Raw genomic sequence first — 576,716 nt, 5'->3', positions numbered from 1 at the left:
GATAGAGGGAGAGGGGCGGCAACGAGAGGGATAAAAAGGACGGAGGAGACGGCGGGCGCAGGAGGGGGAACAACGATGACCAGTTAACTTTTCTTTGAATGCAAATAAATCCTTTTTTTTCAAGTTTCCTAAATGGACGTCCTGCTTTCATGACCTGCCTGATCTTGGTCATCCCACCCAATCTACCCCGACGACGCTACAGTGGTCACGCCGCACACCACCGGACTGAACGAATGTCACCTAGCGAGAATATTTTCAGGCCGGTTCACTGCCGCCGTGACGTCACTCGTCTTGCCGTAGCGAGTGCGCGAACGGGGGGCTGTGAATGCATTGCTACCATTGTCTCACATCAGAATATCGAGCGGTCGCGGCGAGTTTTACATGCTGAACGTCGTTAATCTGCCTTTTGCGTCAAAAAAGGCGCTGGTCTAAGTAATGTATTATTTATCTGTAGGTGCTATCGATATATAAGAGCAAATTTGATGGACCAAAAAGTTACAAAACAAAAAAAGGAAAATTTTATTTATTCCTTATTTATCTACACAGACACACACTATGCAGAACATGCAGAGAAACTTTTCCTATACTCCCAAGTTTCTGCAGTTTCATTTGTATTCTTTCGAATACAAATGAAACTACTGCCTCTTATAGAGACGTAGTTATTGAAGAGAGTGCATGCTGCTGCCACAAGTATGTCATTCAGCACAATATTAGGGTGATGAGTCTGATTACCATTGCAAGAGAAAACTCAATATTTCGTTTCACAAAAATCTCTTGTGACCGATACAAGGAGCAGCGTTTCTTCTTTTGCTCTGGCCCCTCTCGCAGTGGTGCGTAGTCGAACATAACTTAGGGCCTGGGAAAAATGTTACTACTGGGTCTAGATCAAACCATATAGTTCTCATAGCCGCTTCTACTGCACTGTCTGTTCTTGGATTGGTATATTTGGTACTGGCTTTTAAATATAAAATATTTTAAGTATAGAGCTTTAAGTATAAAGCTTTAAGTATAGAGCTCACACACCTAAAAATCATTTAACAAAGTGCTTTACCGTAAGTGTCTACATGCATCTAAATTTCCAGGAAACATATTAGCCTGAGGTGCTGGAGAGACCGAGGCAAAATTATAATACCGCCATAAAGTTGTAGGAACACCGGCAAGAAAATAGTATGCACAAAACCGATGCACTGAGCAACGTAACAGCATTCCTTCCATTTTTCTCAACCAAGTGAACAGAGCTAATACAAGAAGTCTGCTGCGCTAATAGTCAACAGTAAACTGTTTTCCGACCCTGAAGGGAAAACGCCTATTCTGAATACGTACGGCTACGCGCGTTTATTTTAATGCCAGAGCTTACGCTGACAAGTAAGAAGCACACATGACACCTTTATTTTAAAGCAAGAACGCAACATGGTAGAAATGGTGTCACTCGAACGACTTATTTCTAAGTAGTACGGGCACACGTACTACCTCCGGGTTGCCAGGAAAACGGATGTCGACGTCAACTTGACGAACGACACGCTCCCATTTCGTTCTTCGGTTGTCCTTATAGAAAACGAGAACACTCTCAATTTCGATCCTTTTGCCGCAACAATTCGCCACGCAGTGTCGCCCAACCCAGATTTGGGTACACGTTAAAGAACCCCAGGTGGTCAAAATTTCCGGAGCCCTCCACTACGGCGTCTCTCATAATCATATGGGGGTTTTGGAACGTTAAACCCCACATATCAATCAAATCACCAGTGTCGCCCAACCGTTCGGATTTGCATTCGTACAGATTGCGAACGTCCAGGGCGCAAAGCTCATCACATATCCACGCTGCAGTTCACGGACACAGAAAAACACGGTCTTTTCGAGTCGCCAACAAGCGCACCAGCGGGCCACGAAAACGTTCGTCAGGTTTGGTAATACATGTCTGTCGAGCGACGGAACGAGCGTAGGCACGTCTGTGCATTAAAGCCAATGCCACCTAGATAATTTTAGGCCTTCTCACTTGTCTGACACGGGCTCTGACGTCATGTCACTTCGTTTATATCGGTGTGTTTCGCTGCACAGACATGCCTATATGCTCGCTCGTTTGTGGCCCCGCTGCGCTGGTCTAGTGGTTAAGGTACTCGGCTGCTAACCAGCAGGTTGCGGGATCGAATCCCGGCTGCGGCGGCTGCATTTCCTATGGAGGCGGTAATGTTGTAGGCCCGTGTGCTCAGATTTAGGAGCACGTTAAAGTACCCCAGGTGGTCGAAATTTCCGGAGCCCTCCACTACGGCGTCTCTCATAATCATATGGTGGTTTTGGGACGTTAAACCTCACAAATCAATCAAATCAATCGCTCGTGTGTGCGTGCGTGATAGTGTGTGCATGCTTGCGTGTGTAAATAAATGAAGTAAATTTGCTTTATTTATTTTGTCACTTTGTTGGTTCATCAAATTGTTCTCTTACATTTCGGCCACACGTTTGATAGTGCGCAATATTTGGTTTTTCGTGGAAGAAATGGCTAAGAGGTGAACCCCAAGCGCAATACTGTCATTGCAAGAATATGACGTTCGTGTCGTATATATTGTTCCCGTCGCAAGGACGCCACCCCAAGCCGTATGATCGATATCGACTATATAGAAATGGGGAATAATTTTGCTTTAACCACAAACCACTCGTTAACAATGATTGCCTAAATTATACTACACGAGCTGTCACGATTGCTCTTTCGGCTGTGACAGATTAGTGCAGCTTTTAAGAGTAACAACGCTTTTGCGCAGAGACGCGCGTTCTGCCGCAAATGAGGCCTCCTCATTGCAAAAAGTCTTCGCGAGATTCCCTCTTTTGTTTTTCTATTTTTTCACTCTGAATTACATTTTCCTTATGAATTTCGTGGCCATATCCGTAGGTCTGCGAACTCACCCATGCGTCGACTCACCCGTACTTACTCAGTTCGAAGCTCCAAATATACTTCATGAGTAAGTCTGAGTGAGCTCCACAAGTTTTGCCGACGTGTGGTCGTAACCAACATGAATGGCTTCGTGTCAGAGCTTCCAGCTGAGGAGGATCTTGCTTCCGTCTTTGAGCAAACACTTTCAAGCAACTGTCTTGCCGGCGCATACGTGGTGTGTTACAGACCCATAGGCCTCCCAACCTCGGCCTGGGGGCGCTGCGCCGCGCGCGTTTGGCCGCCTTTCTAGCGAAAACCGGTCGCTCGGTACCCCGCTCCTGTCTGCGCTGTCTCAGCACGTCCTCGTGCTCCGCACGCGCTGTTGTTTGGCGCTCTGCTCGTGCAGCGTGGGGGCTCTCGTTTTCGCAAGCGACATGCTCTTGGAGGGAACGAACACAGCAGGCGCAGTCGGTCGAAACCAAACATACATTTATTTCACTGTTTTAGAACGACGATATCGCCTGCCGAATTATGATAGCATCAATCGTGATCAACACGCTAGAACATCCTTACAGAATATTATCATACACTCCAAAACATGATAAACACATTAACACACCGAAGGCGGCGTCACCAATGCTTGACCTACCACGAGGGCCCCCGACGCGCCACCCGCGGTGCCACGCACCGAGGACCCACGCTAGACACAACCGTTCGCGGCATGCGCCACGCGCAGAAGAGACCAGCTTATTTCTCGCTCGCCGCTACCAAGGCTTGTCGCCGCCGGCGCTATACCATGATGATGATAATAGTGGTGATCAACGCTCGCGAGCACAACGCCACCTATTACCCGGTAGTTGTAACCCGAAATGCGGCTTTTGAGCATGACACGTGCGCCACGTGGCGCAAAAAACTTTACAGGAGGTGTCAGCGCCCCCACAAGCGTCATATGTGACTTGCTTCGAAAGTTTAAAGATATTGTAAAAACATTTTCATTGCGTGAGTCTCACCATAACCGAGAGAGATTCATTGACAACCTTTGCGGGACCAAGCAAGTCAACCACGGTGTCTTTGAGCGAGGGTGTGCATGTCGATGGTGAACAGCCGCCTTTGTATTTAAATAAAAGTAAGGTGACAGCGTGAATTCTCGATTTATGTTACCCGTTTAACGAGAATTTGATGCGACAGTCGTGTCTGTTTTTTACAGTCGTGTCTGATTTCTACTGCTTGGTAGCCAAGTTTGTCGCGTGGCTTTGAATTTATTAGTAGGTCAGCCTGAAGACCCTAAACTTACGTCTGCCTTGTTGAGTCGCTAACATCATTGCAACGCGCAGTGTTCAGTTTCATAAGGGTCTCACTTTTGCCAAGTTTATCATGGGATGTTAACAACGTCGTATCGTAAGTTCAATGCCACATTAGATTTTTTCACTGCTCCTTTGAAAGCATGATGATAAAGTATTTTATGTCCACTTCTACAATACGTGTTTCCTGCCCCGCATCTTTAATTTCGAATATGCATGACATTGATCACGCAGCGTGTTCACTGAATCGAATGTCGCTTTCGTTGTTTTGGCAGCTCGCTTGGTCTTCGTCATGTTATACAATACCCACTAGGATCGAGCATGTTTCTGGTTACGCCGAGATTCGCCCCTGATAACCGCGTGTAATTTCGCGAAACCGTCGAAAATTTTATTGCCGTCGGCAGTTGTATATCGCTCGCGGCTCAGGTAAAGTAGCTCAGGCGCATGCAAGGATATTGTCACCGCGTCGTGACGTGCACGAAAGAAGCAGACTGTGATTACGACATGAAGCTGTTCGCGAAATAAGCGTAATCTTAACAAAATAATCTACTGCAGTCCTGAAGCTTCTCGAACCTTGCAGGTGCGGTTTGCGCTGAGCATCACTGGCAGTAAAACGGGGTGATAACAACACCTGAGGAGGAAATGTAGCAATAAGATATTTTATGTGCCCTAACCATGGTATCATTGGGAAGCACGTTGTAGGGTGCGACTACAGATTAATTCCGGCCACCTAAGTTTTTTTTTTTTTAACGCGTGCATCTAAATCTATTTGAGGTGTAAGGCGTGACGAGACAACGGACAGAGCGTGTGCACACGCCGAGCCGCCATTTATGTTTGCATTGAGCATCATCCCACCATACGATTGAAATATGCAAAACCAACACGCCCTGCCTGCCATTCTCACACCTAAATCTAAGCACTGTGTTCCTACATTTAGTTTCCATGTAAATTCAGCTGACTTATGCGGAAATCGAACTCATGGCTTCGATCTTACCATAGCAACACATAAGCCTGCTAACTTATCGGTGGGTGTTGCTTGCAAGACCTGAACGTATAAACGCAACAATCAGCCGAATTAAACACTTGCACGACTTACGGTATGGTATTTTCACAGTGATGTATTAAGCTAGCAAGCTCAGCCGCTTTCGCATTACTACATGTTTGTCTCGGAAAACCGGTGCCCAATCTCGAAATGTACAACGGTTGTCTATTTGCTGTAGCTTCAGTTTACAAACGTCCCATCACGTTTCTCCCCGTTAATAGTTGGCAATACTGTGCACACCAAAACATTCTTCAATGTGACAAGACCGCGGAAGTGTCAGCGAACTGCCAAGTTTGACGCCTTTGCTCCTGGCATTGCTTGCATTGGAAACGGTAGAACTTCACGGGCAGTTTTCAGCTCCGAGACATTTATAAACTTATGTAGCAGCTCACAATGCAGCAGGCGTGTCTGCCTGCTTTCCAGCGTGACGAAGCAGTGGTGCCCATATTGCGCGAAATGCGAGATAAAAGCCCCAAGGAACACGTTTCCCGTGCGCGCAATGGGAAAACCAATCAAGCGCGGCCCGTCCTAGCGACCGGAGCTTTGCCCTCTATCCGCTAGGGCGGCGAGTAACACTGCGCAAACTTGAGCCGGCCTTCGCTTTTTACCGGCACGTTTGACTTATGTGTGGATGTAGAATAACAAGCAAATCTTTTGCAATCTCAGTGGGTCTACCATAGAGTAATATATAAAAAGTTAAGAGAGGACACTTCCATAGACCCCTGTGGCTGATTAGGTTCGCAGCGCTCCAAATGGTCGTTGGGAACCTTCGCAGCCTCAGAGACTGGAGACCACAGAAAAAGATGCTTCGAAGGCTATTTTCTAGTGACTAGGAATATTATACAGCCTCCGAGACCCTTCTATGTGTGTGCTCGTCTCTGAGTCCTTACTTTTTTTTAACGCGTCGTTGTCATACATCGATTATCTTCGTGTAAGCTGCACCGCTAGAGCGGTAAGCACACGATGCCAATGTGTGTATATGCAGACATTTTAATTAAAACATGAGAATCATTGGAGGAGCGAAAAAAAAATGATGTTCCAGTGATATTCTTGGTAAGCACATGTCCACTTTGTTAATGTTTGATAAACCCAGGCACAAAGAGAGGTTCACTGCACTGCGAGACGTGAAAATACAGTTTCCATAGCATGATTATAATTACACACGAGAAATAAAAATATGGACAACATTATAAGAAGACCCGCAGAAAACTTGAATAAACGCACACAACTACACGTACAGGGCACCACGTGACACGGCAGTATACTATAGTTGCCTCAGTAATTTCCTCCGGCATGAACCGAAAAAAGATAAATGTTGGCTACGTTTTGTTTACCACCTTCGCGCCACTTTTCTCCTACACGCTTTACATCGCTCTTTCGTGAAAAATAGTCACAAGCAGTTGCCGCAGCAAAAACAAAGCTATTGTAGGCGCCATACAAGCTGTTAACGAAGCAGAAGTGTTCACTCAAACATTACGTCCGAGCCTTAGCTAACAAATATTTTTTCTAGATTCACCATTTCTCTTATTGCGCTTGTTAGAGCTTTAAGTAGTTTGCGAACGGCACAGACAACGATACTGAGCATAGCTGCAATTTTCACAAAATCTCACTCATGCAGTGAATTCGAATACATCTATAGCGGTACAAATAAAACCTAGCAATACGAGTGGTGAGTCACTTTCTTGAGCCAAGAAGCACTGTTCTTGGAAACGTGCGACGCAGCATTCTGAACAGTTAATTTTTTTTTCATGTGAAGCAATTCACGAAAAGCATACGTGAAGTGAAGAGCACAAAAAAAGAAGCTCTCTGCGCCGAACACACAATGCCAGAAATGTTAGTTTATGGCTTCATTGACAAATGCAATACGCACTTAACATAGTATTGATGGCGTTCGTACCTATAGCGGCAGCCAAGCTGAAAGGCAGACAGTGAACAAGTGAAGACCACAACGCACGCCGGGCACGTTATCGCACATCTTTTATCGCGTCGTCCTGCTGCTGTCCGTACTTCTTGATTGTCCTAAATGTTCATGAACACGGAGTGTGACAACCTTGTTGTCACGTCGACGCCATGTGCACTCCTCTCGCATCCGATTTATGCCAGCTTCTGCCCGATCATGTGCACGTGGTGCGATAAAGACGGATAAGAAAGCCACAATCGCAGTCACAAAAACACGTATACGTACAATGTATTAGAAAAAGTACTGTAGTAGATAACCGTATTACGCGCGTTTCATTGAAAGCAGTGAGTGATGTGTTGCTATCTTACGGACAGCGGGAAGCGCTGTATCGCCGCCGCTTTTGGCCAAAGGGACCACTATCACTTTTTATGTTACTCTATGGTCTGCCTCAGACGGCTAAATATCACGTGTCCAAAGGTTTAGTCGGTAGCTTACTTCCTTCCTTAACCTAGCGGCATTCAACGAGCTTGTCCATCGTTTTTATCAGCGCCTTTCAGGACTCAAGCCGTGGTGCGAGTATGCACGTAATCCTGCGTTCCTGATAATTGTTAGATGACGCTGAGTTCACTTTTGTTGTTATTCCGTATAGTTGTTATGGTTTCGAGGGACGTTAGTACATTTTAACAGCACGAATAGGATGAGAAACTGGAGAGAATGCAGCTCTTTGATACATATGTTTCGGGAATTAATAGAAAACTGTGGAAAGAATTAAAGAAAGCGTAAAACAGCATGATGTGAAGACTTTAAGCATGTATTTCGTAGAAGATGCTGAGATACGGGGAATAAATAAATACGAATCAGGGGAAACTCAGTAATGTACGTGGCGCTATTGTAAGCATTGCAAGGTTAAAACTATATATATATATATATATATATATATATATATATATATATATATATATATATATATATATATACGTGGTACTATTGCTTAGCTGCCAGTTAGTAATAAGTTCACGTGCTACGTGACGCCAAACAGGCTCATAAAGAGTGTACCATACTCGCCGCCATGGCTACTAGTGGCGCTGACTGACACTCCCACGTTTAAATTGACATAGATACCCAATAAAGTGGCTAGGGGGATAGCTGTCGTGGTAACTCAGTGGTAGAGCATCGAACGCGTTATTTGAAGGTCGCAGGTTCGGATCCTGCCCACGGCAAGTTATCTTTTCACACACTTTTCTTTCTTCTCATTTACATTACAATAGGCCTAATAACTTCCCCTATACCTTCCTTGGCATTATTGTCTGTTAGATCTCATTATTATTGTGTAAAACACGAAAAACGAGCCCTTAAGCAATATATACGGCTGGCTATCAGTCCAGCTTGTGTTTTTTTAACTGTTCGGCACAACACGAAAATGAAAGAATTAGTTTTTCTGGCTAAAAAAAAAAAAGTGGTGTTAGCTTGCTTGACGCCCCTTCACACCTATAAAAGCAGAGCGTGGACATGAAAGCTTTTCTTCACCTGGTAGTGCCCCGGCCTGCCGAAAACGCTGTTCGGTGCGTATATATATATACTACACATCTATATTAAGCAGCGCCTAGTTTTTTCGGGCATTAAATCACCCTCTTGAACTGCGGGCGTGTACCGTCATAATGGCGAAGTTCAGTTCTTGGTGAGTTCATCAAGTAAGTAACAAGGAGTAGAGGCGGCTGGAACCATGGAATTGTGATGAGGGAACCAGCACTAAAACGGGGACGGAGAAAAAATTAACACACGACACAGCGCTTGTGTCGTGTGTTCATTCTGTATCTGTTCCATTTTTTGCTCTGTTTCCATCCTTATCATGTACCAGCTGGCCCTTCCAGACATCCTTCTGCAACCATGGCGTGTTGCGCCTCTCGTTCTCGAACGAGTTGTCGCACTATTAAACTACCATTTCGAGAAAGTCCTTTTCTTATTTCGATGCGCTTGAGGCAGCGATCGCTTACCACGAGCATCCACGTGTATACTGTAACTTTGTCCGGGCGATGTGCTCCAATGATGGCAAGTGGATGAATGGATGGATTGATATGGCTGTACCCTTTAGATCGGGCGACGGCTAATGCCGCCTAGCCGTGATACTCGGTGCTCGCGTTTGCGCGTGCCGCTTGCAGACACGCGAAGAACATCGGCACCGGACTTTCGGCTAAGCGACGCGGGTTCGTCGGCCGAATTGCCTGAATCGAACGAGAGAGTGGACCGCGCCGACATGGGCTCACAATGAGTCTTAAGCTGGTAATTCTCGAATTAGCATAATCGCCTTTTCGGGGCGCCGTCGTTGTCGCGCTGGGAGCCCGATGCGTGATCAGAGCCGGCCGCTCGCGTGCGTCAGTCATTGTCCTCCGGGGCGACTTATCTCCGCGTGCACACCGGCCGGCAGTGCGGACAGGAGAGCGCGTAAGCTGGTCGTAAGCGAAGCGATAAGATCCCGGGGATTGTCCCGCACTCGGAGGCCGCATTGTCTTATCGCCTGGGAACGCCGCGTCCCTTCGTCTTCTGTCCGCATTGACGCGGGACCGCTAGGCCGACTCGAAGGCAGCGCGCACGCGGGAGGTGCCTTTCTCGTCACACCGCCGCCGCCGTGCAAGTGGCGCTGCTGTGCGCTGGCTTCACCGCACGCACTGGTGCGCTTTTTTTTTTCTTCATTTTCTTATTCGTATAGTCGTTGCATGGCCGCTGCATGAAAAAGCGCGCCATTTTTCATTCAGCGGCCGTGGTCGTTGAAAGCGGCGTTTGATTGTTTAAAGAGGGCCATGAAAAAGCTCGCAAAGGGAAATTTTTTTCCCTTCTCGGGCCGTGCGAAGCAGCGGGTCACCTGGCTGTTGGCTCTGTCTCCCTGCGTGGTCATTGTCTCAGCGCATCAGGAAAAAAATCAGTCCTCATCTTTCCAACGTCTGAGTTCATCATTCCGTTCCATGTGCTGAAATACGCTGCATGGGGGCACTCAATTGAATTTTTGATCATTCAGGCTACCATATAAAGATATAGCTTAGATAATCTCCTCCCGATCTTTTGACCTCTTCTGGGATACTTCGGGAGCAATCGAGTGTCATGCGCCTATGTGCTTCGGGAGACTCTAGAGTAAAGTTGGGATGTCAGCACTCACTCACATCGTACGTGCAGCTCATATACGCTGAGCGAATAGCAAAATGCATTGGGAGCCGCCAACACGAGACGCGCCGATGCATAGGCACTGGAATATCTTCACATTTGAACGGATCATTATCTTTATTGTTTCAAGTGGATGAACACGTTGTGTTGAAACAACGCAGCTTCCATTATTGGCTTGCACCTTAGCAGAAGTACATCGAAAAAAAGTTTTCTTTTCGTCGCTTAAAATTTGTCGACAAGTCATGTAACCTCCTAAGTTAAATAAAAGCAATATCCAGGAGTTGAGAAGTCGCTCATTTTCTATAAAGCGATTAAAATGTCAGTGGGCTGTTAAACGCATTTACATTGCATGAAGCGTGCATCCTGTAAATTTCTCATTAATTGCTGATTTATAATGTGCACTACAAGGTGTCGATGTTTCCCTGCAATGTACATCCTTGGAGAGAAAAAAAAATACAGTAGTTATTTCAATATTTATCCAAGAGAATGTAGACGCAACTTCGTGAAAGTCATAAGCTGTAGAGATAAAACCATGTCTAGGAGCCTATTTCGTCAAAATTTATTTTTCAAAGATTTTTGTTTGCTTGCGTTTCCACTCAGTTAATACTAACTCACTAATCAATTTTGTCCAATCTGTTGCACATAGAAGGCGTGTCCTTATGCAGGTTTTTCTAGTTGGTTGATCTTATACTGAAAGTTGTTGGCGCTGATTCCGATCAGAATTCTCCAAGAGGAATCATTCTTTTTTGTGTAGATGCAGTTTAGTAGTAACCGCGTACTTATAATAAATACTAACAGCATCGCATAAATGCCCCTATCCTTATGTTCGTATGAACAGAAGTAAAAATGACTGCCAAGATACGTCTAAAATATGCCTCTCACAGCAACGCTATAATCACTGTCATGACTACCACTGAGCATCCTTTCAACACAATGCTGACGATTGCTGACAACAGAGCTCCTAATAGAAAGCCTGAACATTGTACGTACTGTTCCCTCCGAAGCGATAGTCTCCTGATCGTCATATCATTGCAAATGAGCCACTGCACTGTGTGTAGCGGTGTTGCCGTTGCTTTTATACTGGATGTTCGATGAGCTCGTGCATGTATCCACTTGGAGTGAAGGCATGCGATTGTGCAATGCCGTCTGCAAGCAGACGTCGGGGGCCACTTTTTTGGAATTGCTGCTGCTCACAGAGAGAGGAGTAAAAGCGCAAGAACTGGTGCGACCTGCGAGTCATCAGGCGACTGCGAACGTGCTTGTTTTTAGGCACGTCGTGGCTCCTGACTGCGTTGTTCGCCCTTAGACGTAATTCAAGGTGCCTTACGAATACGTTCCCGGTGACGGCTGTGGTCGTTGCGGCTTGACCGGGCGGTAGATACAGCGAGCTTGGCCGCTGTGTACGCTTGCGTGTGCGAGCTAGCAGGCTCCGCTTTTACGAGTGTTCCGGGGACGCTCTTCCTGGCGGGAGGATGGCATGTCGTGCGCTGTCCTCCCGCGTGCAGCCGTCGCGCTTATCTCGTGCCATTCGCATAATTTACGCGCCCTGAACACCGCGAGGCGCGGACGGCTGATTCAAATCACGTTTCTATGCAAACTATGGCTTGCCAGCGCGGAGAAGAGATAAGGGAAGCAGATATATAAGCAGCTTCGAGAGTGCAATCGGTGCATCGCGGAGGCCACTCGCAGGCGGCGCGGTCGCCGCTGTTTGGGATAATTTGCCGCCGCTCACAAAGTGCTGCATGTAGTTTTTGCGTGCGTATTTATTCATTGTAGGCAACCGGAATTATTTTTGCTGTTGTTCCACTCGGAGTGGAGGTTCGTAAAATTTTATTGGATTTCAGCTCTTACTGATTGCTGATCCGTCTGTCTTCACCTGTTAGATACTGCCGTGACGGCTGCTCAATCACACCCAGGCCGGCATCAACAGGGAGCTCAGACTGTCGCTTACATACCCTGCGCGCGTGCAAGCTGGCGTTGGGTGGTTTGGCTAGACTTTAGCTGCGCTTATTGAATTCCTTCGAAATAGTGCGACGATGGGACTCAGGAAAAGACTGTTATATTTGGCCCGGCAGTTCGTCTCAGCAGACGCCATTGAGCCGGTTTGGTAGAATGCTTTCAACCCCATCGGCGCCCCAGAAGCGAAAAGCACGACGCTGTACTGCAGGTGGGCCAGACAGTTTGCTGCGTGCGGGTTACGAGGAACTCGACGGAAGCTTTGCGAACAACCCTTCGTTGCAGAAGTGTTCCTTGAAGTGCCAGTTGGTACATGATACTAAGGGGAACAGCGAAAAAAAAACGAGACGGAGAAAGATTGAACACACGACACAAGCGCAGTGTCGTGTGTTCAATTTTTCTCCGTCCCGTTACCTGCGCTGTTCCCCTGAGTATCCTATGTTGAGTGGGGTCAAACAGCATGAGACAGCGCCACCGTTGCAGTTCTCACGGTCTCTCGACTCGGCTATTGTCGCTCACGCGGGGTCGTCACAAAAGCACCGACAGTTCGGAAGCGTGGAACGGCGTCGCAGTGGCCGTTCTCATGAATCGTGCACCTGGACAGCCATGTTCGAGAAAGTTCCGGAACACTGTAGCAGACTGCAGCCATAGACCGCTGCTGAAGTTCGTGTCAGCGGCCATCTCCCCCGAGAAACTCAACTTTCCCTCTCCACCGGACTCTACCTCATCGCCCTGTGATGCCTTGAAGGCGTGGGCCGGGTGCGTCATTGTGTGGTGCGCTCGTGAAAACCATTGGACATCCTCATCCACGTTCTTCTTCTCACGAGTGGTCCAATTTCTGCACCCTTTCTGGTGGGTGGACTACTGAGGGCCGTTCCACGCGCTTCCAGCAGTTTGTGGTTATAAGAGGGAAAAAAAGAGAAAAGTGAGCCCCATAACTATCTGCATCAGCGTGCGACACCTCAACAGTAGCTCACAAGGAATGGGGGTAAGGAGGGATGAAAAGGATAGTATTAAATGTACAGAGAGATAGAGAGAGGGAGAGAGATGCGCAAGGACAGCGAGCGACGACATAAGAGAGATAGGAAAGATTGAAACACGGCCACAGGAGTCCGAGGACGGGGCACCACTTGCGAGAGCTCTTGTCGGCGACAGGAGATGGCGTAGGGCTAATCCAGTCGGCCAGAGCTGCGCTGTCATCGGAGATCGCGAGGGCACAACCGGTCGGCACGGAATCCAGCCGCAACGCACGTGCCGGCACACCTGCCGCACCCAAGCAGAGGGTGAAAGAGCGCCGCCAATTGGCTTATTTGTCCCCCGCTGGCGAGCGGCAGGGGTCCCGGCGCGTGCGTTGCGACTGTGTAGGAAGCGCGTGGAACGGTCCTAAGACTTCACGTCACCTGATTCGTGGCAACAGTGATCACCGCCTTCTTCTGACGGCCGTGTAAAGAATGAACGGGCATTTTGTAAAAAAAAAAAAAAGAGCGGAATCTGAACTCAATTTGCTGAATGTATGTACAGTTTCTTCCTTCTCATCATGTAAATAAACCTCCGTTCTCACGCCTAAGAACGCGTCCCCTCACTGGCGAGCATCGGCTATGTGGGCGACGGCGGGGAGCCAGCTACCGTACCTGCTTTCATCAACCTCGAACCCTTAACAAGAGGCAGAAAGCAGCGCGCTGCCTGCCGCAAGCGTGGCAGGGTGGATCTAGAAAGAGGGGGAGAGATGAAGAGCCATTCCGGGAGATTAGCACCCGATCGGCTACTCTGCGCGGGAACGGGGAAATAGGGGTCGGGAAGGGTGAAGCGAGCATTCTGAGGGAGCAAGCTGTCAGGCTTGTTTTCTAATGGGCTCTTTACTTATGCTTTTTTTATTTTTTTATTTTATTTATTTCTCAATACTGTTGGCCGAAGGCCATTACAGGGTGGTTGCGTTACAAAATATGCAATAAAAAAAGGGGGGGGGGGGGAATGCAGTCGTAATCTAGGACAGACTAAAGGTACAGTACACGCAAAAGACACAATGCAGTAGTACACGTTATACAATGATAGAAAAGGTACAATGCTAGCAAGAAGAGCTATAGACACTAGTAAATCGTGGTACCAACAATTTTTCCGCGGTCGCTGAAGGAATCAGCTCTTATACAACAAGAAACAACAGTTTTCTTTAGGTAAATTGAATCCGCAATGTATAGGCTATGCGTCTGCAGTCGAAGTGAAAAGTTTAGTTATCCCAGTTTCAAATTTGCTTACATTGTCTACTGTCAGTAGTTCATGTGGCAGTGAGTTCCACTCCTCGATTGTTCTGGGAAAAAACGAGTATTTATGTGAATCTATTCGTGCTGGAATGGGTAGAATATGTTCTTGGCTGCTTCTGACTGTTCGGGACACTCGCTGTTTTATATATTTTTGGGCATTGAAATTAAACCAGTTACAATGAATAAGATACAGAGTTTTCAATCTAGCTATTCACCTGCGTTGAGCAAGTAAAGGCAAGTTTAATTTGTTAATCATCTCGCTTACGGAATCAGTTAATCGGTATTTTGATAAGATGAACCTTGCAGCTCTTCTTTGGATTTTTTTAATTCTTTCTATCAGGTTCTTTTTAAAGGGGTCCCAGACGACGCTCGCGTACTCTAGAGTAGGACGAACAAGCGTTGTTCTTCTGTTGGTTGCTGTTAGTTATGCTTCGTTAATGGTTGTTTGAAATCGTCGAATTACGCTCATGTCACTCAATAGTTGCTGTTGTTGCTTCACTTGTAATATTTTTGAGTGAAAAAACCAAGTTCTGATGATTAGTGCCGTAGTTTGCGATTGTGCAGTAATATTTACTACCTTAACGTGTACGATGCACGAGCCTTTCTGCGTTCCGTGCCCGTCGGAAGGCGGCCGCTGCGAATGGCACCATGCAAACACGTACACGACTCTGAGATGCAGTATATATAGAGAGCGGACTCCGTCAACTTGCTATCGGGGAGAGTATAGTTACTGTCCTACCGTGAATCTGCTTTTGTTTCTTGTTTTTAGGGAGGAAGGGGTTGACAAAGGGTATAGAATGTAGGGGGGGGGGGGGGGGGGTATAGGTAAGGATAGAAATTTTGTACGGATAGAGAAGGAGGCAACGTGCTGACTACATAACGCACGTTTTTGAAGCACGCTGTCTGATTACGAACCGGAAGCACTCCTCTCACTATGGCCAAATTTTTCTGTTGATATTTCCTGATGTTATTCATCCCTAAGCTGTACATTACATGCAGGTAGGTACATGGGCCTCTTGTGTAAGAACATAAGAAGGCGAAGTGTCTTTCGCATTCTTTCACGGGGTATACGGAACGCTCTTAAATACCAACGCTTTTTTTTTATCTAAACCTTTAAGCATGCATGCTTAAAGCGAAGCCAGCAAGGGCAACCTGGAACAACATTTGCCAACGAGTCTCTAAGCTGTGTGTGCCGGGTGCGCAATGCGTGCGATTCAGATTTTCTCGCAAGACCCGGCTACTCCGCGTGAGAGCGCATAGTTTATTGGCACCTCGATTCTTGCAAAACAAATATCTCACATCTCGATCGGGCAGAATGCATTGGCTCTGCGTGGGCAATCGTGATGTTCACGGCCAGGATGCTGGATGCGTTCCTTGGTGAAATATTCTGTATGCGCACGCAAGGTCTTCATACCGGTTTGATCGAATCTCGCACATCAAAAATGGTCGCGCGAACCTGTCGTGCGTGGCGACGGGGGCTACAGTGAGCAAATCAAGTGTTGTGAACACGCAAAAGTTTAGAAGTTTTTTTTTTTTTGCCGTGTGCAATGGATATGAAAGTTTTAGTTAACCTTTGAAAAACCCATTTCTTCCCTTCTCATTCAAGCCTATAGTTGAGAATTGTTTTTGAGTTACGCTTTCCTGATCCTGCTGCAACTTGTGATCAAAGCGACATGCAACAGCGCTAAAAAGACCAGGTCAAAAAAGGAAAAGTTTACTTGTCAGAAATGAACAAACTCTCAAGCTCCATTCCCACACCTGACATTTCAACGCGTGCCAAAGATACAGGAGCGTCCATAAATTTATGGTGCTTAGTTGTGTGCCCTAAGCCAGCATCGTCAATGTAAAACATTACGCACGACATTGAGAGGCAAGCTAAAGACAGAATCATAGGCATGCGCAGGGTTTACCGTCGGGGTGGGGGAGAGGGGGAAGGTTTGCCACAGTGCCCCTTGTTGGTCAATGCATGGGGCTAGTTTTACGTCACCCCTCCCTCGTACGTCACTAGGGTGGCGCCCCCCCCCCCCCACCTCACCGCGCACGCGTATGAACAGAATCTATAGCCTCGTTACCTATAAAGCGCTTACGAAGCTGAGCCGTCCATACGACGGCCGTTATGTATTTACACCCATGCACCGTATGCCTTGGAGTTGCTGCGCGTTAATGCGTTTGTCACGTCATATCGAATCGCTGCTTGCCCTCCCCGATACCGTTCCTACCGGTCTCGTCGATCTTCTCGTGGAAGCGCGACCGCTACTGTATTTCAGCCACTGTATTTATGTCACTGCGTGGATTGATTTTTCTTTATCTCGCTTGGGATTTCGCTTTATCTGCTTACAGCTGTCTTACTCTCTTGCGTCTCTTGTTTTCGCTTTTTCAACCTTGCTTACCTGTGCCCTGATTCCGGTCTGGGATACACGGCTGCTATATGGAACCACGCCGATTCCGCACAATCAGAAGGCCGGCCCGTCCTTGGCAATTCAAGCAAGGCTCCATCAAAAACACGCGCAGCCCATTATAGGCCCAAACATCTACCGGTGCTTCTTCGCATTAGTTTTCTCCCTCTCCACCATCTCTGCCTTGATGGCAGCAGATATGGAAAGCGAACGCGTTTATTGTCCACAACGCGTCCATATCGCATAGCTATATACCTACATTTCCTTCTCTTATCGCGGTGGTGCATGCTAGCGCCCGTTTTGCTCTCATTCATTTTCAGCTTGCGCTTACTGACCGCTTTCGTTTGCCTTTTTTGCCTTTTATTTTTATCTTCGGAGCGCTCTTGGCTCGGGACACGATCGTTGCTGTTGTTTTGATCAAACTGTCCCGATAAGCGTCCTCCCCGTCGTCCGAGGGGCGGCTATCTCTCGTCGGGGCGCTTCTTTTCATTGCCGCCCCTCCCCCCACCGTCGGCGGTGTCTGTTCGAGTCTGCCCCTTTGTCTCAAAACAGACTGCTGTTTCTCCCCTTATCTCGCAGGCGAAAGAGAGGCCCTTTTGCGGCAGCTGACTGTGCGCCGCTTTTTGCTCCTTTTGTGCTGCGTGCTTTGGTGTCTCGTTCGCTGGTCTCCCACGTTGGCTTATCGCTTCCGCTATGCGTCTCTCTCTAATCGCGATTTCTCCGTTGGCTGTTTTCGTTGCGTATGGAGTCGTAATTATGAGACTCACGAAGGTCGCGACGGGAAAGAGGCGGAAAGAAACGTTGGTGATAAGAGAGGTTGGTGATTCAAGATGAGCCCTGTCCCTCTTGGCGCGCGTAGACGAAAGCGGTACTTCACCGTTCATTATTTTCTTTTTTAAAGGCCGCTTGTTTTTCGTTCGCGCATAATCTGCGCCGCGTTGTCGACGTTTTTTCGAAGCACGTCTGTACCTCCTTCTTTCTTTCATATTTCCTGAGACGAGAAAGGGTCCAGCCGCGTCATTCAACAATGTGTGTGCACGCACGAGATGTGTCTGTACACCTGAAGACGGTGGATGCCGTTCGCTAACAAACCGACTATGCGGCATAATAATATTAAGGAGCTTGCTCATGGCGCCGCAAAACTGTACCGTTTCTTTTTTAACGCGGCTATTTGCGCAGTATGAGTTCAGACTACTGCTGCCGCGAATTGAATTTTCACGCGCGCGTAGCTATGGTAACGTCCGTGCCAGTGAATACCCAACTCTGATGTGCAGACGTTTGTTGGTTGACAGTGTAGCTTAAATACTATGGGTTCCGCTCAATCGCTTTCGTAAAACTCGTCAGCCAATTTAGTCAATGAGGCCGGGCAGGAGAGACGCCGTACATACGTATGCAGGTAAGAGTCCAAATTAGGGCGTACGTGCCTGGTTCAGAACTCTCATAAGTGTAAATTCTGTAAAGAAAGAGAAGCTGCGACTTCCGTGCGCTTCAGATATTCAAAACTGAAACCTCTACCACTGTGCTGTGGGTACGCGATGCAGCACGGCTATTTCAGAAATTTTAAACAATTGGGGGGAAAGATGCCTGTCTATGGCAGCCTTTATATGACAAATAAATTCCGCAGTGTGTATAGAGCTTTGGAGTTTAAGGGCGTGAAATATCGACATTCACTTGAATGTCCTCATTGCTTAAGCGCACTTATTATACGTGCAGATGCGAAGCATTTGAGGAAGCGGGTGGCGCATGATTGGCATGATCAGATATACGCTGTCTCACTGGTCATTACGTTTTCCAGCCAAGTTGCGTGTTTGGGTCGCGTTTGTATTGGATAAGAGCCATATGCAAGAATGCGCGTGTATTTATGGGCACGTAAAATAGCCGCAGCATTGAAGGATGACGTCCCAGATAACTCGCTGTATATACAGTGTCAGAAGTTTGAATCCCGCAATAGTTTTCAACGGCGATTCTCTTTTTGATCGAGCTTTGAAGACTGTTTGATTGATTGATATGTGAGGCTTAACGTTCAAAAAACCACCATATGACTATGAGAGATGCCGTATATAGTGGAGAGCTCCGGAAATTTCGACCACCTGGGGTTCTTTAACGTGCACCCAAATCTGAGCACACTGGCCTACAACATTGCCGCGTCCATCGGAAATGCAGCCGCCGCAGCCAAGATTCGATCCCGCGTCCTGCGGGTCAGCAGCCGAGTACCTTAGCTACTGGACCACCGCGGCGGGGCTTTGATGACCGGTGATCGCCTTGGATCGTAGAGGGATTTACCCGCAGAAAGTGGGTGAATCCGACTACGAATATGTACCACTTCTCTCACCATGCACTCCCTCTAAGCGCTACTCCCACAACTCCCGTCACTACGCCCATTTCATTCGCTCGCTTCATTCCCTGTCATTCTCACTGCATTCCACTTCATCAAACCCCATTGCACGTCACCAGCTTCGCTGTTTCATCAGTTTCCGCCAAGCGGAGAGGACTTTTTTTTTTTTAGGGGCAATGCGCCTTCAGGTCTATATAGGCTTATCCGTTGTCTCTTGTACCCACTATTTGCCATGACGATGACGACGTCGCAGTACTATAACTTTGAAGTCTCCAGTGACTATCAACGGCACATTCTGTAGGCACACCACACGGAAGTTGTGCAGGAAGAAGTTCATGACGTCCGTCCGCGAGGTTCCTGGTGGCGATGAAGTCGTGCGATGTTTTTACGGCACAAGCATCACCGCAACTCATCCAGGGCAGTGAGTTGAGCTTGTCCGTCTGAAGCTATAGGGGGGGTGCGCATTTTAATATGAACCAAATTCACGGGCACGACAGGACCAGCAGCTTACCGAAAAGTGCTGAACTTGATGCGAGCAATTTCGCCTGTTGCTTCAGAGTGAAAGTGGAGCCAGAGACGTTCTGGAAAGCCCATTTCACACAACTGCAGCATGTACTTCAGTGAACCCACCGCTCCATTTACCAAGCCATCGGACACGTCAATGCTTAGGATAAGCATGTATGGCTTGTCCAAGCAAAGTACATGCTTTGGTCAAGAATGTTCAAAAAAGTTCAATGACAGTAAGCCAGAGGTAAAGGGTGTATATACATAACTCGCCATTATGAGATGGACAGCAGAGCGGCGGGGCCTAGTTGGTTAACGCAGCGCGCCGAGGAGCGAAGGGTCGCTGCTAGGGTACCTTAAATTTTTTTCTTGATTTATTTTTATTATATATATATATATATATATATATATATATATATATATATATTGAAACGGGTTGTTGAACAAGCAGGCGAACTCGGCGAAGGAGAGCTTTATTTAGCGCAAGGGCTAACTGAACGCAAGCCTGCGATCACCGCAAGTCTTCTTCTTTATCTATCCTCGAGCTCCATGTCCACTACCCTCGTTACAATCACCCCCGGCCGATGAGGAAGCCATCCTGGCGACCTAAGGACAGGTGTAGACAGAAGGGTCATGGTATGGCTTGAGCCGAGAGATGTGTACGATTTCTTTTCCCCGACGGCGCTTATCCGGAGATGCATCCAGAGGCTCGACAAGGTAGTTGACAGGGGATGTTTGGCACACAACTCGATAAGGGCCATGGTACCTGGACGAAAGCTTGTGGGAGAGTCCTGGAGTAGTAGAAGGAATCCATAGCCACACCAGTGAGTTCGGAGCAAAGCTCATATGCGTGGTTGACGCGTCGTGGCGATGTTTTTGGCGCGTCTGGTCATGTGACGTGAACGCACGAGCAAGCTTCCGACATTCTTCAGCGTGTGCTGCTGCTCGAGAAACGGTAGTAATCTCTGAAGGGTCCGGTCGATAAGGAAGAATGGTATCCATTGTTGATGATGGCTCGCGTCCATAAAGAAGGAAGAAAGGCGAAAATCCAGTGGTGCTTTGCGTTGCAGTGTTGTAAGCATATGTCACAAAAGGGAGTATGCTATCCCAATTTGACTGGTCGGATGAAGCGTACTTGGCCAGCATATCCCCAAGTGTACGATTAAAACGCTCTGTCATCCCATTAGTTTGCGGGTGATAGGCTGTGGTAGTGCGGTGTATGATGCGACACTCGCTCAACAACGCTTTGATGGCATCGGAGAGAAAAACGCGGCCACGGTCGCTTAGTAACTCCCGAGGTGCTCCATGCCTTAAAACCAGGTTTTGCAGTATAAAACACGCAACGTCTTTTGCGGTAGCAGAAGGTAACGCAGCTGTTTCAGCGTACCGCGTTAGGTGGTCGATAGCGACAATGACCCAGCGGTTGCTACTCGAAGTATAGGGAAGCGGACCGTAAAGGTCGATTCCGACACGATCGAAAGCTCGTGCTGGACATGGCAACGGCTGCAAAGGACCTGTGGCATGTTGAGTGGGCATTTTGCGTCGCTGGCACGTAAGGCAAGACCTTACGTAACGGCGAACGAAACGGTACATACCGCGCCAGTAGTACCGCAGCTGCAAGCGGGTGTATGTTTTTAACACACCAGCGTGGCCACATTGCGGATCATCGTGGAACGTGGCACAGATGTCAGAGCGCAGATGTCGGGGGATCACGAGCAACCACTTACGGCCGATTGAGCTGTAGTTTCGGCGGTAAAGCAGGTTATCCCGAATAGCGAAGTGTCCTGCTTGACGGCGAAGCGTCCTGGAAACTGGAGCGGGCGTCCGGTTTGAGAGAAAGTCCAAAAGAGATGAAATCCAAGCATCTTTGCGTTGCTCGGAAGGCATGTCCGAGATGCTGATGGCCAAGGCAGCACTAGTGGAGATAGGCGAGCCGACAGGCTCTGAAGCCAATGGCGAACGTGACAGGGCATCGGCGTCGGAATGCTTCCGGCCAGAACGGTAGATAACACGGATATCGAACTCCTGTAACCGCAATGCCCAACGAGCGAGCCGACCATTAGGATCTTTTAGTGAAGATAACCAGCAAAGCGCATGGTGGTCTGTTACAATATCAAACGGACGTCCATATAAATAAGGCCGAAATTTTCCGATTGCCCAAATAATGGCGAGGCACTCCTTTTCAGTTACACTGTAATTCTTCTCGGCTTTACTGAGGGTGCGGCTGGCATAGGCAACGACGTACTCGTCAAAGCCCTCCTTGCGTTGGGCCAGTATGGCCCCTAGCCCGACACCACTCGCGTCCGTATGAAGCTCCGTTGGAGCAGACGGATCGAAATGTCGGAGTATGGGAGGCGTGGTGAGGAGCCGTCGGAGTTCCTGAAATGCATCATCACACGCCTGCGACCACGCTGACAAATCAGAACTTCCGGCAAGAAGATTGGTCAAGGGGGCGATAATGGAGGCGAAATTGCGGACATAGCGCCGGAAGTAAGAACATAGGCCGATGAAGCTTCGAAGCTCTTTGATGGTGGTTGGCTTTGGGAACGCCGCGACTGCATTAAGTTTCGTAGGGTCCGGGAGAATGCCGTCCTTAGAAACCACATGGCCAAGAATTACAAGCTTGCGAGCGCCGAAGTGGCATTTCTTCAAGTTAAGTTGAAGTCGCGCCGCGGAAAGGCACGTAAGAACTTGCTCGAGGCGGCTGAGGTGGGTCGCAAAGTCGCTTGAAAATACCACAATGTCATCCAAATAACAGAGGCACGTTTTCCATTTCAGACCTCGCAAGACGGTATCCATCATCCTTTCGAAAGTGGCCGGCGCATTGCAGAGGCCAAAGGGCATAACGGTGAATTCATATAGTCCATCCGGTGTTACAAAGGCTGTCTTCGGGCGGTCACCCTCTGCCATGGGCACCTGCCAGTAGCCAGAGCGTAAATCTAATGAAGAAAAGAACTCTGCTCCTTGTAGGCAGTCCAAAGCATCATCGATGCGCGGCAGAGGGTATACGTCTTTGCGCGTTATCTTGTTGAGTCGGCGGTAGTCAACGCAGAAGCGGATGGATCCGTCTTTTTTCCTGACGAGAACAACCGGTGAAGCCCAGGGACCGTTGGAGGGCTCGATGATGCCACGTTTCAACATGTCGTCTACTTGTTCGTCGATGACACGGCGTTCAGCAGATGACACACGGTACGGACGCTGCCTTAGCGGGGCTTGTTGACCGGTGTCAATACGGTGAACGACCGCAGAGGTTCGGCTTAAGCCTGACTGGTCACGATCGAATGAAGAACGAAAGCGGAGAAGAAGATTTATAATCTCTTCGCGCTGAGTTGGTGCGAGCTCAGAGTCGATGGCATCCGAGAATACGTCCAGAGCATCATTAGGCGCGTTGGTAGGAGTGACAGCACCAATTGGGAGCGAAACCGCAGAATCGGGTATAGTAGCCGGAAGAATGCACTCGTAAAGTTCGTAGCTTCCCAGGCATTCTCCACGTAGTAGGGATGACGGGCTGTGCGACGGATTGCAAACATAAATGGCAGCGTGACCATTGCGAAAAATGACGACGGCAAACGGAAGCATGATATTTCGACGGCACGCAGATGGGACCGATGGCATAAACAACACAGGTGATTTCGGAGGGGAGGCACACGACACCGAGACAACAGCAGCTGAGAAAGGCGCAATGTCAACGTCAGAAGCAGCAAACACTCTACACGAAGCACCATCGTCGGGGTCATAGCACGGCACAGACAACGCGAGTTCAGAACGAGCACAGTCGACCAAAGCAGAATTTGACGAAAGAAAGTCCCACCCAAGGATAACGTCATGCGAAGAACGGAATAAAACTACAAATGTGACGACGTACATCGCACCTTGAATGACGACTCGTGCGGTGCACAAAGCTGAAGGCTGAATATGATGGGACGTAGCTGTCTGCAAAGATAGGTCGGTAAGTTGTGTGGTCACTTTCTTTAAGTTTCGGCACAGTTTCTCGCTAATTACAGATACGGCAGCTCCAGTGTCAACAAGTCCGTGCACCTTAATGCCATCAATATAGAGTTCGATTTCGTTCGGGGGACAGCAGTTAGGTCTTGAAATTTTCGCTGCCAACGCAGTTCTTGCCTCCGGAACTGCGCCCGTCAGTTTTCCCCTCGCGGTGGGCTGTTGCGACGTAACATCGGAGAAATAGATCGACGACGAGGAGAAGGTGAACGGCTTGCGCCGGATGGTCGGCGACCGGGACGTACGTCTAGAGGTGGATTGGTAGGAACGGGATATCGCGGCTGAGTGGGCATGGTGGGCATGTAGTGTGAGGTCCCTGCATTGTCGTGAGAAGGGAAGCTGCGACGACGGCAGTGACGAGCTACGTGGCCTGGGATGCCACATGAAAAACATATCGGCCGATTATCTGGAGTGCGCCATTGGCTGACGATAGGGGCACTGTTCGCTGAATAAGGTACCGTAAATGGTCGTGCAGGCGGCGGCGTCATATAAACGTTCTGACCTGTTTCATATACAGCCGGAGACGGGACGGTCAGCGAGCGGGAAGGTGGCGTCGACGAATAAACGTGGCGAGTAGCTTCGTAGGTGGCCGGAGACGCTGGCGCACGTGGTTGAGCAACTGCGGCTGCATAGGTTAGTGGTGCAGTAACAGTTGGGGGAGCCTGAGCTGGCGGCAATGCTTCGGCAACTTGCGATCGAATGACCTGGCGAAGCGAAGGCGACAAGGGTGCCATCGGCTCGGTAGTTCTTGTGATTATAGATAGCTGCCGGGCGACCTCCTCGCGTATGAATTGCTTTATGACTGGTATCAACGCAGAGTGGTCGACGGTGTCATGGCGATAGTCGAGGGATGAGATGTCCGCGGTGTCTTGAGCAGCGCAACGCGTAGAAGCGCGCTGCCTACGCAGCTCATCATAGCTTTGGCAGAGCTGAATCACCTCGGCGACCGTCTGGGGACTCTTCGCAGCCAGCATTTGGAACGCACCGTCGTCGATTCCTTTCATGATGTTCTTGATCTTGCCTGCCTCGTCCAGAGTCGAATCGACGAGCTTGCCGAGAAATAGCACATCTTCGATGTAGCTCGTGAAAGTTTCATCTGCTCTCTGTACTCGGCCCCGCAAGCGCTGTTCAGCACGAAGGCGGCGGACAGCAGGACGGCCAAAGACTTCCGCGAGGGTTTTCGCCAATTCCGACCAGGTACTGAAATCACTTTGATGATTTCTGTACCATAGTTTTGCCACGTCGGTCAGGTAAAAACTCACATTTGTGAGCTTATCGGCTGCGTTCCACTTATTGACGGCGCTCACCAGTTCATACTCGGCAATCCAGTTGTCCACATCTTGGTCCTCTGTGCCACCAAATATGGGGGGGTCGCGCTGCCGGAGAGCGCCAGCGCAGAAGACAGGCACAGGTGCGAGATCTGGAGTAGCAGCATGAGATGGCCCCGGATCAGTCATTGTAGGAGGTCGTTGGAGTGTGCGGCTGCGAAGTTCCAGGGTGAGGACCAGATGTGCCCAGCACTTCCACCACTTGAAACGGGTTGTTGAACAAGCAGGCGAACTCGGCGAAGGAGAGCTTTATTTAGCGCAAGGGCTAACTGAACGCAAGCCTGCGATCACCGCAAGTCTTCTTCTTTATCTATCCTCGAGCTCCATGTCCACTACCCTCGTTACAATATATATATATATATATATATATATATATATATATATATATATATATATATATATATATATATATATATATCCAGGGTATGATGGTGATGCTAATATTCAACGTAGAGTGTCCATATATTGGCTATCGAAATAAAAACGCCAAGGGGTCTTCGAGTTTAGGTCTCGTCTCAAACTTGTCTTAACAACTTGTAGAGAATGAAAAACGTAGTGGGCTACTCGCAGAAAAATCAACCGTGAATAGATATGCGAACGCTTTCCTCCAAGCCGACCAAGTTTTTCGGTAGTTCGAAGATGTTGGGTGAACGAAGGGCTAAAGGGTGCGTGAAATCCCGAAAGCCTCATGGCCCATATAAGTGAGTGAGCTAAACATTTATATATCTCTTCAAGAAGGTGCCTGACTTTAGATTGGGGCCTTGGGGGAGGTGTGTACTATCGTCACGCTGTCATGACCGTTATTGCGCACGTGCGTTGTTCCAGAGGATACGTTTATTGGATTTCAATGAATCAATCGTTAGTCTTCGTTTGTCCGATCTACTTCTACTTTTGTCTATCGTCCCAAGCGCAGTTTAAGTTCATATATAACACCGACAAAGTTTGTCGATGCTCTTTCGTGTTACTGTGCTAGTTGCCGTTTCCAATAATTTTATGCACTGCCGTATCCCTTGCGATGAAATACTCACTGCGTACCAGAATCTGCGGACAGGCAGTGGTCTTTAGTGAACGATAACTGTAACGTCCATTGACATGCTTAAGCCTGGCAGCCGCTTAAGTGTTATTACCTATAGACACAAGGATTTATCTCTCTTTCTCTCTCGTATAACGCAAAATTAACGTGGTAAAAGTTTCGCTATTAGTTGTGTTCAACATAGGAAGAATGCGCAAAGCGCGTTTCAATAGTCAAATGTTTTGCTGCAAGACTCTCGAATTTTTTCAAGTCAGGCTGGTTTTGGTGAACTGCAATTCGGGCCTCCTGGTGTTAGCCTTACTACGCACACAGAAATGATAAGCAGGGCAAGCTGGGCGCAATATTTGGTTTCATCAGTGTGTGTGTGTGTGTGTGTGTGTGTGTGTGTGTGTGTGTGTGTGTGTGTGTGTGTGTGTGTGTGTGTGTGTGTGTGTGTGTGTGTGTGTGTGTGTGTGTGTGTGTGTGTGTGTGTGTGTGTGTGTGTGCGTGTGCGGGGGGCGAGGGAGAATAGAGAAGCGGGTTACGCCGACCCTTTATTTTCATTTTTCCTTGATCTATACACATTTGCCAACATCTCAAGTTTCATGTCTAATTCTATCTAATGAGACAGCTACGAACGCGAAAATGTTAAATCTACTTTATCTTTTGACCCCCCTTTTTGCCACGAGCCATTTACCGTCGTCGTGCGTATCTAAAACAAGCATCGCACGGCGTTGGCTGCCTCACTCCCTTCTTTTTGAAATACTAAAATAAACGCACACTGATTGACCGCACCGTCTTGATCGACCGTCGTCGACCTGACCGCTCGTTCAACCAACGATCTACGCGCACTGGACAGCGCGCGTCACTGGGCCGTCTTTCAGTTGTGTTTTTTTTTCCTCCTCAGCACGGTAGTAATGAGTCTTTCCGCCATCGCAGCCCCGTCAAGCTCTGGGCGCACCTCCGCCGCATAGCGCCCCTCCCTTGGCGCCCCCGGAGAGAAGGACCCGGGTGGTTTTCGGATATGCAGCAGCCGACGACGCTTGGGACGACGTTATCTCGGGAGTCCATACGGCGACCCAAAAATGACGATAGCCGCCTAGTTGCAGTAATAACAGCCACCGGCGGCGCGACCCTGGGCGCTGCTGCTCTTTCTGGCTCGGACCCCCTCCTATCGGCGCCATCTCATCCCCTGGTCCACCGCTTCGGTGCCTGCGCGGGTGCCTCCCGAGAAAGGGGAGGCCGCCTCAGATTAAGAACAGCGCGAGCGGGCTCAGCCGATACCCACCGTGCAGAAGAGAAAGCAAAGAACCGGCGGAAAAATATCAAGACGTCAGCGAGCACCAAGTGAAAAATAGCCCAGTTGCGCTTTAAAAGTGCCGGGGGGAAAGAGGGGTTCGAATGTGGGGAGACGAAGGAAGGAAGAGAAACGGGGCTCGCCCAGAACACGGCTTTTCCCGTTTTGAGGATCACTCGAGCAATCTCTTAACAACGCTCGCAGGCGCCGCGCATGCGATAACGGCGGCCCCTTGGGCGACACCCCCTCTTTGACTCGCGCGCGCACCTTCACGCCTTCGCTTTTGTCTTCTTGCTTGCTCGGCAGCAGCCCGCCTGTATGCCTCCTGCGTCCCCGGGGTTTTCGAGTTGTGAATGCGTGGGGCTACTAAAGAGAAGCCGGTTTTATGCTCATCTCTGTGAATAGGACAGTAAAAACGCGCGAGGTGTCTCGTATTGGTCGGCGAACTATTGCCTAGCTGGTGGAACCGTAAACCGCTTCTCGACTGGCTGCGGCGCCACACTGTGACGAGGTGTGCCTGAAGTTAGGAACCCGTTCGGGGGTTTAGCTGAGGTGGCGATATGAGACAGTGCGCGGAGACGAGTAGTGGCGAATCGTCAGTGATGGCAGTTTCTACTTTGCACCTTTTGGCAGCGCAAGGAGCGTGATGCACAATATGCGCGTAAATACACAGCTGTCAGTTGATGGCAGTAAAAAATTGGGAGCGATGTGCATCGACTGAGGGAAGCCTTCGTGCATGGGTGGGTTTTAGCTGTAAGAGCTTTTGCAGTGCGATGAACTACGACAACATATTATCGCGGTAAAATAAATATGATGAATTATCGCTGATGTTGAATGGCTGCTCTAAATATAAAAAAAAACGTCCTTGATCTATATTTTTAGAAATCGGTATAACACGAAAGTGAAACGTGTTTACACAGATGTACTAAGCGTTTATTATGAATTGTTTCGCCACAAAGGCGAATGAATGAATGCTGCAGCAACAAATTGCAAAGTCACATGAAGAACGACAACCGGCTCTAAACTTGCAGCACCCACAGAATGAGCGAGCACTAACAATTGCCACAGCTCGACACTTAAAATTGCCTTGCAAACAGAAAGAAAGATGGACGAAACGAATGCACAAGTATACACAAGACAAGCGCGAACAACTATCGCAATTCTTACTTCTTCGTGTGTGAAAAGCGGGCTTCTTTTGTGAGAACTGCCGCGGCAGCGAGCGAAATGACCTTCGTGCTCTCCCAGATCAAGTCCTTTATTAGCGCGCGCACAGGAGAGACCCCGCTCCGTTGAGTTGGAGCTCATAGAAACGCGAAAGGTGACGCCCTCGCCAAACGCCAGACCATCGCCCCATCTAACTACTCATGACAAAAATAGGCTGAAGTATCAGAGCTGTGAGGGCCACCAAACGGCACGTAGTGCATATAAATAGCTTGCCGTTAGCAGTTCTAGAAACCTTTCGCTTTGTGGACAAGTGGCTAGCGCCACGCACTGAAGATTAAGGTCCCTGGTTCGACGCCCTGTTGTAGTACCTTTCTTTTTTTTTTGCAATCTGTTCGGAAATTTTTACGTCATTTCCGTGATGGAATCACGTCAGCGGAGTCGCAGTGGACCCTGGCATAAAACACTTTCGTGACATAAAAAAGTACTCCTTTCACCGACAATTCATATAAATGCGTTTGACCGAAGATTCATTATCTCATGGCATGGCACCCGCAAGTAATTATAATCAGTGTAGATAATAACTAATACAATAGTGAACCAAAATTTTGTTTGTATTCGCCGGTCTCATCATGTTACGCATGCCTGCGTTGTTTTCTTGTTGATCCTAATTCTTAAGCCAATGAATCGCACCAACCTGCTTTTTTTTTCTTGGTAACAAAAAGGAGTTGAAGTAATCGGAAGCATGTAGTTTAGCACTTCTCAGTTGCAGTGAAAAGCTAAACGGAAAGCTAGAATACTGCCGCTTATTCCCATTGCATCCTGTCAATCTTTTTATCCCACATTCTTTATTGATTATGTCATAACAACTACCAACTTACTCGTCCCCTTCTAGTGGAGCTCGAAAGGCCCGATACCGTGGATCGTCGCGATGACCGCGGCGTGCTACGGCGAGCGATTCTCGCCAATAATGCTGCGTTGCCAGGAATGCCGAGCCCTGCCACGAACGATGCGTCGTCCGTCGCGAGCGCCGTAGGCAACGCCCGAGAAGATCCGCGGGAAGAAAGGCGGCCCGCCCGATAGCGCAGGCTCAGCAGTTGCGCCGATATCTCGAGCCGTGCTGATGGGGGAAGCCGGCTGAACGGGAGATAGCCGGGCGTGCGGGACGACCCTGGGCGGCCGCTTATCTCGGCGGTCCAGTGGCACTCGCGCACGCGCCGCGCTCCTTCGCCTCCCTTCCTGCCGCGTCGGTGCGCGCTTTTCTTCTTCGCCGCCCGCTCATTGGCGCCTTATCTGGCACCGTTCGCCGCCCCTATCTACGGGCTCGCGCGCTGCCTTTTGTTGCGTCAGTTTCAATTCATCCGCACGTTCTAATCTATCGTTCGTCCTATCGGGGCTTAGCGGGTTTATTCTTTGTACACACACAAGCTCACTCACTCCTCCACTTTCTTCTTCCTTGCCGAGTGATATTCTTAGCTTGCTGCTTCCTCGCCCTCTGTGTATTTTCATTCTGTCCTCTTCAGACTCCGCCACCACTCGTGCTGCCGTTCATACCCTCTCGCTCCTCTTGTTCGCTTGTTTTCCCGTTTCTTAGTTCCATTCGCTTACTTTTTAAACTTTGCTCTTGTTTCCGGTAAGCTTCCTAACTTGGCTGCCTTTCGGAATTTTTCACCCTTCTTTTGACACTTGCTCTTTGTTGTACTTCGAAAGGAGCGTGGGTGGTGCTGTCGGCAGTGTGCTGTATAGGCGCGAAGAAGGCTGCATGAAAGTCTGCCGTGTCATTTTTCTAAAGAATCCTTTTGGACGGTGTGCGACTTCTCTCCACGTGCTATGTGGAAAGAGCCAGCAAGGTTTCGAAAGTGACGTGCGTCCTATCTGGGCTTGAACACTTTGTTTTTTTTTTAACCTCGAATAAAAATGAGAGGTGCTCAGAGCGCTTACACAGCGCCCGTTCCTCCTCGTAGCGTTGGCTTAGTGGCCCTTGCCTTGCGTTGGTAGATTCAATGCCGTGGGTTCAATTCCGCCTACATTTTGATAGCGGATGACACTTACAAAAACATCATACATTCATAACGTATCTGTCTTATCTCGTGCCTTGGCCTTCTGGAAGATGGGTTGCGGTTTTGGGAAGAAGAAACGAACCGAAAGTGAACATAAACGTCTCTGTGACAACCCTTGATGGTGGCGTTAGAAACGGTCCACACTCGAAGACTGCTTGGTCAATATAATTTGCGTGCTGGGGTTGAGTGGTGAATATGAACACGATGCCTAGTAGTTCTTCTAAAGTTATCCCAGTGATCTGTCCTGCCATATGTGTGTCTCTTAGTAAGTTTTCTTGTTCTTTTTGCGCTGTGACGTATTCAGTAAGGGGCCATTTTAACACGTCGTTAGTGTTTGGAAGAATTAGTGCATGAACACATTACATTAGTGACGCAGTTCGTAGTAATTCTCTAAAATTGCTTTGTGATTGGTAAGCAAGGTTTATACGAAAGTTCTTCTAACAGGAGTGGAAAGAGAGAAAAAAAATATTCCCAAACTTCTCAGACAGAGGGCTCCGTAGAACTGAAAATTACTCACCTCACGTGGCACTCTTCGTGCGAAGAAATGCAGTTAGAGGCCCGACACAAAAAAAGTGTGCGGTGCCCCTTCCCTCTCTGAGGGTCAGTAGCTGGAGCGCTTTCCGTAGCAAATACATTACTGGCGCATGCTTGGCTGGCTGTGTGTGTGAAATTGTGTTGACGGTGTCTGTTTTGACGAACGCGAGACGCCACCTATCTAAATTTACGAATAACCGTTCGCGAGCTATCCGCAGGCCTTGTCAAGCATGTTTTCCCAGAAAATAAATAAAAAAGAATGATATAAAAAAGACCAATCGGCGATGGCACGTATTCATGTTTTTCCATCGGTTTTTTTCATTTTTTTTTACTTTCCTTTCAACGCAGAAATTGCATGTAGTATATACAATATACATTATAACTATCCCAGGTATTCGATACACATTCTCATGCATTCCGTTCTGCTGTTCCGCTTCTAAGCCAGAACGTGATTCGCGCCTATCAGGGAGCCTTTTAACCGTATTTAGTGCACTGATTGCCAAAAACGTTGGCACCCCGCGTTGCGCATCCGTCAGGCACGCGGGACGGCCGTCGCGGGGCACAGACTTCTGGGACGGCCGTGTGCTCGCGAGGCCCGACACGAGGGTCCAGACGTGCACACCATCGTCATCACCGCGCGCCGCTCATTCTAGAGAGTGGTGGGGCCGGATTAGCGCATTATCTCCGTCGGCCATGGCGGCTGGCATTCCTATGCTCTCGCCGCGCGTGCTCTGGACGGGGCAAAAGCAAATCGTGCGCGTGCTGTTTGCAGTGGCGGCCGCAGCTCTTTTTTTTCTTCCTTCCCTCTCAGGGGCCTCGTTTTGTTCTCGCGCAAGTGTAGCGCGCCGCCGACCGCGCGAGATTGCGGCGCATCGGGCGCCGAGGCGAATCTCGCGGAGGATTTGCCGCGGCCCCGATATTCTCGCTCGCGGCCGGGATGGTCGTCCGGTGGTGCACAAGAAGAGCGGCAAATAAACCGACTGCTCTCGCTATATAAACACGCGCTGCCAGATATAGCTGTATATACACGACGGCAATGTGCGTGCGCTCTCAGTGGGACTCGAGGAGGCGACAAGTAGCTCACCAAAGTAGCGTGCTGCGCGATAAAGCAGCCGCGCTAAGAGTCTACGCCTGGTTTTGGGCAGAAGCAGATAAAGCAAGCGCCGGGCTCGCCGCACCGACGGCGCGGTTTGCTTGTTCGTCCTCGATCGCTAACACAGCACAGCGTGGACCCATGTTCTTTTTTTTTTTCTGTCTCGCTCTCTCAAGTTCCATCTTTCTGTCCCTGTTGACAACCGGATGAATTATACTTCGCCTGGCACGGGCAAACGGACCAAGTGCTCTTTGCGGTTGCCTTTCAATGAAAGTCGCGCGTCGGTGTGGCTAGATCAGTTTGTGAAACGCTCCCGTCTTGAAATGCTATCGCCCTGGCTATGTCGCATTGACTTAGTTGCACCTTGCTTTTTTTTTTTGATAGCCTGCAGAGTAGCAGAAAAATGTCGCACCACTGTAGTCTGTTCACGCATGAAGCAAAATTATAAAACACTGTCGGAGGCCTAATGTCGCTGTTAACATGCAGATTACAGTTTCAATCACTAAATCTTTTTTTTTTATAATTTTGGTTTTGCTTACTGCTGTCATAGAGGCCGTCCTGGGTAACTTTTCCTGCCATATCGTGCCACTCCTTCTGAATAAGCACGATTGCTTTCTCGTTCTATAGCTATAGAAATAAAGCCTGAAACCAAACCCGTGAATTCGTGCTCACTAACAAAACGCCGTAGAAACTGGGCCATTGGGATAAGTTCATATCGCTGGTTACAGTGTCTACTCATCTGTGTTCATACGTCTCACTTGCTCAGTGGAGTTCAGAAACTTCACAGCAGTTACAACTTTATTCATATATCTTTATTCATATTATTTTATTGCTTTCATCTTACATTTAAAGTGGTCAAGCATCGTGCCGCTGGCACTGCACAATGTAGACATCTGTCCTCGTTCGCCTTCTTTGGCTAGGTTGGCATCTCCGCTTAATGGCTGTGCTTGCAGGAAAGCCACATTGCAGTTGGGGAAGTGCCCAATTCTATTTCTTTTTCTGGAATCATATTTCTCTCAAAATGGTATTTATTGACTCGGACAATCGTAATCATTAAAGATTTCTCTTCATTGTCACTTTTTTCAATCATGTCCTTAGTTCATGTGGGCCTCACACTGCATCTCCCTATTCGCCCGCCCTATGTAAACTTCGTTCTTTCACCACATGTTTTAATAATAATAATAATAATAATAATAATAATAATAATAATAATAATAATAATAATAATAATAATAATAATAATAATAATATGACCTTGCTCTTGGACTGAGTCAAGATTTATATCTTTTCCCTCGTTGAAGTATGTGGCCTGCGCAAATGTGCTTTTAACGATTTACTAACCGTAAAGATTGCCCTGCTGCGTCAAGCCTGTTCACGAAGAAGTGACTGCCAGATGCATGATGCGAAAGAGGAGCACCGGTGCTGTAAGAGTGAAAATATTTCTTAGAAGACGTATGAGTGAAACAGAACGCTCTGTTGCCCTTGATAAGGAATAAAAAAGGTCCACTTTACGTTCAGACATTCGCAAACAGAGCAGTGCCACATTTGTTTCCCTAAGGCGACAATACGGCGCGTCGGCGTTCAGAGCTCGGTGATATGAACCGCTTGTTTAACCGTCTTTTTTTTTTTTCTTGTACGACGCCTCAGATTAGGTGGGACAGCGTGTCTCTCGAAGGCGGTGGCGCTACAACAGCGACGCGGCGTTAAAGGGGCGGAAGGGGACTGCACCGCTTTCCGAGCGACTTATCACCGGCAGTGACGACGAAAAACGCTTCGTGGTGACGGGGCACGTCTTCGGAATGCGTCGCGGAAGAGGAGGGGGCCCGCTCGCCCAATCTCTCGTCGCCACGCTGCCCGAAACGTGACTTCGCTGGAGTCGAGGGCCATTTCCAATTACATCGGTCATAATTCATCCTTGTCAATGGCACGGCGTTGTATTCCTTTTCCCTTCTCTTTTTCACTTGGTCTCTCCTCGTGCACTCGGAGGAAAGGGAGGGGGTAGTCCTTCCCGTGTGGACATTTCTCGCGCCGCTACGGTCGCGCGTGAGTTATCGCTCGGACGATGCGTCAACACCGGGAGGCGGAAGACAAGCAGCGTTCACGGTCTTGCAGTCGCCACCTAAGCACGTCCGCGTAGCTACAAATAAGGTCGTGTCCGCTACACTAGCGAACGCCGAGCCTCGCACACAAATGCTTCACGGTTCGCGGACACGTTTTCAAGGTGCATCTGCGATCCGACTGAGGTGCCGGAGAGAGGCAAGGTGCAACGGCCACTGCGCGCGAGATAGGGTGTGTCTTTTTTTTTTTTTGGGGGGGGGGGGGGGGGGATTAGCAGATATCGTCGCTGCACGGATGGGCAGCGCGACTAGTGACACCGCCAGAACGATCAGGCCTTTTTTTGCCCTTGTGTTCGCGCCGATAAAGCTACGAGTATAGTCTTGTCTTGTAAACGGTCGTGCGAAGAGAGTCCTTTGTGTCGAGATGCACACAAATCAAGTCCATCGTTTCTTCACTGCTACGGAAGTTCCTGCGAGTGCCCTCACATTGCTGCTATGGAGCAGAACTGACAGAACTGAGCAGAAGTGATTTTTTGCGTGCGCGTGTTCTTTTCACCGTTGTCTGTTATCGTTGTCTCTGCTGATAGCTCACGCTGATTATTTTGAACGCTGTGCCTACCTTTTATTCTCACAAATGGACGAAAGTGTATACTTGCTAGCATGTTTCCTAGTTCCAGCCGTATACTATTACTTTTACGAATATTCATCCCTTCCCCAGTGCAGGGTAGCAAACCGGATGTGCGTCTGGTTAAGCTTCTTGCCTTTCATTGCAACTTTGTCTCTTTCTCTCTTACGAATATTGTTTTCATCTTTTATGAATCCGCATTACTCCCGACTGCGCTCTCTGATTTCAATCGTGGCTGCGCAGTAGATCAGAATCTGTGGACGCTTTGAGGCACTCCATACTCTCCCTTTTTCTCATTTTTGTGGACTTCTTGGTCACTCAGTAATTCAGTCAAGCAGGAACAGTAACCTTGCGTCATCGTGGCACTTTTTTTTTACGTCCGTGATGTTGCTTGTGCTTCTTTTCCCATTTTGCTTAGTCGCCCACTGAAGCTTTTGTCGACATACTTTTCGAGGATCTTCAGCAATTTTCGGAGTTCACTATAAGTCAATAAGGTGGTATGTTACAGTGTTATCAAATGAAAAAATGAAGCTAGACTGGCTGTCACGCTGCATCGGCCCGGCTGTTGCGTGAAGGCTAAAAAAAAAGAGCTTCATGTCTGAGTATTCTAATTGCTTGCGCACAACTAAAGCTGTTATATCAAGCATGGATGAATACAAGACGTCGGTCATATTGTTGATGATTCCCTGCCCATCTTTCATTTTTTTTATCCTTCTGCAACGAGCGCGCGAAGCGGGGATTATAGTGTAGGCTGTGCTGTAGTGTAGCCAGGCGTTACTGCTGTAATACAAAACACTGTAACAGGCGGTAGGTTGGATGATTCCTGGTCTATTGGCAGTACTAGAATAGTTCGAAATGGGCTAAATTTGTTGTTGGCGTATACGAATATGCTGTGGGAAGTGTATATAATCAACGCAAGATTGTGTTGCCGCTTTATAATGTTATCGCTTTCAGAGCCTCCCAGACGAATCAATGCAGCGCATAACCATTCGTTGCCACTGTTTCCAATCACTATTTTTCAGATGGCTGTGTAGCCTATATCACATTTACAGAGTTACTTCAAACGTGACGTTTAGACGTCACGTTGTATGATTTTGTTCGCTTTGCACTTCTGCTGTCACGGGCTCTAGAACAGTCCGAAAAACGAAATGGTAATACCCAGAGCGACGAAAACGACGGAGTGGATAGCCTATCGGTTCGTCCGTTTTCTGCTCGACTGTGTCGAGACGGCATAGCTTTCATTTTTGCCGCGCACTCGTGACAAGATGCGACGACGCGTCGTAGCTATAGGGAACGGGAAAACTGTCATCTGGTGGTCGCTGGGTGGTGAGCCGGGGAAGACAAAAGAAACAGCGCGGGCGAAAAGGACGCTGTTTGCCCCCGCGCGGTGTCCAGCTGTTGCGCTATCTGGAAGGTCCAGGCGGCGCCGAGCGCGTTGACACACGCGCACTCGCTGCGGCACTCGTCACTGGGGCCCGTTTTCCACTTGCTGTCCCTTTTTGTGTCTCGGCCGCCGTGTGTGTTCTGCTTGCGCCGATAGAGGAGCCCAATTCTCAGCTCTCCTGTGTGGTGATGAAGCGTCATTGTTTTATTGTTCAACAAACGCCGGCCGGCGTCCTTCCCTGGACGCCGTGGCGGACCGTTTTTCAATCTCAGCATGCGGCGCGCGAGTTGTCCAGGCGACGATTGCGATTTCTTCTCGCCCGGCCAGGCAGTCAAGCAGATGGTGGCGGCCTTTGGCCGCCGTCGATACAAGCCGAGGCTTCTGCTGTTCGCTGATAGGGCGGCCGTCTGCGTCTCGCGCTTCGTTTGCCTTCTGGCTGACGGTGGCTGTTCCCGATGGCGGCCCGGGACTGTAGGCTAGACTCGCCCTTTCTACATGTCTGCCGGTTGCGCATGCCGCATGTATCGGAACACTTCCTGAGCTGGGCGACGCGTTTTGTGTACGTGGACGTGTTGGCTCCAACTGCTTAGATTGCGGGTCTCAGCGCTCAAAGCGATGTATTACAGTGATCGTTCGAACGGAAATTCGTTTTCTGCCGGCCCCTCTGTTCGGAACAACGTGGCTCTTGTGTGTGTGCTCTTTATACATAAAACTTTTGCGTTAGCCGGTTGGCAAGATGACCTTTCGATAGCCGCACTTTGTGCACACTTGATGAACGGGTGCGGACAAAAGTGACTTCAACGTGTATTTTGTATCCGAACTGCACCTCACTACCCTCCTGCTACCTCGAAAATGCACAAGCTATTATTAATACTAAGACCCGGTTAAAATGCTACTTTATTTTTTGTTTCTGTGCCCATGAGAGCGTCTTTCGCAGTTTCGATGGCTAAAGTTTCGCTGCCATGATAGCGTTTATACACTCCCGTATGCTATGCGTTGAGAGTATTAACTAAAGCAGTACGCGTACTTCATCAAGTGCTTCATTAGTTGTGATGCCTATTGACGCAGGCAAGATGCTTGCGTTCTCTGCAAGCTTTCGTTCCCTGCAAGCCCTCGGAGAGGGGGGGGGGAGATTATAAGGTGAGACGCTCACAGCATAATCCCCCATCATTTTGCGATGCTGTCCTCCCTGTCTAGACACAGGGTCGCATTCGCCCGAAACTCTGTCGGCAAAGGTCCCAAATCTGAGCGCAGCCCACAGCATTTTCAGGCCAAGGGGGTGAGTCTTCTTTGTCGGGAAAGGGCGTGGTTCCCAAAGAGCCGATTCTCGGGAGACGATAATCTCGGCGTGAGGACGCCCGTTCAGGCAAGAATACAGCGGTCGGTCGCCGCTTTTGACAACCAGCTAGGTGGTCCCCGGCCAGCGAAGTGCCGGCGGGCGACGTGAGAACAGCCGGAGTATTGGCACCCATCCATCAGGATTAGAGTCCGCGGGGTGGCTGTCACGCTGGACAGCGTAGACTTTCGCTTCCGTCAAAAATGCTGCCGCCGCAGCCGGGATTCGATCCCGCGACCTTCGGCCGAGTACCTTAGCCACTACACCACCGCGGCAGGGCGAATGTCTGTAGGTCAGCGCAGCACACAGTCGTACACGATGAACTGTGTACCTTGCCCCTCCATACAGAAGGAGAGAAAGAATACACTTGCATTGGTTCGGGATGCCAGGTGAAGCAAGAGAGCCCGCTTGACCATAGCCATGACGGTATACCTCCGCGAGTGGTTGTACTGCACGCGATATGTCACAAATCTATCGCTCCACCTTGGTAAAGTGTTTTTGCATACGCCCCGCCGCTGTGGTCTAGTGGCTAAGGTACTCGGCTGCTGACCCGCAGGTCGCGGGTTCAAATCCCGGCTGCGGCGGCTGCATTTCCGATGGAGGCGGAAATGTCGTAGGCCCGTGTGCTCAGATTTGGGTGCACGTTAAAGAACCCCAGGTGGTCAAAATTTCCGGAGTCCTCCACTACGGCGTCTCTCATAATGTTATGGTGGTTTTGGGACGTTAAACCCGACAAATCAATCAATTGTTTTTGCATACTTCTGCGTAATGATTCTGATGACAGCAGCTTTATGGGGGGGGGGGGGCGTTCATTTTTATCTCGATAAAGATATAAGGGTGCCTTTCCTACGTTGAGGAATTACAGGAATGGAATTCAACTGTCCGACCTTTCGCAGAGTGAGAATGGGCAAAGCTTTTTCATTCCGAGTTGTTAAGAGGAGTAGAATTGCGGCAAGTTCTAATTTCCCGTAATGGAATTGGAGGGCGCCTATTCCTCAACACTGATATACATCGTCGCACACTCGCTGTATTACTCGGTCGTTTTTATTTGTGCGTTGTCGCTAAAACTCTCAGCGCGCTCACCGCACGCTGGCAAGCCACTCCAAATGTCACTGCACTGCGCAACCTTTTGCATCCTTTCTCGCGATCCCTTTCAGCAGTTGCTACATTTCAATTTTCTCTTCGATGATATCAAAGGTTGCGCGGCGATTCATCATGTGTCGTTAGCACAGTTCGTACACAGCCTTCCTTGCGAGTCTCGCGTATACTGCACTTGTATAGAACAATAAAGCAGGCAAGCAGATATCATTCTAATTTTTTGCCAGTTATCACGGCAAATGAATTAACAAAGTTAGCTCAGGCTAATCGCAACTGCTGTCAATGTTTTCCCAAGGAGGAGAAAAAAAAGAGAAACAGGGCGATTCGGCAGCGCTCTTCAGAAAGGCGAGTGATGTCATGCGACTGTCCTGATCCACGGGTCCAGCAGTGTCTCTGCTTCTTCGTTAATATTTCTTCCCTTAACATCCGCGCTGCGTGTTACGTGCCCTGCTGACTGTACTGATCCCCAATCTTCATCCGCTCTGCTTATCCCACGGCGCGCTTGCTCGCATGGAACTTGTTCGCGCGGGCGCAACTACCCGTCTTATTTACAAAGCCATTAATTTTATCGCCCCTCCCTGTTCTGTTTTCTTCTTTTTCTAGCCCGCCGTGGTCGATGCAGCTTCTTCCTATGAGTTGTTGTTGTTGCCTTCGTTCCTTTAATGTACTCGTGGCTATTAATGTAGCGGTTGAGGCGCGGGCTGTGTGGCCTCCGGATGTGGCAGCGCATGCCGCTCTCGCTTCGGTGCCGTCAGATGTCAGCGCCGACGTTCGATGCAAGCGACGCCCCAAATCAAAAGCCGTTTATCTCTCCAGAGCCAACGGCCTGCACCGAGACGAAGACAAAAATTTCCGGACGCAGTTGCTGCTCTCTCCTGCATCCTTTCGTACGTGCTAATCTGCTTACTTATGCGGTGAGCACGGCGCCCTTGCGTTCCGATCGCTGTAGAGCTAGAGCTGTGTGCGTGTGTGTATATCTCGAGGAAGCCACTCTCAACTTTGTCATTCTTTGCGGTGAGCCGAGTCGAACTGTGCCGGCATCACGTGGCCACAAAAAAAAAAAAGCGTCGAATGAACGGCCATTTTTAACGCCTCTTATTTTATCGGGCAGTCTCTCGAGCTACTTCGCGACAAACTTTGCCGCGCTACTTTTGCTTCTTTTACTCTTCGTCGTGCTCTTTTGCGCTTTTCTTTCATCGTCGTCTCCTCTGTCGACGAGGTCTGACAAAGGAAATGCGAGCTTCGATAAACGGTACTCAGAGATGTGCTGCGAACTCGTTGACAATGAAATAAAAAACAACAACAAAAAAGGCGTTTCAGTTGGCGAAAGCGGGAGCAGCATACCAACAAACATCAATCGCTGAGGTCGCCCGTCGTTGGCTTGCAGCAAATAGGATTAGTTAATAACTGCTACGAGACGCGATGTGCATTAACAGGGGTGAAGGGAAGATTCGCGTCTGGATAAAAAAAAAAAGAGAGAGACCCCGCTGGGAGTTAATTACATTTTGCTAAACCAGATCTCGTTCCGGGAGCGTGTGCACGCTTCCGTGCCAACACCACGGCGTGCTTCGATGGGCCAATTGGCCAGGTATGAAAAAAAATAAAAGTAATGCCTATAGATGCCTGTGAGGACAGCTTGCGCCGTTAGCCACTGCAGCTGTGCGCGTCTTCTAAACGCAAAAGCGCGACTCGTCGAAAAGGCGCGCGCTGCTTACCATGCATCATTGTTTGACACGCTGAGATGCAGCCTCCACGTTGCGTTGCAGCGGAAGTGTGTGTGGTCACGAAAAACCGGGAGAGGGTTGTTGAGTGAGCAGAGTGGAGCCCAACCGCAGATAGGTTAACCGCGCGCCAGGGGCTAAATTGTTGCTCTGCGAAGGATCGTGCGGTGACAAAAAGGTGTTTTTGCCTTTCGTCGTGTTCTGTATCGGGGGCTCGAATTTCATGTGCACCTTACTTTTACCACGGGTGTAGGCGTCTAATGATGTCGCAAAAGACTCGGGTGTTTTTCCGTTGCGTGCGTCCTTTTCCCCTTCGCGAAAGGTCCGTGGCCATACTTTCTGTCCCTTCTCATTGGTTCCTGCGGCGTTGCGAGTTTGTCGATTTGTTTAGCTACTTGTTCTGCGGGGCGCTCTGGTTTGTTTGCCTGAGCGGACCAAAAACAAAGCAGGTGTCGTGAAAAGCCGAGCGCGCGTCGACTCGTTTCCTTCTCTTATCGCGCGCACATATTTGCTCGGAAGCGAGTAAGGTTATAGGCCGCGCTGCGGGGTGCCAGAATAATTCCGGTTTGGTTGGAGCGGGTTCGCTGTTCTCCCGTGGCTTTGGGGAACGCTGATGTGCTTTCATCGCCGGTGTCGTTCACGGCGCGCACAGTCCGCGGTTCTGCCTGATCGGGCTTTCCGTTTTTATTAATAATATTATTGATTTTTTTTATTTAAGCCTTCTCCGTCTTGGCGCTCGTGGCGGGGCTAGGCTCTTTTTTTTTTTTTTTTTTGAGCGTCCCTGCTCTCGCATGGAAGCTCCGATTGCGCGTTGTCCGTCGCCCAGAAGAGGAAATAACAACGGAGGCCACGCGATTGACGTTTCATTAGCGGATTAATTAATCAGAATCAAGGCTCCATAAATTAACCCTCGACGCTTCTTGGTCGTGCCTCTTCCGATTAATGCAGCCGGTTCGTTTGTGCGCTGCTGTTCGCGGTGGTTGCTGCTCGCGTTTGGCGGTCGTGTGTATCTCGTGCGGTACACCGTCTTGTTGATTGCCCGTGCGCTTTACATGTTTCACGCTTTTTTTTTCTCTTAATTTTTTATCCTGATGTAAAAAAAAAATAAGGACAGATGGGAAGCCGGGAGTCACAGACGTCCCCAGCATCAAGAGTTCGTGTCGTGTGCGCGCCACGCAAAAACTTTGCTGTGGCCACACGCAGTTCCGGGGGCGGCTTATTTATCTCAGGCATCGAGCGCGAGGCTCCTTTGTGGTTCGCGCCAAGCCTCGTGCTTTCTCGATAATTCTGACGCGCCGGGTTCCGCCGCGTGTGCTTGCATGGGTGTGCGCTAGGCGCAGCGCATCCGGTTGCAACCGCAAATGAACACGCGCGCCCTGTCATCCCCCTGGCGAAGTTTTCACGGCTGTCCTCCGAGCCCCGTCACTTACTCCCGTTGTTGCCCTTTTGGGGACGCGGCTCAGATGCGCTCGCTGGTTGGACCCGGAAATTGTCTTTTTCATCTTGCGTGACGTGAGGCGGGCGCACCTGTCTGCTTCGGGCCGACTGGTTTTGTTTCTGCTAAGCTTCTCGTATATTACGCTGAATTTCCCGAGCTGAAGACTCGTTCTCCAGACACGCGCTGCTCGCATTCACGCGCTTCATTCCACAGCTGGACGTTTGACTTAAACAACTGAACGGAGTCAGAAGAAATGACAGTTCCCTTCACAGGTCTATAGGATCGCTGATCTCCCTACCAAATGCACAGGCGTAAAGGCTACCGTAGCAACAATGTGGCTTGCGGATCACTCCGGTATGCAACAGTGCCTAGGTAATTTCAAATCCTGCTCCTTTCCCCGTCGCGGCCACAACGAGGACCTATGATAACGCTATAATTTCACAGCGGTGATTCCGGCTGTTTTTTTTCTTTCTTGAATCTGATCTTAACGCCGGCTGCCTCAACAAAATCTTGCTGAAAATGAGAAAGACAGGGATGCTGTCCTGAGGAGAAGTCGGCGTTTTGTGCGTTCCATCTGGCCTGCCATCACGCAGTGGTGGCCCCGCCGTGGTGGTCTAGTGGCTAAGGTACTCGGCTGCTGACCCGCAGGTCGCGGGTTCAAATCCCGGCTGCGGCGGCTGCATTTCCAATGGAGGCGGAAATGTCGTAGGCCCGTGTGCTCAGATTTGGATGCACGTTAAAGAACCCCAGGTGGTCAAAATTTCCGGAGTCCTCCACTACGGCGTCTCTCATAATCATATGGTGGTTTTGGGACGTTAAACCCCACAAATCAATCAATCAATCACGCAGTGGTGAAAGTGTTGTTTCATTTGCTCCTAGTTTGCGATAAAGGGCAAACACTCAGCTGCAAAAGTGCTGCAGACGCGTGATTCTCGCAACGAGTGCCCCATTTTCGCTTCACAGTCCTTACTGGGGGTATGGCGGTCATGATTATATGGACAATGCCAAAGCTCGCGCTTATGCTGGGAATCTTTTGTACAACGATGAATTAGCATTTTTTCTAGTTATGGATATGTCTTTTGCATGTTGATTTTCAAGTATGCCAAAAATACGTCAAAGGCATTGTTAATGGCTTGCAAAACAATTAAAAATTCACGCACTTGTGAGGTTCCACTAAGCGAATAACAACTTCAAAAATGTAGTGAATGTGTCCTTAGACTATAGACATCGAGTCACCAGTAAGCAAGTGATGTAAAACAAAATAAAACAATAAAGATGTGTGTAGATACTCTTTAAAAAGATAAATAACAAGAATATCCAGGACGATATCAAATGAGCAAAAAAAAATGCCGAGCTTCTAACTTCTAAATGCATGAATTCTGTTTGCATCCCGACATGCGAAGTTGAGCTACAATGTTGAAAGCACCCCATGAGAAGAATTTCTCGTAACACTTTTCAACTCTGGAAGGGTTCACTAATAAGGAGGGAAAGTATACGCACAGAGAGTGAATTTTCAACTGCGCTATATAGTTCAGGTTGAAATTCACCTTATTTAAATCAATTCTCCTTTTTTCTGTTAGCTTCTTGTGGCCCATCTCGTGCCTCTGGCCTTGCGCCACTGTCTTGTTTGTCGCAGCATTCGCTTCGCAGCTTTATAATACATTACCTGCTGTCTTTAAGATTGCGCAACTTTTGTTCGTCGATGCTCGGCAAATCAGTTTAATGGTTGCAGAGTTCACAGTTCTTTCATGCCCATTGTTTTGTGTCACTTGCTTATCCAAAATGCTGTGCCGCCCAAAGCCGAAAATTATATTACGAAAGGGAACCTTGCCTTCTACCAAGGCTGCTACAATAAATCTTCTGAACGTTTCACCACGGATCTACACGAGGTGCTGTATGAAAGGTGTATGATTTAAAAATGAGACTGCATGCGCACATACGGAGACAAACACATACACACCAAAATGTTTCCCATCGTCCATTAACATCTGTAGTTTTCACGAATAATGGAGGTGCACTTTCGCTATTTGGAATATTGCTCACAGAACTCGAAACGCTTCAGCGAAGGTAAATACGTTTTTGATGTGGGCTTAATTGCTTGGCATTATATGTGGGACCTCTTGCAGGAGCAAAAATATTTTTATTTACGAAGCCTCCATTAAGATTTTGCCTGATACAAATCTGGAATTATATTTTTGAAACCTTGTAACTGACATTTGTATAAGTGTACAGCTGCTGCTCTTGCAGTGCTTTACTTTAGGTCGATGATTTTATAGCAAGTTTCCTGGTTACCCATTGATTGGGTGAGCTGTCGAACAGAATGTACATCGCTCCAACGAGACGCGGCGCTGGACATTACGTCTCATGAAAAGAAAGCATTCCTGAAAGCAGTCGATGTTTAATGTACAGTGTCAATTTTGATGAAAGGGAACACGGGAGCGTGTGGCCTGCGCGCTCCGGCGGCTGCTGGCAGCGCGTTCAAGTGGGAGCGAAAGCAACCGCACTCTCTTGTCGCGTCATCTCGGGGTGAGCAAAACAACTGTTCGTTGCTGATCTGGAACCAGCGGCAAGATTGCGACCTCCTCCCCCTTCACGGCGATTACGCGAGAGCCGGTAATCGCCTTGAAGGGGGAGGGGTTGCAAGCTCGCCGTTCTATATCAGCAACGAATGGTTGTTTTTTCTCGCCGCGAGATGACGCGAAAAGAGACTGTAGTTGCTCTGGCTTCCGCTTGAACGCGCTACCAGCAGCCGCCGGAGCGCGCATCAAAATTGACACTGTACACTTGTTTCTGTTAAGGAGGTTCCGCACACTGTATAGCGCCAAGGCGGGTGGTGGGTGTAATTCTTAAGGACCTACATGGGTAATTGTACCGCTCTACGCCCACGCAGGAACTATTCTGCGGAAAAAAGAGTTCACCAACACTCAGTATTCTCACCTAGGTATTTAGCCCCCTTCATGATGCGAAACTTATATTGAAAAACATTCGGCGCTATATATTTTAGTGGCGATGGAAACCGGGGCATTCAATAGGGTTTCATCTGCAAATATTTCGGATATTATGGCATCCGGCTTAATTATATGCTGCTCACTATGGCCATAGGCCGGCAAAACTTGTGGAGTTCACTCAGACTCACTCATGAAGTACATTTCGAGCTTTGGGCTCACTCGGACTCAAACTCACAAAAATATTACTCACCCGGACTCACAATCTGAGTCTGAGTGAGTCGAAAAATGAGTCCGTCAGCCTAGAATTAGCTTCTTCGAATGCGGTGATATGCTCTTTAACACCAATATCTCACGTAATTGGTGCTCTTCTTGGTGTCGTTTGACATAGTATCTTCGAAAACGTATTCCGAGTGCTTCCAAACTAGCAAGGTAACTTTTTTTTGGAAGAGATGACAGCATAAGATATAATAATCAAGAACTTTTCTGGAAGATTTGGTGGAGGGCGTGGGGAGGGGGGGGGGGGGTCAAGGCACTCCTCTACGTAATTAACGCCTATGAAATATTGAAACGGTGTCTGAATGACACGGCTTTGGAATACTTGTGAGTAGACGTGAGTATAAGCGTGATTCCAGGTAAGGCTGATCGTAAGACTGAGAATGAAGAGACAGGACATTAAGTCGGCAAAAACAAGTGCGACACACTCAGACTCACTCGAGAAATATATTTTGCGCTTTGTACTCACTCGGACTCACATTCACGAAACTTTTCTTCAACCGGAATGAGTCGACTCAGAAGTTAGTTCGCCCACATACATGTCATGGCGCACCAAACTTCGGTGTTCACTTGCGCGTCAACCTTCACAAGTTTTTCTTTCGACGCTGAAACCGCTTTCCTTGTGAGTGCCTTCTGTTCTAGTTTGCATCATTGAATGTTCAGTGATGAATTTTCAGTTCAGTGATGCAAGTCAATCTTTTGCCAGACATGTCGATGGTCTGTGCGAATAAGCCGCAATTTGCTTAGACGGAAGTGCTCGCGAGAGCATCATTTTGTTTTTATGCCTGGCATATATATGATGGAACACTGGGCGTGCCCTTTTTAAACCATTCATTCGACACTGGCGGACCTCGCACGTGAGCTCGCTTCACGCTTTTCGCGCTTCAAAAGACGACCAGCCTAGTATATTGCCCCGTGAAACGTCAACTGCAACGCGCCCATAGATGGCTTGGTTTCCTATTTCACGTTGTCGGCATTCGAGCTACTTTGCTGTTGACTGGGATGTGCACATCAATGCTGGCAAATGTGTGCGCCGGCACATGTTCCCGATATATATATATATATATATATATATATATATATATATATATATATATATCTCGCGTGAAGTTAGGCCTGCCTATAGCCCCATATAGGCTCGGTTGTCGTACGTTTCCGGCACGCTTCGAGGCCTCTGCAATATGTTCATGCTTTGGAGACATGTATTGGCAAGAAAGACGATGACGTGCATGTGTGCAATCGCGTGAGTGCAAGCGTTGGATACGCTTGCGACTTGTCTTTCGAAATCAACGGTCACTGAGGAATCTTCTCGACAGTTCTGTGGGTAATAAAATCCACATACTGCACTTGTAACTCAAAGAAACTGTCCGTGTATGAGTTTCCTACCACCCGACATCGAAAAGGCTTCAACAACGACGATGTGTCGGATCGAAAACAAGCAAGCAACTCGGCGGGCTCTGCACACGCGTGTACTAAACTAGGCAAGGCAACTCGTACTAGAAGCGAAGCAGCTCAGTAAAGTGCTTCAGGATGTCCTGAAGAACTGGAACAATAGACTGCGGGTGTTTAACGAACAAATGAAAGAATTCTGTGCTGATTAGCTATATCCGAGGACTGCGCATCGGCCGCGGACTGTGGGGACAGGAAAGCAGCTGCTTTGTCGATATTGTGTCATCGCATCCAACAATTCCAACCTGGTGAGCATGGACTGAGGCATAGCGGTGCCCAACAATTGACGCTTTGGCCCCACGTCTGACGTCAGCACGCAGTGCCCTTTACGGGGCCTCGAGGCCAGTTATCGTCGCACCAAGACTACTGAAGCTCGACTAATCCCCGTATTCACAAACACTCCTCGACTCGACTTTCACCCTTCACTTGACAGAGTTGAGCACTGCGCCGTCGCTCGGCTGAAAATGGTGCTGCGCTACTCAAGAATCGCAGCAGATTAACGATGATGTGCAGTGACTTGTCGTGACTAGAGACGGCGCTCCCATCGGCTTTCTCAAGTGAAGGTGGAGCGTTGAGTGAAGGGACGTTCTAGAATACGGGGGTAAGTCGCTCACGTACTTCGCAGAGAGCTGAGAGAAAAAGTGGTGGTTGGCTGAAAAGAAATCGGCGTGGTGAGATATCGCCTTGGCTTCGGTGTACAGAAACCGTACGCGTGGTGCTTTTTGAGAGCTACGCGTTGGGATGTAGCCGATAGATGCCGCGACGCCGCAGTCAGAACGCATTAGTGAGATTAGACGCGATGCTTTATGCAAATCGGCCTCTGGTCTCTCTCGCATCGCTCTGCGGTGGCCGCTGTTCCTAATGGACAAGCGTCGTCTTTTCCGCGTCGCTTGGTCACATGCGTGCGTGCTCCTGCGTCGGCGTAATCGCCGAGCCACGGAGGCGGTCTAGAAAAAGAAATATATGTCGAAGCGTGGGCGAAAGCTTCCTTCATTACGTTTTTGTTACCGTTTTGCTCTATGTAAGCCTTGCCGTAACTCCGTATCTACAGCATCTCACGAACACGGAAAGGGTTGCAACTAGGGCTTGCGCAGGATGTATGGCATATACACTGTGTCTGGACACTTATGAGAGCAAAAATGGTAAATGCGCTGCGTATTCGCTCGACAAGGCGGGCGCATGGGGTCTGCTGATTGTTTCAATCGGCGCATGCATCTACCCCGCGTTCTATTTTCTCGTGATGCGTGCGCGAAATTGTATAGGTGCTTATTGGTACTGCGTGCAGTTGTTATACCGCACCACTGAGATCGCGCACGGCAATCATTCGGGGCCCTTGTGCGGGCTTATCTCTAGACCGAACGCGCAAAAAATGGATCATTCGCGTTCCTCTCGTGTGTGCCTCATGCACGGAACGAAACCGATTACTGCTGCTTATCGGCATTTCGATTTTATGTGCCCTAACCCATCATTTGCATATGAAATAGGAAATCTTAAGCCTGCCCTTGCTTGCAGTGACGACCAAAATCTGCTACACGTACGTAAGAGGTATATTGTTATTTTCAGAACGAGTAACGTTACCGCAATATTGAATTAAAGCATAAAAGCATAAATGTGAATAAACCATGCCTAAATATATGTCTATAGTATGCTACGCTCGAGATTGCCGTGGAGGGAAGCGAACATCCACTTAGTGTTCTTGGTTTTATACGCGAGTGGACTACATGCTGAAGTCTGATATATTCTGATCTCCATAAAGAAGTTTCGCTGCGTGCGTAGCAAATGATAAGACTGCTGAACGTTTTGCCTTCCTTCGTCAATTGTGTCCGGCTGTTTGTCTACACAGACGCTTGCTCTGCATACACCTATGCCATGCACGTGCCGAACTCCATTTTCTCCTCGTATTTTTCATCCCTCATCGCATATTACGCTCGATGTAGCAGATCAAGAATGATTTTGGTTAGTCTCTCCGGCTGAGGCGTAGCCACAAGGGGGGGGGGGGGTGTACACACAACAATCATTTCACAACCTATCGTACGCTGTGCATGTCGCTCCATATGAAGTTAAGCAGTCTTTCACAGTCATAGCGGCGTTTCGTCTGACATCTGATAATAATTATAATATAATCCATACTTTTTTTGCACTCTACGAGTGCAAAGAAACTATGTATGAGGGAGCGGAGATAGCGAAAAAGACAGTTTCGCCCCAAAGGCGAAGAAGCGATGCGACATCAACAAATTGGACTTTTATACGAACTAAGGCTACCCGCTAACTGCCTTAGCAACCGATCTGGTGCGAGTATGCAAAATGCTGAAATAAGGGATGTAATAGGGATGCAACTCCGGCCGCTGCAGTGGTTGAAGAGACTTTTGTGCTTTCTATCGCGTCAACGTCAACTAAGCGGTGAGTGCACAGAACGCACGGAAGCGTAAGCCGTCTGCTTGTCCCTTTAAAGATACAGTGCGTGCGATCACGCCCGCCCGATCAAAGTTTACAGTTCCTACTGAAGCAACGCTCCCCCCCCCCCCCCCTCTGGCACACTTCCCCTGCCATAGTCACGGGCTTTTCGCAGGACGAAAGTTGGCTGGTGCGTTTCCTCTCTCCAGGAGCCGCCATCGTCTGCTGCCCTCGCGTGCTTTCACACTCACGTGGAGAAGATATGACGTGCGGGGTGGTGCTATCGGCCTCACGGTGGCGACCTAAATGCGCCTCGAATGTCCATGTAAATGGTATCACAGCAAAACGTGAAAGGACGTGAGCGGTATTGCGCCCTGGATTCACGGCTGATGGACATTATCCTGATGCATGCCAGGAGTTGATCTTTAAATTTGATTTACGGTGCCTTATTAACGTCTCAAAGCAACGTACAAACCATTCTAGAGATCTGGGGTTGGAGGAGCGGGGCTGTATTTTACTAAAACACTCTAACAATTGCGTTAAACGTAATCTGATGAAGATTAAACAGCGCTCGACAAGATATTTTTCGATGATATGTTTTAACCTTTCACGTCGTTTGATTATGGTAATCAATTTATCGTCACCATCACTTGAGAATGCGTTAAATATCGCTGGGCGACTATTGGAACGAGAGATGTTCGATGTTACACTAAGGCTTAGAAAGAAAGCCGTGTGAATTCGAGAGCCAATGCAGGCAGCTGACACTTTCGTTGGTTTTGATAGGACCTTCATGTGGTTCCGACTTCTTCCTTATTTTTTTGCTATCCGTCTCTCTTTCAGCCGGTAGCGGTGGCTTCAAGTACGTAAGGTCATTTCGGAAGAACTGCCCTGCAAAAAATGTGTAATTTATCATAAGGTTCTAATGTGACTGACAACTGGCTAGAAAGTGTCGCAAGACTAGTGGAATTAGAATCGAGCAATCTTAGTTGCGGTTTAACGTCCCAAAACCACGATATGAACACCGTATATGAGGGCTCCGGAAATTTCGAGCACCTGGGGTTCTTCAACATGCACCTAAATGACCCTCAATGTTCACCTTAATTGGGTGATCTTCGAGTCAGCAGTCGAGAACCATGACCACTTGACCAGCGTGACGAGCATCGATCAATCTTTTCACTATTTGAATAGGATTTGTATTTTTTAACTGCGTGTAGACGTCGCACATTCCGGCATGTCGCAATGAGTTGTTCCGATTACAGCACGCAGTGTATAGTGTTGCAGAATGGGCGCCTACATTCCATTCCGTTCCGGGGAATCAGAACTTGCCGCAAGTCCATTCTTTTAGAATTCCTCGGAATGAAAAGAGAAGTTATCCCAATCCCACTCCGAGAACGGCCGGGCAGTTTAATTCCATCCATGTAATTCCTCAACGTAGGAAATGCATATTTAGAGTTTTATAGCGTCTAGACTGAACGCCTCATAAAGCTGATTTCATCAGATGCATTAGGAACTGCAAAAGTGCGCAAAACACGTTACCAATGCCGAGGAATCGTAGCATAGTGTCATATTTCGTGCAGTTTCCGACAAATGCGCCCACTGTCTAGACAGTGGAGACAGTATTGCAAAATGGGCGGGGGGGGGGGGGGGGGTATGTGGTGAGACGGCACTCAAGCTGGTATCGAAGCCTTGCTGTGAACACAAGCATCGTGCCAGCGTCAATACTCATCACAACTTAGATAAGCGCTTTCCCAAATATGCGCCCTATTCGATGATGGCGACAAAAGTGAAAACAAAGTGAAGGGGTAGAGAGACAGCAGGCGGCCGAGCCGGGGGTGAGGGGTGGGGGTGTTGCACTAGCGTTTCCGCTCGACAAATGCCAACGACGTCACGGTTAAGCGAGGAATAGCTATTGGATTGGATAAACTTTATTTGTGCCTGCAGTTGGGCACTCGTGCACCCCGACGTTGTCTACGGTGTTGCCGTCACTCGGCGCGGGTCTCCGCTCGCTGGACCGCTGAGGTCCTGCCTTTCGAGCGCCCCGAGGACCTGCTGGACGGCCCAGAGCTGTTCTTCCTATGGTCGTAGCTCTTCGCGGCCACCTCGAGCCGCGACGGAAGTGTTCTTGCTTCATCTGGGTGTTTGATGCAGACCCACAAGATGTGCGTGTGATCTGCCGTCTCCATCCGGCAGACCTTGTCGGTCGGGTATGTCTCGAGGCACATGCGGCGCATCAGTGCCGGGCTCGGTAGCAATCCGGTCTGGAGCTGTCTCAGTAGTACCGCCTTCGCTCGACCCAGCCGTGGGAGCAGGAATAGGAAAGTTCTGCGAGCCAGGCCTTCGTGATGTCGTTGTAGTCTGTCGTGCGGCTTCGAATCACGTTGGATGGTCAAACTTCGGAGCAAGAGAGTCAATATAAAAAGAGCAGTGTAGTATGCGTGTTGCTTATTATTTACCGTGCTTACAATCAGCCAAGCCTTTTTGAAAGTGCTGCTTTATTATATTCGTTGCTCTGGCTTGCTAATGTTTGACGTTTGGAAAACAGCGTGACAAAAACTTGCTCTGTTCCCGGAAAAAGATGCGATTCCATTCCCGTTCCATTCTGTGCAAAAGGTGCTTAATTTCATTCCCATTCTCTTTCTTCAAGCGCTGTCACCATTTCATTCTAGTGTCGCGAAAATTTGGAATGATTCCGGAGCCATTCCAATTCCGGAGTAGCAAGCCGCAACACTTGAACTGGTATATCGTATTACGGTAAAGAAGAAGTGGTGATGTTGCCATGTGCTCGGTGATGGCGACGCATTCCTAGATGAAGGTACAGGGTACATGGCAGGTTTGACGTCTTTCGCAGATAACTGAAATAGAGGGGCGCAACTCGTGCGCATGCCTATGATGCCGGTCACCGTATGAACCATAGGCACTGCGTCGTGCTCCCGACCGGGTTGCAGAAATGAGGTGCCTTTTCTCATCTTCTAACCACTACCGTATGAACCATGGTTCAGACGGAAACCTTTTTTTTTCTTTTTGTCGCGCCAACATTATCGAAACACAGCGAGTAGTGCTAAACAGAGCCGCATTCACGTGTGGTTCGCAACAAGTGGTAAAAACAAAAAAAAAACACACGTGCCATTACGACGCGGAATCCTTGTACGTGTAGAGTCTGTAGTACGCATTGTCGATTAGGTGACATATTGTAAGTGCTGTCACTAGCGCTGTTTGAATACATCCTTTGGACATTGGGAAACTTTTTTTTTAAGCTACGGCCGCACCCGCGATCTCTCACTAATGAGTACGCAGTATTTTTTTTTTTTTTTGCTGATGGTGGGTTTTGCTTCAATGGGCTCCACTGGGACATTGACAATGGACACTTCCGTTGTATGTGCTGTAGTGATTTCCTCCACAATCGTGTTTCGAAGCTCACGGCTGAGGGAGAACAGCTGACTGCAATGTGGCTGTGCTTGATAAACTATATCAGAAGTTATCACAAACGCTACACACGCAACGAAAAGATTTCTTTCGTATTTTAACGTTACCGTTGCGATGAGATAACGATAATATATCATCGTCCTTTATTCAACGTTTAGCTATTTGAAACTGTGTAAAATGCCGGATACCTTACAGCTAAATTTCGAACCGAAAGAATTTGCACGGAGTACGTACGTCACCTCACTTTATTATTGCTATCTTTATTATTGCTATCTTTGAGATTGCGCAGTTGACTATCAGTAGCGCCTGCTGAGATATATCAGTATGCCTTATCAAAAGATACCAGATTGCTAGCTGATAACTGTGCTTTTCGAGGAAATCGTGTGCATGAGCATGCATGCGAGCAGCAGAGCAGAGCTCTATTAGCCCGTCATTCCCCGAAGGTGTTCCTAGCTTTTTAGCTTGCGTAAAAACAGCTTTCCCTTTCTGAAGAACCGGCACTTGCTCTCTCCTCCCAGATATTGTATACCTTTGAAGTGCCATGACCTCCGGAGCTGTGAATACTGTTATTGTTTATTGCGGTATGTGTTTTGCGTGGATTTGGGAACTGTGGCCACCTATGAGATTAAGTCATGCCGGCCTCTCACATGTTTTATCGTTCATTTCATAGGAAAAGCCGAGGAGGAGCTTGAGGAGTTGGCCGAGTCCCTGCAGCTGCCTTCAGAGGTGCTTGCGCTGCGTGAAGGCAGTGAGCCATCTCCCGAGCTCACTGTCTACGCTCGGGTAATGCTGCGTGGAGGCACACTTTTTGGGCCTTATGCTGCCCACCTGGTCAAGGATCCTGGCCAGTCTGTCAGTGCCACTCACATCACCGTGAGTAGCTGTGCTCACCTATATTAACCAGAGGTTTAGGAATCTTTTTGGCTATAGTCCACCACTTTTGTTCTGTTTTTCGGACGAGCTATAAATGGCTTATATAGCTTTCCTACCTCCTAGTCTGAGTGCTAAGCTTGCCACTCATATACATATGCATAGTGCCATGTGTAGCTTTCAAGTTTGCATAGCTAAATGCGACATTCAACTTACAACTGATAATTCACACGGAGTTCAGCATAGTTGGAGGTTGTAGTACTTAATCATCATGTAGCAAAAAGCAGAATATGTGAAAGAAAAATTATTTGTGTAGTATTTTACTTTCTTTCATGCTGTTTCTCTCGCTTATAGTTGAATAATAAAGTAGAAGATATCTTGCCTCTACTTTTGTAAGGCCCTCAGCATATGCCTACTCTACTGGGAAGAGAAAAAAATGTGGCCTTCAATTGGTTGTCCACAGAGTGTCATTCAGTAATAAATTTGTCCGGATGCTGTGAAGTGCCTCTCAGTAGAACTACATGTTGGGGTCATCAAGTTCACTTACCTCCCTTATTTACAGTGCTCCTAAAAGGTGCTTTCCAAAAGGCTTGGTCAGTGTTAAGGCTAAGTTGAAAAGCAACACCAGCACAGCAAGTCTATTGCAACGTGCACAACATTAGACAGGTCTTGGCCATAGGTAAAGTTAACGATTATTCCTCTAACAGTGGTGATGTTGAATTAAGGATGCTCATGGCTAGCATTTTGTAACATCTCATAAATGGTTGATAAGTGAATCACTTCTGCTCATGCATGCATTATTGTTAAATAGACTACCCTCGGGGACACAAGAGCTCAAGGCATGCGATTCGCAAAAAAAAAAAAAAACTGAACACTATCTTAGCTAAAGAACTCATCCTTTAATTAGACATTTAGTCTCTTATAGCTTTTACATCCTACACTGCAGTAGAAGTTGCATCCGTAAATACTTTGTAGACTCGAATATATTTCTGCTATGATGCTATACAAACCGGCTGTAATGTATGCATGTAAAACTCAGAGAAATAGTATAAAACAAATTTCAGCAAAATCAAGCCAGTACTTCACCACAAAAAATGGGATTCCCTCCGACTCACGAAATTATGTACCATCATGCAATCACATCACCAGGTATTTGAGATAAAACGTCCGAAACAGCTAGTGCAGAGGTGCAGTTCTCAAGTTGTGTAGAGGAACATTATGCACACCTCATTTACAGCAGCACAACACCACCTGCACATTCTCCTTACAAGCCCTCACAGGGCTGCAGTCTGTTCCTGTAAAGTTTGTTTCACCCCATACACAAACCATTTTTTGTGTTGTCCTCATGCCGCTGTCAAAATATCGAGTGCTGATGTTGTCCCTGAATATCTGCCCACTTTCCAAGAAATATATTAATTAAAAGAAAATGATTCCTGTGCACCATTATCTACTCTACAATTAGGCATAGCGAAGGGCATGGTGAATTTACAAAGGACTTTGTTTCAATGCCTTTATTGGTAAAGTTACTAAACAAATCTACAAAAACACATCATGTCTGGGAGATAAAATTGACTTTCTAGAAAACTATAATAAAGAGAAAATCAGTGGCATAATGAATGACAGGCTCTTTTTTATATGAAGAAGAGGAAAATTCAAAAGTTTTCATGAAAACTAACAAATTTCAATTGCATTGTGGCACTACTATGATTGTCTGAAATTGCAGTAAAACAGTTTTTGGGTGCTTTCATTGCTTAGGTAAGATAGCAGCTACTTAGAGTTCTGCTAATTGACACAGGTTGTGTGGATAAAGCTTTTTCTGCAGTAGGAAAAGTAGGATGTATGTGTCCCGCTGATGCACAAGAATTAATAGAGTGGAAGTTCTGATTAGTCTTGGAAGCCAAGGCCTGGGGGCCTTAGTCCCTTGGAGTACATATGCTATTGCCAGTTTCGTGTAAATTCTCCTGATGATGTTTTATAACTTGATTTTCTTTTGCATACATATCTACCTGTGCAGTTTTCTGGTCTTCGTTATATATGTGCCTCTATCTTCATTTCTTCATTCACTCAGTAATAAAGTAGTGCACATATGTGATCAGAAAAATTTTATGGAAAATATATAGAAGAGTGTTTGTTGCTTGGGATAATGAGTGGTGTTTACTGTCTTATGCAGATACAAAGCAAAGAGGGCAGTGCCACTTACCTCAAACTGAAAGAGGCAGCTGGTAGCTGGTTGAAGACACTGCGGCTTGTCCAAGACAAAGAAAGTGCTAATGTCAACCTTTCTCTTGAAGGTTAGTTATCTTTGGCATCCTGTTTTCATGCGAGCTTACACAAATAATATTACATTGGCCCAATCTAGTGCACACTTTTTTTTTTCTGGGAAAATTGTGTCCTTGAAACAACATGTAGGTTACTTTGAGTGTGACATTTTTAAGCACAAAAATTTGAGTTTCTATACTCGGTAACAATCTATCTTGACAGTGGAATGAAGGCAACGGAGGTGGGTCTTCCGCACACTCATATTACTTCACAAGTTATATGGCAGCTTGCGACTGATTTCAGTGTTGCTCACTCGCATCATTCACATGTTTAGATTATTATATATACATGAATAAAATATGATTAGGAGAACAATTTTGACGGTTCAGTGTACATTTTATTGTCATACCACGAGTGTATTTTTCTTGAAGAACTAAGCAGCCAATTTGGGGCTACGCATTGACCCACTATGTCATTGACACCATGTTTGCTTTGGAAAATAGGTGTACTGAATAGGTGGTGCTGTCTGAAAAAAAAAATAGATATAAAAGCAAGGCATTCTTGCAAAATGAACAATACTGTACTTTATGACTTCTTGCAACTTTGAGTCCCATAATAAATAAAGCAGCATTTGTTCCCAAAATAAAAAATGGGAAAATCACAGCATACTTAAGTAGTATTTCTAGGTGCGGTAGCAGGTATGCACTTTGTTTTTGTAGGTTTCACAATGTTGTCAAAAAATGTGGTCGCGTAATGTAACCAGAGACAAAGAGTTTTCATTTTCCTGGAAAGGACGGAGCTCCCCAACACAACTTGCTCTTCCACATTTCTCTCTCACACTTCCTATATTATACAGTAGAACCTCACTGATACGTTTCCCCTTAATACAATTTCCGAGCCCTTGAGCCTACAATTACAAAAATCGAATTAATCCAATTCTGATCACACATTTTCCCGGATCACCTATCATTTTCTGCATTTTTTTCGTAAATGTATCGATGACGCTCTACTTTAGCTGAAGAAAAAAAGGAGCTTTCTGTTCTGCTTTTTTTAGTGCTGTGTGCACGTACACATGCATGCTTTTGTGTATGTGTGTTTGTGTGTGTGTGAGAAAGAGATCGCCACAACATGTGGTGTCTGCTGAATTTTCTCATTCACATGCTTTATTTACATAATAAAAGCATGCACCAAACAGGAGTAGAAAAATGTTGGACAGAGGAAGCTTTAATTATATCTGTGAATTCAATTTAAGGTGCCCAAAAGTAATTCTCAGATCGTAGCAATGATCCTTTGCTACCACTGCATGTAGTGCAAAGTTGGGGTTATTTCGTTTCACTGTGAAAGGTTGTTTTCTGGTTAAGTGTATGAGGTCCTTTTAAGACACTGAACTGTTAGTAAAACCCTTTGATGGTCAAGCAAAAATGTGTACAATTTTTTTTTTTTTTGGCACTTTTATAGGCAGGAATGTTGAAGGTTACCCATTTGTAGATAACCAGGAAATAACTTTTTTTTTGGTGAGCAAGTGTGTGGGAAATCATCATTCACTGATTGACTGTGTCAGGATTTCTTTGTATTCTCAGCAGAATTTTCATGTTCTGAAGACCTGTTGCTACTTGGTTCAAGACTTATTAGTTTGTCATGGCTTTAGCAATTGCTTCATTTGTTTATCAACACAACATATTCTACCCATACAAAACCGTCAGAGGGTCATTTTGCACTGAATATTTTACTTGTCATTGGACCATCATCCGATCCTAAAATCCTGGAATGAAAAAAAAAATGCACAGAGTTCGCACTAGATTGCACCAAAGCTTGGCACAATGAATTCTGGGCCTGTTTCTATGGCATACTAGAATGGGGCAGTGTGCCGTTTTCACTGCAAACGAATGGGAGAGTGGTGGTCACTTTTGCGATGACGCCACCAGAAGAGCGCTGCGATTGAACGATGTGCCCAGTGCATGTAATTTAAATTTTTATTGGGGCCTCTTGTGCAGTTTCCTAGTCAAATAGTCACATCACTTGAATGAAATTAAAAGTATTTATGAAATTAAAACACACACAACACATCTAAATGCATTAATGAAATAAATAATGCTGCTTCTGCGTAGTCTGAGCTCGCACGATTCGTATTGCAAAACAGGGAGCCAGAACGTCTGCTTGCTTACTGTTTTAATTTTAAAAGGCATAAAAACGCATATCACTATTCATTTGATCTATGCGTACCCCTGCCTAGCTATCACATTACCTTGAAGTCGTGCAACAAAACTTTGAGACAATAAATACTGCTCTACTTCTTTATACATTTTACTCCTCAAAAGGATGCCAAAGTCTAAGAATGTAACTATAAGTTCTCCGCTTCTCCGCAAAGTATTCAAGGTAATGGATGTAGTTTATATCAGTAAACTCCTGAATTGCCCTGTACACACACATGACAAGCGCGGCCACTACAAGTACTAATCTCGGAGGCTTTGTATCTCAGCTTCTCATAAATTACTTTAGGGGGCGGTGACTGGTGGCGATACAGTAGAATGGTGCGCTTCGGCATCATCGGTTGTCATCACAAAAAGAGCCATGCTTTTGGCGCCAGATGACACACTGTCCCATTCCAGTACAGCATATCATTGCGACTGGCTAGGCGCCATATTTCTATATTTCTTGATATATTCCTAGTTTGTATTTTTTCTACATTTCATCATTTCTCTATATTTCGCTATTTGTGCTTCCCACAAATCGATGCACATATTTTGGGAGCAATGTGGAACATGAAGAAGAAGATAAAGAGAGCGCGTGCCAGTTCACGGTGATAGTCATTTTTGGTGACAACATTTTGCTCCTAGCTAGAACAGCTTCACTGTTAAAAGAAGCAGGAATAAACGTCCCTCTGGTAAATAGCTGTGAGACAGGGTGCCCAACAGTATGCTGTCAGTGTAAGAGCACCTAAGGTCTTGATAAAAAAATATCCCGGGCTGGTGCCAGGGGGGAGGGGATCTGCGCTCCATGAGGCCTATAGTTTGCAAGTGCTCAGCTATTTGCAAATAATGATACTGAAAATTAGTATCTGACATCTTTTTAGCCCTTCATAAACTGAAGGCATAGAGTGATTAAGCCATCTAAGTTAGTGCAAGGAGTGCCGAAACAGACAACACACTCATTGAAATAGATTTATTCAACCATTGCATAATATGCAACTGGACACACTTCATTACTGTGTTCATCTCTGCCACCCTTTTATTAGTAATGTCTTAGAGCAGGTGACAATTTTCCACATTTATCGATTTAAAATTATTGCTGAAAACATCTTTCCACAACTGTGTTAGAACCTGTCTTTTTGCCATGTCTGTATGCTTTCCTATTTTTGAGCTGGGGCATAGCAAGCATTTTTTACCTGGGGTAACTCTGCACTCGTAAGTGTCTATACTTGTGTTAATATAATAAACATGCATGCAATGGGTACAAGATGTTTGATTTGGGGATTGGGGCCTCAATGCTTCCAGACTCAGCGTATATATGTATATGTTGCACACATGTGTGTGTATGTGTGTGTGTGTGTGTGTGTGTGTGTGTGTATTGCATATGTATCTGTTTTATCTGTGCACTATGTGGACGGATAAAATGAACATCTTGCTCGCCTCAGTAATTGTGTGGCCAGAAACTGCTTAAATATATGGGTGGTTTTATGTCCTGAAACTATGATATGATCATGAGGGACACCAAAGTAGGGGGCTCCGGAAATTTTGACCATCTGGTGTTCTTTAGCATGCACCAACATTACACATTACATGGTCCTCCACAATTTCGCCTCCATCGAAATGTGACCACCGCGACTGAGCTCAAACCTGTGACCTTTGGGTCAATAGCCGAATGCGGTAACCACTGATCCACCATGGCAGACAGGAGAAATTGTTTAGATTCCTCATCATTACAAACCTCCATGAGAACTATTGTGTTGCATTTTACAGGTGGCTAAAAGATTGTAAATGGCTTTGCTTATTTATTTATTTTTGCCTATTTATTTTAAATTTTTACTTATATCTTTGTTTGAACTGTGGCCCTATAGGTCACGTGAATATTTTAATTTTTATTGCAGCATTTTGATGTTTAACCGTTTGTATACATTTCCTTTTATGCAGGTGATGAAGTGTGGTGCAACCTGACACGTGACATTGCTGCAGACACAGAACTCCTGGCTCATTTCACTACATCTCCACAAAACAAGCGGGTATTGCCCAGCACTGATAGTGCAGTTGATGCTGATGCCTTGGCAGATGACATTGACGTTGTTGTTGACGACACTGATAATGTGGAGTCAACTTCTTCTGCTGCGGAAGAGTTGAAGAATGGTGTGGGAAGCCCACTAAAGACAGTCTCCAGCTCACCTGTTCCTACTCCCTGTAATGGCCCAGATGCACTAATGGCAGCTGATGATGAATCAAAGGCACTTGACGGCACGGAAAACAGCAGTGCGCATGTCGAAAAGGCTGAATCACCAAAGTAATTGCTTTTTGTATGATAAAACATGCTTAGTATTTCTCTAAATTAATGTTCGAGACAGCTAAGCACCTATAATTGTTTCCAAGAGAACTTTTGTCTAGTTGGTTCATGACGACAGTGTGATGACGCAATAACAGAACAAGAACAGACGAAGAAACCTGTGTGTGACTTCATCTCTTCTTATGTCTTGTTGTACATTGTTGTTCTTTGCTCAAGATCTAAAATCTGAAAAAAAAAAAAAAACAGGCAGAGGGGACAGGGAGGAGAAAAGAGAGTGAAGTGCCCCCCCCCCTTTTTTTTTTTTTTACTGGAAGAGCAACCACTGACTTTCCCAAACAGACAGACAGACAAAGAACTTTATTGGGTCCTGAGAAACGCTGCTCCTTTAGAGCAACGTCGCGGGCCGCTCCCACGTAGGAACGGGGAGGCCTAGCCTCATCGCCATGTCGTGGGCTCTCTGGACAGCCCGTAATTGTAGTAGCAACTCTGAACTTCCTAAGGCAGAGTCCCAATCTTCTTCTGTGAGCCAACTTGGGCCCCGTAATGAGGGGCACTGCCAGAGCATATGTGCTAAAAAAAATTGACTTCTGTGGTTTTTCTGTTCGGATTTTTGTACCTTGCCTCATCATAAATCGGTAATGCATTTTGAGGTGCTATAAGCAACGTAGTACAAAGAAATATAAATGAGTGAATAGAATAATAGTATCCAAGGGGCCTGACATTTTTGTTAGTAAAAACCATAATAAACGGACAAGCCATGAGCTGGAGATGTGGTGCAAAAAAGTATTCTGAATGTGGGACACACTTCGCTTGTTTATTTTTGTGCGGTTGGTCACCTATGAGTAAAAAAAAAGTGATAAGCCTGTTTGATAGTGCAAGTTTTGTGTTTTTCAACACTCAAAATCATGTTTAGATATTTGTGTTGAACAGCTTTATTTATAGATGAATGTATTATCATTTTAATTTTTGTTTTTTTTAAGTTCAGGTGTAAATAAATATGTAAGACCATTTTATGCAGGTGATGGCTACTCTTTTTCACTTAGTGCAAGCTAGGATTGAAAACAAAAAGCAAAAAAACTTTTTCACAATAACACTGCACTACTCGAAGGAAAAGAAACAACCATGAAAAGTCCAGAGGTGCTACAGTCTACTTACTGTTCTTGCAAAATATTATATTGAACAATGACATAATCACAAAACTGCTTGATATATAGTCAATTTTAAACACAGGGTGTATCTATCTAATGGTTTTGAAAAATCTCCACATGGCTTGGATGTTGTGTTGAACTCGCAAAAATATGGGAATGTGCTCATTTGTTTTTTGAAGGCAAAAGTAAATGAATAAGAGTTCATTATGATTTTTTAATCCATGCTGTTGTGTTATATTACATTACACTACTGTGGAGCTGTAAGCTTACCAAAGGAGCATCACTCCGGAGCACATATGAAATCTCTTCTACATGGAGGGGGAGGGGGAGCCATCCTTATTTGAGACACACACCTTGATCATTTTTCCTTCATAGCTTGTACTGCTCTTCATATTCAATGTCCTGTTTGAGAGCGTCTGCAAGAATAGCATCATTTCATGAGCATAAAAGTGATTTTTTGTCAGTTATAGGAAATGCTGTTTCAAAAGTGAATGTAGCGTAGTGTCTGATATATATAGAATGTGAAGGCAAACTTGAGTGTGATATGTGCAATAGAGAACAACTCCTTTAAATGAGGTTTACATGGGGATGTTATAACTGTTCAGTATAGGCACTCACTCAATATAACCTCAGTTCAATTGTTTTCGAGTATTGTATTTGGTTGCTGATGGTTCTTTTTTCTTCATTATTATTTGAAATTTGGGTGCTAACCGTAAAGCCAAACATTTAAATACTTATAGATTATCTTACTGCAAAGGGTAAAATCTTCTAATATGCTTTGATATGATTCTCTTTGCAGTGCTATTTACAAATTTATGTAGCATGCCTCCATATTAAGGCATGTGTGTGTGACAGGAAAAGAAGGATCATTGAAGTATTTGCTTGAGCAGGCCTTGTTATATTTTGTTCCTTTTTTTATAACCACCTTTGCAGAGAAGTGGCACTACATTCTAGTGAAATTATGAATATTCAAGTGAAGATGGAAGCCTGCAGTCCTGTTCCAATTCCAAGTGGTCAGTCATCGGAGGACCTGCCATCTGATGATCCAGATGGAGATTTTATGACCACAAAGAAAGACCAACTTACAACAGTAGCTTCCAAGAAAACTGATTTGCATCCTGAACGTATTAATGGTTACAGCCCCCTGGCTGGTTCAAGCACCGCCTTGCTATTGCAGCGGCCTTCTATTGTTGTTCAGCAAGGCAAGTTGAGCTTGTTATTTCGTTACAATATATTTGTGTGAGATATACTCTAGAAATGGCATGTAAGGTCTAATACACTTAAGGCATGCTAATGTGGACTTCTGCTTGGGTGCATTTTGTCAACCACATTGCATACTCAAGTCAAATTAAATTTATTTATAACATGCTCGAAGTACAATGTTGAAGGCCACCCTAGCAAAAAGCTGTAAGCATACAGCTTGACGAGGCTAGGGGGCCACAACCAGGCAACAGCAGCAGTGCACAGATGGGCAGTACAAACAATGCTTTTCGTTGTTGTAAATACATATAAATACATGTGTATGTGTGCACACTGTGAACAGATTAGAATATCTGTAAATAGTCCACTAATGTGCCATTTTGTGAAGTTAACGAGTTGTACCTTATTTATGAAACATAGAAATGGGAGGTAATTAGGCAACTCTTTCAGCACTGTTATGAACTTCTGTCAGTTATCAGTCAATAAGGTCCTTCCTTGTTGTGAGTTGATACCTTCATATCTTTTGTTGATCATGCTGAAATGTTAGGTAGGTGTGCACATTGTGTTTCAGTGCTACCTTTTTGAAAAGTACACATGAGCTGTAATTGTATTTTTGAGGTTATGGAAAATGCAAGAATAAGTAAGTCGCAGCACTAGTTCTGCCAAATAGCACTTTCACATACAGCTTCATGGGATGCTCAATCCATGGTGCACAGCCCTCATCTTAAAGGGGTGGTGCCATCGAATTCGAGGCTATAACAAGCCAGTTGTGGGTTTCCTCTGTGTACAAGGACACTCCACACAAAGACTCGCGTGGAAGTTTAGAATATATTTTAATTCATTTCCAAAGAGTGCCTAAATGCTCATGCTAATCTCCCAATCGACACCCATCACTAGTGTGTTAACACTGATGTAGCTCTAGAAGAAGGCCAATGAAAGCTGTAGTGATGTCACGCCAGATCTGTAGTTATAAGAGTGACCTGCGGACATCCGCCACCTTTGCAAATGTACGTAGCTACAAAGCAGCGGTAGCTACATCACTCGCGGCTGCTGCAGCTAGCCATAGTAAATGTCCGCATGTTTGTTTTGCTGGTGCTTGTGTGTCGTGTGTGTGCGAGAACCGGCGATACTCAGCACGACGTGTATCACAGCCTTGTGTGGTCACATGGCCAAGCCTCCTACACTGCTAAGTCACTGCCCAACTCCGTAGCCAGAAACTGAAACCGAAACTTGTCCACATAATTAAGGTGATATTAAATTATTTAGTAGGAAAACGTGTATCTTGGACCCGTCGTCCATGAGGTACTCATAAGAATGACAAATATTTATTTACATGGTTAGTAACTGAGAAATCTAAAGGAGCTAGTCAAGTGATCAAGAGTTTGTTGGAGAACTGTGAACTGCAGAACTGAACTGGAAATATACAAAAAGTGTCCCATTTATATAGCGCCACGCTGCAAACTCTGGGTGCATTGTCCGCGTCTTCAACCAGTACGGTCCTCCACCCACAAACGCGGGGAAAGGCACCACACAATGAACGTGGAGAGGGCACAGCCTTCTAAATGCTGCCCAAAATAAGAATATGAATACACTGCACCAACGTATTGCACACCACACCAACATTTTGTGCACGTTCGAGGGTCCTAGTTGATCTGAGTTTCCAAGAACTCTCCCAGCAAGAGATTGCTGTTCGAACAGACTGGCTCCCGGCACCAGTGCGAAACTTGTTTGTATTTGGGTAGAACAATGTGGCTGCCTGACAGGTTTATCGTGAAACCTGCCACTGGATATAGCTGATGCTATGGAAACAGGGGGGATCGAGGAGTATTCGACTAATTCCTTGTCGTTTGTATGAAGTTACCCCTTAACAACTGCAAATTTCTTGGACTTTGCTCTCTTTGAAAGGTTCAGCTGCAACCGGTTTGGTTTTAGCTGCCACCCCAAACTGCACATACCATTTTGGCTCAGGTCTCTCCAAATTCATAATGGCTTTAAAAATCGCCTCGTTGTCTTTTTACTTGCTCGGAGAGCCTTTGCATCTCGTATAAACTCGAGGTCACAATAGCCTTTCCTGTCTTGTGTGTTTCCTTAGTACTGAATCGGTCCTAGGACACTCTTGTTCACAATGACAGAGAGGAAATCTGCCCGTCTCAACTGCACGCTCTTGCTTGCAATGAGTCTAGCACTTTTTGTCCAGTTTACAGCCGCCAAAAGAATGTCAATGCCAATGATGGTCATATCAAACCTTGCTATGAAGAACATGAATGACCTCCCGTGTGGCCTTTATGAGCCTGCATTTGTATGTGCGGCATAGAAGTAGTTTAATTGTGATCTAGCATACTCTTTGGTATGGACTATCAGCCCTCCATATGTAACAATGTCTTCTTGCATTCTTCTGGAAAGCTTTTGCTCTCAAGGGAAGACTGAGAAACATGCTAAGAGCTTGACATAGATCAATATGTTTTTTTTTTCCATCTCGGCTGCGGTGGCTGCATTTCCGATGGAGGCGGAAATGTTGTAGGCCCGTGTGCTCAGATTTGGGTGCACGTTAAAGAACCCCAGGTGGTCTAAATTTCCGGAGCCCTCCACTACGGCGTCTCTCATAATCATATAGTGGTTTTGGGACGTTAAACCCCACATATCAATCAATCAATATGTTTTTCCATCTCCATTTGGGTAATGCCAGCTAGCTGAACCAACATAATGAAGCGGTACCAAGCTAAAAGCATCATGTAGGTCTTGTAGCAGCACGTACTACAGCAATCGGAATAAAATAATAAATCTTTCTTGTTAACCCTCTTGACATTGCTGACTGATTTGACAAATAGAGGATGTATAGATGCACCATGTTGCCGTAAAACCTGAAACATAAGAATGGAACAACCAAATGATATTCATCCTCACCACCTTCTTTTGTCCCACTTTTCTCTGCATGCATCTCTCCTTAGCATTCCTCCCTATGAAACATTCCTTTAATCTATATGACAGTAACATATATGGTGATGTGCAGTCACTTGAACTGCTGTTTGCATTTTGGTGTAGTAGCCATAAACGGTGGATTGGGTAAACATTGCATGTCAGTCAGTATAACTGTGACCTGTGTGTTAAATATGAGCATAATTAAATAAATGAGATTACAGATTGCTTAGAATGGAAACAGAGAAATGGTATGTGTAGCATTTAGTTTTCTTAAGTATGTTGGCTGAATTTTGATCAGCATGTACTTTATGTAAATTTTATTAGATAAATTTTATTGCAATTGCAATTATATAGACAGTTTTCGTCCATATATATATATATATATATATAAGGGAAAGAAGTGTATACCTAAGGGCTCGTTTTTCCGTGTTTTAACACAATATTAATGAGATATAACAGACAGTAATGCCAAGGAATGTACAGGGGAAGTTATTAGGCCAATGGAATGTAAATAAGAAGCAAGAAGAAAGAAAAGTGGATGAAAAAATTACCAACTGTGAGCAGGAATCGAACCTACGACCTTCGAATTACGTATATGAGCATCGAACGCGTAATTCGAAGGTCGTAGGTTCGATTCCTGCTCACAGTTGGTAATTTTTTCATCCACTTTTCTTTCTTCTTGCTTCTTATTTACATTCCATTGGCCTAATAACTTCCCCTGTACATTCCTTGGCATTACTGTCTATATATATATATATATATATATATATATATATATATATGTGTGTGTGTGTGTGTGCGTGTGTATGTGTGTGTAAGCATGGGTCGCCTACCCGCACGCTTATCTCGTGAGCGAACAGGTGTGTGTGTGTGTGTGTATGCACATGCTAAGCTAGGCACCTACCTATAACAAACCTTCATGTAATAAATTCTTCGATACTACAAAGTTTTTAGATTCTCCGCCGTTACTTCATAGAAGTGCATGTATTTGCGACATCTATATGTCAGTAACAGCGGGAAACATCTGCGATAAAACGAATTTTCGCCCAGAACAATCTAGTAATTTTGCTCTGGATTTCGCCATTTTGGCATGCTTGCGGCCTCGATCGACTCCCAGGTGAAAGCAAGCAACGAAAACGAAAAATGGTGTTGCTGCGGTCGCGGCGATGTGACGTAACGGCAAGGACTCGCCTTCTCAGTGCCACTTGTCTCTCTTTTCTGCACCCGCCGCGTAACCGCTCTTTGGCTTGGTAATTACTCAATTGCGTGATGCTATTAAATCTCTCAAGATGCAAAGTGAAAGGTTTCAGAGCTAGTGAAAGTTATCAAGGCTGTAAAAAGTTTGCGTAATTTAGCTTAGGATAGGGCAGACTCCCATCCGAACGGCAGATGCACTGTGAAAATTGTTGTTTTCGATGCGTCCGCCAAGAATGGGTGCTGTAGAGAATATTCTAAGTGGTGCTAACGTGATTACACCAAGGCATAGACTATGGTATGTAAACATTTGTGCGCCAAAGTATCACAAATAAAATTGGGATGTTTTCAATTCACTAAATACATTGCACTTTACCGTGAAAGTTGCACCTGCATCTGCAAGTAATCTTAATTATTTGAAAATATTGTTTTTTTATCAACAGGAGACAATACATGAACCTGACTGTCATAAGCACAAACTTGACATATTCTGAAAATAAACGAAATTGTACTGCCACACACAATGATTTTGGGTATGTTGGGAACATGTACGTACATATGGTTCGTTTACTCAGATCATACGTACACGTTTCTTCTCAACAGTTGTCATGGTCTGTGTAGTTGTATACCCTTATTTGCGTGAAATGCTGCGGTGATCTACCACCGCATCACAAACTGCATAATGTTCACATCACATGGGAGCACTGCTGATGATAATTAGATTTCAACACCAATGCCAGGAAGTCGAAATGAACGTTTTCGAGGGCACGGTCGGTCACGTGGTCCAAGTAATAATTAGACAACCTTCGCCTCGATGAGGCAATGACTGGTCTCATACGTCATGTTCACTTACAGGTGCAAGGAATAATAATTTATGAGCTGGCTATCTAAACTGCCCAAGTAACCACAGATATCCGCTGGCTGTTCATTCTTAATAAAAATGTCCAGCCATATCAATATCCAACACGGTTAGCCAATGGACCTACGGTGAAAGTCCATGTCGTGTGTGGCTGTTCTGTGGACGTCTGAACTGGATGTCCGACCGGAAATTAAGTTTCGAACATGGACTGGCTGTTCATATAAGAAAATGCCAAGGATATGTGCATTTTCTCATCAGTTATTGTAAAATTAGAATGTAGTGAAAACATATAGAAATCTACACGATCTCGGGTGACAATCTTGTAAATTTTCATTAAAAAGGCTACTATAAAATTCAGTCAAATTTCGGCACATGCATTTAATCCCAGGATTCCGAAAAATTTTGCTTCTGAGGCAAAACAATCTGGTTGATTCAATATGTGTATTGTACTTCATAAGGGAGAATGTATTTAGTGTTATTATTATCGCATGTGAACTAACAAAAATGCAGATCGAGCGCATCATAGCAGTCATTCTGTAGGCAAACTTCCATGCGCCAGCCTCGACACTTATCAGCAAGTGGTGCACCGCAGTTGTTCACATTCCTCGAACGTACACATCATGCTAGCCATCCCCCTCTGGATGTGTTGGGAGAAAACACACGCCATTGTGCCTATTGTCCCAAAACCTGCTTGACCAGTGGCGTGCACTGAGGGAAGGTGCACGGGAAAGGAGGGTGTTCGTGTCACATTGCACATGTACGTACGCTGAGCCGGTCTCCGAGCGGCAGAAGGCAGATTTTTGTGCGCCCGTGTGGACATCAACAGCAACATGTGAAGTTACAAAGGATGACTTTTCTACAAGACACACCGAAACACGGCACGAGCTTACCACTGCAAGCACCAGCAACCCTACTCACTCGCACTGCACAAATAAAGCCACGTGTTACATATCTGTTCCTTATGTCTCATATTGGACAGTTATCTGTTCTTAGCATGCATTAACTATTGTCCATCATTTGTATAAGCCCTGCTAATACGTGGCATGTTTCCAGCTCTTCGTTTGCTTGCATATTTCTTACTATTAACCGATTTAAGACGAGCACATTGTCAGTGCCTGTACACCGTCTTTAGAAGCATGTGCTACACCCATTACTTTTTCTCCTGTGCTTGTCTGTGTGTACGTATTGTGGTTACTAGAATAACATTGCCATAAACACACACAAGTTGGCTTTGTTGCTAATAACTTAATTTATTAAACCCGTAAAGAAGCAAACTCTGCCTCCTGAAAAATCATCGCACTTGAAGGCTGAAGGGCATTGAACCCTGAAATCTTTCAAGACTACGTACACACTTGCACGATCGTGGCTGCAGACTGCGAGTTGTGTGCTTCGTAGCCTTGATGTATGTTAATAATAAAGGTTCTATTGTTCTTCAAAGCCCGCTTGGACTACATTTTTTTAGTATTCATTTGCAACAGAAAAGCTCCTGCGGAAAAAAGACGGGCCTCTAAGTAAGCAGTGCGGGTACGTTTTTCACATGAAAGGCTTTTCTTGAATATGCACTAGCTATATAAACACAAACATTATATATACATATATACATATAATAATGAGATCTAACAGACAATGATGCCAAAGAAAGTATTGGGGAAGTTATTAGATCGAATGGTAACATAGATGTGAAGAAATAAAAGTGAGTGAAAAGATAACTTGCTGTGGGCAGGAACCGAACCTTAGACCTTCGAATAATGCGTTCAGTGCTCTACTAACTGAGCTACCGCGGCGGCTATCCCCCCCAACCACTTTATTGAGTATATATTTTTGAATTAAATGTGAAAGTGTCAGTCAGCGCCACCAGTAGCCAAGGCGGAGAGTGTAGCACACTCTTTATGAGCCTGTTTGGCATCACGTAGCACGTGAACTTATTACGACCTGACAGCTTACCAATAGTCCCTCGTATACAACCTAAAGGCACCAAGTCTGCCAATACGAGACCCTTGGTAATGAATTAAGGAAAGAAGTGTATACTTAAGGGTTATTCGAAGGTCGAATATTTGGTTCCTGCCCATAGCAAATGATCTTTTCAGCCACTTTTCTTCCTTCACATTTACATTACCATTCAGTGTAATAACTTCCCTTATACTTTCCATGGCATTCTTGTCTGTTCAATCTCATCAATATTGTGTCAAACACAGAAAAACGTGCCCTTGTGTATACACTCCTTTTCATATATATATATATATATATATATATATATATATATATATACATTGAAAGGCCTGTCAATGTCCGGGTTAGCTGTCCTGAAGGGATGTCTAGCAAACATACAAATTCGTGACCTTTGTACATGTGATGTAAGTCCATTATCGGATGTACAGTGTACATATGTGGGCATGTGATGGTTGTCCGAAAAGTCCGAAATTTACGTCCCGTCGTATACCTACCGGATATCCGTGATTACCTGGGTGGTAGTTACGAGTGCAACAGCACCATTGCTACGATTCTGCATGAAGACAGAAGCCGTGAGCAATCAGAATTTCTGCACATAGCCTCAACCGCACTTAACCTGAATAGTTTCGGTGAAATGAAGCTCCAGAATTATTGTGAGAAAAACATGAAACTCAACAGCGTGCTGAGTGAGCAAGTATATGAGAAAAGCAGACACAACATACTTGATAATGCAAGCGAGGATGGGGCTCGGCACACCAGCGAAAGCTATGTTCGTAGATATATATACGTGGATTTCTCCAACACAAATACCCCTACAAAAGGGTAAAACCTTATATCTTCTATGGGAATGACCCATAAACAGCTCAACTTAATAATGTAAATATTGTGTCTTGTGGCTCAAAATCACATAATTATATATGCACCAGTGAGTTTGTTGTATCCAAGCAGAAGTGTGTTCTTGCTTTTCACAACCGTCGGAATGCGGTTGCCGTGGCCAAGAATAGAGTCTATCATCGGGGTTAGCAGCGCGACACAAACCTTTTCACCCCTTTCACATTACTATGATCAAGTGTGCGATTGGGCAGAAGCAAAAGTAAGCATTTATTGTTTTACTAAGCACATTACTGATTCTGTTTTCGTCATTCATGTGCAGCTTGAGACGAGCAGAAAGTGAACGCAAACGGTGGAACAGTGCACAAAGCGAGCGCATCATTATGTAGGCGCGCGCCGCTGGCATTGAAGAGTCCGTGCCGTGACGTCACCCAGATCTCCCACCAGAAGGCGCCACTCGAACTTCTCATGCGGGTGTGCGCGAGGGGTGCAGGCGGACCTGCGCCCCTCGAGCCGGCGTCCGCCTGCGCCCCTTGAGCTGGCGTTGCTGCCGTTCTTCTCGCCGCGGGTTCATGCGCGGATGTGCTTTCCCCCTCCCTCCAAACCAAAAATAAAAAATGCCCCCACCTCCCCGAAGGGAATCGTGAGGAATACGAATGCATTTCTCGCACCGAGAGAGAGCACCATTGTCGTCAGACATTCGCCTTCACCGACTTCTGCCATCGCCTTCACAGAGGGGCCCAGGCAGCGAACAGTCGAGAGTGAGGAGCGAGCTAACATTGCGGGAGAGTGGGGCGCGAGCGTTCTCGGCTCTGCGTTGGCGTTTCACAGCTGTCTCGAGCACACATTTCCGGATGTCCGTGAGAGGCGTCCAGCCAGCGAACGGTCGAGAGTGAGGCGCGAGTGGACGGGAGAGTGGAACGCAGGGAGGCGAGAGAGGGAATGGCGAGGGAAGGAGCGGCAAAGCACTGCGCCTACCCTTTCCTACACTCTCTCACACCACATGCTCCGATTGCTAGGGGCCAGGATAAGCCCGCGCGCCCGCAGCTGTTGCTATGGAAGAGGGAGTGAGAGCGGAGAAATAACACCTGCCGGCGCGCGGCCGCGGCCGTGGACGCCACCGCCGGATGCCTGACATCGCCCGACTAGGAAATGCATTCGCATTTAAAATAATAAAATAAAACTACGCTTTGATTGCTGCTCAAGTCTTTGAACTACATTATAACTCTTTCCAGCAGGTAACCACCTTTTCTTGATTTTTTTTTCCTCTTGAAACACGTGAGTTTCGCGTGTCGGATTTTAAATGGTGCATATCCTAAAGCATTTGGCAATCTGACAAAGATCACGATATTTCGTTTCGGCTTCAATGTGACGTGTTACGTTTGCTTTCTTCCGGCTGCCATCGTCCTCAAGGCGCGCTTGACGGTGGACCCGTCAAGCGCACCTTGACGGGTCCACCAATATTTATAGATATATAAGTATGTACCGTCACTACTTGTTGGTAGTGCAGGAAAGCATGTCGCATGAGTAGCTAACGCTAAGGACTATGCAAATGAAAAGTTTTACTTTCACCGAAAGTGACCAGCAGACCCTACTGCATGGCGGTAAGCTCGTGTGACCGCCTCATATCTTTTGAAGAAAAAAATGGCAATTTTATTTTCTTGCGAGAAAAAAGTTTTTGGCCCAAGATTTCACCGTTTTGTTTTTTTAATAAAACTTTTCCGCCAAAAATGGAGTTCTGTACATGAAAGAGTTACATGACAGAGGTGATGCCACTTTGCGTTGTTACGCTTTTAGTTAGCGTCGCAAATGTGGAGCCGCGCTGCATATGGAGAGTGCTTTTCCAAATATTTTTCCGCGGTATCTATGTCGTTCGCTTTTCGTTTTCGACGCCGTGCATGTGTGCATGGTTTCACTAGCTGCGCAGGTGTGGAGTGGCATCGACGACGTTCAGCTTTGCTTTTTTTGTCTAGTTTTTTTTTTCGTGCAGACAACTGTGTCGTTACTACGGAAACGTTAGATTGGGCACTAGCGACCATGGTGCCGATTGGAGGTCGACTCGTCACGCGCGCTTTGCCGTCTTGCGCCTCGCCGCGAGTTCGCGGCAGCCTTCCCGATTATCTAATCAGTTCTGACAACATGATGACGCATTGAATGCAATGCAATGAATGCGATAGCAACAAATTGTAGTATGTCATACGAATTCTAAGGCTGGCAGCCAACTTTTTTGGATCCGATATTGTGGAATTCCTACAAAGCGCTGGTGTAAGCAAATATGGCCACTCCAGGGAGAGGTGCTCTTTTCACACAGTCGATCTCTTCGACATGAAATAGGACTGATGCTTGCCGAAATAGCACAAGCCCAGCAATCGCGACCGCGCCCTTAAAACCAAAGTTCATTGTTGCTACTCGAGCGACACCCCCCCCCCCCCCCCCTCCACTTGCGTTTTTTCATGCTCGTAGAACAAGACGGGTGGTTAATTATTTCCTTCTGTTTGGGCATTCGACGGCAGTTCTAACACGCGGGGGGGGGGGGGGGGGGGTGTTGTCGTATGCGCCTTCCAGGCGATAAAGATGGGCCGGCTCGTTTGAACACTGCTTCAGCAACGCTCGCGCGCTTTTACCCGCTAGTAGAAGTTACGATGCGAGGGCATGTTATCAATTTGGACTTGTTATGAACGCAACATGGCGGCGATGGCAAGAACCCGTCAAGAGTGTCTATTTAATTTCTATCGCAATAATAACGCAGTTTCTTTTACTGCTAAATAAGTATTTTGAGTGCGCTCTACCTTCAGTTCCCATTTTATTTAATTTCAGCCTTTGTTTTTCAAATTTTTGTACTGGCTCGGCATATAACGAGATCCTCGTTATAACAAAATTTTTTTCAGGAATTGGTCAAGTCAATTTCATTATATCGAAGTTTATATATATATATATATATATATATATATATATATATATATATATATATATATATATATATATAATTATATATATATATATATATATATATATATGTATATATATATATATATATATATATATATATATATATATATATATATATATATATTATTTATAACAGCTAACATTACTTATAAAGTCAAGGTAATCACAGGCTGTTTTTATTTTGTGCACTTCCTCTTTTCCCTATTCAGCAGTAGCTTTTCATACAACTGAGCACTCCATGAGTTTACTTTGAATTGCAAAGATCGTAATGACGACGATAATCACACAAGAAGGTGGAAGAGACAGTAGGAGTGCTATGTTTTTAATGCTCATCCTGTTTGTTCTACCTTTCTTCTGTTGTCTTCTTTGAGCTTCAAGTCCATTCATGGGTTCTTACAAACTTGTACAAGTTCCAGTTACTTTAAGCAAAACAATATGATAGAGTAGCTTTGGTTTGCAACCTTTTCGGAAGCTTTCTGTAGAAATAAGAAGTGGCTGATCTCTCTCATTAGGGCTTTTAAAACTTCTTCCTTGCTAGCCTGACATCGCAATAGATTGCAATTCTGTTCGACTCTTATTTTACTTCCTCAACTGCACTTCCTAATCCCTCCTTTGTCATTCTATTGAAATGCCACTAGGGCACGCCAACTACAAGAATAACCAATGATGGGACTGTGCATGGCCTTCAGTAAAGAGCAAAAAAATTGCAACTGATTGCTGCCCTCGTCCTCCTACTGACATCTGCCATACCTGTGATTTACACAATGTATGATACTGGTACTGTTAAGATAAAACATACATGTGGACGTCCTCAGTAAGAAAAAAAGCACCTTTACAGTGAACATGTAGCAATATGTTTTGTGAGTTTCACTTAAAAAGGTCTAAAACGATTCACTATTGAAAGATGAGAGGCTGGCGATTTTCACATATTTTGGCTAAAGCAGCACCTCATGTAGATCACTCTTTACTCTGATGAATTGCTCACTTGGAATGTTCCCTATAGCATTACACAGTAAAGTTATCTGCACTGTGTAAACAGTTAGTTTGTGCTCGTGTTGTGTTCTATACCTGTGCTCTTCATGTGTCATCTTGGGGTTCAAACAGAGTGTCCCAAGTGTCAACTGAGGCGTCTATGTAGCACATAACTGAGATGCTACATCCAATATGTTGTTGCATCCGCTGCAGTAGGAGTGATGTCATCACTGACTTAAATCAAATAAGCAGCATATACCCTAGCTTTTTTCTACCTTGCCCTTCTTTCAGCTTTCTCTGCTGACTCTCTAGTAACATCACAACCAATCTGGTTCCTCAGAGAAAGCTTTGCTTTACATTGGAGTTGAGGGAAAGTTTGAAAGAGTATACTTTGCAGAATATTGCTGACAATGCGAAGGTCCAGGGCAGTTGCAGGAAGGGTAAAAAAGCACGAAAATCATATTAATTGAAGTGAGGTGCATAACTTATGAAAAGTGGTTCAAACGATAGTTGCCTAAAAATTGACATCATATTGAGGCGAAATTCGAATAGAAAATGAGGTACCTTTCCTTTATGTTGTGTGACTTTCAGGTTTTTCAAGCAATATGGCAGACAGAAATTAACCAAAAGTAGCAAAAACCACTTTTACACATTGTAAAAAAATTCAAATGTTTGTTCTTGTGAGCATCATAGTCCAGATTTTTAGCAAAAAGTTGATTGATTGATATGTGGGGTTTAACGTCCCAAAGCCACCATATGGTTATGAGAGACGCCGTAGTGGAGTGCTTTGGGAATTTCGACCACCTGGGGTTCTTTAACCTGCACCCAAATCTGAGCACACGGGCGTACAAGATTTCCGCCTCCATCGAAAATGCAGCCGCCGCAGCCGGGACTCAAACCCGCAACTTGCAAGTCAGCAGTCGAGTACCTTAGCCACTAGACTACCGCAACGGGGCTCGCAAAAAGTTTGTGTGGCTATAGTTGAATCCTTCTTTATGCCAATGTGACACTGAAAGTTTCTTTGTGGTGGTGAAAGTAGTTAACAGTACATGAAACAGAACTGTAGTATCCGTTATGGTACATGATGATGCCCTGGCTTATAACATAATGTATTGTTAGTCTGAGCTTTACTATAAAATTTTTTCCCATTATGCTTATTTGGTTTCAGTGTTGTTTATTAGTTTCTTTGTGTACATAGAGAATAATACTTTGTATTGATCTTTAGAGCTGTTTCCGATCTCCCATGACAATGCTGAAACAGCACTAGAAAGTTTTTTTGTGCATTTACTCCTATATATAACATTGTGCAACTCTGAGCATTTAATGAATAATTCAAATAAAAAAGTCTACTATGAATTGCTAGGTGCTTATTCAGGTTTTAAAGGTTTTGTATTGCTTGTTGAAGTTGTCTATTGAATATTTACAGCTTTCGAGTGTGGCATGTGTGGCATCCAATTCAGCAGTGGCAAAACACTAAAAGCCCACCAAACGTTCTACTGCTCTCAGCGAGGTGAGAAGGCTGCCTTTATGCCAGCACGATCACAGATCGAGGCTACTGAGGACTCCTTGCCACCTGTCTCACCTGGCCAACGTGAGTACCAGAACTATAGTACTCATTCAATTAAGTACTGCTTGGCTCTGTGTCTACAGTTTTATTCCTGGTCGGTGCAATTCTGTGAAAGGTGAGAAATTGTTTTGTTCCCACAAAGGTATAATTTCCACATGCACAGCACGAAAAGACATGCTACAAATACATAGCTCAACTTGGCGCATTATACACTCATCAGGAGTATGCATATCATGTCGGTCTAAAGGAACAATAAAGTTGATTTTAATGCATACTTTAAAAGAGTTGACTGTTGGGCGAGTTTGTGTTTGGATATAGAAACTATCATGATTAGTGCAACTAGACAGGACACCAGGAGAGAACAAACTAGCACATTTATACACTAACACCTAATTTTATTATGTGTTAGTGTATTTTATTGAAGGCAGATACACAGAAAAAAAGAAAATAAAAATCAAACAAGGCCTGAAAAAAAATTAATTTCAGCATTGTAATGTGCAATAGAAGTGTTGCTTACACACTCCGCACCTGCTTTTCTGCTTCAAAAGCTGACTCGGGGAACATGAAAGAAATTTAAATAATAAGGAGGGAAGTCATCTTGTTGACCACTGCATGGTGTGCTCACATTGTGAACAGTCTTTCCGGTGAGCAAAAATTCTTGGCAAAAGTAGGGAAAAAATGGCTTGTGAAATGTTAGAAACATTTTTTATTAGAAAGGGTTATGTTTATCAGTGACATTACATCTGTACACTTCTGCTGCGTCTCCAGTCACAGGGCGATACCAGACAATAAAAAGGCTGGTGAATTTTATTCTTTAGCAGTACTGAAACTAGTTACAAAAATAAAAATGTTTCTAAAAGTGAGCAATTTGCCTGGCTTTGTTATCAAAATATTATTAAAGCCCCTAATTAGTGAATGGAGGACATCCTGCCACCAAGAACATTTTATGATGGTTATACTATTATGCTGCCTCTGACTTTGGTCAACCACTTCACACATTATCATTTGCTTAAAAAACAAGAACAACCAATACTAGAAAAATTTTAGTAGCTCTTAGCAGTCATAGATATCCTAACCACATGCTCCTGCATTGTGACCCAAAGATAGAAATATTTTTATGAATTGAGCAAATGTGTGCGTCTCTGCCCCAGCCTTATTCTGGGAGACAATCCACTTATTTTTGTGTATAATGGTCTTAGTATTTTGAATTAAACTAGTTTTAAGTAAGCTTTAGAACAAAGCAGCTTTCATTGATTATCATTCATTGCCTTGTGGCTGGTACAGCATTGCTGTGGTTGCTTTTGTACCATCTGATTTAACTAACTTAATCTAAGATCAATATTTCTTGGGTGAAATGGCCATTTAATTTAAATGTAGCAGATTTTGACCCTGCTTTAGTGTTAAGGGGGGATGCTACTCGAAACACTTTTTTTTAATATTCATCGTAGAGCTATGAAGTTGAGCTTTTTATGGAACTTTTTATGCTGATGTAAAATATATAATTACTTTTCTAGCAAGTTGCTTAGTTTTAGCTGTGTGAAATGACAAAGTGAACACCTTAATCCTTTTGCCCCCCTCTTTTCATCCCTAAACTTCTGTAATTTTTTACTATTCATAGTTCATAATGGTTGAAATACAGTGTAGAATTCAAATAACTAATTAGGAAGCACATACAAAATATGTAATAGGCGTAGAAAATAATAGACATAAAAAGTCCATATTTCTCCTACCCTAGTAAAGGTTTACATCAAAATTTTATTATACTATAGAATATTGAAATTTAAGCTAGATAATTGCATTCGCCATACTTTGCAAAAAATTTGGGCAAAATTTCATGCAGATCTGAGCACTAGAAGTGCCTGAATAAGGGTGGGTACATTGAAAAAAGTGGCAATTTTTAAGTTAAAATTGAGTTTTTATTTATGAAAGATATCATTAAATCTGATGAAATTTGTACACCAAAAAGAACAACCCTTCTTGTAGTGGCCACTGCAGCTAAAATATCCCAGCCCCATGAGTTTTTCCCTCTCGGCTTTTTCGAGCCAACTCCTCACAGACATTTCGCTCACAGACAGGGCCATGAAACGCTTGCCAAACTTCCGCTCCATCTGGCAGAGCCTTGTGCCAACTGCAAGCTAGGAAGAAGTTTGACAGGACTGCGAAATCCAAACTAAGTCCAGTGTCATGCCAATTTGCGGCCATGTTTGTGCCACATACCGTCATACATAAAGGCAATGTTGTCCCTACTAAGTTCTCTCACTGCAAGCTGTTTCGATCTCGCAAGATTGGTGCTGACACCATCCATTGCCGCATCACGAACTTTCCGGCTGACGGGTGTGAATGAGTTTTGATGCATTGGTTTTTGCAAGGCAACAACTGCCACAAATCGGACTAGCTGCTCGTAGCCTATTCCTACAGAGTGCACTGCACAATGGCTTTCACTTGCGAACAATGCTTTTTTCATTCATAATGGAAATAATTACATGAGAAAAGCATTGTTCAGCTGCGCTGCTCGATAAGACATGGACCCCACAAATAGGCTTCACAGCACATACAGGCGTGCAGCGGCCAATGGCGGTCCTTGATCCGTACCACGTGATAAGCCAGTCGCGGCGCTCAAAAAACGTGCAGAAGCGTGCTTCTTTTTGTTAGTTCTTGCATCGGATCAGCAAAGGAAACTGTTGTTTTTTGAAGAGTGAGGCTCGACTCTTCGGCTAATACAGTCAACAATGGCGAGCGGCGGGGCATTATCGGCGGAAAGGTGCTCAAAGACTGCACACTTTGGACCTTTTGACAGGCACCTTGTGCTCTTTAGATGCAATTTTAAAGCATTCCCAGTTAAGTCTTGACCTGTATTTTTTTTTTCATAATAGTAGAGGTTCTAACCTTATCAAAGCAGGCAAAAATAAAAAAATTGGTAATTTGGAAAAAAACTCACGTTTTTCGACCCACATCTCCCCTTAGGTATTCTTGTAAAAAGCTCTTGTAGTGCAAAATACCCAAGTATTGCCCTTGATAAAACCTGTTAAAACAGTGGAAATGACTGTTTTATCATAGTATTATAGTATGTAACACTAGCATGGCTTGAATAATTATTGAAGAGAGGTACTATGTGTAGGCATCAAGTTTCCCTCCATTCTAAAAGTTAAATGGCTGCACTGGTTGCCAACTAATTTGGTCTTTTGGATAATCATCACAGGTTCATCACCACGAGAGAATGGTGAAAGTGGAACAGAAGCATGTGCTGTCCCAGCCAAGCGTCCTCGCCGGGAGGATGGATTGTCACCCCCTAGCTCGGATACTTCTTCAACTACGAGCAAATCTCCTAAGAACAGCCGTACTTACCAGTGCAAGTACTGCTCTTATGCTTATGACAGAAAGGGGAGCCTTACACGCCACATGCGGCTTCATGGTTCACCTTCATCCCCAACCAATACTGCTGATGCACCACCAGCTGCAGCTGCAGAAGACATCTCAATTCCTCCAAGTGCTCGATATTGTGCCAACTGTGACATCCAGTTCTCTTCATACAAAACATTTACTGTACACAAGCAGTTCTATTGTGGCACACGGCATGTACAGAAAGCTCCTGTGAGCATTGCCCCTGCCCCACCCCCAGTGCCAACGGTGTCCATAGCTCCAACTGCACCTGAGCAGGTCCTGCTTAACCAACCATTATTCGCAGCAATATCCACAAACCCATTGATCCTTGTTCCATGTTCTTACGTCCCTGGAAATGGCCTCGTTCCTACAACAGGGGGAGTTCTACGGCAAGATGCAACTCCATCTGTGGCTCCAGCAATAGTTTGCCCTCAAACTGTTGCTGTGGCACCAGCAGCCCTGGTAACATCTGGCGGCTCAATGACCCCTGCAGCACCCACTTCTGCTGAGCCATGTGAAACTAAGGAAAATGGTTCACAAGCAAAGGAACCAAGCACTGAAGGAACTGCTGCAAGTGTGGCCTCTAGCACCAGCAAAGCCAGTTCACCATGCATTAAGCAGGAGCATGTGACAGAGACACCACTAGACTTGAGTCTTCGGAAGGAGACCAAGGCTAGACAGTCCCCGCAGAACCCTTCCTCACCAGTCCCTGCTCAGCAAGAGGAAGCTTCGAACTCATCTGCTGTTGTAGTCAGTACTATCGATCCACTCCTGGCACTTGGTGAACAGGTACTTGTAAAACAAGGAACCTCTCGCTGCCGTGAATGCAACATTGTCTTCTACAAACATGAAAATTATTTGGCTCACAAGCGCCATTACTGTGCTTCAAGGCAGCAGAAATTGGGACGACTGTCTTCACCATCTGGGGATGAAGGATCTTCATCAGAGCTTGTGTCTCGCTCGCCATCAGCCAATGCAAGTGCTTCACCAGTTCCCGCTCTTCCTGACGTCTTTGGCCAAAGAAGTGCTGGAGTTCAGTCACCACCTCAACCACTCTACCAGTTTTACTGCCTTGCATGTGGTATTAAATTTACATCACTTAGCAACCTTCAAGCGCACCAGACCTACTACTGTCCAAAGAGAGATGTGCTAAAAGGCCAAGTGGGTGTTGCTGCTGTCAAAAGGCCGACTGAGTTTTCGTGTGCACGATGTCGACTGTCTTATCCAACAGAAGACGCCCTGAAGCAGCATCTTTGCTCTGCTGCCCTGCGCAAGTGTCCCTACTGTGATGTCTTCTGTCCAACGCAAATTGCTGCGCAGCGTCACCTAGTGACTCACACAGGAGTGAGGGCATTTCGATGTGCAGAATGTGGTTACAAAGGCCATACACTGCGTGGAATGCGCACTCACGTTCGCATGCACTTAGAAAAAGGAACACAGATGCAAGAAGAAGCTCTCATTCTTTGTGTTGGTGCAGATGGAAACACGCTTTGTCCTTGGAATGGTGCAGCTGGAGTGCCTGCAGCAGTGACTCCTACTCTTCCTCACAACAGTGAAACAACAGAAGAAGCTTCTGCCCGCTCAGGTAGCCCTCCTACTGCTACTACTGTGACAGAAGAGTCAAGCTCAACCTCGAGAGGATGTGAAGAACATCATCCTGCTCCAACAGAGCTTCTTCACTGGTGCAACCTCTGTGGCTACTCTTCCTCTTATAAAGGCAATGTAGTGCGCCACGTCAAGCTAGTACATCGTGATGTAGTTGCCACTTCTGCGGTTCATTCTTCCACAACTGAGAAGCCGCGTTCTTCAACAAATGAAGGACATCACTCTCCTATACCAGAAGTCAAAGTGGAAGAAGTCTCAGATGCTGAAGATGCTGCCATAGAAACTTCTGCCAAACAGCAGTCAGATGTTGCAGTTGCAGTGTGTAACTCACCAGCTGCTGCTGAGGCTACTTTGGTGGATGTTCTCGCAACTAACTCAGCTGATACTGATGCTTCTGCTGCAATAAAACCGGAGCCATCCGTGCCAACACCAAAGAGCAAAGTTCATGGAGCAACCAAGTACTGTAAAGCATGTGACATTTCGTTCAACTATCTGTCAACATTTGTTGCACACAAGAAGTACTATTGCACTGCCCAAACTACTGACAGTGCAGACAGCTCAGGTGCAACAACAGAAATGGGAGAGTTGGCACCAGGAACAGCCTAAAAAACTGGTCTTTTTTTGTTTTCCTGACCTCGTAAATACTGGGAGCTTCTCTGTGCTTATGGAAACGCCTATTATAGGTGTCGGTGCTTTGTTGTGATTGGAAAATGAACACAATGCTCTCTGTTCTGCTAAAGTGCTCAGCAGGTGGAATGGTGTCATTATTTTGAAAGGTGTACAATGGCTTCCTGCAATTATCGGGACTTGGCAGTGTAGCAGTCATTGAAATGCTTTTTTTGTTTGTTTGTGTCAGATCGCTTGGAAAGAAAACTTTGGGGCAGGGTTGTGTTAAACTAGCATTTAGCATGGGTAAAATTTATGGCACCAGTGTTCACAAACGGTGTAAACATCGTGAAAGTTCAAGTGGTGGCCATGGTACATCTCATAATCTCATGACTGCATGCCCTTCATAAAAAATCTTCATCTTTGCACTCTGGCATTTATGGACACCTGATTATAATCAGGAACTTGTTGAGCAATTTTAGAGGCTACCAAAGTGTTTGCTGGGATGCTCGCTCACTACTATCTACCTTAAGTAGCAGAATTTAATTGCTATGTTAGGTAAATATTACTACTGTGCACTCTCAGCTGCCCCACCGACAGTTTGAAGCTTCTTGTATATAACTCTTCGTCTCTTTGATGGTATTGCATGTGACTTACAAATTCAGTCAAATGTGGACACTGGTGTCAGAGACATTTATTCATGGTTTCTATTGAAGTCGGGCCTTTTTGACTATTTTGCTTCATCCATGCGAACTTTTGGCCTTACTAGTTATTAATCCTTTGCAGCCATGAGCATCTGCCCACTTTGCATTTGTTCCTCATATAAACAATGCTATATGTTTTGGTCACTAAACTGAAAAAACACTAATGTGAACATATGCATAGCGGCTTACTAGAGAAGGTTACGTTTATTTGAAAGTCACTGTCTTCAGTCAGTGTGACATAGTATATGTGATCACCATGGGCGTCAGTTTCTTAGGGATTCATTGTTTCTCTATTCCTTAGCGCTCTCATGCAAGTATGTTTTCTGGTCTTCTGAAGACCAAATGTTTTTTTTTTTTTCGCACTAAGATCGTCTTCAGATTCACTTAACTTGCTCGACTTCTTTTACACATCTATAATATTTACATTGCCATTATCTCAGTGCTTGACATCTTCAAAAATACATACAAGTTTCTGTGAGTGTGCCACTATAAAAAAATATCCTGGTATGCATGTGTTCTGTAGCATGCGGTACGATAGTTAAAAATGGTTCCAGAAGGTTTGACAACAGAAACTAAGGGGAAAATGGAACCTGTAAGAATGTGCACCTTGCACTCTATCCAACATATTAACAAAATAAATATTTTTGCTTATCAAAAGGGGCCCGTTACGTGGCTGTAAAGGGTTAATTAAATTAGTACACATCACATGAACATAATTCATACTATTGTTATTTTAGCATGCATGTAGTGCATGCTTTTGGGCCAAGTCTGAATGGGAGGAACATTGTTCATGCCTTTGCCCAACAGTGACACAAGTAACAAAATACTGGCTGAAAAGAGATAGTGTAACATTAATTACGAACAATAGCACCAAGGACTGGATTGTTTCATCTGCCAGTTCCAACTCTATTGATATATTATGGTGACAGTGAGTTAGCTCGATAAAGAAAGCACTTATGCCAGGTCAATACCTGAATCGTAATGTAAGCATTAGCACACTGATAATGTAATGTGGCATATATTATGTACATAGTATACATACTTGTATATCCATGTATCTATGTTAGTGCATTTGCATGTAGCCTATTTTGTGTATGCATAGCAAAAACTCTCGTAAGCTGTTTCTTGAAGTATTCCACTGTTTCATGCATTTTGAGTGTGAGTACTGATGAGCAGCATTGAACTGCACACACTGTGGCTATTCTTATCTTTAATGGAAATGCATGTATGAAAGTATCTTTTGTGGTTGCCGCTCAGTCATTGTTGTTCAAAAAGCAAATACAGGCAAACTCGGGGGCAAATTTCTTACTTCCAACTGAGAAAAAAGAATTTGTGTCCTTAATTTTGCTGAATATACAGTAAACTCCGTTTAAGACGAACTCTGTTAAGACGAATTCTTGCTTAAGAACAACTACATAGGCGCATTTGTTTGGTTTCACATAGACTTAACGCAAAAAAGGAAAAATCTGCTTAAGACGAACAATGTAACAGGTCTCTTCTGTTAAGATGAACTATCGCAGCAACCAACAATGACGGGGATTCTGTGCAACGAACCTTATTGGGGCATTCAGGGGAACATGACAAAGCAAAATGAAAAAAAAAAATTCCTGGAACAAAGACTCAAACCAAATTGAAAGCGAATCGCTATGTTGAGGGAGAAAACAAGATAAGTGGAAAGGAAAGGTCAGCACATAAAGCTGGTATCTCCCTCACTCCTAGCCTGTAGTTGGAGAAATGGCCAGCTTTATCAGCAAAAAAAGCAATAAAAAGCATTCGTCCCTTTGCATTGTAATTGCCTTCTTCAGTTCCCCAACAGGAGTACAGTAGAGAACAGAAGAACACAAGAGCTCGGCTTGGCAGGAAAATGCAAGAGAAGGGAATCGAAAAAAAGGCCAAATGAAAGTGAAAACAGGAACAAAGATTGTCTGTACCTTATAATCACCGGAAATGGAAACCACATATGCGGCATTAGCACTCCTATCAGAGGAGTCAGATAGTCATCGCTGCCACAAAATGGTTCCTGAGCACTTTTGGTCAGTTTGCATTGTTTTGCATTGGGCCTGTGCACATCGTATCTATTCCCAGTGAAATGCAGAGCAAATTGTAATGCGTCATTTTTATTATGAAAGTGCACGACAAAGCAAGGTCGTTTTCCACACTAAATATAGCTGCGTTGTGTCTTTTTTGTGTTTGAGGCTTGTGATCACGAGAAGCATAAAACAGAGATCTTCAGCTGCATGTCGTCCAAGAAAAATTACTGCTGCATGAAAATAACATAAATTTCCGAACCTCAAAGAAAAGCTTGGAGACTTTCATAAGTAACTTGGCATATATTGGCTTAGTCAAGGTAGCATTATGCAATGGAAACATATTCTAAAGTGATAGCAAAGCCAGTAAAACAGCCTCTCAGAAGGTGAACAGTCAGAAGAATAAATTTTCTACTCTTTCAAGAAAAATTGTGCTTGTCCCTCTCTTTTTATTTTTTTCTAATTGTCAAAATAAGGTCGTGCAACAGCATTATTGTTAAAATGTGATAGTAGTTTATTCATGAGCATATTTATTATGAACTCACAATATCCAGTGCTCGTTAGATTAGTCTAAATACTCTACACAAAAACATAGTTTTTATCAAGCTGAGCCAAACAATGTTTTTTCTTGTTTTTTTTCTCCCCATTATAAGTATAACTCATTCAGTGTTTTCAAGCAACATATTTGGGCATACTTGGTATATGTTAGTATTTGGTTTTTGGGGACCACGAACAAATGAATGTGGTCCCTTCGATATCGTCTTAAAGGGAGTCTACTGTATTCTGTTAGCACAACTTCATGGAGCTATTAGCTTTTGTTTGTACAGCTGTAGTGCATTGCACATAAACTAGGTTATGAAGCTAGAAATTGTGCTGTCTTAATGACTTTATAAGTTTTGCATTTGAAGAGATCTTGTTGGTTAGGAGTAGCTATTAGGTGCGATAGTAGCCTCGCCTATCTGAATCGACACCTATACTTCAACAGCCATATCCAAGAGTTACAAAAACATTTCCGAGTATTGGAGGCAGAAAAAGAAATTGAACTAGATGTTGCTCCTGTAAGCATTTATTTGGGAATAGCTAGAAACATATCTTTCTATTTAGTTTACATTTCAATTGAGGATGGCATTGCATGGCTGTTAGAATTTTCATTGTCACTATGCATCTTTTCTCTGGTGCATTTTGACCATAGCCACTAAAAGTTATCTCACACTTGTCTGCACAAAGCTGTAGCCGTACCACAGCAAGTTTTACTTTGATAAATTGGTGAGCCAGGAATAAAGACAAGATGCTAAGTGTTCATTTTCTCTATACTTCTTAACGGCTCTCACTAACGGCTTTCAAAAGGCGTTCAAGCTTCAGGCGGCAACTTTTTCTTGGGTGTTAAAATTTAATGTGCTACCCAGATTTTTTTACTGTTTACCTTTTAAAATGCTGATTTATAAAGTAATGTGTTGATTGAATATAATTAAACATTGGCAAAAAGAAAAGCAGTGAATGTATTATCAGAATAACGATTTGGGGATCGCGTGCATTTCCATGTCTCAGAGCATGTAATTTATAGAAAACAGTCTTGCAGTTGGTTCCTGCATCCTCAGTACTGTAATATAAATGTTTAGCACAAAGTATACATTTACCTGTTACTTCATTACATTTTAGTACTGTGTATAATTCAGTACATTTAATATTAGTTCTTTTTAAGATGTTGCATGACACAAGACTGTAACAGCAGTTTACCTCCTATGTTGTTGCTAAAGTGCATAGACGTTAGTACTGCACATACAAGTGTGACATAGCCTTTGATCACTGTCTCAGAGCTTTTGTTGTGCAGTGCCATTGCATTTACATTCAATATTTTATCTGCCATATTTTGTCCATTTCTTGTGTGCAACAATGGACATTATACTTACTGGATTTTTATGAATGTGAAGCAACTTGCTTCACTGGGTGATGCATTCTTGAGGCGTGATATAGTGCCAGCAAGGGAACAATGGAGTAACTGCAATTGAATTCAACTTGATTAAAGTAATTTAACTAACATAAATTTATACCTGTAATCAGTTATAATACTAATTTTCTCTTGTGGATATTCTGCTGCTTTTAAAGCATTTGCAGATTTTCTAGCACATTTTTTATGGCCTTTTATTACATGATGACGTAGTTACACCAGAATTGACGTGTTCTGAGAGGAGAGGTAAAAAGAAGGAAATGTAGCTGTAATTTTCAATTAATATCCCTGGCAGTGTTTTTTATAAATTATCTGCTCATTTATTTATAATAAAATTCTAGCACAAACAGAACTTATTTCAGAAAAGCAACTTTCACATAGCAGGCATCCTGCCAGCTATGTGCAAACAGCCCTGTCAAGAAACCATCGTCAAGATGGCAAATGCTGTCGCCCAGGTCATGCTTCTAATGCTGGCTGCATGGTCTTTTTACTCGCATTGTCCTGTGGAGGAAGCCTTACAATTAGTGAGGTTGGTTGCTACATTTGGTGTAGAATAGTGTGATGATCAACTACACAAACCTGAAGATTGATCTTTCTCTCTATGACATCTTCCTCACTCCTTGGCAGAGTGTTTGCAAAATGAGTTCTGCACTATGCCCTGGATACCTGAACTTTGTGCACATCCTATAGATCCAGCTGAAAGGAAGAAAACTGTCCATCAACATACACCACTGCACATTATCATGAGACCTCAGTTGGTGCTAGTGGCCACCATATATAAATAGACCTTTTGAATTATGGAATGCAAACCTAGGAGCTTAGTTGATACTTGAAACCTAGGTTATCCTGCTATTGCCAATCTTAGTGACAAGATACTGAAGGATGGCTTAGTTGGTGTACATGAGAAAGGACAAGCTTGAATTCTGAAAGTTGACCATGCTTCTGTAAACAAAAGGTGTTGGTGTGCACTGCATGCTTTGTGCAAGTTCTCTGTTACAGTCAGACGCACATAGGTATGTGTATTCTAACAAAAAAGGTAGTAGATTCGTTTTCAAAACACACAGTTAGACAGATTTTAATGTTTTATCTATTATGTATTACTGTTTTCAACTTTCTACAGATGCCTGTGAAATAATAAGAAATAGCACATGACATGTGCACTTTTATGCCTGTGCATGCCATGATTGCAGTGCTCCCTAACGTGCCGCAAACACACAATATACTTCCTCACTACATTTCACAACAGCAATGAAAAAACACAGCGGTTATCTCTTGTGGTGCTGGCACATGTGCATCATTGAACAGCTGTCGTCGCTGCCCTGTCATGGCAGCTCACCCGACCAAATGCTATGGTCATTTGCATATTAAATGCTAAGAGCACTGCATTCATGGTGTATAGGCATGCGAATAGCAATGTCCTGTTTCTTTTTTTTTTGTATAGTTTAAAATTTTAGCTAGAGCTAGCCGAGGCACCTCGCATATCTGTGTGTCATTACCAACCGTTGTTCAAAGATGTCCAGGCTAATGAAACACAGCTCATCTTGAGCGTGCTGGCTTACAGGACTGTGTAAGCATGGATGCTTTCTGTTTGTAAAACTTACAGTACCAAACAAAGGATCCATGGCAAATGCCCCATCGTGGTAGTGACATTCATAACACTGTGAAAGTCACAATCGAAGTGTTCTATGTCTGGAGTTGGTAAAAAACATAATATCAGGTCACCCCTGAAATCTATCTTCTTCTAGTGATGTTCCACTCTTAGCTTCAACTGCCTTATGGCCAAAAAGATTGCAAAACCGTATATTGTCTTTTCTCTTTCCCTTCTCCCTTTATTTTGCTGGCACAATATAAAAGCTCAAACACTGCAATGCTTGCCTTAGTTTTTCAATTATTCGAGAAAAATGAATATGCTTTTTGTCGTGGCACTGCATCTGTTCTGCACTACTTTTTTGAAATGGCTAAATGTAGAGAATTGAATGTTTTTTTTGTCATTAATACGTTGCTACTTGTATGTTAACAATGTTTGTCTAATAGCATTGATGTGATACGGGATCAAGAGCAGTTTACATGAAAGCATTTCATTGAAAGTTCGAACAACACAGTGTGTGGTGGCCATGGTTCAAATGCTTAATGCTACAGTTCACTTGACCTAGCACAGTGTTCACATACATGCAGCTCTGCATTTTATATGAATCATCATGGAGGAATGCCAGGAAACAAATTGACATAGCAAATTGTTGTCTTCATTGAGATGTATGGTCCTCCTTTTGAATGCACATTCATAGACTTAATCTTCATGACCATGCAGCTTCAATTCCTAGTGAGGTTGTAGGTGTCATCCAGTGCTGGCAGGAAAAGTGAACTCTAGTGTTTATTGCTTTAAACATATCACATTTGGTTCCTCGCTACATCCTGCAGTGTCCGCCACAGCAGACACTTGCTGATTTGCTAGATGCAGTGTACTGCAGAAGTTAGTTGCCACGTGTTACCACTGCATGTGCAGCTGTTCCTGTGCAATGCAGCCCTTCTGTAGTAATGCTGAGCACTCCACAAGAGAGAGCACTGGTGAAGTATTTGTTTATGGACTGTGCTTTGTCATTATGAGAATTGGGGGAGGCTGTTGAGCGTGGAATGATTGGGTATAAGTGGAATAGTGCTGGGTGGCGCGATGTGTATTCTGCTTTTTGATTGTACCTCGTGTATGTAGCACCAGCCTGCCTGTATTCCTACTAAATTATTAAGGCCTCTAGACGTGTTTTTTCGACCTGTCACAGATGTTTGCTATCGAACATCTGAACTAGTCAAATGTGTGATGATGATTGATGGTGATGATGGATGTGTTGTTTGCAGCAAAAATGACCAAACGCAAAGTGTGTCCCTTACCCGGTTCGAGTGATTCAGGGTGAATGCCATTACAACTGGCTGCAGTTCTGAAAGGTGCAATTGTATGTGCGAATGTTCTGCATAAGACATTGGGCGTGCATATTATACATATCTATATATATTACACACATCTAGATTTATGTGTTTTGAGAGGTGTGTGTGCGTGTTTGTTTCTGTTCTATTGCTTTCATCGACGTCTTCCAGAAAACTAGTCCGAAAAAAATAAAGATGGGGGAGCTGCTGTTATCTGCGGGGGTGTGTGAAATGCAAGCTTTTCACCACGCTAACTGCGGTACACCTCCCGGGTGCTTGACGCTGTCAGTGCTCAGATTGAGAACGAGCCCATGTCGTGGTGAATGAATTTTATGGAAAAATGGTTATTAAAGTTGAGTTGGCATGTGAAGTTCAAGAAAACAGTGTGTTTCTGTGTCTTTGTTTTGCTATGAGAACACATAAAAGACATGTTTGACCATGCCTTGAAGACGAAACAAGGCAGAAAGCTGGAGAAAGATGGTAGCTTGAAACCAGACAAGAGCGACATCTTATGCTCATTCTCAAAAATTACATATGTCCTCGTCCACTTGGCAGCATCCTGATAATGTTCTCTGAACATTGTTTGCACGATTATCCTTAAAATGTGCTCATGTGGGCAGCAACCACCTTGGCTGTTCATGAAGGGAAATTACAGCATTTGTGCAATGAATGCTATTTGATTGTAGATTTACTATAAAAAACATTGCCGAGGCACACTTGCCTTATTTCGACTGAATACATATATTAATCGTCCACGTGACTATGGTACGCAATGCTTAGGGTTAATAAATGATGATTATGATGATCTAGCTGTGAGGTGCTTATAATATATGTGGGGTGTGTAGCCACAAAGGTGTTCATTAGTTGGCATTAATGAGTGCAATCTGGTATGGACTCCTGAAGAGTTCTGGCTTGCCTCTGCTTACACCAGAAGTGAGACATCTTGGACAGAATTGGCGACTTCCTTCTATGTTGAGAATTAAAGTTGCATGGCTGGATTGGCGGTTATTGCTATTCCATAACAATTTCGTGCCTCTTGTATTGCATCATCTTTCAACTTATTTCCCCGTGCGGGTGCTAATGGCAGTTTACGAAGTGCGCGACCACTGTTTGGCTTCTTTTCCTTTTTACATCAATTTCACCATACACTGTAGGCCGAAGTTGCATGGGCTGAAAAAAAAAATCGATCTTTCATCAAATTCTAATCTGAATTAAAAAAATAAAACTTTAACGACCAAACCTAGTTCACCAAGTTAAATGTTAAAGCGATAAGTTTTGCAAAAGATGACATTATTCGTGTAACATCTCCCCTTAGTGATATAGCATAGGTTTTAGCTGTACTGCATGTAATAATGACATAATAAAGTAAAGGATTGAAATTTGATCAAAAATCTACTCGCTGCTGGTAAGGACCAAAGCTAAAATTATGGGGTAATGCGTTCAGTGCTTTGCTAAGATATATCAGATTTATATAACATATATCCAAGTCAAAAGAGCAAGTTTAGGGGAGATGGAATTAGAACAAAAAAGTTGTCTCAATCTGTAGCCTAGGGCAACGAACCTTTCGTTCTTTATATATGATTTTATGCTGATTTCAAATATGTAATCAGTTTTATAGTAAGTTGCACAGTTTTGTTTTATGCTATGATGATGTTTAATGTACAACTCTTTTTGGACAAACTCTTTCTGCCACTAAGCTTTTATGGTTCTGAGCCGTTAATGACTCGTATTGCTCTACATTAAATATATAATGCAAATAACTATGAAAAAAGTGGGTATAAGGCATTTTAATAGGCAAAAAAATTTTCAATGCAAATTTTTTTTTAATTCTCAGCCAATACTAACAGTGCACTTTAGGTTTGTAACAATTGTACAGGCGATATAGAGTTTTAAAGAAAATACTTGCATCCTTCACATGTTAAGAAATGTGTGGGCAAAATGTAATCCCGATCCGCTATCAGGAGTACCAAAAACATATTTTCCAAGCTCAAGAATTTGCCCATAAGTGGATCGTGAGAAAAACGCATTTTAAAGGTAGAGAAAGGTCGTCTGTGCAGAAAAATATGTTTTTAAGATGATTCCTTCCATCATGAGAGTTGGAAATTGTGATTATCTTAAGCATATGGCTTTAGTGAACTCATACGAAATGCAATGGCAAGCAGCCAGGTGACTATTGCTACGGGACTCTAATAAATGAGCTTTTTTAAAGTTTTTTAGTAGCCAGCTTGTGCTTTTTAAAAGCAATTTTAAGCTACTTCGAGTTTAATTTGAACTTTCAGTCTTTGTCGAGAAAGTATAGAGACGCTAAACTTGTGAAAGCAAATAAAAACTAAAATACGTATATTTGGAAAAAAACTTTTTGTTTTGACTCACACCTCCTCTTAACAGCACCCGTGCAGAATAGCTTTCGGAACACCGACAGACACTTCATGGTGCACAGCGCTAAACAGGAAAACATCGTGCGCTAGTGTAGCAAAGAGGAAATGGTGACACTTTCTGAGCATGTCTTTCGTAAATTATGCAGATGAAAAAGAAAAAAAAAGAGATAGAAATGTGGTTGTTTTATGTCGCTATAATAATAACAGTGGGTTATGCTTTCTAAACCCAAAATTGCAGCTGCCTTTTATACAAGCATTTAAAGTATATAGCGGACAGGTTGCATGCAGTTGAGAGGCAGAAAAGGGCATTCACAGAATGCACTCCGACCGCAACATACTCTTCTGGAAGCGGCAATCAGCTTGCATCATTTATGTTTGGTATACAGCACTTTATTTGAAGTGTCCTTCCCGTAGGTACCCCTAACTTGCCTACTTGAGTCCAGCGTTACACTCATTACATTGTGCAAACGGGCCTACTGTGTCATATGACACCGTGCATCATTCAATGGGACAATATTAAGACGAAACCAATTTGTCAAGTATTCACAAACAACAGTTTTGTAACACCAAAACACTACTTTTACCGCGAGAGGACGCTTGGAAAGCAAAAAATTAGACGAAGAAAAGCGCTGATAGTCACGCCACCTTAAAATTACCGCACCAAATGCCGTGACTTCATAGATTTCGATGGCGTATATACTGGTTCATACATAGATCCGCAAGGTAAGAAATAATTACATTGTCTTCCTAATAGGTTAGTTACCATGCCAAGGTTCATGAAATTTCAATGATCCAATGTTGGCAAAATGCGAGAGATACTCTTAAGAAATTTGTGATGTCATGCGTGGAGATTTCGGTACAAAATCTAAAAGTGAAACTTAGACCTTGATTTCCCTTCTCTTGATAAACACATGCTTGTGAAATCAATGACATTAGAGTTCTCAGGGTACAATCAATCAATCTAGTCTAATTAACTATAGCTTTACTTGGGTGTGCTTTTGGCAAACAGATTCCCAATTCCTTGCCAATTACGTCTCAGCTCTTTTGGGGATCATCTCAAATGCCATAAAAAATCGTGCCAACTTATTGCATTGAAAACAATTTACTGCTAAACACGTTCATGAGAAAAAATTTCTTGGCCACGTGGAAGTTTTTCTACAGAAAGTCATCTGAGTGTTCTTTGTCAGAAATGTTATTCAGTGAGTATTGTTTCTAGCCTTCATAGATTACGAGAAGGCGTTTAATTCGGTAGAAATATCAGCAGTCATGCAGACACTGCGGAATCAGGGTGTCAATGAAGCATATATAAACGTCCTGGAAGAAAGCTACAGGGTATCAACTGTAACCACAGTGCTTCATAAAGAAAGCAACCGAATACCAATCTAGAAGGGTACATGTAAGGCAGGGGAGTACAATTTCCCCAATGCTATTTACCGCGTGCTTACAGGAGGTTTTCAGAGGCCTAGAGTGGGAACAGTTAGGGATAAGAGTTAATGGAGAGTACCTTAGTAACCTGCGCTTCGGAGATGACGAATTGCGACTCATGATTACGGAGTTAGACAAGAAGAGCAGCAAGGTGGGTCTTAAAATTAATCTGCAGAAAACGAAAGTAATGTACAACAACCTCGGAAGACAGTAGCACTTCGAGATAGGTAATAGTGAAGCAAGATAGGCTGGCAACTATAGTGGCCAACTTCTGAGGAGGATAATGAAGTATTTCTGTGGGCGCGTGCTCTGGTGTTCGTGCTTTTGGCCTTTCGGGACAATTTGGTCCCGAAAGTAAACGCTGCTGCTTTGGTGCCTGCGTCCCTGTGCTTTTGTGACATTTTTTGGTGGAGGTGCGCGGTACGGTAGATGATACGGTCCCCAGAGAGCATTCCTGACGTAAGCCCGTCGAGTAGCTCAGCCGAGCTTTCCCCTGTGCACGTACGTTCCAGCCGTCGTATCCAGGGACTCGAGCCACAGCACGGTTTGCTGCCTGATCGTCAGAGGACTATGAACCAAGCACCACCTAACGTCACCGTGCCACCACCAGCGCACCTGGTTGTCAACCAGCCCAAGGCGCCGAAGACATTTCACGGAGCTGCTTTTGAAGATGCCGACGACTGGCTCGAGCATTTCGACCGGGTCGCCGTTATAAACGATTGGACCCCAGAGCGTATAAGCTACGCTATGTGTACTGCTTTTTCGAGGACTCCGCGAAAACGTGGCTTGAGAACCATGAAGCAACGCTTACGTCGTGAGATGAGTTTCACCGGCAGTTCCCTAAGGTCTTTGCCCGAGGGGATAGGAAAAAGACAGCGGAGCGTGCTATAGGGGCAAGGGTTCAAGGCCCTAACGAAAGGGTGACGACTTACATAGAGGACGTGGATCGGCTTTTCAGGCATGCGGAGCCTTCTATGACCGAATCCAAGAAAGTCCGTCACCTAATGCGTGGTGTTAAAGAAAAGATTTTTGCGGGCCTGACTCGAAACCCACCTGCGACACTTGCGGAGTTTCATGAGGAAGCCATCGCCATGGAGAGGGCCCTTCAACAGCGTGCCAGGCAGTATAACCGGGGTGTACATCCAAGTGAGGTCACTTCTATCACTCTCGGCAATGACATCAATGCGTTGCGAGAGCTCATCAGAGCTCTCATTAAGGAGGAGCTACAAAAGATGCAGGTGACTGCTTCACCTGTAGAGCAGCTCTCCGTTGCGGAGATGGTACGCGCCGAGCTACGGCAAGCCGTTCACACTCCCCCACAGTCCGAAGTGCCACAACAGAGGCAATGCGTCGAAATGAGCTACGCGGAAGCAGTGCGACGTCCTCCGTCGCGCAGTTCACCCAGCGTGTTTTACCCCAATGAGCGACGTGCTCAGCAAATGGAGGTAGGCTTCCGTCCTCGCAGCCCGCCGTTGATCACCGAAGCACGACCGAGGAAGAGTGACATCTGGCGTACACCCGACCACAGGCCCCTTTGTTTCCACTGCGGGGAAGCCTGACACGTCTACCGAACATGTCCATACCGCCGTGTGGGTCTCCGTGGATTTTCGCCTAATGCCCCTCGTCCACGACCTGGCGAGCGACTACTGGAAATAGAAAGTTTCATCTCGAATCGACGCAGTATCGAACATCGGTCGCATGAGCCCCGCTCGTCGTCGCCTGCTCGCTACAGGTCACCAAGCCCAGCATACTCACGTGGCGCTCCGAGACGCCGTTCACCCAGTCCTGCAATTCGGGAAAACTGAGTTCAGCGACCTCCGGAGGTGAGGCCGCTGACGCTGACTCTACGGAAGATCCCCCACTACGACGACAGCGCTGGCAGCAAAAAGATGTACAGACGCAGTCGAATGTGGTACGAAGAGTAGTGACATCAAACATTGTGGTAACCGTGGACGACGAAGAAGTAATGGCACTAATCGACACTGGAGCAGACACGTCCGTCATGAGCATGGGTCTTGCCTGCAGGCTGAAGAAGGTTTCTATTCTGTGGGCTGGGTCACAGATACGTACGGCAGGAGGCCATCTTCTCACTCCCGTGGGACGGTGCACAGCGCGAGTCAGTATTCACGGATTTACGTATCTCGGAGAATTTGTAATACTGCCTATGCTCGAGGAACCTGATTCTCGGACTGGACTTTCTGCACGATAACGGAGCCGTGATTGACTTGCAAGAGTCGAAGGTGACGTTTTCCACGGCACACGCTTTAGCGCGCAACCCTCACAACAGTTACGTCAATGCTTTAAGAATTGTCGACGATGACCTCACGTTACCGCCGAAGAGTAGCGTGTTGACCTTGGTAATCTGCGACGTTTTCGATTAATTCAACGACTATGAAGGTATTGCAGAGGCAAATATCCCGCTGCTGCTCAAACGAAACATCTGCATAGCCCGATGTCTTGTTCGGTTAGAGAATAAACGCTCTCGAGTCCTGCTGACCAACTTCAGCAATGAGTTTCAGCACGTCCCTAGAGGCACCATTGTCGCTTTCCTCAGTGAAATTGCCGACCTAATGAGATTAAGGATGTCAGCGCATTGGATACGACTTCACCGGGTGCAAAATCTTGTGCTGACCTGGGCAGCCGCATTCACGTCAATCCAGACTTGCCAAATTTACGAAAAAAGCGGCTGCTGAACCTTGTGACGAAATTCTCGGACTGCTTCTCCACAGCATCTAAAGTTCAACGTACTACCGTTACAAAACACCGCATTGTTACCGAGGGGTCGGCCTGGCCTCTTCGCCAACATTCATACCGTGTGCCCCGAAGGAAAGAGAGGTGATTAAGCGTCAAGTACAAGAAATGCTGAATGATGACGTCATTCAACTCTCGACCAGTCCGTGGGCGTGAAAAAAGACAACACACTACGCTTCTGCGTCGACTACCGACGGCTTAAAGAAGTCACAAAACGCGACGTTTACCCCCTGCCACGGATTGATGACGCCTTAGACCATGTACGCCATGCCCAGTTCTTTACATCATTAGATCTCAAGTCAGGATACTGGCAAATTGAAGTTGACGAGAGCGACCGTAAAAAAACCGCATTCGTGACTCCCGACGGGCTCTACGAATTTAAAGTGGTGCCTTTCGGTCTCTGTTCCGCTCCCGCCACATTTCAACGCATGATGGACACTGTACTTGCTGGACTAAAGTGGCAGACGTGTCTTGTATACTTGGATGATGCCGTTGTGTTTTCAAGCACGTTTTACGAACATCTTTCAAGGCTAAAAAGTGTCCTCACTGCAATAAGGAGAGCAAACCTTACTATCAAGCCCGCAAAAGGCTATTTTGTATATCAGGAACTCAAGTTTCTCGGCCACGTGGTGAGCCCGGGGGTTGTTCGAGCAGATCCGGAGAAGTTGGCTGTCGTTGCCGATTTCCCTCGTCCTGGAGACAAGAAGGCTCTTCGGCGATTCCTCGGACTCTTTGCCTACTACCGCCGTTTTGTCAAAGAATTTTCAAAAATTGCGGAGCCTCTTACAAGACTGACACGGCCAGATGTACCCTTCGTATGGACGGAAGAACAACAAGAAGCCTTCGTAGAGCTACGCAATTGACTGCAGACAGCTCCAGTGCTGGCACATTTTGACGATACTGCCGACACTGAGATTCACACGGACGACAGCAACGTAGGAATCGGAGCCATTCTTGTTCAATGGCAGGACGGCGCAGAGCGTGTGATCGCTTACGCGAGCCGCAGTCTCACAAAAGCAGAGGCTAACTACTCTACCACCGAAAAAGAGTGCCTGGCAGTCTTTTGGGCCATTAGCAAGTTTCGACCCTACCTATACGGCCGGCCATTTCGAGCGGTCAGTGACCACCATTCGCTCTGTTGGTTTACGAATATACGGGATCCATCAGGCCGCCTCGCCCACTGGAGCTTCCGCCTTCAAGAGTACGACCTAACGGTGGTCTACCGATCAGGACATAAGCATACAGATGCTGACTGCCTGTCTCGTGCTCCTATTTCCCCGACGTCATCTGACACTGAACAAGATTTACCGTTTCTTGGCATCGTCGATGTGGTGCGGATGGCTGCGAGCTTCAACGTGAGGACACTGAGGTACTTCATGTCATCTAGCATCTTCAAGGAGAAGACGTTATCGTCCCACGCCGGCTCTTACGTGTATTAACATCGTATTGCCTGCGGAACAATGTTCTATACAAAAGAAATCTTGAGAGCAGCCAGGAAACTTTTATTCTCGCCGTTCCAACGGCACTGCGTGAGGAAATTTTGCAGGCGTGCCACAACGATCCTTCTGCCGGTCACTTAGGCTTTGCTAGGACATTAGCGCGCATCCGACAAAGGTACTACTGGCCACAGCTGTATTTGTCCGTTCAGCGCTATGTCCGCACCTGCCGTGACTGTAAGAGGCGTAAAGTTCCACCTGCAAAGCCCGCCGGCTTCCTCCAACCTTTAGATTCACCTCGAGCACCGTTTCAGCAAGTAGGAATGGATCTTCTTGGTCCATTCCCAACCTCATCCTCAGAAAATAAGTGGACAATCGTCGCAACCGACTATCTGACTCGCTATTCAGAAACCAAAGCTGTGCCTAGTGGAACTGCAGTTGATCTCACCAGATTCTTCGTCCACGACATTGTTTTGCGTCATGGTGCATATGCCGTTCTCATAACCGATCGCGGAGCAGCATTTACGGCAGAGTTATTGCGACAAGTCACCAAGCTGACGCACACTAACCACCGGAAAACAACAGCTTATCATCCCCAAACGAACGGCTTGACGGAGCGGTTAAACAAAACAATGACCGACATGCTATCTATGTATGTTGATGTAGAGCACAAAACGTGGGATGAAATTTTGCCGTACGTCACGTTTGCTTATAACAGCGCTGTGCAAGAGACCACAGACCTAACACCATTCGAGCTTGTTTATGGCCGTCGCGTCACAACACCGTTAGACGCTATGCTCCCAGTAGACCAGGACACCAGCGGAAATGACGGCGTTGACGACTCTGTTGAGAAAGCCGAGGAAGCCCACCAGCTTGCACGGAACCGCATTCGGACGCAGCAAGATGTCGCCGCTCGCCGTTACAATCAAGGCCGAAGAAACGTCCACTATCAACCAGGTGAGTATGTATGGGTGTGGACACCAGTTCGACATCGTGGGCTTTCGGAGAAGCTATTGCGACGCTACTTTGGCCCTTAAGAAGTTGTGCGCTGCCTCAGTGACGTGAATTACGAGGTAGTTCCTCAAAGCTCGGATACCAGTTTAAACCGAAGACGTCCACGTCCAGAAGTAGTCCATGTACTACGGATGAAACCGTACCACGCCCGCGAGTTATGAACTGTTCCAACTTTTTTTATTATCCACAACAGTGCGGGCTTATGTGTTTTGTTTTTTCGTTGACGTGGCCATCTCTTTTTGTGACCATCTCTAGCATCTTAGTCAATCGACCGGGACGGTCGCTCTTGAAAGGGGGGAATTGACGCAAGGTAGGCTGGCAACTATAGTGGCCAACCTCTGAAGATAACGAACTAGTTCTGTGGGCGCGTGCTCTGGTGTTCGTGCTTTTGGCCTTCGGTCACGAAAGTAAACACCCTGCTTTTGTGCCTGCGTCCCTGTGCCTTTGTGACAATAGTGCACTTCAAGTTGTAAAAAACTGTGTCTACTTAGGGCAGGTAATAACCACAGAGCCGAACCACGAGATTGAAGTAACTAGAAGAATAAGAATGGGGTGGGGCAGATTTGGCAAGCACCCTCAAATTATGACAGGTATATTTCCACTATCCCTCGAGAGGAAGGTATATAACAGCGGTATCTTGCCGGTACTTAGCTGCAGAGGAGAAACCTGGAGACTTACAAAGAGGGTTCAGCTTAAATTGAAGACGACGCAGCGAGCAATGGAAACAAAAAATGGTATGTGTAACCTTAAGAGACAAGAAGAGTGCAGAGTGCATTAGGGAACAAATGGGGGTTAAGGATATCATAGTTGAAATCAAGAAGAGGAAACGGACTTGGGCCGGGCATGTAGCGCGTAGACAGGATAACCGCTGGTCATTAAGGGTAACTAACTGGATTCCCAGAGAAGGCAAGTGGGTTAGGGGGAGACGGAAGGTTAGGTGGGCAGATGAGATCAAGAAGCTTGTGGGTATAACTAGGCAGCAGCAAGCACAGGACCGAGTTAACTGGCAGACATGGGAGAGGCCTTTGTCCTGCAGTGAACGTAGTCAGACTGACGATGATAATGATGATTATTGTTTCTCGTTTTGAAAAAAAATGGGTTTACATCAGTGGCGTAGCCAAAGAGGGAGGGGTTTGGGGTGATCAACCTCCCCCCCCCCAAATTGTTCGTCCAACACCCCCCCCTGCCATTTACTCAACTTATTTTTTTAATTAATTTATTTAGAATATCCTCAAGGCCAATGGCATTACAGAGGGGGTGGGGCAAACAGAGGGATGGGGGGAACTAAGAAATGCGAAGCATTTCTTAGCGAATTTCAGCGACTTTGAGCGTATCTATCTATCTATCTATCTATCTATCTATCTATCTATCTATCTATCTATCTATCTATCTATCTATCTATCTAGCCGCTAGCGTTTGGGGCCCTGCCACGGTGGTCTAGTGGCTAAGGTGCTCGGCTGCTGACCCGCAAGTCACGGGATCAAATCCCGGCTGCGGCGGCTGCATTTCCGATGGAGGTGGAAATGTTGTAGGCCCGTGTGCTCAGATTTTGGTGCACGTTAAAGAACTCCAGGTGGTCGAAATTTCCGGAGTCCTCCACTACGGCGTCTCTCATAATCATATGGTGGTTTTCGGACGTTAAACCCCGCATATCAAATCATCAAGCTTGCGTTTGGGTGCTCTCGTGGTCACCCCCTTAACTTGGTGTGAACCAAAATTAGCATGGGAAGGTAAGATGATTTGACAATTATGACGCGCTGGTCAAGACATGAATAATGTCACAAAGCCGTCGCGTAGGTCGTCAAACACTTCCCACCAGACAGTGTAATTTCGTGCCCCTTCCCTCATCCAAGGATCTGGGGAAACGAGACTGTTCACAATCAGCCCTCGCGGGCTGCTTCCTGCGCTTTTAGATGTAGAGTTTTGGAGAGACCTTTTCGACTCGAGTTTTTCAAGATGTAACCCTCTTCTATGCAATCTATGTAAACAGACCTCGGTAAAAATCTCCCGGATGATGCGCCTTCCTCCCAGCAAGATGGGCTAAGAGGGTCCCGTGGCGGCGGCCAGCTACCTACAACGAGATCCACCGGACCCGAGCCGCGACCAATGTTGGCCGTGGTGGGATGCATGCCGTCGAGCACCAGTCCTGACATCTGGATGGCAGCGGTATATCAGACGGATCCTCTGAAAGCAGATAGAGGCCACTTGATATGACTTGCCTACATATGGTAGGAACTAGTTTATCAGACTGGAAGGCAACGTTGAAGCTCGCTACCCGGATGACCTTAGACCGAAGGAAGGTTCCTCATGGCACTGCTGACAGCTCCCGAAGGAACACGCCTGAATCCGTGACTGCATATGGTAAGTACAATGATTTTCTTCGCTAGAATATTACCAGGCGTTGTGAAGCAGTAATTATGGTACAATTGGCGGAAGTAGGTATAGTACGTCAAAGTTGTTGAAGTAGCGAAGAGTTAGCAGCACTGGGGGCAGCCATGAATTTGAAGGCACTAAAGAAGCCGGAACTGTTAGTTGGCCCGAGAGTTGGGTCTCCGAATTGCCGACTCGAAAGGAAAGCCAGACCTTATTGAGTTGATAGAGGCAGTCGGGGCAGATGATGATGATCTCTAAGAATGTATAGAGTACATTAAGCTTTAAAAAGAGGACAAGAAGCGCAAGCGGGAAAGAGAGGAAAGATCGCGCAGGGAGAATATGGAAGCTCGACATAAACATAAAGAATGTAGGAAGGAAATTCAGGCATTAGACGAAGGACTAGAAAGGCTGCATAGTGAGCGGGAGGTACTGCAGCAAAGAAGCCAGACATCTGTAGATGTAGCGCGTGAATGGTACGATGTAGCGGCGGTGCCGTTTAAGGCCCAAGGGAAGGCTAGTGCGTGTGAGGGATTGGTAAACGTCCTAACCTGGTCCGAGGAAAAAGAGGTCGTGGTCAAATCAGGGTGTGAGGGTTCCGTAGTGGTGGAAATGGAGTGTTCCATAAGAATTGAACCTTGCACCCCTATAGACGATGTGCATGAGCGTCAGAGGCGGACGAATAGCTCCAAAGTTTGCGCCAAGGGGCGTGTCAAATAGAGAAAGCGTCCGAAAGACCGAAGCGTGGCAAGGCTCGCGATCAGCACGACGGGTTTAACGAAGGGCTTCAAATGGCGTGGCGAAATCACGAGAAAAGTGTCGTTGTCACCTTTGACGGCTTGGTGTAGCAAGCTTTCAAGCGGCCGGAGAGTAGAGAAAAGCAAAGCGCAAACTACGCGACAGCGGTCGAACGATGAACTGATGGGGAATCATCAAGACTGTGCGCGCGAGTCAACGGAGGAGCATATTGATGATGAGGAACGTCAGAGGGGGACGAAAGGCTCCCAAGTCCGCACAAAGAAGTGTACACGAAGGAGAAGGCGTCCGAAGGGCAAGAATGAGGCAAAACTCGCGATCAGCCCAACGCCTGTAAGTAAGGGCTTCAAACGGTGGAGCGAAATCGCCAGAAAGTGCCATTGTCTTCTCTGACGGCTCTGTATCGTATGCGTCTAAACCGCGACGACATAAAAGCACATCGTACGCAGCAGTGGTCGAATGATGAATCGCTACGCAACCATCAAGACAGTACGCGCGAAAAGGCTAACGAACATATTGGTGCTGATGAGAATCACACGTGGGAAAAAGGCTCCAAAAACAGCGCCAAGAAGCGTGCCAAACGTAGAAAGCGTCGTTAAGACGAGGCAAAAATCGCAACACGTTTGAGGAATGTGTTCAAACGGTGGAGCGAAATGGCGAGAAAGATGCCGTATTGCATGCGTCCGAGTGGCCGCGCAGAGCATAGGAAAGAGAAGTGCTTTGTGCGTTTAAGTGGTCGCACGGCAGGGGACTCTTTCATTGTTCTCGTGGCGCGCTGGACAGGATGCGGAACCCAAAGCTCGGTGGTTTTAGCGAAGTCAAGAAAGACGCAAATAATGAAAATTTTGGGCCGCAGTTGGCATCGAACCCAGGTCGTGCGCGTGGCAAGCGGGTGTTCTACAGTGAAAATAACTTCGTCTGCTTGTATATGCAATTAAAGTAACGAGCCTAACAAACACACGCGTCTTGTATACATACCTCACAATGCAACATGAAATATTGCAGTAGTAATGTGTGGTGCAAGCATACATATTATCATAATTACTTCATATTTTAGAACCAGTCACCCCCTACAAGAGGCGCATACGCTACTGCATTCTTATGGCTACGTAATGGGTGCATAGCAAGTGTGAAGAGATTTCAAACACTAAGTACGCACTAGGTACAGAACATCGCCATAGCCTTCAACTCTTAAAGGTGAAGCTTATGGGCCCAATTTTTTTTCCTAACGGATGGCTACATGTCCACTCCATATCTTCGGCACCTAACTTCAAACACGATAAATGCGCACGGGTGGTCATATAAAGCTTCCGATATTCAAGTACATTCGCTTAACCGCGCGGCACATTTCCAGTCTGGCTGGCTACAAGCTGGTGGCGGGATTTCTTGAGTGGTTCATGCGTTTTTTTTTTTTTTGATGCACAGAGATGTGCTTATAGATACTCGGACGTGAGTAATAGAGGTTCTTTAGGTTGATCGCATCTCGGGCTCGCCGTCGAGGGCGGAACCCCGAGGAGGGGCCTGTAGAGCCCACTTTGAGAAACCATGCTCTAGAAAATTTGCACGACACATTGGTTAAAAGCGCAGAAGACGAGGAAAGAGAAGATACCTTATACACACGAGAGTCTTCCGTGTTCTCCTTTCTGCGGTTTTACCCTGTGCCATGTTTTTCCAACTAGCCCAGACTGTTACCTTGTAGCTAACACTTGCGACGTGTGAATAAGTGGACTGCGAGAGCCTTCGATTCTTCCAGGGGGAAAAATGGAGGAGCAGTGTGAATTTATTTTCACGCAATGGGTGAAAAGTGCAGGAGTTCCGTAGCCTGGATGATGCTCTCGGTGATGAGCGCCACCATGTGACCAAAGGCGTCCGGGTTGATGGGCCGCTGCCGGATGAGGTCCTGGAGGCCGGGGAATGGAAGCCCTTCTGGCGAGAACAGCAGGTTCCTGTAGCCAACGTTCATTGTATTTCAAGGAGCGTACAAGGAGATGAAAATAAGGAAACATGCTTGATCAGAAGAAAATGCCCGTGAACGACAAAAAGAAAGAAAGGCATGCAAGGCACTGGAGCTGACCACTACATCATTGGCTCCTCGTAATTGTGAACTGCCGACTATCACAGCTGCATTTATGAACTTGGTCTGACACTACGGAGCGCAGAACGTGCGCGTTTTCCTACCGGTTCTTTCATCGCTCACTTTCCAGAAGAGACTAAGACGCACTGCAAGGTCAGTGTGCCGTCGCCATTTCATATTACTGCCCACCTTCAGAATCTTCCAGATGGTTTCGTCGTATAGCTGCAAACCATGGTGCTTTGTGAAACGCCATTCTGCTGCAACGAATACGACGTGAAAGCTCTGAAAAGTGAGCTATGAAGAACATAGCTTGATGAGGGGGGGGGGGGGGGGAGAACATAAAGCTCTGCATAGGCACACACTAGGACAGCATTCATACATCAATAGAGCATCGACAACTCAAAAAAGCACGACGTCCTGTCAAAAGCAGCCTTTAGACTCCCAGTTGTGCGGTGTCATCTACGAGCGCTAGTCATGCGCCAGATCGCTGCCTATTTAGTAAAATAAGAAACTGAGCGAGTTCGTACAGATTCATTGTGGCTTTGTTGTTTTTTATATAAATAAGAAGGGCTCTCAATGTGTTAGCTAGTAATTCAAAGCATTACTGGATAAAAATGTTCCATATTGGATAGTGGACGGGGATCATTTGTGATCTTGTGACGGGTTTCTTGGTTACGTTTGAACTTGCTTGTTTAAATTAAAATTTTTGCCATATTCGTCCACTTGACAATGCCTTCGTGCGCAGTGTCATATTTTGGTCAAATGCAAAGGCCGGGTCAGTCACAACGTGTCCTGTTCGTATGCTAATATATATGTTACCTCTTTTTCAATAAAAATTCGCTTGAAAGTCAATGCTGTTCCGTGCGCTGCTAGCCCACAATGTCGCTGCTCATATATACCTTGCTCAGAGAGATTATCAATAGTATTTTACAACATCATTCTTCAATAAAAGGCCTCTCGATACGAGGCTGCGGAGCAGCAGCCGAAGCCGCACCTAGCGACATATGATGCATGCATGTATACTTACTTGTGCGTGATGTGCCGAGTCGGGATACCATAAGGTGTGATGAAAACTTTCGGGAGCCGGATAACAATGTCGTTGTAGATGCGTGCGTACATGGGGCTGCAAATAGAGTGACCAGGTTAGGAGGCAAGGAAAGCGCTGTACATTGAATAAGCAAGCTGTCTGATACTATCGATTACTTCAAGACCTGACTACTTTACAGATGAGTTTCAAGCCGTCATATTGCGTTGTTAACCTTGCCGTTCTGTATCTTTTAACAGCTAAGAGAACAGCGCTTCAGCATGAGAACAGTTGGGCTGGTGCAATCAACGTTTTATGACCTTGATTCGCTAATTGGGTATTTCACATATAGTATTCACATATATACCCAATAAAATGGCTGGGAGGATAGCCGCCGTCGTAGCTCAGCGGTAGAGCATCAAACGCGTCATTCGAAGGTCGCAGGTTCGGTTCCTTCCCACGGCAAGTTATCTTTTGGCTCACTTTTCTTTATTCACATATGCATTACAATTCGGTCTAATACCTTCCCCTATACTTTCTTTGGCAGTACTGTCTGCGCTCTCTCTCTCTTTATATATATATATATATATATATATATATATATATATATATATATATATATATATATAATATATATATATATATATATATATATATATATATATATATATATATAAAATAAGGGAGAGAAGTGTATACCTAAGGGCTCGTATTTCCGTGTTTTAACACAATATTAATGAGATATAACAGACAGTAATGCCAAGGAATGTACAGGGGAAGTTATTAGAACCAATGGAATGTAAATAAGAAGAAAGAAGAAAGAAAAGTGGATGAAAAAATTACCAGCTGTGAGCAGGAATCGAACCTACGACCTTCGAATAACGCGTTCATATATATATATATATATATATATATATATATATATATATATATATATATATATATATATATATATATATATATATATATATATATATATATATATATATATAGAGAGAGAGAGAGAGAGAGAGAGAATGCGCACGATCACTTTAAAATAGTGATACTTCAGTAAGGTATTTGCTAAGTAGAATGGCAACCTTGTGCACATCGTGCCTACAAAACATGATGCAGCCGCATGTGCTCATGCTTAAGGTAAAGATGCGTTCATAGCGGAAGCAGAGCGGCGCTTTTTAAGCTGCTCAAATAGTGTGCCTCAATGCGTGGGCCCCCATTAAGATACCGTACTCTCAGTAAATATGTCTCATGAGTCGTATTGGTTGTTATATTGTGGCAACAACGTTATAACGAATATGTATATACTTTTGAATTTCAATCAGATGTTCTCATTATTGTACGTACGCGCTGGTTGCCCTGCCCCCTTTAACAACATTTGCTGACCTTATAACACTCTAGCAATTACGAAATTGCTGGAAAGTGGATTGTCGATTGATGAACGAATATAACGAGTTTTATTTGTTTTTATCAATTGTTAACATAATATTTAATGCACTTTATTATTTATGTGAGGATGAAAAAATACAAGGAGCTTGAGATGCTAAAAGAACCTCGTCTATTGCTAGTAGTTGAACAAAGCTTGCAGCGCAGCAACAGCTGGCCATGAAACTAGCAACAGAATCGCATCCAGTAATCCAGTGATCCTGTCACAACTTACCCTGTGTGAAACGTTACGTGTTAAGATGTATACTCACTGATCTTGTCTTATTTTTTGGGTCCAGTTCATGAACTCGCGCGCAGATTCGACAAACTGATACGCGGCTTGCTGGATAAGGTGCTGCAAGAAAAATAGCTAGAGTTACTTTTCGCTGAGTTTACGGTTGACATACGACATTTGAGAAAACTTTTCGTCACACGAGCACGAGAAATGGCACGAGAAATGGCACGGGCTGGGCCAATTTGGCAGTGCATTTTCGTCATAATAAACATGTGGTATAAATAGGGTTGGATATAGAGAAAAACACACTCTTGGACAAGTTCGGGTACAATCAGGGGACGTTAGTTCAGTGCTCTCCACAAAATTATTCGCTTATACGTAACGAGGAAAATAGTGCAATATCGACCATAGCCGTAGGCAAGCGAGAAATCTGAGCACCCACCCAGCCTCAGCTGTTCTTTATCGATTAGCGCTTTGTGGTAGTTCGTGAAGTCATTAGCACGGAAGCTGATCCACTCGGCCATTTCGAGCACATCCATCGGCAGGAATGTGCGGTCGGCCCAAAGGCGAGCCAGCAGTGCCGACGCCTGCGCCTGCATGCGACTGCTGCGAAACCTTGGGTCCACCAACCGTTCCACCAGCATGTACGAGTCGTAGGCTGTTCCCTGGGCCGGGTACAAGGTGTCCGCCGAATGCCGGTGCTGCACAATAGTTAGTCCGATGGACTAGTGAGAACATTAGTCTGCGGGGTAACATATCTCTTTGATGTTGGCCCAGCACTGAAGGATAAAGGTCGTGGTGTGCAGTACATGGCTTGCGCTCATCAGCGAGATGAGGTCGGCGTTGTAACTACTTGACCGTGCGATCTGCTCAACTTGCAGTTTTGTAGGTGCAGCACGATGAAAAGAAAACGTTGTATGGTGCTATAATCTCCTTTGCTGTACTATCGTTAGGGATTTTGTTTTTTCAACGACCGTCTGTTACGGTATACCACCAATGGTGTTAAGAAAATGCGGTGCTTGTGCATATCTTCTGCCAAACACGGTGGAATTGTGCCGCGCGCAAATCAAAAGACGACAGGGTCTGTCCAACGGCTCGCAACTGTGTCATATGTCACAGAAAGGTTGTAGGTGTCTATAATTGGTCGAGATTTTCTACGGCGTCGTGCTCACGCCCACGGAAGTAAAGATGAGCGTGTGACCATCTTGGACCAACCCGCGTTGGATGTGAAGCATTGTTCAAGCGCTCCGCCAATAATAATAATAATAATAATAATAATAATAATAATAATAATAATAATAATAATAACGGTGATATACTGTAGAATACCGCAAGTAACTTCACAGACGACATCGATACTGTAACGGTAGTGGTCTATAGACTTGCCGCAAAGTGGAAGAAGACCGATGGAACTCCAGCTCCGAATGTAAACGCCGCTTCATCCGCAAGTCCCATTGGTGGCAGTGCTCTGTGAAAAGAAAAGAAAGAGGGATTCGTATATATGTATTTATTATTAATGAAAGCATTCGATACTGGCCACGGCGACCACGTTTTCGATAGGCGTGATGATGCTAGAGGTCCGTTTACGCAGATTTGGGTGCCGTTAAAGAATCCCAGGTGATCAAAGTTTTAGGGAGCCCTCTAATATGGCGCCACTCGTAATATTATTATGGTTTCGGCTCGCAAAACGCTACCAATTATTAAATTAAGAATGAAAGACTAAAGGTACAGATAGTATACGGTAACCTCGGCCCATAGAAAAAGAATAAATTAAGTTCTTGAGTTTCAGACCCTAGACCTACTAAAGGATTGTGAGGCTTTCTGTAATGTGGGGAGGGGGGGGGGCTAAGTATTTTGTTTGAAGCACGTACTTAAATTCGACCACAAGGGTGTTACTGCATTTCACCCTCATCGAAATGAGGCCGCTACAACAGGGAAGCGAAACCACACGTACCTGTGTACTGAGCAGCCCAACGCCATGGCCGCTACCATCAAATGCAGTAGTTGGCAGGCTTAAAAAATAAAAGCCTTAAAAGAGAACCGGCAACGCTTTTTTTCAAGTAACCGTCGAATGTCCTCAATAAGAGAGCTTATAGCCTCACGAGTCGACTGCCCATCAAGTATACGAGCGCAGTTACAATGATTACTCGCACGCTTGAAGCGCATTCTCTGTTGCTCCGTACCAGAGATCACACTGAAAGCTAGATATGCGCAGGGAGGGGGATAACAAGAAGATGCCTCCTTTCGTCAGCGCGTCATTACTTTGAACACTTTTCCTTTGTGCTTCAAACTCATGGCTTACTATCAGTGTGGCCGTGAGAGTGCGGGCGAGCACGTGGTGACATACCGCGGTGGCCACGGCAACTATGCAGCTTCTTACACTCAAATCAGCCACCAGCCGCGGACTTTGCGTACACACCGCAGTAGTTAGAATATACAGCATCAATTGTAGAGAAAATAAGGAGCACTTTGTAGCATTTCTAGAATATTTTGATAATAGTTAATGCTGCACGATAATGTATGGCACATGTGTTCTCAGGAACATCAGTTGAGGGGGTGGGGGGCAGCGCTTCTGGACGATACATAAAAAGTGTTGCAGGGTCCCTTTAATTGCCTCAGACTGTAAAGCAATCAATCAAGCATTGAGTACACATCAATTGTATATTCAGTGTTAATGCGACGTTCCCCACTGTAACATATATCTCAGATCAAGACTTTTTTTTTTTTTACAGTCATAGAGCAAGACGGATGGCGTGGACCAGACATTGCGTATAATGCAGAAACATTCTAAAGTTTCAATCTAGAGAGATCATCGTAGTTTCGAAGTGGAGTTACGAGAAAATCGGCACTTACCGAGGAAATAACACCTGTCTGTTTTACCGCTTGGTATAGATACTTATGAGCCCAATCATTAAGATTTCTCTAAAGCACTTGTCACCTTTTTAATGCGTTTGTTTCAGCCACCATTTGAAGTACAACTTGCCAGTCTACAGATAAGATGTATAATGCGCTCTTGGTGCATTCTTTTTCGTCCGTTTTTGTGCTGCGAAGCCAGTACTCACTCTCCCGATCCTCAATATTTTATTAAGGATGGGATCACATCATGCCCGGAGTGGTGTTCAATAGTTCAAGAAAGGTTACGTTTCTTCATTCTGTCGTTTGCATTTGCGAGTTCATGTCGGGGTCCCAGCAATGGCATGTCCCGTATGACAGCTCGTCACGTGCACATACATTGCCGATATAGAAGCCTTCGCTTATGGCTGCGTGCGTTGATGAATTGCGGCTCTTTTCCTGGACTCAAACAAGGCGCCGAACACCTACCAAGATGATTAGAACTTGGGGCGAGTGCACGATATATGTCTTAGCAGATATTTCGTTTTCCGAACTGAATCGCTGTCTTCTAGTGTGAGCAAAGCTGCGAGCCATGAAACCGACATCCACAGTAGCTACATTGGCTTCAGGTATTTGTTTTAATTTCTTTCGTGCTTTTACGTCAATGTACCTTCCTTTTACTACCTCCGCAGCTAAGCGCCAAATGATTATTGCATGCGCTAAGTAGTGAATTATAATAATTAGGGTCAACAAGAACATCAGTCCAACATGGACAGTCAACCGAAACGTAGATATGTAGAAGTTTAGTTATAAGGCTACTAATGTGCTGCCGCTAAAGGATGGTGCCCTAACTATGGAGATCGTCGCGGATATCTGCATGTTCTAATTAGATGAATAGCTACATTAAAAAAGCCTATCAAAACACAGGAACCGCCAAGTGTATTCGCCTATTTTGTATTGCAAGAGAATCTATTATTCTTCATATGTCTCTAAAAACGTGTGAGAAGCTCAAACCTCGGAAACTTCACCAATGGCATATCTTCTCATCACGCAATCGCCATGGTGATATATTTGATAGTATAAAAAATTGTGTGTAACAACGAACAAAAGACAGCTTACACAGCCAAGTTCGCTGATGCTCCTTTGTCGTGCTCCCATTCACCCAACAGCGTCATTGTGTCATTGGATCTCACCTGTGGAAATGAACGGTTCGGCAATGACTCAGTTCCATGCCAGGTCAACAGTTGAAACAGTGAAGCACAAGCGGCACAGCGAGTGACTTGAGGAGAAGGAGAGCTTTATAAGGACTACACATACTAGATACAGATTCACTTGAAATTGAGCTAATCACACATTGTATGGAACCACATGGCGACAGTGGCAGCGAAAATTCACCTGGAATGTTCATATAACGTTTTAATTCAATGTCCTAGAGCAAATTAACGCTCTATGAGAGACGCAGTAAGGGGAAGTTGGGGCTTTGGAATTCGGATCAACTGGTCACGCCATCAATGCAAGCAATTATATAGAAACTACGGGCACGCCAGCAGTCTTTTGTCGCTCGAAAGGCCCATAGCAGGAGAAGATGGGGCGGAAGGGCAATGCGACGCCCTTTGCTCAGCCGGGCGTGGGCTTATTATCTTTACAGTAATCAGCAGAAGGCTTTATCTTTGTACATGGTTGTCTCACCATTATGTTTGCGATAAGTGAAAGCACGAAGGTCATCCGTCACTTTGCTCGCTGCAGCGATCGTGTTTTCCTATGGAGGTGTTTCGTTCGGTTAAGCAAGGTTGGATGCTACAGGAGTTAGCCTGTAGCCTTACCTTATTAACATTTCAATTCGTTGCTATCACATTCACTGCTTCGTATTTGACTGACGTTTTGTACCAAGTATGGACAGTTTCTGAGTTACACCCGAGAAGAAAACTGTGCGTTGAGTCACTGCCATCCATGCGTACCAGTTTGAGGAATACGTGAGGTTTTCAGCCGTGTATAGCGCTCCCACTAATCGCGGTCAAGTTCAATAAGCTTAGTTGCATTCTTCGCATCGGTCCCTTTTTGGTTTCTTGGCATTATTTTTCCTTATGCACTCCGTTGCTCGGCCGGCTGCTATCATTTCCCCACAAAGAAACCCCATACCTCAGTCTTACCTCACGTGTCGCATGCGGTCTCTAGCCTATAGGGACTCTGCAAACCTGTCTCTCTCAGCTATTTGCAATGCAGCGTGTAGAATATTTTGCTCTTGAACGACGGAGACAAATTCATTCGTGTGGATGTCGAGCGAATGCTGTGTGTGAAAGTTATCCACAGTGAATAACGATAGCTGCAGCGAGTGATAATGGAGTCATATTAGACTGTCGACTCTCATGCTCTCTCTGTTCCTTTGCAGTCATCAAAGCATAGCATATGAATGTGAGCGTGATATTGGCTGGCGTAACCCTGATGGTAGTTATTGTGCAAGATCGGTTGTCTATCGACAGAGTAAAGGGATAAGCTCTTGTATAGTCGTCTCTTCTTGTGTGTGCCCACTTGTGGCGCTGGTGTGTTGACGTCAAACCGAGAAGTCGCGACTCGGCATACACTTACCAGGTCGGCAACATGACGCAGCGACCACGAAAGGCCAGGCGTGGCCCGTGGCGCGAACTTGTCTCCTAAAATAAGCAAACATTACGACATTAGAAGCGTCAGTTTCGTCAAACCGAGTTTGTGATCGTAAGTAGCTTGAAAACAAAACTGACATGCTGAATGGTGTCAGCCCAACTAAACAGTGTGCTTCCACTCTAAGCCTAATCTATACCAAGTGAAGAGCCTGAGAAACAGAAGAACCAGAGAACATAAATGTGTATTCTGAATGCCTGGAAAACACGTAGTGTTTTTTTCTGTAACAATTGAATGCTTACAAATCCTAGAGAAAAACAATCACTCGGCTATACTTCACGTTTTTTTTTTTCCAAGAATAAATGTAAGAAACGGTAGCCATATTTTCCCCATACACGGACTGTGAACTGCCATATTTATTGAACATCGGCATGTATATGCACTTTTAAGCAAATTATATTTCTACGTATTTCAATTAACAGCTGACTAAATAGTTCCGAAGCTCAGCATTTCAAGCCTAAGAGATCAACGTTTGCTAGTGCTCCAGGCAGTTGCGAATAAAGCAGTAAACGGAATAATTGGTTTTAGTCATACGGTGAATGAGTTGACCAGCCACGCTTTTATGCACTCGATTCCGACACGTGTGCCTATGCGTCCGATCACGCAAACGTTAGGTATGCGTAACGTTGGCGTGATTCGACGTTGGCGTGAGAGTATACCCGTTTACAAGTATATTCATACGGATTCATGGTGGCGTTAGAAGGACCACCATAGAAGCTCAGTGCTGTTTCGTACTTTGATGGGAAAGTGCTAATACGGACACCTAAATCATACGCCGAAAAAATGTTTGCACTAAAGCTCTTTATAATAACACATGGCCAGCTTCCTAAATAATATCGAAAAACCAAAGTCAGGTGGATTCCCGTAGTCGGAGCTTGCAGCAGTAGTCGAGACTACCCTGAACGTGCTCGTAAAAACAGCGGCAAAAGGAAACAAAGCGCCGATGATGGATTCTTGTGACGCAAGGGCTATATATAAGTGAAAGCCCGAAGGTAATGGTAGGATTTATTACACCTTAAGGTATCGATGGTAGGGATGTATTACAGCTCTAGAGAGGCCTATAATCAGGCGCTGATTTGAAGCGTAAAATTTATGTATACAGCACCAGAGGCTGTGGAAAAGCATGACAAGCCCCACTACGCAGGGGGGGGGGGGGGGGTATGATATCTCGCTAAATGGTGGGCAATCTCAGGCAAGGCAATCAAGACGCTGCGTAAACCACTACGCACGGGAACATCGGACGACAATAATAATAATGAAATACCCATCATTACACTCATTGTGCTGCCATAACCTGCAAGCCACAATTCCATTTCACCAAGATACAAAAGAGCAGCATGGGCGCATGTGTATGAGAAGTTTTGCGAGCACTTTTTTTTTTCAAGAGAAGGGACATCGCTTGCGTAAGTATATAACACGTGTATGTCAATATACGACAAATAAATGTTTTTTTTTTCATTTATTTCTTGCGTTGAAAGTTGCGTTCTGTCATAACGCGAAGAAAACTGTCTTCTGATTTGAATGCGCCTGCGCAATGGGGATGTATTGTAATGCGATACAACGCCCTGCGTCGCAGCATATAAACCATTTGGAAGTTAATGCTCGATCTTCCTGTTTGTTTTCTTATGTGGTGTTCCGGTTCCCAAGCTCGCGCCTTCGACAAACAGTCAGAATGTGTTGACTGCCTCTCAAGAAAGTCTAATAAAGCTATATGTATATGGCTTTATCGAACTGCACTAGATTAGTCGCATAGTGCCAACCAGCACACAAAACAATTCGATTTCAGGTTGGAGCAGTTATGTAAAGGCGAACTGTACAGAATCAAAAAGTAGGTCCTAGCCACGTTTAAATTCTTGCCGAAGTGAAGGATTGATTGATTGATATGTGGGGTTTAACGTCCCAAAACCACTATATGATTATGAGAGACGCCGTAGTGGAGGGCTCCGGAAATTTAGACCACCTGGGGTTCTTTAACGTGCACCCAAATCTGAGCACACGGGCCTACAACATTTCCGCCTCCATCGGAAGTGCAGCCACCGCAGCCGGGATCCGAACCCGCGCCCTGCGGGTCAGCAGCCGAGTACCTTAGCCACTAGACCACCGCGGCGGGGCCCGAAGTGAAGGAGATGTAGGTAAGTGGTGGAAATGACAAATGACAAAAATAGGGGGGGGGGGGGGGGGGGGCTTCACATTACATTTAATATACAGTGACAACACGAGCTAAGTTCTGACTTGACCTGCTGCAAAGGTGGTTGCTTTCCGTGGCGTGCACATTTTCCTACCGCTATTGATCATTCCTGCCGCCTGGCACGTCGCCACACATCTGAAATGCGATACGCACACACGTGAGGACACAACCTGACAGACAACCGTATGACGATATTGTAGTAGGCGTGTATCTATAGCCACCCAATTCAGGGCGTTTTTTCTAACAATCAAAGCTCTGCCATCGCAGGATCGAAGACACCCGAAACAGGGTGTCTTCCCAGCCCAGCAATTTCTCATCGGCTATGGTTGGCGTCCTGAAGGGCGACCTACCGCTGAGCAAGCCACCAGTGATGAAGAGAACACCGCTGCCCTGCAGCGCAGTCATGTGCTCCTCGACCCATTCGGTGGAGCCCATGAGGCTTCCCTCTTCGCTGTAGAAGAGCCCGAACATCAGGCTTCGCCGGGGAGTCCAGCGATGGTGTTTGTGCATGTGGCAAAACACCTTGCTCTGCACCAGCATCTCTGTCACCGACAGAAGCGGGTGCGCCGAGCCGCGCGTGTCGTCGTGAGTCTGGCTTCCTATCATCACAAACCGATCTGCGGTGAGAACAAACCAGAGCTCATTAGACACTGCTGTTCCTGTAGGCAGATTAGGTCAGCTAAATATGACTGTGACCGCAGCCTCCACAGGTCGATTTCGCAGTGAGCTTCAATTTCGTGCACGTGCGTTCATTTGTTTACGCTTGGGGTGACGTGCAGCGAGAGACAGACAAGCAGCTACATCGAATGACTACGTGGTTCACGTTGCGCTTTCAATGAATTCTCCAAAAAATGGAAACTCAGGATTTCTACTTGTTCTTACGATGCAGTGTTCATGCGTTAATAAATTCGTTTATATGCTATTAAGGAGTAGTCAAGTGTAAGCACGATAGCTTCTTTTTTCTTTTCTTGCATTTCACCCTTACTGAAATGTCGACACCACGACCAGTGATAAAACCTAATCCGTATAGGACTCAGCAAACCAAACCGCAGTGGCTAAGCCAACATGGAAGTAATGAGGAGGAGTAGATAAAGTGGAGCAGTTTGATTTGCAGCTCATTTATGTTTGTGCCTATCGTGTAGCACACGTGCGTGCACAAAAGGTTGAAGTGACCTTAGGGGTGATGTCAGTTGCGTCACATATCCTTAGCTACGCCGCCATAACCAATAACTAAATATGTTCTTTTTGACCTCACTCTGTTGTCGAAACGGCAGTAACATGACGGTGGTTGCGAATATATAATAAGGTTCGTTGGAACGACCTCACAGCGCTCATCTCGATCTGTACAGATCCACCAGTCGCTCAACTGAAACAATTTTTCCTCTTGGGTTCTGCATAAAGGTATTCAAGCTAAACGCATGTAGGCAATTATAGTCTATCACTCAGCATGATTATCTAGGCGGTGACAAGAGAAAGCAAATCGACCGGTGTAAATAAAACCAAGCAATTGAAGCCAGTTTTGTGTCTGTGAATATTGAGTAAACATCGGAACTTGCAAGCAAGCGCCACCACCTGGCGAATGCAGATTTAGTTGTTTCTTCGTACTTCATCATCATCTTATATCTTATTCATTTCAAATTTCTTGCTTTCTTTTTTATATTAATTTCTCTCTTTCTTTACCTCCCTAACACTCGCACCGCTCCTCACCCTTACTTATCTTTATCACCTTTTCTCGTACATGGTTACGCCATGCTTTACCCTCACTTCCCCCTCCTCACCCTGACATCAGTTCTCCCCCTCCTCACTTCCATTTTCCATCTCCTAACTAAACGATACTATAAGGCTTCACCTTATCTGCCCCTTTCCTTCCTCAACCGCACTTCTCATCCCCTTGATATGTTATACATGGTTGCTTTAAGCTAGGAGATGCCTGGCACATACCCCGATCTATGTAGTGCATACCGATTGAGTGTTCTGTATAAGACACCTGCCTTACTCTCGGCTTAAACAGCTCCGCTTTTAATAGTCCAACTTCGCGTGTGATTCACCTACCTGGTTCCACTTTGCCTTTGATGATACCGATAACATTGATGATGGGTCGGAAGATCATCTCGTTGTGTACCATCACCTGCAATCTGAATGCGAATTTCTCTATTACAAAGTAGGCCGTCAATTAAACGAATCAGGGTGATATTTTATTCTCTTGGCCAGCTACTTCGAGAAGACAAGTTTTCAAAAACACAGAATTACAGAGCAAAAGAACTGCTGTACCGTAGACATACAAAAGAGAGAAAGAGAGAGAGAGCTACCACAATATCACCACCTCCACATGTTTATTTTAAAAGAGCACGACGTTTATTATTCTTACATGCACGTAACAATACTAACGCGTAATCATATTGATGAATTTCGAGTGGCATCAGAATCATGTTTTTGATGATTTACTGACTCGACTTTCAAATTAAATGTCTTTTGTTCTTCCTTCGAAACCAAAATCTGAACATTTCATTCGGTAGCTACAAAATATGCCAGCAGAACAATAATTGATATCGATGTAGGTAGCTGTTCATGGGCTAAAAAATATTCTAGTCATTCCTATTTGCAGATACTATTATCATCATCAGCTTGACTACGTCCACTGCCGGACAAAAGCCTCTCCCATGTTCCGCCAGTCAATTCAATCCTGTGCTTGCTGCTGCCACTTTATACCCGCAAACTGCTTCATATCATCTGTCCACCTAACTTTCTGCCTCCCCCTAACCCACTTGCCTTCTCTGGGAATCCAGTTAGTTACCCTTAATGAACAGCGGTTATCCTGCCTACGCGCTACATGCCCGGTCCATGTCAATTTCATCTTCTTAATTTCAACTGCGATATCCTTAATCGCGGTTTGCTCCCTGATCCCCTCTGCTCTTTTCTTGTCTCTTAAGGTTACACTATCATTTTCCTTTCCATCGCTCGCTGCGTTGTCCTCAATTTAAGCTGCACCCTCTTTGTAAGCCTCTAGGTTTCTGCTCCGTAGGTAATATCATGGTCAGGTAAAAAGATTACATGGGCGTTTTTACTAAATAACATGTATAGTAATTATCAGAACCTGGAAAAGCCATTTTGTATATTTTCACGGTACGAAAGGCATGGATGTGCAAACGCGCTTACACTTTGAACTTGGCGTTTAAAGATGCATATAATAATAAATTTCGCAAGTTGTAGCAGCGTACAGCACCGTTTTGGAAAAATAGCACGAAACGAAGACTAGAGAACACGGCACAAGTGTTTTGGTTTACATGAATATCTGTATTGCGTTCTAACACAAAATTGTACCAGCGTGTACATAAGGCTGCAGCTTCGGATGAGTAGCGCGCCCATGGCAAACTCACTCTATTGCAGACGTAGCGTTGACGAAGCATGGGATTCCGAGCATGGGATCCCAGCTCTCTGGGCATGGCGTTCCGTCTAGTTCCCTGCGGGCAGAAAGAGAGATGGGCCCACTATGAGCATGACTTTCTGGACGCGACGTGTCCTTCAAACACATCGAATCCGTGCGCAGAGCAACAGACGGCCCCAGCGTGAAAAGATAGGGCATGAAAAAAAAAATAAACGTGGCGCTGTTTGCGCTTCGCATTCTCGTTTCCTCGCCGCACTTATCTGACGATATTACTTGCAGTTCGTCACATCGGTACGACTTCGGCTGCGAAAATGCCCGTCAAAGCTCCTTAACGAAATGGGACAACCGTGCACACGGGAGAAGGGAAAAAAAGGGAGCAGGAATCGTCGCGCAACACGATGGATTTAAAAAAAAAAAGTGGGCCGACACGTGATCTTTACGTCAGAGTAAATGTTCGGTGCAGGCAAAATACGGCAGTGCAGACAGAAACATGATCGGCCATTACGCTGCGTCTCCGAAATCGTGTGTTGGGTCGACACTGAGGTTGCACGGAACGTCCGCTCACCAAGGCTGGCTGCGGGACGCAATGCCCTCCCCTGGTTTATTTCTTTCTGCACGGCCACACATCGCCACTATAGGGCTCTACAAAGTAACAAAGAGTAAAAGTAAAACGTTGTAAGAGTGACGCGCTCTATGCCCTTGAAAAATTCATCGACGCATGAGCGCATGACCAAACCCTCGAACGTGTGCAAACATCAAAGCTGGCTTCTACATAATTATGGTTCTTGGAAGGCGAAGCCCACACCATGAACTCGCTTCGTTTTGGTGTAGTTTGTGCTGAACGCACGAGCTAACCCGTAGCAAGCTTACGAAACGGAAATCGTCTTGCTACAGTGGCTATTTCGTTGCATTAGCTAAATTATTGTGCAACTGTGAGCCCCACACACAGGAAAAAAAAAGAAACACGTGATCTTGGTAACCCGTCAGTGTAATTGTCAGGCATCCCCCGTTGATCGTTACCTCTAATCTACATCAGTCTGGCATCTTCAACTACTACTTGCAATGACGAAGAGCACAACATTGTATTAACACTGCATAAAACTGTTTTACAATATTTCCTGTTTATATAAGCTGTCTTCACATAAATTATTGCGGTATTCATGTAGTCATGTGTAAAGTGTGAACTGCGTGTGTGAACTGCGTAGTCAGAAGAACTGAACTATGTCTGCGTCACAAACGATTCTACATGGTTATGAGAAAAGCTAACACACATAAAGCTTGACCGAGCTGAACAACCTAGTGTCCCGTGGCGGCAAGGAGCGTGTCCTTTTCATCAAAATCATTCTCCAAGGCAGATTTATGTGCGACCCGCTGTTACTGCCGAGAGCTCAACTCTTAATCGTACGCACAGTGATTCAGCTAACTTTTAGATGCGAAGCACCTCTTTGACTAGCCTTTGTAACGCTGTTCCTCCGTCCGCACCACTCTCCTCCCCGCAGGTGTTGGAGCTGTGCCAAGTAGCTCACGCCCTCCTTGCACTGCGGGGTGACGTCTCTCTCTCCCTCGCCTGCCACGCGCTCGCCGCGTGTCAGCTCTCTCTCGCTTCACCCTCTCCACCGCTCGCAACGCTCAAGCCCACTCCTCACGTGGACATTACCTCACCCGCGCCACCTCTCTTCATCTGCCGGCGAGCATAAATCGCGAGCAGGCGGGTGCACGCGCCTCGAAAATTTCGCGATGCCGACAATGTGGACAGCGCGCTGCTACTTGCCGCGCGATCGCGGGCGGGACGCCGTCGCGGCATGCTTCCCGCTAGTGTGCGCGTACTTTTCTCGGCTGTCACCAGCGTTGCAAGGGTTAAAGAAGCCGATCACGTTCGCGAATGGCGACGTCAACACCGATGAGGCGCGAGTCAAGAACACCGATAGTGTTCGAGAATAAAGACGGCGTGCAGGTAACACCGACGAGCAGTGAGCCAAGAAAGCCTAGCGCAAGCGTCTTCAACGCGTCCCGCCTCCTATATCTTTGCGTTTGAAACAAAGATTTACTCGAGTAAACGTTACACCAAGTTCTGCTTCAAACTGTTCTTCCAGCACTCGCGTCGACGCCCGTTTCAACCGGGCCAGCGCCGTGCGCACCACTGCTGCTCAGCATCCCATCAGGGTTCCCTTCTGGGGGATGGTTCATAGATTTTTTTTTTCGCTATATACTTTGTAAAAATGCATACGTGTCGGCAATTCTCGGAAATTGCATAGCCAACGTTTTAATGTAAGACAATCAAATCAGACATTTTATTACCGCAAGCAACGCATATCAGTTAGTACGTTATGTCAAATTCCAATGGCAGATCGCAAACGCTGGGCCGGATTGTGAATGGAGCGCGCAGATCCGAGCGTGATTGCTATCACCGAATCTGCGATTGGAACGCGCCTGTCTCGACGGGAGCTTTTGGTGAGCGGAAATCTAGTGAGGGAGCACGAGAGGGTGCGAGAGAGTGTAGAGCGTTTTTCGGACATCCATAGGCGATTGCATGTAAGGCGGCCGCAGAGAATACGTCACTTGAACTTTCGGTAAAATCTGCCGATTTCGGTGGAGCGAGAATCCTTGCTCCACGGAGCAATCCGTGATATGCAGTTGCTCTCGATATGCCATTGGAACAGACAAATCACGCTTTCAATCCGCCATTGGAATGTGATTGCTCCCGGAGCAATCACATTCCAGTAGAAAAACTTGATCTGAATCTGCCATTGGAATTCAACATTAGCAAATAACAAAAATCGTCCACGAACTGTAAATATTTAAGAACGTTATCGATAAATGTATAAGAAGTTGCAGTATTCAGTAAACATCTACATTCAAAACATTCATAGACAATATCTGAAGTTTTATTTAACCTCTCCGAAATAGAAGAACTAAATGCGTAAGGTGTCTTGTAACTCTCATGCGTCTCGTGATTTTACAAACGAAGGCAACACTTTTGTCTTTCGTGAGCGAACAAGCTGAAAATCTTAATTTTTAATAAAACTCTGCCGCCCCGCCACGGTGGTCTAGTGGCTAAGGTACTCGGCTGCTGGCCTGCAAGACGCGTGATTGAACCCCGGCTGCGGCGGCTGCATTTCCGATGGAGGCGAAAATGTTGTAGGCCCGTGTGCTCAGATTTAGGTGCACGTTAAAGAACCCCAGGTGGTCGAAATTTCCGTAGCCCTCCACTACGGCGTCTCTCATAATCATATGGTGGTTGTGGGACGTTAAACCCCACATATCAATCAATAAAATTCTGCCCTTACTTAAAGGGACCCTAAATCCAAACATTGAATTGGCTTAAAATAATACATTTTACTCTAAAAATTTTATTGTCCATAATTTCACCATCACGGCTTAGGCGATAGAGTAGAAAATAGGGTCAAGGTCTCATTTTTTATGTTGAATTCCAATGGCAGATTCAGATCAAGTTTTTCTGCTCTGAGCGGAGCAATCACATTCCATTGGGGGATTGCGAGCGTGAATTGTGGGATCCAATGGCACGTTGAGAGCAACCACAGATCACGGATTGCTCCGTGAAGCGAGAATTCTTGCTCCGCCGAAATCGGCGGATTCGACCGGAAGTTCGAGTGACGTATTCTGTGCGCCCGCCTTTCATTCAATCAACGATGGATGTCTGAAAAACGCTTTGCACTCTCTCGCACCCTCTCGTGCTGCCTCGCTAGATTTCCACTTACCAAGAGCCAGTGGCGTACGAAACTCTTTGACGAGGGGGGGTGGGGGGGGGGCAAGCTTACCTAATTCATATATATATATATATATATATATATATATATATATATATATATATATATATATATATATATATATATATATGGGAGAAACGACGGACGAACGTGCGAAAATGTTTATTTCGTCCAAAGTTTCCGCAGGAGAGCCCGTCTTCCTTAGGCAATACAGGGTACACGCAAAAACGCACTTTTTAAATAGACGAGTACGGTGGGGGCCCCCAATATGTGTTTAACCATTATCGTTATGGATATGACATATATCGTGTCACTATCAATAAACAAAGGCACTTGTGCGATATGGTTATGACTGCATGAAAAAATTGCAAGCAAGGCACAGTTTTCTACTACAAAGCATGGGGTATGCGCAGAAACATGCAAACGGACAGTGCAGGGCTATATACTAATGTTGTCACGTCTACATATGCTGGCGAGAGATGTACACGGAGGATTCGTGGGTTGCACGATCATCTCCGAGCAGGTGCCTCTTACATCACATCACTTTGTGGATATGGCGGCGATTTTTTATGCATCACCCCACAACTCTCTGCATAAATACAATTAGTTCATTCTTGCCGAGAAAGAGAGAGGGATCAGCAGCGCTGCACGTGTGCGCTCCTTTAAGTCTACTTAGGGCAAAAAACCACGGTCATTAACTATCTTTTTGGGATCAAGTTTCAAGGAAATAATATAGGCTGAGCTTCCCATTGCTCGATTCTACTCTTTTATTCGTCGCCACTTTGAAAGCTGCTGCCACCGTTACAAGGTACCATAAGGAAAACTGATCACTGTTTGGGTGATCGGAGACTTAAGCGCAAACCTTTTCCCCCCTCTTTCATTACGGCAAAACCAAACATTGAAAAGAATTCATCACACTCATAGGCTGAAAGCAGCTTCGACAGAGCAGTGGTGATGCTGTTTCTTTTCTACGGAAGAAAGGGATTTCATTAGTCCATAAAAACTATGCTCATTCCCACCTGTAGCTTTATCAGCCAGCCAGGCACAGCATAATAAAAGCATGAGCCAGTGATGTAATCTTATAGGGCCCTGTTCAGGGCTAGCCTGCTCTGCAATGCTACAGCACAAGGCGCGAAAGTGTTGTACAGTGGTTCGCACCGCAAATAGTCTACTAGAAAAATCTTCACAGCAGAATTGTTGGAAATATTTTAGTAACATTTTCTCGTAATGTATTGATCCTACCATAACATTATAACTGAGGGATTACTGTGGTGAAATAAAACATCGCCTTAGTTGTTTGTTTCTAAATCGTACAGCCAACATTGACTACTGTCGGAAGTGGGGAGGCTCAGCCCCCCTACATATTCTTGGTGGGGGGCTAGTGCCACCCTTGCCGGCTGATACGCCTGTGCCAAGAGCTCCCGTCGAGATGAGCGCGTTCCAATCGCTTATTTGGCGATCCCGCTCGGATCTGCATGCTCCATTCGACATCCAGCCCAGCGCTCGTGATCTGCTATTGGAAATTAACATTAAATTTTGTGCCGAAATCTCCGAGTGGGACGTCATGGTTTGGAAGTACATTTTCGTGTTTTAGCCAAATTACCTCAACAGAATTACATTAAACTTTAGATGCTACGCGTCTGGCTGCCTCAGAAAACGATGTATTTAATTTTTACATATTTGGAACGACCCTAGTGGACGCCATCAAAAACTGTGACGTCGTGAGTTTGCACTGGACTTTCGAGGCGGCACCACCACCTGCATTTTATTTTTATGCGTTTTCTCGCTTACCAGGCATGTTCTCTAGGTGGGCGAAGAGATTTTGGTATTGTGCAAGATTAACTTACTTATAGGAGAAAATTAGATTTTTTTTCCTTCAAGAGTCACTCACTTCAGGATGCTTCTCGCATCGTCGTAGCTGATCGGCTGTGCAATCGTCTGCGTCATCTCCGCCTCATCGACCATGACGCGATAGAGTGCATCTGTCGAAGAAAAAGACAACGAGGTTTCTAGTCAGGAATTTCGCATCATTGTATTTTGCCTGGTCATAAGAAAGGTCAGTGCTGCAGCACGCAGAATTCTGCTCAAATTCCTATGCTGCTGGTGTTTCGAAAGCTTTGCGACTTCAATATGCCACTACGGCACAGAAAAAAAAAAGACAAACGGTCCCATGTCGATTAATCATCAACCGTAGAAATATTTCAGACCACGCTCCATTCTCTCAGCGTGCTTTTTTTTCTTTAGAATTTAAAGTCTTCTTCACGTCATCCTCAACACTTTTAAAAATCAAATATATGCAAAGACTCAGATATATTTTTCGCCAACAAATCGATTAGTGTTATTCTTAGACTGTTTTGCAGCTTTTGACAAGCAGTGTCACCAGTTGTTTTTTTCATTACATAAAACTTAACTTGTTAAAATAGAGACAGAACATTCCAAAATGAACATAATATTTTCGCTACTATACCACTTTCAGATTTCCTCTGCTGATAATGAAAACTGTAAGCAATGTGTGGTACGTTTTCATTTACCACTGCGCCCAGTCTTTGGTTCTTCATGATTTTGTTGATGTTTGCACAACTTCTGCCTGTGACGTAATAATCCTTCAATCTTGTTACATTGAAGGAAAAAGACAGCGTGAAAACTGGGCAGAAAGGATGACACATTATCAGCGCCGACTATCAATCGAGTGCAGCGTATTGCACCAAAAGATATGTAGGAAGTAAAGTTGGTTGACAAAGGAATAGATGTGACCCTTACAGCATCATGATAAAGGGAGCAACATCACTTCCGTCTCACCTCAAAACAGCGTTAGCGAGCTCGACAAGTGGGCTACATAATCTCTTTCCCCGCCGAGGAGGTCTAGTGGCTAAGGTACTCGGCTGCTGACCCGCAGGTCGCGGGATCGAATCCCAGCTGCGGCGGCTGCTTTTCCGATGGAGGCGGAAATGTTGTAGGCCCATGTGCTCAGATTCGGGTGCACGTTAAAGAACCCCAGGTGGTCGAAATTTCCGGAGCCCTCCAACTACGGCGTCTCTCATAATCATATGGTGGTTTTGGGACTTTAGAACCTTATATATCAATAAATCAATGATAATCTCTTTTGCAGGGGTTAAGGAATGAACAACTTATTTTTTTAGATGAATCTGAACAGCGTCTCGATTGGGGAACAGTCTGGCTTTCTTTAAGATGTATCCAAAGTGAATAATATGCTACGATATCCAGGGTTGAAAGACGAAACTGTGACCTCACGCTCAGTCACGGAATCCCGTAGCCACTGACTGCAGTGAGTCTTCCCAGAAATGATATGGAACAAAAGGTGCATAATGTCACTTGAGAGACGAGTTGCGTTGTAGCGTGAAGCAAAGCAGCCAATACATGAGCTCAAGCAAGACACATCGACGTAGAAAACGTGGGCAGCGACGAGGCGACGTCAAACAAAACGACATTCAACATGCATTTACGTGAGATCGTTGCGCCCAGATGCGCCGACGAGAACAACTGGCAAGCTTCCAAGTTGGAATGCCCAGGGCATGAACATCGCTACAATGGTGAAGTGTGCGAGAGTCTGAGAAATGAAGCCTCCAGGAGAATCAGCCGCCATGGTGGCAAGAAGTTCGTCAGCCGGGTGGCACGTCATTTTCTTGGTGGCTTAACGTGCAGCGCCCATACTGCTGCCATTCATTGCAGTTACTCGCGCACATGGTGAATGTCCGAAACGTAGAATGTCTTTGATGCCTTCTGAATAAATTAGCAGTCATTCACGATTTTCCCGCTTCAAAACGGTCATATATAGGAAGCCAAAACTCTGCCATATCATAACACCTCCATCTATACCTCAGTTGTAGCCGCAAATACTGCGTTGTGCATCACTCATTTCAATGTCCTAGACGGGACCTACGAGTAAATAAATAAATAAATAAAGTTTTCGTGAGTCATCACGGTGTACGCAGGTATCCAACACGCATATGCACGCGCTCGTGCCGACAGGTACGTTCTGTCTCGTTTCTACACGAAGGCCTTCGGACTCTCTTGCTGCGATTGTTTGCTGCGTTTGGCCGGAGCGTTCATGCTGTCGGAACAGACGCGCCAAGCCAAACTAACAAATCACAGCTTACCAACGGCCGGGTATCCAGGTGTCAAGGGGTCTCCCCGCATGTAGGCGGCACTTCCTCGCTGGATGGCACTGCCACTGATCCATATCGAGTCGGGGAAGGGCTGGGTGTCACCTCGCGGTGCCAGGTCACTGGCGTCAGGGAAGACTACCACAGCTGCGGCGCCTAACCGTTCTGCGTTGCGCACCTGCGTGTAACACAACACTCATGGAAACGCTGACTCCCGCGTTATGATCGTCATTTCGCATCATTTCATGAAAGGTGACGGACAGGGGGATCTCCAGTCCTGTTTTCTCCTCTCGTATCAGGGGGCGCAGTTTAACAACCATGCTAAACTAACTAAACAAAGTAGAACACGTAGAGTGTCTCATGAATGTAAACAATCACAACGTGCATAGTAAAAACACAAGCGCGTGTGTTTAGTGGTTAAAATATAGCATGAAACATGGCATGTCCCATCACATGTTCATAGTATATTTGTCATGTTTCCACCATTCAACCATAGTCTTTCAATACTTTTTCTTGAGGGGCTATGATGAAACGTTCAGTTGTGAGTGTGCAGACTTTCACTTGTGTTTGTCCGTGTTCAATAGCGCTGTTAATAAGCCTGTAAAATGAATGTAAACCAACTAATCTGACTTAGCGCCTTAATTCAGTGTATGCGTGTTAGGGAATCTCCTCTAGCAACGAATGAGAAGTTTAAAACTACACCCATCTATATCCCGAAGGGCACAATTATCGCCAGCACCAGCCTCATACACAGTGTGCCGCTACGTATATGTGCGCGTATTGCCTTACAGACGCACTCGCACTTCGTTATACTTTGCAAGTTCGTGAGTTATAGCGTAGTGAATGGGTACTTCACAGCTATACTTGCATTAGGCTACCAGGGTACGTTTACAACCGCTAATGTCACGCACACATGTACTGCTTCTCTCACGGCAAGCTTGAGGCATCCAACGAGACGCAGAATATGCCAAGCGAATGAGAAAGCCATAGGAACAGGGCCCGATAATCATATCGGATTCCACTTCAAAAGGTGAAGTCTTAGTGTCCTTCAAGCTTTTTTATATTAACGTGCACCGACATCAAACCTTACACGGGCCTCTAGCAAAATCGTCTTTATCAAATGCGGCCGCTGCGGACAGTATCGAAGCCTTCGGGTCCGTAGCGGAACGCCGTATACACTGAGCAACCGCGGTGGTACTAAAATGGTTTTCACTTGTCAATCAGTGTTTTGCGCAATCCAAACGTTAACGACAAAATTGTTAGGGTAGGGTGAGGTAGAATGTGACGACAAAAGTTTGGAAATAGTGAGTATCGTTTTTTATTTCACTCTTTACCAATATACCTGAATGCAAAAACTTTCCTTTGTATATACACGGTACGGGCTTCATAAATATTACCATGTTGCCCCAGTTCAAAGGGGTGTTTGAAATATAAAAAAAATGCACCAACGTGGCTCATTTTTCCCCAATCTGCGGGGAAAAACAAGACCCAGCGTGGGGCAAAACGAGACAGTGTGGAAAATTTCATCCCTTCAGATTTTGCAGTAAAGGCACCTGAAGTTCACTCTATGGGTCCCCACGCAGTCTTCAATAGCCCACTCCTTGCATTCCACGCAATGAATACAGACAGAAACCAGCGCCGTGTTGCTCCTAGCAGATCAAGCACCCCCAGTCTATCTTTGTGCTAATGGTATCTTTCGTTGAACGCTTGCACTTCATTGAATTATTCAATGATAGGCGATGCTAGTAATGTTCTCACGTATCTTCTTCGCATCTTTTTGTCATTTTGATGCAGAAATGCACGGGCATTTTGTGGTTTTAAATTTCGTCAGCCGGGCTTTGTGAAGCGATCAATTTTGGATTTCTTATCGCTTGTTATTTTTTTTTAATCTCGCTATTAAAAAAAAAAACGAGGTCAACCATGCGCACCGCTGCTGCTTCGCATCCCAACGGTGTTTCCTTTGGAGAGATGGTCCATAATTTTTTTGATGTCGTTTTTTCACACTTGGGGCTCTATATAACATTTTATTATGCGTCGTAACCCTCCTAAAGTATATAATTAATATAAGTAATTGGTTCATTTATTAAAACACCCTCTAAACCATTTTGATGCCTTTTTGTCATGTTTTGCTCCTCCCACATGCCCAAATTCAAAAAAGAAAAAAGTTCCGCTTTGCATCATGCACAAAATTAACCAAACTTTTGGTGCTATGTAGTAGCTCGTAGTCTAAAGTAATGAAATAAATACGTAAGTTGTTGTACTGACCTCGGAGTAGCTTCATGCACGGATCTAAAAATTTGGCTGAGCAGAATATCACCCCTTTTTAATGGGTCACGAACACACTGACACCAGCCATGTAATTTTTCTACGCAAAGGCTGTGAGAAATAACAAACTTATACACATGAAAATATAAACAACTATTAGCACTTATCGCTCAGATAGAGAAACAAAGAAAAGTAGTTTTTGTACTAGCTACAGAAGTCGTCAAAGTCAAAATGTTGTGTTCTGCCCCGTTTTTCATTTTACCCCACCCTGTATACCCTACATCTAATTTCCTGAAATAGTTGTATTTACAAAGCAAGCCATACGTGAGTGAAGTCTTTTTTTTTACATGCAATTGTTTATGAAGCTCAAGCGTCTTACGAAAAAAAAAGAATAATAAAAGCTCATCTGTACCTTTTGTCCACTGGTTATTTTCCCAGACCGGACTATCATAACCTTGCCGTGCAGGTCCGCATTTCCGAAGAAGTTGTAGTCTTGAACTCTGCCGTAGTTAACATACACTACGAGTCCCTGAGTAGGAAAAGGAGAAAAACAAATAGGCACAAAGTGTAATTCGGAATCTGTGACGTTACAAAATTCTGGTGACAATCACTAAAGTCAAAATGTTTTACGAAGCAAAGCCCTAGTCCCCATCACGCGGCATGCATTTCATGCAAATATTGACCATCTTAAAAGCCTAGTCGCTCATCTAATTAAAGGGACACTAAAGGTAACTATCAAGTCAATATTGATTGTAGAAATAGCGGCCCAAAAACCTCGTAGCGTTACTTTTGTGCCAATGAAGGACCTATTTTGAAATAAAATGACGTTTTAGTGGTCCTCATCGCGTTAGCGCACTTCAAATTACCCGCCTCAAGGAAAGGACCAACCGGACCGACACACATCACTGTTGCCGCGCACAACGTTGCCCGGCTTTACTGCGCTGGTAGCAGCAGACCAAAAGCAGCGGGAGTCACAGCAGCAACAATGGCCTTTGATCAATTTTCCGCCATTTGGTCCGACATTTTAGACGTTTTTCGTTTAACTGCGCCCCGCTAGATGGCCTTACCTGTCCAGTGTAAATACGCGAAAATTGGATTTTTGAACCACTCGCATCATTACCCATAGTAACGTCCGGCAGTTCTTTTTTCAAGAATCAAACACAAACGAACAAGCAGAATATTATTGCACCTCTTGATACACAGAAGCTTCTTTAATTAGTGCAGCTAGATCGATTACTAGTGATTAATTGTAGGCGGTTCGTCTAATGCAATCGGGGTCATTTCGAAAATGTCCTACTGCGGCGCATGTATTCTTGTGCACGTACCTTAATTTCTGGGTAATTAGGGTACTGTTGCTGGTAATATTGTCCTTTTATATGTTGTCGTACACTGAGCTTTTACTCTGACGTAAATCGTTATTTGATTTTAGTGTCTCTTTAATAGATATAAATGGAACATATGGGTGTGACAGCTTGGACTAGTTGGTATGGCAAGACGATAGTTTTAGCGCGAGAACAAAACGACGACACAGAGACAAGAAGTCCTTCGTGTCCTTCTTGTCTCTGTGTCGTCGTTTTGTTCTCGCGCTATAACTATCGTCACGGAACATATAGTGCAGCTTTTTATGCGTTTCCCGTTTCACATACATGCTCGACACTTTTTCACAAGTAGGTGGCCTTCTGTTGTAGTTTGCACCTTTAAAAGGTCGTCCTTAGTGGAGATGGCAGTGTCGGTGCCCATGGTAGAGATAAGGACATTGATCGTTTTTTTTTTTTCAATGACAGTGATAAGGAGAGACATTTTTAGCGGCACTGCCTTTTAGAAGAAATCAAAACTAAACATATTTCTATAGTGCCAGGACATAGTTTTGAACCAAGTCGCGACCATTATTGAAAAGGGAATAAAAAAGTGCGATCTTTCGAGCTCTTATGAGACAGAACTCAACTAGTGGTGGCAATGGCACCATAAAGGCTTGCTCTTTACTTGCGAACGTTTTCACTTTTGTTCGAGGCATCGTCTGGCTGCCTCCCGCACCTCACGCATCATCCTGGCACGCTTATGCTGTCACAGTCAACTTACGCTTATGAACTCTGCGCCGACAGCTGAGAGTACAACGAGCCACACCAATAGGAATCGATACCACAGCGAACGCCAACATTCAAATCGAGCGATATAACACAGCCACGTGCATGTACATGCGGCTCTAACGTATGTGCCCATTTATTCTCATTTCCGCTGTTCAGCTTTTCTCGGGATAGCTACGACGTCGCTCATTCGCTGTCGCAGATAATTAGCAATCTCAACACAATCCTAATGCCAAAATTCACAAACATTATATTGCTATTTGAATCCAGCAAGCGCAACTTCACATTCGCTTTCTGGAGCAGGTTTGCGCATAGAAACAAATTGGCCGAAAATAGCTGAGTTGAAGTATCACCTTCATCAGGTAAAAATTATTACGGGACAATATTTTATTGCAGGTGTGGCAGACGCACACATTATGGGGGATGATCTTGTTTTCGCTGCGCAGACACCCGATAATATGAAAAAAAATATTGCAGCATATCCATGAAGTGAATGATGATGAGTGTGGCGAAGCGGACAGACGGACGCACAGACAGAGAGACGGACATAGGGACGGACGGACGCTTCGCCTCATCATTCACTCCATGGATATGCTGTGAGGCCGTTTTTATTGACATGCAATGCAATGCAACTGGCTTCTACGACGACACGAGGCATACGACTCACAGAGCTTCGACCCTAAAAAATGCGAGTAATGCACCTAGAAACTTTTCGTAAACTACAGCCAGTGCTCATTGGTGCCCTATTCCTCCGTCCGTATCATCATCTTTCTGAACTTTTAAGTCTCATTCAGGTCGGGCATGTGCATCCCATAAGCATACCGCACGAGCAGCGAGTGCGAAACAACGCTAGCAATTACAGATCAGCCCTGACAGAGGAATTGGCGAAGGTGAACGGACGTCGAAATAGTGTATAGTTGTCTCCCTTACCCTGCCTGTACCGCTCGCCGCATAGGCCAAGTATGCAGGGGGGATGTACGTCTTTCCTGCTAGCACCATGGAATCTCTGGAGGCGCACGTTAGAAGCAACTGGTTGTCCTTGTACAGCATCACCTAGAGAGAGACGGCTCTTGAGCATGTGAAGCACGCGTGCAATACGATTCCTCGTGAAACGAGTGCAGGATAACTTAGCACCACTCAAGGAACGGTATTACAGTTAAAATGGATCATTATAAAGTAACTATGAATGCTTAATTTAGCACACTCTTTTACTTTGGTGCCTGCCTACTATAAAGTGTGACTGTAAGGGCGACTTTTTATACAACAAAGTAGGACAACAGACGCTGATAAATGCCATCAAAATCTGGATAATAGGTTAAACACATGAGTGAAGAAAAGAAATCGTAACTGCTGAAGAAGAGGTGGCACATGATGTAGAGTCTTAATTATAGTATTGCCATGCATGAGTGGAGTCCTACATGTGAAGGTGCAATATTTACTCCGAATAGCAGCGCTGACATTAGATAAGTAAAATAAGCAGAGTTATAAAATACCTCACTAAATTATTTAACCTAGGGCTAACGCAACAAGACGGTATACGAGCAATCCTTCCTCCAATGCAAAATCTAGTTTCACAACGCCATGGGTCGGGATTTTACTGCTTACTATAATATAGCCTTAAGCTAGGGGCACGACAGGCGTGCTTGAATATAAACAAATATCAGAATAACAGCAAAATATAAGGATATAGTTCGGTTTATAGCAAACATGCAAGCCACCCTCAAACTTGAAGCCACCATTTAAGCCGAAAGTAGGACTCGCCCTCTTTTCAAGTTCGTTTCAATAGGATGTACATTTCGTCCTGCAGTAATGGAATTTGTGCATAAGGACTCTGCGGCTGCGGCAACCACGCCCCCGTAGACGTGGCTATAGTGAAAATCCAAGGTCGCTTCTCAGTTGCCCCTGAATCGCAGACGCAACCTTAGCGGCAAATATACCGACTTAGAGGCCAACGACATCCCAGTGGTTCGCATTCATCACGTTCTGTTAAAAAAAGCCACTCCTGTAGTTCGAAAAACTCATTGTCGACGAAAACAAGTACACCGCTCAACACCAACTTGTGGTTTATGCAATACTCAAGGGAAAAAAAGGGAAAAGAGGGACAAGTACGATATAATGGTCTGGCTTAAGCACGAGATTTTAAATATGCTTGCGTCAGTTTTCTAAGCCCAAACCATGTATACGTTTACTGACGTTCGAAAACTCCTGCGTGGTTCCTGCCATGAACTCGCCTCATCGATATATACAGAGACCTGCTTACCTTGTTTTCCATCGATGTGTTGGGTCGACTCGTGAGGACCATGTACATGGGCTCCCTCACCACATCCATGCCAATGTCTTTCCAGTACTTAGCCACTGACCTTATGAGGTCCATTCCACCGGCGTTTTTTGAGGTCAAGTTACTGCGAAGGACGTAAGCTTGATCTAACCAGGCGCTTCAAGTTCACACGTCGGCATTCGCGCACAGGGGCTCCGAATCAAAGAAAGGTTAGGGGTGGGCTGGGGGTAGTGCAGAACAGGCATTGGCAAGGTTAATTTTCTATAATTTGTGTTCGAGCAAACATGACAGAGGAGTGATGAACAGCATCTTGGTTTGACGGCAGCTATAGTATACGGACAACATTGCACAACAAAATTGGGAGTCTTTGCAAGAAATATCTACCGAATCATTCGTGTTCACTTCGGTTCTTTGCTGAAGCGATAGCGATTGAATCGAGTGCAACAGCGGATTCTTATACTTTTTTTTTTCAAGCAATACCCTCCGTATGTAGAGCCACAGCACACCACAGACACATTCTCGGGTTGTCGGATGTAGATTACACCATGGGCAAACATAACACAGCCGCAATTACCATGCGCGCGTCGCACCTACTATTAGGTTGACAATGCCAAAGAAAACAGAGGACTTGAGTAGAGGTGCGAGAGGTGGAGAAAGGGCATACAGTAAGATATGTGACACTCGTGTCCGACGTACGGTGTATGGTGACAGTGACATTAAAGGGGCCGTGCAACACTTTCTAAGGATGGGTAGAAAACGCTGCCAATTGGTAGTCATGTCTTTTAAGAACATGCGAACGAAACATTGTATCGCAGCACGCGACCTTAAATTTACAATTGATTCTCATAGTCAGCTATAGATATCCCTCACCCTTCTCTCTACAAATGTCATAAACCCAAATGACCGCGTCACAAACCGATCATTAGCTTATTTGAACATCGCGAATTGAAATAGCTACGGGGACGTTGTGGGAGGCCGCTACGTGTCCGCTCTCTCTCTCCTGATCACACTGAAAGTAGCCCATGTAGTTGAAGAAAAAGAAGAAGAAAAAAGTGCTCCAGGTCATGACGTGCGCTAACGAACGGGTGTACCATTTTGCGCCCTTGCCATCTTTCTCCCCCTTGCGCAGCTTTCAGCGCGCTCGCGGGTTTGAAAGGAAAAATTAGTGCTTGAAACGTGGGACAAACCACTGTAACACCACTGGTACTTGTGGAGATACCAAAAACTTTTGCGGCTGTCGATTCGTGAGGCAATAAATTTCTTTAATGAAGCCTTTCGATGATTACTTAAATAACTGTTGCGGGGCCCATATAGGTCAACTTACCTTAAGTTTGCGATGTTCCAACACGTTCCGTCAGAATTTTCTCTCATACGCATCGCACACAGTTTAGACTTGGTTAACAAGTCACATTGAGTGGCACGTGTCTTCTGCTCAAGCACTGACCCCTGGCAACACAGGAGGAGCTCGTTGGTCTGTCTCCTCATATATCTTGTAGTGTATCTTTTGCTAAGCCCGATGCTTTGAAGATCATGAGCGCTATCGCCTTCACTACAATGCAAGATTCGTTGGCTTCTGCCTTAATAGAGGACATGTCCCGGTAGAAGGGAGTGCTTTGTAATTATTCCAGATTGGATATCCAAGACGTGTTAGTAAGGTATTAAGAACTGAGTTTTTGCGGCAAGTGAGACTTATGCACAATGGTTAAGCATAGTGTGCTTAAGTCAAGGCTAGACACGGTCCGCTAAGAAACTATAGGATCCTTTTGACGTCGAAGGGATCTTAGTTTATTAGCGGATTATTTCTCGCCAAAATGATAAACACTTGTCAATCGATTCGCGCCGTCTACCAAGATACTTGAAAAAAGCACTGCCGAGTGAACGCCCGCCTAATGCGAGTTTTGGGGAAACGTTTTTCGGTGAAAATTCGCACAGTGATTCACGTTAAATGCAGAACGTTCCGAATGTTTCTTTTTTTATATGTTGCTCTCGTTACATGATAGCCGGCCAGAAACTTTCACGTTGCTTCCTTTCCCAGCATGTAGGTGCATTATGGACTTATGGCGTTTCCGAGAAGGAGCGGGAGCACCTTATGGCAGGACTATGGAAGCTACTATCGAGCTAAAAAAACATAGCTGAACCACACACGATATACGCAAGTCGGCATATGTTTCTTTACCTAACACCAATGAAAGAAGAGAATTTTCGAGAGCTCGTTTTGTTGCTTGACACGACCGTAAAGAAAACAAGCATATAATGAAGGAAACATTAATTGTACTGTTCTGAGTGTCTATCGTAGTGATTATAATATATAGATCTTAAGAAAGTAGTGTGGGCGAAAAGAGCCGCTGACAGGGACCGCACCTGCGACCTTTCCTATATGCCTCCATTAACAGTCGGTTTTCATTAGGGTTACCTTAAACCAGTACTTTAGCGACGTGTGTGGCAGATAAGATACATTCTTTTCCCACGAGGAAAAGACACGCGTATCAGCGATATAAGGGGTGCTCACAAAAACTGGTTCCTGATGCCCCTCGCTGTGATGTTGTGCATAACAGCCCTGTAGATCCGGTCATGCTGGTGATACTTCTCGGTGGAGATCTGGTCGTGGATGCTGAGAAGGCGGCTCATGGTGTCCGTCACGACGGGTTTCTCACTCAGCTTGAACAGGTACCAGAGCATGAAGGTAGTCGCCACGGCGGCGAAGAGCACCCAGCAGATTACCCACTTGAGCAGTAGCCGCTCCGCGGGCGTGCGCGTGTACTGCTTGCGCTGCTGTATAGCGGCCATGCGCACTTTCTCCGCCAGGGTCGGCGACATAGGGCCACCCGGTGACATCACAGCCATCGGCGTCATGCTGGCGCGCCTCTGGAGGGCCATCGGCTGCCCTGCACGCAAAGCAACGCTCTCCAGATGCCCAGCCTCGGCAGTGACAGCAAGCGAAGCCATAAGTCCCTCTGTGAAATTATCGTACGTTTATCTCATCTCAATCGACCATTTCGGGGGTCTTCAACCTGCCCTAAATTTTGCCTTTTGTATGTGTGTATATACACGCACACACATACAAACACACAGACGAACACATAAAAATAGGAGTCGGTTTCGTGGGAGAAATTTCCGGCAAGGAACCGCTGGCTTTCCAACAGTACACATCGGCAAATATGCGACAAACTGAAATGCACGCAATCAAAAACTAAGGAAGGACTTGTACAGCAAACGAGACAAGATCAATAAAAACAGTGCAACGCATCTTCGTTGGATATAAAACAATCTTTTGTTAAAGCGTCGTGCCTTTTTTCAGGGGGGGGGGGGGGGGGTGAGAGCAATGTCACACTTCTTTGTCAAGTTTTGTTATAGCCCAATTACACGTGTGAGTGTGCTGCCTTGCGCAAACAACTTCGATGAACTAAAAACCATCAAGATAATCTTATAATATTTCGATAAGATTACGCGCACAACGCAAATATTACAGGTTGTTCTGGAACATACGCGCTGTTAGCGACAATGCTGGAACATTCAACGGCACATGTATAAATGCCGACGTACATTACCGCTTGTCAGTTCTTGAACGACCAACGCTCTGTTCACCTCCATCAGTGTCAGTGCGTATTGCTGTAATCAGACTTTCCGTTTACCGGCCACCCTTCAAATTCGGCCTAATAAAGAGTTTAATGTTGGGCATACCAGCTGCTGTCTTCGTTAACGTTGTGACCCACTTACAATACAGTGAGGCACATTACTCAAAAAATACACTCGCAACTACAGAATTTATTGTTCAATTTCCACGGGTGAAAACAAGGTAGCATGTATCATATTTATGAAGAAACGAAGCAATTTAGTTTTAAAAAACTATGGTAATATAAATGCCATCAGAATATGGAGACATATGAAAACGTGATGAAAGGGAAACAAGATTAGGAAATTTTAGATGCAAGTTTTATTAATGCTGTTTCCGGCGCAATGTTATTTCTGTTTCATAAGTTTAGTAACTCCGAAATTTTGTCTGAACATTTGTGAAACATGAATGGTTCTACACCATTTCACTTTCCAAGTTTCTACATGATGGACGAAAGAACACTTCCAACGCCTCTTCTATGTGCGGAAGGTAAGTACAAAGAAGTAGTTAATTTCTGAATGATTGATTCTGGAACAAGCAGGTACGACGCTGTAAAAAGGGCACTAAAAAGTTGGTCATTAGGACAAAGGCGACTAACACGAGCCCGCCGATAAGAAACCCCCACACTATCCACAATGAGACAGTTGTTCGACATGAGTTCCCAAACGATCATTCTCGGCTTTTCGCAACGCTATCGAGCACTCGTGTTGTCTTGTTGCCATCGTTTATCTTGCGTTTTCGTTAGCAGCGCTCTTTTGGAAAGTTTATTTTGATTCGTATAAAACTGCAGCGTAATGCAAGTATTTGGTTGAGATGTATATACATACAAGACAAAGAAACAATATCTACCAGTCACTAGCAAACTTTAGATAAATATCTGATGGACACTATTAATGGCGACCGATCAATACCCAGCAGGTCGACGGTTGCTAAATATACTTTTGAGTACAATTTCGCTCGGTGAATACCCACAAGTGCAGCAGGTTCATCGGGGATGGAGCTCTTCAGCTGCGATCGTATAAATGCGCGTTCACAAGCTAAGCGAACGCAACCAATTAGATCCTGAATCTGCACCAGCGAACACTCTTCTTTGCAATCATCGCAATTTTATTTCATTCAAAACAATATTTGGTGGCAATTTTTCCATAATATTCCCACTGAAGCTGCCTCTAACTATGAACTCCCGCATAAATTTTCACTGTTTCACCCATTATTATTATGATTATTAAAAATAGAATGAAACGCGGAATAGAGAACTTAAAGATGTACGCGTCGATAGGCCGCATAGTTTTTGTCATGCGACGCAGTCGTCTTGAGATGGCGGTGTTTATCCTGCTGTAGCTCTAATCACCAAACTTCACTTATGTTTATGCAAGAACATCCATGGCTGCTTTCATTGTGCCAGCGAGCCGATTTGTCCCAGCTGCCGACAAAACCTCGGATGTCCCCTGCTCTGCGCACTCAATGCGGTGGGAAGTGAACGCTGGCAACGTTCACGCGAACGTAAGAGCGCAAAGCCTTACGCATAAGTGTCTCCTCAAAAATTGACACGGTTTAAAAAACTGTTCTCAAAACCACCAGCGACTTAATTAAACCGAGATTCCAAATCCATAAATAAAGAAGGACGCCTACGTTCACATTGGTGCTGCAGCTATCATTGGCATTATGACACGAATTACGGATACACCATTAAAAATATCCCGAGAGGTCTGTCGCATCATTGAAAAGCGCGCAAACCCAGCACAAGCAAATAAGCGGGTGACACGTCGCTTTTCATCGAGATTGCAGTCGTATTCTCCGCGATATTTAAATCGGATTTTTTTTTCTGTCGAGACTGTTTTTTGATAGACGCAAAGCACCGTTGAGAGGGATCCAAACCGCAAAACGGCAGCTGTCTATTCATGAAGCCGGCTATCACACCATCTTCTCTTCTGGAAACGCTTGATGTACACAATTTGGGAAATGGGTGCCGTGAGGAAGAATGCGCCTCTTTCGTCGCCCCCGCACGCTTGTGTACACCACCCTTTTGGCACTAAGACTCCCAGATAATAATGAAATCTGGCTCTTTTTTAGGCACGACCCGTAAACACTGCTCCCGAGGACGTGACGTGAGCAATCTCATCGCCTTAATGACTTGAACACACCACAGTTACATAATTTCGACGAAGCATATGCACATCCGAATGATCGACAACGGCCGCCATTGCTGATCTCATCTGGCCGACCAGTGATTCTCGGCATGGTTGCGGGTAAAACGCGCAAAAGCGCACTAGTACCCTTCCTCAGGCTAGTGCTTAGCTCGAGTAAAAGCACTCACCATAACCGCCGACGGGTTGAGGCGTGCGGTACATCCTGGTTGGGACCGCTCGCGGAAAGGCCACCGCTTCAAGAACGATGCCCGGGTGGCTCTGCCGCTTTTCTTCTTCCTCCCCCAGCGTCTCGCCCAGCTGCTCGATTTTTCTCTTCTTCCTGTCCAAGATTGACGGTGTTCATGCAGCCGACTTGAATCGATCAAACAGTTTAATATTGATTCTGCTGTTTTTATAATTATATCTTCATTCAACGTCCTCATTTTAATTGGGAACTTTTGCTCGAAGGAATCTGCAGAAGCGTTTTTATTGGCCTTTTAAGGCTGTATGTTTCACTGCAATCTAATTTTGATGAACATGTATCTGCGGATATCAGCAGCTCCATAGCTGTCACGGTGGTCGCCGGAAGTGCAGGTTTTTGTTCGTGCTCCACCCGCAAAATAGTACGCTCGATATATGGGAAATCGGTGAGCTTGGCCCTGTTTGTACAACGTCACCTTGCACGTGCAAAGAAAAACGCCGAGGCCTAAACGTTCACGGGCAATCAAAAGGCTGACATTATTCAGATAAAAACTGCCATAAGTATTTAGATGAAAGCAGAGTTGCACTTGGCATACTAAAAAGAAGAGCCAGAACTCAAGCTAAATGGTAGGCAATATATAGTTGGGGCACGGATACATTGAATTCAGTAACATTCATAGAAATAAAAAATTATTGCACAGCTAAGCTACATGAGGTTGATTTCGTGGTTCTATATCTACCACGTGTGCTGACAGAAACATTCCAATGTAATGTAAATAAAGGGGTAGAGCAACCCTTTTCCGAGTTATGTTGTAATAGTCCCGCCACTACAGCATGACGCTTCGTGAATCACTTTTTTGTTTGGAATCAGTCAACTACGAGCGGTGTTAATGGCCTCCGAGATGGCGGACGCGCGCTGGGTTTCTCTCCAGCCGTCCCAATCGCACGGAGAAGTGGGCATGACCCACTCTTTTCTCCGCACCGCGGCGCTCTTTCTTTCAGCAGAAAAGGCTGCCGCGCTCTTGGCGAAGCTTCTATGTGGGGAGCAAAAAATGATTTTGCGCTTTTATATAACTTTGTGTTCGTTTGGAAATAGCGGGTCAAGGAGTACGAAAGACAAAGTCAAGGCCGGGGCATTTTATTTTCAAATGAGCTTTTTATTTTGCTATAGATCGGCGCCACCCATATTAGAGCACTTAAAATTGCGATGACTCTGCAAGAGATCCGCATATGTGCTCGAAGCTATACTTTGAAGTTCTTGGGCTGTATAGTAGGGGGGGGGGGCACTGGCGAAAAAGAAAGAAAAATGGCTGCCCGATCCGCAAGCGAGGCTCTCTCATTGAACTAGCACTACTGCTTTTCATTGTAACGCTGTCTCAATAATTCTTGTATACCCCCTCATGTGATCACAACTGCGCTACGACGTGGTTTTATTGCTTCTTAGAAATGTTCTTCGCTTCTTCGGCTGGCACACCTGCCGTCCAGCCGTGCTCGCCACAACTGGTCTCCCCTATAGATGAGGCACGTTCAGTGGGACCTCTCGACGAGGAGCACAATGCTCTTCGACGTGCAAGGGATAAATAAACAAAATCACGGAATATGCACGGAAGGAATGAGTGGTGGGGCGAAGTGTACGTCCATCTATCCGACCGTCCGTGCATTTGTTCGTCCATGCGTTCGTCGACTCCTATCACAATGCAGCACGCATCGGATGGACGAACACTTCGCCTCACTCATCATTCACTCCGTGGATATGCTCGTAACGCCGGATAGAAGGAGGACCAACCAAGTGATGCTATAAAAAGCTTCGTCCCTAAAAGCAACAAAATCACGGCACGCTACGCGTCGCAGCTTTTCTTATGTCAGCGGACCTGTAATAATTTTCTAAACAGCGTTACAATCTAAACCTGGGGTAGTTCTACAAAAGGAACAAGAAAGTGACCCATTTATTTGCGTGTAACCCGTGAGCGCAGAATGCGCGGCATTCCTGTTTAGCTTGTGGATGGGGCTGTCAGTTTTTATTAAATGTGGAGCATTTTATAGTCGCAACTATTCGCGAATTCGGTGTCGGCGGTGACGTTGACACCGCCACTGCGCATGCTGGCGTCTCGTGCCTAAGTTTCTTTTTTTTTTATCTGACGTGTACAAGGGCACGCATCAGTCTGACATATTCCCGAAAAAAAAATGGAAGAAACAAGACCTGACGTCACTCTCTGTAACTGGAAAAAAAAACTGCAGCATTGACATGGCATCAATTGTATGAACCGTAACCAGTCGGAAAATTAATTAATGTATCGCTACTATTGAATCAAACATTCGGGTTCGAATTCCGGCTGCGGCGGCTGCATTTCCGATGGAGGCGGAAATGTAGGCCCGTGTGCTCAGATTTGGGTGCACGTTAAAGAACCCCAGGTGGTCTAAATTTCCGGAGCCCTCCACTACGGCGTCTCTCATAATCATATAGTGGTTTTGGGACGTTAAACCCCACATACCAACCAATACCTGAATCAAACATTCGGTTTCACTTCCACTCCAAAATTTTCTCTCCTCTATGCAGAATGCCAACGACGCATACACGCAAGGTAACCACGCGAACACTGCAGCGTGACTGCGTTACGAAAAAATAACACCCGCTGGAGAGGAACAGTTGCTGAACCCACCAAACTGGGTGCTCAGCATCAGCAGCTGTCTTGCTCTCTCCTCACAATGTGCCATCAAGTCTGGCGTGAAAGCCGCGCTCTCAAAGCGTACAACGCTTCGCACTCGCCTTCGAGGGTTTCCCTTTCCAACTACCTCCCGTCGTGCCGCAGAAGCAGGAGACAGGGAGGAGGTCTAGACTGAACGTCACTGGCTCTGCTACGACCACGGGCTGGTTACAGGTGCGCTTCGGTCACTTATGGTCGCCCATTCGCACTGTGAGTTCTACGGTGTTCAGTGGATATGTTGAGGAATGTAAGAACGAACATCGAGATCTTTTTGCTTGTTGAAGAAGAACGCCGCACGGATTCAGAGTTCTGTGTATCTGGTATGAAACACTGCACGTAACAGAGGAGTGACAATTCACACTTTTTAAAAAATTCTTCAGTAGTGTACCTCGACGAATACTTGGTTTTCTGAAAAACGCCGTTTGGCCGCATGTGCGACCCTTTGATTTGGATGCAGTCGAGATACCTGTCAATAAACACGATACTGATATTGCCATTGTGCTGCTAAACATGATCAAAATACTGATGACGAAAAAAGGAGATGATGATATGTCAACTCAAGCACTTTCACTGTGAAGGACGTAGGGAACAAATGTAGGTCGGCTAAAAGTAGCCTTTCACAATATTCCGGCAAAATTACTTACCACATTAATAAGTGGTACGATCAGGGCGCTTAATTATGTAGAGCGTAAGTGGAATTCAGTTGACCACCTCATAAATATCAGTACGCAATAAAATAGTAAAGCGATCTCTAACGATATGAGGGCCGTATGATTCAACGACAATTTCACCCACATACGCGTCTCCAGAAAGGGGGAATGCTAGAATGTCTCACAGACGAAATAATGCCTCCTCGCAATGATATGCATAAGATCATTTCAGCAGTTGCTATGCTTTTATTCGTCGATTGGACCAAAATAAAAGCAGTAACTGAAAAAAAAGTACTTGACTTCAGTGCAGCCAGAAGATTTGTCGGTGATACTTGCTAACACGTGCGAAAAAAAAGAACAAAATATGCGCACGCCGAAGTCCCGCGCGTTCTGATTCCTGCCGGGGTCTCTGCCGCTCGAGGAACCCACATTAAACGCGTCCCCTCGCGGTATCCGCGCGCATGAGGCGATACTCGCTGGTTTTGCTGGGGAGCGTGGCGATTGGGACGGCCGGCAAGAACCACGTCGCGCGCCCGCAATCTCGGAGGCCATGGTGTTACAGAAATTTCTTGCCAGTAGGAACAGCAGCAGCTGGTCCAACGGGCTCGTTAGTCGCGCAAGGGAATGAAGCCCTGGACTGAGGGCCCCACCCAACGAAGGTTATCTGTTCGCTAATTTATTCTCGCACGCTTCAAGCGCCTTCCTTATCGTTCTGTTCTAGGGAGCGTGTTGAAAGCTACGCATGAAGGGAGTGACCGGGGGGCAAGAATATGTGGCCTTTTTTCAGCCCGCATATATAAAGCAAACATATATAAAAAATTGGGCTTCATTGCGCATGTGACAAAAAGGTACAAAAAGACTAACAACCAAGGCACGAGCTTACAGTAGATAAATAAACTTGAGTTTCTCGTGTTGCATGTAGAATGTGTCATTCGAGGGATTCCCGTGCAAGACGGTTCGGCGGACATTGATGCGAAGATTGTCAACGACCGCAATCCACTAGCTTTGGCTGCCAAGCGCATCGGAAGTACCACTGCAGTGATCGTGGCCTTCGATGGACATCGTGTGCTCAATTTTGTGCGATACGGATCGGTGCTACTTCATTGTACACTATACCGTAGACAGATAGATATTTGCTACGCCTGCGGTCGGCTCGGCCATCGAGCGGACGTGTGCCCGAACCCTGGAGACGTTATCTGCAGAGGCTGCAGCATGCTGAACCCCGAAAAAGAACACCGCTGCACACCAACATGCAAGCTTTGCGGAGGAGCCCACCTCACTGCCGACAAGGAATGTAAAGAACGCTACCACATTCCATACGTAGTGCGCCGACGACGATGGGAGCGAGCACACTCGACGCGACACAACAGTTACGAAACAGTGAACTAGTTCAACGCAACCGCTGACGACGACCAGGCCTCAAAGCTTTCTACAGATGGTCGATCCGATGGCAGCCGATCCCGGTCCCGATCCCGGAGTCATCCCAGGCACCGCACCATGCGTGTATCGAGGTCCCGGAGCCACCCTCGGACCCACTCCCGCAGCGCGCGAAGTGGGACCCCAACCAGATCTATATCGCGAGGCTACTCCAGGTCTCGTTCTGGTTCACGTCATGATTCCCGTTCAGGTTCCCGGCCCGGGTCACGCTCCGGCTCCCACTCTGGTTCCAGGCCTCATGCCGGTTCCAGGCCTCACCCCAGTCTCACCGGGGTCTCGCGTCAACGATCGCCTAGCCCATCGGCACCACCATCGCCAGGCAACGCCAACAAGAATAAGCGGGGACCTCTCACTTGGGCGGACGCCGTCCGGAGAAAAGGAAACACTACATCACAGGTAGGGTCGTGTTCACTCCCAGAGCATGATACACACACCACATCTGAGATAGCGATCTTAAAGCACGAAAATGCGATGATGAAAGAAACAATACGCAAACTCACAGTCGCAATTGCCGAACTAAAAACTGACAGAAACGCACGCGCTGCTACGCCCACAACCGACAACGACGACAATGCAATCACTCCATTGCAGTCGCAACCCGTAGGCACCGGTAACTACGACGGCGAGAGCGCACCCAAGAAACGCGCGGTCGCCCACGACCAGCCAGCTTTAAAGGAAGAGTTAGACGACATTAACAGCACGCTATCGGCGATTAAGGAAAGCCTTCGCTTTCTTGGCGAAAGCATGGCTCTCGTGCAGTCTACTCTCGCGGTACACGGTAATCGTTCGGGCCAAGTGGAGCAATATCTTGATCACGTCGTCGCCCCTGCCGTTGCCGCGGGTAAGCCGTTGTCGCAACGTACAGCCGTGCCCAGTCCATCCGCATCACGCGGCCCTTATGTACCCGCCGGGTGCTCAGGCCGACTCCTAAACGCTTCAAGATGGCCAGGCCAATTGACGAGTTGCGAATCTGCAATGGAACTGCAGGAGCTTCACCCACAAGAAAGCTTTCCTGCAGCAATACCTCCGTAGCCACGAAGCCAAACCTCACATCATGCTATTACAAGAGACTGTAGTACCAACCGCCACGTTTTCCGGATACCAGTGGTTGCCCGGCCCCTCGGGAGGACGCGGTATCGCCGTCCTGGTCGCAAACAAGATTACCTGCACAGCTCACAGTCTCAATGTGCCCGAAATTGAGCACGTTATGGTCGAAATTCTCCCTGGCAACATATCACACCAAAGCGTATACGAGCTCAATTTATACAGTAGTCCCAGCCACCATAGACAAAGATTCACACGCTTGTTCCAGAAAGCTGTCCGTCTCGCGAGGCCTGACCCGCTAGTGATTGCAGGTGATTTTAACGTTGCGCATAGCGCCTGGGGCTACACGTAGGACACACCCAAAGGTAACAAGCTTTGGAAAAATGCGAATGACATGGGCCTTATTCTCATTGCGGACAAGGCCTTCCCCACTCGCACTGGTACGTCCACGCAAAGAGATACTACGCCGGATCTATGCTTCGTCAAGAATATCTCTGACGCCCGCTGGTCCAACCTCGCGGTATATCTCGGTAGCGACCACTTCATATTGGCTGTACACCTCCCCACAGTAAGCAGGAAGACCAAGTCGTACACGTGGGTCGACTGGGACCTCCTTCGTAAGACCCGCGCTGAACGACCTCCTCCCGATACCTCACCGAGCCTCGAGACGTGGACGGCCCAGCTCAAAGCTGATGTAAACAAGGCAACCAAAACTATCAGCACAGACCTTCCAACCGAAAAGATGGACAGTCGTCTCGCCCACCTACTAGAGGCCAAACAGTCTCTATTGGCCCGGTGGAAGGGCCAGCGCCTTAATCGGAGGTTACGCAAACGCATATCTCAGCTGAACAAGACCATGATGGATCACTACCGCATCCTTTCCAAACAGCAGTGGGACGAAATTTGTAATTCGATTGATGGTCAGGTTCGAAATGGCAAAACGTGGAACTTACTCAAACACCTCCTCAATGAAACCAACACCCGCACAAATCAGCGTCATTCGATCGTGAAGATGCTTCATCAGGCTAAACGGACAGTGTCACCGGAAGATGTCAAGAACCTCGTGGAAAAATATCTTCCGCTTCCCACGGGCCCTGTGACCACTCACCCTGATTACTCTGGCAGCGACAACACTAACTTAGACGCCGACTTCTCTATTGAAGATGTGCGCCGAGCTTTCCATGAGCTCAATGGCCGCTCAGCACCTGGTCCCGATGGCATCACCAACAATCTCCTACGCAACCTGGACGATTCCTCCGTCACTTACCTCACTGACACTATCAACGAGATATGGAAAAAGGGTGAGATACCCGATGCTTGGAAACTAGCTCACACAGTTCTCATACCCAAACCAGGAAAGGCGCCGAGCCTAGATAACCTACGCCCCATATCTCTCACGTCGTGCGTGGGCAAAGTGGCTGAGCACGTCGTCCTCAACAGGGTTGGTCGATACCTCGAAGATAACGACTGCATCCCGCACCACATTATTGGCTTCCGACCAGGGTTGTCCACTCCATACGCCATGTTACTCCTAAAGCATCAAATTCTAAATGGCGGAAACACTCGGGACACTCGTGCAATACTCGGTCTCAATTTAGAAAAGGCCTTCGATACAATAACGCACTCGTCAATCTTGAAAGCGATCGCAGCCCTCGGCCTAGGTCATCGATTTTACTCTTTATCCGCTCTTTTCTCACTCGACGCAGAGCCGTCCTACGCGTAGGAGACCTCGTGTTGGAAGAAGTGGAGCTCGGACAGTGGGACACTCCTCAGGGATCCGTCCTCTCACCCACGCTATTCAACCTCGTGATGATCGGGCTTTCCAATTGACTTTCAAAAATAGACGGGCTAAATCACACTATCTATGCGGATGATGTAACCATATGGTGCTCCACAGGGTCGGATGGCTTCATTGAGTCCGCCCTGCAAGAGGCTGTCGACACCACCGAGTCTTACCTCGACCACACCGGTCTCAGGTGCTCACCTGCGAAGTCGGAGCTGTTGATATATTTGCCCAAACGCCGAGGTGCCAAGCCCAAAGGGTGGAAACCTCCGGCGGAACGCAATATCCCCCTCCACACCAGAAATGGTCGTACTGTACCCAGGGTAGGCACCATCAAGGTCCTCGGCGTGATCATCGAGTCCCGCGGAACCAACACCCAAACAGTACACAAGCTCAGGACTAAGATTGAGAATGCCATACGACTCGTACGTAGAGTAGCCAACAGGCACCATGGCCTCAAAGAAGACAACCTGCTGCGTCTCGTACACGCGTTTGTTTTGTGCCATTTTACCTACGTTGCCGCTATACACAAGTGGCTACGTGCTGAGCGCGATCAACTCAATGCGCTTATTCGCAATGTGGTCAAACGAGCCCTTGGCCTCCCTATCACCACTCCAACGTACAAACTCCTCGAGCTTGGCGTACATAACACGCTAGAAGAGATCGCCGAAGCTCAGGAACGCGTCCAATTGACCCGACTCACTACCACCAAGGCGGGCCGCCACATTCTGCGCGAGCTCGGCTTCTTCTCCTCGAGGGCCAGGGACCCCCCAGAGTTGACTCTAATTCCCCGTGAAATCCGCGACCTTATCACGATCGCTCCCATACCACGAAATGTTCACCCCGAATACGACAGAGGCAGGTGCCTTGCGCGGGCGACCGCCATTCTCAAGCGCATAGACATGGAAGCGGACAACGTCTCGTTCGTAGACGCCGCTGCCTATCGCAACAACCAAGCCTTCGCCGCGGTCGCGGTATCATCCGCGCAGCAGACTCTTAACTCAGCCACAATCCTCACCCGAAACCCCGAAGTAGCGGAGCAAGTAGCTATAGCTATAGCTATGCTCGACAACAAACGGGAATTCATCTACAGCGACTCCAGGCCGGCCATCAAAGCCTTCGAACGCGGAGTCATCTCCGACCAGGCGTTACGTATCCTGCGCAATGCGGACCCGAGTGCCCTGAAGCACCACACTGTCATCTGGTTCCCCGCCCATCTCGGCCAGGTGCCGGGTGCCCTATCCAACCTCAACGAGATCGCCTATGATGATAAACCCTTTTCAAAGAAAATTATTTTCCAGAAGCTGCAAATGATTTGACAGGTCCATAAAAATTTGCTCGTTCCAATCCTTAATTGCATCAACAAGTCACAGCAGAATAAAAACTTGAACAATAGATGCAACATTATAGGGCCCCCATTCAGCGCTTACCTGCTCTGCAATACTATAGCACAAGACGTGAAAATGTCGCTTAGGCGACCCGCACCGCAAAGAACCTACAAGGAAAATAATCACTGCGGAAATTATGCCAGGCAAAATTTCCCTATTTGTAACAGTGCCTCGTAACATTTTGCTCCCGTCAGAACATAATTGAGTTATTACTGTTGTGACGGAAAACTTTGCATTACTTGTTGGTTTCCCCAGCGTGCAGCCATGAGTTACTACTGTTGAAAGTGGGGGGGCTCCGCCCCCCCCCAATTTTCCTCAGGGGGGGGGGGCTCGCGCTTTCCTTGCTTCTTGCGGCCCCCTGGCTGATACGGCTATGCTTATTCGGCATTTTCGCGTATGCAACGAACAAAAAGGCTTGGAACACTGAGCGCGCGTTGTGTCCAATTCGAACTCCCATTTCTTTTAGGAACAGCGTAAGATTTGCCTGTTGTGTCGGGGTTGAAGTGGTCGCGACGCCGACGAACAAGAAGAGCGAAGCGCTGCAACACGCCGACTCTGCCCGGGGCAACCACCTACGACTATTTCGTCTCAAAGACTTGGTGAATTACGATTTCCTTCGTAGTTTCTTTTTCCTGTCTGCCTCGAAGCTTCCATTCTCTTGCGACGCTACTTTGGCATATGCTTGTTTTTCTACAATATATTGCGCATGTACCCACTTTGAGGATTGGCCAAGAATGTGACATTTAAAATTGTTTTTTTTTTCGTCATCGCTCTTTTGTTCTTCATAGCGGCGGCGCACTTCCTATGCCTTTCCGTCATCGAGCGGCTCCGCGTCTATTTGTGAACACTGCATACTTTTTATTGGCGTTGGCGTTTCTCATTTCGTGTTTGGTTTCTTTTCTTTATTTTCGTTTGGTGTAGTTTTTCCGGTTGCGATGGCGTCTCGCATACCTACACCATTTTTTCTCTCCACGCCCGAGGATCCGCCGATCCCTTGGGCTGATTGGAAGTTCATTTTCGAAGCATACATGTTGTGGTGTATGGTGTAGTATAGTGACGTGGTGGTGTCTTTCAAGTAGTGTGGCACTGTGCTTTTATGTAAAATGGCCTCGGAGATGACGGCAGTGGTGCTTCTCGATTGAGTGGCGGAGATTGATGACGTCAGCGCGAAACGTCACGCATGAAACTGCAGCTCGCTAAAAGGAAGAAAAAGTTTGCGCGAAAGGTTGCGCGCAAAAAAAAAAAGGCCTGGAACGCCACGTCGCATTTCGACTGTGAGGCTCGACTGTGAAGAAGCTGCCCGGGCTCAGGATCGGGCGGCAGTATCCTTATTGTTCTTTGAGAGTTCTTTATTTTCCGGTAACTGTATTGGTCTTTCTCAGCTGAAGCGAGTCATTCCATTTTGATGTCATTTTCTTCCCCCGGCCAAGGGCACTCCCCTTGGTTAGCTTCCACTCCCGCCAAGGATTGGCCGATAGAATATTTGTTACGCAGTGGAGCGAGAAGTGTCCCTGTGGCGCTGGTACCTACAGATGGGGGCAGTATTCCGATGAAGAACCCAAAGGCGATTCAAGTGGAGCTTCGAAAAGCCACTTCGCATCCCCAGGAGATCACTGAGGTCCACCAGTTTGGTCGCGGAGGCATCCTGTGCTGTTCCGCAGATCAGGAATGCATTCGTGAGCTCCTGCAATGTTCCGAATTCGCAGCACATCCGGTAAGCCCATTTATTCCGGCACACCTCGCATGCTCGAAAGGATTAGTCCGCGGTGTAGACACAAGCCTGACACCTGCAGATGTGCTCGATTTGTTTTCGGTGGCGGGTGTAATTTCAGTGTACAGGTGCACCCGTACAATTGACAACATAAAATCACCAACAGAATCGGTGATAGTGACCTTTTTAAGAACAGTCCGACCTTCCGAAATTAAGGCATGGCCACTGATCTATAAGGTAGAGCCACTTTCCCCCAAACCCCTGCAGTGTTTGAAATGTTGGCGATATGGACATAGCGTCAGAGGGTGCCGATCAGTTCTTAGATGCCGTCTGTGTGGTGAAAATCATGACAGCCGCGAGTGCAGCTCTGAGAAAGAGAGGTGCTGTTTATGTAATGGGGCGCACCCTGCAGACTCCGCAGACTGTGCAGCAAAAGAAAGGGAGCTTGCCATATTGGATATTGTAGAACGCAAGAGGTGCTCTCGGAGAGAAGCCGTTGCAGAAATGCAGGAGAGATCCAAAGGATATGCCAGTGTTGCAGCACGTAATACCACCGCCATGGATGCATCTCTCGCAACATCTATCGCAGAGGCCGTAGAGAAAGCTATGGAAAAGGCAATGGAACGCCTCGCAAACAACCTTTTTGAAAGCTTGGCACAATTGGTTTCTAATCAACTATCTCAAATTCTAGGTGTGGTATCTACGAACGATTGGGCTCCTCAGACATGATTGGTATCGCAGCGTACGGAAATAGAAAGTGCGACAACACGTCAGCGAGCGGTTTCTGCTGAGGCAGGGACTTCCAAAACAACGGAAGACGGTGATCTTACGGATGATTCGGAAGCATGTGCAGATATGGATATGGACTCTCATAAGGCTCTGAAGCGAACCCGATCTCCCCAATAAAAAAACTCTGCGCATAATTCGAAATCTAAAAAGTATGTATCCAAAAAAGAATTCTTTGAGAACATGTCTAAGAAAGACTTTTTGCGAAAGGACATTTTGGACCAAGCAGTTTCTGCGACGGTTCTGTCGTCAAAATAGGTTCACTAACCATATTAAAGTGGAATTGCAGATCTATATTTTCCGCAGCCACAGACCTATCATACCTTTCTTCACAACTTTCCCCGGATATTATATCACTGCAAGAAACCTGGCTTTCAACCAGCCAGCAGTTTCACCTAAAAAATTATCGGCTATTTCGATTGCGCCGACCTAGCAGAGGTGGTGGGCTTGCTGTCTTGATAGCAACTAAGTTTATTCACAAAGCTACGATCTCTTATCGCTGTGTGACTCCAGATTGTGAAATTTTGATAGTAGACATAATATTACCAGACGCTTCTCCCTTGTCGTTTGTAAATGCGTATTTCCCAGCCGGGGTGCAAGACACACGAATTTTAGACGATATGTTCTCTGCCTGCAGAAAGGATATATTAATCACTGGAGACTTCAATTCACATCATGTGGCCTGGGGTTTTAAAACAGATTTAAGCGGAAAACGATTGTGGGAATGGGCGATTGACAAGAATTTATCTTGTTTAAATTCGCAATCTGCTACTTTTGTCCGAGGTCTCTCTAAATCTGTAATTGACTTGACATTTTCAAGCTCATCTCTAAATATATAATCGTGGAAAACTTTAGACTGTGCTACTAACAGTGACCACTTGCCTATTAGTTTTGTACTGAACTTTCCAAGAATACATGTCGCCGAAAAGGCCCGCTCATTCCTCAACTATAGAAAATTAGAAAAAGACTTGAGGACTACTTTTGATCCCCGCAAGGACATACAAGGTGACATTAGGGCTATGAGTCTGTGTGCAGTGTTAAAAAGATCAGTAAAAGACGCAACGTTTAAATTAGACTCGGCCACAAGAGGTTCTTTTAGTCCATGGTGGACTGAAGAGTGCACGAGGAGCTATAGAAAACGGAAAGCTGCATGGAAACAACTGCTGGTCAACCAATGTCCAAAAAATTGGTGTGATTATAAATTCGCAGCAGCAGACTTCAAACGCACAGTAAGTACAGCAAAAGATGGTTATAATATGAAACGACATGAGTATCTTTCTAGGGCTAAAAACAAAAAAGCGCTCTTCAGACTTTTAAGATCTCAAAAGATGTTACCACCCGCTGAAAATATTGACTCTTCTGTTCTTCCCCCCGTGAGCTCTCTGATTTAGTAGAAAATATTGCGAAAGGGCTGCAAGATAGATTTATGTCAACCCTACCACTGCACATTGTGAACCCAATGGCAGGCGAGGATTTCGAGGAGGTTACTTTAGATGAGCTGGCAGAGATAATAAGGCACTTATCCCCTTCGGCACCTGGACCAGACGGGGTAACAAATTCAATGATAAAAGTAATATTCGAGATTGGTCCAACTGAAGTACTTAATCTGGTGAATTTTTCTTTGACAAAAGCTTGGATACCTGCGGAATGGAAGCTGTCTAAAGTGATTCCACTTCTTAAAAAGCAGTAAGAAAGGATTCGCCTTGGACAATGTAAGGCCGATATCAATCACGTCAAATCTGGTTAAGCTAATTGAAAGAGTTTTGAATGCCCGGGTAATGAAATATATTAATAATAACGCAATATTACACCCCAGTCAAATTGGTTTTAGATCCGGTTGCTCAATATGGTGTGCGCATGTTGATTTAGAGAGCCGAATACAACTGGCTCGGCGTCGGCGCCAATACTGTGCTTTAGTTACTTTAGATTTGGCTAAAGCGTACGATAGGGTTGAGCATTCAATTTTATTAAAACAGATGGAATATCACCACTTTCCCAACTACATCACTGCGTGGGTGTCGGAGTTTTTAAGAGGGAGAGAATATTACTGCTTTAAAGATGGGTACTCATCGAATTGATATAAGCAGACACGTGGCGTACCACAGGGGGCTGTCCTGTCGCCAGTTTTATTTAAAATTTTCTTAAGCTCCATTCCATCAACTAAGGATATTCAGTTATATGTGTACGCGGACGATATTGGTTTCTTCGCAAGTAATACCGACCTTCAATCATTATACCAGAGTCTACAAAATTATCTCAATATGATAGAAAGATGGCTTAAAAATATTCATATGACCCTGAACGTAAAGAAAAGTGTGCTCCTTGCATTCTCTTTTCTGCAACCTGTCAACATCTCGTTAATGTACAGTAATGAGCTCATTCCGCAGGCGAATTCCCTTAAATATTTGGGCATCATATATAATGACACATTAAATTGGAGAAGTCACATTGATGATGTGTACTCCAAGGCAACACGGGCCATGGGGTGGCTACGGAAGCTTGCAAACCGTAAAGCGGGTTTAAAAAGAGATGTGCTAATAATGATATATAAACTTTATGTGCGGCCCATCATGGAATTCGGATGTGTATTATTTTCTGGCAGCGCAGCCTATAAAATGAGACCCCTAATACTGCTGGAAAGAGAAGCGTTGCGTTTGTGTCTGGGTCTACCAAAGTTTGTTGCAAATAACGTGTTGTATACGGAAGCTCGCCTACCTTCTCTGCTAAATAGGTTTAAAATTCTTACTGTGCAAGCATTCTTAAAGATATACAGTTCACACCAAAGACTCTCATTTTACGCTTTCATTCAAGAACCGACTTTATTTTTCGAAACCCATTGGTCGCGATTACACACCCCGCAAGTAGTATTTGCACAAGCGCTACTAAAGCAACTGAATGTAAAAATTAGACATATTGGTCCAATACACAACCTAAAGTCAATGCTTAGCATACAACTCGATGATATATTTCCTCATAACGCGAAACAATTGGCATATAGGTATTTAAATGACCAGTTAGCAGATTATCTAGCCCACCTAGAGATAAGCAATATCATAGCGACTGATGCATCTGTGTCAAAAGAAAAGGCTGGGGTTGGCATCTTCTCTCCTTCTTTGGACTGGTCCTTTTCGATTCGACTCCCAGTATATACCCCGGTATTCATGGCAGAATTATTGGCCATTGTTCTTGCCCTACGCAAATTACCCTCAAGCGAATCATTAGCAGTTATCATTACAGATTCGTTATCAGTTTGTAATGCACTTTTTGCGGCAGTAAATTCAGAGCTGATGAATACGTTTCGGCATTTAGTACCAAAAAACGTAAAAAAACTGCATTTGCTATGGGTACCAGGCCACCGCGGATTATATTTGAACGAAATGGCGGACTCTTTAGCAGCAGTATCCCTGGGTGGGCCCACCATCCCAGTTTTGCCAGATACGGCTTACGTAACCGCGCTAAGGTTCCGAAATGCTTGCCTGCAATGGGGAAAAGGTAATTTGGATAAATTCAAAGATTTTGAGCATTTGAGCTATTGCTGGAATAAACAGTGGTGTGTATCTCGCCAGTTAGAGGTCACTTATACCAGATTGCGCTGTGCAGTTCCACAACTAAATTATTACCTCAATAAAGCTCAGCTCAAGGCGTCACCGCTATGCATTTGGTGCAACGAAATTGAAACAATTGAATATTTCTTTTTATTCTGTCATCGTTATTCTTATCAGAGAAAAAGATTTTTAGTAGCCCCATTACAAAAGCTAGGAATACAAGTAAAATTACCAGTAATTTTATCACTTGGCGGAACTTCATTTGGTTACTGCCACAGGGATGTATGCTCCGCTGTGTTTGATTACATCAACGCAACTAAAAGATTACCATGCCAGTGAACCACTACCTTTTCAGATCTTTAGTTTATAATTCGTAGTTATGTCTTTCAAAAACAAAAGATGGTTTGACCGCTTGCTCAGCACACATTTTTGTTTTTTGGTAATATTATTTTAAGCTACTTTTTCAGATTGGCTTCATTTTCAGTTTAGTTTCATTTAAGTATCCTGCCGCCCGGTTCTTGGCCCATCCCCCTTTGTGGGTAAGCGCCATCCATCAGAGGTCATCAGCATCAGCATCAGGTTGCGCGGCCAAGTTACGAGGGAGAAGAACAGGACAGTCGAAGACGAGTCTAGGGCAGAACGCGATTGAGCAAGATGGAGGGAAGATCCTGAGGAACCCGTCACTGCACTGCGGTGTCTGGTTCCGGACCAAAACGCGTGAAGTCAGGCAAGGCCAGGACGCTCCAGCTGCCCACGGTGTACTCTGAGGTACGCGGCCTTCCAGATTTCCGGCCATGACTGTTCAAGGTCACGTCGCATGTATCCAGGTCTCGACTCCGGTCCTGAACCACCCGTGGAAGGCGGAACCTTCCGGGTGGTGATCACCTTCTTGAAATGAGCCAGCGTCGGTAAGCAGCCGCAGTTCTTGCGGGATGTGGTTTCCCTTCTCGTTTAGCGGACCCATGTGATCCAGGGATATCACCGCGTTTGGCTCAGTAGGAATATCGCGTGGGATGAGGCAACCTTCATTCCGTGTCATGCGGGCGTTGATAGTCTGGCACGTGTGGCAGGAGTCAACATACTCGCGCATGTCCTTCCTCATCGATGGCCACCAGTACTTTCGCTGGATCAGGTCTCTTGTCTTCTCGACACCTAGGTGGCCATTGTTGTCATGGAAGACGATCATCACACTGCTTCGGAGGGCAGCGGGAATGATCACCCTCCGACGGACCCGTCCTCCCTCGAGAGATTTCTTCACCAGTATGTCGTTTTCGATCTCGTAGTCTAAAGATTTGTGCTTGGCCTCCTCCCGAAATCTTTTGCAGTCAGTATCCTTCTCCTGAAACTCGCGTATGCGACTGTGTTTGCCAACCACTACTGCGTAGCAATGGAGGTCTCGGGTCGAAACGCCTCTGCAGATTCCGACTGCCTCGAGAGTGCGTCAGCAGCGGAGTTGCTTGTGCTAGGCGTCGAAGGTGTACTCTGCTAAGTCGAGCATCCACCTCGCAAATCTGCGGTTGCTGGCTCCCTTCTGGACGAGGTATGACAAGCTGAAGTTGTCCGTGAACACTGTAAAACGAGGGCCTCCTCTCAGGTAGACCGAAAATTTCTCAGTGATCGCCCAGTGGAGCGCCATGCACTCGAGCATATTAGAGTGTAGACCACGATCGTGCTCGTTTAGTGATCTGCTTGCGTACTCTATGATTCGCTCCTTTCCGTCTTGAGATTGAGAAAGCACCGCACCCAGCCCGGTTTGCGAAGCGTCGACGTGAACGTTAGTCGGGCAGTCTAGGCGGAAGCTCGTCAAAATCAGCGGGTTCTTCAAGGCGTGTTTTATGGCGTTGACAGTTGCTTCGTGAGCGTCAGTCTATACGAAAGGAACGTCCTTCGCCAGAAGGTGCCGTAGCTTGTGCGTGACCTTTGCAAACTCCGGTATGAACTTTCGGTAGTGGTTAGCGAACTGCTGGAAGGAGTACAGCTTCTTTTCGTTGCGATGCGGCTCGAACTTCTCGACAGCGACAACTCTAGCTGGATTCGTCCAGTGTTCGTCCTTCGGCGAAGATCACGTAACCCAGTTAAGATACTTTGTCTTGAATCAACTGGCATTTCCGGAGATCCATCTTCAAGCCGTTGATCACGATTCTCCTGAGTGCTTCGTTCAGCAAATCCAAAGCCTCCCTCACTGTTGTGGCTCCTTGCCTGACATCGTCCATGTACGTAGCTGTCCTAGGTAAGCCATCGAACGTGCGACGCATGACTCTTTGCATGGTCTGAGGGGCCTTGCAAAACCCAAAGGCCATTCGAAAGTATTCGTACTTTCCGTCAGGAGTGACGAATGCGGTCTTGTGTACGTCGTCCGGCTTCATTCGTATAGTCAGAAATGCCGTCTTCACGTCCAACACAGTGAAGTAAGCCGATCCGTCGCGCATGACATCGTCAATAACGTCTTCCATGACAGGCATTGGATAAGAAGGGTTGATGGTTTTCTCGATGAGCTTGCGATAGTCGTGTACCATTCTTCGTGGAGTCGTCGGGTGGTGCGGTTGGTCGACGACTATCGTTGGAGCACCGTACTCGCTTTCGCTCGGCCTTATGATGCCCTTGGAGAGGTAGTTATTCACCTGTTCTCGGATGAACTTGCGATCAGCCGGTGAGCACCTGTACGGCCTCGATGACACTGGTATATTGCCTCTGAGTTCGATGCTGTGTTCGGTGTGAGGACACACGCCCAAAGTGTCGCCTTTGGTAGTGAACGCTTGGTGATGCCTTGACAGAATTGCGTGAAGTTGTTCCCTCTCTGCCTCGGTGGCATCCTTCGTTATCTTCCGTGTGGCGTCTTCGACTAGACTCGTGAAGTCTTCGTCGGGTGCGGGACATTTCGTGTTGAGGCGCACGTACCCTTCGTCCTTAGAAACACTCTCGTCCGATTACCGGCAGAACGTCGCAATAAGCGTTTCCCCGGTGCGGTGTGGTGTGCCTTGTTTCGGGGGTGGCACTTCGGACGATGAAAATTTTCCGCAGGGCTCGACTGGAACGATAGTCACATCGTTTGATGTGTGAAACGTTACGTCGACATTCGCGACTCGTCGCCAGTCTGATCCCAGAATCAGGTCGATGCCGCTGGGCAGTTCCGTTACCACGACGTCTTCGAGTCGCACATTCGTGGTGCCCAGTGTCACATCAAGCGTTGCAGCGAGTTGGGCATATGCTGTGGTTGAGAACTTCAATGTTCTCGCGCGATACCCATGCGTGCGTGGGAATGTCGTCCGTCAAGGCATTGACACTCATGATAGATAAGTTGGCGCCACTGTCAATGCACACGCGGACGGGTCGGTTGTTAGCGGTGCCGGACACTATTGGTAATGTGCCGCCCGTCGAATGCAAAAAACAGTTCGCTTGCCTAGGTGACGTAGTCCCTGTTTCGTGGCTGCTATTGTCCCTCTTCGCTCGTTTCTCGCCCGCTCTGATCGTTGCTGGCGTTTTCGGCTTTCTACAATCACGGGACAGGTGACCGATGTCGCCGCAGTTGAAGCAAGAACGAGCAGAGATGGGCCGCGGGTGTGGAGCTTCCGAGAAATCGCCGCGCGGGTTGGCCTTCGGCAAGTTGGCAGAGCTCCTGGCTGGCACCCGCTGGTTCGAACCCTGACCACGGCTCGCTGTAGACGATGACGGTTTCTGGTCGTTCTCGGCACACACGGTCGTGCGACGCTTCGCGTCGAGCAAAGCCGCTCTGTCAATGAGTTCGGTTACTGTGCCACACAGCTGCGCTGCGAGTGGGTTGGCCCATGTGTCGTCCTCGATGCCGCTGAGAATGAGGGAAATTCGTTCTTCCTCTGCTAAACGGTACGGCGCCTTGTTCAGAATGGCTTTCTTCGAGTACATGTACTCGGCGATGGTCTCGTGGCTCTGAAGGCGTCGTTTCATCTGCAGTTCGAGGAACTCCTGCATTGTCAGCTTTCGTTTGAATCGGAGAATGAGCGCTTCTTTCCATTGCTCCCAGGTGTCATACTGTGAGCCGTAGGCGCTGTGCCAATCCTTGGCAGATCCCGTCAAGCGGCTTGCTGCTGTCACCAACCTCAGCGATGGCGTCCAGTGGGCGAGCGCTGCGATTCTCTCCGCTTGCGTAATTCATTCGTGAGCACTTTGTTGCGGCGTCCCATCGAACAAGGGGATTGAGGATGACGTGTCGCTTGTGGAATGAATCTGGATCGGGCTCGTCGTCGGTGGACCTCTCGACAGCGTGTTGGCGAGCAGGGCTTGTGTGTTCACGAGCGCGGCGAGGATCTGGGCCATGGAAGGTTCTCTCTCGTGCGTTGAAACGGTCGGCGCGGCGGGGCGTGCCGCGTCTTGGTTGGTGCCGTCGTTCAGTGACGGTCACCGCGTCGAACCCGAGGACATCGTTATGTCAGCAGGGACGGAATGGTGCAGCCCGAGGGTTGAAGTCGTCACCCGTTCCGTTGGCAGTGAAGCGTTCTGATGGGCTTCGTGCAATGTCTCACGTTCACACGTGGTCGCACGGTTGGCTCGCAGGCTGCTCAGTTCAGCGCAAAGCCTCGCGTTGTCGACGGACAGTGTCTCCAGGTGCGCCTGCCTGTCGTCGTCATAGGTAGCCTGGTCCTTCGTTGACGAGTCCGTCGGCTCTAGGGCTTGGCGAGTGATGTTGTCGCGGATAATTCTTGCGATGAGCTCGTCCTTTCGTCCGGAGCACCGTAGACCTCGTGCTCTCAGCTCGTCGACGAGTTGCTTTTTCGTTGCATTGGCCATCGTGCTGTGGTCGAGGGTCGTGAACACGCTTTCGACAATGGTCGTTTCGGAGTCCCGAGACGATGTACGGCGTGGCGTCGCTCCTTCTCGTGGCGTCGTTTCCTCCTCCGCATGCAGCTCGGTCGATTCACATGCTGTCGGCTGCGCCATGTCAGCGATGTCTGAAATGAATGTAGCCAAGGCAAGGTTCAGATTTTAAGGAAAACTGTATTGTGCTAAGTTACAGGTGAATCGGCAGTGGTTACATGTATAAGGAAACTGGACTCGGCGCAGGAGCTCGATCGGCTACGTCCGACGCCACTCGCGTCTCGGCTCGCTCTGCGATACGTTGCTCTGCGGTCCCGGCTCGAATCTCGGCTCGTTCTCCTCTCTCTGGCGATGCGTTGCTATGCGGTGCCGGCTCGAAAGCTCACTTTTGTTTTTTGAATGTTCGTTGAACCAATGGGCAACCGCGCCGAGTGGACGCGCTCAGGGCTCGGAGTCCACGTTAACGCAGTGCAGCAATTCCCGTGCAAGCACGGAGACGCTGTCGGAGAATGAGACGCTGCCGGAGAATTCAGCTGTGAGAACTCGAGTGCCGCTGACAGTGGTCGTGCTGGTCAGCGCTTGACTCCAGCTGCTAAGACATCGCCAGCATCTGCCGCCTCAAGCCACCGCCACCATCCCGCCACCGGTGACTGCTGATCTTTACAAACATTATAGCTGGACAACTTATAGGGCATGCCTTAGTTTGTCAGCTTAGACTCGGTGTGGGTACATTGCAACGTTATTTTTTTCTTCTTAATTATCCTTAATGTTTCTACTTTTCTTTTCTTACTTTAAACAACTTCGTCATTTCTTAGCTCTGAGGCTTTTTTACCGAGCAACAATTTAATCAACCTTAAACCTGCATCACACTTGGATGCTGTCGGGGAAGACGCCCGCAAGACAGAGCGGCAGAATACTTGCTGCTTAAGGCGTTGGCCACACCGGCCTGAAACTCCTGCCCGCCTGTAACGACGCAGGCGTCCTGCGCCCGTACAAGTTCATCGTCTCGATTGCGCGAGAGGATGAACTTGTACGCGTGCAGTTAGAGCAGTTTGCTCCGTGTTGGGTGCAGCAACTTTCTGTGGGGCCTCCTACTCGTGGCACCCATTCGTTCCCGGTTCACGCCAACATGGCGTCCTTTCTTCTTCGTCTCGGGGGGGGGGGGGGGGGAGGCCAAGATGGGTCCTTTTCGTCCCAGCAACGCCTCCTAGAAAAGTTATACCTAAAACGTGAGTAGCGAACGTGCCACCCTACCCTCGGATTTTACCCTCCCCCTCCGGCTCGAAGGTGAACGCCTGTTGCGGCCCCCCATTGCGAACACAGCAACGCTTTCACTGTTGCCTCCAAGCAGATGTGATTTCACGTGATAGAGCGGTACGGTAATGTCACGTGACTGAGCGGTATGGAGGCGAGCGGTCCCACGTAGCGCACGGTCGCAACGCGTGGCAGGAGGCATGGCCTCGGAGATTTTGTGCTGGCAGGTAGCTCCAATTGAAAAGAGAGCGGCGATCCAGGCATTGTTTTTCTAAAAGGCGTTGGTCCTAGCTCCAATGCAGTGCTCAACATGGCCGCCCATCAGCTTCGCGGGGGCGAGGAAGCCTCCAAAATGGCGCGTCCGCGCCTTCGACGTCGCCTTTTCAAGGCCAACAGCAAGCTCCTAGCTGTGATGCAGCATGCAACATTCTTCTGCACAGTCGCCGCCTGCCTTTTGCTTCCATAGTGGGACACACAAGCATCAGCTTTCCTCTGTGACGTGACTATCAGCGGTAGTTTGAGGAGATAGTGTACATGCATATCAAGGTCATGAGACTCTCTATGTGTATGCTTTTGAAGAGTACGTAAAAGTAAAGTAACCACAGTAAAATACAGTGAACGACAGGTAATCGAGTCATTTATACGTGGGGTTTAACGCCACAAAATCACTATACGATTAAGAGAGGCGTCGAAGTGGAGGGCTCCGGAAATTTTGACCACCTGGGGTTCTTCAGCGTGCACCCAAATCTGAGCACACGGGCCTACAGCATTTTCTTTCGTCTCCAACGAAAATGCAGCCGCAGCAGCTGGGATTCAATCCCACGACCCGCAGGTTAGTGGCCGAGTACATTAGCCATTAGACCACAGCGGCGAGTGTAAACGACAGGTAGAGTGACCGTTTGGAGCAACGGCCTTTCCTCACATCGTTTAATGGACAAGTCTTCAAAAACATATAATTGCGACGATCCGTCTTATTGGAGAAGACATTGTTAATTGTTAATCTCTGTTAAACGTAAATGGCATTGTCCCCGTCATGGTGAAGTGCGTTTCGCAAGTCAAGGACGGCTCTTGCTTACATTGAAGAATGAGAAGTATACGCATGTTTTTGTACATTAATAAATACATTCCGTTTTTACTTACTTTGCTGAGCAGATAATTTTTTGCTGTCGATGTTTGAGAGATGTATATGAGAATCATTTTTATGTTAAGCCCTAATGTCAAGCAGCCTTGGCGCAGTGATAGGTTTTAGTCAACATTTTTTTTTACTTTACTGCACGCATCAAGCATGCTTGCAATATGCAATAAGTAATTTATTGTAAATTATGCTGCACGTTAGCAGCACGATTTCGCACGCGTTATTTTTTGGGCAGATTTTCTGGCAACCTTGGTTGACATTACAGCTGCACTGTGAGTTTCGATAGCGTTGAGTATTTTCAATCGTAGAGGTCTTATTATGCAAAAAAAAGTAGAGGCTTTATTATGCAGCCTGCAAGGGCAAAGTAATCGTTATTGAGAAATGGTCAGTTGGTCTCAAACGAAAATGCACCTGGTATGAATCATGAGACTATATAGCTACACACATGGAAATGTCTTCCTCGCTGGGTTGTTCGCGCTAGAAAACTTCAATACACGCAAAAACGTGCAATGTACTCGTTTTACTAATTTTTGATCGTGTCTTTCGTCACTGTGCCCCCTGAAACGATAGCGTTGTGGCAAGGCGTCTTCCGTTGTTTGCAAGCGTGCAGCCGTCATTTTCCTTTACGTCAACAGATTCAGAACTGTACAGAACATTTCACTATGCAGCACATATGCCACTGTTCTAACTAGGACACGTGCATTCATGTTTGCAGCACTTACACCGGCGTGAACAGAAGCAGCTTCGTACCACACAAAATCTCGAGAAGGAATATATTCTGGTCTTCTTCAGAGCATAGTGCACCATAATCAATTTCTCAGAATGTGTGAACTCGGACGAGAACTGCCAGCGCTTGCAACACGAGTTTACTGACGCTGTACTGTGTCGATTGTCTGTTTCGGGCATTCAGACGTGAGTCGCTGGAGCTTCACTGCTGGCATCAGCACCTTCGCGTTCATTTACGTTAGAATCTACCAGCCTTTTCCAGGAGCACAATCACAATCGCGAGACGTTTCGCCCCAGAGTAAGATACTGAAAAAAAGCGACCTTGCCGGAACCTGGACGGAAGCGGAGTAAATATATACCTCTTGTGTGGGGCACAACCACAAATGCAAATATCATGAAATTATTTCTATTACAAAAACAAAATATTAGACTAACTTGCAAGGTGCCCTATTTGTCACATACAGCTGAATTGTTTGCCGCATCGCCTTTTGTTCGAGTTCAGTCACTATATGAATATAGGATTTATCGTTATTATAAACAATGCACAAAAGACCAAGACAATGCCTTACAAAACTTAGCCAACCTGAAAACAAATGTAGCATACAACATGCGAAACTCAGAGGAGTGGCAAGTGGCACAATGTCGCACAAACTATGAGAAGCAAATGGGTCGTTACCAGGTACCATCACTGTTGAACCAGTTGCAGAGAAGAAATGGCGTTGATATCGACAAGCTACCAATAAAAGAGCTCCGTTATGTATGCATGTAAATAAATCAAAGTGTTGTTCATAATATAAGAACCCTAATTCAAGGTTTGTGATGGGTTACCTTATTTTGTTGTGTAGCCAGGGGGGGGGGGGGGAGTTGAACCACCTTTTTGGCTATGCTACCGGGAAGTACTACCATCTGCAAATGTGAATGAACCTGAAGTACCCACAAACTCACCATTGCTGTAATATGCATTGCTTGACAATACAAACAGCTGGGGTTTAGGTCTCTGTACACAAGTTTTTCTTTTCCCTCGTCCAACTACAGATAGCTTGCACGTGTTGCCATGGACAGGGCTTCATAATGTTCTTGTTTGCCATCATGGGGTCTTAGATGACGGTGAAGGCCGTATGATCGCATTGCGGCTAATCTGCTTCAATATGATAATGATGTAGCCTCTATGATATTGGCTTCTATGTGTGAAAAACAAGATAACCTGACACTGATGTAACGATAACATTAACTAGTCGTCACAAACAATGCATACTACCGTACAGTGCACCAACATAGCATGTTTTGTGACGGATGCACAAACCTTCTATAGGCCTTGGAAGCCTTTTGAAGAAAGATTTACCCTCTTCAACTACCATGTGAATGTTTTAATGTTGATTGTAGTGTTATTGCTTGTCAGGCTCAGACGCAATCATGGACGGCTGAGTGCGTCAACAGCCGAATGACTGGTATCTTGGACAGGCTACGCTTTTTGACAGCACTGTAGTCTGCTACTACTTAAGAAGACAGGAGAGGCCTCAGTCAAATGTCGAAAGCAGCCGATTGCTGTCGTGACGGCGGTTTGTCTCAATCACGAGAAATGATCCCTTTCGTGTTCTCAGTCGTCGCCTCCAACATTAAGAGTCCCCCTGTCTTTCCACTCATGTCAGTCTAGAGTGCGCTCACATTTTGTTGGTCTAGAGTGCGCACCCTAGACTGACTATGGTGAGTTCCAGTAATCACCGTAGATGGCTGAACGAACAGCTAAGTGGATAGTGCAGTACTCGGGTAGCTAGCAAAATAGGCCGCTTTGGGAAGATGGCATTGGAGACAAATACGACGCAAAATACTTTGCCGTTTAGACAAGATGCCGGTCAAACAGAAGGCCAAAAACTCTGAGTAGGTCGCCAGCTAAAAACAAGACATCAACCAGCATTTGTTGCATGCTACATCAGAGGCACATTGAAGTTCTTACATTTGAGCTCAAAAGAGGTCAATAGCACACGTATTTCACTGAATCTTCTTAGCTTTCTCTTGTCAACTGGATGTGGTGTCATGTCTCGCAAATGTCACGCAGACACATTCAATTCCTCTGGCGATGCTGCCTTGTAAGCCGTCCACTTGGACAGTGCACTATGCGGTCTAGTATTGGAATTCATCGGTTGAGGCAATGTGTCTGCTTTGTAAAGCTGTACCTGACTATAATAACCTTGAATGGCAGTGCCATGGGGCCAAGTATTATTGTGTTGTGCTCATCGTTGGCATCACTTCTTGGTTTTCCTAGGGTCGAGCCTTGCAGAGATGCCAACTGACCTCCGAAACCTCCTGGCACTCAACCGTGCCTACCAAGCATTGCTCGACAACGCCATCTGTGAGTTGGCAGAAAGGCTAGAAGAGAACAGGTACGGATTTGAAACCAGCTAGAGTGGAAAAAGGAGTTAGAAGAAAAAGGGTGGCTAATCATTGTAGCTTGACAGAGCTGGTGTTGCTGTAAATTCAGCAGTGGTTGACAAGACAGAAGAGCAAAAAGTAGTTGTAGTTGTAGGGGCTGTATTAGGTATGTAGTAAGTTAGAGACATGGAAGTGTTACTCCAACTTGCTCCAAACGCGAAATGCTGCTTCATGCTGCTCCAAACAGTGGTTTTTGTTAGTAATTGCTCCAAACCTGCTCTGAAATGGCAATGAGATATGAGGAATGATGAACCTTTACTGTTTGACCACCTCCTAAGTCCTAAAGAAACTGAAAGGAATGTGTACACTATCATCCCAGTATGCTATTAGTGTGCAGCATTATCGGCTCTGATTACGTTTATGTGACAAAAACTGGCATATTAACCATATGAGTCATTTTATTGCTTTTTTTGTCTGAGCTTGACGTGTGGGCCAGTGTGGTGAAATGTGAAAATGAGCAGAATTGCTTTTATCTCGTACCAATTATCTATCTGCTTATTTGGCAACAGTCATGTGTGACTGTGGTTAGTTCTAAAATGTGGTGCTCAGCTTTACCGGATTTTGATTTCTGCTACAAGTACTGGTAGCTTAAATATATAGCTCATTTTGCTGCTCATTTGTTTTTGACAACCAGCCACTTTTAAATGTTTGCTTCTTGAAATTTACATTTGTTGTCTGTGAAATATATTTCATAATAAATAATTTTTACGAGATGCTTTGAACGCCAATTGGCGTATGACAAATTTTGTAGCTGATCCTAAAACACCATTAACTGCTTCACGCAACAAATTTTTCGCTCCTAAAACACTTACGGCTGCTCCAAAACAGTACTTTTTCGTCTCCAAATTATGCTCCAAAAAAATAAAACGTCACTCCCTTCTTTGTAAGTAGCAAGTATCGGTTTCACAGTGGTGTTCCTGATTGTAGTAGGGGTAGTATTTGTAGTAGCAGGGGCTAGCTCTAGGTAGGCAGCTTTGCAGAGGCGTTCTTGATAACATCGTTGTCTAAGCTAGTTTCTTCAGTTTGCTCGAAAACATCTTATAGGGATTTTCGAAGAGTGCTCGTGCGTACGCCAGTGCTAAGCACTAGTGTTCTCATTTGCATTCATGCTCTCCCTGGTGTGTCCAATCCAGGCAGCTGAGGATGGAACTTTTGGCAGAGCTCTCCGAGCGATCTGCGCGACCCGCAAAGCCGAAGGTGCGCAAAAACTGCTACCACTCGCTGGTGTTCCACCACCCGTACTTCAGGGACATCAATGGAATGCGGGCGCCCATGAACGAAGATGAGAAGATCAAGCGAGCCAACAAGGAGATGGACCCGTATCTCACCCCACCTTTGCATTGGAGCGCCGAGGGAAACCGCATGCTTGTAGGTGCTGGGGGGCTGTGTGTACTCGTGAGGGCGAAATTTCCACGTGCACTTACTTCTTTACATGATGTCTTTGTGTTTCACTCCGAAAAGCTGTTAGCACCGCACGCCGCCATGCATTGTTTGGGACGCTTTGAGATTGTTTGACTATCCGCCACCACAGTGGTGTAGGACTTTCTCAAAGGTCACGGAATCGATTCCCGCCCATGGTAGCTGCGTTTCGCTATTCCTATTGCTAGAGACCTGTATGCTTAGATTTAGGTCCACATAGAAAAATTCCAGGGGGGTCGAAACTATCGGTGCCCTTAGCTGTGCCATTGGTTGGTTGATAAGAACTTTATTGGAAGTCCGGCAGAGCTTTCGCCGACCGGACCTTAGGGCTCCCACTTGGGGACGTCAAGCTGTGCCATCTCTCATAATTATATTATAGTTTTAAGATGTACAAGCTCACAAAATTATTGTGAACATATATGTATTATTATGAGAAGCGTTCTATTGAGAGACTATGCACAGTACGTGAATAGCCAAGTTTATGTGGGACATTACGTCAGCATCAGTGATAACACTGGAAGGTTTGACCACTTATATATAATGGGTGATGCGTTCTGCCAGTGATCAGATTGTCAACGGTTGTTGACTTTGATCGCCACTATAATCGCTGTGTGGAGGGAATAGTTTGTACATAAGGAGACTTACCCCCCTATTCAAAAACACTTCTCGACTTGAGCTTGACTTGAAACCGCCTTCAATGCTGCGCATCTGAAATGCGTCTATGCGTTTTGCTGCCTTGGCACCGCCTAAAGACAGTGCATTGAAACGCGTTTGTGCTGCATTGAAGTCAGTGGTCAAGTTCAAGTCAAGCAGCGTTTCTGAATACAGGGGTTAGTCGACTTTGCCGCAGGTGGTCTAGTGGCAAAGGTACTCGGCTGCTGACCCGCAGGTCGCGGGATCAAATCCCAGCTGCGGCGGCTGCATTCTCGATGGAAGCTAAAATGCTGTAGGCCTGTGGTCTCAGATTCGGGTGCACGTTAAAGGGCCCTATGTGGTTGAAATTTCTGTAGCCTTCCACTACGGCGTCTCTTATATTCATACGGTGGGTTTAGGACGGTAAATCCCACAAGTCAGTCAAGACTTGGTTATCAGGGCACATGTTTGCCCGCTATAGAGCTTCATCTCCACCAGCAAGATTGCGACCTTCTTCACTGGCGTCACCTTGTGATAGTATGCCTCCACTCTAGTGAGTCCACTAGTAGAGGTCGTCGGTGATTAGTGCCACCAAAGAGGCTCCTTGCCATGCACATTTTCTAAAGTTCAGGCTTTCTTGTAGCGCAAGTCTCAGAAGCACCCTGGGCAAGAACCTCAAGATCAGCTATGATAGGCACAAATGGGGTAACTCCAGTCAAAGGCATGCCTCAACCTACGCCTCCTTTATTTCTTTCAGTGCCGGTGAGAATGGGCACTTCTCAGCGTGAGCTGTCTCAAGCAGTGGTTATGATGTAACGCTACATGATGGGTAGCACTGTTTGCGTCACATGTGCTTCTGAGTGCTTTGCCCTGGAGATGCAATAGATGTGTTTCCCACTCCAATATCGTACATTTGTCAGACTTGTTCCTTCGGGCTCCTTGTGGCGGCTCGAAGCAATGCCGCCTCCGCATCACAGCGCAGCGCATGCAGTAGCGTTGCAGTGGCGCTTCCTTAATGGTAGCCCGCATAGCGTTACGAAAGGCAACACACTATCTCAAAACACCATATCTTTTACAGAGCCAGTGTGACCGCCAGTATTGCGTGCACTAGGAATGGAAGACGCTGCCCCACGGATCTGTAAACAACTGAACAAAAATGACTTTGTATGGTTACTGTGGTGAGGTTTGTGAGCGGTTCTCTCCCACATGACCGCAAAGCACACGATAAGGCTAGGTGATAGGCGAGAGCGGAAAAGGGCTAGTGGAGGGGGTGGTAAATGGCTGGATCGGGCGCATCTGGCTGGCATTGCTAAAATAGAGGAGGCGTTTCCTCATTGAAAGAAATGTGGCGGCCCTGAACCAGAGTATTCCTTTACGCCGCTGTATGTGCAATGAGGATCCATGGCACTACTGTGGCCATTGAGCTGAGGCCTCCGCCTAATGTGCCAAACTGCTCCAGAGGAGATTCGTTTAGGCATAGGCGAATAAATAAATGCTTTGAATATTCAAACGATCATTGTGTATTCAAGTTCACTGAGACATAAACCTAAATTTGAAATTTTTTTAATTATTCTTAGTGGACGAACAGATGCTTGTTATTTGAGTGCATATAGCACCCTTGTCAAGGTCGTTTCTTGCCTCATGGAACTGCTATGTCTTGAACCCTCATATCCGGAGGAAATCCGCGGGCCGCGTACTCACACGTGCTGGTTTAAAGCGGTACCGAGAGAAAAATTTTGGCCTCGTGTTTTTGTGCTGCAGTCTGTTGCCGGAGGCCTGCTAGTCGTAACACAGTACATCGTTTGCTGTAGCATAAAACAGGTAATTACAGGCTCTCTGTTACCTACCAGTCTTCGTTTCGGCATGAGAGCGCTCCAAAACAACAAGCTGCCGAGTGAAACTGTCACCACTTCGCGTATGCAACGTTCAACTGCTTCAGCACACAGAACTGGGATGCATTTCCGCGCAGTCCGCGTCTAGAAGTGCTCTCCAAGAGTAAACGAGACAGCAGTGTCTCCAAACGCAAAACTGTCAATGCGTGCGCCGTGGCCATGAACTCACGAGCAGCTGCCGAGTAATGGTCAGCTGGCGCAAATGTGATAAAAGAGAAATCGCAGCTATGATGTTGTCATAACTTGTTGAAGCGTGGTCGCGTCAGGGAAGTGGGGGGGTCACCAAGTGTCACCTTCGAGGTTGTCAATTGTACGAGGGAATCGATCGCTTATGCGAATTTCAAAATTATATTTAAAATGCCCTTCAAGATCTAGTTGCTCTTGATATTTTGCAGATGATATACACATTTTCACGGGAATATAGATTTCGTAGGCCATCTCTGCCATGAGATTTTGTGTCGGTACCCATTTAATGTACGAATTGCCTTCACCTCGATCAATTATTTCACACAGCTTGTTATGCAGACTTATGTGTGATTAGCATAGCAAGTATTAAAGTAATTTATTTTGACTTTATAATTTTCATTTTACTTCTGCTGAAGTTTTCCCACTTTTCAATCTTACTTCCACTCAGCTTCGAACCAATAAGGTGGCATTCGCACACACCTTGTTTCGATTCTTGAAGTATTGTGCAGGTTACCTTGGCCTTGAGAAGATAGCCTATTTTTTTATAATATGTGGTATGTGCTATTCTATCTATCCGGTTCAAAATTATTCAACTAAATTACTATTTTCACTATTAGTTTAGTCTGCCATGCACCAGTATGAACCAGTTCAGATCGGTGCCAGCAAATCAAACAAACCAAAGGTTGAAGTGTGTCTCCTGAAGACAGTTCATCGTATATTTTTCACATTTCTTAGGAGCACATTCAAGGGCAATTTTTAGGGGGACGTGAATATTCGAACTTGCGAATGTTTTTTCAAATAGTGTTTGGTATTCGATTCACAATGAAATTTTGACTATTAGTGGTGCAGTCGAACCGCGCTGCAACGAACGCCGCTTTAACAAAGTTTCCGCCTGAACGAAGTATTTCTTATTCCCCGTCGGCTTGCCATAGAAGTCAGTGCATCAGAGCTCTTGCTACAACGAAAGATTTTTCGGGCTTGTGTTCGCTTCAACGAAACTTTCGCTCAGCGGCGCTTGGATTGAAAATTAGTTCGATGGTTAAATCAGCGCATCGCCAACGGTGCAACTTTTCAAACATTGACGACACTTTGTTTCACCGAAAATGTGCGGCCATTCCACGCTGCACCGCCTGTAAACAAAGTTATGGAGAGGGCCATTGATTGGTGGTGATGACGATGCGGCTGGTTGCCTTGCGACGCGGTGCTGTCCTGCTTTGCCGAGGCAGAGCCACAGCCAACACGTATCCATGCCAGGTCATGTGATCATCTGTTACTTAAGCTGCCAAGCCGATCATTGCGCTTAATTCATGCTTGTGTACTCACGTATGTAGAGCTCTGCAAAGTGAAAAGTTGGGCGAGTTGGTGCTGGTTCATGGGGAGATAGCCTATCTGCAACGTTACTTATAGGCATGCTGAGCATGTATTTTTAGTTTTTTGCCGATTCGTTGGGTTAAAGTGGACGTCACTGCGGTATAAATGGTGTTTCCTGAATAAAATATTCCAGTTGCTAGTAGCGCGTCGTCTGTGTACTTCTTCTCTGTTGTGTGTCGTTTTTTCGCGCCCCGTATCATCATGAAGAGCTCTGCGCCATCATGGCAGCAAAGCTCAAGTTTCTTACTCTCGAGGTAAAGGCGCGAATCATCAGTGAAGCTTCAAACGGCAGAAAAAAAGGAGACATTGCTGCGGAATTCGGCATCTCCAACAGCCTGCTGTCCACATCCACAATTTTGAAGGCGAAGGACGTGATCACTAGTGCTATTTCGGCAGGGACGTTTACAAAGCGCAAGAAGTAGACATCTTCGGCACACGGGGATCTCCAAAAGGCACTGTACACTTGGTTTCTTGACATGCGTGCCAAGAAGATGCGCCTATCAGCGGATGTGTATTACAGCAAAAAGCACTGAATTTTTGTTTGTATTCTAGGCATTGAGGACATTGAGCACAGGTTGGCTGACATGTTTCAAGGCCCAGCATGACATGGTAGGAAAAGTGTTGTGCGGCGAGTCTGCGGCAACAGACGCCAATGGTGCAGTGACTTGGGCATCGTCTGCTTTTCTGGACATACTGAAAGACTACTGTCTCGTCCGACATTTATAATGCGGACGAGACAAGACATTTTTATGAACTGCTTCCGAAAAAGACTGCATATAAAGGGCTAAAGGGCCATGCATCCAGTGGAGGGAAACACAGCAAGAAACGTGTGGCTGCTTCTCTGCACTAACATAGATGGTTCTGATATACACTGCCCACTTGTCATCCGCAAGAGCTGGAGGCCTCGATGCCTCAAAGGCTGCAGAATCTTGCCAGTAAAGTATGTGGCGAACAGACAATCGTGGATGACACGGGCCATCTTCTGTGATTGGATAAAGCCGTGTAACTGTGAAATGAATTAGGGCCAAAACCGCAAGGCGTGCGTGCTAATTGATAACTGCTCAGCTCGTAACGTTAACGTTTAGCTGGGCAATGTGTACGTGTGATTCTTCCCACATAACCGCACGGCTTTGATTCAGTCGTTAGCTCAGGGCATAATTCGCAGCACTATAAGTGCTTATCGGCAGCAGCTCATTCAGCGACTGTTGCTGAATATTGACACAGTGCGCCAGACGAAAGTGGATTTGTTCATGGCCCTACAAACTGTTGCCGCATTATGGACGGCGACCCGGTAAAGCAACATAAAAAACTGTTTCACTCACGCCGGCTTTAAGCCTGGCGCTGAAGTAACGACCAACTCGTCAATTCAACTTGACAAAGAAGACGATCGTGGGATACCGGAAGAAGACGATCGGGATACCGGAAATATACCAGAGAGTGTGAGCATGGATCAGTTCTTGACCATTGACGCGGACGTTATTGCTCATGAGGACCTAACTGACGAGGCAACTATCGAAGTTTGCCATGGCGACGCGTCGTCGGACGATGAGTGTTGCACTCGAGAGGCTTCGGCGTCGCCTCCTGCTTTGACTGTGATGGACGCATTTGATGTGATTCGCAATTTTTTCGGCGTCCATGATGATGACGTCGCGATGTAGCAGATCACCTTCTTCGAACGTCGCGCCACAGCGCTGATGTTGAAAGGAAGACTGCAGACGAAGCTGACAGACTTCTTTCGCAAATAAATTAGGTTTGTGACGTTTCTAGTCGAATGTGACAGCGTTCTGGGGCAGATTTCGCCACAACAAAATTACCGCTTAAACACAATTTTTGGCGCGTTCTATCAGTTTCGTTATAGCGAGGTTCGACTGTATTCGATTTTGCCAAAGGCAAACGCAGTCAACGTCCGGTTGGCAGTGGCCCCTCTATATTTTTAATATGCTTCATCCCACTGCACTCTGGCATTTTGGCAAAGCTGCCTTTCAGACTCTGTTATGGTAGCAAATGTGTTCACTTGAGAAAATGCTGGTTCCAACGTAGAGATGCACTGCGCCATTAGCTTTTCAATGGCCACATCATCATAATAAGCTGGCAGACTCATCTTAGACATTTTTTTTGTTTTTTTTTCTTCAGTGATTTGATCAAAGTGCACAGGCATATGCAGTTTTTTCTGCTGATTTCAAATATGTAATAATTTTTATGTAACTCATTTTGTTCCCGAGATAACTTAAGTTCGCCCCCTATTATTTAAGGCCACCATGGAAAAAAGTGCTTTATTAAAAGTGATATTTTAGATATGACAACTAGACTAAGGAATAGAGATTGAAAGTATGCAAGAGTTCTTTTTTTTTGTTTTTCTTGGTTAGTTTACAGCAAAATTAACTTTCTCTTTTCTTGGTTAGTTTACAGCAAAATTAACTTTCTATATTCAAAAACAGTTTTAATTGTGCTACAATTTTGATGAGTATTTAATAAATAAGGCTTATGCTCCAAATTCTGCTCCCATACTTGCATTCTATACACGTACAGGTTTATATTGCAAAAAGGATTATTGTTGTGCCTGCCCTAGACGCAGAGATATTGAGGCCTCGAAAATGAACAGTCGTAAATTGACTTTTCTGAGAAAAATGGAAAAAAGCTAAAACTCCCTACTTTTTCAAAAAGCACTAATCACGGGGTGCATGTTGTGCAATGCTCATAAAGATGCTCATTATTTGGTAGGAGAGCTTCAGACGGAGGTGCTGGCAAAATATAAAGAAACCTCGAAGTAGGTTCCCCATTTTTGTGTAGGTTCTGCATTGTGCTAGCACCAAGGATCTGGACAGTCAGAATGACATTACAAAAAAATTACGACTTCCTAGTGGGTGAAAATTTGCTTAGAGATAAAAAAAAATACTTCAGTAATGGAAGTGCTGCTACAATTGCTCCAAACTGCTCTGAATGAGAAATGCGGCTCCATGCTTCTCCAAAGTACAATATTTGCGAGTAAAAGATGTTGGCAAACTAAATAGAATGAAGTTGAACCATGTGACCATCCCGCGAGCCTAAGCGAAACCAAAAGCAAGCTGTGTACACACTATCGTCCTAGTATGCAACTCGGTGACTTAAATCCAGAAAAGTTACAAAGGGTGTCACATATAAAGCCATGGTGGCCAATTCGTATTTTTAATGTGAGTTGTATTTTGATTTATATAAGCATTAAATCATGCTTTCAAATAGAATACAAAAAAATAAGCACGGGGTGCAAGCTTGAGCGATTGTGTTGTTGTATTTGGTCCTTTTTTTTCACCTTTTTGCGATTTCCGTAGTTCACACAGCTGAGGGGCATTTAACAGAGGTATGCAGTAACAGATAAAGAGTGTTTTAAAAAGTTCATTGTGCTATACCTAACTGTTAGCTCAATTATATCACCTGCTAAAACTAAACTTTAAGGGGGACACTTGCAAGGGCTGTCCTCCCCAGCCTGAACAAAAGAAACTTCCGGACTTCTTTGACCCTCCCCCGCCCCCATGATTTACATTAATGCTGCGGCTATCCGGTTTGTATACTAGCTGCATACAGTAAAAGCTTGTTTATCCGGACCTCGTTAACTCGGAAATTCAGTTAACTCAGACTCGTGGTGCGGTACCGGCAAAACTGTGTATATTTCAATGAGGTCAAATGCTCATTAATTCGGAGGGATTTAGCCGTGCACCGGTTATCTCGGACAACTCCGGAGAGGGCTATCATGACTCCAGAATCACGCGATCTAGGCGGCTTGGAGGCTCAAGCATCGCTTGCCGCAACCGACTGCAGAGCAGGACTTATGGAGAAACCGAAACCGAGCAAACTGCTGCAGAATATGACGATGCTGATAGTGAATGACTGGAAAGTGGCTAGGTGGCACTAGTCACCACCCGGCGGAAGCGCTTGGGCCACCTGCGCATCCTGTGTCTACTAACAGCTGCTCGTTACGCCCATGCTACGCCTACTAGTGAACTACTTCGTTGATTGATTGATATGTGGGGTTTAACGTCCCAAACCACTATATGATTATGAGAGACGCCGTAGTGGAGGGCTCCGGCAATTTATACCACCTGGGGTTCTTTAACGTGCACCAAAATCTGAGCACACGGGCCTACAACATTTCCGCCTCCATCGGAAATGCAGCCGCCGCAGCCGGGATTCGAACCCGCGCCCTGCGGGTCAGCAGCCGAGTACCTTAGCCACTAGACCACCGCGGCGGGGCGTGAACTACTTCGTGTCTTGGTTTTTTGTGTTGTGATTTCGAGTGTTGCGGCTGTGTTTGTGCGCGTTGTCGCCGCTGTCGCGCTTCATAGCGACCGTCACAGGAGTTAAGCGGCCACAGCAGCCAGCAAATGATCTTGAAAGAAAGGTTATGATATTGAAAGACGAGATCATCTGCAATCATCGGCAACCTTTTTGTCATTTCACGCTTCGAAGCATTTGAAAATTTTTAAATAGATATTCGACAGCTATTCAGAAAATGTTTGATTCACGCACAAACCTTAATGTTCAAGTTTGCTTCGCACCCGGAATTTTGATGTTCGCACAGCTCTAGCATTTTGTTATTAACAGGAGTTCTAAAATGAAAAGTTTTGTCGACATTAACGTGCGCAGCATGTAAGAGGGGCTCGGTTTGTCGTCCATGCTGTGTCTCGTGCAACCTGGTCACGCTCCAAATCAAGCGATTGGTACAGGCCTAGGAAGAGGCTAACATTACTCTAACATTACTCTAAACTAGTCCAAAGTAAACCCAGGATGTCAAGAACATGAACTACAGAAATAAACAAGATGTAACCGCCACAAGTTACCTCGATTATCGACAAACACTTTTGAAACATCCGGCTGATGCCCAAGTAACGTGATTTCGTTACTTGGTGCCAAAGCCAAGGGAATCAATAGGTCGCCCGTGCTACGCACTTCCCCGGGGTTCTCGGTAGCTCTTTCAAGTGTAGGCCTTGAAGCTACACCAAGACCTGGACAAGGACAATAGGGCAGTATTTTAGAGCACAGCTCTTAAGCGCCCGTTTCTGCGTTGAGCGACGTCCCCATCGGCTGGCGTCAGCATAACCAATAGAGCGAACGAGAAAAAAAGAGCTGACACGGAGTCTGTCGATATCTGGAGCCGCTGGCTTCTAACCTCGCTTTCTTTTTTTGTCATGTGCGCTGGCCCCTCATTTGGAGCTTGCGCACGGGCAGGTCTGGGATGTGCACTGCAACAGGCTCTGCTTGTCATAACGGGGACGTCACCATTTCTGTTGGTTTGCGGTGCCTGCGATATTTGCCTTTTTGATCAGTTTCACAAGCAAAACGTGTTGCTTCCCAAAAAACTTCTTGTCGCTTCAATTATCACTCACTAACAAAGAATCAGGAAGCTTGTTTTTAAAGTTATGCTAGAGTAAGCAAATACCCATTTTCCACTCACAGCTAAAAGGAATGCACTTATAGTTAAGAAATAACTCTCATAATGTCGTACTCAAGTTAGAAGGAAATGTACTGTGTGCGATGATGTTTATTCAAACAGAGGAGTCGCAACGTGGTCGCGACGGAAAATGGGCGTACGGCAAGTCTGGCAAAAGCGGCACAGGTTCTCACACAATTAGAGCACAGGGTTTTTCGATCTCTTTGGAAGACGCATACGCGTTAGTGTGTATGCTCCACTACAATACCCCCGGGGGAAAGATTAGCCATCCTGGCGACTCAGGGAATAGGCACAATGAGGGGGTCGTAGTAGGGCTTGAGACGGTCGACGTGTACGGTCTCGCGTCGTCGACGGCGCAAATCTGGCGATTGTGTTAGGGGCCCGATGATGTAATTCACGGCGAGGTTGCGTCAATGACACGGTATGGACCATGGTACCGGCCCAGAAGCTTAGAAGAAAGGCCAGGAACGTGCGGGGGCACCCAAAGCCACACAAGAGAGCCAGTACGAAACATGGGCGCTATGTGATGAACGTCGTCATGTCGGGTCTTTTGTAGACCTTGAGCCTCACTTGTCATAGACCGAGCCAACTGACGGCAGTCTTCAGCGTATCTGGGGACTTCCGAAAGCGGGGAGCACTTCGATGCATCAGCGCGGTACGGCAGTATAGTGTCGAGTGGGTGGGATGATTCGCGGCCGTACAACAGAAAGAACGGGGAAAAACCGGTAGTCGCTTGTGTCACGGTGTTGTAAGCGAAGGTAACAAAAGGTAAGACAGCGTCCCAATTAGTGTGGTCGGAGGAGGTGTACAACCTCAGCATGTCGCCAAGTGTGCGGTTGAATCGTTCAATGAGACCATTCGTCTGTGTATGGTATGCGGTAGATTTCTGGTGGATGATGTTGCATTCAGCGAGGATAGCTTGGTTGACCTCCGACAGGAACACTCGACCTCTATCACTGAGTAATTCCCGTGGAGCCCCATGGCGGAGAATGAAGCTGCGCAGAATGAAGAGTGCAACTTCGTGGGCGGTCGCTGCCGGTAGAGCTGCAGTCTCAGCGTAGCGTGTCAGATGATCGACGCCGACAATAGTCCATCGGTTTCCAGAGCGACTATATGGGAGGGGGCCATAGAGGTCGTTACCCACGCGGTCGAATGGGTGAGCTGGGCATGGGAGCGACTGTAACGTGCCAGTAAGGTGCCGCGGAGGTGTCTTGTTCTCTTGGCAAGTGGTGCAACACTGAACGTATTTCTGCACAAAGTGATACATTCCTCGCCAGTAGTATTGTTGGCGTACCCTTTGGTAGGTTTTCAGGACACTTGCGTGAGCACTTAGGGGATCTGCCTGAAAATTCATGCAGATTTCAGAGCGAATATGAGTAGGGACAGCAAGGAGCCACTTCCGACCACCAGGCATGTTGTTGCGGCGGTACAGAATGTTGTCTCGCACGGAAAAGTGGGCTACTTGCCGGCGTAGCGCTCTCGTGGAAGGGACAGCAGGCGGATCGATAAGGTAGTCGAGTAACAATGCAAGGTATGGGTCCTTACGCTGCTCCAAAAGCATGTCAGTGGTGTCGATTGGTGACAAGGTGGTAAAAAGGGGTGACAGTGAAGCCACATCTGGTGTTAATGGCGATCGCGAAAGTGCATCAGCACCCGCATGCTTGCGACCGGAACGATAAACGACACGGATGTCGTATTCTTGCAATGGAAGTGCCGAACGGCCCAGTCGTCCGGACGGGTCTTTCAAGGTGGACAGCCAACAGAGAGCATGGTGGTCTGTGACCACGTTGAAAGGACGGCCGAAAAGGTAGGGCCGAAACTTCATCAACGCCCAGATTATGTCCAAACACTCCATCTCTGTCACGGAGTAATTCAATTCAGCCTTCTTGAGAGCGCGACTTGCATAGGCGACTATGTATTCGGCTTGGGTGCCTTTCCGTTGTGCCAAAACTGCACCAAGACCGATGCCACTTGCATCGGTGTGAATTTCTGTGGCAGCAGCGGGGTCGTAGTGGCGAAGAATAGGTGGTGAGATCAACAGGCGGCACAGCTGGCGAAATGCGTCGTCACATGCAGTACGACCATGCAGATATACCTTCGCTGTTGGAAAGCAGACTCGTGAGAGGTGCGATGATGGACGCGAAGTTGTGCACGAAGCGACGAAAGTAGGAGCAGAGACCGACGAAACTTCTTAGGGCTTTCAGTGATGTGGGCAACGGGAAGTCAGCGACAGTTCGAAGCTTATCGGGATCCGGAAGAAGACACTCTCTTGTGATGACATGTCCCAAGATGGTTAGTTTTCATGCTGCGAAGTGGCACTTTTTAGAGTTAAGTTGTAGGCCTGCAGAAGTTAGACACGTCGGAATCTCGTGGAGGCGAACAAGATGTGTCGGGAAATCAGATGAAAAGACTACGATGTCGTCCAAGTAACACAAGCAAGTTTTCCACTTATGGGTACGCAAGATGGTATCGATCATGTGCTCAAATGTGGCAGGTGCGTTGCAGAGCCCAAATGGCATGACTTTGAACTCATATAGGCCGTCCGGCGTTACAAAGGCTGTTTTAGGGCGCTCGCATTCAGACATTGACACCTGCCAATACCCAGAACGCAGATCCAAGGATGTAAAGTACTCGGCGCCTTGTAAACAGTCAAGAGCATTGTCTATTCGTGATAGCGGATAGACATCTTTCTTCGTAATCTTGTTTAAGCGGCGATAGTCCACGCAAAATCGAATGGTGCCATCTTTTTTCTTTACCAGAACCACAGGTGATGCCCAAGCGCTTTGAGAAGGCTATATGACTCCATGTTTAAGCACGTCATCTACTTGCTCCGTAATGACACGGCGCTCTTCGGCGGACACGCGGTAAGGATGCTGTCGCAGAGGCGAATGTGAGCCGGTGTCAATAGTATGAGTGATAGTCGTGGTGCGGCCCAAAGCAGGTTCTTGAAAGTCGAAATAAGAGCAAAACTTGTTAAGGAGAGCGACAAGTTGGCGGCGATGCGAGAGGGGAAGATCTGCATTGATAGCATTGTCGAAGGCTGACGAACTTGATGGCCCAGACGCATGAGTGATTGTGGCAATGTGACATGGTATTTCGTCGGGAAGAGTAATATCATCGGTATGGTCGACAGGTTGCACATATCCTAACGTTTCACCACGAAGTAAGCCAATGGTGTAGTTCCAGTGGTTGGTAACCAGCATTACGGTTAAACCAGACGCAATTCTAAGAAGGGCAAATGGGAGAACGATGCCCTTGCGTTCAGTAAAAACCGGAGATGGAATAAATACCACCGTTGCGTCAGGTTGCGCATCACATGAAAGGCTAATAGGGACCGAAGCTTCTGGAGGCAAGGTGATGTCGTCGTCAGCGATGAGTTTGCAGAGCAGAGGAGAACAGTCGGGTGGTAGAAATTCACATGTTGGCACAAGGGACACTTCGGCTCGGGAACAATCGATGATAGCTTCATGACGTGATAAGAAATCCCAACCCAGGATAAGGTCATGAGAGCAAGACGGTAGAACAAAAACTTTACGACGTACTGTACACACAGCCGAGGGATGATTTACGGCGCGCTGTACACACAGCCGAGAAATGAATGTGTTGCGCGCTAGCCGTGGACAGCACCGTGCCACAGAGAGATGTGGTCACTTTCTTCAGTTTCCGACAAAATGTTGTGTTCATCACAGAAACGGCGGCCCCGGTATCAATTAACGCTAATGTGGCGACTCCCTCAACATCGACATAAACATTTTGTGGCGAAAATGGAGGCCTTGGGAATTGCGCACAAGTTGCAGTTCTTGCCTCCGGAACTGCACTGATTAGTTTCCCTCCTCAGGAGGTGGTCGACGACGCATAGGCGATAGCGATCGGCGACAAGGGGATGGGAAACAAGCAGTCGATGGGCGGCGATCCGCGTCGGAGTGCCTCTGTTCATATGCAGACCTGGTGGCCTGCTGCGGCGCGTAGGTAGGAGTTCCGAAGTATGCGTGCGCAGGTGTGGGACGGCGGCGGCAGAAGCGTGCAATGTGGCCAGTGATGCCACACGCGAAGCATATAGGACGATTGTCTTGGGTGCGCCATTCATTAGATGGATGGAAAAAGTTAGGTGGGGGCCTGTAAACTGGAGGCGAGGCCAGAGGAGGTGAAGCCGAAAGGCGACTGGATGCGGTGGGGGCCGCGCGACTACAGCCGCGTAGCTGAGAGCTGAAGGTGGCGCAGGTGGTGCGTAGCCGGCAGTTGCTAGATCAGATGGTACCAATTGCATTGGATAATGGGCCGGAATTGTAGGGAGGGCATCGTAAATTTCAGTGCGTATGGCCTGCTACTGTGTTGAAGGGAGGCTTGTGGTGGGCGCGTTGCTATGCGGCAGCAGAAAGAGCTGTCGGGCGACTTCCTCCCTTATGAAGTCTTTAATCTGGTTCGACAGAGCTCCTTGGCGAACGTTGCCATTTGCGAGTGCGACGGCCGAGATTGAATCTGGCGATGGGACACTCTATCGGGCGATGGAACGCTGACGACGCAATTCATTGAAGCTCTGGCACAGGCTTACGAGGACTGCCACCTTGGTCGGGCTTTTTGCCAGCAACATCTGGAATGCATCATCCTCGATGCCCTTGAGAATCTGTCGAATTTTCTCTTCTTCAGGCATAGATGGGTTAACACGCCTGAAGAGGTCGAGAACATCCTCAATATAACTATTAAATGTCTCGCCAGGTTGCTGGGCTCGGTGGCGTAGACGCTGGTCAGCGCGGAGTTTGCGGACCTCTGGTCGGCCGAACGCTTTGGTCATGAGGGTCTTAAAGGTGGACCAGTTGGTGATGGCGGTTTCGCGGTTGGTAAACCATAGTTTAGCGACGTCAGCCAAGTAAAAGATAACATAGTCGAGCTTAGAGTCATTGTCCCACTTGTTGCTGGCACTTACGCGTTCGTACAAGGACAGCCAGTCTTCGACGTCTTGCTCACCACTGCCGCTTAAGATTGGTTGGCCCTGCTGACGGGTAGCGCCGGGGCAGGTCGACGGGGCAGACGATGGTGCTGGCTGTGCTGGGATGGGCTGGTTGGCGACTGTGTCAGTCATGTTGTACAGTGGTCTTTCGGCCAACTTGCGAGAGCAGAGCTCCAGGTCTGCTTAGGGATCTCAGCAGCCTCCACCAAATGCGATAATTTTTATTCAAACAGAGGAGTCGCAATGAGGTCGCGACTGAAAGTGGGCGTACGGCAAGTCTGGCAAAGGCGGCACAGGTTCTCGCGCAATCAGAGCACGGGGTTTTTCGATCTCTTTGGAAGGCGCATACGCGTTAGTGCGTATGCTCCACTACATGTGGAACTTCGATTATACGCCCCCCTTTTATGCAACGTCGCACTTTTTAAAACGGATCGGTTTGGTCCCTGCAAAATCTCCAAGAAGATGATCTATTAAAAACCTTTGCTATACGACACAGTTTTACGCTGACCCCGCATCTTGCGGCAACTTTCGGAATCCGTCCGAAATGAAAAACCACCTTTACTTGCATCGAAGGTTGACCAAATATTGTCGCGAGTGAAAAATGTGAACTTTCGTTCCTTTCGGTTGATCATTAAAATTAAAAATTTAGACAGGATGTCTTGGATTGGAAAATTTATTGTCTTGGCAATTCATCCACTTTTTCAGACGCCTTGATTGCTTCCGTACACAAGGTCTTTACCTGGAGAAGCCCTATCTATAGAGTAGCTTCAGCTGGCCGAAGAGCCCATTTCTGAGAACCCGATATTTTTGTTTTTTGGTCTGTGGAAACTTTTCTTGGTCCATGTACAGCTGATCATCTGCCTTGGTTTGTGGCACTCGTAATCACAAGCTTGAGCATGCGAAAGGGTGCAATGTAACTATTTTCACCGTGCAAAATAACTTTCACCTGACATCAGCATTCATTATAACAGCGGGACGTCGCTAGTAGTTGCGCTTTATGAGGCAACAGATTACAATATCTCAGTCGAGAGAGAAGGCATTCAATTCAACCTCATGAGGTAGTCATGCATCGCCATCATTAGATGTGGACGACACTGTACGTGTCTAACTCTTCTGATTGGAGGCTGTTGGTAACGCGGTTTCGGTTTGGTTTTAACATGCAGTCAATTTTCAGACTCAATTTATTGAGAGAAAGATGTGCGTTGAATTTGATTTTCAAAGCTGAAAATAGAGATTCGCTCGCACCTGTCTCAACTAAGTAATGCTTCCATTAGCAAAAATAATTTAATCTACCTTCTTTGGAGAAGCACGAGGTGCTGTAGGACGTGCCGAACAAAGGGCGGTGATCTTGTCTTCCCAGGTGGAAGCAGTGAAGAGCAACGTGCTGCAGAGGAGTCTCGAGTCCATGATGGACCGCAAGGAGGCCCTGGCACAGAAGATTCTGGAGACTGAGGATCCCGACCAGATAGCCGAAATCACCGCTCGCATAGACCAGCTGGAGGAGCAGGTAAGCACTATTCACAGCCTGTTGTGATTTCGGAGTGAATTTTTTGTGTTGCGTCGAGACGCTGAACATTGCAAATACAGTCGAACCTCTTTATTAGAGACACTGATATAACATACAAATGGGTGTAAAAGACACCAGTGTGCCTACAGTAAATTACGGGTCGATATGAAAACGCATACGAGGTACCATGCTTAGAAGAGACATTTTATATAAAAGACAAGACCTGCTGCCCCTTACAAAGGGGTTTAACTGTACAAGGTTTTGATAAAAAATACCTGGCACAATTTTGTCCCGGTGTTACCGTGCAAGTAAAAACCCGCGTACAGTCCGAGGTGTTTTCCTAGCTTCCATTCTGTGTAACATCGGCCCCGGGCTGTGCCCATTCTCAAGAATTTTCAGCTGAGAATTTAATTTCAGTTTCGGCATTGCATGGCTCTGTCATCATCATTAGGCCAGAACCATTGGCAACTATGCAGTGAATAGGAAGTTTAGAAGACATGCGAAGTATTCGTGGTTGGGGGAAATGGAAGGAAGCTCTCTGTGTGCTGCAGTCCGAGAAGTGTCGGGGTCGAAAACTGGAGCGTTTTGCGACGTTGAACGGGCTTTGACAGGCTTTGTTCAATGGCAATGGAGCACTGCTGGAGCTCCCATCAATACTCGTGCTTGGCGCGTTTTGTTGTCACCTCTAAAAGTGGCTGCTGCACGACTCTCGCATGCCTAGCTTGTCATTGCCTTCGAAGGACAAATTATAAGCGCCGTGTGATGTGTGTCTGAATAAAACAGTCAAGGACCGTTTCAAGCACTGTATGCAGAGTACATGCGATCAGGAGGTCCGGAAGCTACCCTTGCCACAAGGCTGAAGTAGGGCTCTCTAAGCGATGCAGTGCACGTGAATCTCTGAAACATCGATTCCCAAGGCGCCCGCCCATTCGTTGTGCCGTCCAGGAGTGCTTGGTTACAAACACTTTTGATGGTTGTGAAGGTGAGGAGCTGTGGGAAGACATATTGCCACATTGAATATGCAGCACGAAGAGAACAACGAAGAACACGCGCAGCGAGTAAGGAAGACGAGGTTCTCTTCTGATCAGTTTGCCAGTGTTCTGGTACAATTAAAGTGAGTTCCCTGGATTCGACTGCTGCTGTTTCTGCATTGTGACACCGGTGGAGGCGCTGGGTACATGTTCAGGACGCCTGACAACAGCCCCGGATCTGGTCAAGAAAGACTTCCGCGCATCGACACCCCCGTTCACCGCAGCAGCCGGCGCCTGTTATGCCTCAGCCCGGAGAGTTTGGTCCATTGCCGGAAAGCTTGACTGTGCCAGAAAGCATGACGGCGCCTGGAAGCACTGGCCCCAACATGTCCAGCCCAAGCACGACACAGGTGACTGTTTTGAACCCTCGACTTCCGGTTGACTTCCACGGAAACGCATATGAGGATGCACATGACTGGCTCGAGGAATTCGAGCACACAGCGAATGTTAACGGTTGGAACACTACACAGAAATTGGGCTACGTTTATTTTCCACTTCAAGACGGAGCCCGAACGTGGTTCACGAATCTCGTGTGGTCGTCTTGGGACGAGTTCCGGCAGAAGTTTCTCGGCACGTTCGCGAGCACTGAAAGATTCTTTAATCGCACAGCGTCTCCTCGAGTCACGGATTCAGAAACCAAATGAATCCGTTACGATGTTTGTTGAGGACATGGCGCGGCTATTTCGTCGAGCAGATCCTAATATGCCCGAAGCCAAAAAGGTTAGCCACCTCATGCGGGGCGTTAAGGAGCAGCTGTTCGCTGGCCTCGTACGAAACCCGCCTACAAGTGTGGATGAATTCTCCAAGGAGGCGACATCTATCGAACGCGCACTGCATCTACGTTATCGCCAGTATGACCGCCCAACCCACAGTGCATCGATCAGCGCGGCAGCCTCTACCACAGCAACAACACCCGACGAAGGTTCTTTGCGCCAACTAATACGAGAAATCGTACAAGAAGAGGTCAAGAAACTCGTCGCCAAACCGAATGACTGCGCGATCGCCTCAGTAACGGAAGTTGTACGCCAGGAGATCAGCCAAGCGCTCTCGCTTCCTGAGCCGAACACGAGCACTCCCAGGGCAAGCTATGCAGACGTAGTCCGCCGACAGCCAGCGAACGTGCCGACACCACATCAGTACCACCAGCAACATCCGCCGACAGCGCCTTGGTACTACAGAGAAACTTCGATGCCGAGGCGGCCACCACTTCGCAAAACTGACATCTGGCGTACCCCTGATCATAGGCCCCTGTGCTTTCACTGTGGGGAAGCAGGCCACATCGTTCGGTATTGCCCGCATCGCGCCGCAGGGTACCAAGGGTTTCCTTCTACGGTTCCTCGGCGCCATTTCAACGGAACATCTGACGTAGACACGAGTGTCATGACCTCGCGGGATGTTCCTCCTGGGTTTCGGTCACGCTCACCCTCTCCTGGGCGTTATTCTCCATCCTCTAGACGGAGCACCACTGACATGCCAAGAGGGAGATCTCCTAGTCCACGCCGGGGAAACTAAAAGCAGCTACCTCAGGGGGGAAGGTTGCGAATCGTCGAAGTGCTGAAAATCCCCCATTACTGCCGAGTGAAGAGAGACACATTTTCAATGAATCGACGAAAGATGGGGTTGTTACTGCCGAAGTTGCAATTACAATTGACGGACATGACGTCATGGAATTGGTCGACACTGGCGCGGGCTTCTCAATAATGAGTGAGAGTCTGGCAGACACGCTCAGGAAGGTTAGAATGGAATTGACAGGACCGCAGATTAGAGGAGCTGGAGGGCAGCTACTCACACCTACCGGAAAGTGCACCGCAAGAATGATGATAGGGGATGCATCCTTCGTCGCAACTTTTGTTATCCTTTCTGAGTGCTGCAAACAGGCAATCTTGGGGATGGATTTCTTGCGTGAATATGGTGCCATCATCAATATTCCGGACGGTGTACTGACCTTTTCAGCTGATCAAAGCGCAGCGCTACACCGAAAATCCCTACGAGACATTGACGATGTGACCGTACCTCCGTTATCTTGCCGCCTTGTTTCAGTCACGTGCAGCGAGCAGAATACTGGAGAAGGAATCGCTGAACAAGTATTGACGCTCCTACTCTCTCGCGGTGTTGCAATTGCCAGAAGTATCGTCAACGTTGTGTGCGGTGAAGCAGAGGTTCTGTTGACGAATTTTACCAACGAGCGACGACACATTACACAAGGCACTACAGTTGCCTACTTCGACGAGATCACCGAAATCCGCGAGTGCTGTGTAGTACAACAGGACAAGCCGCAAGCCACGTCAGCCCCACCACCTATTGACGTAAGCTCGGATTTGTCACCAGCGCAGAGACAGCGTCTAGTAGATCTTCTTCACCAGTTCAAAGACTTTTTCATCGACCTCGAGGGTCAGTCAAACGCCACTGACGAAGCATCGGATAATAACGGAGGAGACGGCAAGGCCAATACGACAGAACCCATACCGCGTAGCACCGAAAGAGCGTGAAGCAATCCAGGAACAAGTGAAGAAAATGTTCGATGATGACGTCATCCAGCCGTCAAGAAGTCCTTGGGCATCGCCGGTAGTGCTGGTTAAAAAGAAAGACGGAAGCTTGCGATTTTGTGTCGACTACCGCAAGCTGAACCGTGTGACAAAGAAAGACGGACGTGTACCCATTACCGCGCATCGATGATTCACTCGACAGGCTGAGGTATGCACGCTACTTTTCGTCAATGGACCTCAAAAGTAGGTATTGGCAAATCGAGGTCGACGAGCGAGATAGAGAAAAAACGGCTTTTGTAACGCCTGACGGGCTTTATGAATTTAAAGTCTTGCCATTCGGATTGTGCTCAGCCCCCGCAACATTTCAGAGACTGATGGATACCGTTCTGTCAGGCCTTAAGTGGTAGACATGTCTGGTCTATCTGGACGACGTCATTGTTTTTTTTCAAAAACATTTGAGGAACACCTGAGCAGGCTGCTATCGGTATTCAGGGCAATAAGGTCTGCCGGCCTGACACTGAAACCCGAGAAGTGCTGTTCGGTTTCAAGGAGCTTCAATTTTTAGGCCATGTGGTGAGCCATAAAGGTGTTCGACCTGATCCCGATAAGATTGCGGCCGTCAGAAAATTTCCGGTACCAAAAGACAAGAAAGCAGTCAGGCGTTTCCTTGGCCTATGCGCATACTACCGAAGGTTTATTGTCAATTTCTTCCACATAGCCTCGCCGTTAACACGACTCACAAGAGAAGACGTTTCATTCACATGGGGCGACGATCAACAGGTGGCATTTGACGATCTCCGACAACGCCTGCAGACTCCGCCTGTGCTTGCTCACTTTGATGAGGATGCTCCTACCATGGTCCATACAGATGCCAGCAACGTGGGTTTAGGCGCTGTACTCGTCCAGTGGCAAGACTCAGCTCAGCGTGTGATCGCATATGCTAGTAGGACGCTTTCCCGCGCCGAGTCCAACTACTCCACAACGGAAAAAGAGTGCCTTGCTGTCGTATGGGCGGTTATGAAGTTTCGTCCGTACCTCTATGGTCGTTCCTTCCACGTAGTCAGCGACCATCATTCCCTCTGCTGGCTGACCAACTTGAAAGACCCGTCTGGTCGGCTCGCACGGTGGAGCTTACGCCTCCAAGAGTTTGATGTGACGGTCGTGTATAAGTCCGGATGACAGCACGCCGACGCCGATTGCTTATCAAGGTCACCGATAAAGCGCGACGATGACACAGAAGATGACAGCATGGCGTTTGTAGGAGTCGTTGACACCACTACGATTTCGTGCAAGCAGAAAGAAGACAGTGAGTTGCTTCCTCTTATTGAATTTTTGAATGGCCGGACAACAACCGTCCCTAGAAGATTTGCAAGGAGCCTGCCGTCATTCTGCTTACGTAGTGGTGTTCTCTATAAGAACTTTTCTTCCAGAGGAAGCACCCACCTACTTGTCGTTCCGACGTCACTTCGTGAGGAGATACTTTGTGCTTGCCATGATGACTCAACGTCTGGTCATCTCGGATACACACGCACATTGGCCAGAATCCAACAGAAATACTACTGGCCAAGACTTCCAGCTATTGTGAAGCATTACGTGCGTGCTTGCCTCGATTACCAACGACGAACATCGCCACCGTTAAAACCAGCTGGGCTATTACAACCAATTCAAGTGCCCACGGTACCTTTTGCCCAAATTGGAATGGATCTCCTTGGACCATATCCGACTTCCCATGCTGGCAACAAGTGGGTAATAGTCGCCACTGATTGATTATCTTACGCGCTATGCCGAAACAAAGGCTTTGTCAAGTGGCACCGCCGTTGAAACCGCACGATTCTTCGTTGAAAATATCGTCCTGAGGCACGGTGCTCCAACAATCATAATAACGGATCGAGGTGCCGCTTTCACGGCCGCGCTCCTGAAGGCAGTGCTTGAGCTCAGTGGAACAGCCCATCGGAAAACCACTTCCTATCATCCACAAACCAACGGCTTAACAGAACGCCTCAACAAGACTATTGCCGACATGTTGAGTATGTACGTTGACGCGGATCACAAGAACTGGGACGACATTCTACCGTACATCACGTTCGCCTATAATACAGCGCAGCAAGAAACTACACGAAGAACGCCGTTCAGTCTCCTTCATGGCCGTGAAGTGACGACGATGCTTGACGCCATGTTACTGCACGACTGCAATGACATCGATTTGGACGCTGCATCTTTTATCCAACGAGCAGAAGAAGCGAGGCAGCTTGCGCGCGTCCGAATCACCCAGCAGCAAAATTATGACGCCCAACGTTATAATCTGCGACACCGACATGTCGTCTATCGGGCGGGCGACAAAGTCTGGGTATGGAGTCCTATTGTCACACAGGTCCCGTTAATTAGGGAGGCGATCGCCGGGCTAATTCCAAGAGCCGAAGTATCGGCCCCCCGAACCGCACCACGAAAGCGTGGACAATTTAGAATTGGTCCTTATTGGCGCGCCAGCAGACGCCGGCTGTGGCCCAAAGAACAAGTCAGAGCCGAGAGTTGATAAACAAACAAATTATATTCTCAATAGTGGCAGATCAAAAACAATACACGAGTATGCACACTCCACAATAGTTGAGTACAGTATGTCACCAATCAACCAACGTACTACACAGTACAATCAGCCACACTCAAAACAACGGACACAGACAACAATTCACACTACAATGCAGTCGCATGCATTTAACAACCAAGACACTTAAAGACTAAAGAGATAGAAAACCTATTCAGTCCAAAGTCCTTGGAACAAAAGTCTGAATGATACTCTTCCGAGAATCACTCACTCAAAGTCCAGCGTTGTTGTCGTTCCGCAGCCCTCGAAGTTTCTCTTCCAGGAAACCTCCCGTCTTCAATAGGCCACTCTCCAAGCTTCAAACTTCTTCGCCCGAACACGTCGGCTTCACACACGCAGCTGTCGCCACGCGTCTTCGCTCGATAGCGGTAAACACACTCTTGCCTGTAGCTCGAGTCGTCACCCCTCAGGTGCAAATCATCTTCTTCTCCCGCTTTGTCGCTATGGACCAAAACCTTCGCCGACTACACGGCGGTATACCCTACGCGCTCTGGCGCTAACTTCCGTCTCCTCCTCATCTCTCATCTCCGCTGCTCGGTTAAATACCTTCCGCGCGACATTCCAGAAGGTTCTCATCATTTCGTCGGCGCGATACGCAGCGAAGGCTGGGAAGAGGGCGAGACGGTTGGAACGCCCTCCGCGGCAGATGACCCAGCTCGGTATGACCACGCCTACTTCCTTCTGGAACTTTCCAGCGCTTGCTCGACCGCCGTTGTGGGGTGAGGAGGTTCGTCGGCGAAGCCACGCTTCCGAGAGGAGAGCGCGCGCCCCGGGGAGCCTTGGATGTTTGTTTTCTTTTTTTTTTGACCTCGCGGCGTCTCTTTCGCGCGTTGTCGCAAGAATTTGGCGGCGCGCCCATTTTTAGCGCTCGTTCTGTGACACCTATCCACCGCCGGGGACTGTCTCAAAAATTGCTGAAGAAGTATTTTGGCCCCTACACAGTTTTACAACGCCTGAGCGACATTAATTACGTGGTCGTTCCTGACAACCCCTCGACAGCTCGCCAGCAAAAACCAGAAATCGTGCACGTTGTGCGAATGAAGCCCTACTTTTCGGACTGATTTACACCATACATCTACTACACCGTCTTTTGTAGAAGAGCATCGGGACGCTGTTCTCTGGAGGGGGGCAAATGCCACATTGAATATGCAGCATGAAGAGAACAACGAAGAACACGCGCAGCGAGTAAAGAAGACGAGGTTCTCTTCCGATCAGTTTGCCAGTGTTCTGGTACAATTAAAGTGAGTTCCCTGGATTCGACTGCTGCTGTTTCTGCATTGTGACAATATCGGACTAGGGAGTTTTGGAATAAAGTGCGTTAGACGATGATGAATAACTGTGTGGATAATTTTTTTTAGTTCCTGTGTTGCTATATTACTGTGAAAGCTTTTGTCTTGCGTTTTCTATCCTCAGACTACAGTGGAGTGAGGATATATTGAAATTGACAAATACCTGGAAAAATTTGCTGTAAGGAAGGTTTTGTTGTGTGCAGGTTTGGTATGAAAATTTGAAAAATAAATGCACAAATTTAAAAAGAAAGGAAAACTGAAGGCAGAGCTAACCTATAACACTTATTGGGCAGTAAAAAATGCGTTATTTTGATAGCAATCATGTGTACACTCTTTTTGAGAGATGTGGGAGGGGTGCTGCCGCTGCCATGTTTCGTAACAAATTAATAACATGCCCCCATGCATCGTAACTTTTACGAGTGGGTAAAAGTGTGCGAGGGCTGCTGAAGCAGAGATCAAGTGAGTCGGCTCTTCTCTATCGCCTGGAAGCTGTGCATACAATAACATCCCTCGCATGTTGAGGCTGCCGTCGATTGCTCAAACAGAAAGGAAACCACCAGTCTTGAACAAGCGTGAAAAATCGCTGCAGGAGGTTGAGTAGCAATGGTGAACTTTGATGTTAAGTGTGCAATCGGACCGCTGGTGCTCGTGCTATCTTGGCAAGCGTCATATCTTGGCAAGCGTCAGTGCACTTTAACTCGAAGAGAGTGTGTGAAAAGAGCTTTTGTCCCTGGAGCAGTCGTACTTGCTTACAACAAAGTTGTGTAGGAGTTCCGCGATATTGCACCCACGAGAGTTGTCTGCCTATCTTGTATAGCATTACGATTTGTTGATATCACATTTAAGGCGCCACCATGTTGTTCCAGAGCTGATCGCCAAAGAATGCAAACTCGCGGCACGGCGCAAGATAGAAGCGCGTCACGAGTCCAGCTTCCGAATATCTGTCTTTGTCACCATGGTGTCAGTTTCCATCAATAGCTAATCTTACATCTCCTTGGTGGTGACGAAATGGTTGTCCACACTAAAAAACAAACAAGCCACTAAAACAACAAAGCTGAGCATCGTCGGGGCTGCGCGCACATGATGTCGAAAACAAAGAGCGAATGACACGGATACAGCGGAAAACCACTCGGTAAAGCGCCCTCCATATGCAGTGCAGCCCCACGTACGGGACGCTAACTGAAACCGTGGCACTGCCAACGCAAACTACTTTTTTTTTTCTTTTCGTTTGGATGGAGGGGTGGGCACATTCGTCCGCAGCGGCTAGAACGGCTGGTGGGGCACAGGCCTGCCTTGAGCCGTAGCCGGCATGGGAGTTGCCGGGGTCATGAGTGCGCCGCCGCCACTTCGCGCTTCATTGGCGGGGGTAACTGCGGAAGAAAATGGCAAAAATTGGGGCAAGATTCCTAGATTGTCCGTGGTGAAAATTCGTTATATCAAGGATGTCTCCCACTGTTACTTTGTTACGTAGAAGGAGCAAATGCGCTTCAATGGAGTAACGGCAGGGAATAGAAAAACTTCGTTATATCAAAAAATTCATTATATGGAGGTTCGTTATAGGCAGGTTTAACTGTATATCCAGATCAGGACTATACATGGGTCTGGACTATATGCGGGTTCTTATGGTATGTTGCAGCATACTCTCACTGGGTGTGCACTGTTGGGGGGGATATGGCCTTTCAGAGACACAAAGTGTCAATCACTTGTAAGAGTTTTTATTGGATCTCTGCTTAGGACCTGATACAGGAGCAGAATGCAGCATACAATTGAACAGGAGCTCGGCACAAGTTTAGCGCTGGCCTAACAACGCCCAACTGCCTGGTGATAACTGGCATACAGGCAATTTACCAACCTCTTGCTCTGCTTCAGAAAACTATTACCTATTCCCGAAAGTGAAAGCCTGCCTCCAAGCACATCATCATATGGTACCCCAAGTGCTGTTGAAGAAGCTTGTATGCGTGCTCTGGATAAGGAGCCTCTGAAATTTGCCTACCAGGCAGCCTTCGAATTGTGAAAAAAGCTCTGGCAAAGGTGTGTCGAGGATCTAGAAATCTGCCTTGAAATAGTTTGAGGCATTGTGGCAATATTGTTAGCAAATATATTTTTCTAAATTTTTCCCAGAACGTTTGATACAAACAGTGTAGTTGTAGTGCCTGGGACTAAACTAAAATGTTGCCCAAAATTGCACTTGGATAAAAATGCATTTGAAATGTAGAAATGAAAGCTCATCTATGTGGCAAAAACATGCTTTTTAAAATTACTTCTTCATCATGAGAGTTTGGTGACTTCTCGATGATTCTAGACAATCAGCTCTTTTCAATTTTCGATAGCCATCTTGTGTTCTTTAAAACGGATTTCAACCTACTCTGAGTGTAATTAGGTCTACTTTTTTACTGCTTTTGTCATTAAGAAAATAAATTTGTGAAAGCAAGTAAAAACAATGTAATTTTGGAAAAACTGGCATTTTTTTGTTAGCATCTTTCGTTAACATGCTTCTGAATCTAAGTGTAGAATCCCCCACATTTTCGATAGACGTAAAAATGTACAAGGCTCGTGCACTTAGATTTAAGTGCGCGTTAATAACCCTAGTTGTTCAAAATTTCCAGAACCCTCCGCTGCGGTACCCCTTGTTATCACATTTTGGTTTTAATACGTTAAACACCAACATTGGTATTGTTTATTAAAACTAATCTGTAATTTCACGATCAGCATAACAGTGTTTTGTAGTGCCCAGATAAGTACCGGGGGCAGAAAAGGCAAGCAGCCTTAACGAAGCCAACGAAAATTACCCTTTACTGCAGCGTGTCGCGAATTCGTGACATATCTAAAAGGTCCGAGCAAGCAAGTTACGAAATGTATGTGGCCTTTAATGCCGACTGCCAAGCACTCACGGGGAAGATGGCTTTCAGCATGAAAAATTCCAGCACCGTCTAGTGCAACGTATTCTATGCTAGGACCAATTATTTCGTAGCTGATGGAAGAGAATGCGAAGCATGTATAACAACTCTTAATTTCTATCTTCAACTCTTACTTTCTATCTTCAATGATTTTGTTTCTTTGATTTGTGAATACCCAAGATGCACCACACGACATGATACGTACAGTCGAGCCCGACTATATTGAACTCGTTTATATCAAATTATCCCGTATATCGAACAATTCCTAAACACGGTAAGTTTACATTGAGAATATATAGCAAAATTTACTGTTTTATCGAACGAAAATAGCAACGACAACTGATATATCAAACTCCATGTGCCTCAAAAGTGCCCCAGCAAGTTGGCTTTCCCTTGCGGTGGCGGGGAAAACTGCCGGCGCCATCCTAGAAAAAGTTGGTTAGACCCGGATGTGCGCGGGCGAACACCCCCTTCCAAGAAATGATTCTGGCCCGCTCCCAGCGCTTACAGCCAATCGGAGGCCATCATGCGTTCTCCGAGGTGCGAAGGTGGTAGAAGTGAGCGCCCTTTTTTCTTTCTTTATGCTTGTGTGCCTGCTACTGCCGATTCAGCGTGGTCTGTGGTGTTGCCTGTTGGTACTCTGTGAACTGTATTAGCGCGCTGTCATCATGGCTTGTGCAAAGAGGCAAAATTTGCCGTTCGCCGCGAAACTCGAAATCATCAATCGGGTTGAGCGCGGTGAAAAGAAGTCCGACGTCGCCGCCGCGTACGAAATTCTAAGGAGCACATTGAGTACTAGCCTGAAGAACAACGCAGACATCAGGGCCAAGTCGGACAAAACGCCAGGTGCCCGTGGCGCCGGACGTGTGCGCGCTGCTGTGTACGAAGCTGTTGAAGCGGCCATTTACAAGTGGTTTGTGGACGTTCGATCGCGAAACATGCCGGTGTCCGGCCCTATGATCGAGCAGAAAGCCAAGGACTTTGCTTTTCTGCTTGGCAGGAATGATTTCCAAGGCGGTTCAGGCTGGCTTCAGCGGTTCAAAGAACGCACGACATCGTTGGCAAAGCTATTACAGGTGAAAGCAGAGCGACGGACCTGGACAGCGTAGAAAAATGGCTCGAGGAAAACTGGCGAGATATCGCAGCAAGATATAGAGCTCAGGATATCTTCAATATGGATGAAACCGCTCTATTTTGGCAAATGTTGCCAAACAAGACACTTGCGTGTCGTGGCGACAGGACAAGCGGCAGCAAGGGAAACAAAGCTCGTGTGTCCGTGCTGTTGGCAGCTAATTTAGAGGGATCGAAAAAGCTTCGACCTCTGGTTATCGGGAAAAGCACGGCACTGCGGTGTTTTCGAAATGCGCTGTCACTTCCAGTTACCTACCGAGCAAACTCAAAAGCGTGGATGACCGGGGAGCTTTTCAGCAGATGACTATCGTCGTGGAATGATGATTTGGTAGGCGAAAATCGCAAGGTGTGTCTGCTCGTGGACAATTGTTCATCGCACCACTGCAGTACGACCTTCAGCAACATCGAGCTGCGCTTTTTGCCCCCGAACACTACGTCTGTACTGCAACCACTGGATCAAGGCGTTATACGCGCAATGAAAGCCGGCTATTAGAAGCGCCTGGTGGAGGGGCTGCCGCAGAACCTTCGTGTCGGCAGGGAGCTTAAGATCGACTTGCTCGGAGCTATTTCTATGTTGAGTAGATCGTGGGCAGATGTCAAGAAGGAGACGATCCAGAACTGCTTTAGGCATGCCGGCTTCCGCATGCCTGGTGATGACACCCCAAATTCTGACAGCACTGAAGGCGCCGAAGTTTGGAACGAGCTAGCAGAGTTCTCGGGTGCTATCGACGGATCGACATTCGTCGAGTTCGTCAGTGCGGACGATGATGTCCCTATCATGGGCCAATTACAGAATGAGGATTACATTGCAGACGTCGTGCCGACCACGAGCCAAAGCGACAGCAATATGGAAATCGACGACGGCCCATTGCCTACATCCTCCGAAGCGAATAGTGCACTTGCGTTGGTCCGGAGCTATTGCTTGAATGTGGAAGGTTGCGGCCTCAGCTGCTCCGACTCGTTGGACAACGTGGAGGCGTGCGTGCTGTCGCAGGCAGCGAAGTCGTTGACACAGAAAAAAATCCGGGACTATTTTGTTCCACAGTAGGGCACGCAAGTAAGCCACCATATTAATAAAGTACTTTTCTTCTAGTTTGTTATGTGCCTTTGTGTCAAAACCTATACTGGGCCTATATCGAATTATACCATATATCGAACTAATAAACGTTTTTTGGCGAGTTCGATATACCCGGTTTCGACTGTAGTTACTAGGTACGTTTTTTGTTCCGTCTTCTTTTTTTGTGACATATGGAGAATTTGTGACGTATATAAAGGTATGCATTAAACTTGCATTTTAGATAATTTAACTGCAGAATCATTTAAAGGTTGCTATTTAATGTCGGAAAATAAACACAATCCTAATTTTGGTTGGCTTTTTCATAATTCTGCTGTTATAAGTGTACTGTGGTAATGGTGATACAGATGTGACGGGCAGAAAGACGACTTGCCTCTGGCAGAGATCGAACCTGCAAGCTTTGAATTCCTTTCGGAGATGGCCAAGACTCGCGATCTGAGCCTGGAAGAGCTGCTGGAGCAGGCTACGCGCCCCATCGACTGGCTGCGCATTGCAGCTGTCGACATGCGGACGAACCGGACGGCATTCGACTGCGAAGCGAGGTGGCGCAACCTGCTGGACGTGCGCCTGAACCAGGGCCCCTGGACTCCCGAGGAGGACGAGCGCCTCGCAACCGTGGCCGCCAAGTGGAAAGAGCGCAACTGGGACCAGGTGAGGGGACCTGCACGTTTTCAATGAAGACATCGAGTTGACAATGGGGGCAACAAGTGTGCCTTGTTTTGTTGTTGTGCAGAAGGGTGTTTTCGTGGCTTGTTGAGAAATTTCTTGAAAAAAATTCATTGGGCAACTCTGTCATTGAGATCATAGTTTTCCAAAGTTAACTAGAGGGGACTCTGGCGCTGCCATCGTTTAGTTTTTGTGGAAATGATGGGTAGTACACAGATTTGCCTAGTCTTTGTGCTTGCAGGCTTTGAATGCACTTGTGGCTTAGTTTAACTTTGTTTTGGTTTTTTTTTTTCAATAAAAGAACTAACTGGTTTTGAACTTCATGACCCGATTTGAATTGAGCCTAAAAGGTTGCAGTGGTGAGAAGCGATGGCTCAACATTTGCTGATTGTCAATTCGTGATAAAGCACCTCCAAGCCACGTGAAACTGAATGAAACTGAAAGTACAAAGAGTAGGCAAATCCATGTACTACCTGTCATTCGCATGCTTGCTGAAACACCCTGCATTGCAGCTCCCATAAACACTAGCGCCAGAGTTCCCCCTAGTGTATATATAGTGACATAAGATGAAGGCAACCCCATTGTTAAGATGGGTTTGCGGTCGGACAGTTTAGAGTGCAGTGTTCAGCCACTCTTTGTCGTGGCCACTGAACTACTGTCACCCGCAGTTCAGTTACCGCACCACTGGCTGCTTTCCTTGGAACCTGCCCCAGAGTGATTCCTGACCCATGCACCAGGTTACGGCCATCTATGAAACCGCAAAAAAGGTGTTTGCACATTATTGTTTTTTCTTCAGAGCTTGTTCTGTGCACAATGCATTGGGAATCTGTGACACAAGCCTGCATATGGTAAGAGCCATCTTTTTCACGGGCTCGTCGAAGTATGCTTGCGTCCGCTGCGCTGCACTGTATGGGCCGTTATTGTGCAGTGACATTGCACACATCTTGAGTCGTCCTTGTAGTTGCTGCGTCATAGTTATTATCGTGTTACTTTAAGGCTGGACTGATACCACCCGCCGCGTTGGTCTAAGGCACTCGGCTGCCGACTCGCAGGTTGCGGGATCGAATCCCAACTGTGGCGGCTGCATTTTGGATGGAGGTGAAATTGCTGCAGGTCTGTGTGCTCAGATTTGGGGGCACGTGAAAGAACCTCAGGTGGTCAAAATTTCCGGAGCCCTCCACTAGGGCGTCTCTTATAGTGATATTGTGGTTTTGGGACAATGAACTTCACATATCAATCAATTTGGACTGATACTATTCTTCTAACAGTAATTGTATACCAAACTCTAGGGTCAGCTTAGACCTTAGAATTAAGTCAATGCATCAGTTTCATAAAATCAAAAGAGAATCACTTAATGATGGTGGGGTAATTCTGTTGTGATACTTAGACTTTCTTATGCCTTCATTAGCTGTATTCCATTGGTGAAAATTTCTGGGCTGTGGCTTTTGACCAATGGCAGATAACCAACGGCCAATTTAATGGGTGCAAAATGAGAGAAGGCCTGGGTTTTTATATTGAGGTGCACATTAAAGGATCCCAAGTTGTTAAAATTAGTCATCCGGAGTTACAGGATACTGTGGCATGTCTCACGATCATACTATAGTTTTCGGCAAGTAAAGCCCCAAGACTTAATAGTTTACAGAGTCTTATAAATTTGAACATTGACCAAAAAGGCTATTAGTGATTTACCACACTTTCATTTGCCCTGTTTCGCAGTAATGGTTTGTGTGTTTGCACTTGCAGCGGCGAGTTTTGTGGCACCCTTCGTAACCTCGTCGGCGGTGCACTCCGTAACAGAGAGAGAAGCCGAGGGATGCATGCGAGAGAAGACATCTCGGCTCTTCGAGTCCCTAAGCTGTCCGCCCCAGTGCCAAATTTAAAACGCCTCTATTTTTATGCTGTACATAAACCTTGCCTTAACCCACCGTCGTCTCGTCCGCACGTCTATCAGCTCTGCGCTGAAGCAGTCGTGAGCTGAGTCACACACGCTACCAAACGGCTGGTGGCCTTGGCGGCGTAGTTCAGAGCAGTGGCGCCTTCGGGACCGTGTTGGCGTCTCGGCTTCGTAAGACCGCTCAGCCCAACCCCCTTTTGCGGCAACATATCAACAAGGCTGATGCTAGAAATTGCGTTTAATTTGAAAGAATTAATAAAAATAGGTGCACACAGTGAACGCACCACTCTTGTAGCAGGCCGGTCACTATCACTGCCGCTCAAATCCGTCGCACCGCTTGAGTCCATCGCACCATTCAAGCCACCACTGTCAGTGTCCCACAACAGATCATCTTTGGTGCCGTCCAGGTTGTTTGTAATGCAACACTTCTTGAGTGACTTCGCGACAATGTCGACTTTGATACGTTTCCGTGTGTGCGAAATCCATGTTGCCAGGGTGGACAGAGATGCTTTCTGCAACTTTCCCGTTGCTGTTTTTTTTTTTTTTTTAGGTTCCGGACTCGCTTTTCATGTTCCTGTCGAAGGTGGGACTTGAACGGCTTGTTCACTCGGGCGTCCAGGTGTTGCAGCACTGGTGTCATGCCTCCTGAAATTGCGACCGAGCGTTTTTCTTCTTCAGAGTTATGTAGGGTAGAAGATTGCGCTCGTCAGCTGTGATGCACAGCATCGCTGTGACACGCTGCTTCTAGTATTCTGTCGTCTTCAATCTCACTTCCTGGGCTCTTACCTCATTAATGGTGCATGCTTTCGGCTTTTTGAAAGAAACAGGAGTCTAATCGGCATTGCTGCCCCGCCGCGGTGGCCTAGTGGCTAAAGTACTCGGCTGGTGACTCGCAGGTTGCGGGATTGTATCCGGGCTGCAGCGGCTGCATTTTATATGCAGGCGAAAATGCTGTAGGCCTGTGTACTCAGATTCGGGTGCGCGTTAAAGAATCAAAGATGGTCAAAATTTCCGGAGCCCTTCACTACGACATCTCTCATAATCATATGGTGGTTTTAATATGTTAAACCACACATATCAATCAACAGTCAATCAATCAATCAATCATTGACATTGCAGATTCAGCCGAAATCATAGCTATTTATCTGTGAAAAACCAGCACATGTTGCTGGAAAGCATCGAGTTGGTCATCAAAATGAGTTGCCAGCTTTTGGCGTATTGGGGTCAGATGTCTCAAAGAAAATTTGTTCCTCTGCATCTTGTGCTCCCCCCCAGCCATGGCTAGCAAGAAACACCACGAAGGAGAATCTCTATTCTCATTGCGACCTCCGTTGCCTTTGCCTGCTTCCTCCACTTGTTGATGCAGGCTCGGTCCACGTGGGATTCTACTGTAACACTGTGTCTGCCATTGTCCTCATTAAATGTGATCGCTGCTTGCTTAAACTTCAAGTTGTAGGAAGCCCTCTTTGCACCGATTCTGACCAATGTCAGGACTATCCAACAACTGAGAAAGACACATGCACATGCCACACGCCACCGCAAAGCTAGCCTAACCTGTTTGTACTTGCAGATTGGATTGGATTTTGCCGCTGCCTCTTGTCTGCACCTAGCAACATACACTACATGGCGGCTTCCGAGATTAGCGACAAGAGGGTGCGCTGCGGCCCTGACTGTGCCATGCTTGCAGAAAGTAAAAAAAAAAAGAGGGGTGCTTATATTCGTAAGCAAACGTTTTTTTCTAATCTATTTCTAGTTAAAATGGGGGCGGGTGGGGGGTGCTCCAAATCGCAGGGGTGCAACAGCTGTGCCGATTGCGCCAATTTGATAAAATTCGTCATCTATGTGCCAAGCTGTGTCAGAACCATGAAGTTTGCTGAAATCGTGCCACGCTGTGCCAAAATGCCCGACCAGCCTCAAAATTTTCTCAATTGCCCTAATTTGAGTGAGAAATGGAGACCACTTTAGCTACCTGTACTTTGTGACATCAATCTACGCGGGCTGATCATAACCCTAAACCGCAGTGTAAGATAGCTGCTCGTTAAGCCAAGACACTCATGAAACGCGATCGACCAGATGAAGTAACGATGCTGCGCGCCTGTCGGTCTGCTGACCGCAGCAGATATTTACCGGCGGGACGACAGAACTTCAACACGAAAATGTGTTGCTGTAGTCGGCAAAACTTCGTGGGAAATATGAATTTCCTAGTCAGCAAGTGCGGCCATGGCATGTTAGGAACCATTAGGAACTAAAGCTAGAAGTGTACAAATTCCCAGCACGTCGAGCTTGCACGCTTCCAGCTTTAGTTAATGCCGTCACCACGTCAGTTGCCATAGCAATGCCACATGCGATAGATATTTGGTGCCGTTGCCAGACCAACAGGCACGTGCCATTATCACTTTACCTAGTCAAACGGGCCTTGCAAGCAAGCCGAGAAGTTGTGCCCTAAACCTAACCCCTTCATGAAAAAAAAAAAATGGAGTTGGGAGGAGGTTGTGGTTCGAAAATTTCTTGGTCGTGTTCTAACCTGTGCACGAACACCGCTTAAGCCACCTTTGCCATAGTACATGGGTGGCCTGCGGAAAAGCGTTAAGATTTAGAAGGAGCCTATAGTTGTAGTCTCTAGACACTGCACAGTTTGTTCAATGGCACATAATTGTGAGTACTAATATGCTTGCTGATGTCTAAAAAAGTGACTGGCAAATTGATTTGGAGTACAATATGAGATCTCTGCAGCTGTAAAAAGTCGAACAGTTTTTTTTTTTTTCCAGTTTTACAAATCTCATGGTCACCATCATGGGGGATCTACATTTGAATTCTGAGACTCTGTCAAACATTTGACAGGCATGGTGACTTCCAATCTGGACTTCATCATTGTTTTCTGAGTTGGTTAATAAAGAAAATACTACTTTGTTGAAATAGCAGTGCTCATATTCCCTGTGCATGATTTAGGGAATGTTAAATGGCTTGCATATATATATATATATATATCTTTCTTTTTTTAATCTAAGCCTTTTTTTCAAGCTACTCGTAATCTGGTCTTTCATGGTAAAAAATAAATGTTCTCTTGTAACCTGCTCCAAAGTAACATTATGCTGCTCCGAAAATCGCTTCAAATTCCATTTCGGCTGTTGCACCCCTCGAGTCGCAGAAATACGGAAGTTAGCTGGGATGTCAAGCCCACATCTGTTTCTGCATCACAGATTGCCCAGGAGTTGAAGACCAACCGCAGCACGTACCAGTGTGCTCAACGCTACATGAGCCATCTTGCGAGGTGCCACAACACGGGCTCCTTCACGGATGAGGAGAACCATAAACTAAAGCGCCTCATCTCCGTCTGCTCCGATGGGGACAACATATCCTGGTCACAGGTGGGCCTCGCAGAACGCTGCTTCGTTGTGGTGCTTTCTGGCGTCCCGCAGCTTCCTAGTTTTATTATTGCCGAGGCATGGCCGATGAAGCAGCCTTGACGAATACCTTCGCCGAAAACCCTTCCCAATCGAATCCTGGCCGCAGCGGTCGACTTTTTGATCGAGGCGAGAATGCTTGAGGCTTGTGTGCTTAGATTTAGGTGCACTTTAAGGAAACCCAGGTGGTCGAAATTTCAGGAGACCTCCACTACGGTGTCTCTCATAATCATAATTGGGACAGTAAATGCCAATAATTATAATCTTCTGTTTTAATAAATGGAATTTGCAATTGAAACAGCACAAAAAAAAAACAGCATGACTAAACACTGAGAAAAAAGCAACTCACTTGTTATGGGTAGAGGTCTGTGTTTTCGGTTTGAGTGTAAGAAAAAAAATTCAATATACATCCGCTGATAAAATTCTTTGCAATTCGAATTTATCTGATGAACTTCAATGTTCAAAGGGCATTCTCAATGTTGAAAGGGCATTTTGAAAGCTGAGAACCGTCAATCAAAAGGAGCGCACCTCAATCAGTGGCAGTAACTTCTTGAAGCGTGCTTCCATTTATTAAAACGTTTAGTGTTGTAATACAAATGAACGGTGCGCTTTTGTATTGAAGTATCTGTGCTTGCATGTATGTGCAATTGAAAGTTCAAACCTTCCAGATATTTAATATACACTTAGTGGGTTCGTATATACTATAGTTAGATAATTTCAAATAATGTTTTGTGGTATTGAGAATAATAATAAATAGGTCCCTCATTTCTCATCAGGACAATGAGGGAGACGGCAAGAAAAAGTCGAGCTGCAGCTAAGGTTGGTGATTTTGTAGCAGTGCACATTAACTGCTTTATTAACAGGCTTAATACACAGCAACTGAGGAATAAAATAATAAATGATTGGAGAAGCAGGGTTATCAGCAATTTCACTAGAAATAATTAATAATAAGACCACATGTCAACAACTTCCAATGCAAAATTAAACACCGAATTTCAGAGCATTGGGGAATGACCAGAAATAAACTGCGATAAACGCCAAATTTTTTCCCAAAAAGTAAACTCCAAGAAATGCCCTCTAAATTTCAAGGGAAATTAACTCCGAAAACATTGAGCCCTTGTTAACCGGGCAGGAAACGGTAAACTCTCAAACCTCAATATAGTGAACACACACATAACGAAATATTGGTTATAACAAAGTAAATGACAAATAGTGTTGGACTAGATACCAGGGTAAGAGTAACCTTTGTAATGAATTATTAGATACACAGTAAAACCTCGTCAATACGAACTCACTGGGCCTGCGAGAAATCTTTGAATTAAGCAGGTTTTCGAATTAACAGAACATCCACTAAGGGGGATGCAAAGAATTTGGAATCATTCGAATGAGTCAGGCCTGCTTGTTTTCTGTGCCGGCTAGTTTGCAGCTCCATGTTTATGTTTTTCAGTAATACGTAGTCTTGATTTCGTCACAAACGCGAAAGAATGGCGAGGCTCGCTGCTGCCACCGTGAAAAAAAAAAACTGTCGTGATCAACTGAAATGCGCTCCTGGGAAAAATAAGACGTCTTCACTGCAACACAGCATTGACTCATGGGCAGCATGCCACTTGCTCTCCTCACTGCGTCAGCCTGTCATCATGCTACAATTCGCTCATTGTTTCTGGTGCAATAAAGAATTTAATAAATGGCCAGTGCGGCAGAGTTTGCTGTGTGTTTTGGCCAGGAAACATGATCTTCGAAGCTTCTTAATTTAGTTTTCGAACCACGCGTTGAAGGCAAGAACTCGGCCTGCAGTGCAAGTGCACGAATTGCTGGAGCAACCAGCCATCGAAGATTCTCATACACCATGAATCCCACCAAACTGTATCTAAATAATTTCGTTACAAACACAGAAAGAAGAAGTAAATCATGATGTGCTGACGTTGCTAGAAACATGCAATAAGCTGCCCGCACGTCACTGCTGTGCGATAGTGAAGCACGTGTTGTTTTCCGCAAGCGCACATTTCGGTTGACCACGCGACTGTCTTTTTTTTTTGAGCTGGAAGTAGCGAAGCTGGGACGCTTCAGCTGCCACTCATATGTGTTGCTACGTTGCATTTCCTTGTCGCTCTTAAGCGCCGTCCTTTCCGGAGATTCGCAGCGAAATCGGGATTGGGAATGGGCACATGGCACCCAAAGTTTTCGAATTAACCAGACTGGTCCTGACCGCCACTTCAAGTTATCCGCTCACATTTAGATTGAGAAGTACGGGACCACCGAAGTGTTTCGAAATACGTGGGATTTTGAAATAACCGAGTTCCAATTAATGAGGTATTACCGTATAACAAACTTTTTTTTTATTTGTAGTATGCAACTGTTCTAATACAGCTTTATGTTGTTCCGATGGAGAGAACTGCCATGCGCGCTTTATTGGCTCATTTGTTTTTTGTTTTTTTGTTTTTGTGTGTACATTTCTCAGTTTTATTAGCGCATTTATGTTCTTCCAGTGAAGAGAACTGCCGTGTGCATTGTATTAGATCATTTATGTTTTTGTGTGTACGTTTTTCAGTTTTCTTAGCTCATTTATGTTGTTCCAGTGAAGGGAACTGCCATGTGCATTTTCTTAGATTATTTATGTTTTTTGAGTGTACATTATCTTTTTTTTATTAGCTGATTTGTGCTGTTCCAGTGAAGAGAACTGCCATGTACCCATTTTTTGCCTTAGTGTATACAGTCAACTGCCGATATTTCGGACACCTGATTTTTCGGACATGCCCGATAATTCCGACATCTTCACGGCACCACCACGAGCCCCATGGAATCAATGTATAAGGAAGTCTTAAATTTCAGACACTCGAACCCCCCAGAGTCCAATTTTACGGACTTTTTGACGCAACGGAAGGTCTGGAACCATTACTGACCTCCAGTGGAAACCACCACAACTGCGTCACACACGATTACGATCACATAAATGAGCGCGCCAGTCCACTGTGGCGGCATTTGTTGCTTGGACCTGTTGATCGTTAGTGGAGAAATATACACGGCCTCAGAGATTTCTAACACTGGCCGTGTTTATCATGCAAGGGTGCTTCGCTGACAATCAAAACTGTCCACCTGGAAATTTTTTGGCGCAATAAAATTCCTTTTGCTTTAGCGCTTGTGCTCGTGCTTGCCACTCTGGCTTTCCACGAAGCGCTTTCGCGAAGCGTTTCACCACTTCGTACTAGAACTAACCATCACACACCGATTTGGTCTGGCCACGCTGGCTATCTTGAGTGTTTACCAGCGCCACCTCCAGAGTACCAGAGGCACCGTCGCGCCGTATTGTTTACGCAGCCCATATGGTGTTTGGTTAGCCTAGTGCGTGGTTGTGCGATTGTGTGAAGTGTGCTCTGCAATGCTAAGCCTAGGTGCTTCGACGCTCGTCAGCAAACTCCTTTGTTCACATCGTGAGGATTTCGCTTGCCTGCGATGGCTCCCACTCCGCCTTCGTCGTCCTCGCTGATGGCATCGAAGCGCGAAAAACGGTATCGTCGGTCAACGATGGAGAAGAAAGCCGCCATTATTAAGTTAGTGAAGAGTGGCCGATCGCAGGCTGAAGTGAGCAAGGAGTTCGGCATTTCCAAGCAAACAGTTTCCGATTTCCTGAGGAACAAAGACAAGATCTTGGAAGCGGCCGAAAAACCGTCTGGTGCCCAAAAGATGAATGCAAGTCAAGGTGTTCATCCAAAGCTGGAGGACGCTCTCGTCGTGTGGCTTAATTCAACGATTGCCAAGCGGTTGCCAGTCTCGGAACTGCATCTTGAAACAAAAAGTGGAAACTCTCACGCTTCGAATGGACATCACGGATTTTAAGTTCAGTGATGGATGGCTGAGAAATTTTAAGCATCGGAATGACCTCAAGTTGAAGAAGATGTGTGGCGAAAGCGGCGCCGTCGACAGTGCGGTTATTGCGGAAAACTCCAGTCTTTGTTGCAGCAGTTCTCTGCTGACAACATTTTCAACTGCGACGAAACTGGCTTGTTTTACAAGCTGCTGCCGGAAAGAACACTCGCTTTTGTTGGTGACGCATGCCATGGTGGCAAGCATAGCAAAGAATGGCTGACCGTTCTTGGTGGCAGCAACATGTTTGGCAGCAAGAAACTTCCTTTGTTAGTTATCGGGAAGTCTAAGAGCCCGAGGTGTTTTAAAGGTGCAATGCTGCCAGGGTTATACGAAGCCAACAAAAAGGCATGGGTAACGCAGCAGTTGTTCAAGAGTTACGTCCGCAGGTTGGACAGAAGTTTGAACAACAAAACACACTTGTTCTGCTCTTCGTTGACAACTGCGCTGCTCATGGTCACATCAATAACTTGAAGGCTATCCAGCTGGAATTCATGCCGCCCAACACGACTGCGATCCTCCAACTGATGGACCAAGGCGTTATCTGTAATCTGAAACTTTTGTACCGTTCATGTATACTCAACCGCGTGGTGCTGTGCTCGGAAAGTGGGAAAGGCTACAGCATTGACCTTCGGTCTGCTGTCGAAATGCTTGCGGACGTATGGAAGACAGTAACGCAAGACACGCTTCGCAACTGCTTTCGCACATGCGCTTCATATTCGACACAGAGGCTGCAGACTTGCCTGAAGAAAGCGACAGCGTGACTGACTTGCGCCCTCTCATGGACGATATTATCAACGATCTCCGCCCTGCTGGTGCTTCCATACCCACGGAAATAACTTTTGAGTGGTTCGTCGACGCTGACGAGCTCGAATTCTGCGCAGAGCTAACCGATGGCGAATTAGTCAGTCAGGTTATGGCGGATTCAGACGACTCCGATGTCGAAAATGAGGAACCAACGCCTGCGTCACCTACGACCGCCGAATTGATGCGAGCATTGATGTTGCTGTCATCGGTGTACAGTGATGACATGACCCTTGCTCAGATCGAGGCGAATGTGATTACATGCAAGCAGAACGCCGTTCAAACAAGGATCAAAAAGTTTTTCAAGCCACTGCAGCTCTAACACCGGCTGCCCTGACGGCACCCACTGTCGACTGCATGCATTTTTTTTTAACAGCTCTTTTCAAAGCCACCCCACTGATGCTTCGGCAGAGTTCTGGAAGTCTGGTACTTCGACCTTGAACCTCTTGATCCGTGAAATATCAATGAAATGGTGCGTTTTTTGCTTGCATTGAGAAATAATAGCGAAATGGTGCGTTTTTTTTTCTTGCATTGAAAATTATCAGTAAAATAACGTGTTTTTTTTTTGCTTGCATTCACTTTTTGGGGTGCCCGAATTTTCGGACAGTTTTTCGCTGCTTAGAGGGTCCGAAAAATCTGCAGTTGACTGTACTCCGTATGACACGTTTACCAAGCCCGTGGTTTCGAACCCTGTCAAGCTTGATCTAAGGCTTTTTTGTCTTTACCCACCAAGCTCGATCGATTGTCTTTGAAGCTGAAAATAAATCCTTATTGATTGATTGATTGATTGAGTGTAGTCCTGTTGACGAGCTGGCCTTGTCCATGTGCCAGTTCAGACTGCACAGTGCGCAGATGTATTTTTGACACTGGTAAAATCATGCTTTTTAAGTGGGCCGAATCACTTGCTTGTGCCTGCTTTGAGGTCTGCGTCAAGGAGTCAAATAGCGGTCCCACTGCCGTGTCTGCCACGTTTGGTGGTGTTGGACTGCTCTTTGGCTCCATTTTTTGTCGGCAGCCACAGCCTCGGCTGCTGTTTCGATAGGGCAAGCCTCGATTGTTTTCGCACACTCGCTCTTGCAGGTGTCTCACTATATGAACTGCCGGTCTAAGAAGCAGCTGATAAACCGCTACCATCGGTCCCTGCATCCGAACATAAAGCGGGGCCGCTGGTCAGCGCAGGAAGATGTCATGCTGCTCGTCGCTGTGAAGCCGTACGGGGACGTTAGCTGGTCCAAGGTTAGCCGCTTGTTTCCCTTAATTTTGCTGTGGACCGGTGGGCACTGCCGGTTCGCTTGCCCTGTGTGTACTGTAGAATCTCAACGATACTGGCGATTCCACTCCTGCGCCAAATGAGATTTATTGTGCCCTTTTTTATAGCAATAATGGAAATTGTGCCAAAGTGCAGCTAAGGCTCGAGTTTGAGGCTAATCGCCCAGCCTAGCTCTGGAACAGCCGCACTGAAAAAAGGAAGTTTGTTCTTAGTGTATTGCGTACTGAACACTGTTATAAGTCGCTCTTGCCACAGTACACATGTGTAATGCAAAAAAGCTCTCTGGTTAGGAGCAACAAGCTGTTGTGGGACACAGCAGGTCTTTTGTCAAATAATAATATTTGAAATTCTTAATTTGGGTGGCGTTCTGATTTTAGTCCACCGAACGACGCTGTCGCTATATTTTGAAAACTCTTGACATTGTAGCGTCCCATGTTTCGCGCTCGTGAATATGCAAACGCGCCGCTCTCCATTAGCAGCTGTGATACGCATTCATCAGTCATTCGCACTTGTCGGTTGAGCCGCATGTAAGGATACGGAGCCAACAAGGGACGTTATCTTACCCTGATAACTAGTGCTGTCTTTTTATTGCCTTTGGTATATAGTTCCGAAATAAAGAAAGGGGAACGTAGTAACCATACCAAAGGCGAAAATGATCCAGACTTCGCTGGTTATCAGCGTCAGATATCGTTTATTTTATGTGTTGGCGACGGTCGTGGTGAGGGACTTCTGGTGTCAAATCTCTCCCTGCCTCCCCCCCCCCCCCCCAAAAAAAAAGGAAGCATGGGCAATAGCTTTCGCATGCCAAGCCGCCGCAGCGCCGTCACCTAATATCGCTGGTTACGCCAGTGGCTATCAGCAGGCTGTGCTGCACGTATCGAAAGCCATGTGTTCGTGCGTTGTTAACAGTATTTACCTCTGTACATGCAGTTACCAGAGAGCTGCAGGTTCGTGTGGTTGGAGGACGGCATCGCCTAGAAAACTGCATTCTTGCGGTACAGTAATGCATTGGCTGCATTTTTAAATAATCAATATTCTTTTCATGGATTGCGTTTTTATTATGGCTTTTGTCGTGGTCCTGCGTTATTTCATTGCAGTTATTTTTTTTTCGTTGTTATAGCCCTGTTGTTTATGGTCTTTGTAATTTCTACTTCGCTAAGCTTTTTTCTCTTAAGAGTATTTACTGTGTGCAGTATGTGCAACAGTGAAGATTATCTCAGCACTAGTAAAGTGCAGTCCCTGTCATGGGATTACTATCATGTGACTAAAGATTTGGTACTGGTAAGGTCCTGAAAACAGGGCGAGCGATTTCTTCTCTTTTCTTCTCATGAGAACTACTGCTGCGTTTCATTGTTTTTTGTGCTTTTTTGCATGATGCTACCACACCAACTAGTCCACACGTCGTTACTACTACTCATCGGGTACGAGCATCATGCAGTGAAGGCATATTATGTTATTAATACGTGCAGCTGGTTCATTGGCCTGGCTTCTGCGTGGACAACGGGCACCGACTGTCTGACACTGCCCGGGGTTCTTTTATAGAGTACGCAGCATGCAGATGTTTGTATGTTCCACCAATAGAGGGTAACGCCCTGATAAAAATATGTAATCTAAGAAAGTGTATTGGCTTAGCAGAAAGTTTAGCTGGCTATGTTCATATTAAACTAACCTTCAGGCTCTGTTTTTTTTTTTTTTTTGCAGCTCCGTGTAATGCTGTGCCATGGCATCTGTATTACACAACCACAACAGTCAAGGGTGGACCTGCAAAACAAGCTCCCTGAACCCATACTTTGGAAAGGAGCACATTGTCAGGTATGCAAACTTAACTCGGCAGTCATGATTCTCTAAAACTGATGAGTGCTATTTGGGAAAAAAAGAGCACGCTGACACCCAAATGTTTCAGAAAGTGTAACGTTTCTTGAACTATTCCTAGTGCCACAGAGCTCTACCCATCTTGTAGGCTCTGTAGTATGCAAAAATTCTTCTCTTTATTAAAGTGGTACGCTACAGGCTCAGTAACTTTGTTGATTGTGTGGTTTAATCCGCCGATGCAATGCAGGCATGAGGCGCGCCGTAGTGGAGGGCTCCGTATTAATTTTGACCACCTGGGGATTTTATCGTGCGCCGAAATATTGAAAACACAGGCGTTATTGCTTTTCACCTCCATCAGAAAAGCGGCCGCCGCGGCCGAGAATCGAACCTGCATTCTCTCCCTCAGCAGCACAACGCCTTAGGCACTGAGCAACCGCGGCGGGTCTGAGTAACTTTGTGTTTAGCTGGAAAATAACGCCATTTGTAGCTTTCTCAGCTTTTATTCAATGACCAACAACTCTTGATTGCTGAGAAATGAATAATTAAAGCTGGCATTTCTCTCCTCCATTCCCCTCACATTACTTCGTGAAGTTTCAGACCACGTAACAAAGCGCCCAGATCGAGTCGAGCCCGACTTTACTCGATCGTCCCCATCTTCCTGAAAGTTTGTTCTCGCCGGCTATTACTTCCGTCGCTCCCAATCACAAAGTCAACAGTGTGCCGTGTGTTTCCGACAAAGTTCCACTGATTCCCATCCGAATACGTGCCAACTAGCGCAGCTCCCAACCATTTTGCTGTTACAATTTGAGGTCACTTTAAAATGAAGTTTTTTACATATCTGATTGCAGTAGACAGTCTTCTTAAATTTAGTTTTAGTTCTATATCTTCAGAACTTGCACAATGGACAAAAAGTGGGAGTGTGCAAATTTGTGTAGGGAATGAAAAGGTGTTTATGCACAGGAATGTACTCATGCCAACTGTTCTAGCCAAGTACAATTACAAAAATTTCTTCAGCTGTTTCTGCAGGCCTGAAAGTGGGATTATTTTTATTATGCAACAGTTAACTAAAGGGTGGAATGTGTAAATGTATATTCTGGAAGGAAAAAGTCCTGCACAGCATGTAAACGTGAACGTTTATTCTTCATGCAGGTACACTGAAAGTAAAGGCGCTAGAAAACATCGAGACGCTGGCCTGCGGCTTTTCACATCAGGCCACCTGCAAAAGTTGGTGTTTTCAACTGAAGACACCGCAGAGACCGTGGTGAAGGCACAAGTTCTGGCATCCATGGCAACACGGACAGTGTACAGTGTTGGGGTGAAGTTGCTTAAGTGTGATGGGGAGCTTGTCAGTGGCAGCTGCTCATGTGTTGCTGGGAAAGGTGGTGTCTGCAAACATGTTTGCTGCGTTTTGTACGGGCTGATGCACATTGCGCAACATGATCTCACTGAAGTACCAAATGCCATTGCATGCACTGAAGGTGAACGGCAGTGGTACAACCCGCGGGATCCAAAAAAAGTGACTGAGCAATTTCAACAGATTGTATTCTCCAAGGACACCACTGAAAAAATCAGTGATGCACCAAGGCTTCACAAAAAACGAGCAGCCTACTCATGCTTGAGAACACAAGACTCGAATCTGTCAACACTGAGCCTCATAAACTTGCATGGAAACTTCAAAGAATGTGGGCTCGATTGCTTCGCAGACGTACTTGAAGCAAATGACTTTCTTCCCGCAAAACAAAGAAAAGTTGAGAGCCCCGCTACCGAAGATGTGGCTGGGCTACCTTTAAGGTGGCTGGAGCGAGCCAAACAGGGGAATGCTTTGCTGTCATACACAGACGAAGAAGTTACAGCCGTAGAGGCAGCCACACGACTGCAAAGTGCTTGCCTCCTTTGGCATATGTATAGGGAGGGTCTGATCACTGCATCTGTAGCGCATAGAGTTTACACATGGGTCAGGACGTGCCAAACCAAAATGGGGCCGCATGATCCCCGACGTCTCATCGCAGCAGTGGTTGGGAAAAAGAAAGGCAGGGCAACATTTGCCATGAAGAGAGGCCTGCTGTGTGAGCCTGAAGCCAGGAAAGCCTTTCAGGACAAAAATGACAGCCACGTGGAGCTTGAGGTGACTGAAACTGGCCTCTTCCTCTCTCGTCATCACGCTTTTCTAGGTGCAAGCCCAGATGGGCTCGTGAAGTGTAAATGTTGCGCACCACGGCTGCTTGAGATCAAAGTGCCCCTAAAAATTCAAGATTTTGCCAAAAGGCAGTTGCGTGCTGGGGAACTAAAAAAAAGTAGTGGCTATTATACTCAGGTGCAAGTGCAGATGGGTGTGACTGGTCTGAACACCTGCGTGCTGTTTGTTTACAGCAAGGAAGAGTGCCGACAAATCTCCGTGCCATTTGACCAGTTTCTTCACGGAATTCATAGAACGTTGCAAATTTTTTACTTCCAGCTACTTGCTTCCCTACATTTCCAGTAACTGGTAAAGTAAAGCTAGAAAATGTTTTCAAGCTTGTGCGTGTGTTCTGTCATACCATAAATACTTCAAGCCAGTAGAAGTAGCCCACCAGAGTTTTGCTTCTGTGCCTGTAAATTGCCTTTTCTACAACAAAGATGTTTATGTATGAGGTTTGTGCATTTTTGTTCTGCGTTAACAAGAACAGTCTACCCTCTTTCTTTGTACATCATTCACGTGCATAACTTGACCACGCTGGGGAAAAATAGTACAAATGAGCGTGAGGCCCTCCAGTGTGAAGCGTCTGTGTGCTTCATGCTAATTTCGCGGAGGCATAGGCTTGCTTATTTATGCCATGAAGCACACAAAACTGCACCACTGGCGTTATTGTTGCTACTAATATTCACACCATTATGGCTTGCGTGCTACTGTAAGGGCCGGCCTTGCTCCAAAACAGCAACTTATGTGGAATTTAAAAAAATTCTCGGGGCACCTAAGCTTGCTTACGTACTGTGGAGGTAAAAAGCCTGGTGATACTTATTAACTGCTTCTTTACTGATAGGGTATTTGTGTTATTTGTGTCTGTCTTCATTGCCACTTTGTTCAATGTAATGTTACATTGACGGGCTCTTTTACTGCTGCATTGTCTGTACTTCTCTTTTCGCCTTCATTTTGAATTAATTCAAGGTGAATTAAACAAGCAGACCGGTAACACATGCCACAGCTTTCCATGAATCAGTGTTTTGTGGGACAGCGAGGCACCTGCTCACGTGTCACTTGGCATGAGCTATTCGAACTTTTATCCCACCACTGCTAATGTGTAGGCCTGTGCTATGATGTGTTGTGACCCGCTTCTTTTATGGCCCTACTTTTTACCCACCACTGCTAGTGTGTAGGCCTGTACTATCATGTGCCTTCTGGCCTGTTTTTTTTTGTTTTCCTGAAGGCCCTACACAGTTTACGGGAAGCACGAAAACAATGTCAAATAAACCACTGTACTGGAGCCCTATGTGGAAAATATTTTTAGACAACTGTTTCTTGCAAAACAGGCGGTTGCAGGCTTCTTGAAATTTACTCGAGCACTGTGTAACGCCGTTTCTTCACAGCTCCATTATCCTCCTGCAGCTGGTTTCTATGCAGGAAATGATACACTCAACATACCTTCCGTTTATCAATGAATGCTGTCACGCATTAAAAGGCTACGTCAGCCTGTTAATTAACCTTTCATGTTTATGTTAAACCACAGCAGACTGGATGGCTGGACACAAGGGGACAATATGGTGATAGCCCATACAAGTATGCTTCTCAATGGGCAGCTATGGCCACGATCACGAGCTTTTACCCTATCGAAATAAATGTATGTACCTATTCATTGACACCGCCTGGCATGGGTTCACTTCGATTTTAATGGAAAGCATCAAAACGTGCCGCTGTTTGAAATGGTGACAGAGATGAAGAGAGTATGGCTATTGCATAATGCACGTTCATGACAGTACAGGTAGCAATGTGTTATGACAACAAAAAAGAAAAGGGGGGTCAATGCAGACAACACATCTTTTCGTGCAAGTAAACGTAGTTCTCAAGAAATTTAGAGAATAAGGGAATGACCAAGTAAACAAAGCAAATAAACTGAATACAAAACCTAGGCAGGGACATTTCTTATGATGCTTGAATGTGCATGGGAAGGATACGGCTCTTCGTACGTGCCCTCCTGAAGGGATTGGGTTGTTCCTTGTTTTGGGCTAAGGTGAATAAAAAAGCTTGGAGAGACGGTGAGCAGTTCCTAGAACAGGCACAATGGCCTATATCCTTCCCATTTCTGGCTGTGTTGCATGGCCAAAAAAGTAGTCAAATGTAGTGCAAGCGAACTGGCGCAGCCTATCAGCAGACATGCAGACTTCACTCACATCTGCTCACAGCAAAGGCTCGCCCACAAAGTTTGTCAAGCGTGCGCAAACATGCCACACCTTGTTCAGTTGTCCAGACATGCTGTTTGGAAACACCTGTGAGAGTATTCTGTAGGTCTTTATCCTCCGAATGACCCTTTCCACATGTATGCGCACACTGGCAATAAGCCTTGTCTCAGTTTCATCTGCTTCAGACAGTTGAGGCCGTCCTTCCATGAATGGCGGAATGTTCAAGTGCAGTGAAAGTTCCTTGCACTCTTCTTCGATGGTGAACCCCCTATCAGCCATCAAACTTCGCCCTGGTGAGAACTTTTCCAACACACCGGAAGCCTTTGTTAGGGCCTTGTCAGACAGCCTCCCAGGAGAAAGATCGGACACTAACATAACAAAGCCGTTCGGGCTGCACACAACTAACCCTTTTGCAGTATTGTGCTTTTTGTACGAGGAATAGGTCTCACTCTGTACACGGAATGACGAGGGGGTTTCGATGAAAATTTCGGTGCAGTCGAGGATGCCGTCAACAGTGGTGTAGCCCTTGTCAGTGAAAGCTTGTGGCCTGTACTTGTCGCACAGGTGGGGAGGCATCCAAGTTGGGACCTGAAAAAAAGAAGGAAAAGTGGGTTTTCATATTTTTTACATTAATATCATCAGTGGCTTAGGAACGGGCGGGGGGAGTGGTCTTAGAGTGGTGGATCTATGCGAAGGATCTAAGACTGCATTCTCAATGCACATGAATCTCCCCATTGCTCTTAATGTACGATTTAAAAAGTCACCTTCTCCACCTTTGATTTTTGCCACAAGTACTGGCACTGCTCTGCAGTAGAGACCGCAAGATGAGTCATCACAGCTTGTAACACTGTCAAATGAATCTACAAATGCTCTAAAAATTAGTAAAAAACACACGGGCACACGAGAAGCATGCTGGGATAAGCATTCTCTCAACAAAACTTTTTTTGGAAGCATCGTTACATATAAATAAAATCATTTACTGCATTGGGCATGTGCTGTAAGACCCAGAAGGTTCATCGATTGATTTATTGAGTTATAATGCACAGGCACTACATAAGTTATAAGGTGCACTGTAGTGGAGGGCTTCAGTTTAATTTGATCAGATGGGAACCTTTACCGAGCACCTTAATCTCGAACATGCGAGCATTTTCGCTTTTTGCCTGCGTAAGAAAAGCGGAAGCCACGGCCGAGAATCGAACCCGCATCCTTGGGCAGCACAACGCCGCGGGCACTGAGCCATGTAGCAACCCGCAGAATAAAAAAAGTGAAATGAGTACATTTAAGGTGAGGTGACATGTGACGTTGCTTCCAATAATTTTTAGCTGAGAGTGAGTGCTTGTCCCATTGTGCTTCGCCTGTGTTGTATTTTTGCGCTCTGGGTTTTACAAGCGTGCACCAACTGCCTAACGAGTAGTTTTACTGAAATTTACTTTAATTCAATCGATCCATCTTAGAATGCAAACACAAGGTGTTCAAGCTGAGCAATCTTGTAGTAAGCTTAAAAAAGCATGCTTCGGGGAATTAAATTACCTGTACGTTCTTAGCAGGTATCTTGACAGACAGAAAGGCAGTAGTGGGGGCTAATATATCTGGCCATGAGGGGAAGGCTGACAAACACCCCTTGAAATAGAACCCTGGCTACGCGACTGATCAGTGTACAGTTGGCCTTTTATACCTAAAATTCCATCCAGTCCCCTTTCTCCCTTCCCATAAATGTTGCAATTTGTCGCGGCCATCACAGAGACCACAAACAAAAGGCAATAAAAAAAGATAACTGGTGCTGACATACCTGGCGAAGCCTGTTGTCCAAAAAATCCAGCCATGTTACCCAGATCCTCGAAACGGTTGACGTAGAAACGCCAAACCTGTACGAAAAACAAATTTGCAAAAAATGCGCATCAGTAATTTTCTGCAGCACAAACAAAAGAACCTACGGTTGCAATGAAGATGTCATTGCAGAAGATGCTTAAACGGTACTGAATTCCTTTTGTGTAAGCACCTTGTTACTTCCAGTCATTTTCATTATAAACGATAAGTGAAAAAGTGCTGCATACCATTGCTGATATTTTGAGGAACGTACGAATACACAGCATGCTGCATTCCCCCTATGCACAAAGTAACTAACAAAACCAGCTACGCTCGGCAGGAACACTGAAATTTGGCATAAACTTGAATTTCTCATTGAATGAAAGTTCGTTTGCTCCCGGACAAGCACTAAGGGTATTACAAAATACCAAATCTTTTGAATAAAGCAAACTCGTATTTTGTCTTCATGGCCCCTTTCGGGCTGATAGGGTTATGCTTGTTTCCCTCACAGCATATTCATAAATAACATTATACACAGTATGCCCGCGTAAATGTATTGGCATGGTAACAGAGTTTCATTAGTCACTTCACTTGGACCTTATGCAAAGGCAAAAATGAGTACTGATGCAAAAAAAAACACTTCAACGTTGGCAGCGTACCTGTACGCAAGGTCAAGGCCGTCAAGGCCCAGCCGTAGCCTCATCAGGACGAGCACAAGCTGTGTCTTCAAAGGCAGGATGAAGTTCCGGTCCTCGTTCTCCGTTTCCTTCATCTGCCAGAACCGCAGCTTTTTCGCATCTGGTTCAAGTAGGGACCAAAAACTGTCGAAGGACTTTCTGAATGTAAAGCCAGTGTAGTACCGCAGCTTCTTTTCATCTTCTACAAGGGCTTCATACGTGATGTCAATCTTTTGTGTAGCTTCAGCCTTGCACCTCTTGACTTTCTTCTGCATACAGGATAGCTCAAGCCGCAAGCACCTATTCTTCTGCTGAAGGCGGTCACATAGCTTTTTTGCTTCAGCGTGGTCCTGTTGAGAGCGTTTTAGCTGGCGGTTGAGCTCTTCAACATGCGCGTAAGCAGCTTCAGCCTTTTCTGCTAGCTCAGTTATAATATTATTTTGGCAAGCAACTTTCTTGGCAAGCTGGTCATAGCTTGACTCTTGGCTGCTGTAGGCATGGTCCATGAGTAGAGTGCTTTGCTGTGCGGTGTCTTCACTGTCGCTGCTGCTACTAGTGATGGCAGAGCCTGAGACTTCTGGGTCGTGCTGGGGTGCCACAGTTGGACTGTTGGGAAGTTCCGGCTGTCAGGGGAAAATGAAAAAGAAAGCCATGTGTTTCAGTGATTTTTACAACACACTGTGCAGCTGCAGGTGAGATTTCCAATACTGCATTTTATACCTTCACACGAGTTTAAGTTTACTCGGCATCATTGCTTTTTTTACGCAGTAGCGCAACCCTTAAGTAGCCATTGCCTGCATTAAGCCATAACAAAATATTCAGTGGTGCATATGCAACAACGTAATGCTATTTCTCTGCATTGCTTGCGCTCAAATTACCTGTGTCCTTATGAGTGGTCGCCTCCTTTCCACCTTTTGCGGTCTCAGCGGGAAGATTGTGGGCACTCTGTTCATGTAAGTCTTTTTTCCTCCTTCGAAGTGGGCACCGCATACTCGGTGTCCCGTGGTAGGCGTAAACTTGGAGAACCTGAGCACAAAAAGTTCCAGCATTATTTCATATGACACTGAACATCACCTACTGCGTTTTCAGGTTCCTTTTAAATGTCCAGTCTGCATGCTACCACTGCAAGACAACAGTATCACTTTCTCTTGATTAACGTACAAAAAGTTCCATATCAGTCAAAGGCAAATGACAAATGTAATTTTAATTTTCAGCCTCACTCGACAACGCCACACACAGGTAAATTATACAGCTGTTTGTGCCACTCATCTGCATAGGTGCAGCGAAATCGGCCGCGTGCATGCACCAGATAACTATTTTACGGAAAGGACGAGATTACAGAGGCACCGTTTGCATCGAGGGTGATCCGCGAAAGCTAATCGCCGTTTGGCACAACGAGTTCTGGGTAAGTTGTTGCAAGCGTGCCGTGAAGTACGTTACGTCGTTTCTAAAAAGTAAGGTCTCGATGTACGGTAGAGCTATTAGGAGAGCCTCGTCAATGAGCTTGCCTTCCCCTTATGCCTGCATGCTTGCCACTTGCGTTGTAAAAAAAAAAAAAAAAAAAAAAAAAAAAAAAAAAAAAAAAAAACGCAAGCCGCGTACGCGGTGCTGCACTTGCGCAACATGGAAAACTAAAAGACCTCAGCACTACAACTCGTAATAATAATAATATTAGTACGCAGCGGTAACAAAAAACGCTAGAATAAGGAAGATGCGCTAAAAAATGACCGGCATGCACAACCGCGAACCGCGGCTGAGCTATCCGGTAAGAGTATACGCAGGCAGAGTGAGCAAAGATCATATTCTTTGGTATGCTAAGCTTCATGATTAAACATTCACATAAAAAAAACCACCGCAATACGCTTATTTAGTTTCAAAGCGGCACTATACATTTAATAAGATGTCTTACCTGCCGCCCCGTCCAGCCCTGTTGATACGCTGAATCCACGTCTCCCGAAGCTTTTGCTCTTTAGGAAAGACGTAGAAACCCAAGCCTTTATCCCTTGTGCTGTTGTTGTAGCATCCAGGAACACAGCACGTAAATCCTCCCATCGTAAGACAGCTCCACACGACCGAAAAATCTATCGAAAAGGGAACGCTCAGGCACTTCGGCTGGCTGGTGCGCCCGGACGACTACAAGTACCGGCATGCACCGCGGCTGCCGCGGCAGCGGTGGCGTCGCGAAACTGGCCTGTGGGATCGGTCTATTAACCAGTGTCCTGGCCACCTTTCAGGTGGCAAGCATGGTGCCCGGTCGTGCGCACGGCCAGTGCAGGAATCGCTACATATACCACTTTGACCAGCAGTTTGTCTCGGGGCCGTTCACTTCGGATGAGGACCGCATGCTGCTGCAGCTGGTGCAGAAGTACGGAGCTGGCCACTGGGCCATGGTGAGGGCGTTCATCAGTCTGCTACGCTTGCAGGGAAGCTGGCGAATCCGTGTAAAAATTGTTGCGATCAAAGTGAGTTTAACGTTAATCAAGCGGAAGTGCTGCAACTCCACTGTTGTCAAGGTCATTCATCACGTCGCAATGACCTTAATTAAGGAGCCAGGGTGCACCTGTGACCGGATGTGATCCGCTGTGGAGAGACATTGCAGCCGCACTAGCTCCAAGCATTGCCACTGCAGTAACACATGACTAAGCGAAGTGGCTACTTTGCCGGCCGGCACTTTGTTGGCCTAGATGCTTAGTACAAGCGTTCACTGCCATTGGGTGTACGAGCATGGAATTATAATAATGACTTAAACTTCCTGGTTTAAAGCCGATCACCCACTACAGGGGCGCACGCGTTATTACGCCTGTGCCTTTAACAACCATGTAGTGACAGTGTAGGATGTTTTAAATGATTTCATGCACTAAGTTTTTAAAGTGCACACTAGGGATAGGACATCTACATCACGTTCAACTCTCAAAAACGAAGCTTGAGGATCCCCCCCCCCCCCTTTTTTTTTCTGCAGTTTCGTTTCGAAGTTTTTAACAAATATTCTAGAAATATTAGACAAATACCCAAGTTTCGCAATTCGCAAAGCTCCAGAAAATGTCTCGACAGCCACTGAACAAGCTTTACTGTATGCAAATGAATTCCATCTCACTGCACCCATCACCGGAACAGTCGGCTGGCAGCCATTCGCCAGGGTGTTCTGAATTGGGCAGTCCTTAGCCATTCAAAAAAAAAAAAAAAATGCAATTTTTTGCTGGACGTTATTACAAAAGGGTGCTTTCAGGTCTCTGTGCATCCCGCAACAAAAAGAAAGGGAAGAAAGCATGACCTGTGAGATTTAAACGAAATGCAGAGCACTATTGGTGGGTACAGGATTAACGCAGGACAATATGGCGGCTTTGTATTGTATAGTAGCCCAGTATTTGTAGCTGCTGTGTCTGTATGGGGATTCAACATTATGTATCTGAATTGTTTCACTTTGTAGACGTGGGGTAGACACACGAATGCCACCTTTGGATACAGCTTAGGTAGATATTTTGTTAGCAAACGATAAAGTAGAGCCAAGCAGATGATGTCACAAGTTTGTCACATTGTAGAACAGTCTCTCTGAGACATTTTTGCAATACCGTTGCCTGTCTTTGCATTGCTTTGTGCTTGCCGTCCTCGAGTTTAAAAAAAACCTGAAGCGGCCCGAGGAATAGACTGTGGTGTGAAAGCAGGAGTGGCGCCAGTTCTTCTGTAAACTTCGTTAAAGTTGGGTAGATTTGAGTGAAGTGTGGGTTTAAAGTTCTACTGATGTAGTTTATCGCTTGGATTAACTGTGTTTTGTGCATTGCCAAAGCTCGTAGTCGAGAAAGAAGCACGTAGTCGAGAATTCACCCGTCAAGCGCTGCAACAAGCCCCACTCAATTGGCTTTTGATGTGTAATTGTGCTTGCACAAATTTATTTTATACATATCACTCCAATTTTAACCTATGTAATATCTTAATGTCCACTCTGTCATATACAATCTTTAGCTTAACCCATTCCTCGTATTTTGCATTAAAAAAAAAACGAAACAAAGCTTTTCGTACAATTCGCACCGCCACTAAACAGGTTGGTCTGAAAAATGGCAAAGTGTGTCACTTGTTGCTGGTGCCATAAAGAGGGAGCTTTGAAAGTACAGTTACAATTGCTCTGTTTCAATAACATGCAATTTAGGGTTAATAACTACAGTCGAACCCCTTTATAAGAGATACCGGTATAAGAGGCACCAGTGTGCCAACAGTAAAGTACGGGTTGATAAGAAAATGCATACGTGGTACCCTGCTTATGAGAAACACCTCATATAAGAAACAAGAATTGCTGCCCGGAGCATGTCTCTTATATAGGGGTTTAACTGTATAAGGAATCGAGTGCTCTTAATGCACGCGAATGAATCTGCATCAATGAGAAGGAGTTCACAAGAGAGTACAGTGTATGTATTCAAGGTTGGTGGTATGGTCTTCACGCTAGCATGCTGTAATGTATGTTACAGTCAACGTCCGATTTCCCGAACTTTCAAGGAACCATGAAAATGTGTGGAAAATTGGGCAGTCCAGATAAACGAATGCATGTGAAAATGCACCTTTTTTGTAGGTATTTTTCGCTAACTGAGAAGGTGACGTGGGAGTACAAGATTCCGATTGCAATCCAACCAATGCATCGTTTAGGTGGCTCTGAAAAAAGCCGTTCATAAATAAAAAAAAATCCGAGGTGGCTGGCGTTATCTCATAGGTCAGCACTTGGGGGCAAAGAAGTCTCCTATTTTCTTTTGCACGGCGTTCCGCTTGCCCGCGATCATGTCCGCCTCAATTTGAGTCAACGTTGTGTTGCCACTTTACACCGATGACAGTGTCATCAGTGCTCACGTAAACTCCGAACTCGTTCGCTGTGTAGGAGATGGCTCTTCGTTTTCAGTGTTAGTCATCAGAATCCTCCGTAACTTGAATGATTTTGTCTTTGGTCAGGTCCGCACATAGCTCGAGGTCTTTGTCAGCGTCGGCGAAGCCCTCAAAAGTTATCCCGACTAAAATCGACTTGCCGGCAGCGTGCAGATTGTCGAGGGAACATCCGCGGATGGCAGTTCGTCACACACGCTGTCCACTTGGGGCGAGACGGCCGTCTCGGCGTCGAGTCTGAAGCCCGCGTGGAAAGAACAGTTTCGCAGAGTCTCTTGGGTAACCGCCTTTCAAGATTCCGCTAACGGCAGACCTGAGGTTAACAGCGTAGCTTTTGCCATCGCAACCTACGAGGGAGCTCTGTGCGCTTCTAAGGCGCAGGCAAAGACGAAGGAGCAGTTGGTGTCATCGCTGTAAACGGTGAATCTGCTTGACGAAAAGCACAGCAGGAAACAGCTAGGAACTTGGTAAATACTGAAGGTCAGGAAACGAGATCACTGAAGATAGCGCGCAGCAGCAAATGATCAACTGCAGACACGACCGCAAAGCTGACAAAACAACACGTGAGCGAACTGAGTGAGGTTTGGCTTGGCTAAGCTGTTAAGCTATGGCTGGCAACGGATTGACGTGCGGTTTCGAGGTTAAGGCAGCTGCGGCACGGTGCGGTGGTTGGCGACGCGAGGATATGAAAACAACCCAAATGGCGGCGTCTGTGGCGACTTTGGATCGGCGTTTAATAGTAAAAAGTCCGGCAAATCGGATGCCGAAGGCCATAAGCCTCCGAAATTTTTGACTTTTAATACATTGATTCTGTAGCGAACTTGGCGGTGCCACAGATGAGTCCGAGAAATCTAGCATGTCCGGAATTTCAGGGAAATCGGACGTCGACTGTATTGACCTGCATCTGTACATGTTTATTTTATTAGATCTCGGAAATACGACGCATGCACCTCCCCGTTGTCGGTCACTGTTCTCGCCTTCAAAGCCTCTCCACGTGACGCTTGTACAGGAGGAACGGGGCATGCCCTGGCGTGCACCCAACACACTGCTGAAGCGCTACCGGCGACTATGCGAGACTCTGTGCACCAAAGAGCCCACAGTGGCTGACCTGGAGCGCTTCCTGGCGGTACCCGTGGCTCGCATGACTGCGGTGCGATGTGCCAGTCTGACAAGAATGGACTAGCGCATGGACCTGTACCGGCGCATCAGATGCTTCCTCAACACAGATGTCATGAAGCGTGCCATCTTTTCGCTGGTCAAGGTAGCCACGGCCACCTTTTTTGCCTGTTTGGAATGACGGAGACAGAATATAGTTGCCGCTGCACTAAAGAGCTCTCTCTGATCATTTGTGTCAAGCACTGCTCGCAAGTGCTCTTTTCTTTAGAGCTGTTTGCCGTGATTCCACTTTTGCGCAAAACTGTGCTAAGCTGCGCGAAATTGAGTTTACTGTGTTATCCTGATTATATCAATAGAGATTGTGCTGTACTGCACCGGAGTCTTGGGTTTGGTGAGTCGGCTATCACTGTCCATCGCACTGCCAGCTGCATCAAAAATGCAGCTTGACCTTGAAGCCACCAGTGTCACTACCAATGATCGAGCATTATTCCCGATTGAGCCACGCCACCACGCACAGTGCAGATGCAGCTTCAGTTGTGCCAGTCGGTTCACTGAAGCTACTTCAATACTTACAGTTAAACCTAGAGATGACGAAACTGATGCATTTCCCCCCAAAATTTGTTAAACATAGGATTTCGTTATATACAGTTTCAGTGTGAAATTTCGAAAAAAAAAAAGATGCGCAAATTAACCAAAGTGAAAACGGAAGGCAGGTCTTTTATTTATTTAGCTATCAAGAACTGCATTATTATTGTGATAGAAATTATATGGACTTTCTCGGCGAATTTTCACTGTCATATTCCATATAGAGTCCAAATCGATAGCATTCCCCTGCGCATCGCAAGTTGTACCCATGGGTAAAAGCGTGCGAGTGGGGGCCCAAAGTGGATACTGATATTTCGAGGAGTACCGTGCACCGCTTCTGCTCTGTGGGGTCCTTGTCCCCGTGTTGTGAGGGGCACCGCCAAAGCACATGCTCTAAATCGGATGTTCCCCCGCAGTTGGTTGGGTATAGATCGTACTTGAAAGCGAGATTCGGATAAGAAATAGTTGTAACATTCTAAGAGACATTTCTCTGGCTAAACGGGGGGGGGGGGGGGGGGGTTGAATAACTGCGTATTGTTGAGGAGTTCGTTGTATGGAGGCTCACTATAGGCAGGTTTAAATGATTGGTTGTCAGTTGAGTGTTGGTTATGTGGTGTTCACTGGATTTGACTGCATCATTCATTAGGTGCAGGACAAGCTCCGCAGGCGTAGGGTTTGACTGGCTCCATACGCGATTGTTGCATGTGCCCATGTGAAACAGCTGACTTTTCTTGGCAGAACGAGAATGTGAGCCGGGAGACATGCATGAGGCTGTACCGCAAGAAGCTGCAGTTTCAGCAGGGCACTCGCCCACCGAAAAACTCTCAGATGCAAGGCCGTTCCCTGACCAAGGCCATTGCCAAGAACGCGCAGCTCCTGCATCGACCCATGCTGCCCAGCCTGGCTGCCTACGAGCACCAGGAGTGGCAAGCTGTGGCCAATGGTATGGATGACCTTCCACAGCACTCGTGTGACATTGGAGCATACGTGATGTTTCCAGCTTAGCATTGGCCACCTAAGGAGGTCGTTGTTTAGAAAGCACCGACTCTAAATTTCGAAGGCGAGATGAGTGAGATGGATTTATGTGGAGACATACATATCTATCACATATCACAGGCAAGTATAGCCATGTTTAAAATTAATTTTGAAGTGCATGCCACGCGACTGAGCGAGATGCGAAGTCCCTCGCAATGTTGAACATCATTCAAGAGTCGAAATTCGGCGCCGATTGTGCCAGCATACGCCAGTCTGATTGGCTGCACCCGCCTGCGCATAAATGGCAATTTCTGCAATACTTGTCGATTAGAAGTGTAAATTGCCAAATCTAGTCGATTATTGTAGACTGAGCAACACTGATCATTAGCTACCCTGATGCGGCGGCATCCAAATCCAGTGTAGTTCGATGGTTCCATCATGTTGTATTTCGTTTCATTCAAGAGGTTTGCTAGTCCTCGTCGCTGTTCACACCGTGGTTTCCTTGCAAATGTGTCTAGTAATACGGTGAAAGCTCTATAATTTGTACCATCTGGGAACACCTCTAAATTCGTAACCTCTCCAAATTCATTAACATCTCTAAGTTCATAACCGTTGCGCACTCGCGCAAGTGAAGTTGCCAGCCGCGATAAGTGGGTCATAAGCTACTTACTGCAAATAAATAAATAATTAAGTGAATAAATAGGTGCAAATTTCGCACGTCAGTGTTATTTTAAGAGTGCAAGCTGCTTTACAGAACCAATAATGGACTCTTTTTCATAACCTCCAAGTGCGCTTTCTTGTACTGCATGCTGTCTCAACTAATTACGGCACCTGCCATGCCTCAAGCGGAGCTGAGCTCCTGCACTCGGCGACAACTTTCTGTGGCAGCACAGCCAAGGCTACGAAGCCCAAGCACGCCTTTTCTTGCTACGCTTCTGCTCGTAGTCCATGAACGCTTACTTTGGTATGCTGCGTACCATAATGGAAAACATAAAAAGAAGAGACGTGAATATTACAAGATTGTTCGAATTATTATTGCAAAGCTTCAACCGTGTAGGTTTTTTGTTCTTTGCTGTTTCTAGTTTTCTTGTTTTCTGGTGCCGTTTCACTTTTCCCTGCCCCGGTAAACAACATATGGCATTGCTCGGTTGCAGCAAGTTCACATCGAACCTTGTGAACGAGCATCAGTGCGTGTTCATTAGGTGATCTGTATTCTTCGAGCAGGGAGAAACGTAGACAGTAGTACGTCGTAAAATATTTTGTTTCCCGGACATGCAATCACCAAAAATTTGTGTGCTATTGATATCATCAGCAAAAGTTGTACTCCGATCGCTATAGCCGCCATGAAAGTGGCACTGGCGACCTGCCGGCTTTCAACAACTCCAGCTGCTTGGAAGAAAAAGTGCACTTGGAAACTGTACGTAAAACCAATGGCCCTATTCCTAAATTGCTTTGCATACGTGGTCGGTGTTTCAGCTGGCTAATACTGTTGATACGATAACGCTGAAGATTGCGTACCATAACACCGCTCCCGACTATGTCTACAGAGGTACCGTATTTACTCGCATAATCCTTGCACTTTTTTTGCCGAAAAATCGATGCTAAGTGGGGGGGTGCGAGAATTATGCGGGGAGAACTTTTCATGAGAACGTACCGAGCGAAAAAAAAAACGAAGTGGCCGCCAATCGGGATTCTCACACCAGCAATTAACAGCAAGCTTTGAGAAGTACAAATTAAGAGTCACCTTAACAATGAAAGCAGAGGTTCAACACAAGGCAAGATTTATTTGAGACACAAAAAGTGCAAGCAAATTGTCGAGAATCACAATACCATACGCAATGCTTGTGGGCGTTGCAGGCTTAATGGTAGCATTCGGCGCTCAACAGGAGCCCTCAAAAGGTAAGCGTAGGACGTCAGTATTGGGCTTATCGTCCGCAGTTTCCTTCTGACGAAATAAAGTTTACCATCAATCCCAGTTTTAGGCCCACGGCAGGCCCAACGCGTCTTGGTGGCTTTCAGCTGTCGTCACCAGTAGCGATCACAAAACTCGTAGACTCCGAAGGGCCTACCGGCAGCCCTGTTGCCGTTGTTTAGTGCCTTTGTCATTTATCACTTGCAACTTGAAGCAGCCGTGTAACTTCAGTATTACACCATAACGTGCCAAGATTACCGACACAGCATACAAAACACCCCGCAACGCGCACTGGCCACTTTGGCTTGGCTTGGATTGAATTTGCATGCAATAGTATGCTTGATGCTTAAGAGATGGCGCCGCTATCATCATCAGTGGCTGGAACGAGCAGACGACATTATTGCGGCAGTTTTCGGGGGTACGATAATTACTCGAGGAAAAAACAAATCGTATTTTTCTTGGGCGATGTGGGGGGTGCGAGAATTATGCGAGTGCGAAGATTACGCGAGTAAATACGGTAGTCGTTACTAGCGCTATGCCTTGGTAACAGGCGCGTTAATGTATATTACCCTGTTGACTGTGAAAAAAAAAACAGCATTCTTTGCCGAGTAAAAATTGCGTTCCAATTTGAATTTACTAACATCAGACGCCCACTTATGACCAATCGGTGTCATGACTCCTGCTTCCCGTTGTTGCCTTTGTGCCCCTTAAAAAATATCATGAGCTTCTCCAGCATGTTTTTGCGTCTCTTAAAGAAGGAAAACAATGATACCGACCAAGTATGCACTGCAATTTAGGAAATGATGTTTTGGCTTTGCGTTGTTCCAATCGCCCAGAACCTGCTCGGCCATACCTTTCTTTTTCTGAAATAAATCTTAACGCTCCAAAGAAGATTCGTGCTTTTTGCCTTTAAAAATGAACATTTTATTTATTTCCTCCCCCAAAAATGTAAGATTTTTTTATAGTGGTCGTGCGAAAAAGTGCGTGTTGGATGCACTTGCGAAACTGAAACCGAAATTGCATGAAAACGGACTACCGTAATTACTCGAATCTAACGCGCACCTTTTTTCCGGTTAAGCCAGTTCATAAATCGCATGCGCGTTAGAATGGAGTACGAACAAAAACATTACGGTCAATCTATTGCCATCGGCAAATCCAAAATGGCCGCCCCCTACGTGCGTCGGCATGGCGCGTCGGTCATATCTGCCTATGTGTTGCCCATGTGCGGCACTTCGTACGTGTGCCGAGGAGTTCGTCATCTAGTAGTGCATTAGCATCGACGGCGTGGAAGGGCCAACTCCAAAAACTCGAGTGCACCACGATGCCGCTTTTAAAAGAAAAGTCATCGCGTGTGCAGAAACGGACGGAAATTGGGCCGCATCGCGGTCGTTTGGAATTCCTGAAATGTGCGTGCGGGACCGGCGGAAACAAAAGCAGAAGATTGTCGACAGCAAAGCTTCACGCAAAGGCTTCAGTGGACCACAGCAGGGTCAGTTTCCGCAAATTAAAAAGCTGCTCGGCGAGTATGTGCTTGAGCAGCGAGTGGCACAGCGGCCCGTGACGACAGAACTGCTCCAAGTGCGGGCTCTGCAATTAGTCTTAGAAAAAGGTCTAATGCGGAGCCAGTTTAAAGCGAGCAGGTGCTGGCTAACTAACTTTATGAAGAGAAAAGGCTTTTCCCTCCGAAGGGGAACATGCATATGCGAAAAGTTTTGCAGAGGAGTACGATGAAAAGCTTCACTGTTCTCAGAGGTTCGTTCTAAACTTGCAGCGCAACAACGGCTAGCTGCTTGCGCAAATCGGGAATGCCGATCAGACGGCTCTTTACTTCGACATGCCTGGCACCACAACCGTCGAGAAGAAGGGGGTGAAGCAAGTTCGCGTGCTGACATCGGTCCACGGTAAAACTACAGTGACGGCAATGCTCTGTTACACATCAGATGGGCACAAGCTTCGCCCGTACTTCATATTTAAATGGAAGACGCTCCCGAAAGGAGTAGTTTTTTCGAGTGTTGTGATCATGCGGGCCAGCGAGAAAAATGGGTGCGCGTTGCAATTGATGTCTTACTTTTTTTTTTTTTTCGCGGTGGAAATCAGGTGCGCGTTACAATCGAGGGCGCGGTAGAATCGAGTAAATACGGTACTTAGCATAATAACACATGTGCAGAAGCTTCACCCACGTAGCTTTGGCTGTGCTGCCCCTGAAAGTTGTCCCTGAGTATAGTTGCACATGCTTTTCAGGCCTGGTTATATCTAGAAAAACGGGTCTGTAATTCCTGCGTCGTCGCACAATGAAACTGCACGTGAATACACTGTTTGCGGAAGTGACTAGCTGCGACTAGTTGAACTTACTGCATCGCTGGAAAGGAAGCTTTACAATTATCATAGGGGTCTGTATAAAAAAAATTTTTTAGAACTCTTTATTTTCGAATTCACACACTATTGATGATTCACCTCTCTAGTTTTCACACATCTTAGGTCATCGTTTTAGCCAGAGCATCAGTCGCTGAATTTTTTTATTTTTTTTTTCATTTCTCGGGCTTTTCACGGCACTGGAACGCTCAGTTACTAATATTTCTTGCTGTGTGAACACTGGGTGTTTGGAAAGCTCGAAAGTGGCTTAACTGTTATTTTTCAAGGTTTTGAATGTTTAAAGAGAGTGTAATTGGAGAAGTACATTTTTTTTTCTTCAGTCATCCCCAGTAAGGTAATGGAAGATTTATAACTATTGTTTTTCGAAAACTAGAACCATAAAAAACTGCTTAACATACATAGAATCCAGGGACATTTAATACAGCAAGATCTGTGCTGCCACTTCAATAAGAATCAGATCCTTATATGTTTTGATTAATTAATAACTTTCAGAAATTTAATGGTACAATGTACATAAAAGCTAAACTCATATTTGGTATCAGTGCAACAAAATCTGTGCATGAAAAGTTCGAGTCAGTATAGGTCACATTGAATTAATAGTGTGTACTCCACACGCTCCTTGAGAGAACTAGTTAACAGTGAAATCTTGTGCAAGGACATGGCGATACCAAAAACACTTATTTCATGAATGGCATTTGCTATTGGTTTGGTTGGTCTTTTTATGTTCACCACGTAAGTAACTTGCTATGAGAGGCGCCCTGGTTATGCAGTGCAACTTTTTTGGGACCTCAGTGTAAATTCTTTATCATTTAGAAGAGACTTGACCTACATGCACTCACAGAACAACGTGAACTGAGGAGATTGTTCCTAGAGAGCAGTTCAAGTTTGTTGGCATGTTGTAAATGTGCCAGGATTCATGCAAGGACATCCTTCCGAAATTCCCCCCTGTTTCTAGAACAGAAAAGCTGTAGAAATCAATCATATTGTCGGGCTTCTCAGGGGCTCTGCAAAAACGCCGCGTTGTACTTCTGCCTTCCTGACGTCGTTCTTAAGTTGGCATAATCTTAACGAGTGGGCGTGGAAGTTTATTGCTGCCCGGCAAGGCGCACGTTAGCGCTCAGCGGCTGACTCCCTCGTCAGGAACGCCAGTCCAAGCCGTCGGCCGCTCCACGGGCTTTTTTGAATGGAAACATTCGCTTTTGCCCACGTAGCTGGCTGGACACTCTGAACACGGCAACTTGCAGACTACTCGCTGGTGTTGCTTCTTCCTTCGGCCGTGGTAGCAAGCGGGTGAGCATCGAAGCAGGCTTGCGAACCACCTCGACCCCTAATTTTCCGAGAATCACGGAGAGCTCTTCACTGGCGCCCGGCACATATGGGATGACAATGCGCTTGGCTGGTTTCAACTATTTTTTGCCAGTGGGGTGACCAGCGAAAGAGAGAAGGTGATTCTTAAGAGAGAAAGGAAAAGAAAAGTGAGCCCCGTAACTGTCTGCTTCAGTGAGCGATACCTCAACAGTAGCTCGCAAGGGATGGAGGTGAGGAGGGATAAAAGGGGTAGGAGTAAAGGTGTAGAAAAGAGGAAAAGACGTGAGGTGGTAAGCCAGAAGGAGCAACAACAAACTGAGGGGATAGGAGAGATAGGAAAGATGAAAACACGGTCACAGGAGTTCGTGCACGAGGCACCACTTGCGAGAGCTCTTGTCAGCATCAGTAGATGGCGTAGAGCAAGTCCAGTCGGTCAGAGCTACACTGTCGTCGAAGGTCGTCGGCGTCAGGAGGCGACGTAGGGCGAGCCAAGTCGGCCAGAGCTACACTGACGCCGGAGATCGCGAGGGCACAACCGGTCGGCACGGAATCCAGCAAGACCAGCGAGGGAAGGTTGTCACGTAGTGTGTCTTTCACGGGTCCCTCTACACGGTACAGTGATCGTTTTCCACCCATGGTGACGCCTGCTTATAATAAAAAAAACGCAGGCAAAAAACGGAAAGAAAAAAAAAGATATCTAAATGCACAACACTGGGTAATATTTTTGTCAGTTTGTACCTCTCGAGGGGGCGTCACAAAAGTGTAAAGAGTGAACTTTTTCGTTGATAAAAGTAAAACCAGGTTGCTGAGATGTATTAATAGTGGCAAGCTAACTGAAAAAAAAATGTTAGGAGTGATTTATGCTGTTGTATGCCATAATTAAAAAAAATGCCGTAGGTAAATATTGTGTTACTGTGTTGCTTTCCGGCACTAAAGCTCAGCTGTTACTCCAGTAGTTCGTCACGTACATCTCAGCACCAAGAATGTAACCCTACCATCTGTGATCAATAATTTAATATGAGCCTTTAGTGTGTCCACCTACCTATACGGTGAAGTTTAAAAAAAAAAGCAGTCTTATCAACAGAATGCTATTCTAGTTCCATGATGCATTTTATTGTCGCTTCCCTTTGTAACATTTACAAACTAGACCACTTCGGGCGCTTTAGCACTGTGCGAAGAAATGCGAATTGTATAGCATTAATATATAAACGAATGTTATTGCTGCGCTAAAGAAAAACAAAGCAGATTTTACTGGCGCACACGAGAAGACTGTGGAAGCAACGATGCTGGTGGCCTACCCCAACTCCTTTCATTTACTTTACCTCTTCCTCAGCTTGCTACATCAGTCTATCGACTTGTTTATATATATATGAGATATGGCACAACGGGAGCGTTTTCAACAAGGATAAATATGTTTATCCTTGTTGACAACGCTCCCGTTGTGCCATATCCCATACCTTCACGAAGACCAACTCGCCCATTGAATTATTACTCCCACTATATATATATATATATATATATGACAATGCTTTGTTTCCGCTTAGCTTGAAACAAGTTCGGAGAGGCCGTCGGCCAGACTGGAAATGAAGCTTAAACACTCTGGTGTTGAGAATAAAATACTACATGTATCAAGCGTGTAATTCGCCTAGATTTTCATCCTACGCTCTTGTCTGAACTGAGGGAGGATTGAAGCTGTAACACTGTATACGATGGCACCAAACGTGAACATCAGTTTTCTTTCTTCCTGGAAAGAAAAATAAAAACTTATTGCTGCCAGTAATGACCTCACGTTAGCAACTAATGGAATATTATCAATAGATACCTGTTTTATAGACTAATACAAAATGTTCTGCATCACTTTTTTTTTTTTTTTTTGGCTACAGCATGATTAGTGTTCCTGCCATTGCCATGTTTCCACATACATCAGTGAGACCATTGAGTAAAAAGGTGGATTATCATCAATATTTTCCAATCTAATATAGGCAATAATTATGGTGCATTCACTCTTCTATCGCAAAATCAAGCTCTGAATTCTGACAACATCCGGGGGCGAGAGGAAGCACTACGTACTTGAGATCTACACCTAAATAAACAGTGTGGGTTTAAAATTGCTTTTAAGTTAAGCATGTTAGCCCTTACATTGTACGCCAAGGACCCCATACGATAGCTGTTTTACTGGTGCACAGGCCTTCAACACATATATCAACAACGCGGAGATCGTTGCACATTGGACTATCTGTTGCATAAAGCACTTGTAATGTGCGCAATAACGCTATGAAATTTCCTTTCACATTTCGCAATGAAATCTCGCCACATGAAGTGTTACATAAATAATTTATCTATTACTATTTGTAATATATCAAGGCGATTTAAATGAGCCAAAAACATAAAGACACAATAGTTCTAGGTGTAGCAAATTTTTTGTTAAACACACGATGCTGCATAATCTGAAGTTTCGAAGCTCGTTAATTAAATGTTGTCAGGTAGTAGTGCAAAAACAATCAGGGACACGCTGTCCCTTGAGGCAGGCATTGTTTGAAGTACATTTTACGGAACCATGCTGAGTACCTTCTAAAATAAGACACCTGCAATGAGATGCCAGCAAATGAGACATTAACACTAAATTACAAAAAGGTCTACAAAAGCCGCTCCTCCAGCTTACACTGTGACTGTGCTGTCCGTCCCGAGCACCTGGTGCTCTTTTCTCAATGGTACTATACTTAGCCCCTTACACACATTGACGCAAAGAATAAACGCTACGAAGAAATAAGAAAACGAAAGCGCTTCTGCAAAGGATAACTAAACAGTACAATCTCAGAGCGTTTACTATGTAGTTAAAAAGCACATTCCTTTCCTGCCCCATGACTAATGTATTGAACACATTATTTATTATTACTATTTATTTACAGTTACTGCAATCACCATTTGGTGATTTCAGCAGGGTGGTAAATATACATAGTCGCTGACGAAAACATGACGGTAAAAGTAATGCATAAAAGTAAGCAGAGCTACAGTCTCTGCTTACTTTTATGTAGTTTTTCTAATAAAAACTGTAGTTTCTAATAAAAACTTAAGAATGTAGTTTTTCTAATAAATACTTTGCTGGCAATGCGAGAATTACCTATGTTCAGTACACCCACACCAATATGCAATTGGTGCACATTGTGCTCAATTTAGAAGAAAAAAAAGAAAACAAGAGGTGGCTTGACGTGACACTCTTCAAGCCCAGTCATAGAAAAATAAAACTGGGGCATGCAGGGAATCTATCAACAGCATGAAGCATGAAGAGGATCAGCGAAGAGGATCAACTTTTTCTCAGGTCAAAACGAACCCCGCTTGTGTTTTATAAGACTATTAACCTAACAGGGCCAAAGGCAGCGCTGTTTCTAAGCAAATAGCAGAATGTGTGTACCTGTATGTTCAACAAATTAATCCCAGTGTCCAATATACTGGACATGCTTCTCCTGTGAAAATCGTTCTACTAACATCTTTCTTAATTTTTGCGTGCTTTTAAATAGCCTAATAGCTAAAAAAACAAAATTAAAAACTTTGTTCTGTCCTACAAAAAGTTTGGGTCGGAAAGTAATATGGCTTAGCCACAAATTAAGTATCGAACCTGATATTATGATTACAATAGATTACCTACGACGAGAAAAAAAAACTAAATAATGTAATGCAGTTGGTCGTAGCTTCTTCGTATATAAATTATCTATGACTATATCAAAACTGTGAGGACTCGAATTCAACCAAGGCAAGGAAAGAAAGAAGTCCTCAGTCTGAAAAATTGTTCATGGCCGGTCCGGAGCCTGTTCGCGTACTCTACACTGGCCGGCTCTTAAACGGCGTGAGTAAGAATGCACTGACAGCGGGGCGCTATTCTTTGGTTCCCGCAATGAGGGGCGGGCAAGAACAGGTTGAAGAGCGAGGCCATTTCCGTAGGGAACTCGTCAGCGTCGTGGTGGAAGGAGAAAAGAGGGAACGAGGGGGAGGGTTCAACTTCATGCGGCACGTGGTGGACGTTTAACGAACTAGCCCTTCGTGAGCTGGAATCCTGGCCTCGTGTTCATACACGTTAAAGTGTTTAGCAAAGTTTCTACACCAAGGTTAGGCGAGGTGCATAAAAAATTTAATAAACACACGAGGCGTTCGTAAAATCTTGAGTCGTCTAGTTGGCGGTATGCTTATTGTAACTTCTTGTAACGATTCAAGATTTTACGAACGCCTCCCAGGTGATCCGACAGACGAATACAAACGTATCGTATTTACAGAACTAAAGAAACTGTTGGATGCAGGAAAGATAACCAACACTGACCACAAACTGATGCGAGCAGCATACCCTCGTCCAGGTCGCTTCTACATCCTCTCGAAAATTAACCCGGTAACCCAGGTCGATCAATCATATCAGGCATCGGTACAATAACTGAACCCATATCAGGGTACGTGGACAAACTAATAAGCCACATTCCATGCACCCTCGTGTCGTACATAAAAGACACCACACATTTTCTTCGAGACATTGCAGGTCTGTGTGTGCCAAAGACTCGTACTTGGTTACTCTTGATGTCTCTTCATTGTATACAAATATTCTTCACGATGACGGCATAGCTGCATTACAAAACATGTACACAAACCATAGACAATCTAACACCCCAGATTTCTCTGCCATTGCAACTTTGACAAGGATGGTCCTCGAATTAAATTCATTCGAGTTTAACCAAGAGCATTTTCGACAAATCAGCGGGACCACTATGGGCACCAAAATGGCACCCAATTATGCCAACATATTTATGGGAAAGCTAGAATCGGAATTTTTTGCACAAAGTTCCTTGAAACCACTGTTATACAGAAGATACATAGACGACATCTTTCTTATTTGGACCCACAGCGAGGACGAACTTCTCAGCTTTATCGACACTTACAATGATGTACATCCGAACATACACTTCACACACACATACTGGCAAGTAACCGTAAATTTTCTTGATGTCACCATAACAAATAGAAGAGGACAAGCTCTCTACAACTCTATATCGCAAACCAACGGATCGACAACAATACCTCCATTACCAAAGGGACCACCCGTGCCACTGTAAAAACAGTATCCCTTACAGCCAGACTCACCGGTTTAAGCGAATCTGCTCAAGAGACGCTGATTTTGACACGAGCTCACAGAGGCTAAAACTTATGCTCGAGAAACAAAAATACCCCCCATATGTAATTGATGACGCTGTTCAAAAAGCGAGAAAACTGAAGCGTGATGACTTACTTATGAAGCGACCACCGCAAGAAGACCCACAACGAACAAACCTCTGCTTGACTTACAGCACAAACTTCCCCAATGTAAACAAAATCCTTAAACGACATTACAACATTCTGGAACAAAGTGAGTGTCTGAAACGCGCATTCCCATCCGCTCCAGGCGTCGTTTACCGACGACCACGCAACCTCAAAGACACACTTGTCCACTCTCAAATCAATACCTCACTCCGCAATAATTCATGCCGACCTTGTTTAAAGTCACGATGTCTTGTATGTAAGGCGATGCGAAAAACACACAAAGCAACCAGCACACAATCCAAGTTTTCGATTAACATACGAGAAAACCTAACATGTGATTCCTCTAATGTAGTATACCTACTCGAATGCAACGTGTGTAGTATGAAGTACATCGGACAAACAGAAACACCATTTAGGATTCGCTTCAATAATCACAGAGCCCATGCGAAATCAGCCCCAAGTCTACCTCTATCAAAACATCTCAATCTTCCCGACCATGCTTTCTACAAACTATCAGTAACGCTCTTAGAGACGGGATTTAAATCAAACCGAAAGCGTGAACAAGAGTCATACCTTATCCACCGATTTAACACCCTCAATAGAGGAATAAATGAGAATCCTGGTGCACTTGCAGCCATTAAAGCATTAGAAAACAATAACGGCAATAATGAAAATAGTAACTGAGTTCACGGCACTGCGGCTGCGAAGGGAACTGGACAACTCAAAACAATTCCAAGTGTAACTACTCTTCCCAAGTACAGCTGTCGTCTGTTTTCTGTTTTTACTTTACTACCCAATCAGTGTGCCAAGCATGACATGCCCAACAGCAACCCTGTGCACAGTCGGAAGGCCCCTACTGCACGCATAATCCAGAAGCGGGCAAGGAATTCGCATTGCACCCGCTTACCAGCCTCTGCGGCATTACGCGGCACCCCTATTTCTATGACGAGATGTCGACGGGGCGCTGAGTAGTTAAAGGCTTAAACTTCTTAAACAAGCTCTTTTTGCCCCACACGGAACCACCAGAGCCAGGAGGTGCTGTCTGGTGGGAAGTAGAAGGAAGAGTGGAAGGGGGGGGGAGTCCACCTTATATTCTTTTTTTTTTTTTCATTTTTGCTTTCTTTTTCTTTTTTTCTGTCTTTTTTTCCTCTTTCTCTTTCCTCCCCCCTCTTATTTGAAATTGTATAAAGCTGAGCACCAACAAACTGTACCTTCAAGCCTGATGAAGGCCAGACTCTAGGCCGAAACGTCAAAATAAACCACATTGTGACCGCTCACGGAAAATCTACTTGACTATATATATATATATATATATATATATATATATATATATATATATATATATATATATCCACAAGTACACGCATTAACAATATCCATGCAATGCCCCTTAACAGCCGCTTTTTTTACGCGGTGCATTTCTCATCCGACTACGACTTGAGCTAGTTTTGAGACCTCATGCTGTCGAAAAGGTGAAATTTGAAATTTACAGTGCGAATTTGTACAGAGACACGCTATATTCAGCTTCACCAACTGCAAACGTTCGGCGCAGGGCTACCCAAGATTTTTTTTTTTTGAGAGAGAGAGAGAGAGAAGGGGAGGGTGCAGCAGAACGACTAACATTGGTAATTGGTGGTCGCTGTGAATGCATGTAAATATTTCGAAAAGGTAATTAAATTACAAACAAATTTAGTTGTGAAGAGGTGCGATTCTCTTCCTCTCCCCTCCCCACTTACGGCCTACTGGTTCCGCGTCCGTTTGACACGGTATTTTTTTTTCGTCTCACAGCTTTCTGAGCACAGCTAACTTCCAATAAGTCGGCTCAGCTATTCTGAATATTGTAGATGCTTAACCAAGGAAGAAAGAGTTAAGACAGAAGAAATCGGAGTAAAACACGCCCTTTTTAAAGAATTTTCGATCTCTCACAAGGACTTTTATGGAGCTCGAACTCAGTGGATTGGCGTGTCATACTTAAAGAGTTATGACATCATGTGTTAGACATGAATAATGGGCAGGTATGAAGAAATCTGTATAAAAAAAGCGCGCCATAGGAGCCGAAGAGCATCGGAGTTTCTGCGCGCAGCTCTTTCAGTACTATTCTACTGCAGCGCCACCGCTACGGGCAACTCGGAAGGCTTCAGGCAGCGCGGTGTTGTGGTGTCGTGGTGCGTGGTAGTGTGTAGGTGTTTTGTGGTCACGCCACTCAACACTTCTAGTGCACTCTAACTCTACGCATGTTGTGATTTCGGCCAGTTCTTCCTTCCTCCGTGATGTCGGCAATGTCGGCTCTAGGCGCCTTAATTGCTTGCGCACATTTTAGTTGACTCTAGCACCAGCTAGAGTACTTGGACGATAGGATGAAGAACTTGAGGAGTTATCGGTCACAGTGATCGCGTATAACCACATAACTTAGCCGACACGTAGTGTTATGGTACGGTAAACCGGTAGGTGTTCTGTGGTACGATCCCTAGAATATACTAAGGACTATATTTATGGGGAACCTGTGGCACCTACAGGTGGCGCGCCAATGCAGTGCGTGCTAGAGTTACTGTATATACACTTTTTCATCATTTTACCTGCTTATTACTGCTCGAGTGCACGATGACATTAACGTGAGACATGTCATGTAGAGTGATGTTGTCTTTAGGGCAACCAAGTGTGATCGGCACTAGTACGTACAAGTACAGCTGCGGCCACGTCTGTGTGGAGCACTCGAACAGCCATTTTTTGCTCTGCGGAGCTAAACCTTGGGGCAGTATCAGGCTCTGACATAGTCAGCCTGACTGTGCATGCTCCTGATACACCCCTTCAGAGCCCGAAACTGCCTCAAGGTTTCGGCCCGCAGTACAGAGTTAATTTGATATGCCCGCAGAGCGAAAACCGGCTGTTCGAGCGCTCTACACAGGCATGGTCGCGGCTGTAAAATCGCCTCCCGTCTTGCATTTAGTGATGCCGTAACGATTGTGCGAATCTTACTATGTTGAAGTTCCTTTTATAGATGCTGATCAAGCTGTATGAGTGATTGAGTAAATCTGTTACGTGTCATCTTTGCAAATAACACCTTAGCCTCCTGCCTGAAAACAGCGTGGCGTGGTTTGCATGGGCAGCGTTGTCAAGAGACAAATGCAATACAGTTGTATCAAAAGATTCTTGCGGTCATCTGTGCATTGTGCCACGCATCTGGCTCTTCTTGTTCCTTACTGTGGCCATTTATGAACTGTGCTGTCTGATTATGTGTAGGGCATGCGAGTAACATTTTTTACTTGAAAATGAGCGTGACTGAATAGTGCTCGCTTTTATGCACTTAAACTCTCTGGGCTGCGGTCCGCGTAGCAGTAACGCACGTACAACCAAAGCGCAACCCCTTGTACTCAGCGATTGCCGAAGTTTTGTGTTACGTTGGCAGAAAAATAGCACGAGCGTACGAGGTATACAATTAAGCTAGATCCGTCGATGACTTTCCGTCAACAAAACGTGCACTGCAGACCCGAGACCACTTTGCCGTCTGCCACTCAATTCCATTTCTATTGTAAAAACACCGGTTCACTAGCGTGGAGCGTAAATTGAAAACGAACTGGCTACAACATTATATATACTCCACACGGCAAACGCTGCGAATTCGTTCCCGCTGGCCTATAGGAGGCATTGACGCCCCGAAAACTTTGTTTTAGGGGAACATTTCTCATAACTATTAGGGCAGCTGACAATGCAAAAATTGATGCGCGAGATGGCAAAGCTCCTCCACCAGAGTGACACGGCTCGGCGCGTCGAGCGGCTGCTGCACCTGTCGTGCCACTTTGTTTCGTTCTCTCCCACGCAGCGGCGCCACCAGCTCAATGCACGTTCCCTTTGGCAACCGAGACCAAAGTTGCTTACGAACAAACTAGTGACACTTTACCTAGTGACGAGCCTTTGTTGCTAATGTTGCACGCGCACAAGCTGAAACTACGGAGAGGGGTGTCCTTGCTGGTTACGTTAAGACAGTTGGCCCAATTTCTAAAGGTAAGTGTGAAAGTAGTTTGCTTGTGTCAGTTAGGTAAACACGTGCGCTATTTTCTATTAGATTAGTGAAGGCAGGCGCCAGTGCTATTACATGAGTCATTTTCAAACTCACTGCAACATATCTTACATCACTGCAAAAATCCCAGCCTGCAGTAGCTTTCCTGAACTTGGGACAGTTGTCATGACTCGAGTGACTACACTTAGGCACTTAGGCGCTGAAGAGAATACTGCAGTATCTTACAACTCTGAGAATGATAGTCATAATACGCAGTTCATTTGCCCGTTCCATATTTCTCATTGTCTCTTCAGTACTATTTGTTTTTGTTTTTCCACTGATAACTGAAGAAAGTGAAACACTTAGTCCTGACGAACGGTATAAAATTTATGATATGTTGGGTTTGACATCCCAAGTTCCCCATATGATTATGAGAGACGCCGTAGTAGAGGACCCCGGAAATTTTGACCACCTGAAGTCTTTAACGTGCGCCCAAATCTGAGCACAAGGGCCTACAGCATGTTCGCCTCCATCAAAAATGCAGCCGCCTCAGCCGAGACTCGATCTCTCGCTACCTGCAGGTCCGCAGACGAGTACCTTAGCCACTAGACCACTGCGGCGGGGCTGGTATAAAATTTTGTGTGGGCACAAAAGTCGTGTGCCCGTATGGGGATCGTTCTGAATGACGCCTTACTGGCAACCATGCAGTTACTTTTTACTTTTTGGGTAACTTCTACATTACTTTCACGTGATTCCTAGCCTTTGTGTGTGTTCGCTCAGCTCGCGAAATCAATGTCGTTTACATGCTAATGGCACCGTTACTCAGTTGCTAAGAACGCATATGGTTGCTAGTTGACCACATCTTGTGGCTCATACCTAAGAAAAAAAGTGGATGACGCCGACAAACATGTTTAACAGAGAAAGCTGATATATCTTGCGAATGAGAACATGGTGTATTGGTGATATTACAACAGTAATAGAAAACTAACAATATTACTTGTCAGGTAACAAAACATTCCTGGCATTGTGCCGAAAGCAGTGTTTAAACACCCCCCTATCAATAAACCCCTTGTTTAATGCAGTGCATTGGATGTTTGGTTAGACAAGTGTGCCCTCAGATCTCGTTTTTCTTTCTATCTATTCAGCATAACTCTGAGGACGACAAACTAAAGGTGATACACGTCATCAAGGGACATACCGTCATCAAGGGACATACCGTCAAGTCGGTGACGGTCGTCACGGACGCGAGCCCTGGGGCCGTATTCACAAACGTTTCTCTTGGCTATGCATTTTCTTAGCTAAGAATTCTTTTACCTCGAGGTATTATGATAGCGCGGCTAGGAATTTAACTTATTTGACACTCAAGATGGTAAGGAGGACACGCGATAGACGTTGAAACGGCAAGGAGAGAAAGAAGTTCATCGTCGTGGCGAGAACACGGTAGTGGTCAAGATTGCAACACTATATGGCCTGGGGCAACACCAGAATGCAGTACAAAGCCTGTTGCAGAAGGGCGGTGGGAATGCAAATGGCCCTGTCCACGCCCCGGGCGAGAAGTACAACACAGGGTTCCACAAGCACGTCTCCGCGGGCAAAAGTGATTTACGGTGATACCGGGACAAAGGGCCTGGTCGCTTGAGCGAGGGCAAAAATGCGCTCGTGTCTTCGGAGAGCTACGAGTCAGTGTAGTTCGACCACGCACTAGGACACCACACCACTCTTCAGCCTAGCGTTCAGAAGGGGCAACAAAAGGTAAGTGTTCGCCGCAGGCGCGAGGAGCCAGTGGCGAAGTCCGAACAGGCCCCACACAAATGCAGCCGAAGGACGGAAAAGAAAATGCGTGCTTATCCCATGTCGTCCCGGAGAGGTTCTCTCTCACTCCCGAAGCCTGTATGTGAAACGTCCCGAAGATGGATGGATAGATGGATGAATGTATCCGGCTGTGCCCTTTAGATCGAGTGGTGGCTCACGCCACCTAGCCATAAAGTTAAGTACTATCACTATGTGTTTAAGGATTGCATTTCACTTCGAATTGATTGTAGCCACCAATCAGTTAGCCTCCTCCTGGTTATTTTTACCCGTTTGAAGTCTATTTTGCCTTCACTGTCCCTAAACTCCAATACTTTGAAAAAATCGCGGCATTATATTGGACTATAGGGTGGAGCCCTTTACAGAACATTGTCAAATGTTCAGTCATTTCTTCTCTCTCCACACGCACTATATAACGTGGCTGTTCCTTTGTATTTGGCTCGGTACATCTTGGTCCGCAATAGTCCCGTTCTGGACTCGAACAGGAAAACTACGTCAAGAATTATTGTAGATCTTTTCTTTTGAAATTTCTTGCTTGAAAGTTTGGTGTGTCTCCAGTGATTATTTCGTAAGCATTCCAATCTCACACATGTTCTTCTCTGTTTCCTTCACCTTCTTTTTAACCGATGTTTCCTTTTGCCTTAGTATTCTGCTGTTTGTTGTCTAAATACTTGCTTGACAATTTTCGACTTTGCTTCCTCCATTTAGTATCAACATTATTCATGTACAAGCAGCTGAAAACTTTCCTAGCCCAATGCTCCTCTCCCTTTTTTCTCAATCGCTCCTCAAATTCTATCTTGCTGCTAGCTTCCCTGCACTCAAAAGATGTCTCCATCCATGTCACCTTGTACCCCCTGCTTTTGGGTATTCCCGTGTGCTCCCAAAGCAAGTATATCTATGCCACGTTGTTTAATTTCCAATCTTGCTTGAACTTCTGATTTCATGCACAAGACCGCATTGCCGAATGTCAAACTCGGGACCATGACACCTTTCCTAATCCCTCTCACTATGTCATACCTATTGTAGTTACACAGTGCCCTATTTTTCATCACAGCTGCATTCCTGTTACCCTTAGTCATTACGTATCTTTTGTGCTCCCTTAGATACTCAGCCCCGTTATTTATCCATATGCCCAAATATTTGTATTTATCCAGTATTTCTAGCGTGACTTCCTGTGTCTTACGCTCACTTGCTTTGTTATCATTACAAATTATGATTGCCGATTTTTTCCTGCTGAACTTCAAATTTAGCCTATCTCCCTCATTGCCACAGATGTCTGTCAATCTCTGCAGATCTTCTTTGTTGTCGGCTATTAGTACTATATCATCTGAATACAGAAATGCTGGTAATGACCGTACAATGTGTTTTGGCGCACAATGGTGTTTGGCGTACAATTTGGCGTCTAGTCCCTGTAGATACAGCATAAATACCAAAAGTGACAAGGGACATCCCTGTTGAAGCCCACATTGTATCTCTATAGGTTCAGATGCCTGTTCTTCCCATTTGATAACTACCGTGTTACTTTTATAGATAACCTTTAGAAGATTACTTATTCCATATCAGCTTTGTCTCCCTTTCTTTTATAGATCACGCTCATCCTGCTTATAGTTTCCACCCATTAGGAGCTTCACCATCGATTATTGCTTTGCTCGCTGCATCTCTTAATGTTTAAGTGCTTAGAGTTTAGTCCTAGTTTCTTTATTAGCATAATTGCAAGGCCGTCAGGGCCTGTTGATGTGCTGTTAGGAATCTTTTTCTCTGCCCTTTCCCACTCTTGTTGTCCCGGTGGAGCTACCGAGCTAATTGGTTCATTCTGATCAGGTATAGTGCATACAGTGCTTTCTTGGTGTTTAAATTTTTCTGTCATCATTGCTTTTATATATTCCATTGCCTCATCCCCTTCTTGTCTAACCCCTTGAACTGCAGTTATAAACCACTGTTCCATGCTTGTCTTATTACTCAGAGAATTGAGGTGGTTCCAAAATTTTGCAGCTGCCTATCTATACTTTTTGTTTAATTCCGCCATCCTTTGAACCCCCTTTCTTCTAATCTTTTCATTCATCAGATCGGACGCTTCCTTTCTGCAGCTCAAAAAGTTATCCCATTTTCTTTTGACCTCATGTTCTGGTTCACCCCTCTATTTGGTATACCTGTGTTCCCTTGAGGCCTCCTGACGTTTTACTATGACTCTCTTAACTTTCTCATCCCACCAGCTCTTGAGTTTGTGTCTACTTTTCCCGGTTCATTTGACTCGTACCTTATCAAGCTCTAACTCAAACAATCGAGTTAGATTTGTGTACATCCACTCTGTTTTAGTATTCTCGGTGATTATTTTCACAATCTCTTTAGTTGCTATTTCTATTTGCCTTTCTGAATAAATATTACCCTGTGGTTGCTCATAATGCCTCCTTTCCATTTTCATTTCTCTTCCAAAACTCAACTTGATACGTTTGTGATCACTACCTAAGCTTCTGGACCCATATTCATCTAATTCTATGTTCATCACCTTTAGTCGATCATACATCCTAAGTGACATCATTGCATAATCTACTGTTGACTGCAGCCTTCCTACCTCCCATGTTATCTGCCCTTCGCATTTCTCGGTACTGTTGCAAATGATTAAATCATGCCTTTGACACATATCCATTAGCATTATGCCTGTTGGGTCAGTATATCCATCCATATCTTCTATGTGTGCATTCATATCTCCTAATATAAATACATGCAGTATTCTCCTAGTTCGTCAATGTCATTTTCTATGCACTGCACCATTTTTTGGTTTTCCTCTCTGGCTTTTGCTCCTGTCCACAAGTATACAAAGCCCAGGAGCGCCATCTGCCCAGCCACTTTCCCTTTTAGCCATAAATGTTCCCTGCACTCCTGCTTGACCCTTTGCCAGTCAGTACTTTTATGAATGAATGCCCCAATACAACCCCTTTCTGCCGCCTTCCGTTCTATTACAATATTCCCATGCGTAGTCCGGATTGCTAGGTGGTTGTTCTATGTCCCTAAGATGTGTTTCTACAAACTCATATACCATCAACTTCTCCTTCCTTAGCTGTTCCTCTATCTCTCCCCACTTCATCCTATTCCTGCCTCCCTGCATGTTAATATACCCTACGTCTGAAATGGCTCGGCCCTCGTGTCTACGTCGATTTCTCCCCCGGTCTCTACGTGTCTTAAATATTCGTGCCACTTTGGAATCGTATCTGTCTATACCACCTGTCAAAGAGTCCCCCTGGTTGTTTTCCTCGTTACTAGCTATCCTGCATCTCGAAGGGCTTGCATGTCCCTCAAAAAAGCTACTGCACGTCCTGCAAGTCGCCAACACACCTCATGACCTAGCCTGCTATTGAAGTGAATTCTGTCTTGTTGAAAACAACCGCACTTGTACCTTGCTGTTTATTTCCACTACCTCAAAGCCTTTCTCTCGCTTCATCTGCCATATTTCTATTTGCGTAGACAACTGCTCTTTGCAGGTTGCTGTCACGCACCGGTACCTCCGGTATCGTGCATATCACTACTTGTACCTGAGGGGAAATGGCGCGCATTTCATCGACCCCTTTCACCAGTGTGGTCGCTAGTCCTGCCGAATCTTCATTTAAGCCATCGTTTAAACTGCCCACAATTATCACGAGGTTTCGTCCATCAGCTTTAGTTGTGAGTTTTTCGCTCACTTGCCTCATTACTGATTCCAGCTTACGTCCTGGGAACGTCCCTACTGAAAACCTCTTGTCACCTTTTACCCTCTCTTTGATTGCTTCTGCGCATCGATTTAAATTCGAGCACCCGGCGATTATTACGTGCTCTGATTTTCCAGCTAGAGTGTCCTGCATCTGGAGGTCACTTGCACCTGTGATGCTAGCTGCTTTGTCCCCTCCCACCGCACCACTACTTCGCTAAAAGTGAGTCGTTTGACCATTGAACTGGCTGGAGCTGTTTTACAGCGAAAGCTGTTATGAGATCACAACTCGGGTCACGCGCAGTTGTCCACCACCGCCGGTGTCCTTAATCACATCGCACAAAATTACAAAAAAAAACTTAGCACTAAAGACACACTGGAGCTCGAAACCCTGGTCTGCTGAGTGCCAGCCTAGTATTCTACCACTGAGTTACGACTTGTTGGTAAACCTAACACCAAAGACACAGTGGGGCTCGAACGCGGGTCTACTGGGTGGAGGCCAGTATTCTACCACTAAGCTACGCTGGTGCTTGAGACTTTTCAGCAAACTTGCCTTAGGCAGTCTTGATGTCGGGAAAACTATCGCATTAATATGCTCCAACCCATTACAAAAACTTTTTCTTGTTCTTCTATAAACTGTGGCGCATACCCACTTTAGCCATAATTCCTCATCGTCATCAGCCACTGCATGAGCAATTGGCACGAAATTCCTTGCACGTGTTTAGCGGATACCACGATTCTCAAAAGTATGACGAAAAACAGCATAGCGAATGCCGGCCTAGTACCCAAAAGGTTATTATTAATGCCCTAGTGGGTATCAGGCAAGTGTGCTTTCAGCAGTTACCCAATGAGTGTTCAAAACGCTCTGAAAGGCCGCTCTTCTAGCTTTCGCTGTGACTGTGCTGCGCCTTCCAAGGAGGCCTGGCGTTTTTTTTCCGAATCTGTTTTCTCTTTCTTCGCCGTTCTGGGTGGGTTGCCCTACCGTTCGCTCCATCGGCCACTCCTTTGTTTACCTTTGTAGGGCCTCATTGGCTGACCTAAGCCTTTCTTCCTTAGCCCTGGTTTTTTCTTGCTCATTCGCCAACGCAGTCTCCAGCTCAGATGCTCCGCAGCGGTAGTCTAGTGGCTGAGGTACTCGGCTGCTGACCCGCAGGTCGCGGGATCTAATCCCGGCTGCGGCGGCTGCATTTTCGATGGAAAATGCTGAGGCCCGTGTGCTCAGATTTGGGTGAATGTTAAAGAATCCCAGGTGGTCAAAATTTCCGCAGTCCTCCACTACGGCGTCGCTCATAATTATATGGTGGTTTCGGGACATTAAACCTCACATATCCATCATCTATCACCAGCTCAGCGATTCTCATCAGAAGTTCACTCTGGGCAACCATCATTTTCCCCATTTTTTTTTTTTTTTGACCTCACATTGCCTACACTTGGCGTCAAGCTCCTCTGCATTCGCATCCATTTTCAAACCCATCCCACATCCTGAACATTTTACAGTTTTTTAACCATGTCTTTTTGACACTAATTGTCCTTAAGAATTGTCCCATTCGCTAATTATAAAACACAGCGTACAATGAACCCTGCCCTAAGCAAAAAAAGTCTAAGTGGTGTGCGCGCACCTCCACTACGGGGTGGCAGGAGAGAAAAAAACACACACACACAAGTTTTGGGAGGGGTCGTCACCTGGTAACTGACCCCCCCCCCCCCCCCCCCCAAGAGCGTACCATGTAATAAGTGCTATAAAGGTTTACACTGCTGCCTTATTAATTATAAAAGCAAGCTCGAAACATGCCAAAACACTTATCTGCTCAGTCGATCGAGAGCCCTCCAAAAACACGTCCACCCACCGTGCCAGTTCAAGAGACTTCGCACACGGCGCCACAGCCAATATCCGCTACCGGGTGAGAAGGGTTAAATGTCACTCCCCGCTCCTCCAGCACGGCAGACCGCAGAGGAGAGGAGAGTCATGTCAGGATGAGAACGCAGAAAGAGGAGGCAGAGCCTCAATTTCCACAAATGTCGAATCGTGAAGTTCCGTCGACAACTGGTTACTGCCACCGGCCCGTAACAAGTGCCAATGTTTTCGCAAACAAGACTCATCGTTATTCACACCAGCACAAGCCACACACAATATTCTCAGTTTCACCATCTGTAAAGGTGAAATAATATTGTCGATGCCTTTCAATGCACATACATGCCATAATAAACACTGCACATTTTCGAAAACGATGCCGCTGTTCCTCGCACAGGTCGCCACGTGTTTACTTTTTTTAAGGTAAACACCCATCCAGCATGGCAAGTACTTCGTCACGCAGTTTACCACACACCTGAATGTTCTCTGGCACCTACCACATCTAATCTTACTACATTAAGCTAAAGATTAAGGGTTTACAAAAGAAAAAAACCTTTCCCAAGCACCGCGCGACTGTACCTTGCTGAGGCACCAGCGGGAATGTTTTGCCACCCACTGCTTTGCACGTGCGGCAGTGACGTCACGCTATGATGTATCCCAGTCGAGATGCAACTTTTAGGACTCGGTGGCATTCCCTCATGGAAGGCACACTAGCATCGCCGACAGGCGCCAAAGCGCTTATGAGAAAAGTTGGTGCGCTACAACAGCTGCCGCAAGGAGCGCGCAAGCCTCACACTTCAACTTTCCGTTTGCACTGTGCCAGTGCTTCTCAGATCAAGTGAACTCGGCAATGTGTGATATATCACTGCCTGATTCACTCATAAAATTCAGTGTTTGGGTGTGATGACCTGTATACGATCTGCACTTGTCCCCCTGTTCTACCAGCTGAGCGGCTATGCAGAGTCAGTTGATTATTTTCATTATGCTTTAGAGTCAGTCCCCCTTTGGCATAAATAAAAAAACAGTAAAACTTGGTTGCCTAAAAGGTGCAAGCACTGCCCATAAATTCGCGGATGCATTAGAAATCAATGTCCTTTGACGCTATTTATGAGTAAATTGTACGGTTCTGGTATATTTAAAGAGTGCTTTAGAAATAAGCGCAATTTCGTAAAATAAAAAAATACATTGACCAGACCACTGTGCGCCGCTCGCAGCATATGCATCGACCAACTTCCACTGGCACTGCAACTGCAAGTTGGAATGAAGCCTACAGGGCAAAATAAAAAAAGAGGTAGGACCAAGAAATTTGTGCATCGGAAATGCTGACTTACCACTGAAAGGTTAACGCATGTGTTAACAAACATAAACAAGAAAATGGGGGTGCATTGCGCATGTAACAAAGAGGTGCAAAATCACTAGCAACCAAAACGCGTGTTTACATTTGATTGATAACGTTAGGTTTCTTGTGTTGTAGCGATAGCAAAGGTCAATTGACTTAAACAAGGTGCGGTGTTTTTTTAAGATATGTCTCCGAGATTTCTCGCGTTGTCTGGTTAGGGTGACTGTGCAAGATCACCAGGCTTTCAAAGATGAAATTGCATTTGCATTACTGAAAATGCGAGATGCGACGAGATGGCTTCATTCATTGAATTGTGATTCTCTCCGAGGCGCGTGTTGATACATCAACCAGTCTGATTGATGTACACATGTTAACACAAGAGGAATTCGGTTAGCAACTCTAGCACAACAATTAAAAGAACTATTGACATGCCTCTCATATACTTTTGCGCTTTACGGAAGAAAATGTTACTAGGCATATGGTGTGGAAAACACCACTCTCACCTCATACTGCTTCCAAACTTCCTTTCAGGCTGCAGAACGTATGCATGGGATAACTGGAATGTTCCTAGTTTCTTCACGGGATGAAGGTCGTCTGAATTCATCTTTGTTTGCAGAGCGAATGAGCTGTTAGCAAATGGATGCAATATGATATAAACAGGACACCGCGCCTTCTGGCAGCTGGACTGGAAACTATTGCTCATGAAATGTGCCCAAGTTTTTTTTTTATTCTTCACCAAGCTTAAGTACATCATTATTCCTCATTGAACAATATTTGAATGCGCAAACGCAAAATTCAATAGTTGTCTCACTCAATGCGGAATATACTGCCAGCAAACCACAAATCATCAGAGCAATGTATTTCGCACGTGAATTCTAATTCCATCCCTTCGCCTTTATAAACACATTTAGAATGTTTTCTTTTTTTTCAGCGCGTAATTTGTCCATAGAAATTTTTAAAATTCTATAGCTGTAACACCTCTCTGCAGTCTTTTTTTAATGGCCCAATCGAACAGCGATGGCATTAAAAGCCATAACGCTTAATGAGCAGTTCATTGTTGAATAACTACGAATTCAGTGTTCCGACTCACATTCCTTACGATAGCATGTTTTGACCATATGTATCAGTACACAACTCGCATGCCGCTCATCTTCAACGTTCAATGCACACCTGTCCAGTGATACCTACACCGCCTGTGTTATTTCACATTTCATGAGTATATGTACATGCAGCTGCATTCGGACCCTATTCAACAAGTGATGGCATGCTCTTTTCAGCAGCGGGCGAAGGAAGTGCCGGTTCTCTCCTCGTACTAACTTTTCCGACAGTGCCCCGTGCGCCTGTGGGGTGTTGTGTGATTGCTTGAAAAAGGTCTATTACGAGCGCTTCGCGTGTTCTGTCACAACGGGTTCATATTCATGCAAGTTTCATGGCGCACACAAAATGAGTCTTTAGTGCTGCTACCACTTACGTTTGCAAACCACCGCCTTGCACATGCGCCAGATGCGGCAAGCAATAGCTTCATCATACACAAAATTCAATGCACGCTTACTTCTCGTTTTAGTAAATTAGTCACTAATAGGGGTAAAATGACAGCGGCTTGCATTCATTTAGGGTGCTTGCGGAACCATAAAAGGTCCTTCACGGAACCCCTGGGTTTCGCAGGACGGACTTTGAGAACCCATGCATTGGAGCAGGGTTCGGCAACCTGTGCCCACTGCATACACTTGCATACATAAGCCCCTCAAGTGTGGCTTATGTATGCAAACTGCAATCATAAAGTAAACGTGATCACTATTTGCAATTTTTTATCTTATGATGAATTTACAAAATTTTTCACGGAATTTCAACCCCTAAATTCACTTGCCTTCCAGCTTCCGCTGTGTCAGCTTCGTGCAACATTTGCCCTCTGCCTGAAAAAGTTGCCGAACCCTGAGCTGGAGCTTCACCAATATGCGTAACATGCAGAAAGCTAGCTGATGCCGCGTTGACACAAGAAGGTACTCGCCCACGACAAATGTGTGCGTAGGTGATCACACACAGTGATGTCGAGGGAAAAACCGCAGCGACTGGAGGAATGTGCTATGCACAACAAAGGACCTGTTCGTCAACCGCGTTACGCATGCCACTTGATAGTTTTCGCTAAGCGATAGTAGGGCCAAAACACACACCCTGACGAGTAGAAGCAGCTCGCTCGGGGCACGGCAGCACATTTTGCTAGGTCGCACATAGCTACAACAGTACAGAGGGAATATAGTGCTACAATGGGAGCCTTAGAAGAAACACACTTGGGCAAATCTGTGTGTTTTGACTGATTGATTGATATGTGGGGTTTAACGTCCCAAAACCACCATATGATTATGAGAGACGCCGTAGTAGAGGGCTCCGAAAATTTCGACCACCTGGGGTTCTTTAACGTGCACTCAAATCTGAGCACATGGGCCTACAACATTTCCGCCTCCATCGGAAATGCAGCCGCCGCAGCCGGGAAATCTGTGTGTTCTGCGAACGTCTTATCTTACATAGAGACTTTTGTGTTTTGTGTAAGACATCTGGGCGCCGCTATCTCAGGCTGTTAATGAAGCCGACGTTTTCTTGTTATTGTACATCGCGACGCGTTTTATTGAGGCCACGAAACATTATATGCACCAACCTAACCGTTTTCATGTGCATGCATTTACCGTAATACTGTTCAGTTATTGTTAAAAATACAAAACACAAAGGTTAACAGCCCAGTATGACGGCACCTAAACCCGTCCCTAAAATAGTATAAAAGGCGCTTCTAAGAAAATCCTGTCAACTTGGCTTTCTTTCCCCATTGAAGCTTACGTTGGCATCAAAATTCTTGGTTTTGAGGGTGTTTTTGTGCAGTTCGGCGCAATTCTTACATTCTTTATGCTTTTGGAGAAGCCTGGCGCAGGAAAACGGAATGGTATCAAAAATGCGAAATATGTGCAGCGGTCTCACCATGGATATTACATTGAAGCATGACATACATGCGACTTCATTTGTCGTTACTAGGGCGAAAGCGTTAGATGCCTCGTCGAAGACAAAGATTGACTGCCGGTGGCATCGTCATTATCAACACTAGTGATGGGAAAAATAATTATCATGTGATGACGTGAACATGACGTCACAGATCACCAAAATTTGTGAAGTCACTACGACGCCATGCGACATCAGTCATGTGATGATGTCATCGAATATCACTGTTGCCTCACGGAGGCAGTGGAACGCCAAGCGAGGTATAGAAACATCGCGATGCCTCTGATCTTGGAGGCAATGCAAAACTACATTACGAGCAGAAGGCCTTCGGAAGATGGCAGGATCGATACATTAACTGAGATGAAGAAGAAGGCCTTTTGTCTTCAAATCGTCTTAAGTTGAATGTATGAGGGGACCCTCCGATTTCTTTCTTATTTTAATTCAGACAATATACACACAGACCAGCATTGCATAAATGCTTCCTGTTATATACAACCATTTTATTACTTCCAAGGAAATGTACCATTGGCTATCAAGTGAAAAGGCGCAATGTACCATCTGCTCCAGCAGTGAGAACCCATGGCTGATGAGGGTGGAAAGAACAATCAAGAACACCCATGCCCTTCTGAGTTGAGTGACCACGAAGAATCTTGACAGGCACAATCAAGGGATTTTGCATGAGATCACTGAAAATAAAATGAGGTATCACTTTTAAGACTGAACCCCCTAATAACAACATTAATAAAAAACATAATAAAAAAAATAGAATTGATTTAAAGGGAATTGTTCCAAAGGATTCGAATGCAGGACTTTTGGAGAAGAAATACTCTACTGTTATACCAAGGATAAAAAGTTTAACAGGGCAATTACAGAACACTCTCAAGAAATTTTCGCATTAAATCTAGTTCATTTTTTATGTTCCTGTACCGCACTGTGAAAGCATGGTCTCTACAAGCCCACTGCTGCCATTGTGTACCATGCCGTGATGATTCATGCGATGTTCATGCAATGCTGTGGCTGACAGATGGCTCACTACCAGGATCGAGCATTAAAGTTAGGCATTCCATGTCGCTTAACCAACGCAAAACCACTCATTTTGTTTAATCGATGTAGCTAATGCCACTGAGTACTTTGGGGTCTTTTCTTGACACAATACAACTGAGCAATACAGTTTTTCTCAATAAGTTTCAGTAAACTATTTCAGTGAGCGTGTTATTGTAAGAGCCTTTGCATATGAAACACTCGTCCAAGCAACACTCACAAGATCTTATCTAACAAAAACTCAATTGCTCAGCCGTATAATTGCAAGGACAGGCTCCAAAATGCTTGGTTATAATTTGCACTAGTACTATAGAATTATCATTAAAAAGTTAACATCATTGTTATTCACAAATATAATTGTGTAACAATCATAACTATGCAACAAATTACAACAGCAGGACACTTGCATGGTAAACATTGTCAATCCTGCTTACTGCTACCTATTTCTTGATGACAAATAACAGGCTTTATGTGAGCAAAAGTAACTTGCCTGTAGACCATGCCATGGCTGATGATTACAGTACAATCATCCGATGCTGAAGCGAAAAGTGGATATCTTCGATGAAATGCAACCTGTCGTATTGCTCCCTTGTGGTGCCTGTGAAAAGCATAAGAGATCGTATAGCCATCAAATGTCAGCTGTAATAACCAAAAACATAAGTCACTTTCATCAAGTCAACAAAGATAATTTGCCTCAATATGACCATATACCGTATTGACTTGTGCAATGAACGCACTCGCATAATTAAACGCACCCCAAACTTCAACCATCAAAATTTGAATTTTTTTCCCCCACGTAATAAACGCACCCCCTACATTCATCTGCTGCAGTCCCGCTAACCAACACTTGGGGCCACCTCATCCTATTGGATCTCTCCCATTTTTTACTACAGTCGAATCTCGATAGTTAGAACTCGAAGGGGCCCGAAATTTTGTTCCAATAAATGAAAGCTAAATAAACGGACGGCTTTCCGTGCAGTGGTGCATGTGCATTGAGCTAACACATGAGGGGGAAGTTTCTGAAGACTTACATTTATTCACAAATCACAGGACACCTGTTATTAATTGAAGTATAATCGGTGATGTGCGTCTGCACATGTTTGCCTTGCAACGAGTCAATCAAATTCGCACGCAGGTTGCAAAGCATTTCTACTTCGGCTTCAGCACTCTCCTGGCAAGAGAAGTTGCGCGTGGAAATGTGCCGCTGTCAGATAGAAAGGAGACGCCGGACGAAGCGCTTTGTCCCAAAGTCCTACGTAACTCATCAACCCATCATCATCCATAAGTCTGTCCCGGCACTTCCTCCCCCCCCCCCCCCCCCCGGCACCGACACTTCCTAAAGACGACGACTGGGTACCAGAGAGCCGCAGCATGGCCAGCACATGACGAGAAAGGAGGAGCGTCTCCACAAAGCAGATAGGCATTTTGAGAAAGAACCAACACTCCACGGGAGCTTTTTTTTTTGCTCTCTTCATGTGTGTCGTTGAAAGGAGAAGGGTTACGTAGCAGGGACCGGAAAGGGGGAAGCGTGGCACCGGCGCGTGAGAGATGCCCCCCTCAAGGCGCAGAGCCGTGCTCCCGCAAGGGGCAAGGGCTGCAGAAGATAGTGCCTTTTTCCTTTCCTTCAACTTCACATTCATTCAACCCAGCGACAGCTTTCTTTTTTTCTCTCTCTCTTTTCACGCATGGCGTTGGAAGGAGAAGGGTTTACGCGGCGGGGACGGAAAAAGGAGAAGCGTGACACGGGCGCGTCACAGATCGGCATTTGAGAGAGAGCAAACATTCCACCGGATCCTTTTCTTCCCTTTTCATTTCCATCGTGCGCAGCGTTGAGGTGTCGCAGGTGCCGCCGCGGGATTGGGCAGAGTGCTGAGATCGCAATTTCGGAGCGCGGTATGTTCGAATAAACTGTAGCAAGTGCTTGCGCGTTCGAATTACCGGGCGTTTTCGCCCATTGGAATACACATAACTTTGACGGGACCTCATCGTGAGTTAGAATTAACCGAAAGTTCGAAGTAAGCGTGTTCGAATTAATGAGATTCAACTGTACTTAGCCGACCCTCCTCAACCACCTCAGCTCGCTCCCCGCCCCCCTTCCCACGTTGCCTATTGCCTTTCTATCTGTGCTTGGCACGTTCCCCTCCCCCCGTCTTTTCTGTGAGCCACAGGGGAGTTCACGGTGGTGCGAGTGTAGACACATCGCAGCTGATAAGCACACTGCAAGCGAAGGCCACTTCCTGCGACCCCCCCCCCCCCCTTTTTTTTTCATCATCAGCCTGACTACATCCACTGCAGGACAAAGGCCCCTCCCACGTTCCGCCAGTCAACTCGGTCCTGACTTGGTCCTGTGCTTGCTGCTGCTGATCTACACCCGCAAACTTCTTAATCTCATCTGCCCACCTAACCTTGTGTCTCCCCCTAACCGGCTTGCCTAGGAATCCAGTTAGTTACCCTTAATGACCAGCGGTTATCCTGTCTACATGCTACATGCCTGGCCCATGTCCATTTCCTCTTCATGATTTCAACTATGATATCCTTAACTCCGCTTTGTTCCATAATCCACTCTGCTCTCTTCTTGTCTCTTAAGGTTACACCTACCATTTTCCTTTCCATTGCTCGCTGCGTCGTCCTCAATTTAAGCTGAACCCTCTTTGTAAGTCTCCAGGTTTCTGCTCCGTAGTTAAGTACCGGCAAGATGCAGCTGTTACATACCTTCCTCTTGAGGGATAGTGACAATCTACCTGTCATGATTTGAGAGTGCTTGCCAAATGTTCTCCACCCCATTCTTATTCTTCTAGTTACTTCAGTCTCGTGGTTCTGCTCCGCGGTCATTACCTGCCCTAAGTAGACATAATATTTTACAACTTGAAATGCACTACTACTTATCTTGAAGCGCTGCTCTTTTGCGAGGTTGTTGTACATTACTTTCATTTTCTGCTGATTAATTTTAAGATCCACCTTTCTGCTCTTCTTGTCTAACTCTGTAATCATGAGTGGCAATTCGTCCCCCTAGTTACTCAGCAATGCAATGTCATCGGCGAAGCGCAGGTTACTAAGGCACTCTTCATTAGTCTTATGCCTAACCATTACATTCTAGGCCTCTGAAAACCTCCTGTAAGCATGCGGTAAATAGCACTGGGGAGATAGTATCCCCCTGCTTTTTCACCCTTCTTGATTGGTATTCTGTTGCTTTCTTTATGAAGCACTACGGTAACAGTCGATTCCCTGTAGATTTCTTCCAGGATGTTTATATATGCTTCGTCAACGCCCTGATTTCGCAGTGTCTGCATGACTGCTAATATTTCTACTGAATCAAACGCCTTCTCGTAATTTATGAAGGCTATGTATGGTGGATGGCTATATTCTCAGCATTTCTCTATTACCTGATTGATAGTATGAATGTGGTTGATTGCTGAGTAGCCTGTTCGAAATCCTGCTTGTTCCTTTGGTTGATTGAATTCTAATGTTTAATGAATTCTAAGGTTACCAGCCTGCTTTATTTTTTCTTCATTTTAACTGTCCATTCATTCTCCGTTCCCTGTGAGTGTATTGGTTGAGGTGTGTTCACATGAGAAACAGTTATAGTGCACTCCACACCCCTTTTTCTTACCTTCCCACCTTTTTCCAAATAATCCCCCCCCCCTCCCACACACAAAAAAAGCCCAACCACGTGCACACGATTGTCAAGCGACGATGCAGGATTTTCTGTCACGCAGGGTCATTTGTCACTATGAAGTCGCAGGTTTCTGGAAAACCAGAAAAAATCGCTTATCGTCCAGAGAAGATCGTGACGATTTCCGCAACATGGTAGCACCCCCGATTCTCGCTTCGCTTGTTATCCACGCGTAGAGGCACTTTTCATGTAGAAGAAGCAAGGTGGCGGCCGTATTTTGTCGTTAATCTTGTTATCAACGATTTGTTTTGATGCTTCGGGGGTAGCTTGCTGCAATGTTGGTTACTTGTTACCATGACCTCGTCGTGCTTGCTACGATGTTAACAGTGGCGTCACGGTCGTCGTGCGAAGTTGCCGTGAAATTGGCAAAGTGCGTCGTAGGATGGGCGAATAGCTCATTATGAATTAAGACACTAATATTATGCCACGAATGCACCATGAAGAATATTTCCTAATGAAAAAAAACTGCAGCTTGCACAATGGCATTATGCCTATAAACTTAAAGAAGAGCAGTATTTGCAGATTCATATGGTAAACAAATGTCCATTGAATTTGATGCACATTGTAGATATTTGTTAATAGTTTTCTTGATAACCTCAATAATTTGACATTAAGCTAAATTGGACAGTTTTTTTGGTCTCATAAAATCCACATTATGGGTTTCACTTATGGTGACCCCGCTACTCACCGTAGCGTATGATCACCGCGGGTTCACACTTAGAGAGCCACAGGGCGGCGACTCCGTCACTTACTGACGTGTAGCGCACCGCTTCGCGCGTGCTCAACTAATAAGGCATTTAGCGCGGCGCGGCAAAACAGACAGTGTTCCAATACAAAATACACAACACTTTATTGCCTTTGGCGGCACCACGAACAACAGTACAACGTCCGCTCCCAAGACGCGGAGAGCAAAGGCACCCGCACGCGGACGTTCACCAAAGGGAGAACCGCGAGCAGGTCGCAGCTGGCAATGGCGAGCTTCGACACGCCGGTCGGGAAAAGGTCCCTCGCGGCTATGCTGCGCACTCTCATGATGGCCACTGGGCCTGGTCGTGAGTGTTAGGGCAAACCTAGTACACGTGGGCCTACGGCAAGTGCGGCTCAGAGTGGTACGACCACTTCAAGCACTATGCCCCGCTGTGGGCTTAGCGTACGGTACCGAAGCTAACACTCAAGTAAACACGCCTGCCGAGGTGCCAAAGGCCACCCCAGGCAGGCAGCAGTCCGGCGATTCCCAAAGGGGACGCGGACGAAGGAAACACGTGCTTACTCGGCGCCGACCACGGAGGAGAGAGCGCTCCCTCGACGCGCACGTAACCCGTGTTGCGTCCGCACGTGTTGCCATCAATCGCCGCGCACCGTTACCAGAGCAGAAAAAGAAAAAGGGTGTGGCCGTGCGGCGGAATGCCCGCGAAATGGACGCGGGCGCGCCTCAGATCCCCACACACTGTACCTATTATATCCGTAGATTGTCATAACAGAGCTATGCTATTTGGTGCACGCATGATTTACTATTCAACCTAGAGCTTCTTACCGTAGTGTTTTGTAGGGTTTTACTGAAAGGTCCATGTCAAACCAAGTCAGCCTGTTTTCAAAGCTGCCAGTGATGACATTGTCACCTAGGAAAACAATATTGCAAAAACACATGAGCCAGCACATCAATAGATTTTAATGTCACATGTATTTATTGACATGCACTAAAATTACAACAACAGCAGTAGACATGCACTAGAATGTTTTATAGGCGAAAATCATGCAGAATAAACATAAGAAAGCCTACTGGGTGTCTCTGGGAACTAACAGAGTAGAACCTTGATGATACAATCACAGCTAGTATGAATTTGGTGTGCTATGACATTTTCTGTAGTCCTGGCCAAGCTCCATTAGCCTTCTGTATAATAGAGGGCAGTTGTTATGAACAGATTTTCATCCAGCGACGTTTGATACAAACGTACACTACAGCGCAAGTACAAATGGCCGCTGCCCTCATCACAGAAGAAAGATATATCACGTGCAGGCATGCGTGCTGCGCTACCAGTTCGTCAGAAAAGGCCACCAGCGGTGCGCTTTAGCCTTCGAGATTGTGTGTGTGAATCTTGAAGGCCTTCATGTGCCTTTGCGTTTATATTACAAATGGCATTGGCGTTTCTCCTTTTTTCTTCAATGTGTCAGCACATGCTGCCATGCTCGAGGCAGCGTTGATATCCTGAGTTTACACATGCTTTTCACATCGACGTAAGCCATGTATGTCTTTGCTATTGGAGATGACGAGGACCAACAAAGTGTACAGCCTTAACAGAAGAGCTAAGCCTCGCAACATCAACTTAGATTGCTGGGAACGCGCACACATGCCAACTCTTTGATTTTCACGGGTGCCGCTCGTATTTCGAGCAAACCACCCGATTGTGCATGCATGACCGTAAATTTTTCAAAAACATGCCCAACACAGCTGCGGTAAGTAGATAATAACAAAGGTTTTTCGTTAAAAACTTCTGTGGCCTTCACCGATTGCGTGCCAAACATTCCTTAGGTCACTTAACTCTTTCCTTACCATGCCACTAGGCATCGTTCACCGGTGAACGATGATTTCGCGCCCCTATTTTTTAAAAAACACCGTGCCTATGGACTTGTAGTGCCATCTAGGCGATGGTACACACACTAGAATTGCTTTTTCTGTACGGTTTGCATTTTTACCGCGTGGCGGTGATTTTTAAAGGTCACGCCCGTTCAAAGGTTGAAGCGCATGTGATTCACACGATGGCGTCAACATCAGAAACCACGCACGCTCGGAAAAAAGCGATTTCGCTCGATGCCGACGCCTCGACGAGCAATTTTTTTAATTCCTTGAGTAGTGAGGAATCAGACAACGATGTGGTGACATCGGATTTTAGCTCCGACGAAGAAATTTCATCAGATCAGCCGGGAACGTCAGCTGTTAGTCGCGGGTATGTTTGGTTTTCATTCACCTTCTGTTTTGTTTGTCGTGTTCTGGAGCTGGCTGACTTGCTCTGTATGTGTCCCACATATTGTTATTATTATTTCTAGCGTGTCTACTTCATATGGGGGCAATGTGCTGCCTCCAGCACAAAGACGCGTGGACTTCCGACCCCAGAGGGATCCGGGCATCGACCTCGGCATGACGCTCCGCAGTAGTGCACAATTTATAGCTTGAGAAGTTCTTGAGCTATAACTTTCATTTTTTCAATCCTACTCCAATACGCTGTTTTAAATATTTTGCATCTCTCATAACTTTCCATAATTTTTTACTCGGAAGATATAAGTATATCATTACGACGTTTGTTGTGAACAAACCTAATTATTTGTGTTTGTCAATTTTTGTTACCTATTTAGATCTGCCAGTTCTTTCGTCAAATGTACCTTTCAAACCCTACATTTAGTACTTGCATTTTGGTATGTAATATTTTGCTGAAAAATTTTTTTTCTTGAAAAAAAAAAATCTCGCGTAGGACCAACTCAGAACTTCACTATTTTGCTGTGCATCAGGCAATTTTTTTGTAACTCAAAAACAGCTTCGTCAATTTTAACAATTCTTCTAAATAATGTTGCCCTGTGATTACTAAACATTTTGTATATTTCAGAATTCCTCAGAAAAATTTTGTGTCGGAGATATCGCTTTGTTTTTAAAAAATTCTTGAAAATTTTATAATTTTATTGTATACGAATTTTTTGCGCCAAATAAATTTTCTTTATTGTTTCAAAATGAAAAGCATTCAAAAGTACGTTCATTCGTCTTTATTTTGATGTATTGCATGGCACTGTAAACCTAGTAGCAACGGCACAGAAAATTCCTAGCTGCAACATACAAAAATAGGCCAATTTTCCCGTGGTAAGAAAAGAGTCAAGCTGCAGTACCCTGGTGTCATGCAGAAAAATGTACTACTATTTGCAATGGGCTATTAGCTGACACAGGTCCTAATTCATACGGTTCATTAATTACACACACACCATATATTCACACGAGTACATATGATCATTGACACCTAATATGTTTACTGGCAATCATTTGGAGCTGTTTGCTGCCGCCATGAGAAACAATAAATGAAAACATATTTTGCCGTGTATTAACTTTCTATGTTTTAAAGTGATACTAATGTTTTTGATGACCCTGCCAGATTTGTATCACCGAGGTTTTACTGTACTTTACTACCTCTTGCTCTTGACCAACCAGTGCCTTGTATTCACATCCATGCCAGCATTTAATCCCAGCAATGACAGACTTTTATTACTTTGTTGCAATTTCACGTAACATATTAAAACTAAATGAGACCATGCAGCTTTATGACTGACTACTGGAGTGCCTTTGGCCTGACAAACCAAGCTGCCTCTGTGAATTGAGGAGCAAGGTGCTAAGAAGTTGTCAAGCACTGTATTCGATGAAAAAATTTGACTCTTAATTTTGAGTCAACAAAAGTAATCATAAAGAAAACAACATGAACATAGGCAATTTTATGAACAGTCATTGTAGTTGTAAACTATACATATTATACAATACATACTGGAGTTTCAAGAACTCATCGCTTTTCAAGAACTCATCGGCTCTTCCTCGCGTCATCCGCTTGTGGAATGATCTCTCAAATGACATTGTATATCAATCAGACCCCGAAAAATTCAGACAACTTCTTCACTCTTTCTTTCAGTCATAGATACTTCGATTGGTTCCTTTTTACAAGTATTTGTTGCACCTCCTGTATCGTTCCAGTGTAATTATATTCATTCGTTTTTTTTTTCCATTTCCTCCCGCTTACAGCTTAGGGCCTTGTGTTCGTTCAGTAAAGAGCACGCGTTTTTTTTTTTTTTTGTACAAAATGTACAAAAAGTCAAATGACTTTTTGTGCATTTTCTCTTTAGTGACATATAACGCGTTATTTTTTGTTGAGTTCTTTCAAATTTTGATGTTTCCTTACGGTTTTGTCGCGACACTCACCCTTTGTAACCCCCCTTACACAATGCCCTGCAACAAGGGCCTGTAAGGTATTTTAAATAAATAAATAAATAAATGCAATGCCACCAAAACACCGTAAAACAACAATTTACTAGTAAAAGCTTGCAAACATTTCCTGTGTTTTACATCAGGGAACTGCCTAGCTACATACTAGGCTTCTGTTCATTATGAAGTTTTCATTTCTTGATACAAATTGCCGGCTGGATAGAAAGAAAAAGAAGCATACGCAGTATTTCACATAATCTTTTCAGCCCTTCTGTTATAACATACAAGAATGTTTCAACAAGCCTTGTTTAATTTTATTGTAGAGATTGAATAATGGTAATAAATATTTTGCATAACCAAATAAATTAATTAATAGGTTTGTGTCTGAAAAGCTTGTTTATTCAGCTTTCTCTCTCTCTGCAAATTTTATAATATCAGACGTAAAGGTTTAAAAAAAATGTGTAGCCACAAAGTGGCCATCCTCCCTGGAAACTTGATCTAACAAAACCTAATTCACGAATTCACCAATCTTATGAAGTTCCCCGGCAGATACCCATAGGGTACAATGTTGTTATCAACTTACGAAGCCTTTTGTGGCATTGAATTCAACTTAATAAAGTTCCATTCCACTTTTCCCACAGACAGCTTTTTTCGAATGTGCGCTGTAACGTTATCGCATCAAAACTAGGCTGTTGCGAATAGTAAATTTTAGGTTCGAAACGAACAGCGATTTGGCTTTAATAATTTCGAATCGAATTCGAATAGCATATATTGCATACTATTGAGAAAAATTAACATATTTGTCATGAGCGAACTAATCTGCCCAATAGTTTTTAAAAACTGAAACAAAGTATGTCTAAATGTCATTCTGTTTCGTTCAAAGGAAGTGGAAGCAACTCTGAATAGTAGCAGGATTCGACTTTTGGTAGAATTTCAGACAATGTGGAAAATATGTTACATTTGAAAATTTACCATGCTTACATTTTACAAAGTGGAATAACAAGCTTTTAAACTTAAAAAAATGAAGAATAGGTGGGAGGGTAACATGTTCATTTAACTATGAAGTGGGGCTTCGCGGTAGTCCGCATTTTCTCTGGACAGCTGTATTCAGGGTATCTACAGCATCCCTCTAGTGCAGTGAAACCACTGTTACAGAGGTATTGTATGCAGACTACAGAACCTGAAGAGACCAGGAAAATATGTTCCATTAACAGTTCTATTTATTGAGAGATGAAGGGGGCTGCAGAATACAAGTACGAAACCAACATTGTCAAAACAGTTGTTCCATTTACGCAGCAGTTCTGTTTAAGAGCCTATTGTATACAATTATTTGAATACTACTTGAAAATATTTAATAACTTGAATTCAAATTGAACCAAATTAGAACATTCGAAGTGCTCAAATATTTGCACAAGCCTAATCAAAACATCTAGCCACCCTAGTCACGAAACAAGTTTTCTTTTGATGACACTGCACATGGCAATTGATTGCACTTTATTTATCAAATGGCACTAATATTTTGCTGCCCCTGCAAATACTCCCACAGATACACGATGGCTGCTTTAGTTATTAAATGGTCTATGCGACAGATTGTCTCCTTGGAACGTTCTCTCTCAGCCCGCAAGCACGTTAACTACACGCACATTAACTGCACTTGTTCTCCCTGCCTTTGAATATCGGCCGCTTGTCACAGCTTCACATGACCATCTATTTCACCAATAGTGCTTCTACATAGGGGGTATTCATGCTTGGGCTGCCCTTGCAGACATTTCACACATGCAGGCATGTATTAGCCGCAAGTAAAATGCCAAGGCACCTTTCGGGTGATGCTTTGTTACAATTTTAGATTTCAAACAACTGAAAGGTCCCTTCCTCCATTTTATTGACTTCCCAGCCACCTATATAAATCAAATTTCAACTGTATACGAAAAATAAAGATAGTGAACAATCAGCTAACAGCAGCCAAAGAAGCCATAAACACAGGTCCTGCTGAACCAACAGCAGGCTGGCTCACCTTTAGGATGGACAGCTATGCTTGAGATCCACTTGCAGTTGGATATAAGCTTTTTAGACAGTTCCTGTTTGAGCAAGTTGTACACACGTACAAAGCGTTGCATGGCCACAAAAAAGTAGGGCCGCACAGGGTGAAACAGTACCCTCGAGACAGTTCCCTTCAACTTAGAAAAAGGTGCCTGGAAAGAAAGAAAGGCCCCAAAAAATTGCTTCAAAAACTATTAAGAGATATTGCTGTCACTGTGAAAACATTGGTGAGAGGGTTATCTGAATGTCAGATCAATGTATGAAAGGATTACTACTTGATATTTGAAAGTCAACTTCAAAGTCAAGTATCATGCAGCAAATAATGTTTCAAGGTCTTCATTATACTACACAAACTAGCTCTATGTTATTTCACAAGCAAGTTTGAGATTGTACAAGCCTGTCGCCTTGCTTACAATACAGCAATGATACACTAAAAGCTGCTGCAATAAATGAGCACACTAAACTGCTTAAAGGGACCCTGAAACGTTTTTTTTTTTTTTTTCAAGTTTTGTCAGCGTTTAGGCTAAAGCATCATCAAACCATTCACACCACAAATTTAGCGACACTCCATGTACCAAGGCTGCTGTGGACAATTATATCATACCCTCCTTCTCACCTCTGCCTGGCCTCCTCAACTCATAAGGCATGCTGGAGATCGCAGAGCGGTCACGAGTACACTCGATGTTTTGAGCTTTTACCAGTATAGACCTCCGAGCTCACACGCCGACAGATTGCGCGCAGTCTCGGAGGCCATGACATAGTGCGCCCAGCAGCACGCACACCGTCTGTCAACAGAGATGAAGATCGCATAGTGGTTCATATCTGCTTCGACAGGTGCCGCCACCCCAGCAGCAGATATTACTTCCGCGCATTTTACAGCCCATGACAGCCAATCAGATTAGCAGCCACGGCGACATCGCTGCTGACGTGCTATGGCCTCGTCAAGCGGCCAGAGCATATCGCTCTGTGAATGGGCAGTTGATTGATTGATGATTGATATGTGGGGTTTAACGTCCCCAAACCACCATATGATTATGAGAGACGCCGTAGTGGAGGGCTTTGGAAATTTCGACCACCGTGTTGTAGGCCTGTGGAACCAATTCTGAGCACACGGGCCTAGAACATTTCCGCCTCCATCGGAAATGCAGCCGCCGGGATTCGATCCCTCGACCTGCGGGTCAGCAGCCGAGTACCTTAGCCACTAGACCATCGCGGCGGGGCAATGGGCAGTTGAAGATGCGTTTGGCCGAGTCGAAACGATCTGCAGCAATTTGCAGCTTTAAAGCGTTATAATAAACAAGACAGTTTATGCAGAGAGCTCTAATTTGCCTCTAAATAACCTTTAAGACTTGGTTTACAGGCCCAATGTGTTTGTACAAAAGTGCCGAAATCGTTTCAGGGTCCCTTTAATAAAATAGGAAGCTTTACCACATAGAGTAGAAAAGAAATAATAGATTCAAAGCTGGTAAGCTGGTAACAGTAGAATAAATTAACTAGACTAATAAAATCACAACTGCTAAGACATCAAAGAAGACCCACACAACATTTAACAGTGCAAGAAATAAAAATGCAAATGTTCTTACTTGTGACCTCCTATGAGACAACTGGTGAATCACGACGCCACTCTCACCCCCACTGCCACCAGTCAGCACAACGGCAAAGTAGTCTCCCTTGGCATGCCACGTTACTTGTGACACTGTGTGTCGGTGCATTACACTGAGTCGTAGTCCTTGGCTATTGAACTCTTTTGCTGTAGGTAACACTGGTTCCCAGGTTGCGGCAGTAAACTTGTCACCTTCTGCATACAGATACAGTTATATGGAGCAGTGTACGTCTTGACATAATAAACATACGCATTTTACAAACTACAATGATAAAGTCGTACTTTGTAGAAGTGCTAACACCACAAAGTGTGTTAGCACTTGAGTGTGTTCTTGTGTTTGTTATGTCTTTTTAATGTTGTGTAATTTTGTGTAATGATTTATAGATATGTGGGGTTTAACATCCCAAAACCCCCATATGATTATGAGAGACCCCGTTGGGGAGGGCTCCAAAAATTTCAACCATCTGGGGTTCTTCAACGAGCACCCAAATCTGAGCACACGGGCCACAGCATTTCTGCCTCCATCGGAAATGCAGCCGCCGCAGCCGGGATTTGATCTCGCGACCTGTGGGTCAGCAGCCAAGTGCCTCAGTCACTAGACCACCGCGCCGGGGGCATAATTTTGTGTAAGGTTGTTTAGAGTGTGGATCACAATATGTATAATAATTTGGCTGGCGATATCGTCGATCTAAAGGTAATTATAAATATTTGTTGTTTGGTTCGTTCCGAACATGTCTAGTGTGTCCGTTCACTCCAAGAGCGTGGCACTCTCCACCTCGAGATCCCACACTGGCTGCCAAACGTCGAGCTCTTGGAGAATCGGACAACAGTTTTCGCAGTTCGAAACAGCCATTTTTTGGGCTGGGGTAGAGTAGGCTCGGGAGAGATTTCCAGTGCTAATGTCGGCGGTGTGCTTTGTTGAGAGTGAGGAGATTGATTGTTGCGACGTGTTTGAACTTGTCAGCACGTTGAGTGTTTATTTTTTCTGCTCGCAAGTGTTTTTTTTTTGTTGCTATTGTTGTTGTGGTTAGTTTTCAAGAATGTTGTTCAGTTGGGACAAGAGCCATGCGGTCAGCATCCTGGAGTAAGCAAAGCTTTGAGCACGTGGACTGTAGGCCAAGCCCGAAGCGAGTGACTACGGAAGCCTCGTGGGTGGTCCGATTTTCTTTAAATAGCTTATTCTATCTCTTTGAGCTCAGGGAGTGGGCGTCGTTGCTGTCTTGTCTTGTGGCTCGACGTCGCGGCACCGTGACACCGTTCGGGACGGTGGGCGCCAATCGCTCGGTAAGCAGCTGTGTGCACGGAGCGAGTAAGGCCACCTTACAGAGTGAATGTCTCCTTGCGGCTGTCTCTTCTGTGTCTGGGCTGGGTGCTGGGTGGATGTTGTCAAGCGACTCATTAGGCCTAAGGCTATGCGCAGCCGCCTGTCGCACATGGCACAGCTAACAAGTTCGTGGCATTGAGGTATTGCACTCTGCTTCCCTCACTTTTTTTTTCTTGCGATGTACGAGTTAAGTAAAGTGACCTTTTTTTTTATTTTGCCGGTCGTCTTGGCTGCCACCGATGTATATGCTAGCAGTACTGACCATCGTACCACATGGGCGAGGAGCCCATGTGGTACGATGGTCGAGTAAGGCCACCGATGTATTTGCTAGCAGTACTGAACATCGTACTACATGGGCAAGGAGCCCGAAGCTTTCTTCCCTTTGGCCTACTGCATTGTTTCGGTCGAGTGTTCCAAGTGCTCACAGCGGGAGTGATGTGACCTGCGGCTGGCAGTCTTCTGGACATTGTCTTCACCTTTGACCTGGAATGCAGTCGTGAGATCGGGCGGTGGACATGCCTGGGACCTGCGCCTGCAGTCCGGCACCCTTGTGAGTGCAGGTCAAAACCAGACGACGTGTCAGCGCGAGTGACGGTTCCTCGCGCTGACAGCAACGTGGCCGTAGCAGGACCGGCACTGAGGTGAAGTCGTCAAGCCGGACAGTGCAGCAGTGTCGACCGGTGGCCCTGTCGTTGTGCACAGACATTCTTTAGGGACATGTGTGGTCATCTTTTGTTAAAGCTTGTGTAACTGTTTTCTTTCATGCTGCTTTTTTTGGGATATGGTTAGAATTAAGGTTGGGGAGATGTAAATTGTCAATATGTTTGATTGGGCGAGTTGGTGATACATGATTGTTTTGAAATGAGAGCACACTACTAGAGGCGGACAGAAAGACAGGCACAAGCGCTTACTACCAACTGAAAATTTATTCGGAAAACTATGAATATATACTGACAAATGAAACAGAGTCATGGCACATACGATAAGACCAAATCACGGACCAAAATAACTGAACCAATAAAAGATCTATGTGCGTCAGCCCCACCTTACCAACGCCCACTGTGCCTTAGAGTGATTACTTAACTCCTATGGCATCTGCTACTGTCTAGAAATGCTAGCTCCTAATCGGACAGAGCTATTGATGGTTTGCTACGCAAGTCAAGTGTTCACGTGCTATGTATGTTGCCTCAATTATAAGCCTTGTGCGCTCATATTTGTATTTGTTAGGTACGACAGTGTTATCAAACTGCACTTCACAGCCACATCTAGTGACATGCTGGGCCAGAAAACCATCGTTGCCGCTGCGAACACTGCACTGCAGACACTATCATCTGCTTGATCATTTTTAAATTGTGGCTTGAGAATGTGTGTAAAAATTCGACAATGGGAAAGCTCTCCTTTGCAAAGAAAATGTATAATTTATTTTGATTCATCTGTATATTAAAAATATTTCAGCTCCATAATTTAATGTGAAGGAGAACACAAATAAAAGCATACATGCTTATGAAACACTCAGTTCTCAGTTCATTGCCTTATTACTTCATACTACTTGTTCTCTCTTGGTTGCTTAGACAACATGGGTTGACAGGGTCAACATGCTGAGGTTTGGTTGCTGAGGTGTTAATTAAGATTTCAATCATTTTTTATCTCTTTAATACATCATTCCCTTTATTTCACTTTAACATTTCATTGACTAATAATTCATGTTTCATTACATTGCATGTGCTTGCTACATTATTTCACATTTGATTTACTAATAAGTATATATATTCCACATCCGATTTACATTTCCCTTTCTCATTCCTTCACCCTATGCACTAATTAATTCTGATCACTTTAAATACCCTTATAACGTTAGGTACTCCCAACCCCTCACTTTTAAGGTTTGCACAACTCAGCCAGGGTTCACTCTCTCTGAAATTAGACCACCTGATTTTCGGTACCCCTATTTCACACTGCCAGATTTGCTGACGCATGAGCCATACAAGGCTTTTACCATAAAGGGGCCCTGCGACACTTTTTCAGCATGGTCAGAAAATACTGCTAATTGGTAGCCAATGACGATATATATAAGATCTAGCCGACAGTAATGCCAAGGAAAGTATAGAGGAAGTTATTAGATCGAATTGTAATGTAAATGTCAAGAAAGAAAAGTGGGTAAAAAGACAACTTGCCGTGAGCAGGAACCGGACCTGCGACCTTGGAATGACGCGTTCGATGCTCTACCACTGAGCTATCATGACGGCTATCCCCCCAGCCACTTTATTGGATATATATGTGAATTTAAACGTGGGAGTGTCAGTCAGCGCTACCAGAAGCCAGGGAGACAAGTGTGGCACACTCTTCATGAGCCTGTTTGGCGTCACCTAGCACATGAACTTATTACGCCCTGGTAGCTGACCGATAGTCCCTCGTATACAACCTAAAGGCACCAAGCCTGCTAGTACGAGACCCTCATTAATGAATAACAAAAAGTGTATACTTAAGGGCTCGTTTTTCCATGTTTTGACACAATATTAACAAGATCTAGTAGACAATTATGCCAGGGAAAGTATAGAAGTTATTAGAACAAATTATAATGTAAATGTCAAGAAAGAAAAGTGGGTGAAAAGATAACTTATATAGATAACATATATACCCAATAAAATGGCTGGGGGGATAGCCGCCATGGTAGCTCAGTGGTAGAGCATTGAACGCGTCATTGAAACGGGGACACAAGACGAGGACACATGGCACAGGCGCTAGCGCCTGTGCTGTGTGTCCTCGTTTTAGGTCGCAGGTTCGGTTCCTGCCCACGGCAAGTTATCTTTCCACCCAATTTTCTTTGACATTTACATTACAATTCGGTGTAATAATTTCCTCTATACTTTCCTTGGCATTATTTGTGTGCTAGGTCTTATTAATATTGTCGCGTGCTTGCTCAAGAAAGACGATGGCAGTTGTGGATGTGCCACAAAGGACTACGAAATGGACGAAAAAGAAGAACTCGCTAGCGCGTTCTAATTGAAAAGATCGACCTGCTTCTGGTGTCTCAATCTCTGCGGCAAGACCTTTGTTTTGACGTCGTGACACTGGTGGAGGTGCTGGAGCCTACAACCGGATGCAGGACAGTCTTGCTCGGACCCGTTCACCTAATCCAGAGACCCAGCCCCTCGTCACGACTACGGTGCACCGATTCAGTTGGCGCCTACTAGGCCTAAGTCCAGAGTCCGCACCTGTTCCGCCTCTAACCAGCATGGCAGCTCCTACCACATCCATGGCTACCCCTCCATCGCAGACCACTCTTCCCTCGCAGGTGACTCTTGAACATCCTCGCATTCCTGAAGTTTTCCATGGGAAAGAGTAAGAGGATGTCGAGGACTGGCTCAAACAGTTCGAACGGGTCGCTGTATCTAACCACTGGAACGAACAGCACAAACTTGGCCATGCATATTTCGCCCTGGAAGATAGCGCTCGCACGTGGTACGAAAACCACGAGGCTACTATCCAATCTTGGGACGATTTCCGTCGAAAGCTCCTCGCCACATTTTCGAACACGGACCGACGGGATCGCGCACAGCAACTGATTGAGGCTCCCGTACAAAAACCCAACGAAACAGCCGCCATGTACGCAGAAGGTATGATCCGTCTGTTTCGACGAGCCGACCCTGACATGCCCGAGGCGAAGAAGGTGCATCACCTAATGCAGGGTGTCAAAGAACCAGTGTTTGCGGACCTCGTACGAAATCCACCTACGACAGTAGATGAATTCATAAGAGAGGCGACTGTCATCGAGCGCACACTGCGACAACGATACCGACACTTTGACCGCCTGCCGAACCACACGGCAGTAAGTGCTGCAGTTCAGAACACCGCCGTATGTGAAAGTTCCCTGCGACAAATGATTAGTGAAATACTGCGTGAGGAACTTCGGGCCCTCTGCGTCCCTCCTACCCAACCCCCCGTCGCATATGTTGCCGAAATCGTCCGCCAAGAGTTGAGGCAAGCCGTTACACCACCCGCACCAAGTCCTGAGCCACATCCAGCGAGCTACGCTGATGCGGTCCGCCGTCCTCTACCGTCATTTGTGGCGACACCCTTCTAGCCACGGCCTGTGGCCGTACCTTGGTGGCAACGGGATTCTATGAGACGACAACCAGTTCCCCTAACTGCCTTGTGGCGCATGGCCGACCGTCGGCCTATTTGCTTCCGCTGCGGAGAACCAGGTCACATTGCCCGCTATTGCCGTCATAGCGATTCCGGGTTCGGGACCTTTTCTCGTCCCGCTTCTTTCCGCTCTGAAGACCGTCGTGCCCACGATGCCGATCAACTGTCGACTGGCCAAGCAACTACACTGCGTCGCTGGCGATCGCCATCTTCAACGCGTCACCGTGACTTCCCTCAGAGCTACGCGGACGTCACCAGAGGCCGTTCGCCTAGCCCGCGCCAGGGAAACTAACTGCTGCGACCTCTGGGGGCAAGGTTGCCAATCATCGAGACACCAAGTTCCCCCTATCATCGCAAGAAGATATGACGACAACCACGACGAATACGACGACGAATACTAATGCCGGTGAAGTTGTACGTGCTGATCTTGGCGTTTTCATTAACGGACATCACGTTACAGCACTGGTCGACACTGGCGCCGACTTCTCAATCATGCGACAAGAACTCGCCGACTGACTTAGAAAGGTCAAGACACCGCGGACAAGGCCGCACATAAGGAGTGCTGGTGGTCAGCTGATGACTCCCACGGGTAAATGCACCACTCGACTTCGCATTGGGGATTCTAGCTTCGTGGCCACTTTCGTCCTGTTGCCAGACTGCTATAAAGAGCTAATTTTGGGCATGGATTTTCTTCGAGATCATGGCGCTGTTATCAAGATCCCTCAACGTATGGCGACGTTTTGCGCACATCCGTATGTCGACGACAGCAGCGACGAACTACGCGGCCGTTTGCGAATAGCCAACGATGTGACGCTCCCACCGAGATCCTGCTGCCTTGTGTCTGTGTCCAGTGGGTGGCATTCCTATAAAGATGTGATAGTGGAGCACATAATCGCTCTTTTGCTCACGCAAGGCATTCTGTGAGAAGCATCCTAACGCTTACTGGTGGACAGGCAGAAGTGTTTCTCACAAACTTCAGCAACGAGCGCCGTCAAATCCAGAAGGGTACCACAATTGCCTACTTCGACGATATAGACCAAGCCGGGGATTGCTGTGCTTTGCGACCAGACGACGCTACAGTCCCTGCCTCGACAACTTTGTCGGTGGACATCTGCTCCACGCTACCGCCCTCTGATAGGAAGCGCCTGCTTGGACTTATACACCAATTCGAAGACTGCTCCTCGCGTACGTCTAAGGTCCGGCAGACACCATTGACCAAGCACCGCATCATTACTGAAGATAACACGCAACATCGGCAGAACCCCTACCGTGTGGCTCCGAAAGAACGCGAGGAGATTCAGAAGCAAGTACAGAAGATGCTCATGGATGACGTCATACAACCTTCAAAAAAGTCCTTGGGCGTCCACCGTGGTTTTGGTCAAGAAAAAAGACGGTAGCTTGCATTTCTGTATTTATTATCGCAAGTTGAACCAAGTCACGAAGAAAGACGTCTATCCACTGCCTCACGTAGACGATTCACTCGATCGGCTGCGTCATGCGCGCTATTTCTCTTCAATGGACCTCCGAAGCGGCTACTGGCAGATAAAAGTCGACGAGAGAGATCGTGAAAAAACAGCCTTTGTGACGCCTGATGGCCTTTACGAATTTAAGGTGCTTCCTTTTGGGTTGTGCTCGGCGCCAGCCACTTTTCAGCGTCTCATGGACATGTACTATCAGGCCTGAAGTGGCAAACTTGCTTGGTCTATCTGGACGATGTTGTTGTATTCTCAGCATCATACGAGGAACATCTCAGCCGTTTATTCACCGTCCTCCAAGCCATACGCTCGGCCGGCCTGACTTTAAAACCAGAAAAATGTCATTTTGGTTTCAACGAACTCAGCTTCCTAGGCCACGTCGTCAGTCACGAGGGTGTTTGACCTAACCCGGCCAAAATAGACGCCGTAGCGCAATTTCCTGCACCCCGTGACAAAAAGGCTGTGAGACGCTTCTTAGGGTTGTGCGCCTATTACCGGCGATTTATCGAGGACTTTTCGTCTATTGCGGTGCCATCGACACGACTCACACGTGAAGACGTCCCTTTCTTTTGGGGTGAACAGAAGCAAATGGCATTCATAAACTATGAGAACGCCTGCAAACACCTCCAGTCCTTTCGCACTTCGACCAGGACGCCCCTACAGTACTTCACACTGACGCCAGCAATGTAGGTCTAGGTGCCATTCTGGTGCAGTGGCAAGACGGCTGTGAAAGAGTAATAGCCTACGCCAGCAGAACTCTCTCTCGCACGGAGGAGAACTACTCGACCACCGAGAAGGAGTGTCTCGTCGTGGTGTGGGCAGTCATCAAATTTCGTCCGTATTTGTACGGCTGCTACTTCAAGGTTGTTAGCGACCATCACTCTTTGTGCTGGCTCACCAACCTTAAAGATCCATCTGGTCGTTTGGCGCGCTGAAGCCTAAGGCTTCAAGAGTTTGACATGACTGTCGTCTGTAAGTCTGGGAAGAGGCACACCGACGCCGACTGTCTCTCTCGCTCCTGATGACGTAAACATCAACGCGGCATTTTTGGGAGTTGTCAACACGGCCACTATCGCACGAGAGCAGCACAGTGACCCTGAGCTGTTACCACTCATTGAATATTTAGAAGGACGATGTAAAGACGTGCCGCGGTTATTTGCTAGAGAACTGCCATCTTTTTGCTAGCGAAACGATGTTCTCTATAAGAAAAACTTCTCACCAACCGGTAACCCGCACTTGCTCGTCGTGCCTGCCTCTTTTCGAAAAGAAATTATGGAAGCGTGTCATGATGAAGCAACTTCTGGTCATCTAGGCTACACCTGAACATTGTGCCGACTACAATGCAAGTACTACTGGCCAAAGTTACCTGCCGCTGTTAACCATCACGTGCGAACTTGCACCGACTGCCAAAGACGCAAAGCGCCTCCCAGCAAGCCAGCCGGTCTTTTACATCCAGTCGAAGAATCAGAAAAGCCATTCACCCAGATTGGAATGAATTTCCTGGGTCCCTTTCCAACTTCCACAACAGGGAACGGATGGATTATTGTGGTCACTGATTACCTGTCCCGTTATGTGGAGACTAAAGCTATGCAGAGCGGCACAGCAGCAGAATCCGCTCAGTTCTTCATCGAAAACATCGTCCTTCGGCATGGCGCTCCGACAACAGTGATCACAAACAGAGGACCTGCCTTCACCGCAGAGCTTTTGGAGTCAGTTCTCAGACTCAGCGGTACAGCTCACCGGAGAACAACTGCATACCATCCGCAGACAAACGGACTGACGGAGCGCCTCAATAGGACCCTCACAGACATGATCAGCATGTACGTTGACACGGAACATAAAAACTGGGATCAGATATTACCGTACGTGACCTTTGTTTATAACACCGCTCGACAAGAAACCACTGGAATGACACCGTTCAGTCTGATCTATGGTCGCGAAGTCACGACAACATTGGACGCCATGTTGCCGCATGAGTGTGACGACATCCATGTAGACGCCGAAGAATTCACTGAGCGTGCCGAAGAAGCCAGACAGCTCGTGCGCGTGCGCATCTGCCATTAGCAGCATCAAGATGCACAACGCTAAGACACCCAACACAAGTTTATTAGCTTCACACTAGGTGAGAAAGTGTGGGTCTGGATTCCGACCACGACGTGGACTGTCTGAGAAACTGCTACGACGGTACTTTGGTCCATACAGCGTCACGCGACGCTTGAACGACGTGAACTACGAAGTTGTTCCCGACACTGATTCTAGTTCTAAGCGCCAAAAGCATTAACCCGAAGTCGTGCACGTCGTGCATATGAGACCATATTTATTGAGTTAATTGGCTCCCGGTTACCGTTTTCGTTTGACCACTTCATACGCCTGGTACCTAAGTTGCGCATCGGGACGATGCTTCTTTCGGAGGGAGGCAAATGTCACGTGCTTGCTCAAGAAAGAGGATGGCAGTTGTGCATGTGCCGCGAAGAACTACGAAATGAACGAAAAAGAAGAACTCGCTTGCGCGTTCTAATTAAAAAGATCGACCTGCTTCTGGTGTCTCAATCTTTGCCGCAAGACCTCTGTTTTGACTTCGTGACAATATTGTGTCAAAGCACAGAAAAATGAGCCTTTAAGTATACAGTTTTTCCTCTATATATATATATATGAGTGTGTGTGTGTGTGTGTGTGCGTGTATTTCATAGTTTCCGGATAAATTTTCAGTTGGTAGTAAGTGCTTGTCTCTGTCTTTCTTTCTATGTCTAAGTAGTGCGCTCTCATTTCAAAACTCCCTGTAAAGCTGTTTGCATCTCATGGAGCACTTGTCTCGTGCATAGGCCACATTTCGGGTTCACAACTACTGAGCCGTAGATGGCATTGTGCTCGTGAGCATTTGTTATCACGACCATCATCATCATGGTTAGAACAATGGTGCCAGCAGTGACGCTTGGCGGCAAGGTTTGATGGCGGCACGGGAGGGATGAGCGGGGCTCTTTGGCGAGCGGCGGTTGGCACGAACGGTTGTAACTAGCGGTGGGTCTCTGGTAGGCGACACCGCGGTCCATCTGCTGTGGACCCTCGTGGTAAGTCAAGCGTTGGCGAAGTCGCCTTGAGTGTGTTCTTGTGTTTGTTGTTTTTTTAATGTTGTGTAATTTTGTGTAAGGTTGTTTAGCGTGTGAATCACAATATGTATAACAATTTGGCTGGCGATATCGTCGATCTGAAAGTAGTTAGATGTTTGTTGTTTGGTTCATTCCGACCATGTCTACTGCGTCTGATATGTTGGGTTCAATGTCCCAAAACCACCATATGATTATGAGAGACGCCGTAGCGAAGGGCTTCGGAAATTTACACCACCTGGTGTTTTTGAACGTGCACCCAAATTTGAGCGCACGGGCCTACAGCATTTCCACCTCCATCAGAAATGCAGCCGTCGCAGCCGGCATTCGATCCCGCGACCTGCGGGTCAGTAGCCGGGTACCTCAGCCACTAGACCACCGCTGCGGGGTGTGTCTACTGTGTCTGTTCCCTCCAAGAGCGTGAAGATCTCCACTTCGAGACCCCACAACTTTAAGACAACATGGGTCTTACACGAATGCCACAGATACAGCACTGGCTACGCACAACTCAAGAATCAAGAGTAAGAAGAGCTGCTCATGTTCATATGTATTGAGCTAGAAAGCCGTGAGCAGTGTAAGCCGTTATCACAACATTTAGGGGCGAAGCTCCTTAGGGTGGGGGTCTGTCCATTCTCCGATAGTGTATGTAGCCAGTGGTGGCACATACCCAAAAGAGCGGTCCTTAGGATGTCCGCTGGATGGCGGCACTTGTATATGATGAATACATGATGAAAAGATGTGAGATGGCTGTACCTGGAGTGTTCATGATTGATATGTGGGGTTTAAAGTCCCAAAAACACCATATGATTATGTGAAAAGCTGTAGTGGAGGGCTCCGGAAATTTCAACCACCTGGGGTTCTTTAACGTGCACCCAAATCTGAGCACACGGGCCTACAACATTTCCGCCTCCATCGGAAATGCAGTCGCCGCAGCCGGGATTCGAACCCGCGACCTGCGGGTCAGCAGCCGAGTACCTTAGCCACTAGATCACCGCGGCGGGGAGTACCTGGAGTGTTCACTAGATAGACAGACGGACGGACGAACGGATCGACATACAGATAGACGGACCGACTGACTGATGGACGCACAGACAGACAGAGGGGCGGACGCACGGACGGACAGACGGAAGAACTGACGGACGCATGGAGGGACGCACGGAAGGAGAGATGAATGGACGGTCACACGGATGGACAGACACACAGACGGGCGCATAGATGAATGAAAGCAAGAACAAATGGGCAGACAAAGGCATGGACGGACTGACGAACGCTTCACCCCACCAATCATCATTCACTCCGTGGATATGCTGCAATTTTTTTTTGATAACACCATTTGGAAAACTTGAGCCAACAGTGCTGCTTCTGTACTTGCATGCTCAACTTGCTTGTTCAACTTGTGATGGAAGACACGCATCAAGTATGCGTGACCCTAACTACAGAAAAAAATGCACAAATACGGCACAGTGCATGCACCTGTAGCAAGTGCTTCTCCTGTTGATCGGAAGGAGCAGAAAACACATGCTTGTGACAACAACCTCTCCATCTCTTGTGAAAAGCTAGCTATGGATAACCCCCAACAGATGTACATCAAGAGGTCACCTGGCCCAATCTTGCAACGTGAAACTTGCATGCTAAACTTGTGATGGAAGACACACACCGAATATATGTGAATCCAACAGCAGAAAAAACAATCCTAAAGCAAAACCTTCTTGTAGTACAGCAGGAATGGTCTCATCACAATCGGTTATGCTGTGTGAGAAAGATTTTTTGAGCTACTGCGAAAGAAAGGACAGTGACGTGATGTGCATCTCAAGATATTTCCCCCCTTTTCCATCACAGATGACAGGTCAAGATAGGTCTGAGGGATTCTCGATGGAGGCAGTCAGCGATCTTTAGCTACTGAAGATCTTGCCGAGAAACTGAATTTGCAGGTACTAGACGAAACCAGAGCTAAATCAACATGTTGGGCAGCACATGCCAAGCTTTGCAGAAAAATGAAATGTTGGCCAAGCTCCTCTACATAGCCAACATCATTCTGACATTCACATTGTTCAGGCAACAGTTGTACCCATTTTATATCATGAAATTTTTCACCAACAGATGATAGCCACCTCATGAAGAAGTTTCAACTCGAAGGCTATGTTATTGCTGAAGAAGAGAATTTGCTTGAAGTGGAGACAGAGACTGGGATAAGCTTGTTGATTAGAGCTGACCACCTTAGAAAAAGGTACTACTGGAGAAGTGATAAGAAGCATTGAAATTTCAGCACTGGTCGCAATCAATACGGCATTTGGATGGACCTCTCTTTGAGTGCTTCTATTAACTGTGACACTAAGCTCATGGTCTGTGTTCAGAGAGCTTTAACGATCAGCAACAATGACACAATCTTGCAGATTTCCCAATCTTACCGACAACTTGGAGCAGCAGGCATCACAGATCCTGGCAAATGATGCATTGCAAGCTTTAAAGCAATGATTCACAAGGGAAATGGGAGATGCACAATGGTGATGACAAGGAAAGAAGATCGAAAACTGCTCTTTGGAAACAACCATGATGTGCTCACAAGTCTGTGAAAACTAGCACAGAGGTTATGGATGAAAAAAGGTTTACTGGGGCGATACAACATGAACATCCGGCTATACCTGGTGCTAGGACATGCTAAAGTGGTGCCTAACGCTGCTCCCATCTACAGGACTATCTATCATGCACAACATCGACAAGTTATGAGATGAGTTTCTGACATTTAAGTACCTAGAGTCTGCTGTAAGAAAACTTGAGATCAAAAGTATTTAAGAAGGCCAAGATAGATGTACCAGCTCATGTTGTACGAAGCTACTAGGAGATGGGAGTGTGTTAAAAACGAAAAATAACAAACGCATGCAAGCGAGCACTGCAAAAAAAAAAAAAAAACTGGAACAATGAATGGCTGTCAGTCTTGTATCTTCAGAGATCACTAGTAGTTTTCTTTACAGCAGAGGGAATAAGCTTGAACCTGAAACCTGGTACGGGTTTCGTGGTTCTACCGTAGAAACCTCTACACTCTAAGAAGTAAAGGAGGAAAAGGGGTATCGAGGTTGTTCGTTCAGAGGAGTAACTAACCTGCCACACCCATTGCACCATTTTGGGAGTAAGTGCGAACTTCAAAGGAGCAGCAGTTATTTTGTGCAAAAGAAAAATCAGGTTTTGGTTGACTTAGCCAGCCTTTCCAAGTGCGTGCAGGCATTTGATTAGATGTACAATTGATGTGCTAGCATAACATTCAGAAACAAATTTTAAAAAATTTGCAGCAAACACATGCGATTTAAACTGACAACCACTCAGCCAGCATGCGTGTACACTAACCACTACACCGCACCACGCTACGACACCGTCTGAAAAGAAACTGGCTTGTGTAGGCACCGAAAGGTCGTGGTCGTTTGCACATGGCTCCAACATTACTGCAGTTACTCAAAAGAAAAAAAAAAATGGGCGCTTTCCTTCAACTGGAGGAAAGTGCCCCTCTTGCCATGTTGTGTGCAATCATTTGCACACATTTTGTCTTTTGGAGGAGCAAAGAGCCCTTTTATGGGTAACTGTGCAGTTGCTCCGGAAAACTTTTTAGAGTGTATATAAAGACACACACAAAGGAACAGTTTTTGCACCCAATAAGAAAGGTACCACAATCTCATTTTCTGATCAAACCCTATTACATGCTTCGTCTTATGGTCGAGCTCAGTTAGGTGGTGTGCTGCGTAACCATTCTTACTGTGCATGCAGGTCTCCTCCCCCCTCTCTCCTCTAGGTATCCCTCCCCACGAGGCTTACACCTTCATTGCGGCACTGAGCCATGCTTCCAATTAGGGCTGCAAAAGTTACGTCGTTTCCTTTCCTCAACCTCTCTCTCTTTCACCCCCATTACGCATGTGTGTCTATTCCCCCCTCTCTCCTCTTGTTGAACAATAAAAATTCGCAGCGTACGCGTTAACTAAAAGTGGACTGAGGTTCTCTGTGTCCAATCAGTCGTCTGTCTCTCTTTGCCCATTAGCAGCAATTAGCATGCTCCAGCAGAAAACGCCGGTCCATCACTGCGTGCTTTACACCTCCCCAAGTTTCTCTCCCGCTCAACGCTGCCGCCAGTGTAAGTGTTAGCGCACTCTGCTTCGCATCTACAGATAGTTCCCCTTAGCGGGTGATGGTATAATTTTTTTGTCCATTTTTCTGTCAAAATTATCAAGTACAGCTGTTATCCCTGAATATGTGCAAACATTTCAAGGGGTATATGACATGAAGAAAACTATTTCCATGCACCAATATCCACAATTGTGCTGAGGGATGAGTGGGCGATTTGGCAGATCATTCTGATGCATTTATCGGTTAAGTTTATGCGCAAATTTAGAAAAACACGTGATGACTGGAAGCTAAAGTCACTTCTATGAAAAACCAGAAAAACAGGAAATTCTCTGGCATTTTGCTTGGTAAGTTCTGTGAATCTGAAGAAGAGACAAAATCGAAAGCTATTATAAAAAAATTTATCGTAACGCCACCACCACTGTAAGCATTAATGCCCGCTGCTTCGCATCTACACATGGTTCCCTTTAGCAGGAGATGGTGTAATTTTTCAATGTAGGCACACTATACTCGGTGACAACTTTTCTTGACAGTGCTATGGAAGCTATACAACAAAGTGCATGCCTGCTATCACCCAAGAAGCAGTATTTAAGTTTATGGTCAATTTTCCGATTTTATATAGCACAACTGCTCATTTATTTATTGTGAGACTCAACCAGTCGTGGGAAGCCGTAGGTAAAATACAGTTTCTGCTCACTTCGCGAAAATGCCTTTCTTTTCAGCCCACCCACATTCTGAGGTAAATATGGCGCCTATGACATAGTGGGTCAGTGCACAGCTGCAAGCGCGTTGTTTAGTTTAAAAAAAAAATAGACTCATAACACTTAAATGAACACTGAACCATCGAAATCTTTCCCTTCACATTTTATAGTATATAATTTTCTAAAGGCATCAACGATGTAGGTGAGCAAAATCGAAATCAGCAGCATGCTATCGTACTACAAGCGGAGCAACATGAATGGGCGGAAGCCCTGCCTCCGTAGCCTTTGCTACAGTGTCAAGGTAAGTTGTTGCCAAGTGTAGTTTCTCTTTACCTTGTTGTCTTTTGAATAAATAGGTGCTTTTTATAAAAAGGTTCTTCTGTATATCCTAGCGGAGTTTGAAAATGACTTTACACATACAAACTATGCACTTATTTAAGGGGCCCCTGACAACTAAAGATTTGTTTGTGACTTTGTTACAGCAATTTGTAGCTTTGCAAATGGTAAGCCCAAAATTACATTGCGAATGCTCAAACACATTGTATAAATAATGCTTGCATTGTTAAGTAAGAACTATTTTGCATCAGTCCGAAACACCCGCATAAATACCATAAGAAACTAGCACCCCATAGCAGGGCAGCATCGAGACTATGTTCGCTCAAGCTTCAGTAATGTGTAACGTGCCGTTTTTCAATAGGGCAACCTGTGGGCGGTGAAGAATGAAACGATGTGGGTGCTTGAGCGTGTCCCCCTCACAAAAAAAGAAATGCATTCCTGGCATAAGCAGCCGAAACCACCTTGAGAGAAGTCTGACAACAGAGAGAGAGAGAGAAGAGTGACGCACCCCTCTCGAACACCCCGCAGATTTTCTCGACGTCGACAATACTTGCTTGACCTGTGCAATGTCAAGCTTCAAAATATGTCGATTGAACCTGAATACTCGGATGAGCACGCACCCTTACTTTAAAATCAAGTTTAAAAAATATCTTATAGGTTATGCTCGTCACTAATAATCGGTCAGAAGCACTCCCGTGTGCAAGACTCTCAAAGCAAGACAAGCATCTAAAGTTCCCAAATTTGGGGTTGGGGGTCCTTCAAGTGATGCAAGTCATGAAACCACAGCTTGAAGAGAGTACTTTTTCCTAATTATATTGCAAAATATACTTTTTCTCTATTTCACCTCAAGTGGACATTGGTGTTTCAGAGTAATTCAGGGAGCAGGAAATATGCTGTTTTAGAGCAGCTTTTTAGCGGTAAAGGGGAGTTTTGGAGCAGGTTTGAAGCACCAACAGGTGTGTTTTAGAATAGGTTCAGAGCACCAAAAGGTGGGTTTTGGTGCAATGCAAATTTCATTTGGAGCAGCTTAGCTTTCTAGGATCAAACATCAACGTTAATTGACATGATCCATTTCTGATAAACAAAAAAATTCTAATGGCTTTCATAGAACATTCAGTACTAATGAGCTGACCAGACTTACCAAGTGCAAAGTGTACACACACACACACACACACACACACACACACACACACACACACACACACACACACACACACACACACACACATGCATGTCTGTTACCATCATTAAACATTACACCTGTCAGAAAAGTAACTGGTAGAAAACAAGGAATACGCTATACTTACATCTTGTTTTCATGACCACTAGATAATCACAGCATACTTCGTTAGCAGAAAGCTTGTTATCCTCACACTAATTGAACAAGCTACTCTGTTTATTTGTGCTCAGTCTGGAGCAGAACGGAGCCGAGCAATCCACACGGCAAATACATGTGCAGGGTGCAGCGAGCAGCTCGGCAGTGATGGCATGGGCCGCCGAGGTGGCGCGCTGGATGCAATTAACCAGGAGCAATGATGTAAGTTGCCCGGCCACAGTGGTCTAGTGGCTAAGGTACTCGGCTGCTGACCCGCAGGTCGCGGGATTATATCCCGTCTGTGGCGGCTGCATTTTCGATGGAGGCGGAAATGTTGTAGGCCCTTGTACTCAGATTTGGGTGCACGTTAAAGAACCCCAGGTGGTCAAAATTTTCGGAGCCCTTCACTACAGCGTCTCTCATAATCAAACAGTGGTTTTAGGACGTTAAACCTCACAAATCAATCAATCAATGATGTAAGTGACTTCTTACTTTCTGGAGCATACTTTGGAGCAGCCAGCAGTGTTTTTGGAGAAGAACAAAATGCTAGTTTAGAGCAACTACTGGTGTTTAAGGAGCAGATATTAAATTTGCCACACATTAATTGAACTTTAAAGCATTGTCAAAGAGTCTCGTAAATACTAATATTTTTAACAGACAATAGAAAATGTAAATTTCATGAAGCAAACAATGGCAGGTTGTCAAAAATATGCTGTAAAATGAGCAACAATTTAAAATACTAGTACTTGTGGCATAAATTAAATCAAACCTGAAAAGCCAAATGCACATTTTAGAAGTAACCACAGTCCCATATAACTGTTGCCAAATAAGCAGTAGATAATCAGAATGAAATAAAAGCAATCCTGCTCATTTTCACATTTCACTACGCTAGCCTGCATGTCTAGCTGAAAGAGAGATGCAACTTATTCAAAAAAAAAAAGTTCGGCAAGTTATTCAGGGATCTGGACAGATATCCCCATCTAGGTATTGGCCATGAGCCCCTGAGCTCTGGTGGTGGCCTCGGCCCGCTGGACGGCCCACAGTTGATCTTCGAGGACACGGCTGAGCAGAGCACTCTCTCAGTGTGTTCGGTTCGAGGCTGCGTCCCCCCGTCTGGAACCCCACCTCTAGCACACTCCCATAGCATGTGTTCCATGGTTGCCCTGGCCTCACAGAAGAAAAAAAGACAGCCGAAGGAGCTATATGCTTAATATACGAGTTCTTGCCGCATTAATGAGATCAGAGCTGCTAATTCTGCACACTAGTAGTACACTGAAATTATAGTACACTGATTTTTTTCAATTTCTGTAGGACTTATGAGTTGGTCAAATAATAAAAATTCGTCATTCTCATTCTCTCAGTGTTATTTCGAAGCAGGTTTGGAGCAATTACTAAAGAAATCACTGTTTGAAGCAGCCTTCCTCTTTGGGAGCAGTTTAGAGCAATCGGAGCAGCACTTCCATCACTGCAGGACATGATCGATTGATTGATATGTGGGGTTTAACATCCCAAAACCACCATATGATTATGAGAAACGCCGTAGTGGAGGGCTCCGGAAATTTTGAGCACCTGGGGTTCTTTAACGTGCACCCAAATCTGAGCACACAGGCCTACAACATTTCCGCCTCCATCGGAAATGCAGCCGCCGCAGCCGGGATTCGAACCCGCGACCAGCGGGTCAGCAGCCGAGTACCTTAGCCACTAGACCACCACGGCGGGGTTGCAGGACATGATCGAGTCCATGTGACCGCTTCGTGTTTAAATAAGAATCAGTTGTCACATAGTTTCAGATCGTGGCAAAAAAAAAAAATGCATATAGGTATCATAGAAAGCCGATACTGCTAGTTTTGTCACTATCTCAGTCGTTGCATATCTCAGACTCTGTAATAGTTTCGAAATGCTCCTTCATGTCGCGACTGCACGCAAACGAACGAGAGTGCTAGCACAGTATCCTTTCCACACTTTGGCAAAAATAAAGTAAAGATTTTGTGGTGGGCTTTTTGGGCAATATCTTTTGTGGTACTGTATTTTTTATTGGTGGCGATGGCGCACGTTAGGAGATGCACATCTGTACTTGGCAGTAAATGTGCACTGCCGTTTAGCGCATAATCATGTCGCGTTCCCGCACGTACAGATTATCAAGGTTTCATTGTATTACTAAATATTACCCCACAGTTTCTGATGTTGGTACTAGTACTACTTTTTCAGGGAAACCATGGCTTTAGCAGTGCTGAGACAAGCAGTTGCAAGACCCATGAATGAACCAAATTAGAACTTGTCATTTATTTCAACCTTCTTAAACGTGACCTAACTACACTGGATATGAATGTGACCGTGTCCTTCGTGTAGCCAACGCTCAGTGTTGCTCGGTCGACAATATTAATGGACTAGATTTGGCAGTTTACATTTACAATGGGCAATTATAATGGAAATTGCCGGTTATGTACAGCTTGGCGCAGCAGGTCAGATTGGCGCAGAATGGCACAATCAGTGCAGCACTTTCACCCCTGCACCTAAACTTGAGCATCATTACCTACCCAGATGTGGATAAAAAAATGACATATTCTCACCAGAGGGAGTGGCCTCTTCAGGTAGCGATGAAAGAACAGCGTCCGTATTGTTTACCACTAACTTATCTCCAACTCCAGGATTTATGATATGTACAGTATTTTCCCTGCAAAAAGAAATTGCTTGAGTGTCCCATATATCTCACTTCATCTGCCACAAGTGACACGACATAGTGCATGAGCTGATAACTTGCACTCACATAAGATAGTCCTGCCAACATTCATGCAGCATTTGTGTAACACACCACTGCAAGTGCACTTTTAACATTCCTCAATAAGCAGCCTTGGTAAGCTGAACACAGTCAATTACCAAAAATAATGAGGAATGTAATAATGCCTTTACAGAATTAGTTGAATAGTTCTATTTAGTGCAAACCCATTCAGGGAAAAAATAACTGAAAATTTATACTGAGACTCACACTGTTATAACATCATTTATCTATGTATTCCCCACATGCTTTCATTACTCCATGCAAGCTCAATTAAAACATACGGGGAAATAATAATAGACCACGTGCTATGTTCACATTGCTAGTTAGTTACAATGAATTACAAGCTTACCATCACACACTTATCTTAACTCACTTATTATTCTTTTCAATTATGAGACATGTGATGGCAAGGAACATGACGATTCAGCACAATACAGCTCAAAAAAGTCTTCAATACCATATTCACTAGCAAAATGAACACACCTTTTTTCTCAAAAAATCGCAGCAAAGTTTGGGGTGCGTTTATTATGTGGGGCAAATTTTATGAAAACCTTTTCGGGATGAGCCAAAAATGCGGTAATGCAAAAAAAAAAGGGGGGGGGGGGGGTTAGGTCGCTCAGCCTTTCGCAATTGACATATGCGTAAACTGTTAGAAAACAGTTCTTTTGTTGCACTTTACTCAACTTCGGTGGTTGATGGCGCTATCGTCTGCAAGCTGTCCCAGTCTTGCCCGCGCACGCCATAAAAACGTTTTGCGACTATGTTTTCTCCCAATCGTCTAACTGCAACAGTGGTATCTGCTGTGATCTCGAGGGGCGCCCAGAAGTGTGCGCTACGACGCACTTTGCCATCTTTGCTGCAACCTCACACGACAACCGCAAAGACACCATTGACATTGTAGCAAGTAACCAACATTGCAGAAAGCTACCCCCAAAGCATCAAAACAAACCGTCGATAACAAGATCATCGACAAAATGTGGCCGCCGCCTCGCTTACACATAAGAAGTTCCTGCACGTGCAAAGAACAAGCGAAGCGAGAATTGGGGGTGCTACCACGTTGTGAAATCATCACACTTTTTTTTAGGTGACAAGCTATTTTTTTTGGTTTTTCCAGAAACCTGTGATGAATGACCCTTTGCAACAGCAAATTATGTCGTCATCGCTTGGAAATCAGGTGCACATTGTTAGACATTTTCAGTTTCGTATATGCAGGAAATGACTGTCGGTTGGCGCGGGCAGTTTCGTGACCTTCACTCGCTGTGTGCTTATCAGCTGTGATGTCTGTACACTCGCATCATCCGTGAACCCCCCTGTGGCGCACAGATAGAAAGAAAAACAATGTGGCACGTGGCAATGGGCGAAGGGAGGGAGGGAGCGAGCCGAGGTGGGTCGGCATAATAATAAAAAATGGAAGATATCCAACGGGTAAGGAGGTGCCAGTTGTCGGTTAATGGGACTGCAGCAGATGAATGTAGGGGGTGTGTTTATTACCCAGGAAAAAAAATTCTAAATCAAAATTTTGATGACTAAAGTTGGGGTGCATTTATTATGCAAGTGCATTCATTATGCGTGTAAATACGGTATACAAAGCCCGAAGTAGTCGGCCAAGCAAACTTGACAAGCAACTCACACAGCAACAGCTACTAGGCAAATGCTCTGATTGGGACACCAAGCAACTCCTTTGACTGCATGTTCGAACTTGAAAGTCTTTATGCAACGGCCCGTGAGGACTTCCCAAATGCGGACTGTGCCGTCGTCACTACCTGCATGTTCAGGGAGAAAAAAAAGATGAAAATTTTGCTAAATTTTTTTAGTTTTCTAGAAACTTTCAATACTTCTTAAACCAACTCTTAGTACCATGAAAATGGAATATAGAAGCTAACATTGAAAGCAACTGAGCAATGAAGCATGGCTAAGTACAATGCATGCTGATGATAAGTGTATATTTATTGGGGTGCACAACATTTGCTCTGATGTTAGTAAAAGACTGCATGGAATACACAGCAAATGGAAAAGGAAGCAAACATTCAGATCAATGCTCATTAGCATCTACCTGAGTCCGGAACATTACGGTGGCTCCTAAATCCAGATCTCGTGCACTTACGCATGCTCACTGGCACAACGTTTCTCTTCTTTTTGTAGGATGAATGTAGTATTCAAGCACTGCTGTTATATATTTCCTTACTGACAGTGCTCTCTGATAGCATCAAAGCAAATGGGCCAAATAAAACAAGCGAGAGCAGCTGGTAACTTCCACAAAGCCATCACACAAAACAGTAATGAAACAGAACACAATGAACACAGGTAATGGTTATGAACTCTTCCAAGGCCACCTGAGTCATGCGAATCACCAAAGCTACTAAAAATTAATGTTTGAATGCATCACATTTTTCAGTGTATTAGATAGCCCAGTATTGACACTGCCTAGAAACATTAGGCCACAACAGCAAAACTGAACACATTAATATTATACTGTATCCCATAACGTAACACTCTCATGCTTCATAAAGCTTGTCACAGAAGCCGACAAAAGGTGCACACACACACACAAAAACAAAGCGCAGTGCAGGACAGCAACAAAAAAGTTTTCAACCAACCTGATGCAAAAAACTGTCCCACAGGTTCCATTGATAGACTTCTAACGCAGTCTGTATGTCCCTCATACACCTACAAGGATAGGCAGAACAGTATTACCTATTTAAGAAACTGTCAGGCCTACGTGGAATGTACAGCAAAGTCACAGGGAAAGCTGGAAGAGCGGCCTTTCAGAGCCTTTTTTAAACACTCTTCGAGTAACTGTTCCAAGCACATTGCAGGGTACCCAGTACACCATAAATCATCATAATTTTTGTGCTTGCATGGCATAGTGAATGCCCCGGGAGGCATTCACTATGCCTTCTTTTGTCATTCTTCGGAGAAGCGTGGTACCAACTACACACTAGCAAAGAATTTTGTGCAACCGATGCTGTGGCTGAAGTTGGTGAATTATGCCTGACGTTTTTGTAATGGGTTCAAGGATTAATGACCCCCTCGTTATGCAATTCACATTCTGTGATGCCTGGTTGTTCCTTTGTAACAAACTAGTATTAAACAAGTAATAAACGAGTAATAAATGAGTAACTTTTTTCCGTGCACACAAAAAACAAGACAAAAAAGAGACAAACAAGCAATAACGCTCAATTAAATTATTTTTTAAAGGAACAAAACACATAAGTACCTGGGAACTAGCACAGCGCATGTGCAAGTCATGTGACAGGCAAGATATGGCCAAATAGAATTTAAAAACAATACTCCCTATCTCTTAGAGCCACCGAAGGTTGACTAATACATTTGTTTGTACACCTATTTATATGGAAGGCTTCCGTAAGCTCATGTGTTCGTTTATCTCTATGTGAGAACAAAATATGTGTGTCACAAAACACGGGATTACAATGGCGTGATTTATAATGATCTGACAAGTGTGAAAATGCTTCTTTTACTAGTGAGTTAGCATACTACATATGAATACATACCAACTCGCCCAGCTATCTGTTTTACTGCAATAGAGTAATAAACTCTTTATTACTTGTATTATTGTGCTTCTTTTCCCTACATGGTGCCTGCCTAGGGTCAGTTTTAAATAAAGTTTCAAGCACCTGAATGGCCCAGAGGGCTGGCACGCAGGGCATCCGGGATTGAATCCCAATGTGTCTTTGGTGCTTTTATTGTACTCAATTTTCTTCTTATTTCGCGTGATAGTGGTTACGAACACGGGTGGCAGTGGACAACTATGGCACGAAAAATTACTTTTGTGATCTCATAACTGCTTTCACTGTAAAAATATATGCTAAACACCTAGCACTACTGTAATTCTGGCATGCTACAACTGTGGTACTCCAACTTAATTACTCATACCAAAAAATAAAATGGTAAACAAGTCAAAAGAACTATTGATTTAGGTAAAGCGTTCAGTGGGGCCCCACGGTTACTGCCCGTAAATATGCCATCGCTAAGTCATGTCTAGCAAGAACAGATATTGCAATAGCATAGCGTCAACATCCAATTTTTCGGACTCGCTAGCGACTGTGAAATTGTCTGAAAGATTACAGAGTCCAATAATGGGGGAGGAGGAATAAAAAAGCGAAATAGCATACCTGCCAAGCTCAGGGATTCTGAATCTGGAAGATTTCCGCGACTGAGAAAGGGGGAGGGATTCGCTGAATTATTTGTCCCTATTTTTCTCAGCACAAAAAAACAACAACAACAAAAATCCAAGGACAAACAAACAAAAAAACACTGAAAAACAAAAGGAGGTGGGGGGAGGGGAGTCTCAATCGCAAGTGCCAACATTAGTGTTACGGTCTTATAGTGGCTTGGAGTAGCTAAACACACGAGGGTACGGTTTACCACTAAGGGGGAGAGTACAACTAGCAGAATCTATTTCCGTCAAAACATCTTACATATGTCTTCCTGGGACACACGTGAACGGACGGGATGGCACAGCTGGCTGCTGCAAAAGCGCGGGTCAAAGCTTTGCACACTACTAGATTCTTTTGACAGGAAAGACAAAAGGCATCTGACCTTTTTTCGTTGTTGTTTTACGTATTTACTGCCTTTAATCTGCCGCTGCGTTAGCCGCGTGCCCTCGGGGCTCGTAGATCGCTATTGTGTCGGCGCGACCGTGGTTTTGTGCGTGGCTGTTGAGGCAAACGGTAGTTCCCTTTTCAATCCCCGTGCGCTTGGCAGCGCATGCGCTGCAGGGTCGTTTTATGCCATTTACGATCGCATATGTTGCGGTTTTGTCCACAGAGTTTGCAACGTTACTTTGACTGGTTGAGCGTTGGACGCGCGCAGACTTTCGAGGTTCTGTCAGTTACGTCATCGTCATACATGATTGTGTCAAGAACGACTATGGTTTCGTCCACAGTGGTTGTGGCAACGACAATCATATGCACTGTAGGAGACAGTGTGTGCGTTGGTCGCAAGCTTCGAGTACGCTGCTCTCACTCTTCGTTCAACAGTTTTCGTACTAAAGTTCGTATCACCCGCCGTGATTAGGAAATATGTTTGGAACTTTCGAAATTAGGTCCAATAGACATAGTGAAATCTGGCTGGGGAATTTCACGAATTCGTATCTGCCATAGTTTCACATTACTGAGATTCTACTGTACGTTTAGATGAATGCCTTTAAATTCATTTAAAATAAAATGCAGTGGGTTCACGAAAAGCCTAAAGCGAATTGAGCTATATTTTGTTAATGCGACCAGACCATGAATAGAAGTTTTGATTTCCGGGAGGTTTTTATGACAACCGTAAAAACGGAAAAAATGGTCAAAATCCGGGAGTCTCCCGGCCAATCCGGAAGACTTGGCAAGCATGAAATGGTACTTTTTTTTTATTCACTCAAGGGGTCAAATATCTGCAGTCACGTCGGAAATAGCTCTGAAAGCCCGTCAGTGCACTTATCAGGCATTTTAGTGTGAATTACTGTGTGCAGTTTTGATGCACAAAACCAGCTGCGTATTAATGAGGCTCTGCAGGCAAAATATGGCTCGAAATTTCAAACATATTCATACATGTACAAGGTTCATGATAGTGCTGTGAAAGCACCAGAATTTTCAAGCATATCTGAAAAATCAGGCATTTGAAAAAAAAGCAGTTGACTATATCAACGTATTAGATACATGTTGTACCCTATACATTGTACAGAAGCTGAAACCTTTTTAAGAGCAGTCTTCCAAGAAAAGAAAAGAATACAAGATATCCTTACAACTGACTGCACACTTGGGAAGGGTTGTAGGTCCTTGGGCTTTGGGAGCTGTGGTATAAGATCTTCTGCATCAACGTTCACCTAAGAAGAAATATCATAAAGCAGAAATTATGATTCAGCACAAGAAAGATACGCACACTACATAAGCAGTATACAAATTTAAATGTTATTTGTCAAGTCTGAGGAATCAGTCGCATGATTAGACGATAACAAACCTTAAAAAGGTGCTTGTTACTTTTTTTCTGCTGTGACTAATATAACAAAAGAAAGTGTGCATGTGGCACATGTTGCACATTAAAGTTTAAATCATGGCACATGGAGCTGCCTCTTACCCTCATCTTGCGCTGTCGAGGACACAAGTACAGGTCGAGACACCGTTCAAAGCGCTCATTGATGAAGCGATCATAGGCAGGCACTAGACGCAAGGATGGGTATTTACGAGGAATGAAATTGATGCGTCGCTCCTCAGGCTCTTGCTCTCGCCACTTCTCCTCCTGAAAAAAAAATGAGTATGATCCGGCCATTAAAAAAAATTATTACTTGCCTAAATATTGAACAAATGCAGCTGTTTTAGTGCTTTGCCACTCATGAAAAACTTTCTATGTCTGCCAGCACACATTTGCATGCAGTTGCCGCTTGTATAGCAAAACCTCGGTGATACAATCAATGCTGGTAGAAATTTCAATGTGGAACAGACAACTGAACTGCATATATAGACACCACATATAACAAATTAATGTGTAGTATATTGGACAATAAGTAAAATCCCCTTGAACATATTTTTCACATATAAAATATTCTATTTCTTGAATTATCAATACTATACAAAAATCTTTTGTGATCCCCTTTATATTCAATATATTCGGGTTAGACTGCATTCGACTGGATTTGAAATGTGTATTCCTCAGCTGAAATACACTTCAAACAGCTTGCACCAGTCGTTTCGAATGCATTGCTAAGCCACTGCAAATAATAAAAACACGCGAGTTGTGGTCACTGGGGTCAGAAAAGCATCTGGCATTGTCGTATGTGGATCACCCATAGTCACCAGGTTGTCATGCAGCAAGCTGTGTCACGTGGATATGCTATTTTGCATAGGCAACCCTGTCAAGCAGACCAGCCCCATACTTGACATAGAAGGACGCCAGAAAACTGGGTATACAAGATAGTGTGACATCAGGCAGCCAGCCTTAGGTTGCAGCCAGGTTGTTTCCTCGGATTGCACTTCCTGTATCGTGTTGAAGTTATGTAGGTTCAATATTTTGTTTGATAGTGTTTCTATCGCTATTAAAGTGAGATAACACTCCACAGCACACTGTAGCTATGGAAAAAAGCTTGTCCGAAAAGCTCAGAAAAATAATGGCTAAACATGCAGCATTTTTGTGCCCCAAATATTAGAGGTAAACCGATAAAGTGTAAGGTGGCGATGGAGCAAGCACGTGGTGCTGTGACAATGTGTGCTGGTTGAGAATTATGGTGCGTGAGCGCCTGTATCCTCTAGCGCCTGCACAGGCCTATGGCAGAGTCACCGAACATGTGCATGTTCGAGCACAGTGTAAATAATCTGCATTGGGTGCAACGACTATGAGCATGGTTGCTTGCTTGATGAGTGTCATTCAGCTTCTGAGTGTTGGAGGTCATGTAATCAGAAGTGTCAGGTGCATCATTTATGGGTTGTCAAGCCAGTCTGTGTTTCCTATAACCTGAAGCATCGCATTAAGTCTGGAAACATATGATTCGAGGAGCACACACATTATGTAACCATTTCTTAAAATATTTGTCAAATTCATTACATAACTTTCATGTGAAAGGAACATTTGGTGCAGCATTGTACAATTTTTATCACCATGGTTCTGCTGCACACAGTGAAGTAAAGTGAAGTACTAATTGTGGATTTCTTTGGCTCCAAGTTATTCAACCACGAAAATGTTTTTAATCAGTTCATTACGAACTGAGAAAACTTTTTTTTTAAAGCGATGCGAAACAACGAGAGGAGAGCTCAAAACCCTTGCCGCTTCCCCGTGTAGCCTTCGCAAGACAAATCTCTTCCCTACTCTTTCCGGCATCCGACCAAGAGTTTACACCAGCATAATGTGCATGAACAAGCCCCACTCCCGAGCCCACGAGCAGCGTTATTTCGTTGGCCAACCTAATTTTGTGATCTACTGTTTATTTCTGTGGGATGGATTGGAAACGCTGGTTTAGCATAGGTAGAATAGATGACCACAATGAGTACGCGAATGCGTAAGAGGGTTACTTTTGCTTCCACGGCTGTCGTCTGCTCGATGCGCTGACCACAGGGACACCAACGCATGCGAAATGCTGGTACATTAGCCCCGCATTTTGTTGCAATTCACGAGAAAAAATGAGAAAAAAGACGTGCGCAATGCCTTATTGCATCTTTATATAAAGTTTTAGTAATCTCTTCAAGCAACAAATTACATAAACTATGCATGTCGTGTTAAATAATTATCGCCACGTCACGTGACACTGTTGGCAACGTCAGAGCACAGTCGTGACCAACGTCACTGCACTGCCGTGTACGTAGGGCAATCCTACGTGCACGCCATGTCTTCATTCTTTAGGCGCGCACCCGCGAGAGGAAGGGAGAGCAGCGTTCATCTTGAAATTTGACCCATTTCCGCAGTGCGTAGTGTTCCGAATTTTGGCAGACGCGATTGTGAATGCCCCATCTACACATTGCACTTGCCAGCTCGAAATTGTCAAACCTGGTGAGTGGCCCTTTAATTAAACGAAACTGCTGCTTAGAGGGAACAACTGCTTTTGATATAATTGACTTCGTACCTGAATACTTCACCCTGTTCATCTCTCAGTGATCGGAACTCCTAGTGAATGAAACTTTTCCTGGTTCCATAGAGTTCAGTTTAATGAGTGTCTGCTGTATCGCGTATAACAAGGCATAGAAATAAAACTCATGCCTTAAGAACTCTGGGAGAACAGCAGGAATGTAAAAAATTAAACCAATGCACTAATGCTACTGCTTGCTTAGGTTGTTTTGAAGAAGGTTTTGGAGCAGGCAAAAAGGCATTTTGGAGCAGCGAAATTGGCTTTTTAGAGCACGTGTAACACATACCACGTCCATAATAGACCATTGATAAAAGGATGATTTGCTGCACACTATTCAAGCATAATAAAAATATAAAGAGCATAGAATTATAAATATCACCCACGGCTAACCTGACCTAGTAGAGAAAGCTAATGGTGAAATACCGTATTTACTCGCGTAATGAATGCACTCGCATAATAAACGCATCCCCACTTTCAGTCATCAAAATATAAATTTTTTTTCTCTGCGTAATAAATGCACCCCCTACATTCGTTCGCTGTAGTCCTGCTAACCCACACCTGGCACCTTCTCGCCTTTTGGATCTCTTCCGTTTTTTTATTAATTTGCCGACCCCTCTCGACCACCTCGCTCGTTGTCGCGTGCCGTATTGTTTTTCTATCTGTGCGTGGCATGTCCTCCATATTTTTTTTTCTGTGTACCACAGCGGGGCTTACGAATGATGTGAGTGCAGAGACGTCGCTGCTCATAAGCACACAGCGAGCGAATGTCACGGAACTGTCCCTGCCAACTGACGGTCGCCTTCTGTGAATACGAAAAAGCCCAACCACGTGCACGCGGTGACCGGATTTGCTGTCGCAAAGGGCCATTCGTCACAGGTTTCGGGAAAATCCAGAAAAAATCGCTCGTCATCCACAAAAGAGTGTGACAATTTCCGCAACATGGTAACAACCCTGATTCTTGCTTAGCCTGTTATCCGCGCATACAGAAACTTCTCATGTAGAAGCAATGCGGTGGCCGTACTTTGTCGTTAATCTTGTTATCAACGATTTGTTTTGATGCTTCAGAGTAGCTTGCTGTAATGTTGATTACTTGCTATAATGCTAATGGCGTCGTCACAGTTGTCGTGCGAAGTTGGCAAAGTGCATCGTAGTGTACGCTTTTGGGCGCCCTTAGAGATCGCAGCAGATACCACTGTTACGGTTAAACAATTGCAAGATAGCTGCAAAACGCTTTTATGGCGTGCGGCCCAGGAACAGCTTACAAAAGATAGCGTCTTCAACCACCGAAGATGAGTAAAGTGCAACAAAAAAACTGTTTCCAAACAGTGTATGCGTATGTCAATTGCAAAAGGCTAAGCGACCTAACTTTTTTTTTTGCATTACTGCATTTTTTTACTCCTCCCGAAAAAGTTTTCATAAAATTCACCTCGCATGATAAACACACCCCGCCAACTTTGCTCAGATTTTTCGTGAAAAAAGTGGGTTCATTACTCGAGTAAATACAGCATATAAGCACAATCGCTAGTAATCTAAAATGAATAAAGATGATATGATTATCACAGATTGGCTTGTACATATTAGAACAAAAAATATCCCGGAAACATCTGTGATGGCACCTCTGGGTTTTATCAATAGCAATAAAAGAAAGCACATATGACTTTTTAGACCACAGGTTTTTTAAACTGCAGCCCAAAACCATCAAAAACTGTGTAGAGTGAATTTGATCTTCTGAATGACCATTTGAGAGTAAACATTTTCAAATACAGAGCAGTTACTGAATCAGTCCAAGAGTAGGGAATGCCCTTAAGCGTTATCCCAAACAAAAAGAATTGCTGTATTTGACACATGACCACCAAGCAGAAAGTTTTTTCAACTAGTGAATTCCAAAGTTGGCCGGGTTGGCTTTGGTCGCTCAAGCACACATGAAGAGCTTTGGTGACATCCAGCAGCCGTCTCGGTGTGCACCCAGTAATGCACCCTGGCAATAACGGCGCCAATTTATTTGCGTTGTGCTGCACACAAGTGCTGGGATGCAACAGCCAAAATTGAATATGGAGCAATTTTTGAAGCAGCAAAATGTTGCTTTAGGAGCACGAAAATCCAAACTTGGAGCAGGTTACGAAAAAAAAAATCACAAAATGCCCAACTTGAAGCACTATAATAAAGAAAATGTCTTCAAAACAAAAAGTATGTATAAAACATTCAGCATTACCTAAATCATGCATAGTGTTCATGATCACTGCTATTCCAGTAAAATAAGTATTTTGAACCACCCCACAGTACAAGAAATGACTAAGTTCACATTAGCATTTGCAGCGCCTTTTACGTCTTTTGACAGACTCTGTAAGTTCAAATGTGTACGTGCTCAGCAGGCAACATTAATATTCGGGGAATTTGTAAAACAGTAACGAGTGGGGTGACAAAAAAAAATAGCTTAAGGTTTTATTTATTGTTTCCTAAGGTTGCAGAAGCTTCCTGCACAGCTACAAATTATTGTCAGTAATTCTTTTTGACATCAGTGATCACACAAGAGATCAAAATTATGTGGCAGATACACGCATGAGTAAGTGACAATTAAAATGTACGGTGTCTTGTGAATATTGCTAACAGTCCCTTCTAAATCTAACTATGCTTTCCTGCAGAGCACTGACGTACTGTAGCGAAGATGCCTTCAACAGCATTCCGCACGGGGTAGAACAAGACCAAGAAATTTAGGAACCACGTGTGCCCCTACCCCCCCCCCCCCCTTTTTTTTCTTTCACAACTTCTCGGCTTGCATGCAAGGCACATTAGATCAGGCAATTTAGGAAGGTCGACAGCTGGGCTAGTGGGTATGGTTCCATATTATTTTAAGCAGCATAAACTACAGGACAACGGCATACATCTGCTGATCCGGTGATGGCACCAAATATATATCAATGAGACAACGCACCTTCAAACCTCAAAAATGTTTTACATGCCACTGCTATGGCAACCAACAAGGTTGGTGTCAACGCCGACATTTGCAGCATGTCGAGTTTGTTCGACAGTGAAAAATGTGGCATGCACTTCCAGCTTTACTTCCTAACATATGCCACTTCATAACATATGTAAAATGCATATGCTGATTAGAGAAAGTCATAATTCTCCAGCAGCGTTGGTGACTACGGCCACATTTTTGTCTTGAAGTTGTATCGCTGCGGTCAGTGGAGTGAGGGGTGAGCAGTATTGTTGTAGTTGTTACTTTAGCAGCAGATCACGTCTCGCGAGTGTCTTCATGGTCTTCACCATGATTTTGTTAGGTCTACAAACCTGGATTCAATTGTTTAATGATACCGAAGCTCCAGGTGGCCTACATTTGTCGCTGAAAGTAAACTGAGATAGTTTTGAAGGTGGTCAGGCATTTTTGCAGTGTGGTGCAATTTCAGCAAATTTCATGGTTTGGGCTCAGCTCGGCACGAAAATGGAAAATTATTCAGTTGTTGCACCCACGCAACTAAAAACGATAGACTTCATGAAGCAGCAAATGCTGCTTGTTGGCATAAGTTTTGCATCATCAACTGGCACACACACATGAGGGAAGTACGAACTATCCGATTAAGTCGTTCACTTTTCTGTCTTCGTATGCTGATCATTGTTTTCAAACACTCCATGCACGACAGGCATGGTTTATTCTGCGCTTTGCTGGTATCGGCAGCGCTCATCACTAGATGGCAATTTGCAACTGGTGGTAGGCACGTGGTAAAGAAGTTAGTGATATTCCGAAATGCATTTACGAGACCCTGGCCATGCACGAAGACGCTTGATTTGATAAGTCTAATAGGAAGCACTGAAAAAATTTCGACCGCTGTGGTGATCTGAGCGCTTGAGCAAGATAAAAACAACAAGAATTCCTCTTTTTCGGATGATTTCATGGTCCCTAGGTAGTCAGTGAAACCAGACATTGACTGTATTGTAACAGTGACTTTTTTGCTCAGTTTAACTTGGCTCGGCTCAGGTTGCGTCGTACACAGGGTCCACGGCGATGTCGCTTTTAATAGACGAACTGTAAGTAGTTAGTTTAGTTTCTGAAAGTCGGAAAACATCATTTGATGCAGGTTTGGCACAGATTGCCAAATTTTGAGGAAATGTAGCAGGACGTAGCAGCCAGAGCACTTTGGCGCAGTGGTAGCATCACTAGCAATGACATAAGTTTTAACTTCATCTGCAGTGTATCAGAACTATCATTGTAGTCTGTGACAACAGCCACCGAATGTGTCTACAATATGCTTATATAAATATTTCAATAAATATTACTGTATTCAATTTCACTTCGAAATAAATCATTGAAAATTTTAAAGTATTTGTAACGAACGAATTGGTGTATCTTAGTCTCCTGTAAAAATGGTTTCACTTCAATGGAGGTATAATACACCACGAATAACCTTTCCAAGATGAATCCACCCCCCCCCCCCCATTGCCACAAAGCCACAATTCAAAGTTAAATGAACATCTTATACTCCTATTGATTCATCATTCTTTGAGTTTAAAAGCTTGTTATACTAGCTTATACCCTCTAGACATACTAAAGTTTAAAACTTCACATATTTTACAGGTTATAACTTGCATCCCACTGAAAGTCAAATGGTGCTACTATTCAAAGTACCTTCTACTTCTTTGAACTAAGAAGAATGACATTCGCTCACGCCTTGTTCCAATAATAATTAAAATATATTGTGCCGGTTAGTTGGGTCATCACAATTATGCCCATTTTGCTTTATATATTGTCACGGGGGTGAAAGTATGAATGAAATAAGTATATTTACAAAATATACAGGGAGAGTCGGAAGCAGCTGCAGCCAAAATGGAGGAACAAACAACAACAACATGACCGTGATCACATTCATCGTCTTCATTGTCTACCTGATACTCTCTCTTTGCCAATGTCATTTAACAATATGATATTGTGCATTTCAAGTCTGATTCAAAATTATTCGACGAAATAAGTAGTCACTTCGAATTCACTTCAAACCTAAAATTTACTATTTGCAAAAGCCTAGCCTACAGTCAGTGATGCCACCGAGGTCTTCTGATTTGGAGCAATTTTTGCAGCAGAAAAATTTTTATTTTTGGAGAACTTTAGAGCAGAAAAAGATTTGTATTTGGAGCACTTTGAAGCAGAAAAATTTTCTATTTTGGAGCACTTTGGAGCAGCAAAATTTTTCATTTTGCAGAAATCCGGAGCAGCTAGCTTCAAATCCTGGAGGACAAGCAAGTCGCATTTATATTCAAAGACATGAAAAATTATTCTGAGGCTCTTGTGAAGAGCTAGAAATATTTGGATTCATTGCAAACTTCATTGAGCAAATCACCTTAAAAGCACTCCCTATTTTAGCCGATGATGTAAGAATAATGGTGTCATGCTGTTGAGCATTCTGGAAAAACTTGTTCAGTGATTATTTCTGTAGCAAATAAACAGAATACTGGTTGAATAAAATTGTACTTTATGAAATAACAATATATATACACCTAAGTAATTATCAGCAGATATGGTAGACAAACACTGTGACATACAACGCTAGAGACTCTCACAGTCCCAAGTGCATTTCCCCAAGATGACTTCAAGAATAAAAAAAAAAGGTTCACGATGGAAAAAAAAGTCACGACTGATCAGACTTCTGGGCATAATAGGACGTCATTCAGCTAGTCTCAGAAAGGCAACCTCCTCCGGTACTCATCTCTGGGCTGAAACTACACAATTGAACAAAGCTCATTTCTTTTTGCAGAAATATTTTATGTGGCTAGGGCGTTCTGTCTATACTCCAAAAACCCCCCACTGTGCCCTCTAGAAAGCAGTGCATGAAAAGAAATCACACAGGGTACTTTATGCATGCCAACGCGAAGGCAAGATCTATTTCGGAGGTGGGGGGGAAGAAGCACGTTTTCGACGTGCCCCCCTCCTCTGGCACTCATCTGTCCCCCCCTCCCCCTTCTCTTGCCAGTGCGTAGACAGGGGGGGGGGGGGGGCACGTTTCTAATGTGCTCCCGCTCTTTGCTACCCCACTGGCCATCATGTTTTGTGTAATGTCCCAATCAGATAACATTCCCCAGTACATCGTATTTTACACGCGGGTAAAAGGGTGCGAGCGGGGACGACGAACGCGACTAAAGCAGAAATAAGAAGAGCCGACCTATCTGCTTTGCACTGATGGCACATGCGATGACATTAACCCGCATGCCAGGCCTCCCATTGATTGCTATCCAAACAGAGAGGAGCACGCCGCTTGTGTCCACAGGACAGGATGGATTCGGGAGGGGGGGGGGGGGGGTATGAACTTTAGACTTTAAGGGTGAGATCGCTGGCCCACGTGCTATTTACGGCTGGTATACCCTTCTACCTTGAACTCGCAAAGACTGTGCAAAAAGTTCTTCGCTATCTAGAGCGGCCATATAAGGGTATGCACTAAGCCTTGATTGCAAGGCGACCACACCGTCGTCGCAACATTTCGGAGGTCCATTCGTACGTGACGTTCATGCTGTATACAGATAGAATAACACTGCTCTAGAGCAGCAAGTGCTTCGCTATCTAGAGTGGCCACATAAGGGTATGCACTAAGCCTTGATTGCAAGGCGGCCACACCATCGTCGCAACATTTCGGAGGTCCATTCGTACGTGCCGTTCATGCTGTATAAAGATAGAACCACACTTCTCTGGAGCAGCAGAGCGCACACCTGTCGACACTGTTGTTGGCCGTGGCTTCTATCTTACATTAGCTACAAGCTTCTGTTGATGCTTACATTACAATACAAGGGCCTAACCCGCAGTACTACCATGTTTGGTAGCATTACAGCGTCTCTCTTTGCATATTTCTGAAAAACATGCCAGCTTTAGCGGCCGGCTGGGTGCTTTAGACAAGTCTCATTCCATCCGTACGTGCATCGGCGTGCAAGGTATATTTCGGGGGTTTTTGGTCACCCAAGTCGCGGATATCGAACACCGCGCGTGCAGCAAGTTTCTGGAAGTGTGCAGATATTGAAAATAGCAACCCTGCTGCTAGCACTTCTCACGGTTGACATCAAGCCTTATTATTTGGTATAGCAATACAATTTATTGGTGTCGCACTCATTGCTAAGAGTGTAAGTGAAACTAACACATTGTATCTTCTAGATCCGATTTCGCATAACTCAAAAGAACACTGGCTAAAGGGACAACGATACCTCTAGTTGTCAAAGCTTTCGTGCTGTCAGTTATCTAAACGCGAAGCGGATGTTCGTAGCACCGAAAGTTCCTGAGCAGTCTCATTATGCCTCGAGGTAGCATGCGCGAGCTACTTCAAGTGATGGAGCAGCCTCCCCTCCACCCCTCCTTTCAAAACGAAACAATAAATGTGATGCCATGTTCATTTTTTTTTCACCGTCAGCTATTGACACTGGAAAGCGAAAGGCAGAGACGTATTTGATTGAAATGTGGGGTTTAACGTCTCAAAACCACCCTATGATTATGAGAGACGCCGTAGTGGATGGCTCTGGAAATTTCGACCACCTGGGGTTCGTTAACGTGCACCCAAATCTGAGCACACGGGCCTACAACATTACCGCCTCCATCGGAAATGCAGCCGCCACAGCCGGGATTCGATCCCGCGACCTGCGGGTCAGCAGCCAAGTACCTTAGCCACTAGACCACCGCGGCGAGGCAAGGCGGAGACATAACAAGGCGCAGCTGCTTCACAGGCCTTCCAGCACCGGAGCCGCCAGTGATGGCCTCATGCCTGCGCGTATTATAACCGAATTGCGGCTGCTTCGACCAGGAAATATGCTATTATAAATGAGATGACATTTAAAAAGAAAGCGTGCGAAAATTTTGAGAACCAGTGTATTCAACATGGTATAACCGATGGCTACGTGAGAATTTTCAATTCAGAGCTTAGCAACATAGATTTCGAAAGGGTAGAGTCTTTAAGGGGCTTTTACCGCCACAGCAATTATAAACACGAATGTGCTGATGGAAGGAATTATGAAACAGCTATTCTGTATGATGATCCATAGATACAGTATATTAGAAGAAAATTGCCAACACGTTTACACCATTTACGTGATTTTCTGCGGAGACAAAGCACGGAAAATTAGATCGCAATGTCCAGACATAAACGTGACAGACATTCGGGCGGCACGCGTGCAGTTATTAGTGAAAATTGCTTTATTACATGCCGCGCAACTCCTCAAACGAACTATCAGCAGGGTTCCTGGAACGGACGACATCTGCTGATAAATCGCCACCACAGTTTCACACTACCGATAGGACTAGACGTCACCAGCGCCTGCAGAGAGCGAGTTAAGAGGACTTGCACAACAAGGTTGCGTCAGCCCCAAACGTGGATTTCATCGTGGATTTCAGGACGCACGCGCGACCGCTGTTTATTCAGCGTAATAAAATAGGTACGTGATTGGGACTTTGGTTTCCCGGAAAACAAAGTGCATATGTTATTAATGTGCCGGCGTGACTGTCGCCGGTTATAGACGCTCCCAAATGCGACCTTGGCATAGTTTGGCGCAATTTCTAACGGTATTATCAGAATGGCACAGTAAATCTGATTTTGCGTGCTTTGGCGCAGTTGGCGCAGGAGTGGGATCACTGTACAGTGACAGAGACACTGCCATCCCTGTCAATGCTTTCATACTTGCATCTTCAAATCTCGACTACTCAATAGAATGAATGCCATGCTTTCATGTCAGTAATTGCAGCATGCACTGGAAGTCGGCATTTTTAAAAGGCATGCCTGACAAAAAAAATTAAAATTAAAAATCCGAAAGAGTAGGACTTGATTGATATCTTGAGCATAACCAGCTGAGTGTCTTAGCCACAAGACCATTGCGGCGGGGCTATTGAAGAATTCGTTATAGGAAGGTTCGTTATAAACAGGTTTAACTGAAACATCACCCCGTTCGTGAGGCTTGCTATCAAAGCAGAGAGGAAACACCTCGCCTGTCTTGAACGGGCACGTTAAGATGTGTGTGAGAGAGAGAGAGAAAGAGAGAGAGAGGGCGGTGTTGCTCAGGCAGCAACTGTGAACTTTGCTTCTAAAGATACTAGCTAAGCAGCCATCAGCGGGTGGCTCGCACGCGCTGAACACTCATCACAAAAAAACTGTGCAATAAGTGCTGCTCTCCCTGGCTTGCCCTATCCTCTTACACCAGTGCTTTGTAGAGTTATGTGAGATCAGCTCCAAAGGAGGTAGCTGCCAGCCTCACTTCATATAAAATTACAATTTGTTGCTATCGCATTAATTTTTTTACCCCTTACAGTACAACTGTGACTTTACCTATATACAGCTGCCCATTTCTTTAACCTGAACACAGAAGGATCAACTGCAGAGTTTATAAGCGCCATGTAATGGAGTACAGCAGAGAAATGAATGAGAATACACGTGTAGACTCGGAGTCACGATGAGCAGTCCTGTGCACCTGTCCTTGCTAGGCTGTTCCACGAACTGGTCACCACCACACTTTTGAGCACTGTTGCCGTCAACCTACATTTCTTTTTTGAATGCAGCCATTAAATATTAATAAAAAAGATCATCAGTTTCATCAAAAAGGTGAAGCAACGAATGCAATAACAATAAATCATAATATTATACGGAGTAATGCTGGCAAATGCAGTAATACCTTGTTAACTCAAACTTGCATATCGCGAGAAATCAGCTGTAAGTCAAAATTTTCCGCGGCACTGAACATTTTGCTATATATCCCGTGTATATTTTCCCTTTTATCTCGAAGTATTTTTGGGTCAGAATGTGGATAACTCGAAATTTTGGATGGGAGTGGAACGAGAATTCCGCCGCTGGACCATTTCACAAGATTCGCGCGACGCTGCCACGCCTCAAGTCCGTGTATTTTTTTCCTTATTTAGCCGCCCCTGCCTTTAGGTTATTATAAAGATTTAATATCTTCTGTTTTGATGTAGCTATCGAAAATCTACTTAAAAATTTGGAATCTGCAGAAGAAACTGAATAAGTGTATTAAGTTTCATTCAATTGAGACAAATAAAAAAAATTTTTCAAGACCCACGTGTTTCCTTAAGCCTGCACAAAAAGAAAAATTAAAAGTGCCGCTAGAGAGTCAGTAAGTAGTAGTGATCTTTCTGAAAAGTGCTCATTTTTCCCGGCAATTAGCACAACTTTGCTTATCTTAAAAATTCATTTATCTCGAAATTTTTTCTGGTTCTGACAACTTTGAGTCAACGAGTTATTACTGTAACTCTCTTAGATCCGATATCACATAACTCTACTAAATGCTGGTGTAAGAGAATACTGCCGTGCCAGAGAGAGATGCTCTTTTTGCACACTCTCTTCGTGTTGAGCACACAGTACGTAGAAGAGTTTAGGAGCCATATGCACTGATGTCTTCCAAGATGACTTAACTTTCACTTTATTACCTTAAAGACCCCCTAGAGGGGGTATTACATAAGGGGTGAGAAACATACAACAAATGTAATACATATGCAGGATGGGTATAAGTATGAACAGGGGTAACCAATACAGAAATAAAATAATACATGTGCAGGATCAGTATACATATTAACAGGTGTAACACCTTGCAAAATGAAAAGAACAAAGCGAGAACCAGTGGCACAAAAAGGAACAATATAATGTATTCACATTGAAAAGAAACGAGTGACATTTTGTGTAAATGTTGAGTGGCACATAATGGTGGCGAGATCAGTGGAAAGGCCATTCCAGGCGGAATCTGCACGAAAAAAGAAGGAGGCAAAAAATGTCGTGGTACAGGCATGTGGCCGGCCGACATGAGAGGAATGAGTGGTGCAGTGAGATGTGTGGGCAGGAGGCAAGATATAGGGCGGGTGGCCGAGTTGACTGTGATAGAGCTTGTTGGAACAAAATGAGGCTGGCAACTCGGCGACGAATGTTAAGGTTTGAAAGATTATGTTCTTGTTTAAGAGATGAAACACTCACGTTATACAAATACGAGGAATGAATGAATCTAGCTGCTCGATTCTGGAGTGATTCTAGTGCGTCGGTTAAGTACGCTTGATGAGGGCTCCAGATAGGCGACGCGTATTCAAGTTGGGTGTGAATTAAAGATTTATAAGCTTGCAGTTTTACAGGAGGGGGAGCATGACGTAAGTGCCGCTTTAAGAATCCAAGCTGATGATATGATATTGGTAATGTGGACGTGCCATGATAAATCGTTACTCAAAGTGACTCCCAAGTACTTGCAAGTGATGACATTTTTCAATGCAACTTTACCGATTTGATAAGAATAGGTGAGGGGGCTGCGCCGACGGTGAAACGAGAGGGACTTGCATTTATTAGGGTTTAGTGTCATTAGCCAACGATTGCACCAGTTAAGCACATAGTTAATGTCATCTTGCAATGCAACTTGGGCTGATGTGTTATTAATAGTACGGTATATTATGCAATAGTCTGCAAACATACGAATATTGCTGGATACATGGAAAGGTAGATCGTTAATGTATATTAGGAATAATAGGGGTCCAAGAACAGATCTTTGCGGGATGCCTGATGTTACTGCCAGAGGGTAAGAGTTATGTCCATTAATGATAACGAATTGGTAACGATTAGTCAAAAATTCTCGAATCCAAGTTAAAATTTTAGGGTCTAAGTTTAATTTCGAAAGTTTTAACATCAGACAGTTGTGGGGTACTTTGTCGAATGCCTTTGCAAAGTCAAGAAAAATAGCGTCAGTCTGTATGTTATTGTCCAGGTTAGTGTGCAGATCATGAACGAAGAAAGCAAGTTGAGTTTCACAGCAAAAATTTTTTTGAAATCCATTCTGTGCGGAATGAAAAAAGTTTTTTGAGTCCAAGAAGCGCATGATTTGTGTTTAAATAACCTGTTCCATGAGCTTGCAAGGCACGCTTGTTAAGGAAATGGGGCAACAATTAAGAGGACATGATCTATCACCTGATTTGAATACTGGAATGACCTTTCCTACTTTCCAGTTTATTGGTAGGTTACCTGTGGATAATGACTGACAAAACAGTGATAAATATATGGCAGACATGTACTTGGTATTTTTCGGAAATTTGGAGGTAATATCGTCTGATTCCACTGAAGAAGAGAGTTTGACTTTGTCTATTAACAATATCATTCTGGAAGCGATAAAATCAATACTGGGCATTACAGAGACGATGCTAGATGGAAAAATCGGAAGGGGACTGTTAGTTTCGTTTGTGAACACGAAAGCGAATGCTGAGTTAAATACATCTGCGTATCCAGAGTCACTAACTTCCCCGAAGGATTCTTCAAAATAATACCTGGAATTCTCTTAGGGTTAATTACCTCCCCAAATTTCCTAGGGTTATTTACCAAAATCTTCGGAAGATCAGTATGAAAAAATGTTTTTTTTGCGGTTCGAAATGGCATTATAATAAAAGGTTTCAGCTTCTTTATACCTATCCCATGCGCTGGCGGTAGCTGCGCGTTTAGCTGCACGAAAAAGTCATTTTTGTCTTATTTTCAAGTCGCTTTAAAAGTTTAGAAAACCATGGATTGTGTTGATTAGAACAGAAGGTAGTACTGGGAATAAACTTGTTTGCTAGCTCCTTAATTTTATCTTAGAAAATTAACCAGTTATCGTTCACTGATCGTTCACTAGATGTTGTTTCAAAATGAGGTAGGAAAGCTTCGAATTCAGGGTTTATTGCGTGTAATCCCCCTTGTCGTTCAGATGTATAGTTTTACTGCATGGTTTGCATAGTTTCGGGACGAATTCAAAAACATCACAAATAACTTTGTGGTGGCTAATCTCAGGAAGAAGTGTAATATGTGACAAGCTTTAGGGTTTAGTTGTCAGAATTAGATACAGGATATTAGAAGTTTCACCAGCAATACGTGTTGGTTCTATAATTAGCTTTATTAGGTTAAAATTTAAGCAAACGTTAATGAATTCTTTTGTTCTGGAGTGGCCTGTTATTAATTGGTTGGCGCCTTGCCAATCGATGTCAGAAAAATTAATGTCACCAAAAGTAGGATATGCGCGGTAGAATATTTAGTAGTTAGCAGCTGGTTGAGTATATAGTTTAAGAGCAAACCTCATAAGCGCGAAAATGCACACGACAGCGACGAGCGATGCTATGAGCGACGAAACAGGGCGTTCGCGCGACGTGTCGCTTGCTCGTTTTCGCGCGATCGCTCGGTTCTCCAGATTTGGAAACCGTGGCTCATCGCCCGGAAGTGCTGGGCTCAAGCAGCCAATAGCGAAAAAGCGGAAAAGACAAAGACTACATAGGTGCACGTGACCCTGCCCGAGTCACGTATGTGCAACAAGAAATAACGCAATGTTTACGCATGTGCATATAGAAAAAGTGCTGCAAGGCATTCATAAACACTTTCCGTTCCATTACACAACAATATATGTTATTTTTAAATTGCATACCGCTCGCTACGCAGTTTTCTTGGTGCGAGTAGACGGCCTCATGCCAGCAACAGTGGAGTTCGCTCGCCGAAGCCGTCGCGCGAATGAGGTTTGCCTGCGCAAGCGACTGATCGCGCGAAGACGATCTACGTCACGTCGCTCGTCGCTGTCGCGTGCATTTTCGCGCTTATGAGGTTTGGCCCTTAAATCTTGTGCGAAATTTGGGTTATTGTCCGGTGGCCGATAGCACACACCTAGCAGAATTGTCTCCGCTACAGCGCGGCAGACTAACCACAGAATTTACAGCTTGCAAGGAATATTTATCAGTGAACAGAATAACTGCTTATTGACAGCGATAAGTACGCCCCCGCCACATGTTTGTTTCCTGTCTTTCAGGAAAACAACAAACTCTGGCAATTCGGCAAAAACCTCACTATCTGTGACGTCATCCTTCAACCATGTTTCTGGAGAACCAGTATATTGCTATCCGATGTTGATACAAGGTTTGATACTGCGTCGCATTTTGAAAGGAAGCTACGTATATTAAAGAAGATTACAGAGAAGGAAAGGCTTGTTTTAGGTGTTGTAACATTAACACGTTTTGTCTTTTTTGGACCATGGGGCGACTGCTAGAAAATTTTGTTTACAATTTGGGAGTTTTCGTTGAAAACGTATCTTTTTTTACCAAAAAACAAAGTCTTGTACCGCACAGAGAAGGGCTCAGATTTCTTATGGGCAAATTCAACAAGGTGCTTTCAGGCTTTTCGAACGGATTCGGAAAAATCTTTCCCAATACTGTAATTAGTACCTTTTAGTTTGCGTACATTCGAGAGAATTTCCTCTTTGATTTAAAAAAAAAAGTGAATTTGGCTATTTTAGGCCGCTTGTGATCATGCCGGTGCCGACCAAGGCGGTTGAGCACGTTCAATAAGTTTAGGGTCAAGAGTTAAGTTTAAGTGGTCGCGACAATGGGTAATAAGTATTTCTTCGGAGTCTGCAAATTTTTCGGACAGGTTCAGATCAGGGAGGCCGTAAAAGATGAGGCTATTTCTTCTCTCGAACGATTTTCGGCGGCGTCAACTCGCGCCTCCATGTCGCAGATTTGACGGGCCATCATTGCGGTGTTACCATTAATTGTTTCGACATCCTTCTTAACTGTCACAAGACCTTGGTAGTGAACTTCAAGCTCCGTAATACGTTTAGTTAGATCAGCCATGGCTTTGTTTGTTGTTAGTAGTGCAGATTTAAGTCCCTGCACTTCCGCGAGCAGTGTAGACTGACCCGTAGATAACTTTTGCAACTCAGAAAGAATAAAGCTTGCTGGGAGACGGTCTTTAGGTGGAGGGTCCTTAGGGAGAGAGTTTGGGCCAGGATTGGATTTCACGTCCCCCGACAGAAGTAAGAGAGCATGAGCGACATTCACACATTGAACGGCAAGGGCACAACAGCAGTGTGGGCTCGGTAGCTGTACCAAAAAATAATTGCTATTTCTTTTAGTGAAGAGGTCATATGATACATTAACCTGCATTGCGAAGATGAAAGGGTTAGTGAACCGTGCGATGGCACATCCACAGAGCCCACAGAGCCCAGGATCCAAGTTCACAACTGTTGCTTGAATGATTACTGCCTTGACAAAACCGAAACTATAACAATTTCTATGAAACTGACAATGCAATGTTTCAGACACGGGGCTTGATGGCTGTCGCAACTTGCGGCTAAATTCGGGAGCTGTGGGCCATGGGCTGGACAGCGAGGAAGAAGAGGCAGAATAGAACAGCTTGCCCGAAGAACGAGTGTTGTGTCTGTCTCGCTCATTACAATGGCGCAGTCGTTCAACGAACCAATGTGCGACGACCTGCGTGAAGAAACCGTCCTACGGAGCAGACGCACTCTCCAGCGGCCCGCAGCTTCGGCTACCGTGGCCATGGCATCCGACCCGGCCACCGCGGGTACCGAAGCCAGCGCGCTGCCTGCAGGCATCCTTGCCAAACCACGAGGTGACTCCACTGACTTGGCTTCGCAAACCGCCTCCTTGCCCAGGAACGCCGTACACGCTCCCTTGGACTTTGCCTCAGGTAACATCCCTGGAGCAACGTCAGTACTGTCGCCAGAAGACAGGCATAATTCCTCGCCTGTAGCCGCCAGCGAACTCTGCACGGTTCTGCAGGCCATCACTACTTCGAGCCAGCGTCTTGCAGACGCCACCGTCACTTTCTCAGCAGCCTGTGCATGCACCACATTGCCTCCTCCGTCCATGGCTGAAATTCCCGACTTTACTGGCTTTGATCAAGAACCAACCGCTTGGCTGGATGAAATCCATTCGTTGGCCCGTCGACATGCATGGACTGACGACGTGACGCTATCGCTAGCCGTAAGCCGACTGCGCGAGTCCGGCGAAGCGTGGCATCAATACAATGGCTGCAAGTACCAATCCTGGAGTGACTGGACTACAGCCTTCGTCACGGCCTTCCCACCACTTCCATCCGCATACAACGACCATTTCATGCGCATGCGATCGCGCCGGCAGGCTCCATCGGAAGACGCCCGTAAATACGTCTACGATAAGCTCGGGCTTCTCGACAAATGTGGCATTACATGGATCTCTCCGGCTGCCCACCAGTATGTCGTTGATGGTTTGGCTGACCCTACCCATGCTGCCATCTTATCTTGCCAGTCACCTGAAGCGTCACCCCAGGTTTTCACTCAAAAGGCAGCCGAATTCCAGCAAAACTCTCGTCGTCGGCTTAACTTGGACACATTACCGACTGTCCGTCCGACTTACGCCTCCACACGACACGGATGCTTAAAGTGCGATCGCATTGGCCACAACGCCAAGGAGTGTCGTCAACCGTTCCAGACCCGAATCCACTACAAAGCTTGTCAAATTCCTCGGATGTCCATTCATGTTGAGGGAATAGGTGACCTATCTGCTCTGGTGGATACTGGTGCAGATTAAACGGCACTACGCCTACGTCATGCTCCGGAAACTATCCGACCGTGGACGCAACCTCCCCTCTGCAGACTTGGAGGGAGTGCTATGCCAGTCGGAATGCTCGACATTTCAGTCCGGACGGTAGCAGGCACTAAAGTTCTTCCAGCCATTCCCGTCTTTGAAGACCTCCCTGCAAACATGATCCTTGGTGCTAACTTCTTGCTATCTGATGACATTGAGCTCACCATAGATCGCGGCCACGTCGAGCTCCGGTCTTCGACAGCTGGGACTACCGTCACAAACCTGCCACCACCGACAGGTGAGCCGTCCACTCCGCCAACCTTATCTTCTATATTGGCTCGCCATCAGCCAGTACAGTGCAGTCCACTTATAACGATATCGAGAAAACCTAAAAATATGATCGTTATAACCGGTGATCGTTATATCTGGACTGCCGCCAAAAAATCGTCGCCGGACGTACCTTTTGTAGCTCCAGGCTTCATTTCGCTATTTTCACCAATTAATAAATATTGTAGATAGTAGGATGTCAAAAACAAGACTTTATTTCTTACTCCGAAGAACGCATCACGGGTTCGCTGAGGAAGAGAGACTGACCGACGGCGGGGTGGGAGCAGTGGGAGGAAGAAAGCACAGCCAGAGGTACACAGCCGGAATGCCAACGAGGCCCCGCCCCGATGCCGCCGCGCCGCTTTGCTTTTCGCTTTTTTTATTTTCTCTCTCCCGCTTTCGTTCGGCAAGCTACGAGTAGCTTGCCGGCTTGCCGTTGTAGAAGGCGGGGAGCCGCGGAGCGCGGCGCTTTGCTTTTCGCTTTTTTTTTTTTAATTCTCTCAGCCTCTCCGCGGTCGACGCGCGGCGAGGCGCAAAACGTGACACAGCTGGCGCCATCTGTAGCGCGTCGCGCCAACTCGCGATGCTCTCCTCGGCTTTTTGAACGGCCGGGACGCGCTGCCGGCGCTGTGCTGCAGTGGCGGCAGATACGTACTCGCCTACGCTAACTTTTCGTCTTGTCTCGACATAGTTCGTTTCAGAGGAACTTATCAATCTAAATGTTACGATTATTCTGAATGAAACATGCCGTCCACGGCAAACTTTTCATCGTTGTATCCGATATGCGGTGGATAACATATCGTTATATATGGTTTTTTTCCCCATAGCCCCAATGCATAAAATGAGACTGTTAAGTCGACCCATCGTTATAACCGATATATCGTTATATGTGGTATCGTTATAAGTGGACTGCACTGTATTCCCTAGCAATACAGCAGAACTGCCAGGCACTAATTTGCTGCTCCATTGCATACCAACGGAAGATCATCTGCCAATATGCGTACCACTGCGACGATACGCTGAACGAGAACGGGCAGTGATCGCAGAACAAGTACATGAAATGCTTGCCGTGGGCATCATTAGGCCGTCATCGAGTCCGTGGGCAGCGCCAGTTTTCCTTGTTCGCAAGAAAAACGGATCACTACGCTTCTGCGTGGACTACAGGCAGCTCAATAAGTGTACAATGCCTGACTCCTACTCTTTAACCCGCATTGATGACGCTGTTGATACAGTACGTCACTGCAAGTTCTTTTCGTCGCTTGATTTACGCGCAAGGCACTGGCAGATTAACGTCGCGGAGAAAGATAGATGTAAAACAGCCTTTCGCACACCTTTCAATTTGTATGAATTCAACCGCACGCCGTTTGAACTAAGAACGGCTCCTAGCACTTTTCAGCGTGCGATGAATTCAGTGCTCGGACCATTGAAAAACCAAACCTGTGCAGTGTACTTAGACGACATCCTGATCATTGGCAGGACGAAGGATGAACACCTTCGCAATTTGGACGAAGTACTACACAGACTCTATGCAGCAGGGTTTCGTTTAAACCAAGAGAAATGCCGGTTTGGGGTATCCAAGATTTCGTACCTGGGACATAATATATCTCCTGTTGGCATTCAGCCACTCCCGGAGCGAATAGCTGCCGTGTCGCAGTATCCCACACCAACCTGCTTGAAGCAGGTTTAGTCATTTCTGGGTATGGCCTTGTATATGCGAAGGTTCCCCGCTTCGCTTCGATCGCAGCTCCCTTGAGCAGTCTTCTTAAAAAGGACGCGTGGTTTGAACGGGGCGTTTCACAAGAAAATGCTTTTCGAGTTATAAAAGAAAAGCTCACTTGTTGCCCCATACTAAGTCACTTCAATGAGGACTGGTCCACCGAAGTGCACGCTGATGCCAGCCAAGTCGGCCTAGGAGCTGTGTTAGTGCAGCGTGATCCAGATGGCGTGGAACACGTGGTCGCTTATGCCAGCCGAAAACTTTCAGACACCGAGCGCCACTATCACTCCAACGAGCTTGAATGTCTTGCAGTGGTATGGAGCGTCGATGATAAGTTTCTGTTACATGTGTAGATTACCTGATGGCCAGGCGGTAGTGACAACCGTGAACAGTAGGCCATAAGGCCCGCGAAGAACACGAGAACATCTTGAGCCCTGAGCCCAGAACGAACTGTTTTATTATTTCCCAAAACGGCCACCCCGCTGCTGTGCCAGGCTTGCACAGCTCACACAACTATCAGCGCCGCGTGGGGGCGCTGCATTTGAACCAACATTGTAACAGTTTCGGCATTATCTTTTCGGGCGTAAATTCACTGTTGTGACTGATAATGCTGCTATAGCATGGATGTTCTCCAAGCAGCAACTTAAGCACAAATTTGCCCGGTGGATAATCTTACTGCAAGAATACGATTTTGATGTGCGCCACCACGCCATCGGGCTAAACAACGTCTCCGATGCACTCTCACGGAACCCCCTTGACTGCGCGCAACAAACGAGGCAAACCCACATTTTTTTTCGCTTAGATCGATATATCCCGAGCCCAACAGGAGGATAAAGATTTGGCATCCATTATTGCATCTATCACTGACAAGGGAAATCGCAGTACTTTTGTGATGCGCAATGCCGCATTGTACCGGCGTCACTGGCGAGCGGACCGATCCGAAGAACGTTGCCTCCTGGTGATCCCGAAATCCCAAAGGTCAGAAATATTACGAGCCATTCATGACTCCCCAGAAGGCGGATACACCAGCCAAGAAGCCACGCTCCGGAAACTACAAGGATGTTTTTGGTGGCCGAAGATGCAAAGTAGCGTCCGTTCTTATGTCGCCAGTTGCAAAATCTGTCAGCAGTTTAAGCGACTACCTGGGTGTCAACCTGGATTACTAACACCAATCCAGATACCCGAAACAATTTTCCACATGATTGGCATTAATTACATGGGACCTCTACCCACCACCACTGCGGGAAATCGTTACGTCATTGTAGCAGTAGACTACCTGTCAAAATACGTGGAAGTGGAGGCCGTGCCATCTCTTGCATCCACTAACCTAATCGACTTCCTCAAGCACCGATTTGAATGGAGACATGGCTTACTAAAAAAGTTGATATCTGATCGCGCTACATCGTTTTGTAGCGGGGAACTGAAAAAAATTCCGCTATATCCACGAAGTGAATGATGATGAGTGGGCGAAGCTCCGGAGGTAAACCTGGTAAACCATGAATCCTCTGTACATTCTGCCCACTCGATTTTATTACATCGCTCCCCCTAGCGTACGTCGCCGCACTAAATCGAACAATTGCCTTCAACCAATGACACGCGCCATATGTGACATCATCTCTATTTTATAAGATCTCGTGTCTTTCATCAACTACAAGTACCGCTTTCTAGTTTATAACATCTTGCATCTTTTCATCATCAGCTACAAGTACCACCATCTAGTAAACACTACAAGAACTAAACGAGAGGTGGCTACATACAGGAGACGGTACCGCCATCTAGTTAACACTGCAAGAACTAAACTAGAGGTGGCTACATACAGGGGACGGTACCGCTATCTAGTGAACACTGCAAGAACTAAACTAGAGATGGCTACATACAGGCTACAGGGGACGCATAGCCCACGCCCTAAGGAGCTTCGCCCCTAAAAGTACCTTTGCACGGCAGGCGTGCAGCACCACTTCGCATCCGCGTTTCATCCTCAAGCAAACGGCCTTACTGAGAGAACTAACCAGAGCATCCAGGCCCGACTTGCTCCACATACGAAGGCAGGGAAAAGAGGAGAGGCCGACTGGGACGTCCACCTTCCGTCAGCCGCTTTTGCGATTAACACGGCACTGCAGACATCTACCGGGAAAACGCCCTACGAAATCGTTTATGGAAAGCTACCACAGCTGAAAGCAGTCCTCAGTCTGGATGCTCCCATTATAGTTCCACGTGCCAACGATCGTAAAGCAGCCTGTCAGAAGATCCGAACTAAGCCGATCAAGAAAGCCACCCACGCATAAGAAAATCAAAAGCGCCACTATGACAGACGCCGTACGCCCGCTCCTGCTTACAACATCGGTGACGAGGTCTCGGTGCAAAAGGCACCAGCGGGCCCGGCAAGAAACTACTCCCTAAGTTCGCGGGCCATTCACAATTACTCAGCGTGTAGGAGAAAATACCTGGCGTGTGAACACCTCAGATGCGAACTTCACTCTCGATAGACGCAAAAGAAACAACTTTGCCGTGCATGTGTCGCGCTTGAAAAAAAGCAGCCGGACCGCTGCAGGTGCAATGAACTGTAATTTCCTTTTTTTTCCTTTGTCAGGTCCGCAGTGTGGCCGAATGTAACGAAGAGCGGCGCGGCAGCTGTGGGCCATGGGCTGGACAGCAGGGAAGAGGCAGAATAGAACAGCTTGCCCGACAAACGAGTGTTGTGTCTGTCTCACTCATTACGATATATAGTATATCGAAAATCTGATCCTGATGAAGGCCAGACTCTAGGCCGAAACGTCGAAATAAACCACATTGTGACCGCTCACGGAGGATCTACGATTACTTGCAACGCTACGGCCACTCAACCACCATGCCGGCCTATATATATGTGCATGTATGTATGTATGTATATATATATATATATATATATATATATATATATATATATATATATATATATATATATATGCCATGGCAAAAAAAATATTTGAAAGGGGGGGAGCCTCTTTCCGATGTGCCCCCTCTCGCCTGGCTATGCCACTGGCCGTCGACATATTGTTTTGTGTAATATCTCAATCGATAACATCCCCCGACGCATTGTGTGTTTTTCAAGCAGGCAAAAGCACGTCAACAGGGGTGACGAACACAGCTTAAGCAGAGATAAAAAAGTCAGTTTCGCCACAAGGGCGAAGCAATGAATGCGATAGCAACAACTTGAAATGTATCGCTGAGAACTGCAAGCAGAGCCAAACGTGCAGCGCGCTGCTCACGCACAAATGACGCACGAAAACAACATACACAGGACCAGAGTGATATAAAACGTTTACCACTCGACATTAACACACTGTTTAAATAAAAACAACGCACAAAACGTAGTCACTAGTACAGATGAGATACTACTTTGCTGTGTATGAAAAGAGCGCTCTTTTCGCAAACAGGGCCTATGCCGCCAGCGAAGTGACCTTTGTGTTGGGGCCGGCAACTAACGCAATCGTTCCGGTGAAAGCCAAAGGCATATGATTCTCCCCATGGAAGGACAAGCACGCGTGCACAAGCATCTAACTCCCCCCCCTCTTCGCGGGGCAAAGTAGGCGTGGGAGATTAGCGTGTGTCGGTGCATCGTGACAGGCTGGGCGCCAAGCGCCCAACCTGTCACGATGCGTTGACGATGCGGCTTTTTTTTTTCTTGAGTTTTCATAGATATATAGATATACGGTGAATGACGGTGGCGGCATAACACCAGCCAAGACTCCATGTAATTGACTAAAAAAGCCAACCTACCTCCTTTGCACGAAGTGCAGATGCGATAGCATCACCCCGTGTGCCAGGCCTGCCATCGATTGTTACTAAAGCAGAGAGGAACGCGCCACCCATCAAAAAGCAGGAAGGAACTAGGAACGCAAAGAGGGTGGGGGAGGGGGCATTGTTATGAACTTTGGGTGTGATGACTGACACTCACGCTAATTCGGCAGGCATTAAAGACAGCTGTTATACCCTTCTATCTTAAACTCTCAATGCGAACAAACTGTTGGTATCGCATTCATTGCTAAGAGCCTAAGTGAAACTAACAAATAGTATCTTTCCGACACAACGCCACATAACTCAGATGAACGCTGGTTATACACCAGAACACAGCGAGCTCAGTGCTTCCTGCCATATCGAAAAGCACGTGGCGCTGTTTGTTGCAAGCGTGGTGAAGCAATACTCTCAACTGCCAGGCGAGCAGACGCTCTGCAAATCAAACGCAAAACTTCACAACTTGAGTCCAGCTGTAAGCATGTTTCGCGCTGTTCCTGTGCTGATTTCATGTGAAACGTCGAGGAGACCTTCCTCGACAGTCAGGAATGTCTGCAGCACGTGCATTGCGGACTACGGAAGCAGCTTTATCAGGTACGTATTATTGCGATTGAAAGAAACGCAACCAGGGGAAAGCGTTGCTTTAGACTCAGAAGAACTGGGGCGTGCCTTGGCTGTGACAAGGCAGAATTTGTGCTATAAGCCGGCGTCAAGGTAGCGCTAGAATCTGGTTCCAACTTACACTCATGCACCGCATGTGTATGAATTGCCAGTCCTGTCGGGCACTCGGAACACACACGTGCTGCAAAAGTGCCAGCCAGAACAAGATATTAAAATGCTACGGTAATGCCGGCTGAAAGCACGTGTAGATTCACCTAGTGACAGTCAAGGCATGTAGCAGTTCGTCCGAGTAGAAAGTCATGCTTTCCGCGCCGTTCACGCATTGTGACAGTAGGCCATGCAGTTGTACTAAACATGTGCGGTGCGTGTATCCACGCGTGAGTCGTAATACGTGTATCCTATTATTGACATGTGGCCTGCGAAAGAGTGCGGCAATAGTTTTGTGCCTCATACTACAGGCATACTGCACGCAAATCGCTGCTGTAAAGTGAAACAGCTGGAGTCGCGCTTGAATAAACGCAATAAGTATACTTACTCATACACTTCACTGGGCTGGTAGTTTTTCCTGCTGTTGCGATTATATCCTAAGGTGGCGGATGTCGGAATTTTCCGTTGTGGACGGAAATCTGTGCAATCGCGAAACATCGCACCGGCACGATTCTCGCGATGCGCTGTGAACTTCACAAACAGCGCTCAGCAATCTCTTCCTCTTGCGCTGGTTGTTGTCGCATCAGATGACAGCGCAGTGGTACCTAGATGACATTTTATAAGCGGGCGCAGCGTGAACAGACGCTTTTTTGCATTTTAAACTCCCACAGCCACTGCATTCCATGCTAGCGAGGCACGCCTTGGCATTTGCAAACAAATTATGGCGTCTCTGGGAGCGAGGATATACCGCCAAAGGCGCCTGGGTGCAAGATAGGCGTGCTCTCGTCTATAGGGACAATGATCACTCCAATAGCCAAAGCGGTTTTTGCACTGTCAGTAATCTAAACGCGAAGCAGAGGTTATAGTAGCAAAAAAAGTTTACAAGCATGTCTCACTAGGCCTCGAGATAGCAGTCGCGAGTGCACCCTTCAAGTGATGTAGCTTTCGCCCCCTCGCCCTTCCCCCCCAAAAAAACATGAAGCAATGAATGCGATGATGTGATGTTTATTTTTTTATCCATCAGCTATGGACCTTGGAAAGCAAGAGGCAGATATGTAATAAGGCGTACCCGCTTCACCGTGGGCCTTCCGACCCCAGAGCCACCAGCCATGCCTCCCTATTGAATGTGCGCGCATTAAAACTCAATTCCGGCTACTCTGACCAGGAAGCATGCTTTTAATAATGAGACGACATTAAAAAAAAGCATGCGAAAATTTCCAGTATGGACCCTAGCAGTCTCGAGCCCGAAATGGTGATTTAGGAGCTTTTAGGAGAAATGGTGTTTCAGGGTGTTTTGGGAGCTTTTACCGCAACAGCGATTATAACTGCAGATGTGCTGGTGGAAGGTATTACGAAAATGAACTTCTAAATCAAGATCCATGATTAAAGTATACTAAAGGAAAAGTGTCAACACATTTTCACTGTGCATGTGTTCTTCTGTGGACGCGAAGTGCGAGAAATAGACTGCGATATCAAGAAGTCCACTGACAAATCACCGCCACAATTTCTCACACTGATTAGACTAGACGTCACGAGCCCCTGCGGAGAGCACATTTCACCATTAACTTGCGCAACAAAGTTGCGTTGGCCCCAAACATGGCATCGTAGATTACTTAGAACGCACGCGCGACCGCTGTTAGTTCAGCGGAATAATTTTAGGCACCCGATTGTGACTTTGGTGGCCCCGAGAACAAGATTCACATTTTTTGACGCGCCAGCATGGTTATTGCCGGTGATAGAAGCTCCAAAATCCTACTTTGGTGCAGTTTGGCGCAATTTTCGTTGATATCAGGATGGCGCACTAAATCTGACTAGGCACACTTTGCCCCAATTGGCAAAGGTGTGGGATCACTGCATTTGTTCATTTTGAATATGCCAAATTTCAGCAAATATAAGTTTGTTATGAGGCAAATTTCAATACTGCAATATTTGGTCAAATATTAAAAGCACTCAAACGCTAACACAAGCCTATGGATAAGCAGTTTGAAGCAGCAGTGATATGCTAAATTATCTGCAAAAGCATCCATTTCATCATTTATAAATTATACTTAGTAGACTCAAACCTCAATATAACAAACCCAGATATAATGAGATTTTAGTTATAACAAAGTAAATGAAAAACAGTCTTGTAGTATACATAGTGTCAGGAATATATGTTAATATAAAATTTTGGATATAACAAACTTACTTCTGTGTAATATGAAACCTTGTTGAAATGAGGTTTGAGTGTATTAATTAAGAATTTAAAGTAGCAAAAGGCTTCCCAAGCCCAGAGCCTTGCCTCTTCATTCGTGAATAAGTATTCTGCAGGTGGATTGTATGACTCTTCATGACCTGGAAGCTTCATCTTTGGTGCCGGAATGTAGCGCTGCATTCGGTCGTTTGGTTTCTCCTGCAAAACACAATTTAAATAGCAATAAGGAATAGAACAAGCCAAACTTCTGCTTCTTTACATCTCAAAAACCTAGATCTGATTAAGAGACAAACCAAAGTAGAAAACTACAAACCGATCACACCGTAAAAGCCCGCGCATAGCCCGTGGTTTTTTTTTCTCTAGATTTTAGGGTACGAAATTTCGGCATAGCGCAGTGTTATCATTATCATCAGGTGTTCGCGCACTTCTGCGCTAGGTGCTAGGTACTGTTAGCAGCAGTAGCAGGCATTAGCCTTACAGACCCACGTGTGCAACAGTGGTCAGTGGCCTTTGCTTCAACTTGGCACCCATAACGACAGCCACAATTTTGCTCCTGTGATTTTATGCCATGTCAGCATCATGCAGGCAGTACTCGGCTGCTTTTAAAAGGAAAGTTATCGTTACTGCCAAAACCATTCTCAACTGTGCCGCGGAACAGCAGTTCGGAGTCAACGAGCGGAGTATTCGTGGTTGGCGGAAGCAGGAAGACACCCTCTTTGCTTGCAATGGCCAGCGAAAAAGTTTCCGTAGACCAAAAAATAGAGCGTTTCCTGACATAGAATGAGAACTCGCAGATTTAGTAAAGGAGCAGCGAGCTGTACATCTCGCTGTTAAGATCAAGCTGCTACAAGCGAAGGCAAGGGAGATTGCTTGAGACAAAGGCATTCAGCCGGAGTATTTCAAAGCAAATAAGCATTGGGTGTCTCTCTTCATGCGCCGCGCTGGGTTCTCCCTACGTCGGCGTACGCTTACCTAGCAGAAGCGACAAAGGTGCTACGAAGTAGACCTTGTGATGTTTTAAAAGTGTGCCATTACGTTTTGAAAGGCTGTCTCCTTTCAGCTGGGCCAGATCGTCAATGGGGATGAAACGCCGACCTACCTAGATATGCCTTTGGCGCTGACGGTGCATCAGAAAGGCTCCAGGCAAGTTAACGTGCGATCGACTGGGAACGAAAAAAGGTGGGTGACTGTAATGTTCTGCATTGAAGATGGTCGCAATCTACCACCCTACGAAAAAACGAAAGACGCTGCCGAACGGGGCGAAGTTCCCGAAAAATGTCGTCGTCCGCTGCCAAGACTAAGGGTGAATGGACGAATCGCAAGTGCTTGACTGGATAAAGTCCGTGTGGTGTCGACGGCCCGGAGCACTGCTGGGGCTTCCTTCGATGCTTGTGCTCAATGGGTTTTGTTATCACTTGACAGACTCCGTAAAGCCACTACTGCGCGACTCCTGCACCGAGCTCATCTGCAGTTGCTTGATGTGTGCCTTAATAAGCCATTTGAGGACTGTGTCAAGTGCCTGTACACGAATTTGATGAGGTCTGGAGAACCAGAAGTGACCCCTGCAGGACGGCTGTAACGGGCCTCCCCAGCGATCCTGTGCTCGAGCGTAGTCGAGGCTTGAACCTGCATTCCCGAGACGCTCAATTGTCACCCGTTCAAACAGTGGTCCATCTCGAATGCACTTGATGGCCCTGAGGATGATAATGTGATGTGGGCGAACATTTCTGACAAGGGAGATTCAGAAGGGAGTGCGTCCGACAATGACGATGAATGAAGTGCGTCAATAAATGCATTTTTATGTTTTACTCTGGCTATATTCGGGTGAAAACTTCTTTTCTCGCGTTTGCTATCCTCAAATCCTACTCTGAACTATATGCGGGTCCAAGCTATATGCGTGCTTTTACAAAAATAACCCAAGGTTCCTCAACATTCACCTAAATCCAACATAAATGAGCATGTTTGCATTTATCCCTCTTCAAAATGCTGCCATCATGGCACATCTACAAAGTGAGGGAAGCGTAAAGCTAACTAACTAATACTGGAAGTATAGTTTTTCAATGCACTGGAAATAACGCAAGCACATTCATGAGACATACGTTAACATAAAGGAGGTATAATTCATTAGAAAGCATGAGCACAGGGAAGGATGTATGCAGCAACATACCTCATCATCCTTGTCCCAAAGTAAAGAGAACCTGTCAGCATCATGCCGCTTGACTCGTGGCTTGATCCAGCCCATCTTTATAGCATGCACCATCCTGGAAACCTATGTAAAACATAAAGTAAAGATCAAGTTGATGAGGGGCTTTAATAATCGCATTCTAAAGTTACGTATTCATGTGAGCTTTCACAGCCAAAGTAGACAATATGACAACTGCTTTCCTTGAAAACTATATATTCACAGCTTTCTCCTGTGCACAACATGTACAAGGAGAAGTTAATAGGAGTACGCATATCAAAATACCTTGCTAAATTTAACATTTTCCGTCTTTGTCAGTTCAGCTTTCACAATTGTTTCTCTACTAATCTGGCACTTCTTCATCTAACCGATCAACTAAAAAAAAATAATTGACGAAGGTTTATTTGCAGGATCAGTATTCATCGATCTAACAAAAAGCATTTGACTGTTTAAATTATAGTATTCTCTTTAGTGAACTTGAGGCGATTGGTGCATGTCATCCAACCCTATCGCTGCTCAAAAGCTACCTACATGATCGAAGTCAAATTGTCTGTTTCTAATGTATACTGCGAAAAACAAACTACTAACATAGTGTCCCTCAAGGATCTATTTTAAGACTGCTACTGTTTCTGGTCTATATTATTTATCTTCATAACTGTCTGTCCTCCACTAATTCCATCCTGCATGCTGATGACACTACCATGTTATAATCTCACGAAAACATTACACTTCTCGTTGACAAGCTAACCACTCAAGTGGAAAATGTTTCAAGTTGGTGCAGTACTAACTTGTTAACTATTAATGCAACCAAGACTAAATTTGTTGTTTTTTCCTCCCATCGAAACTACTCAGCATTCTTTCTTTCTTCAACTTTTGGATTGCACTACATTTTCCCCAGTCCCTGCTCATCTTTTCTTGGAATTTCTCTTGACTATAACTTGAAATGCATAGATCACATTTCTAAAATCAAAAAGAAAATAGCATACGGTATCCACGCTCTCAATTAAAACGGTATCCACGCTCTCAATTACATTGAAGTGTCTCCTGCGACTTCAAAAATTTTTTACCTAAATTATAACACAAATTAACAAGACATTGAAAAGAATTGCAAAATAAATGAACCACAGTCTTAAATAGTGCCAGGCCAAAGTTGAACGACTATAGAGTAATCTAAGATAACATGCTTACATGAATGTTGTTGAAACACACTGCGATCACATTCATGCATTGTAACCAGGTTTATATAAGTTTTTCCTTGCTAACTATTCAGTTTAATTTTGGCAAGATAATGTGAAGCATCGCATTTTTTTTTTTTTTTTGCAAACTTCATTTTTAGGACACATCTGATTTCTGCGATGCAGAAATACATTCTAGTTATGCTGTATACACTGAGAAACGTTCATTTAACTTTGGTCTGGCGATGGCAAGTATCCAATTTACATACTCAGAGGTTTTCAGAGCACATCTGGCCACACATTATAAAAATGGGAGTCCTAAGGGGGGACGAGGGTCTTAAAAAGTTAATTATTATCTTACTGTCATGAAAATTACCATGCATGGGCACCATTGAATAGAGATCTCAAATCTACAAACAGATTTCAATATCTTATTTAGAAAAAGGTGACGAGAAATTTCCACATTATAATTAAGTATTTTCTTACTGGTCGTTATGGTAACTTGCAATAAAAAAAAGTTAGTTTTTGAAACTACACGTTTACTGCAAAAGATTAATCCCACAGGCTAAAGCAAACTAGATGTCGAAATGGCTATTTCTTCGATCAGAAATTGTTTTTAAGCTTGGAAGGTAAAAGTGAGCTTCCAGTAATTAGCTGGTATTTATCATATAATTAAGATTCTATCAAGGTTGAGAGAAAAAAAAAAGCTTTAGCATGTAGTTCAAGTGCTGCGGAAAAGAATGGCACCAAGTTTGTTTAGATATTTTCATAGAAACTTGCTCAAAACATCCGTAAGGAAAAAATAACAATGCCAAGAAAATGATGTTTTCAGTTTTAAAAAGATTTAAAATTTCATATATTAAGCTGTTAATTAAAAATAAATGGTATTTTACAATAATATAAAATTTTTCCAAAACACACTTTTGACTATAAATACCTCCAATTACAATTTTTGCAAGTCGGTATTTTTTACAAGTTTGTGCTATTTTAAGAACCTTGTCCCCCCTTAAATGGTGCGCTTGTGAGCATGGTAGCACTTGTGAACACTATAAATGCACATTAGCTACACCAACCACATTCCTGTTCTTTACTGATGTTAATCAGGTCCGAAACAGAAAAGTAGAATGCTCAGTTTTCACTTCAGTGTCATGAGGGTCATAAAGAGGACACCGGGATAGGAAATCAGCGGCATAGTGCAGGCGACTGGATTTATAGACAACGAATTATGAAAATTTTATTAAGCACACATCTTAGCAATGAAGCCACTTAGTAAGATCTTTCAGAGAGAACAGCTAGCAGGGACCATATTTCGAGATGATTATGAAAGCTGATATATCCAAAGTGTCACCTCTGATGGGCACTGATTGGCTAGTAAGTGAAAAAGAAAAATTGGTGGTGCTATTTAGTATTTCCTGCAATGTCAAATTTGTGTCTAAGCACCCTATGGTGCTCTTGACGTGCCTGAAATAAACAAACACACCTTTCCCACCAGTTGGTTGTGAAGTCTAGCAATACAAGAAAAGAGATGGTAGCTTTTTAGCCCCGTTTTTTGGTGGATATGTCCATTTTTTACGCTAAAGCTTTCAGCGACCATTACTTTGCTCTGTTTTCAGAGATTATAACACGAGGGCTATTCTTTATGGCTTGAATATACCAGTAGAATGAATTGTGCGTTGCTTGCATGATATTTTGCGCACCACCAAGATGTTGAGATGATCTCTGCAGCGGCACACCACAGCTGAACTTACCGAATATGCCATGTTACCCTCTCAACAAAAATACACTTTACACGAGGTGCATGCTTTAAAAGTTCTACAGTCGAACCCCACTACAATGAAACTGACGGGGCCCAGAAAAAATTTCGTTGAAGCGAAAATTTCATTGTAGTGAAATCGAAAAAATATAGCTGAGCTGAGCTTGCAGAATAAAAGAACGTTTATTCTCAATATTAAAAAATGTGCACTGCTTCCTATTCTTTCCCAGCAGCGTCACGACGTGATTCTCACCCATGCATAGCGAGGCCATCGTGAAAAGCACGCTGAAACAATGTTTAAAACCGCCTTCGTGAACGAACCAAACAGTTACATTAACACGCTAACAGCAGTTGTCCACCGCCAAAAGTATACGACAACGCCGAGATGGAGGCAGGGTATCGTGGAGCGGTGACTTTTGCATTATTCTATACCATTCTTATCATCCATCACTCGCGGATAGCTGATTTTGTTGATAATGCGGACGAACAGCCGCTCTGAATAGTTACCTTACTGGCCAAGCGTGAACATAATGATAAGCATAGGAATCAGAAAAAGCATCGTTCCATGGTTGCACCCAGCAGCTGCATGAAGGAAGCCATAGAACACCTATATACTACCACGAAGGTTGATTGATTGATTGATATGTGGGGTTTAACGTCCGAAAACCACTATATGATTATGAGAGACGCCGTAGTGGAGAGCTCTGGAAATTTAGACTACCTGGGGTTCTTTAACGTGCACCCAAATCTGAGCACATGGGCCTACAACATTTCCGCCTCCATCGGAAATGCAGCCGCCGCAGCCGAGATTCGAACCCGTGCCCTGCGGGTAAGCAGCCGAGTACCTAAGCCACTAGACCACTGCGGCGGGGCATACCACAAAGGAAACCATGAACTGAGTGACTGAGCTTCAGCTTCAGATCGCCTGCGGCTCAAAAGCAAGCCAGTGGCAAAAGCAGGGCAGTCTCATTGCCATCGCTATCGAGAAAAGACACGCCCATGCTTGCGGAACAGCGGCGGTTTCTGGTGGTGCCAATGCGTGTTTTAGACTTCGTTGACTCATCTTCAGGCTCTGAAAATGCATCGAAATGTTAAGGATTGGGTTTACTGCATAGAAATAAGTATCTGAGTCTGGAATTGCATTGTGAAATTTCGTTGAAGCGGGACGACCGAAGAAAAAGTGTTCGTTGTGACGACAATATTTATGCATTAACTCCTATAGACTGCTGACGGGGAATCGTAAATGTTTCGTTGTAGCGGAAATTTCTTTGAAGCGGCGTTTATTGTAGCGGAGGTCGACTGTACTGTTAAACAATTATGCAAGAAATATTAAGGCACTTCCAAAACTTTTTTTTTATCTCAAGTAGCCGAAGCCAAGCTTAGCCACTGCACAGAAGCTTGTACACTCGAAAATGCCACTACAGTATTAGGTCGCCTTGCACTTGTACAGAGTGCTCACTCTTGTGTTGTGAGATGTTTAAAATCACCAAAAGGCTAGTGCAACGATGCTGTCACGGGCAAGCAGCTGATTAAATTATTGAACACGTCGGACTATATATTACGTAAGGGACACTGTCTCGTTTCGCAATCATATCAGAATACAGGCAAGGAGCATGCGGTGACCAGTGACTACCAAAAAAATACAAAGGTCTAAATAAGTATGGTTGAAATTTCACAACTGCCCAAATGAGAAGAGCCACGCGCTCGTGCTCTGCTGTAATGAAATGACTGAGCTCAGCTGCAGGTAGAAGGCCGCTGGCATAAGCAATAACACAGTCACAGTCCTGCCGGCATTGAGCTAGTACAGCATCGATACTATGGCTGCTTGCATATGCAAGGATCTCAGTAGGCATAGCAGGGCTAACGTGAACCAGTATAAGAGTATTGAGCACTGTTATAAGTTATGAGAAACGAGGAAGAGGAAGAAGTGATCGCAGAGAACAGCTCCAGCGTTCAGCTCTCAAAGTTTTCTCAATTTTCTCTGCGACTTCTGCAATCTGAGACAAGAACACTGGGGGACGCGGTCCCGTAAAATGGGGGATCAAAACCCCGCTCAGCTTCTGGGTCCTGGACCGCCTCATCAGGGTGCGTCTGATGTGAGTGACCGCTTCGGCCCCAACGTGGGGCACAGTTACGGTTCTGATGGCTCTTCCACCGAAGACATGGCCTCGGACAGTGATTTCACCCCTGTTACAAGCCGCCGTCTGAAGAGAAAGATCAGAAGGACGTCGCCGACTGGTTGACAGGCACTGAAAAAGGCGAGTAGCATGCGGTCCTTCACAATCTCGTACATGCTGACAATGACGACAGATGTCCTGAACACTCTAAATAGGCAAAGCTTATCGGAGTATTTCGAACGTATTGCACCTGGCCAGGTTGAGGAAATACGTATAAATACCCGCAAGAACATCCTGTCGGTATCGGTTACTTCAAAGGCTATACTGGGCATGCTGAAGGCCATTGTCCAGTTGGGAAACATTCCAGTGCGCGCGTTTTCTGCGTATGACAAGGCAACTACGATAGGCGTCATTTATGATGTGGACGAGGAGATTACAGACTCAAGCCTCGAGAAATTGCTTTCTGCGACGGCTCCTGTAATTGGTTTTCACCACTTTGGACGGTCGCGTTGTGTGAAAGTAGTGTTCGAGTCCGAGTCGTTGCCTTCTCACGTCAAGGTTGGATATGTGCGTCATCCGGTACGCCCCTATGTACCGAGGCCTCTACAGTGCCATAAATGTTCGAAATTCGGGCATGTCAGTGCAGTTTGTAAGGGTGTGGTAACTTGCAAACGATGTGGTGGACCTCATGACGATGGCAACTGCAACGCTGCCACAAATTGTCCTAACTGCACGGGCGCCCACGACGCAACCTCAAAGGACTGTCCTAAAATGAGGAACCAAATAACTATGATGAAGAAGATGGTTAGGGACCACTCCACACACAGAGAAGATGCAAGGGCTGTCCGGCGCAGTACACGTCGTTCACGACATCGACGCAAACGAGGAAGCAGTGCTAACCGAGTTGAAGAACTGACATCAAATGTCCAGGCTTCACCTTCTCGTCGCTTGCTTTTACCGGCCAGAAATGAAGATATCTGTGCTTCCGTACCTTTACAGCCGACGAATGGACGAGCCAACCAGCCACCGGCCCGTAATACTTCAGAGTGGCCTTCTTTACCATCAAGACCCACGTGTACGCCTTCCACGCATAATGCTACTGAACGCAGCGAGCAGGACGACAACATAGATAATAATGACATCAAGAGTATGCTTAGAAATTTGATGGGTTTAATGCGCAAGATCCTTAGTGGTCTAAACAATCCGACGGCTAAAGCTGCTGTCCAGTTACTTGAGGTGCTGGAGCCACTTCTTGTTGTTCTTCAGTAAGCGAACATGGCCTCGATGTTCGAAGATCGCATGCGGCAGACGCTTGTTATGCAGTGGAATGCTTGTGGTTTACGTGGCCGTCTCTAATGTCAGACAGCGAGTATTGAAATACCAGTTCCCAATTATTGTCATCTGCAAACCAAACATGGATTCTACATTCAATTTATCTGGGTACGTCCAGCTTTGGTCTCGCAGTGATCACCGTGCAAGCAAGGTGCTAGTTTGTGTACGCCGCGATATGGCGTACGTACGACATGACATTCTGTCGCATACAAGGAATGATTACGTTTGCTTGACTATAAAGTATAAGAGGCGCACGTTGTCAGTTATCAGAGGATACATCCATCCAAGAGCGAGAATGGACTGCTCTCACCTTAGGTCTGTGCTTCAGGCTGCTCAGAGCCCCCACATTGTCATTGGAGATTTTAACTCTCATCATCCCCTCTGGGGTAGCACTGTAATGAACGGCCGTGGCAGAGATTTGTGCGACTTCGTGTGTAATTTTGGACTAAGGGTGCTGAACGACGAATCGCCCACTTTCATTCGGGGTACTTCTTACAGCAGCTGCCTCGACATTGCATTTGTATCCAGGAGTCTCCCGTCTTCTGCAGCTTGGTCCACGGATATAGAGACTCACGGTAGTGATCACTTGCTAACATATGTTCAGTTTAGGTGGTACTGCCGTTCAGCCACACGCTGCGTTCATCAGACAGACTGGCGTCTCTTCAAGTCATATGTGAAAACCAGCTGTCAGCGCACTACTACACCATCCGAAGTAGAGGCCATCATTTCTTCGTCCCTGCGTGACACAACAAGACAAGTTACCATTCTGCTGCAATGATCAGCTATCGACTTACAATACGAGGCCCTTCGTGCTATCCGTCGCTGCGCAGAACGGCGATACAGAAGAACAAGATCACCGTCAGACCTCTCAGCCTGTCGTCAAGCTCAACGACACGTTCTTCGGCATCTCGGCAAGCTGGACAGGCAACGATGGAGGTCGTTCTGCGGTTCTTTGGACCCAAGACAGCCTCTCTCTAAAATCTGGCAGATAGTACGAAGTCTACAATCTTCTCCACAACAAATTTGGCCATTCCGTGCGGTGGCTCTACATCAAGGTCGGAGTGAATTAGAGGTAGCCAAGGACTACTGTAGCCTTGTCGTTTCCACCACTGACACTGTGACCCAAACTCTTACGACCACTGTGCCCCCGTGCTTCGACGAACGCCTCGAAGTGCCTTTTACAACGCAGGAACTGGACGCTGCAATTTCACTTTCCCGGCGCTCATCGGCACCCGGGCTGGACGGAATTATGTGCGCTGCACTTCGCCATCTTGATACAGAAGCACGACAGATCCTGTTATCTTACTACAACACCTCCTGGGAGTCAGGAAATGTTCCAGATAAGTGGAAGTGCAGCCGCATAATCGCACTGCTTAAACCGGGGAAGTGCCCTAATAAGCTTTCATCTTACCGGCCGATCGCCTTAAGCAGCTGCGCTGGCAAAGTCATGAAAAGGATGGTATTGTCGAGATTAGAGTGGCTCTTGGAGAGCAACAATCGCTTTCCTGCGTTCATGAATGGCTTTAGGAGAGGCCGATCAGCCATTGACGGGGTCATCAACTTAGTCTCCGATGTTGAACACGAAAGATGTCGAGGCAGATTAGTGGCTGCTGTTTTTCTTGACATTAAAGGCGCCTACGACAATGTCTTACATTATGCCATCCTTGAAGCGCTTGAGGATCTAGAAATCGACGGACGACTGTATGCATGGATTGTGAGCTACCTTAGCGACCGTACCGTGTATATGTCAACAAGCGATGGAGATACAGACCATTATAACATTCACCGTAGTGTTCCCCAAAGGAGTGTTCTCAGTCCGACACTTTTTAACATCACCTTGATTGGACTTGCTACTGAACTTCCTGACACGGTGAAGGTGAGCACATATGCGAACGACATCTGCATCTGGGCTTCTGGAGCTACGCGCCCCCAACTGCGTGCTCGACTGCAACGTGCAGTGACCATCACAGCAAGGTACCTACGTCGCCAGGGTCTCACACTGTCAACTGAAAAATGCGCAGTGCTTGCATTTACACGAAAACAAATGACAAAATACCCACTAACTGTGAATGGAACAGAAATTTGTGCTGTTGTGCAACACAAATTCCCGGGTGTTATCCTCGACCGGAATCTATCGTGGTCAAAACACGTCACAGCCTTGAAGTCAAAGCTCAAGAGTTTTATCCACGTTCTTCGGGTCATAGCCGGAGCAAGATGGGGCCCTTCAAAGGCAGCTCTCCTGCAACTGTACCAATCTTTATTCGTAGGGTACTTACGATACAGCATGCCTGTGCTTTCAAGCATGAAGCCCAGTTGTGCGAGCACGCTAGAAAGCATCCAAGCTCAAGGGTTGCGCACATGTTTGGGCTTACCTCAATGCACATCAACCAAGGGAACTCTCGCCGAAGCTCGGGCTTGTCCAATCAAAATATATGTACTCTGCGAGCCTCTTTGAGTCCACCTTCGCCTGTTGATTCGACACAGGCAACATCCCCTATCAGCGCTCCCTGCCAGCCACCGAGACTACGATACACGATACAGCATGCCTGTGCTTTCAAGCATGAAGCCCAGTTGTGCGAGCACGCTAGAAAGCATCCAAGCTCAAGGGTTGCGCACATGTTTGGGCTTACCTCAATGCACATCAACCAAGGGAACTCTCGCCGAAGCTCGGGCTTGTCCAATCAAAATATATGTACTCTGCGAGCCTCTTTGAGTCCACCTTCGCCTGTTGATTCGACACAGGCAACATCCCCTATCAGCGCTCCCTGCCAGCCACCGAGACTGCAGTAATTCAAGAGCTATATCGCAGCTCCAGAACATCATACCGCCAAGATTCTCTCCCCCACGTGTTCCTTAGACACCTCTGTGGCTCCTGCCTAGACGACTTGTCATACTTCAGATTCCTGGGATTATGAAGAAGTCCCTTGTATCATCGATCGGCCTAAAGCAACTTACACTGCTGCACATTTATACTATGTACGACAATGTGGCGCACATATACACTGATGGATCTACCACGTCGCTTACCTCCGCCGCAGCCTTTGTCATCCCGCAGATGAAGATAGCTCGACGTTTCAAGATAGATCACAAGACCACATCAACAGCCGCGGAACTTGTTGCTATTCGGGAGGCAATACGTTTCATGTCGTCAGAACCCGCTCGTAAATGAACGATACTGTGCGATGCCAAAACTGCTCTTCAAACCATCGATGGCTTCATGAGACAAGGTCCATATCATATTTTATCGATTGAAATAGCAGAGCTTCTTGGCATTGCTACAAAAAATGGACATCATGTAACATTTCAATGGATACCTGCTCATTGTGGCATAATGGGCAATGAAGAGGCAGACGCTGAAGCTAAGAGAGCTTTAAATAGTGCCTTGGAAGTGTGCATCGCGTTTTCTCGACAAGATATTAACATCCTATTATGACGCGTAATGCACAACTCCATCTTAGAGCACTGGCAGAAACCAGAACACCAGCACAAGCGGCTGCACAAATGGGACCCGGAAATGAAGTTCCGTATGCCTCACAAGTTAAAGCGAAGCATCTCATGCATTATCCACCGCATTCGCCTCGGTGTGGCTTACACAAGACGTTACACCCACTTGAATGGCTGTAATGACACAGGTCCCAATTGTGGTCACTGTCGGTTGCCAGAAATGCTCGAACATATATTTTGCGACTGTCCAGCATATGCAAGCGAACGTCAGCAACTGATATCTTCGATTGGCCGATATGTTAGTTGACCATTAACCGATGAGGTTGTGTTAGGTCCTTGGCCTGACGCCAGCAGCACACATGTGGTTATACGAGCCATCATCGCTTTCTTAGAAGCCACTGGACTGGATGCACGTCTGTAGTTACCCAGCCTAATAAGAACACATCATCTCTCTACCTTACCATCGTCATTCATCACTCTTTCACTCCGCACTCACCCTTCCCCAGTGTAGAGTAGCAAGCCAGAGCAAACTATAGCTCAGGCCGACCTCTCTACCTTTCTGTAAATAAATTGTCTTCCCCTCTCCTTTATGAGGGGGAGACAATTTATTTGTATGAGAAACGAAAAGCTTCTTATAAGTCTTATGAAAATGGAATGTGCTGTCTTAAAAGCACAGTGAGTGATCTCGCTGGGTACAAAATTTTTATGAAGCCTTGAAAGTAACTATAAGTGCAGACCAGTGAAACTACACACATGCTTTGCAGATTGGGCAGAGATAAGTTCTGCACTGATTTTCTTAGGGTCTTGTTGCGCACTATTAGCCTCAACGAGATTGCCAGGCACTCTAAATTGGTGGTGTTGCATGAAGCAACATGTGGACGAGTTAAGCTGCGGGCCAATAAACTGATCCTACCAAAGCTACTCAAATTTATTTGAAAAGTGTGCATGCATGCAGAAACAATAAACAGAGCAAAAAGAAAATCATTCAGAATTGCAAAACTTCAAAAATCCACACACACTAACCTAAAACCTATCAGTAAAGCTCTGACTTAGGCTATGTGGCACTGCATTCTAATGAAGCTTTGCTGAGCAACAGGCATGTGGAATGAACACACAGAACAAGACAAATGCATACATACTCGTTCTGGTGTCCGTGTTAATCCTAGTACTTGCCTTTTGCTCAGTGCAACTACATTAGAATAAAACCCATTGTTTACATTAGAGCATTAGATAAATGTAGCTAACGGTTACCTCTAAACTTTTTAGCAAAAGTTTCTTTGGGAGAAAATCCTGTGTTCGTGAAATAGAAAGCTACATGTTATACATTTCTTAACAATAAACGCTAACCCAAATGAATGTTGGAGGAAAAAAAAAGCTTCCAGTACAAAAGATCACCAGAATTGCTTGATTTCGGGGTTTGTTAAGCTTAATATCACGATTAATGGAATGACATTATCTGACAACTGAAAAGATTACGTAGTTGGGACAAATATATATATAAGCACAAAGTTATGCTGTAGATAGGAAGCAGGTTCTTACCATTTGCTTTTCTATCCTTGAGGGCACAAAACTTCGCTTCTGAGGAGGGTGACTAGTGACAGGATGGATCATGGTCTCATGGGAGAAGATGTCTTCAAATGGCTCATAAGGGTCATAGCTACCACTGGGGTAGCGTCCCTGTTGAAGCCGTTGAATAAGGTCAACATCTTCATCAGATAAAACAACATTCTGGCCGGTGCTTTTGTCTTTCACTGTTCGCCTGCAACACCACCCAAAAAGGCACAATGTCAAAATAACAGGCAAGGAAACACTCATTATCCTAGCACTTTGAACCAGTGCAAACCCTCAAGAACTCGACCTGCAGGCTTAACAAGATGTTCGAGGAAAGTCATGATACAAAGCACAAAAATTCAACAGATCCCACATACCTGGGAATCGACGTTATGCGAAGCATGCGCAGGGAAGGTGACCGTGTTGCAGTTTTTTATTGAGCGATATGTCATTAAATGACGCTAAATATATGTACAGATGCTGTACGCACACACATATGTTGAAGGGTTGCAGATGCTTATATAACCAGTTGTTTGCACTTGCACAAAGATGCCAACTGAAACATGCGCATTAGCAACACCAGAAGCTGATATGAAACGATTTTGATTTGTGGGGTTTAACGTCCCAAAACCACCATATGATTATGAGAGACGCCGTAGTGGAGGGCTCCGGAAATTTTGACCACCTGGGGTTCTTTAACGTGCACCCAAATCTGAGCACACAGGCCTACGACATTTCCGCCTCCATCGGAAATGCAGCCGCCGCAGCCGGGATTTGAACCCGCGACCTGCGGGTCAGCAGCCGAGTACCTTAGCCACTAGACCACCGCGGCGGGGTGATATGAAACGCTGATGCTTGTGAGGATGCGAGACCTGGACAGTGCTACATTAATCAACTTCAGCGCATGGCACCTAATCACAATGGATGTTAACCCGATGTGACGGCTGTATCAAAGGAGTTCATATGTAATGTTTGTAAAATTTGGTAGGCAGCACTGCAACCACTATTGACGTTTCACAAAGATTAGCGTCTAGTTCGAAAGCAGTTTCGAGACCTGGTGTAACTCTGTGGTAAAATGCTTCATTGCCACGCAGAATGCTTGGGTTCGATTTCAGCTGGGACCCTCACATTTATTCTTTGCATTCGTCGGGTCGACACTACCGATGTTGGGTATTTCTTAACGCTCACACGTTAAAACTGCCCATGTGTGTTTTCGTCGTTCCTGGGTAGATACTAAGTGTCAATAACCTGTGGCACATACACGCATACCAGCGGCACATACCCGCCCGTGGATATGTGCCGCTCCATATCTAAGATGAATATGTTTCAGTTGAAGGTAATTGCAATATTTCCCCCAATTAATCATCGAATGACCCCACTATTTGAGTTTATCCCCTCACAAATCGACCACCATAAAAATCTTTAGAATCGATAAAGTACAAGCGTAGTAACAGGGATTTGTTCCCCGCTTTAAGTGAGTAAGCTGAAACCTACACGAAGGGAATCATTTTAAAGGGTCAAGAAGCTATGATTGTACATCTGTGCGTGTCATTGTCTTGAGCCTTTCTTTTTTTCTTCCAATGTACAGCTTCCTTTCAGTGTGATTGTGAGTACACTGGTGTGCTTCAATATTGTGCATAGTTCTAGCACTACAGAACACAGTTATGAGCATGTCGTGGCATGCTGCGGTAAATATGCAGCTCACGATTTTCAAATCAGCCAATCCTTAAGCCTAATTTATGTGACAAACCTATAAACATTCTGGAACCTATAAACATTATATATAAACATTCTGGAAGAAATTTACAGGGGATCAACTGCTACCATAGTGCTTCATAAAGAAAGCAACAGAATACCAATCAAGAAAGGTGTAAGGCAGGGGGACACAATCTCCCCAATGCTATTTACCGCGTGCTTACAGGAGGTTTTCAGAAGCCTAGAATGGGAACAGTTAGGGATAAGAGTTAATGGAGAATACCTTAGTAACTTGCGCTTCGCCGATGACATTGCATTGCTGAGTAACTCAGGGGACGAATTGCAACTCATGATTACGGAGTTAGACAAGGAGAGCAGAAAGGTGGGTCTTAAAATTAATCTGCAGAAAACGAAAGTAATGTACAACAATCTCGGAAAGGAGCAGCACTTCGAGATAGGTAATAGTGCACTTGAAGTTGTAAAAGACTATGTCTACTTAGGGCAGGTAATAACCGCAGAGCCTAACCACGAGATTGAAGTAACTAGAAGAATAAGAATGGGGTGGAGCACATTCGGCAAGCACTCTCAAATTATGACAGGTAGATTGCCACTATCCCTCAAGAGGAAGGTATATAACAGCTGTATCTTGCCGGTACTTAGCTACGGAGCAGAAACCTGGAGAATTACAAAGAGGGTTCAACTTAAATTGAGGATGACGCAGCGAGCAATGGAAAGAAAAATGGTAGGTGTAACCTTAAGAGACAAGAAAAGAGCAGAGTGGATTAGGGGACAAACGGGGGTTAAGGATATCATAGTTGAAATAAAGAAGAGGAAATGGACATGGGCCGGGCATGTAGCGCGTAGACAGGATAACCGCTGGTCATTAAGGGTAACTAACTGGATTCCCAGAGAAGGGAAGCGGGTTAGGGGGAGACAGAAGGTTAGGTGGGCAGATGAGATTAAGAAGTTTGCGGGTATAAATTGGCAGCAGCAAGCACAGGACCGGGTTAACTGGCGGAACATGGGAGAGGCCTTTGTCCTGCAGTGGACGTAGTCAGGCTTATGATGATGATGATGATGATGTGACAAACCTAATTGAGCTTATAGCACCATTTGTTGAGAGAAGAATAAGCGATTTCTTGCTGACCTTATGGCATCATTTGCTGAATGAAGAATGAGCGATTTCTTGCTGACCTTAACATTTTCTGTATTTATGCGAATATAAGTCAATCGTTTTTATTTCCAATAATGTTGCTTATAATTAGATATCAGCCTATACTCATTCCCAAAGAAGCTCGACCTATATTCGTGATGAAAGCTGGCAAAGGTACTAAGCTAATAAAGTTACACTGCTGCACCAACCGTTTTTCAAGCAGCGCCAGCTATACTGGTACTTTAGATAGGTATATTTGCAGTTAGGTGACCCACCATGAAAATAAAAATGAGTAGCAATAGGACCTCAAATAAAGTTCAGAAACCACCATGAATGCTGCCAACTACAGTTACGACTCAGCCACAATAGATGTATATATATGCCAGCACACTCAGTCAAGATTTTTTTGTTAACTGATAAAACTGTCGAAATGAACATGGTATCATCATCAGAACCATGATCAACACATGCAATTCTGTCATTGCCAACTGTTGAGAAAATACAGACCTCCAAGGCCATGCTTTTGCATGTGGAGAATTGACACATATTGGGTATTGTGTGTGCTTATTTTAAGTAAGACATGCTTATTGTGAATGAAGGTACATCATGTTCCAATTTTTCTGTTTTGCAGAAGATATGGGTCAGCCTGTATTTGAATAATTTTGTTTCATTTCTCCTAGCCAACAATATATTGAGGTCAACGTATATTCCTGCTTGAACCATTTTCATGATATTACGGTAAGAGCAAAATCCATGTCGCGTGCTGCGCTATAATGGTCGACTCACATGTTCGCAGGAGCTTGTTTGGCAGCATTTTCTGACCATGTTAAAAAATTTGTTGCAGGGTTCCTTTAAAGCTATACTGAACAAAACTTTCCCACAAAGATTTCCAGCCAAACTGTAAGCCTGTGTGCTGAAACTTTTTGACACAGCTTTGCTTTCAAGCAGAAACTAGCAGAAAATAGTACAAGCATGCGAATATTCAAAAGTGTCGAATGGTGAACCAAGTAGTGTTCTATTCAAGTCAACTGTATGAAACATTCATGTGCTTGATTTGATAATCCTTTCCAAAACTCTGACTACATTTTTCAAAGAATTTTTGAATAATCAGCTCCAACGAAAAGACCCCAAAAGAACAAAACGCTGGAACATTATGGGGTCATTTTTCCTGTTTCAATTATTCAATAACTAAGATGCATGTAACTCATACTATTACAGGACTATCGAGGCTACATTATGAACTGGATGACTGCACTATAGACGGTTTAGCAAGAGCCTACCGGTCTCTGGCAACATTGTGCATTCACCAGAAAACCACACCAAGAAACATCCAGTTTAGCCTGCTCTTGCATGGTTTCAGCCTTTGTTGTTGGCCGCGGCTGCTTGTGTTCCGATATTTTCTGCAAATAAAAGTATTCCGATGAAGGGCTGACAACTTGGGCACAGCTTTGTCAAGCCAGGTTGCAGTCTGCAAGCCTGAACTAATTTTATATGCTAGTCAAAATGTTTTGTTTTGATCACGAGAGAAAACTGGATTCCTGTTAAGAGCGCATAGCCTAGCTTGTTCTTCCCACTTCATTAAAGGCAATGTAAAGCTCAGCGCATACTAATGGCACAGAGACGATACTCAGACTTTAGATTAGTCGAAGGTCCCGGTTACCGGGAACACATAAGTCGCTGTCGTCTCCCACTCGTGGCAGATACGTATACTGACGCGTGAAATGGGTAAGAAAATGTGAAAGCGAACACTGAAAATGTATCGCAAAGGTGTTTCTCGTGTAGTTTGAACGATAATAATGATGCATACTGTTTGAAACAACATGGGGCTTAAAGTAGCCATGCTCTACACGAATTGCCGCCCTGTGTACGTCGTGGTGTCTACGTTTCGTTGTCCTTGCATTTGAATTTTTTTTAAAGCGACGCCGGCGAGTGAGCAAATGACTCACGATCTGTGTGAGCGAATGACTCATCGTCTGTCTTTCTGCTGCTAATTAATATCGCTGCATTCTAGCTCATTTATCTTTTGGTGTGAACATGGCTTACGTGGGTTCAACTTGAAAGTATGATTCATGAATAGCTTACTCGTGTGTAAACCATAATAGTTCGCGCGACCAAGCCTCAGTTGATGTCATCACATAACCAGTACATTTTATATTTTCTCGGTCACGCGAACACATCGGATCGCGAGCAATTCCAAATGCCAATGATCTCTATAAAGAGTGCCCGGCGTTAAACAGGCGCTAAATGAGCGCTTTATCTTGAAGCTGTGTGACGAAAACACAAAGATGTTCGGGGTTTGACAGGAGGAAGGTTTTCAGTTTTTGTCAAAAAGCTGAATTGAACAACCTCACTATAGATCGGGCAACTCTTCTCTTGATGCCGACGATGTGGGTACGCTTTGAAGACGCGGAAAGGGAAAACACAAGTGTGCAATGTCAATTTCTCTGTCCGCATCTTCAAGGCACATCCACATCGACATGCAGAACCAACTGGGCCAATTAAGTTCATTTACAAGCTTCTCCTGCAGGTGCGGCCACTGCCAGAGGTAACAGAGGGGGCTGTGCTCATCCGAATGCCACGGTGGATATTTTGTGCGGAGCTTGTCGGCCAGGCGAGCCGTGTTACCTGCAGCAGTGGCCGCACCTGCAACTGCTGTGCACAACATCGAGCCCCTTCATGTGGCCACTAGACGTGGCACCAAATGCATCCTAAGGAATGCGCCCGAAATATTAGAGCAGCAAACTCAAACACACCACGAAAACACTACCGGGACCATTGAAAAAACATTACCGGAAGTGGTGCAGCGGAAGTCTGCTGGGGCAGGCTGTTCAGCGCGAGCCAGTTTGTTCACAAACATCGAAGCCGTCTAAGCTTAGAAGTTCAGAGACGCTGAATCCCCAATCATGATGATTAGATTTATGATAATGTTGATTCATGAACCACTATTTCATTTGTGTTTGACATTTTTTTACAGGTGATTACAAATCATGACAATGAATACTGAAGTAACTGCTGTAGTTAAACTCAAAGTTACAAAATAGCTCAAGTGCTCTAGTAACTGCTGTATTCCAGTGCACCAGAGTTTATAAAATTGTGGCATTTATATTGGCACGTTGGTTAAAAGCAATCTTAATATACCTTTGTACAACTTAATGAATATTTGTTTCAAATAAATTGCTCTAGAAGTCTAAGGCTGTTCTAGAAATGATTCCTTTATTATTTAAGAACTATTCGAAGCATATTCTATTCGTTTTCAATTAATTTCTAAAGTTCACTATATGCACACCTGTAGAAAATAGTAATGAATTTAGTGCATTTTTACCAAACTGTTATGTCTTGCGGCCACGCCGTGAACTAGAAGAGGTGGTGTTTAACTCATTGAAAACTGGCTTTCTAAAGATGCCCACATCTCTCAACCCGCTCCACTCTTCCCACTACGGTCCCCCGAACCAGTATGAACACCACCAGAGGCAAACAATGCTCATTGTGGAGAATGTCTCAGCACATTTGGGAGAAAGGGAAAGTGGAATTTAAAGTAGAGGCGGAGTGTCATGGACTGCCATTTTTGCGACCTGGAGTCACGCCGAATTAACAGGCGCCGCACTTCTTTCCCTACTCTTGTGATAACCAAGATCGCTTGGTCATCACAAGAGTAGTTTCTTTTTAAGCTGCCAAGGCCTGGCGGGGGTGTTCGTCTCAGACGTCCAGCACTGAGGATTAACCCTTTTGTGTCAGTGGCGACAAGGGGCAGCGGCCAAATTTCCCGAACTAGAGTGCGGGTCCCTGAACGCACTGGCTGAGAACCAAGGCACTAGCCCCTTCCCACGGTAGGAGAACAGGCCGTCGTGGTGTAAGCGATCGCCTCACAAGTTTGCTCCCTCACCCAGTTAAGAACATGCCTCGCTTATGCAAAAGGGGCGTGATTGGAATATAATTTAAGGGCGGAGTGTTCAACAATGTCACACGTATGATTAGATCCATGTCAATGGTCCTCTTTTTTTCTAAAAAGAGAATGAGGGGACAAGAAGGTGATTTGGTTAGGTTAGGTTAGGTTTTAAGTGCAGGATATCATCCTGCTAAGCAGTCTGGTCGCTTGTACGACATGGGTAGAAGAAGATCATTGAGTATCTCTTCTAGAAGCTTCTTGTGTGGCTTTGGATCGGCTGGCCACCTGAACTTAGTTGGTCGTCCAGTTTAGACACGCAATCAACGTCTGCCTTAAAGGGATGGCGCCACCAAATTTGTGGCATGCGTGTTCTTTGCCGTAAGCGTTTCCTTCAGCTGCATGAAACATGATACAGGCACCAAGATTCGTGTATTTTCGCTAAATATTTTTTTTGCTCTACTTATGTGGACCATTTTCGGTTTTGGTTTCACAGCGCCCAGTTGGACAGCGACATCGATGCATAGGTGGCTAGGTCACGTGACCACACAAGGCTGTGATGCACATTGTACCGAGTATCGTCTGCTCTCTCACACAAGTGCCAGCAAAACATTGAATGCCTTCGCAGGTTTCAATGTGTAGCACTTGGCCAAAAAGCGATCGAAACTCGGCGAGTAATACAGTAACGAATGCTTTGCTGGTACGATGAGTACGCTCATTTCAGAGATGGCGGAGGTCACTACAGATCTGGTGTGACGTCACGACAACTACCGTTACCTCTCCTATTTGGAAACACCAGTGTTGCTGCGCAAGCGATGGGCCTCGATTGCAAGAGTGAACATTCAGCTACACTTTTAGAAGTGAATTACAATATATTCTACGCGTTTGTTATGTCCGATCCTTCGTGTGGAGAGTCTTTGTATACAGAGGAAACCTACGAGAGCCTAGAAATTTGGTGGCACCACCCCTTTAAAGACATCAGAACTTAAACTCAGGTTAGCTCAACCTGCCTGGTTTCACCATCAAGCTCTAGCTCCCGAAAACATCAGCGTTGCAACACCGCTGGCACTGCAGTCGTGCCAGAACTCTTCGGGACATCTCGCATCCGATCGTCGCTGACCTAACGCTGCCGGTCATCACACGTATGCCATCACCTGTTAATACTTCATGAACTTTCCTGTACAGTTAAAACCTTTTTTTGGCATGCTTCGGATGGCAATTCTTGTCTTTTATACAAGATGTCTCTTATAAGCCGGGTACCTCGTATGCATTTTCTTATTAACCCATATTTTAGTGTAGGCACATTGGCGTCTCTTATAACCATTTGTCTTTTATATCAGTGTCTCTTATAAACAGGTTTGACTGTATTTAACAACTGTTTAATTATTCAACTGTTAATTCTATTGTGTGTTAATTTAGTGCCTCTTAGCACTACTTGCTTGTAAGCTTGTTCATTGTTTGTACATTCCGAGTGCCGCACACTAGCATATTAAATCTATTGTTTTGTTTGCCCACACAGGTCTCTGATCTCTTCACTGCTTCTGCTTGAGTACGAAATGAACTAACCTGCTGTCATTCCCGCTGCCGACTTCACGCTGGCGAAACTAGAGTGACAGCTTGTAACACAGAAAAAGAGATGTAGTAGGCACGAAAGCATGTAGCAGATGCCTGCCGCTGTTGTTATTGTTCTTCTTCTCCTCTTCTCATGGCTCTTAACCAATGCAGGGGATTGGCCGAGTGTTAGTAAATTTTTTTTTAAGTGTTTCCTCGCAGTACTTCTCATACAAGCTAGATAAAAGTAATACAACAAATTTAATTACTGAATATTAGTATATAAATGTTTAAAAGGATGATTGTTTTAAGTGTTTCCTCACAATACTTCTCGTATAAGCTAGATATAGGTAATACAACAAATTTAATTACTGAATATTAGTATATAAATGTTTAAAAGGATGAATTTAACTCAATATTCTTTTAGACTGACTGATAAATTCCTCTATAGCGTAGTCAACATTCCTGTGACTGTAGCCCAGAGTAGAGGGGCCAAATGTTAGAACAACTGATTTGGATATTTCCAGACACAAGTTTGAAGAGGTAGGTGGTGCTATGAATCTTCTCCTCAATGACGTGTACTGGCGACAGGATATAAAGTAATGACTGATTGTTTCCTCCTTATTATAGAACAGACACAGAGGAGACAGTGCATGACTTGCTCTATGCAGGTAAATGTTGAGAAAGGTAACCTGGCAGCGAAGTTTGATTATAGCCACTTCGATTATTCTCGACCGCAATAACTCACTGTTCCAAGGAAATAACAGGTGCTTATATTCTGAAGAAGCTGTCAAGACAGGGTCTGATAAGCATTTTTTTTTAAGTTAACGTGTGGAATCGTGCAATTGTAATGTATGCTGTCAGTGGGAAAACCGGAATGATTGGCACCAAAAGCGCCACCTTTGCTAAAGAATTGCTTCTGCCACTCGCACGCTTCTTCATCATCATCAGCCTTACTACAACCCCTACAGGGCAAAGGGGGTTGAACGATTGGAGGTTGAACCCCCCTCCCTCCAAAAAAAATTTTTTTTTTCAATTTTGCTTGCATATATAGACACGCACACACAAAAATACACGAACATCCACAACGTATGGTTACCCACCCCCAAACTCCAAGAAAATTTCTGGCTACGCCCCTGCCAGTAAGTTATCCCTAATCACCAGTAGTTATCCTGCCTATGTGCTATGTGCTTGGCCCATGTCAATTTCTCCATAATGATATCCTTAACCCCCGTTTGTTCCCCGACTCAATCTGCTTCGTTCCTCTCTCTTAATGTTACACCTATCATTTTTCCTTTCCACTGCTCGCTGCATCGTCCTCCATTTAAGTTGAACCCTCTTTGTAAGCCTCCAAGTTTCTGCTCTGCAGGCAAGTACCAGTATATGCAGCTATTATACACGATAGCAACAAACTACAAACAATCTGTGTGATGATAGAATTTTACGTGAAAAAATGGCGTGGGTTGCGGCCTCACTGGCGACCATAGCCGATAATGCACTCCCTCACCAGAGCAGGATTGCCCGTTCTGGTGCAGTACTTGGCCACTACCTCCCACAAAAAGTTTGTATGCTTACAGGGACACTAAAAGAAAATACTAAGTCGACAGCGATTCAAATAGCATACCATAAACCTTGGAGTGCATGTTTCGAGCCAACCAAATGCCTATTTTGAAACAAAGCCATGTTTTAGTTGTCTACATAGCATTTGTGCACTTTAAATCACCCGCCTGAAGAGTCCTTCTGATATAATAGATGCCTTGCCCGACGTTGTCTGCCTTTACTGCACAGCAGCAGAAACTGTAGTTTCTCGTGTGTACAGCACAATACCGCCGACCATAAATTGATCCAAGCCAGAGCTTGCCTTGGACAGCAGCAGCAGTGCGTATGTAGCAAGAGCCACAGCAGCAACAGCTACCATCACAACATGCCGAGATGGGTCTCGAGGAACGGCACTCCCACTTCGAAGCGTAGGGCTTCATTATGCAGCACCCAGTAAACAGTGATGTCTGTTTCATTGCTGTAGCTCAAGCGGCAAACATCATTCGGTCATCCACAACATCACAAGAACCCTACATTTTGTCGAGCTTTTCATTGGAGCAACTTTCAAGAGCATGCAAATTACATGCAGCAGTAGGCAATTATGAAACTACCACTAAGATGCAACAGTATCAGCGGAGTGCAAATTGAAGAAAAAAAAACTTGACGTTTGCACCACCCCTGGCCACTCTCAATGATACCCCTATAGCTAAGCTCTTTTTTTTTTTTTTTTTTTTTTTTCATGAATCAAACAGAAGTGCACAGGCAGCATTTTATTACGTCTTGTAGTGCACAGAATGTTCTTTTTATCGTAAGCAGTTTGAGTACTAGTGATTAATTCTACTCAGGACTCTTGACGTCACCGAGCTCATTTCAATATATCTCACTCGTGGGGAATGTTGTGTCCTACATTTACCTTATTTGCTAGAGCAGAGCTGTTGTTTATATTGACAGTTTAGACACGCTCACACATTAACCTTTGCCCAGCTCTGTGCACAGTGCACACAGCCGCCACATGCTTATAACACTACAAATATACACCAATCTATTTGAAAATATGTGAAATATATCATGTTCATCGAAACAGTCTTGTCTTTCAAGTCAAACTTCAATACCGTCATCATTGTCTCAGACTTTTGATCAGTATCCTTTAAAGGTGGCCAAGCTTCTCCACACTGTTTGCAGTGCTAAAGCAAAAGAATATAATCTAGACATTTTAAACAAAATCATAAAAAAGCCCACAAGGGGGCACACACCAATAATCTGGATCATCCATCTTGCGCAAAAACTCGTCCAGTTCGTTGCCCCGGGGTGGCTTGAGGATAGGCTTGCCATCCAAATCATAGCCAATGTGTGGATAATTCTCATACCATTCCATTGGTATGTTTCCCACCGTATTGCGTACATCCTGCAAGATCATAACTATATCCTTTCAAATCTATAAAAATTTATTCAACAAGCAGTAAAACAACCATATACATAGTACTTGATCCTTCATGCCATGAGTAAGAAAAATAAGGAGAACTGTGAGAATGCAACTTTTTAAAAGTGAGATGAGGGGAAACAAGAAGACAGGGAAAGTATAGGTCAAATAAACTGTAGGAGTTATAAAATGCAGTAAGATGACAGTTGAAGAAAGCTATGCAAAGTGTATATCTTTAGCTTGAAGCAATTTCCGAACAAAACAACCAGTAGTTAAAGGGTACAGGGCAGTGCAAAATTTAAAAACGATTTTCCTTTTCCTATGTAATTTGGATCTCCATGCAGATTTTTTTTTTCATAGTTGCATTTTTCTAAGGAAGTTTTTTCGTGGCTGAAAACGTTTTTTCGAAAGCAAACTACTGAGAGAATGTGTCTCTCTAAACATGGCTCCCTTATTTCTAAAAAAACTTCTGCTACATACACTAAAACACTTGTATATATGAAATTAGCTACACTTGTAAAATTGTCGGGCAGTTATTTAATAGCTGATGTTTTAGTCAAGGTAATCCAAAAAGCGTGAGTGGCTTTTTTTCTGCTTGTGTACATCAAAGAGCGTTTGTTCCAACACTTCTAGTTCCTAGTTCTGCAGCACCTTGTGTGTAATGCCATGGCACTCAATGAGCTAAGATGCCGAGGGCAAATAAAGCCTTCAAGTACAAATTTCACAGCAACTAGTACAATTCTACAAATGTACATGGATGCCAACGATGTATTGAGGTACCAAGTGCTGAAGCAGCAAGCTCGTCAATGTCAATGCTTTCGTTCTTTTCAGAATCCTTCGAAGCGGAGAATCGCGAGCAAGCTGACAATAAGTATGCTCTTATGGAAATGGATATTATAATCAAACTTATTTATAAGAAACACTGTTTCCAACAGAATATTGGGTATAAGAGACACCAATGTGCCTACATTGAAATAGGGCTCGATAAAAATATGGATACGTGGTACCCTAATTATGAGACACACCTCATACAGAAGACAAGAACTGCTCCCTGATGCATTCTTTAATAAAGGTATTTAACTGTACTTGTGATGTAATAACACAGAAGCATACATTTAAATTGTGCGGTGAAAATCTTAATCAAAATGGCATTGCAGAAGTTTTCTTGTATTGATAACTATTTTGGAAGTTTGACATCTCAAGACCATTATATCATCACGAGAGATCATAGTGGAGGGCTCCAAAAATTTGCACCATGTGGTGGTCTTTATAGGGGCCCTCTAACACTATTGAAGCACCTGCTTTTTATTTGTGGTTTGCATAGACTGATAGCTGAAGCTAATTTTAGCATAGGCATAAGCACAGATATCATACGATTTATAATTTTAATCCCACAATAAGGTCACTACATTGGTGCCGACGGCATTATTACGTAGTGGCGCTCGTCAAAACTTTGCGAGCGGAAGTGGCACCGGAAGGTTACTATCATATTGTTGCGCACAAGGAGGACCAAGACGTACAGTAAAAGCTCGTTAATTCGAATTCCACGAGAACGCTGAGCAATTTCGAATTAAACAAAATTCGAAATAATGAAAGTGAGGAAAATGGGTAGATTTCGGGGGTAGGGGCACGAAAAATATTTATTGGCCAAAAAAGTCGGTGATGACCATCTGCTTCTTTTCTCTGAATACCACAGCTGCGGCTCCCTGTTCCAGCGCAAGGACGCAGCGCAGGGAATCCTCTTCACCCTCTTCAAAGCTGAAGAAGAGACGCGCTACATTAAGTGCCTCCATCACCGCAGAAGCTGACGGGCGCACAGGCGCTTCGTCATTTTCGTCTTCCTCACCTTCTGGCTCTTCAGCATCAGGCTGCGCACCGGCTACTTGAGCGATAATGTCCTCATTGGTCAGGGCACCACACACCGATGCACCGGTGTCAACTTCAACATAATCGGCAAAACATACGCCCCGAAGAGTGTCGCGCAATGCCACTGGCATCAGCTCCTCAGCCCCATCCATGTCGACGTCACAACTATCCTGCGCACTTCCAGCTGCAAATCCGCTGTGGCGGAAACAGTTTGCGATTGTGGTCGCGGTCACCTGTTCCCATGCGCGCACCAACATGTGCATGGCAGTGAGCAGCGTAATGCCGAAGTCCTTCCTGTCGCCCGCGCACAAAATCATTCGTGAACGAACAACGTTCTCGAGGAACAAAGTGACGCTGCCGGGAGCGGCCTAGGACTGCTAGGACTACTCCGCCGACTCCTCAGCGTCCTGTGGATCCCCCGTACAAGTGGCGCCAGGCGCTGAGATAGCGGGAGGGCTAGCAAAAAAAAAAAAATGCTCCCTGGATTTTGGAGGCCATACTTTGCTCGTCCTTTGCTCGGAGGCCACTTGAAGCTTGAAAAAACTGGTCGTGCCACCTATCGTTTGACCGTAAAAGCTTCTACTAGTGTTTGACGATGATGACACTCGGCGGCGCGCGCTTCGAATTATCCGTAGAGACAGCAATTTCTGTTCGAATTAACGAATCGTTTTACACATGGTCTCCTATGCACTGCGGACCGGACTGCGGCGACCATTTCGAATTAATGAGGTGTGAATTAACGAGCTTTCACTGTATACGGCTGAAGGGGGCCGTTTATTTTGGTCGCGAAAAGAAGCGCCGAAGCGGCCAACAGGTTGATGATCGCAGTGTCGTCGTCTTCTTTCTTCTTCAAGCTTCGGGCAGCCAGCCTGTTCACCCATCTTCGTTTTCTTCCCAGGCATGCGCAACATTCCTCCCATCGCAGACGAAGCCCGCCGGGCGAGGTAATTGATTCACCTTGGTGTGTACAACTTCAGTCGAGCGACATGGACTGCTTGGGTTTTAGCGGCTCTTCTACCACTTCTTGTGAGGCGAGCTATTGTGTGTGTGACTTCCGTGATTTTGTCGAGAACAACAAACGGTCCGTCGTATGTGGCCAAGAACTTTTGGCATAACTTGCGTCTTCGTACTGGAGTCCACAGCCACACTAAGTCGCCTGGATGGTAAGTTACAGGCCGGTGGCGGACGTCATAGCGTACCTTCGATTTTTCCTGTGATGCCTAAGTGCGTAGACGAGCAATACGACGCGCCTCTTCTGCAAGGCAGAGGATTTCGGTGACTGAGAGGTTCTCGTGCGCCAAGAATGGCAAAACTGTGTCGAGTGTGTGCCGTGGCGGTCGTGCGTACATCAAAAAAAAGGGGCTATAGCCTGTTGTCTCGTGCTTAGCGGTGTTGAACGCGTACGTTATAAATGGTAGCACGTCATCCCAGTTCTTGTGGTCGGATGCCACATACATAGAGAGCATGTTTACAATTGTTCGGTTGGTGCGCTCCGTGAGCCCATTTGTTTGCGGATGGTATGGCGACGAGTGACGAAGGCGGGACTCACTCAATCGAAGCAGCTCTTCTACTATATCTGCCGTAAATTGTCGCCCACGATCACTGATGATCACGTGAGGTGGGCCATGTCGGAAGATAACATGCTGCAGCAGGAACACAGAGACGTCGCTGGCAGTTGCGGTTGGTATGGCCTCCGTCTCGCAGTAGTGCGTGAGGTAATCGACACATACATATATCCAGCGATTGCCCTTAGCCGACTTTAGAAAAGGGCCCAAGAGGTCAATGGTCGCCTGTTGGAAAGGTGTGCTTGGAGGTGGCAAGGGCTGTAGAAGACCAGCCAGAGCAGTAGATGGGCGTTTGTGGCGTTGACACTGTGTGCAGCTGGCCACATACGCCTCGACTGACTGTCGCATTCCTGGCCAATAAAAGCGTTCCTTAGCACGGTAAAGCGTCCGCGCAGAACCTAAATGTCCGGACGTAGAATCGTCGTGCATAGCAACTAAAATCGCTGTCCGAAGGCTTTCAGGCACTACCAGGAAGAAACGTGCGCCAGTGCTGGAAAAGTTCTTCTTATATAGGAGTCCGTTGCGTACACAGAAATGACATGCCGTAGGAGCTGTGCAAAGCGATGATAGCCTGGTGTCCTTTCGCTGTTCATCTTTGAAAGTACTGAGGTCGGGAAACTTTGGTGACACAGAAGCTATGAGGTGATCGAGGTCATCGGCGTCACACTCTGTAGTGCTCAGTGGCATGCGCGAAAGGCAATCTGCGTCGGCGTGTCATCGACCACTTTTGTACGAGACTATGAAGTTATACTCTTTGAGCCGAAGTGCCCAGCGCGCTAGACGGCCGCAAGGATCCCGAAGGTTGACGAGCCAACACAATGAGTGGTGGTCGGTGACGACTGTAAAAGGGCGTCCATATAGGTAAGACCGAAACCGCTGAATCGCAAATACTACCGCGAGGCATTCTTGTTCTGTGACAGTGTAATTCTGCTCGGGCCTACTCAAGGAGCAACTTGCGTATGCAATCACATGCTCACGGTTGCCATAGCGTTGAACTAGGACGGCACCAATTCCTATGCCGCTGGCATCCGTGTGCAGTTCGGTTGGAGCTGATGGGTTGAAGTGTTGAAGAACAGGCCGCGACGTCAGGAGGAACTTCAGTTGACGAAAAGAGGCGTCGCACTCCGGAGTCCACTCAAAGGGAGTATTCTTCCTTAGCAAACATGTCGGCGGATACGCGACATCGGCAAATTTAGGTATAAAGCGAGGAAAATAGGAGCGAAGCCCCAAAAAACTGCGGAGCTCCTTCACAGAGCGCGGCACATTGAACGTTTCAACGGCTGCTGTCTTCTGGGGATCTAGACGGATGCCCTCCTGATCGACTAGGTGTCCGAGAACAAGGGTTTGTCGGTCTCCGAAGTGGCATTTATTTGAGTTAAGAAAGAGGCCAGCGTTTCTTATGCAAGTCAGTACAGTATCCAGACGTGAATTGTGTTCGCTGAAGGTGCGGCCAAAGATGACGACGTCGTCGAGATAGCACGTGCAAATGCTCCACTTCAAGCCACGAATAACAGTGTCCATAAATCGCTCGAACGTCGCCGGCGCGTTGCACAGTCCAAATGGCATCACGTTGAATTCAAAAAGGCCGTCAGGGGTTACAAAGCCTGTCTTTTCTTTATCTTCAGGATGCATGGGAATTTGCCAGTAGCCCGATCTTAAGTCTACAGAGGAAAAGTAAGAGGCCGAATGCAGACAGTCTATGGCATCATCAATACGTGGAAGTGAGTACACATCTTTTTTTGTTACAGCATTCAATCGGCGATAATCAACGCAAAATCTCCAGGATCCGTCTTTCTTTTTAACGAGAATTACTGGAGCTGCCCATGGACTTACCGACTCTTGAATGATACCGTTTTCAATCATTTCGTTCACCTGCTCATTAATAATCTGCCACTCGTATGGCGAAACACGGTATGGCTTTTGTCTAATCGGATTGGCCAAACCCGTGTTGATAGTGTGACATGTCCGAGAAGCAGGGATTAGGGGCGCTTTGTCTTTCTGCGCAAAGTCGAATGCAGAGACGTGCTTCGAAAGTACATTGACCAATGTTCGGCGTTCACTTGTGCTCAGCGACTTATTCACCATTGAATGAAGAGCCATTTCAAAACTGTGACTACGATACTCTTTCGGTGCATTTCTAAGCTCGGTCACCAGTAAGGCCTCGTGTTGTCCACTGACGACAGCTAACTTTAGACCATCTGGTAACATCACGGGTTCTGTAGAGCAATTGACAGTCCATAAACCAGCGCGTCTACGTCTGATCGACACCACACAATGTGGGATCAACACATTCTTTTTCATGCAGTTGGTGTACACTGGTTCTACGTTGGCATCAAAGTTGGCGGAACAGCTGTTGCTGCAACCAACAGGTACACGAACGGTTGATAACGGTGGTATGATAGTGTCGCCACAGACACACAATGCCGTCTCACCATCCACAGGGTTTTCCAACAGTGCTGGTGGAACGTGATCACTCAAGACTATTGTCCCTGTGCGGCAGTCGACAGTCGCACTACACTCCCTCAAAAAGTCCATATCCAAAATAATATCATATGTCGCCTGCGGAATAATCACGAACTCCATTGGGATAACGCGGCCTCCGAGAAACACGTCAGCTTGACACACACCAACAGGATGCAGTGCCTCACCACTCACTCTGCAAAACTTCGAAGCTTGATTCCACTTAAATAAAACCTTCCGCCCCAAGGTATCTTTAAAACACGCACTCATGACCGAAATGGTTGCCCCCGTATCCCCCAAAGCCATCACAGGCACATCGTCAACAAAAACACGTACTTTGTTCTTGAGCATCAACACAGGAGGTATTTCTGATATTAGCACGTTTCCGGCGACCTTACCTCCATCGGCCGCGCTTTCTAGTTTTCCTGTGGCAAAAGAGTCGTGTTGCGACGCCGTGGTGAAGGAGAACGGAGAACACGAGGCGGTGGAGGCGTCAAGCTCCTGTCAGATGTAGGGGAGCGGTTCCGGAAGCTGCGTGTCCAGTAGTCTTCACGAGGCAGCAGGTGTGTTGCCCTAGGGTCGTCGTGCGGTCGATCAGACGATCGTGTGGAGTGTTGTGGTGGGCCATAGTACGTTGCTCGCTGGTCATTGCAAAGTCGTTCGGAAGGCCGTGCAAAGTGTGGTGGGTAGCCATACCGTGGGGCTACACGTCGACGGTTGCAAAATCGCGAAATTTGTCCTGGTACACCACAGGAGTAGCAAACTGTGAGAGGTCAAAACTCTCTTTGTTCGTCGATGAATCGAACATCGTCTTCCCTGGCGTAGTGGGTCGGTTCGTTCCGTATATCATAAAGATAGACTGGGCGTCGCGAAGAAGGCGGACGCTGGGGGCGTCGGTCATGGCGAGGAGCTGGCAAGCGTGGTGCTCTCCTTGGCTGTGGGGGTGCGCTGTACTCAACAGCTGCTGCACTAACCATCGATTGCCAAGGGGCCGTAGAAGGCGGCGGCGCAGTCACAGCCTCACGTGGCACATATACCGAATGTTGGTGGTTTACAGAATGGTGATCAACTGCTGAATGTGTCTGTTCTCTATAGCGAAAAAGTTCTTCGCGAACAATCTCTCGAATCGTCGAGGACAGGTCTGGGCAGCTGCTCGTGTCGATGCTGGCAACCATTGTAACATTTGTGAGCCGGCCGAACTTTGAAGCAATCCTGCGCATTTTCAGCTCTTCGAAAGTTCGGCAATGCCGAATCACGTCGGACACCGAGCTCAGGTGCTCTTTTCCGATGACAAAATTATAGACATCTTCGGCTATGCCTTTCAGCAAATGCCCTACTTTGTCTTCTTCTGACATCTGATCATTGACCATCTTGCAGAGCTTCAGCACATCCTCTATATACGTGGTACATGTCTCACCTGGTAGCTGTGCGCGTTGAGACAATGTCTGCTCAGCCCGCTTCCTTTTGATGCTCGAGTCGCCGAAACACGCTTTCCGCTCCGCAACAAAAATGTCGCATGTCGTCAGTGTGTCCTCGTGGTTGTCGTACCACACAAGCGCAGTATCCGTAAGGCAGAAGACCACATTACTGAGCTGAGCGGCGGCATTCCAGCCGTTGGACTTGCTGACTCGCTCGTACTGGACAAGCCACGCGTCGACATCTTCTTCCGATTTTCCTCCGAAGGTTGGTGGGGCTCGGTAGTAGGGCAGGGAACCCACTGTAGTTGGCCTTGAAGCGTTAGATGACTGAGCTTGGGCCATTACGACCGGCAAGGCGGCGGCTGCGGCGAAGTCCTGGAAGTGAAGCTCCCGTCGTTGGATTTGTCTTACCCAGCACCTCCACCAATCTGTTACGCACAAGGAGGACCAGGACGTATACGGCTGAAGGGGGCCGTTTATTTTGGTCGAGAAGAGAAGCGCCGGAGCGGCCAACAGGTTGATGATCGCAGTGTCGTCGTCTTCTTTCTTCCTCCACCTTCGGGCAGCCAGCCTGTTCACCCATCTTCGTTTTCTTTCCAGGCATGCGCAACAATATGATTGAATAAATGTAACACTAAAAGCGATCGTGGTGTAGGATCAAAAATGAGGTTACTAATCTGTTTCATTTTCGATCTCACAACAGAGTTGCTGGCTGCCATTTCGCCACTAGATTTTAGGCTTTCGCGGGTCGGATGGCCATACGAAAGACCTGTCTCTCATTCTTCCATCTTCCTGCTTTGGAGAGTTTGTGAGGTGCAGTGCACCATCGTTGTTGAACACGTCAAGCAGCTCACAAAACAACGTGCTAAGGGTCAACAACACTTCCCTGTTCTGGTCGTTCCACAAGTTCCTTTCTTAGAATAATAGTAGGGATTGACTTGGAATATTGTAAAAGAACAGCAGAAAATACCTCGCTTTGACACAGCAGCTCCCGCTCACGTTCTGGCAAGCCAGGCATCAGGCACCACGTTTGTTACTGTGGCAACAAGGTCAACATTACATTGAAAAAAAAAAAACGCAAAAATGGGGTGCGAGCTTTTCCTACGTAGGTGCTTCCAGCTTATTTCATTGTGGCAGCCCTCTGACGTCACAGGCGAGTGAAATGTGGTCAAGTGACCCCGTAAAAACCGAGTTGAGGATAGGCATTTTTCTTCGTGTATTTCCAATTTTTCAAGTCGAATAACTTCAGACTGCATGCCGCTATCACTACTGTTTTTGTTGCATTAGTCTGTCTGTACTTTAGTCAACACAATCCACAGATAAAATATGGGGGGTTGAATAGTGTTAGAGGGCACCTTTAACATGCACCTAAATATAAGCACACGAGCATCAAGCATTCTCACTTCCATTGAAAATGCGGCTGCGGTGACCAGGATTGGTCACGTGACCTGAACATTTGTTGTCATTGTTCTGGCTTCGTATTCGAACATCCGTAACATTTAATGTTGTTCTTTTGTTTAAAGATAGCAATATCGCGCATATCTACGTTTGAAAATCATTAGAATTGAAGTCTAGCCGCAATGTCAGGCCAAAAAGAGAAAAAATCACCTAAGCGATGACTACCGAGATGGTGGCGACTAAATAAATTACTTGAACAGTGTTCGTGGTAAAAAGAATGTTTGCTTTTCGGCAGTTTTCTGAATTTAAACTCAATTATCTCAAAACCATTTTCTATTAGGTGCCATTATTTTCTACATAGTCCAATGCAGTTGAGCTCCTTTATAAGAGATGCACTGGGGAGCAACTTATTACATTTATAATGTGAGGTCTTTCTTAAAGCAGGATACAATTTCTTTATCAACCCCGATTTTTTATGCAGGCACACTGGTGTCCCTTATACCCAACTGTTAGTTATATCAGTGTCTCTTACAAGTAGGTTCGACTGTATAACTACCTGACTTTTTCCCTGTGTCATCTACATAAATGTAGAACACTAGTGTGCTTGAACTAAAAATGCGCATTTCACAGTTTTCGTGTTGCAAATATTAAAATATGTAAATTAGCCAAATTTAGGCCCTAATGCAAACAAATTGACCAAAAAAAAATGAACGACATCTTCCCAAAGGGAACCCTGATGGAATGCGAAGCAGCAGCATTGGGAGTGGACGCGATCAGCTTTTTTCACTCGCGCCTCTTTGGTGTCATTGGTCTTCCACTGCCGACGCCTGCATTTGGCTTCCCTAGCTCGCGCCTTGTCGGTGTTGCAGGTGTGACGTCGCCATTCGCGAATGCGATCGGCTCTGCTAACCCTCACAGCGCCGGCGACGGCCAAGTTAGGCCAAATTGCTTCAGTGTATGTTTCAGTGAGAGAAGGAGCTTCGCTTTCCGGCGCCCTCTCCATTGCAGATAAACGAGCCAAAAGAGTGTTCACTGGATGTGCGCTCAAACATTGCAAGCGGTGGAGAAAGTGAAGCGTGACAGAGGTGACACACGGCGAACGTACGGCAGGCGAGAAAGAGAGTGATGTCACCACGCACTGGTAGGAAAGGCGTTACCTACTTGGAACCACCTTAACACCTGGGGTAAGGGGAGCGCGGTGCGGCGCATTGGCACGGAGACACAGACGAACAGTGTTACACAGGCTAATCAAAGAGCTGCTTTGCATCTAACAGTATGTTTCATCAGATTTTAATGAATCTGCTAGAGTTCAAAAAGTTGAAATGATGCAAGTGTTATCTGGATACTTTTTAATTACTGAAAAGAAACATTTCCTCAATTCGGTAAAAAAAAAAAAGCAAAGAAAGCATGAGGCTTTCCCTGTGCGCTTATCTAGGCCTTTGAATGTGACATCTATGACAAGCCCATTGATATGTGTCACATCGGACGCATATTATGGGGAAAGAGACACAGTGAGCCCCTGGTAGATGTAAAAACACAAGCTATTTGGAGCTGTAAGAAATAAAGGCTGAAAGCATAATTACAAATACCTTACGGTAAATTTTCTTTTTTTTTTTTGCAATATCCTATCGACATAACATGATATAGAGCTTTCCCTTCAGCTTTTATCTTATCCCTCTTGCCTTTTATCATCTCACCATAGCTGCGTAATTAATTAATCAATGTCACTTGTAAAGCTAAAGCTGAACCTCCAACATGCAAGAAAATTTCTACACACGGAAGTGAAAGCACAGTAACCTGATAAAACATTGTGAATGTTGCCAAAATTATTGCAATGCTAACCTAAAAGCGCAAACTTGAAAAAAAAAATTTTGCATGTGTGCATGCAAGTGCGTGCACGTGTATGAAGCGGACAAGATAGCATTTTGCATTTATTTCAAGTTAAATCCAGACTTGTGAAAAACAGTTAACATAATATTTTACACCCCTTTCAAGGTGCAGGAACCAGCAAATAGCACTGCCTTTCCATTTCCATGTTTCCTTTCTTTGACTCTGCTGAAATATCTGCAAGGTGCACTGCCATAACGAGGACAAACTAAGGTGATAAACAGGCTAGCTGGTAATCACTCCTTATGAATGGCAGCACGAAATTTATGCCTATGACATACCTCTTCATCTGATGAATCAAAAGCATATTCATCCACCTTGGCGACTTCAGCACCCAGGCTGTCAATTTTTACATCTTCTTGCTTGGCCACTGCCGCCGACCGCTTGCCATAAGAAGCTTCTGGCCCATCGTTTCTAGTCTTCTTACGAAAGACAAAGTCTTCTTCTTTACCACCATGAAACTTCATCTTGGTAGTTTCCTCCTGATCAGTGGAGAAAGCCATATAAAAGCAATAAAAACAGAAGCTCTGTTGACATAACATCTACATACATAGTGTTCAGAAAGGCTGTAGCTAAAGATGCGTGCCTATGATTCTCAGGGAAAGAATGTGCTTCTATAAACAATCTGCATCTTTCTATTATCGAAAAGTGGTGCCATGGCTGCAACTGAAGCTTTCAAAAGCAACCATGAGAAACCCTAACATGAGAACACCATCCGTAGTATGTGACACAGCGGCTCAGCATATTACCTACATAAGTCCATTTCACTTACAGCAAGAAGAGAAAAAAAAAAAACGCAAAAACAGCCCTTTTATAAAACTTTCACATAACGTCCCCATAAAACACCTTTTTGTTTGTTCTTGAGCTAATTTTCACTAGTCGGTACAAAAAACATTTGCCGCATACAGGGTGTTTTTTTTTATATACAATATAGATTACAGTCGGGGTTCCGTTGTTCTCACAAACACGAATTCTACGTCAAGGAACAGTTTACCGTAACTAGAATGACACTAGACAGTTATAGTATACTCAGCTTAGCGGGCTGACCGTGTTAGCGGAATCAAAGTGCGTATGCACAGAGACGTACGTTACCCGTATCGCTTACCGTACACGCGCTATTTTTCAGATTTAATGTTACCGTGATAGTGTGGTGTATGTAGTGTATGTAAACATGGCGGCACTTTCGGACGCCCGCTTCGAAGTGATTTTGGCGCAGTTATTGAAAGATAAACTTCGTTTGTAGCAAAAGACTGTTTAAAATGGCTTCGCTTGCCTTCAATTACTTTTGATGATTGAGTATTACAGATAAGCTAACGTAATTTTTGAGATGGCTTCCCATTTCGAACGTCTCTAGGCCTAACCAGAAAACCTATGTAAACAAATCGGCAACATAAATGTTTTTGCGTTTGGTGTGTGGTTCATATTTATTTACTTTTATTATTACTAAAATAAACTTCTAACAACGCTGTGACACAGGCAAACATTCTCATTTTCTTTTCCTTTTCATTGTTCTTAACTCATCAACTCTCCAATAGGTGGCGCCACCATCCTAGCTGGGGCACATAAACTACGTAAACGCTATCCCGCTAAACTATAAAATGCTGTCTGCAACAAACGTTTGCTGCATAGTAATCTCATTCTCTTAACCGTTGTTATCACATTAATGGTAAACTATAACTGTCTACTGATGAGACTAAGTAAGAAAAACTCAATATTCAACATACCTCAATTCCTCAATTCGGTAAAAAAAAAAGCAAAGAAAGCATGAGGCTTTCCCTGTGCGCTTATCTAGGCCTTTGAATGTGACATCTATGACAACATTTTAGTAATTAAGTTGAAGGCACTCATTCAAAGAAAGTTGGAGTGCATGCCATGGCGTACTCATGATTTGAGAAAGCCCTTAGGCTGCATGTAATTTTAAATATTTATCGTTGAATTTTGTGGGCGATATTGAAACTAATAGCACCCGGTGCACAGGAAACGCAGCATCTCGACTACTTAAGACCAGGACTATGTGACAAAATTTTAATAAAAACATACCAAAGCAGAATCTGGTGAATAAAATAAGCAAGCATTTTGAAATACACAAATAGGCAGTTTATTCTATGAGTGCAATCTGCTAAGCTAACCTGTTTTTTTCTTAAAGGAGCCCTGCAACACTTTTCGAACATGGTCAAAAAACGCTGCCGATCGGTAGTAGAGGCTCCCAACAACACACGAGCCAAACATAGCGCAGCACGCGGCCTGGAATTCATAATAAATTATCAAAGCTAAAAATTGCTTTCTCTTCTATCGACAAATCATGGAATAAGCCCAAAAACCACTCATAGTAAGTCCATCTATCAGACATTGGCTGATTTGAGCAAAGCCCGCTCGGTCGTTACAGAGATCGCCGCGGGAGGCCGTCCCTTGTCCACGCGTGCATGTGCGATTGCACTGAAAAAAGCCTTGTATTCGAAGAGAAAATAAGGAAAAAATGCTCAAGGTCAAGAGGCACACGGGACATTATTTGTTTGCACCTCCCATCCTCCCTCCTTAGCTTCCAGTGCTTTCGTCAGTACAAGAAAAGAGAGAATGCGATTGCAGCGTGTTACAAAACAATGTAACTCCGCTCGTACTGGGCGAATTCTTAAAATTTTTGCGGCATTGCATTTGTGAGACAATATGCTTTATCAGTGAATTAATTTCATGGTTACTCAAAAAGTGTTTCAGGGCCTCCTTTAAAGAGACACTAAAGAGAAAAATGGTTTTCCATGTATTAGCAAAGTAACATTTCACAATCTTGAAAACATCACTCTCACTGCAAAACGATGCTTGATAAGTGAGAAAACATGCCAAAAGAAAATGCATGTGGAGACACCACCCTTGAGATTCCCGTACCCCACACTGTGACGACATATATTTTGAAAGTGTCTAATGTAGCATCTAATTGTTAAAGATTAAGTAAATTGTCCCGTGTGGGTGCCAGAGACTCCCCTAGCATATGAAGTTTCAGAAAGTTTCATTGCGCCAATGTGAAAAGAATACGAAAAAGACGTTTTGAAATTTTTACATCATGCATGGATATTTCGGCAAAGAAATTAAAAGTAAAACTTCAACCTTTAATTTCTCCACCAATGAGGACCTTATGAGATAGTGAAACTGATGGCACTAGAGTTCTCAGAGTGTAGTTTATCAATCTAAATAAAGTCATCACACCTATTTAGTGTGCCTTTAAACTACAAACCGCCATGAAAAACCAATTCATTTAAATAAGAGAAGTGCCGTAGTGGTTGCTGCCAACTTTTATGCTGTATCATAATATAGCATAGTTTTAAGCAGCATAGAGAAAGGAAAGGTTGATACCGTGGCTTTCTTGCACACACTGCTAAGCACCAAACACCACATGCAAAGATATGGTAATCCGTTTGTGCAAGTGATATAATTTGCTGCCCTTTATTAAAATATACAACCACAAGGCACATTCCTTTAAATTTCGTCGCTCTTTTGTCACAGGCAGTTTCAGTCTGATGTAACATAATAGTGATTTCTCATGTATGATCAGTTCTGATCAGTCTTGACACTCGAAGGCAGGCGTACATTATGGAGACTAATCTGCGCGGGATATCACTAAACATCGTATTCTTCTCTATCGTGTACATATCTGGCGCCTTGTAGCAATATCGCCCTGAAAATACAATAGAGAATATCCCAAGCTATGAGCGACTTTAGCGATTTTTATAAAATGGGCATGCCATAAACTATTGTGCACTATAATTTTTTAACATAAACTGCCCTCAAGTTAATAATTAAAGAGTTAATTAAGGAATAGTCAAGACAGTGTTATTCCATTTAAGGCAAAGTAATTTCACCTCAGTGTAATGTTAATGTGTGAAACCCCCAGTAATCTTACTCAGAAGATTTTTTCTGCAAATTTTATATTGCCTAACAAAAAAAACTCTGTAGATGAAAATAAGTTTACACCATTACTCGAAGAAATTGTTTTCAATTCATGGTTAAGAAACAACATGAGAAAAAGTGAACTGTTATGCCAAGCATAATCTTACTGAGAAAGACAGTGGGGTTCTACATTTTTATTAATTCAATAAAACCTAAAAAACACTTGCTAGTAAAAAGCTTGATTTGTATTCAGCCAGAAAATTTCAAATAATAGTTCCATCAGTTATGATCATGTGACATAGCCGTGTTAGAGAAAATGAGAGTGAGAAGCTCAATCTGTTTGTTTTGATAACAAACTTTTCACACAAATTGCTCCCTATGCTGAGATCCCCTAAAAATAATCATTTCAGGTGGCTAACATATCAAAACTGAATAGAGAATTATGAGGAATGCCATTGTGGAAGACTCAAGATTAATTTCGACAACTTAAAGTTCTTTAACATTCACCCAAAGCACGGTAAACAAGTGTTTCCACTACTGTCTTCACAGTACTGATACTGCCATGACTAGCACTTGAACCGATAACCTTATGCTCAGCAGCACAAACTCTTAATCACTCAGCCATGGTATCATGGCAATTGTCCCCCCCCCCCCCCAAAAAAAAAATCTCGCAAAAATAGGTGCAAAATTATGGAACTTGAAAAAAATTTCCCAGTCATAAACCAGTGGTTGTTAATTCAGCACCCTGTCACTCATTCCATCACCATCCTAACACTCTAGGTTCCCATCTTACTAACTCTACTTGCTTGCGTGACACACACTATTTTTTACTTTCGCAACGACTTAAAAAAGGTTAGAAATGAAAAGTGGATGCGATATGGATTGCAGGACATCATATGCAGTAATATGCAGCTACCCAGAAAAAGACGTACTCCTACTGCTGTGAAAGCTATTTCTGCCCAGGGGGGAGCATTAATACTGGAATAACTATAAAATCGGAGTAAATTGCTTGTGAACTCCCGAGATCCCTGATGCAGTATCCAGCTAGCTCTCATACATTTCAGTGAACATGATGGCAAAAATATAAACAAATGCATTTACAGTGCCCCTCCACATACACCTTTGGATAGCATGTATATAAAAAGACTGTTAACACTACTACTCGGCATTAATGCCAATGCACACTTTAAAAACAACAATCAGAAGCCTCAGAGTGGCCAGAAAGTTCTCAGTTCTGTGTTACAACCAGCAAGGAATAATCAGTTTTCTCTCTCTCTTTGTTCCCCTTAATATACACTATACAAATTTTGAAAGATTCCAATGACACAGCAACTGTTACTTCAAAGATTAAAGTTCATATGTTAACTCTTCCAGGGGCAGTGGGACTCATATGGCCCCCCTTTTTTCTTCGTTTTTTTTTAGATAAAAACCACTCAATCAATTGCTTTAAAACTTTCAGTGCAACAGCGTTTTGGTAGTTCTTTTGAAGGTATTTGCTAGGTGGCAGCACGCACATGTTCCAAACAAACCATCCCACTTAAATGTGCTGTATTTTTCTTTTCATAGAATTTCGGTGCAATCTCCACCCAATTCAGCACACGAAACAAGCTTGAAAAATTTATTTCCCGCTTACAAGTTCCTATACATGCTATAAGAGCTTTTTTTTGTCCCCCCCCCCATAAAGATTCCTGAAAAATTCATGCAATGCAAATTTGACTCAGTAACATACTTAGAAAATCCTAGCCAGTTGAACATTGTGCACGGCTTATTGCAGTATCTTATTTTCATTCTCCTTCATGCAAAGAAGTTTCTTCCCGTGCAGGAAGCAGTTTAGCTGTCTCTGCTGACAAGAATTACATTGTTGCAGGCATGGCCAGTACCCACAACTGCTGCTCGAGTGCCGTTAATGAGGATGTACAATGGACATTTAGTTACCTCTTTTTGTGATAGGTAATTGGTGTTTCTGGGCTCAGTCCTTTGTTGATTGTAAGGCTCAAGCAAGCTTACTTAAAAAAATAATAAAAGTACTTTTTTTTTCCTGAAATGACTGTCTTTCAGTGGGCAGTAGGACATATATGTCAAAATTTTTTCTTGAAAATCCATAGCAATAGAGAGATCAAATTCTGTACATAAGAAGCTGATACAAACGACAACGCCGCCCTCAATAGTTCACGTGTGTTGCTCATAACAATATGCCCCATAAAGGGTTAAAAAAATCTTCCCTGCATCTGCTACCCCAAACAGGGAATATTAGGCTTTTCAGAGCTGTAATTATACCCAAAACATGGATTCATTGAAGCAGCTAAAAAAAAATAAAACAGAAAGGATCCATTGAGAAATAGATGCAATGACACAGTGGAGATGTTGTCTCATTTGGAAGCTATGGTAGCCACACACACTCACACCAAAAAAAAAAAAAAAAAGATTTAAACAGCAATGCCATCAAAGCAAATAATAGCAATAACAGTGTTAATTTATCAAGTGACTAAAATACCAACTCACATCCTCAGATTCATCATCTGTCTGCTGTTGAGCATTATCCGGCTCTTCAGTAAATTCGTCTCTCTGTTCATCACCACTTTTGCAACCTTCATCACTCTCGTCTTCACTGCTAATGTCACCTTCATCAGCACTCTCTTCCAGCTCTGAAGAATCATCATCACTGCCCAAGTCCGAGTACACGCTCGAATCGGAGTCATCAGTTTCATTTTCCTTGAAGGAAAAGAAATTTAATCTCTTGAAAAGAGCCAAAATGTTGACATAATCTCGATAATGTCATTATTATTTCCAAACAGAACAAATTCAAAATGCCCATTTTGAAACAGCACAAGTTGTCTTATCTCCCAAATTACAGCACTCGCACCCATGTAATTATCAGTGAAGGCAGTGACAGCAGGGAGCTTTTAACAATTTATGAGATATGACAACCAGATTCTCCCAACATATGCTCATCAGTGGTCTTAACCCAAGTATGATTTCCTGGTGGCAATGCTTACAGTGCAGTCAACAAGCAGAACTTTGCAAAAGGTCTATTTGCAAAATTCTGCAAGGTCGGCTGCACCCGCAGCTGCTTTTTAACTGAAACTTACTTTTCAAATTATTTAAAAGCTAGAGATGAATGAACGCTGACACTCGTAACATATTCCTATTTTAACTAATATTAAAGTGAAGCTACCTGCAAATAGGAACGAGTCAATAGCCACTGCATCACAGATACCAAAGCACAAAGTAAACATAGAAGTGAGAAAGCCAAAATCTACCTTGCATAAAATATTATACCAGAATCAAATTCATAGATTAAGTTTAACACTGCCTCAGGACAGCAGTCGTAATTACACAATATTACCCTCATTTTTGTCATTATTTTAATTTTAAAAAGCGGTTGTCCGTAGCCTGCACATTAACCAATACTAGTCATTTCACGAGAGCAGGCTCGAAGGATAGCATAACATTTTTACATTTTTCCAAACACAACTTTCCCAAACACAACAAGAAAAACACAAGAAAGAGAAGTTCATGCAGTGCGATAAGTTTTTCCACTCGCGCTTTGAGCTTGCTAACAAAATGTAGGATGCTTTCTTTCTTTAGAAATGCAACTCTGTTGGCGATTAGCAATCCTCAGCAATTTCAAGACGATTGCTACCATCATCGTCAGCATTGTCGGGTCAAGTAATACTCCAAAGACAAGCTTCAATGAAGACTATGTTGTGTTCAATGCTGTGTTCAATGAAGCCTTTGAATACGTGTCATATCAATAATGACCAACTTTGCACATGCGCCAGCAAAGATAGGCGTTCTCAATAAATGATGTCCTGCAAAGACTGCGTTATTCATTATGTGTATGGTATGATTCCCACAGTAGACAAAACCTGGGCAAAATCACGTTGTGCACAAGAGCTGCATGATCGCGCTCGTGAAATATTGGCGACTACCTGGGGGTTTTTCAAGCCCGTTTCTAGGTGTTTGTCAGCTCCCTGCGAATGAGACTTCATGGAGGCTTTTGGATTTGATCGCTTAGCAGTCATCACGAGACTTTACTACACCCACGTGCACAGATTTGAGTTCACTGCTAACACGCACCGCACGCGACCACGCGCACCATGGAGAATGGATGGATAGATGGGTGGATTGATATGGCTGTACCTTTTAGATCGGGCGGCGGCTAACGCCATCTAGCCGTAATATTTAGTGGACCAACAATTACATTTATCTTTTTTTTTTCCTTTAAATTGTGAAGTTGAGGACTGCTACTTTGCAGTGAAGGGTTTAATTTTTACTCGTGCCTTGACTTTAGCCACCAATAAGGTAACCTCCTTCTAGTTGTATACCCGCCTAAAGTCTATTTTGCCCTCCCTGTCCCTAAACCCCAGTGCTTTGAAAAACTCTGCGCCATCATCCTGAACCTTTACAGAACATTATCAAGTGTTCGGCAGTTTCCTCCTCCTCTCCACATGCACTGCATACTGTGTCTACCCCTTCGTATTTGGCCCGATATGTCTTGGTTCGCAATACTCCCGTCCTGGCCTCAAACAGTATACTACCCCGAGTATTACCATAGATCCTTTCCTTAGCAATTTCCTGCTTAAAAGTTCGATAGATCTCTAGTGCAGACTTCTTAATCATGCCAATTCTCCACATGTCAGTCTCCGTTGCCTTCACCTTCTTCTTAACCGATAGTTCTTTTTGGTTTTGCCCCCTGCTGTTTTCTAATTTACCCGTCGATTTTCTGGTCCATTTTGTATCGACATTCTTCATGTACAAGTAGCTAAAAACCTTCCTAGCCCAACGCTCCTCCCCCATTTCTCGCAATTGCTTCTCAAATTTTACCTTGCTGCTAGTTTCCCTGCCCTCAAATGATGTCCATCCCATATCACCTTGTACTCCCTGATTTGGTGTATTCCCGTGAGCTCCTAAGGCAAGCCTACCTATTCCACGTTGCTTAATTTCTAATCTTGCTTGAACTTCTGATCTCATGCCCAAGACCACATTGCCGAACGTCAGCCCAGGAACCATGACCCCTTTCCATATTCCTCTCACAACATCATACCTATTGTAATTCCACAGTGCCCTATTTTTCATCACTGCTGCATTCCTGTTACATTTAGTCATTACGTATATTTCGTGGTCCCTTAGGTACTCGGTCATTGCTTATCCATACGCCCAGATATTTGTATTTAGCTGTTATCTCTATCGTGACCTCCTGTATCCTAAGCTGCACTACCTTCGATCATTATCATAAAAATCATGACTGCTGATTTTTCCTTACCGAATCTGAGATCTAACCTATTTCTCTCATTACCACAGATGTCCATCAATCTTTTCAAATCTTCCTTGTTGCCGGCCATCAGCACTATATCATCTGCGTACATTAATGCTGGTAGTGCCTGATCAATAAGTTTTCCTTGTTAGACTAAAGAGAGGTTGAAGCCCAGTCCACTTCCCTCTAATTTTGCCTCTAATCCTTGTAGGTACATCATGAATAATAAGGGTGACAGGGGGCACCCCTGCCTAAGTCCCCATTTTACCTCTGCAGGCTTGGATACCTGTTTTTCCCACTTTATAACTACCTTGTTACTTTTATAGATATCCTTTAAAAGATTAGTGACTCCATCTTCCACACCTATAGTGTGTCCAGTATTCCCCACAAGTCCTCTTGAATCACACTGTCGTACGCTCCCTTGATATCCAAAAATGCTAGCCACAGCTAGGGCCTCTGTTCCTTTTGTGCTGTTCGATGCACTGCGTCAGTGAGAACAGATTGTCTTCCAACCTCCTGTGTTTCCGAAACTCATTCTGCAGTTCTTCCAGCACCCCCTTATCTTCTATCTATGCCTAATCTGCATCGCCAGCTTGTAGTTAGAGAGGCTGGAAAAGCGTTCTAGCCTCTGTACTGTAGTTGTTTATGTCATCTTTGTCCCCCTTTCATTTATAGATCATGCTCAATCTGCTTAAGTATCCATCCATCGGGGACTTCACCAGAACAGCGCATATGGGGCATGTGGTTGACGCTGTGCGCTCACAGAACACCTCATCATTCGTGTGCTGCACTATGTGCGTAACACGTACTATAAATAAATCCCGACCAAAGTATGGTGACAGGCTGTTGAACCACAGAACACTACCATTTGATTGAACCCACGGAGGAAGGAAAGGTGCACGATGGCATTTTATCTCTAGACGAGCTTAATAGTTGCTGTCTATCTTTACGGGGTTAGCGCGCGAGGTTTGTTGATGTTGCTGGCAGACGGTGCGGTGCACATGATCTGCCGCCGAGGTGTGTAGCCCTGCCGTGCCGTCACTTAATGTCCGTGCTTGTTTTTACTTCCGTCTACCGCTTCAAGAGCTTCCACAGATGGCACCAGATGCGTTTTCTTGTCATTATGTATGAGTGTTCAGCAAATTGGCATGAACGAAAGCATTTCGCTTATCGTCGTGCACACGGGCAAATTTTATCGCGGTCAGGTTTGAACTGTGTTCTGTGTTCATTCATTGTCACTATATTATTCGCGATCTGCGCACTGTGATCTAGCTCCCGGATCGCGATTAAAATGATCTGCTACGCCAAACTCGATCCGGATTATTTTGAACCGAGTAGCAACAGTGATTGTATATCGTGATAAAAAGAATGCGGCCCATGTCGACCCTGATCGTTATCAAAAGTGCCCCGTGCCTGTGATTGTAATGCGAGAAGTCTAGGACACGTGAACTATATGTAATGGAAAAGAGAGAGAAAACATTTATTGAAAGAAGCTTGTGAGTGAAGGTGGGAGGGTCCCTTATTCCAGGAACCCTCTGGCTTGGACAGCCCGCCGAGCTCGAGCGACGAGTTGACACTGCTCGACCAGGTCCGGCTGAGAGATCGCAGCCTCCCACGCTTCACTGAGGAGGTCTTGGTCCGCATCTGGTGCTGCTGCTCGTAGTCTTGGGACGCTTACTTTGCACTGCAGTAGGAGGTGCGCCAGAGTGTCTGCCACATTGCAGTGAGGGCAGATGTAGCTGTGCAACGTTGGCCTCATATGGTGCAATAGTACGCCGTGTGTGAACGTGTTGCTTTGAAGACGCCTATAGTCAGTCCCTTCGTCTCTTGTGAGTTTTGAATGTGGCGGGGGGTATAACCTGCGTTCGAGCCGATAATGTTGCAGTAATGCATGGTACGTTAGTGGTATGGCTTCTCTTGTCGCTGATTCTGTTGTTGAGTGGGAGGTGCCTAGGATCTTGTATGGGAATGCCCGGTTGACGCATTCGCGGGCTGCGGTGTGTGCCGCTTCATTTCCCTCGAGACCTTCATGACCCGGAATCCACACGATGCATGTGTAGGGACGAGGATTGTCCATGCGCTTTAGTAGCGTAATCGCCACCGTGGAGACCCTGCTTTTCAGGTAGTTCCGTGCCGCTGTTTGTGAGTCGGTAAAGACCACGATGGGATCCTCACTCGTCTGGGTGGCAAGTGCTATAGCAGCCTCTTCAGCTGTTTCCGCACGTTTGGCGAGGATAGTCACCGATGCCAGTACCACGCCCTTGTAAACTGCGACGAAAATCGCGAAGGCATTACGTCCCGGATATTTGGCTGCGTCCACGTATCGCGCCTGCGGGTCGGTTTTCTAAAAAAAGTTTTAATCGGCGCGTTCAAAAAACACATCAGCGGCGGTGGTGGCGTGCCGATCAGCTGGAGCACACCTCTACGCACGTCACTTCTGCTACTGTGGCTAGATAAGGGAAGTGTGATGAACGCGCCGGCTAGCGCATAACGCCTCGGAAGAAAACCGCCAGATGGCACTGGCACACGTTTGCATGTGGGCAGGGAAGGGAAGGGAAGGCAGGGAAGCTAGCAGCAAGATAAAATTTGAGAAGCGATTGAGAGAAATGGGGGAGGAGCGTTAGGCTAGGAAAGTATTCAGCCACTTGTACATAAAGAATGTCGATACAAAATGGCGGAAGCGAACCAGAAAATTGACTGGTAAATACTTGGAAAACAGCAGGGGGCCAAACCAAAAAGAATTATCGGTTAAGAAGAAGGTGAAGGAAGCTGAAACCGATATGTGGAGAATTGGCATGATTAAGAAGTCCGCACTAGAGATCTATCGTAGTATTGCGAACAAAGACATACAGGGCCAAATACGAAGGGGTACACACGGTATGAAGTGCGTGTGGAGAGGAAGAAACTGCCGAACACTTGATAATGTTCTGTAAAGGGCTTCACCCTGTAGTTCAGGTTGATGGGGCAGAGTTTTTCAAAGCACTGGGGTTTAGGGACAGTGAGGGCAAAATAGACTTAAAGCGGGTAGAATTAACTAGAAGGAGGTTATCTGATTGGTGGCTAAAGTCAAGGCAGGAGTGAAAATTGAACCCTTCGCTGCAAAGTACGAATTTTCAACCTCACTATTTAAAAAAGATAAATCTAGTTTTTGGTTCATTAAGTATAATGGCTTGGTTCAACACACGTCCCGAAGTCCAGAGCGCAAGCTTGCCTCGTTCAGATCCGCTACTTGTTTCAAGTGCATATACCCACATGCAAAGAGTTCGCCAACGTGATCGACTTCAGAAATTGCGAGGCCCTTCAAATAAAGCAACAGAGCAACCAGCAATCTTGATACGTTCGATGGTCGTAAAAACCGGAACAGACGGAGAGCGACATGCAGCGTGACAGGAGTACACGATCATACACACTTCGCCGGCAAGACACTATCCGCGCGCACACGAACTTCAAGAACAACACACGCGCTATCAAGCAACAGGCTTTCCTGGGGATAAACAACTCAACACGTGTTCCTAAGCAGTGCACTTAGGCGATCTTTACGGAACAAGCGGGGCGAAAGCTTCCCCTGATTCAAGTTACCCACATGGATGAGAACACATAAACTCGTTTTCAAAAAAAGTGTTTATAGAATTCTTCAAGGCATGCTTAAAGTAAGTATTATGCGTATTCTAAAATAAAAGTTTGCATTTTCTGGCCAAATTACTTCTGCTTTTTGCTAAAGACTAATGTGACAACCTTTTTCAGAGAAAGTTTTTGTTTATATTCTGTCGCTATACTAGCTTTACAAACGTGTATGTAGATAGTGATTACTTCCTCCAGCGCATCTGTCGTGTATTTCATAAAGCATTTTATTATACTCTTCAGCAGCGCGGCGAGCCAACGGGACGGCTTTAAGCTCTCCCATAGTAGAGTACCTATAGTACTCTAAATCGTTACTCACTTTTTCATTACAATCTTCAGTGTGAGGCCCACGGGACGGCCTAGTTGACCTAGTGCTCTCCCATAGTAGAGTACCAAGTACTCTAAATCGGTCACCAGTTCTTTTCTAAACACGCGATCACCATGTATTCCATGGCTGTATTGGACGCAATGGCTTTGTCCTATCATCCTTCAAGCTGCGCGTTGTGTGTATTTATGGGCCAGCTCAAGCAGCGATGTTTAACAATTTTTTTCTGTGACTTGGACGTGTATTTTGTAGTTTCGCAACTCGTATAATCTGACTGTGTTCCGTAAGCTGCAGTGATGCCAACCCTATAGAGATTTATCCTAAGATCTAGAGATTTTTTACCTCATTTAGAGATCTGGCGTCTTTTTTGTTGAATCTAGGGAATCTCATAAGGCTGTGGAAATGTCACATTTCACGGCCTGATTAAAGGCATTACTAAGTGACCACTCTCTTTCAACTAGAAAGGCTGTAAAAAATGATAATTTAGGCTATGCCTTGTTTTTTTTTAATTTAAGATAGCCTTGGTGTTCTTATGAGTTGTGTGAAGGGAATAGCAGCTTTGTAATGTGAGATTGTTATAGTCTGAATATTGCAGGAAATTGAGCTATGTAGTCGTAAGAGTTGAGAACGCGCATATCATGACCTCCCTGAGTGATTGCTGCACTGTTAAACAAAAGTAAATTTTGTCTTGTAGTGAATATAAACAGATGTCAAGATTCCGCTGACTGCGTGCCTTCACCGAGCGAAGTCTCCACATGAAATACCTAGGAATATTATAGAGCGTAAAACTGAGCGTAAAAGTTACGAATATATTTGGCCAAACGTGGAGCTGATCGAAAGTGCAGAGGAAAGGCGTAGCTATATCAGCCAGGAATAATTGATGTGTGGGGTTTAACGTCCCAATACCACCATGTGATTATAGACGCCGTATTGGAGGGCTCCGGAAATTTCGACCACCTGGGGTTCTTTAACGTGCACCCACATCCTGAGCACACGGGCCTACAGCATTTTCGCTTCCATCAAAAATGCAGCCGGAATTCGATAACAATAGTTTCATGAAACTCAATGAGGTTCATGAAATTTTTGTTATTTGTGAAGCCCTTCCTGACCACATAGATCTCATTGGACGCAAAAGTGACTCCGGATCACTTATTACGTCAGTGGCTATTTGGCCCGGAAGATGGTGAAAAGAACAAAGTGCAAAAGATGTAGCAGGTTGCTGCTTCACTCTGAGAATTCCTGCTTGCTTCCAGCAGAATCATGCCTTCTGCACCCGTCCGAGTCCTTAACAGACCTGGTCAAAGCTATGGAAGATGCATTCACATGTTGCTTCAGTTTTAACAAGTTGAAAAGTGACAGCACAACAGACCTTATCTCTTGCCTGTCTGTGAAGAGGTTAAATATGGTCGGCCGTGGACACCACAAACTGGAAGGGACAAATCAGATAATTAGATTATTTACACTGACCAGACCGCATTTTCTCGTTGCTGGAGAAAATGCGTCCAATCAAAAGAGAGAGAGAGAAAATGAAGTTCTTGAAGTTTAGATTGTCTTGTTCTTGTTTACATTGTTACAAATCTCCCATTAACAACTGTGATGTCACTGTCTGGTTGTGCTTCACATATGCAGAAAGCAATTTTTTGTGAACTGGTTTGTGACTGTATCTATATATGTTTGCCAATCGAATCTCAATGTCATATGTGTGCTTGTATGCCTAATGTATCATCATATATTTACTGTTCTTTTTACTTGCCTTATTCGCTTGCTTTAGCTGAGTCGCGTATAACTTGCAGTTCTCTCCGATCTTAATGCATATGTCGTGTTTATTTTTTATGTTGTTTTCCGCTTTCGTGAAAATAAATGTCTTGCTTGTAAAATTAGACCTTGATTGCGCATGTCATAAAAATAATGGTTGCCAATACCTTTACGTGCACTGAGACTTCACGGAGAATACTGTGGCACTAAATTTGAAAATTGCACGGACTTTGTTTTGGTGTCACGCCATGGTTTGGTGCGAGGCCCATGAAAACGCGCACACCGCTGCTGGAGCACCTGAATGGTGCCGCAACGCACTACATCAATAATAACAAAACACCGCCATTGTGCCCAGTGAGTATGGCCGCTGTGACGTAATTTTCGCCACATTTTTTACACCCTGCGCCGGCTGGGCATGCCCTCTCTTACCTTTTTTTCCTCCATGATTGAACCCCTACGTGCTACCAGCACTAGCAATGTGCTACTTGCCGACTATAAATATCAATATAAAAACATAAAACAACAACATTATGTGAATAATTAGTATTTGCTAATAATTAAATTTTGTTACTTGTAATTAATTTTTTTATTTGAATAGAAAATCAGGTTTTAAAAGTCAATCCAATCCGTCTAGATAGACGATGCTAGGCGATAACTGCATATTTCTGTAAACAAAATCTTGAAAGTCGACGCGGTGCAGCCTTGATGTGAGCAGCTTTCCTAACGACAGTGTCCTGAGTATCGCTTTTTTTGGCTGCGCATGATAGTCATAATTTTCAATGAAATGCATGTAACTCGGCTGGTGTAACTTCGCGGAACAAGAGAAGGAAGTATCTCGTTTGAATCGGCGCGCTGATTACTTTCGCGGTGCGCGGTCGTCTGCTGCTCCCGCGTCCACTTAAATAATTTTGTCGCTTTGCAGCTGAACCATGTTATTGCATTCGATATGCACCGAATCGCGTTTGATCTTTCAGAGTGCTGCTGTGCATCATCTGGATGAGACCTACGAGTTTGACGGTAAAAGCTTACGGTGCATCATCGACTGATGGGTACGTATGGCATGACGACGTCCGTCTACGGCTATTGCGCCTCTTGTTCTCTCCTGTTAGCTCTACAGAAATAGGAAGCTCTGACGCAGGTAGCAGCGATGTTACACCGGTCACTATATCGAGCGCCTAGCGATAAACGCTTTTAGTCCTCTTGGGAATCTATCTCGCTCAATCTATCATCGCTCAATCATCATCAATTCGCCACAGCGGTTGCGTGTGCCAGATAAATATGCTGTTTGAAAAATCATGAGGTCACTCGGATCAATGAACTCATTGTCTGCTCGGTCAGGAATAGCGTTTCTCACCGCCTGCAGGGTCCGCGCGACTGGATGGAGATGCTTTCGGTCGGCGCTCATTGGAATATGACTACCTGCAACTGCGAGATGAGAACGTTCACCTCAAGAAGCATGCCCGAGAGCAGGAGGAAAAGGCAAAAAAGTGAGGGCGTTTGTTCTGCGAACGTGCACTTCTATATGAATGCGAGAATATCTTCGAATCAATCGTTTTCTCGAAAATTGTTTGTTTGAGCAACTTTATTCCCCTTTTTCTTTTCATCGTCTTTACTTCATTGCAACTTATTTTGAATTCCGTAGGTTGGCTACTCGGCTGTCAAGAGTTATTAACGAAAAGATCAAGCAGGGTGCCACAGCAAGTGAGCTGGGTAAGTTGGCTTTACGGCATATTACATATACGGCGCATATCCTTGAATATGACGTCGTTCATCTTTTAATGCTATTTTGCTTGGTTTACATTGACGGTCTTGATTCCAATTGAGTCCACCCACATGTGTATGATTTAATTTCCAAAGGTCAATTTGCATGCTTGTAAAGAAATCAGTACTTCATTGCTAGTAGGATAAGATGAGACTGCAGCTGTGTTTATTAATATATATATATATATATATATATATATATATATATATATTATTACTTGGCATTGATGTGAAATAAAGGTACCTCTGTTTGTGGTCTCACTTCACTTCATTTTCAGACTACCATGTCGCTTTTGTTGCCTCTTCTTTATTAATGCAGCTCACAGTTTAATTGTAAATTATCTTTAGTGACTACACAGCTAAATGATATGTGAATTGCAGATATTTTTATTTTGGTCTTTTATGAGAAGCACATATTTTTGTGTAAAATGATTGAAAAATGCAGCAAAATGAATAACAAAGAGCCATAAAATTATTGAAATAAAAGGGAACATGTAAATAGATTTCCACGTGTGTACGCAATTAAATAGATCCAGAATTTCAATACTTTTGCGAGCAGTGACGAAACAGTATAATCAGTAGAGTGCCATCTATTACCAATTTTTGTTGCTAATTCGTGAAAGGAATGGCACTGTCACCATCACTAGAATTCTTTTATAGGAAATTGTAGCTTACGAACTTGTGCTCACATCATGGTTTTTCACTTCACTTACCTATATTTGAAGGTTTATATGTGCTTCAGGCCTGTAGCCAGGAAATTTTTGGGAGGGAATTGGGGGCAGGGGAGCACTTGTTCAAGGCTTTGAAAAGCTCCTATTTTCACTATTTATTCTTGACAAAACGTCCTGCTTAATCTGAATTTTTTTTGAGGGGGGGTGGGGGGGCTAGGGCTTTCCCTTGGCTACAGGCCTGGTGTATTTTAAAGTTTTTAGATCACACTACTCTGATCTGGAAGCTCTGTGGTAAAAAGCAGTCATTATACTTTCATATTTATTGCACTTGGAGCATCTGTACTGGCACTCATAAATTCACGGGTGTGTCAACTGTGATATCAGAAACTAAATAAAATTGTGGCAAATAAATAGTTTTTTTTTTTTTGCATCTGTGCTTTGTAATTGCACTGCTTTAGGTATCTTGAGCAGCTGTCTCTAATAGGTGGCTGTGCTTTCTTTAAGGCAAAGGACTGAGAGTGCAATATTGCTGACATGCCAGAAAGTCATGTATAACCTTTGCTCAATGTTTTTAGGCCACACTATGCATGACTTAAAGGTACCCTAAGCAAACATAAATTTAACATTGATTGCTGAAATAGCTATATAGAAATTGTGTGGGGCTACTTTCGTGCCAACAAAATGCTTATTTTGTCATAAAATCATGTTTTAGCGGTCTGCACGGCATTAACGCACTTGAAATCACCTGCCTGAAAATGGGCCTCCTGACGTAGTTGCCAGGCCCAGTGTTGCCCGTATTTACTGCGTCATTCTCTATAGCAACTCCAAGCAGTTCTTTTTTTCATGAATCAAACAGAAATAGGCAGGCAGAATTTCATTATGTTTTGTAATGCAAGGGAGGTTCTTTCTTTATCGCGTCTGGTTTGATTATTATAATTGTACTCAGGCCCCTTGACATCATTGAGACCATTTGAAAATGTCCTATTTGTGATGCATGTAGTGTCTTAAGTTTACCTTAATATCTCGATTAGTAGAGCCCTGCCATTGATAATATTGACATTTTAGTCATTCTCAAGCATTGATCTTTTATTTTGACACCAAGTGGGATTTGCAATTTAAAATGTTTGTACATTGCAGTCTTTGTTTCACACTTCGTAAAGTTGGACTATGAAGAGAAGGGTATTCCTAACTCTCCTGGGCTTCAAAGAAGATACCAAAAAGGGCGTGAATAGCCCCCTCAGAGGGGCATGTTACTGTTTATGTAGCTTGTACAGTGACACGAAAGATGTTGTTCATGCTTCCACTCCCTTTAGCTCATAGAAAAGCTTGAGATATGAAAAGCTTAGTCCACTAAGAGCTTATCCTGCTACTGTGCAACCACTTCAGTTTATTCTTTTCATGTAGTTTTTCCACATAAATAGCTTTATGGGAAGCAGTCAAACATTATGAATTAAGCTTAGAGAGTATGCACAATTGTCCATATCAATGAACTAAGTGACATTTAGTATGATAACTTGAAAATTTTCCTTTTCTGCTGTTTCAACAGGGCCCCGACGTCAGATGGTAGAAATGGAGCAGAAAGTTGAAGACTTGGACAACAAAGTTAGGGTTCTTGAGAAACAAAACATGCAACTAAAGGGCAAGGTGAGCATGGTTTTTAGCGGTACATAATTACACCTGTGAAACACAAGAAAATGCTAGTGAATGCCTAAAATATCTATGTTCATAAAGGATAAGTGAGACATCTTAAAAGAGTCCTGCAACGTTTTTTCAGCATGGTCAGAAATTTCTGCCAACCAGCAATCAAGGCTCCTGAGAATATGTGAAACATTATAGCTCAGCACACAGCCTGGAATATGCTGTTAATTTTCAAAGTCGGCTAGAAATCGCTCACTTTTCTCTTGACAAAAGATGCCATAAGCCCAAATGACCGAGCCACAAACCCAAAGTCCACAGCAATTGGTTAATTTGAGCATCATGAGCTGCACAGTTACCGCGGCCACCACCGTGGGACGCCAGGATGTGCTCGTGCTCTCACTTGGGATCACTCTGAATGTAAGCTGCGTGTTCAAAGAAAAATTTAAAAAGTGCTAAAGGTGACGATGCGAACTGCTGAACTTGTGTATCTTCTTGCCTTCTGGTCATCTCCCCTCCTGCATAACTTTAAGCGCACTCGCTGGTACAAAAGGAGAGAGAAAGCACTTGAAGTGTGCGACAAATTCTTGTAACTTGGCTCGTAATTCCTATATTCTAAAATATGTTTTTCAGCAGTCAATTAGTGAGGCAGTAAACTCCTTGAGTGAAACCATTCAATGATTAGTTGGAAAAGTGTTGCAGGGGCCCTTTAAGGAAGTTTAACTTTTGTTTCAGCTGTATCGTTCTTGAAAAGATCCTGTTGCTACATAAATGCCACATTAGTGATATATAAAAAGCTTCCTGAATAAGTTAATCAGAACTATTTGTACACCTTTCTGTTTCCAGGTCAGCTTGATAATTGCAATTGATGCATACCATAAAAATGGCTATGACGACCTACAAAACTGTATAATCATACCTGATGTTAAAGCAGCATCCCACAGTGAGATTCAAACTTCAGTCGATTCATTCCCATGGCACATACTTGATCACTTGACCATAGCTCCTCGTGGGATTTCCATCCTATTGCAAGTGTAACAATTTAACATAAAGACATCACTTTGTACTGTATACTATGGCGAGTGTTGCATGCACTTGCAAGTTATGTGATTTCTAAAAGAAGCTGGCTAATTACTATTGGATTGAAACTTTAAGATGCATTACAGAATGTGTAGAGCAAACAGGGCTTGTAAGACAGAGGAGACAGACTTGTTTTGTGCGCCCGTCTCGTGCCACACAATAATGTAATTCAATTAGTCTGTCACTCTGTTTTTTCGAGGCATGTGTATGCAACAAGGAATGTTTGTACATGAGCACTTGCTACACATATTTACATAGAGAGTGGCATAAGGTCTTTGTGCTGCATATAAAGATGTATTTACAGGATGGGGACAGGATGTGCCTATCATAATTATAATGTTGTTTCAATAATTTTTTTCCCACTTCTTGGGTGGTAATATTTATGCTATTTGTGAATTATATTTTGCTTAAAACAGTTATCTAAATGAACTGGCTTCAATTTTTACGGAGAATTTCGAGATATATTAAACTAGTAAATCATATAGGATAGAGAAAGTGCTCATGGTGGAAGGCAAGTATATTCAATATACACTTGAAGTGGATTTGTCTTAAAACCTATTGTCATAAAGGTTTATTTAATGTTTCATGATATAGCAGGATGACTAGAAATCATTCAAGTCATTTCAGAACGTTCCTAATAGTTTTTGTCTAGCACTGTCTGTGAAATTCCTTGTACTTTTAGGCTTCTGGTAACTGCTGCTCGCATGAAATTGCACTGGTGAACGAGAAATTCATCAATATGGCATGTCATCACATTCAAATTGTATGTGTTTTCTTACCATATGGTTTCTTGCCAAGACTTTCTACTGAACTAAAATTATGTAGTAGGAGTCGACTGTTTGTCTGCATATGGTTGGCTTTGTACAGTTATGCAGATGAAACAAAAAAAGATAAAAAACAAACTATGCATACGGACTGTAACCAATGTAAATGCAAATTTTTATTGTTTACTGTGTAACAATGCTTTCATTCCGAAGATGTTTGCTTATCTGTTTATGTGTGGCAGAAAATTTTGTTTCCGAGCACATTAATAGATTTAGAAGTTTGTTAATAATGAATGTGCTTTGATAGGGCTAATCAATTGTGGCCGGGAAATATTTAAAAAAAAATTTATAGAAGTAACTATGCCAGCAATGAGCTTCTTTGCGACTCTTACTAATCTTCTAGAAGATAATTCAGAAAAATGTATGTTGGCTCAAAATGCCTTCATATTTTAGGGATATATTCAGTAATTTGCGTTTACTAAAACTTGAAGGCTTACTGCTAATTTTATGTGTGGACAGTACTAGTAATTACCAACATGCGAAGTATAATTCTGTAATAAAAGATCTGATTAAAAGATGAGATATGCTTTATAATATCTAGCTTAATTAATATTGTTACGGATGTGATGGGTTTATTTACACCGAAAAATGTCAGCGCTCTATTGTCACTGCCGAATCACCATCGCTCGAGAGCGTCCGATCTCTTCTTCTTCCTTGCTCTTTCAGTCCGCGTTATGTTTTCCTCCGGGCCAGACGAAGCTCACCGAGCGAGCAGAAGCGATCGGTTGTTGTAGGGCTTTAATCGGGCAATGTGCACAATTTGCGTCTTGCGCGAACGCCGGCTCTGAGCTGTCACTTTCGCAACAACGTAAGTGATGTCACTTAGGCACTGAGTAATGACGAATGGTCCTGAGTACTTAGAAACAAACTTCTGGCAAAGTCCTTTCTTTCGAACAGGCGTCCAAAGCCAGACCAAATCACCTGTAGCGAAAGTCACGGGCGGGTGTTTTGCATCGTAACGGTCTTTCGCGCGAGCGTGGGCGGAAAGAGTTCGGAGCCGAGCAAGTCGACGAGTTTCTTCGGCACGACACAAACTCTGCGCGACACTGGTATTTTCGTTCGTCGAAAAAGGAAGTATGCTGTCAAGGAAACTTTGGGGATGACGAGCATAGAAAAGAAAGAAAGGCGTATAATCCGTGACTTCGTGTTTCGCGGTATTAAAGGCGTATGTAACAAAAGGTAATACGGCATCCCAGTTCTTGTGATCCGCTGCGACGTACATTGAAAGCATGTTGATGATGGTACGATTGGTGCGCTCAGTGAGGCCGTTGGTTCGAGGGTGGTATGGCATGGAATGGCGACACTGACACCCACAAAGCCGTAGCAACTCTTCGACAACGTCAGCGGTAAACTGCCAGCCGCGATCACTTATCACCACACGAGGCGCCCTGTGATGGAGTATGATCGAGTGTAGAAGAAACCATGACACATCAGATGATGTGGCTGAAGCAACCACCATCGTTTCACTATACCGCATCAGGTAATCTACGCACACAATAATCCAGCGGCGGCCGGTGGTAGACTTGGGGAAAGGGCCCAGTAAATCTATGCCGACTTTTTCGAATGGTGATGTCGGTGGCTTAACCGGCTGCAGTGGGCCCGCCAATGGTGTGGTAGGTTGTTTGTGGCGTTGGCAGACATCACAACTTGCGAAGTAGTGCTTGGTGGTCTTCCAGAGCCGAGGCCAGTAAAAACGTTGTCGGATACGGTGAAGCGTTCGGGCAAATCCAAGGTGCCCAGACTTGATTTCATCGTGCATGGCTTGGAATACCGCAAGATGCAGGCATTCTGGCACGACGAGGAGTAGTGTGGAACTATGGCTGGAGTAATTCTTGCGGTATAGTAGGGCGTCATGAATCACGAATGGCGTGCCGCTTTTAGAGCTACGAGCCACATCAATCATTGGTTTTAGCGAAGGGTCACGCTGTTGCTCGTGACGGAAGGCGTCCAAATTTGGGAAGTTGTATGAGATTGCGGCCAGGTAGTTGTCGAAATCATCATCATCAGCATCCACAGTCGGAGATGGAAGACCACCAAGCACTACGTCACAAGTTGTGATGTCTGCCAACGCCACAAACAATCTACCACACCATTGGCCGGCCCACTGCAGCCAGTTAAGCCACCGACATCAGCATTCGAAAAAGTCGGCATAGATTTACTGAGCCCTTTCTCCAAGTCTACCACCGGCCGCCGCTGGATTATTGTGTGCGTAGATTATTGTGTGCTCTTTCAGTCCGCGTTACAATATATTTAATTTAAATGAAGTAGTAAAAAACTTGATTCACTGTGTTTGTGGTGACAGAAGCGTAGGTGAGTCTTCATTTTATAATGTCTCACTTTTTTGTTTTCAGCTCCAAGTCAGCAGGCAGCTTATTTCTACAGCTACCCAATTTCAAAGCACTTATTCTAAGGTGCAGCCTCGGGTAAACTCTGTGAGTCATTGGCATCTTTAATTACATCTTGTTATTTATGCAATATAGAAGAGTGAAACACTTTCAACCTGTGTGCAATAGTATATGGGACAACTAAGGTATTCTTCTGTCATGATAGATGCTAAGCCTTGATTCTTAATTGCATTAGCTATGTGTTTGGCTATATATCAAAAGAGTGACAACAAGTATGGCTAAACATTTGTCTTTACTTTATCTAGTGATAATGAATTTATGTACTACTAGCATACATATGATTGCAAATGGATGTAGGCACTTGAAAGTTGTACGCACGTCTTTAATTACAAAATAAGTAATTACTTTTTCTTTCGAAGTTTGCTTATATATGCACATTTTTTATTGTAGCGTATATGGCATATCAGCATTTTGCAGGTACAATAAACAGGGCATTATACAGTTCAGAGCAAAGTTGCTACTTTAGCTTAGCTTCTGTTTAAAATTACACTAAAGAGAACAACTATTTTTCGTGTTTTAGTAAAGCACAATTTCACAATTCTAAAATCACCACTCTTACTGCAAGATTACGCTTGATAAACGAGACAACGCGCGAAAAGAAAATGTGGGAGAATACGCCACCAGATTATGACATACATTACTGCCATCATTGAAGGCATCAATGTACATTTGGATCTCTTTTTCTTTGCTGAATGCCTAATCATTGTCAGAAAAACAACATAATACGCTAACTTGCACATGCATTTATTTTCATTCAATTTGCATGCTTTAGGCCAATGTGGTAGATTTACAACTGCCTTAGCTCTCATTGTGCAATTTTGTTCTTTTTTCCCTTCCTTCAGGGTTTACGCCGTCCCATTCAGAAGCCTCGTCTATTTGGAAATGAATCTTCATTTACAGCTGCATCTTTGCCGAAGTAAGTAAAAATCTGATTATGTTGATTCAAGTACATATATGGGTAAGGAAATATTCAAGCTACTGTTGAAAAAATAAAATAATTATGTGTTTCAGAACTTAAGAGACTTATAGATTGAAAATTTCAAAGTGTGGCTCACCAGATAATTGATACCTGTCCTTAAGTATCTGCCAAAATTGCATGCTTAGACCATCAGTAGGAACTTCCCTGCCGTATAGTGCTTATAGCGGCTACAACACTTTTTGAAAACTTTTCAGGAAAATGGGAGCTTCTGATTTAGTCCATGCGCCCCCATATGTTGTCAGCCTTGTCAGGGAAGCAAAAGAAGAAATTGAGAAACTGTAAGTGCAAACTTTGTGACAATATTGGTTTGTTTTTAAAATAGCCAAACTTAGCTTTATTTAATTACTCAATTTGATCCTTGTTGATCATCATGATATCAAGCTCACTTTGTCTCAGTTTCTGCATTATATTAAAATTCCTGCAAGTATCCGCTAGTGATAACAGCTCAAGCTACTTTTAAGATAAATTGTAGGAAAAAGAGAGTATAGGGATAATAAGTATTTCTTACTGTTGTTTTTTTTTTTTTTGTACCTGCACCATGGCCTGTGATTTTCCTGGCTGATGCAGTGAAGCAGTTGTGGAATCTCAGCGCTTACAGTTGGCTGAAGTGGCTGAGCAGGCACGCTTTAGGGAAGTGGAACTTCAGACAGAATTATCTGAGATGAAGGAGCAGGCAAGTGACTGGAATGCAACTAAACTGGTTTTATTGTTATTTGAAGGGTCATTTATTTAGATTTAGAGAAATAAAGTAGAGAAGATTTAATATTTTCATAGAACGTAACAAAATTTAAAATGCACCAGCTTAGGGCGTGATGAACTTGTATGCTTTTTCTCTGTGTAGCTGCAATTTTTCCAATTCTATAAAGTGATTTCTGCAAGTGATGCAATTGGTTTTGTCTAAGAAAGGGTAAATACTGAATTCTAATTAAAAGCGAGTAATGGCTTGGTTGAATAATTTAAAATTAAATAGTTTGAATTTTATATAGTACACAATATAAAGAAATATTATCATTTTTACTCTGACCAAACTAACTTGCTCACGCTTTTGAGAATTAGCTTTAGGTTGGTGTGAATGTCACTTTATTGGGTTTAAAGTTAAGTGGAAGCAGCTTTGAGTAGTGGCAAGTTTTAAATAATAGTAGGGTGAAAGTTATAATTGGTAAAGTACATTAAGTTTTAAAATTTGCTATACTTAGCACTTATAAGACCATATGACATGCTTTTAAAATGAAAAAAAAAAAAAGTTATCTAGGTGCAGGTATTATGTGCCTTAACCTTGAAATCTTCCTTTGATACAGGGCGATTGCCCTCTGGCTATGTGCTTTCATGGCAGACCCACGTGCAATGAAATCACCTTTTCAGTGTATTACATGGAGTCAAATGTACATGGTTGACATCTAAGGTGAACACATTATTGGTATTCTAGTTGTTAAAACTAAAACACTTGTGCTTCTTCATAGAAAAATCTCCACTCTATGATGTCCAGTCATAGTGTCGATAAACACAATAATGATTTCCAGAATTCTCTGTGAAGCATAAGCTTCTATGAGGCCTTGAATACTAATAAGGTATTAACCTTAGATGTGGACAGCCCTGTAGATGTGGTAGCCCTGTATTCATTTGTTTTGAATACTTCGATCTTTCAAAAAACTTCAATTTATGTCAAAGTATATTTGAGTGCTGTAATATTCCTTTGAATATTTGAAGTGCTCAAATACTTACCCATGCATAGCATCTATAATTACTTTTATACATGATAGGCCAATTAGTAATGAAACTTCAACAAAATAAGGGAAATTTCACATTTATATCACAATTGCTGTAAATAGCATTCCCTATACTTTCATTGGTCTGATTGTCTGTTAGTTCTCGTTAAAGTTGTCTTTAAGACTCGTTATTTTTGGCTTCAGGTATCTAGTTCACAGTTTTCTGCTTTGTTCATGAGTAGCGTTTTCAAAATGTACACTTAGGTGAATAAGGGCCAAGTTCGCTACATCCAGGGAAATGTGGATATCTTGAGTTTACGGCGAGATGCAGAACACTATGCTCTCAGAGAATCGACCTTCAAATCTGAGCTTGAAGCTCTTAACAAGGTAAGTGTTTTCTGGCTGAACTGTCTGCCTAACCAGTTTTAAATATAAGCCCTTAATTTAGGGGTCAGTGAATACTTATAATTTTGAATATTTTTTCAGTAGTATTTCTTATTCAATTCGATTTGCACTGGAGTATTACTATTCGAACTATTCAAACTTCCCGAAAACAAATACAGTGAACAACTAATTGACAGTGGCCCCTTCAGATTTTTAATATGCTCCACCTCATCACATATCGTATTGTGGCAAAGTTACCATCAAAGTCTCTGTTATTGACGCAAATGTATTGACTAAAAAAAATACAGGTTTCAACATAGAGATGATGGATGAGACAAAGGTAGGGGTTGACTCAATGCTGTTTTAGACTTGAAATTTGGGCAGAAAGTCTCAAATATTGGAGGCTGAAAATTTTTGGCATTCGAAATTTCAGAAGCTCTTCTATATTGATGTCTAGAAGGCCGATTTGGAGCTCCGGACTCGAAAGCACACCTTGTCCACCACATCAGGTGGGCTTTCATTTAAGTTGAAAGAGGAGAAGAGGCTGAGAAAATAGCATTTTTGCTTTTGACCCGTAAAGTGTTGTCAGTAACTTTTTGGTTGCATCAAATCATGTACATAAGTAGGATTCAGCTTCTGCATTGCCTTTTTCTTGATAAGACAAGTATGAAACACCACTCTGTGAGTGTATCATCATCATAGAAACACTTTAAGGTTGCTATCTCATAAGAATATGCTTAGGAATCCTCTCTAACTTTTTTTTCCAACAATTTCACTTCAAAGTATTTGAAAAATATTCTAAGAATATTCAAAAATTATTAGAAAAATATTCGATTCCATTCACACTCATACTTTAATTATCTAAAAATTATTTACATGATTGAAATTATTGCTTTATACACTCTTAAGCGATTAATGAAGTGACACTTTCTGTGGCTGGGCAGATCGTAGTCGCCGTACCTTATGTGTTTCTCTTAGATTTTGAAAATTTCAGTATCTTCAATTTGTTTGCAAAAAAAGTTGCACAAAAGTATTATCAGCTACATCATGTGTGAAGGTGGTACTTGCGACTCCAGGGAAATGTTATTGGCCAACTTGCATGGGCACTTCAACCGCATTCACAATTACTGTTTCTGTTTGTGGCCAGCCTTTGCAGCTTTCCTTTATTGTGAACATTGGCATAAATGATTATGCCAAAGAATTATCATTTGCTTGTTATGTAGCAGGGTTGCCTCCTTCAAATATGCTGATCTGAACCTCTGGCAGAGCCTCATGGGAGCTAATGTAACTTGTTTTAGATGAAGTAGCATTTCATGCAATGGTTTTTTTTATTTGGATTCCTTTGACATTATTGGGCTGCTCAAGCATTTTTCTATATAGCTGGAAGTTTGACGTAACAGTATGCATCATAACTCAAGTGTATGTACTTCCTACAAGTTGCATTTTATATATGTGTTACAGATACTAAGATGACCTAAACTAAAGCACCTGTAATGTCATTCACTGTGAATGACATTAGGCAATAATGTCATATTTGCTGCTGCCACATGGGCAGTGTGAGTGACATTCACACCTAATGACATTCACCCGCCGAATGTGTTCACTGAACTTATGGAAGCATGACATTTGTACTCTCGTCAACAGGCACTTCACAAGAAATTACAAAATCGACATTCTAAAGCAAGTGCAAACGATGTTGAGATGTTTATTAGGGTGTTGTTAACTTTTTGGTAACTTTTAAGCAGGCAACATCATAATAGAAACAATTTATGCAGCTATATATATTCTCTCTCCCAGGCTCTAACTTGAAGCTGAAGCGCCTCCTGTCAGCCATGTTTATACATGCTCGCTGTTGTTTTGGTGCAGCATGTACGTGTACATCCGCTAGTAGCTGAATACGCACTCGCGCGTTGGACACCAGTTTAGGGAGAGTGTATTCAAACAAATTTCTCTTTCTTGGGAAGCACCACAGTACTCTGTTAATTGCTGATGAAGTCGAAGCCCAAAGAGCAGCCAAACGAAACAAATCGGTGCATAGGCGCAGCTCCAAATTTCTTATCGCCTGTGATCTTTTTTCAATAGCAAGCTTGAGGTGCTTCAGTCGGTTCTGATGGTTCACTCAAAGCCACTGGAGAGCAATTAACATTCGTTTGCACTGATGATCATTCATCATGGTCACAAATTTATGAATGCTGTCACGGTTACAAATATTGCCGACTGCAAGTTGTGAGTGGCTTTAAGTTAGTATTGTTTTGGATATGTATGAAGACTTATTTCTATAGATGCTGTTTTATCACAATCAGTATAATTTGAACTAGCTAGTTAATGTTATGCAAATTAAATTCACAATTTGTAACTTCTTGGTATCACAGCAGCCTGCCGGCAAACATTGACATCAACTGAGAACGTCATTTCACACAGCCGTGTAGACCCAGAATGCAAGATCGCAATGACATTCACTTTTAATTCATTCGCTGTGAATGACAATACACGTGTCGTGTAATCCATGTGGATTTTTCTGAAGTCCTCATGGTTTTGTGCTACAAATGGGCGGGCGGGGGGCAAGTGAACCAAAATTAGCATGGAAGAGTAAGATGGTTTGACGAATATAACGGGCTGGTGAAGACATGAATAATGTCATAATCCCGTCGGATACGTTGTCAAACACTTCCCACCAGACAGTGGCACATACCTACGGGCGGTTATGCGCCCCTGGTATGCGAGTATGTGCCACATGTGACTGACACTTAGTATCTACCCAGGAACGACGAGAACCCACAGGGGCAATATTAACGCGTCAGTGTTAAGGAATACCCGACATCGGTAGCGTCGATCCAACGAAGGCATAGAATAAATCGCAGTGTTAAGAAAAACCTGACATGGGCAGCGTTGACCCCCCGACGAATGCAAATAATAAATTTCAGGGTCCCAGCAGGAATTGAACCCAAGCATTCTGCGCGGTAGTCAAGCATTCTAACACAGAGCTACGACAGGTCTCGGAAGTACTGCTAAAATAGACGCTAATCTTCGTGAAACCTCAATAGTGGTTGCAGTGCTACCTACCCAATTTTCTAAACATTACATATGCACTTCTTTGATACGGCCGTCACGTCAGGTTAACGTAAATTTTGGTTAGGTGCCATGCGCTGAAGTTGATTTATGTAGCAGTGTCCAGGGCGAGCATCTTCGGGAGCATAAGCGTTCCATATCAGCTTCCGGTGTTGCTAATGTGCATGTTCCAGTTGGCATCGTTGCGCAAGTGCAAACAATTGGTTGTATGAACATCTGCAACTCTTGAACATATGTCTGTGCGCACAACACTTGTACATATATTTAGCGTCATTTCATTACGTGTCGCTCAATAAAAAAGTTGCAACACGGTCACCTTTCCTCTGCATGCTTCGCATAACGTTGATTCTGAGGTACGTGGAATCTGCCGAATTTTTATTAAATTTGTCTGATTTTCATGCTCATAGATGCAGCTAACTAAAGTGCAATATCGACACTCCGATCCTGTCAATGGGTGACAAATGCTGAACTACACTGTCCATCACCACCATGTTTGAAAAGGAATGACACTTCCTGTGCAGAGTCTGATAATCTATTATTTATTTTTTACTTGAAATATATTCTATATTCAGTTTGCATTCTTCTGTGTTTTTACTTTTTCACTTTATTTGTGTTGTGATACTATATGTGCATGTGCCCCGCCGCGGTGGTCTAGTGGCCAAGATACTCAGCTGCTGACCCGCAGGTCACGGGATCGAATCCCGGCTGCGACGGCTGCATTTCCGATGAAGGCGGAAATGTTGTAGGCCCGTGTGCTCAGATTTGGGTGCACGTTAAAGAACCCCAGGTGGTCGAAATTTCTGGAGCCCTCCACTACGGCCTCTCTCATAATCATATGGTGGTTTTGGGACGTTAAACCCCACTTATCAATCAATCAACTATATGTGCATGTAAGCAAATAAAGTGAAGTTGTTAGTCATTGCTAAAAAGCAAACGCTCTTTTTATGATCTATGCTTTTATGCAGCTTTACTCATGCTCAAGCAGTAGCTCAAGTAGACAGCCATGGTATTTGTACCTCTTGAAGATATCAGCACTCATATGTTATTGTAGGCATTATTTACACTGTTAAAGCTTCCTTTTTTACTATTCCCTTTCTATTTACAATTATACAACTCCCAATTTGCACATGACGTTAAGCTCATGGATACAGTAGCCACCTCGCTATTATACTAATGATAAGCATGATGCTGAACAGAACTTCATGGGCATTTAAATTTTTTGGCAAATGTTTCCCTCTACTATGGCAGTAAACCATTTTAAGAATGTTAGAAACATTTTCTCATACTTTTTTTATAGGGTATTAAGCTTTTTGTGTAAATGGTAGCCAGATTATACTGCCATTTGGCTAGAACCGCCAGAAAATCATTCTACCACTTTTTTTTTTCAACTGGAAGGCTAAAGGCCATACCTAAAGATATAAGGATGATAACTAGAGCAAGTTTTATTGTGGGGCTTGCCTGAACTTGTATCAAAACACAATTTCTTTTATATATGCAGAAATATTTATACAGAATTGTGTTGAGAATGGAACTTGACTCTTAGTGCATGGCACAGCTACCACCAGTTTGAGCTAAAGAAGATTATGGATGAAAGAGTTCTGCATAAACTTTTGGTAGTTTTCATAATCTTAGCCTTAATAATTATTACTTTTACTGCCCATGCCTTCTGTCCTTATTTTTATCTCTATGCACATTTACATTGACGATATTATTTGGCATTTAATGTTATTTTTACTTTTTTCTATATTTTAATGCACATATTTTGTTTCAGTTGCAATCAATTATTCAGAGCACAGCAGCGATGCCTTCGCAGCCTTTGTGTCGCCTGCTGCAAAATGGCACTGTTTAATGTGATTCTGAATTTCAGCACATATAACATGAGTGTGAGTTTTTGTTTTATTATTTTTAAAAATTTCTGTTGGTGCACTTTTTACTTTAGGCCTAAGGAGTTCTGGTGTACTTGTTCAAGTTCTTACTTGTTCTTGAGATTCCTAGCGGGGACTTGAAACTGGCTTAAGATTTTGTGACATCTTTTTATTTGTGTGTATATGTAAGGCTCTGGCAGAACCTCATAGATTTTGCACTTTTGATTTGCTGCATTCGCATAAAGTTTAAAGAACCCCTGACTGCAGACTTTTGCTTGTCACTTTTTTACTCTAACTTGTAACTTTGTGTCTGGTAAGGCTAAAATTGAATGGTACATGCTCTAACATATTATGTTATTAATGCTAGCATCGTTAATTGTGACCAGTTCTAGCATCACTTTGAATTGGCTGCCTAAATTTAAGGGAGTGTGAATAGTGAAATGTAGAACCGAGTCGAATACTATGAATCAAATAGGGATAATACCAATTCGAATATGAATATAAATCTAATGCTATTCAAATAGTTTTCAAATGGTAAGGCAACTATTTTCAAACTGAGGTAAGCTCGTATACTGTAGGAACTAGACCCTATGAGGTATTTTTTAAGTGTTTGAATAATGATACAGTAGTCATTTCAGTATTCTAGGTGGTATTTGTCATCAGGTTGTTAGTAACAGTAAGACATAAAGTGAAATAATATTTCATGAATAAACGTCATGAGTCTCATCGTAGTAGTAGTGCATTGAGGACACATTTGTACTGGTGACGCTGGACCTAAAAGCAAAAAGTGTTTCATCTGGTGATGAGTAAAGCTGCGATAGTCCCATAAAAACTTGAACTTCATGCATATTGGTAAGTCACTCATTAAAACAAGAAAAATGATTTCTTGCTCATCCAACGTATTATGCCTTTAGGGTTTTTCTGTCAGTGCTGATTATTCAGAAAGTATTAGAAAAATATTCGGTATTTTTAATACGCATTATTCGATTCATTATTCAGAATTTTCTAATATTCACACACTTCTGCCTTACAGCGTAAGAAACTAATGCCCCAAGCAAGGAGCGCTTAGGACCACATTAGCTGAAGCTTTCGTGATGTTGACAGTGCAGTATTCTAGTTGGGGCCCTATACGTGGTAAAGAATGAAATGATGTTGGTGCTTCAATATGATTTAAGCCTGTTAAGAGCATGTCCCCTCAGGAAGAAGAAAACCATTCCTGGCGTAAATAAGCAATGCCACTTTAAAAGCAGCCCGACAACAGAACGAGAGGGGCGAGGAAGAGTAGCTCGTGTCGGGTGCCAGTCATGGTATAGTGTGGGCCCCATGAATCATGTGTGACTTCGACAATGCTCGCTTTCTTTGGGGTACATCATACAGAGCCTCCATCTACATCATACTATTGACGATGCCTCAAGGGGCTGCCAACTCAGGTTAGCACTCATGTTTCCTTTAAAACCAAATTAAAATATCATAATGGTAATGTTCATCATTAATACAATTGGCAAGAAGTGTCCACGTTTACCAGACAGTCAAACGACACAAAATCTAAAGATTTCAATTTTGGTGTCAGGGGTCCATTAGTATACTGCAAAGATCTTACGTTTGAGCAGACGCTGCAGACACCCGAATTCTTCTTCTAGTAAGTTGTATGCATTATTGTTTTTGCTCCTAGAAAATGGAGAGAGTGAGTGCTCACAACAACATTTTGATGGGTGAGGTAGATCAACTGGCATCCCAACTGAGAACAGAGCAAGCGAAAAGTCTTCAGCTGGAAGAGAAATTGAATGCTTGTGAGGCTGTGCAAAAGACAATTGCAGAGGTAAGCATTTTGATTCATGCCTTCTAGCGAATAATGCAGTTGGGCTCTTATTACTCAGGCTCCTAATACTATCAGGAACTTTTTTTTTTACTTGCTTTCTATTCATAATAGGAGGTCGGAACGGGGCAAGATGGATTCTTTCTCATTAATCAGATGTTTCTCATATATAGACAGTGATATAATGCTTTTAAAATATAGCTCTATCATAAATGAAGGTAGTGTCTGTATAATGCCCCCAGGACATTAGACTACTGATTCCATGTTGATTGAATGGGCTCTTGGGCAATGCATGTTTAAGAAAATGACAAGATTACCTGCAGTTGTCCATGCATGCATGCACTATTGAGAATTTTTCAGTTTTTACTTCAAGATTGCAAGATAGTAAAAGATCGCTAGAATGTTCAAGATATTGTCTCATGCTGGTTACTGAATAGTTACTATACGATTTGTGCAATCCTGTATATATCATTTTCATTCATGGTGTTGATTTAGCCTGAAAAGCTTATGCATACCATGAAAGATACCCAGTTTAATTAAAATTAATAAGACATGAGGGAGTTCATTTGAAACTGCTTTTTTTTTCTGATCAGCTTGAACAGCGGCTTGCTGATCTTCAACAGGAGAATGAAATCTTGAGAACTGCTAATGAACAGCTTCTAAACAGGTAAAAAAATAAAAATTTTAAGTACTTCTTTATTTATACATACCAGCTTTTAGTCAGATAATGTTCACTTTAATATATCATAATTAAGTAAATATGATTACTATTGAACTTGAGAAATCAAAGCTTCAATTAATATCAAATCAATAAAGAATCAATTAATATCAAAAAACAATTTTTTCAAGACTCTTTTGTGAGATATTGTGAGTAATACTGTAGGTTGTACTTTTGAGTAATTTACATGCTGATCTCAGAGTTGAACCTGCATGTTGCCAGATTACTGGTCATGTGGTATGGAAAACATACATAGTCGCATTCATTGAACTGCTCATTGTAAGCATTTTATATTTAGTCACCGCTTCAGTGACACTGTGGCCAATTCACATGCCAGATTGGGCAAGAGTGAGAGAAAATGAATCATTTCACTTCGATCACATAGGATGTGATATTTTAAAATAATTTATGAATTGCAAGGTCCCAAACTCACTTCAACGACAACAGGCAGTGCTGACTGACGCTTCCACGTTTAAATGCACATACACCATAAAGTGGACAGGGAGATAGTCCCCGTGGTAGCTCAATTGGTAGAGCATTGGACGCGTTATTCAAAGGTCACAGGTTCAGTCTCCGCTCACAGCAAGTTATATTTTAATACAGTTTTTTTCTTCACAATTACATCAATTATTTTTAATAACATTCTCTATACTTTTCTTGGCATAATTGTCTTTCAGTTCTAATTAATATTGTGTCTAAAAAAATTTACTCTTCTTTCCTTCAAGGTTTATGTGTAGCACCTATTGTTGATTGTTAATTTTAACAAGGCTTCTTCTGCAAAATTAATCATTGCTTCACAACAGTTAAATTCATTTCAGGGACCCACCAGCGCAGCCATGATGATCTTTACTCACTGTTTGCAGTTTTCATGTGACCACTACTAGAATATGCCTCAGTCCTGTAGAGTCCTCATCAAGACAGCCTGAAAACAAAATTAGAAAAAGTTCAACGCCGCGCTGTCTGCTTCATATGCACAAATTATCGCCGGTTAGATTTTGTCACGCAGATGTTGGAGTCCTGTGAACTGAAATCACTTTAGGCACTAAGACAAAAGAACCGGTTGAAAGCTTTTTTCAGGATACTGCAAGGACAACTAAAAATTAACAAAGATTTGTACTTAAAGGTGCCAGGGAAACAAAGCAGTCGGGTTAATCACGACTGTATTTTAGTACTGTACTCTTGTTGGAGTGATGTGTTTCGTTATTCTTTTCTTTCCAGCTGTGATTGAGCTTTGGAATGCGTTGCCAGGCATTGTAGTAAATGCAAGTGATCTTTGCCAATTCGAAAAATTTTCGGACGTGTATTTGAGCGATGGAGCTGCCAGATGATGAGCCTGCATGTTTCCTTGGCTTGAGTTTCTTTGTTTTCTTTCTCCCAGCTGTGTTTAAGCCTTGTAATGTGTAGCCGGCCATCGCTGTAAATGTAGGCAGTGTTTGCCTATTTGAAAAATGTTACACATGTATTAATTGATTGCGTTACTACCTGACATAGATGTATATTGGTTGGTTTGTATTTGGTTGTACCCTCTCTGTAAGAGCCCTCAAGAGAGGGCTGACAGTATTATGAAATAAATAAATAAATAAATAATGGTGATAATATTCTTTCTGTAGATGGTGCAGTGTGCTTATTATAAATAGTGTTGGATGCAGCGATGTTTATATTTTTCAGCATTGAAGGAAGTGATGTGGATGAAAATAAGTGGCTTGAAGAGGCTGGGGCTCTCAAGTTGCAGATTACTCAGCTGGAAGCAATTATCAAGTCTGACAACGATGAAAAAGTGGCTCTTGAAAAAGAGCTATCAGAAAGAATAGGTAAGTGACTCCCGTAAAAGGTGAAATGGCTCATTTTGGTGTGTGCAATCTACTGTACTTAGTACGTGTGCAAACATATGTGAAGCTAACATCTCTTAGAGTGCTGTAAATATACAAAATTAAATTTGGTGCATGAGTGCACATAACTTAATATTTATTTTGCCTAAAAGTCGGTTTATTTTTTTGTTTGTCAAAAGGTGAAGTTTTGACACATGCTTCTATATTAAGTGCTCAGAAAGATTTACTGTATTTGGATAATTGACTACAGAGCTATACCAAAGTCTCCAAGAAGAACATGGAAATCTGGAGAAGGCTCATGCTGAGATAACAGCCCGGCTAGAAACTGTTCAGAAGGATTTTCAGGACTTTCAGAAGGTGAGTTTAAACATATGCACTGTTCAACGGTCTAGTTCTTAAGAACAGTGTGACAAAACTATATGCATATGGAGATGCAGAATTTAAGTCTATGTGGGCTTTATATTGAAAATAAAAAGTTATCGGCAGTAGCATTTTCCTTTTGACAAATTAACATGTGTGTGAATTTGTGAGTGTAGTTCATTTCACTGGAAATTATGCCTATTTGTGCAATTGATTATCAAGTTTCTGTGATGTCATGTTTCACTAATTGTGTAGAATTTTGGCTTCTTTTTACTTTTTGATTCTTTATTTTGTATTCTTAGTAGTGGCTGCATTGCTGCACTAGGCATACTGACAAGATATTAAATGAAAACAGACAGAATGCCTAATGAAGGGCTATTTTAAATCATGAGGTTCATATCCTTCGTGTGTCAGAACGGAATAAAAACTGAAAACAAAGAAAGAATAAAAAAGTATACTTTTCGACCAGAACAAAAACTTAACACATTATCTTGTATTAGTATTTTGTTCCAGAGTGAACCAAAGTATTTTTAATTGGTTAATGGTTCAAGAGAAATGTTGCCAATATTAACTACATGAGTTCATGTAACATGAGCATTAATGCATATTTTTGTGAAAAGTATCAGCATGTATCGCAGCAGAGATTTTAAAGTAAAGATGTGTTGAAATTTTTCGGAATACAAAAAGTGGGGCAACCGGACCTGGTTTGTTTTATTATTGCAAATGGACCTTGGTGTGCCAGGCACACAGGTCAGCGTAGAAAGGGCATTCTTTGCGCTGAAGTTTGTTTTATTGTAACAGCAGCCTTGGATATCAGAGACTACACTTGATGATGTACCGCTTTTGAAAACATGCTTTTTTCCTTTATTCAAAGCATTCAGCCTGCTAAGAGAATTTTAATTCACTTATGAGAAAGCTAAAATTAAATGCTATGTTTATTGTTCCTTTAATTGAAAATTCTTGTATATTAGTAAACACCTTTGCGATTGGATTTTTTTTCTTCCTGTTTCAAAATGAAACGGAACCAAACTTTATTCGGTGGGGGGAAACTAAGGCTATAACTTACACATTTTATTTTGACACCCTGTATCTCTTATATAATATTTCTTTTCTGTGGTTTTCTCTTTTCAGGAGACGCATAATAAGGCATTGTCGATAGACAAAGTCAACCTGCCCGAAAGTTCAGCAAGTGCCTTTGGTGCGATGCAAACAAATGGCTTTAGTCCCTCCGTTCTTGCGAGTAGAAAAGTGAGCATCATAGCTGTGCTTTTTAACATAAATGTTTTCATTTATGCGACCATTTACATTGCATTAGATTTGTATAAATAATTGTGACTGGGCAGCTATGGTGTTGCACTGCTCAGTATGCGGTTGTGGGATGGGCTCCCAGATATGATGGGCACATTTCTATGGGGCCACAATTAGAAAATTCTCATGTATATAGATATAGTTTTGTCCTACAGAAAAATATTAACTGGCTATTTTTGTAATTTATAGCCTCACACTTAATAAAACTCAACTTTATACTTATTGACCGTATTTTGTTATTCAGACCTCGAATGAGGGCCAATTTAGTTGAAATTTGCAGTTTTAAAAAGGCATAATTGCAAAGAGTGGGCAATGTATGTATCCTACCGAGATATGTGTGAACCTGTGTACCTTATAACAGCTGTTAAAATATGGCAGTAATACATATGTAGTGAACTTTCACTCTTAAAAATTTCGGTTTAACAAGTATTTCAGAATAACAAACCTTAAGGAAATCCCCGGTGGTTTTCCTATGCATTCTATGCAAAAATCTTTCATTTAAGTGAACTTCTGTATAGTCAATATTTCAGTTAAACGAATTTGATCCGTGGACCCAGGCTCATTTTTTAAATGAATTCAATAAAATTTTGCGCTCTGAAGCACTGGCATAACCAATGCATGCTGCCCTTAATTCCCCCATTAATTGACGGCGGTACATCACTTGTGCATGCAACGCCGCATAGCCAAAGTGGCCATGCGAGAGGCAAAAACAAATGACGTGCACTTCAGTACCAATGCAGACCTATAAAATTTGGGAATTTTTGCCAGTGTTCATCTGCAAGAGTAAAAAGATTGTGACAAAGAAGTTGTAATGGTTTAGGCAGGTTCAAATCCTGTATTTCTAGCCGAGGCTGTAGGATATATTAGAATGTACGAAACCTTGTGCCAAAGCAACAAGATGCCAGAGGCAGTGCACAGAAATGTAGACTTTCTGAACAGCTTTGTCTGTTCACACGCCTTAGTGGTACCAGTCCAAATAAATCATTACAAATTTTTTTTCAAAATAAATTGCATTTCACACATTTGACTTGATTCATATTGTGCTCAATGTTATCCCTTATTCTAGTAAATATTCAGTTTAGTGAACTATTTTCTTCATGCTTCTGCAGTGATAGTTCACTGTGTTGTAATATTTTAAATGTATAATTTGGGTGATATCTCATTAGCTGATACATTAAAAAAACTTTAATATGTCACTTCTCATTAAAAATAAAAACACTCATTCTCTACAAGGTATAATATCTATTTTTTTTATTATCAGTGCACTATTGAAGGCTCCTTACAGAAGTGCAATGGAGCAGCTGGTGTTTGCCATAAAAGCACCAACCTCTTCTAACATCATTTCAATAAAAAAAAAGGGGGGGGGGAGAGGTTCCCACATAAAGTTACATATGTAAATAAATTTATGTGGTTATTTTAGCTCACAAGTTTTGTCATGCACGCGATCAATTTATCATCAATCAAAAAGGGATTTAATAAGAATATATGTATTGCTGATAAGGGCTTTGTGAAGTGTATTGACTGAATAGGACCCAGTACAATAAGGTCTGCACTTGGACTCATCAATATGACTTTAAAAACTGAGGCACATTATGATAACAGCATAATAAATCTTTAAAAAAAAGAAGAAGACTTAAAATTGCTTCTTTGAAGTGCTTGTTTAAGAGAATGGATATAACACTATATGGGAGCTGATTTCAGCCTTTCTATTAGAAAATATGTTGCCATAACTGAAGTGCATTTTAACAGAATATCCTAAAGCAGCGTTTGATTTACTGTGGTCATAGCAGTCACAAAACGGTCTTCATTTGGTCACCCTTCTTTAAACATTCTTGAGAGCTTCTCTCTAGTTTTCTGGCACATTGGCAGTGAAAGAGTGTTAAAGTAATGCATAATATAATATATACTGCATTATTCAGTGTGCCTTGAACCGTGGATTAGGTTATGCTATTGAAAAATAAAAACATGAAGGAAATGTAGGGGCCATAACATTAGACCAAAATATTGTTTCTTGATGCTTCTGCAGCAGTGTCTTGACAAAGAAGTGCAAGCTACTCTTTTGGAAAATGGCTATGACGAAATGACAAAGTTGAAGGAAGAGCAGCAGATGATGATAGAGAAAGAACGGCTTCGTATTAGCAAGCTTCAAAGTTTGCTGACAGAGAAAGCTAAGAAGATTGAGGTGACTGTTTTTTACTTTCATGCTTTCATGAAAAGTATGTTGCCAACAGTCATTTTTGTTCTTAACTGTATGCTAGTTTTCACATTAATATAGGTCAGTGAGATTTCTGTTAGTGCAATTATATGTGACAGTAGTTCAGGAATGCACACAAGTATCAAAGCATCACAATTTTGTAATGGATACTATTTTATTTAATATGTGCATGCTCTTGTATTATATTGGCACCATTCTTGGAGAAACTATAAATGTTTATGCACAAATTGTGGCCTTTGTTGGTCAAGGTTGACCATTGAAAAAATTGTTATTTTTTCATAAAATGAATGTTCTGTTTCCCATTGTTCTACAATTGTTTCGGCTGTATAGCTCAGAGATAGGACATTTCTTTAAGAACAAAACAAGCGAGGTGAGTTTATCAAACTTCCATTTTGTAATGTCACAACAGCTGCCTTCTATTTTTGTCAAGCTTTTGCGAGTGTTCTAGTGCTTTGAATATCCCAGTACTTGAATTCGCTTCGATTCGAGTTTCTATTAATGCAAATTTTGGAGTATTTGAAATGAACGCACAGGTGTATATTAATTTGCATGTAACTACTTGTTAAGTTCGTTTCACTGCAGTGAAGGAGTGCAACGCCATGAAAACATTAATTTATGGGAAATTTGCGTTGTCGCGGAGTTTCACGTCTAGGTTCATGAGCATACTACCCTCACACCTATTCATCATTATTTAAGTTTAGAGCTTGTTATACTGGATAATAGGCTCTAAGTATAGTAAATTTTAAAATGTTACATATTTTACAGGTTATCACTTGCATTTTGTGGAAATGTGAATCCTGCTACTATTCAAAATTGCTTCCGCTTTCTTTGAGCATGAAAATTAGCATTAGCGCAGGCCTTTTTTCAATTTTTTAAAAAGTATTGTGCACATTAGTTGGGTCACGCCAGATATGCCCATTTTGTTTATAATATGTGATATATGCTAATTTAATTCAATTCAAAATTATTAGACCAAAATCACTATTTGCTTTGAATTTACCTTGAACTTTACTGTTTGTGCAAATTTTACTGTTATACATTTTTTTCTACTAATGGCTGCTAGCCTGATTGAAAACAATGTATTCGAACACAGTTTGCTTGTGCTATGGCGTGGAAAACATAGACTCGGCTGTCTTGGTATATATGGATAAAAGTCAAGCCCCAACACATGCAACTAGGACCTCGTCTCCATTTGAAGCACCACCAGTGCCGCCATGAGTAGGGCAAATGTGCATCTCAGAGAAGCAAATTTGCAAATGAGGAAAATCTTTATTATAATTTTTTGTTCTGTCGTGCTTACTAGGTGCATTTCTGTAACAGCTTAACTTGTACTTTAATTTGTTCGGTGGACATTGTTTATTCGTCCTCTGAATTCAGGTTTTAGAAAAGCATTTGGCCCACATTCCATCCAAGCAAGTCCAAGTGACCGAAGTTTGTGCGGTAGGTGACGACTATTGGAACCTGTTTGACCTCTTTGTGTTATTATTTTCACAAGGTTAGGACCTTAATTTGTTTTTGGTGTTGTTTTTTACAAGTCTCGTGAGGTGTACAGCAAAAAAAACTTAGCTGTAGAACATGACATAACAGTACTGTTCAGTGCTCCTGTGCGACAGCTCTGTAACTTGTAATACATTCTTGGTTACTATTCTTTCCAGCCAAATGAAGCGGATGATGAACACTGCCTTAGTTTGGTCAGAAAAGGGCAAAGCTTTCTGGAGATACATCTCAACAAGGTTAGTGTTGTTTTCTATTTCTTAAAGCTATGTGTAGTTTACTTTATGTATAGCTTTTGAATAGGCTTGTGGGCTCAAAATAATGCCTATCAGTAGTAGTTAGTTTAGATTCACCATTCAAAGAATGCCTATGAGTAAGTGTATTATTTTAGGTGATTTTAGTTACACTTGCATAAACTAAATATAATAGCATTGTTTTCGAAATTGTGAATCACTATATCATAATTCCATGGCTGTTCTAGTACCTTTAGTACTTTTCTTTCATACAAGCTGTTTGAATATTTAAAAAAGAGACTCATTACGTGACAATTCATAATGTTGATTCGTGAGATATTACTAAGTATTGAGTCTTTCAAAAATGAAATTGATTATTATTGGAAGGATTATGCGTGTCGAAAAGTGTTGGATAATTCTGAAATTTCTTATTCTGTCTTCTTCTCCCTCTTTCCTTTTGGCTTGTAGATAAACTGCTATCAAGTTCCAAGTGCCATAGTTATGTTTTGTGAACTGAAGTTTTCATGTTTCCACTTTATTTCATGGTAAGATTAAAAATGGCAGGAACAGGTTGAAAAATAAGGTAGCAAACTGAAATATATCTGACAACTTTGTTTTCTTCGGCTGCTGACCCGCAGGTTGCGGGATCGAATCCCGGCTGTGGCGGCTGCATTTCCGACGGAGGCGGAAATGTTGTAGACTGGTGTGCTCAGATTTGGGTGCACGTTAAAGAACCCCAGGTGGTCCAAATTTCCGGAGCCCTCCACTATGGCGTCTCTCATAATCATATGGTGGTTTTGGGATGTTAAACCCCACATATCAATCAAATCATTGTTTTCTTGAATACAGGTGTGCTACTGAAAATTCATAGAATGACTTAGCTTGAGCCTATCTGAATATAATAAATGCTATTTACTGTATCTATATAGTATTGTAAAATATTTTGCCTGCAATGTACATCATGTATAGTTTCTGCATTCAGAGTGCAAATATATTTTTATCATATCTTTACATTCATTGCTAGATAACATTTGTGACCAGGCAAGATGCACTTGAAAACTGTGCTCCTCCCCCTGTGTTTGCAACGTGGACATTTGCTGACTTTCAACCACAGTCAACGCCTGTCGCTACTGGAAAATGGTGAGGAGTTGAAAGTAAAGGAATCTTGTATGATCAGTATAGAAATCAATTTGATCCGTGCTTAAATTGTGATCAGAAGTGCAATTGACACTTAGTAAATTTTATGCATTCGTAGACTCTCAGTGTCGAGGTAATTTATTTGATTCTTGAGTGAATGCAAAGGGCACATCAAAATTATCGTATTATAACAATATCATTATTCCTACTTGAAACTTGTGCAGTGAAGCTAGTGTAACCTTCTTTCTAAACTTTCACCATTCTCTGGATGCTGTCACTGTTGTCTACAATGGTTGTGCTTATTTCTTACCCACCCTCAGCCCAGAGTTCAACTGCACCGCTCGCTATGCTGTTGCTGTAGATTCAACCTTTATAGATTACCTTCATAAGGTATGTATGCATCAGGCAACACACATAAAATTGTTTTTGCTATGGTGGAATGTTGATAACTATGAACTTCAAAGGTGTTCAGCACAAATCCTGAAAATTATAGGAAAAATTCAGATTTGAATTTATGCTTTGACTTTTCTTCTAATATAAAGTATTTGTGTACTATAAAATTCATTCATCATTTCTGTGATAAATTTATGAGCAAAAAGCCTTCTTGATGATGTGCTTGATCCATATTGGAAAAGATAAGAAGGACCAGGAAAACAGGCAGTATAGCATTTTTTAAAAAATTACTTAAATATTCTTAATCCACCAAAATTTCAGAAACCAATCATTGGCAAACAGCGGCAGCCTGGAATATTAGCTTTTTTTTTCATATATGTATAATGGTGCTTTATGAGGCTAGACTTGGTTGTTTTACAATTTCGAAAAGTAAGTTTTTGATAAACTGGTGTCGGCTGAAAGTAAAGCCGAGGACAAGGAACATAGTAGCATGAGCAGTCATACCGGCATTTTCCTTGTCTTCATGTTTTTTCTGCCCTATTCTTCCTATTCATAAGTGCAAAAATACGCTAAGACTGCAACACAGATTTATAGTCATAGTATCTGCATTTTCTCCAAAGTTCTTCATGCAGCGTAGTATGAACAAAAGCAATTTTGTTCATACCTTGTGCAGTTTGTTATGTGAATGAAGTGTTCTTTTTCTTTTTTTGTCATTGATCAAACACACTTTTCTAAACACCATAGCATGGAAACAATACCATGATCTCATAGATAGCAGTGGATGGATTAGCCATTGTGAGGCAATATGAGTAACGCTTGTAGAAGAATTAGACACAGACACAGTACCCATTCCTGGGCAGACTGTTCTATTATCTGCTTCGTCTTCTCCCTTTCACCAAGTATGCACCCGAGCCCAGTCGCCACTTCGTCATCACTACAGGCTATAAATATAAAGAAGATAGTACGTACAGCTATGTATTGGGAAGGCAACTGTTTATATAAAAGCATAGAAATTACAAACTGCTACATTAATGCAAAGGAAAAAGATGTGACATAAAGCCCTTGTATCTTCCAAGCTTCTTTGATTATTTTAATTGTAAAGCCATTTGTGATGATTGGATGGTCAACAGTACTGTGAAAAAATTTGAAGAGGGGCATGAGATCAACTTTTGTGCATCGAATATTCTAAAGCTCTAGGAAAGGTATGTGTTCAAAAGTCCCATTGTGATTGGTGTTGCCTGCCAGTTTGTTATTAATTGTGCTTGCTGCCCAGCTATGTGTGATAGTGCCTCTGATTGAAATTGACTGCTGTGCAATCAACTTCAACATAATATAAAAGAACGATCATGAGCATAGCTACTTTAGAAGGAAAAACAATGAAGAAAAACTTGATAGGCAATAAAAAATTTCATTTCGAATGTGGTGCATAGTGTGCATACCGCCAAAGCGGCGCTCGAAAGATAAACGAAAGTACTTAAAGGGAGTACAATTTCAAACATGATTAGCATTTCAGTATGTAGATGAAGGCTACAGCATGTTTTGAAATGCTTTGTGGACACTTGTGTGGCTTTGGCTCACCGACTTCGTTAATGGTATGCACAAATGGAGTCACTATGAAGTAGTAACAAAATATGACTTGCAGCTACTTTCATATCCAGCATGGTACTTTTTTTCTTAGGACTCTGTACAGATTCAAGTACAAGCTGTGCATGGTGCTGACATACACAGCTTGGGCACCTGCGATATTGAATTGGACCCTGCACTGCAACATCCGTTCAAGTGCAATTATGCTCAGGCAGCACTTGTTGGCAAGTGAAGATTCACAATTCCCTATTTTTATTTAAAATTTCGTTGGTTTACTGTTGTGTGCTATAGCATTGCTTCTAAAAGACCTCAAGTTGATACACTAGAACATAATGTTATAGAAAATGCTGAGAAGAGATGTTCTGTGGTGGTCATGATCTTCAGGGTGATGGTGTTTAGACAACTGTCCTCTGCTGTTGTTTTCTGACCAAAAAAGTAAGCTTTCGCATGTCTGTGCACCTTTGAAATACTATGCATAAAGGCAGTGCAGCTCTCAATAATTGTGCTCATAATTTTTCAGTGCTAATTAGTACCAATCATTATCTGTGCATGTGACTGGCATTACTAACAGATCAAAGATGTCTTAATAAAGTGACTCTGGACCACCCCTCGAGCTTGATGATAAATCAAATTCTGCAGATATAACATGAAGCTGTGAATAATTCAGCCAAGTTTTATCATTGTGCTTGGCCTGTGTAGTTCATAAACAAAGCGCGAAGTTAAAGCTTTTTTGAAAAAGATCGGTGGCAAGGCTGCTAACCGCTCTTTCCTGACATCAGTCGCAATATTCTTATGGAGGGTCACCATTAGCAGATCGAGATTTTGTCTAGCGGAACTTTTTGGATCAGCACACTTATTTCTACCCATATTCTGTACAATAATTGACTAAGTTAACTATACAGGCTACAGTAGTGAAAAATGTTTTCAATTTTGATCAGAAATGTTCATTTTCGAGAGGAACGGAATGTTGTGTGTGCACTCTTGGCCATGTCTGCCCAATACACATGAAATGGCTCTGCCCTACTCTTTTAGAATAAAATAACTTGAAGGTGGATGGGAAATGGAAATATAGTATTCATCATATGTCCACTTATACTATAGCTTCAAAAAAAATTTCATTTATATTTTTTGGGGAAGAGATATTTCATTTAGATGTTTCATTTTTGATATTTAATTTCTGGGAGATATTTCTCATTTCAAAGCATTTCTGAGACTTCAGAAAAGAAAGAAAATAATGATGGTCTAGGGACCCTAGATTTAGGCCGCGTTGCAAGTGAACTTTTCAGTTTATCTTTTCTGACCAATGAAAACTGCTTATCGGTCATAATCTAAAAGGCATGTAAATATGCACGAAGGTGTCAAGATCCCTTCTGTCATTCTTACTTCGCTTTTTTCTCACCCTTAGTACATTGACCCTTGTCTAGTGGCTAAGGTACTCGGCTGCTGACCCGCAGGGCGCGGGTTCGAATCCCGGCTGCGGCGGCTGCATTTCCGATGGAGGCGGAAATATTGTAGGCCCATGTGCTCAGATTTGGGTGCACGTTAAAGAACCCCAGGTGGTCTAAATTTCCGGAGCCCTCCACTACGGCATCTCTCATAATCATAGAGTGGTTTTGGGACGTTAAACCCCACATATCAATCAATCAGTACATTGACCCTTGGTTTTTATAGCACGAAGGGAATAAAGTCAGTCATTTTGTTTTAAGGCAATTCTAAAGAAAGCCTCCTCATAAAGTAAGTGGATTGCTTGTGCATACAGTGGCCGGGATAGTTCAGCTTTCATAAATTAAAATTTACATGGTGTTTCAATTCAACTGTTTACATATTTCTTATTCTCAAATATGGTTCATGGAGGTAAACTTCTTTTGGATGGATAAGCTTGCTAAGACAAACATTCTTTTTGTCCTGATGGTGTACTTGAGGATCACAAACGTTTATTTATTTGATATACATGTCTTACATAAATGATTTCAGGTGTCCAAGATGGGCAGCACAAGCACCTTGTTGGAACTTTGAGTTATTGGGTTCGTTTCTTACCTGCTGCTGATCCAGCCAGAAGGCTGTTGGGTGTAAGTACTTTTTACTCTAAAGTGAACTTTATTATTTCACATGTACTGAAACATGTTGGTAAAGAATAGCTTAGTGGATTACAAAGCCTTATAAATGATGTGGATTTTTTTCCTTCTTATCTATCTTTCTAATATGTTATGTTGATTGGTACTTCTGACTTATAACCAGCCTTAACAGTCACTGCTTTTGTCACCATGTCAAAACTTGTGCAATAAAAGGTAGGCCACTTGAATTTCAGAGGCTTTTCAGCCAGCACAAAATGCGCAGTAGCCAAATGCTGGAAAAGGCTTTGGCAGAGTGGCAGTAAATGAGGAGCAGCTTAGGATAGGATGTGCCCTCTTGGAAAATTGTGGGCAAATCATGGGTTACCCAAAAAAAGTTTGAAAAGGGGCAACAGTTACAAACTAGATAATAAAAGAAATTTGCCCGTCTGGGGGATTTTCCTAAACCATGCTGAAGTTTGTCATGGCTTTGGGAGTTGAAGATTTTTCAAGCATGAGTAAGGTTCTGAATACTTAATTATATAGCTTATAGGCTTAATTATAGACTGTACTAGCCCAGCTAATGAAATCACCAAATCAATATGACATTTAGCTTTTTTTGTGAATATTCATAAATGACTTTTATTGAGTAATTCAAGATATCAAATCAGCACATCTAAAAAGTAAAAGTGAAGGCAAAGAAATTTATAAGAGAAATGCTGGACTTGCAACCATACATTTGCCAGACCACTGTAATCATAACTGACTAATCAAGGCCCAGGTGTTTCTGTAGACAATGGCATTCTTTATCAGTGAGCATGATGGAAAGAGGGAACTGGATTTCAAATGTGGTAGATGGCTTACTAACGTTGCGCACTTTCTATGACAGATAGATATAAAATGTCTGGGCCTGTGCGTTGAAGTCTTGCCAACTTGCCATATGCATATAAAAGAAGTGTAGCTAAAGCAGTATGCGTGATAAAGCAGGTAACAGAGCTTATCTTTACATGTTTTTTTTTAAAGCTCTTGCTATCAACTGCTTTTGCTGTGAAAGGCATTCAATTGAATGGAGGGGCATAGAAGTGACCATCACAAAAATGCATGTCCTGTAGCGAAGCAAACTTTCTATTCTGTGGTTTGTAGTATGTTAGATAAGAATGACTACAAAATTATAAGCAGCCATATACCTATACAAGCTGTTTGGTCACAGCTAGGACAATGCGTCTGGATCGACATATTTGTGTAAGAGCCACATTGTCTTGTGCTGCTACACAATAGAACGAACGCACCTTGAGTGGCAGCATTTGTTTTGAATCATTAAGAGCGAAATCTTTTTTATTTTGCTTTTAGTATTTGCATTGAATAAGGACCGTGGCAGCATCATTGCATCAAAAATGTGTGATTTTCATTTACTGGTTCTTCATATCACGCACACAATCTATTTTGTATTATTCTACACGGTGTTATACCGGCATACACTGGTGTATGTGGCATTGGCTCATGTTGTCTTGAGTCGTCAAAGAGAGTCTGTACATCATCACCTGAGTTGTGTTCTCATTCATGCTTGCTGTTTTCGCATTACACTTGCTAAGTAGGGTGCGCTCAAGCATTTTCTGGAAAGGAACAGACTGTGGTAAGCTGTGAATGCATATCTAGCTATGAATTTAGCCCGCTTAGATGTTTCCTGTATTGCATTCAAATTCTACAATTAAAATTAAGCTTATTTGATGCATTAGAAAGCCTACCAAGTCTCTAAGTTCCATGTTTCTTTTTTATTATTTTTTTAAGTGGTACCAGCTCGTGTACAGTTCAAAAACGTGGTGGGTACTGCAGCTGAGGTTTTGACAAGTGGACTTGTCTATTTTAAGGCTGCAACTGTGAAGAAAAGATAAGTCCGCTTGTCAAAACGTCGGCTTCAGCACCCAGCTCCTGTTTTCGAATTTCTCATCACAAGCTTTCATCTTCTCTTTCTTGTATTTCTTTCAGCTTGTGTATAGAGGTTTACAGAACAGTGGTGTCTTTGTGAGTACATTGAGCGTGTGTACACTATAGCTGCAGCATATGCAATAGATTAAAAGTTTATTGACATGGTAAAACTTAAAAATAGCTTTACGCTTGGCCAGAATTTCTGCAATCTACCAATGATATGCATGTAGATTGATGATCACTAGAAGTCTGATGGTTAGTGACACTTTTCTTGCAAGAAGCTCGAATAGATGAAGCTCTTTGCTTCGACAGAACAAGAAATGTCCTTTCAGCAGATGTATTCCTGCTTGTTGGGCTTTTGGAGAGCTATGCCAGGCAGTTGACACTTTATCGGCATGGTGACCTTTGGCAGTGTTGTCTGTCGAGCAATGTTCATCAGAACATGTCTTTTTTACAAGGTCTGTTAGAAAAGTATCAGACCTTTGGTGGAAGTAAAAAAAGCAGGCATAATTGGAGTGTTGGAAACCTAATCCCCCTCAAAGTAGTCCCCTTGGGACTCCACACACTTCTCCCAGCAGGGCTGCCATTGTTGGAAGCATTCTGAGAAGGCCTCTTTCGGAATAGAGTTTATCTCAGCTGTCGTTGCAGCCATCCCTTGTCTCAAATTGCTCTCCTTTTAATGTCCTCTTGAGTTTGGGAAACAGCCAGAAGTCGCAGGGAGCTATATCAAGAGAGCGAGGAGGCTGTTGAACTACAGGAGTCTGACTTTTCGCTAAAAAAAGTCTGAACTGAGTGTGAGGAATTTGCTGGAGCATTGTCGTGATGAATGCGCCAGTTTTCTGTTGACCACAACTCAGGTCTCTTGCGCCGCACAGCATCACGTAGGCAACGGAGGAAACCCCTGTAGTACTCTTCGGTGATTGTTTGACCCTGTGGTGCGTACTCCTGATGTACCACACCGTGGGAGTCCAAAGAAAGCACTCAGCATCCCTTTGACGTTGCTGCACACTTGGCGGGCCTTCTTTGGTCTTGGTGGCATAGAATGCTTCCACTGTGATGACTGGGATTTGGTTTCTGGGTTGTACCCGTACACCCAAGACTCATCACCAGTGATAATGGTGTTCATGAAGTTAGGGTCACTGCTTGAGAAATTCATCATGTCCTGTGAACTTCAACACAAAGTTGCTTTTGCTCCATCGTGAGCAGTTTCAACACGAATTTCGCCGCAACTCTTTTCATGGTAAAATATTTGGTCATAATGGAATGTGCAGAGAATGTGCTGATGCCCATTTCATCTGCAATTTCCCGGATGGCCATATGACGGTCCCGCATCACCACAGCGTTCTCTTCGGCAATGAGCTGGTCATTTCGGAATGTTGATGGCCGACTGGAGCGTGGCTTGCTCCCCACCGATGTGCGGCGGTTTTTAAACCGGTTGTATCACTCCTTAATCTGTGTGCAGCTCATAGCATCATCACTGAAAGCCGTCTTGATCTTCTGAATGGTTTCCACTTGACTTTCGCCCAGTTTCTGGCAAAATTTGATGCAGTAGCGAGGCTCTAGTTGCTCCGTCATTTTCCTTGCAATGAAAAACCAATGAGAGCACTGCACACTATCTCACTCAAACACTGCGTCCTAGCGACTGGCAGGCAGAAAAAAATTCATGCATGCACATGAAGGTTCAAGGTCGGCTTATGCAAGCGTGTTTGTTTCAAATCCATCAGGTGCTCGCAAAAAAAGAAATGAGGTCAGATATTTTTTTAACAGACCTTGTAGTGTGCTGTCCATTCTTCACACACGAGTTTGGGAACACATGTAAGTTCAATGTATTTGTAACTGCACTCAAGCCATCAAGTAGGATGTTAATGCTGATGGAAATATTGCTGCTGTAACTATAGAGGTTGGGCATGTGTAAGAGGACCAGCCAAGTTTAAATTTAGTGGCAGAGTCTAATTTTATGATCAAATTAATGAAAACTTGGTCCCATATAAATGTGCGGGCACCAAGATGTTCAGTCGATATTGAATTAATCATAGTCTTATGAACTGAAACTTTATTACAGTAAATAAGGCTTGTAATATTATGAGCATTATGAATTTTCTTGTTCATTTGTGCAGAATGCTTGAGTATCCTTAAAGGGCATGGTCACTGGTGCAAAACCAGTTGAATGACTGCCTTTTCTGTTATTTTATATGGTTTATTCTATCATTCACATGATGGCATGATGATGCTAGTAATAACCAGAAATCACTACAGGAATGACTTGCAGCAGTAGCACTGTAATTGGTGCAGCCTAAAAGCCCTAATTAATAGCTATTATTATCATGCAATGACTAATATTGTAAAAATATATTGCATTGAAACGATCCAAATGCACTTCACATCTTTTCAAGAAACAGTTGGGGCAAATACTTACTTTAAATTTTGATTAGTAATTAATTTTTTTTTACAATTATGTGTGTTACAAGATATGCTTGGAGTTCACTTTGTGAGATAAAAATGTAGTGCTCCCAATATGGGACATGACAAAACATGAAAGAGACGCACACTTGATTCTACCTTTCAACAACCAAAAGGATCACACCTTTTTGCTGTGAAACATGCCACCATGCATGCCTTCATTCGACTGTAAAAGCTTGTCTTCCTTATGGTCCTGTATTGGGTGCACTGCACCTTCATCTTGCAAAATGCTAAACCTACAAGCCCTATGTGTGATAGTGATGCATTTGCATAATTAAAGCAACAACAGACCAATGTGCTGTTATTCTTAATGTTTTTTGATGATGTGCGACTTCTGATTGAAACTTAATTTAAATTACTTGAAGCACCCTGTTACAATACAGTACACAGACTCCTGTTTCCTGTCACTGGCATTTAAATGAAATATTTCCAGCTTTCAGTGCCAATGCCACCACCAAAAGTGTTGCCTCATTCTGGACATCAAAGCAAAAAGCAGAATGGAGAAATGGGCAGTGCTGTGTACAATGAGCTTAAAGTCAGCATTGTTCGCTGTATAACAATACCATCAAAACAAGGTATATTGAATTCATTTTATGTTGTGCTGTAGCTGCTTTGTTTATATATTGACAGTATGACCCATTTTTATACTTAAAGTAAACATAGGTCACCACAATGTTTATTGAGGGTGCTTAACATTCTTCAGTTCAGCAAATACATTTTTAGGAAGGGGAAGGGTGGAGGGGGTACCACAAGCAGCAATACTAGTCACTTATGAGAAAATCGTTTTAGGTAACAGGTATCTGTGTGTGGTGCGTTATGCCTGTTCCATTTGTCATTTTAAGCCATATTTAGCCATTGTCGAGGAGTGAACGCCTTTACTATAAATGAAATGTGTTCAGTTGTGCTTCATAACGACTGCTAGTTTGATGCATTCAGATCCTGAAATATAATGCCAGCCACTTTAGCTCTCATCTTTTGAGGCTGCATAATCTTTAGCATTTTTATCTAAAAGCTGAACATAAAGAAAAAAGTCATAGACAAATGACATTGAATTTACTTCGAAGAAATGTAGATTCTATAGTTCAGCCTCAGAGAACATAGTCGATGGACAAGATCAAAAGAAAACACATGATCTAAAACACAACAATTGCAAACGTTTTAGCATAAGTATTTTGGCCTAATAATGGCACCCATTGCTTAAAGGCACCTTAATGCTTAATGACACCCATTACATTAAAAGTGCTGTTGTATGAAATAAGTGATTTTAGGAGGAAAGATAAATAAAATGGGAGAATTCTTGCTGACTAGACAAAGTGATAATTGGTGTAAATCTACTATCTTACCGGAACACTCATACTTGTACATTTTTGTTCTTTCTCAATGCTTTTATTTAGTCTCACTGTCGTCTTCATCACTGTAGCTTTATCAATACTGCTTGTGTAGAACTTGCTGCATATATTTGGGGTTATTCATCTCTTGCCATGATGTTTTTGTATTGTTTATTTAGTTGCACAACCAACATTAGTAGGAGTTGCAAGTGCATCATTGTACCACTTTAACAGTCATTTACATATTTTTCTGCTAATTTATTGTACTTCCCACACTGTTCAAATCACATAGTACAAGAGTATTTTGTTGTCAAAAGGTATGATACTGAACATCAAAATTGTTAAAAAAAAACTTATTTAATGACTAACTCATGCAAACAAGTATTTAAAAAAAAATACAGACCTTCTCTTTTTTATAACGTGTGGATAACAAACACTACCAAAGTTATGGCCATAGTCATGCTTTTACACATACTTACTATGTTGCAGTTCTGTGCCTACTTACCCTGTACATATATGTCAGCTCTTGTTTCATGGTACATCACTGTCTCAGTGTTTAAAATTTATTAGTTTATCTATACTCTGAAACTTATGTTACCCATCACATCATGTACTTTAAGTGACAAGAGCATATGGCATTATCACTTTTTAGGGCGTGTGTTTTTCTTATACATCATGCTCTTTCATGGAAACCTTGCTTTTCTAACAAACTCATTTGAATTATGGAATTGTTTCTTTAAGCAGTACTCATGAAATCGTTTCATTCTGTTCATTAGATTCTGAATCAAGTGATTTACATAGTAATCATTTATTACCTTTCATTACTCAAACACCAGCGTTCTGTTCCACTTTACACGTACAAAATCTTGTTTCCTCATTACTTACTTTGTTAGAACCATTTAGTGGTATATTTTAGGCTGTGTTCACATGTAATTTTTTCTTGTGTTAGTGTCCTTTTTCTCACCACTAATTAATCCTAGGCATATGACTCTTCACTTGGTGTTTGCATATGTCAATTGTTTTATGTGAATATATACTGCTAATTGAACTAAGTTTGCAATGTATAGTACGTACTTATTTGTTTGATTGAACGTGTCACTAATTGTGATAAAATTGTATTCACTTTTGTAGTCATTGAGTAGTGGTATTATTTGATATATTGTTTTACGAGATGTCAGTAGCGAAAAACAAAAAAGTGTGTGTACGTGTGTGTATAGTGTAGTGTGCTGATATTAAGCTTTCAGATTACCTCTGTATACTGCAATAGAGGTTTTCGCAATGCTTCAATTGGATCAGTGGTGCAATGATGGATTAGTACATCGATTCAGTGAGTAAGTCAAAAAAAGACAGTGCCGTCTTTTCTTTCTCTTTTGCTCCTTCCCTGTCCTGTATTTTTTCTGGTGTTGCGCTGTAAGTAAGTTCACGATGGAGTAATTCACAATTGCAAAGTGTCAATCATAATATCCCTTACTTCATTACAAAAAAAAAAGGAGCTAGACAGTTATTTTTTGTTTCAGCTGTATCTGTACCTGTTGTAACAAGCAAGTCTTACTTTTATTGCCAGGACATCTGCAGAAGAGCTTATATTGCTGCTATCAGCTGTGTGACTTTCCGGAGCAACAGACTGGGTTTGCGACTGCAGTTGACAACAGCGTTGATTTTCATCATACTTGCACTTTTCCTGTCAAAATGGACAGCCAGCTTCACAAACAACTCCTTTCACAGGTTATATTTCACATCCACTTCCTCCAATTGCTAATGCTCATGCTCCATGAATTTAAGCTGGAATTCACCGTATAGCAAAAGAGGATGCATGAATAATATGTTTTTAAAGAGCTCTCATTATGCACAAGTGACAAGATTGTGTTAACAGTGGGTAGTTATTATAGTACTTGGCTTAGAGAAACATTGTGCAGAATTTCATAACACTGCTTCAACTAGGTGAAGAGAAGAGAGGCAACACTTCTAGGGCTTGTTTTCTTTCTTAGTCTTTCTTGTGCATCCTATTTGCACACTGTTTTTTCTTAACCATACAGCTAAAATAGTTATCAGATTTCTGCAGAAACTCTTTTTACACATAGAACACTATATCAGCTCGTGTTATCATCTTAACTATTATAAGTTGCTATCTGAAAAAAAAAAGATCATCTGTTATGACTTTCAAGCTTTAAAATTACTAGTAAGTTATTTATTCTAAGCTCAGTTGGCAGATATTTATGTCTCCTTTTTTACTTTCTTATTGCCCAAATTACCTAATTTATTTATGTAGGTAATCACGACCTTGAGCTAATTCATTAGTTTATGAATTTAGTCATCAAAATTGTGATTGATTTGAGAGGAATTTCTTCATATATTTTTATTTTCACTTACACAGCCAGCGCGTTAGAGAAAGTGATGTGCTTTTTCTTTACACTGTGACATCAGAAAAAAATGTTGCATAATTAAAATTTTAATCTGCAGAGCTTGGTACTGCTATTACTTGAAGATGGTGCTGAGCCTGGTTATTTTGTTGGAAAAGCATCTGTGCCTTTGTCTCCACTGGCCACTGGGCAAGCAGTGCAAGGGCCTTTTCCACTATTTAGTGTAAGTATTTAGACTATTTACTGCATTTATATTTACTATTTATACATATAGCCAGGACTTGTCGATTGCTCCAGTGTTTCATCACTTTTGTTAAATGATTGTGACTATGAGGGCAGTGCCGTGGCCTGTATATGGCAAGCTTGGACATTCAATTGTGGTATAGCATAGGACCTTTCCTATTTTGTCGTTCTCTACCTATAATGTGCTACTTTTATGTTAAGTTACTAAATAGCCTCACTCGTTGTACTAATGGCTTAGTGGCCATAGTGTTAAGCTCCTAGGCATGGGAACCAGGGACACAAGTTTGATTACTAGCTACATAGACTGTGGTGTGAAGGCGGGCTAAATGCAAAAACACCAATTTACTTGAGGTTTCAGTGCTTATTGGCATGTGTCGTTATCATGTCATAATTTTGTGATCGAAAACCCTTTATATTTACAAAGTAATAGAATATGATAGCAGCAAAAGCATGTAAGCCGGGTAAATAGTATCGCTAACTGTAATGTACAAATACAGTGTAGTCCACTTATAACGATACCACATATAACGATATATCGGTTATAACGATGGGTCGACTTAACAGTCTCATTTTATGCATTGGTGCTATGGGGAAAAAAACCATATATAACGATATGTTATCCACCGCATATCGGATACAACGATGAAAAGTTTGCCGTGGACGGCATGTTTCATTCAGAATAATCGTAACATTTAGATTGATAAGTTTCTCTGAAACGAACTATGCCGAGACAAGACGAAAAGTTAGCGTAGGCGAGTACCTGCCGCCACTGCAGCACAGCACCGGCAGCGCGTCCCGGCCGTTCAAAAAGCCGAGGAGAGCATCGCGAGTTGGCGCGACGCGCTACAGATGGCGCCAGCTGTGTCACGTTTTGCGCCTCGCCGCGCGTCGACCGCGGAGAGGCTGAGAGAATTAAAAAAAAAAAAAATGCGAAAAGCAAAGCGCCGCGGCTCCCCGCCTTCTACAACGGCAAGCCGGCAAGCTACTCGTAGCTTGCCGAACGAAAGCGAGAAAGAGAGAGAAAATAAAAAAAGCGAAAAGCAAAGCGGCGCGGCGGCATCGGGGCGGGGCCTCGTTGGCATTCCGGCTGTGTACCTCTGGCTGTGCTTTCTTCCTCCCACTGCTCCCACCCCGCCGTCGGTCAGTCTCTCTTCCTCAGCGAACCCGTGATGCGTTCTTCGGAGTAAGAAATAAAGTCTTGTTTTTGACATCCTACTATCTACAATATTTATTAATTGGTGAAAATAGCGAAATGAAGCCTGGAGCTACAAAAGGTACGTCCGGCGACGATTTTTTGGCGGCAGTCCAGATATAACGATCACCGGTTATAACGATCCTATTTTTAGGTTTTCTCGATATCGTTATAAGTGGACTGCACTGTACTCATCAGGTTGAGAAAAATGCAAGCAGATAGAAAGACAAGGACTAAAGCAACGTTTTCCACATAATACATCTAAATGATTTTTGCAACAATTCACTGCTATCAATTTTTTGGGGTTCTTGTTTTAATCCAGGGTTCTCCCCAGAAATTTTTGAGGGGTGAATATTTTGAAAGCAAGCAAGGTGGGCAGTTGGGAGGCAAGATTTTAAGTTTGTTGAAAATGAGTTGTTTAAAAAATTTTAAGATTTCATTTCTGGTTGGGTATTTCTGGTAGCTATGATACACATCTACACAAGCACTGACAGTGGGATTCACACAGAAAATAGAAGCAAGGATGCTTGTGTTCAAGTGTTCGCACTAGCATTGACAATTTTTTAAAAGCATTAGACCACCTGTTTAGACTTTGTTTTAGGCAAGCAGGTGGTGGGAGGCACAGCAATTATCTTATTTTTTAGTTCCTGAGGTACACATTTTTAGGGATCTGTCGGAGTAATGGGTGGTATATCAAAACCAGTGGACATTGAAACAGAGCAGCTGGTGGTGAACCGGAGTGGTGGGCAGCATTTTCACTACTGCCCATCGTGGGTAACCGTTGCCAACGCTGTTGTAACCTATTGAAAATTGATCGCCTTAGAGCTGCTTTTTTTCATTTAGTGTTACTTTCATATAATATGGAACAGAAGTTTGTTCAGGGAAATTAAGATTTAGTACATTATTTTTTATTGTTAATTTTTTCTCAGTAAAACATTCTGATTTTCATTTTTCCGTAGCCTTGGGGCGAGGATGCAGGCTTGGTGGAATCAAAAATCACTTGGGAGCATAAGTACAATCCTCCAAGAAAGCCTGTACCTAGAGCAAGATCAGTGAGTTTTTACATGGCAACATTTGGCATTACACTCTAAAGATGATAGAGTAAAAACGGTGTCTTTTTATTCCACAACAATAATTGTCATCTGTCTTGCGTTCCTTTCCTTGCATTATTTCCGCACACCTAGTTTTTTCGGGTTACAAACGACATGCGTGTTATCAGCGTGACATAGCATTCTTGATACGAAAATGGCCAGCGCCGGGTTTTCAAGAAAGGAAGCGCAAGCAAGCCGGACGACGATTATTGTTGTAGGACAAAAATAGGCCCTTTTTATTCAATCATTTTTTGAGTTCAATTATTATAGTGAGTGAAAGCATGCGTATTCTGATCATGTGTGAGCTGCTCTGCCAAATTTGAGTGAAAAAATTTTACCCAAAGTATATTTGCGTGTCCATACGCTGCACCTTTGCACTCCATGGTGGTGAAAACCATCTTACCAGGGATGGAAGTGCTGTACCATTTGCGCCATTTTGTGCCAATTTGATCTGTTGCGCCTAAACGGCAATTTGCGTGTGTAATTCCCAATTTATTAAATTTTTATCATTGACCGAGCAGCACCCATGTGCTACACTAAGGATGCAACCGCATCCATATCAAATAGTTCGGTCACGTCTATTGATTCTGTGTCACTAGTACGTCGTATTTTAGTTCATGCATGAATCTTGTTAAGGTGGCGTTTGTGTGAATACCTCTTTATGTGACTCAATATATGTTTGAACAGCAAAGCTGTTAGCTGAATCATGTAAACAGAAAAAAAAAAACCAAACTAAAAATCAGTTTCACCAGCGAAGCGATGACTGCAACAGCAAGAATTGGTAATGTTGTAATGCTAATGCCGCACGCGCTGCTTTCTATTTTTGCTACCACATCATTAGGCATGTAACGCTGCCTTGCGCAAACCACGCCCGAATGACTGGGATCTTAGAACCTTCCGATGAGATTACACGCACAACGCGTACATTAGAGTTCTGGAACTTACACGGCCGCTAGCGATAACGCTGGAATCTTTGATGGCCCATGTATAAACGCCGATGCACTTTGCTGCTTGGCAGATTATCGACGGCTGACGCTCTGGTTGGCTCTTATCAGTCTACAGCGCATATTGCTCGTAGAATGACGCCTCGTTTTCAGGGAACAGGTTCGCCCAAATGAAAAGTTCACTTGTTGAAACAGCGGCTGCTGCCTTCGTCAACATCACGACCCCGTGACGATACGAAGGCTGAAAGCTAATTCTTTTGGATTCGACATCGTGACACTCTAGAAAACGCTGGTTTAAGAGAATAAGGACGGCCGCTCCAGGGATAAATGCTTTTATTGCACAATCTCTTCACGCTAAGAGCTAACTTCGTAGAAGAGTTTACGAGCCACGTGCTAATGCTTGCTGTGGCGCGCGCGCTAGCTTATCGCAACCATGCCCTTAGAATCAAAGCTCACTGCTGCTGCTCGAGCACCCCCCCCCCCCTTTCCCTTGGGTCTTTTTTCACGCTCGTTCAAGACGGGCGGCGTGTTTCATCTCTGCTTGAGCATTTGGCGGCAGGTGCAACACGCGGTGGGATACTATCACATGCGCCACCCTCCGAGTAAGCGATGGAGATCAGCTGCTTCGTTTAATGTCTGCTTGAGTAGCGCTCACCACCCCAGCTTGCGGAATCTTACGTGCAGGTAGAACGTACAATGCGCGCGAAACGTTACCAACTTGTAGTTTACGCGGAACAAGCCATTGATCGCAAAAACCAACCGAGTGTTCATATAGTTCATATCATAATTTAAAAAATCACTTAATTGCCTAGCAATAGGGAGATTTAAAATAGCGCACCGCGAGCCCTTGCGGTGCGGTCGCTGCCACTGTGCATGCGTCGTAACGCGAGCCGCTGTTCACGTTCACGGCTCGCACGCAGGAAATTCAAAATAGCGGGTGGTGTGTGCGGCCTGCAAACGCTAGTTTTGAGGCTACTGAGCCGCTGCGATTACGTGTTACGGTTTGCAGGAGGGCAAATGCTATTCTAAAACTCATATGGTGCCAGCTATGCCCGCAACGCCTGCAAACGTTATTCAAAAACTTCCTAATGGTGCGGCGAGCCCATCTAAATTTCTTCGTGGTTCTCATGATCGGCTCTAGCACTTCAATGACCGGAACATAAATTCTTTACACTCATTTTGATAGAGCCCTACTAGTTTAGTATGAATATAGCTTTTATTAGTTCATCTCTACTCTAATTGATTTGCTGTTCATGTTGGATGCAGTGTTTTATTCACATCTTGAACATTGCCACATTTGAACATTAATTTTTTTTTCATTCGTCTGAGGTCTGGTAGATATCGTGGTGCCGCTTATCTTTTGTCTTTGAGTTACTGTGCTTTCAGCTTTGATGTTGTAAGATTTAATATATTTATCAATTTGGGGTAAGTCTGGTCACTTAATCACCATTGAATGCTTAGTAAAAACAACCTCTGAAATTTTTGTTTTTATGAGAAAGCAAAAATTCTAATTAACAGTGATGTATGACCCAAGAAATCTGCTCCAAAGCTAAATTTGGATGCTCCAAAATACATCTATTCGTGCTCCAGAGCTGCTCCAAAACTCCCCTTTTACTGCTCCAAATCTGATCCAAAACCATAATATTCCTGCTCCCAAAGCTGCTCCAAAAGACTGAAGCCTGCTTCCACCCTTGTCTTACTGACAAGAAAGCAAGAAACATATTGTTAGGCTGTGTCAAGAAGTAGCTGTATATCGGTGTTTTTCGTCATGGTGTATACGAATGTACACTGTTGTCCTTTATGAAAGAAAACATGTGAGCTCGTGGCCTACGCTCTGCGGTGGCTGCCTACAGGGCCATCATCAACCGACAGCCCAAGAAAAGACGTTGGCTTTTGGCGTCATCTATTGGCAAACAAAACGAGTTATGACCGCTGGACAAGCATTGCAAGATACTGTAGGCAGCCGTTGTAGAGAGCAGGTTATGATAGCGTGTTCCCTTTCATAAAGAACGACAGTGTGCGCATTGGTTCTAGTTTGTTATAGAAAAGTGGTTGAATTTTCTTGAAACAATGTTTGACTGAGAATAAGAATGAAATTGATTTTTTTCATAAGTTTTTGTGAAAAATTTAGAGTGCAGCTGCCATTAAATATTATGCAGTTATGTTTTGGGTTGAATGAACTTTTTGATTCCTTTCAAAAAGAAGGCTCACTGGGCCACTATAACCAACAGTTAGTTGGTTATGGTGGCCCAGTCTAATTAACTATAACTGTAACCAACTAGCCAACAATTAGTTGGTTTCAGTTGACTGCTACAAAAGGATTTCCCTGAAGAGTAAACATTTTACGTTACATCCTTACTAAGCTTTTGTAAATATTCGAATGCTTCAAATATTTGAACAAGTAGTAGAATGCTTAAATTCTCTTAGATTCGATTTTAAGTTATTGAAAATCTTGAAGTATTTGCAAGGAATGAATAGGTGCAATTAATCCATATGTATTGCTTGCAAAGATGGTTTTACTGCAATGTAGGGGTGCCAAACAGTGAAAGCACCTATTCAGGAAAAGTACGCTCTGCCACAAAGTCCCCCTTCAAATTTAAAGAGGCCTTTCAACATTTTTTTAGCATTGTAAAAAAAAAAAAGCTGCCGGTTGGTAGTCGAGGCTGCCGAGGACACGCAAGCCAAATATTATAGCGCAGCACGCAGCCTGCGATTCACAATAATATATCAAAGTCAGCTAAAAATTGCTCTCTTCTCTCAGCAAATGACTTCACAAGCTCAGAAAGCACGTGTGATGTATCTTCTTTCCCTGTGCCATCCCTTTGTGCTTAGCTTCCAGTGCTTTCGTTGGGACGAGAAAAGATAATGCACTTGCAGCGTGAGAGAAATCTTTGCAACTCCGCGCATACTCAACGAATTCTAAAAAGATACTTGCGGCGGTGAATTCATGAGGCAATAAATAAGCTTTTTTAGTGAATCCATTCCATGGCTACTTGAAAAAGTATCACATGGTTCATTTAAATGAAAATAATACTCTCAAATCAATTCATTTTGTTAAGCTTATAAGCTAGTTATGATGGCTTATATGCTCTAAGTATAATAAATTTTAAAAATGTTATGTATATTGCCGCGAACGTAATAACAGACAGCGACGAATCGACATCTTGCTTGCCCACGTCTTGCTTGCCCTCAGACCAGGACGCAAAAGCCCTCTTCTTTCTTCACTTCCAAGGGATTCCACCTACAGTTGATGGCTCATACCCATTACCTGTGACATTACTCCCTCTCCTCGAAAAGCATCGGCTCGATGCTGGTAATGAGCGTTGAGAAAAAAATGAGAAATAAAAGATGCTACCATGGAACCCAACAACTCCGTCGTAAGGAAAAAAAAAAATGGCCTGGTGTCATAGAAGTACTCAATAAAGAAAGGAGTAAGTACACAAGACAATCAAAAAGAAACCAAAGTGACAAAAAAAAATAGTCAATGCACGGTAAGTTAGTCCACATTCGATGGATGACGCGAGAAATATGACTTGAGTCTTGACACGTGCATTACATTACTTTGTGGAAACCGACGGGAACGTCTTGAGGTGCCCTCAGAGAGAACTTCATTCGTAACGTCACTGAGTCGGCGCAGAACTTTGTAAGGGCCGAAGTAGCGCCGAAGCAACTTCTCAGAGTGACCACCCTGTCGGATGGGAGTCCACACCCAAACTTCATCGCCTGGTTGGAAGGTAACCTCTCGGTGTGTAAGGTTGTAGCGGTGTGCGTCGGCAGTTTGGCGAGCCTGAATGCGGCATCGGGCAAGTTGACGGGCCTCCTCACCGCGTTGAGCAAACAATGCGGCGTCCATGTTGAACATGCTCAAGTTGTTGGGAAGGAGCATTGCGTCGAGCATTGTAGTGACCTCTCGACCATGAACTAAGCGAAATGGGGTGAAACCTGTACTCTCTTGGACTGCTGTATTGTAAGCAAAAGTTACATAAGGGAGTATATCATCCCAGTTCTTGTGATCAACGGCCACGTACATTGACAGCATATCTGCAATGGTCTTGTCCAACCGTTCAGTGAGTCCATTTGTTTGGGGGTGATAACCCGTGGTTTTCCGATGTTCTGTACCACTCAGTCTCAGCACTTCTTGAAGCATCTCTGCGGTGAAAGCTGTACCACGATCAGTGATTATCACAGCTGGCGCTCCGTGACGAAGTACGATGCTGGTGACAAAAAACTGTGCGATTTCGGCTGCGGTAGCTTTGGGCAGGGCCTTTGTTTCGCTGTAACGCGTTAAATAATCGGTGGCAACCACAATCCACCGGTTTCCAGACGAAGAGGTGGGAAATGAGCCGAGCAAGTCAATGCCAATTTGATGGAATGGTGTCTTCGGCGTGGCGATAGGCTGTAGTAGTCCTGATGGTTGGACAGGTGGAGTCTTACGGCGTTGGCAGTCGCGGCATGTGCGGACGTACTGCTTGACTGTCTTCGCGAGGCGGGGCCAGTAGTATGAGCGGCGAATTCTTTCCAATGTGCGCGAGTAGCCAAGGTGTCCGGATGATGGTTCGTCGTGACAAGCATGTAAAATATCGTCCCGAAGCGAGGTCGGCGCAACCAGAAGGTAAGTAGCCTGGGTATGGTCGAAATTTTTCGTATAGAGGACTCCATCTCTGATGCAGAACGAGGCTAGCGAACGTGCGAAGTTTCGAGGAAGGCTGCGTTTTCGGCCTTCGAGGTAGTCAATCAGCGGGCTTAGCTCCATGTCGTCGCGTTGTTGTTGAGCCAAGTCGGTTGCTCATACAGAGGAAAGGAATGTATCGTCCTCTTCAACGTCCGTGTTCGTACTTCCAATTGGTGCACGTGAGAGACAGTCAGCATCAGTGTGTTTGCGTCCTGACTTGTGAATGACTGTAACGTCAAATTCTTGCAGCCGAAGGCTCCAGCGTGCTAGACGACCGGAAGGGTCTTTGAGGTTGGCGGGCCAGCATAAAGAATGGTGGTCGCCAACTACCCTGAATGGTCGACAGTATAAATAAGGGCGAAACTTTGTTATAGCCCAAACAACGGCTAAGCATTCTTTTTCTGTTGCAGAGTAGTTTTTCTCTGCAGATGATAGTGTTCGACTTGCATAGGCAATCACACGCTCTACGCCATTTTGCCATTGAACCAGTACAGGTTCAAGTCCGACGTTGCTGGCATCCGTGTGTAGCTCTGTGGCAGCGTTATCATCAAAGTGACCGAGTACAGGTGGGGCTTGGAGATGGTTTCGTAGCGTGTCAAAGGCATGATGCTGATCATGACCCCAAACAAACGGTACGCCGTCTTTCGTAAGTTCATTTAGCGGTTCAGTGATTTTAGAAAAGCCTTTGACGAAGCGTCTGTAATATGCGCAGAGTCCCAGAAATCGGCGGAGGTCGCGCTTGTTCGTTGGGACAGGAAATGCGGCAACAGCTTTCGTTTTCTCGGGGTCTGTGTGTATACCGGCATGGCTGACAACGTGACCAAGAAATTTCAGTTCCTCGAATGCAAAGTGGCATTTCTCAGGTTTGAGAGAAAGTCCAGCTGTTCGAATCGCCTGAAGAACTGCCTGTAAGCGCTGGATGTGCTGCTCAAACGTGTCCGAGAAGATGACCACATCGTCAAGATTGACAAGACACGATTGCCATTTTAGCCCAGAAAGAACCATGTCCATCATTCTTTGAAAAGTAGCTGGCGCCGAGCATAAGCCGAAGGGAAGGACTTTGAACTCGTAGAGTCCATCAGGAGTAATGAAGGCGGTCTTTTCGCGGTCGCGCTCATCAGCAGATATTTGCCAATAGTCGCTGCGTAGATCCATGGAAGAAAAGTAGCGAGCATTGCGAATGCGGTCCAGCGAGTCGTCTATTCGTGGTAAAGGATACACGTCTTTCTTCGTGATCTTATTCAACTTTCGGTAGTTGACGCAAAATCGCAGAGTACCATCTTTTTTCTTTACTAACACAACAGGGGACGCCCAGGGACTGGTCGATGGCTGGATGACATCGTCCTTGAGCATCTGCTGGACCTGTTGGCGTATAACGTCTTGTTCTTTTTGCGAGACTCTGTAGGCATGCTGTCGAATGGGTCTCTCGGTAGGCTCGGTGATGATATGATGCTTGGCAAGCGGTGTTTGGTTAACTTTTGAAGTCGTAGCGAAGCAGTCCCGAAATGAGCCGAGTAGCTTCAAAAGACGTTCCCGTTGTGCAGACTGTAGACCCTGGTTTACGTTGAGAGTGCTTGCAAATGTCATGCAGGAATCGTCGCACGACGAATGAGCAGATAATGTTGAGGGACCAGGGACGTCAGCAATATCCTCAAGGTATGCGATCGCAGTGTGTTTGGTAAGATGGCGATACTCCTCGCTGAAATTCGTGACTAATAAGCAAGCCTGCTTTCTACTGGGCTGAACAATACCTCGGGCAACGCAGATTTGTTGTGCAAAAAGTAGGGACAAGTTTCCTTCTGCAATTACAGCATCGGGGACGTCTTGGTCACTTTCAACGTTGATAAAAAGGCTGCTGCGGGGAGGCAGAGTAACAGATTCGGAGGATACACGTAGGACAGCTTTCGATGAGCGGGCGTTTTCCGGTTCGACACCTGCAAGTCTCGTAGGTCAATAATTGCGCCATGTTCGCGAAGAAAGTCCAGCCCCAGAATTAGTGGACGGGAGCACACAGGTAATACGAGGAAAGACCCTGTGAACGTCGAAGCATGGACACGAACACGGGCTATGCACATTCCAGTCGGCGTGACGAGGTGGCTTCCTGCCGTGCGCAACGGCGGTCCTTGCCAAGGGGTAGTTACCTTCCTCAGTTGGGATGCTAGGGCGCTGCTCATAACCGAATAATCGGCGCCGGTGTCGACGAGGGCAGTGACGACGTGATTATCGACGTGTACGGTGATGTCGGCGGAAACAGTCTTATGACTTTCGGAAACGACTGGAAAGTCGGAACGGTCTTCGTCGGGTCTTTGCATGGAAGGAGGCTCTTTGAAAGTTCGTTGGGACGCGACTTCACCCCCAGGAGCCGGGGTTTCTAGTTTCCTCTGTGGGGACTCAGTGACCGGCCTCTGAAAGGAGCATAAGATGACGAGGGAATGCTAGGTGACGTGGGGCGGCGAGGTGATGGTGATCGTGATTGGGGGCGTTGACCAAGGCGAGGAGCTTGCTGGCCCGTAAGGTACGCTTCGATGTTGCGGGGACGCTCACTATAACGCGGGCACCGAGCATCAGGGTGAAAGCCCCGGAGACCAAGTTGGCGGTACTGGCAATTAAGGTAGACGTGACCCGCTTCGCCACAGTGGTAGCAGAGTGGACGGTTATCTGACGTACGCCACACGCTGGCCTTTGTGGCGTTCTGCCGCGATCCAGACGGACGATAAGTTGGTGCACTCGGAAACCTTGAGGCGGGTGGCGGAGTCGAAGAGGTGCCCTGGAATCGATGGCTAGCCTGATCCATTGTCCCCATGGTGGGATCAGGGCCATGTGGTGCAGGAGATCGCAGAGCCACCGCATAAGTCAGCACAGGGGCCTCAGGCCTTGTTGGCGTGAGTGGGGTGACCACCTGTCGGATCTCATTTCGGATTAAGTCCGCGAGAGCACTTACAGGTGGTTGGGGTCCCGCTGCTTGGAGTTGGCGCAGCTCGACCCGCACGACGCTTCTTATGAACTCTGCGAGGGCATACCTCTCACTGTCAGTCCCGATAAAGCATGCAGCAGGGGTCACGTCGTGGCGTTCATACTGTGACGATTGATACTGGAGAGTACGCTCCATTGTTGTTGCCTCATTTATGAACTCTGCCACAGTCGTCGGTGGATTGCGCACGAGTCCGGCGAAGAGCTGCTCTTTTACCCTGCGCATTAAATGCCGCACCTTCTTTTCCTCGGACATTTCAGGGTCAGCACGCTTGAAGAGTCGAAGCATGTCCTCGACAAACATTGAAACTCTCTCGTTCGGTCATTGGTTCCGAGACGAGGTAGCCTGCTCCGCTCTCTCTTTCCTTTTAGTGCTGCGGTACGCATCACGAAACTGTCGGCTGAACTCACGCCACGTCGCAAAGGAACCCTTAAGATTCTCGTACCAGGTTTTGGCAGAGTCTTCTAACGCAAAGTAAACTCCCCGCAGCTTGCGAGCTTCATCCCATTCGTTGATGTTGGCAACTCGATCGAAGTGGTCAAGCCAGTCGTCAACATCTTCGTAAATGTCTCCATGAAATGAGCGTGGTGTTTGCGGCACATGGAAAACATGCGGGAGAAAAGAATAGGCGTCGTTGGTTTGACTCGCCTGGTTGTTAGTTGAAGTTGCCATCTCGTCTTGAAAGAGGGGACCGTATTCGGGAGATAGTCCTCGCAGGCGGCGACTGCTTCTTGTCGTGGGAGCTGTAGCTGTCTCCAAGTAGCTCGGTGTGTGGGCTGAAAATCTGCAGCCGAGGCGCATTTACCCGCACCTCCACCAGTGACGCGAACGTAATAACAGACAGCGAGGAATCGACGTCTTGCTTGCCCTCAGACCAGGACGCAAAAGCCCTCCTCTTTCTTCACTTCCAAGGGATTCCACCTTCAGTTTATGGCTCATACCCATTACCTGTGACAATATTGCAGGTTATGACTCGCATCCTGCTGACAGTCAAATACTACTACTACTCAAAGTTCTTTTGATTTCCTTTGAACGAAAAAAATGGCATTTGCATAGAGGCCCTATTTTCATTTTTAACAAATATTGTGCTGGTTAGTTAGGTCATGATAAGTATGCCCATTTTTCTTTATATGTCATATATATACTATTGGAGTTTGATTTGAAATTATTCGACCAACATCACTATTCGCTTCGAATTCGCTTCAAACCTAAAGATCACTATTCGCACAAACCTAATCCTTACTGCTTTTCAATTCAGAATAGCTTTTTTGATGTAGCCACAAGCTTTTGTGGTGCCATTATATGCAGATGCAAAATACAGTGTCAGTTGCAGAACCTTGTTAGCTGATAGACCCCCCAGTTAAAGTTCTTGTGTTCAGGGTTATCATTATCAGGCCTATTACTCTGTCAGATATTTTGTGTTTTTGGGTTGCTGGACCAATTGAAGCATCATAAAGTGTCACAATTAATATTAATTTGAAAGGTATATGTTGCTTACTGAAGTTGTAATGTTTGCTATGTGAAATTATTAAGCTACCACAAAACATCCCCTGCATTATTGTATAAAATAAGGTTTCCTTGTGTTTGACTGCTTTAACGAGATTTGTAGTCTCATTTTCGTGTTTGTATATCCTAAACAAGAGCACTGAACCATATGTTAAAGTTTTTAATTGAGGTGCACTATTTTATAGAGGTTTGAACAAGTTTCTTTTTACAATGTGTGAAAACAGCCCGATGAAGCAGTGTTGTCACCTTTTGCTTTAGAAGTCTAGATTTCCCCTTTTCTATTTCAAGAATAGAGAATGAAGAAACTTACATTCATACTGCTATTGTTTGCCTTTCTCTCTCTTTTTTAAGAAAAATGAATTAAGTGCTCATAAATCGAAGAGATTGCCATCAGCTCAGTATCGCGCTTCTGCAGTATCGCGGATGCTGCCTGCTACCAGTGACACGACAAAGGACCCACAGTATGCTTTGAGGCCTCAAGAAGCAGTTATGAATGAACGTGAAAATACTTTGGTATGTGTTCAAAGAAAAGTTAATGGAACTATGCAGTGCCTGTTGATGTGGTTTCAGGTAAATGCAGCTATTGGTTGTTCCATTTATGGGAACACATTAGATGCTGCAGAGGTCACTCTGCATACAATAACTTTTGCATGGTGTGATGGTCAGAACATGAAAAAACTATGAAGTGACCATTAGGCTTTAGAGCACTGTGTAAGAATAAGTTAGGTCATGACACTGCGCCCAGCGCCGTGTCCAGATTGTGTTCGCCGCCTGGGCTGTTTTCGCTTGATGCGACGGATAGCCCTCATCGAGGGTAGGCCAAGGCGCTCACTGGAAAGTGACTCCAATCCGCGTGTAGAAGGTTGTTTCTGTGGAACCTATTTTGTTTATTACACTCGATATACAGATTTACATAAATGTAAATAAATGAATACACTGTGACTCTGCTGTAAAAAAATGATTTCCTAGTTTCTATATGCAGTTTGTTTGCTGACAGTGTTCTTGTCATATAAATGCTCTGAAAGCAGCAAGAGTTGGCCTGGAGAGCAGTCGAATTTTGATGTAACAGCACTCAAGAGGTCCATTTGCTGGAATTCTGGCGTCGGGGACGGCATCAGCATTTTCGGTTTAGAACAAAAAAATCAGTTTTTTACGGGAGAGAAAATTTGAGGTGTTTGCAACAAGGATACCAGCCCAAGGGCAAAGGCATGCTATCTATTCGGAAAGCGATAGTCTGCGTGCATTTGTGCATGTATGTGAGTGCATGTATGCATGTGGGTGTGTGTGCATGCGTGGGAATATTGCTGTCACGTTCTGTTTGCTTAGCAAAACGAACAAAGAACTTTGTCAGAAAACTTTCAACTAATGTATCGCGACACTTACACGTGTTATATTAAAAACTTGAATTGCCATGCTACCCTTGCGAGTCTTGCTGTTAGCATCACACAGATGACTCCATTTTGGCCTCTGGCAGTGTAAGCAGCATGGTATGGAGAGAAGAACTTCATTGGGTCCCCAAGGTCGACCCTGGGTTAGGCCGTACCACACCCATGTCTGGATTGATGGCCCAGTGCCATCAGCCATGCTTTGCGATATTTTAATAAGCCGGGTGAACTTTAACTTGACGAAGTGCTTATCAGACAGTGAAAGTAAGCGCACTACCTAAAGCAGTATATTTTGTGCAGCTCATCCCTTAAGCCGCCAAAAATCATATTTCACGTTTGATGGGGCATCTAAGGCTATTTAAGGCCTTTGCCTTAACAAACGGTGTTGTGTCTTAAGTACCGTAATCGAAAGTGTTCCTGCAATGTTGCAAGACAGTGACGATGAAGTGCTAGAGACATCCAAAAACGAGAAAATTTGGCCTGATGACATCAAGCTCAGCAAACTAATTATAATCATGTGAATATAGTCAACATAAAAAAACACGGCTGCATCACAGAAACAGTATTCACAATGATTTCTATTCAACAACATTCAATTTTTCTTGATCCAAATAGGCATAGATAATTGACATGTGGAGTTTAACATCCCAAAACTACCATATGATTATGAGAGACTCCGTAGTTGATGGCTTCAAAAATTTCGGCCACCGTGGTTGTTTGAGGTGCACCGAAATCTGAGTACATGGGCCTACAGCATTTTCACCTCCATCGCAAATGCAGGCGCCGCAGCTGGGATTTGATCCTACAAACTGCAAGTTAGCAGGCAAGTACCTTAGCCACTAGACCACCATGGTGGGTTATAAAGGCATAGATGAGGCAGCTCAAAGAATGGCATCTGAATTTAAAACAAGAAATTACTTTTACGGCGTGATGAGGAATTGAGTCAGTAGCGCATAGGCCCACACTATCAGTGTCATGTTGAGAAGCATCCTTCTCTTTACGTGGAGGAGGCCCGTCACTGCTGAAGTCGAAGCGCTGCCTTTTGCATGCGTGCCTGTTGATTCATCATCGCCGTGCTGTGGAGTCGCTCTACCCACACTCAATAACACTTCAGATGCAGTTGAACCTTTTGGCCCCCATCGCTTAAGAGAAGTCAGCAGTAAAGCCAGCTATTTTCGCTGAGCTTTCTTGGTTTTTCGCTGCACGGTCAAGTATTTTGGGCAGCCCCAGTAAAATGGCAGGCACAGCATTCAAAGTGAGCGTAGGTTTCTTTAGTGCATGCAACAGGTCGTTTCCCTTGTATTCCCCTGCAGGAGTGTCTGCGTAAAGTAGGCGTTTGGTGCGTAGCGACACCACGGACCCGAGCTAACGGGGGAGTTTCGACTCCCTCCCACGCCTAGCCGTGCGTGGCTTTGCCGTGTCCGGGGAAAAGGGGATCCTGGGGGTTGAGCCGACGCCGGGTGATTGGACCTTTAAGGCCCCCCAGCAGAAGCAACACACCCCTTTGGCCCTGGCTTCACGTAGATGGCACCCCTGGGCTGACCTACCCAGGGGAAATCGGCAGTCGCCTTTTCCTATCTCACTCTCCTTACATCTTCGTCTTTATCTCTCACTTTCTATCTGTCCTGTATTCTACTCTCTTCCGTTTACTTCCAAATTTTTTGGCGGCAAGGGTTAACCTTGTGTGGATACCCAGTCTCGGCTATTCCATATTAGGTTATAGCAGCGCTGTACAGCTGGCGTCAACAGGACTTGCCCAGCGTCTCCTGCCACGTCCCCTGGTTGGGCTCAGTGGTGGGCAGCTGGCACCACTGCCGAACATTATAGTTTATTTATGGCAAATACTCCCCCCCCCCTTCCTGATCGCTCTCTGAAAAGGTGGCGCACTGAAGACACGTTCATGCTCAATAAACCAAAACCAACCTTCCCAAAGTACCATGTTATTCATAGCCAGAACAAAAAAAAGGCAGTTTGTGCAATTCCACCTTTTCTCGTGTCGAAAACTCTCACCAAAACAATAGGTCCAGGTTATAAAATGACAAAGATGGGAAGTGGCGATCCTCTTCTGGAAGTTCGTGACAAAACTCAATACGACAAACTATCCAGAATTGTAACATTTGGGGACACAGACCAAAACGTTGTGAAGGTACAAAGAATAATAATCAAGCGTGACAACAAGCAGACCCCTACAAAACATGTAATAATTACCTTCGGAATCAGTGACCTACCAGCATCAATCGAAACCGGCTATTGCAAGCTCCATGTAAGACCATACATTCCCAATCCTCGTCGAGGTTTCAAGTGTCACCGTTTCGGGCATGGATCGCAGAGTTGCAGAGGGTGCGCCGCTTGCGCAAAGTGTGCATCCATGCAACACATATCCGACAATTGCACCTCAGAAACAACTCATTGTTCGAACTGTGAAGGAGATCACGTTGCCTACTCGCGATCATGCCCCACATGGAAAAAAGAGAAACAAATAGTAGAACTTAAAGTCAAATTTAATCTGTCATTCCAAGAAGCACATCAACGGTTCGCACTACACAATCAGTCTTTTCCCTCCCTTGCCGATGTGACGCACCGGGGCGCCGCGCCACACGTTTCTGCACCCGCAAATGTCACACAGAGTGTGGCCGCGACAGTGCCACCAGCGCCCCCTGCTGGAGCAGCTTGTACTGCTCCGCCATCTGACAAATAGGACCGGCAGACCCCCGTGTCTGCTGGACATCGGACCACTGCAAGTGCAGTTAGGTCTGAAAGTTCTGTGAATGTGCCTGCCGAGCAGGCACCATCCACCACCTCACAAGAGGTGATGGATACAAGTCCCACTCCTCCGGTGCCTCAGACGCCGAAGGATAGGCGCAATTCCTTGGAGCGCGCCAAAAAAGAACAACGCTGAATCACAGGGCCCCCATAAGGCCCTGTTACCTAACGCAACACTTTTGTACACACAGCACCACTCAACACTAAAATGACACAAATACTAAAGTGGAACGTCAGAAGACTGCTGAGAAACCTCGACAATATCCAGGAACTTTTACACAAACATACACCTAAAGCGCTGTGCTTACAAGAGACACACCTGAAACTTAAACACACCAACTTTTTACGTCATTACATTATTTTTCGGAAGGACCAGAATGATGGCATTGTGCCATCCGGTGGTGTTGCCATTATAGTCAATCAAGGAATCGCATGCACACACCTACCTCTACAAACATCCCTTTAGGCGGTGGCTGTTCGAGCAGTTCTTTTGAATAGGCTCGTCACCATCTGCTCTCTCTACATACTTTCACAACACCGTCTTGAAAAGCATGAATTCCAGTGCCTCATAGGCGAACTTCCAGAACCCTACCTTGTCCTAGGGGACTTTAATGCACATGGTAGCCTCTGGGGGGACTCTCGCTACGATGCGCGAGGTCGCCTGCTTGAACAGTTCCTTTTCTCTTCCAGTGCTTGCCTCCTGAATTGAAAAGAGCCAATATATTACAACATCGCTAACAATACGTACTCAACAATAGACCTCAGCATAACATCCCCATCACTCTTGCCTCTACTTAAATGGGAAGTCATTAATAATTCATACGGTAGTGACCATTTTCCTATCCTTATCAGTACATCAGTAACAAATGTATGTCCTGCACAGATTCCCAAATGACTCACCGACAAAGCTGATTGGGAAAAGTTTCAAAAAATGACTCGATTAACTTGGACTGACATGGTGGCGTTGAGCATAGAGAATGCTGTGTGCTACTTTACAGCTTTCTTGGTTGATGCAGCAACAAAATGTATTCCCCGAACATGTGGACCGTCAGACAAACGATGATTCCCATGATGGAATAATCAGTGCCGTGATGCGCGAAAAAAACAAAAGAAGGCATGGAAGTTGCTTAGAGACTCGCCCACAGCCGAGAATCTTGTAAACTTTAGGAACACCAAGTCGCAAGGAATGAGAACGCAACGACAGGCGAGAAGGGAAGGTTGGCAAAAATTTTTATCAGGCATTAACTCATACACAGATGAGTCGAAAGTGTGGAACATGGTTGGTTAGGTGGCAGGACGAAAAGCACATTCACTTCCTCTAGTGAACACACAAGGGGAGAGTTTAGAAGACCAGGCTAACACTCTCGGAGTGCACTTTGAACAGGTCTCCAGCTCATCACACTATAGTGAAGCGTTCCGACGATACAAAACCAGAATAGAAAAACAGAGATTAGAGTGCAAACCCACAACACATGAGGCATACAATGAACCTTTCTGTTTGGCTGAACTAAAAGCCTCACTTACCTGCTGCAATAAATCTACCCTAGGCCCGGACCGTGTGGCATATGAAATGTTAAAACACCTGCCCACTGAAATGCAGAAAGCTTTCCTCTCTTTGTATTATGCGATATGGTATTCTGGCGAGCTACCCTCAGCCTGGAAGGAAGCTATCGTTATCCCATTTCTAAAACAAGGCAAGGACCCGGCCTCAGTTTCCAGCTACAGGCCAGTAGCGTTAACCAGCTGTCTTTGCAAGGTCTTTGAGAAAATGATTAACAGGCGCCTGATGCACTTCCTTGAAATTAATGGTCTACTTCACCCATACCAGTGTGGGTTTCGAGAGGCTCGATCCACCACCTACCACCTTGTCTGTATCGAGGCACAAATTCGCGACACTTTCGTTCATAAGCAATTTTTTCTTTTTGTGTTCCTCAATATGGAAAAGGCACATGACACTACATGGCACTTTGGCATATTGCGAGACTTGTCACAATTAGGTGGGCGGGGTAGAATGCGGACAATCATTGAAAGTTACCTGTCCAACCGTACATTCCGTGTCCGCGATGGCACTGTCTTATCTCTAATATTTGTCCAAGAAACAGAAGTGCCACAAGGAAGTGTATTGAGCTGCACACTTTTCTTAGTTAAAATGAATTCTATGCACCTGTCTCTCTCACGTAATATTTTTTACTGCATATATGTCGATAATGTACAAATTGGTTTTAAATCGTGCAACATCTCGATGTGCCAACGTCAAGTTTAACTAGGGTTGAACAAGGTATCTCAATGGGCAGATGAGAATGGTTTTATACTCAACGCGCAAAAGAGCACATGAGTCTTGTTCTGCCGAAAGAGGGAAAACTAACCTTCATCCCACACATCAAGTGTTTAAAAGATAGGTGCTTAAAAACAATGAATATCTTGAAAGTGTTGTCATGCACCACATGGTGCAGTGACAAGAAATGTCTGATGAATTTATATAAAAGCCTCGTATGCATACGCCTATATTACGGTGCTATAATCTATCAGTCGGCAACATCATCAGCCTTGAAGTTTCTCAACCCTGTCCACCATCTAGGCATTAGCCTCTTTACGGGTGCTTTTCGAACTAGCCCTGTGGAGAGCTTGTATGTGGATTCGAATGAATGGTCGCTCCACCTACAAAGATGTTACCTGTCCTTTTTGTACTTTCTGAAGGTGAAGGCAGACAAGAAACACCCCTCTCATTTCACAATTAATGATTTGTCTTGTTCTGGCTTGTTCGAGAACCGTCCTTCGTTGAAGCAGCCCTACTCCCTCCATGTAAGGGGCCTGGCCGAAGAAACAGGTGTGCCTCTTCTCGAACACAGTTTGATGGTTCCTGCAGCATATCTGCCACCGTGGCAGATTATAGACTGTGATGTCTCTTTTGTTGAAGTCACAAAGCACACACCACTTGCACACATACATACATACTTCCTAGAACTACAACATAAATACACATGCCCTGTGTTTTTTACCAATGCCTCAAAGTCCAACACTTCTGTGTCATACTCAGTGGTAGGCCAATCTTTTTCCGAGGTCGGGGTTCTTCATCCTAATGCAAGCATTTTCACAGGAGAAGCTTAAGCAGTACTGGCAGTCGTGAAACACATCAAACAGATAAAATTACAAAAGGGGGTAATATACACAGATTCTCTAAGTGTGGTTAAAGCCCTGAAAACCCCTAAAAAACACAAGAATCCTATGCTGGTGCCACTTTACTCACTTCTGTGCACACTGTACTCATCAAAACAGCATGTCGTTGTCTCCTGAGTGCCAGGGCACCGTGAGATACAAGGGAACGTCTTGGCCGACAAGCTGGCTGTTTCCACCAATGACACTACTTCCAATGCATCAATACCGATCCCTGCACTTGACTTAAAACCTTTTCTAAAACAAAAGCTCAGGGGTATTGGCAGAGCACGTGGGATAGACATACAGATAATAAACTCCTTGCTATTAAGCCGCAACTAGGTAATTGGCCGCCACTATCAAAATCACGATGCACAGAAGTAACAATAACAAGGCTTAGAACAGGACATACACACACTACACATTCATATCTTCTATCTACCGGCAATCCACCATATTGTGAGAGATGTGGAGAACCACTTACGGTTCTCCACATTCTCGTCCAGTGCAATGAGCTAGATGCTCTAAGAAAAATGAACTTTTCACTGCCCTACCGACAGCAGCTCCCACTACACCCTGTGATGCTCATTGGTAGGGATTTGCTTTTTAAACTGCAATAACTTTTCACGTTTTTAAAAGATGTTCATAGCTTTCACCCCATATTTCGAGGTGATCCGTAGCACGACCTCTGTATCGTGGTCATGGCTACGGTGACTACATCTCCATCATGGTTTTATTATCATGAAATTTTGCCATCCACTTTCACTGCGCATATCTCACGCCACTGTCATGATTTTATTACTTCCATGTTTTTACCCGCGTTACTGTGAGGAATTTTAAGGCCCCTTTACAGCCACACATCATATCATTGTTCATATGTCCAGTCTATTGAAATGTCGCTGTTTGGCTTTCAACTGGCCCTTGCACCATTAAAAACCGCTCATCATCATCATCATCATCATCATCATTCTCTTGTATTCTGCATGATATGTGGCAAAGATCACTTCTTCCGGGAAATGCTTTGCACACACATGGTCAGTAGGCTGCAAGGCTCTGTCAGCTCTCATAATTGCCCGTCACCACTTATCCAAGCGCTCTGGTTCACGCAGAGCCTTGAAAAGCGACTCACACTCTGTATAAGCTTTCGATACCCCGACTTGCGATTCGGGACAAAACACCTTTTGCCCATTCGAGGTGCAACCAGCGACAAGGTCACTCATGCGTACTCGGAGTCATATGCAGCATCGAGGTATATGTGCACTAATTCACAAAGTGTGAATCAGCACAACAAATGCACTGGCAATGCTCACAGGCACAGAGCAATGCGTTTCTAAATCACAAAATCTTATGCACACAAAGCTTTTAGAAAGATGTTATTTTGCACGTGAATTACAGAATGAGCGCTGCGCGAATACCTGGCACGCCATATAGTAGCGCCATCTCAACTCGTGCGATGGAAACTACTCGTAGCTCAAGGTCATCAGCGAACACAATTTGCCCGCGACCTCTCCTTACGCGGAGCACGAGTGTTAGCGCCTAACTTATTCTTACGTCGTGCTTTAGAGATAGAATTGTGAGTAGTGCATATCATGTGTATCTTGTCTACAGCTTTTCTTTTTCATTAATCTCAACGTTAGTCATGTTATGTACAAGTTTCTTGCTTCTTTCTAAATCTGCGACAGGTTCATGATAATAAAGTACAGTAGACTCTCAGTAAACGGAAATCTCTTAAACGGAACTACTGCTTGAACGGAACTATTACCTTTGCAATGCTTGATTTCAGGCTAGTATTCCGCACCTATGATCACCTCTCATTAAATGTAACTGCTGTGAAATGTAACATATTTTTCCGATCTGATCAGGTTCCGTTTGCTGAGAGTCTAGTATCTTTACTTGAAATGGGAGTATGCATAACAGACAAAAGCATATTGCAAGAGGAACGCTTAGAAGTACTTCCTGTAACTTCAAAAATGGCTAGAGCGCATTCATTGCTTCTTGTTTGGGAAAAGGAAGTACTAGCGAAGGAACAAGAAGTGCTATTACACACACACCATTCTTTGGAGAGACATACCACATCAGAATAATCAGATTCATTTTCTGTGATGCTTGCATTTAATCCCACTAAAAGGTTGTGACAAAGCATCAACACTTTAACGTCAGCTTATGAAAAAAAAAGTTTTATCTCCTTAAGAAAGGATGCAGAAAAATGAATTTCGGAATTTTCACGGGCTGCTCCCAGCATGCAACTACTAGCATCATCAGTTTTGTTCGAGGAGTAGTTTGTTGATTGTTCATGGGCACCACAGTGTTCGTATTTTATTATTGCCTCCCATAAAACTATTCAAGCATACCACTCTGAAAATGCCAAAATGTTTGTTCTTCGTTGGGTAGTGCACAAATTGAAAACACACACAAAAAAAGAACAAGACAAGTGCTCGTCTAACAACTGAAAATTTATTTATATACACAGAAAGCCATACACCACGCAAGATTACACCCGATCAATGGAACAGATTTCTCGTTCTGATAATGTAACTGATGGCTGGCTACTGCGATGGCCAGCCACACTCAAGATAGCTGAGGCATACTACATGGTGAAATGTGTTGGCAGTCACATTAGCCAGCCATCAGTTACTTTATCAAAACAAGGAATCTTTTTCCTTGGTCGTGTGTAATCTTGCATGGCACATGGCTTTCTGTATATATATGCGTTCTTTCAAATAAATTTTCAGTTAGACTAATGCTTGTCCTGTTTCTTTCTTTTGCACTTTCAATTTGTGCTTTACCCAACAATCAATAAGTTCCAACTCGCCCCCCTTTCTGTTTCACTACAAAATGTTTGTAGCTGCAGGTGCTCAGCCAATTCTTTGAATATTTTGTGTTCTTACATGTCTAATTATTTTTTTAAAGAGATCACACTCACACAAAGGAAGTAGAGACAGAGGTGAACGTGCCGAGAGCAGCTCCTTGACATCTGTGTCCAGTTTGTCACCTGCAAGTGGAAGCATCAGTGCTCCAGGTTGGTTTTAAACACAGTTCTACCATATTAAGTGTTCCAACAGCATGTCTACATTGTAGGGAAAGAATTCTGGAACTTCCTTCAGTGGTAGTAGCCTCACAGCAAGGACTTTAAAAATTTGGACATATCACTTGTTTAGGTTGGGGCACAGCTGTTCTAATTCTGCCAGTGTAACAACTGTATTTCCCCTGCATGGCTAAGCACAATTTTACGTTGACACAGTTGTGTGTTACTGTGTATCATCATCATCATCAGCAGCAGCAGCAGCAGCAGCATCCGCCTGACTACGTACACTGCAAGACAAAGGCCTCTCTCATGTTCTGCCAGTCAACTCGGTTCTGTGCTTGCTGCTGCTACTTTATGCCCGCAAACTTCCTAATCTCATCTACTCACCTAACCTTCTGTCTCCCCCTAACCCGCTTGCCTTCTCTAGGAATCCAGTTAGTTACCCTTAATGACCAGCGGTTATCCAGTCTACGTGCTACATGCCCGGCCCATGTCTATATGCTCTTCTTGATTTCAACTATGATATCCTTAACCCCGGTTTGTTCCCTAATCCACTCTGCTCTCTTCTTTTCTCTTAAGGTTACACCTACCATTTTTCTTTCCATTGCTCGCTGCGTCGTCCTCGCTTTAAGCTGAACCCTCTGTGTAAGTCTCCTGGTTTCTGCTATCATAGTGCTTCATAAAGAAAGCAACAGAATACCAATCATGAAGGGTGTAAGGCAGGGAGATACTATCTCCCCAATGCTATTTATCACGTGCTTACAGGAGGTTTTCAGAGGCCTAGAATGGGAACAGTTAGGCATAATAGTTAATTGAGAGTACCTTAGTAACCTTAGTGATTAATAGACGTAAGGTATGCGATGTAAAAAGGTATAACATGGAGAGAATTGAACACGCTCTGAAAAACGGAGGAAGCGTCAAAGCAGTGAAGAGGAAACTTGGGATAGGCAAAAGTCGAATGTATGCACTAAGGGACAAAGAAGGCAAAATAACTACCAATATAGATAGGATAGTTAAAATAGCGGAGGAGTTTTACAGAGATCTGTACAGTAGCCGAGACAACCACGACCTTAATACTATAAGAACTAGCAGTAACCCAGATGACACCCCACCAGTAATGATAGAAGAAGTCAGAAAAGCTTTGGAGAGCATGCAAAGAGGCAAAGCTGCTGGTGAGGATCAGGTAACATCAGACCTGCTGAAAAATGGAGGACAGATTGTGTTAGAAAAACTAGCCACCCTGTTTACGAGGTGTCTCCTGACGGGAAGGGTACCAGAGTCTTGGAAGAACGCTAACATCATCATAAGAAATAAAACATCATCATCAATACATAAGAAAGGAGATGACAAGGACTTGAAGAATTACAGGCCGATCAGCTTGCTCTCTGTAGTATACAAGCTATTTACAAAGGTAATTGCTAACAGAGTAAAGAAAACATTAGAATTCAATCAACCAAAGGAACAAGCAGGATTTAGAACAGGCTACTCAACAATTGACCACATTCATACTATCAATCAGGTTATAGAGAAATGCTCAGAGTATAACCAACCACTATACATAGCCTTCATAGATTACGAGAAGGCGTTTGATTCAGTAGAAATATCAGCCGTCATGCAGACACTGCGGAATCAGGGCGTAGATTAAGTATATATAAACATTCTGGAAGAAATCTACAGGGGATCAACTGCTACCATAGTGCTTCATAAAGAAAGCAACAGAATACCAATCAAGAAGGGTGTAAGGCAGGGGGACACAATCTCCCCAATGCTATTTACCGCGTGCTTACAGGAGGTTTTCAGAAGCCTAGAATGGGAACAGTTAGGGATAAGAGTTAACGGAGAATACCTTAGTAACTTGCGCTTCGCCGATGACATTGCATTGCTGAGTAACTCAGGGGACGAATTGCAACTCATGATTACAGAGTTAGACAAGGAGAGCAGAAAGGTGGGTCTTAAAATTAATCTACAGAAAACGAAAGTAATGTACAACAACCTCGGAGAGGAGCAGCGCTTCGAGATAGGTAATAGTGCACTTGAAGTTGTAAAAGACTATGTCTACTTAGGGCAGGTAATAACCGCAGAGCCTAACCACGAGATTGAAGTAACTAGAAGAATAAGAATGGGGTGGAGCACATTTGGCAAGCACTCTCAAATTATGACAGGTAGATTGCCACTATCCCTCAAGAGGAAGGTATATAACAGCTGTATCTTGCCGGTACTTAGCTACGGAGCAGAAACCTGGGGACTTACAAAGAGGGTTCAGCTTAAATTGAGGACGGCGCAGCGAGCAATGGAAAGAAAAATGGTAGGTGTAACCTTAAGAGACAAGAAGAAAGCAGAGTGGATTAGGGGACAAACGGGGGTTAAGGATATCATAGTTGAAATAAAGAAGAGGAAATGGACATGGGCCGGGCATGAAGCGCGTAGACAGGATAACCGCTGGTCATTAAGGGTAACTAACTGGATTCCCAGAGAAAGGAAGCGGGTTAGGGGGAGACAGAAGGTTAGGTGGGCAGATGAGATTAAGAAGTTTGCAGGTATAAATTGGCAGCAGCAAGCACAGGACCGGATTAACTGGTGGAACATGGGAGAGGCCTTTGTCCTGCAGTGGACGTAGTCAGGCTGATGATGATGATGATGATGATGACCTTAGTAACCTGCGCTTTACCGATGACATTGCATTGCTGAGTAACTCAGGGGACGAATTGCAACTTATGATTACTGTATATACTGCATTCCTTTATACTGGGCAGAATTGGGAACTTTGAAATTTACTATTACAGACACACAGTATTACTGCAAAAGCAGCACATCAAGTTTAGTTGACTATGAACTTCCTAATGCATTGTCATGCATTTTGACAACTGCTGCATAGCAAAATTTAGTGTATATAAAAATTATTAGATTGCATCACTTACTTTGAGCTTCATTGCTCATGCAGTGTCTTTTAGGAATAATGGATAAAAATTCTTTCTTTTATATTAGGTCATTAACTTTGTCAGTGACTAGCAAAAGCGCGAGCAGGGTCCTCCATAATGGAAGGACCCTGCTCATCGCAGCACTTCTCCCGTGCCCTGCATCGGTTGAGTCCAAAAAAAAAAAAAAAAAAAAACAAGCTCCACAATAGATGCAAAAATTAAAATGAAGCTGTGATGTTCTATTCTGAATCTCTTGCCTTTGGTTTCCAGATTTCTGTTGGGTAAAGATGGGAAGAAAGTATTTCTTGCACTGCAACATCAGTTGTCCTTGGCAGCCATCATTGCCAAAAACTTGCATGACCATAACAATGCACATTAAACATTGATGGGACAGGTCTGACTGAGAAAAGGTATGGGGCAGATTTGGTGCTCTCCATCAATTATTTGAATGGGGTGCCCTACCTGCCCCTCAAATTGTTATAGCTGTGTGTGTTTTTGAACGGAATGGCTGCTGAGAACACCTTAAATTACCTTTCTAAGACTGTTTACTTCCCACTTTTCCCCCAAGAAAACTGGGAACAAGAGTCAGGCTGTTGTGAGCAGCATGTCATCACTTCACTTTAACCCATTAAGGCCCAGTGTACTTAACAAAGTACATTACCTTTACCAGAAATAAAAAATGCACAACAGAATGTTGTGATCTTCCTCATTGCAGTTTCGAATGCCAAAAGTTGAAAAAACATAATTCTAACTTCGCATATTGACTCAATTCTATTTTTTCTGATCTATGAGTCATTAAACTTGAGAAGAACGAGAGCCCGTCAAAGCCACGTGATCAGTACTCCTTTTTATAAAATTATTTCAAGTTTTGCAAGCTATATGTAGAAAAAAAAAGGTCGCTCCTTTGCCGCAAAGGCGGAGCAATGGATGCGATAGCAACAAATTGAAATGTTATGCGAAGAATGGCAAGCAGATCGAAACGTGCCCCATGTTGCTCACGCACAAATGACACACGAAACGTACTCATAGGTACAAATGAACGCGAATGTGTGTCTCAGTTGTTACTTCGCTGTGTCGCTCTTTTCGCAAACGGAGACTGTGCAGCGATTGGAGCGACCTTTGTGCACCCAGTAACTACAACAGTATTATTCTGGTGAAAGCCCAAGGCACATGATTCTCCCCACCGATAAGCACGCATGAGCGCCTACTCCCTCCCTCCATGGGGCAAAGTATGTGTAGGAGATGAACGCATCAGTGCACATTGCGATGTCCTGACGATCTGGCGACGCGCGTTCATTACGCCATCTTGCTGGTAATGCTGAAAACATATTTCCCCCGAAATTGCCATTGCCAGTAAGTGGTAGATATAAAGAGTTTGTCGTTTCAACGTTGGAGGAGGTGCTCCTTCGTGGCTCAGTGGCTGACCCCATGCATCTGCAAGCAAGAGGTCAGATGTTCGATTCCGCATGCCGGAGTCTTTTTCTAGATTGTTTTTCTTGCGTTTTCATATATATAGATATGTATACATATACGGTGAATAACGGCGGTCACCAACGTCGACGCCAGCAGGAAAATCCAGCTGAGTGTGTCCATATAATTTCTATCACAATAAAACGGGTTGGTTGTCCTTCAGCAAGAACAAAGTAATCCCTGCAAAGTGCGAGAAGTGTATATAGTTCATAGTTTTGCTCTGAGGTGTAATCAAATGCTGGTGTACTTTGCATAGTACAATGGGACTTCATGGAAGCACACATGTGCCTATTTTTGTGTGTTGCCTCAGAGACAGAACCAGCTGTTTACTTTGGAAAAACGCCATTTTTTTGTTATCTGAGACTCACAAGGCTGGGACAGATGCTGCTGTGAATATACGAGAACTCATTGATGTTTTCATTGTCAGTTGTGACTCAAACATAGAAACATAATATCTTAGGAGAAGGAGGAGTGGAATGGCGACAGTACAAATGAATGCTCTGCCAATGGTAAAAAACGTGGAAGGAAAGGAACGTGGGGAATATAGTTCCTGTTCTGATCCAGGGAATAAGTTTTGTTTCGTAAATGCCAAAGGCAAAAGCATAGTTGCTATGCTGACGAACGACAGCACAACACATTTGACTCTATGCTCTGTAACCAGGTGGCCACCCACCAAAAGGAATTGAAAAAGTAGTGCCATTGCCGACCCTTTTCAGCAGCTGAAACAATGGCATGGAAGGGGCTGAACTCTATTATCGTTCTACGAATGTCTACAGAATTTTGATTGCTGAGAAAAAGTGGTACCACCCCTGTTGTCTCAGATGATATAAATGCCCACAGACAATGCATACAGGGTCTGCTACTGCACAGGAGGATTCAGCAGACCCTCTATGCATTGACTATTGTCCTTTTGATGGATCATAGCAAAACACGAATTGGGACTTGTTGTACGCAGCAGAAGTATCAAGGGATCTTTATCATTCACTGTGCTTGCTATTACACTCTATCTATATGAACATTTTCATTAGAAATCTTTTTTTTTTTTTTCAAGTGTATTGATTATTTTTTCTTGCATTTTCATAGGTTGTTCACTGGGTACTTATCTGTATTCCAATGATTTGTTGCCTATTCTTTTTTCTATTTTTGCTGTCTTTACCAATTACTTGTTATAACATATATCTCAACCTTAGTCTGTATTTAATTTGAATTTTTTTTAACTTTTTTTCGTTTTTGACGTTTATTGTTTGTAATTTTGCTCATGTAACCCCCCCTATGTAATACCCTCTCACGAGGGCCTTTAGGGGTATTATGAATAAATAAATAAAAAAGAAGCTTGGCAAATGATTCAGGTCTGCCATATTACCTCCAAATCAGGCTGCAAGAAGTGTGACATTACGCTTTCCATAAAGTATTGGTGCTTCAATAAGTTGAATGAACCAAGATAACTTTGCTATTCATTTGGTGAGGGCCTAGAATACGGTCCATTCTTGTATCACACCAGCTATTCTACTGCTATGTCTAGGGCCCAGTTTACTTTCTAAAGTACAATATAATAAATTCTGAAAAAATTCATGAAACTCTATGAAAAATTGCACATGTTCTTGTATATCGCATTTAATTACATATCAATAAAATCATAATGGCAGTTTTTGTGTGGGCCCGAATGACTTAATTTTGCATCCACAGCGAAGATTGTTTTCTTTTGGACTCACGTAGAGGGGGGTTGGGGGGAGTGCTCGCCTATGGTATCTAGTCATTAAAGCATTTCAACAGTGCGTGAGAGTGACTGCTTCTGCAGCGGACATTATTATGTGCAGTGTCATTTTTGAGTAATTGATAGTGATGTCATCACATTTATGCATTTCCTTCACTGCTTATGAGGGAGACAAAACACAAAATATGTGAACTAAAGACATTAGAAGAAGCTTTTTGCAGTAGATGCTGTGATGAATGAAAAAAATAATTTGAAATGCAAAATTCAGAGACAAGCCTGCTTGAAAACTTCACAGGCATATGATTAGCTTCGCTTCCATTGCTAGTAGCTCTGTGCTTTGGCAAATACTCATTCTTTTACAATACCACTTGTTTGCCAGCAGGTGTTTCTTTTCTATTATTTCATAATTACTTCATTTTTGGAAATTTTTAAAAATGCTACATACAATATTGTCCTACAGCGTATAGTAGAGTGCCTGTACATGTAGTTTGTAACAAGAAACTTGATGGTGGCCAGCATGGCTGTGCTGTAGTGGGTAATTTATTGAAGCAGAGAGAGGAGAAAGGCTGAAGCAAAGCAGCTGTGGCGTCTCGCTCAGCCAACGCAGCGAAACATACAGTCCGTCTCTTGCCGTAAACTGCCTGTCTTTGGCCACAGCTGGCTAAACTTAATTGTAGCAGTGCTATATGTATATCAGAAATGTAATGGTAGTAGCGCACACTGGCACGTTTTTTTTTCTTTGCGTTTGGGAAAGATTAGAGGCATAGCAGACTGAACATGCCTTTGTTATTTATTACTCAGAGCAGCTTACAGGATGGATGCTTTTGCAGCCTGTAAAGTGAGAAATGCAGTTAGTTCATACCAAATGTATTTCTCAGCAGGTGTGAAGGTCAACAAAGTCCAGAGATGGGAAGATGGAAACAACGCTGCTGGTGTGAACAGCAGCTTTGCAGAAGAAAGTCAAAGTGTTGAAGATTTCAGTAATGGACAAGTAGTTGTCAAAACGGCTGCATTGAAGAGGAATGACACATTTAAGGTTAGATGCTTATCTACAGTGTGTGACTAGCCAAACTTAATGGCAATTTTGCACAGTTTGCCGGCTTTTACAAAAGCTTGTGAGACTAGTATGTGTCACAATGCTTGCTTAAGATGCTGAGAAAGAAAATTAAATTATGTGCTTGAATCTTTGTTATAAGTAGTGTTTAAAGAACAGTTGCACTGAATTGGGAAGTGATAGTGACAATCTCACTTGTATAGATTTAGACCTGTACAAACAGCTTTAAGACAAAATTTATGATTCAAAAGAATATTATAACACTTATCTTATGCATGAAATATGTGCCGTTTATGTTTAGTGTCTTTTTTTGACAGACTTAGTACATCACTTGTACATCGCAGTCACACCATGCACGCGTGCACTTGTAGGTAAAATCTTTTTTTTTTTTGTAGTTATCATCTGACACCTTAGCTACACACCCATAAAATGAATTCATTAACTTTAGATGCACACTAAAATTGTGCCATCATGTGTCATACCGAAATACCCAGTCTTTAGAATTTTTCTTGCCCTGCGATCATATTGTGGTAGGCCATCCATATTGATTAGCCACAGATTGCTTTGGTAACATATAAAGGAGGAACGAAAGCTGGACAGATTCACCGTCTATACTGAACACACATTCTTGTAGAGGAAGTATACCTTGCTGCTATTGCTTGCATGCATAAAAAAGACAAGTGACAGGCATTACATGATTGGTAGAAGAACACCATGTTTGCTCGTTAAACTATCCAAAAGTGAGCTGTGTCTATTATGTCATAGGAGCACTCAAGCATCTTTAGTAGAGATATGTGTTGGTTGGTAAATAATATGAAGGCTGCTTTTGTTTTTTCTATGTCCAGCTGATTTGATTGACAAATACTGGAGCAAAAATGGCCTATTTTAAGTACTATATTTTTGTACTTGTCATATTCTGCAGAATTTTATATCGTGGCAAAACTTTCACATACGTCTTGTATCATAAAGCTCGTTCCTATTGTTTCCTGAACTAGGCTGCTGTATTGGTGCTCACTTTCATGGATAACTCCTTCGTGCAGAGAAGTTGGAAATATAAATAAAAAAAGTATGAGCGGGGGGGGGGGGGGGTAGCAAGTGGTCATAGGTTCTCAATCATAAAATGCTCAGTGGAACCCTACATCCAGGAGAGAACAAAATTTAGCCTTGCTGTAGAGCCCCCTTACCATTATTATCCGGTACCAATATCTTATGGAGCTTTAATTCATCTGTGGTGCTTTATCTCTCTTGAGCAAAATGTTTTGTTAATTTCAGAACTACTTGTTCTTTGAGCTAGGATGTCTAGTAGCTTGCACGGTACTGCAGTTGTCACTGTCAGCTGCTGGCTTATTGGTTTTTACAAGCTATATGGATATATGCAGTCAGCTAGAAAATTATTATAAACTTTTGAATAAAAAAGATGTCTTGGTAGTATATCCAACTGTTGAAACTCCTATGTACAGTAAATCTTCATTTCACAGCATATATAAGTTGTTCTTGCTCAAAATAATGCATCTTTTGCTCCACCTTACTGCTCTTTCTCAGTCAAATTTCATATAGGTCCCATGTTGGCGGAAGTGCATTTGACTTTTGACCTGTGTTATTCACCTTTGAAAGCAACCAACTCTGTAGGGATTGAAAGAGGCGAATAGGCTTGTGTCATTTCTGTTGGGTGCCTGGTCTCCCCTTAGTGGTGCTCATAGAAGTTCCTAAATGGCTTCCGACACCCAAGCAGGCAGCATAATGCATGTGTAGTCCGAAGCGACCATCTCTGGTTACATCTCTCCTGCCTCAGCTCAACTAACAACTGTCCTGGTCCCTCACCATTTTCCCCACGCCGGCCAAACCTACGTTACTAGAATAAACTCAGTTTGAAAGCTCCGCCAAAGAGGCGGGCCACGTGGCGGTCACGGTCACGAGAGGCGTGGCGCTGCAGTACGATCTTGCTCTAGCGATGCAGGGTGCATGTGTTGTGATCGGTGGTAACGACATGCAAGCGGCTACCGCGAATGTTGCGCTGTATTCCCACATCACTTCTCGGACTGTTTTTGGCACTGCGTAGTTTCTTGTACGAAAACGCGTTTGTCATGTATGAGGCATAGCGAGGAGGAGCAGATTTATCTACATTGTGGTATGTGGACTAGCTTTGTGCCAGGCTCCAAGAGAGGCGAACGACTCCGCTTCACGCAACTTCTTTGTTTGTTTGTTTATTAATTATTTATTATCTGTGTAAACACGGTTACAGAGTGGTTTGGGCCAACATAAAAGCTGCTATAAGCAGCTTGAGAACGTCATATATGTAGCCTCCGATCTCTTTCGCCCAGCGATGACGGGCTAGCAGATGTACGATTGTAAGCAAATTTGCTGTCTAGCCTTGCATGCTGCCTGAGAAAATTCTTACTGTAGTGCAAATAATAATAATAATAAATATTACCATTATTAATAATATTATTTCATGCAGTAGCAATTGACAGATATGGTAGAGGTGACGCTGTTAAGTATTATGAATATTGTGTGACAACAATTACACAACTGTTACAAACACAATAATTACAAAACTTGGAGCACGCTTGAGCTTCGCCTTTAAGAGTAGACCGCAATCGCGTAACCGGGCCCTGTGCGAATCACCTTCTCATTTAGTAGCCTAGCTTGGATCTTGGTGTGTGCCTAAACAACCGTGCCATGAGGGAATAAACGACTGTGCATGCAACACTGGCCGTTTAAAAATATCGTAGAATGTCTACTGCAAGTACAGTTGCGAAGTGCTCACTGCGCCATAATTGTTCCTTTTGCGAATCAGCAAAGGAGCCTTTACGCGTGCGCAAAGCGACATGCGAACATATATTTGAGCGCCCTGTAATGGCTGAGTCTTTCTAACTCTCACTCGTTGCGCATTTCACACCTGGTGCGATTCTACGCTTCTACAACTTAATATTGCGTAGATTGAAGAAATTTCTTCTACTATACTTGAACAAAAAAAGTGTAAACATAAGGCCTCGCTTTTTTGCTGGACACAATATAATGAGAACTTCTACTAAATGAAATTCATAATGTTTTTTTTTTTTTTTTTCGAATCAGTTTAGATCATCGGCATGCCTCTGTGGTATAACACATGATTGCCACCCAGAGAGCCTGGGTCGATTCTCTCTCGTATTAGTCTTTTATTATTTAATATACTGGCAGGTTTCTTGATTTTTTTTTGTCTTGAACAAGATTATGTTTTCTCGCTCACAACAGGAGACGCTGACAGCAATGCTGACTTAAACATTTCTGTGAAACAAGCTCGTCAAAGCTATCGCGTTCAAATAATGTACAATGCATAAACTATAAAAATATAAGTATGAAAGAAGAGACAGCCGTTTATCCTACAACTTAATTTGAGAGCATGATCAAAGCACACACTGAAAGGTAGTTCTAACCTCCTACAAAAATAACCCGGGAGAGTAACCAGATAAGTGAAATAATATGAGGCCATGTTAGTATAGTAGAGCCTTTAAATTAGGTGGAGTAAAATTAATCAATTGCAAGCCATCATTTAGTCTTGATTGGGGCGTAAACCAATTATTGCTGACCATGACAGACCTCCAAAGAAATTCAGCACAATTAAAAGGGTAATACCAAGCTTTGCGTCGCAAATATAGAAAGCTCACTGCCAAACGCAAAGTCTGTGTCATTCAATGTAAGAAGGACGACAACGTAATGCACTACCGTCATGTTTTGATGAACAAGAAGTTTTGATCTAACGCTAAAAGTGGGAGCTCGCACTCGGTACCCATCCGCGCTTGGTCCCAGCAATTTCGCCCCATATATCGAAGCCGAAATGTTCATAACCAACTTGCCAACTCCCTCCCCCCCCCCTAAACGCATGGTGCCCCTTGAAGTTTTAGTGCCCAGTTTGGAGGAGCTGCCAGAAATAGAACAAGACGAAAGGCACGGGACGAGCAACGCTGTCGATACTTAGAGCGACGTCCGTTCAATTGTCAACTGTCTCTCTGCTTGAAAAGCAGTGGATATTTTTTGCTTTAATATATAATTTCCTTATTAACCAATACAAAGGCATGCAAGTGGTCGTGTTTTGCCAGTCACCACGCTTTGTTACATTTCCTTTATTGCTGTTATATTACAGCAATAGATATTTTTCTCAAACGCAGCGTTCTCATTTCTGAACCTTAGAGCAGGTAACGGTGGCACATATCGGTGTCACTTTTTGGTGCATTGAAGTGCACCAGAAAGTAGCCCACCATGAGTATACTGCATCTGTGGGTACCTTCGTCAAAAATTGAATAAGTGACAACGTGCAAAGAGGGTCTCTAGCATCTCTCACAAGTAGCCTTGGAGCAGGCGTGCCCAAACCACACAAAAGTGCACTCATTCAGATGAGGTGTTTTCAAGAAGGCTGCTTAGATCATCCCTTACATGGCCTTCTTTCTATATTAAAAGCAATTGAGAAAACTGTCAAGAGGCTTTTCATGAAAACCCCCTGGTTGATGACCTCTTTTGAATTGTGCTTGAAAAGTTGGAGTGGTTGCCACTGTATCTTTTGAGTTATACCACTCATCATGAAAACAGGATCGTTATGTTTTACACTGTGATGAGAATATCCATTTTTTTTTCAAGAAAACCAATCAGGCACTTTTTGAAAAGGTGGAAAATGCTAAAAAAGAGGTGAAGTTCCTGTAGCATTTTAATCTCCGGTCTTAATTTGTAGCCCCCGTGAAGAGTTGTCTGATGAACAGTGTGAAACATGAGTACTGTTTTTTTCAAAAAGTCTTTTTTTTAAACTAGCAAAAAACATGAGTACTGTTTTTCTAGAGCATTTTTGTATTCTAGTAAATTAACTTGTTTTAGTATTTTTCATAAATTTTGGGCCATTTTTCATTTAGGCAAGATGACAGTGCTTAAAATGGTAGCGGTTGTCATAAAATTTTTATGCTAAAAATGCTCATTCACATAGAATTTCCTGTACCTGAAGGTTAAACCAAATACAAACATCACATGTGTAGGCAGGACATCGGTTCTTAGCCAACTTGCAACTTGCAATGAGCAACACATTCGGGCCAATTTATACAGGAGACCTTGTGTGTATCCACATAAGCAGTCCACTAATGCGACGCGAGAATGTCAACTGGAAGCGCATGATGAATGGTTAAGTTCGATAACATTACAACTGGGAAGCCAACGCGAAGAACAGCACAGTGAATCACTGCGGTACGCCGCCGTAGCAGACGATGCGCCGAGCGTAGCGCAAGATCAGACTGCAAGGCCGCTAGTTCTCGGGACCCCCGTTTGGCCCATCCTCCTCCCCTGGCGGAGATACGGAGCTTTGAAACTGAGTTTATTCTAGTAACGTTGGGCCAAACGTCTCACCTGTGCATGCATAGGTGGGCTTCCCCCCTTTACTTTCTACATGGTTGGAGATAGCATAGGCGGTGGTGACTCCTGCACAGCTTACTGTAGGAACATTAGTGTTGTGATGCAGTACTTTACTGCACTGCTTCTAGATGGTGGCATTGTCCATGTGTGTAGAAGTATAGCTGACGTTGATATGCATGCAAGAATGCATTCCCGATGGAGGCGGAAATGTTGTAGGCCCGTGTACTCAGATTTGGGTGCACGTTAAAGAACCCCATGTGGTCAAAATTTCGGGAGCCCTCCACTACGGCATCTCTCATAATCAAATAGTGGTTTTGGGTCGTTAAACCCCACAAATCAAATCATGCATGCAAGAAGCACGAGTGCAGTTAGCACTCATGCTAATAGTTAGCACTCTGGGTTGCTGTTACCCATTCATATTTGAATTCCTAATATTTTTATGGAGGTTGCTTCTTATCTGTGCTAAACAAAACTAGGCTTTCTAAATGGCCTGAAATCTTATTACACGTGCAGTGCAACGTAGCCAGAGTCACTTTTGTGCCACAAAACCCAACACAACCAACATCTTATTACTGTTAGTCTTTAAACTTTCCTATCTCTTTAGTGGAGAAAAAAAAGGAAGATTTGTATTTTGAAGTTTATATAACATGTAGTTTAGGTGACTAAAACATTTAGTACCAACATTGTCAACTATTCAGTTGCTGTAAATAATCTCACTTGTGATTTTGTCTAGATTTTTTCTTCATCCATAGACTGCTAATTTAATCACCTTGTCTGACCTTTAGATTTCAGATGTTGCAGTTTTCTCAGTGATTAACCTGGGATTTCTGCCTGGTGCTGCAGTATTGAAAAACAAGTCAATTGAGATGCTTTTTGTTGAGTTCCAATTTCTCGATTGCTCCCCTGAAGAACTTGAAACACCAGTTGCGTTGCCAAAGCCAAAACCTCCACAACGAATTGCCTTCAACTTCAGAAAAGGTAACAGCTAACATTTTATTGTCATAGCGCTTCGAAAAACACTGATTCGAGTCATAGCCTTAATCTTTTTCAGATAAGTAAGTTTTTTGCTATGTAGGTTTCATTGTGTTTGTAATATTGGTATACATAGAGATAAATATGCCTGATTTGTTTTAAAAGATCTTCACTTTCACTGGTGTTAACTTGCCATACTTATATTTTCTTCATTGAATTATCATAGCACTTCTGAAAACATATGAACCTCCGGTCACAATGATAGAGGCAGGCCAAGGTAACAGCCCAAGTAACCAAGAATATCCGGAAGGCATACAACAGGACGTACATTTAGAATATTCCGGACGTCCATCAGATGTCCACGGATGTACGCTGTACATACGATTGGCATACATCACATGTACAAAGGTGACGAATTTGTACGTTCCCTCGACATCCAACATGGATATTGTCGCGAGAGGAAACGATAGGCAGGAACTCGAAGTGGAGGACTGTTTACTCAGCCACAGCTGCCATTCACTTCTTCGCTCTCGTCTTCTGCCACCAACACAGCGTGGCATTACCCCCTCCCCAAAGAAAAAAAAAGAAGAAGAAGCATCGCATGAATACCACGGCTCCGAAAAACAACAAAAGGTAGCCAGAAATGTCTGTGTCCTTTGAAAAGAAAAAGGACGAGATGAAAAATAACGAAGCAAGAAAGTAATGCACAATTGTCTTGAAGGCTATTGCCATATCACAAAGTTCTTGACTTGCAGTCAACGCGAATAGTACGGCTTCATCCTGGAGACGTGAACCACATCCGAGGAGCGTTGTCTGCGAGAACGGTGTGACATGTTTGCTGGGACAACTTCGTAGTTCACTTCGCTGAGGCGATGAAGAACTCGGTAGGGTCCGAAGTACCGACATAACAATTTTTCTGAGCGTCCCCGTTGGCGTATAGGAGTCTAAATCTAGACTAGGTCACCAGGTTCGTATATTACTGCACTGTGGTGGGTGTTGTATCGGCGAGCATCTTGATTTTGCCGCGATAAAATGCGAAAGCGCGCCAGCTGCCGGGGGTCTTCGGCACGCTGAACAAATACATCTGCGTCCGGGGTAATCGTGTCCGGCAGAGTTGTTTGCAGCATGGTGTCAAGCATTGTGGTGACGTCGCGGCCGTAAACCAGACGAAAAGGAGCAAAGCCGGTGGTTTCCTGCAAAGCTGTATTGTAGGCAAATGTTATATACAGGAGGATTTCATCCCAATTCTTCTGATCCTTGGCGGCATACATCGAAAGCATATCTACAATCGTTTTGTTAAGTCCTTCGGTTAACCCGTTAGTCTGCGGGTGGTACGCAGTTGCTGTTCGGTGCGTCGTGCCGCTCAGCAACAGGATCTGTCGGAGCAACTGTGCCGTAAAAGCAGTACCACGATCTGTGATGACGACAGCGGGAGCACCGTGGCGAAGAACGATGTTCTTGATGAAAAAGTCAGCCATCTCGGAAGCAGTTGCTCACTGGGTGGCTTGTGTTTCGCAGTATCTGGTCAAGTAGTCGGTGGCAACAACAATCCAGCGGTTACCAGCCGTAGAATTCGGAAATGGGCCGAGTAAATCCGTCCCGACCTTTTCAAAAGGTGCGTGAGGGGGTCGCAAAGGCTGAAGCAGACCGTCTGGTTTCGTCGTTGGAGTTTTGCGGCGCTGACAGGCTGTGCATGTCTTGACGTACTGCCGGACGGTTTTCGTAAGTTTTCGCCTGTAGTATTTGTCTTTAATCCGCGCCAGAGTACGCGCGAAGCCAAGATGCCCTGACGATGGCTCATCGTGACAAGCACGCAAAATATCATCGCGGAGAGCAGCAGGAACGACGAGGAGGTAAACAGTTTTCGTTGAATGAAAGTTGCACTTGTAGAGGATGCCTTGGCGTAGACAGAAAGATGACAAATCATGCACGAACTGACGTGGGGGTTGTGGGCGACGTCCCTCAAGGTATTCGATCAGTGGTTGTAATTCTAAGTCTTCGCATTGCTGCTCAGCCACGTTTAATGATGCGAGAATAGCAAGGCAGCTGAAGTCTTCATCATTGTCTTCTTCAGTGACCTCGACGGGTGTGCGGGAAAGACAGTCAGCGTCGGTGTGTTTCTGACCAGACTTGTAAACCACCGTTATATCGAATTCTTGTAACCGAAGGCTCCATCTTGCGAGACGGCCCGAAGGATCTTTCAGATTTGCTAGCCAGCAGAGAGAGTGGTGGTCACTGACGATTCGGAAGGGGCATCCGTACAAGTAGGGCCTGAATTTCGTTATGGCCCATACAATCGCCAGACATTCTTTTTCAGTCGTAGAGTAGTTCTCCGCAGATGAGAACGTGCGGCTAGCGTAGGCGATGACGCGTTCCACGCTATCTTGATATTGCACGAGAATAGCTCCGAGGCCAAGGTTGCTCGCATCAGTGCGGACTTCTGTGTCTGCTTCGGTGTCGAAGTTACCTAGGATCGGTGGTGTTTGTAGGCGTTGTTTAAGATCGCGGAAAGCGCCGGATTGTTTGGGGCCCCAGATGAAGGCGACGTCATCCTTGACGAGTTGTTGTAGAGGGTCGGCGATTTTCGAAAAGTTCGGCACGAAGTGGCGGTAATAAGCACAAAGTCCCAGAAAGCGGCGCACATCATGCTTTGTTTTCGGTATCGGGAACAAAGCAACTGCCATAGCCTTGTCAGGATCGGGGCGAACTCCACTTCGAGTTCCTGCCTATCGTTTCTTCTCGCGACAGACTGGTGGACGTGCTGGGTACTGTACTGCAACGTCTTATGCCTGCTGGTCCTGAACCAGAAGCAACCATCGCCAGTGCATTAGGGTCTGCTGACATCTATTGAAGCAGCCGCCGCCTTCAAGGGCTACCATCACAGTACGGCCCCTTGGCAAGTTCCGTGAGGACAATGTTTGCCACATCCGCAACCCAAACCGAGCATGACCCACTCGCTAGCGTACCCTGTGTCATCAACACGCCTCGCACACCCAACCCATTCCATGGTGATGCCAGTGAGGATGTCGAAGACTGGCTTGACCATTTCGACCGGGTCGCTGCCATCAACGACTGGGACAATTGCCGTAAGTTGAAGAACATGTATATCTCCCTATTAGACGCGACAAGAGTGTGGTATGAGAACCACGAAACTTCATTCACAAGTTGGCAGGAATTCCATCGGCAGCTTCGCGAGGCGTTCAGTAACCCTGAACAGAAAGAGAGAGTGGAGCAGGCACAATCTTCGCGATTTCAAATGCCGAACGAGAGCGTCGCCATGTTTGTCGAAGAAATGTCGCGATTGTTTCGACGGGTTGACCCCCACATGCCAGAAGACAAGAAAGTGCACCTGCTAATGCGAGGCGTAAAGGAGCAACTTTTCGCGGGCCTTGTGCGCAACCCTCCTACGACTGTGTCCGAGTTCATACGTGAGGCCACAATTATGGAGCGCATGCTTCGGCAGCGGGTGTCGCATTATGAGCGTCAGACGGCCATGTCTGCTGCGTGCTCGCTTGTACCAGGAGGTTATAACAGGGAGGTCCTCACAGAACTCATACGGCAAGTTGTACGCGAAGAACTTCGGAAATTTCATGCAGCGCCCCCTCCCAGTAGCGCTGCTCTTACGGACGTCGTTCGTAACGAAATCAGGCAGTTCGTTCACTCCTCACCACTATCGCAAGTCGAACCTCCCACGCTTTCCTACGCGGATGCCCTACGCGCCTCTACGCCGTTGACGGCACATTTTGCTCATCAACCTACTGGGACACCCAGACGCTTTCCAAGTCCAGCCCATCGCCTGCCTTCTCAGGCCGATTTTCGTCCTGGGCCACGGAAGTACACCGTCTGGCGTGCACCCGACAATCGTCCTTTGTGCTACCATTGTGGCGAAGTTGGACGCATGTACCGCGACCGTTACTACCGACGAATAGGGCTACGCCGATTCCACCCAGATGCACGTTGTCCACGCTATGGTGAGCGCCCACAAGAAATTGCGGATTACTTGGAAGGTAGTCATCACGCTCCTGTCCCGCCGCGATGATAGTCACGGTCACCATCACCCCGTCCGTCCACATCAACGCACCGCGCTCGACCTGCCTTTGGGTCCCCTGGTGTCAGTGGTGCAAGGCCACGCCGGCGAAACTGAAAACGGCGACCTCCGGAGGTGAGGCCGCTGTCACGCGAACCGACAAATACCCTCCACCGCTGCCTTACGACGTGTCGTTAAAGCCTGTTTGTGAAACCGCCAACAGAACGTCCGCTGCCATTACCGTTTCCGTCGACTGTTATCCGGTGACTGCGCACGTCGACACGGGAGCTGATTACTCGGTGATGAGTGCTTCATTGGTCACCCGTCTACACAAGGTGCTGACAACCTGGGACGGCCCTCAACTAATCACCGCTGGAGGACACCTCGTATCCCCTATAGGAAGGTGCACCACCAGGCTTGAGATTTGTGCGTCGGCTTTTGTAGCATCATTCCTTGTACTGCCCAATTGTTCTCGGCCGGTCGTTTTGGGCATGGATTTTCTGCAAGAGTATGGAGCAATAATTAATCTGCGTGATTTTTTCAACAGTTTTGTTAACTGTGTTTCTCCAGATTCTGACATCGAGAACGAACATCGTGGCGTGGCCTTACGCGTAGTCGATGATTGCGTCACGTTGCCACCTCGCAGTAGTATCTTCGTGCTTGTTTAGTGTCCACGGGAGCAGTCGATTACGGGCATCGCCGAAAGTAACCTGACGTTATTGCTTGATCGGGAAGTGGCCATTGCTCGAAGTGTCGTTAAACTGCGAAATGGCCAGACTACGATTTTAGTTACGAACTTCGGTGGCGAACACAGGCATTTTGCGAAATGCACAACCATAGTTTACTTGGAGGCATTGGATGATTTGGATGCCTTCCCTTTGATTACGACGATCTCGACTGAGAACAGCTGCCATTCACTTTTTCGCTCTCGTCTTCTGCCACCAACACAGCGTGGCATTAAATATATATATATATATATATATATATATATATATATATATAGAGAGAGAGAGAGAGAGAGAGAGAGAGAGAGAGTACGACGCAGGTTTTTTGCACGGTATATTCTGCCTGACGTTTCGGCTGGTGGACCAGCCTTTGTCAAATTCTACCGGGGCCACCGTTACTTCCTTGCTGCAAATATATATATATATATATAGTTTGTGTGTATATAGCTAGTGCATATTCAAGAACAGCAAATGAATTCTCAAAAGAAAAAAATGGAATCTAAGTGGGCTTTCAAGAACAATCAAACCTTCATTATCAACATGTAAGCCTAAGAAGCACGTAACTCACAGTCCACAGCTGTGATTGTGAAAGTAGTCTTACAATATTTCAGTGTTCAATGCCCTTCCGCCTTCAAGTGCCATGACTTCTTAGGCGGCAGCAGTTGCTTCTTTGAGGGTTGAATAAATTACTAGCAACAAGCTCAACTCACGCGTGTTTATGGCAATGTTATTCTAGTAATTGTAATACATACATACGGACAAGCACAGGAGAAAGACTAATTGGTGTAGCACATGCTTCTAAAGAAGGTGTACAGGCACTGACCACGTGCTTGTCTTAAATCGTTTAATAGCAAGAAATATGCTAGCAAATGAAAAGCTGGAAACATGCCACGTATTAGCAGGGCTTATACAAATGATAGACAATAGTTAATGCATGCTTAGAACAGATAAATTTCCGATACGAAATGTAAAGAACAGATATGTAACACGTGGCATTGTCTGTGCCGTGTGAGTGTGCGGGGTTGCTGCCGCTTGCCTTGGTAATCTGTGCCCAAAACAGTGGTGGGCTCGTGCCGCATTCCGGTTTTTGTTCTGGAAAAGCCATCCTTCGTAACTTCACATGCTGTTGATGTCCACACGGGTGCTCTTGAAAAAAAAAAAATCTGCCTTCTTTCTGCCGCTCGGAGACCGGCTCAGCGTACCTACGTGTGATTCAACACGAACATCCTCCTTTCCTGTGCTCCTTCCCTCGGTGCGTGCCGCTGGTCAAGCAGGTTTCTGGACAATAGGCACAATGGCGCGGGTTCTTTCTTAACACATCCAGAGGGGCACGATTAGCATGACATGTACGTTCCAGGAATCTGAGCAACTGCGGTGCACCGCTTGTTGAGAAGTGCTGAGACTGGCGCATGGAAGTTTGCCTTATGATGACTGCTATGACGCACTCGATCTGCATTTTTCTTAGTTCACATGTGATAATAATAATACTAAATACATTCCTTATGACATACGATACACATATCGAATCAACCAGATGGTTTTGCCTCAGGAAGCAAAATTATCTGGCATCCTGAATTCAACGCGCGTGCCGATGTTTTAATGCATTTTATAGTAGCATTTTTATCAAATTTTACAATATTGTAACCCGGGATTTGGCAGGTCTATATATATTTCCAATACATTCTAATTTTACAATAATTGATGAGCAAATGCACATATTTCTGGCATGTGCTTATATAGACAGCCAGTCAACGTTTGAAACTTAATGTCCCGTCGGACGTCCAGAGAAGAGCCAGACGGGACACAGATTTTCACAGTACGTCCATTGGCTATCCGTGTTGGATATTCATACGGCCGGACATTTGTATTCAGAATGGACAGCCAGCGGATATCCGTGGTTACTTGGGAGAACTTTCGTTTTGATGTGCTACAATTACTCATTATTTACAACTTTGCAGCTTTTGATTTTTCAGACTCTTTTTCCTGTGTTAAATGGACATTCATATATATATTGATATTGAATATATAGATGTGTTTATTGTATTGTTCCATGAAGAAAGGAGGCACACAAGTGCAGAGTTTTTATATTCACTAGAAATATGAACGGCACTCAAGCTGCAGTAAGAATCCTCATCTTCCTCTAGTTCAAGCCTGCTTCATCATGCTTTTCAACACAACATTATGAAACAGTCGTAATATCTTAAATATTCTATGAAAAAATATAGTGCTGTGCTATGCATATGTGAACTCTCGTTCACCTCCACACATCATATATTGATGTTGCACTGCATGGCACTCCTGCCAGTGTATTTTGCCTAACTGAAATGCAATAACTTGTTTCAACGAAAATGTTCATACCGATGAAAAGGTACTGTTTCGGAAAACGGGGCATTTTATATGAAGTGTACGAAATTGAGTAAAAAAGAGTGAAGTGCATGTCTCACAATATATTAGATGGTGTGCAACATGATTTTGAGATATATTATGGAAAAATGCCTTGATAAGCTTCCCCATAGCACAACCACATAATGTGGTGGACAGTAGGAACACTCGCAGGAACCTATAACTGCCATGTATGATAGGGGAGCATGCTAACGGATGTTATGCATTACTGGAAAGAGGACCAGCACGCTGCTTCAATAATACGAAATGCTTTCCTGTCAAATATAAAGCATTTCACAAAAAGACATGAATGAAAAATTTGTGACAAGTAAATTCTTGTTCTTTCAATTCAGCTTCGGAGAAACAAAGCAGTAAAATTCTACTTTTTACGATCTGAAGAGACTGTCTAAAATGTGAGGGGCTTTTAAATAAGCTTTGGATTTATGTATTTTGTACATATTAAGTTACTGATATAGTAAACTAGTCGCAATGTCTTTAGAGTTCAGTACATGTGTGGGTCTGACTGTTTTAGTGCTTTTTTTTCCCATGTTTTTCCTGCAGTTCGATTCTGTTATATATCGTTACCAGCCCAACTTATCCCTGTCTTAATTATTTGCAGTTGTCCATCTTGATTCTAATCGGCATCAAGAGAGGAGGGAAGCCTTGGCTTCTATGATGACATCTAAAAACCCGAAGAGTGCCATGTAATTTACATTCTATTGCTTGCTATGCATGGATTAATCAGGGTTATGATGAGACAGGCTAGTTTCATTGAGAAACTTCGAGCTTTAAAAATAGTTTATTCAGTCCACTTACTTTAGACATAGTAGTTGGTAACCACTAATTTTCCCATTATTTGTTAGTTTATTCATATACTCCTACAGCTGAGAGACATTACAGATGGAATTGGTCAGCAAAAATACATGAAGAGAAGGACATGCTCTTGCAGGCATAAAAAAGAAAAGACAACTGATTAATAAAAAATGAGAAGTGGGAACAAAAGTATACTACTTCTACAATGCTAGCTAAGTGTCTTTCAGAGGACTGATGGTCCTGAATGTTTCAATTTATACAAGAAGCGCATTCTATTCAACATATTCAGTTGCAAGGACTCAATAAAAAATTTTGTTTTCCAAATTGGTGTGCTGATCTTGTTGGCATGATCTTCAAGATATCAATTGTGATGACAAAAGCAATTCATTATATACTTAGGTATGATAAATGATTTTGTGAAAGATACTGTAACAAAGTTGTTTAATGCACATGATCAACCTTGATTAGTGGAACTATTTGGCTTACAGCCATGGGGTAAATAAATCACCAAACCTGGTAATTTATTAAAGTAATTTCTGCAGAAAAAATTATGTGCTGATAGAATTGCCATTTGTTTGCCTGGCAGCAGAACTATTCATAATTGGAGTGATTACTTACATGAACACAATTGAAGGTCAATCTGTGGAATCAAAAATGCTTATCGTTTTCCAGTGGCAGAGTTTATTAGCTCATGAACACTCTTGCCAGCTACACTGTAGAGTTCCTTACACAACAGTAACTTTTCTTCCTGTGGTGCCAAGCACAGATTGTACGACTGGCTTCTGCCTCAAGGAACCCACTGGCAATCTCTTAGTTCGACATGGTAACTTCATTTTTTTGCCACGATAGCATTAAAAAGATCATTTTGCAAACATTGTGGCGTCAGCATTGGTGTTGTAAGTGAAAAACCATAATCTCTTGCATGACCGAAAAATAGAGAAATAAGTAAATAAAATAAATAAAAATTTCTGGTTCCGATTGGGGATTGAAACGAGGCCATTTGCAAGGCAAGCAGGTGTTCTGCCATACAGCCACATATGCTTGGAAATACAGTGAAAATAAGTTCCTCTGCTTGGAAATGCAGTGAAAATATTCATGCTTTACAAACACACGCGTCCAGTATACAGGCTTCACAATACAATGTGTATTAATCATAGGTCGGTAAAAATTATGGAGCTCACTCAGACTCACTCACGAAATATATTCTAAACTTGGGAATCACTCGGACTCAGACTCGGAAACATTTTACTGAGCCGGACTCGCCCTCACGAAAATTTCCTTCAACCGGACTCATTCAGAATCAAACTCACGAAAATATTACTCACCTGGACTCACGGCTCGATCCGAGTCTGAGTAAGGCCAAGTGATTCGACTCATGGGTGAGTTTGCCGACCAGCGGTAATAATGCAGCAATATTGTGCGGTACAAACATACATTGCCATCTGGCGTCAGAACATGTGATCATCATAACGACTTCGTGGTTTAAAGCCGGCCAGCTATTACAAAAGGCACCCATGTTAAGGCACATATTTTGTTGGTACCACATAGTGATAGAATGGAAAGTTTGAAAAGATTTTGCTGCATAATTCCTCATGGTTTAAAGCATGCTACCCATTACAAAGAATGCAGCCATATGCGAAAGCTTCACCGACATGAGCCACTTTCAGTTTTATCGATTGTACTGTAGTAACCCACAATTTAAAGTTATTGAGTAACATCATACAATAAAGAGTATGCAGTAAGCTGTTGAGGCAATAGGGATAGGATATCACTATCGTGTTCACCTGTTAAAGGCGAAGCTGAACGGTCCCCCAATTTTTTCGTTTAGCTAGCAGAGTGGAAGCATCAGCACTTGCCTGATTTGGTCAGGAGCTCACGGATTAACTATTAACACAAAGACGGATTCAATAAATAAATTGATAAATTAATTTACTAGCCCTAATATCAGTAATTGCGAGGGTGTAGTATAGTAGCATTGAACAATGCATGTAGGTTTGTCTCTTTGTCAAATTGTTCAATGTCTTGTACAATCAATGTTTCACATGTGTTGATAAATTTTTTCAGCATAAAATTCACAGTGGTGAGTGAACCTTTAGGCAAGAGCAAAAATGCTGAGTGCCAAGATGTCGGCTTTGCAGTAATTGACTTGAAACAGGCAAGTAAAATTCTATTCGACAAGGTCGCAAAATTACAATTTCATTTGAGCAGCTTGCTTGCTATGAGGAGAGGCCTCTAATGCTCTTTCGCTAAGATGTATTTTGTGCCTGCAGCATTGTCCTTATTATCAAAATTGTTTTGGGTCACTCAAGAGCACGTAGCTTGAAGTACGTGCAATACTTATATATGACACATATTGAAACATTTGCAGTACGTGTCACACTTATAGTCTGACCATTGTGCAAGCATAATGGTTTTTATTTACTTGCGGGTATCATGTAATATTCTTTTCGAGAGAATGTTCTAGCTGTGGGTTGCATCTTTGTTAATGCATTTTATACATCCTGATGCAAATTTTTTTTCATAAAATATAACAAAGGGCTAAATGTGGGAGACCACAAAAGGGAAATTACAAGGGCCTGTAAACTATTAGCAGTATTTTATAGGTTCTAATAAGCAGTATTTTATAGGTTCCAACACAACTTGAAGGCATCTTGTGTTGAAGCATGGTATGCTCATTGACTAACATGCGAAGACTCTTAGTTCATGCAGAGGTATGTGACATAGCCAAGCATAGTTGTGAATGACTATGAAGAAAGCATGAAAGCACTCTAAGGTTCCATGCTTTTTCTCTGGTATATGCAAGAAAAAATTGAAAAATGTGCTGGTAGCCAGGATTTGAAGTGAGGAGTTCGAGGTCACCATGATTCGATAATTGCTACGTAGTGTAAATTTCAAAAGTCTCAGTTCCATTAACAAATAAACTCAATATTTTTCTTGCAGATTTTAAAATATGGCAAAGATATTATAAAAGAAGATGTTGATGGTAAGTGTTAGTCGAGCACCTTTTGAATAATCTGTACATTACTGTCTGCAAAAGAATTGACTGGAAGCATATACTTTTTCTTTTTCAGTTCTGGACACAGGAAGCAACAAGGTCATTGGAAAATTGAACGTTTCAATTGAAATACTTGCAGCACTGAAGCGCATCCTGGCTGACAGCAAGCATACTTCTCGTGCATCTTCATAGCTTGAGTCACTGAAGGAAAAATTATTGTACTTACCATCGCGATTTATCTGAAGGATCAGATAAATTTTTGTATCTTCGTCTTTCAACCAAAACTCAGAGGCAGAGCAAGTTTGACTTGAAATAAGTGTGAAACATTAGCAATATTAATAATGCCAACATAAGGTGAAGCAGCATGAGAGAAAGATGATGCTGGAAATGTGCAGTTCACCGTATTCATGCATTTTTACCAAATCACGTGTAAATCAAAACTTGTGCCATGTGGCTTGTCTCATTTACTGCCCGAGACTCATGTTTGAATGTGTTGAAACAGTGAACTTTTGGTAGAGTTGACGTCAAGCAATCTCCACAGCACCAAATTGTTTGCAGTGAACAATTGCACTGTGCCTGAAAATGGCATGAGCACATTTTATAAAATGTGGGTGTGCTTTACATGAATGTACAAATGTACTAATGTGTATGAATGATGTGATAATAAAACCCACAATTACTTGTGTATAACCTATGTGTGCTGAGTGTATATTGTTTTAATTTTGATCCCTAATACTGCAATACATGTGACATGAGGTGACTGTAAGTTCCCAGAATAATGAACAAAATATTTTGTGCCACTGAGTTACATTTATTATTTGCACAGTTCGTAGCAGCAGTTGTTAAAATTTGATACCAGTCTTCTTCCTACTTAGTTATATTAAACAGTGCAGCTTGTCACTCATTGCAGGTAGTTATTTAGGTACGTTAACAAATTTAGATCAAAGTCCCTGCTGTTTGAAGACTGTGACGCTCACGTACATAATTTCCAGAAAGTTCAAACAACCATGCACACACAGTTCTGACATGTGGTTACCAAAGCTTAAAACACTTCTATTGCACTCTGCCACCACCCCCTCCCTCACAAATTTATAGGTAAAGTTATATTGCCTGCAGCATGTGGTAGAAAATAGCAGGCTATACATGGCGACAAGTTATCTTGACATTGTATGGAAGGCTACGAAAGCAGGGCTTTTGCACGTTTGTGTTGCTTCGCAAGTAATGCAGCTGCTTGCACCCGATTGTAGTTTTGCTCGCAACATAAATGCATTTGTAAAAACAAATGCAAGAAAGTTATGAATGGAGGAAACATTTCAATTATCCAGTGTACATTTTAGTGTCCTATTACGAGTACATTTTTCTTATAGAACCAAACAGCGCGTTTGCGGCCGCACACTGGTAGCACTGGTGCCATGTTTCCTAGGAATATGGGTGGGCTGAAAAGATGGTGCTGTGTAAGAAATAAAAAGAAAAGGAAAGCATTCTAGGTGAATAATAACTGTATTTTATCTAGAACTTCCCACAACTGTTTCAGTCTCATAATATATAAAGCAGCATTTATTCTAACAAAGGAAATGAGAAATATAAGTTCTACTTTTTCAGCGCGGCACCAGGCATGCACTTAAGGTTCTGGAGCTTCCACAGTGCTGTCAAGAAAAGTTGTCACCACGTATAGATGAGGACTGGGAATGTCACCCAGTCATGAGCAGTGCCATTTTCCATAACATGTGTAGTGGAGCATACGCACCAACACGTATGCGCCTTTGGAAGACAACGAAAAGCCCGTGCTCTGATTGCGCGAGAACCTGTGCCGCCATTGCCAGACTTGCTGTTCGCCCATTTTCCGTCGCGACTTCGTTGCCGCTCCTCTGTTCCATTAAACATCATCGCATTTGGTGGAGGCTGCTGAGATCCCAAGGCAGACCTGGAGCTCCGCTCTCGCAAGTTGGCCGAAAGACCACCGTACAACATGACTGACGCAGTCGCCAACCAGCCCATCCCAGCACAGCCAGCACCATCGGCTGCCCCGTCGACCTGCCCCGGTGCTACCTGTCAGCGGGACCCACCAATCTTCAGCGGCAGTGGTGAGCAAGACGTCGAAGACTGGCTCTCCTTATACGAACGCGTGAGTGCCAGCAACAAATGGGACAATGACTCTAAGCTTGCCTATGTTATCTTTCACTTGGCTGACGTCGCCAAGCTATGGTTCACCAACCGCGAAACCGCCATCGCCAGCTGGTCCACCTTTAAGACCCTCGTGACCGAAGCGTTCGGCCGACCAGAGGTCCGCAAGCTCCGCGCTGACCAGCGTCTGCGCCACCGAGCCCAGCAGCCTGGCGAGACCTTTACTAGCTATATTGAGGATGTGCTCGACCTCTGCAAGCGTGTTAACTCATCCATGCCTGAAGAAGAGAAAATTCGACATATTCTTAAAGGCATCTAGGATGGCGCATTCCAGATGTTGCTGGCGAAAAGCCCGACCACAATAGCAGCCCTCGTAAGCCTGTGCCAGAGCTTCGATGAATTGCGTCGTCAGCGTTCCATCGCCCGACAGAGTGTCCCATCACCAGATTCAATCTCGGCCGTCGCACTCGCAAATGGCAACGTTCACCAAGGAACTCTGTCGAACCAGATTAAAGACTTCATCAGGGAGGAAGTCGCCCGACAGCTCTCACTGCTGCCGCATAGCGACGCGCCCACGACCAGCCTCCCTTCGAATATGCAGCAGGCCATACGCACTGAAATTTGCAATGCCCTCCCTACAGTTCCGGCCTCTTACCCATGCACTTCGGTGCCATCTGATCTCTCAACTGCTGGCTACGCACCAACTGCGCCGCCTTCACCTCTAAGCTACGCAGCTGTGGTCGCGCGGCCCCCACCGCATCCAGTCGCCTTATCGGCTCCACCTCCTCCGGCCTCGCTTCCAGTTTACAGGCCCCCACCTCGCTTTTTCCGTCCATCTAATGAGTGGCGCACCCGAGACAATCGTCCCATCTGCTTCGCGTGTGGCATCGCTGGCCACATTGCACGCTTCTGCCGCCGCCGTCCCACACCTGCGCACGCATACTTCGGAGCTCCTACCTACGCACCGCAGCAGACTACCACGTCTAGATATGAACAGAGGCACTCCGACTCGGATCACCATCCATCGACTGCTCGTTTCTCATCACCTCGTCGCCGATCGCCATCGCCTATGCGTCGTCGACCACCTCCTGAGGAGGGAAACTAATCAGTGCAGTTCCGGAGGCAAGAACTGCACCTTGTGCGCAATTCCCAAGGCCTCCATTTTCGCCGCAAAATGTTGTTGATGTCGATGTTGAGGGAGTCGCCACATTAGCGTTAATTGATACCGGGGCCGCCGTTTCTGTGATGAACGCAAAATTTTGTAGGAAGCTGAAGAAAGTGACCACATCTCTCAGTGGCTTGGTGCTGTCCACGGCTAGCGCGCAACGCATTCATCCCTCGGCTGTGTGTACGGCGCGCGTCATCATCCGAGACGTTTTGTACGTCGTACAGTTTTTTGTTCTACCATCTTGCTCTCATGACCTTATCCTGGGTTGGGATTTCTTATCACGTCATGAAGCTATCATTGATTGTTCCCGTGCCGAAGTGTCCCTTGTGCCAACATGTGAATTTACACCACCCAACCACTCTCCTCTGCTCTGCAAACTCACCGCTGATGACGACATCACCTTGCCTCCTGAAGCTTCGGTCCCTATCAGCCTTTCATGTGTGGCGCAACCTGACGGCACGGTGGTGTTTACGCCATCTCCGGTTTTTACTGAACGCAAGGGCATCGTTCTCCCATTTGCTGTTCTTACAATTGCATCTGGTTTAACCGTAATGCTGGTCACCAACCACTGCAACTACCCCATTGGCTTACTTCGTGGTGAAACGTTAGGATATGTGCAACCTGTCGACCATATCGATGATATTATTCTTCCCGACGAAACGCCATGTCACATTGCTGCAATCACTCATGCGTCTGAGCCGTCAAGTTCGTCAGCCTTCGACAATGCTATTGACGCAGACCTTCCCCTCTCGCATCGCCGCCAACTTGTTGCTCTCCTTAACAAGTTTCGTTCTTCTTTCGACTTTCAAGAACCTGCTTTGGGCCGCACCACGACTATCACTCATACTATTGACACCGGCTCACATTCGCCTCTGCGACAGCGCCCTTACCGCGTTTCCGCCGAAGAGCGCCGCGTCATTACGGAGCAAGTAGATGACATGCTTAAACGTGGAGTGATACAGCCTTCTCAAAGCGCTTGGTCATCACCTGTGGTTCTGGTCAAGAAAAAAGATGGCACCGTACGATTTTGCGTGGACTATCGCCGCTTAAACAATATTACGAAAAAAGATGTCTACCCGCTACCACGAATAGACGATGCTCTTGACTGTTTACAAGGCGCCGAGTACTTTACATCTTTGGATCTGCGTTGTGGGTATTGGCAGGTGCCAATGGCTGAATGTGATCGCCCTAAAACAGCCTTTGTAACGCCGGATGGCCTATATGAGTTCAAAGTCATGCCATTTGGGCTCTGCAACGCGCCTGCCACATTTGAGCGCATGATCGACACCATCTTGCGTGCCCACAAGTGGAAAACCTGCTTATGTTACCTGGACGACATCGTAGTCTTTTCATCTGATTTCCCGACACATCTTGCTCGCCTCCACGAGATTCTGACGTGTCTAACTTCTGCAGGCCTACAACTCAACTCCAAGAAGTGCCACTTCGCAGCACGAAAACTAACCATCTTGGGACATGTCATCACAAGAGACGGTGTTCTTCCGGATCCCGATAAGCTTCGAGCTGTCGCTGACTTTCCGTTGCCCACATCACTGAAAGCCCTAAGAAGTTTCGTCGGTCTCTGCTCTTACTTTCGTCGCTTCGTGCGCAACTTCGCGTCCATCATCGCACCTCTCACGAGTCTGCTTTCCAACAGCAAAGGCATATCTGCATGGTCACCTGCATGTGACGATGCTTTTCGCCAGCTGCGCCGCCTGCTGACCTCACCACCTATTCTTCGTCACTTCGACCCTGCTGCGGCCACAGAAATTCACACCGATGCAAGTGGCATCGGTCTCGGTGCAGTTTTGGCACAACGGAAAGGCACCCAAGCTGAATACGTAGTCGTCTATGCAAGTCGCGCTCTCAAGAAGGCTGAATTGAATTACTCCGTGACAGAGAAGGAGTGTTTGGCCATAATCTGGGCGTTGACGAAGTTTCGCCCGTACCTTTACGGCCGTCCTTTCGACGTGGTCACAGACCACCACGCTCTATGTTGGCTGTCCACCTTGAAAGACCCGTCCGGACGCCTGGGGCGTTGGGCACTTCGATTGCAAGAATACGACATCCGTGTCGTATATCGTTCCGGTCGCAAACATGCGGATGCCGATGCACTTTCGCGATCGCCATTAACACCAGATGTGGCTTCCTTGTCTCCCCCTTTTACCACCTTGTCACCACTCGACACGACTGACATGCTTTCGGAGCAGCGTAAAGACCCATACCTTGCCTTGTTAGTCGACTACCTTACCGATCCGTCTGCTGTCCCTTCCACGAGAGCGCTACGCCGGCAAGCAGCCCACTTTTCCTTACGAGACAACATTCTGTACCGCCGCAACTACATGCTTGGTGGTCGGAAGTGGCTCCTTGCTGTCCCAACTCATATGCGCTCTGACATCTGCATGAATTTCCATGCAGATCCCCAAAGTGCTCACGCAGGGGTCCTGAAAACCTACGAAAGGCTGCGCCAACGCTATTACTGGCGAGGAATGTATCGCTTTGTGCAGAAATACGTTCAGTCTTGCACCACTTGCCAACAGAACAAGACACCTCCGCGGCACCTTACTGGCACGTTACAGCCGCTACCGTGCCCGGCTCGCCCATTCGACCGCGTGGGTATAGACCTATATGGCCCCCTCCCATATAGTAGCTCTGGAAACCGGTGGATTATTGTCGGAGTCGATCATCTGACACGCTACGCTGAGACTGCAGCTCTACCGGCAGCCACCGCCCACGAAGTTGCACTCTTCATTCTCCGCAGCTTCATTCTACGTCATGGTGCTCCGCGGGAATTGCTCAGTGATAGGGGTCGAGTGTTCCTGTCGGAGGTCATCCAAGCTATCCTCGCTGAATGCAACATTATCCACCGGAAATCTACCGCATACCATCCACAGACAAATGGTCTTACTGAGCGGTTCAACTGCACACTTGGCGACATGCTGAGGATGTACACCTCCTCCGACCACACTAACTGGGACGCTGTATTGCCCTTTGTTACCTTCGCTTATAACACCGCGACGCAAGCGACTACCGGTTTTTCCCCGTTCTTTCTATTGTACGGCCGCGAACCTTCCCACCCACTCGACACTATACTACCGTACCGCCCTGATGCATCTGAGTGCTCCCCGCTTTCGGAAGTCGCCAGATACGCTGAAGACTGCCGCCAGTTGTCTCGGTCTCTGACAAGTGAGGCTCAAGGTCTACAAAAGACTCGACACGACGACGCTCACCGCATAGCTCCTACATTTCGTGCTGGCTCCCTTATGTGGCTTTGGGTGCCCCCGCACGTTCCTGGCCTGTCTTCAAAACTTCTGGCCCGGTACCATGGTCCCTACCGTGTCATTGACGCGACCTCCCCGGTGAATTACATCATCGAGCCATTAACACAATCACCAGATTTGCGCCGTCGAGGACGCGAGAACGTACACGTCGACCGGCTCAAGCCCTACTACGACCCCCTCATTGTGCCTACTCCCTGAGTCGCCAGGATGGCTACCCTTCACCCCGGGGGTATTGTAGTGGAGCATACGCACCAACGCGTATGCGCCTTCGGAAGACAACGAAAAGCCCGTGCTCTGATTGCGCGAGAACCTGTGCCGCCATTGCCAGACTTGCTGTTCGCCCATTTTCCGTCGCGACTTCGTTGCCGCTCCTCTGTTCCATTAAACATCATCGCACATGCAATACTAAGAAGCTTTTCACAGCCTTTTGCAAGTCTGCCAGACTGTCAGCCTTCAACCAGCAGAACATAATAATGGTTGGGCTGTTACATCCTAAAACCACAATTTCACTACAAGACCCACTGTAGTGGAGTGTTCTTTAACGTGTGCCTAAATATAGGCACATAGACCTCTAGCATTTCGCCTTCATTTAAATGTGGCCGTTGCAGATGACCCACTGTAGTGGAGTGTTCTTTAACGTGTGCCTAAATATAGGCACATAGACCTCTAGCATTTCGCCTTCATTTAAATGTGGCCGTTGCAGATGAGACCTGATCCTGCAGGGTGTCTACCAACCTGGAAAAGTCAGGGAATGTGGACCCTTCTGGAAAAGTCGGAGAATTTCTGAAACACCTAACTAGGTCATGGAAACTGACAGCAGTTCTGTGCAACCGTCACAAAAATAAGCATTACCATTGATAAAAGCTCAAAGAGTCTCTCTCTCAGCTGCTACTACAGTGAGCTGCTAAGGCGTGTGAAAAAAAAAAGACAGTGCATAACTCTTGCTTCCGAGTGTAAACACGAAAGGATACACCGACCCATAGAACACAAAGTTTACTGACGTTTCAGTACCCGATATGAGGGGGAGCCTTGTTCATAAGAAAGGCACAGCATACTTAAATACACCTAAATACGTGACGTAAGCAGCGAGAGTACATTGTCAGAAGCGTCTCATCACTCCTGTTAAGCGTATGTACAGTCGTCTGTATCTGGATTCCAGATGCAGGCATGACGCAAGCTTCTTTTAAATGCGGAGCATTTTATTGTCAAACCTACTCGCAAATCCGGCGTCGGCGGTGGTGTCTACATGTATCCCTTGCGTCTCGTTCCAACTGTCGCTCTCCCCACTCTCTCGCCTCGCAAGGCTGACGCAGGCAGCATCTGCTAGTAAAAACGAAATTGTTCGCTCTGCACAACAGTCCACTGACCACCCCATATATGTAGGCACTGGATCGGGCATTCGGAATTCAGTAAAGGGTGTCTTTACTTGGCTTTCCCTTGACTTGACGCGTTGCTTAACTCGAGCAGATGCGATGGAAGCAGCACTACCTTCAACCAGTCGTGGGGCACAACCCAACAGTGTCCCAGCACTCATTGAAGGCAACGCTTCTCTTTCATTCAATAAATACAAATAATAAAGATGAAATGACAATTAAGCATTCCCAAACCTTACTAATTTATGCAACATTCACGCGATACCCCCACCATTCCATGGCGCAATTACTTCAGTCCCCCCCCCCCCCCCCCCTCTCGTGGCAAGATGCAGATTTTTTCTTTGTCCAGAACACACAAGTTTTACAAGTGTATTTGGTGATCTGTACATTCCGAGTGTTCAGCAAGGGCAGTCGAGGCCACACATCGTTTCGTGGCATCATGTTTGTGTTGTTTCACTCTTTTCTTGAAATCACGAGTTTCACTGATGTACTGAATGTCACCATTGGGGCAGCCTATGGCATAAACAGTAGCGAGATCTGTACAGTAGCCGGGACAACCACGACCTTAGTACTATAAGAACTAGCAGTAACCCAGATGACACTCCACCAGTAATAATAGAAGTCAGAAAAGCTTTGGAGAGCATGCAAAGAGGCAAAGCTGCTGGTGAGGATCAGGTAACATCAGATCTGCTGAAAGATGGAGGACAGATTGTGTTAGAAAAACTAGCCACCCTGTTCACGAGGTGTCTCCTGACGGGGAGAGTACCAGAGTCTTGGAAGAACGCTAACATCATTTTATTACATAAGAAAGGAGATGGCAAGGACTTGAAGAATTACAGGCCAATCGGCTTGCTCTCTGTAGTATACAAGCTATTTACAAAGGTAATTGCTAACAGAGTTAAGAAAACATTCGAATTCTATCAACCAAAGGAACAAGCAGGATTTCGAACAGGCTACTCAACAATCGTCCACATTCATACTATCAATCAGGTAATAGAGAAATGCTCAGAATATAACCAGCGACTATACATAACTTTCATAGATTACGAGAATGCGTTTGATTCAGTAAAAATATCCGCCGTCATGCAGACACTGTGGAATCACGGCGTCGATGAAGTATATAGAAACATTCGGGAAGAAATCTACAGGGGATCAACTGCTATCATAGTGCTTCATAAAGAAAGCAACAGAATACCAATCAAGAAGGTTGTAAGGCAGGGGGACACAATCTCTCCAATGCTATTTACCGCGTGCTTACAGGAGGTTTTCAGAAGCCTAGAATGGGAACAGTTAGGGATAAGAGTTAATGGAGAGTATCTTAGTAACCTGCGCTTTGCCGATGACGTTGCATTGATGAGTAACTCAGGGGGCAAAATGCGACTCATGATTACGGAGTTAGACAAGGAGAGCAGAAGGTGGGTCTTAAAATGCATCTGCAGAAAACGAAAGTAATGTACAACAACCTCGGAAAAGAGAAGCGCTTCGAGATAGGTAATAGTGCACTTCAAGTTGTAAAAGACTATGTCTACTTAGGGCAGGTAATAACCGCGGAGCCGAACCACGAGATTGAAGTAACTAGAAGAATAACAATGGAGTGGAGCACATTTGGCAAGCACTCTCAAATTATGACAGGTAGATTGCCACTATCCCTCCAGAGGAAGGTATATCACAGCTGTATCTTGCCGGTACTTAGCTACGGAGCAGAAACCTGGAGGCTTACAAAAAGGGTTCAGCTTATATTGAGGATGACGCAGCGAGCAATGGAAAGAAAAATGGTAGGTGTAACCTTAAGAGACAAGAAGAGAGCAGAGTGGATTAGAGAACAAACGGCGGTTAAGGATATCATAGTTGAAATCAAGAAATGGAAATGGACATGGGCCGGGCATGTGGCGCGTAGACAGGATAACTGTTGGTCATTAAGGGTAACTTACTGGATTCTCAGAGAAGGCAAGCGGGTTAGGGGGAGACAGAAGGTTAGGTGGGCAGATGAGACTAAAAAGTTTGCGGGTATCAATTGGCAGCAGCAAGCACAGGACCGAGTTAACTGGCGGAACATGGGAGAGGCCTTTGTCCTGCAGTGGACGTAGTCAGGCTGATGATGATGATGCTGATGATGATGGCATAAACAAGACTAAAGAAATTTCTGCACGGCAACTTGTCCTTCACATTGGCTACAGCATTCTTTGGCTTCTATGTTGGAACATCCACTATTATGTTGTCTATCATAATAGTGATGTCTATCATAATAATATCACATATCACACAGCATATCTGACTTTTGAACCACAACTTTGATTGATTGATTGATATGTGGGGTTTAATGTCCCAAAACCACTATATGATTATGAGAGACGCCGTAGTGGAGGGCTCCGGAAATTTAGACCACCTGGGGTTCTTTAACGTGCACCCAAATCTGAGCACACGGGCCTACAACATTTCCGCCTGCATCGGAAATGCAGCCGCCGCAGCCGGGATTCGAACCCGCGCCCTGCGGGTCAGCAGCCGAGTACCTTAGCCACTAGACCACCGCGGCGGGGCTGAACCACAACTTTACTCACGTCTGTAAATTTATGCATATTTGTTTACGCCACGATTGCTGCTCGGATTTAAGGCCGCCTGGTTTGTTTAGGCTAGGGCTGCCATCAGCAGAAGCTTGCCGAGCTACTGATGTCTTTTATTATTATTAATAATATTTTATTATTATTATTATTAATGGTGATGCAACAGCAAACATCTTCAGCAACAGACTTATTACTGGTAGCTCGTGTTTCAGGGGTAGCACTTGGGTAACTTCAGCTAAATTTTTCATTTCAGTTTCATGAGATTGTGTAAATAAATCTGCACTTATTTTTCAGCATCATATCCACAGCAGAGTACTTAAATCAAGGTAAGGTGCCGACATTCATGATTTTTATTTGGAATGAAGGAAGTTGTTGCACCTTGACAGATTCATTCTTGTAACAACATATTCAAGTGTCGGCACTTTAGCTTTCATTGTACTTCAAGTATCACAGCCCAGAGAATAAAAGACGAACGTGCATGTGCTCGTCGGGGAAAGAAAAAGAAGGAAAATTTTGCAGTATGGCTCCGTTCTTCAAACATCCTAACTCCTAGTCAAGGCAAGGTACACAGTATATGTGAGTAGTAGCTATTTTTTTTTTTTGCTGAAAGGTATATTTTATGCAAATTAGGAGGCGACGCAAATCAATAGTAAATACAGCAATCCAGATCGAATCAGATCTAATCCAATCTACATCCTGAATTGTTGAGTCAGTAAATACAGTAGTTCAGGTTGATCAAATTCAATCTAATCTAATCCTCATCTTAAGAGGCGTGGACTACAGCCATTATAGTAAAATGGGTTATACTCCAGCGGCAGAACCGGCCAGGATCCCTTGTCCACATTTTAGACGGATGCCGTGAGATGGCACCAGTTCTGCGTTTTCTAGCAGTTTTGACTGTGATGCCGAACTATCGCAGGCTCCTTCAAACTTTCATTTGCAGTTACTTTTCACTTGTGTGTTTGCTTCCTGGTTCTTCCGAACATCAAACAGGCGACTTGCTCACTGCCTGGCTCAGGGATTTTAATTTTGCCAGATATACATGTTTTTTTCACATTTACCGCACGCACTCGAAACATTCTCAGTGCGTCTGGTAATTATGTTTACTTATATGGAGTGCTTGTGTGTTTTTTTTTACCACTCGAGGGTTTGTTTACCGTGCACCGAGTTTTCCATGCAGACGTGGCAGTCATGTAATTTGCTTATAATCATTATGGAAAACCTGGACAAGTCCGGAAATTTAGAAATATCAACTTGGTAGACACCCTGTCCTGTGACCTTCAGGCCATCAGTCGAGCAACATAACCGCTGCACCACTGCAGTGCATAACCAAATCTTGCAAGCACAGCAGGTAATGCAATAGTCCAAAGGCAGCATTATCAGCATTTGTGTTGCTAGTCTAGTGATTGTCACACACAAAAAAAATGTGCACCTCTGAAGGTTACACTAGGTTTATATGCCTGGCAGAACATAAGATTACAGCTAAGGAATATTGATTGAACACGATGTAGAATATTGATTGAACACGATGTACTGCAGTGCAATAGATGCGACAATCAAGGAAGTAGTGCTATCTGTCACCTTCCTAGCAAGTCATAGTTCTTGTACTGCTGCAGGTTGGGTATGTCAAGTAAACTGCAAGCTAAAAACATTTGCAAATATAGTTTGTCAACATGTAGACTCTCTCTTTTCTGAGCCAAATATTTAAGAGTATGTTCAAAAGACTTTATATGCATATTTTCTGAGCCATTTTAAATGCTCTGATTACTCAAAAATATCACTTCATTACCCTGCCATTGCCACACAGAGCTGTACAGCCTAAACTTTATAAACATGACACAGACACAACAGTGCTTAGTTATGCAACTGAAAATGAGGATTATATACCTGGCCCCAACTTAACAGTGCTAATATGCCAATCTGCCAAGTTTCAGAAATATAGTAAGATATCCCAGCACGTGCAATTTAGCAATTTAGTAAGATATCCCACATGTGCAATTCTCTACTGCAGCTTTCATTTGCCATGTTCCAGAAATATGCAACCATCAATCAACAATTGAACATGCATGCAATCTGATCTTGAATGTCATGAAGCAGTGGTGGGCTCCTACTTATTCATTAATAGTAACCACCTACAATATCAGTCATGATTGATTGATATGTGGGGTTTAACGTCCCAAAACCACTATATGATTATGAGAGACGCCGTAGTGGAGGGCTCCGGAAATTTCGACCACCTGGGGTTCTTTAACGTGCACCCAAATCTGAGCACACGGGCCTACAACATTTCCGCCTCTATCGGAAATGCAGCCGCCGCAGCCGGGAAATGCAGCCGCCGCAGCCGGTCAGCAGCCGAGTACCTTAGCCACTAGACCACCGCGGCGGGGCTACAATAACAGTCATGAGGGGCCCATAGATAGCTTGCAATAATGTTGCTGCCATGCTAGTGCAGTATCCAGGCATGGTTTCTCCAATATTGTGCAGGCAATCTAAATTTACAAGCCATGCCAAGTGTTCAGATACGCACTGCAAGTCAAATGAACCTGTCTTACGGACAAATGGAAACTGCATAGATGTTGCAATAATAAAACACTAAGAGTACTGATGACTGAACTGTTTCCACAAGTTGTTTTTTTTTTATAAAAGACAATGCGCAGGGTATGTCCTACAGTATGCAAACTTTTTGTACTATTATCGTCTTTACCTCATTTCCAGGACTTCAGCATAGGTGCTGGAAAACTAAAAAACACGGCTTGCACAAACCATTCGTGTCAATACTAAGGTTAGTAAAAGGTCTTCCTATGCAGGAGCCATCAGGCAGCAAGTACAGAATAAACTTTGGCCATATGGAAGTCTACTTTGAATTAGGTATGCAATCATACCTAGCCAAAGCCAACGGCAAGCACATTTAGCGCGACTCTTTTTAAAGTATTAGCGACCGTCAGCTTTATAGGTAGAGAACACTCGTCACTTGCCATGAGCGCACCAACTTAAGCGTGCGACCGAAACACGGCAAATGCTATAATGCAAGTACTCTTGACACTGTAATTTAACATGTTAGGACGATTATTTTATTACCTTACAAAAAAAATATATATATATATCCCGGACCCCGATTCATCCAGACGCCACAAGGAACAGTAACAATGCCTTATATATGAATAACAGTTCACTTTTCCTTTTTCTCGCTCAGCAGGCTGTTGTGTAGCTTGCACACCTCAGGATCGAAGAGGTCGCCGACCAAGGTGCCGTTTTCGTCGAACCAGCTGGCGATGGATTTCTCGAGCTTGGCCTCACGCGTCTTTTTCGTCTTTCCGTCCTTGTAATGAATCTGGAGATGATAGATGTGGTCGAAACGCTTCAGAGACGAACTCACCGTCCAGACACTGTCAGGGTCGAAGCCAGTTTTGTCTTTTTGCAGCGCCACGAGGAAGATTCCTTTCTCGAGGAAGGTAGTGTACAGCGTCAGGACGCCCATTAGGAAGAAGTAGGAAAGCACGCAGGCAATTAGGACCGTTCTCGACTCGGGAAACGGGTACAGATAGTCCCACAATAGCGCAAACATCGCAGCTCCAACAGCGATGCTACAGATGGCCAGTCGGCCGTCGGTCAGTCGGTGGTTTTCCACGTAGCCATACTTTTCGGTCAGTACTTTCTTCACTGCGTCGTCTAGGGCGTTTCGCACAGCAGACCCGTCCCACTTGTCAATTCTCACAGGCTTTTCAGCCTCTTTCTCGACACTTGACGTGTCACCGGTGTCTTGAGCACGCTTAGACGCCATAGTAGTCAGTCCGGAATGATGACGCTTCTGACGCGTAGTCGGCCGAGAGAGCGATGCCTGCCGGGAAACGTTTTGTCAATGTTCGTAGCACTAGTTTGGGTCGCGCTAAGGGTGATCATTTAGGTAATGGTGTATATATACATGTGCCGTAGAAGCTGTACAGAAATCAATGCAAATTATTCCTTCCTTCTTGTTCTAAATTGGGATTTAACACAAGCTCTTTTTTCTTGAAGACATAAAACATGTGTTACGTTTAAATAACTTAGCTAGTGCATGGTGGCAGCGAACTCTTCCGAACCACGAAAAGTTTCATTGCTTACAGAAGTTGCTTGCTGCGTCAGGTTAGTGATCACATAAAAGAGGGAAATTTGAGTGGCACACAGTAAAATGCATACTTGGTGAATATAGCTTAAATGCGTAGCTTCAAGACCAACTTGAATTTCCATGCTTTTTTTCCCTGCTTTCTTTAGGGTCATATAAAATGACGTTAGTGCTAGTGTTGGGAATATTGATGAATCTTCTAACCCGAACAGATGACAGATGTGGAAATTAACGCGTGCATATAATTTACAGGCTGAATCATACCTTTGACAACATGGTTCCTAATTAATTTTCGGACGTGGTGAGGACAAACATGCGTTGCGCTACGCAGGTGACGGGTCTTGACGTAGCATATGCCTGGATCGGCTCAGTGATGATGACGTGTGCATGCAGAGTTAGCCGTCGGAATAGAAATCCCTTGCAGCTAAAAATTGTCTGTTGGTGTATTGAGACATATAGATAGCTGAAAAATAACGTAGTACACTATCTTTATCTTTAATGCACATTATTTAACCAATTTCATGGGCTTTTAATGTGTTCAAACTCTGGTCGATCAGGCACATGATGGTGCTCTTGTATTGCTCTGTATTAAGTAGGCTGTGCCATGGTTTTGCTAATGGAGACTTTTACAGAATGAAAGTACGTACCAGATGGGAGCCTTACGAGTGCCGATTAAATGGGATCGTTTTACACAAAGTGTCTGCCTCGGTGGTTCCTATGAATATTATTAGTTTATCTCCCTTGTGTGTGGGTTGAGAACATGATTATAGTCGTAATCAGAATCATCATCATGTCCGGAAAGCCCAGTAGTTGGCTTGTATATGTCCAAGAATGATACACATTTAGAGCACATTTATTATCACGCAAACAGAAATGTATACTGAGGGAAATTATTCCACTTAGTCAATTACGTTCCTTAATTTGAAACAATTAAGCGGTGAACAGGTTTAAACTGGTGCAGGTTAACCGAACGGGCCTAGAATAAGTATGCTTTAACGTTCATTCCTTATCCTTTTTTTGCGTTTCGTAGGTAGCATTATCATCTCGTCATGTGGCTGTCTTACTTGCCCTTTCATTTTCGAAAACTCGACACCCAGTAGGCTGCTAAGCATTCTACGCCGTAATAATAACGCGGCGTGTCATTCGTTATGTGTAAGCACCGGGCGCGCTTACGTACGCCGTAGTAGGGGGACTATAGATTAATTTCGCCCACCTGCCCTACCAGCAGTGGCCGACGATCGGGAACAGCTTGGATTCCCATCGTCTTCCGTTATCAATGGCCAATGCCCGGACAGCGTGATAGAAAAGGGCATGGCCTACAAGCAAAATATGGGCGAGATGGTAGCGAATTAAGGCCTCCAATCTTATTTTAAAAGTGTGCGTTTCTTTTAGTTTTTGGCCCTTCTCAATAATTAGAATAGAACGAAACAAAAGTTTTGGGAAATACCTGTGATATTTAACATAGAGGCCAAGGGCTTTCCTGACACATACCGTGGTTGCTGGCCAATGCTCACAGAATTAGCCTGGTCATCAAGCCTACTTACTTTTGTGTATTATATACTATTCGATGAAAATTCGTGGCACGCGAGCGCGTACAAGCGGTAAAGAAGTAAAGTGGTTAGAGCGAATGTGTCCGTTTCTTTGGGCACTTTGTCGTGAAGTCAGACGAACAGCTACCGAATAGCCATGGACGATCATTTTTTCCGGTCATTAATTCAGTTCGCACTGCCTTCTCTACGCAATACCTCTTTTTGTTTTCTTTTCATACAAAGGACCAGTAGTACGTGGCTACAAAGGTGACTTACAAAGGACCAGTAGTACCAGTAGTGTACCAGCAAGTGCACAGTGTGGCGTTAAAACTGCACACTTTTTACCGCGTGCACGCAGTTTGGCCCATGCACAGCCCTACGGCGCTTAAGAAAAATAGTTCACCAAAGCATCCAGACAGGCGATTCTCAGAAGCTTACAAACTGTGACAGCTGTAAAGCGCTTACGTAATAGTACATAAGTCATCAAAAATATTGGAATTCATCTAGCTTTCAGCCGGTATACACGCATGCACAGTTTATGCTCGCTTCCACATTCCACCGCGTGAGTGTATGACTGCGCGCCGTCTTCACCAAGGAGGATATAAAAACCAAGGAGGATATAAAAATCTGAGTACAGGGCTGCAATGCACTCTTCGCATGTTGTTGTCTTGCACACTTGGCGTACAACGAAGCCTGCGATATAAGGCACCACCGCAACAACTACGGCAGAAAGGTTTTCAGGATGCGTGTAGTCGTGGTCATCGTGAGGCTCCAAGATCGAGGACCTGCGCATGTCTGTGAGCGCGCTTGTTGCGTCTACCTGGGCGACAACAGTAGTGGCATTCAGGATGGAAACCATGTCTTTGGTGCAGTTTCCCGAGCTAGAAGACGTCACTTCTGTTTGCACCAGCAAACGCTTGTATGCTGCCATGAACTGAGCAGCGGTTGGGTTGTTGTTATACCCACCTCGGCCACGAACAGATCCGAAGAAGTTCTCAGCGTGATCCTGGCTCAGTTTGTGCGTCAACAAGTACTTCAGCTTACCCTGGCCAACAAGCTCGTCGAACATTTTTTCAGTGCTCGCCATGCAGATCAAGAAGCCCACAAAACCAGTTTTTTTCAAGCCTTCTAAAACTGGCCGCCCAGCCGGATCTCTCAATCCCTTTATATACGCTTGGGTGTAGACAAAGAATGGCTTCCAGCAGGCTTCATTCTGCTTCCGCAGAGGAGCCTTGTACGACCTTGCAAAAGGGTTCCTAGAATTAAAAAGGTCGAACAGGTGATCGAAGACCCTCACGAACTTCGATGTTGCACTGGCGCCCCGGAACTGGGGTAGCTTCAGCACATTTTCACAGAAGTCCAAGGCGTCAGCCACAGAGGAACTCAATGCTTGCGCAGCATATCGCACCTTCATCTTTTGTTTTTCCCATTGCACGTGGACTTTCGTGAGTTTGTTGCCCAGCCGCAGCCCTTCGGAACGCTGCAATGCCTCCAATGCCACTATGTAGGCCCACTTTATGTGCTTTCCTTCAGCATCAACAATGTAGCTTAAGTTCGCCAAGGAATTGCGAATAAGCTTAATCATGTGGCAGGCGTCTAGGATAATGTAAACATTCTTAGCATCGTCAGCTGGGTTCACAAAGCTTGAAGAAATTTGCTCACAGTCAACAAGAAGTTGAGCACCTAAACACCTGGCCATAGTGAAATTCGACGAGGCTCCGTCAAATGTGAGAGAGACTACTTCAGCCTTCACCGACGCAAGCTTCTCAATGCACTGTTTGGCCAGCTCGGCCCTCTCTGCTCCTGTGAGTGAGTCTATTAAGAAGTATCCAACTGGCACCTTAAAACTGACGTTGATTCCAACGATCATGAAGACACACGCATTTGCAGCTTCAGGAAGACCGTCATCGTCAAGCCCAGTTCCGAAGTCAACATACCCTACTACCTTATCTCCAACTAGCTCTACGTGTTTCCTGATGGCCATGTCGTCTACAATGAGAGCGCAGTAGAAGGGTTCATCACGTGCTTCCGCAAACTTCTCAAGGAAAGCAAATGCTTCGGCTGTGAAGCCAGGAGCTCCTTGAATCGACTTGTACCAGCCCCTTAGTGTTCGCTGGGATGGGAGGGCTTCGTTGAATTTGGATCGTACATACTCGTACGCGGCTGGACTGTAAAAATGCAAAGTCAGTGCAAATGCTCGCAGCTCAGGTGGGTACTTGCCCTTCTGTTCATTGCCCACCCTGCAAAGTAGTTGCTGAATGTCATCCGAGAAAACAGATGAAAACACATGTGAGCCTTCTTCTGACAACAGTTTTTGCTCTCTGATTTCTTTGATGATTTCTTGGGCGGTTTCATTTCTCTTGACCAGCCTTCGTTTAGTTTGTTGCAGTGTTTTGACCTTCTTCTTCAACTGGGTTATCTCTTCTTGTGAGGAAAGGTCCTTGTCTTTGTAGAACAGTTTGGTTGGCGAGTCTTCAGGAAAATTTTCAGCTCCAGGCAGGTCGCACAACCCAGAACACTCAGGACCAGGCGGGGCCACGAAATCTCGAGACTTGGGGTCGGGACGCTTCTGTTTGACCTGGGTTTGAAAGCATACGTTTTCTCAGACGAGCTAAAAAGGCAGCAAGCGCAAAAACTAAATGAAACCTTACACGTATAATGTGGGTACAATTAAGCTACACATTTTCTTTGAAGAAATAATAAATGTATTAAGTAACAAGCTTTTTCATAATCGTGCACGAGACATTGTATGCCAGCAAAAAGGACATGCACCCGCTCTGGTATAACTTTCCATTCGCCGGATGTGCCTTTAAGTATTGAATTGTAACCACTGTCAGTATGCTGTGGATGTCAATAATGTTTTTGTAGTAAACATTGCTGTATGCCCATTCCTGCTTAAGACCTGGTAAACAGGTCAGCAGTAATAAATAAATAAATATGTATCTTGATCACCAGTTAAGGCGAAGGTGAAGCAGTTACCATTACCGGTAACTTCACCTTCGCCGGCGGCGTCCGGTAATGTGGTAAACGGTAACGCAAACACGGTAACGATATGCTAAAACTACAGCTACTCCTCCACAGTACCGCCAATTCTCGGCACGCAATCAATGCCACGTATACCCGCAACAACATTTCGTGGAACAAGTATTATGTAGCGGCCGTAACGCCACAAGCGTTATGCACGCTAAACATTACGCTTCTCGTCCAACGATGGCAGTAATACTCACAGGTTTCTGCAGATGAGGCGGAAAAGCTGGAAACGACGTGGGCACACTTCCCACCCGCAGTCGCGTCGTTTGCCCAGTGCGGTCAAAGCACTCAGGACTGAAATGTACAGAGCACAGGCGGTCTCCATCCTTAGCGCGCCACCCTTCACGGCGAACTGCCCGCTCCCAAAGACTCCGAACTTCTGCATTCTTTGGAAACCTGTCAAGAAATATACGACAATCAACTGCGGCACACGTACACACAATGCCATTTTGCTGCTCTTTCATGCGCGGGCCTGCAAGCAACTACAATGCGGCTGAAATGACCGCGAGTAGAACACGCTAAATTTCATGTACTTACAGGTGAAATGTGAGGCCAGAACCTTTCTTCAGCCTGTTTGTGCATCCGTAGGCAACGCAGGAGGTAACCATTATCCAAGAGCAAGACTTGCACTCATTGAAAACTTTGAAGAGAACAGCGTGCACCAGCAACGAAGCGTGGAGGCGACACACCGGCAGCGCGCTTTCTGCCTCCGGCAAGATGGCTGCCGCTGGCGTCACCTGACGGGCGTCGCTTCCACTCCAGCAAGTTTTTATATCCTCCTTGGTCTTCACCTTGTTCGCACGTTGGATGCTCCAGATGGTATTTGGATGGATGTCACGGCCGTCACAGCCGTGCAGCGACCAGCTGTTTATTCAAGTTGAAATGGAAGGTTAGTAAATATTAGCAGTACCTGTATTTGCCCTTGTTCTCTCAGTGCCTTATGCGAATTGGTGGTCAGGTTTACGGCGACGAAAATAGCGCATGTGTTAAGAAGCGGGTGCTGCGTAGTCCTAGCTATAGTTCTAGCTCGTCTTGGCGAAATTGCACATAGAGTAGTTTTCTCTTGTTGCAAGTAAAAACCGGACATATTCGAAACGTTCTTCGGTACAATATTCAAGCACCTATTTGATTCGGCGTATTTTTTAAATAAGCGATACACTGTTTTCGGGGAAAACTTGAAATTAACTGAAGCGACCCGGTCCGAAGGACAGTCGCCCAGCCGCCGGTTGTGTATGTTGACGCGTGGTGTGCGGCCATTTCTTTTTCGCTTCTGGCGGGACTGCCTGTCGCTGACGGCGAGTGCATCCTAACGCACCATGCTATTTAGGGTCGACGCGAGAACGTTATTAATTCATTCGAAATTATAAACTTGTGCCTGCGGTCATACTTAAAAGGTAATCAGATATGAAGGCTGGTGCCGAATGCGAGAAAGGGGGGGGGGGGGTCACTATCCAAATTCAGCCTGCATTTTTTTTCTTTTACGTAAAGCTTTGATGCAATAAGGTTCCTCGCTATTGTTGGGTCTACTTTAGTGGAATTCTACTTTTGAAAAAAAATTATCATGATGGCGATATTAGCTTTAGTGACTTCGGGATTTCATTTATCAGTATTGAGAAAGTAGTCATTTTAGATCTTGGTACACTTTGAAAGTTGTGGTTAGTCACTAAGTACGCAACGTTGGTGAGCCATGCTATTCTGTATGTAATGCATTTCTTGAGAATTTTCATTGTATGATATGTCATAAATGATCTATATCAGCTAAGTGTATTATTAGTAATGTATATCTGTTCTATTTTCTTGCATGGAGTGAGTGTCACTTGTCAGACTATTTATAAATTACACAAAAACACACGATTCTTCCAGTTGTCTAAAAGAAACTTTATAAAATTTACACAAAAAATGCTGTTTACAAGAAATAGTCAGGCCTAAATACTGACTGGGTCTTGTTAATTTTAATCACAATTTTCTACAATAAAGGTATAATTTTACCAGTCCTACAAGTACTTTGCAGAATGTGCAATGAATATTTTGATGAACTGATGCTGTTTTGTTATGGCAAGATAATCTTTTTGTTGGTACGATAATCACTGCATATAGTAGATAATTTTTCAAAGCTTTTAGACATAAGTGTTACGTTTATCAATTTTCTAATTTATGTATTGCTTTTTTGTTTCAGGTCAGCTATTTTTTCATAGAAAGTGTCAGCAGTGCTGAATACGCAGTGCACAGAAAGCTCCATCATATTGTACTAGTGCGGTTACAAAGAAGTACTGCTAGGCCGCTGAGAAGAATTTTCCATTGAAATACCTGCAAATGTGCTGCTGCTTCTGCTTGGTGAGCATCAACAGAAAAATAAATTGGTTTCTTGCTTTGGCTTTTATTGGCAACATCCTCATTACTTTTTGTTATGTAGACTTCTCTATGTTGATATTTTGGTTGCTGTTCCTTAAAAATCTTTCACTAGGACCAGAATATTACACATACTGCATAACTGATGTTTGTTTGAAAATTTGACCGACTAATACATTTTTTTTAGTTATATATGCTGCCTCCCTGTAAAAAGCCAACTTCTGCCATCTGGAGCAAGATTGAGCATTGAAACAGTTTCACTGCCACCATATTCACCACCTAAATGTTGTCTAATCTTATTTCCTTTTCTATCAGCTTGCCAATTTGTGGGAGCCGAGAACCAGAGCACATAACCAATTTCATCGTTAAAACAGTTAGCTGCATGACTAAGCGGCAGCACTGCTCAATAATGAGCATCGAAATAAAATAAAGCATTGACAGCACAAGCTACACGACAAAAATAACCTTCGTAAATAAAAGTGCATTGACTACCTCAGTAATGTTTATAAATGTAAAGGTGTGTACATAAAAAAAAATCAAGGACACTAAACAGTGCTTCTGTGCCAATTCTGCTTCCACAATGATATCAGTAAAAAAATTACCCTTTTTTCAATTGAGAGAATATATGTTCTAGAATGTGCGAGGATGTTTTTCTTCATTTTTTTGTATTGATGGGGATCTCTGATTAATCACGCTACATCAGTAACAAAAATGCATCATGCAGTCCAAGAAGTATTTTCTTCCCGTCTGTGCAGGTGCTGCGATCCTCATAATCACGCATAACCGATTTGCCGTCCAACAAATGTTCCTACTGTGTTTTGTTGAAAATTGGTGAAAGTGGTTGCCTAAGAGATGACTTATTGAAGAAGAGGACCTCATGTTTTTTTTTTCTTTTTCTAAATGAGACATACCCTGCTGAACAAAACTGATGCAGCTGTTTCGGATGTAATAAAAGGATGGCTGTGTTTGATTCAGATCAAGAAGGTGCACCTCTGCAAGATGGCATGCCAGTACGATAGATGACTTCAAGAGAAGCCCAAGCAGCACTTCAGTTTGGAAAATGGAAAAATGGCATATTGCCCTCTATATAGTTTGTGTGAAATAAACCTGAAGCACCAAAAATATTTGTCTTGTCACTTCTCGTGGGAGGGGGGGGGGGCATGCGAAAATAAAAAAAAAAGTAGCTGGGCATCAAACTGTAGCCAAGACCAAAAATAAATGAGCCAGATATTGCATTGGCCAAAATGCTTTGCTATTGCACGGTATTTCAACGCAGTGCCAAGCATGGAAAGAGATATTTCCAATAATTTTCCAAGCAAGGCCTTCCTTTGCTTGGCCAATGGTAGGCTTGTCACACTCCAATAACTTTCCAAGCATGGACAGCTTGGCCACTGATGATTTACCATGCTTGGCCCAAGCAAATTGCCGGTAGGGTGTGTGCACCTAAATATAGGCATACGGACGTTCTCTGTTTTTCTTTTTCATCAAAGTGCGGCCGCCATGATCGGGAACCGAACCAACGCCCTCGAGCTTGGCAGCGCGAGGGCGCGCAGTGTAATACAAAGGGGAGAGCACGCAAAATGTATTCGTGGGCATTGTACAAGGTTGGCTTCAAGGAATGCACTTGTTTTAGGAGCGAAGGTTCTAGGCTCGCACGATGTTAGCTGTCGCCGTCGTCATAGGTCCGCGTCGGACGTCCGTTTTCATAGCCATGGTCGTCGGCAGCATTTTATTCTTGAGGGGTGCAAACGAGTACGTGTTGCTACACGGCTGAGGGAAAGATTGATTGATTGATATGTGGGGTTTAACGTCCCAAAACCACCATATGATTATGAGAGACGCCGTAGTGGAGGGCTCCGGAAATTTCGACCACCTGGGGTTCTTTAACGTGCACCCAAATCTGAGCACACGGGCCTACAACATTTCCGCCTCCGTCGGAAATGCAGCCGCCGCAGCCGGGATTCGAACCCGTGACATGCGGGTCAGCAGCCGAGTACCTTAGCCACTAGACCACCGCGGCGGGGCAGCTGAGGGAAAGAAGTGGTGTACATTGGGTGGGGGCAAATGCTTAGGAGGCCAAGTGCCCCTTTTGTAACCCCTGCCGACGCCCATGTTCATAGCTCGCATATAGTACCGTTCGTGCGCCGACCCGTTCGTCCTTTTGTAAATGTGCTCATCTGCGGGGCTGGTCAGAATAGAACCCGATGCGCGCATCTCCCCTCTTGCATGATTGGACACTCCGTGGGCTCAGCGACGTTACCCATGGCAAAGCGCGAGTGCTGTAGAGCCTGACGCGCGACTAAACGCGACCGGCGTCCGTTGGCGCGCCCCGGTGGCCAGCTGGCACCCGTCGTAAACATTTCATAATCATCCAAGGAGCTTCGCTTTATCATCAGCATTCGCTTCGTGAATCGGGTGCCAATTTTTATAGTGTATTTTCCCGCATTACTAAAGTAGCGTCAGTCTTGTACCCGCAACCACTCGCCGAGTGACGTCACAGATTTTAAGGGCGCCTATAGAAGTAATTATAATGAACAATCGGTTTCACTGTGTTCTAAAGGTTGAAGAACTGGTATATTGAGCCAGCATGGCCAAAATACCAAAAAAGACAACTTTGAGACCAGTGACGTTACATCGTCGCAACGGCAGATGCTTCAGTGCAAAATTCGAAAATTATGTTTTCACCTTAATTTTCTCCTGCAACAACGCATCCACGACCGTGAAATAAATTGTGGTAGAGTTTACCAAGAATGAGTTGACTGATTCAGTGTTTCAAACACGCAGTGTGCAAGAATGGGAAGTTAGCATTGGAACTCGCTTACAGAGAGATACTTCTTGTTGCCCGGGGCCCTTCATGATCCATTGGATGATGCCGAGTGAGAGGGCTCGACGACGTGGCTCTCTGCTTCTCCTGTTGTAATCATGAGCGTGCGCTGCGGGATTCCCAAGTTTCACTGCAGTGTCCTCCACCCCAGTTCGAGTGCGAAAAAAAAAAAAACAAGGCCTGCAATAGATGCAAAGCTGACAATGGAGCATCTGACAAAAGCCTAGTTGCTGGGTAAATGCGATATCAGAGGTCCTTGGTTGCAACATGCTTAACAGTGTTGGCGGTAATGCGTTAAAAGTAACGCCATTACCGGTAGCGCGTTATCTTTTTCGGTGACTTAGAGACGTACTCGTTACATGTCCAGAACAGTAGTGGGTAACGTACTTACGTTACCATTTTTCGTTAACGTGGGGTGTCATGTTACTCGTTACTTTCTCATCTTGTACGCAGGGCCCTGGGGGGTAGCCAGAATTTTTTTTCGAAAGGTGGGTGGGGAACCCATTGAAATGGTCATTTTTTGCTCTGTATGCCATGGTGAAAAAAATTTCGAGGGCAGAGGCACGGACCCAGTGTGCCATTCTATGGTTACACTACTGCTAGTAGGGGCCATTTTTATGGAGCTCCACCGACGAATTCTTTTGATGCAGCGTCACACTGTTGTCATCCTGCTGTGACAGGCCGACAACCGTGTGAAGCAGAAGGCGCCAACGTTTATAGAAAGAGTATCTATAAACGTTGGAAGGCGCGATACTCTCTCGGCGGTGTGAAAACCACGTGAACTGCCCAGCACGCACGTCGTGACGAACCATATCATCGGAGCAGCGCTCAACACGCTGGGCCAGCGTGGCACCGTTGGTGAAATCAAGTTCGTACGAGGGCTAACAACGAGCTCGGCGATAACGAAGCAAGCACAAAAGAACGCGTGCTAGATGCATTCACGACGACCAGTGTGGTGTCAGTGTTTTCACGTCATTGATTCACGCACTGTACAGACAACGTGATCAGCCGTGCGCCACCTTCTACCAGAGTTATTCAATAATACGAGCTGCGAAACTCCCCATGGTCTTCATGCATCAAAATCCGAATACTACATTGGCTGAAATGGTGATAGTGAGTAGATTGTGGCGTCATCTCTTAACAACAAAACTAACTAGAAAGCGCAATACTTTGTGTTTTTGCGTTTAGCAAGATTCTGCCAAACAGCATGGCAGCGGGCAGGGCTTAGAATTTGTTCTTAGGCGAGTTGGTGCCTAAGGATGCTGAACATGTTACTTTGTCGCAGTGGTGGAGACGAGATAAAGAACAAAGGAGCTGCTTATTCTCTTGATGTTGTGTTTATTTTTCATAGTTTCCGCATTGCGCTAGAAGCAACGTGGCTATAAGCGGCATGTTCATGTGGTAGGTACACAGCTAGCACAGCGTAATGGACGGTGCAGCGAAGTCGGTGGTTTATCAGATTCATGTGGCGAGCAAACGATGTTAACATTTCGGCAAAATAGTGAGCGGCAAGACGTGATGCAAGCGGGCTGCAGCGTTGATCCGGGTGGATCCAACCTGTGAGTCTGTCGACGACAGCAGACGACGTTGCCCGAGCAGCAAACGCCGTTGCCGTTGGAAAGACTCCGCGAACATAGCAACTCAAGAGCAAAGAACGCTTGCAGTGCTAGTTGCAAGTAAAGAGCAATGTTCAAGTTCCCGCTTTCTTGTCATCGGGCTTTCATAATTATATGGCATTCCAGCCGGTGTCTCATTGATTTCGCGATTAGTGGAATTCGACCGCTGCGTGCAAGACAAAGCGGTCAATTTGCGGTAAGTACTGATCGGTAGTGTTGTGCTTTGGTGCACAAACAAGACACAGACCGTATCTGTGTCTTGTTTGTGCGGCCATCACTCCCGTCATGTTAGTGGGACATATCGTGAACCGCAGAGTGGAACAGTTAAAAGCATTCGCCCAACTTCCCGTGAGCAATTGATCTCAAGCGCACATTTTCAAACGAGCAAGCGAGGAGTAACAGAAACAACCACGGCGCAGCGTTAAAACCATGGTAGCACGAAAATGCAAGCACCTCCTTCGACGAAATAAACCTTGACGCTTTGACGCGGCTTTGATTACGCCTTTGAAGAGCGAAAACAGCTGACAGCGGCGGCGGGCGCTGTGCAAGCTAGCGACGCAAGTGTTGCGTGCGGCATCGAGCTGCCTAAAAAAAAAAAAAAAAAGCGCACGTAGAAGTGGCGATGCAATGTTTTGTACTGTCGCTCCCAGGTGGCGCCACGATCGGTTTACTTCCGCTAGGTCGGCCAATGGCATCTTCGGGTTTCGAAATGTAGTTTCGCAACTCATATGATTGAATAACTCTGCCTCCTATGGTTTCATTCCGTCTTTCATGCGACCGGCGCAGCGCCCGGCCACCGAGCCCGCGTTCAACGTAAGACTCGCCGGCGTCAGCACTGCGCTGACTTTGAGCACGGTGCACGTGACGAACGTAGTTTCTGTAACGCCGCAAGAACAATGCTGGGGGCGAGCATAGCAAGCGAAACAGAAAAGGTGTTTTCATACGCACATGCAAGCTATCAATGTAGACATATCGAACGTGAAACTACGTATGTGCACACGACGTCCTCATGCGTCCTGCGGGGCACAACTATTTTGTTCGTCGTCACAAAGATCACTGCACAACCATCACTGACCTGCAAGACGTTCGTCATGGTTCTGCTTTGTTATGGTACCCAAACGCAGTTTCACTGAACACTTCAAATACATAAACCGCGTCATCCAGCGCACGACACATTGATATGCACTCGTTCTACGCACTGTTGAAGCCCCGTGGCTAACAAAAGGTGTCGTAAACGTTGCTAGGAGTACAATAACTGCCGGGAGAACACTGCGTAACCAACAAATGGGCACAGAGAACGGGTATCGTCCGCCACGGCTCAGTACGAGACCTACTGAGGCGCACATGCCGCCGCCAGCCGCAGCCGCTCACTGCTAGACCAGGTACACCACACAACAGGTAACTACAGCAACGCCGCCATTTTGTCCAGCATAGACTTTCCTAATTTAGTATAGGGCGAAGTTGTTTGTTTCCTCCATGCTCTATGACGTCCAGCTGCAGTGAATAAGGCCGCCACGACGCCATTTCTTACACACTTTCTCGTAGCGCAGCGGCTAGGCAAGCCCTCGCCTCTCATTCTTCACTCCATGCGGGGCTCACTTTTCTCTTCCTTTCTGCTATACAACCTCCCCCCCCCCCCCCCCGCCCAGAGCACAGCCCTCCTGCCTGCCGCATCAGCAGCCCCGCTGTCATTTGCTCCACCAGGCAGCTTTGGTATCAGAGTAGTCGCTCAACTGAAAACCGCTCAATGGGGCTAAAATAAATTTACTCTTTACAGGTAACTAAAAAGAGTCGCAGTACAAATGGCAGTTTCCTGATAAAAGATCAAGTTACATATAAAAACCGGCTAATAATCGACAAATTTTTATTTAAAGAAAACATTACTTTTTGAAAAAAAGTGCGTGCAAATTGCGCATGTGGTGGGTGCATGCTTGATGGCCGCATTTTTGTAGATTTGCCGGCACCGTACATACCAAAAACATTATACGTTCAGGAATTACTGCATTCCACGCATCAGCGTATGCGGCCTCACCAAGTTTGAGGCGCAAGGGACGGCTTTCAGCTCTCCCATAGTGGAGTACCGAGTGCTCTAAATCGTTAACCACTATTTCTAAACATGAGCGTCGGGATGGCACACTGCGCTCCATAGACGAGTACGAAGTACTCGAAATTGTTGAACACGTGATCAAAACACATGAGTAGGCGTGGTTTATTCCTGGAAGATAATTTCATCCTACGTTTTGTTACGCATGACACCATTGCGTGCACGTTCGCAAAATGAGCTCGGGGATTCTCCGATTCACTTGACCAAGAAAAGGCGTTCGATCACCTCGAAAATAGCTGCATATGCACCGTAATGGCTGCTTTTGGCTTCTCCAAAAGCTTCGTTGAGCTTCCCAGAAACGCATACAGAAATATGCACAGCACGTTGTTTCATGATTGTTTAGAGTGCTCCATTTCCTGTTACCCGTGGTGTTCGCCAGGGCTGTCCTCTATCCCTTGTACTTTTCGTACTCAGCCTCGAGCCATTCCTACGGTCGCTGCTTGCTGATCCATACGTTCGGGGCCTTCCTCTACCAGATAGTGGCCCCGTGAATGTGACAGCATTTTCTGATTGATGACATCACGCTTTATTTGAAGAATGAGGGTAGTTTGTCCTATAGGCTACGACTTTTTGCTTCGTGTAGAACTATTTTAGGTGCTGCGTTAAAAATTTCAAATTGTCGGTGTTCGTTCAATGGTTCCCCAGACGTAAGCCATTCTATTTTGCCCTTTAAAAAAAGTGACTCCATTCGCATTCGGGGGCTTGATTATACTCGCTACGGCATGTCAGCCTCCGTGTGGGTTTCAGTAGTCGAGGATGTAAAACGAACCACCCCGGAATCACAAGAGTACCGATTCCACAGCACAGACTGTGTTTTGCGGCCGTGCATGACACATGTCTCATTACACCCAGTGGCGTACCAACTATATATATATATATATATATATATATATATATATATATATATGAGATATAACAGACAGTAATGCCAAGGAATGTACAGGGGAAGTTATTAGAACCAATGGAATGTAAATAAGAAGAAAGAAAAGTGGATGAAAAAATTACCAGCTGTGAGCAGGAATCGAACCTACGACCTTCGAATAACGCGTTCGATGCTCTTACTGTCACTTACGGTCACTCCTACTTCTAAATTCACATATAAACCCCAAAAAAGTGGATGGAGGGACGGCCGCTGTGATAGCTCAGTGGTTAGAGCATCGAACGCGTTATTCGAAGGTCGTAGGTTCGATTCCTGCTCACAGCTGGTAATTTTTTCATCCACTTTTCTTTCTTCTTATTTACATTCCATTGGTTCTAATAACTTCCCCTGTACATTCCTTGGCATTACTGTCTGTTATATCTCATTATTATTGTGTTAAAACACGGAAATACGAGCCCTTAGATATACACTTCTCTCCCTTATATATATATATATATATATATATATATATATATATATATATATAAATATATATATATATATATATATATATATATATATATATATATATATATATATGCGTGGAAAGACGCTTTATTAAACTATCAAACACGACTTATACAGCTTCAGCGTTGCAGTAAATTGAGAAGCCTAGCAGTTTTCAGCCTCTTTCAACAACGAAGGCACAGCTTCAGCCCTTTGCACCCACCCTACTACCCACTCTACGTGAAGAACGAGATTGAAACTGTAGAAAAAGATGCGTAGGCAGTTCGCTGGTTAACACGATCCAATCCGAAGCCTGTACTTCCCATAATTCCCATGAGGGTACACCATCGCAGCGCCAGATTCCTCTCTAGGTATTATTGTATGAAACTTTATGCCGAGAAGTGACACCGACATATGCCACCGTTACCTGGTCTTAGGTTCAGAAATGAGAATACTGTGATTGAGAAAAATATCTATTGCTGTAATATAAAGGAAATGAAACAAACCCTGGTCACTTGCAAAATACCAACACTTACATACGTTTGCGTTGGATCACAAGGGAAATATATAATAAAGCCAAAATATCCACTGCTTTCGAGACAGCGAGATAGTTGGCAATTGATCGAATGTAAGTATCGACAGCGTTGCTCGTCGCGTGCCTTTCGTCGTGCTCCTCTATTTCTGGCGTCTCCTCCAAACTGTGCACTAAGCATTCGAGGGGCGCCACTCGTTTAAAGAGAGAGAGAGAGAGAGGGGGGGGAATAGGCTCTTTGGTTATGAACATTTCGGCTCCAATATACGGGGTGGAATCGCTGGGATCAAGCGCAGATGGGTACCGGGTGCAAGCTCCCGCTTTCCACGTCAGATCAAGACTTCTTGTTCAGCAAAACATGACGGTAGTGCGTTACGATGCCGTCATTCTCACACTGAACGTCATAGAGTTTGCGTTTGGCAGTGAGCTTTCTGTCTTTGTGACGCAAAGCTTGGTACCACCTTTTTAATTACACCGGATTTCTTCGGAGGTTTGTGAGTATCAACATTAATTGGCTAATTCCCCTATCAAGACTAGCTGCTGGCATGCAATTGATTAATTTTACTCCGCCGGATTTAAAGGGTCTGCTACAGTAACATAGTTTCAAGTTGTTTCGCTCACTGGTCACCCTCCCGGGTTATTTCTGGAGGTTAGAACTACCTTTCAGTGTGTGCTTTGATCATGCTTTCAAAATAAGTTGTAGGATAAATTACTGTCTCTTCACCTACACTTATATTTATAATTTTTCTGCGTTGTAAGTTATTTGAACGTGATAGCTTTAATGAACTCGTTTCACAAAAATTCCGGTGTTGGCGTCGCTGTCAGTGTCCCAGGTTGTGAGCGAAAGAGATAATCTCGTCCGTGACAAAAAAAAAAAAATCCAGAAACCTGCCAATTAACAACAACTACAAAATTTTCATTACGAATGAGAGTCGATCCCAGGCTCTCTGCGTGGAAATCAAATGTTCTACAGCAGAGGCACGCCAATGGTCGAAACTGATTCGGATCGGAAAAGAAAATATGAATTTCGTGTAGTAAAAGTTCTCAATAATATTGTGTACTGCCAAAAAAGCGAAGCCTTACGTTTACACTTTTTTGCTCATATAGTAGAAGGAATCCACGCAATAATAGGTGGTAGAAGCGTAGAGCTGCGCCAGGCGTTTAAACATGTGAAACACGCAACGAGTGAGTGTTAGAAAGGCCCAGGCATTACAGGGCATTCAAACTTGTTTTGCGTGTTGCTTTACGCACGCGTAAAGGCCCCTTCGCTGACTCTCAAAAGGAACAATTATGGCGCAGTGGGCACTTCGCATCTGTACTTGCAGTAGACATTGTTCGATAGTTTGAAACAGCCAGTGTTGCACGCACAGTCGTTCGCTCCCTCACGGCATGTATGAGGCATACACTGATACCAAAGTTAGGCTAGTAATTTACGCAGTGATTCGCACAGGGCCCTGTTATACGCTGTTGCGGTCTACTCTTGAGGGAGAACCTCAAGGGTCCTCAAAGTTTTCTAATTGTTCTGTTTGTATTTGCTGTCACACGTTATACATAATACTGAATGGCGTCACCTCTGCCACAGCTAGCGCATGAAATAATAATAATAATAATAATAATAATAATAATAATAATAATAATAATAATAATAATAATAATAATAATAATAATAATAATAATAATAATAATAATAATAATAATAATAATAATGGATATATAACATTTATTTGCACTACAGTATGAATTCTCTCGAGTAACGTGCAAGGCTTGACAGCGTATTTGCTTAAGATCGTTCGTCTGCTAGCCCGTCACCGCAGGGCGATAGAGATCGAAGGCTACATATATGAGGTGTTCGAGCTGTTGATAGCAACTTATACGTTGGTCCACGCCACTGTGTAACCATGCGTACACAGAAAATAAATTAATGAATAAACGAACAAACGAACGAACAAGTTGCGTGAAGCGGAGTCCGGCCGCCGCTGTTGGAGCCTGGCGCAAAGCGAGTCCACGTGCCTCAATGTAGATAAATCTGCTCCTCCTCGTTACGCCTCATACACGACAAACGCGTTTTCGTACAAGAAACTACGCAGTGCCAAAAACAGTCAGAGAAGTGAGGTGGGAATACAGCGCACCATTCGCGGTAGCTGCTTGCACGTCGCCGATCACAGTATACGCGCGCCCCGCGTCGCTAGAGCAAGATCGTGCTGCAGCGCCACTAGTTCTCGCGACCGCCACGCGGCCCGCCTCTCCGGAGCAGCTTTCAAACTGAGTTTATTCTAGTAACGTTGGTAAGGTCAGCGTGCTCCGCACATTGTAGTCGCTCCCAGCGCGAGCAAAAAAAAAAAAAAGGAGAGAAAGGGCAACAAAGATCTCCTCGTTGAAAATCTTACGACAGAGTAGAACAGAAATATTATTGAATCAATTAAAATTTTATGACGCCTCTCAATATGTGGTAAGGTAATTTAGAGTGTTTTTAACTCAGGAGAAAATTTTATTGTTCGCTAAAGTGACATTATTAAAGTTTACATGCCAGGTTACGGGGAGTTCATGATAGAGCAGTCAACTCGCTTCTTCTTTTTATTATATTGCTAAGCACTATTCTCAGTCATGATGAAGTATTCACACATGTATATGCAGACGATATATCATTTTTTTTTGCTTCAGGCAGTGGTATAAAATCGCTATACATTCGCTTACAACGTATATGTGAGCAATTGATAATCAGTTGTGGGCTATTCATGTAAGTCTTAATGTTTCAAAGAGCGCAATTACAGTTTTAAATTTGGCAAACCCAGCCACTACCATTTAGAATAACTTGTAACCTGCGGGACATATCACACTCTAACTCAGTAAAATATCTGGGAATATCTTATAACCACCTCCTTTGGCATACGACCAAGAAAGGAGCCCCGCCGCGGTGGTCTAGTGGCTAAGGTACTCGGCTGCTGACCCGCAGGTGACGGGTTCAAATCCCGGCTGCGGCGACTGCATTTCCGATGGAGGCGGAAATGTCGTAGGCCCGTGTGCTCAGATTTGGGTGCACGTTAAAGAGCCCCAGGTGGTCAAAATTTCCGGAGCCCTCCAATACGGCGTCTCTCATAATCATATGGTGGTTTTGGGACGTTAAACCCCACAAATCAATCAAATCGACCAAGAAAGGAGTACGGTCAGTGAGAGTCTTACGAAGACTGTGCAGCAGTCGATCAGGAATACAGAGAGAATCCCTAATTATGTTTTACAAAATCTACATACATGCAGCTTTTCACGACACCAGTGGTTTAGCTCCGTATTAGAATTTGGATGTGTTTTATATTCTGGTGCACCGGCTTATAAATTGTGTACTCGTGTACTCTTTGGAAAAGAGGCCCAAATTTATTTCTTGGATCATCGAAATTCACAGCCAATAATGTCCTCTACTTAGAAACGAGGTTGTCCTCTTTTTCGTGCAGAATCAGGATACTAACTGTCTTTGATTCCAAAATATTTATGGTAATTCAATAAAAATAAAACTTATTTTCATGTATACATCAGTATGACTTGCTTTTTCTACTTTATTGACTTCGGTTTCACACAGCGTGGTTGGGCTTTGTAGAAGCACTTGTTGGACCATTAGATGTTAAACTGAGTGAAGTTCCTTGCATCGGTAATGAAGCGTGGAACTTTAAAAAACGTTTTTTTTTTCAGGATATTTATACCAATCATGCAAAAATTTCGCCTTACTATACATTGAACTAGCTCCTGCAGAAGCATGTAGAGCAGATAAATTTAATGAAATGTCATAGCTACGAATGACTGACACACTGAAAAAAAAATCCGGCATCGGTATTTTTTCCGAGACCTTTAATCGTCCATACTCAATAAGGCTTATCAATTTGTAATCAGCATCTTCGGCGCAATGGCATTACGAAAGTTCAGCCTATCAACCACAAGTGTGGCCTTGGTTACAGATTCTTTATTTGTGTTCGGCACTCACTAAAAGTAGCAGTTCTCAATTATCACGCGGCTTTGGTGCTTAAGACCCTACACATTGTTATTAGTATTATTCTCAATTGTATCACGAGCTTTTCATTTTCTGTTCCCTTCGTTTGAGTCGCAAGCGAGTGGAACATAGGTGTGTTCGAAGATTGCTTAATCTTTCTTGTGTTGACACATGAAATGCCCGAGAATGACAAGTTACGCTTTTTGGATTTAAGACAGTTTTTTATCTCACAGCACAGCTGTTGGTGTTATGAACCACGTGCGCAGAAACCTCTACTTCCTTTTTTTTTTCGTTCACAGCAAGTTATTTAAGCTAGGCATAGCACGAACCTGTCTTGAGAATGCCTTAAATAAGTCGTTCGCCCCCAATATCTCTGCGAGCTTCAAAGCTCAAGCTTCCCGGCTTAAAGCTTCGTGTTTCCCCGAGGCGTTTATCGCTTCCGTTGCTGAGACTATCCTGCGGACTAATAAGGCAGAGCAGAGGCAGCGACAGAATCCGAGCAACACGGATACAGAACGTGAAAGGATAGCCGTGATTCCATACAAACACCAGATATCACACAGGCTCAATAACTCAATAAAATCGGAAAACGTGTAGGAGTTCGTGTCCTGTTCTCAGCACCGTTCAAATTAATCAGTCTCACGAAATATACAACCCCCCCCCCCCCCCCCCCCGAAAACGCAGCCATCAATGGAATGCAGAGTTCAACATAGAAACAGGTATGCGGCATGCTCCCGGGAAGTTGTCTATAGGACCCCCCTTTCATGCGGTGCTTGTTATGTCGGAACGACCGGATGGGTGTCTGAACGATCGGCTTAGAGAACACGTTAACAATGTTAGAAACGGGAAAGATGGTTTTCTTGATCAGCTCTGCATTGAGTCCCTTTTTAAGGACAAAGTGACGCTGTACAAGCACAAAGTTGAGCGCACCCGAGTCATTGTCGAGGCCGCGCAGATGGCACGCGAACAGGTGCCTTGTATCAGCAAGCCCTACGTGGCTCTGTCCGAGAAGGAACTAAGGTTCCTCGAAGGTTTCGGTGCGCGCAAGTAGTTATATTATTTTTACTTTTCTGTTTCGTTTTCTTATAGATTTGTCTTTACCGTTTTTCTGTGCTTTGGTTTTTGTCTTTGTTTTTCTCTTACTCATGTTCTGCTCTTTGTGCCATATGGTTTTTATCACACGGTTACTGTCTCCTCTATATATTTTCGTGCTCTGCGCAATAAACTCAGTTGGAAGTTAGCGCTCGTGTTTTTTGTGTCCTTCTTGTCTCTGTGTCGTCGTTTTGTTCTCGCACTATAACTATCGTCATGCCAACGAACTAGCGCAAGCTGCCTCACTTAAAACGCAGTTAGTTACCCTTATTGACCAGTGCTTATCCTGTCTATGCGCTACATGCCCGGCCTATGTCCATTTCCTCTTGTTGAATTCAGATATGATATCCTTAACCCCCGTTTAATCTCTCATCCACCATGCTCTCTTCTTGTCTCTTAAAGTTACAACTATCATTTTTCTTTCCATTGCTTGCTGCGTCATCCTCAATTTAAGCTGAACCCTCTTTGTAGGCCTCAAGGTTACAGCTCCGTAGCTAAGCACCTGCAAGATACAGGTGTTATACACCTTCGTCTTGAGGGATAGTGGCTGTCATCATTTGAGAGTGCTTGCCAAACGTGCTCCACTCCATTCTTATTCTTCTAGTTCATTCAATCTCATGGATTGGCTCCGCGGTTATTACCTGCCCTAAGTTGACATAGTATTTCACAACTTGAAGAGCACTATTACCTATCTCGAAGCACTGCTCTCTTCCGAGGTTGTTGTACATTACTTTCGTTTTCTGCAGATTAATTTTAAAACCCACTTTTGTGCTCTCATCGTCTTACTCTTTAATTATGAGTTGCAATTCATCCCCTGAGTTACTCAGCAATGCAATGCCATCGGCGAAGCACAGGTTACTAAAGTACTCTCCATTAACTCTTATCTCTAACTGTTCCCACTCTAGGCCTCTTAAACCTTCCGGTAAGCACGCGGTGAATAGCATTGGGGAGATTGTATCCCCCTGCCTTACACCCTTCTTGATTGGTATTCTGTTGCTTTTTTTTTTATGAAGCACTATGGTAGCAGTTGCGATGGAGGCGGAAATGTTGTAGGCCCGTGTACTGAGAGTTGGGTGCACGTTAAAGAACCCCAGGTCGTCAAAATTTCCGGAGCCCTCCACTACGGCGTCTCTCATAATCAAATTGTGATTTTGAGATGTTAAACCCCACAAATCAATCAAATTATGGTAGCAGTTGATACCTTGTAGATTTTGTTCCAGGATGTTTATTTATGCTTCATCGACATGCTGATTCCCTAATGTCTGCATGACTGCTGATATTTCTCCTGAATCAAATGCCTTATCGTATGAAGGCTATGTATAGTGTATGGCTATATTCTGAGCATTTCTCTAATACCTGATTGATATTATGAATGTGGTCGATTGTTTAGTAGCCTGTTCGAAATCCTGCTTGTTCTGTTGGTTGATTGAATTCTGTTTTTTTTATCTCTGTTAGCAATTACCTTTGTAAATAGCTTGTATACTTCAGAGAGCAAGCCTATCGGCCTGTAATTCTAAAAGTCCTTGTCATCTCCTTTCTAATGTAATAAGACGATGTTAGCATTCTTCCAAAACTCTGATACTCTTCCCGTCATTTAGGTACCTCGTAAACAGGGTGGCTAGTTTTTCTAACACAATCTGTCTTCCAACTTATAGCAGATCTGATGTTATCTGATCTTCACCAGCAGCTTAAACTTTTTGCATGCTTTCCAAGGCTTTTCTGACTTCTTCTATCATTACTGGAGTTGTGTCATCTGGGTTACTGGTAGTTCTTATAGTATTAGGGTCGTGGTTGTCCCGGCTTCTATACAGTTCTCTGTAAATCAGTTCCGATATTTAACTATCCTATTCATATTGGTAGTTATTTTGCCTTCTTTGTCCCTTAGCGAATACATTTGATTTTTGCCTATTCCAAGTTACCTCTTCACTGCTTTGACATTTCCTCCGTTTTTCAGAGTGCGTTCAATTCTCTCCATGTTATACCTTCTTACATCGGATAACTTACGCTTATTAATAAACTTCGAAAGCTCTGCCAGTTCTTTATGTCTGTTGTACTTGAGACTTTTATGCTTTGACGCATCTTAGTGAGATTCTTCGCTTCCTGGGAAAGCTTGCCAAAGTCTTGTCTAGCTGCCATGCCTACAACTTCCCCTGCACCCTCCGTAATGATACTAGTCAGATTATCATTCACTGTGTCTACGCTAAGGTTGGTTTCCTCAATAAGAGCAGTGTGCCTGTTCTGAAGCGAGGCGCTGAATTCCTGTACTTTCCCTCTCAGTGCTAGCTCATTGATTGTCTTCTTGCGTATCAGTTTCTGTCGTTCTTTTCTTTAGTCTAGGCGAATTCGAGACCGTACCATTCTATGGTATCAGCATCGTACTTTGCCAACCAGTTCCACATTTTGCACGATGCTTGAGTGTGCACTCATTAAAAAGTTTTATTCGTTCTTATTTTCGCCATTAGGGCTCCGCCATGTCCACTTACGGTATCCTCGTTTTCGGAAGAAGGTATTCAAAATCCGTAAAATATTGCGTTCTATCAATTCTACTAGTAACTCTCCTCTAGCATATCTAGTACCGATGCCATATTCTCCTACTGCCTGGTCTCATGCCCGTTTCTTCCCCACCTTTGCATTAAAGTCTGCCATCAGTATAGTGTACTGTGCTTTTACTTTGCTCACTGCCGATTCCACGTCTTCATAGAATCTTTCAACTAAAGCGTCATTATGACAGGACGTTGGCGCGTAAGCCTGTACCACCTTTATCCTGTATCTCGCATTGAGAATAATTACAATAAATAGCACCCTTTCATTAATGCTATACTATTCTTCTATGTTGCCAGCTATGCTGCTGCGAATTAGGAACCCCACTCCCAGTTCTCTTCTGTCAGCCAAGCCCCGATAGCAAAAGACGTGCCAATTTTGGTACAGATCATATAAATGAAACGACCAGGAAAGCGCTAAGTAGCAGGACGATAGATTAGCCGAGTCGTAGATGAATATGATGATGATAATGCCTTTACCGTGGCTCATACCCAAGGAATCGGAAAATAATTTATTAATTGAATAATTATCCAGTTCATACATAAAATAGCAAAAAATAAAAATAAACTTACTTAAAACACAAAAATAAGGCTGTAATTGTTGCCACTCTGTTACGTCCACATCCGGCGTTTGGGGTTTATTGTTATAAGACTAGGGTGGCGAGCCCGTATTGAACCAAGCCGCTAAGAGGTCTTCCTCTGTCACACTCTTCGTTTCTTCTTCCTCCTAGTACGGCACATACTGCAATATACTTGCTTGAGGGACTCTGGATTTAACTTTCTCCATCTCTAATGTGGAGCCATTAATGTTGACTGGCTGCCTTCGAATTTTGAAGTAGGTTTTAAGTAAATATTTCACATTCTTACGAAATTCATAGTCTTTATAATACAGTTTGATCAAAGGCGTCGAATGCTTATGCAAAATCAGCAAAAATACCAAATGTTATTTGATGTCCTTCAATTCTTCTTAATATATAATATTTTTGTTCTAAATGCGCATATTCTGTCGGAAGGTGTTTGCGAAAACCTTATCGAAAATTTGTATGTTGTGATATTTTCTCCCAAAGTTACTTAGCCGGGCATAAAAAAATCTTTCCAAATGTTTTATTAAGAAGTGGAATGTAAGTATAGATACGGTCCTGTTTTGCGAGGTCGTTCTCATCACGTTCGTGAAAATCGCAAATTCACGAGCAATTCACATTCTAGAATGGAAGGCAGGTTTAGCAATGCACAACTTGAAAATTTCAAGATAATGTTGAAAACAGAATTTATAGGTTGCGTTTGAAGACCATCAATATCTCATGAGGACGCACTATTGAGTTGTTTGAAGCTTTGCATAATATCATTATGATTTACTGGGTCAAGAAAAACTGTTTCTTCAACTAATTTGATATTTCTATGGTCGTTACATGTACTTAAAATGCTGGAAAGGTTAGCAAAGCACTGAATAATTGTATTAGCCAGAGCTTCTTCTACATGATATCCGCGCGAACCTTAGTACAAGCGACCGGAAAGGATTGCGATGTTCTCCACTGCTGTCTCGCACAAAGGCGCTACGGCCTGGTTCGTCGACTTCGACACGACGCAGAGATGGCACTCAAGGCAGATTGTCAACAAACATGGGTTTATTTACCCAAGACACAGCACAGAGCGACAATAACAGGCTTGCGCATCGGCAGGGAAACTCTGCAAGGCCGACCGAGTGTTTGCTTGCTGGCAGGCGCTACGGGTATCACATAAAGGGCAGCAGCCGAGCGCGCGTACGAGAAGCTGCCTGCTAGGGCAGCACGCCTACCTCTCCTGCAGACCTTTAAGAATCTGACCAGCGGTGAGCGAGTGGAAGGTGAAAGAAAGCGACCAGAAAAGGGGGGATGACATGGGCGGCCAATGAGGATCGCCGAGGCACAGTGATGTAAAAGCTTGGCGGTGAAAACACGGTGGCCGAGTTCTCGATGCTCGAGCTGCAGTGGGCCAGCACTCGCGCTAAACGGGAAGCGAGGTGCCAAAGGAGAGGGTGCACTCGATTCTCGCACTATTTGGGGAATGATAGCACAACATATAAACAACTTTCTAAGGAAAGAGACATTTCATAGTCATCTTTAATTCGGATAGATATTATTTATAATACACAAACACCATCACTTCTGCCGGTGGCTCGATTAAGAAGGTATAAATAGAAAACAAAGTACTAAGTCCACGGTTCACGGCTCCTTCAGCCAGCCGAAGTTTAGTGCCGCCAACCGTGGCCGTAGTCGAAGTGACGTCGAGCCTGTTAGAGCCGACGAGTGTCTTCATGCTGAGGGAGTGCTGTTAGAGTTGCAGTGCCTTGTGCTGATCAATCGGTGGGAACTCGTCGAAGGACAGTGAGTCCCTGTACCCCCCGGTGCCCTGCTGTACTTAACAGGGAGGTCCTACAGCAGCGCAAGTCTCGGCCAGCCAGCATTGCTTGAGCGCCGGCTTGCGGGGCTGCTCTTCCTTGTGGGGAGTGATGAAGTCAGCGTCCGTGCGGGCCGCACGGCAGGTGTCACCCGCCTCGTGGTCCCCCGAGGACGTCGCGGCCTCAATATTTGGTCCTACGATAGCTTGGGTTGCCGCTAGGAAAGGACTTCGCGGATTGCCGCCAGTAGAAGCCTCTGCTCCCGACAACTTGCCGACAGCACTGGATCCAGTAGCGGTGGCACCATGTACGCCGAACTCAGCAGCAACTGTGGCAGCTCTAAGTGTAGTGGACCACTGATTCAACGCAGTGGGGGCCGCGTTGGAAGCTACCTCTGCGACGGCAGCACCCACAGAGGTGTTGGCGGACAACTGGATACAACTTGCCAGGGCCGTGCTGCTGTTGGCGTCTTTGCTGGCACCATCGTCGTCGCCTTGGTCGTACGTCCACCAGAGGCAGACGTAGATGAGTACCCGCGATGCTGCGCCCGTCGTCGCCTCGCTTCCGCATCGCTGTGTGCCCGTGACCGCTATGACCAAAGGGTCCGAAACATCCTTGATCTTGTTACAGTTCTTTCGGCACCGCTGAGAGTTGGCCGCCGAGCACTGATCGCTGCCGAAATCGGCCGTCCCGCTATGGCGCGTTTGACGGCAGAAAAGACTACGACGGAGAGCGATTGGTGCGATCATCACCTGCTTGTACTCGTCATCCTCCATGTCGAGCAGGTACTGGATGTTCCCTTTGAAGAAACCAGCCGTAATTTCTCGGTTCCGATACTCTTCCTTGAAAGCTTCTTCCCTTTCCATTGGAATCAGAGAACTGCTACCTTTGGCCCAGAAACTCCGAAGCAAAGCGGCGCAGCTGACAGCATCCAGAAGCCGGCGCTCGTTCTCCTTTGCTCGCGCCTCGAGCTTCGCATCAGCTGCGCGAGAGGCGCGGCGCAGTGGTTGGAAAGTAATGATGATGAATGACGATTATGATGACGCTACCACAGCAACGTTTAATGCAGATGCACCCCCGTTGACACCTAGTGACACATCGCCATCACGCCAACTAACCCCGTGATCATGATTTATCTGTTGTGGTAGCTGAAATTGTTGACATATACCGGGATACAGCATTCACATAATCCCGCGGACACATGGCATCACCAAGAGCATAATAAACACTGCACCTTGTTATATGCAGTTCTTCAAAGCGTCGTCTATATAGGAAAGACACGGCGCGATGGGCACTCCCGTGTAATTGGCCAGCCGCGGCGCCTGTACACGGATGCATGCACTGTTACATTGTGCTTCAGCAATGGCAGACCGAGTGTTGCAGCTTGAGCAGCAAACGCGTGTGAGTGTTCGCTGCTGATATACACGAAAATAGGCAGGGCGTGACGTTACCGAATGATGGACATGAATGATATGTTGTAACAAGGAAATATATGACATGCTTCTAGTCCCCACCTGGCAGTTCATGTTCTTCATACAACTACCTGGAGTATTACCCATGTCGGTATATACCAAAATAGCGAAACAGCCGCGAGCGTAACCACGAGCGTGGCGTGTAAGCTATGCGGCACCATTCATGCATTTCATTTTTTTTTCATGTTATCACGTGTCCTTGATGTTCTTCATACTGCCAGCTGACACTTCACAACTTTTGGTGTATATATCAAGATAGCCAACCAGCCACCAGCATGCCATTAGCGTGGGTATTAGTAACTATACGCCATTCCCTGCGTGACATGCAAGTCATGATTTCCATGCCACCACTTGGCATTTACATTTGTCATGCACATATATCTTGCCATAGCAATATCAGACGTTAATATAATTAAACTGGCCAACTTGTTTGAGACGATGTCATATAGATCATGTTGTACATGACATGTGTGACATGATTTGCCCGTTAAGACCACTCACTTATGTTTGTCATGCACTCTTGTAAAAATACTTATTGTGATTCAAATAAAGTTAACGAAGCGGCCGCAATAGGATCAAGGCAGATGCATGTGAGTAGTGCGGTTCATCACATGCATGTAATGACTTTTATGTTTTGACCTGTATCTTACATGTGTCATGCGGTGATGTCATGCTATACCGATTTTGGTACAGATCATATAAACGAAACGACCAGGAAAGCGCGACGTCGCAGGGCGATGAATAGATAGATAGATAGATAGATAGATAGATAGATAGATAGATAGATAGATAGATAGATAGATAGATAGATAGATAGATCCTTGAAAGGAGCAGAAGTTTGCTATTGCTTCACATTTATTAGTGCTGACAGCCGAGTGCCTAAATTGCCTACATGCGCCCGCTTGTAAGCAATTGAAATTGCCACTATTTCTTGTTTAATCGGGTAAAGATAAACTGCATGCTTCATTTGAGGCTGCAGGATTGCATGCCAGAAAAAGAATAATGGACTTTATTTTAATTTGGGTCTCCGTGGTTAATGTCCAAAACAAGAGTTACTCCACTTAAAACTATAACACTGCCCCGCCGCAGCTTCAGCCGCGCTGGACCATACAGAGCGGCGAGCAAGCGGTCGCGGTACTTTCCCCCTTTCCAGTGAGTTTAGCTCCATCAAGGCACGATATTGCCTCGTCGGCATCGCTGGCTTTTGGCAGTGCTTATTGCAGTAGTTTTATCATCGATGGAGAAATGCCGTTGGCGCATGTGGAAGCTGCCTTACTCCGACAACGCGCCGTTACATGCCAGCACGAAGCGGAAGGCAAAGAACATAACATGACTGCGTCGGCGACTTTCAGATGCCTGCGAAGCCAGTGTCCGTTGCTGCTATATACTGAGACGCTTTAACCATGACCTCTGAGACTTCGAATCGACGAGGATTCTCGGATGCCATGCTTTAACAGCGTTGTCGACGAATCATTCTCTATTGATGCTAATAAATGCCAGGCCAAATTAGTTCTCTTCATCGCCCACGGATGGCGGCGCTACCCCACCCCGCCAACAGAAAGCACCGAGCGAGAGAGAATGTGCGAGATATAACGCGAATTTGCAAAGCATCTTTCATATGTATAGTCGGCACAGCATCCGGCACATACCATCGTGGGCCAGGAAGTCAAAGCTTCGATTCCGGGCGGATTTTCTAAAAGTTTTTTTTTCTCATTAGGTTGCATCAACGTCGTATTAGTTAAGGAATAACGTCAGTTATGTTTGGTGGAACAGGTATTAAATGCTCTCGAGTTAGAAAATCCGAGCACTGACGGACACTCAACAATCAATATGCATGGTGTTTCAAGAAATGTGTCCAATATTTTTTTTAAAAATGACAGAAAAGAAATATCTGCGTGCTATTTGGGGCGGTGTTTTTCCTGGGGCAGAAGGCATCTTCAGATACATACAAACATTAGTTTTGGCAGTAATTATAGAAATTAACACAAGTAACTTTTTAACCAGTGGTGGTAGCCAGTCGAATCAAATGGGTAAATTCAAGCCCTTCCTACGGATAGTTGATAGCCACTTGGAAATTTTGGAAAAGCGGCCACTGGTAATCACCGCGGAGCTATGCAATGAGCCAAAGTTGGCTTGAGAAACCGAAACCGACACACCAAACAGTGCATCTAACAATCACTTCAACAACGCCCTGAATGATAACACTCTTTCTCTCGCCGTTATCAACCGTCAATTTAGACACTTCGTTTCGAGGCTGCTTCTTGACGCTCGCTTTTTCTTCTCCCCCAATGCGAGGGAGAAAGTGTCGTTATTGAGGGTGTTGTCGAAGTGAATGCTAGATGCTTTGTTTGGTGCGTCGGTTTTGGCCTCACCAACTAAATTCATCAGAGTGCATCGCTCCGCGGTAATTACCAGGGGCGGCTTTTCCGAAATTTCAAAGTGGCTATGTACTATTAGGAGAGAAGGGCTTGAATTCACCCGTTTGATTCGACCGGTTCTTACAACTGGTTAAAAGCTCATTTTAGTGATTTCTATATTTACTGCCGTAATTAATGTTTTTACCCATCTGAAGATGCCTTCTGCCAATGTAGGGTGATCCGCAAGTAGCCTGCAGATACCTCCTTTCTGTAAGATTTAAAGAATATTGAACACATTTCTTGAAACACCCTGTATGAATGCAAACCTAAAGCATGTTGTAATTTGGAAGAAAATCATCTGCACAAAATGACAGAGGGCTGAGCTAGTTGGTTTGTATTCATGTTAAAGAAATGGGGCGTGGAAACACGGACCCAAGATAAAAGTTAATAATAGTAGAATAACGCATCAGTAAGCTCTTTTAAATGCGAAGCATTTCTTAGCGAACTTCGGCGACTTTGAGCATATCTATCTATCTATCTATCTATCTATCTATCTATCTATCTATCTATCTATCTATCTATCTATCTATCTATCTATCTATCTATCTATCTATCTATCTATCTATCTATCTATCTATCTATCTATCTATCTATCTATCTATCTATCTATCTATCTATCTATCTATCTATCTATCTATCTATCTATCTATCTATCTATCTATCTATCTATCTATCTATCTATCTATCTATCTATCTATCTATCTATCTATCTATCTATCTATCTATCTATCTATCTATCTATCTATCTATCTATCTATCTATCTATCTATCTATCTATCTGCTTAGGTTTGGGTGCTGTCGTGGTCACCTCCTTGACTTGGCGTGAACCAAAATTAGCATGGGAAGGTAAGAGGGTTTGATGAAGATGACGCGCTGGTCATGACATGAATAATGTCACAATCTCGTCGCGTACGTCGTCAAACACTTCCCGCCAGACAGTGCCACATACCCACGGGCAGGTATGTGCCACTGGTGTGCACATATGCGCCACAGGTGACTGACACTCAGTATCTAACCAGGAACGACGAGAACACACGTGGGCACTTTTAACGCGAGCCGACATCGGTAGCGCCGACCCGACGAATGCAAAGAATACATGTTAGGATCCCAGCTGGAATCAAACCCAAGCGTTCTGCGTGGCAATCAAGCATTTAACCACAGAGCTACGCCAGGTGTCGGAACAACTTTTCAAATAGATCATAATCTTCGTGAAACGTCAATAGTGGTTGCAGTGCTGCCTACACAATTTTATAAACATTACATATGCACTATCAGCGTCAAATAAAACCCGAACAGCGGCAAGCCTTCGCGAGATTATAGTGCGACCGTTCACTTATCACTACGAATAGGCCGCATATATGCGCAAAGCTGCTGAACAGGATGTGCGGGCCTGTCGATGGTGATGACTGAATGGCATGCACTACACTATCGCAAAGGCTTGCCACTGTTCGGGTGTGACTTGACGCTGATAGTAATCTTTTGATACATTTGTCACGTCGGGTTAACGTCAATTGAGGTTAGTTGCCATGCGCACAAGTTTATCTATGTAGCAGTGTCCTGGATCAGCATTCTCGCAAGCATCAGCGCTTCATATCAGTTTATAGTGTTGCTGATATGCATGTTCCAATTGGCATCGTTGTGCAAATGCAAACAACTGGTTATATAAACATTGCAACTCTTCAACATATGTCTGTGCGTGCAACATTTGTACATATATTTAGCGGCATTTTATGACTGTTCGTTCATCTAAAAATTCCAATATGGTCACTTTGCTTCTGCATGATTCGCATAACGTCCATTACCAGGTACGCGGGATCTGCCGAAGTTTTTAAAAGTTAGCATGCCCCATTTACACAGCTTTTGGAAGAAACTAAATTTACTATAAAGGTTCGTTCAAGTGCTCTCGATCATGTTATCATCATTTCGCAAATTTTTTTTACACTACCATAAGGCGCTCAAGTCGCATGATATAACGGGTATTCATACAATTCTTCGGTGCGCCCGCGGCAGCTATGGCAAAAAATGGCGCCGTGCCAATAGTTCATGCAGCCGGTGGCGAGGAGAATCGAGGAGGAAACGCATGCGTGAAGGCGACTTCCGTTTGTTTACAAAATGGGGCTTTACCACTCGCAGTATCTCTGTATATGCTATCTCAGGTAGCAGGGTAGCGCATAACTTTTCCTTGTGCCGCTCGCGCTACTATTGACCAAGTGCGGTTACTTGGTGCAAAATATTATCAAATGTTCTATTTCGCCTCGGCGAAGCCAACATTACGGACAGGATGGCACGGTTCTCACGCCGACTTTTTGCCGTCAGTTTCATCATCAATGTTACTCGTTTTCAATTAGAAGAGCATCTGTGAATGATGGTTACTGACAAATAGTGCTTTTAGGAGTGAAGCTCTAAAGCCATGGGTCTGTATCTCGTAGCTCGTACGTGACCTCCTAGTTAGATGACTCACATAGCGGGTTTTGACCGATGGACGGACAGACAGAAAGACGGATAGACGAACGGACCATTCACGGTTTGCCGATAAAACCCTCCGAAGCTTCGCCCCATTCATTATCATTCAGTCCGGGGATATACTGTGATTATTTTTAGTGATCAACTCAACGTGCTTGATTTTCCGAACTTCGGCGAATGTTTGCGGGAATGTCTCTTTTTGCAGGGGCGTAGCCAGAATTAGTTTATTTTTTGGGGGGGGGGGCGATGAGGAGTGTTGGTTCAACCATTATGTTTCTGCGTGCCTTTGTGCGTGTGCCTGTATATACACGCAAGCAAAACTGAAACACTTCGAGAGGCGTCTGAACCCCCCCCCCCCCCCCCTGATTTTACGCCCCTGACAGGTGTGTTGCCGATAGCGATTGATCGCCTGGCTCAACAGGATTCTTGCACATCATGGAGGATAGGAGGCGAAACCTGCAATATTGTCTTGCACACAAAAAAAATACAATCTCCGACTAAAGACAGCCTTGTGGGTATGCGAAGTAGTACTGGTGTTCAGTTGTGTTTCCTTTGTGTTTTCCATTTGTATGTTTTCGTGTATTTTTAATTTGTGTGTGGAGTCATGTATACACTGGTTACCGCTTAATGGTGCATTCAGATGACGGAACGAATCCGGATTTGTCGTGGACGCGGACGGCGAATCCGCGGATGATCCGCCTGCAGACGCATCCACACGACGGACGGTGTCCTAGGAGAAAACAGCCGGATTACCCTCGACAGCAGGTTCGCCACTCACCTGCGCCTGCTGAAAGCAGACCCAACATTACTAGATACTTTTCCAGTTGTCAAACTCCGCCGCGGCGCGTGACGCTTTTCCATTGAGCGCCGCGTGGGGGCGCGCACGACACGATTGGCCCGGTTCGGTGAGAGGTGCAACCGCGAAGGAACCGGCCTGCGAGCGCAGAAGGCGACCGCATCGTTCTGCTCGAGTTGTTGTGCGCGTTTGCTTTTGTTTCCCGTGTATAGACGTAAAATGTCGATGACTGCTGTGACTGTGTAGTGAGAAGCAATGCCCCGTTGCTTTGTGACCGGCTGCAAAAGCGGCTACGACTCTGCGAAGAGCGCAGCTGAGAAGAGACACTTTTTCAAACCGCCCAACGAAACTTCGAGGCTTCAAGAATGGCAACACGCGATCCCAAGGAGCGACAGGGAGCTCACGAGCTCTTGTGTTGTGTGCGACCTTCACTTTCAGGAAGCAGACCTCGTGAAAAACTTTGTGCACAACATCCGCGGTGACGTCGTCGTCATACCGCGAGACAAGTGGAGCCTCAAAGATGATGCCGTACCCCGCTTGTTTCCCAACTGTCTGAAATATCTTTCGAAGCCTTTGCGGAAACGCAAAGCTCCTGCCGTGAGGTCACCCCTCCAACCGAAGCGTCGGAATGTTCAGGACGACGCCGAACAAGAAAACACAGCGCCGAACACCTTCGACTATGGGGAGAGAGACGGCTCTGTGTCAGGCAGCGTCACACTCGATAGTACCCAGTCCTTGTTCGAGGAGCTATCGACAATGGCGCAAGAGGGACGGCGGCTGCAAGGCTGGTCGACTGAACTCGTTGATTCTGTTGTCGTCCAAGGACGCCCACCAAGAAGAGAAAGTCCGCCTGCATGACATAGTGGAAGCCAAAATGATGGAAATTACAACTGCTTCTGCTGACACATCTGACCAAGGGCCAAGCGACCACGCCTATTTCAAGGGTGAGGTGGAGGACAGTGTTGTGTACTACCTGTGTGGCTATGTCATACACAAGTTCACCAAGCATGCAACATGCCATCTCTGCATAGAGGACATCAGCTCCGCCACACCTGTGCTTGCTTCTGACAGCTACCTAACCGACTACAGGAGCTTCAAGCAAGACAGCTTAAAGCATCCATCACAGAAGATGTTGACGTTTTTTAAAATAGTAAGCAAAGTAGTTTCAGCTTGTCTGGACAAGGAGGATCTCTGCGGGGACATATTTTGGAAAGTGTTGGAAGAGTTGGAGAAGCACCACCTTTCTCGACTCGGCTGTGACCAGCACAATTCAGCATTCACGTGCCAACTGCTGAACTTTTTTATTATCACCCGCATGCATTTCTTCTCGCGGGATGTGAACCGCCGCCTCGGAAGCAGCCAAAAAGTGGCAATAGCGAACAAAAAGGCCCGCCTGCTGTGAGCAATCACGCAGCAGCCGAATAAGGTTCTTTGAATGTGTGTACGTTTGTGTTTTAAGTGTGTGCTGGCACGTTACTTTGGCTCTTTGGATATGTGAAGCACTCCTGCTTGTGCGTAAAATAAATGTTTGTCAGGGCGTGCATACATTTCGTCGGCGTCCGCTGCTGAGCTAGGAGCCGGGCTGCTGCAAAGGTGGGTACGAGCGCTTTGAGTTGACGTTTTTCTCTTGTCCTCGCCGGTAGTTCGCGCTTTCAAGAAGCAACTTGTTATACCAACTGCCACAAGCAACCACGCGTGCGAGTGGGCGTGATAGTGTGCGAAAATAATCTAGCTGTTACGAACCAACGTGCTGACGCACGTTCGCGATACGCGGTGCTTTCTTTATCGAAAGTTCGCGAGCAATACAAGCCGCCCAGTCTGCGTTTTCCAGTTTTCTGTATAATAGCAGGCAACTTGCCTCAAATAGATGGAAAATGTTAGCCGAAAAAGCATGCAGAACCTATGAACAGCACCCGCTACTGCGCTGAACTGCAGGGGAAAGTTGCCTGTTCAGCTGCGCGCCGACGCGCTCGATCGGGCCGACCGTGGCACGAGCGCCCCTGGCGGCAGTAAACAGAGAGAGGTCAAGTTTGTGTGGCGGTCCAGGCGGAGTTTGACAACTGGAAAAGTATCTAGTAACGTTGAGCAGACCGGTTTGAGAGTATTCAATATGGATGCCCGCGAGAAGCGACGCTTGACTGCGTTGTCTGTCGCATTGTGACAAATTAACGAGAAGTGTTATTCTGTCAGGAGAAAAGGTAGTTGCTGGCAGAATGTTCTTTCAACTGCACTGTTCCCCGCTTGTAGAACTTCTTCCCATCCTTCTTTAGAAGCGGCACGTCGCCGGTTGCAGAAGTTAGAATATTTCACCATCATGACGGCTAAGAATCTCGCGTGTCAAACGACGGCGGTGACATTTCCCGAACCACCAAAAGTGATTTCCGCGTATTTAATCACCTGAGAACAAAGCCCCCGGAAACTAAGTAAACCATGCTCAAGCGTAGATGATGCCGACCAGTCATGCAGCTGTCCGCGAGCCATGGAGGACATGCCGCGAGTAGACGAAAAGAGCTATTCCGCTGAAGTATCGGCTTTCTCCCGACAGAATCCCGATGTGAGAAACAGGTTGGGTTCATCCGTCCGCGAGCCGCGCGGACGAGTCGCGGACGAGGGAAATCGCTGATGTGAGGTCACGTGACGCGCCGTCCGTCCCGCCACATTCGGATTCGGTCCGTCGTCTGAATGCACCATTATGGTACGTCCCTCCAATTTGTGCGTATTACCGTGTGTGTGCCGCAAAGTGAACACCTAGCGCTGCTAGGAGAGTGCAACGCAGAAAGCGAGTGCGCACAGCATTAGACAGTTGTAGTTCACCGGGCTTACCGGGATACCGGACGTACCGTGGTAGGGGGATCGTTGTACGTGTGCGCAGATACGTACGTTACCCGTACCTTTTATCATACGGGCGGTATTTTTCAGATTTAACGTTATCGTAGTAGCGTAGGTATACGTGCTGTGCGTAAACATGCTCTCGGACGCCCGCTTGAAGTGATTTTGGCGTAGTTGTTGAAAGGTTCAACTTGTTCGCAGCAAACGACTGTTTAAGGTGGCTCGTTTGCTTTCAGTTAGCTTCGACGACCATGTATTACGGACAAGTTGGCGTAGCTTTAATGACGATTGTCTTTCTCGGGGATCTTCGACGCAAAAATTTTTGTCTGTCTGTCTAAACGGTCAACGCACTCAATTCAGACGCCGCAGAAGAATCGGCAATCGCTCTAGCAACCACAACATGTACAGACGCCGCGGTGATTTTCACCGACTCACAAGCCGCCTGCAGGAATTTTGCTAAGGGCCGTATCTCAGCCAATGCCATCAATATTTTGAAACGGCGAAGCACTCCACTCCCATACACTTGTGTATTATGGGTGCCAGGACACGAGGGTCTGCAGGGAAATGAAGCGGCCCACGCCGCTGCCCGCGAGCACGTCAGCCGGGCTGCCCCCTGCCCACAGGACATTCGATCCGTCGTTGAAGAGACGGAAGATGTTCAAAACACCTACTCGTCGTTACTCCAGCATTACAGGCTGGAGCGACGAGTATACCCTCCACCACACCCAAAACTTACAAAACAGGAAAGCGTAATACTGAGACGCCTGCAAAGCAGCACATACACACATGGGGCCCTAATGCACCGTCTCTACCCAACGAGATATAGCTCTATGTGTCCGCTTTGCAACGTACCAGACACCCTGGCGCACTTGCTTCTTGCATGCCAGTGTATTACCAGTCGTATTCTGCAACAACACACGACTGATAACGAAGCAGGACGGACGAACGAAGACCTAACCAAAACGTGGGAGGCGAAGCTCGCCCTCGAGGACCTGGAAGAGCAACAACAACTCGTCGCCAGGGCCAAGAGGGCAGTAGAAGCCAGAGGGTTCCTGGACTAAGGAGCCCTCCCACCTCAGGGTGACATCGGGCATTGCTCGGAACACTGTTTCAAAATAAACGTTTACTTATCTCTCTCTCTGTCTGTGTAAACCTTTGTCTGTTTGTCCGACCTTAACGGTTCAAGGTACTCAAAGCACCACCCGATACCCCAAATGGCCGACCCCATCCGCAGCACCAACCAATGTTGCTCAATATTTAGTGTTCATACTTGTGCGATTGTGAATTGAAAAGCAATTATTGCGCATATCTGAGGCAACATAAAACACGTATATATTCTCTATGTGTGTCTTTTACTAGAAAATGCATACATAAGTAATTCTAAGGAACCTATAGCATTTATCACGCTGCGGTGACCATGCAGCGCTTGCACGAAAAGGCGAGTGTTTCCAACGCTTCACTAAGACGACACGGTGGTGGCACCTACCCGTCGCCTTGCGTTCTTCACCTTATCGCCATGCGCTACGTTTTCCAAGAGAAGTGCCAGATAGCGCTCAAGTGTGACGTGACTTGGTGCGCTCGTTCGCCTTCGCTGCATGCTCGAGGCACTCTAACGCAGCTACCTAGAATACCATTCACCGATTTTCTTGCGCAAAACATGAAATAAATGTTTTGTTCACTCTGTCCACACGTAAGACAACCGTCTTTTTTCATTTATTGCATCCTGACGACATTTGATGATTAACATGCAGATACGGGGTAATTTTTTGGGATAGCTTTCTATTTCGAACGTGTCTAGGCCTAACTACAAGATCAATCAATCAATCAATCAATCAATCAATCAATCAATCAATCAATCAATCAATCAATCAATCAATCAATCAATCAATCAATCAATCAATCAAGACCAATGTAAACAAATCGGCAACATAACTTTTTTTGCGTTTGGTGAGTGGTTCATATTTATTTGCGTTTTCATTAGTAAAATAAACTTGTAACAATGCTTTGCACGGTGGCATTGGCAAACATTCTCGTTTTTTTTTCCTTTTCACTGTCTTTAACCTTTTGACGATCTGATAGGTGGCGGCACCGTCCCAGCTGGCAGACGTAAAACACGTAAACGCTATTCCGCTAACCTATTAATCACTGTCCACAACGAACGTTTGCTGCACGGTAACGCCATTTTCTTAACCTCAGCTATCACGTTATCCGTAAACTATAACTGTACGAGCGCACAGCTGTGGCGGAGAGGCGAAACAAAGCCGAATGCGGAGGCATTGCTTTGCCACCTCCCCCCCCCCCCCCAGCTCTTTGAGCTCACGCGAGGAAAGGGGAAGGGGAACTCTTCCTCTACCTCTTCGCTTGAGCGCGAGGAGAGGGGAAGAGTTCGGCATGCGTAGTGGGGCAGCGGATGATTGCCGAGGGTTGGAGCCGTCGGGGAATTCCCCAAGTAAGCGGTACTTCGCATCTAAACAAATGCTTATTAAAGGCAATAGTCTTTCTCGTAGACCTTCAACGGCAATATTTTCGTGTGTCTGTTTGTCCGCGGTAACGATTCCCCTAAAGCAGTGCTGCTAAACTGCGGATAAACGTTTTCCTCCCTGGAGGGAGAAATTCCCTAAATTTCCTTAGCATCTCATGCTGAGCGGTCTTTTGAAGACTACTGCTGTGGAAAACAATTTCAAAGTTCACTTTTATAATGTACTGGTGCATTCGTTTGAAAATATTCACTAAAACTGGCGTGCTGAAGGTGAAAAAATATAGCAGTACAAATTGAGGAGCTTTAAACAACATTTTATTCCGTGAAATCCCAAATTTAAGCGGTCATCAAATTAGGAGAGGAGGAGGACGTGTATTATCGTAGTATTTCATACAAATCACCAAAAAAGAAGCATTGCATAATGGAGAAAAAAGGGATTAATTATCAAAACATACACTTGTAATGGCATGTAAGCGGAAAAATAATAATAATAATAATAATAATAATAATAATAATAATAATAATAATAATAATAATAATAATAATAATAATAATAATAATAATAATAATATAATAATAATAATAATAATAATAATAAGCGAGCGTAGACTAGCAGACGCTGCCTGCGTCGGCGTTGCGAGGTGAGCGAGGGGAAAATAGGAGAAAGAGGGGAAAGGGACGCGCATGCGCAGTAGGGAATGGACGCCCCCAGATAAAGCTCGCTCATAAGGTTCTTAACGTCTGAAAGGTCACCGATCCCGGCGGGAATCGTCAGCCAACATTCCCCATGACAATCAAGTGTTCTCCCGCAGAGCCACGTCAGGTCTTGGAACTACTTTTCACATAGACCCTGATGTTCGTGAAACGTCCCCTGTGGTTGCAGTCGTAGCTATTCAGTTGTATAAACAGTACATACGTACTCCTATGATACAGCCATCACGCCGGTTTAACGGTAATTGTGGTTAGGTGCCTTTCACTAAAGTTGATTTATGAAGCAGCGTCCAGAGCTACCATCTTCGCGAGCACCAGCGCTTCATATCAGCCTACCGCTTCTGGTGTTGCTGTTGGCACCGTTACGTGACATTGAACAAACGGTTATACACAAGATATGTGGATGTTTCACGGATGTCTACGCGTGTATTGGCAGATATCTTTAGCATCATTGCATAACGTTTAGCTCAATAAAAATATTACAACACAGTCAACTTCCATCCGCATACTTCGGATAACATGGCTTGTCAAAATATTTTTTTATTGCAGCACTATTGCTCGACTCTATATTCAAAAGAGAGAAAGCACTAGAGGAGAAAAGAAAGGGAAGGGGATCGAGCTGCCCATTTATTAACTAGTCGAGCACACACTGGCCCCTGTGCTATGGGTACATATTCATATTCATGATGCTGCTGCTGATGGGCATCTTTTTTTTTTTCAGAGTCACAATTTTCTTATAGGAAATAACCCACGAACCCGGAAGGATGATTCAAGAAATAATATAATGATAACAAAAAAGCAAACAACGTAAAAGAAACCATGATTGAAATGCGAATGAAAATGCAGCAGTGGGTAACAGCATTCACTCAATATTGCAGAAGCTTAATTACTTGAAGAATGGTTAATTACTTTAAATGAGCAGAAAATAATATTGAATGCTTTGATAAACATCAATAAAAGCAATGAAGCAAACAAACACACGGACATTTTTCCTGACATAAGTGAAAGCATGGCATCATCTGGAGCCCACAGCACCGTATAAATGCAAGAATATCTTCAGTTTAATGCTCGGGCGCACGTTAAAGAATCCCAGGTGGTCAAAATTTCCGAAGCCCTCCACTACAGCGTCTCTCAAAATCATATGGTTCTTTTGGGACGTCAAACCCCACATATAAAATTATCAAGTTTATTGCTCATGCTTTAATTATTTTTATTACCATTTCGCACAGTCAATACGAAATGGTCGCTCTCTAGAAAGGATGGTAATGGCAACCGCTCTTCACTTCGCGCATCAATTCTGGTTTTTAATTTGATGGCTGTATGTACTCATTTTATATAGCATAGGATTCGAATCTATTATCTATGCACACTTCGAATATTTACGTCCGCATGCCTAACCTCCATGCACACCCGCCACAAGCTGTGTTAACCTAATAACATAGGCATATGTCACCAAATACTCCTTAGATACTTTCTGTGAAAATTTATGCATATTTCACAATTACATTAACACAAATGTCATAATCATAACATTTACTAACCAAGAGAGAAATATCTAAGTAAAATATGAAAGAAACCTATAGTAATATTCAGTCTCGCAAGAACAGGAATAACTATAAAACACAAAGAAATACCTGAATTATTTGTTAACCTAGCATTCCTAAATAAGAAAAAAGCTATCAAAATTGCGAAAGCATACAGACAGCTGTGTAATATAGCGGGCTCGTCCGGGATTTTAATCCGGGGCCTCTCGCCCCCTAAGCGAGAATCATAACCCTAGACCAACGAGCCAGACATGCGACGGGCACATATATACAAGGTTGATGATGAAGACTTCCACTTTTCTCCACATTTACACTAAAATTACTGCTAATGACATCGGACACTTTACTTCGGATTATTGTTTGTCAATTCATATATATTATGCAAATACTCAAGGTTCGGCCTTCAATATAATATGTACAAGGAAAAGGAGGAAGGCACTCAGCGCAAGCTCGACAAGGTCAAAAACGAGAAGTCCGAGCTCGAGGCCCAGGTGGTCGAGCTTAAACAGAGCCTCGCGACGGCCCAGCAAGATGCCCTGCTGCAAGTGCAACACACCGACAACGGCAGCCTCGCCCCAGCTAAGCATGACGATGCCCTGTTGACGACGCCGGTCGTCCCTTCAAATGCCGAGGGGAATGAGCCCAGCGACGACAGCAGGATGGCCTACTGCCTCGACGTGGCGAGAAAGATCTATGCTGTGCGAGCGATGATCATTAGGCAGATCTGAGAAAACGAGACCATCATTCGCACTAGCGTGGTGAAAGAGAACTGGAAGCAGCAGATGGCGATGACTGTCAAGGCACTGTAGGGCTGCAGTGAAGACAGCTTGAAGGAGTCCGAGTGTCTTCACCACTTTCTGCAGTCTCAAGCAGCGAAACGTCTTGCTGCAAAGGAGAAGTTAGAGGCTCTTAACAACAAACGAAGGCAAAACTTTGAGTGCAGCCGAGACCTCTTGGTTGAGACTGCCATTGCCGGTTGCTTGAAGGCTGTAGAAGCGGAGATAGCCAATATGGAGCTGGTGGTCGAGCGAACGGAGAGGCAGAGTCAGCGACAGATGTTCGGTGAGCTCGCTGAACTTCTGTGTCGGAAGTGCAACCACTCCTAGGACCTAAACAACGCTGCAGTTCCCCAACTGCGCAGCCTCTACATCATCCTGGAGGCCAAGATTTGCTGCAGCTTGGACCAACGGGATGCCCACGAGACGTTGTCAAAAAAGCCAAGGGTGCCGGTGTCACATCGGCGGATGAAGAGAACGAAAATTGGAATAGTCAACTGGATCTTGCAAGTCTACTCCACGCTCCCGATTGGCGACTGGCCACCACAGTGCGGTCACCAGAGCCTTGACGTGCTCGAAAAAACATGGCGCGCACTATTTTTCGCACGTCGCACTCGATAATAATGACTTCACTTTATGTCCTTCTTTGAAAAATAGCATTCACATATATTATCATGCAGCAGGTTGACTACAGAGTAGCACTGCGTGATAGCAATATCGTTCGAGACATGTCAGGCATCATGCCTGATTTATGCACCGTGTTTATTAGTACTTTTGTGCTTCTGTCCTGCCATTTTGCTTATTATAAATCACTCAATTATGCATCACTGAAAATTATTAAAGTCATATTCAACACTTATTCAGATTGTTATAAACTTGTATTCTCTTTTGGACCTGTTCCTGTTCCCCGGCTGCTGATGATCGTGTGCACATTTTCTCGGCAAATAAAAAGAGACATTAGATGAAAAGAAAACACATCTGTTTGTGAATAAAGTTACTTTGACCTGAGCAATAAAAAGCAGTCTAGAGAACACATGGCTTTGCCCACAGGGCTGTCTTTTCTAGCTTCTTTCGCTTGGCCTCTTTTATAGATGAATGCAGCTAGTTAAGCTATACAAGCGTCTAAGTTATCACGTTAACATAATGACTTGTTAAAAAAAAACCGGCCTGTAACACTTTCCCGATATTTATACGTGCGTGCAACAGGCCGTTTGTACGCAAGCCATTTAAAAAAAATAGACCCGCCTGCATCTTCCAAAAAGAGTGAGGTGGACTCGAGTAAATGCGTCACAGATTGGTGGGGGTATCGCCTGAATGTTGAGTAGTTGTAGGGAATATCTAATTGTTAAATCGTCGTTATTATTATTATTTATTTATTGTAGGAGAAGCGATGAATTCAAAGAGTGATGGGACGCTAATGTTGGGTTGTGCCCCACTACGGCTTGAAGGTACTTCTGTTTACGTGGCACCCACTGGAGTCAAGCAAAGGGTCAAGTCAGGCGAAAGCCAAGTAAAGACGCCCTTGACTGAAGTCCGTATGCGCATTCGAGTGCCTACATGTATGGGGTGGCCAGTGAACGGTTGTGGGAAGGGGTGCGACAGTTATGCGGGCGTCTTCTTTGGCTGGCACGATACGCGAGCATGGACAGTGGGGTTGTCGACGGCGCCATCGACGCCGGATCCGCAACATCGTGTGAATAAGAAACGTTCCGCATTTAAAAATGGTGCTCTAAAACGACTGAATTACGTGGCACGTACAACCCGCCTAAAGGAGAACATCCGCTGTGCCCCCGCCGGCAGAATGGGAGTGTCCTTTTCTTTCATGCTGAGGCAAGCGACTTGGCATATAGGTCCCAGTTGATGGAAAAAATGCTGCGCTTTCACTTATAGCGCACAACGTAACAAAGAGCACACCCCTCATTCAGCGGCAACTCTCGGTATTATATGAGCTCACGTCTCAAACAGCTCTTTGCAGGCCAGTGCTCAGGACAGATGCTTTTTCTATCGATGATATGTACCTGTAGGGCTTTGCCTTAGGAAATTTTAGACACAGATAAAATGCGAATGAAGTAGCATAATTGCAACAAGTCGAATATGAATTGCATATTATAGAAAAAGTGAGAGAACAATTTTCAGAACCGTTGTTTCAACAATATTTATAGTCGACTCAACAGTCAGAAACATTAACAGAAGGATTGTTACAGCTGATTTTAACCATTAAAATGGTCAATATTAGCATAACTGGGGTACAATTGTATAAAGAGAGACAGCTAATGAAACAATTTTAAGTGTTCACTAAAATACAGCGGTTAATTCAGAACTCAAATCGGTTTTTTTCGCAACCTTCTCAATAAAAGTGAGGCATGAAAATAATTGATATTGCCACCTGGTGTTCTGTACCAGTGAACAATGAGCCAGTTTAATGCCAGTGAATGAAAAAGACAAAGACGAGCAACCCGTGCCCGGCTGCAAAGTTTGGCACAGGTTTGCCTTTGTAATCAGCATTCTCCAGATGTTATAGTGTGTCAAGAAACTTGGCTCTCCAAAGAGAAAATCTTTCATCATAAAAACCACCGAACATTTCGCTTAGACCACCCATCTCAAGGTGGAGGTTTAGAAGTGTCTATCTCTTCAAAAATTGCGCATCGGGTAAAGGTCAAAGGTCAAATAATTAATTTATAAAGTAAGATTTTAACATTAGATATCTCTCTTCCGCGACACCTTCCCTTTTCGTTAGTAAACGCTTATTTCCCCTCAGGTGTTCACCCTTCTAATGTTTTAGATTTGATTGATTGATTTGTGGGGTTTAACGTCCCAAAACCACCGTTTCATTATGAGAGACGGCGTAGTGGAGGACTCCGGAAATTTTGACCACCTGGGGTTCTTTAACGTTCACCCAAATCTGAGTACACGGGTCTACAACATTTCCGCCTCCATAGAAAATGCAGCCACCAAAGCCGGGATTTGATCCCGCGACGTGCGGGTGAGCAGCCGAGTACCTTAGCCACTAGACCACCGTGGTGGGGCAATGTTTTAGATACCGTATTTAGTCTTGCAGAAAAGACATATATTAGAAAGAAACTTCAATCCTCATCACACTTCTTGGGAATTCAGAAAGATACGGATCGAACGAATTTCTGGGATTTTGTTGCTAAAATAATTTAACACGCAATAAACAGCGAGCCTCCACATTTGTGTGCAATCAGGCTCATTCTGCGATTGATCTGACTTTCTACAGTCCTAGCCTCTGATTTTCTGCATGGCAAACTTTGAACTCGCGTAAAAATAGCGACCATTTTCCGATATTGTTTGAGCTTGTATGTACCGTGATTTCAGTAAACAGGCAGCCAACTTCTCGCATCAATTTCAATACATTTGATTAGACGCTACGTGTGTCTTTGTCGAAATGAACCAAAGAAAATGAAGAGGGGAATGTTATCAACTTTCAAGATGTTATGAAGCAATATTTAAATAAAGCTAAATTCACAGTTTAGGTCTCTAATAAACGTCCTTTGAATCATTGGTGGAACTCTGATTGTTCACGTCATTGCAGGCTAAGAAATGGGGCGTGGCCAAAAACTGCTCTATAATCAGTGCCCTAGAAACTGGAGCGAATATATATACGCTGCTGCAGTTTTTAGGAAAACAGTGGCTGCTTCGGAGGATAACTATGAGAATATAGCCAATGTTCTGAGTTTCTCTTAAAGTCTGGCCACAGAGAATCACTTTTCAACTTCCTTAAAGCCAAAAAAGTAATCCCACCACCAACAAACCTCCAATCGATAGCCTCAACCTCAAGTGAGTTGCCTGTTTTTCTGGAAAATGTTTCTCAAGGGCTGGAAAGCCGCTTCACGGCTGTTCATTTTTACTACTCACTGTGCCCCGCTAACAGCCAAATATTTGAAAAAGTTGCAGCGTGGAAATAGCAAAAGTAGTAAAGATATTGCTCAATTTTGTTCAAAGTCCTGATTCACTAACTGCATCGGTAATAAAAATGATCCATAAAGCACCACGACTGGATATAATTGCAATGGTTAACCACTCCATTAAACATTCTTGGATTCCACCTCAGTAGAGAATCGCGAAAATATTTCCTTCATTAACGAGCTGTTTTCTGCTCTTCAATTATATATTAAAAAACATGGAGCTGGGATGACTTTGGATAACATTAGGCCTATTTCACTCACATCTAATCTGGTAAAACTAATTGAAGGAATTCTACACATTAGGATAGAAAACTGGTTAAACGAAAACACAATTATAAGCCCATGCCAAATTGGATTCAGGCATGGCTGCTCCATTTGTGGTACCTATGTTGATTTGGAAAGCAGGATACAACGAGCTCGTTCTAAAGAACACAATTCGGCTTAGTGTCTTTAGATATTGCAAAAGCTTACGACACCGTGGAACACATTGAACTAATAAATTCGCTAACGCACGATGGTGTACTATATTACTTCGCGGCATGGGTTTACTCGTTTCTCAAAGATAAGGAATTCCATTGCTCTCAATTTGGCGTGTCGTCTTCAAACTATAAACAAACTAGAGGTCTCTCCCAAGCTTCCGTACTGTCACCATCATTATTTATTTTTTATTGTGCTGAATTGCACTACAACACGATGCACAGGTGTATGTATAAGGCGACGACATCGCATTTTTTGCTACAGCTACAGATATACATATACTATATCAGACGCTACAGTTTTATATGAAGGCTCTGGAGACATGATTTGACGACATTTATCTATCTTAAACATAAGGAAAAGTGCAATCGTAGTTTTTCTCTTAAGTGTTCCAGTGCCGATTTCCGTACTTAACAGATAAGGCTTCATCCCGCAGGTGAAATCGATTAAATTCTTAGCAGATACTTATACTCACAACGGAAATTGGAGCCTCATTAGAAAATAGGTGTCAAACATTTCAAGCGTTATTGCGTAACCGCTTGATTTGGAACCTGTGTCATTTTGCCTTCCGAAGAAAGAGTAAAAAAAATGTGTTTTTTTTCGGAGTAGTTAGTGGGGACCGATCGGAGAGAGTGCGCCTATACCATGGTGGATACCAGGGTGGATGTCACGACATTCAATTCGAACATGTTTCATTGTTTCCTTAACTCCCCCACAGCTTGTACATTGTTATTATTCCTTACTGAATCTCGCTTCATGACTTGCTTCAGACAGTAACGTGCTTCCCCTTGAATTATCATAAAATTTCTGCCGCCTTATTTCCTTCTTGCCCTTTCGGAAGTTACTGAGAGCCGGCTTCTTTTCCATCGCTGTCTTCTAATAAATCCTCTTTACTTATGACTTTTCGCTTAATGCTTTTTTTTTGCCGTGTCGCCTATGCTTCCAGCTTTGTATTTACTGGTGAGCCTCAAGTTCTTTTTCTCCCCTTTGTGTCTGTCACAAAGCGAGCGCTCAAAAAGGTCGCGCCGCCAAATTCCCGCGACGAAACGCCGGAGTGACGCCGCGAGGTCAACGATAAAAAAAAGAAAACAAACATCCAAAGGCTCCCCGGGCGCGCGTCTCTCTCCCTCGGACGCGTAGGTTCGCCCACAAACCTCCTCACCTCTCATCGGTGGCCGAGCAAGCCCTCAAAATTTCTCGATGGAAAGGGGCTTGGTGATGTCGGGTTGAGTCATCCGTCACGGACGGCCCCCGTATCGTCTCGCCCTTTCCCCCAGCCTTCGCTGCGTACCGCGCCGACGAAATGATGAGAACTTTCTGGAATCTCGCGCGGAAGGTATTTAATCGAGCAGCCGAAATGAGAGGCCAAGAGAAGAAGGAAGCTAATGCCAGAGTGCGTAGGGTATCCCGCCGCGTCTGTTGGTGAAGGTTTTGTCCTTAGTGACAAAGCAGGAGAAGAAGAAAGTATGCGCCAGAGCGCGTAGGGTGTTCCGCCTTGTGGGCGAAGCCTTTTGTCTGCCGTGACAAAGGAGGAGAAGAAGAGGATTTCCACCTGAGGGGTGACGACTCGAGCTACAGGCAAGAGTGTGTGTCTGCCACTATCGAGCGAAGACGCGTGGCAACAGCTGCGAGTGTGAAGCCGACGTTTTTCCGGCGAAGAAGTTTGAAGCTTGGAAAGGGCCAAGTGAAGACGCGAGGTTTCCTGGAAGAGAAACTTTGGGGGCAGCGGAATGACAACAACGCTGAACTTTGAGTGAGTGGTTCTCGGAAGAGTATCATCCAGACTTTTGTTCCAAGAACTTTGGACTGAATAGGTTTTCTATCTCTTTAGTCTTTAAGTGTCTTGGTTGTTCAATGCATGCGACTGCATTGTAGTGCGTATTGTTGCCTGTATCCATTGTTTCGAGTGTGGCTGATTGTATTGTGTAGTACGTTGTTTGATTGGTGACATATTGTATTCAACTATTGTGGGGTGTGCATACTTGTGTATTGTTTTTGATCTGCCATTAGTGAGAATATAATTTTGTTTTGCTTATCAACTCTCGGCTCTGACTTTTTATTTGGGCCACAGCCGGCGTCCGCTGGCGCGCCCAAAAGGACCACGTCTAAATTGTCCACGCTTTCGTGGTGCGGTTCGGGGGGGCCGATACTTCGGCCCTTGGAATTAGCCCGGCGATTGCCTCCCGAATTAACGGGACCTGTGACAATTAATCTGGCGTCCGCGGCAGGACCTTTTGGTGCACAGTGTGTGCAAAGTAGTGAGAAAGAGCCTCGAGTTGTGTATAGTACTATCGGAACAATTTTGTGTGTTGCTCAGTGTTCTCGTTAACGAGTGCAGGAGAGTGTTCCGATATACTGATTTAGGCAGATAATTTTTGCAGGCAGCAAGGTTTTATTTACGAGACACAATGGATCTCGAAAAGTTAGTCGCTCTTGTTGAGAAGATGGGTCTTTCTGGCGCCGAACTACGGAAGTGGGTCACCCAGAAGGAAAAAGAAGAAAAAAAGAGGGCCAAAGAAGAAAAGGCTGCTGAGCTGGAAAAAGAAAGGTTGGCGGTCAAAAGAGCCAAAGCGGAAAAAGAAGCTGAGTTGGAGAGAGAGAAGTTGGCAGCTGAAAGGGCCAAGGAAGAAAAAGCAGCTGGGTTGGAACGAGAGAGGTTGGCAGCTGAGAGGGCCAAGGAAGAAAAAGCAGCTGAATTGGAGAGAGAAAGGCTGGCCGCTGAAATGGCGAAAGAAGAAAGAGAAGCAAAGGAGCGACAGCTGAAGGAAGAAAGAAAGCCACAATTGAAGTTGGAGCTGGAGAGAGAAAAGTTGGCAGCCGAAAGGGCGAGAGAAGAAAGAGTGGCAAAGGAGCGACTGCTGAGAGAATAAAAAGAGCAGCAATTGAAGTTGGAGTTGGAGAGAGAAAGACTGACAGCTGAGAGGGCGAAAGAAAAAAGAGAGGAAAGGGAACGGCAGCGACAGCACGAGATAGAACTCGAGCGGCTCCGCTTGCAACAGCGAAGTGAAACTCCGGTCCAAGCTAGAGTTGAAAGCAGCGAACGAGAGGACCTTGGCTTCCGCTTGAACCCAAGCAAGCTGCTCGTAGCGTTTGATGAAAGGAAGGACGACCTTGACGCGTACCTTCACCGATTTGAGACGATTGCAAGGAGCCAGAATTGGCCGGAACATCAATAGGCAACTGCTTTGAGTACTTGCTTGAGTGGTGAAGCGCTCAATGTGTACGGTAGACTGACGCCGAATGATGCAGCCAACAATGCAAAGGTGAAAGCTGCTTTGCTGAAGCGATTTAGATTTACTGTAGAAGGTTTCCGGGACCGATTTCGGACAGGAAAGCCAGCTGATGGTGAGATGGCTACGCAGTATGCCGCCCGACTTTGCCATTATTTCGACAGATGGATTGAACTTTCAGGGACAGCGCAGGAGTACGATGAACTTAGAGAGCTCCTAATTAGAGAACAATTTCTTACTAGTTGCCACCCAAGCCTGTCGCTGTACTTGAAAGAGAGGAGATCTAAGTCACTTGAAGACATGCTTGAATTAGCTGATAATTCTTGGAAGCGCAAGGTGACACTAATTTGGCCAAGGTCAAGAAGGAGTGTCCCGAAGATTCGAAAATTTCGGCACCCGAACAAAAGAAGCGTGCACCTGAGAGTGTTTCGCGATGTTTTCTGTGTAACCGAGTGGGTCAACGCGCGAACAACTGTCGTACTAACTTTACGAGCCCTACGGTAGTAAAATGTTTCAAGTGTGGTCAGACTGGGTACAAAGCAGACGCATATCATAACGGAGCGAGTCAAACTCACCAGGTATCCTGTGTGCTAGTAGCACCGAAATCCAATGGTGAAGCCGTCACAAACGGATTTGTAGAGTTGAAAAATGAAAAGAAACTTCTTATTGTGGGTTCTGTAATGACAAAACAGCCAGCCGGTGTTACGAAGGGAATGCCAACGCTGCCTAAAAAAGTTGTGGGCAAAAAGGTTACGGTGTTAAGAGATACCGGTAGCTCCACTGTTATCGTGCGAAGAAATTTGGTGCGGAAAAGTGAGTTGACAGGCAAAATGAAACCAGTTTGCCTAATTGACCATACGGTTCGGATGCTTCCCGAAGCAGAAATTGAGGTTGAAACGCCGTACTTCAGCGGGAAGGTTACCACTCTATGCATGATGACCCCCTGTACGACCTCGTCATCGGAATCATCGACGGGGCGCGAGGGCCGAACGAACCAGAAAGTTTGGGGGAAGACCCGAAGATGGAGCCCCCGCCCACACAGGGACCGCGAGATACAGCGGAGAAAAATCCCGTGAAGGATTCCACTCGAGCCCAAGATGAAGCCTGGGCGCAAGAGACAACGAGTGAGAACATGATCGTATTGAATGATTTTACGTGCTGGGCAGCTGGACTTACGTCGGCTCGACCTCAACCGACCAACAGTGTAAAAGTGACAGAGTCGGCCAGCCAGGCCCAATGTCGTGACATGAACAAGCGGGTGACAGGATCGGTTGAATGTTATGACCCGTTAACGGTGCCGAAAGTGACAACGATGGCTGAGAAGCCACCTCAGATACCGTCGTCGGAAAGGGCTCGCCAAAAAAGAACGAGGAAAAACAAGAAGAGATCGAGCGAGCACCGCAAGAAAGGGCACAAGCGCCGCTCGAAGTACACGGGATAGGTGCTGAGGTGGAATCGGAATGTGTTTGGCAGGGCTGAGTGCCATATGTTGTGTTAATGTTCTTGTTATCCTGTGTCACAAGTGTATGTCGAGCGAGTCAAAATGTTTGTTACGGTGATGTGATGTATAGTATTGTGTAATTGTTGTAAAGACAGAACTTTGTACATTTGTAATGTTTGGAATATGTGATTAAGTGTTGTAGTCGTGTACCTGTGGTTGTCTTTCATGTGTTGTGAGATTGAATTGCAATATATAATTGCGTTGAGTGATCTATTGTGAATGTGACGTGTCATGAGCAATGGACTATGTTACAGTCTTTGAGAGTGTGGGGACTGTTCGCGCTCGTTTGTGTGGTTTTGAATATTATGAGATAATATTCTTAAAGTGGGGGGCAGTGTCACAAAACGAGCGCTCAAAAAGGGCGCGCCGCCGAATTCCCGCGTAGAAACGCCGGAGTGACGCCGCGAGGTCAACGATAAAAAAAGAAAACAAACATCCAAAGACTCCCCGGGCGCGCGTCCCTCGCCTCGGACGCGTAGGTTCACCGACGAACATCCTCATCCCTCAACGGCGGCCGAGCAAGCCCTCAAAATTTCTCTATGGAAAGGGGCGTGGTGATGTCGGGTTGAGTCATCCGTCACGGACGGCCCCCGAATCGTCTCGCCCTTTCCCCCAGCCTTCGCTGCATATCGCACCGACAAAATGATGAGAACTTTCTGGAATCTCGCGCGGAAGGTATTTAATCGAGCAGCCGAAATGAGAGGCCAAGAGAAGAAGGAAGCTAACGCCAGAGTGCGTAGGGCATCCCGCCGCGTCTGTCGGTAAAGGTTTTGTCCTTAGTGACAAAGCAGGAGAGAAGAAAGTATGCGCCAGAGCGCGTAGGGTGTTCCGCCTTGTGGGCGAAGCCTTTTGTCTGCCGTGACAAAGGAGGAGAAGAAGAGGATTTCCACCTGAGGGGTGACGACTCGAGCTACAGGCAAGAGTGTGTGTCTACCGCTATCGAGCGAAGACGCGTGGCAACAGCTGCGAGTGTGAAGCCGACGTGTTTTCGGCGAAGAAGTTTGAAGCTCGGAAAGGGCCAAGTGAAGACGCGAGGTTTCCTGGAAGAGAAACTTCGGGGGCAGCCGAACGACAACAACGCTGGACTTTGAGTGAGTGATTCTCGGAAGAGTATCATCCAGACTTTTGTTCCAAGAACTTTGGACTGAATAGGTTTTCCATCTCTAGTCTTTAAGTGTCTTGGTTGTTCAATGCATGCGACTGCATTGTAGTGCGTATTGTTGTCTGTGTCCGTTGTTTCGAGTGTGGCTGATTGTACTGTGTAGTACGTTGTTTGATTGGTGACATATTGTATTCAACTATTGTGAAGTGTGCATACTTGTGTATTGTTTTTGATCTGCCATTATTGAGAATATAATTTTGTTTTGCTTATCAACTCTCGGCTCTGACTTGTTATTTGGTCCACAGCCGGCGTCCGCTGGCGCGCCCAAAAGAACCACTTCTAAATTGTCCACGCCTTCGTGGTGCGGTTCGGGGGGCCGATACTTCGGCCCTTGAAATTAGCCCGGCGATTGCCTCCCGAATTAACGGGACCTGTGACAGTGTCCACGCTTCCTATTACAACACCTGAACACCTTCAATACCCATCTACTCCCCATCATTTTTCTAAGCCTCTCTTTAAGTCTCATTTCGCTTCAAACCTCCCTTACTTCAAAGCCTGTCCATCCCATAATCCCACTTTACAGCCGCATTTGTCGTATTCCCTTGAGCGGCCAACACGAGGGGCCCCCCAGTTCTTTAATTACATACATTACTGATTTCACCTCGGACTGCTTGCACACCACTGAGTTCCCAAATGTAAGCCCTGAAACCATTACGCCTTTCCACAGACCTCGAAGCACTTGATACCTATTATACCCCATAACGCTCCACGCTTAATTATTGCAACATTCCTCTTTCCCTTTGCTGCTTATGTTTTTCTGTCACTACATATACCTATCTCCCTCATTTACCCATACTTAGAGGTACTTGTACTCGCTTACACTCGGGATTTCTTAGCCCTATAATGAGACTGCCTGGTATTTGTGATTATTGAATACCATCAATCCACATTTTGTTGCACTAAATACTAGTCCTATAGAGCATTGCCTTCCCTTCAACATATATATACACTCACACTCACACTACAATATATCTACCAGCCGCTGTATATCGTCTTGACTGTTCGAAAATAGGATGGTGGTGGCGTTGGGGGTGGTTGTTTTACCAAAATGTTTAGTAACGACAAGTGGACTGTGCAAAAGGGATTGTTACTAGAACCTACCAAGACTCAAATAAGTGTCTACCAACTGTATTTACACTGCTTTACCAACAATCTGTCAACGCTCAGGCTGCAATTGGCCACCAACTTTGAACAGAATCGATTTATTAGGCTTTTTGGTGACCATGTAGTAACGCCCTATCCACAATTTCCAATTGACGCCATAGTAACATTCTCTTAATAGAAGACGGTACGTGAGCGTTCTGTTAACCATCAAGTAACCTGTGTTTCAATACAGTCTGTTAGCAGTTGGTTACAAGCGTTGTATTGAAGCATTCGCATACGCGCTCCGTAAATTCTTTGTTGGTATGTATATGGTATATGCTGTTTAGCGTCTCACAGTGACTCAGGGTGCCGTATGGAGGGCTCTGGAATACATCGCCTGATTGACGTGATTAGAATTTCTTCTCCCCTGAAGTACGACCACCCTGCCTAAGGTCGCACACCCTTCCGATCAACAGTAAAACACCGTAAACGCTGAGTCTCCACGACGGTTACGAACACTGCCTACCAACGCGTGCCTTTCGGACACATGCGTATGCGTATACGTGTAGACGTATGTGAACGCGTTTCTAGTCGAGGGAAACGCAGTCTTCAAAATGCGTGAGTGGAAAAAAATGGGCGGAATGTTGCACAAAAAGTCTTTACTGAAAATACTTGACACAGCTGAATACCACCGTGGGACAACTTACGCGGGAGCCTTGACGCGCCCTGCTGTATCGCCGCCATTGTTCATTCATCTGTTCCTGTTTCACTCCAGTCAGTGCAGCACATACCGTAATACGAAAGGACGTGCACACCACCGCCCTTTCCCTTTGTCCGTGGCGCTTCTCTCGTCCATCGTACGGGACAACCGGTTCAGTACATCAACGATCGACACACGTCTGCTCGGAAGTCGGATGTTTGGCGCACCTGATCGCCGGCCTCTATGCTTTCACTGCGGAGAAGCCGATCACTTGTACCGCCAGTGCCCATATCGCCGCCTTGGGCCTCGCGGCTTCTCTCCGTACTCGCCGCCACCCCGTTACGGCCAACGACCATGCGACATCGAAAACTTTATCTCTAAGCAGTATGCACCACCGTCTGCCGGGCGCCAGCATGCTCGCCATCGCGGAGGCGATTTTCATCACCGCCTCAACGGTATTCTACCACACGGTCTCCCAGCACCCGCCGGGAAACCTAGCGAAAGCGACCATTGGGAGTGGGATCGCTGAAAGTCGAAGCGCTGAAGATTTCTTACTGACGCAGAACCGTCCAGAAACTGCTCGGACATCCCCATCTGCGGCACAGGATAGCCTGCTTTCACTGGACATAGCAGTCGCAATTGATGGCTGTGCATTTAATGCGTTAGTGGACACCAGCGCAAACTATTCCGTACTGAGCGGAAAACTGACAACGGAGCTGAAGAATTAATCACGCCGTTGCATAACTTGCAGTGTCGAACAGCTAGTGGTCACGTCGTTACTACATTGGGTGCCTGCAACACTACAGTACAGATTCAAGGGTATACATCCGTAGCAAGCTGCCTTGTTCTACGCGAATGCTGCCGTAAAGTCATTCTTTCAGTTCATTTTCTACATGCAAATGAAGGTACCATTGATATTCAAGAGTGCCGCGTCACGCTCTCAGCTTAGCGAGCAATAAGCATGCAGGATGACGAAAGGCGTGTCGACTTACTCCGTATTTCTGAACAGGGCGTGATGCTTCCTCCATGACGAAGTGTTCTAGTCGACGTCACATGCTATGGTTTGAACGATCACGAAATGGTGGCCGAGACAAACTTCGAACATCTTCTGCAGCAAGGTATTTGTGTAGCTAGAAAATAATACACCTTCGTGATGGCCGATCTGAATTGCTCATTACCAAATTCAGCAACGAGTATCGACACCTTTTCCGTGGCACTTCGATAGCGTTTTACCACGAAGTAGAAAGCGTCACCAACTGTCTCACGGCAAAACTAGTGGATACCACAGACGCGTCAATGAGTAATGTTGATATCAATCTTGATCTGTGCAACAATAACAAGACTGCCCTACGAGCGCTCTTGTTCGAGTTCACGTTTCGCTTCACAAGTTCCATAAATATCCGCCAGACGTCGATCACTCAACACAGAATTATCACGTACGAATACGCACGCCCGATACACCAGCACCCTTACCGCATGTCCGCTAAAGAACGCGTAGCGATGCGCACGCGAGTCTGCGAGATGCTTGACGATGGCGTTATTGAACCATCCAACAGGCCGTGGTCTTCTCTAGCCGTCCTTGTCAAAAAGAAGGACGGGCAACTACGCTTCTGCGTCGACTACCAAAAGCTTAACAACGTGACCAAAAAGGATGTCTATTCGCTGCCGCGTATCGACGATTCGCTGAATAGACTTCGTCGGGCCCATTATTTCACTTCTTTCGATTTAAAAAGCGTGCACTGGCAAATCAAGGTAGAGCATCGAGACCGCTAGAAAACAGCCTTCGTGACTCCAGACGGCCTATACCGATTTCGAGTACTCCCTTTCGGCTTGTGTTGAGCGCCGGCAACTTTTCAGCAAATGATGAACACTGTCCTCACACGGCTCAAATGCCAGATTTGTCTGGTCTACCTTGATGATGTGGTGGTTTTTTCTGCCACATTCGAGCAGCACCTTCACCGCCTGCGGAGTGTGCTGGAAGCTATTCGATTGGCAGACCTCACACTAAAGCCACTGAAGGGCCACTTCGGCTATGAGCAGCTCAAATTTCTTGGACTTGTAGTTAACGCCGAAGGGGTCCACCCTGACCCACACAAGCTTGCCGCTGTTGCCGAACTTCCAGCTCCTGTCGATAATAAACCGTCCGGCGCTTTCTTGGATGGTGCGCCCACTATCGCTGGTTCATTGATGGCTGTTCTCAGATAGCAGTACCCCTGTTTTGTCTCACAAGAACGACCCGCCTTTTGTTTGAGAAAACCAACAACAAGCAGTTTTTGATGACCTACGACAGCGCGCGCAAGCAGCACCAGTTCTCGCTAGTTTAGATGGTGATGCTGACACGGAGGTTCATACTGACGCTAGTTACATATTGGTCTCAGTGGAGTGCTCATTCAGCGTCAAGATGACATCGAAAGAGTGATAGCCTACGCCACTCGCTCTCGATCCCGAGCCAAGGCGAATTATTTCACTACAGAAAAAGAGTGCCTCGCAGTCGTGTGGGCAATCCTCAGGTGTCGTCCATAACTTTATGGTCGTGACTTCTAGATAGTGACAGACCACCAGGCGCTTTGTTGGTTGGCAAGCCTGTGTGAGCATCGGGGTGGTGCTATGTACTTTTCTTTCACCATTTTTGTACTTTTTCTTTCTTTTTTAAACGAGGGATAATGCCACCCGCACGTAGTGCGTCGACGGCAAGAGCGGCTCTAATCCTGGAGGAGAAAAAAGAAGATCGCGTGCTTCTCTTCTCGAGGAGTCGAGGCTGCTGAGCTAGGACATGGACCTTTGGTTTGTCCGAGTCTTGGGTGAATTTGACCGGCGTTAATTTCTGAGCGGTATTGATTACTATATGTTAGATGACTGCAACCATGCCAATGAATAACTCGTCTCCTGGCCAAGGGCACAGCCCTTGGTCAGCCTCTTTGCCTAATGATGAACTGCCATTAGAATTTTTTTCGCAGTGGTGTTCACAGCATCGCTGTTACACTGGTGCGTTCTTCGAGTGGGATGATTTATCAGGCTGAACAACCCAAAAGCTGTGCAAGCGGAGCTTCAGACCATGACATTTGACTTCCAATTGATAAGCGACGTTTGATAGTTCGGAAGAGGTGGTGTGGTATGTAGATCGTCAGATACATCATGTGTAGCGGACCTCCTAAACTGCAAGACATTTGCGTCAGTTCCGGTGAGTGTGTTTATTCTGCCTGATTTGGCATGCACGAAGGGATTTGTTCGAGGAGTTGACTCTCGATTGTCACCAACTGAGACTGGAGAAGCTGTCGGATGCTGGCGTCGTAGCCGTATACCGGTGTAACCGCGTAGTGAATGGTGAGAAAGTTCCCACAAAATTGATTATTGCCACTTTTGCCGGCACTTCTTGCCCATCTGCATTGAAAATATGGCCACTCATCTTTCGTGTAGAACGCCTAGGTTCTCGTCCTCTTCAGTGCCAGGACTGCTGGCGTTTTGGCCACAGCCTAGGGGGTTTCAAATCAGGTTCCCAGCGCCGAGTCCTTGGTGCTAACTATCCCTCAAATAAATGCACTGCTGAGATAGAAAAGTGCTGTCTATGTGGAGGAGACTATACAGCTGATTACATGAATTGCCAGGCAAGGTCAAACGAAATCGAGCTGCAAGAAATAATGGATAGGCGAAAGTGTTCTTGACGAGAAGCCTTTGCTGTTGTCAAAGATCGGACTTTCGGATCCACTGGTGTTGCTGCGAGGCAAGAGTCAATAAATGAGGTCAAACTTTTGCAACTTGTCGAGTCAGCAGTTGAAAAAGCAATGTAGAAGGCATTAGATCAGATAATAACTACTGTAACTGAGTGTGTTTCGAAAGTGTTTTGCTCACAGATGACTCAACAACTTTCTAAAGCTGTAGCACCGAGGACCAGTCTGACGTCTTGCGTAATAAAAGCAGCCACTGCGGAGGTGTCTAATTCAGCACCGCAGCAGGAACGTCAGGCAGCCCAAAGCCTACTGCACCGGAACCTTCCACCTCGAATGAAGTAGAATTTCATGATGAGATGGAAATCAGCCATGATGGCAGGCACCAGAAGCGAACTGGGTCCCCAGTAAAATTTACGTGCCCCAATTCAAAAACGAAAAAAGGTGATTCGAATCCCGCCCGCATTCTTAAAGAAAGTATTTTGGAAACAGTCGTTGCCGAAGTCTTTCACGCATAACCATAGATACTTTAAAAGTTCTGCAGTGGAACTGTCGTTCTTTGTTTTCTGCTTCAACAGATATATTTTGCTTAGTAAATCAGTTAAATCCCAAAATAATAACATTGCAAAAAACCTGGCTTACGCCTAATCAAAATCATCATTTAAAAATTTTTTGAATATTTTTGTTAGATCGCCCTTCACTAGGCGGTGGTGTAATCATATTATTATCAAACAAATTTTGCCACAAAGCGAGTCTGGCTTTTCAGTTTATGTCGTCCGACTGTGAAATTCTGGCAATTGACATCAACATGCCAGGATGCTGCACTTTCTCTATTATAAATGCATATTTTCCCTCAGGCGTACACAATACCCAACAATTGAACTGTTTCTTAGGTAGCTGTAGAATGAAATAATTCTCACTGGTGATTTCAACTCCCATCACGTGTCATGAGGTTTCAGAACAGACTCTGCTGGTACTCTTTTGTGGGACTGGATTACGCATAAAAAGTTTACCTGCCTAAACATGAAGCAGCCTACGTTTGTTCGTGGTCGAGTACGATCAGTATTAGATCTCACGTTCTGTAGCACAGGTGTTCCGCTGAAGTCCCGGAGAACAGTCGATCTCGCTTTAAACAGTGATCACCTCCCGGTATACTTTGAAATAGGGATTCCCCTTGAACTATTTAATAGAAAATCTTAAACTCTGGGAAATTTTAAAAAGTTTAAAGACTGTTTTCGCGATGACATTAAGATAGCATCCGGTGATAGAAATGTAGGCCTCTGTAAGAACGTTCTTTCTGTTTTAGAATTATATAAAAAGAACACTTCGGAATTTGTGATCACGTCGGCATTAACCAAGAGTACTGCACCCAGTTGATGGTGGAACACTGAGTGCACGCGGGACTACAGAAGGAGAAAAGCGGCATGGAAACGTGTTTTACGAAATCAGAGCCTACAAAATTGGAAATATCAATTCATTGCGCAAACATTTAAACGTACCGTATCACGCGCGAAAGAGGAATATGATAAGAATCACTTTGACTACCTATCTAAGTAAAAAAATAATAGAGCACTATTCGATTTCCTTCGTTGTACAAGGAAAATTATCATGCCAGGAAATGTGGACTCAGTGGTGTGCACTTCACAAGAATTACAGGAAGCACTTAATCAATTAGCTCATGGATTAAAAAATAGATTCACAATGCGCCTTTCACCATCGGTTTATACACCTGCCATTTTGGAGTACACAGCCGTATTGATTTCCGAATTAGATTAGGCTATGTTAAGATTGCCAAACTCAGCTCCGGGGACTGATGGAATTACAAACTCAATACTAAAAATAGTATATCAGGAATTCCCCTAGGATCTGTTAAGCCTAATGAACTACTCCCTTAAAACGGCATGGATAGCTTATGAGTGGAAGATTGCTAAAATTGTACCACTGCTTAAAAATCAAGAGGCTGAATTTAATATCAAGAATATAGGACCTATAGCATTAACATCAAATGTAGTGAAACTTATAGAAAGGGTCCTTCACGATCGTACAATAGGATTTGTAAAGGACCAACAGCTGTTGAGCTCCAGCCAAATTGGCTTTAGATCTGGACACTCAATCTGGAATGCGCACGTAGACCTTAAAAGTCGGGTTCACATTGCCCGGCATAAAAGCAGTACGCTGCGTTAGTTACCTTAGACATCAGTAAAGCTTACGATTGTTGAACATTCTGTGTTAATAAATTGTTTATGGTGCCGTGGACCTCCTCCTTATATTGTAGCATGGGTGACAGAATGTTTAAAGGAAAGCGAGTTTTACTGCGTTAAAGATGAGTTTTCTTCCTGCAAGCACAAGCAGACCCGAGGCATGCCACAGGGATCAGTACTTTCACCAGCATTATTCAACATCTTGATGTGTACTATTCGTATTCGATCAGGGGTGCAGACTTATGTTTATGCGGATGACTTTGCTTTTTTCGGTATGGCTGCTAACATACGTCGCCTTTACGAAACTTTACAGTCGTACTTGAGTGAACTCGAGAAGTGGCTAGATGGACTGCAGTGAAGTCTTAATACCAATAAGTGAGCTATTCTGGTTTTTACGGTTAACGATCCGGTGAGAATACCTCTGACTTACAAGCTGCAGGATATCCCAAAAGTGGAATCATTAAAATACCTCGGAGTAATATACAACGAACAACTAAACTGGCCAGATCATATTAAATATATCACAGCAAAAGGAGCATGGGCAATGGGTGTATTGCGCAGGCTGAGCAGCCGCCGATCGGGTATGAGAAGAAAAGCACTTTTGATGATCAACAAAATGTACGTACAACCGGTATTTGAATTTGGCTGTGTTCTTTTTTCTGGTGCGCCAGCATACCAGCTTCGGCCACTAGTCCTATTAGAGTGAGAGACTTTACGGCTGTGCTTAGGCCTTCCAAAATATGTGGCGAATGCAGTATTATACCTGGAAGCGAGAACACCACCCCTGTTAAACCGATTTAACTTACTTATGATGCAGACTTTCTTACGATTGTACGAAACACTGTCTAACCATGCTAAAATAATTTTCATATCCAATCCCGGTATATTTTTCTCCGACCACTGGCCTAGATTCCGCAAGCTGCAAATCATATTTGCACAAACATTACTAGATTCCCTGAATGTAAAAAATTGTGATGTGCGTCCTATGACCATGGAACGTAAACTCACAGATATTGTCTACCACAATATTTTTCCAAACCACGCGAAATTACTACATCACGGAATTTTAAATGGACTATTACAAGAGCATCTCAATAATTTGCCGACGAATGTGGTTATTGCAACGAATGCATCGCAAACTGAGGAAACATCTGGCATAAGAATATTCTGCCCTATACTTAATTGGTCTTTTTTGCTACGACTGCCGGATTTTATCCCAGTTGTTATAGCTGAATTTATGGCCATAATATTAGCTCTCCAAAAGTTACACAGTTCTAATACAGTAGTAGCCGTCATCACTGACTAATTTTCTGTGTGTTCTCTTTTTGCATCTGGTGAAACACTTCTAAAGCTTTTCAGAATACTAGTTCCCGCGCACCTAAAATGTTTCCACTTAATTTGGGTACCAGGACACAAGGGTTTGCTTTTAAATGAAAGCGCTGATTCTTTAGCAAAGGCGATGCTTTTGATGCCAATAATTCCGGTTTTCCCGCAGACAACATACATTACATTTGCACGATTCCGCACCTTAACTTAAAAAAAAAATGCTTATCAGACCCCGTCTTGACAGCTTCTCCAGAATTTCGGCACCTATTATTTCCTCAGAAATGTGAGTTATCACGCTCGAAAATAATGGAAGTGGCCATAACGAAACTTCGCTGCCGGGTTACCTCCCTTAACATTTACCTGCATAGAGCATGTCAAGCGTTGTCTCCTCTGTGTATCTTCTGTAAGGAGAAGGAAACAATCAGTCGTTACTTTCTATCCTGCCGCTGCTCTACGTCATTGAGAAGAAAATTCGAAGCACCACCTCTTCGAAACTTGGGTCTGGAAATATCCGAATCAGTTGTTCTATCATTCGGCGCCTCGCCTCTGGGCTACAGTCACAGGGATGTTTACTACGCAATAGAGGAATTTATCAGTCAGACGTAAAGATTATAGAGCTAAATTTCTTCATTCTTTTAAACCTCTAAATATTATTATTCAGTAATTATTTGTTGTGAAGCCTATCCCAATTATATGCGAGTGGTATTGCGAAGAAAAATAATTAACCTAACACTTGGCCCACCTAACACTCCCCTGCATTGGGTAAGAGCCATGAGGTGAGGAGAAGAAGAAGAAGAAGAAGAAGATAGCAACGAGCTGCTTCAGTAGTAGTGTGTCTAAGTGACTCTGTTCAGCCGGCTTAACTGAAGCCGAATTGAACTACTGTTAAGTACGGCAGCACACCGTTAAATTCAGCTTGGTGGAATGAAGATTGTACGCTTGCGTATAGGCGGCGTAAAGCTGCTTGGAAACGTTTACGCCACAACCATACTCCGAAAAATTGAGTTGACTATAAATTCCACGCAGCACTGTTTAGGCGTACAGTAGCTATAGCTAAAGATAAACACAAATCTGACTTACATTCGCGTTTATCAAAACCTGATAAAAGATCTGCCCTGTACAGGTTTCCACGGAACAAAATAATCGACGGAGGTACCAGCATATTCGCATTCAGTAGTGCTGTCTCCTAAAGACGCAACAGATTTGTTAGAGGGCATCGCGAAAGGACTTGAAGCGCATTTCGCTTCGTCATGCGTACCTATGACATTCAAAAGCTCAACCTCGGACTTTCAGGAAGTCACTATGGCGGAACTGGCAGATGTCTTACTAACTGTAAATCAAGCAGCTCCCGGTCCACATCAGGTTACAAACTCTATGATTCAATTGATATTTAATTCCCAGTCCGATGAGCGTTTGAATATTGTTAACATCTCCTCACAGCACACATGGATTCCAGTGCATGGAAAAATGCTAAAGTTGTGTTGCTGTGGAAAAATCAAAGCCTCGGATATGTCCTGGATAACATTGAGCCAATTTCGCTTACTTCAAACTTAGTTAAAAATTTGAAAAATTTTTTTCATAGAAGGCTCAGTGAATTCACCGCTCGTCAGGACATCCTTTCACCAAGGCAAGTAGAACTTAGACAGGGGTGCTCTATATGGTCCGCTCATGTTGATTTGGAAAGCCGAATTCGCCTTGCAAAAGTATCTGGTGAGCTTTCTGCATTAGTCACGTGAGATAATGCAAAAGCCTACGATAGTGTGGAACACAGTATATTTTTTACAAGATTAGTGGACTGTGAGGTGCCCAAGTAGATTATATTTTGGGTTCAGGAGTTTCTCTTTGAGAGACAATTCTTTTGTTGCCACGAGGGAATTACTTTTGCCTCATATAAGCAAACAACAGGTGTTCCGCAAGGATCACTTCTGTCACCTCTTTTATTTAATATCTTATTATCATTCATTCCCGTTCATAAAAATGTTACTCTTTACGTCTACGCCGATGATATTGCTTTTTTCTCGTCATCCCGAGATATAAATAGTTTGTATCAAATCTTAGAGTCATATTTGAGTGAGCTTGAGGTATGGCTTGGCGGGCTGTCTTTTTTGCTTAATGTTAGCAAATGTGCTCTGCTTGTATTTACTCTATCCGTTCCCGTATTTATTTATCTGCATTATCGAAATGATTTGATTCCAAGAGTAACGACACTAAAATATCTTGGCATTGTTTACGTGGGCAATTTAAATTGGCAGCAACAAATTGAATCAAACACTCGTAAAGCAGAAAGCGCCCTAGGATTACTACGCTGGTTTTGCAATAAGAATTCAGGGATGCGCAGGGACACGTTACTTATGATATACAAATTTTACGTACGCCCAATTCTGGAGTTTAGTTGCGTTCTCTTTTCCGGAAGTGCCAAGTACAAATTAAGACCTCTTATATTGCTAGAAAGGCAAGCTCTGCGACTGTGTCTCGGCCTATCTAGGTGTGTTGCGAATACCGTGCTTATTTGTAAGGTCAAATCATTTCACTTGATGCAAGATTTCGACATCTTACTGTGCAAACATTTTTAAAACTCTACGATGCACCCTTCTTCTGTTCACAGACAGTTTTCATCAAATATTCAGTTTCTTTCTTTAAGCGCCCGTGGTGTCGTTATCGAAGACCACAAGTCATTTTCGTCGAGTCTCTGTTATCAAATTTTCACGTTTCCCTCCAGCATTTGACTCCCCAAACCCTATGCTCGGTGCCAGTTAACTTAATTTTCGATGACATTTTTCCAAAAAATGCCTAGTTACTTCCAAAGCATGTTCTGGAGGGCCTCCTTCAAGACCATTTCAGTCAATTTGCCAATTACGTAGTAATTTCGACGGATGCAACACAAAATCTTCAGAAGGCTGGAGTATATAGGTATTTTTCTCATCAGCTTACTTGGTCTTTTGCGCTCCAATTGCCTAACTTCACACAAATTTATCTCGCAGAATTTCTGGCTATTACATTGGCTTTCCGAAAACTAAATTATCAGCAATCAAAAGCTATTATTATTTCGGATGCTTTGTCTGTAAGTACACATCTAACGTCCGCAAAGCAGTCTCCTCTTCTCGGGAAATTATGGTCTCTCGTACCACATAGCCTATCAGAAGTTCGGTTAATTTGGGTGCCCGGGCATGCTGGAATTGTACTAAATGAAATTGCTGATTCGCTCGCTTCGGCATCTTTAAATTTCCCGGTGGTGCTAGTAGCTCCACAGTTTCCTTTTATTACTGCCGAACGATTCAAACACCTGTTAATCTTAAAAATCAACGAAACATCGCTCCTACAATCTGAATAATTTCGGCACTTGCAATTCACATGGAACACCGCAAAATGCCTTTCCCGTGAATGTGAGGTGACCCTCACAAGCTTTCGCTGTAGAGTTCCTCAGTTAAATGTTTATCTCCACAAATTGGGATTTTCATTAACTAACCTATGTGCAGTTTGCAATGAACCGGAAACAATAGATCACTTTCTTCTCACATGCCGCCGCTTCGCCTCACTGCGCCGTATAATTCTTGAAAGACCGATTGGTATGATTGGATTGACAGTTAATACATCCACCCTATTATCATTTGTAGCCAGTCAGTTGGGTGCAGGCCGCAGTACTATTCTGTCAGGGCTACATAAATTCATTCAGGCAACCGGAAGGATACGCTGCTAGTGGTACTGCCAGATATATCCAAATCTTTGTCCCCCTTCTTCATTCTTGCTAATTTGTTTTATATATTCTGGATTATCGAATTCTTCTGCACTTTTTCAAAGGAACATTATTATTGTTCTTATCTAATTTCTCTCTGTTTAGCAAGTGTTGTACAAAAAAACTATCTAATATAAAGTACAGTGTGGCCAATCCCCCTTGTGGGTATGAGACAAGATCTTCTAGGCGACAAGACAAGACAAGATAGTCGTGGCTGACGCGTTATCCAGCAGCTTCCTATTCGGTGGTTTGGTGAACCCCCAGTTTCATAAAACCCCGAAGCGTCGACAAGGGCAACGCCAGAGAACCGTAAGCGGCCTACCGCCGACACCGCGCAGTCGGCCCCGAAACCCCACCGCTCCGGACAACCCGCCATCGCCCGGGGCACGCGTGAATGTGGCCGTGAGGGTGCGCCCACTGAGTGAGCACGAGTCCAAGACGTCAAGCATCATTCGCGTGGTGGGCCACAACTGCCTTGTGTTTGAAGTCAAGGCTGAAGCCGAACCCTTCTACTCTCAAGGGCAGCGGGCGTGGGGGGGCCTCGTCAAGCCAAACCAAACATTTATGTTTGATCACGTCTTTATGAAGATAAGAACAATGAGTACATATTTGAGCACACCACCAAGGAGATGCCGACGTCGTTTTTTGATGGCTGCAATATCTCCGTGTTCGCGTATGGTGCAACTGGAGCCGGCAAGACGTTCACGATACTGTGCCCGGAGGAGTGTCCCGGAGTGGTCTCCCTGACGGCCATCGAGCTCTACTGGCGTGTCGACAAGCTCGGCTACGAGGGCCACTCGTGCGACGTGGTGGTCGCCTACCTGGAAGTCTACAACGAGGTCGTGCGCGACCTCCTGACGACCCGGCCAAAGGCATCGCCCTCTCAAACCTTTCAATACACAAGGTGAAAGACTCTGGGGCACTGTTAGAGTGGCTCCTGAAAGGCAACAGGAACAGGTCACAGCACGCCACCGATGCCAACTCAGAGTCATCACGGTCCAATGCAATTTTAGAGGTTTACGTAATGCAGACGAAGAACGTGACCAGCAAGAGCAAGACAATTTGCCACTCCAAGATGAGCTTTGTCGATCTTGCTGGCTCAGAGCGTGCCACTGCCATGAACGCAAACATGAAGGACCGAATACGCGAGGCCACCCAGATCAACATATCGCTGCTGGCCCTGGGCAACTACATTGGTGCCTTCTGCAAAAGTGGGGCTCAGCGGGTGCCGTACCGGGATTTGAAGCTGACGCACATCCTGAAGGACTCTCAGGGTGAAACGTGTCGCACCCTCATGATTCTGGCCGTGTCGTCATCCAAGCTCAGCTACACCGACAAGCATAACACTGTCAAGTACGCCGAGCGGGCCATGGGGATCGAGCAGCAGGCCCAGAAAAACGCCCTCAACGTCAGCGTACACAAGCTGATGTACAGATCGCTCATAGAGGAGTACAAAGAAAACGTGGAAGGCCTTAAGCGCAAGCTCGACGAGGTCAGAAACGAGAAGTCCGAGCTCGAGGCCCAGGTGGTCGAGCTCAAACAGAGCCTCGCGACGGCCCAGCAAGATGCCCTGCTGCAAGTGACACACTGACGATAGCAGCCTCGCCCCAGCTAAGCATGACGATGCCCTGTTGACGACGCCGGTCGTCCCTTCGAATGTCGAGGAGAATGAGCCCCGCGACGACAGCAGGATGGCCTACTTCCTCGACGCGGCGAGAAAGATCTATGTTGTGCAAGCGAAGACCAGTAGGCAGATCTGGGAAAACGAGACCATCATTCGCACCAGCGTGGTGAAGCAGAAATGGAAGCAGCAGATGGTGAAGACTGTCAAGGCACTCTAAGGCTCCAGTGAAGACACCTTGAAGGAGTCCGAGCGTCTTGATCAATTTTTCCAGTCTCAAGCAGCGAAACGTCTTGCTGCAAAGGAAAAGTTAAAGGCTCTTCACAATAAACGAAGGCAAAACTTTGAGTGCAGCCAAGACCTCTTGGATGAGGCTGCCACTCCCGGTTACTGAAGGCTATGCAAGCGGAGATAGCCAATCTGGAGCTGGTCGTAGAGCGAATGGAGATGCAGGGTCAGCGACAAATGCTCGCCGAGCTCGCCGAACTTCTGGGTTGGAAGTGCAACCACTTGAGGACCTAAACAACGCTGCAGTTCCCCATCTGCGCAGCCTCTACATCATCCTGGAGGCCAAGATTTGCTGCAGCTTGGACCAACGGGATGCCCACGAGACGTTGTCAAAAAAGGCAAGGGTGCCGGTGTCACATCGGCGGATGAAGAGAACGAAAATTGAAATGGTCAACTGGATCTTGCAAGTCTGCTCCACGCTCCCGATTGGCAACTGGCCACCACAGTGCGGTCACCAGAGCCTTGACGTGCTAAAAAAAACATGGCGCGCACTATTTTTCGCACGTCGCACTCGATAATAATGACTTCACTTTATGTCCTTCTTTGAAAAATAGCATTCACATGTATTATCATGCAGCAGGTTGACTACAGAGTAGCACTGCGTGATAGCAATATCGTTCGAGACATGTCAGGCATCATGCCTGATTTATGCACCGTGTTTATTAGTACTTTTGTGCTTCTGTCCTGCCATTTTGCTTATTATAAATCACTCAATTATGCATCACTAAAAATGATTAAAGTCATATTCAACACTTATTCAGATTGTTATAAACTTGTATTCTCTTTTGGACCTGTTCCTGTTCCCCGGCTGCTGATGATCGTGTGCACATTTTCTCGGCAAATAAAAAGAGATATTAGATGAAAAGAAAACACATCTGTTTGTGAATAAAGTTACTTTGACCTGAGCAATAAAAAGCAGTCTAGAGAACACATGGCTTTGCCCACAGGGCTGTCTTTTCTAGCTTCTTTCGCTTGGCCTCTTTTATAGATGAATGCAGCTAGTTAAGCTATACAAGCGTCTAAGTTATCACGTTAACATAATGACTTGTTGAAAAAAACCGGCCTGTAACACTTTCCCGATATTTATACGTGCGTGCAACAGGCCGTTTGTACGCAAGCCATTTAAAAAAAAAAGACCCGCCTGCATCTTCCAAAAAGAGTGAGGTGGACTCGAGTAAATGCGTCACAGATTGGTGGGGGTATCGCCTGAATGTTGAGTAGTTGTAGGGAATATCTAATTGTTAAATCGTCGTTATTATTATTATTTATTTATTGTAGGAGAAGCGATGAATTCAAAGAGTGATGGGACGCTAATGTTGGGTTGTGCCCCACTACGGCTTGAAGGTACTTCTGTTTACGTGGCACCCACTCGAGTTAAGCAAAGGGTCAAGTCAAGCGAAAGCCAAGTAAAGACGCCCTTGACTGAAGTCCGTATGCGCAATCGAGGGCCTACATATATGGGGCGGCCAATGAATGGTTGTGGGAAGGGGCGCGACAGTTTTGCGGGTGTCTTCCTGGGCTGGCGCGATACGCGAGCATGGACAGTGGGGTTGTCGACGGCGCCGTCAACGCCGGATCTTCGACATCATGCGAATAAGAAATGTTCCGTATTTAAAAATGGTGATCTAAAACGACTGAATTACGTGGCACGTACAACCCGCCTAAAGGAGAACATCCGCTGTGCCCCCGCCGGCAGAATGGGAGTGTCCTTTTCTTTCATGCTGAGGCAAGCGACTTGGCATATAGGTCCCAGTTGATGCAAAAAATGCTGCGCTTTCACTTACAGCGCACAACGTAACAAAGAGCACACCCCTCATTCAGCGGCAACTCTCGGTATTATATGAGCTCACGTCTCAAACAGCTCTTTGCAGGCCAGTGCTCAGGACAGATGCTTTTTCTTTTGATGACCTGTAGCTGTAGGGCTTTGCCAATAGGAAATTTGAGACGCAGATCAAATGCGAATGTAGTGGCATAATTACAAGGAATCGAATATGAATTGCATGCTATTCAAATAGTAAGAAGACAATTTTCAGAACAGTTACTTCAACAATATTTAATGTGAAATTAACAGTCAGAAACATTAATAGAAGGATCGTTACGACTTATTTTAACCATTAAAAATGTCAATATTAGCATAACTGGTGTAAACTCGTATAGGCAGTTCCCGCCAATGAAACAATTTTAAGTGTTCACTGAAATACAGCGATTAATTTCGAACTCAAATGTTTTTTTTCGCAACCTTTTCAAAAAAAGTGAGGAAATCATCCATATTTCCACCTGGTGTTCTGTGCCGTTGAACAGTGCGCCAGTTCTATGCCAGTCAATGAAGATGACGAAGACGAGCAACCCTTGCCAGGTTTCAAAGGCTGGCACGGGTTTCCCATTGTAACCAGCATTCTCTAGATGTTATAGTGTGTCAGGAAACTTTGCTCTCTAAAGAGAAAATCTTTCATCTTAAAAACTATCGAACATTTCGCTTAGACCGCCCCTTTCAAGGTGGTGGTTCAGCAGTGTTTTTCTCTTCAAAAATTGTGGATCGGGTGAAAGTTACACGTAAATAATGAATTTAGAAAGATAAATTTTAACATTAGATATCTCTCTTCCGTTGCACCTTCCCTTTTAGTTAGTAAACGCCTATTTCCATCAGGTGTTCACAATTTTAATGTTTTAGATACCGTAATTTAGTCGTGCAAAAAACACAGTAATGGTAGGAGACTTCAATTCTCATCACACTTCGTGGGGAACCACAACAGATACGAGAGGAAACCGCTTGTGGTATTTTGTTGCTATAATTATTCACATGCATTAATTGGTGAACCCTCACCTTTGTGTGCAATCAGTCTCAATCTGCGATTGATCTGAATTTCTGTAGTCCTAGCCTCTGTGTTTCTACATGGTCCACTTTCAACTCGCGTACAAATAGCGACCATTTCCCTATATTGTTTGAGCTTGTATGTACCGTGATTTCAGTAAACAGGCAGCCCACTTCTCGCATCAATTTCAATACATTTGATTAGACGCTACGTGTGTATTTGCCAAAACGAACCGAGGAAAACGAAGAGCGGAATGTTATCAATTTTCATAATGTTATAAACAATTATTTAAACAAAGCTCAATTCACAGCTCAGGTATCTAAACAACGTCGTTTGAATCATTGGTGGAACTTTTATTTTTCACGTCATTACAGGCTAAAAAAGTGGCGTGGCAGAAACTGCTGTATAATCAGTACCCTAGAAACTGGAGCGATTATAAATACACGGCTGCAGTTTATAGGGAAACAGTTGCCGTTGCGAAGGATAACTATGAAAACCAAAGTTCCGAGTTGCTTTTAGCCTGGCCACGGGAGATCACTTTTCAGCTTCCTTAAAGCCAAAAAAGTAATCCCACCACCAACAAACCTCTAATTGATAGTCTCAACGTCATGTGAGTGGCCTACTTTTCTGGAAATTATTGCTCAAGGGCTGGAAAGCCACTTCACAGCTCTTCTCTTTTACCACTCGCCGTGCCCTGTTACCAGCGATAATTTTGAAGATGTTACAGCATGAAAATAGCAGAAGTAGTAAAAATATCGCCCAATTTTGCTCCAGGTCCTTATACAGTAACTGCAACGGTGATAAATATAATCCATAAAGTATCACCCAAGGATTCACTTACAATAGTTAACCACTTCATTGAGCATTTGTTGGTTCCACCTGAGTGGAGAATCGCGAAAATAATTCCTTCATTAAAGAAACATGGAGCTGGGTTCCCATTGGATAACATTATGCCTATTTCACTCACATCTAATCTGGTAAAACTAATCGAAAGAATTTTACACAATAGGATAGACAGCTAGTGGGATGAAAACACAAATGTAAGCCCATGCCAAATCGGATTCAGGCATGGCTGCACCTTTTGGTGTGCCCATGTTGATTTGGACAGCAGGATACAATTAGCTCGTTCTAAGATACACATTTCCGCCTTAGTATATTTAGATATTGCAAATGCTTACGACATTGTGGAACACAAACTGATAAATTCGCTAATGCACGATGGTTTACCAAATTACTTCGTCGCATGTGTTTACTCCTTTCTAAAAGATAATGTCTTCTTTTGCTCTCAATCTGGCGTGTCATCTTCAAAGTATAAATATTTAGAGGTCTCCCCAGAGGTTCCGTACTGTCACCATCATTATTTATTATTTTATTGTGCAGAATTGCACTACAACTTGATACACAGGTGTATATATACGCTGACGACATCGCATTTTTTTGCTACAGCTACAGATATACATACAATATATCAGATACTACTGTTTTATACGAATGTTCTGGGCACATGGTTTGACGACGATGATCTATTAATAAACATCAGGAATAGTTCAATCATAGTTTTTCTCATAAGTGTTCCAGTGCAAATTCTTGTACTTTACAGTTAAAGCTTCATCCCGCAGGTAAAATTGAATAAATTCTTAACATTTTCTTAAGCTGACAACCCAAATTGAAGCCTAAGTAGAAAATAGGTGTCAAACTTTTGAAGCGTTGTTGCGTAACCGCTCGTTTTTGCACCCGCGTTATTTTGTCTTCCGAAAAAATAGTAAAAAAGAATGTGTTTTTTTTTTCGGAGTAGTTTGCGGAGACCGATCGGAGAGAGTGCGCTCAAACCATGGTGGATACCAGGGTGGATATCGCAACTTTCAATTTGAACATGTTGAATCATTTCCTTAACTCCCGCACAGCTTGTGCAATGTTCTTCTTCCTTACTGAATCTCGCTCCATGACTACGCTTTCTAAGGCAACCCCACTTGCTTCAAACAGTCACCCGCTTCCCCTTGAATTATCATAAAGTTTCTGCTGCCTTATTTTGTTCTTGCCCTTTCGGTAGTTACTGAGAGCCGGCTTCTTTTCCATCACTGTCATCCAATGAAGCCTCTCGACTTATGACTTCTCGCTTAATGCTTTTTGTTGCCGTGTCTCTAACACTTCCAGCCATATATTTACTGGTGTCCCTCGAATTCTTTTTCTCCCCTTTGTGTCCATGCTCTTCCTATTCGAATACTTGAACACCTTCCGTGCCCATCTACTCTCCATAATTTTTCTAAGCCCCCTTTTAAATCTCATTTTGCTCCGAACCTCCCTTACTTCAAATCCTGTCCACCCTATATCCCCCTTTACAGGCTCATTTGTCGTATTCCCGTGAGCGGCCAACACGAGAAGTCCCCAAGTCTTTTATTTACACCCATTCTTGATTTCACCTTGGACTTCATGCACAAGACTGCGTTCCCAAATATAAGCCCTGCAACCATTACGCCTTTCCACAGACGTTGAAGCACTTGATACTAATATACCCCATAACGCTCTGTGCTTCATTATTGCTGCATTTCTCTTTCCCTTTGCTGCCGATGTTTTTTTCTTGTCACTCCATACATCTATCTCCCTCAATTATCCACACTCATAGGTACTTGTACTCACTTACGTTCGCATTTCTTGGGCCTTTATTGAGACCGCCTGGTCTTTGTGATCATTGAATACCGTCAATACACAATTTGTTGCACTAAATGCTAGTCCTATAGAGCCTCGCCTTCCCTTCTACATATATCTATTCTCACACTCACACTAAAATATATCTAACAGCCGCTGTATATCGTCTTGATTGTCCGCAAATGAGATGGTGGTGTTTGTGGTGTTGGTTGTGCCCTTAGAAATATGTTTAGTAACGATAAGTGGACTGTGCAAAAAAAAAGGAATGTTACTAGATCTTACCAACACTCAAATAAGCGTCTACCAACTGTCTTTAGACTGCTTTACCAAATATCTGTCAACACTCAGGCTACAATTGGCCACCAACTTTGAACAGAATCGTGTTAATAGGCTCTTTGGTGACCACGTAGAAACGCCCTATCCACAATTTTCAATTGACGCCATAGTAACATTCTCTTAATACAAGACTGTACGTGAGAGCTCTGTTAACTATCAAGTAACCTGTGTTTCAATACAGTCTGTTAGAAGTTGATTACAAGCGTTCTATTGAAGCATGCCCATACGCGCTCTGTAAATGGTTTGTTGGTGTGTGTATCCTGTTTAGAGTCCAACAGTGACTCAAGACGCCGTATAGAAGGCTCCTGAATACATTGCCCGGTTGACGTGATTAGCATTCTTCTCTCCGGAAATACGACCACCCTGCCTGAGGTCGAAGACGCTTCCGATCAACAGTAAAACACCGTAAACGCTGTGTCTCCACGGTGGTTACGAACACTGCGCAGAAACGCGTGCCTTTCGGGCACATGCGTATGCGTATATGTGTAAACATATGTCAACGAGTTTGTAGTAGAGGGAAACGTAGTCTGCAAAGTGCGTGAGCGGGAAACATTGGCGGAAGGTTGCACAAAGGGTCTTTATTGAAAAAACGACATTGCTGAATACCACCGTGCAACAACCTACGCGGAAGCCTTGAAGCACCCTGCTGCATCGCCGCCATTGATCATTCATCCTATTCCTGTTTCACTACAGTCAGCGCAGCACATATTATACTACGAAGACACGTGCACGCCATCGCCCTTGCCCTTTGGCCGTGGCGCTTCTGTCGTCCATCGTTCGGGGCAACCGGTCCAGTACATCAACGATCGACCCACGTCTCCTTGGAAGTCGGATGTTTGGCGCACACCTGATCACCGGCCTCTATGCTTTCACTGCGGAGAAGCTGATCACTTGTACCGCCAGCGCCCATATCGCCGCCTTGGCCTTCGCGGCTTCTCTGCGTACTCGCCGCCACCTCGTTATGGCCAACGACCATGCGACATCGAAAACTATCTCTCCCAGCAGCATGCACCACCGTCTGCTGGGCGCCAGCATGCTCGCCATCGCCGAGGCGATTTTCATCACCGCTCCAGCGGTAATCTACCACACGGTCTCCCAGCCCCCGCCAGGAAAACTAACCAAAGCGACCTCTGGGGGCGGGGTAACTGAAAGTCGAAGCGCTTAAGACCTTTTATTGAGGCAGAACCATGCAGAAACTGGTCTGACATTACCTGCTCCGGCACAGAATAGCCGGTTTCACTCGACATAGCAGTCACGATATGGTTGTGCATTTAATGCGTTACTGGACACCAGCGAAAACTATTCCGTACTGAGCGGGAAACTCACAACGAAGCTGAAGAAAATAATCAAGCCGTGGCATAACTTGTAGAGTCGAACAGCTGGTGGTCACGTCGTTACTCCGTTGGGCGCCTTTGCAACTAGAGTTCAGATTCAAGGGTATACATCCGTAGCAAGCTGCCTTTTTCTACGCGACTGCTCCCGTAAAATAATTCTTGGAGTTCATTTGCTACAGGAAAATGGAGCTGTCTTTGATCTGCAAGAGCGTCGTGTCACGTTCTCAGCTTAGCGAGCAATCAACGTGCAGGATGACGGAAGGCGTGTCGACGTACTCCGCATTTCCGAACAAGGCGTGACGCTTCCTTCATTAGAAAGTGTTCTAGTCGACGTCACATGCTGTCGTTTGGACGATGGCAAAATGGTTGCCGACAAAGTTTTAGAAAACTTCCTGCAGCAAGACACTTGTGTAGCTAGAAGTGTAATACACCTTCGTGATGGCCGATCTGAATTACTCGTTACCAACTTCTGCAACGAGTATCGGTACCTTTTCCGTGGCACTTCGATAGCGTTTGCCCACGAAGTAGCAAGCGTAACCAACTCTCTCATGTCAAAACTAGTGGATACCGCAGACATATTCATAAGTAATATTGACATCAGTCCTGATCTGTGCACCGACAACAAGACTGCGCTACGTGGGCTCTTCTTCGAGTCCAGGACTTGCTTCGAAGTTCCATGAAGATCCGCCAGACGTCCATCACTCAACCCAGAATCATCACGTACGAAGACACACGCCCGATACACCAGCACCCTTACCGCATGTCCGTTAAAGAACGTGAAGGGATACGCACGCGATTCCACGATATGTCTGACGATGGCGTTATTGAACCATCCTACAGGTCGTGGTCTCCTCCAGTCGTACTTATCAAAAACAAGGACGGGTCCCTACGCTTGTGCGTCGACTACCGAAAGCTTAGGAACGTGACCAAAAAGGATGTATACTCGCTGCCGCGTGTCGATGATTCGCTGAATAGACTTCGTCGTGCCCATTATTTCACGTCTCTCAATCTCAAAAGCGTGCACTGACAAATCGAGGTAGATCAGCGAGACCGCTAGAAAACAGCCTTCGTGACTCCAGACGGCCTATACCAATTTCGAGTACCCCCTTTCGGCTTGTGTTCAGGGCCGGCAACTTTCCAGCAAATGATGGACACTGTCCACACAGGGCTCAAGTGCCAGACTTTTCTCGTCTTCCTTGATGATGTGGGGGTCTTGTCAGCCACATTCGAGCATCACCTTAACCACCTTCGCAGCGTGCTGGAGGCCATGCCATCGGCAGACCTTACTCTAAAGCAACAGAAGTGCCACTTCAGCTATGAGCAACTCGAACTTTTTGCACATGTAGTTAGCGCCGAAGGGGTGCGCCCCAATCCAGACAAACTTGCTGCTGTTGCCGAACTTTCAGCTCTTGTCAATAATAAACCGTCCGGCGCTTCCTTCAATTGTGCGCCCACTATGGCCGGTTATATCATGGCTTTTCCCAGATAGCAGAACCCCTGAAATGGGTCAGAAGGGACGACCCACCTTTTGTTTGGGAAACCCAAGAGCGAGCTCTTTTCGATATCCTACGACAGCGCATGCAAGCAGCGCCAGTTCTCGCTCATTTAGATGATGATGCTGACACGGAGGTCCATACTGACGCTAGTAACATTGGTCTCGGTCTAGTGCTCATTCAGCGTCAAGATGAAATCGAAAAATTAATAGCCTACGCCAGTCGCTCTCTATCCCGTGCCGAGGCGAATTATTCCACTACGGATAAAGACTTACTCACGGTCGTGTGGGCAATCACCAAGTTTCGCCCGTAACTTTATGGTCGTACCTTCAAGATAGTGACGGACCACCACGCCCTCTGTTGGTTGTCGAGCCTGTGTGAGCATATGGGTGGTGCTATGCACTTTTCTTTCCCCCTTTTTGTACTTTCTTCTTTTCGAAAGGAGGGATAATGCCACCCACACGTAGTGGGTCGACGGGAATAGCGGCTGTAAACCTGAAAAAAAAAAGGTCACGTGCTTCTCTGCTCGAGATATAGCTGCGCCTGACGCGTTGTCCAGCAGTTTGCTATTCGGTTGTTTGGTAAACCCTCAGTTTTGGAGCGTGCCACTGCCGTGAACGCAAATGTGAAGGACCAGATACACGAGGGAACCAAGATGAATCTGTCGCTGCTGGCCCTGGGCAACCACATTGATGCCCTCTCCAAAGGTGGGGCTCAGCGGGTGCCGTACAGGGAATCGAAGCTGACGCATATCCGGAAGGACTGTTTGGGTGGCACGTGTCGCACCCTCATGATTGCAGCCATGTGGCCGTCCAAGCTCAGCTACACCGACAAGCACAACACTGTCAAGTACGCCGAGCGGGCCATGAAGATCGAGCAGCAGGCCTAGAAAGACGCCCTCAACGTCAGCGTACACAAGCTGATGTACAGCTCGCTCATAGAGGAGTACAAGGAAAACGTGGAAGGCTTTCAGCGCAAGCTCAACAAGGTCAAAAACGAGAAGTCCGAGCTCGAGGCCCAGGTGGTCGAGCTCAAACACAGCCTCGCGACGGCCCAGCAAGAGGCCCTGCTGCAAGCGCAACACACCGACGGCGGCAGCATCGCCCCAGCTTCTCATAACGCTGCCCTGTCACCGACACCGGTCCTCTCTGCGAACGCCGAGGTGAATGAGCATAGCGACGACAGCAGGATGGCCTACTGCCTCGATGCGGCGAGAAAGATCTATGGTGTGCGAGCGATGATCAATAGGCAGATCTGGGAAAACGAGACCATCATTCGCACTAGCGTGGTGAAGGAGAACTGGAAGCAGCAGATGGCGATGACTCTCAAGGCACTGTAGGGCTGCAGTGAGGGCAGCCTGAAGGAGTCCGAGTGTCTTGATCACTTTTTGCAGTCTCAAGCAGCGAAACGTCTTGCTGCAAAGGAAAAGTTAGAGGCTCTTCACAACAAACGAAGGCAAAACTTTGAGTGCAGCCAAGACCTCTTGGATGAGGCTGCCACTCCCGGTTACTGAAGGCTATGCAAGCGGAGATAGCCAATCTGGAGCTGGTCGTCGAGCAAACGGAAATGCAGCTAGGGTCAGCGACAGATGTTCGCCGATCTCGCCGAACTTCTGGGTCGAAAGTGCAACCACTTGAGGACCTAAACAACGCTGCAGTTCCCCATCTGCGCATTCTCTACGTCATCCTGGAGGCCAAGAACGGCTGCATCTTGGACCAACGGGATGCCCACGGGACGTTGTCATAATGCCAGGGTCCCGGTGTCATATGGGCGGATGAAGAGAATGACGAGTCATACGGTCAACTGGATCTCGCAAGTCTGCTCCACGCTCCCGATTGGCGACTGGCCACCACAGTGCGGTCACCAGAGCCTTGACGTGCTCGATAAACTTGGCGCGCACTATTTTTCGTGCGTCGCACTCTATATAAAGAATTGACTTCATGTCCTTGTTGAAAAATAGCGTTCATGGATTATCACGCAGTAGGCTGCCTACAGAGTATAGCACTGCGCGATGGCAATATTATTCGAGACATGTCAAGCATGTTGCGTGATTTAGGCACCATGTTTATTATTTTTTGTGTTTCTGTCCTGCCATTTTGCCTATTATCAATCACTATATAATGCGTCACTGAATAATGTAGTCATATTCAACACCTATTCACATTGTTATAAACTTGTTTTCTTTTGGACCTGTTCCTATCCCCTGGCTGCTGATGATCGTGTGCACATTATCTCGGCAGAGAAAAAGAGGCACTAGATGAAAACAAAACACAACTGTTTGTGAATCATGTTACTTCGACCTGAGCAATAAAAAGCAGTCTACAGAGCACAGGGCTTTGCTCACGTGGCTTTCTTTTCTCTCTTCTTTTGGTTGGCCTTGTTTATAAATGAATGCAGCTAGTTAAGTAATAAGCGTCACAGAGTGGGGGGGGGGGTATCGCGTGATTGCTGGGTAATTGTAGGGAATACCTAATTGTTAAATGGCCGTTATGATTTTTATTTATTGAATGTAGGAGAAGCGTTGAATTCAAAGAGTGATGAGACGCTGACGTTGGGTTGTGCCCCACTATGGCTTGAAGGTACTTTTGTTTACTTGGTACCCAATCGAGTCAAGCAAAGGGTCAAGTCAATCGAAAGCCCAGTAAAAACGCCCTTGACTGAGTTCTGTATGCGCAATCTAGGGCCTACATATATGGGGCGGCCAATGAATGGTTGTGGGAAGGGGCGCGACAGTTTTGCGGGTGTCTTCCTGGGCTGGCGCGATACGCGAGCATGGACAGTGGGGTTGTCGACGGCGCCATCGACGCCGGATCCGCAACATCGTGTGAATAAGAAACGTTCCGCATTTAAAAATGGTGTTCTCAAACGACTGAATTACGTGGCACGTGCACCCCGCCCGCAGGTAAAGGAGACCACCCACTGTGCCCCCGCCGGCCGGTCGTATGGGAGTGTGCTTTTCTTTCATGCTGAGGCAAGCTATTTTGTATATAGTTCCCTGTTGATGCAAAGAAAATGCTCCGCCGTCACCTATAGCGCGCTACGTAACAAAGTGGGCACCACTAATTCAGCGGCAACTCTCGGTATTATATGAGCTCACGTCTCAAACAGCTCTTTGCACGCTAGTGCTCAGCACAGATGCTTTTTCTGTTGATGACCTGTACCTGTAGGGCTTTGCGAATAGAAAATTTTAGACGCAGATCGAATGCGAATGAAGTAGCATAATTACAACGAATCGAATAAGAATTGCATATTAATCAAATAGTAAAATTACAATTTTCAGAACAGTTGCATCAACTATATATATTGTGGACTTAACAGTCAGGAACATTGCCAGAGGAATTGTTACGACTAATTTTACCCATTAAGATTGTCAATATTAGTATAACTGGGGTAAACTCGTATAGGCAGTTCCCGCCAATGAAACAATTTCAAGTGTTCTCTGAAATACAGCGGTTAATTAAAACTCAAATGTTTTTTTCGCAACCTTTTTAATATAAGTGAGGCATAAAAAATTGGCAGATCCCACGTATCTGGAAATCGACGTTTTGCGAAGCAGTTGGAGGGAAGGTGACCGTGTTACAGTTTTTTTGTATCTTGCACGTCATGAAAAGACACTAAATATATGTACAAACGTTGCACGAACGGGCATACGTTGAAGAGTTGCAGATTTTTATATAACCAGTTATTTGCACTTGCGCAACTATGCCAACTGGAACATACGCATTAGCAACACCAGAAGCTGATATAAAGCGCTGATGCTCGCGAGGATGCTGACCCTGAACACTGCCACAAAAATCAACTTCAGCGCATGGCAACTAACCACAATTGACGTTAACGCGATGGGACGGGTGTATGAAAGGAGCACATATGTAATGTTTATAAAATTAGGAAGGCAACACTGTAACCACTATTGGCGTTTCACGAAGATTAACGTCTATTTGAAAAGTATTTCTGAGACCTGGCGTAGCTCTGTGGGAAAATGCTTCTTTGCCATGCAGAATGTTCGGGTTGGATTCCGGCTGGGACCCTGACATTTATTCTTTGCATTCGTCAATTGACGCTACCCATTTTGAATATTTCTTAAAGCTCGCACGTTAGAATTTCCAATGCGTAGTCTCGTCGTTTCTGGGTAGATACTCAGTGTCAATCACCTGTGGCACATACCCGCATACCAGGGGCACTCTCCCGCCTGTGGGTATGTGCCACTCTCTGGCGGGATGTGTTTGACGAACTACGTCACGTGATTTTGACATTATTGAAGCCTTGAGCAGCGCGTCATATTCACCAAACCATCTTACCCTCGCATGCTAATTTTGGTTCACGCCAGGTTAAGGGGGTGACCATGAGAGCGTCCAAACGTAAGTGACTAGATAAGTACATAGATACGCTCAAAGTAGCCGAAGCTCGCTAAGAAATGCTTCGAATTTAAAATCATCAATACTGCCACCTGGTGTTCTGTGCCAGTGAATGAAGAAGACGAAACGAGCAACCCGGGGGCCAGGATTCAAAGGCTGCCACAGGTTTGCCTGTGGAAGAGAAGAAAGAAGACTGGTGCAGTGAACGCACATAGCGCACACAGTGCAGCGAATGATAGGAATCTCGACGTGGCTTCATCGAACAGAGCAGGCTGAGAGGCTCGCTGTCCTCGCCGTCCTCGCTGTCCTTGAGGTTTCCTCCGGTGCTTCCTGAGGCCTGAGTGTCTAGTTTCAATTCATTCGGGATCTACCCCCGCTGCTACTTCAAGGGCACCTTCGTGCTTCCTCCTGTGGCGGAGCAGCCGGATAGGGTGGTGCTGTTAAGCCTATTAACTTGATGTCTCTTTCCTCTCCCGGCCAGGCATATTCTGCCTGGTCGGCTTCCTTTCCTAACAGTGATTTGCCAATCGATCTATTTTTGCGCAGTGGTCTGAAGAGCGTTCCTGGGGCCCTGGTTCCAACCAACGGCGAGTCTATTCGCATGAAAAATCCGAAACTGATTCAGGAAGAACTCCGGAATATTTTCGATTATTACCAAATAATACTGAGCTGCGTCAATTTGGACGTGGGGGAATCCTGTGCTGCTCGCCGGACCAGGCCTGCATCACAGATCTTCTAAAATGCACAACGTTTGCCTCAAATCGGGTGAGCTGTCTCGTACCTGTCCATTTGGCCTGTGTAAAGGAACTAGTTCGAGGAGTGGACTTGAGCCTTACACCCCCCGAAATACTTGAAATGTTTGCGACCGCAGGAGCAGTCTCTGTATTTCGATGCTCGCGAAACGTTGAGAACAAAAAGGTCCCCACAGAATCAGTGATCATGACTTTCGCCGGCACGGCTCGACCGACCGAATTAAGGCATAGCCACTAATTTATTGTGTAGATGCACTATCCCCTCGCCCACTGCAGTGCAAAAACTGCTGGAGGTATGGGCATACCATCCAGGGATGTAGATCGGATGTGAGGTGTCGCACATGTACTGACCAACATATACCCAATAAATGTTCATCTGAAGAGTTGAGATGCTGTCTATGCAGAGGAAACCACGTGGCTGACGATGAAAGTTGCCCCATGAGGACGTGTGAGTTGCAACTTCTAGAGGTCATCGAAGAACAACGATGCTCCCAGCGTGAGGCCCAATCTATTCTTTCTGAGCGCTCACGTGGCTATGCATCCGTCGCCAACCGGGCAAACCAGATGCTTGAGTCGTCGTTGCCTGATTTAATAACATCAACGGTTGAAAGGGCCATGACTAAGCTTATGGAATTTCTATTCGTGAGCCTAACGGAGTCATTGGCACAAATAGTGAGCACTCAGTTGAATCAAATATTGCAGGGAGGTAACCAACCTACCATGCCCCCTTCTCTACTTTCACCAGTTAAGGTTACTGATATTCCATCGGAACCAGGCCCATCGAAGTCAAAGCCAGACACGCCGAACTCTGGGCGTAGAATAATTATGCCTCTTGTACAGGACCTAGATTGGAGCTCGTACTCCGATTCTCATGTCTCACAACCAGAACAAATGGACTCTGACTCAAGAAATATGAAACGACGTGCTTCTCCTGAGGCACAACGCTCCTCAATTAGTGCTAAATCAAGAAATAAGAGATATCAGAAGGAAAACCCATCAAAAAAGGATTTTTTAAAGGATATCATCTTAGAGAAAGCAGTGAGTGCTGCTGGTATCTCTTCAAAATAGGGAATTTAAAAGTCCTACAGTGGAATCGCCACTCCATTTTTTCAGCAGCTACAGACTTACTTCAACTTTGCGATAATTATTCCCCTGATATTGTTGCTTTACAAGAAACTTGGCTTGCAGAATATAAGTATTTCAGGATTAAAAAGTACCACACATTTTGTCTAGACCGTCCAACTTGGGGTGGAGGTTTGGAAATATTTGTCTTATCTAAAATCGCCCATAGAGCTAAAATTATTCATCAGTCAATGACTTCAGAAAGCAAGATTTTAGCATTAAGCATTACTATTCCTGGGTCCCTCCCATTCTCATTTATTAATGCTTATCTTCCTGCGGGTGTCCTAAATTTTTCCGTTCTAGATACTGCAGTTCATTATTGCCAAAAAGATATTGTATTAGTAGGTGACTCCAATTCTGATCATATTTCGTGGGGTTTTAAAACTGATCTGAATGGCAAAAGTTTATGGGATTGGGTGAACAAGAATAACTTTTTATGCATAAACACAAAAACTCCTACTTTTACGTGTAATCAGTCCTCCTCAGTAATCGATCTAACTTTTTCTAACGCTAACCTCTCCATCTTATCAAGGTCTGCGATTAACTCGGGAACAAGTAGTGACCATATGACAATATTGTTCGAGGTGGTATGTCCAATAACCTGCAAGAATAGATCTTCCGTAACACATGTAAACTTTAATACTTTCGAGGAATCGTTACGAGGCGCTTTGTCTAACCAAACGAATGATGCAGAACTAGACGCCATCAGATTAAGCGACACTTTAAAAGAGTCGTTAAATAAATCAAAATTCACCATTGAAAGCTCTAAACCGTCTACCAACCCTTGGTGGAATGCGGACTGTTCGCGGGCTTATAAACTAAGAAAGGCTGAATGCAAAAAATTAATCTTCAACCAGTGTCCCAGGAACTGGAGTGATTATAAGTATGTGGCCGTTTTTTTTAAGAGAACCATCGCTAATGCGAAGGACAAATTTAACAACGACCGATGTGAGTTCCTGTCAAAGCCGGTCAATAGAAAACCACTTTTCCACTTTCTGAGAACTAAGAAAGTTCTTCCGGTACAAAGAAATATAGAATCTGTGGTATCATCACCAGTTGAACTGAAGGCCATTTTAGAAGATATAGCTCCGGGCCTAGAAAGTCGCTTTACGACACTTCTCTCATACCAAGCCCAGTCCCCTCATAGGGCTGAGGATTTTGAAGACGTTACGCCTGCAGAATTAGCAAACGCAGTCAGAACACTACCCAATTTTGCTCCTGGTCCTGATGGCATGACTACGTCAGTGATAAAATCAGTACATAAAATACACCCCCTTGGCCTATTCGAAATTATTAATCACTCACTTAGAAGCTCTTGGATGCCACCTGATTGGAGAATGACAAAAGTGATTCCAATAAGAAAAAAGCAAGGCGCTGGGTTTACCTTAGATAATATCAGGCCCATTGCACTTACATCAAACCTAGTAAAACTCGTTGAAAGAATTTTATATAGACGTATAGATCGATGGATGTCAGAAAAACTGACACTGAGCTCATGTCAAATTGGATTCAGACATGGTTGCTTCATTGGGTGTGCGCACGTTGATCTCGAAAGCATAATTCAACTTTCTCGATATTAGAAACTATACTCCGCTTTGGTAACCTTAGATATCACAAAAGCCTATGATAGCGTGGAGCATGTGAAACTGCTAGATTCACTTCAAAATTCAGGACTGCCACAATACTTTGTCGCCTGGATCCATGCTTTCTTAGATGATAAAGAATTTTACTGCTCGCAATCTGGTGTCAACTCTTCAATATACAGGTAAACGAGAGGTATACCGCAAGGGTCAGTACTAGTGCCTTTATTACTCAATGCACTACTATGTACCATTCCCATACAGCAAGATGTACAGGTCTATGTGTATGCCGATGATATAGCATTTTTTGCTGCGTCTGCGGCCATTCACAAACTGTACCTGATTCTGCAGACATACATGAATAGCCTGGAAACGTGGCTAAAGGATATCAACCTATGCCTCAATACAAACAAAAGTGCAATCATAGTTTTTGCACAAAATTCCCCAGTGCGAATTTCACTGATGTGCCGACAAGAAGCCATACCTCAGGTCGAGTCAATTAGGTACTTGGGGGTAAGCTACACCGAAACACTTAACTGGAATCCTCACATAGAAAACATGGCTGCTAAAGGAGCACGTGCCGTTGGGATGCTGCGCAGGCTCAGTAATTATCGTGCCGGTTTGCATAGAGACGTGCTCGTTATGATATATCACATGTACAATCGACCAATATTAGAATTCGGCTGTGTTTTGTTTTCTGGTGCTCCGGCCTACAAAGTTCGACTACTGATTCTGCTAGAACGCGAATATTTACGCTTATGCCTAGGGCTACCTAAATATGTTGCCAACAATATCCTATACGAAGAATCCCGCCTGCCTTCTCTTATCAAAAGATTTCATATTCTAACAGTACGTACATTCCTTAAAATCTATGTATCACTTCAGCGGAGGTCACAGTATGTGTTAATAAACCAGCAGATCTCATTCTTCAACCACCAATGGCCTAAATTACGGTGCCCTCAAGTAATATTTACACAGAAACTTTTGAAGCCCTTAACAGTTGACCTTTGGGAAACACTTGTGTTCAACATTGTAGATGCAATTAGGATTGAATTTGACGATATATATCCCAAGAATGCAAAACATATACCATATATCAGTATATAAATGGAATTTTGGAAGATCATTTGGCCAATCTAGAAACATCCATTGTGATAGTGACTGACGCTTCGGTTTATGAAGAGAAGGCTGGCGTAGGAATCGTATCATCCTCTCTAGATTGTGCTTTCTCGCTTCGATTACCCGACTTTACACCTATTTACCAAGCTAAACTACTGGCAATAGTCCTAGCATTGCGTAAAGTGCTGCAAGATCTATCAGCGGTGATTGTTCTAACAGACTGTCTCTCGGTCTGTACTGCCTTAAGCTCACCAACTTTTTCGCGCACCTTAGAAACTTTCTACTCGCTCATTCCTACACATGTGCGACTCGTCCGACTAGTTTCGGTATCAGGCCATAGAGGTTTATTTCTGAATGAGCATGCAGATGCACTAGCCGTATCTTCCCTTGATTGTCCTGTTTTACCTATTTTGCCTACTTCTGAATATATCACAGCAGCACGCTTTGGAAAACGCACAACGGCCAATAACTTTGAAAAATCTCCTTTGTTTGTATCAGACTACCCACACCTAAAGTTCCCTTGGAAGAACAAGTGGTGTTAATCAAGAAAGGAAGAAATAGTGATTACCAGGCTGCGTTGTCGAATCCCCTCATTGAACTTTTACCTTCACAGGTCGGGTCTGGCACAGTCGCCTTTGTGCCTTTATTGTAATGAGAGGGAACCTTTGGAGCCCTTCTTTTTGTCATGCCGAAAATTCAAAAACTCAAAGGAAAAATCTACTAAAAGAACCCCTACGAAAGTTGGGCTTAAACTTGACACTTCCGGTGATTCTTTTATTTGGCGCAGTCGCATTTGGATTCATCCACAGGACCGTTTTTACCGCTTTTACAAATTTCTTACGAGAATCTAAAAGAATGGAATGCTAAAAATAAGTAAATTCAATTTTATGCAGAATTTTTTCTCTTTTTTGTGTGTTTATTATGTTTTCTTTTCAAGGTTGTTTAAAGAAATTTAACACCTTTTTATTATTACATATATTAACTAATTATCCAACCCTCTCTTTCAAGAAGTGAATTAATTCAAAAAGCAAGGCACCCTCCCATTCATGGCCTATCACCCTAGGTGGGTTGCGCCAAGGTGTTGAGGAACCAACCAACCAACCAACCAACCAACCAACCAACCAACCGACCGACCGACCGACCGACCGACCGACCGACCGACCGACCGACCGACCGACCGACCGACCGACCGACCGACCGACCGACCGACCGACCGACCGACCGACCGACCGACCGACCGACCGACCGACCGACCGACCGACCGACCGACCGACCGACCGACCGACCGACCGACCAACCAACCAAGATTTGCCTTTGTAATCAGCATTCTTCAGATGTGTGTCAAGAAACTTCGCTCTCTAAAGAGAAAATCTTTCATCTTAAAAACTGCCGAACATTTCGCTTAGAACTCCCCCCTCAACGTGGTGGTTTAGCAGTGTTTTCTCTTCAAAAATTGTGAATCGGGTAAAAGTTACAGGTAAATAAATAATTTAGAAAGTGAAATTTTAACTATAGATATCTCACTTCCGGGACACCTTCCTGTTTTGTTAGTAAACGCTTATTTTCTGTTACGTGTTCACAATTCTAGTGTTTTAAATCTGTAATTTAGTCTTGCTAAAAGACATAATAATGGAAGGAGACTTCAATTCTCATCACACTTCCAAGGGATTCAGAACAATTACGGGTGGAAAGGGTTTTTGGGCTTTTGTTGCTAAAATAATTCACATAAATTAATTAGCGAACCCTCACCATTGTGTGCAATCAGTCTCAATCTGCGATTGATCTGACTTTCTGTAGTCTGTGATGACTGCGACGAGAGAGCCGTTGGGGCAAAACCCTGAGCACGGAATTGAAACGAAAAGTAAGTAGAGAAGAAAGAAGACTGGTGCAGCGAACGTACGCAGCTGGCTTCGATGGTTGTCGGGGCTTTCGACCCCGTGTCCTGGGCGCTCGCTTCCGTCGAGCATGACCTGGACGCCAGCAAGATGTCAGGGTGCGGGACATCCACGTAAGCTCGAGCCAGCGAGCTACACGAGAAGGTGTTACCACCGTGGACGCTACCGCGACGGACTCAACGCCACGTTGCCTGGTGCTACGGTCACCGCAACGACGGTGCGCGTGAGTGTCGTCTTGAAAACTTGGTGGCGCGCGAGTTAAGTGCGTTGAGTGTTAAGATGTAGACTTACGTTTCGCGTGGACAAGAACTTGCCAGTAAACTTTCTTTAACCTCCTATTGTCCTTATGTTCTTTGTGAGATTTCTTCGTGTGTGTTCTAGTCCTCGCCCAATATAAAGAACGTCTTCATGTTATCAGGTTGTCTTCAGTGCGTCCGATGACCTGGGCCCATGGAGTAAACCCCTTACTCACCACAAGTCCTAGCCTTTGTATTTCTACATGGTCTACTTTGAACTCGCGTACAAATAGCGAACATTTCCCTATATTGCTTGAGCTTCTATGTACCCTGACTTCAGTAAACAGGCAGTCCACTTCTCGCATCAATTTCAATACATTTGATTAGACACTACGTGTGTCTTTGTCAAAACAAACCGAGGAAAATGAAGAGCTTAATGTTATCAACTTCCATGACGTCATAAAACAATATTTAAATAAAGCCCAATTCACAGTTCAGGTCTCTAAACAACGTCGTTTGATTCATTGGTGGAACTCTGATTGTTCACGTCATTACAGGCTAAGAAAAGTGGCGTGGCAGAAACCGCTCTATAATCAGTGCCCTGGAAACTGGAGCGACTATAAATACGCGGCTGCAGTTTATAGAGAAACAGTTGTCGTTGCGAAGGATAACTATGATAGCCAATGTTCCGAGTTGCTTTTAAAGCCTGGCCACGGGAGATCACTTTTCAGCTTCCTTAAAGCCAAAAAAGTAATCCCACCTCCAACAAACCTCTAATTGATAGTCTCAACGTCATGTGAGTGGCCTACTTTTCTGGAAATTATTGCTCAAGGGCTGGAAAGCCACTTCACAGCTCTTCTCTTTTACCACTCGCCGTGCCCTGTTAACAGCGATGACCTTGAAGAGGTTACAGCGCGAAAATAGCACAAGAAGTAAAATTATTGCCCAATTTCACTCCAGATCTTGATGCAACAACTGCATCAGTAATAAAAATAATCCATAAAGTATCACCACGGAATTAACTTGAAATATTTAACCACTCCACTGAACATTCGTTGGTTCCGCCTCAGAATCGCGGAAATATAACCTTTATCAAAGAAACATGGAGCTGGGTTTACTTTGGATAACAATATGCCTATTTCACTCACATCTAATCTGGTAAAACTAATCGAAAGAATTCGACACACTAGGATAGACAGCTTGTTGGACGAAACACAATTGTAAGCTCATGGCAAATCGGATTCAGGCATGGCTGCACCTTTTGGTGTGCCCATGTTGATTTGGACAGCAGGATACAATTAGCTCGTTCTAAGATACACATTTCCGCCTTAGTATATTTAGATATTGCAAATGCTTACGACATTGTGGAACACAAACTGATAAATTCGCTAATGCACGATGGTTTACCAAATTACTTCGTCGCATGTGTTTACTCCTTTCTAAAAGATAATGTCTTCTTTTGCTCTCAATCTGGCGTGTCATCTTCAAAGTATAAATAATTAGAGGTCTCCCCAGAGGTTCCGTATTGTCACCATCAGTATTTATTATTTTATTGTGCAAAACTGCACTACAACTTGATACACAGGTGTATATATACGCTGACGACATTGCATTTTTCGCTACAGCTACAGATATACATACAATATATCAGATACTACTGTTTTATACGAATCTTCTGGGCACATGGTTTGACGACAATGATCCATGAATAAACATCAGGAATAGTTCAATCGTAGTTTTTCTCATAAGTGTTCCAGTGCCAATTCTTGTACTTTACAGTTAAGGCTTCATCCCGCAGGTGAAATTGAATAAATTCTTAGCAGATACTTATACTCACAACGAAATATGGAGCCTCAGTAGAAAATAGGTGTCAAACATTTGAAGCGTTGTTGCGTAACCACTCGATATGGAACCTTTGTCATTTTACCTTCCGAAGAACGAGTAAAAAAGAATGTGGTTTCTTTGGGGTAGTTAGTGGAGACCGATCGGAGAGAGTGTGCCTACACCATGGTTGATACCAGGGTGGACGTCGCCACATTCAATTTGAACATGTTGCATCGTTTCCTTAACTCCCCCACAGCATGTACATTGTTCTTCTTTGTTACTGAATCTCGCTTTATGACTTGCTTCAAACAGTAACGCGCTTCCCTTTGAAATAACATAAAATTTCAGCCGCTTTATTTCCTTTTTGCCCTTTCGGTAGTTACTGAGAGGGGGCTTGTTTTCCATCACTGTCGTCCAATGTATCCTCTCGACTTATGACTTTTCGCTTAATGTTTTTTTTGCCGTGTCGCCAACACTTCCAGCCATGTATTTACTGGTGAGCCTCGAGTTCTTTTTCTCCCCTTTCTGTCCACACTCTTGCTATTCCAATACCTTAACACCTTCCGTGCCCATCTACTCTCCATCATTTTTCTAAGCCCCTCTTTAAATCTCATTTCGCTCCGAACCTCCCTTACTTCAAATCCTGCCCATCCCATATCCCCTTTACAGCCTCATTTGTCGTATTCCCGTGAGCGACAAAATGAGGCGCCCCCAGTCTTTTCTTACACCCAATCCTGATTTCACTTCGGACTTCATGCTTACGAGTGATTTCCCAAATGTAAGCCCTGGAACCATTACGCCTTTCCACAGACCTCGAAGCACTTGATACCTATTATACCCCATAACGCTCTGTGCTTTATTATTGCAGCTTTTCTCTTTCCCTTTGCTGCCGATGTTTTTCCCTGTCACTCCATATATCTATCTCCCTCGTTTATCCATACTCATAGGTACTTGTATACTTGCACTGGCATTTCTTGGGCCTTTATTGAGACCGCCTGGTCGTTGTGATTATTTAATTCTGTCAATATATACACATTTTGTTGCACTAAATTCTTGCTCTATTGAGCCTCGCCTTCCCTTCTACATATATCTATTCTCACACTCACACTAAAATATATCTAACAGCCGCTGTATATCGTCTTGACTGTCCGCAAATAAGATGGTGGTGGTTGTGGTGGTGGTTGTGCCCTTAGAAAAATATTTATTAACGATAAGTGGACTGTGCAAGAAAAGGAATGCTACTAGAACCTACCAAGACTCAAATAAGTGTCTACCAACTGTCTTTAGACTGCTTTACCAACAATCTGTCAACGCTCAAGCTGCAATTGGCCACCAACTTTGAACATAGTCGTGTTATTAGGCTGTTTGATGACCACGTAGTAACGCCCTATCCACAATTTTCAATTGACGCCATAGTAACAATCTCATAATAGAAGACTGTACGTGGGCATTTTGTGAGCCATCAAGTAACCTGTGTTTCAATACAGTCTGTTAGCAGTTGGTTACAAGCGTTCTATTCAAGCATGCCCATACGCGCTCCGTAAATGGTTTGTTGGTATGTATATCGTGTTTAGCGTCCCACAGTGACTCAGGACGCCGTATGGAGGGCTCCTAAATACATCGCCCGGTTGACGTAAATAGCATTTCTTCTGTCCTGAAGTACGACCACCCTGCCTAAGGTCGAATACGCTTCCGTTCAACAGTAAAACACCGTAAATGCTGTGTCTCCACGGTGGTTACAAACACTGCGTAGAAACGCGTGCCTTTCGGACACATGCGTATGCGTATATGTGTAAACATATGTCAACGAGTTTGTAGTAGAGGGAAACGTAGTCTGTAAAGTGCGTGAGCGGGGAAACATGGGCGGAAGGTTGCACAAAGGGTCTTAATTGTAAAGACTTGACATTGCTGAATACCACCGTGCAACAACCTACGCAGAAGCCTTGAAGCGCCCTACTGCAACGCCGCCATTGTTCATTCATCCTGTTCCTGTTTCACTCCAGTCAGTGCAGCACATACCGTAATACGAAAGGACGTGCCCACCACCGCCCTTGCCCTTTGTCCGTGGCGCTTCTCTCGTCCATCGTATGGGACAACCGGTTCAGTACATCAACGATCGACACACGTCTGCTCGGAGGTCGGATGTTTGGCGCACCTGATCGCCGGCCTCTATGCTTTCACTGCGGAGAAGCCGATCACTTGCACCGCCAGTGCCCATATCGCCGCCTTGGGCTTCGCGGCTTCTCTCCGTACTCGCCGCCACCCCGTTACGGCCAACGACCATGCGACATCGAAAACTTTATCTCTAAGCAGCATGCACCACCGTCTGCCGGGCGCCAGCATGCTCGCCATCGCCTAGGCGATTTTAATCACCGCCCCAGTGGTATTCTACCACGTGGTCTTCCGGCCCCCATGGGAAAACTAACCAAAGCGACCTCTGGGGGTGTGATGCAAGGTTCTTTGTTGCTGATTTGTTTTTCTCCCGGGCTGAGCCTCAGAGAGTTTTGTTAATAAGGACAAAGCCGTTCGGTTTCCAAGAAACACACAAAAAGTTTAATTGAAAAGTAAAAAGACAAAGATTCCTCACAAAACAAAACACTTAATAAACAGTTGACTGGACATGACGAAACACATCTGTAAACACCCAACAAGAACGTTCAAAGTCAGTAACTAAACCTAACGTTCGAAAGGGGCTGAGTGATGGGAGTAGCGCAAGATATCTGTTCGGTCTCACCCACACGCTGAATTCCGCCGACGATGAGCAAACCGGAACGCGGTGATTCCGGCTTCAGGACGCGGGCAGGACGGGGATGAAGGAACGCTGGCTGCTGACGACACGTCGAGAAACCAGGCCGGAACGTGGTGGCTCTGGCTTTAGGAGTGTGGACCCGTCTGTGACGAGAGAACGCAGGCTGGTGGTGACGCGTCAGAGAACCAGGGTCGACCTAGTCACGCAGCTGGGCGCACAGCTCGGGCCCGGAGCCCGACGGCTGTAGCTCGCCTGCCGGAACCAAAGTCCGCAGGCCCTGGAAAGGAGTTCAGGACCGGATGGCCACGGTCCTTTGGAGCGGGAACACGACGGCAGGAGGCCCCGGCCGGTTGAAGACCTGCAGGCTCGGGTCCTACGCCCGACGGCCCATCTTCAGCGCCCGGTCCGGTGACGACCTTCCGCTTGCCCCGTCTTCTTCGAACTCTCCTTGCTCTCGTCTGCTCAGGCTCCTGCTTCAGCTCTCGCCCACTTGTCTCGTTCTCATTGGAGATACTGCTGTCTCGTGGTGTCAAGCCATTGGGCCTTGAAATCTCCGTGTTCGCTGCCCATTGGATGTTTTACCTTTTGTTTACTTCACGTCCTGCCACGCATCCTCGTGCTCGACGCTCTTTAACGTCGTCATTCTTGTTTAAGCAGCCCCGCACGTGCACTCTGGTATTTCTCCTTTTGTTTTTTTTTTTTCCGTGACGCGCACTTTTCGAAGGCGCGCACTTTGAACGCGCACCACACATCACATACGCCCCCCTTTCATTCAAGTTTTTTTTTTTTTTTTAGAAAAAAAAAACTGCCGATGAGTGCGCGTTCTGCACTACGTCACAATTACACCACATATTTGCACCACGCAGTTCAACACATCACACCGATGGCACCACACTGCTTCTTCGTTGACATGTCTCACGTCGAAACACCGAGTCCACAGAACGTAACATTCAACCAACAACAATAAGAAAAGTTTTTTTTTTTTTTTTTTCGAGAAGAAAAAAAAAACTGCCGTTGAGTGCACGTTTCGCACTGCACCACAATTTACCCACATATGTCCGCCACACAGTTCACTGCATTGCCCAAAGGTCCACATTCACTAACCTCAAAATACGCAAGAAGTGAGAAAAAGTATGGACACCTCTAGCGGATTGTGAAAATCCCCAAATTAGTATTACACCACCCCTTTTTTTTATCATATATACCCTATCATCTCAAAACTATACATCATGTTAATGTTACATTGCATGTAACTTCTTCAAATATTTACAAGCAACACCCTTCCATGGTCCGCAAGCAAGATCCAAAAGAAACCAGCGGGAAATCGAATTTGACGCTTAAGTTATAGCGTCCCATACAAGACGTTTAACTGCTCTAACCATTTGACAAGAGTAAGGAATCGGAAGCCAGTGGAAGAATTCTCGACCGTAAGCTCGTATGAACCTAAAGCTGTGTATCACCAGGTTCCCAACCTCGAAATCACAAGCATACACGCTGGAATGTCTGTATGCCAGTCGGAGGCGTTGCCTCCAGGCGCACCAGTACAACCACGCCTGAATCATTTCATCCTTCCCACGAACGCCTTGCTTGAGCTCGTAAGCCGCTAGTCGTTGAGACATCTTAACAGAAGCGACCTCTTCAACCGAAGATGCCAAAGAGCACCAGTCGGCGTCCTTCCTCGTACAATAACCTGCTGGACCATTACTGCCTTCTGGTTCACTTTCCATCCCTTCAGCTTTCTGTATTGCTTGTTCATCAATACTTTCAACCCTTCTGCCTGGGTCATCGTGATTACCCTCATTGTCACATATAGCTGACCTACATTGCAACTCTACTTTCTGTTCTTCAACAAGTGCTTTTGCATTTTGCTCCAATATTCTTCTAAAAGCATCATCTACAATTTCCCGAGAACACAAGCCATCTCTCTGTATGGGCAAGTTATAATCATGGTGAAAAACCATGTCCGTAGCGTCTGTTGCTATCTCCAGTGGCCCAAAACAATAGGTAGCTGCTACATCAGAGCTTTCATTATGGCATTCGCCGGCATTACCTAGGAGACCTTTTATTGCTCCTTCAGCGGAGCTATTCAGAGGCAATCCTACCTCTGAATAAAGTGCGCTTGACCTCTCACAGGTTTCAAAATACCCTTTACTCTGAATGGAACGTTCTTGTTCCATGCTCACGAAGCATTCCTGCGCTTCAATAAGCTTATCGAGTCTCCTAGTCTTTTGACTGTTTACCTCCCTGTCATACTCTTTCAGAGTTTCTTTCTCTAGCGAAAGGTCATGACGAGGTACAGGGTCAGTCTCACGTAAATTCAAATCGCTCCCGATGTAACTGCTTTCAGAGCACACCTCATCCACTGGTTGACTACTCTGGCTCTCAGACCACGTATATTCAGCGTTTTCCCTCTCAAGCCACTGCTGCAAATCCTCATATTCTAGTTCCAACAGTCTCTTCTTTTCGCGCATCTCTATCTCGAGCAGCCTTTTCTTTTCACGCATTTCTAGCTCAAGCTGCTCCTTCTTAGCGCGTGTCTCTCGCTCGAGCTTCTCTCTCCTAGCCCGTGTTTCTCGCTCGAACTCCTCTCTCTTAGCGTGTGTTTGCAATGCAATCTGCTGCTTTTTAGCGTCACATATCGCAGCCCGTTCCTCACGCTCCCTCTCCATCCGCTCCTCGTACCATACTCTAAACTCCGCTCCCGTCAGTCCCATTTTATCCGCCAACTCAATTAACTCCCACGTGTTCGTCATCGTGTTAACCGCGTCAAAAAAATCTACTGGAAAAACAAACGACTTTGTCCTGTCGCAGCGGACGCCAATTTGTGATGCAAGGTTCTTTGTTGCTGATTTGTTTTTCTCCCGGGCTGAGCCTCAGAGAGTTTTGTTAATAAGGACAAAGCCGTTCGGTTTCCAAGAAACACACAAAAAGTTTAATTGAAAAGTAAAAAGACAAAGATTCCTCACAAAACAAAACACTTAATAAACAGTTGACTGGACATGACGAAACACATCTGTAAACACCCAACAAGAACGTTCAAAGTCAGTAACTAAACCTAACGTTCGAAAGGGGCTGAGTGATGGGAGTAGCGCAAGATATCTGTTCGGTCTCACCCACACGCTGAATTCCGCCGACGATGAGCAAACCGGAACGCGGTGATTCCGGCTTCAGGACGCGGGCAGGACGGGGATGAAGGAACGCTGGCTGCTGACGACACGTCGAGAAACCAGGCCGGAACGTGGTGGCTCTGGCTTTAGGAGTGTGGACCCGTCTGTGACGAGAGAACGCAGGCTGGTGGTGACGCGTCAGAGAACCAGGGTCGACCTAGTCACGCAGCTGGGCGCACAGCTCGGGCCCGGAGCCCGACGGCTGTAGCTCGCCTGCCGGAACCAAAGTCCGCAGGCCCTGGAAAGGAGTTCAGGACCGGATGGCCACGGTCCTTTGGAGCGGGAACACGACGGCAGGAGGCCCCGGCCGGTTGAAGACCTGCAGGCTCGGGTCCTACGCCCGACGGCCCATCTTCAGCGCCCGGTCCGGTGACGACCTTCCGCTTGCCCCGTCTTCTTCGAACTCTCCTTGCTCTCGTCTGCTCAGGCTCCTGCTTCAGCTCTCGCCCACTTGTCTCGTTCTCATTGGAGATACTGCTGTCTCGTGGTGTCAAGCCATTGGGCCTTGAAATCTCCGTGTTCGCTGCCCATTGGATGTTTTACCTTTTGTTTACTTCACGTCCTGCCACGCATCCTCGTGCTCGACGCTCTTTAACGTCGTCATTCTTGTTTAAGCAGCCCCGCACGTGCACTCTGGTATTTCTCCTTTTGTTTTTTTTTTTTTCCGTGACGCGCACTTTTCGAAGGCGCGCACTTTGAACGCGCACCACACATCACAGGGGGCGGGGTCGCTGAAAGTCGGAGTGCTGAAGAACTCCTATTGACGCAGAACCGTGCAGAAACTGGTCCGACATCCCCATCTGCGGCACAGGATAGCCGGCTTTCACTCGAAGTAGCAGTGACAATTGATGGTTGTGCATTTAATGCGTTAGTGGACACCAGCGAAAACTATTCCGTACTGAGCGGGAAGCTGACAACGAAGCTGAAGAAAGTAATCACGCCGTGACATAACTTGTAGAGTCGAACAGCTGGTGGCTACGTCGTTACTCCATTGGGCGCCTGCGCAACTAGAGTACAGATTCAAGGGTATACATCCGTAGCAAGCTGCCTTGTTCTACGCAAATGCTCCCGTGAAGTCATCCTGGGAGTTCATTTTCAACAGGAAAATGGAGCTACCATTGATCTGCAAGAGCGCCGCGTCACGTTCTCTTCTTAGCGATAAATCAACGTGCAGTATGACGAAAGGCGTGTCGACCTACTCCGTATTTCTGAACAAGGCATGACGCTTCCTCCATGAGCAAGTGTTCTATTCGACGTCACATGCTGTGGTTTGAACGATGGCGAAATGCTGGCCGAGAAAAACCTAGAACGCCTCCTGCAGCAAGGCATTTGTGTAGCTAGAAGTGTAATACACCTTCGTGATGTCCGATTTGAATTGATCGTTACCTGCAACTTCAGCAACGAGTATCGACACCTTTTCCGTGGCACTTCGATAGCGTTTGCCCACGAAGTAGCAAGCGTCACCAACTGTCTCACTTTAGAACTCGTGGATACCGCAGACATGTCAATGGGTAATATTGACATCAATCCTAATCTGTGCACCGATAACAAGACTGCGTTACGAGGGCTCTAGTTCGAGGTCAGGTCTCGCTTCGCAAGTTCCATAAAGATCCGCTTGACGTCCATCACTCAGCACAGAATCATCACGTACGAAGACGCACGCCCAATACACCAACACCCTTACCACATGTCCGCTAAAGAACGCGTAGCGATACGCACGCGAGTCTGCGAGATGCTTGACGATGGCGTTATTGAACCATCCAACAGGTCGTGGTCTTCTCCAGTCGTCCTTGTCAAAAAGAAGGACGGGTCACTACGCTTCTGCGTCGACTACCAAAAGCTTAGGAACGTGACCAAAAAGGATGTACACTCGCTGCCGCGTGTCGATGATTCGCTGAATAGACTTCGTCGTGCCCATTATTTCACGTCTTTCAATCTCAAAAGCGAGCACTGACAAATCGAGGTAGATCAGCGAGACCGCTTGAAAACAGCCTTCGTGACTCCAGACGGTCTATACGAGTTTCGAGTACCCCCTTTCGGCTTGTGTTCAGCGCGGGCGACTTTTCAGCAAATGATGGACACTGTCCTCACAGCGCTCAAGTGCCAGACTTGTGTGGTCTACCTTGATGATGTGGTGGTCTTTTCTGCCACATTCGAGCAGCACCTTCACCGCCTGCGCAGTGTGCGAAGGCTATCCAATCGGCAGACCTGACACTAAAGCCACTGAAGGGCCACTTCGGTTATGAGCAACTCAAATTTCTTGGACATGTAGTTAGCGCCGAATGGATCCGCCCTGATCCAAACAAACTTGGCGCTGGTGCCGAATTACCAGCTTCTGTCGATAAGAAAGCCGTGCGGCACTTTTTTGGTTTGTGCACCTACTATCGCCGCTTCATTCATGGCTGTTTTCAGAAAGCAGAACCCCTGACTCGTCTCACAAGAGACGATCCGCCTTTTGTTTGGGAAAACCAACAACAAGCAGTATTTGATGGCCCACGACAGCGCATGCAAGCAGCGCCAGTTCTCACTCATTTTGATGATGATGCTGACACGGAGGTCCGTACTGACGCTGGTAACATTGCTCTCGGCGGAGTGCTCATTCAGCGTCATAAGGATATCGAAAGAATGATAGCCTACGCCAGTCGCTCTCTATCATGAGCCGAGTCGAATTATTCCACTACGGAAAAAGAGTGCCTCGCAGTCGTGTGGGCAATCACCAAGTTTCACCCATGACTATATGGTCGTCACTTCAAGATAGTGACGGACCACCACGCCCTCTGTTGGTTGGTGAGCCTGTGTGAGTATCGGGGTGGTGCTATGTACTTTTCTTCTCCCCCTTTTATACTTTTTCTTTCTTTTCGAAAGGAGGGATAACGCCACCCGCACGTAGTGGGTCGACGGCAAGAGCGGCTCTAAACCTGGAGAAAAAAAAGGAGATCGCGTGCTTCGTTTCAATATTGAATTAAAAAATCTTACCGAATTAAGTCATCTATTCTTGGCCGATTTCCCTGAGTGGGTACGAGCCATGGCTGAGGAATAATAATAATAATAATAATAATAATAATAATAATAATAATAATAATAATAATAATAATAATAATAATAATAATAATAATAATAATAATAATAATAATCTCTGCTCGAGAGATAGCCGTGGCTTACGCTTTGTCCAGCAGCTTGCCTGTCAGTGGTTTGGCAAACCTCCAGTTTCAATAAACTCCGCGAAGCGTCAACAATGGCACCTCCACAGAACCGCAAGCGGCCTACCGCCGACACCGCGCAGTCGGCCCCGAAACGCCGCCGCTCTGGACAACCCGCTGTCACCTGGGGCGCGCGTGAACGTGGCCGTGAGGGTGCGCTCACTGAGCGAGTGCGAGTCCAAGACATCTAACATCATTCACATGGTGGACCCCAACTGCCTCGTGTTTGAAGTCAAGGCCGAAGCTGAGCCCTTCAACTCTTAAGGGCAGCGGGCGTGCGGTGGCCTCGTAAAGCCAAACCAAACATTTATGTTTGATCACGTCTTTGTTGAGGATAAGAAGAATAAGTACATATTTGAGCACACCACCAAGGAGATGCTCACGGCGTTTCTTGATGGCGTCAATTGCTCCGTTTTCACGTATGGTCAAACCAGAGCTGGCAAGACGTTCAGGATGCTGGGCTCCGAAGAGTGTCCCGATGGGCGTCTCCCTGACGTCCCTGAGCTCTACTGGCGCGTGGACAAGCTCCACTCCGAAGGCCACTCGTGCGACTTGGCGGTCGCCTACCTGGATGTCTACGACGAGGTCCTACGCGACCTCCTGTGCTCCTCATGCCCTTGGCCTGGTCGTTCGCGACAACCAGACCAAGGGCCGTCGTTACAATGACAGATGTTCGCCGAGCTCGCTGAACTTCTTTGTGGGAAGTGCAGCCACTGGGAGGACCTGAACAGCTTTGCAGTTCCCCACCTGCGCAGCCTCTACGTCATTCTAGAGGCCAAGAACTGCTGCAACTCGAACCAACGGGATGCCCAAGGAGCCCTTGTCAAAAAGGCCAAGGATTCCGTTGAGACATGGGCGGGTGAAGAGAATGACGGGTAAAACGGTCAACTGGATATCGAAAGTCTGCTGCACGCTCCAGATTGGCGACTGGCCACCACATTGCGGTCACCACAGCCTTGATATTCTCGAGAAACTTGGCGCGTAGTAGTTTTCGCGCGTCCCGCTCAATATTAAAGAAGCGACTTTATGTCCTTCTTTGAAAAATAGCGTTCACATGCATTATCATACAGCAGGCTGGCTACAGAGTAGCACTGCGCGATAGCAATATCGTTCGAGAGATGTCAGGCATGTTGCCTGATTTAAGCACTGCGTTTATTAATATATTTGTCCTTCTGTTCTGCCATTTTGCTTATTAAAATCACTCAATTATGCATCACTGAAAATATTAGGGTCATATTCAACGCCTATTCAGATTGTCATAAACTTGTCTGCTCTTTTGGACCTGTTCCTATCCCCTGGCTGCTGGTGATCGTGTGCACTTTTTCTCGGCAGAAAAAAAGATATTAGATGAAAAGAAAACGCATTTTTTTGTGGAGCAAGTTACTTTGATCTATGTAATAAAAAGTAGTCTACAGGGCACAGGGCGTAGCCTACGTGACTTTCTTTTTTCGCTTCTTTTGGTTGGCCTTGTTTATAAATGAATGCAGCGAGTTAAGCAAATACAAGCATCTAACTGATTGCGTTAAGATAATGACATGCTCAAAGAAATCGGCATGTATTATTTTCCCAATATTTATACATGTGTGCAACAGGCCGTGTGTACGCAAGCCGTTTAAAAAAAGACTCACTTGCATCTTCCAAAGGGGGGATGGGAGGCTCGAGTAAATGCGTCACAGATTGGTGGGGGTATCGCGTGAATGTAGCGTAATTGTAAGGAATGCCTAATTGTTAATTCGTCGTTAATATTCCTATTTATTGAATGAAGGAGAAGCGTTGAATTCAAAGAGTGATGGGACGCTGATGTTGGATTGTGCCCCACTACGGCTCTAAGTTACTTTTGTTTACATCGCACCGACTCGAGTCAAGCAAAGGGTCAAGGCAAGCGAAAACCATGTAAAGACGCCCTTGACTGAATTCCGTAGGCGCAATCAAGTGCCTACATATATGGGGCGGCCAATGAATGGTTGTGGGAAAGGGCGCGACAGTTTTGCTGGTGTCTTTCTGGGCTGGCACGATACGCGAGCATGGACAGTGGGGTTGTCGACGGCGCCATCGACGCCGGATCTTCGACATCATGCGAATAAGAAATGTTCCGTATTTAAAAATGGTGCTCTAAAACGACTGAATTACGTGGCACGTACAACCCGCCTAAAGGAGAACATCCGCTGTGCCCCTGCCGGCAGAATGGGAGTGTCCTTTTCTTTCATGCTGAGGCAAGCGACTTAGCATATAGGTCCCAGTTGATGCAAAAAATGCTGCGCTTTCACTTATAGCGCACAACGTAACAAAGAGCACACCCCTCATTCAGCGGCAACTCTCGGTATTATATGAGCTCACGTCTCAAACAGCTATTTGCAGACCAGTGCTCAGGACAGATGCTTTTTCTGTCGATGATATGTACCTGTAGGGCTTTGCCAATAGGAAATTTTAGACACAGATAAAATGCGAATGAAGTAGCATAATTGCAACGAATCGAATAAGAATCGCATATTATTCAAATATTAAGAGTGCAATTTTCAGAACAGTTGCTTCAACAATATTTAATGTGGAATTAACAGTCAGAAACATTAACAGAAGGATCGTTACGACTAATTTTATTCAATCAATATGTCATTATTAGCATAACTGGGGTAAACTCGTATAGGCAGTTACAACCAATGAAAAAAATTTAAGTGTTCACTGATATACAGCGGTTAATTTAGAACTCGAATGGGCTTTTTGTCGCCACCTTTTCAAGAAAAGTGAGGCATAAAAATGATTCATATTGCTACCTGGTATTTTCCGAACGCTGAGAAAGAGTCGGAAGGAACGTGCCACAAAAACCATGCAAGCCAACGTTAATAGCGTTGCAGTCTGCACGGTTATAATCAAAGATACCTTCATTGATTGTTTCACGTGTGCATGAGGGAACAATAATCTCAAAAGAAGTAATGCAGAGTCGCTGAGGCCCTCCGAATAGGAATTAGCGCCAATACAATCAGGGTCTGATGGGAATACGAGGTCCAGCATGCTCTTTCCTCGAGTAGGCTGATAGAATAGTTGTACCAAGGAGTAATCGAAGGTCAACTGAAGAAAACCAGCTACTTCACGCGTTTTCAAACATAAGCCATGCCAGACAATGTCGGGATAGTTGAAGTCGCCAAGTAGGCAGATGCCTGCTTTTGTAACTTGGCTTTTACTTTGGTGAGGTTGTCATGCAAATTGGAGACGAAAGATCGTGGACTATCTGGTGGTCTGTAACAGACGCCAAAAAGATTCTTCGAAGACGACGAAGTGATGCAAATTAACATAATTTCTAAATCACTGTGAATGTTCACCTGAAGTTAAGTTATCTGCTGTTTCACGGTGATCAGTTCTTCTCCGCCTCTTCTGTCATTCTAATCGTTTCAGTAGGATGGCGTAATTATTCAGATCAGGCAGTATTTCGTCATTTCTAATCTCATCATGCAGCCACGTTTAGGTCAAGACTGAAATATCAGACACATGATTACCGAGGTACGATCAGAGTTCGGTGCCTTTGGGAAGGATGCAGCGTATATTAGGGAAGCATACAGAGAGCTCGATGTGTGCGGTGTTTTTACGACAAAGCATCAAATATATATATATATATATATATATATATATATATATATATATATATATATATATATATATATATATAGTTACGTGTATGACGCTACCAGTGACGTTGTAATGCTATCTTCAACATATATAAGTTGAAGATAGCATTACAACGTCACTGGTAGCGTCATACACGTAAACTTTGTCATTTATTCTTAGCTTATCGACATTAAGCTTGCACGGCACATTTTTGGATTTTGCAAATTCTATCAGCTTCTTGATGGCTATTCTCGTCTGGAATGAGTAATCTTCGCGAACCGCGAAATCGGTTCCTTTGAGATTGGAACCGTTTTCTATGATGTGTTGTTTGTCTTTAAAAAACGCGAATTCAGCTGTTACTTTCCTGCATTTCGTGGAGTCGTATTTCCCGATCCTGTGTGCCTGTTCTAGTTTAGATGAATCAATAGTAATGTCTAACTTATCCTTGCAGAATTCGATGAACTTTGTTTCAGCATTTGACCACGTTTCAGAAACATTATCGTGAATTCCGAAAAACACTAAATTACAGCATCTCAGCTGGTTTCCCGTATCGTTACAACGCGAGCGATGCGATTGTTCGGAGCTGAACATAGAAACCACTGGAATCCGTACCAAGAGAATCTACTGATGATGAAGCGTGGCAGCTTTTCGAGTCGGTAACATCGACTTACACTGCACGAATCCTAGTAGACAGTTGCTTTAGAGTAATGTCTACAGACGTCTGCCATTGCTTCAACTCCCGCAAATCGCTTCGAATGCCGTTTTGGCCTGATTCAGTCGTTTGTACGCTTTCCAGCACTTGTGCAAGTACGTCGTTAGAATCGGGCCCGGGATTCGTTTCCACATCTCCAGCAAGCATTAGAAGCAGGCCTCTTAACTAACATTGAACACTTTCTTGACATGTTTCTATAGCGAATAACCACTTTCTGGGGCACGACAGGAAAAAAGACAGCGATTCTTGCTTTTTGTGCAAGAAAAGTGCAACGATCAAGGTAACTGAACTCAACAGCACGAATAGTAAGCGCTGCATTGTCGACGTGCTGTCGTGCCCCAGAGGGGCGTACACGGGCGGCAGTTTATATTCCGTATGGTCGGTGCTGATAGCGGTATCGGCACGGAGGAAGGAAAGGTGGGTATCGGTGGTAGCGAATGACCGCAGTTGCCAGCTGAAGAACTGGTTTGCACTCAGTTGCTCCTGTCGGTACCCCTAATGCGTCCTATCCACGGGTTGGCCAGTATTTTGTAGAGGACAGTGGGAGACCTAGTCCGTTGCCAGAATTCGTTTTTTTTTTGGGGGGGGGGGGGGGTGGTAAGGAGGGTTAGTTCAACCATTATGTTCGTGTGTGCCTTTGTGTGTGTGCGTGTAATATACGCAAGCAAAACTGAAACACTTCAAGAGGGGTCTGAAACTCCCTCTCACCTCCTCCCCCCGTTTTTACACCCCTAACAGGTGCGTTGCAGATACCTATTGAGTGTCTGGCTCAACAAGATTCTTGCACATCATGTAGGATGGGAGGCGAAACCTCCAATAGTGTCTTGCAACAAAAAAATTACACAATCTCCGACTAGAGAGAGCCTTGTGGGGATGCGAAGTAGTATTGGTGTTCACTTGTGTTTCCTTTGTTGTTACACTTGTATGTTTGCGTGTATGTCTCATTTGTGTGTGGAATCACGTATACACTGGTTACCACTTACGGTAACCCCCCTTCTATTTGTGTGTATTACCGTGTGTATGCCGTAAAGTGAACACCTACCACTGCTAGGAGAGTACAATGCAGCGAACGAGTGCGCACAGAATTAGACAGCTATAGTATCCCGGTTTACGAAGATGCTGGGCGTACCATGATAGCGGGATTAATGTATGCGTGCGCAGATACGTACGTTACCCGTAGCGCTTACAATACAGACGGTATTTTTCAGATTTCACGCTACCGTAGTAGCGTAGGGGTACGTAGTGCACGTAAACATGGCGGCGCTCTCGGACGCCCGCTTCAAAGTGATTTTGGCGTAGTTGTTGAAAGATTCACTTTGTTCGCAGCAAACGACTGTTTAAAGTGGCTTCGCTTGCCTTCAGTTAGCTTCGACGACTGAGTATTACGAAAAAGTTGGCGTACTTTTTGAGACAGCTTCCTATTTTGAACGCGTCTAGGTCTAACTACAAGATCGGTGTAAACAAATTGGCTACAGATTTTTTTTTGCGTTTGGTGCGTGGTTCATATTTGTTTGCTCTTTTATTAGTAAAATAAAGTTGTAACGATGCTTCGCGTGGTGGTATAGGCAAACATTCTCGTTTTCTTTTCCTTTTCACTGTCTTTAACTTAATATCTATCTGATAGGTGGCACCACCGTCCCAGCTAGGACACGTTAACCACGTTAACGATATCCCGCTAAACTATAAGTCACTGTCCACAATGAACGTTTGCTCCATGGTAACGCCATTCCCTTAACCTCCGCTATCACGTTTACCGTAAACTATAACTGTACGAGCGCACGGCTGTGGCGGAGAGATATATGGGAGAGGCGAAACAAAGCCGACAACCGGAGGCAGCGCTCTGCCACCTCTTCCACCCCACCTCCTTGAGCTCACGCGAGGAGAGGGGGAGAGTTCGCGCATGCACAGTGGGGAAGCGGATGGTTGCCGAGTGTTGGAGTTATCGGGCACAGCCCCAAGCAAGCGCTACTTCGCATCTAAACAAATGCTTATCAAAGCCAATATTTTGGTATGTCTGTTTACATTTCTCTGTTTGTCCGCGTAATGATCCCCGCTAAAGGCACCAACCGATACTTCAAACGGCCAACCCCATCCGCATCGCCCACCAATATTACTGAAGTTCCTGCATTCATACTTGATACTTGTGCGAATGTCAATTAAAAAGCAAGTATTGCTTATATCTGAGGCACCATGGCAACACGACGATGTTTTGTATGTGTGCCTTTGTACTAGAGAAGGCACACACAAGTAATTTTAAGGACCGTAGCGTTTATCACGCTGCGCTGACAGTGCAACGTCATGCTGAAAACGGCAAGTGTTTCCAACGCTTTGCTAAGACGACATGGTGGTGGCACCTGCCCGTCGCTTTGTGTTTTACTCTTTATCGCCTCCGAGACAGGCGCGCATCTTTCTCCGCGGGCGCTCACGCCTTCCTTCGTTTTCTAAGATAACTGCCAGATGGCGCTCTTGTCTATCGTGCCTGGATGCGTTTGTTGACATTCGCTGCACGGATCGATAATCTCTAGTGCTTCCAGAATACGCTTCACAGATTTTCTCGCACAGTACATCAAATAAACGTTTTGCTCACTCTCTCCACACGCAAGACTATCGTTTTTCGACGATATTTGCAGGGAAACATGCAGATACTGGGCCACTTTTTTTACCCGGTATTTTGCTTGGTCTCTCTCTGATTCAATAAAAACTCACTAATACCGCTGTCTCACGAACACTACGGTTAAAGTAATGCATGTTGTTGGGCTAGTTGTCTGAAGACATAAACAGCGCGAAGATGACAACACGTTAGATCCATAGAACAATCACACATGAAGGGCCGTGTGTGTTTAACGGACTGTCTTCTTCGAGCTGTTTATATGGCTTAACCACGTGGACAGCTAGCTACTCGGTAGGCATAATCTCAGCAGTCTTCTAATGATGGATTTCGCAAACGGGCGATTCATTGAGAGATAGACACAGATCCGAAAATGGATATTTCAGATTCGATTGAACATAATGTATTTTATGCACATACCACCCGTAGCAAAAAACTAACTTAGTTTTATTTCCAAATGCAGAATTTTCGAGGCAAAAAATATTGGACATATTCAACAGACAGGCACCAATTTTATATTTATTGTTCTCGAAAGTTCATGGTAATGTGACAAACAGTGTTGCCGTTGGTGGCAACTTCGTGCCAGATTGGCTACTTTTCGACCCATTTGGCGACGAAAATTCTCAGTTGGCATAAATACTATTTTCTTGCTGCTTTTAATCTGCTGGCTTTACTTAATGAAAATGATTTTATTTATTAGTCATTATTAAAAACTCTGCTCATTTGGCTTGAGTATGAGCTACTTTAGCCTTGAGTTTGAGCTTTTGACGGAGTGGGTTGGGCAATACAAAAACAATAAAAAAAATCAAAAAACAATAAAAAAATCAGTGAGGATACATGTTAAAACAACACTAACCTATTATAAGGTCAAGACATAATAGGTTAGTGTAGCCTTGAATGATGACGCGTGCTAGATGCAGGCAATGAAGGGAGAAGACGGTTCCACCAGGCGCTGGTTTTCGGCAAAAAAAGACTTTGAAGGAACATTGGTGCGGCAAAAACGAATGAAAACATTATACTGATGATGTATGTGGCATTTTCTGACAGCTGCTACATAATAGCTTCTACAAGGTTGATAAAATTTATCAACTTTGTTTTGAAAACAAGCTTTGCTTCTTGCCTTTGCAGTGGTAGCTATGCTTTTGGTTATGGAAGGTACTCCTTAGCGGGCGAGGTTGATTTTGAACACCCTCGCATAATTGCTCGCAAATTTTCGCGGTAATTATACAGGTTAAAGTGAACCAAAAATGTTTATGCAGAGACATTTCTCTCCCTGACTACGCCATTTAAGCGTGTCATACGACTAATACAAAATTAGCGTATTATTTTGCTCTTATCTCAAAACTGAAAATACGAATGTCTTTCTTCTGTGGACCCCGACTCACACCAGCATCCTTCTCGCAGGTAACCAGGTGGCCCACATTGCGGCTCGAGATCTCACTCACCGAGCTGCAGCCGATTCAGTGGCCGCCTACACCTCCGAGAGCGGGACGATGGCACTATCCACACAACAACAACTGGAATGGCCGTAGGGGCTGACCACATTCAACGACATTACACAACATTATAGACTAAAAAGACGCAAATACCCACCGCCACACAACAAATTGGACAAAAGGCAGGCCGTAACTCTGAGGTTATTACAAACAATTACGTATATCCCAGGCCGGCGATCCTACGCCTCTGTTATCCTCATCTATACCCGACTGACGCGTGTAAAGCGTACGGGCAAAGGACCACACTGCAGCACATGCTTTGGGAGTGTGCTGAAAAAGTTAACGTCACTGCCACCGCTCCCTTCGCGACGCATATTAGGCAGGGACGAACTCCGAGGCCAATTGCTGCTGCCACCACAGCGCGAGGGCAGGGGCCGGCCTCCGCCGCGGCTGCGGTCACTGTTGCCGATCGGCGCTGGGAGGCGGCACTCACCAGCGACGAGCTGGCCGACCAGCTTTGGGCCGCCCGCTGAAGATCTCGCCCGGGTCCAAGGACTTCGAGCGGTCACCTGAGGCACCGTAAGCATAATAATCGACGGAGAGTGGTAAAGGACAGGGGTTAATCTCCTCTTTCCCCACCTCACCTGGTAAAGCTGCCGGACTTTAAATAATGTTTATTAATTAATTAATCAATTCATTCATTGATTTATTTTGCTCGCACAAGCAAAAAAAAAGTGCCGCCATATCCACGAAGTGAATGATGATGAGTGGGCGAAGCTCCGGAGGTAAACCTGGTAAACCATGAATCCTCCGTACATTTTGCCCACTTTATTTTATTCCAACGCTCCTCCTAGCGTACGTCGCCGCACTAAATCGAATGACTGCCTTCCACCAATGACACGCGCCATATGTGACATCATTCCTAGTTTATAACATCTCGCATCTTTCATCATCAACTACAAGTACCACCGTCTAGTTTATAACATCTTGCATCTTTTCATCATCAGCTACAAGTACCATCATCTAATGAACACTGCAAGAACTAAACGAGAAGTGGGTATACATACAGGAGACGGTACCGCCATCTAGTGAACACTGCAAGAACTAAACGAGAGGTGGCTACATACAGGGGACGCACAGCCCACGCCTTAAGGAGCTTCGCCCCTAAAACAGAGGCGCCAATGGCCTCGTACAAAATGTACGAGGCCATTGGTGCCTCGTACTCGTACATTCTGTACGAGGCGCCAATGACTATGACTCATGACGTTACTCGTTACTCTAACCAAGAAGGAATGCGTTATCGCCCTACCTTACCTACAAAAAAAAAGGCAACGCGTCACCGTTACCAATAAAGTAACTGGCGTTACCTCTACAGTTATTCCGCAATCACATATGTTAATCAATGTAACCCACACTGAAAATTATTTAAATCTGACATTTATCTTTCACCAAAAACTTCAAGCCCCAAGATGAATTATACCCACAATCCTCATTATTGAGAATCATTTGTAGAAATGTACCGGACCTAAGGAATCTTTTGATTTAAAGTTAGTGAAGCTATTTTTTCAATGTGACATTATACAAAATATCAGATGCACACATCCATGCTATCAGCTAAGAAAGCACTACAGGTTTCCCTAGAAGTTTATAGTAAACGGCCCTTCCGGGCCTGAACAGCACCTCCAGTGGAGGTCATCGTAATCGAAACTTCTGGCCTTTGGCCACCGATATTTCTTGCCGTGCGCCAGTTGGTAATCACGTAGGCCTGCTTTGGCTCTATTTTTTGAGGGGGGGGGGGAGGGAGGGGGGAGAAGTGACATTTGAATTTCTGTTATCTCCTATGTCCCTTGGTCCACAGATGTCATGATGTGGCCGCCAAAACCCAAGGAGCGTGCCTCATCGATACCGGCGCGCATGCGCAGTCCATTGGCGATGTGGCGTCAATGGCCTCGTACATAATAATAATAATAATAATAATAATAATAATAATAATAATAATAATAATAATAATAATAATAATAATAATAATAATAATAATAATAATAATAATAATAATAATAATAATAATAATAATAATAATAATAATAATAATAATTTATTTATTTATTGAAAATACCTTACAGGCCAGAAGGCATTGAGTAAGGGGGGTTACAGTGAAAAATCGCATGTAAATTTCAAAATAAAAACGGTACAATGTCGGTTAGTAATAACAAAAAAAATTAACAAAGCAATAAGTCAGCAATACGTAAACATGGCGATGAAGTATATAAGAACACTCCGTAACATAAAAACCCTCGGAAAAGAAGTAAAAGAACGTCAAGATGAAATATTAAGGAAATGCGTCTGAACTTTTTGCCGAAACGTGTTGGGGTTGCTATCAGAGGCGATATCGTCGGGAAGATCATTCCACATGCGGATGGCTTGTGGTAGTGCGGATGTGTTGAACGCGTTCGTGTTTCCAAAAATGCGAGTGAAGCTGAGATGGTTATGTAATCTGCGTGACGTGTAGAGCGGGCGTTGAAGGTGCAACGACGATGTTTTGTTACTGTAGACGTACTTATGAAATAGGCATAACAAGGACACGTGACGACGAACATTTAATGCTTGGAGGGAATGATGGAGTTTAAGCTGAGTCACACTGGAATTGATGTCATAGTTTCTAGAAATGTAACGGGTGGCTCTGTTCTGGATTGTTTCCAGCATGTTAATTTGATACTGAGCGGAAGGGGACCAAACAGATGAGGCATATTCAAGTTGCGGGCGGACGAAAGTTAGGTAAGACATTTTGCGAATGTTAGTGGGACAACGACGAAGGTTTCGGCGTAAATACCCCAATGTTTTGGAGGCTTTTGCACAAACGTTAGTGATGTGATCAAACCAGGAAAGCCCTGGTGTAAGGTGGATGCCAAGATACTTGTAAGAAGTCGCCGTGGAGAGCCTGTCACATTGCATATGGTAAGTGAAGTTAGATATGACCTGTTTACGTCCAAAAGAAACAACTTTACACTTATTAGTATTCAACCTCATAAGCCAAGTGCTGCACCAATTAGAAATAGTGTTCAGATCATCTTGAAGGATGGAGTGATCGTTAGGACAGTTTATAGGTCTGTAGAGCATGCAGTCATCAGCGAAGATTCTGATATGCGATGATATGTTAGTTGGGAGGTCGTTGATGTAGATAAGAAAAAGTAATGGGCCAAGAACGCTCCCCTGTGGGACGCCAGAAGAGACATACGAAGAGGGAGAGGAAGAATTATTAACGATTGTGAACTGCTTGCGAAGTGACAGAAAATTGCGTAACCAAGATAAAGTGAGGGAGTGTAATCGGAGGGCAGATAATTTTGAAATAAGGCGACAATGGGCGACACGATCGAATGCTTTGGCGAAATCAAGAAATATGCAATCAGTCTGTAGGCCATTATTTATGTTGTAATGAATGTCTGTAGTGAATTCTAGTAACTGTGTTTCGCATGACATGCCCTTTCTGAATCCGTGCTGGTTTGAAAAGAAGAATTTGTTAGTCTCGAGGTGACTGTATACGTATACGGTGACTGTATACTGTATAATAATAATAATAATAATAATAATAATAATAATAATAATAATAATAATAATAATAATAATAATAATAATAATAATAATAATAATAATAATAATAATAATAATAATAATAATAATAATAATAATAATAATAATAATAATAATAATAATAATAATAATAATATTACTAATAATAATAATAATAATAATAATAATAATAATAATAATAATAATAATAATAATAATAATAATAATAATAATAATAATAATAGGTATTATTATTATTATTATTATTATTATTATTATTATTATTATTATTATTATTATTATTATTATTATTATTATTATTATTATTATTATTATTATTATTATTGTTGTTGTTGTTGTTGTTGTTGTTGTTGTTGTTGTTGTTGAACATTAATCCATCGGAGTAGCCAATCATGAGCCATCGCTCTCGTCGCTGTGCAATACCGACAAGCACATACTGATCGATGATATTCTCGCGCGGGGTTGTGACGTATTTTAAATGCGCCAACAAAAATATCTGTCACTGGTTTTTCGCCGGGTCTAGTTTATATCGCAAGGAATGCGTTTCAGATAGACGGAACACCGAGAACCGAGGCCATAGTGCGTTTATACGTGAAACAAAACACGGCGCCGATCCCGTCTGTATTTGTTTGTTTCTTCGCTCAGGTAATTATTACATTGAGTTGAAAGCAGTGTTTTTTTTTGTTTCCGCATTGTCGCGGCTGCCTGATTGCCTGCACAGGTGCGCACAGCCCCAAGGTATTGCAGAACGAAGGCGAAAAACCGGCAGCTAGCCGCTGAAAGGTTGCCATATATGAGACCAGTTTCGTTTTTCGCGACGAAGACAAGATTTTGGGTGGTGCTTGCGGCGTTGTTGACAGATGGCACTTTACATTTTGAATGGGTGGTCATGGCTGCTGAATGTAAAAAAAAAGTCACAGCTTTTCACTTGTTTCCACGGTAGAGAAATAAGGAGAGGTATTTGAACAGCGGAGCCTCGCCGTACTGAGCGCGCGCCGATGATTTGCGTGTGTTTCGCCCTACCTTCGAGAGGTGGCGCTGTATGTTCAGGGGTCAAACAAAGCACTGGGGGTTTAGGGACAGGGAGGGCAAAATAGACTTTGAGCGGGTAGAATTAACTATAAGGAGGTTATCTGATTGGTGGCTAAAGTCAAGGCACGAGTGAAAATTAAACACTTCACTGCAAAGTACGAGTCCTCAACCTCACTATTTAAAGGACGAAAAATCTAGTTTTTGGTTCACTAAGTATTACGGCTTGATGGCGCTAGCCACCGCCCGATCTGAAGGGTACAGCCATATGAATCCGTCCATCCATCCATGCATCCAACCATTCATCGTTCGCGCAGTTTTATGTGGTAAACACGTAGACATGTGCAGCGTTCACACGGTTTTTTGCGGTATGAATCGTTTTTTGAACCGCTGATGGGGAAAAAGTGCTTCGTCCCGCATTGCATGACCGGCTACAAGTCGTGCAAGGAGAAGTACTTGCTGTTTTCTTCCCCGAAAGACGACGAGTGTCTCAAGCTCTGGTGACATGCCATACCGAGGAAAGATCGGCCGCTACAAGCAACAGACAGTGTTTGCGAGAGACATTTCGAGTCTCATCTCGTGACTAAGACGTGGACCGCCCACTACAACGGCAATGTACTGATGAGCGCGCCACTACGAGTATCGCTGGCGTGTGACGCTGTTCCCACGGTATTTCCAGATTGCCCGCCTTACCTCTCGAAGAGATCGACGACTCGGAAGCGGCCCGCTGAAAGGCAGCTTTTGGCGCCTGCGAAGCAAAAAGGCGCCCCTTCTAGCATCAGCAACAATGATGACGACCCGCTGAACTGTCACATGAGTTGCGATGAGATGGCTGCATCCAGGCAGGCATCGACATAGAATCTCCAAAAGCGCAGTCAGGACCAAAAGCGCAGTCAGAAAAGCGCAGTCCAAAAGCGCAGTCAGAAAGCTTGCAAAGCTTGTCTAACCGAGCAACGATGTAATCGGCTGTTGTCATACTGTTATTATTTTATGCCTGCGTCTAATTTTGTTCAGTTGTTTTCATTTTGTTACCATTTCATGTGTACGCGAATAAATTGCCAAGTGCATGTTTTTATGTAATTGTGAGGCACCGCTTTCAACTTTGACCATTTTTTTTGTTCTATGGCAGTGCAAAAATTATTTGTAGTCTTAATCATGGTGTGTAGAAAAAAATTCGGCAGATCCCACGTACTTGGGAATCTACGTTGTGCGAAGCGTGCGGAGGGAAGGTGACCGCATTGCAATTTTTTATTGAACGACACGTCATGAAATGACGCTAAAGATATGTACAAATGTTGCACGCACAGACATATGTGGAAGAGTTGCAGATGTTTATATAACCAGTTGTTTACCCTTGCACAATGATGCCAACTGGAACATGCGTACTAGCAACCCCAGAAGCTGATATTAAGCGCTGATGCTCGCAAAGGTGTTGGCACTGGACACTGCTACATAAATCAACTTCAGAGAGTGGTACCTAACCACAATTGACGTTAACCCGAAGTTCTATCAAAGCAGTACATACGTAATATTTCTAAAATTCGGTAGGCAGCATTGCAACCACTATTGACGCTTCACGAAGATTAGCGTCCACTTGAAAAGTAGTTCCGAGACCTAGCGTAGCTCTGTGATATAATGCTTCACTGTACGTGGTAAATAAACTAAACTCTAAAATGTAACTCTAAACTGCCACGATGAATGCTTGGGTTCGATTCCTGCTGGAACCCTCAAATTTATTATTTGCATTCGTCGGGGGGTCAACGCTGCATATCTCAGGTTTTTCTTAACACTGACATTTATTCCGCCTTCGTTGGGTCGACGCTACTGATGTGGGGTATTGCTTAACGCTCACGCGTTAAAATTGCCCATGTGTGTTCTTGTCGTTCCTGGGTAAATAATAGTTGCCAATCACCTGTGGCACATACCGCATTCCAGCGGCCCATACCCACCCGTGGGTATGTGCCACTGTCTGGCGGGAAATGTTTGACGACGTTCGTGGCTGGATTGTGACATTACTCATGTCTTGACCAGCGCGTCATATTCGTCAAACCATCTTACCCTCCCATGCTAATTTTGGTTCACACCGAGTTAAGGGGGTGACCACGAGAGCACCCAAACGTAATCGGCTAGATAGATAGATACGCTCAAAGTCGCCAAAGTTTGCTAAGAAATGCTTCGCATTTAAAAGATGCGCGGCTATTTCGTGGTGCGACACACATAATCACACTTGCTCTTCACCAATCTGCTAGACAGTTCGATGACACATTTATTTTTTTCGGGGGGGGGGGGGGGAAAGAGATTTGTTTTGCTTGCTTTCAA

At 44.7% G+C, this 576,716-nt stretch overlaps 9 protein-coding genes, 1 long non-coding RNA gene and 2 pseudogenes across 27 annotated transcripts in view; 6 read left to right on the top strand and 6 right to left on the bottom strand.

Moving 5' to 3' along the window:
• Nucleotides 1-89,121, top strand: part of ush (Zinc finger protein ush) — a 432,792-nt gene extending 343,671 nt beyond the window's left edge. Inside the window, exons 2-7 of the mRNA XM_037435521.2 lie at nt 53,015-53,217; nt 55,385-55,505; nt 59,604-59,964; nt 62,046-62,314; nt 75,413-75,577; nt 78,753-89,121. Of these exons, the coding sequence (XP_037291418.2) occupies nt 53,015-53,217; nt 55,385-55,505; nt 59,604-59,964; nt 62,046-62,314; nt 75,413-75,577; nt 78,753-81,145 (3,512 nt within the window). The 3' untranslated portion in view covers nt 81,146-89,121. The remainder of the gene's footprint in view (nt 1-53,014; nt 53,218-55,384; nt 55,506-59,603; nt 59,965-62,045; nt 62,315-75,412; nt 75,578-78,752) is intronic.
• Nucleotides 89,122-102,549: 13,428 nt separating this feature from the next.
• On the bottom strand, nt 102,550-137,261 carry LOC119187361 (aminopeptidase NAALADL1). Its single transcript, XM_075878601.1, has 17 exons — nt 137,095-137,261; nt 133,674-134,049; nt 131,147-131,288; nt 129,817-129,939; nt 127,215-127,331; nt 124,532-124,715; nt 122,305-122,395; nt 116,678-116,761; nt 115,353-115,435; nt 113,651-113,917; nt 111,041-111,105; nt 109,574-109,647; nt 107,009-107,090; nt 106,065-106,323; nt 105,660-105,742; nt 103,972-104,067; nt 102,550-102,816 (listed from the first exon to the last, which is right to left on the bottom strand). The coding sequence occupies exons 1-17, from the start codon at nt 137,126-137,128 to the stop codon at nt 102,559-102,561; spliced, it is 2,418 nt and encodes an 805-aa protein (XP_075734716.1). The 5' UTR covers nt 137,129-137,261; the 3' UTR covers nt 102,550-102,558.
• A 22,296-nt stretch (nt 137,262-159,557) lies between these two features.
• On the top strand, nt 159,558-206,098 carry LOC119187363 (snRNA-activating protein complex subunit 4 homolog). Its single transcript, XM_075878596.1, has 10 exons — nt 159,558-159,608; nt 162,326-162,443; nt 163,626-163,860; nt 179,727-179,873; nt 192,802-193,035; nt 196,515-196,664; nt 198,145-198,312; nt 204,094-204,249; nt 205,214-205,278; nt 205,985-206,098. The coding sequence occupies exons 2-9, from the start codon at nt 162,343-162,345 to the stop codon at nt 205,259-205,261; spliced, it is 1,239 nt and encodes a 412-aa protein (XP_075734711.1). The 5' UTR covers nt 159,558-159,608; nt 162,326-162,342; the 3' UTR covers nt 205,262-205,278; nt 205,985-206,098.
• Nucleotides 206,099-209,941: 3,843 nt separating this feature from the next.
• Nucleotides 209,942-215,004, bottom strand: LOC119187714 (uncharacterized). Its single transcript, XM_075878594.1, has 5 exons — nt 214,862-215,004; nt 213,831-213,978; nt 212,935-213,575; nt 212,259-212,334; nt 209,942-211,057 (listed from the first exon to the last, which is right to left on the bottom strand). The coding sequence occupies exons 1-5, from the start codon at nt 215,002-215,004 to the stop codon at nt 210,467-210,469; spliced, it is 1,599 nt and encodes a 532-aa protein (XP_075734709.1). The 3' UTR covers nt 209,942-210,466.
• Nucleotides 215,005-215,099: 95 nt separating this feature from the next.
• On the top strand, nt 215,100-219,144 carry LOC119187355 (snRNA-activating protein complex subunit 4-like). Its single transcript, XM_037435518.2, has 2 exons — nt 215,100-215,342; nt 218,825-219,144. Exons 1-2 carry the CDS (start codon nt 215,100-215,102, stop codon nt 218,996-218,998), a joined length of 417 nt encoding a protein of 138 aa, XP_037291415.2. The 3' UTR covers nt 218,999-219,144.
• LOC142775962 (uncharacterized) lies at nt 218,939-309,360 on the top strand. 4 transcript variants are annotated; one of them, XM_075878598.1, is made up of 3 exons: nt 218,939-219,076; nt 220,255-220,459; nt 309,115-309,360. In XM_075878598.1, exons 1-3 carry the CDS (start codon nt 219,002-219,004, stop codon nt 309,135-309,137), a joined length of 303 nt encoding a protein of 100 aa, XP_075734713.1. In that variant the 5' UTR covers nt 218,939-219,001; the 3' UTR covers nt 309,138-309,360. The 4 variants fall into 4 exon arrangements, with proteins under 4 accessions (XP_075734713.1, XP_075734714.1, XP_075734712.1 ...); XM_075878599.1 differs by lacking the exon at nt 309,115-309,360 and adding an exon at nt 293,367-293,633; XM_075878597.1 differs by lacking the exon at nt 309,115-309,360 and adding an exon at nt 254,785-255,671.
• Nucleotides 247,505-363,850, bottom strand: LOC119187366 (ribosome biogenesis protein bop1-B). Of its 2 annotated transcripts, XM_075878593.1 has the most exons (18): nt 363,654-363,850; nt 363,101-363,157; nt 355,031-355,240; nt 348,931-349,131; nt 337,889-338,040; nt 326,803-327,022; nt 315,428-315,529; nt 313,348-313,458; nt 285,699-285,860; nt 285,367-285,447; nt 282,215-282,284; nt 281,248-281,380; nt 279,409-279,512; nt 260,311-260,525; nt 258,702-258,879; nt 253,274-253,358; nt 248,557-248,664; nt 247,505-247,711 (listed from the first exon to the last, which is right to left on the bottom strand). In XM_075878593.1, exons 4-18 carry the CDS (start codon nt 349,114-349,116, stop codon nt 247,558-247,560), a joined length of 2,061 nt encoding a protein of 686 aa, XP_075734708.1. In that variant the 5' UTR covers nt 349,117-349,131; nt 355,031-355,240; nt 363,101-363,157; nt 363,654-363,850; the 3' UTR covers nt 247,505-247,557. The 2 variants fall into 2 exon arrangements, with proteins under 2 accessions (XP_075734708.1, XP_037291428.2); XM_037435531.2 differs by lacking the exons at nt 363,101-363,157; nt 363,654-363,850 and adding an exon at nt 356,461-356,649.
• Nucleotides 363,851-364,142: 292 nt separating this feature from the next.
• On the top strand, nt 364,143-451,152 carry LOC119187365 (protein fantom). 14 transcript variants are annotated; one of them, XM_075878578.1, is made up of 34 exons: nt 364,143-364,193; nt 364,461-364,535; nt 364,850-364,973; nt 365,129-365,196; nt 367,465-367,562; nt 371,809-371,889; nt 372,705-372,778; nt 373,036-373,119; nt 373,409-373,514; nt 374,812-374,934; nt 381,538-381,684; nt 382,275-382,348; nt 384,068-384,210; nt 384,479-384,585; nt 385,720-385,836; nt 387,923-388,078; nt 389,489-389,551; nt 389,767-389,844; nt 390,863-390,978; nt 391,296-391,365; nt 393,047-393,176; nt 394,927-395,021; nt 399,823-399,964; nt 402,282-402,442; nt 403,178-403,300; nt 405,472-405,564; nt 416,048-416,209; nt 425,908-426,016; nt 433,003-433,160; nt 439,334-439,526; nt 447,274-447,358; nt 449,532-449,622; nt 450,408-450,450; nt 450,539-451,152. In XM_075878578.1, the coding sequence occupies exons 2-34, from the start codon at nt 364,532-364,534 to the stop codon at nt 450,652-450,654; spliced, it is 3,534 nt and encodes a 1,177-aa protein (XP_075734693.1). In that variant the 5' UTR covers nt 364,143-364,193; nt 364,461-364,531; the 3' UTR covers nt 450,655-451,152. The 14 variants fall into 14 exon arrangements, with proteins under 14 accessions (XP_075734693.1, XP_075734695.1, XP_075734694.1 ...); XM_075878580.1 differs by having other exon boundaries at nt 364,143-364,535; nt 387,926-388,078; XM_075878579.1 differs by having other exon boundaries at nt 364,143-364,535; nt 433,006-433,160.
• On the bottom strand, nt 382,382-426,002 carry LOC142775963 (uncharacterized). Its single transcript, XR_012887186.1, has 3 exons — nt 425,921-426,002; nt 420,437-420,544; nt 382,382-383,321 (listed from the first exon to the last, which is right to left on the bottom strand). It is a non-coding gene; the product is annotated as an uncharacterized LOC142775963 (long non-coding RNA).
• LOC142776944 (protein GVQW3-like) lies at nt 397,807-398,504 on the bottom strand (annotated as a pseudogene).
• Nucleotides 451,153-464,014: 12,862 nt separating the features above from the next.
• On the bottom strand, nt 464,015-465,438 carry Spase25 (Signal peptidase complex subunit Spase25). The gene is made up of 2 exons (XM_037436008.2): nt 465,333-465,438; nt 464,015-464,804 (listed from the first exon to the last, which is right to left on the bottom strand). Exons 1-2 carry the CDS (start codon nt 465,342-465,344, stop codon nt 464,136-464,138), a joined length of 681 nt encoding a protein of 226 aa, XP_037291905.1. The 5' UTR covers nt 465,345-465,438; the 3' UTR covers nt 464,015-464,135.
• A 64,085-nt stretch (nt 465,439-529,523) lies between these two features.
• Nucleotides 529,524-530,485, top strand: LOC119187221 (kinesin-like protein KIF18B pseudogene; annotated as a pseudogene).
• The last annotated feature ends 46,231 nt before the right edge of the window (nt 530,486-576,716 follow it).

The sequence above is a fragment of the Rhipicephalus microplus genome, chromosome X (assembly GCF_043290135.1).
Source record: "Rhipicephalus microplus isolate Deutch F79 chromosome X, USDA_Rmic, whole genome shotgun sequence".
Classification (NCBI taxonomy): domain Eukaryota; kingdom Metazoa; phylum Arthropoda; class Arachnida; order Ixodida; family Ixodidae; genus Rhipicephalus; species Rhipicephalus microplus.
The sequence above is the reverse complement of the archived record's forward strand: the minus strand, read 5'-3'. Positions and strand labels throughout refer to the sequence as shown.

Excerpts from the sequence above, each read along its gene's own strand:
- LOC119187361 (XM_075878601.1), bottom strand. The coding sequence starts at position 137,128 with ATGTACCGCACGCCTCAACCCGTCGGCGGTTATG. Across the intron at positions 124,716-127,214 it reads AAATAACCAGTGGACAAAAG|GTGCGCAACGCAGAACGGTT; the intron begins GTACAGATGAGC and ends TGTTACACGCAG. Across the intron at positions 104,068-105,659 it reads CAAAAAATAAGACAAGATCA|CCCCATGTACGCACGCATCT; the intron begins GTGAGTATACAT and ends CTCTATTTGCAG.
- LOC119187363 (XM_075878596.1), top strand. The coding sequence starts at position 162,343 with ATGCCAACTGACCTCCGAAACCTCCTGGCACTCAACCGTGCCTACCAA. Across the intron at positions 179,874-192,801 it reads TAGACCAGCTGGAGGAGCAG|ATGGCCAAGACTCGCGATCT; the intron begins GTAAGCACTATT and ends TTCCTTTCGGAG. Across the intron at positions 198,313-204,093 it reads ACAACATATCCTGGTCACAG|GTGTCTCACTATATGAACTG; the intron begins GTGGGCCTCGCA and ends TCGCTCTTGCAG.
- LOC119187714 (XM_075878594.1), bottom strand. The coding sequence starts at position 215,004 with ATGGGAGGATTTACGTGCTGTGTTCCTGGATGCTACAACAACAGCACA. Across the intron at positions 212,335-212,934 it reads GGCCTTGACCTTGCGTACAG|GTTTGGCGTTTCTACGTCAA; the intron begins GTACGCTGCCAA and ends TTTTTCGTACAG. Across the intron at positions 211,058-212,258 it reads TGGACAACAGGCTTCGCCAG|GTCCCAACTTGGATGCCTCC; the intron begins GTATGTCAGCAC and ends TCTTTTTTTCAG.
- LOC119187355 (XM_037435518.2), top strand. The coding sequence starts at position 215,100 with ATGCACCGCGGCTGCCGCGGCAGCGGTGGCGTCGCGAAACTGGCCTGT. Across the intron at positions 215,343-218,824 it reads GAGCTGGCCACTGGGCCATG|GAGGAACGGGGCATGCCCTG; the intron begins GTGAGGGCGTTC and ends ACGCTTGTACAG.
- LOC142775962 (XM_075878597.1), top strand. The coding sequence starts at position 219,002 with ATGGACCTGTACCGGCGCATCAGATGCTTCCTCAACACAGATGTCATG. Across the intron at positions 219,077-220,254 it reads CCATCTTTTCGCTGGTCAAG|AACGAGAATGTGAGCCGGGA; the intron begins GTAGCCACGGCC and ends TTTTCTTGGCAG. Across the intron at positions 220,460-254,784 it reads GTGGCAAGCTGTGGCCAATG|CGTGTCTACTTCATATGGGG; the intron begins GTATGGATGACC and ends TATTATTTCTAG.
- LOC119187366 (XM_037435531.2), bottom strand. The coding sequence starts at position 356,553 with ATGACTGCTAAGCGATCAAATCCAAAAGCCTCCATGAAGTCTCATTCG. Across the intron at positions 338,041-348,930 it reads TTGATTCATCAGATGAAGAG|GATGTACGCAATACGGTGGG; the intron begins GTATGTCATAGG and ends ATGATCTTGCAG. Across the intron at positions 282,285-285,366 it reads TCCCAAGTGTGCAGTCAGTT|GTGTATGAGGGACATACAGA; the intron begins GTAAGGATATCT and ends CTATCCTTGTAG.
- LOC119187365 (XM_075878578.1), top strand. Across the intron at positions 373,120-373,408 it reads AAAGAAGAAATTGAGAAACT|TGAAGCAGTTGTGGAATCTC; the intron begins GTAAGTGCAAAC and ends TGGCTGATGCAG. Across the intron at positions 374,935-381,537 it reads AGCTTGAAGCTCTTAACAAG|AAAATGGAGAGAGTGAGTGC; the intron begins GTAAGTGTTTTC and ends TTTTGCTCCTAG.